Below are 576,716 nucleotides of genomic sequence, written 5' to 3' on the forward strand. Positions count from 1 at the left end.
AAATTAGATTCCTCAACACTAGTTGTATTTGTCTTGTGCGATATACTGAATGTTTAATATTGATGTATTATTTCTCACTATTGTGATCCTTCTGTGCACACATTAGTGCAGTTGAATATTTAACTAGTTTATAAAAACGCAAATAATCAGTTTTTGACAATGTAATGAAAGATAAAAAAATCTACTCACCAAGTGGCAGTAGGGAGAACACAGGTATAAACAAGGTTTTACATATGCAAGCTTGCAGCCAGTGGCTCCTTCTTATGGCAGAAGGGTTCTAGGGGAAGAAAGAGGAGTGAAAGAAAGGACTGAAGAGATTAGAGGAAAGGGTGGAGTTTGGAAAAGCCAACCAGAATCCCGGGTCAGGGGAGACTTGCCGGACAGTCAGCCTCCCCTGACCCAGGTCTCTGGGTGACTTTCCTGAACTCTGGCAATTTTCCTAAACTTCTCCAGACCTTTTACTTCACCCATCTTCTTCTGCTTCAACCCTTTTGCCAGAAGAAAGAGCCACTGATTCCAAAAGCTTGCACATACAAAACCTATTTTTCATATCTGTGTTCTCCTGCTGCCACTCAGTGAGTAGATTTTTTTGTCTAACCAATTACATTATATTTACCAAGTTTATATGAGTTGTCCAGGTACCACAGGATATGTGTGACAAGTTAATGAAAAATAGAAAACTAGTGTTTTTTAAGATAATTACAATATACATGCGGCTTTGAAACATCATTGATTGATACAGTGAAACTTACATAAAAGTCCAAATAATCTTGTTTTCTGAATGTAATAACTGACTGCTACTATTAATTCAGCCCAAACATCCATAGCAGCAGAAAACTGCTATAGTTATTGAATGTGGCTATTGCATGCTTGATAATTATGCACTTGTTTAGCAGGGTGCACTAAAACAGCAATCTGGCAATAATTTAAGAAAAAAACCAATAACATTCATTAAGAGAGTGTTACAAATAGTACTTAACTTTGGTACAGTTTGATGGATGGCACTTGATATCCTAAACCTAATATGATGATATCTAATAACTTTGATGGCTCTTTGTAGTCTATGAGATCATAAATATCAATGAAAGTAGACACTCTTCATAGATCAATTACTCTGTAAACAGCAACAGCTGCTTCTGAAGATAGGCTTCAGAGTACTGTAGTGAGTGGGCTGCAGGCATTGATTGTACTGTGTAACTGCTGGTCCGTAATTGTCCAATTGCTGGTGCAGAACTGTCAGATCGTTGGCAGCATGTCGTGTTTTGGCGCCATTTGTCATGAGGTTTTTCCTCTCCCACAGTATGAGATGGAAGCAAAATAGTCCATGGTTGGCAGCATTCCCTATTGGCTGCTGTCCATTGTGTCAGCAAATGAGTAAGATGTGCTGGCGCAAGTGGCATGGAAGCAGGAAGAGGTCTGAGTTCTGTGAGGTCCATCTGGAGGGAACAAAACAGGGAGAGACCAGGTGAGTGGTTCTGCCTGTGTGATCTCTTGCTCAATATGTGACATCCCTCCCCTGATGGGCAGAGGGGGAATCTGATCGATCCAGATGGCCTCCTAAGCATCCTGCTTCCGTGCTCGCTAGCATACATATTTGTGGGTGCGTGTATGTTGCTTCCCCTGGCATTTTCCTGTGGCATCATGGAAGACCCAAGCAAAACCATGATGAGAGGGTGGCCAGCCAAGTCAGTTATTCACTTTTTTGTTTTTCGTAAGCTAGTTTGAAGTGGGAGACACAAGTCCACTTCTGTCAGATCATCACAGGCTTGATACAGTGAGGGACCACTGCTGGAGTTGATGGAAATAGCTGCCGACTGCATCGGAAGGTCCCTTAGACAGCTGCCTGCATACAGGCCTTCAAATTTTGTAAAAAGAAAACACCTTAGGCATTCTGCCTACAAGGTGCCTTCCATAAATAATGCAATTAAATTCATAAAAATCATTTATTGAATATATTTGTACAAATAATCAAAAATTTTCGAAATATCACCCTCTTGCATCGATACACTTCTGGAGGTGGTGTTTCCTTGCCTGGAAGGCATCCTGGAATGCTTTTTCCGGAATGCCTTTTAGAGTTTATGTAACATGCACCTGGATGTTTTCAGTCATGTTCCAATATGTTTTCCTTTCATGACTCCTTTTAACCAAGGAAACAAAAAAAAAGTCAGTAGGAGCCATGTCAGGACTGTAGGGAGGGGAGGCTGGGGAACCAATGGGGTCTTGGTCTTGGCCAGGAAGTTGTTGACAATGAAGGAGCTGTGACTCGGCACATTGTCATGGTGAGAAAGCTGAGTTCACTGCAGTCCCAGTAAGTACAAATTCGTGAGAGTAAAATTCTATACCATTGCCAGTGACATTAGTGTTTGGTAATCCTTCAATAGAGAGAACCTCTGACAAAACCTGAATAGTCTTTGTCAAAGATATCGATGATGTCTGTGTCACAAAAGGAATTCAGAGAAATTATCAATGATGATGAGACAGTAGCTTCTGTGAAACACTCCTGCAAAATAAAAATGCAGACACCAGCAGTGCTCTGCTGCCTGTGGCCACAGAAAATGTTGTCGAGGAGGAGCTAATTGATATTTTCAATACAAGTGGAATTTAGCCAATATCATTTCAGGGTATTTGACAATATTTTTCCAGTATCCATGCTCTTTGGCTGTGTGTATGGTACAAACTATGCCCCAGTGGCAAAGATGTATCATATTTAGTGCTTTAGATCTAATCATCTAAGTGATTATCACTTGTGTTGTGTCTGATTCTGAATGCACCAGAATGACACCTTTGCACATTGTAAAAGAATGCATCAAATCCCAATAAGATTTAAATTCTGGTTGGTTAAGTAACTTCTCATTATTAGGCCACTCTGTTTGAATATCCTTAGCCACAAGGTCGGCAATTGAATTTAAGTTTACTGGGAAATTTTTCCCCGGTATCTTGACTACTGACATCAGCTCGTAAGTCAAAATAGGTCTTGTCCCATTGACTGACATAAAACTAAATCTTTGTTCACTTGTGCTGTGGACTCGAATATAATTTCATAGTTGTAAAATTCGAGAGAAGTGGCACCCAATGCTGCAAACATTGAATTGTCTGTGTACGAACAGTATGGTTTGGTCCAAATGTAGCCACTAAAGGTATGTGGTCAGTGAAGAGGATTAATTACCTCCTCAAATATAATCATGAAAATTGTTGAGTGCAAATATAATTGTGAGAGCGTCCTTTTTGATCTGACTATAATTTCTCTGTACCACTGTTAAAGTCTTTGAAGTAAACACAACTGGTCACTGAAAACTATGATGCTGATGTGACAGAATGGTACCAAAACCATTCTCTGAAGCAACTGTGAGCATTTTACTTAGATTAAATGTTGTAAGATATTTGGCATTCTAAAACTTCTATTCCAAAAGCTCAAAATTAAAAATAAAAATAAAAAAAGGAGCTGTTACGAAACTGTAGATGATGTATTTGCATTTCTTAATCAGATCAAACAGACATGTGAGTGTTGTTGAATAGAATGGGAAACAGCAGTACAGAAAAACACTTGTATAATTGTTGCCACAATGAGCAGAATGATTGTTTGATACTCATCTTGTTTTGTCACTTTAACTGCAACTCTGGTCATTGTCCTAATAATGTCTAGGATATGATTTTCAGGTCCTCGGCTTTGAAAGTTAATAAAGATACTTATTCATGGGTTTAAGATTTTCAGCAATTTGCTCTTTGCTAAAGAGTCTTGCACATGGACAGTTTATAAAAAAATTCAGATATGTATTCAATTAAAAGCAACAGTTTTAAATTTTAAAAAATGTACGAGGCACACATTTAATTACCAGTACCAAGACTAAACATGCTAGTCAACTCTAAAAACATAAACTGTTCTGCCCCAGTTCCCAACAAATACTATCTTACTCCAGTTTGAAGCTGGACATTCTAACTCTTTTGGCAAAGTGCTAACAATGTGTTTTATAGCCTCAAATTCCAGCTGTCTCTAGAACCAACAATTAAGCAAATTAAATCTTGTACATGTTTTTCCTGCATGCTTGAGTTAACATTTATCAAGAAGACATGGCTCTAAATATAAACAAAACTTACAGAAATCAAATAATTATATATTATTAAACATAATTTTGAAATGGAATGCTTGTGAAATTTATGGAGCATCTCACATTGCTAAAATAACAAATATCTTATACTTTCTTGAGACTCCTTATAGAAAATCGATAGTGGAGTGTTATGAGGGATTGTCATATTTAAATATTTCAAAATATGAAATCTGTGACAGTTGTGGTCAAATGCAACAAATGGAAGTCATAGGACAATTAATTTCTTGAAATTCATAGATAAAAATGGAATTTCAAAAATGTCACAAATGAAAGTTGTAGGACAATTAATATCTTGAAATTCAGAGAGAAAAGCAGAATTTCAAAGTATTACAGAAAACACGAAAGAAAAGAAATTTTCCCAATCATACATCAATCCCATAGGCTCCCTTTCAGAATGACGGAGTTCCAATTTTAGTTAAAACATTGCTCAAAAAAGAATGGAATCATAAATTTCATCAATCAGGATAGGTATTAGAATCTACTATTGAACGAACATCCCTGTAAAACAGATTTTCTATAATAACCCCTCCCCTCCCCTCCCTTCCCTCCCACTACACATGTACACACATACAAGTGAGCACATGCACTCTATCGCAAATTTAAGATGCATTGGATTGTGTGTCCATATGGAACTTAAGGTATTTATCAGAAAATTAATTGTCCCATATATTTAAATTTTTGCTATTGTCAAATTTCTGAATTTTCATAGCACTTTTGCTTTATATTTAATTGCTGTAATTGTAAAACATTGTGAACTAAACAACACTAAGCTCCCATGTATTTTTAACAGTGTAATGTTTAGCATAATTTTCTCACAGTTCTGAGAGTTACATAACCAGGTAAATATCAGAGCAGAATTTTTGGCAATAGTGGTTGTAATGTATGTTGACTACTTTTAGAATGAACAAAAACTTAGTTATCTTCAAAAGATGTAATTTGTGGATTGATGGAAAAACCTAATTAAGACTCTCTTTAGGTCAAATAAAAGATAACGAACATTGTAGAAATGATTATCTTTCATATTTACATCCATTTTGATGTGACTGTTACACAATTGCTTTCATATGAGAAAATACAGAAGGAATAAGTAATAACAAAATTTAAAATAAGTCTGTTTCTCCCCCACCCCCTCCTTCCCCCTAACCCCCCTGACCCCTTCTTCCCTTCATCATCCTTCCACAAGCAAACAGTATTTTAAATTTTGGCAATTCACAAATATTTATGAAAATGTTTAAGTTTTTGCCCAAATCCAATCACTGTAGTCATGTCCATTTCTTTGCCCTTTTTTCCAAGAATGTGGGGGACTGTCCTTCAATAAGACACAAGAACACTGCTCAAAAAAATACAAGGAAACAGAAACAGAAGGAACCTTAAAGATCCTCCTCTGGAATACAGAACGTCTAAAGCATGTAGTGAACATAGCTCCAAGGAATTTCTACAGAGGTACGACATAGCAATCCTAGCAGAAACATATTTAACCGAAAACTGGCAACACTCAGAATTTTACTGCATTTGTCTTCAAGCAGGACAAAGTGATGGAGGAAGACCTGTGAGGGGGGAATAGCTACATGCATAAAACCTAAATTAACACTAATAATCACAACAATCAAACAGGAACATACACTCCTGAGAGAAAACACATTACACTAGTACCACCATATTTCCAAGCAAACAAAACAGCTATTGATATAATAGATAAAATAGGCCACATGATCACTCAGAGTAAACATGATAAATCAGCATGTGATAACCGTGGTAGGAGAGGCGAATGGTCGACTTCAGTTTATTAGGAGAATTTTAGGAAAGAGTGGTTCTCCTGTAAAGGAGACTGCATATAGGACTCTGGTGCAATGTATTCTTGAGTACTGCTCGAGTGTGTGGGATCCATACCAGGTCAGATTGAAAGATGACGTAGAAGCAATTCAGAGGTGGGCTGCTAGATTTGTTACTGGTAGGTTCAAACAATACGCAAGTGTTAAGGAGATGCTTTGTGAACTCAAATGGGAATCCCTAGAGAGAAGGTGATGTTCTTTTTTAGAAACACTGTTAAGAAAATTTAGAGAATTGTCATTTGAGGCTGACTGTCGAATGATTCTGCTGGCGCCAACATACATTGGACGTAATGACCATGAAGATAAGGTACAAGAAATTAGTGCTCATGGAGGCATACAGAAAGTCATTTTTCCTTGTTCTATTTGTGAGTTGAACAGGAAGGGAAATGACAAGTAGCACCATATGGTGGCTTGTGGATTACTAATGTAGATGTAGAACCACTAATTACTGCTGGAGACTTAAATTGCAGAATGAATATACAAAACTACAGAGTGAAAATAATAGTGGAAAAGTTGCAGGAAAAAGGTTTTATGCTACTAAACAATTCAAACATACCTACATATATCTCCCACAATGGCAAAAGCACAATAGACATTGCATTCATAAGGGGACTAATATACCTCTACCCTGGACTACAAATTACACACAAATTTGGAAACATATCCCTCCAAAAACAAGCATCCAAGGAGAATGGGTGAAAAGCAAAAGAAAAGGAGGGACAAGCACTCTTGAGAAAAATAGACATTGGGAAGGTGGAAGCAAAATCAGATGAAACAAATCAAAATGCTAATAGATAATGTGTGAGTAGAGGAAGCAACAGAAGCTTTAAGAGAATCCTAAAACAAGTCGTCAATCCCAGGACAAAAGAAGAGTGAGAAAATTGTTCAAGATGTAGTGTAACAGGCTAAGAAAAGACAAGACAAAGTATTGAAAAAGAAAGGACTAAAGGGCAGACCATAGAGCAAACAGGAGAGATTGCCATGAACAGCCAACTATGGAATGGGTCCCAATGACTGTAGAGGAGGACAAAGATGCCATTAACAGCACCAAGAACAAAACAGATGCAGGCCCTGACAGACTATATAGTGAATATTTAAGACACAGTCTAAATAGTAATGCCAATGAGGACAAAACTCTACAATAAGTGCATGGAAACAGCCTTCACTCCAAAACAGTGGACACAATCAATAATATGTGTTATATAAAGGGAAAGAAGGCCCCAAGCACCCTAGCAAATACAGGGACATAGCAATGAAAACTAGCCTTTCAAAATATTCACAAAAATAATAGCAGAAAGAATAAATCAAACAACTGATGAACACCTCCCCAAAAGTCAAATGACTTTTAAGAAAGAAAGATAAACTCAGACTGCAACAGAAATACAGCTAAAGAACATACGGGAAGACCACAAAGAGAACAAAAAAATTATGTAAAATTTACAGACTTCACACAACTCTCTGACTTTATAAACTGAAAGCTAGTGACAAAAAACTAGAGGAAACCCTAAGTGAAAACAATATACAGACACAAATCATAAGCGCAATACTGTGATGGAACGAAATAAGGGTCTTGGACAACCTTTCCCTGTCAGAACCAATGCTCCAATCAAACAGAGTACTTCCACATAAAACTCTGTACGAAAATGACATGGTCAATAATTGACTATGCAAACCACAATATGCAAAATTTCAAATTTTACGTATTATTATAATTGTACATTAAACTTAAAGTTTGACTGTCATAAAAGTATTATTATTTTGCATTTTTTATATTTGGAAATCTTTATCAATGAACCTAAATATAAATTTTTGCACATAGCATAGAAACAAATGAAAGTCAGTCAATATTTAAATGCAACACTTTTTTCTGAGAGCAGTTTGGTTTTATTCAATATTCCTATACATAATATTATTTCCCACCTTTTCAGTTACATAACCATATTTTTTGACATAATCGCCATTCAGTGTGATGACCTTATGTCACCTTAATGGAAAAGCCTGTTTGCCCACACAGTACCTCTATATACACTCCTGGAAATTGAAATAAGAACACCGTGAATTCATTGTCCCAGGAAGGGGAAACTTTATTGACACATTCCTGGGGTCAGATACATCACATGATCACACTGACAGAACCACAGGCACATAGACACAGGCAAAAGAGCATGCACAATGTCGGCACTAGTACAGTGTATATCCACCTTTCGCAGCAATGCAGGCTGCTATTCTCCCATGGAGACGATCGTAGAGATGCTGGATGTAGTCCTGTGGAACGGCTTGCCATGCCATTTCCACCTGGCGCCTCAGTTGGACCAGCGTTCGTGCTGGACGTGCAGACCGCGTGAGACGACGCTTCATCCAGTCCCAAACATGCTCAATGGGGGACAGATCCGGAGATCTTGCTGGCCAGGGTAGTTGACTTACACCTTCTAGAGCAGGTTGGGTGGCACGGGATATATGCGGACGTGCATTGTCCTGTTGGAACAGCAAGTTCCCTTGCCGGTCTAGGAATGGTAGAACGATGGGTTCAATGGCGGTTTGGATGTACGGTGCACTATTCAGTGTCCCCTCGACGATCACCAGAGGTGTACGGCCAGTGTAGGAGATCGCTCCCCACACCATGATGCCAGGTGTTGGTCCTGTGTGCCTCGGTCGTATGCAGTCCTGATTGTGGCGCTCACCTGCACGGCGCCAAACACGCATACGACCATCATTGGCACCAAGGCACAAGCGACTCACATCGCTGAAGACGACACGTCTCCATTCGTCCCTCCATTCACACCTGTCGCGACACCACTGGAGGCGGGCTGCTCGATGTTGGAGCGTGAGCGGAAGACGGCCTAACGGTGTGTGGGACCGTAGCCCAGCTTCATGGAGACGGTTGCGAATGGTCCTCGCCGATACCCCAGGAGCAACTGTGTCCCTAATTTGCTGGGAAGTGGCGGTGCGGTCCCCTACGGCACTGCGTAGGATCCTACGGTCTTGGCGTGCATCCGTGCATCGCTGCGGCCCGGTCCCAGGTCGACGGGCACGTGCACCTTCCGCCGACCACTGGCGACAACATCGATGTACTGTGGAGACCTCACGCCCCACGTGTTGAGCAATTCGGCGGTACGTCCACCCGGCCTCCCGCATGCCCACTATACGCCCTCGCTCAAAGTCCGTCAACTGCACATACGGTTCACTTCCACGCTGTTGCGGCATGCTACCAGTGTTAAAGACTGCGATGGAGCTCCGTATGCCACGGCAAACTGGCTGACACTGACGGCGGCGGTGCACAAATGCTGCGCAGCTAGCGCCATTCGACGGCCAACAGCGCGGTTCCTGGTGTGTCCGCTGTGCCGTGCGTGTGATCATTGCTTGTACAGTCCTCTCGCAGTGTCCGGAGCAAGTATGGTGGGTCTGACACACCGGTGTCAATGTGTTCTTTTTTCCATTTCCAGGAGTGTATATCAAAGCCAATGTCTTACTGCACCAGTAACCTCCCCATCATCCACATGCTGCTTCCCGTGGAGTGCATCCTTTCTTTAGGCCAAACAGATGCAAGTCAGAAGGTATGAGATATGGGCTGTATAGTGGATGAGGAAGAACCATATTATGACGTTTTGTGAGCTCCTTCCATGGCCACAGACCAGTGTGAGGCCTTGCCATGTCATGGAGAAGGAATAGTTTGTCTGCATTTTTCTGGCAACCAAAAACGTCGAAATTGCTTCTCCAATTTCCTGAGGGTAGCACAACGTACTTCAGAGATGATTGTTGCACCATGAAAGAGGACATCAAACAGAATAACCCATTCAGAGTTCCAGAAGACTGTCACCATGACTTCACGAGCTGAGGTCACAGCTTGGAGCTTTTTCTTCGGAGGAGAGGTGGTGTGGTGCCACTCCAAGGATTGCAGTTTTTTTTTCAGTTTAAAGTGATGAACTCATGTTTCATTACCTATGACGATGTTAGACAAAAAATTATCATGATCAGCCTCTTAATGTGCAAGCAATATTGCACAGATTGTCCTTCATTGCTCACTCCTTATCCAGTGAGGAATCCAGCAGGCACACGCATTTGAGTATCTCAGTTGGTGAATGGGTGTGTCAACACTATCAATTAACCAGTGAGGTGTTTGTTCGTGATCCATCGATCACCTTAAATGAGTGTGTTCATGCATTTGAATATTGAAAGAGTCAAATCTGTGTGCAGCAACCAGCATATGGGAGACTGGACAGGTTTTGTGCGACCTTCTTGTGATGATCACAGATACCTTGCCCAATGGCTCACCACACTTTGTTCACTGCCAGGTCACTGTAGACATTATATAAGTGCCTATGAATATCTGTGACATGCTGGTTTTCCACCAAAAGAAACTAAATGTCAGGTTTCTGCTTGCAACAGCCCTCCATAACAGATGCCATTTTGAATGCTACGTATAGCATGACCACTTATCAGAACTTCATGAAACAATGGGGGCTGAACCAGGAATATTCCCCAATTTCCCACAACAAATTCCAAATTTTTCAACCAAAATTGGCTGAGAAAATGTGTTGCATTACTCATTGAATGCCCCTCATATTTAATTTTCCTATGATAAAAATTTCTACCGAGTCTGTGACAAGTAACATAATTGATAAAAATTAATGTGTTTCAACTAAACAAAATCATCAAATCAGTATCTCTTTCTCAGAAACAAAACAGTTTATTATTAGGTATACAGCTCTCACTTACTTATTTTTCCATTTCCTCCCATCAGTTTGGATATGAAGTGATAATGTGTGTGTTTGTCTTTACTGTAGCTGTTAAAGTGTTAATATGCCAGCCACAAGAGGCAATACTTTTCAGCTTTGGCAATTCCATTTATTCTCTGTCTTGATTCTATTACATTCACTGACATCAATGACTCACTTAGCCATGGATTTATTACTCTTCAAAACAGGTGGCTGTACTTGCATGCAAAACATCTCTCAACTTTGTTCCCCTATCAAGATATTTTCCATCTGTGCCATTCTGAATAAAGATATTTTCCATAGTGTGTGGAAATTTTATTTCGTGTACTGGGCTAAATATTACAACACGTGTATCGTAACAATGTTTGGATGGCCCTTAAAGTAGCCTTTGCAAAACTTGTGACTGTGACATGATTATCCTGCATAAACAGGACAGAAAATGCAAGAACTTCCATAAAGTCAGTTTGAAAATGACAAACAATTCAACTGTGACCAGTTTCTTTAGTGTCCAGACTTGCCATCTTTCTGATTGCACAACCCCATCTTAGTTTGCACAAGCTGAGGCAAGTTTCCATTGTGCTGGAATATCTGCAAATTCCAATATGTTTACTGTGGTGGTCAGCTAATTGGATCATCATTTTGCTGTGGATGTTAAGGGCACGATAATGGCCCTCCTGCAACTAACTCCTATGAAAAATTCAAGGCTGAATTGATCCACAGAGCCTGTGGACAATGCATATGCCAAGTTTGGACACAGTACAACATCAGCGACCAGAAACCATTGCAGTGCCTTCATACACGAGACTTTTGAGAAGCCAGTGAACAGCGGCACTGTACCAGACAACCTACTAAATACATTATGGAGTAGCCACCGGAAATCAAAAGTATTTTATAGTGTTGCAGGGTGAGATTCCTTTAGATGCAGTCACAGACCTGGCTGGCAAATTACAAAATGCCATAACAGCCATTTGTATTGGTACACTGACAGCAATGTGTAACAGTATCAGCAGTTACAAGTCAGGAGTATGATTCTCTTGGAGCCAAGGTCGACATGTTCATGAAACAAATCAGCAGATTGTCAGTTCATCATGACTCTAGCAATGACAGGGGACACTACTGCAAGAGGTGATGTAGCTGTTTCTCAACAAACTCTTAGACTCTCGACACAGGAAAAAAAAAAAAAAAAAAAAAAAAAAAACACAGAGGGTCGCAAGAAACAGGGAGAGGAGATTAAAAACAAGAAAGCAGATTACCATGGCTGGCTGAGACAGAGAATAAAAAAAAGGAGAAGCCAGCCACTCTGCAACACATTAAAACCTCCACCGTAAAAGACCAAGGGTGGAGGACACAGAGGGACAAAGGACATGCACTAAAACTCAGATCAAATGGTAGAACCCACCCTCATGAATAAAATGTAAAACTAAATCTGCTGTTGGGGCATTGTCTCCCAACACCGAAGGTAGGGTGCTGGGAAAATTAAAAGTCCACCGCAGAGTGGCTAAAAGTGGGTAGTCCAGCAAGAGGTAGAGGATTGTCACTTGGGAGCCTCAGTGACACTGGGGTGGGTCTTCACGATGGAGGAGGTAACCATGTGTGAGCCATGTATGGCCAACGTGGAGTCAACAAAGGAAAGTCATTTACAGTCTCTTTAATGACACGCAGTTTGTTGTGCTTACTGTTATTCCATTCCATCTCCCAAAGCTGAAAAACCTTGCAGCATAAGACAGAATGCAGGTTAGTTTCAAAGATGCCCATCTCCAGGAGCAGCTTCTGCATAGCCTGTTTGGCCAGCCTGTCAGCAAGTTTGTTGTCTGGGATTCCGACGTGTCCTGGGTTCCACACAAACACCACTGAACGACTGGACCATTCTAGGGCAGTGGTGGACTCCTGGATGTTCGCTAGCGAAGGATGGTGAGGGTAGCACTGGTCGATAGCTTGTAAGCTGCTCAGGGAGTCAGAAAAGAGAAGAAATGACTCACCAGAACAGGAATGGATGTACTGAAGTACACAAGATATGGCCACAAGCTCTGCAGTGAATACACTGCAGCCAGCGGGCAAGGAATGCTGTTCAATAAGGCCTCTGTGGACATAGGCAAAGCCAACATTACCATCATCCATTGAGCCATCGGTGTAAACAACTTCAGAGTTCTGGAACATGTCAAGAATACAGAGGAAGTGACAGCAGAGAGCGGTGGGGTTAACGGAGTCCTTAGGGCCATGCAAAAGGTCCAGATGAAGCTTCAGCCAAGGTGTACACCACGGAGGTGTATGTGAATGGATCTCAAGTAGAGGTGGTAAAGGGAAGGACTCCAATTCAGAAAGAAGGGATTGCACCCGAACCGCAATCGTGAGCCCTGACCTGGGCCACCGATGTGAGAAATGAACTACCGCAGGTGAGAAAAGAAGACGGTACTTCGGATGTTAAGGAGATTTACGAATGTGTGCAACATAACTGGCGAGTAGTTGTGTGCATCAGGTCCACAATGGAGGGACTCTGCCCTCCATCATGACACTGTTCACCGGATTTGTTCTAAAAGCTTCTGTTGCTAGATGAACGCCACAGTGGTGCACTGGGTTGAGGAAACACAATGCTGAGGGCACTGCTGAATTGTAAACCAGACTTCCCTATTCAAGGTGGGATTGAACAAAGGCTCTGTAGAGTTGCATCCGCATACAGTGATCTGCACCCCAGTTGGTGTTGCTCAGGCAGCGGAGAGTATTGAGGTGCTGCCACCACTCCTGCTTAAGCTGACAAAGCTGAGGTAGCGAAGTCAATCAGGCATCAAAAACCAGTCCTAAGAATCGACGTGTCTCCACTAAAGTGAGTGGATTGTCATTAAGATAAAGTTCAGATTTTGGGTGAACGGTACGATGCCGACAGAAGTGCATGACACACGACTCCACAGCTGAAAACTGAAAGCCGTGGGGTAGAGCCCACGACTGCGCCTTGTGAGTGGCTCCCTGTAGGTACTACTCAGCAACACCAGTACTGGAGGAGCAATACGAAATGCAGAAGTCATCCACATACAGTGAAGGTGAGACCAATAGCCCTACAGCTGCTGCTAGGCCGTTGATGGCCACTAAAAATAGAGATACACTCAATACAGAACCCTGCAGAACGCCATTCACCGGAATATGGGGGGAACTATGGGAGGCACCAACTTGGACACGGAAAGTATGGAGTGACAGGAAGTTTTGGATAAAAATCGCAAGTGGGAGCTGGACACCCCACTCATAGAATGTGGCAAGGATATGTTGTCGCCAGGCTCTGTCATACGCTTTATGTAAGTGAAAAAAGTTGGCGACTGGAAAAGGCTGTTCTAGACGACAGACTCGAGGGACACAAGATTATCAGTGGTAGAGTGACCCTGGCTGAAGCCACCCTGACATGCAGCCACCCTGACATGGAGCCAGTAGGCCACACGACTCCAGGACCCAGCCCAACCGCCGACACACCATACGATCCAGCACCTTACAGAGAACGTAGGTGAGGCTGATGGGCTGATAGCTATCCACATCAAGCAGATTTTTACCGGGTTTTAGCACTGGAATGGAGGTGCTCTCCCACCATTGTGATTGAAAGATGCCATCACACCAGATCTGGTTGAAGACGACAAGGAAATATTGCTTGTAGCAAGACGAGAGATGTTTAATCATCTGACTGTGGATCCGATTCGGCCCAGGAGCTGTGCAAGGGCACTGAGGAGCTCCCACTCCATAAATGTGGCATTATAGGGTTCACTGTGTTGTGTAGTGAACAAGAGGACTCTCCTTTCCAACCGCCATTTGAGGGTGCGAAAGGCTGGGGGATAGTTCTGTAACGCAAAGGCACGAGCATAGTGATCAGCAAAGTGCTCAGCAATCGTGTTTGCGTTGGTAGAGAGCATGACACTGAGGTTAATTCCAGGGACACCTTTTGAGGTCTGATACCCAAAAAGACGTCTGATTATGCAAATCGATAAATCAATGGCCAAGTAACTACCATGAGCCACAATGAAATGTGTGGCTGCCCCAGTATTCAAGAGGTAGAGGTCAAGTTTGGACAGTAAATTTTTGACATCTCTGCCATGGCCAGTAAGCATGGTGCTACCCCACAAGGGGTTATGGGCATTAAAATCTCCCAAAAGTAGGAAAGGTTTAGAGAGTTGATCAATTAGTGCAGCCAATACGTTCAGGGGTACTGCACCATCTGGAGGGAGATATACGTTGCAGACAGTTATTTCCTGTGTTGTCCGTATTCTGACAGCCACAGCTTCAAGAGGAGTTTGAAGGGGTTCAAATGGCTCTGAGCACTATGGGACTTAACTTCAGAGGTCATCAGTCTGCTGGAACTTAGAACTACTTAAACCTAATTAACCTAAGGACATCACACACATCCATGCCCGAGGCAGGATTCGAACCTGAGACCATAGCGATCGCGCGGTTCCAGACTGTAGTGCCTACAACCACTTGGCCACACTGGTCAGCAGTTTGAAGGGACACAGGTTCACTACATACCAAATTCAGGACATAAATGCAACTTCACCTGACTCTCTACTATATTTGCTATGGTTCTTGTAATATCCCCTGTAGCTGTGAAGGGCAGGGGTCCACACTGGCAGGAACTAGGTTTCCTGGAGGGCAATGCAGAAAGCAGGTGTAAAGCTTAACAGTTGCTGTAGCTCAGCCAGATGGTGGAAAAAACCGCCACAATTCCACTGGAGGATGACATGATCATGAGACTGGAAAGGTATGAAGGACTCCATGAGGTAGTCTACACCTCAGGGTCCCCTTCTGCCACTGACTTATTTCCTGAACAGACTATATCCATTGTGTCTGAGGGTCTGGCGAGATCTAGGTTCTCAGCAGATGCCAGAATCTTCACCTCATCCTCAGATACAGAGCTTGTAGGCAGCGGTGGTGTGAGTGCCACTGCAATTCCCTTGGTCTTGGTGGTCTTCTTTTTGGACTTCTCTCACTGATCGTTGGGTTTCTCTTGCTAGAAGGGCTTCACTGATTCAGTCTCTGGGACTGAGGATGATCATGAGTCCCTATGACCAGCTGCTTTTGGGCACTTCAGCCCACTAGCAGAAACCTGGGAAGGGAGGGGCCTCTTCCAAGCGAGAGGAGCGAAAGAAGACTTACACTTCTCTGGCTGAGACGTGGGGACTGGTGTTCCCAATTATTGGAGGAAAGTGCTCCCGTGGCAGGTGGCATGAGAGCAACATGGAGGGAAGTGTTCCCCACCATCTAGGGCACAAGTGTAGTCTTCCAGCTCTGAGAGCTAACTGGAACTTGTGGAACTGATGGGGCTACAACTGTTCTCGTAACAGCGGCATAAGAGGTGTTCATAGCTACAGGATGTAGGTGCTCAAAGTAGGTCAGTCGGTCCAGGATCTTGTATTCCATGATTTTCCTTTCTTGCTGTAAAATCCTGCAGTCTGGTTAGCAAGGGGGATGATGCTCTCCACAGTCAACACAGATAGAAGTTGGGGAACATGGAGTATTGGGATGGGATGGACATCCACAATCTCAACATGTGATGCTGGAAGTACAGCAGAAAGACATATGGTCGAACTTCCAGCACTTAAAGCACCACATTGGGGGAGGCATATATAGCTTGACCTTCTGGGGTAATATGTCTACATCTACATCTACATTTATACTCCGCAAGCCACCCAATGGTGTGTGGCGGAGGGCACTTTACGTGCCACTGTCATTACCTCCCTTTCCTGTTCCAGTCGCGTATGATTCGCGGGAAGAACAACTGTCTGAAAGCCTCCGTGCATGCTCTAATCTCTCTAATTTTACATTCGTGATCTCCTCTGGAGGTATAAGTAGGGGGAAGCAATATATTCGATACCTCATCCAGAAATGCACACTCTCGAAACCTGGCGAGCAAGCTACACCGCGATGCAGAGAGCCTCTCTTGCAGAGTATGCCACTTGAGTTTGTTAAACATCTCCGTAATTCTATCACGCTTACCAAATAACCGTGTGACGAAACACGCCACTTTTCTTTGGATCTTCTCTATCTCGTCCGTCAACCCGATCTGGTACAGATCCCACACTGATGAGCAATACTCAAGTATAGGTAGAACGAGTGTTTTGTAAGCCACCTCCTTTGTTGATGGACTACATTTTGTAAGGACTCTCCCAATGAATCTCAACCTGGTACCCGCCTTACCAACAATTAATTTTATATCATCATTCCACTTCAAATCGTTCCGCACGCATACTCCCAGATATTTTACAAAAGTAACTGCTACCAGTGTTTGTTCCGCTATCATATAATCATACAATAAAGGATCTTTCTTTCTATGTATTCGCAATACATTACATTTGTCTATGTTAAGAGTCAGTTGCCACTCCCTGCACCAAGTGCCTAACCGCTGCAGACCTTCCTGCATTTTGCTACAATTTTCTAATGCTACAACTTCTCTGTATACTACAGCATCATCCGCGAAAAGCCACATGGAACTTCCGACACTATATACTAGGTCATTTATATACACTCCTGGAAATTGAAATAAGAACACCGTGAATTCATTGTCCCAGGAAGGGGAAACTTTATTGACACATTCCTGGGGTCAGATACATCACATGATCACACTGACAGAACCACAGGCACATAGACTCAGGCAACAGAGCATGCACAATGTCGGAACTAGTTCAGTGTATATTCACCTTTTGCAGCAATGCAGGCTGCTATTCTCCCATGGAGACGATCGTAGAGATGCTGGATGTAGTCCTGTGGAATGGCTTGCCATGCCATTTCCACCTGGCGCCTCAGTTGGACCAGCGTTCGTGCTGGACGTGCAGACCGCGTGAGACGACGCTTCATCCAGTCCCAAACATGCTCAATGGGGGACAGATCCAGAGATCTTGAGGCCAGGGTAGTTGACTTACACCTTCTAGAGCACGTTGGGTGGCACGGGATACATGCAGACGTGCATTGTCCTGTTGGAACAGTAAGTTCCCTTGCCGGTCTAGGAATAGTAGAACGATGGATTCGATGACGGTTTGGATGTACCGTGCACTATTCAGTGTCCCCTCGACGATCACCAGAGGTGTACGGCCAGTGTAGGAGATCGCTCCCCACACCATGATGCCGGGTGTTGGCCCTGTGTGCCTCGGTCGTATGCAGTCCTGATTGTGGCGCTCACCTGCACGGCGCCAAACACGCATACGACCATCATTGGCACCAAGGCAGAAGCGACTCTCATCGCTGAAGAGGACACGTCTCCATTCGTCCCTCCATTCACGCCTGTCGCGACACCACTGGAGGCGTGCTGCACGATGTTGGGGCGAGAGCGGAAGACGGCCTAACGGTGTGTGGGACTGTAGCCCAGCTTCATGGAGACGGTTGCGAATGGTCCTCGCTGATACCACAGGAGCAACAGTGTCCTAATTTGCTGGGAAGTGGCGGTGCGGTCCCCTACAGCACTGCGTAGGATCCTACGGTCTTGGCGTGCATCCGTGCGTCGCTGCGGTCCGGTCCCAGGTCGATGGGCATGTGCACCTTCCGCCGACCACTGGCGACAACATCAATGTACTGTGGAGACCTCACGCCCCACGTGTTGAGCAATTCGGTGGTACGTCCACCCGGCCTCCCGCATGCCCACTATACGCCCTCGCTCAAAGTCCATCAACTGCACATACGGTTCATGTCCACGCTGTCGCGGCATGCTACCAGTGTTAAAGACTGCGATGGAGCTCCGTATGCCACGGGAAACTGGCTGACACTGACGGCGGTGGTGCACAAATCCTGCGCAGCTAGCGCCATTCGACGGCCAACACCGCGGTTCCTGGTGTGTCCGCTGTGCCGTGCGTGTGATCATTGCTTGTACAGCCCTCTCGCAGTGTCCGGAGCAAGTATGGTGGGTCTGACACACCGGTGTCAATGTGTTCTTTTTTCCATTTACAGGAGTGTATATATTGTGAAAAGCAATGGTCCCATAACACTCCCCTGTGGCACGCCAGAGGTTACTTTAACGTCTGTAGACATCTCTCCATTGATAACAACATGCTGTGTTCTGTTTGCTAAAAACTCTTCAATCCAGCCACACAGCTGGTCTGATATTCCGTAGGCTCTTACTTTGTTTATCAGGCGACAGTGCGGAACTGTTGAACGCCTTCCGGAAGTCAAGAAAAATAGCATCTACCTGGGAGCCTTATCTACTATTTTCTGGGTCTCATGAACAAATAAAGCGAGTTGGGTCTCACACGATCGCTGTTTCCGGAATCCATGTTGATTCCTACAGAGTAGATTCTGGGTTTCCAAAAACAACATGATACTCAAGCAAAAAACATGTTCTAAAATTCTATAACAGATCGACGTCAGAAATATAGGTCTATAGTTTTGCGCATCTGCTTGACGACCCTTCTTGAAGACTGGGACTACCTGTGCTCTTTTCCAATCATTTGGAACCTTTCGTTCCTCTAGAGACTTGCGGTACACGGCTGTTAGAAGGGGGGCAAGTTGTTTCGCGTACTCTGTGTAGAAATGAATTGGTATCCCGTCAAGTCCAGTAGACTCTCCTCTGTTGAGTGATTCCAGTTGCTTTTCTATTCCTTGGACACTTATTTCGATGTCAGCCATTTTTTTGTTTGTGCGAGGATTTAGAGAAGGAACTGCAGTGCGGTCTTCCTCTGTGAAACAGCTTTGGAAAAAGGAGTTTAGTATTTCAGCTTTACACGTGTCATCCTGTGTTTCAATGCCATCATCATCCCGGAGTGTCTGGATATGCTGTTTTGAGCCACTTACTGATTTAACGTAAGACCAGAACTTCCTAGGATTTTCTGTCAAGTCGGTACATAGAATTTTACTTTCGAATTCACTGAATGCTTCACGTGTAGCCCTCCTTACGCTAACTTTGACATCGTTCAGCTTCTGTTTGTCTGAGAGGTTTTGGCTGCGTTTAAACTTGGTGTGAAGCTCTCTTTGCTTTCGCAGTAGTTTCCTAACTTTGTTGCTGTACCACAGTGGGTTTTTCCCGTCCCTCACAGTTTTACTCGGCACATACCTGTCTAAAATGCATTTTACGATTGCCTTGAACTTTTTCCATAAACACTCAACATTGTCAGTGTCGGAAGAGAAATTTTCGTTTTGATCTGTCAGGTAGTCTGAAATCTGACTTCTATTACTCTTGCTAAACAGATAAACCTTCCCTCCTTTTTTTATGTTCGTATTAACTTCCATTTTCATGGATGCTGCAACGGCCTTATGATCACTGATTCCCTGTTCTGCACATACAGAGTCGAAAAGTTCGGGTCTGTTTGTTATCAGTAGGTTCAAGATGTTATCTCCTCGAGTCGGTTCTCTGTTTAATTGCTCGAGGTAATTTTCGGATAGTGCACTCATTATAATGTCACTCGATGCTCTGTCCCTACCACCTGTCCTAAACATTTGAGTGTCCCAGTCTATATCTGGTAAATTTAAATCTCCACCTAAGACTCTAACACGCTGAGAAAATTTAATGTAAATTTATTCCAAATTTTCTCTCAGTTGTTCTGCCACTAATGCTGCTGAGTCGGGAGGTCGGTAAAAGGAGCCAAATATTAACCTAGCTCAGTTGTTGAGTGTAACCTCCACCCATGAAGGCCAAGATGAAGGCACGAATGGCAACCTGATTATCCCTCGGACCCTGATGGATGTGCTGGATGAAATGAACTCCTCGTTGTTCTAAGTTGGTGCACAGCTCGTTATCAGACTGCAAAACAAGGTCCCTGTGGAATATAGTACCCTGGACCATATTTAAGCTCTTTATGAGCTGTGATGGTAACGGAAACATCCCCCTGCTTGTCACAAGCGAGTGATGCCTGCGACTGGCCGAAAGATGCCATTTTTATCAAGACTGACTGACCACATTTTGGACAAGCCCTCCGCCTCCTGAAATTTGTCCTGTAAATGCACTACAAAAAACTGAGGATTCATTGAGACAAAGGAGTCCCCATCAGCTCTCGTACATACAAGGTACCGGGCATTCCTCCCATGGTGTGGCCAGGGAGGGGAATGATTTAGGATCATACTTCCTTGCATTGTGCTGAGACTTGGAACACTTAGAGACTGCTGGTGTTTGATCACCAGCAAGTGATGACACAGTATGCTTCATCGTGCGTCATCTGCCGTGATGCCACCCACTCTAATCAGGGGCTGTCCCCACAGGCACCACCCAGCCACAGCAAAGGCCACCTGGAAGGATGGCCATTGATGGGAGTCCCAATACCCCATGGTGATGGGCATCTACTCCTTGGCATATGTGGGGAGTTAATGGCACAGGCATCAGCTGAATGATCCCTGTGTGGTTGGGGGGCTACAACCAACAGGATACATGGTGGCCCCACCACAATGGACTGGCTACCGCCCTGGATATCAGGTGCAACCAAGAAAACAAATCCATTATCATCGTCAGCGAAGAAAACGATACTGGACAGTTGATGGAAAAATATGCACCCAGGAGGGTGACCTCACCCAACAGTTGGAGAAAGATCAGAAGTGCAGACCCACATCAACAAAGGATGCAAGAGGTTTCAGCGCATGATGGACCCAATGCACCATGTAAGACGCTCTTCCCCAATTGGCTTGCTCTTCAGGAAACTTTTGAGAAGTGGAGGTCAAACCCTACTGGGGACTATCACATAAAGGGTGAAAGGTGTTTGACTCCTTTTAGTTGCTTCTTGTGACAGGCAGGAATACCTTGGGCCTATTCTAACACCCAGGCCTGCAGGGGGGAGTATGCAGTGGTCTGAATTAATTTGTGACTGCACTACACCTTTGCATGGGATTTTATGATTGCTTGTGTCACGGAAATGATTATTGGAGCCTACTTCTTGGCACACTATCACCTGCTGAGAGACTTTCTGGGCCATCAGATTTACTTTTTGGACCAAAAAAAGCAGGACACATTTTGAAGTTTGCGTGATCAAATACTGTAAAAGAATTATGCTTCTTCCTGTGTATAATGAATTTTTACCTTTGCGTTTTGCCAGTTTTCACTGAATTTCAGGAACCACTTATATTCAAGCTGTCCATTCCTGGTTAAAGAAAGATCAATGATAAGTGAAACTACAAAGATCAATTTCTAACACACTTCAATGTCATAATTATGTGACACACAAAAGTATTCCAATGTTCGGTGGGGAATGAAGTTGTAGATTGTCTGTAAATCTGTTTTTATATGAAGAGCCAAATAATTCATATATCTATCTTCATTTCATGTTGAAATGGTGGTTCAGCTCTTCATCCAGGTTTTGTGCTAGGGAATAATTTACGGAAGGCCCTAGCTTTTTATCATGTTTCTATGAAGAAACTTAGCTTTGCAAATAAGCAGTATCATTGTAAGTTCCATTATTGATAATTAATAGTCAGGATTAAAATGGTAGTGACTAGAAATTAAACTCCAGATTTCCACCCCCATAAAAATGCATATTCTGTCCAAAACTGATGGCTAAGACACGTAAAATACAAACTTCCATTCACAAGATGAAGTTATAGTTTTACATTAATGTATGCCATTTTAGCCATCCCAAATCACATCCGACTTCTCCCGGCACCAAACACAGAGACACTGACTTCCTTCAATTAACTCACAACTTTATATGCCACCAAAACAGATAATTCATCACAGAGATACAAAGAGTTTAATATTTGAGGAAAATATTGGTCTTTGATAACATTTAGGTAAATGACAATCTTTGAATTATCATAAAACACAAGAGACCAGAGACCAGATAAAATCTGTAAAAACTTGTTGAAAATTAGTTTGTTTGTCAAAAACATATGACTGAGGTACCAAATATGACTGCACGAAGTACTTTAACTCTGAAAAAGTATAGAAAAATGGCAGGGATATTTAATAGACAGATCAAAAAAAGTTTTGCATCACCTCAGTTCCAAGAGTTCCGGAACCCGTATAAAAAATTGAAATAGAGATCGACATAAAAATCATTTCTGGCCTTTTTATTGCTCATGAAAACCACACATTGCATACTGTAGCACCATACAGCGAGACCTTGAGAGGTGGTCGTGGTGGTCCAGATAGCTCTACACACTGGTACCTCCAGTACCCAATAGCATGCCCTCTTGCATTGATGCATGCCTGTATTCATCATGGCATATTATCCACAAAATGATCAAGGCACTGTTGGTCCAGATTGTCCCACTCCTCAATGGTGAATTGGCACAGATCCCTCAGAGTGGTTGGTGGGTCACATCATCCATAAACAGCTCTTTTCAATCTATCCATGTTCAATAGGGTTCATGTCTGGCGAACATGCTGGCCACTCTAGTTGAGCAATGTCATTATCCTGAAGGAAGTCATTTACAAGATGTGCATGATGGGGGGTGAGAACTGTCATCCATGAAGATGAATGCCTCACCAATATGCTGCCAGTATCATTGCCGATATGGTCGGAGGATGGCATTCACGTATCTTACAGCCATTACGGCGCCTTCCATGACCACCAGCGGTGTGCATCAGCCCCACATAATGCCACCTGAAAACAGCAGGGAATCTCCACCTTGCTGCACTCACTGGACAGTGTGTCTAAGGCATTCAGCCTGACCAGGTTGCCTCCAAACAGGTCTCTGATGATTGTCTGGTTGAGGCCATATGTGACACACATCGGTGAAGAGAACGTGATGCCAATCCTGAGCAATCCATTTGGCAAGTTGTTGGGCCCATCTGTACCGTGCTGCATGGTGTTGTGGTTGCAAAGATTGACCTCACCATGGACATCGGGAGCGAAGTTGTGCATTATGCAGCCTATTGCACACAATTTGAGTCGTAACACAACGTCCTGTGGCTGCACGAAAAGCATTATTCAACATGGTGGTGTTGCTGTCAGGGTTCCTCCAAGCTATAATCTGTAGGTAGCACTCATCCACTGCAGTAATAGCCCTTGGGCAGCCTGAGTGAGGCACATCATTGACAGTTCCTGTCTCTCTGTATCTCTTCCATGTCCGAACAACATCACTTTGGTTCACTCCGAGACGCCTGAACATTTCCCTTGTTGAGAGCTCTTCCTAGCACAAAGTAACAATGCGAATATGATCAAACTGCTGTATTTACCATCTAGGCATGGCTGAACTACACACAACATAAGCCGTATAACTCCTTCCTGGTGGAATGACTGGAACTAATCAACTGTCGAAACCTCTCCATCTAAAAGGTGCTGTTCATGCATAGTTGTTTACATCTTTGGGTGGGTTTATTGACATCTCTGAACAGTCAAAGGGACTGGGTCTATGATACAATATCCACAGTCGATTTATGTCTTCAGGAGTTCTGGCAACTGGGGTGACGCAAAACTTTTTTTGATGTGTGTATATAAAATAATAATTAAGTATTAAATCTTACAGCACCAATTTTTAACAAAAGGGATTTAGATCCAAGAGGAATTTGCATCCCAATAAATGAACAACAGACAGTGCAAATAATTTATTTACCAATCAAGATGTGGTGTCTGTGTAGTATGTGGAGTCGATAGAATTAACATGTTTTTTGAGCAATTCTTTCCCTGCCAGAGATTAGGTACGGGTTATAAAAATGCAACACACAACTGCTGTTGAATTATGTCTGGAAATTCAATTTACAGTTTGCAGATAGGGGGAAAAAAAAAGAAATGGCTACTGGAGATTAGCACCATTCAAATAATTCCCCTGATCTTACTTTATGGTGTTCAGATTGCTGTCAGTGACTCTGAAAATTATTTGTAACTATTCTTTAGCTCCAATTAATATTACAATAATGTTAATAACGTTCAATGTTCTGTATCACTTTGTACATAATGATAAGGAGAGATGGGCTACAGAGTGGTGCGGCAGCTGTAGTCCCAGGAAAGCTGCACAGGAGCAGACATGATTAGTAAACAGATTAACACAGTGAACAGAATATTTGCTTACCTTATATTTCTCCAAGAGAATTAAGACTCAATACAAGTGATGCAGTAAGAAACAGAGTCCATCTCATATAATAACAAAAATGATAGAGTCAGAGCAGTGACTAGGTGGTGTCTGTGTGGCATCCGATAGAGAAGTGACTCCAAGTACGACTGGGCTAAGTGGCTATCCTATACTGCAGCAGCAGGGGGTGCTGGTGGTACAGAGCTGCTGGAGGTATGGCTCAGCAGGCACATACGAATGGGTCTGCCAGACCCTGTGCAACCGCTATCAGCGACAGGTGGAAACTTGCAGTTATTTTACTATGATCCTTGAGGCGTGGTATTGGTGTGTGATACCACATCCCTCCCCTATAGTATCACTTCATAACTTGTAATGCAAAATGTGACATAAATCTAAACACTGAGTGCTGCGAAGGCTCAAAAGATATTTTTCAATAATAATATTCTGTTTATTTACCAGTAAAATGCTGTAAAAGGGTCTGTTTCATAGAGCAAGACTATATTTTAATTGTTTTGTGGAACATTAGAATACAGAAGCAATGGAAAACCTCTCAGTTATAAATAACCTGAATTATCGCTTTCGCCTGTATTAGCACGCAGCATTTTAAGTAGCATCATTGGCTTGTTAGCGTTCCGTGATTTTTAACAAACTTTTGTATTCTGTGACTTAACTAATGATTTTTTTTCTTGATCATAGACTTGACTTTGGAAGGATATATTTTCATGGGAGGGGTACTTCCACTGTTTTTTTTTTCAGAAGATATTAATTTTTGTCAATATACGCTCTGGTAAGAAGCTGAATATATACTATAATAGTTGAGCACTGAGAAGAACGTTCTTATGAAATAATAATTGTTACCTTAAAACGTAAAATTTTCCTCATTTGCCACATCGGGTAGCCGCCTGGTGTAAGGCACCTTGGCACGGTCCGTACAGCTCCTCCCGTCAGAGGTTCAAGTCCTCCCTTGGGCCTATTTTGGTCTCATAAGACCTTACCAAAAATTTCCAAATTTTTTTCTCATTTCTGAAGTGAATGTTATGCTCATCTTTCCTCTCCTAGTAATTACTATACAAAGTGCAAGCAAGCACAAGACTTAGGATTGTGAATGATAGGTAGTACTGTGTGGTCCCTGTTTAATAATATGCTCTTTTGGAATGAACAGATTCTCTTTTGTGAGGGGAAAAAAAGCTGTGAAACTTGCCCTACTGACACAAACTATCACAGTTGTTCAAAATCGTATCTGTCATACTTGCTCTTCAATAACAGCATCATGAATATTTTTCAGAGCTACATTACAATGAGGATCTTGAAAAGCTGTTTCTTATCCTGGCTGCTAAGAAAAACTTTAACCTGAGGCATGTTCAGTTGCACTCCGGAGAGGCCATGCCTTACTGCAAAATTAATAATTTACTCTTTTTCAGCCAAGAAGACAGTAATTAAGATCCCTAGCACTAAATATTTTATTTTTGATGAAAAAGTCAATTTCAATTTTCATATTCAAAAGTAACGCCAAAGGACAGATTTATTTAAATCATTTAATACTAGGAAGGAAATAGGGAACAGTAGTTGCAATCAATTTTGCAGCTTAAACTGTTGAGGCTGCCTACCTGTTTGTCCTTTTTGCTCTTATTACATATACTTAATAATTTCTCTAGTGGCCAAGGGAGGGTCATTAGACACCCCTCCGACCAACTAACCATCTTCCTGTAGTGTAGATAAATGAATGATGACAGGGGAGATGGCTGGATACTGGTGGCAATGAGGAGATGGGGGCTGAAACTGAGGCTAAGCCAAGCTCTCGCTCACACCCAGGCATATACACTCCTGGAAATGGAAAAAAGAACACATTGACACCGGTGTGTCAGACCCACCATACTTGCTTCGGACACTGCGAGAGGGTTGTACAAGCAATGATCACACGCACGGCACAGCGGACACACCAGGAACCGCGGTGTTGGCCGTCGAATGGCGCTAGCTGCGCAGCATTTGTGCACCGCCGCCGTCAGTGTCAGCCAGTTTGCCGTGGCATACGGAGCTACATCGCAGTCTTTAACACTGGTAGCATGCCGCGACAGCGTGGACGTGAACCGTATGTGCAGTTGACGGACTTTGAGCGAGCGAGTATAGTGGGCATGCGGGAGGCCGGGTGGACGTACCGCCGAATTGCTCAACACGTGGGGCGTGAGGTCTCCACAGTACATCGATGTTGTCGCCAGTGGTCGGCGGAAGGTGCACATGCCCGTCGACCTGGGACCGGACCGCAGTGACGCACGGATGCACGCCAAGACCGTAGGATCCTACGCAGTGCCGTAGGGGACCGCACCACCACTTCCCAGCAAATTAGGGACACTGTTGCTCCTGGGGTATCGGCGAGGACCATTCGCAACCGTCTCCATGAAGCTGGGCTACGGTCCCGCACACCGTTAGGCCGTCTTCCGCTCACGCCCCAACATCGTGCAGCCCGCCTCCAGTGGTGTCGCGACAGGCGTGAATGGAGGGACGAATGGAGACGTGTCCTCTTCAGCGATGAGAGTCGCTTCTGCCTTGGTGCCAATGATGGTCGTATGCGTGTTTGGCGCCGTGCAGGTGAGCGCCACAATCAGGACTGCATACGACCGAGGCACACAGGGCCAACACCCGGCATCATGGTGTGGGGAGCGATCTCCTACACTGGCCTTACACCTCTGGTGATCGTCGAGGGGACCTGAATAGTGTACGGTACATCCAAACCGTCATCGAATCCATCGTTCTACCATTCCTAGACCGGCAAGGGAACTTGCTGTTCCAACAGGACAATGCACGTCCGCATGTATCCCGTGCCACCCAACGTGCTCTAGAAGGTGTAAGTCAACTACCCTGGCCAGCAAGATCTCCGGATCTGTCCCCCATTGAGCATGTTTGGGACTGGATGAAGCGTCGTCTCACGCGGTCTGCACGTCCAGCACGAACGCTGGTCCAACTGAGGCGCCAGGTGGAAATGGCATGGCAAGCCGTTCCACAGGACTACATCCAGCATCTCTACAATCGTCTCCATGGGAGAATAGCAGCCTGCATTGCTGCGAAAGGTGGATATACACTGTACTAGTGCCGACATTGTGCATGCTCTGTTGCCTGTGTTTCTGTCAGTGTGATCATGTGATGTATCTGACCCCAGGAATGTGTCAATAAAGTTTCCCCTTCCTGGGACAATGAATTCATGGTGTTCTTATTTCAATTTCCACGAGTGTACCTTGAGCCCACCCATGAACAACAGCCAAACAGCTGTTCAGAGAACGTGCAGTTGCATCCAAAGGTGGAGCAACAAATGAGGACAAAGGCATCTCAGTGACTGCAGAGTATCCTGATGTGGCACATAGGACAGCCACCAGGAAGAGGGGTCCATCCCTAGACAATGGTGGCTAGCGAGGCAAAAACGATCATGAAAGGCCATTAACTTCCATTGGCTCTGGGACCTGCAGGACCAAGAGGAAGCAAGATCTGCTGCAACCAGGCAGACATGGAATCTGAAAGCACAAAGCCTGTACCAGGACAACACAATTCACAAGGACAAATTTGATCCTGACGACTTCTCAGCAATCCTCTTGGTCCCCGCAGCAGAAACATAGAATGTCCAATATGTTGTACATTGGTGCCTTTCACCCAGCATCTCTGTCTGCCATACCAACTGTAAAAGACTGAATGGAAGTGTGATACTTTGCCTGTCTGGGCTGTGGTGATAACAGGTCAGGGGGTATAACAAAATGTAACTGTATTATTCAAAACAGCACCCCTTTGAATAATGGCTGAGCTAGAACTGACTGTATTCAACTACTCAGACTGACAATACCCCAGTCTGTCTCTCCTGAATTTATCACGCACAAAAGTTTTAAGTTATTTGAAGTCAGGAATACTCTACTTTCTTTCTATCTGGTTGAATGTTACATTCACACATGCAAGTAATTACCCAAATGCTATAACATTACAAGCCCAAATGAAACAGATAACTACCAATAAAATATTCTCCTAAACAAACTGAACAGCTTGTGACATGTTTCTACCCCCTAATACAGTGGCGGATAATGCACAGTGTGAAAAATTAAATGGCAGAGCAAAATAATTCATACAGGTTTAAATGCAGGCAGAATAACAAGACATGCAAATGTAGGTAAACACTTACAGACTACATAAATTAACAAACATTGTCAATCAAAAGCAAATAAAAAGAAACCAAAAGTCTCTCTCTTTTTGATTAATAGTAGCAACTATTGTTTGCAAAAATGACTGTGTCAGAAATTAATGGGCTTGCAAAAGAAATAATTAAATGAATTAAACAAAGTTATAACTAATGTCACTGAAAATAAAATTGAATGGTATTACAATATGACAATTTACAATTACTTAAAACGAATAACTAAGAAAAGAATTTTTACATCATCAATTAGAATGACTTGGTGTCTCTTTCCTTCATAACAGTTTCTACTTAGTTGATGCTGCCAATAAGTCATCGACATCCACATCATTTGTCCATGATCCTTGAGCGTGTAATTCAACAACTGATGTTTTGCTGATCTTGGTCATGAGCACTAGTTGTGAATGTAACAGGTACACTTGGCGTTTGCAGAATCAGTTCCAGTCTGAATATCTGCATATGTCAACAGCGAAAATAACACACTACTTTCCATTAATGTGTGACATAATCTGATTTCATAATGTTCGTTACACACTTTAGCCACAGTTTTCATATTTATGGCTTATGATCAGGGTGTGGCACTATTTAGTGTGCCTGTCTGAATTATGAATGTAAATAAAGTCAATTTTACTGTAAACCATTAGTCCTTGGTTTAAACTGAACAATAAGTACCATATGCAACTGTCTACACAATCACTTTAATCAAACAGTGATCAACACATTCACAGTTGAAGTTCTTCATATCAGTGTGACATGCAACTGTGTTACAATATTTTCTGTTTCATTCCACAGTCCATGGTATGCACTAAACAGTTTATGCTGTCTACAATCGAAAACAGCATGTACACAGCTTACCGATTTACAAATCAAAATTTTATGCTTAGTGAATGAAAATGTAGTCCCATCAAATGAGCAATGTTACAAGTGAAGTCACTAGTTCTTTAATAGTGGTACACACAGAGATCATAAATGTAGCATTGTCCAAATGCTGAAACGCATGGCACGGCAATCACCTCTCCACTCTCTTCTTCCCATTCCTGAGTATTTGTTGATGCCTTCTCTATTGATCTCTTGATATGATTCTACATTGCTCAGACACCTTGCTTCACATAACAATTTCAAAGATTCTGATTACATCAATTTACAGTTTAATTCATATTCAAAATTTCATATTACTCTGTTCATAAAAAATGAATTCAAATAACATGTTAACAAATAAGAAAGTATACAATATTAGAATAATTGAAAGTAGCAATGACATTCATAACAATAACATTATATAAGCAGAAACATAATTACATGAAAAATTAAATTTACACAATGCATTCTGAAATAACGCTTTCCATGTATGATGAAAACAAAGCAGGAAAGAAGTAAAAAGGAAAAAAACTAGTAGTGTTATCTTCACAGGGTAGAGTGGGTGCCACCCACCATGGTGGATGCAGCAACTGAAGCAAGGTGCCGTGGTGCCATCCATATTGTATAACAACTCCGCCATCGATGGTCCATCGCATGACTGGGAGTGATAGGGAGGCAGCAATAGCAACAGAGCTTGGTCACCTGCGTGGAAGGCATGGGCATTTGAGAACAAATGGACAAAATGATCAGTTTCACCATTGGATTGCAGATGGAACTGTGCACTCATTACATGTTTGATGCTGGAGGTGGTACAAAACTGTTCAAAGTCAGTGGCAAAAAATTGAGGTCCATTGTCTGTCACAGTCACTTCAGTCAATCCTTAGAGGCAAAGCATTGACACAAGGCATGTATTGTGGAACAATGTATAGGAACCATGAAGGGAAATTTGTTGAAAGCATCAATGATGAAGAGCCAACATGTATTCCAGTAAGGATCTGCAAAATCCAAATGAAAATGTTGCCAAGGTGTTTGGGGTTTGGGCCATGCCAAGAACTGCTGAGGCTGAGCTGACTGATGTTCAGTACAGTCTTGGCACTGACAGGTCAACTATTCAGTTTGTGCCTTCAGACTATGCCAAATGCAATGACGTCGCACCATCTGCTATGTCAGGCAATGCCAAGGCAATTATGTAAGGAAATGAAACACTAATAGTAGTAGATAATTTTTGCTATTGGGGCAGCAAAACAACTAATGGTGGTCGAAGTGGAGAGATTGCAAAATGCAGTATAACAATAGGAAGAGAAGTGTTTCTTAAAAAGAAAAACTTGCTACCAGCAAATATCAATTGAAGAGTCACGCATCTTTGAAGTGTAGCCTTTGATGGAGGTGAAATGTCTGTAAACATTTTACACAACAGGAGAACAGATCCTTTTGAAGTGTGGTGTAACCGAAGAATGTTGAAAATTAGAAGGGTGAATCACACAACTACTGAAGAAGTTCTGAATCAAATTGAGGAGAAGAGGAATTTATGGTACAATTTGATTAGAAGAATGTATCAGCATCTTGAGTCATCAAGAAAGATACAGTTTGGTAATAGTGGAATGTGTATGGGGAGAGGGGGGAATGGGGGGGGGGTAAAAACTACAGAAGAAGATCAGGACTTGACTACAGTTATCAGGTTCAAATTTATATACAGGATGACAATTATTGAAGAGTATGAAATAAAATCATCTTAACTTCTGAATGGTTTACATCAGTAGGTTGCATGGCTTGATGGGCATTAGTATGTACACTGTTGGTTGGTTTAGCACCAAAGTCCACCTTCATTTGGATGGGTTTGTCAATAAGCAAAATTGGTGCATTTGGGGGACTGAGAATCTGTATTTAGTGATCAACAAGCCTCTTCACCCTCAACGGGTGACTCTGTGGTGTGCAATGTCCAGTCACGAAATAATCGGTGCGATATTCCTCAATGGCACGGTGACTACCGAATGGTACGTGCAGGTTTTGGAAGATGATTTAATTCCTATTATCCCAAGTGACCCTGATTCCCACAAGATGTGGTTCATGCAAGATGGAGCTTGACCCCACCAAAGCAGGAGAGTGTTTGGTATCCTCGAGGAGCACTTTGGGGACCACATTCTGGTTCTGCAGTATCCAGAGGCCACTGGTATGGGCCTCGATTGATCGCCATATTCTCCATATCAAAACACATGCAACTCCTTTTTATGGGGCTGTATTAAAGACAAGGTGTACATCAATAGCCCCAAAACTATTGCTGAGTGCTGAGCAGTAAACAGCCATTCAGAAGGTCATCGACAACATAAGTGTTCTGACACTTCAGTGGATCAGGCAGAATTTCGCTACTCGTCTGTGCCACATTGTAACTAATTTACGTTTTTTTCATGTAGTTCAATAATTGTCACCCTGTAGATTGCAGTAGCTGAGCAGGGATGAAGAGAGTTGCATTGCATCAAACCACTCTTTGGACCGAAGACTACAACAACAATAACAGTTCAGTTCATAAAATTACTTTCCCATTTTAAACAGTTCTCGGATATCTGACCAGGTAGTGTCATAATTTCACCACAATATTTCAGCAGACGTACACGCTGCCACCTTCAGGTCGTTCCTGATGAATGCTGTGCCGTTCCTCTCGGTGCCCTATAAATACTAGTCGTTACCCCCTCCACCATTCCTCTCCTAGTGTCTTGGGTGTGGCCAGCGCGGCGACTACTGGAGGTGGCGGCGGAAGTGGCACCTGGGTCTGAACTGGGGTCTGCAGTCTCCCTGCTGCTGCCATCAGGGGCGGTCCTCGATCTCTGGGACTGGATCTTTCTCTCCAGGCTTAGTGCAGGGTTCCAAGCCTGACTAAGTTGAAAGCCGCTGTCTTTATTAATTAGATCATCCTGTAGTCGGATTTTGATGGCCTCTTTAGTAACGCAGTCCCAGAAGCAGGAGGATTGACAGAGTATTTTTGTTTTTTCATAGTCCATAGTATGGCCAGTCTTTATACAACGGTCAGCCACAGCTGATTTAGTGGCCTGGCATAATTTGTTATGGCGCTTGTGTTCGCAGCACCTCTCTTCTACAGCGCAGAATGTCACCCCAATATATGGTCTTCCGCACTGACAGGAAATTTGATAAACGCCTGGTTTTCGAAGGCCTAGGTCATCTTTCAGTGAACCCGTTGAGTTAAGGTTTTTGCAGGGTGGCGGAATACACATTTCACATTGTGTTTCCCCAGGATTCTACTGATTTTTCTTGAGGTGTTTCCGACAAACTTTCCCATTCTTTTCTCAGCACATATTTCACTGCCCATGCAAAGGGACGTGAAAGCAGCTGTGTGGCCATTCTCGTATTTTGGCGAGCATCTGAAATATGACACACAACAGAAATATCTCCCTTCCGGCGGGTTCATTAGATCCTGTACCATCTTCTTTGCCACAGTCATTCCATCAAACAAAATGATTGCTTGTCCTGCAAGTGGTTTCTTAACAGTTTCAGCAAAAATTGTATGGTATGTCACAGAATTAACACGCTATCTTATCACCATCTGCAATCTTTGTTAAAAGAAGTCTCGTTTGTACTGTACTATATCATCAGGGAAATATTGCGCACCCGGTGTGCCATAGATAACATGCTTCATGAATTATTCTGGACAGTGCATTGTGCTCAGTGTTCCTAGCTTGCCGTTCTTTACTCTTCAGTTGTTACGGGAGAAAGGAACTAACAGATTATTCTTGATTTTGTGATCAGAGAGAAAATTGGAGAGTTATTAACTCACAACATAGAACTTATAACAGAGTCTGTATTGGACAACACCACCTTGTCATACGTATTTGCTTGCAAGATTATAAAAGCATCTAGAGTGATCTAGATTATTTCATCGTGTTAAAGAAGTTAGGTAACTGACAGGGAGGACGAAGTGTTGGAAAGTGGTCGAGCGACTAAGAACCAATTTTTCTTACGATACAGTGTAGCAGTTGCCAACTATTAGCCAATAAGAAAGTACATTGCAGTCTGTACGACCTTTTCAATCCGTGATTATTGAGTCTATGCCTTCAATTGTTATGAAGACATTCTGAAGATCGAACGAATTTATATCAGATATAGAGGACTGCTCCACTGGAGCAAAGTTTTTGCAAAGCACAGATACTCTTATTAACTGTATTTCTCCAGAGCTAATTTATCTTTATGTTACTCACATATAAAGGATATTGCATTGTTAGTACAGGATGTTCATATTTGAAGTTTCTGTTTCAAAGCACTGTAGAAAGAGAACCACTGCTCAAAATGATGTCAAATTTGAACAGCATATTATTAACGCAGGACGAAAATTTGACCAATAGGTGTCACTGTAAGTGTCCGTATATGCACACGAACAGAAGCAAGGCACGTGGCTGTTCCTTAGTTTGCCTCCGAGATGCCCAACATAATCGCACACTGCTGGCATAACTCTTTACAAGAATGGTGACTGCGCCAGTAGCCCTGCAAAAGTTCCGAACATTCATGGGTATGAAAAAAGGCATTGGTACGATGTCTGCTAAAGGTGTGGAGATAAAGATTACAAAATTTGAAACGACGAGTCATTGAGTGGTGGTGTGCAAACATGCAGTGAATGCAGAGTTGCCCGAACCCTGGACATGCCTGTGTGCATGATGCCTAAAATCCTAGGTATCATCCTGCATTGCTATCCATAAAAAATCACCCATTTCAGGAGTTGCTTCCTGCTGACCTGCCAACAAGACAAAAGTTCCTCTGGAATTTCTTGCTAGTGTGGAACTAGGCAATAAATGGCTATGGAATAGTCTGTGGAGAGATGAAGCCTGTTTCCATCTCCAAGGACATACATGTCAGTACGCAGAACTGCAGAATATGTGCAGCGGAAAATCCGCATGCACATCAACCAGTACCACTTCATTCTGCAAAAGTGATTGTATGATGCACGCTGACCCCATCTTTTATCATAGGGCCATATTTTTTTGAGAAGATGAGTCCTGCGGATCCTGTTACCTGTAGAGTCACTAGTAAACAGTTTTGTGCACCGACATCATTCCATCTGTTCAACAGCATGTATGTGTAGTTAGGTTCAAATTTATGCAAGATAGCGCTGCCCAGCACATTACGCAGTCAGTGAAGCGGCTGCTGCAGAGGTGTTTTCGAAATGTTGGAGTTGTCATCCGTTATTTCCCTACAGCCTCGTTTATATCACCTAATCTTAATCCATGTTACTTCTGGCTGTGCGCTTATTTGAAAGATGTTGTGTTCCGTGCTCCAATTACGAACGTAGCTGAACTGAAGGCATGTATTGCACAATGAATTCAGAACATGATCCACGAGACTCTCCATTCTGTTGTGGAATATGCTGTTTCTCGATTTCAACTTGTGGCAGGAAACGGTGGACACCATATTGAATATGTCTTGTGCTAGTCTCACGACAATTATAAGCCAATGTCATTTTTCTTTTTATGCGGATTTTGGCCCCAGGACAACTAAAGATCGATTTTTGATGTGTGATGTACCTTGCTGTTAGATTAGTTTAGTTTTACGTTCCATAGATCCGTGCTGAGGAGATCCTCGTGGATGGGGAAAATGTCAATTTTTTTTTCCATTGCTGGTGGCAGACATCACAAGAGCACTGCATAGTAAGTTGATGTGTCAGAATTGTCGTAGCTTGACAGTTGTTTATGGGTGTCATATGGTGTCTGCCAGCATTTTGTGGTCAGTGTTGATCATGACATGGCATCCCTCTATATCTTCCCAAAAGTAGAGTATAGTCTTGCATATGACTAGCAGCTCATGGTCTAATGCTGACTATTTTCTTTGGTGTGCTGTTAGTTTCCTGCAGAAAAGCTGAGGCGCTGCATGTCACATGACATCTCTCGCTGTACTACTGTCCTGTTAGCTGAGTCACAGATGTATGTGATGATAGTTATCTGAGCATGTGCTGTAAGGTGTGCCAGAGAAACTGCCATTGCTAGTCATTCCTTTGAGCAGTGCAATACCGCGTGCATATCTGTATTCCTTGTCGGTTTCCACTTGTGTGTGTGTGTGTGTGTGTGTGTGTGTGTGTGTGTGTGTGTGTGCGGTAGAGTTGTGGTGATTCGTGAATGAGTCGTTCATTTGAACGACTCTAAATAAAGAATCGTAAGAATCGAATCGTGATACGGACGAATCGTCGTTCAAAAGAATCGTCAGAACGATTGCGTGTTTCCGAGTACTGACGATTCCAAGTTCCAACGATTCATCGATTCTTAGTATGCTATGTTTCGAAGGCAACTTCCGAATCATGCCGGAGTCGTGCCGAATCATTACGATCGCCAGATGGCAGTCAAGTGGAGGATGCGTTTGAACAAAGGAAGCAATTTTGCACCACCTTTCGCACAAATCGACTCCTCTTTCCTGGCATACCGAAATAAAACAATAGATGCAATCAAATCAAACGTGACCTTTCATAAGTTAAGGCATTACACCTATAAATCGAGAATCACACTTGTTACGTTATATGCATGTTTACTCATAAATAAACTATTTCTGGCATATCTTATCGTGACACAGCTCGATTCTAACTCCATTGAAAATTTCAGACATGTCCTGCCATCTGTGAGTACGATGTAGAACCTTTTGCATTCCGTAAGAATCGAGCCATCGAAGACCAGAATGAATCGTGAAAGAATCGTGAACGAATCAAAGGAATCGATTCGCAATGTGAATCAGGAAGCATTAAACGAGACTGTATCAAAACTGGCGGAACGTGTCACAAATTTATCCTTAGAGCAGGACCAAAACATAAAAGAGAAGTTTTCTGTACAGGAAGAGAAGTTCTCTGCCAAGTTAGATGCTTGAACTAATGCAACACCTGAAGAGATTGTAGAGTGCACAATCGAAAAAGTGCAACTGTGGTTAGTAACTTGATTAGAGAGCCACATCCAAATACGAATGCCCTTAAACAGGAACTTTCCATTGAAGGAAAGGTTCGAACTGGTTAATCAAGAGTTGACTGATGCATAGAGGATAGTGAAGACACTCGAAATGAATTCGTGTTTCCGGGAGGGTATTTACATCTAGTCACGTTTCGGAATGGCAACAGCAGAAAGCATCATAGCCGGAAAAGAGTTTGTCGCAGTTTGCATGTGGCACGCTGCCAACAACTGTCTGTGCGGCAATGCTTATTTCATCCGGCAGTATTCATAAGAGGTTCTACATCTACATGGATACTCTGCAAATCACCTTTAAGTGCCTGGCAGAAGGTTCATCGCACAACCTTCACAATTCTCCATTATTCCAATCCCGTATAGCGCGCGGAAAGAATGAACACCTACATCTGTCTGTACGAAAAACGCCTTTCTTTTAATGATTTCCAGGCCAAATCCTGTATCATTTCTGTGACACTCTCTCCCATAATTCGCGATAATACAAAACGTGCTGCCTTTCTTTTAACTTTTTCGATGTACTCCGTCAGTCCTATCTGGTAAGGAGCCCACACCTCGAAGCAATATCCTTAAAGAAGACGGACAGTAGTGTAGGCAGTCTCCTTAGTAGGTCTGTTACATTTTCTTAGTGTCCTGCCAATAAAACGCAGTCTTTTGTTAGCCTTCCCCACAACAATTTCTGTGTGCTCCTTCGAATTTAAGTTGTTCGTAACTGCAATACCTAGGTATTTATTTGATTTTACGGCTTTTAGATTAGACTGGTTTATCGTGTAACCGAAGTTTAACGAGTTCCTTTTAGCACTCATTTGGATGACCTCACACTTCCCGTTATTTAGGGTCAACTGCCACTTTTCGGACTAGTCCGATATTTTTTCTAAATCGTTTTGCAGTTTGTTTTGATATTCTGATGACTCTATTAGTCGATAAACGACAGCATCATCTGCAAAAAACCAAAGACGGCTGCTCAGATTGTCTCCCAAATCGTTAATATAGATAAGGAACAGCAAAGGGCCTATAACACTACCTTGGGGAACGCCAGAAATCACTTCTGTTTTACTCGATGGCTCTCCGTCAGTTACTACGAACTGTGTTGTCTTTGACAGGACGTCACAAATCCAGTCACATGACTGAGACGATATTCCATAAGTACGCAATTTGACTACGAGCCGCTTGTGTGGTACAGTGTCAAAAGCCTTCTGGAAATCCAGAAATACGGAATCGATCTGAAATCCCTTGCCGATAGCACTCAACACTTCATGCGAATAAAGAGCTAGTTGTGTTTCACATGCACGATGTTTTCTAAACACATGTTGACTGCATGGCAAAAGACCGTTTTCTTCGAGGTAATTCATAAGGTTCGAACACAATATATATTCTATAATCCTGCTGCATATCGACGTTAATGATATGGGCCGGTAATTAAGTGGATTACTCCTACTACCTTTCTTGAATATTGGTGTGACCTGTGAAACTTTCCAGTCTTTGGGTACGAATCTTTCGCCGAGCGAATCAATGTGGTAATTTATTTTTAAATTCATATTTCTGATGTGAATGACATTTTCTGATTAATTCTGGGTTTTTATTTTAAAAAAAATTCCGGTGCCCACATTGTATTGATCAGCGAAAATACTCGTCCGGTATGTGCGTTCGTCCCTGGTAAACGGGGTAGGTACTTGACGATGGTCAAACAGTTTTTACGTGGTATTTGCGTTTATAAAGCTTTACGAGCACCTCGAACCACCGTTGCTCCGTAGTGCTCTGAACCTCTTGGTTAACATAATTTGAGACGCAGCTTACTTCGTCGAATAAGTTACCTTTGGCTATTTTCTTTGCCGTCGTAAGTATCTGCGGCATTAACTGTTGATAACCAGAATGAGATTTTCACTCTGCAGTGGAGTGTGCGCTGATATGAAACTTCCTGGCAAATTAAAACTGTGTGCCGGAATGAGACTCGAACTCGTGACCTTTGCCTTTCGTGCGCAAGTGCTCTACCAACTGAGTTACCCAAGCACGACTTAACGCCCCGTCCTCACAGCTTTACTTCCTCCAGTATCTCGTCTCCTACTTTCCAAACTTCACAGAACACTTCTGGAAGAAAGGATATAGCGGGGACGGGACTTAGTCACAACCTGGGGGATGTTTCCAGAATTCATTCTGGAAAACGGTTTGTAAGTCATTCTCTGTCAGAGTTGGTCATGGTTTTGGTACGTTGGTTTCCATTTCCACATAAGACAATCGCTACACAGTAAAGGGATGAATTATTATGTTACATGAAGCGCTGAACTGTTGAATAGTGACAAAAAGTACGTTGCAATCATGTGTAAACGGAACACGTATGAATTTTAATAACCATGTTTTATGCAAGATCTTACAGCTATGAATTCTGGCCATTGTCGTTGTTATCTCTGTTTGATGTAATAAATGTATGTAAACCATGGTTGGCTGGTTTCTCTCGGGGTTTTCCGTGTTTTCACCGCGAGGTTTGCCCGAATGGGAAAGCTTAAAGTAGCCTACATAAAATCCTCAACAGTCCTAGTAGCGTAAGTAAAAGACAAAGCTCTAGTTGCAGTTTCTTGCCAATCTTCGTACAATGAAGGTAGAAAGTCAGAATCAGCTTACAATAGTCGGATTTGCATTGCAGTATTAACCAACTGCAATTACGAGTAGAATGCTGAGCAGCAATTATTAAGGGAGGAGCCCGTAACTTTTAAATTTATTCAACGGGTCAGTATTGTTAGTCATTTTGCTCAACGTCGCATATATGTAACTAGTTTCAGATAAACAATGCTTCATGAAGATTTTTGCACAGAATACAAGGAAATAACACCATTTTTTAGCTCACAAGACAAACAATTAGCTTTTTATAGTCAATTTTAATGAAAGTGGGTTGATACGTTTTCCCCATTTGTAACTTTGAAAAACCTAAGAGTCATTGAACAGGAACATAAGCAAAATAATTAATGTCTTTTATGATTTCGCTCTCCATTGAGGGCATTGTACTATATCGTTTAGGAAATATCGTGCGCACATTACGCCAGAATTAACACGCATAATCAATTACTCTGGTGAGGACATTGTACTAAGCGTTTCTTGCTTGCCATTCCCTATTCAGCGACTCTTAGGGGAGAAAGGAAGGAACAGATTCTTTTATAATTTTGTGATCGCAGAGAAAATTTGGAGAACTATTGACTCGCAATACTGGACTCATCGCAGTTTCTCTATTCGTCAACAACATTTTCATCTTGTCATACATATTTACTTGCAATATAAAGCATCTAATGTAAAAATTAACGAGTGAATTTCCTAAATGGTTTCATGGAATTAAAGAGGATGGATAACTCACGAGGAGGACAAGTTGCTGGGAAGCAGTCGAGTGCCTAAGAACCTGCACCCAAGTCCGATTTTTCTTACTTTACTGTAGTTACCAGCCATTAGCCAATAAGAAATACACTGAACTCTGCACGTCGATTTTAGAGTCTGTGCATTCAGTTATTACGGAAACAGTCTGAGGATCGAAGGAGTTTATTTCAAGTGTGAAGGACAACCACACCACCTCTGCAGAGAAGTTTTCGCAAAAGTTTATATATATATATATATATATATATATATATATCAGCTCCTTCCATTTCTCTTATTATTCCTACGACTAATCACTGCGTCCGTCGAAGTCATAATACGCTAGCAGCTTCCATGTCGAAGACAATGAAGGCTTTGATCCGAAAATTTTGGTGCGATCCGGGTATTACATCAGCATATGCACAGTAACTTATTCAACTTATTTAATTATCAGTCTTTATTTTATAGAAGGTATGACCAGATGCCTTGTCGACGGTTTTAGGCTATTTTCATATGTTTGAAAATATGGTTCGAATTGTTGTTATTCTGACTGATCATAACACTTAAGTAGCATTTATGGCCAATGTTCTCACAAAACATTTGAAATTTTTATCTAATTAACGCTTAAAAAACATTAAATAGCAAGATCTGGCCACATGATCGAAAACAGTTACTGGCTGATGCTCTGGTGACGTCACATCTAGGTTTAAGACGAAGCTATACGTGTGTTATAGCAGCGTTAGCCGAAGTTACGTCTTTACGTACTTTTTCTGCAAACCTTTGGCTATTTAGTGATGCAAAATACAATTACAACTTTTAATTAACAATAGAAAGGAATTTGGTGAACGCTGATAGTGGCATCCTTGCGAAAGTTGATGTGTTTGTGCTCCACCCCTTTCGATTGTGGGATGTATTATATATAGCTTCACATTGGTCTTAGTCTGAGAAATGGACAACGGAGGATAAACACATTTACTTTGCGAACAAGCAATTTACTTTTTTTTTTTGGTAAGCATTGCTAGTAGTGAAGATATTACCATACGCCCACAGTGCAACGAGGTGTAGTACGATTAGGTTATACGTAGAGATATGAACCGTGTACAACATGCAAGTGACACAAACGTAAGGACTGCGATGTTGTGGGTGTAAACTAACGTTGGCGTCTGAAGCAGACTTACTTGATCGTTATGTAAGATGATGAAACATCAAAAGATTAAACAATAATGATCATAGCAGGACAGTAAAAAGATAAAAAAATTGTTTCTAATAAAGTAAAACATGTGTGTTCACATTAACTATAAAATACCTTTTTAACGTAAAGTGTGTGAAAGGCGATTGCAAATGCAAGCTCATGTATACAGCGAGGAAAACACAATAATATTCTATTTCTGATGAATGTGGTGAAGTATTGTGGATGGTTTTCATATGAGAGGGCTGTCGAGTCGTTTTACAAATAAGTTATAATCTTCTTTCGTGTTGGATTCGGGTCATCGATCTACGGACACCAACTCGTAGAATTCGGCGTACCGCTCTTAACAACGGAGCTACCGAAAAGTTGAGGAGTTTGATTTCGTTGAATGACACAATAGTTCGTTGTAACAGTTGTTCAACGCACTTCGAAGGTAAGTTAACTTCACAGTGCAACACAATTTTAATTAAGTTAGTGAACTTGTGTGTCGACGTGGTGGCAGTTTGCCAGTACTGTGCAACCACATTTTATAAATATCCTCATTCTCTGGAACACTTAAAAACAACTTTTCAGGAGTTTTATAGATGTATTTGTACTGTATGGTAGTACACACAATTTGCAACCCATTTTCCGAGACGTAAATTCAAAAACAAGACATCACTGTGCATTAGCACTACGTCAGTAAGAGCAGCGAGCTAGCCAGTGACGTCACAGGCATCACATGACCCGAATGGAGCGTTTTAGCGGGCTTTCAAATTATTTGGATTTCAATTCCGTTTTTACAGAAAAATACTAAAATTCAAGAAGAAAAAAAGCATGTTGGGAGCTTAAATTGACATAATCAATCATGTAAGACAATGTCCAGAAAACAGTCAGATACCCTGTTCGCCCCTAGCGTTAATTAAGTTTGTTCATCATCACAAGTCGTACTCACTGCGGAGCGTCGTGACCACATGAACCACGTTATCTCCGTCCTAGACGGTTACCAACTCCTCTTTCTCTCTCTCTCTCTCTCTCTCTCTCTCTCTCTCTCTCTCTCTCTCTCTCTCTCTCTCTCTCTCCCTTCCCCCCTCCCACCCCCATCTCTCTCTCTGGTGTCATTAGTCTTCTGACTGGTTTGATGCAGCCTGCCACGAATTTCTCTCTTGTGCCAAGCTTTTCATCTCAAAGAAGCACTCGCAGCCTTCGTCCTCAGTTATTTGCTGTATTTTTCCAATATCTGTCTTCCTGTACAGTTTTTATCCTCTAAAAGGACCGTCTCATTCCTTACCTTACAAGTCTACATCATTTACAACGTTCTTAGACAGCACCACATCTCAAATGTTACTATTCTCTTTTGTTCCGGTTTTCCCACAGTCCATGTTTCACTACTATAAAATGCTGTGCTCAAAACGTACATTGTCAGAGCTTTCTTCCTCGAATTAAGGCCTGTATTTGATACCAGTTGCCTTCGCTTGACTAGAAATGCCTTTTTGGTCTTGCGATCACCAATTTCTATGTTAAATTTCTCATTACTTTCGTCTTTCTTCGGTTTACTCTCAATCCACATTCTGTACTCATTCCACTATTTACTCAATTCAACAGATTCTTTAATTCTTCTTTCCTTTCACTGAGGATAGCAATGTCATCAACTAACCTTATCACTGATATTCTTTCGCCTAAATTTTAATCCCACTCTTGAACCGATCATTTATGGTCGTCATTGCTTCTTCGATGCATGGATCGAACAGAAAGGGCGAAAGACTGCACCCCCTTCGAACACCCTTTATAATCCGAGCACTTCGTTGTTGGTCTTCTGGTCTGGTTGTTCTCTCTTGGTTCTTATACCAATACAGTAGTATACAGTCATATTTCGCTATAGCTTACTCCTTTTTTTCCAGAATTTCGAACATCTTGCACCATTTTCCAGATCAGCGAATCGTACGAGCATGCTCTGATTTTTCTTGTCTTGCTTCCGTTGTCAAACACAGCGACAGTACTACCTCCTGAAGCCAAACGTGTCGTCACCTGACGGATTGTCAGTTTCCTTTTGTATTCTGCTGTAAACAGGTGATAAATTTCTCGGGGTTGTAGAGGGGATTTAGTAGACGACGTTTTGATAATGAACTCATGTCCGGAAATGTACTTCTGCTCGGGTTCTCTTCTGTGTGACGAAGGACGCCGTCTTCAAAGTCGAGAATGCAGCACTTTCTTGGAGCACCGCAGTCAACCCTCCTAGTTTCGAACGTACCAGTTTCCAGTGGCCGTTATCGTAGTCGAACGAACGTGTACGTGATGCCGTAATTACAACAGTAACTGGCGATGGTGCCCTCTTGTCATCTTGTGTCCATACCGTAAAGTGAGTGATTTGAAAGTGATCCAATCTTCAAACTTATATCCAAGCGGTACATTTCCGCACGTGGTTTCCTTACCAAAACTCTCCCTAGTAGATCTCTTGTCAGAAACTTGGACCTATGAGCTGCCAAACTGATAGTTCTCGCATTTACCGGCTCTTTCTATCTTCGGGATTGTGTAGACGATATTTTTCCGAAAGTCTGACGGTATGTCACCAGTCTCATAGATTGTACACACCAGCTTGAATAGTCGTTCAGTTGCCACTTCCTCCGTTGATTTTAGAAATTCCGATGGCATGTTGTCAATCCCTCTTCCCTGATGTCAGGTCTTCCAAAGCTCTTCCAAATTCTGACTAATAGTGGACCCCGTACCTCTTCCATATAGACTCGAATTGCTTCCTCCATCACTTCATCAGACAAAATCTACTATCTGATAGGGGCCTTCAATGCACCCTTTCCACCTACCTGCTATTTTCTCTTCGTTTAACAGTGGAATTCCCTATGCATTCTCTATGTTGCCACCTTTGCTTTTAACTTCACTGAATGTTGTTTTAACTTTTCTACATGTTGAGTCAGTCTTTCCGACGATCATTCCTTTTCGATTCCCTCACATTTTTCTTGCAGCCATTTCGCTTTGGCTTCCTAGTACTTCCCATTTATTTCGTTCCTGAGTGTGATTGCTATTGTTAGTGATGATTGTTCTTTTTAGTGATGTCCATTGCTCTTCAACTGAACTGCCTTATTTCTTATCGCAGTATCCACATCCTCAGCGAAATTCAAACGCCTCTTGACATTCCTCAATACTACCACATTGATTTTTCCACACGATTCTCTTAAACTTTAGTCTTCTCTTTATCGTTATGTAATAAACATGACTATATTTTATTCAGAACAGTATTCACGACAGCATTGTGTGTGGAATTTGAGCGAACATTATCGTCCTATTAATAAAAAATGACTTCATTGATACTAAAATAATAATAAATAATTATTGTCAGTGACGTAATTTAATTTCCTCTGAAAATAATATCTCAGACAATACTCATTGAAAAATATGATGGAAATCTTCATCTTTTGTTATCTGTGATTCTTCTAGAATAATCCTTCTTCTTGCTCGAATATGTTCGGACCTAACTGATGTCTCTTAACACAGAGATCTGTAAAAAATTGTATTATGTTGTTAGTTAATGTCTGAAAAATCTTGCGTGTCATTGAAATGAATTTTCTTTGTTTAAAGTTTTATTTTATTGTAATTCTCCTCCTATATAAACGTTAAGTTTTCTTCTCAGCTACAAAAAGAGCGCAGCCATTAGCGCTATTGATCTACAGCGCGGTTTATTGGTAAATACTGAATAATAGGCGATTAACATTGAGAAATATTTTCAAGTGTTAATGCGTATAGTAAAGGTACAAAAGATTATGCAGGGTCGATAAGTGATTGTCTTATGTTAGCCGCCATCTTAGTGAAATAATGCAGCGGCAGTTTTATATTGATTTTCCATACGGACATAAATGTTGTTGGTCATAATTGCGATGGAAATGAGCATACGGCATTGTGGGTCGGGAGTCTTCCATGCGGGGAAGTTCGGCCGCCGAGGGCAAGTACTTATTGTATTCGACGCCACATTGGGCGACTTGCGCGTCGGAGAGGGGATGAAATGATGACGAGGACAACACAACACCCAGTCCCTGAGCGGAGAAAATCTCCTGCCCAGCCGGGAATCGAACCCGGGCCTCTTGGCGTGGCATTCCTCCGCGCTGACGGGGGCGAGCATAATTGGGATAATAATTGTGTATTGGTGTCCAAGAACACACTTTGACGAAATAAATTCGACTTAGATTGTGAACAATCTTTAAATATAATGCAAATAGCGTCTTACGTGATATAAATTTTTATTTGCTGATGTATGAAGCCTGGGTATTTGGTAACAAATTTTATGAAATATTTTGACAGGAAAAATACATTGGGGTAGTGCGCGTGTAGTATTGTGTGACAGAACTGTTCATTTCGCTTAAAGAAAAGTGCTGCCACCTCGAATAACAGTAGCGTTAAATTCGATGTACGATCTGCGACGAAGTGCCATTTACACTGCTTGACAAACAACATTGCTACACGTTCCCATATGGAGATTTCTTTAACAAAGAAACGACCATTTGCCGGGAAAAACAATGTTTAAATAAAACATCATGTTACATTGATAACAAGTAACTAGTTTTATTGTAATCCTGCTGAAATTGTAAAACACGCAATCGAACCACAATACTCGCACGCCACAGTTACTAAATTATATTTGCGTCTATATCTGCTCCTGTGTTCGTCTTAGATTCCGACATCTGGTTTCGGAACTCCTGTATGTCTAAGTTGTAATCCAGCTGTAATCTACCCGTCTCACAGGACATTTTCCACTTACACCTCCTCCTCTTGTGGTTTTTGAACAGAATATTCGCCATTGAGAAGCTGAGGCTTGTTGCACAATTCAATTAGCCTTTCTCCCCTGTCGTTCCTACTACCAAGCCCATATTCTCCCGTAAACCTTATTTCTCTCCTTCCCCTACAACTCCATTCCAGTCCCCCGTGATTGTTAGATTTTTTCATCTCCCTTTACGATCTGAATTACCCGCTCAATGTCCTCGTGTAGTTTCTCTATCCCTCATCTACTGCTTGCACACCTGGACTGTTGTTCTCGGTGTTGGTTTGCTGTCGATTCCGATGCGAACAAACCTATCACTGGACTGTCCACAGTAACACTGTCTGACCTACCTTCTTATTCATAAAGAATCCTACTCTAGTTATATCATTTTCTGCTGCTGTTGATATTATCCTATATTCATCAGACTAGAAAACCTTGTCTTCTCTCCGGTTCACTTCATTACCTTTTAAGATTTTCTAACTTCTTTCCCACGTTCAAACTTCTGACATCCCAAGCTCCGGCCCGTAGAATAATAACATTTCTCTCATTATTTCATGTTTTTATCATGGTCATCCGCCATTGGCAGCCCCTCCTGGAGATCCGGAGAGGAACTATTCGAGAAATTTTTGCCGATGGACAAGTCATCATGACACTTTTTTCCTTAGAGGCTGCTGAAGGGGTAGGATAGATATGTTCTTTATTTGATCCAGCCACTTGCTCGCTGCTCGCTTGAGCGGCTCATGCCCTCGATCTTTTCTTCCATGATTATTTTCTTTAGATATTCTCCCTCTCTGCTCACAATATGGCTAAAGAACAGGAGAATTTTTTGATTGATATGAGAAGAAAGGCACCCGGAAATACTGCTTAATAAGAGATACATTAGTTGTTTTTTCGGTCCATTTTATGAGCAGCATCCTGCGCTAGCACCAAAGCACAAATGCATCATTATGCTGCTTGTTTCTGTCATTAAGCGTCCATGTTTCGCAACAGTAAAAGAAGAGAGGAAACGCGGATGTTTCAACGAGCCGGATCTTTACGGTGTTCTTTATCACTTTGTTCTGACAGTTTTTGAAGAGGGTCTTATAGCCACTCGTCCTATCTTCTTATCTCATCTTCACAACTTCCAGTGCTGTAGATTGGTGTCAAGACAGATGAAAGAATGCACGACTTCCAGTTCCTTTAATCGACCTGTGATCATCGATCAGTTACCATGAGTTTGGACTTGGTGAAATTAATGTCCAATCTACACTACTGGCCATTAAGATTGTTACACCAAGAAGAAATGCATATGATAAACGGGTATTCATTGGACAAATATATTATACTACAACTGACATGTGAATAAATTTTCACGCAATTTGGGTGCATAGATCCTGAGAAATCAGTACCCAGAACAACCACCTCTGGCTGTAATAACGGTCTTGATACGCCTGGGCATTGAGTCAAACAGAGCTTGGATGCCGTGTACAGGTACAGCTACCGATGCAGCTTCAACACGATACCACAGTTCATCAAGAATAGTGATTGGCGTATTGTGACGAGCCAGTTGCTCGGCCACCATTGACCAGAGGTTTTCAATTGGTGTGAGATCTGGAGAACGTGCTGGCCAGGGCAGCAGTCGAACATTTTCTGTATCCAGAAAGGCCCGTACAAGACCTGCAACATGCGGTCGTGCATTATCCTGCTGAAATGTAGGGTTCCACAGGGATCGAATGAAGGGTAGAGCCACGAGTCGCAACACATCTGAAATGTAGCGCCCACTGATCAAAGTGACGTCAATGCGAACAAGAGGTGACCGAGACGTGTAATCAATGGCATCCCATACCATCACGTCGGGTGATACGCCAGTATAGCGATGACAAATACAGGCTTCCCATGTGCGTTCACCGCGGTCTCGCCAAACACGGATGCGACCATTATGATGCTGTAAACAGAACCTGGATTCATCCGAAAAAATGATGTTTTGCCATTTGTGCACCCACGTTCGTCGTTGAGTACACCATCGTAGGTAGTCGCGCGGGATTTGCCGAGCGCTTTGGCGCGCTGCAGTCATGGACTGCGCGGCTGGCCCCGGCGGAGATTCGAGTCCTCCCTCGGGCATGGGTGTGTGTGTTTGTCCTTAGGATACTTTAGGTTAAGTAGTCTGTAAGCTTAGGGACTGGTGACCTTAGCAGTTAAGTCCCATAAGATTTTACACACATTTGAACCATCGCAGGCGCTCCGACTGTGATGCAGCATCAAGGATAACCGCAGCGATGGTCTCCGAGCTGATAGTCCATGCTGCTGTAAACGCCGACGAACTGTTCGTGCAGATGGTTGTTGTCTTGCAAACGTCAGCATCTGTTGACTCAGGGATCGAGACGTGGCTGCACGATCTGTTACAGCCATGCGGATAAAATGCGTGTCATCTCGACTGCTAGTGATATGAGGCAGTCGGGATCCAGCACGGTGTTCGGTATTACCCTCCTGAACCCAGCGATTCCATATTCTGCAACAGTCATTGGATCTCGACCAACGCGATCAGCAACGTCGCGATACGATAATACGCAATCGCGATAGCCTACAATCCGACCTTTATCAAAGTCGAACGTGATGGTACGCATTTCTCCCTCTTACACGAGGCATCACAACAACGTTTCACCATGCAACGCCGGTCAACTGCTGCTCGTGTATGAGAAATCGGTTGGAAACTTTCCTCATGTCAGCACGTTGTATGTGTCGCCACCGGCGCCAAGCTTGTGTGAATGCTCTGAAAAGCTAATTATTTTGCACATCACAGCATCTTCTTCCTGTCGGTTAAATTTCGCCTCTGTGGCACGTCATCTTCGTGGTGCAGCAATTTTAATGGCCAGTAATGCATATCACAGACTAACGTCCTTTACTTTCGTTAGCATCTCGGCTAGTTCATCTTCGCTGTTGGCTTTAATCATGGTGGCAGCGGCAAATCGGAGATCGTTAATAGGGACAGGAAAATTTCACTAAAACGGTAACGCGAAAAATAATGTAAATTGGCCGTTTTGCTGAAATAAAGCGAAATCGACGATTTTTACAAAATATTGTGAAATTTGTCGTCTTCCAGAATAAAAATCACGAACTATTTTATATATTGGGCAATCGCAGCAGTTGAAAGGCATGACGTTAGGAAGAATTCCGCTTACAGCTGGTAAAATTGTTGTTTATTAAAACACGACCGGTTTCGCGGCTTTAAGACGCATCATCAGATGAACTTACATGATATAAAGCAAAGTACAGTGTCACCACATTTTGTGGATATTAAAATAAGTAAAGCAATGTCTAAAATATACTCGCAGCATTAAAAGATCATAGGCATATCCATCGCTCGTAGTCAGAATTTACTATTCAGTGAATTTCGTTAATAGTATGGCGAGCGAACGGTCAAAAAGACGTGGCACATTCTATAAAACGTGCATCTAAAATGAAAAAGAAAAAAAATATATATTTTATAGTGACCGGTGCTATTTTTCCCATCAAAAAGAGGTCGTGTTATCGATAAATAACTGTCACTGCTAACGTGATTAGTCGCGGCACACGCAAATTACAACGTGGAAAGAATCAGGTGACAGTGCCTTACCAGTGTGATAGCAGGGCAGCTCAGTACAGGGCAAGGCACGAACGACAGAGACTGGCCTAGCTGGCGGAACGGAAGCTGTCCACGTGAACAGTGTGACGTCCTCTATTTATGACTAGGAGCGCTGGGTCGCTACCTTTACAAGCAAGAACAATACAGAATTTTATTACATACTAACATCTAAGCAAAATTAGCCAGAATGCTAAGGTGCTTTGTTCCAGTTAGTTAGTCAACGTGAACTGAGCGTTTCCTTTTCTATGTTGTAAAATTCCTACTTCCTCTAATATATTCAAAATATGGCTTTATTTCTTTTTTTGAGAAGTATTTTTAAATTTTCTGGAGGGCTTGTGATGCTGTGGCCCTCATCGCGTACGTGCGCTGTTAATGCATATCGTGAGTTATTTAAGCCAACGTGTTGCTGAAATCTTGTTTGAAATGGCCTACCGGTTTGCCCTTATATCTCCTAGGGCAATCATTGCATGTAATGCAGTATGAACCAACTTCATTATATTTATTCATCATAGTCTTTTCCTTCTACCTGAGTTTTCTGCCTAGTTATGAAAATGTAAAATACGCTGGAAAAATGTTTCTGGATCTCATCCGATATTCCTCACCAGATATGGTATTCTATAAAACAGTGCGTTCCTTTGCTGATTGACTGATCTAAGCGTTATAAAATCTGCCTCTAAGCCGCCATGGGAATGAAGATTTTTCTTTTTCAGTATCCTTCTATTAATTGCGTTAACAAATTCTGGATCGTAACAGCATTGATACACTATATATCGTATAACGTCATATTCAGCCACTTGAGCTTCTCTGGTAAGGGGCACTTCATACGGGTTAGGGTTAACATGGCTCGGAATAATGCTGATTTATTTTTCACTGTATGACATGACCGCATGTGTATGACAAGATCTGTCGTGGTTGGCTTTCGGTAAATATCGAAACCTACGTTTCCATTTTTTTACTGTCACTTGGAGGTTCAAAAACGGTTAGGTATCATTCTTAACGCACTGCCCAGTGAACTGTAGCTTCTATTTCAAACTATTTAGATTCCGAAGAAACTGGTCACTTCCAACATTATTACCATCATACCACTCCGTCTGCAGGCCACGAGTGGCCTACCGGGACCATCCGACCGTCGTGTCATCCTCAAGGAGGATGCGGATAGGAGGGGCGTGGGGTCAGCACACCGCTCTCCCAGTCGTTACGATGGCATTCTTGACCGAAGCCGCTACTATTCGGTCGAGTAGCTCCTCAATTGGCATCATGAGGCTGAGTGCATCCCGAAAAATGGCAACAGCGCATGGCGGCTGGATGGTCACCCATCCAAGTGCCGGCCACGCCCAACAGCGTTCAACTTCGGTGATCTCACGGGAACCGATGTATACACTGCGGCAAGGCCGTTGCCTATTATTACTATCATATAACATGAAAACATCGTCAACATATATATTCCATAAAATTAATCTTCTAGCATGTTGAGGAAATTTTGTAATAAGTCCTTGCTCAAAGTTGGTCATAAAAATATTTGCTATGCAATCGGCAAGTGGAGAGCCCATGGCTAAGCCTTCTTATTTTGAACAAAAATCATTCCCGAATTTGAACTAATTAAAAGATAAAACAATTTTTAGTAAAGCCAGCATTTCTTCCACTCCTTAGATGGTGTCTCCAGAAAGGTACTCAGATTCTCCGCGATAATACTTTACGCCTGAAAAATAGATATTTAGCATAGACGTTATTGACGTCACATTCTATCATACGTGTGGTTTACGGTATGATTACATCCTGCAAAATTGTTTATAAGTTGTTCCCTATTTTTATACTGAAATTAGTAGAATGTCGGAAATGTTTATTCCGATACTCTGCGAGCAGCTTCTCTACATCATAACCTGCGCCCCCTAGCATTCACAATCGGACGTAACGGTTTACTTGTTTTGTGAAACTTTACATTACCACGCAATTTTGGTGCAGCTGGGTGCATTGATAAAACTTCAGGGACATCTTAAATAACCCGCGATCTGCACTAACAGCGCACCAATGAGTGTCGCAGCATCACAAGCTCTTCAAAAAATTTAAAAATACTTCACAAAAAATAAGAAAAGCCATACTTTGAATATATTATAGGAAGTGGAAATTTTTAGACATAAAAAAGAATAACCAATTCCAGTTAAATTAAATAGCATTCTGGCTTGTTTTGATTGTTTGTAGGATTAGTTTGTTAGTATGTAATAAAATTCTGTAGTATTCTTGCTTGTAAACATAGCGATCCAGAGCTCCTACCATAACCGAGGGCTGCGAGAAATACAGGCCGCTGCGCGCACGTCATCCCTTTCTTGTGAGCATCGGTCATAAGTATATGACGTCACATTATCCACCGGCCGATGTGGCCGAGCGGTTCTAGGCGCTTCAGTCCGGAATCACGTGGCTGCAACGGTCGCAGGTTCGAATCCTGCCTCGGGCATGGATGTGTGTCATGTCCTTAGGTTAGTTAGGTTTAAGTAGTTCTAAGTCTAGGGGACTGATGACCTCAGATGTTTAGTCCCATAGTGCTTAGAGCCATATGAACCACACTATCCACATGGATAGCTTCCGTTCCGCTAGGCAGCCAGCTGGTCTCTCTTCACCGTTCGTGCGAGTCGGTTTTGCCATGCGCTGCACTGAGCTGCCCTGCTGTCACACTGGTACGACACTGCCACCTGATTCTTAATGTTTTCTCTTTCTTTTTAGATGCAGACAAAGTTTAACTAAAGGGGCGCGTCTTCTCTACCTTTCCCTCGCCGTAGTATTGACATTCTTTGATTCGCAAATTTTGACTAGGAGCGATGGGTGTATCTGTGGTCTTTTAACGTTATGAGTATATTTTGGACATTCCTTTATTAATTTTAATATGCACAAAATGTGGTGACATTGAACTTTGCTTTTTACCACGTAGGTTCACCTGATGATACGGCTTAAAGCCGCGAAACCGGTCGTGTTTCAAAAAACAACTATTTTACCTGCTGTAAGCGGAGTTCTTACTAACATCAGAATGAAAATCTTTTACCACAAGGCTGAGGTTCATGCATAATTTTTAAAATGACTTCGTTTCCCACATAAACAACTGTGATATGACTTCAGTAAATAACACCGAATTTGGCAATAAATACAAAGAAATTGGTAAAGAACAATAGCGAAATCGGCAAAAACACCAAATTTGGCAAAAATTTACACCCAATGTAGCAGAGAAGAAAGATCGCATCTCAGACAGTTTATTTTCGTTGTTGGCTAAAATCGTCGTGTCAGCGGCAAATCGAAGGTTGTTAATAGTTCTGCAGTCAGTTGAGATGCCTTTAGTGCAACCATCAAAAGCTTTTCTAATTACACGTTCGGCGTAGACGATGTACTGCTGGGGGAAGGGGGGATAGGACACAACCCGATCTGAAACCTATTATGCACTGGAAAAGATAAGACGCGCCAGCACCTCTCTTCACAGCTGCCAGTTATTACTGTGTAAGACTTCTGATCAGTGATATGTGGTGGCACGCCGAACTCTGCGAACACCTGCTCCAACTTTTCCCAAACAACGCAAACTTTTCCTAAAACCAAGGAAGCAGATGGAAATACAAATACATATTTCCCATGATTTCTCAGATATTTTTTTCTGTTCACGAGTTCATTTTCCTTTAACAAAACCTGCTTGTTCTCTGAATGTGTGAGGCTAGATGTACGGTTTCAAACGCCGGTTCAAGATGTAGAGTAAAATTATAATTGTGTCTGATATGAAAGCTTTAGTTCTGTAGTTGGAGCAGTTCGTGGTACACCCTTTCTTGTGCGATGAAGAGCTACTCGACAAGTCTTCTGACCACTCCCCACTTTACCGTTTCTTAAACTTATTATCACTTTCAAAACCCTCCATTTGAGGAGTGTTGAACAAGAGTGCTAAAGATACTTCTGTCTCCTCAAGTAACTATGCTTTCGGATATAGCGCTTTTTCCACGTAGTATGCTTTCCCTTCCATATCACCTATAGTATCTGCCCTCGTGCGAAACACTATGACAAAATTATCTCCTCCCATTAGCGGTAGTCTTATGTTTCATTTTGTGATATGCTTATGGATTCTTAATAATACAGTACAATAAAAATGCTAAAACCTCAGATTTAAGAGGAAGTACATGACTTGCTTTCCGTCCAACCAGTACACGAGAAACTCAAAAGCCAAAACATAAAAGGCGTAGCCGCCCTCAACCAAGTATGCATAAGCTGTCAAAACTACACACAAGTGTTGGACAGCGACAACACGGCGAGGGAAGGACACTGCCTGAATTTTACGTCAGCGGCCAGGACAGGTAACCGGAACGCTGAAGGCCACAAGGCAAAAAATTTCTCTGGTGCACTTGGACTTCAAAGAACCAAAATACAGTTAAACTCCCCCGGATGGTGGCCAAACTTTCGCCAACTCAACACTTGCTGTTGCTCATAGGAATACCCCCCCCCCCCCCCCCTCCCCAACAGCCAACCATGAAAACCAATGGCACAATGTGAACAGACTGGCTTCGGTAATTAAATCACCACTCTACTTTGATGTCCTGGGTCGATGAGCCACGAACCTCGTAGCAACCGGAACAGCTCCCACACTCTCTGACACTGCGTAGAGACCGCCAGCGGTCCCGGACCACTACGCCACGTGATTTCCTGGCTGATCCACACCAACCGACCGACGGCCGCACACCGGCTAGCAGGAAACGGTGAGCACCAGAACAAAGATAGTACGAGGTGCGAATATCGATACACACCGCTGCTGCCACACGTAGGAAAAGGAAGAACCATGGCATAGTAGCAATAAAGGCAGGAAACCAAACGCAGAGTAACAATCAAGCTATAAACCCTCGCATAAGCCGGCTCAATTGGGAGCGTTCCTTCGAAAGGGCACAGACACTTCCTTCATACTTCTCTAATCCGAGCTTTTGCGCCATCTCTAATGACCTCGTTGTCGAAGGGACATAAAACATTAATCTCCTCCTCCTCCTCCTTGAAAGCCTGTGGTTGTGTCAATAACAATTTAAACAGTAAAACGCTTCATCATTTACGTATTTTCGTGCATAGCATGTTATGTTTCAGGAATTTATTGCGTGTTGTTCCGCTTCTCTTGCGCTGCAGTCGTCTTTTTATACGATTTCAAGGAGCTGCGTTTCCATCATTACGAAAAAATGAAAATGATCGCACGGCTTTGTTGGCCGGGAGGCCCCATTCGGGGTAGCTCGCCCGCCGTATTGCAAGTCCTCATTCGTTGACGCCACATCGGCGATTTGCGCTTCAATGACGATGAAAATGGACACTTTACACCCAGTCCCCTGCCGGGAATCGAACCCGGGCCCCCTGCGTGGTAGCCGCTAACGCTACTGCTACGGTTTTTTTTTATCGGTGTGTTTGTTCGTTGCTGACGTCGCATGACATCCGGTTAAGTTCGTTTGTTGATCGTGTCACTCAATTTTTTTTTTTTTTTTATTACAGAGACTAACCAGCTCTCTGACCGTGCTTCGGAGGGGACATCATTACGAAGAAATTCAAACACAGGCAAATCATGAAACACATTGTTCATGTAACTGATGGTTTCCGCGTGTTTGAATTTCAGCATAGTGATGGATACAGAATGTCACTACGTAGAATACAATTCCAGGGGAAGAGAAGCAGAACAACATGCACATACAACGTTGGTGTGAATAGTACCACTTGAAAATGGGACTAAAATTCATGAACCGCGTCGCGGTAATTGGTACGGTGATTTATTGTTCAAATCATTTGTTGGCAATGAGGAACGGCGTACTTATGCCTGCCGTAACTCATTTTACCAGTAATGAGACATTTATCTTCACTAGATGAGTGGCAAACACAACGTAGACAACAGCAGTTACTTTGGCAGCACGTTAACTGGCAATATCCGATATGCCGCAGTCTCCCCAGTGACGTCACAGCAGATAGCCCGGCTGAGTGATTTTAACGCGGGAAGCCAGAATATACCCCCTCCCTCCTCGTCCCCTTCCTGACTGCATGAATCATATGGAGACCAGACTGTACAGTGGCGGGGAATCTTCGCGGTAGCCGCAAAACAAAATTAGTTTCCTGTAAAGCCGCAGCGCGGCTCTGCGTAGCGGCTGGATGTGCACGGACCATCACCAGCAGGTGTTAGCAGCTCACAAGCTCAGTAGGGTAGCCGACGCGCGGAAGGGAGTACGTGCCTCTCTGCGCCACAAGCAACATGCGGTTCACGGACGACGCGTTCTGGTAAGTCTCGCTGCTGTCAATAAGTAAACACCGTGACCTATGTTTGTTTCTACCAACGGTAGAAAACCAATAGTCTCTTATAAATTAATTTGCTATTTCTTCGGACCTTCCAATTTCGAGATTTGGCTGTGTCTTGCGATATGGCTTAGTTTTTCGAATTATAGTGACGCCTCCTCAAATTTCCTGTTCTAAGCCTCTAATTGCAACACCGAATTATGATTCTTAACGCGTAGGTTAAATGTACTTGTTTTGTTTCGTCGGTTTTTCAAACATTTCTGCGCCTCACTTTAAACATTACATGTAAATTCTGAAATTTTGGCGACAGTAAGTTTTGTTAAGACGCTATCATTGCCTGCTCAGTCAACTGCATGATTATCGACTGTATACCTTAGACTGCTGACAATTGAAGCATTATCTGTCAAGAAATACGGTAGGATTGTTGTCGTTAAGCATATCGCGCTCTCAGAAGGATGTTTAAACTACACATCAACAGGATTAGCATTTCCTTAAGAAATACTGCTAAATTTGTATAAAATGATGGCGTAACCGGAGCGAGATTGTTTAAAGACTGACAAGGTATACAGCATACTCAGAACTTAGTCTGCGGAAGTTGGAAGTGGACGAATATAACTGTAAGCAGTATGTTTATCCTCTACGTTGCCTTGAAAGGCGTAATTATCATATTAGTGTATTCACAGTTTCGGCATAGATGGAAATTATGCCCAGTGTAACTGCTGGAGATAGCTAAGGTCACGTTTCAGTCACTGACAACAGGAAAATGATTAAGAACACGCATGTGATTTATTCGTATCCAGTACGGACGTTGTGAGAATATTGTCAGGTCTTTCTCAAAGTATGAACACAAGTTAGACCACACTACTTTTATCGAAAAATAGCCTACCTCTTAGTACAGGTAAGTAAATGTATACTAATGGCTCCACCTACCGCAGATTTTCGTTCTGCTTCTATTGGTCACGAGACTTTGGCCTTTTCAAATATTTCTGGGCACTCAGTGATTAGTACCACTGTTCTTACCCATTAATCCTCACCATCAAATACTGCACATCTCAAAAGTTATACGGCAGTGAATATGGAGTTCAAATAATTAAACCTTTTTAATATTTTTATCTGTGTGTGTGTGTGTGTGTGTGTGTGTGTGTGTGTGTGTGTCTGTCTTAGATCGGTGAAAGATGTCTCACTATTGATGTTGGTGTGAGAAACCTGCGGGTTAATCAGGATCTATACAAAGGCACAATGTGGCGTTGTATGTTTCATTCTATCATGAAGTATTACAAATAAAATGACGCATATTTTGGAATACTTAATGCGAATTTAGTGTTGCCCACTGACCTATTAGCAGATAGCATTGATTTTGCAGTCAGACATTTCATATTCTCTCAAAACTTAAAAATCAAAGGATTGCAGACTAAGTATTGTTAGTTCCCATTATTATTATTATTATTATTTCTTTCCTTTCTCAGACGTTGTCTGGTTAAAAATGGAAAGTGACGCGGACGTCTTTCATCGGTTCCCACACTTGTTACATGAAGCTGTTGTTATCCGCGAGAGGTGTGGTCTTAGATGCGACAGCACATTCCAGTGTAAATGCCTGTGATCTTGACGAGATACCTTAATCGTTTGTTTGGAAGCAGAAGCCCTGCATCATTGTGAGTGAGATTGTTCGGCATGTACTATTTGTCTTTTCCCCTACGGAATTACAGGAAGACGGTGTTGTCATATGAGTATCTGTGTGCAACAGATTCGTGTGCAAATTTATGAGGACGGGCAGTCGTCACTTTGCAAGTGTTTCCTGTGCTTCCGTAGCTCAAAATACGCTACCTGTTGTTCAGACATGTGTACCACCTGTATACCATGTTGGTTTCTGTGACACTTTTCCGCAGCAAGTACGTAAATCGTCTTGACATTGAGTCTCCACAGCTGTGTTATGTACACATCGATACAAATCACCACAGCTGATTCCAGATTCATTCTTTAAGACACAACCAGTTTGGTTCTAAAGGAACTTCAAGTGACATCGAAAGCTCGCCAACAGTCCTCGTAATTATTTGTCACAAAGTGTCAGAAATGTGATCAGATATTGAGTCATGACATCTGCACATTTCTTCCCCTTTGTCAGAAGTAGTTACGAAGAATGTTGGCTAAACTTTGGTGTCGTCTGAAGACGTCAATTCGAACGAAACCGGCCTTGCGTGATAAAAGTACCTTAAATACAGCTGCTGTCAGTTTAACAATTATATAAATGTGTTTTATGATCTGAAACGCCTTATAGTTGCTGCAAATTATATTTGTTCCAGATGCGCATTGCCTTTTAAATGAGACGTGTGCGGTGGATTTAAGCCTAGAACACTAAAGGGGAAAAAATGTTACAAACAAATCGCCAATTGTAGTACTCAAAATTTATTGGAAGGAAGTCATAATTTATAGGTTATGCGTTAGTTATTAACTTCAAATGGTGTTGGGATTAGTAAGCTAAGGTTAATCTAGAGTAATACAGTTAACGTGTATATTAGAAAACAATTGACGCAGTGACTTTTACGTAAATGTCATTACTCACAGTTATTAGTTTGTCCGACCGAAAACTGCGTTCCTCTCATCAGGTCGTGTTTGAAGTCGCACGGTCACTTCATTTATAAAACACACGCGTTTTTCCCGTCGCGTTTTGCTTCTTGTCGTATTTCGCCAGACAACTGCTGTGGAACGTCGTTACTGGTAGGACAACTATTACAGATTTTTCCGACGGAAATCGCTTACGATTCTCGTCAGAAAAATCTACAGTTCTTGCCACAAACATATTGGTGTTCCTCAGCAGTTAGCCATATTTTGTAAGGAAAGCGTGACGTGAGAATGTGTCGCCGTTTTATAGGTGAAGTGACAGTGCGACCTCTAATCTACAACCAAGTGAGAGGGAACGAAAATTTCGTTTGGACAAACATAGCTTTAAGTAATTTATGTAAAAATGATAGTTAACTGTTTTCTAATCTATTACGTATTGTTTATAAAGGTAAAACTGTTATTCGTGATTGAAGCCAGTGAATGTTTCAATGTAAAAGATGCAGCGCGAAAAAGGAGTTACAGTTTAAGACGAACATCTGCACACCTTTGATATTAAGTTAGACATTTGTCTATTTAAACCTTAGTCGTCAGCCACTGCAGGGTAAAAGCTCTGCAGATTTCTACATGAATCACGGTTTTCAGCTATACGCGTCCACGGATGCGTCTCTGCTGATCCGTAGATACTCGGCAGTTTCTGAGAAAACAACGGTGAAAGTTTGAGATATTTAACGTGCGTTTTAACGAGTAAATTGTTCAAGCGAAGCGGCAGCTCAATGGCTAGTTATCGCAGTTTCAATCTCTTGCACCCCTGTTCCAAACCTCTTATTTTTTGTTTTCATTTATCTAACCATGTTCGTAGAGGATTATTATACGAATGTTGAAATAATGCTGCCCTTGTCGGTTTACTAATCGTATGTCTGGTGAATGAATTTAAAAAAAGATTAGTGAGAGAATTATTTGAAATTCTTTTCGGTGAAATTCGTGTAATATATCTTGATTCACAATCAGTTCCAAGCACCAATTTACATTGAAGTGATTCGTTATGTGTCGTTTGCCGCGAAGGTATCACCAGCTTTTGGAATCTGCATAAATATCAACGACGTTTCTTTGGTTGGGTGATTGATTTGGGGAGACGATCAAAATGCGAGGTCATAGGTTTCACTGGATGAGGGGAAGGAACCATCCCGGTATTTGCCTGAAGCGATTTAGGGAACTCACGGGAAACGTAAATCTGGATGGGCGGATGCAGGTTCGAACCGTCGCCTTTCCAAATGCGAGTCCAGTGTGCTAACCACTGTGCCATCTCGCTCGGTGACGTTTCTTTCCCATGTGAGATTCATACGAAGAAATGTCACTGGGGCAAACCTAAATCTTCCTGAAGAATAAACGTGAGAACAAATAAAAATAAGACAAATTGATATAAGAATGAAGTAAAGATCAGAATTTAAAAAGATTGTAACCCTGAAAGATTCTGAAACCCAGTTGTAGTTTCTCGAAGAATATAACGCCCATAGTCCCTTAATTAATAAGAAACATTCGTGTATTAACCTTCTATGGTCTTGGACAACTCAAAAATAAAGACAATAATCGGGTTTTGAACGCCGGACGCATTAGCGAGAGGCCGCGACACTAGCCACTGTGAGATTGTTCGCCTGAGATGCTGAGCGCCAAGACATCTAAAGAACGTTGAAAACTTTGACCGTCGTTTTTTCAGAAAAGGTAGAGTATCTACAGATTATATATAATGAACACGCTCGTTTCCAAGAGCTGCTTTACGTTTTTAAATTTTTAGTTATGACAAACTTTTTATAATGCGCTGTTTTTTCGACTACGTAACAACTCGGCGTGAGGTCCAACGTAAAATGAAAGTTTCAGAACAAAAAGATTTTGTAAGTCCTGAAGATGACAGCCAAGTCTGTCGAAACCGGTTGTTTCAATCTTGGCTGTTGAATGTTTTTAGAGAATCTACAGATAAGCTGGGACATGGTTTCGCTTATTTTCACTCTTTTGCTGAGCGAAGTTTCTGGGGAAATCGGATTATGGCACTTGGCGTGTTCTCCTCACCAGCCTCGCGATTCCAGTTGAGAAGCTACTTGACAGTATGAGCGGCTCCAGGTCACGATAACGGTCGGGGCAACGGTGTGCTGAGTCACCACTCTCCTCCATAATACATCCAACGACGCCACTGGCGGAGGACAACGTGGCGATCGGTCGGTTCCGATGGAGCGCGAGTGCCTATGGAGGTAGTTCTTTACGTCCGTGCTGCTCTAACGTATTTCCTAATGGCATCTAACCCATTTCGTTCTCCGCTTCCATCTTTCTGTAACTCTTCCAATCCAACCATGATCTTCCACCTACGAACCTACAGCAAAATTTCACGTGCACCTAGATTTCCTTCAGGATGCAACCATAAATAAGTTTCGTACCGATATTTGTTCTAAGACAGCTTGCACTCCTACCAGTGTCCGCCATGCATCGCTTTTCTCTGTTGCTCGCAGAACAACGCTCCATAATTGGACGCACATTGATACTACATGCCTATCATAAATAAACTGATAAAACATACTGATTGAAAACTTTAGTTTCAGATAGGGCATAAGCTTAGTTTTGAAAACTTCGGATTGCTGAAATCGTAGTAATTAAGATAGTCAGGAGCACCGATTCCAGCCGAGTGACAGAATCATCATATTTGAGCAGTGTTACGCCCACTGTTGTCGAGAACTTATGTCAGCTGTTTGTGAACTTACATCAGTGCAGGCGCCAGTGGTGTGTTTTAACCCGTGATAAAATGTTTTTCCAAAATAACAATGAAATGTTAATATGTACTCTCGTGCGATAGTAAAGAACAAACCTCAATTTATTATGTGTTTCTAAGTCTACCATAAGTTTTGGGGTCTTACATATTCACGCCAATGAATCAGGTGCAAAAAACTAGAGGGTAATCCGAAAAGTAAGGCTCCTATTTTGTAAGTACATAGACCTGTTTATTTCTACAATAGTTTACATCAGTTTACAGCTTGAACATTTAGCTATTTTTCGACGTAATCACCATTTCTGTCAATGCATTTTTGTAGATGCTGTGACAGTTTTTGTGTGCCCATGTCATACCAGCTCGCCGCCATGCTGTTCAGAAAGTTATGAACATCTTCTTTCGCCTCGTCGTCGGTGCTGAATCGCTGGGACCATAATTAACGCAGACAGGTTCTGTGAGACTCTGAAAAACCTCGAACGGGCAATTCAGAACTGGAGAAGAAGAATGTTGAGCAAGGACGTACACATTCTCCATGATAACGCTCGCCCGCACATCGCTCGGCAAACCGTTGCTCTTCTCAGTTTCAATGGAACATAATAACCCACCCACCCTATTGTCCTGACTTGGCGCCCAGTGACTATCTCCTGTTCCCCATGTTAAAAGAACATTTGGCCAGAAAGCGATTCAGCTCCGACGACGGAGAAGTTCATAACTTTCTGAATAGCATGGCGGCGAGCTGGTATGGCATGGGCATACAAAAACTGCCACAGCAGTCTACAAAACTGCAGCGACAGAAATGGTGATTATGTCGAAAAATAGCTAAATGTTAAAGATGCAAACTGATATAAATCATTGTAGAAATAAACAGGTCTATGTACTTATAAAAAATAGACCTTACTTTTGGAATTACCTTCGTAGATAAAATTAGTCATATGTTAGACACACGAGGGACTTTTTTTTCCCTGAAAGCAGGTTGGTGGTGTTCACGATTTCAGTACACAATATTATTCCCCATTCTTTTGACTAAAAAACCGTATTTTTCAAGACGGTGCAGCGACCTTACGCCATCTTACTGGGAGGGCTGGTATGCCCGCGTGGTACCACTCGGCTGATAGACGTCGAAGCTAGTGTCCTGCTGCATCTGTGACTCCGTCATCCGCGTTCTGCTTTCCACGGAGTGCTTCCTTCATTGCACCAGATGGAAGTTGGAAGGTGCGAGATCAGATGGCAGAGTGGATGAGAAAGAACAGTCCAATGAAGTTGCTGTCGGGTGCACACACTCGGGTGAGGCCTTGCGTTGTCCCGGAGTAGTAGTACGTGTGCATTTTTGTGGCGACGAACAGGCTCAAGCCGTTCCTTCAGTTTCCTGCGGTTAGCATAGTACATTTTGGAGTTGAACGTTGCACCATGCGGAAAGACATCAAACAGAATAAATCCTTCATTCCCAGAAGACAGTCTCCATGAGTCCATCGGATGGTCGTGCGGCTTTGAACTTACTATCTGGAGGGGAGGTGGTGTGACAACACTCCATGGATGGCCGTTGTGTTTCCCCTTGGAAGTGACGACCTCATGTTTCATAGCTTGTGACGATGCACAACAATAATTGTCACGACCAGCCACGCCTAACGCGCTAGCAAATACATCTACATACATACTCTGCAAAACACATTAAAGTGCCTGGCAGAGAGTTCATCGAACCACCTTCACAATTCTCTGTTGTTCCTATCTAGTATAGCGCGCGGAAAGAAAGAACACCTATACCTTTCCGTATGAGCTCTAATTTCCCTTATTTTATCGTGGTGATCGTTCCTCCCTGTGTAGGTCGGTGTCAGCAAAACATTTTCGCATTCGGAGGAGAAAGTTGGTGATTGGAATTTCGTGAGAAGATTGTCACAACGAAAATCGCCTTTCTTTTAATGATTTCCAGCCCAAATCCTGTGTCATTTCTGTGACACTCTCTCCCATATTTCGCGATAATACAAAATGTGCAACGTTTCTTTGAACTTTTTCGATGTACTCCGTCAGTCCTATCTAGTAAGGATCCCACACAGTGCAGCTGTAATTCTAAAAGAGGACGGACAAGCGTAGTGCAGACAGCCTCCTTAGGTCTGTTACATTTTCTAAATGTCCTGCCAATAAAACGCAGCCTTTGGTTAGCCTTCCCCACAATATTTTCTGTGTGTTCCTTCGAATTTGTTGTTAGTAATTGTAATACCTAGGTATTTAATTGAATTTACGGCTTTTAGATTATCTGGTTTATCATGTAACCGAAGTTTAACGCATTCCGTTTAGCACTCATGTGGATGACATCAGACTTTTCGCTATTTACGGTCAACTGCCACTTTTCGCACCATTCAGATATTTTATCTAAATCCTTTTGCAGTTTGTTTTGGTCTTCTGGTGAATTTATTAGTCTATAAACGACAGCATCATCTTCAAACAACCGAAGACGGCTGCTCAAATTGTCTCCAAAATCGTTAATATAGATAAGGAACAGCAAAGGGCCTAAAAAACTACCCTGGGAACGCCAGAAATCATTGTTTTACTCGATGACTTTCCGTCAACTACTACCAACTGTGACCTCTCTGACAGGGAATCACAAATCCAGTCACATAACTGAGACGATATTCCATAAGCACGCAATTTCTCTAAGAGCCGCTTGTGTGGTACAGTGTCAAAAGCCTTCCGAAAACCCAGAAATACGGAATCGATCTCAAATCCCTTGTCAATAGCACTCAGCACTTCATGTGAATAGAGAGATAGTTGTTTCACAGGAACGACGTTTTCTAAACCCATGTAGACTGCGTGTCAATAGACGGTTTTCTTCGAGGTAGTTCATAATGTTAGAACAGAATATATGTTCCGCATATCGATGTTAACGATATGGGCCTGTAATTTAGTGGATTACTCCTACGCGCATACGGTCCTTCGTTGCTCTGTATACAGGGTGAAATGTATTTAAACCGACAAACTCTGGGAGGTTGTAGGGGACATAAAAGAAATATATTTCCCTAATGTCACTTTTCCTTTGAGGATTATTTAAACCGGTGGTCGTATTACGCTCTTTAGTTGTAAGCAATTGCTGTCCACCAGAGTAGTAGTGCATTGGTTCTGTTTAGCAATGGAGCGATACAACTGGAGTGAGTACACTGATATGGTTGGTGCGTACTACGTAGCGCACCACAGCGGACGAGCTCCACAGCGGGTTTATCAACAACAAAATCCTAATCGCCGTATCCCGGATGATACGACCTTTGCTGCTGTGTACCAACGTCTGCGTGAGACCGGGTCATTTAGCAGATTACCTGGACAGGGACGCCGTGGCACGGTAAGAACGCTGCAATTCCAGGACGCTGTCTTGCAGTATGTGGAGCGGGATATTTCACTCGGCACTCGTGCAATTGCACGTAACATGGGGACGAATGAGACGAATGTAAAACAGTCCTTCGAGAGCAATTGTTACGTCCATTTCACTTACAGCGTGTTCACAACCTGAAACCAGTAGATAATCCACCCAGAACACAGTTTTCGCAGTGGTACCTGCAACAGTGTGAAATGCATCCTACATTTCCATCCTCTGTGTTGTTTACTGATGAAGCTACGTTCGGGATTGGAGTCTTCAACATGCACAATTCGCATGTTTGGAGTGAGGATAACCCACATGCCACAGTTACTAGCGCTCAAGTGCGTTTCTTCGTTAATGTGTGGGTCGGTGTTGTTGGGCACTGTTTGGGCCGTATCTGGTACCTAGGCCATTAAATGGCAGTCACTATTACAATTTTCTCGCCAGAGCATTGCCAGAATTGCTGGAAGACGTCCCGCTCACTACAAGACAAACGCATGCGGTTCCAACATGACGGGGCGCCGGCACATTTCAGTCGTTGTGTGCGTAGATTCCTGGACCACTGTTACCAGAAACGTGAATCGGCAGAGGTGGTACTGTACCATGGCCTGCTCGATCCCCAGATATGTCCCCTCTGGACTTCTTTGTGTGGAGAGATGCGCAACCTTGTTTACGAAACTCCTGTTGCATCAGAAGACGATCTGGTTGCCCGGATAGTAGCAGCAGTAGGAAAGATTCAGGATGATCCTGGGGTTTTTGCCCGTGTCAGACAGAACATGATCCGACGGTGTAACCTTTTAGTGTCTATGGAGGCATTTTTGAAAATCTGCTGTAATTCAAATAGGGTTTTGTTAATGTGTTGTCTGTCATAAAAAATGGAAAACTGATTGTTGGTTTAATTAATTTGCCGCCAGAGAAATCTTCCTCTAGTGGTTTAAATACTCCTCATAGGAAAAAATGACATTAGGGAAAAAATATTTGTTTCTGCGAGGTCTGTTCGGAAAATACGTATAAAAGTTGAATAATAACTTTATTTTAAAATTATTCACGTATTACAATATGGTCTTCTTGGAAGTACTCGCCCTGAGACGCGATACACTTCTGCCAACGCCGTTTCCACTGTTAACATTGCTGAAAGTCTTCAGTTGTGATGATGTTAAGTTGCTGTGTCGTTTCCGCCTTGATGGCTTCCACGTGTCCCAAGTGCCGTCCCCGAAGCACCATTTTGCATTTCGGGAACATGAAGTCACACGGGGCCAAATCGGATGAATAAGGCGGGTGGTCTGTCACGGTGATTGAGCTTCTCGCCAAAAACTCGCGCACAGCGAGCGACGTGTGAGCGGGCGCATTGTCGTGATGAAGGATCCACCTGTCCGGCGTTTGCCAACTCCGGTAGAACACGAGCTCTGAGACGTGTCAGAACTTCAACGTAAAAATTTCCGTTCTCTCTGGTCGGGAGGGACAAATTCCTTGTGAACAATGACCCTAGAATCAAACTCTTGTACACGGTACTCCTGCTAGTTTCCACTCCTTGCTTTGAGATTTGAGCTCCACATCGAATTCGTAAAACCAGGAATCGTCTGCAGTGATGACTCGGTTGAGAAAGTCCTCTCGTTCCTCTGCTTCCAACCAATCCTCACAGCACTCAACCCTCTTCGCTTTCTGTTCTGGCGCCAACAACTTCGGTACCATTTTCGCACACAATTTCAAGTTTTTGTGTCAGGATTTCGTGAACGATTCATATGGGGATTGTCAGCAATCATTCTGACTGTCAATCTACGGTCTTTAAGAACACACGCCCTAATCCGTTCAACATTTGCATCGGAACTCGATGTCGGCGGGCGTCCTGGGCGAGGGTCATCGTTCACAACTTCTCGGCCATCCCGGAACCGTTTTAACCACTTGTTCACGGTTGGTTCCTTCGGAGGATTGTCTCCGTAAATCTGTTTCAAACACTCAAATCTCACGGCCATTCTTGCCTAGCTTTACAAGAAACTTGATGCTAACGCGCTGTTCCTCAGAGAGCTCCATGCCGACGGCAGGTGAAAAAGGGTAACTGTCAACAATTTGCAAGCAGTAGTCCCACCTGGCGGTGACTGCAACCTGCAACGTAAAGACATTATTCAAATTTTATACGTATTTTCCGCACGAACCTCGTATGTCCCCCACAACCTCCTACAGTTTGTCGGTTTAAATAATTTTCACCCTGTAGTCTTTGTTAGGCGGCGAGCAGCACAGCGGGGACACACCTATGAGTACCCCTACTGATAGATGTCAGCACTACCAACAGAGACGGCTAGTTGAGCCGCGAGGTGTCAGAGATCATGTTGCAACACTGCAAGAGTCCGAGCTGTGTGCGGCCGGCCGGCACGCGGAACATCGAAAAGGTTTGTGCGGCCTTGTTGCGATGATGAACGACGCCTCGCCCACACCTTTTAATTTTTTTACGACGTTTCACAACAAATTGCGCGTTTTTTCGACCGAAATTTGCCTAGAAACAAAATTTGCTGCTTTACTTACTGAACGCCCCTCATATAACAACCTATTTGCTGTGGACACGTCTGGATGAATCTGGTTCAAATGGCTCTGAGCACTATGGGACATAACTGCTGTGGTCGTCAGGCCCCTAGAACTTAGAACTACACTCCTGGAAATTGAAATAAGAACACCGTGAATTCATTGTCCCAGGAAGGGGAAACTTTATTGACACATTCCTGGGGTCAGATACATCACATGATTACACTGACGGAACCACAGGCACATAGACACAGGCAACAGAGCATGCACAATGTCTGCACTAGTACAGTGTATATCCACCTTTCGCAGCAACGCAGGCTGCTATTCTCCCAGGGAGACGATCGTAGAGATGCTGGATGTAGTCCTGTGGAACGGCTTGCCATGCCATTTCCACCTGGCGCCTCAGTTGGACCAGCGTTCGTGCTGGACGTGCAGACCGCGTGAGACGACACTTCATTCAGTCCCAAACATGCTAAATGGGGGACAAATCCGGAGATCTTGCTGGCCAGGGTAGTTGGCTTACACCTTCTAGAGCACTTTGGGTGGCACGGGATATATGCGGACGTGCATTTTCCTGTTGGAACAGCAAGTTCCCTTGCCGGTCTAGGAATGGTGGAACGATGGGTTCGATGACGGTTTGGATGTACCGTGCACTATTCAGTGTCCCCTCGACGATCACCAGAGGTGTACCGCCAGTGTAGGAGATCGCTCCCCACACCATGATGCCGGGTATTGGCCTGTGTGCCTCGGTCGTATGCAGTCCTGATTGTGGCGCTCACCTGCACGGCGCCAAACACGCATACGACCATCATTGGCACCAAGGCAGAAGCGACTCTCATCGCTGAAGACGACACGTCTCCATTCATCCCTCCATTCACGCCTGTCGCGACACCACTGGAGGCGGGCTGCACGATGTTGGGGCGTGAGCGGAAGACGGCCTAACGGTGTGCGGGACCGTAGCCCAGCTTCATGGCGACGGTTGCGAATGGTCCTCGCCGATACCCCAGGAGCAACAGTGTCCCTAATTTGCTGGGAAGTGGCGGTGCGGTCCCCTACGGCACTGCGTAGGATCCTACGGTCTTGGCGTGCATCCGTGCGTCGCTGCGGTCCGGTCCCAGGTCGACGGGCACGTGCACCTTCCGCCGACCACTGGCGACAACATCGATGTACTGTGGAGACCTCACGCCCCACGTGTTGAGCAATTCGGTGGTACGTCCACGCGGCCTCCCGCATGCCCACTATACGCCCTCGCTCAAAGTCCGTCAACTGCACATACGGTTCACGTCCACGCTGTCGCGGCATGCTACCAGTGTTAAAGACTGCGATGGAGCTCCGTATGCCACGGCAAACTGGCTGACACTGACGGCGGCGGTGCACAAATGCTGCGCAGCTAGCGCCATTCGACGGCCAACACCGCGGTTCCTGGTGTGTCGGCTGTGCCGTGCGTGTTTCATTGCTTGTACAGCCCTCTCGCAGTGTCCGGAGCAAGTATGGTGGGTCTGACACACAGGTGTCAGTGTTCTTTTTTCCATTTCCAGGAGTGTACTTAAGGGGAGCCGGAGGTGGTCAGATCCAAAACAAATACGATTTTTTGCTACCGAAAATTAATTGGAACATTCCTCTTTAATGTAAACTTTGAATTATTGTTCTACTCGCCCTAGAAGTGGAGTTATTACCATTTTCCGCCACGCCTGCAGAGAAAATGGGCGGCCGCTGAATGCATCTAACACCCTCTCGTAACTTCCTGGCGAACTGCTTGGGATTTTCTCGGCCTGTTTAACGCATACATTGTTTTCTGTGACAAATGAAGCGCTAAGAGCGTATGGGTGCACGGCTTCGAAGGCTCAAACAAACTTTGGATTGAAGTAAGCTCAGTGATGAAAAGACAATAGGAGGGAGAGGCAGGCTTACTGATGAGGTGATTGAACGTCTACAGAGATACTATGGGTATTCTATAAGGCAAAAAACTAGTAATGTTAGTGACATGCGAAAAGCAGTGTGGGCATTGTTCCTTCATACTGCCTCTTCCAATGAAAACCCTCAACACAGCCTGTGCCCAAAAGATTCCTGGTGCAAATATAATGCAAAAAAGGACTATGATCACAAACATGGTTTGCCAACAGCTGTGATAAATGCAATAAAACCAATTTTTCATGACTTAGCACAGCCAGAATTGTTACACAAATGACTACACGGAAAGACGCAGAATCCTAATGAGAGCGTAAACAATTTGGTTTGGAAAGTGATCCCTAAAAGCGTGTTTGTAAGCATAGAAACACTGCACTTTGGCATTTATAATGCAATAGCAACCTACAACCAAGGTAACAGTGTGAAGTGTGAAGTTCTGAAGGCATTAGGATTTACAGCTGGGGTGAACACTGTACGAGCACTAAGAAATATTGACAGAGAAAGGGTAAGAGGAGCAGAAAGAAGAGAAAGGCATGTGAAGTATGATGGAACAACAGTCCAGAAAAGAAGACAGAAGAGGAAGCTTTTGGAGGATGAAGACGACCCTGATAATCCATCCTATAGTGCAGGAATGTAGTGAGAAACTTTGATAGCCATTTCCCGTAAGTTAGAATTTTTCGAATATAACGAACATTTTCTCAAAATCCACTCAAGCTAGAGAGATGAAATTTTTATACAGCACTCCTAGTGGTCAAACTTACATTGTAACATATTGTAACACATTTGGCAATATGTTCAGTAGTTTCATTTCAGTTTAATTATAAAGCAACTATTTGTAAGAAAAAATTGGGTCATTAATAAAAAAATAATTGGAAGGAAACTAGAAAAGATACTCCAAAATCCCTGTTAAACTAACTAATACTAAACCACTCTACATGTAAAAAAATCAAATTTTTCTATTTGGTAGTTCATTCATAAATGTTCCTCAAACTTAGTGATTTTAACATGGGCAGCATAGGCACGTCCGGCTCCCCTTAAACCTAACTAACCTAAGGACATCACACACACCCATGCCCGAGGCAGGATTCGAACCTGCGACCGTAGCGGTCACGCGGCTCCAGACTGTAGCGCCTAGAACCGCACGACCACTCCGGCCGGCGGATGAAGCTGCCTTAGAAGACAAGTAGTGCTAGAGATCGGCAGGTACAATGAGCGGACGCTACCTGCTGTTAACACCAGCCAACAGGTCCATTAGACGTGACAACGGTCAGACCTTATATCCGTTTGGCAACACAGCTCTTCCTCGAAGCTCGGCGGGAAGAAAACATGTAGCACTAAATGTTTTCGACCATCCACTCAGAAAAGACCTCAAAGGTTTCCAGAACCGCACATAAAGTTAGATTCATACTGCTCGTGTGAGCGTACCGAAATATTTCACATTGTATTTAAAGTTGCAGTAATGATTTAAAAACCGTCGAAGGTAAGTAATGGTAGCGTCTGTTCAGGTCGAGGACACTACGAGAAGAATTTGACGTCGGCGGGACAGTGATGTATGTGGCAGTATGCTCCAGCACAAGCAGTTATTCTGACAAGATCGGATCTCAATGTTCGCACGAGTGGCAAGTTGATATTTAAAAATAGTTCACGCACGATGCGACTCGACCTTCTGGTCGTATGTAAAGTAGACCAGTGGCAAAAAGTCAATACCGTCACTACGCGATAGCGATGTAAATGTTACCGTTGATGGTGTCACTAAAGCGGAGTTACTGAATACAGTATTCCGTAAGTACTTCACGAAACAAGACGAAGTAAATATTCCAGAGTTCGAAACCAGAACAGCTGTTGGCATGAGTGACATAAAAGTAGATGACGTAAGTGTTGTGAAACAAATCACTTCAGAAAGGCAAGTCTTCCGGTACAGATGGTATACCAATCACGTTCCCTTGAGAGTATGCAGACACAAAAGCGCCATTCTTAGAAATCGTATACAACCGCTCACTTGATGAAAGGTCTGTTCCTAAAGACTGGAAAGTAGCACATGTCACACGCATTTTCAAGAAAGGAAATAGGAGTAGCCTATTGAATTACAGTCTCGTATCACTGACCTCGATTTGCTTTATGATTTTGGAGCATATACTGTACTCGAACGTTAGTCATCACCTTGTAGAAAATGAGTTCTTGATACATAACCAACAAGGATTAAGAAAATATCTTTCTTGTGCAACACAGCTAGCTCTTTATTCCCATGAAGTAATGAGTGCTGTCGACAAGGGATCTCAGATCGATTCCATATTCCTAGGTTTCCAGAAGAGTTTGAATATGGAGTATCGTCTGCTGTGTGACTGGATTCGAGATTCCCTCTGTGAGGTCACAGTTCGTATTGATAAATGGTAAATCACTGAGTAGAACAGAAGTGATATTTGGCGTTCCTCAAGGTAGTGTTATAGCCCCTCTGCTGTTCCTGATGTATATAAACGATCTGGGTGGCCCCCTTAGATTGTTTGCAGATGTCTCTGTAATTGACCGTCCAGTAAAATCGTCAGATGATAGATTCCAATTACAAAATGATCTGGAGAGAATTTCTGTATGGTGCGAAAAGTGGCAACTGGCACTAAACAAAGAAAAGTGAGAAGTCATCCACATGGGTGCTGAAAGAAAGCTGGTAAATTTAGGGTGTACTATAAATCGCACAAATCTAAGGGCTGTCAGTTCGACTAAATACCTAGGAATTACAACTACGAGCAACTTAAATTGGAAAGACCATATGGAGAATATTGTTGGGAAGGCGAAACAGACTGCGCTTTGTTGGCAAAACACTTAGAATATGCGACAAACCCACTAAAGAGACAGCCTACATTACACTTGTCCGTTCTTTGCTGGAATATTGCTGCGCGGTGTGGGATCCTTGCCAGGCAGGATTGACTGCAGACATCGAAAAAGTGCAAAGAAGGGCAGCTAGTGTCGTGTTATGGCGCAATTGGAGGTGAGCGTGTGACTGATATGATGCGCGAGTTAGATTGGCAGTCACTGAAACAAAGGCGGTTTTCTTTGCGGCGAGATCTATTTACGAAATTTCAATCACAAACTTTCTCTTCCGAATGTGAAAATATTACGCCACTCGAGAATAGAATGGTAGAGAAGTAGTATGAAAATGGTTCGATGAACCCTCTGCCAGGCATTTAAGTGTGAATTGCAGAGTAACCATGTAGATGTAGAAAGCAGGAAACTGCCCTTAACAGTAAGAGACTCATAGGGATTCACTATTTTTTCTCTCCTGGCGTAACCTGAAAATCCTATCACCCTGCATCTAGCGACATTGTCGTGGCCAGCTGCTCTTCGTGTCGCCGCATCACTGAGTGGATGGAAAGTCTAAACTCATAGAATAACTAGAAAATGCATTTCAGAGAATTTTTGCGTCATATACTAATATTCTGCTACCTAGGCAGTAAAATAACCAATGACGGACGGAACAAGGAGGACATCAAAAGCAGACTCGCTATGGCGAAAAAGGCATTTCTGGCCAAGAGAAGTCTACTAATATCAAATACCGGCCTTAATTTGGGGAAGAAATTTGAGGATGTACGTCTAAAGTACAGCATTGTATGCTAGTGAAACATGGACTGTGGGAAAACCGGAACATAAGAGAATCGAAGCATTTGAGATGTGGTGCTATAGACGAATGTTGAAAATTAGGTGGACTGATAAGGTAAGGAATGAGGAGGTTCTACGCAGAATTGGAGAGGAAAGGAATATGTGGAAAACACTGATGAGGAGAAGGGACAGGATGATAGGACATCTGCTAAGACATGAGGGAAAGACTTCCATGGTACTAGAGGGAGCTGTAGAGGGCAAAAACTGTAGAGGAAGAGAGATAGCAATACGTCAAGCAAATAATTGAGGACGTAGGTTGCAAGTGCTACTCAGAGATGAAGAGGTTAGCACAGGAAAGGAATTCGTGGCGGGCTGTATCAAACCAGTCAGTAGACTAATGACCAAAAAAAATACTAAGATTTTCTTTTCTGTACCAGTCGCATCATGGCAAGGACCGTTGCTTACTACAGGGTGTTTAAAAAATGATCGGTATATTTGAAACGGCAATAAAAACTAAACGAGCAGCGATAAAAATACACAGTTTGTTGCAATATGCTTGGGACAACAGTACATTTTCAGGCGGACAAACTTTCGAAATTACAGTAATTACAATTTTCAATAACAGATGGCGCTGCAAGTGATGTGAAAGATATAGAAGACAACGCAGTCTGTGGGTGCGCCATTCTGTACGTCGTCTTTCTGCTGTAAGCGTGTGCTGTTCACAACGTGCAAGTGTGCTGTGGACAACATGGTTTATTCCTTAGAACAGAGGATTTTTCTGGTGTTGGAATTCCACCGCCTAGAACACAGTGTTGTTGCAATAAAACGAAGTTTTCAACGGAGGTTTAATGTAACCAAAGGACTGAAAAGCGATAAAATAAAGGATGTGTTTGAAAAATTTCAACGGCTGGGAATGTGACGGATGAACGTGCTGGAAAGGTAGGGCAACCTCGTACGGCAACCACAGAGGGCAACGCGCAGCTAGTGCAGCAACTGATTCAACAGCGGCCTCGGATTTCCGTTCGCCGTGTTGCAGCTGCGGTCCAAATGACGCCAACGTCCACGTATCGTCTCGTGCGCCAGAGTTTACACCTCTATCCATACAAAATTCAAACGCGGCAACCCCTCAGCGCCGCTACCATTGCTGCACGAGAGACATTCGCTAACGATATAGTGCATAGGATTGATGACGGCGATATGCATGTGGGCAGCATTTGGTTTACTGATGAAGCTTATTTTTACCTGGACGGCTTTGTCAATAAACAGAACTGGCGCATATGGGGAACCAAAAAGCCCCATGTTGCAGTCCCATCGTCCCTGCATCCTCAAAAAGTACTGGTCTGAGCCGCCATTTCTTCCAAAGGAATCATTGGCCCATTTTTCAGATCCGAAACGATTACTGCATCACGCTATCTGGACATTCTTCGTGAATTTGTGGCGGTACAAACTGCCTTAGATGACACTGCGAACACCTTGTGGTTTATGCAAGATGGTGCCCGGCCACATCGCACGGCCGACGTCTTTAATTTCCTGAATGAATATTTCGATGATCATGTGATTGCTTTGGGCTATCCGAAACATACAGGAGGCGGCGTGGATTGGCCTCCCTATTCGCCAGACATGAACCCCTGTCACTTCTTTCTGTGGGGAAACTTGAAAGACCAGGTGTACCGCCAGAATCCAGAAACAATTGAACGGCTGAAGCAATACATCTCATCTGCATGTGAAGCCATTCCGCCAGACACGTTGTCAAAGGTTTCGGGTAATTTCATTCAGAGACTACGCCATATTATTGCTACGCATGGTGGATATGTGGAAAATATCGTACTATAGTGTTTCCCAGACCGCAGCGCCATCTGTTGTTGACAATTGTAACTACTGTAGTTTCGAAAGTTTGTCTGCCTGAAAATGTACTGTTGTCCCAAGCATATTGCAACAAACGGTGTATTTCTATCGCTGCTGGTTTAGTTTGTATTGCCGTTTCAAATATACCGGTCATTTTTGAAACACCCTGTATATGGGTATTGTAACTTAGCTAGGGGACTGTACGGAGCAAATACAAGGAATTGTACATAATCCGTTTTTCAACTCTACACTAAACAAAGCTGCTTGTCGCCACTGGAAGTTTCAGTGGTACATATGACAGCATTATAAGATCGGTCACCTGGCGATAAGAGCTGATGGTAGGGTGAAAGTGGCGCATGTCCCACGAGGTCACGGACCAAAGTCAAAAGGATCGATTTCAAATTTGATTAACTGGAAACAATGTAAAGAATTGGAGAGGTAATGTTCACAGCCTCATTTGCTGTAAAGAGTAAAAAGTACTGGTATACACTGCTCCATGGCTGTGGGATGTTTTTTTGCATGGAATGGACTGGATCCCCTGGTCCACTGAACCGATCAATGTCTCGGAAATTGTTGTGTTAGGCTACTTGGAGACCATTTGCAGCAAACAACGATGGAATTTTTGTGGATGATGCTCCGTCACTGGACCACAATTGTTAGATTGAAGAATATTCCAGACAGTTTGAGAGAATGGCTTCGCCGCCAGACATAATCCCGTCAAACATTTCTGGTACATAATGGAGGGGTCAGTTCGTGCACAAAATCCTGCACTTCAGCAAATGTGGTCGGTTACAGAAGCAGCATAACACACTTTCTGCAGGTTACTTCCAACGACTTGTTGAGTCCATGCCACCAGTTGCTCCACAACGTCGGGCAAAAGGTCCTATACGATATTAAGAGGTGTCCCATGAATTTTGTCATCGCAATTTATGTCAATATTTGTTGCTCTTCTGACAGCAAATGAGCCTGTTAACATCAGCTCTCCAACTCTTTACATTCTTTTCAGTTAGTCAAATTTGAAATTGATCCCATACCCTTGATCATTATTCCATTATAGCCATTCACGTGTTCTTTCAGAGGAAAACTGCACTTTCTCGGTACTTCACCAATAAGTCGAAGTCCTGTCGTTTCCTGTGTCTACAACTGAGAATGTGTGATCGTCCCAGTTCATGTCTTTACAAACTTCTGTTCTTAGTTACTTGTACAACCTGAGTCCAGTTGACTTAACGAAGCAGTCAAAGCACTCAGTTTCGTGAACTACATTTCCACTTTTGTATTAGTACGTTTACGTATGTTCCTAAATTCAATTTTTCGTAAATTGATTTTCCAATACCGCTTCTAATTCTTTGTTGAAATTGTTGTTGTGGTCTTCAGTCAAGAGACTGAGTTGATGCAGCTCTCCATGCTACTCTATCCTGTGCAAGCTTCATCTCCCAGTACCTACCGCAAACTACATCTTTCTGAATCTGCTTAGTGTATTCACCTCTTGGTCTCCCTCTGATTTTTACCCTCCACACTGCCCTCCAATACTAAATTGGTGATCCCTTGATGCCTCAGACCATGTCCTACCAACCGATCCCTTCTTCTGGTCAAGTTGTGCCACAAACTTCTCTTCTCCCCAATCCTATTCAGTACTTCCGCGTTAGTTATGTGATCTACCCATCTAATCTTCAGCATTCTTCTGTAGCACCACATTTCGAAAGCTTCTATTCTCTTCTTGTCCAAACTATTTATCGTCCATGATTCACTTCCATACATGGCTACACTCCATACAAATACTTTCAGAAATGACTTCCTGACACTTAAACGTATACTCGATGTTAACAAATTTCTCTTCTTCAGAAACGCTTCCCTTGCCATTGCCAGTCTAAATTTTATATCCTCTCTACTTCGACCATCATCAGTTATTTTGCTCCCCAAATAGCAAAACTCCTTTACTACATTGTCTCACTTCCTAATCTAGTTCCCTCCGGATCACCCGACTTAATTCGACTACATTCCATTATCCTCGTTTTGCTTTTGTTGTTGGTCATCTTATATCCTCCTTTCAAGACATTGTCCATTCCATTCAACTGCTCTTCCAAGTCCCTTGATGTCTCTGACAGAATCACATGTCATCGGCGAACCTCAAACTTTTTATTACTTCTCCATGGATTTTAATACCTACTCCGAATTTTTCTTTTGTTTCTTTTAGTGCTAGCTCAATATACAGATTGAATAACATCGGGGAGAGGCTACAGCCCAGTCTCACTCCCTTCCCCATCACTGCTTCCCTTTCATACCCCTCGACTCTTATAACTGCCATCTGGTTTCTGTACAAATTGTAAATAGCCTTTCGCTCCCTGTATTTTACCCCTGCCACCTTCAGAATTTGAAAGAGAGTATTCCAGCCAACATTGTCAAAAGCTTTCTCTAAGTCTACAAATGCTAGAAACGTAGGTTTGCCCTTCCTTAATCTAGCTTCTGAGATAAGTCGTAGGGTCAGTATTGCCTCACGTGTTCCAACATTTCTACGGAATCCAAACTGATCTTCCCCGAGGTCGGCATCTACTAGTTTCTCCATTCGTCTGTAAAGAAATCGTGTTAGTATTTTGCAGCTGTGACTTATTAAACCGATAGTTCGGTAATTTTCACATCTGTCAGCGCCTGCTTTCTTTGGGATTGGAATTATTATATTCTTCTTGAAGTCTGAGGGTATTTCGCCTGTCTCATACATCTTGCTCACCAGATGGTAGAGTTTTGTCAGGACTGGCTCTCCCAACGCCGTCAGTAGTTCCAATGGAATGTTGTCTACTCCAGGGGCCTTGTTTCGACTCAGGTCTTTCAGTGCTCTGTCAAACTCTTCACGCAGTATCGTATCTCCCATTTCATCTTCATCTACATCCTCTTCCATTTCCATAATATTGTCCTCAAGTACATCGCCCTTGTATAGACCCTCTATATACTCCTTCCACCTTTCTGCTTTATCTTCTTCGCTTAGAACTGGGTTTCCGTCCGAGCTCTTGATGTTGATACAAGTGGTTCTCTTATCTCCAAAGGTCTCTTAAATTTCCTGTAGGCAGTATCTATCGTACCCCCTAGTGAGATAAGCCTCTACATTCTTACATTTGTCCTCTAGCCATCCCTGCTTAGCCATTTTGCACTTCTTGTCTATCTCATTTGAGACGTTTGTATTCCGTTTTGCCTGCTTCATTTACTGCATTTTTATATTTTCTCCTTTCATCAATTAAATTCAATATTTCTTCTGTTACCCAAGGATTTCTACTAGCCCTCATCTTTTTACCTACTTGATCCTCTGCTGCCTTCACTACTTCATCCCTCAAAGCTACCCATTCTTCTTCTACTGCATTTCTTTCCCCCATTCCTGTCAATTGCTCCCTTATGCTCTCCCTGAAACTCTGTACAACCTCTGGTTCTTTCAGTTTATCCAGGTCCCATCTCCTTAAATTTCCACCATTTTGCAGTTTCTTCAGTTTTAATCTACGGGTCATAACCAATAGATTGTGGTCAGAGTCCACATCTGCCCCTGGAAATGTCTTACAATTTAAAACCTGGTTCCTAAATCTGTCTTACCATTAAATAATCTATCTAAAACTTGTCGGTATCTCCAGGCTTCTTCCATGTCTACAACCTTCTTTAATGATTCTTGAACCAAGTGTTAGCTATGATTAAGTTGTGCTCTGTGCAAAATTTCACCAGGCGGCTTCCTCTTTCATTTCTTTGATCCAGTCCATATTCACCTACTACGTTTCCTTCTCTCCCTTTTCCTACTACCGAATTCGTCACCCATGGCTATTAAATTTTCGTCACCCTTCACTATCTGAATAATTTCTTTTATTTGATCATACATTTCTTCAATTTCTTCGTCATCTGCAGAGCTAGTTGGCATATAAACTTGTACTACTGTAGTAGGCATGGGCTTTGTGTCTATCTTGGCCACAATTATGCGTTCACTATGTTGTTTGTAGTAGCTTACCCGCATTCCTATTTTCCTATTAATTATTAAACCTACTCCTGAATTACCCCTATTTGATTTTGTGTTTATAACCCTGTAGTCACCTGACCAAAAGTCTTGTTCCTCCTGCCACCGAACTTCACTAATTCCCACTATATCTAACTTTAACCTATCCATTTCCCTTTTTAAATTTTCTAACCTAACTGCCCGATTAAGGGATCTGACATTCCACGCTCCAATCCGTAGAACGCCAGTTTTCTTTCTCCTGATAACGACATCCTCCTGAGTAGTCCCCGCCCGGAGATCCGAATGGGGGACTATTTTACCCAAGAGGATGCCATCATCATTTTATCATACAGTAAAGCTGCATGCCCTCGGGAAAAATTACGGATGTAGTTTCCCCTTGCTTTCAGCCGTTCGCAGTACCAGGACAGCAAGGCTGTTTTGGTTATTGTTACAAGGCCAGATCAGTCAATCATCCATACCGTTGCCCGTACAACTACTGAAAAGGCTGCTGCCCCTTTTCAGGAACCACACTTTCGTCTGGACTCTCAACAGATACCCCTCCGTTGTGGTTGCACCTACGGTACGGCTATCTGTATCGCTGAGGCACGCAAGCCTCCCCACCAGCGGCATGGTCCACGCATTGATCAGGGGGGGGGGGGGGGGGGGGGGGGGAGAGAATTGACTGTGAATCTAAATTGGCAAATTTGGACGCCAGCAGTGCTGCGTCATAGCCCTGAAAGATCATTCTGAATAAACTGAAAATTCTTACCTCAACGAAGTCGCCGGATAACGCGTGTATATCTGCTCCTATAAGAAATTTTTCTGGCACAGCCCAGTGCAATGCTGGCCGCTAGATGTCATGTATAAAAAGAAACGACTGATTTTTCTTTAGGATAATCGCGATGGCCATGGATTCGAGAAATTAGTAAGTTCTTAAAATTCAGATGAATGATCGTCAAAAGTTAATTTTTATAAGAAACATTAAGATTTTTAAAAACATTTACATGGGACTTGATATAACAATAGTACAAATGTAGTTGTAACCAACTACATATGCGCGCAGCTGCTTTGCCATCGCTCAGGCACCGCCATTGCTCCCCAAGACCGGCCCTGCCAACTCCATACACCCGACTGCTAGCTACTACTTCTACTAACACTGCTCTCTGGTCTGAGATTCTCTTATAGCTTACATATCGCAGGAAGCGCGTGAGGAGTCCATCGAAATTACATCTGTTACTAGAGTGCGCTAGGAATAAATTCTTTAGTCGTGGACCTCTTACAAGCTACTTGGTTTTTAAAATGTGGGCGGAGTGATACTGTGTGGAACTGGGCCTGGAAATTAATAAATATCTTCATTCCATTGAAAAGAAGTAAATGTTATAGTTATTAGACAAAAAGAGATTATGGAAATTTTCCGAGTTATGAACTTAGAGCTGATGATTAACAGCACTATATGCTGCAGAGCTAGGTAATTTCTAAACTGCTATAGGTGTTAAGTATTTAAACCGTGACGGTTATCGTGCATAATCAATGGATGGTGACAAAATATTCACTAATTCTGTGTACAGGAACAAAAAAGTATCTTTCCATTTGTTGGACAGTGTTGCTTCGTAACATTTTTGAAGTCTCATCAGATGGGAAGTGATGCTTGCAGGCAACATTTAAGCTCTTTGACGCAGAGATTTTTCTATTCTCTCGGGGTGCAAAGTTTCTGAAAAGTGCGCATCTCTCGCAGACACCGTGCAAGGTTATGAGAGCCGATGTAGCAGTTTCCTAACGCCGTTTTCTCGTATGCAAGGAAAACTGCTTATCAAAATAAAGACAATGTCTTAAAGGTTAATTATACAACTGTCAGTGAATTCTTACATGAGGCACTGAAAACGGAGCTTTGCAAATGGACTAATCTTTTCTGGTAAGTGCAAACCCGGCAGGCCACTAGACGGACACTCAGTGAAGAAGAAGAAGAAGAAGAAGAAGAAGAAGAAGAAGAAGAAGAAGAAGAAGAAGTTAAGACTATTTCTCACGAAATATTGTAAAAAGCCCTTTTAGCCACAGAAGGGACACTATAGTATTTATATTCTAGCATTCAAGCGCCTTATACAGGCAATGATGGTTGTAATAAAGAAGAAATAAAAGTAATACTGTTCGCACGACCGTATACATCTCATTTTAGTAACTTAGTATTGTTTCCTAACAGTATTTCGATGTGCGCCCAATGTTAAATGACACATAAGTAGTTTCAGAAATTTTGCTGAATTAGGGACATAAAACTGCCTGTTTAAGAGTCGTATATCCTGCACAGCTAGCAATATTTTCGAATTGCTATACCCAGTTTGTTGTAAGGCTCTCGTACAGTATCAGTGCTTGTGACAAAATATTCGCCAATTCTGTGCACAGAAATGTCAATGTTTCTTCATTCATTAAGAAGTTTCCTAGCCATTCCATGTCTCCAACATGTAGGCATGCAATGCTGTATGTACCTAGTGGTCACTTTGCACTTTTTTCAATCATGCGTCTCATCTAGCGGAGTTTAATAAAAAAATTTCGCGAACATTACCTGGCATGGATAATATTTTCAAAAATATTTCCTTGCGCAATCACCTTCTCACCCTACTTAACCCGTAACAAAGCCTACGAAGATAGTTACTACCTGAATCTTGCTGACGACATCTAAACAGATTTACAGGCCCCATACATATAAGAAAACTGACTGCCGCAGAACCAATATTTGATTGTGAAACAAAAGATTCAGGCCTAAAATGTAAACACAACAGCAAAAATCATAATTCCGAAATTCGATTCACGTCTTTCGCCCGTTGCGGCACATGTTAACATGGCTTAGACTAACAATAAGGACTAGATACCAGTCTTACCAGGAAGCTGATGTACTGTCCAGACCAGAATGGATATAAGGCCATCACCGATAACACTGCAGTCTGTCAAAACTGATATTTATCATTAATATACAGGGTGTCCGGGCTAGAGATATACGATAACATTTGTTTATATTTCACAAGGGGAAGGCCTCAGATACGGGGTCCGAAAAACGCAAACTTTTTCCAGAAATCGAGGAAAGAACCTTTTACAGCTGCCGCTTCTGTACCCACATTGTAAACTCTTTTCGGCGACAGTGCTGATAGCGCAACGGCCAAGGTAACTGGCTGAGAATCGGAAAACCAGGGTTCGAATCTCGAAAGAACGTAGCGGGTGTTACTCTTTTCGTTTGTATTTTTCCATATCTCAATTGATAAGAATAGGAGGGTTAAAAGGTAAGTAAATCAATAAGGAATGATAAAGTATGCAAACTAATTTCCCAAACTCCGCGAGTTAGTAAAGTATTAAACATTTAAGCCTTGTCACATGAAAATAACTGTGTGAGAGTGCTGCGAATTCCTAAAGAGGGATCGCAGATAGCCAACCGCGCGACGCTTGTTTACAGCGAGGCACGGGACAGAATGCACGCGGGGAGAGTTAAGTTGTCCCGGTTGCCTCTTCCTCGTATCATAGTTGTGAACCTGGAAGAGTGAAGGTGTCCAGCTTATAGAAGTCACCCGAAAGAGTTGTTTCCATCATTAGGCTGCCGCGATCCTCGCGGATACATGTAGTGATTTTTCCATCGTTAATGCGCCGAATGAAATAGGTTTTTGTGAATGAATAGTGTTCTTCCGTAAGTAACATATGACGAGTACTGTATGTAGTTTGTAGTAATTAGCTCGTCTGTTTATGCCGTAGTAACTAGTTATTGTTTGTTGTGTCAAGTCTTTAAAGTGCATTATCTGAATTATGGAGGATGTACACCATTCGACTAAAACTGTAATATATAGTTGGGAGCCTGTCACAGACGATGGCAATCGAGAAGTTACGGACGCTGTGTTTTAGTTTGTAAAGGTGTTGCAAGACAGATGCATTATCAATGCACTACCGGAAGCAGGCAGTTCTGTTTCTCGGCGTTCCAGATCGATAGGAGCGGCTACCGTCGAGCTGTTTTTGGAGCTGACGAACGAAATGACTTTCGCTGATACTGAAATACTATGCCATGAAGACGAAGCAGATGATTCAGTGGAAGATATCCCGACTAGTGAATCGCAAAATGGTCATAACACTTTGGAAATCTCGACGTCACTAGTAACATATGCTTCATCTGTTCCCGATGGGTATTAAGAGCCGGTTACTAAACGATTGAACTACGGCGCTATACCCCTTGAAGTAAAAGCAAAGGTTATTGCGCTAGCCAGGAATCATCCAAATTGGAACTTACAAACACTGCAAAAGAATGGAGCAGCAACAGCCCTGAAAAGGAAGGACTTGAAATTGTGGGAAAGTGATATTGTTAAAGGAGGGACAAGATACGACAAATACCAGGTGATAAATTAGTGGACATACGATTTGTCGAATCTCGTTGTCGTAACAATGAAAATACTTATTGGGCTGCAGGTGCAGCGCTTCAATATACGGCCAACAAGGATTTTATGTTTGGTGCAGCATTATCTTGGCAAGAAATTTCAAATCGGAGTATAGAATTCGTCAACGGCACGTCACTAAACACGTCTCTCATAAGGAGGTACAAAATATAGAAGATATACCAGAAGTGACGGCTCTTTTCAGCACACAAACGGCGTCACTTATGACTGATTTTAATCGTGATTACGTGATCAACACCGATCAAACACGATGCGAATATCGGGTGCACATTCGACGCACGTTATCGCATATGGGAGAAAAACCAACCCTTGTCGCAGTTGGTAGTAAAAACAAACCCATTCGCAATATGCCATCACAGCCTCTGGAAAAGTGTTGCCTAAGGTTTTCCTGTGTTTACAAGAAACGAATGTTACATTTGGTCCTCGGGTTACAGAAGAGGCCAATCGTTTAACCGACTCGTTGAAAAATGTTTACATTACCTGCTATAAATCCGGGAAACTGACGAATGCGATTTACAGAACATTTCTTGAATGTTTTAAAACCATACGTTTCTAAAAAGTTTTGTCTGATATTGGATTCCTGGAGTGGACAAATTAATACTAAAATATATGATACAATGTTCGTAGATGGCGAGGGTCAGCCGACGTGCACAGTAAAAGTAATATCGCCAAACTGCACACCTGTGTGCTAGCCGTGTGATTTTTTTTTTTTTTTTTCTGTCGCCAGGTTAAAAACTTTATTTCCAGGCAGAACTGCAATGTGCTTCTGGAAACCCAGCGGTAATTGCACAACCGCACGGATGCAATAACTATTCACAGCATAATTCATAATCAACTTTCAGCTCCGATTTTTCAGGCAATGATACCGTATGCGTGGCACGCATCAAAATTAGTTCCCGAAAAAGACATTTTTAAATATAAACAAAGTTTGTTTTACGCCGGCTCTTCGGAAGGAACAGTGTAGCTGTCGAAAGATTGCATTCATTAGATGTTCTTGGTGTCGTGAGTATATTTGTTTCGAAAGTTAATATGGCAAGTACCATCCATCTAATTGTTCGAAGAAAAGTGAGGACACGTAACAGTGACTGGAAGAGCCATTGTAAAGTGACCTGGACTAACATTTTAGTTGTTTACTATACCAAGAGGTTTGATAAATTTACTTGCCTATCTTATCATTCCTTATTGATTTACCTACCTTATTAATCCTCCTATCCCTATCAATTGTGATATGGAAAAATACAAAGAGAATCCGCAAGGTCCCTTACCGATTCGAATCCGATTTCTCCGATTCCCAGCCAGTTACCTTGGCCGTTGCGCTATTTGGTGCTGTCAGCGAAAAGTGTTAATCATGTGGGTACAGAAGCGGCAGTTGTAAAAGTTTCTTACCGCGGTTTCTGGGATTTTATGCGTTTTTCGGACCCCATACCTGATGATGAAAAATGTTCTATTTACAGTTATCTATCGATCCCGCCAATTTTGAGTCGATTGCTCGTCATAACCTTTAGGGGTGATTTTCTCAAACTCGGGAGTGTTGACTCTGATTCCTTTTAGATTGTACACAAGCGACCTGCCAAATCTGAGCCGATTCCGTTGGCCATATCTGAGGCATTCCCCTTGTCAGTAGCTGTTAGTGTTTATAACTCTATCACGCTGTTAACAAGAATTCACATGTTTATGCATGTTGGTAAAATTGAATGTGCGCACCTTTTGTAGCTAGACAGATATCCAAACGGTATTCAATTTCTCCCCACATGTTCATTAGCATGACAGGCGTTATGCCCTCTACTGCAGCGATACATTGCAAAAGAGACATTTAGTGGTACACTGAGGCACTTCTATGAACGTAGTGTATTGGAGTCAAGACGTTCAGAGCAACAGTCGGCACGTAGATTGAACTACGTTGTTGTGGGAGATTGTGACAAGTCTTTTTTTCATGTGATTCCTGAAGTTTTCTCGGCGTACTGACTATTCGGTGAGGTTTCTGGATTGCAACCGGATTATGTTGACTTCTTGCCAGCCGAAATATTGTGGCAAGTAGTAAACATAATCCGGTTGCAATTCAGAAACCTCACCGAATAAGTCCTTTAATAGTGATCATATTGAAATCGCAAGACAGTAAAAGTAATTGTATCTAAAGTTATGGTAACGTAAACTTGCGTTCTTACTACTACTTTAATGGTTGGTTTAGAAATGGCACCAACTGGGCAGTATTTACTTCTGAACTACATCTACATGGTTACTCTGCAATTCCCAATTAAGTACCTGGCAAAGGGTTCGTCGAAACACCTGAAACCTATTTCTACGCCATTCCACTCTCGAACGGTCGCGAGCTTTCATTTCTCTTATTTTATCATGATTATTATTTCTCCCTATGTAGGTGGCCAACAACAATACTTTCGCAATCGGAGGAGGAGGAGGTTGGTGATAGAAATTTCACGAGAAGATCCCTTAGTATTTAGCTGAACTGATAGCCTTTAGATTTGAGTGATTTATCGTGTAACTGAAATTTAACGGATTCCTTTTAGTAATAGTGTGGATCACTTCACACTTCTCATTATTTAAACTGCCACTTTTACCCTATTTAGACAACTTGTCTAAATCGTCTTTTTCTGGAAATCTAAAAGTACGGAATAAATTCGACATCCATGTCGATAGCATTCATTACTTCGCGTGTTTCACAAGAACGGTATTCTCCAAATTCAAGAAATCCTTTTCTTAGGTATTAGTGGGACTTGGGCAGCTTTCCAGTCTTTAGGCACGGAACTTTCGATGCCAGCGGTTGTAAATGATTAACTATAGAATTATTTTATCAGCATACGCTGAAAGGAACCTTGCCTTTATTAAGCGATTTAAGCTGTTTAGAGATACCGTGGATCTCTACTGCTAAGTTAGTAACTCACGATGGCAATTCTAAATTCGAATTCTGGAATATTTACTTCGTCTTTTGTGAAGGAATTTCGGAAAACTATGTTCAATAACTTTGCTTTAATGGCGCTGCCATATCACTACTTTGCTGCACAATGAAGGTACTGGCTGCGTCCTGCCACTGGTGTCGTTCACGTACGACCAGAATCTCTTTGTGTTTCCCGACAGATTTCGAGACAGTTTTGTTGTGGAAATCATGAACTGCGCGCTAAATTTCGAGCTTCTGTGTAACTTCAGATTTTGCGCTATTTGAATTCAGCATGCTTTTTTCGTTACTTCCGCAGGTGTTCCGACCCATTTTACAATCCCTTATTAATTTATTTGTTGTTCTCTGAATTTAAACCGCAACTGATCTGCACTTACGTAGTGAGATTTGGAGGTGTGAGACACTCTTAGGAGTCAAGTCCACTTTTTAAGTGGATGTACGTTGCTCTTATTTTTCGTGATTAAAATCTTGTGGTTTAACTTGAGTGACAGCGGTTACGGAAGCCTGCAGGTTTTACGGATTTCTGTGGGTTTGGATGTTCCAGTTAATAAATTTGACTATTTTTGCTTGTTGTTCAGGGCTATAATTTGTTTGAGGCAGTATTAGTTGATGGAAGTTTCGAAATGCGGGATAGTTCCGGAAAAATGCGAAATTGTTTTCAAATATGGCTCATGAAATGGAGTAGTTGAAAATTATATTCCCCAGTGGTTCCAAAACGAAACCATCCACTTGAAACTATTCATTGTCCTTTTTCCTATTTCTACTGATATTCGTTACTTGCCATTATCATAAAGGTTTTTTTTGTGAAAAATTTTAAAACCGTTTTATATTATTGGGACTGAAAGGGTTAAAGGTTGTGACTTGGAATGGAACGGAATTGGTTTTCTTCTTCTTTCGTTTCACCCTCTTTGGGGTACGCTGGATCAATCATTTCTTTGTGCGTTGTTCTTTTCTTAGAGCCCAGTATTTCTTCATTCTTTATGATCTTCTTTTCCTCTCTTCTTCCGAGGTGAAGGGTTTGGACTTTTGCGTAGATTTGTCTTGGAACATTGTGTTTTCATCTTCAGTAATAAATTTAGCTGTTCGATGGATAAGTGAATTTTCTGAAATTTTTAATTCTGCAAGATCTTTCTCAGTTTCTTTAGACCAGTTGGGTTTCGTTTTGCGGTTAGCGATAAAATCAGATTTGTTTGGTTAATCTGTTGGAATTCATTCTGAGAAGATGACGATAAGAATTTATCCTCCTTTTTCGCATTGTATCTGAAAGTGTTTAAATCTTCTTGTAGAGTTTCATTTTTGATGTTTATAATATTGTCTTGAAATTTTGGTCGTCTGATTTTTATTAAAATTTTTTCTTTCATTCAGCTCAAGTTTCTCCATTTGGCCCTTGAAATTCATGTTTAGTGTTTCTGCTACATACAGTGCTTCTGGCTGAATCACTGTCTTGTAATTTGTAATTTTGGACCCACCATGAAAGGGATTTTTTGTTGTATGTATTTTTTGTTAGTTGGAAGGCAAAGTTCGGAGCCTCATTTTGCAAGTGTTGAGGGAGGAGGAGGGGAGGAGTAACACCTCGTTAAAAAATCTTGGCTCCATCTGGTAGTATGCTGTAAGGGCTCCTGCCTAGGGTTACTAGGTGAAACCTGGTCAACGGTCTGAAAAGCGGAAGAGGAAGTTCAGAGTCCCAACGGCGGAGAGAGCAGAACAACTACCTTCAGGACTCAGTCTTGGCTGTATCTTTTGTGGCCTTTGGGCCATACCCAAAATAATTTTCATCAATCATGGAAGTGTGTGATGTAAACTATTTTATCCCAGGTGGACGATCCACCGTACGCCAGTACGTCAGCAGACATCCAGATTCTGGGGAGTCTGCAACATTGCACAAAAACAAGTCGGACTTGGTTTGTCAACGTGCTTGAAGTTTCTCTGTTTTGTGCGTTATAGTACATACAGCCCCCTCTGAGTTCTGTTACACGCAGGTGGACTGGTCATTAGCAGCCATAAGAGTTCTGATAAACTTTATTCATTTGAAGCTAGCCACTATATTAAATGTCCTAATCCGCTGTTTCCATTCGCTCACAATGTTGTCCGAATATTAACACTATCGGTAAAGTAAACACCCTTATCTAACTGCTTTACTAATACTTGCGTGATATTTCCTGGTTCACACAACTTAATTTGATTTCAGCAGTTTCCGCCGAATAGGCCTTCCACGAACATCTACGCACATCTGTGCTACCTAACGGCAACATAGTCTTCCAGAAATTGCTGCAAATGCGTTGCCTACACTTGCTTTCTTCTGCCAACAGTCTAAAATGACGAGCTTTCGTTCGTTGTTGCGAGTTCTGTGCGTAGAAAAGTTTGCACACCTCTCGGTCTTGTCGGTAGCTGCCGCTAATGCAATGGGCGGGCGGTGTTTACTGCATGTGTACACACAAGTAGACCCCGCGAGGCTCCCCGTGGCGTTCACTTGCCTTCCGCAAGCGCAAAGAAAACTGGCAGCACGGTATCTGAAGTCTGGAAAATGACTAATTACTTCTCGTAACTCCTACCACTCTGCCGCTCACTGTATTTAATTAACACTCAACTATTCAGCAAAGCATATACTATGCTATCAAAAGTATACGGACATTTCCGAGTAAAGCCCAGTTGCTCGGTAGAGGTAAAGAGAGACACGCGCGAACAGAGGGCGTGCAGTATTGTATTAAGCTGCCGAAGTTGACTGCTGGTGGCATCATTGTGTAATGGAACCACGATTAAACGAAGACAAGGCAGATCTCATGTAGCGACCGGGCCGACAAGGACCGTTAAATATTGCGGAGAGTGGTTGTAAAAAAAAAATTGCACGAAATCTGCGGAAGGAAGCATCCGTGACTTCAAGTGCTACCAGCAAAACTAGCGCACAGTCCTGGCGCAAGTGCCGGCCCGAGTGGCCGAGCGGTTCTAGGCGCTACAGTCTGGGACAGCGCGACCGCTACGGTCGCAGGTTCAAATCCTGCCTCGGGCATGGGTGTGTGTATGTCCTTAGGTTAGTTAGGTTTAAGTAGTTCTAAGTTCTAGGGGACTGATGACCACCGCAGTTAAGTCGCTTATTGCTCAGCCATTTTGTGCGCAAGTAGTGAAAGATAACGGGCTAAAACGGTCGAGCAGCTCTTCATAAGCCACACATTTCTGTAATCAATTAGGAGCGATATTCGAGGTGGGGTAGAGCGCAACGCCGTTGGACAGTGATTGGAAACGAGTGATTTGGAGCAATCGATCACGCTAGTACCCTGTAGCAATCCGATGGAAGGGTTTGGGTTTGTCGAATTCCTAGAGAACGTTACCTGCCACCTTGTGTAGTGACAACAGTGAAGTACGGAAGTGGTGCAACGATTGGGGTGTTTTTAGTAGTCAGGATGTCTCTCTATCGCGCATAAGAAATCGCTAAACGGGTTGCGCGGGCGACAAGGAATGCACTAAATTTTAGTCTTTCTTTAAACTCATTGGCTTTGCAACCACATTCTCTGCAGACCCAAATTTAAATTTCGCCTCCATCAACATTCTGGCCTAATGGAACCTTTCGTTGGCCGCGACGCTAGGACGGAGATAGTGGCTGCCTTTTACCCTCCGGAAGGATCTCCGGTATTCACTTAGACAGCAGGCCAAGTGTACCTGGGTTCGGAATGAGGAAAAATCCCCACAACTGACCGGGACTTAGTCTGTGACCTCCAGTGGGCAAGCCTAATGCTCTATCCGCTGGACCACTGCGCTCAATTTTTGTCCACAAGGAAACAAATCGTTGGAGCTGAACAATTAGTGCTTCAAAAATAGTCATTGAGTGCTACTTCCAAACAAATCTTTGCGTGTGAGAAGTAAAACTAGTTTACAGTACCCGCTTATATAGAGGGTGAGTAACTATTGGCACCAAGAATAGCTCTCGAAGTATGATGATAGCTGGAAAGTTTGTGGGACAAATGTTGCATGGGACAATGGGGGGCCATAATATATATCGTTTTTTGTTGATAGTTGGGATCGCTTCAGAGATATTAAGATAAACTTTGTTTTTTTATGGGATGCTAGAGTCTGGTGATTATTTTCTGATAGTAGCTATCTAGACGAATCCAATGATGTAACAGGAAGGTCTTTGAAGGTCAAAAAGGTGGCAAGAACTTCCATTTACAGAAGGTGTTCGAAGTGATGACCATTGGTATCAGTGAAGTGCAGTGCTGCAATCGCAATACCATACATTGAGTGGTATTCCTTACCACTTCGGCACTTACCCAAGCACATGCTCTGGAAATTCTCTCTCGTGTATCGTGCAAATAGTAAATATGCGCAGAGTACGGCGTATCCATCTAACGTGCCATTGACATGTAAACACCATTCGTCGGTTTCGCAATATAACATAATAGGAACGATAAGACTAGTATCATCAAATCAAGCGAATGTGAATGATGTATTACTTCCAAGAAAAAGTCGATATGCTTCTCATTTACGGAGAATGCGAACGGAATTTAGTGACAGCTAGACTCAGCCTAAACGTCATACATTTAGAGGGTGTGAGGGTGTGAGAATCGTTAACGCATTGGAAACCTACTAACAAGGAAACTGAAATTGGTACTCTTCCCACTGTGGTTAGAGATCCTTGTTAGTTCGCATCAAATCACAAGGGAATCTGGCATGAGCCAGAGTAGTGTTGTTTGTGTTCTGTATCGCCATAAATATCTTCCTCACCATATCAGTCTCCACTAAAAATTAGCAGGAACGGATTGTATGCGTCGCATTGAATTCTGCCGATGGGCTCAACTTCAGATTCAGAAGGATGCCACATTTATTCATTTGATTTTATTTACTGACGCTACATTCACGAACCATTGAAATGTTAATTTGCATACCATGTGTTATTGGGCAACTGAAAATCCATGTTGGCTGCGGCAAGTTGCACATCAAAAGCCGTTGTCGGTGAATGTATGATGCGGGATTCTGGAGGACAAAATTTTCAGCCCTTGAAATCTTAATGTTAGGAAGTACATCATATTCCTGCAAGGTACATTAGGTCTGTTATTGCAAAACCTACCTCTAGGAACAGGATGTGGTATCAACACGATTGATGTCCAGGACATGTTTCGCTGATGACGAGAAATGAGTTGCAGAGAAAATTCTCACAGTTGATTTGGATGCATAGGAAATGGCTCGTGGCAAGCTCGTTCGCCAGACTTAACACCTCTGGATTTTTTTCTTGTGTGTTTCATAAGAAATTGTTTTTAAAGACGTTCCAGCTACACCTGAAGGTATGTGTGAGAGAATTTTCAGAGCATGTGCTTCGATAAGTGCCGATGTGATAAGGAATACCACTCTACCCATAAGATTGTAGCAGTGCATTGATACCAATGATCACTTCTAACACCTTCTGTAAATGGACGTTGATGCTACCTTTGTGACCCCCATTGACCTTAAACGACCTTAATGTAACACATCATTGGATAGCCACTATCAGAAAATAAGTACCAAGCTACAGCATCCCACTGAAAAAACACAATGTTGACCTTCATATCTTTCGCGACCCCACCTAGCAACAAAAAACGCCATATTATGGCCCCTGTTGTCCCATGCAACTTTTGGCCCACAAACTTTCCAGCTCCTATCATACTTTCGTAGTTACTCTTGGTGGCAATAGTGACTCGCCCTGTACATGGTGATTCATGAAGATATGCAAATACCTGAATCTGTTGTTACAAAAGTAAAACTAAAGAAAGTCCGTACAAACATAAGTTCGCAAATGTTTAGTTAGAGTTATGGCTAATAAGATATTTTGCCTGAAATTTAGCATCTTAGCTAATATTAAGCTATCGCAAAACTGTACGCGGTTAAAGTAAAGCTCGATTTCCATTTATTTTGTTATTGATCCCGTGCATTTAATAAAACACGTCCCAGACGTGGTAAGGATAAAGATTATTGTGCTTCAGTGTACGCCATACCGTAGATTGTGGAATGCCTAATCGTTGAGAGATAAGTCGTGTAAAATCGTGTAAACAGTACTGGTACGCGGGCTACTTTGAACAGCATCCATATCATCTTCTGCACGTATCGAGCGCTGGTACTGATTATAAACGCTAGATACAGAATCGGTCTCCCGTAACATTCGAAATGCCCCACTAATGCTTCGTGTATTCGGAATCCTCAGTTGGATAACATACGCAATATTCGTTAACTGAAGCCGTAGCATTGCCATAACTTTTGTCATAAACAAGCACCATACCGACGTATTCGTATGTCGTAAATTTTAAAGGCATCCCCATTTCATAAATCTAAAAAATACCACAGTTACTATGTGGTTCCACTTAAATACTGTTCTTTCACTGAACAATACATAACTCATTTCAAGGTGAGGAAGCGACTGAAACAACTCACTAACGGTTTCCAACGACGACATAACGTTTCTACATTCTTAATGGAAAGTAAACAAATTTACTTAACTTCCGGGCTGATAGGCCGTGGTCGAAGTATAAAACTCTCTCCTGACGTTTCGTCTCCGACTGCGGGAGACATCCTCGGAGGTAAAGCGGCGAATCGCAGTCTGAGACAAAACGTCAGGAGAGAGTTTTATACTTCGACCACGGCCTATCAGCCCGGAAGTTTTAAGTGGAGACAATACCGGCCGTGAAAGCTTACATTGAATGATCAAACAAATTTAGTTGCAGAATAATCTTTGCTTCTCTGGCTGTTCTAGGAAACTACTGCAGATACACATCTGGGACATGTTCTATTAGAATCACCAGACCAACAACAACAAAATAAATGGAAATCGTGCTTTATCCTCGTACAGTTTTGCGATGGCTTCATATTAGCGAAGTTGCTAATTTTCAGGCAAAATGCTTTATTAACCGTAACCCCGTAACTAAACATTTGCAGACCTATGTTCATAAGAATTTCTTTAGTTTTACTTGTCGAATAACATGTTAAAATATTTGTCTCTTCGTGTATCACACTACTTACCTTCCTACCAAGACAACAAAAATAAATCAACTGTTGCAAAAGGAAAGTATTCTCAAAGAAAATGCTATTCTACATCATCTAATATAAAGTATTCGGGCACCAGATTAGCGCACATTTATATGAGATGTGTCGTCGTGACGGCTTGAACTGTGTTGAGGCCACTCAGTGAGGTGCCTTATGTCGTGGAGTAATGGTTCACTCAAGACGGGAGTGAAGTCACGTTGCAAGTCATTCCTCAGATATTCTACTGGTTTCAGGCAGGACTGTAGACAGGCTAGTCTTTCAGCAATATTAATGCGCATAAACCACACATGATGCTTTAGACAGGGTGCATTGTCATATTGATATAAACAGTTAATGTCTCTGAACGCTGCCTCTGTCAGAAGTACACGATGCTGTAAAATATGTTCATATCCTTCTGCATTTCTTTTCCGAAGCCGAATAAGACGACTACATCCTAACCACGAAAAACACCCTCATGTCGTAACACCGTCTTCTCTGAACTTCACTGCTGGGAAGAAACATGACGCGTAACATTTCACAGGCATTCGCAATACCCAAACCCATCTGATTACAACAGGCTGCAGCGTGATCCATCACTCCAAATAATTCATTTCCAGTCATCGCGCAGTCATTATGCTAGCTGGATTGATGGTAGCCTTTATCAGCTAAAGACTTATAGCATGTGATTTTTTAGTCTCTGCAAATGTTAGATGGTCACTGTCCGTTAGCACACGAGGCTGCCAGACTATGGCTCACTAGTGGTTTTTCCTTCGCTTTTCCACTTCGCAGTAACAACAGCATGAATCGACTCGGACAGATTTGAAATGTCCCCGTTTGGTTTCTTCACCAAGCGACATCCGATGACTAGACAACGCTCAAAGTCAGTGAGCTCTCCTGACATTCATTCTGCTGTTGCTTCTGTACCAACAACGGGCCCGCGTCTTGTGGTAACTAGTGGTCAATGCCGCATTACTTTCGGATGACCGGAACATTGTGTTCAGAAAAAACCATGTGGATTTAAAGTATACTGGTACTCTCAGCTTAAGTATATCAAATATATTCACATTTGTCAATATGTACAACCATCAGCTGTATAGTGGAATGACGACAGTTAAATTTTGTTCCGGACCGGGTCTCGAACCCGGATATTCCACTTATTGCGAGCGTTTGCTTTACCATTGGGCCACGCGAGCACGACTCTCGGCCAAACCCAAACTTCCCTATGCGGTCAACCACCTCTCTACAACCTGCACTCGTACATTCATTGTGTATATTATCGTACAGGGGAGATATCTTAATTGAAAGTCTATAGACATGTATCTCCTAAGGAACTTTACATCGTACTTCCGAACAACACAGGCACTAAAATAGCGTATTTATCCACAAACACCGGACAAGAGACTTTAAATTAAAATGTCACCCTGTACGGTAGTGTGTATAATTTAGTGTGCACGTTGTAGAAAAGTGGTTGACGACATATGAAGAGCTTATTTCAATAGTGGTACAAGTCCATTTTTGTTCATTCTGAAACAGTCCTAATTTAAATGAGCGCTGAAAAATCTGCAGTTGAGATACCAGAAATATTCAGCTATATGACTTGTTACTAGATATGAATCTGTTTGTTTGGATCATTAATTTCAGAAGAATTATAAGCAGAAAAATGGAGGTAGAGGTAATTGAGCTGCACCACTATTGAAATAAAATACATTGTATATAAACCTGTTAATGTGTCACTTTCATTAGTGTTACGGCAATGTTTATGTTCATATTTTGCCCACCACACGCGGCACTGTATGCAACTACCTGTTTTTGAGAAGTGACACACTTTTCGATATGTTTCAATAAACAGGTACCAATTTCATGTAAACCCCCTTGATCCAGATGTTTCATCCCAAAAATACACATGGATTTTGCAGTCAGTGAAATTTTGGCAACCAATATTACACACGTACAGGTTTCTTTTGTAGTACGATATCGATGTTGTCAGTTTAGGAAATGCAAGTGCTTTCTGCAGGCCCAAGGTAAACACGAACGCCTTGGAAGCTGCCTCTTCACTACATGCTGTCTCTGCAGCCATTGCTGTTCTTGCAGCTTCAGCCCTCCTAAGATGAAGCTCCTTCTCAGTTTGAAACTTTTTTTTCTTCTGCATTGGTAGCAGCGTCCATTTCAGAGCTCTGTTTGTCACAGAAAGAGCAAGTGTCTTTACTTGGTGGCCTAAATGACAGGTTGAAGTCTTTGTTAAATATTTTTCGATAGATGTGCTTCCACACAATATGCATTTATCTTTGTACAAATCGTAAATTTTGGCCACACACAGCTCAGGATTTAAAAACCTTTTGTGGGGATTATCCTTCCTTGCATAATTGCTCTCTGAAACCGGAAAGCTTTTGATGTGTTCCTTTACATCATTGCACAGACCTTCCGGTACAGAGAATTTGTTCTGGTGTTTGCCCCCTTCCATCAAGGTGAGGTGTTTATTCTTCCTTGCTTTTTGTTAAAAGCCTAGAGTCGTCCATTGGAAATGTCAAAAGTATTCAAGAAAAACTTCTTGAATGCTATTGCACAGTTTCGGTTCACATGTAATCAATATTCATACATACAGTTTTTCTGAGAACCACAGCCATCTCTTGGTTGTCGGCAGATAACTGAATGATACGTGCATAAATCATTTAGATAACTATTTTGGCGGTTAATATCACCCATAACCCAGAAATTGTCAAATAACGTCTTCCTCATCCTCTGAAGTTTTACTGAAACATTTACGTGCACACCAGCAGTCCACATTGCGAAATGTTTTTAGAGTAATTACTTTACCAGTTGCTGTGACGTATAACCACCCAAGTGTTTCTTTCTTTCGAATATGCTCTTCATATGTGTCAGTTTTCCTTCCACCTTTCTTGCTTAGAGTACGCTTACTTTGTTTGCGTACTTGCGGCTGCAACGTTCGCACAGGCATCGGTAACGGTGTCTCCTGTTTCGTCATTTTTTGGACTTTCATTGGAAGTTTATCGTCATCGGTGGTGGTGGTGGTGGTGGTGGTGGTGGTGGTGGTGGTGGTCTTCAGTCCTGAGACTGGTTTGATGCAGCTCTCCATGCTACTCTATCCTGTGCAAGCTTCTTCATCTCCCAGTACCTACTGCAACCTACATCCTTCTGAATCTGCTTAGTGTATTCATCTCTTGGTCTCCCTCTACGATTTTTACCCTCCACCCTGCCCTCCAATGCTAAATTTGTGATCCTTTGATGCCTCAGGACAGGTCCTACCAACCGATCCCTTCTTGTAGTCAAGTTGTGCCACAAGCTTCTCTTCTCCCCAATCCTATTCAATATGTCCTCTTTAGTTACGTAATCTACGCATCTAATCTTCAACATTCTTCTGTAGTATCTAGATCTAAAGCAACACAACTTTACACAGCACCAGACGATTGAAAACATACACATGTGAAATACATAAAGATGTAAACCCTCATTTTCCATTCTTATTGTCAACATGACCTCCATTCTTGCATATTCCTTTTATGGAACAAAATGTCTTTAATGCTGAGAGAAAAGTAAGTAAATTCTTTTTACCTGCAATCGTTTGAAAGTGTGGATCATCAATTGTATTAGTCACTTGACGATGCTCCTGAATCCATCATCTTTGCAAGAAATGGCAAACACTGCAATGCACAAAAGCACACGGACTTGTACCCATACTGAAATAAATTCACAGCTTGCTTACTCTGTCGCCATTGAGCTGCTCTGTTGGCAACAGGACGAAGCTGGAACTGTCCCACATTGCAAATAAATTAAAAACGGCTTGTGTGAGTACGTAGGTGAGGATAACTGCATTTTTTTAAAAGGTGAACTTGTACCACTATTGAAATAAGCCCTTCATATGGAAGTTTGGGCTGGCCTTAAGTCGTGGTCGAATAGCCCAATGGTAAGGCGATCGCTCACATACGCGGTTATCCGGGTTCGATTCTCGGTTCAGCACAAATTATGTCATTCCATTATACAGCTGATGGTTGTCTATATTAAAAAATGCGAATACAAGTCTTATATCTTAGAACGGCTGTAGTCGCTGCAGTGCCTCTTCGGACTCGCATACATCGTATCTCTGAACGCCACAGGCACTGGAATATCTTTCAGTTTAAAATCCCGTTGCGAGTACACTAGCCTCAGTTAACTCAGTTAACTGCATACACTGATTGATCATCTCGAGCACATAGACCAGATTCTGCTCACAGAACACTGTTGTAAGAGGAAAACAAGAGAAGGAAATGCGGCGACAGAGAAGTTGCCAAAGTCCGGAACGGTTGTGACGGGCTTGAAGACTTAAGGAGGGCTGACCTACTTTCCGCGCCTTCGCGCACACCCTGATTTTCGTCGACCGTGGATGACTGTCAGACACACAAAGGTGTTTGTGCGGCGTCCTTGTCATCCAGGTAGTTCGGCCGGCAGATAACATCAGCAGCCACGGGCACCATTAGCTGGACCGGAAACACACTGTCCTGCTCACACCATTGAACAGGGTATTATGAGCTCAGGAGAGCTGCCGTGTTGACAAGCAGAATTGCACCTGTTCTTAGCCCCTAGTGTCTGGTAGCTGGTACTTAGTCAGGATCGAGGAGGAGACGGAACCGTGATTCGCTTCTACAATGAGTCATAATTACTAGCGAAATTGACACGAGATAAAGTATACGATTATAGTAGCAGTTAATATACACGTCTGCATGGCCAAAGTTCAGTGTAGCGTCCGCATAAATTTTTACCATTGCTGCCAATGCCTGAATTTCATGATAAAATTCAGCGAGACAAGCGTCATATCTAAAATATCGCATAATTATGCGCGCATGTATAGAGGCTATAGATTGATAAACTCAGTAATAACTTTAACGGGAAAGACGGTGTTAGACAGGACAACATCTGAATGTCAGCGTGACTTTGGAGCGAGAAGGTTGGCATTGCCAGAGACCGTCTCATAGCCGAAGCCACGTTATGGACTGCCTATACAGGTTGATTCAAAAAGAATACCAGAACTTCAGGAATTTAAAACTCTGCAACGACAAAAGGCAGAGCTAAGCACTATCTGTCGGCGAATTAAGGGAGCTATAAAGTTTCATTTGGTTGTACACTTGTTCGCTTGAGGCGCTGGTGACTAGGCGTCAGCGTCAGTTGATGCTAAGATTGCGACTGCTCAACAGAAAGCTTTTTGTGTTATTGAGTACGGCAGAAGTGAATCGACGACAGTTGTTCAGCGTGCATTTCGAACGAAGTATGGTGTTAAACCTCATGATAGGTGTAGTAAACTTTGGTATAAACAGTTTACAGAGAATGGGTGTTTGTGCAAAGGGAAAAGTTCTGGACGGCCAAGAACGAGTGATGAAAATGTAGCACGCATCCAGCAAGCATTTGTTCGCAGCCCAGGAAAATCGACTCGCAGAGATAGCCGAGAGCTGCAAATTCCACAATCAACTGTATGGAGAGTCCTACGAACAAGGTTAGTTATGAAACCTTATCGTCTGAAATTGGTTCAAGCACTGTCTGCAGCTGATAAGATTCTTTTAGACTCGATTTCTGTGATTTTATCCTTGCTCAAATGGAAACAGATGAATCTTTCGTTTCAAAGATTGTGTTTAGTCATGAAGCAACTTTCCACACTAACAGGAAAGTCAACCGTCACAATGTCTGTATATGGGGCACTGAGAATCCGCGGGAAACAACTCAGTATGAACGTGACTCACCTAAGGTGAACGTTTTCTGTGCCATTTCAGCCAATAAAGTTTTTGGTCCCTTTTTCTTCGAAGGTGCTACTGTAACTGGACTACAGTATCTGGAGATGTTAGAGAATTGGCTGTTCCCTCAGCTCGAACAAGAAGCACAACAATTCACATTTCAGCAGGATGGAGCGCCACCACATTGGCACTTATCTGTCCGTAACTACCTGAACGTCAACTACCCGAGGAGATGGATCGGCCGCCAGGCAGCCCGTTACAGAGCACTTCATCACTGGCCTCCAAGGAGCCCTGATCTTACCCCCTGCGATTTTTTCTTATGGGGGTATGTTAAGGATATGGTGTTTCGGCCAGCTCTCCCAGCCACCATTGATTTGAAACGAGAAATAACAGCAGCTATCGAAACTGTTACGCCTGATATGCTAAAGAGAGTGTGGAACGAGTTGGAGTATCGGGTTGATATTGCTCGAGTGTCTGGAGGGGGCCATATTGAACATCTCTGAACTTGTTTTTTAGTAAAAAAAACCTTTTTAAATACTCTTTGTAATGTATAACAGAAAGTTATATTATGTTTCTTTCATTAAATACACATTTTTAAAGTTGTGGTAGTCTTTTCCAATCACCCTATGTAATCAGTGCTTCCTCGAGTTCGTTTTGCACTTCGCCGCTTTACCTCGGGGGATGTCTCCCCCAGCCGGAGACGAAACGTTAAGGGAGTTACATACATCAACCACGGCCAATCAGCCCGGAAGTTTTAAGTGGACATCAAGATTCATATTTTCTGTGATGTACATAAATTATTTAGGGTGATCGCCGGGATTTTCATGAAAGAGCGCGACCGATTTCCTTTCCCAGTTCTTGTGTTTTAGAAATCTTCCTTCCAATACGACCGTGTCTTATTACCCTCTTTTCCGCCTCCGGTTTAAGGACAAGTTTATTTATCATTAACTACTGTGCAAGGGTAGTCGTAGCGTCCTTTAGGTTTCTGTTTCACAAAAATTGCACTGTTTCATAATGTTATCTTATTTAATTGCATTCTGATACTTAATATAGTGGTAGTGTTGACTACCCATCTCAATGCCCCGTCTGAGTTTCACTGTCACGTTCCGCTATTCGGTCGTATGTTTGTCATTGAGGTAAGAGTACGTCAGAGTGAGTGCGCACAACAAACAAAGCAGGGAAAACAGAACATGTTCCGTGCCAACTACACACACATGGAAATGTAAAACACCAAAATGTGCTTAAGTGTTGCAGAAGCTTACTAGAGTAAAACTCGTAGAAGAATGTAATACAGAACAGATGTGGAGAGGTAGAAAAAGAAAAGAAACATAAAATCCCACTCATTTGTTTCGTTTCACTCCTCAAACTGCTCACGATCCTTCCGTCCTTAGCAACTAGATACTTCAGAAATGAAGTTACTTAGATCTACAGTTGTTGCAACAGATAAGTTAAAGCTACGAACATCGGCAGAAGGGGCGAATTAGGTGCGAGATCTATACAGAAGACCTGCACAGAACAAAAATTAACGGAAGGAATATATGCTGTAAGCTTCATACTATAGACCATAGGGAGATCAGTGGGAAGACAACGTACAAGAAGGTAAAGCCGAAACAGATCTTAACCTAAAACTGAAAAGCCGAAGACAACGTATTACTACTACTACTACTACTACTACTACTTTCCATAATATGTTCATACAACACGAACTAAATTGTACGCACTAGCACACTGTTGCTGCGCAGAATTCATGTGCCGCGTTTGTTGTAAATTAGGCCAAACTCAAATTGCAGTTTTTGTGTATCTAGAACTACTACTCCAGGAATCGGGTGCGTTATTGTACTTAATATTGACGACTTGCATAGTTAAGACTTTTCTGCGCTACCCAGAAGCCATTACTCCACTAATTAGGAAAAGTCTGCGCGTAAAGAGTCTCTCTTGTCATTAGTCTGTTTTGTTGGATCCGCCACGAATTCCTCTCATGTGCCCAACCTCTTCATCTCAGGTCAGCACTTGCAACCTACGTCCTCAATTATTTGCTGGATGTACTTCAATCTCTACAGTTCCTTCTAGTGCCATGGAAGTTATTCCCTGGTGCCTTAAGACACCTTACCATCCTGTACCTTCTCCATGTCTGTTTTTTCTGGTCGACGTATCCTATGAACGTGTCTTGATTTTTCTTTAGTCTTCTTTCCATTGTCACCTGCATCGTCAGAAGTGCTTCTGTGACGCCTTTCGCTTTCCTAAATCCGAACTCGTCATCTAACACCTCAATTTTCTTTACCATTCTTTTGTATACTATTTTTGTCAGTAAATTGAATACATGAACAGTTAAGCTGATTAAATTGTTGCACTTATCAGCTCCTGCAGACTTCTGAGTTCTGAAGATGATACCTGCAGCCCACGTTAATTGTTTCATTGCCGCTTCCTGCAGCGATTTAAGAGATTCTGATCGAATGTTACCTATCCCTTCTGCATTATTCGATCGTAAGCCTTCCAAAGCTCTTTCAGATTCTGATTTTAATACTGGATCTTCTATCCCTTCTATATAGACTGCTATTTTTTTCTCCTAACACATCAGACAAATCTCGCCTTTCATACAGGCCTTAAATTTACCCTTTCCGCCTACACTATATGATCAAAAGTAACCGGACACCTGGTTCAAAACGACGTAAAAGTTCGTGGCGCCTTCCATCGGTAATGCTGCCATTCAGTATGGTATTGGCCCATTCTTAGCCTTGATGAGCTTCCACTCTCGGAGGCATCCGTTCACTCAGTTGCTGGAAGGTTTCTTGGGAATGGCAGCGCATTCTTCAGAGTGCTGCCCTGAGGAGAGATCAGTGTAGGCCTGTGCTGTGATAGTGTCACGCAAAACAAGGGGTGCAAGTCAGTCTCCCCCCCCCCCCCCCTCAAGAAAACACGACCTCATCATACCAACACCGCAGAATTTTACTGTTGGTACTACACTCGCTGGCAGATGACGTTCACCGTGCATTCGCCATACCCACTCTCTGCCATCGGACCGCAGCAGTGTGTACCGTGATTAGTCACTCCACACAGCTTTTCCACCGCTCACCAAGCGAGGTGTCGTTTATTTACTGGCGTGATGTGTGGCTTATGATCAGCCGCTCGGCCATGAAATCAGTTTTGTCGCCTCCCGTCTGTCATAGTACTTGCAGTGGATCCTGATGCAGTCTGAAATTCCTGTGTTACGGTCTGGATAGATGTCTGCCTATTACACGTTACTACCCTCTTCAACTGTCGGCTGTCTGTAAGTCATCGCATGAGGTCGGCCTGTACGGTTTTGTACTGTACGTGTCACTTCATGTTTCCAATTCACTATCACATCGGGAACAGTGGACCTAGGGATGTTTAGGCTGTGGAAATCTCACGTACAGCCGTATGACACAAGCGAGACCCAATCACCTGACCACGTACGGAGTCCTAGAGTTCCACGGAGAATCACATACTGATCTCTCTCGCGATGTCTAATGTCTAATGTCTAATGGCTACTGAGATCACTGATATTGAGTACCTGGCAATATGTGGCAGCACAATGCACCTAATATGAAAAACGTAAGTTTTTGGGGCTGCCCGGATACTTTCGATCAGTGCATCTGCTCTCTCCTCTGCATAACAATGGATTTTACTTTGCACTCTCAATGTTACCGCCCTTGATTTTAGTTTCACTGAATGTTGTTTTGACTCTGCTGTATGTTGTCAGTCCTTACGAAAATGTCATTTTCTATTTCGTCACATTTTTCCTGCAGCTTTCCTGCACTTTCTATTTATTTCATTCCTAAATGACTTATTTCCGTGTTCCTCAATTTCCTGACCTTTTCATTTTTCTTCTTTCTTGATCAACTGAAGCATTTCTTGTTTTATCCATGGTTTCTTCGCAATTACCTTTTTGTACCTATGTTTTTCTTTCTAACTTTTGTGAGTGCTTTCTTTAGATATGTCCATTCCTCTTAAACTGAACTGCCCACTGAGCTCTTCCTTTCCATATTAACTATAGTTTCAGAGAATTTCAAGCGGATCTCCATTTCTTTAATCCTTCCTCATCCCTCTTCTTTGCGCGTGGATTTTTAATTAGTAGTCTCTTAAACTTCAGCCTACAATTCCTGACTATTTGTGATCTGAGTCCATAATTGCTCCTGGATATGCCTTACAATCCCGTATCTCATTTCGGAATGTCTGACAACGATGTAATCTATCTGGAATTTCCCTCTACCTTTTCTAAGTACACCTAATCTTGTGATTCTTGAACACTCTCTTTCCAATCCATTTCTATTAGATTTTCATCTATTCATTTACTGAATTACCCTGTCAGTATCCTCATATACTTGACTCATAGCTTGCGACGTCGGCATGGATATCTGAGCTATTTTTGTCGGTGTTGGTTTTCTGTCTATACTGATAACAACCCTATCACTGTGAACGGTCAGTAGATCACGCTCTGCCCTACCTTCGAATTCATAACAAATCCTTCTGCCGTTATAAAATTTTCTACTGCTGTTCATGTTACCCTATACATAAAGCCTATGAATGGCAGTAACTGGTCTCTAAGAAGCTGAACACAACCATTCCCAGTCAATGATCAGCTCAGTTGGACCAGAGGACGAAGTCCATTCCATGTAAATACGGCCCACACTATCATTGTCACCACCAGCTTGCACAGTGCCTTGGTGACAACTTGAATCCATTGTTTCGTGGTGTCTGCGCCTCACGCTAACCCTAACATTATCTCTCTCCAACTGACATCGGGACTCGTCTGACCTCTCCCTAGGGTCAAATATATTGTCATAGGCCTAGGAGAAACGCTATCGGCGTTGTGCTGCTAGCAAAGCCACTAGCGCGGTCTTCTTCTGCTATAGCCTATTAACCCTAAATTTCGGCGGAATGTCCGAACGGGTACGTTCGTCGTACGTCCCACTTTGATTTCTGTGCTTATTTCACGCAGTATTGATTGCCTGTTAGCACAAACCCCAATGCACATGCCGCTGCTCTCTATCGTTAAGACCGTAGCTCACTGCGTTGTCTGTGCCGAGAGATAATGCCTGAAATTTGGTATTCTCGGCGCACTCTTGACACTGGACTTTCGAATATTGAGTTCCCTGACGATTTCCGAAATGGAATGTCCGACGCGTCTAGCTCCAACTGTCATTTCGCGTTCAAAGTAATTTAATTTCCGTCGTACGGCCATAATCACAGCGCCATCAATGTACTACCCTATTGTACCTTGTGTACGCGACACCACTGCCATCTGTAGGAGAATCAGTATCCCATGACTTGCCACTGCAGTGTAAACCTCTAGTATTACCAGTAGGAGTGAATATGCGAAGGTACACGGGTGGTTCAACGATCTTGTGCACGTTTTGCAATTGCGCCCCCCCCCCCCCCCCCCCCCCACTTAGAAGACTTTCGTGTCCCTAATCTGCGCCAGCTGCTCAACCGAGATCGACAGTTTATCCGGGAACCACGTATCTATCTTGTCGGCTTCTCACATCGTTGAGAGATGGATAGATTAATTGCAGGCTAAAAATTTCTGTAGTACAGCCGGGAGCATCCTGAGACCTCTGTTTCTATGCAGTACTTTACAACTAGACCAGCACTACTAATCGCAGGAATACGTGATTTTTTTTAAATGCCCTGTGTTGCTGTGCTTAAAACGCCGTTTCGGCTACTGTTGCCATCAAGTCAAAACTTTGAGCTTGTAAAGAAAAAAGTTGGCTGTCGATCAATACTATCTTTTGATCTGGTGATATATGTTAAGCGGCCTAGATTGTTTTATTCAAAAGATATTAAATGTATACACATAGACGGCAAAACTCATGGGATAGCTCCTAATATCCTGTTGGTCCTATACTGGCTGTAGTGCAGCAAATCGACGTGGTATGGACTCAACAAGTCACTGGAAGTCCACGGCAGAAATACTGAGCTATGCTGCCACTGTAGCCATCCACAATTAGCAAAGTGTTGCCGGTGCAGGATTTTGTGCGTAAGCTGACCTCGCGATTGTGTCCCATAAGTGTTAGATGAGATGGGATTTACGTCGGGCGATAAGGGTGGCCAAATCATTCGCTCGAATTATCCAGAATGTTCTTCAATCGGAACAACTGTGGCTGGTGATATGGTGCGTTGTCATCCACAAAAAGCCCGTTGTTATGGAACATTCATGAATGGCTGGAAATAGTCTCAAAGTAGCCGGATATAACCACTTCGTCAATGATAGGTTCAGTTGGACTATCGGACCCAATCCATGCCATGTTATCACACCCCACATCATTATGAGGCCACCACCAGCCTGTACACTGCCTTGTTGACAATTTGGGCCCCTGGCTTCCTGGGGTCTGCGCCACACTGTAAACCTATCAGCAGATCTTACCAACTGAAGTAGGAACAGCTGACAAGTTTCCTAATAGTCTGTGATCCAACCGATATAACGAGCCCAGGGGACGCGCTGCAGGCGGTGTCGTGCTGTTAGTAAAGACACTCGCGTCGATCATCTGCTGCCATACCCGGTAACGCCAGAGTTGGCCGCACTTTCCTAACGGACACGTTAGCCTTCCGTCCTAAACTGATTTCTGCGGTTACTTCACGCAGTGTTGCTTGACTATTTGCGCCGTCAACTCTACGCAAACGCTGCTGCTCTGTCTTTTAACTAAAGGTCGTCGGCCACTGCGTTGTCTGTGGTGGAAGGTAATAACGGTTGTGTGGTATTCTCGGCAATTCTTGTGACACAGTGGACGTTAGGATCCTGAATTTCCTAACGATTTCCGAAATGGAATGTCCCATGCGTCTTGCTCCACCTACCATTCCGTGTTCAGTCTGTTAAATTAGTCCGTCGTGAGGCCATAATAACGTCTGAAAGCTTTCCACGTCAATTACATGAGTACAAATGATAGCTCCGCCAATACACTATCCTTTCATGACACGTTTACACGATACTACTGTCATCTGTATGTGTGCGTATTGCTACCAGTTAATTTTGTCGCCTGTATTACACTAATTGGTGGTGGGTGGAAACTCTAAATGTATCTTGGTACATGAAATAAGTGGCACGTCGCTATATTTTTTTTTTCCAGTTAGCTTCATTTCGATACAAAATCATGGTGTAATGAGCTATAATCGTAATTGATACTATCTTGTCATGTGAAAAAACTGAATAAATCGTGCAGCAGAGTAGTTGGTTTTCTATTCATAATGCCGGGCTCACAATCCCAAGAACGCGAGCGCCATTATGTGGTAGCAATGTTCCGGTCGCGCTGCGCAACTGAAGGAACAGTTGCGTCCGAATATCCGCATCACAGTCGCGTCTTGAAATGTCTCCGGAAACGGGCAGCGGGTGGACCCTTCGGTTCGTGGTGCTTAGAGAGCCTGTATACAGAGAGTGGCCATAGGTGAAGTTGCCCGTGATTGGTTAATTAGCTTTGGCGCCATTTTTCTGCCAAACGTCTCTCGCGCTTGCTATGTTCGCCGCGCTTTTGAGTTGAAGTTGAGGAGACTTTTGGAAACGATTAAAATGCATTTAAATTGAGACTTGTTATGCGTTGTGCATGCATGTTAGTTTTAGTTGTATATCGTTTTTAGTACGTAATTAGCGTTTGCGATCTTAAATTAGCGTTTGCGATCTTAAATTAGCGTTGAAATAATGAAGCGTTTTGTGATGAAGTCGGTAGGCCTACATGGTTGAAGTAAACACGTTAGTAATTGTACAGTATTATTTTTGACGTCTGTAATTCGTTCAGCAGACGTTCGTAAACGATGCCAAATTGTGCTGCATTTGGTTGATCCAATAGAGGCGAAGGTGGATTTCGCATGCTGACGCTGGCAAGTTGTAAGCACGTTTTCCGCAATTGTCGTGGTTGCTGAAACATTATTCGTAGTAAATAATTGTAGCTACTCCTGAAGACAGTATTTAATAGGCCTACGTACTGTGGGGTAGAAGGGATACTGTGGGTTTCTTGTTATATTTGGTCGTTATTGCAGTAGCCTATATTTAACATTACCTGATTTTTGTAATCTTTTTCGTTTGTTATCTACGAGAGGTATTCAGTGTTGAAACGTCCCCTTAGAAAAAATGTACACGACAGTGCTTAAACTGACACACTTTTTTGCGCAACGCAATCTGACTTTCAATAATCCCCACAAAAGAATGGCCCTGACTAACATTAACCTATACCTTTCACAAATCACTTACCTCACAAAAATCTTCGTTACTCGAACTACAGCAATACTGCGAGCGTTACTACTGCCAGCTAAATAAAAGATTCAGACTACTGAAGGCGCTAACTACTGATAGGCACAGTTAGCAAATGAAAGATTTTGATAGAGAACAATCAATGTATTTACCTTAGTAGTGTTCAAAAGTCATAATGTATATAGCACTTCATGACATCCAGTCTTACAAATTTCAAAACTCCATTTCTCTCCCCACATCCACCACTGCTGGCGGCTCACCTCCAACTGCGCAACGCTACGCGCTGTTAACAGCCAACTGCCCAACACTACAATGGCGAGTATTACAACAAACTAACCAGACTGCACACAGCACAGCCAGTGATTTTCATACAGAGCGCTACATGGCGTTACCAATAAGAAAACCTAAACAGCCTACTTAATATATAATGAAAGAAAGTCGTAAGCAGTTTTCTTGTGACATGCAAGAGTTTATAGACGTTGGCAAGAAGTACTAATACGTCTCACACTTTCTGTATGTCAGAAGTAAACAACTGCTTACGACTTTCATCTGACGTAATACAGGTATGTTAAATCTTCAGCGTTATGAACTTCCGATACAAAAAAAATGCTATACACTATTTTTTATTTACCTTACTTTCATTGCAATATGTCTAGTAAACGAACTTTAAAGGAGATAAATGCAAGTAACGAATAATTTTTACAGACACTGTATCAAATTTTCCTATGCTTTACGTAGTAGACTACTAAGAGTATATTACAGCTGTAAAGGAAGGCGTTTAACGAATGATTTCGCCATATTGTCTTGCGCTTTTGGTTCGGTGAGTGTGTACTCCACTACTGGCCATTCAAAAGTCCCGCCTGCAGTTTGGCAGAAAAATGGCCGCCGTATCGTCCGGTTGGCCACTCTCTCCCTATACAGGCTCTCTAGTGGCGCTGCGGTGAATCCACCGTTGGACGCGACTGTATCAGGTACCAGTGACGATGGGTTGTACCCCCGAATACCGCTTTGATCAATAAACATTTAAAGTGCAGCTTATGGTGTCTAGAAGATGTGCTTCAACAAATATCTAAAAACTGCGGAGCACCAAGCATTCAACATCTGTCGCAGGTCGTGTGAATAAGAACGGCGAGAGGGCGGATGTACAGATTTACTGACCGATAAGGTTGGTGCTAAGCGGGATCTCGGGGTATATTTAAGCTAGAAGAGCCAACGATGTGAAACGACATATTTTCCACATGATGCCTTCAGATAAACCCAAACGTTCAAATACGACTTAACGCACTCTTCCTACAATCATCTGTGCGCCAGAATTCTGAAGGAAACGAAGCCTCTCTGAATATCAGCACAGATTGAGAACACACTACTCTGAAACAGCGCTCATATTCATTTTTTTTTTTCTTCACACAAAATTTGCCAGTAGTGGACAAGGATGAAAGTGTCACTCGACAGGAATGGACAGTGTTGTATAAATATCTAGTTTATTTCCCGTGCCACTAATACTGTTGCAGTATGTTGATTTATTCGTGAGACTTATTTTTGTGCAAAATCTCCTTCCCTTTCATCTACATCATTCCACTGTGCAACTAGGGCGTGTATATTTACGTAATGTATGTCACAATCAGATCATTAGAGCCACTTCGTAGCAACCTTCTCAAGCGAATTGTCAACCTCTTTCACAAAGAGATTCCTACAGTTCAACGGAGAAGTGGTAAACCGCCCAGTGCCATATCAGGGCTGTAGAGTGGATGATGGTGTTGTCCATCTTATGGCTCTGAGCACTATGGGACTTGACATCTGAGGTCATCGGTCCCCTAGAACTTAGAACTACTTAAACCTAACTAACCTAAAGACATCACACACATCCATGCCCGAGGGAGAATTCGAACCTGCGACTGTAGCGGTCACGCGGTTCCAGACTGTAGCGCCTAGAACCGCTCGGCCACCCCGGCCGGCTTGTCCATCTAAGCTGACTCGGATTGATAGAACTTCCGCTGTTTAACACGTTTGTCAGCCAGAATCAGATAGTTAACACGCTGCGCATTGTGTGGAGTCTGTGCAGCTCTCGGTCCGCTGCTGCAGAAAGGGTCCAGAGTATTGACGTCCTCAGTTTCACCACATAATGTTTGCCCAACGACAAACTGTACTACTGCGATCTACGACGCCATCCCCATACCACTTCAATTTCTTGTGAATATTTGTCAGCGTTTAGTTCTCAACACACAACTCTCTATCAATACATTGCTTCAGACGAGCTGAAAGTACAGCAGTCATATTGACAAACTGCTAAGACAGCGTGACGTGCGAAAACTGGTTGAATTTGAATACACGCGGTAAGAATGTTTTTAGGGCCTGCGTCAATAGCAGAGAAACAGAACAAAAGTTTGATTTAAGAAGAAAAGGCTGTGGATTTATTTGGAGTGATCCTGATTGTTCTAATATACAGCAAACAAGCGACTCAACAATGACACGGGGAACAGGGTATCATCTGAGATACGTGACTGATGGAATGTTTTTTATGAATCCCAGTACACTATAGTGAACGCAAATTTTTGAACATCGTGCTAATAAGTTTTATTTAGCACCAGTAGTACCTCAATGGTCGCTGGCGAAGCAATTGTCTTTAGGTACGCATAGTCACTGGACATTGGAAAAAAGTGTCTTGCACAACTGTGGTGACGGAGCGGGTAATATCTTCGGCTGTAGGAGGGAAGCGGACGAAATTGTTGGAGTGGATAGGGCTTTAGACTGGTAGCATGGCGACAGTGAGTTCATGTTCTGTTGAAGGATACATTTCCTTACTTGTCCTGTGCACATTTTCTGGTCAAACGAGTCCCGACCTCTATTAGTGGACATTAATATGGAGTGTGTGTCCCCTTAGAGCTCATGGTGGCTTGAACTGTGCTGACTACACTGTCAGTCAGCGGACGGAGGATTGGCAGTCCATTCTTCCTGAAGAGCCGAAACTAGACACAGGACTGACGGATGGACGCTGGGGCCAGGAGCAAATTCGACGTTCTAATTGCATCACAAAAGTGTTTCATTGGGTTCAAGTCACGACTCATACCAGTACATTTAAAGTGTGTTAGTGTCAACACTCACACCAGTTCCTCACAGATACTGCTTTGACAGAGCGAAATGTAGTGCTGATAGTCATCGTCTCTGAACTGTTTCTATACCGTACACAATGCGGTAAAATAATGCCACATCCTTGCGCATTTAGCGGTTTTTTCTTTTTTTAGCGCAGTGAGGAGACCACACCCGTACCACGAAAAACCATCTTACTGCCACCTCCATACTTCATTGTTGCCACTGCACATGGGGGCAGGTAATTCTCCAGGCTTTCGCCAACGCAAAACACTGCCATCTGCTTACCACTGGGTATAATGTGATTCATCATTCCAAATTGCTCGATTCCAGTCGTCCACTGTCCAATGACATCGCTCTTTACCCTAACCAAACATGTCGCTTAGCACTCAAGAGACAAATGGGTGGCTTATGAGGAACTTCTGGAATATAATACAGAATTCCTTTTCACCTATCTACGCACAACGCACAGTCACTGTGATAGTTGAACTGCTGGCGGCACTTTCGAACTCAAATGATACCTTCCGCTGATTTATTGTGATTAAAGCCACACTCTGCATTGATTGTGGTTCTCGTCCGACAATACATGAGGTCTTGGTTTAGCTGTAGTTGTTTCTTCGCGTTTCCATTTCACAACTACAGCGGTGGAGTGGAGCAACCTCAAAACGGCTGGAATGTCCGTGAAGAACTTGTTAGTCAGGTGATACCCAGTGACTATCTCACGTTCGAAATCGCCGAACTCTTGACCATCCATTTTGCTCATTGCTATTACTGCTGATCTAATAACAGTACACCCGTCAACTTTTATTGTGGCGGGTCCGCCGCTCATGACATGCAGTGATCAATTCCTCATTACGCAGGGTTTTCTGACACTTTCGATCAGATATGTGTGTTGGATGTGCACCAGACTATGTTGTTACTGCCCCAAGTTTACTTCATGCGACAGCCAGACACGCAATTGATTTAGTTGTGTTAAATCCACACCACCTTTCCCAAGTCAATTTAGAAAGCTTGATTGCTAAACATTGTAGAAAAACAAATGGGAGCGGTACCGTTCTGTTATAGTATCGCAGTGAAACAGCAGACAGGACAGATTGACTTTTTTCAGTGCCTTGCGCCACAGCCTCAATTTTTGCCTAATGACCTTGGCGCATATTCATCTGTGTGGATTGTTTCCTCCTAAGCGTTTTTGTCCAGTCCTATAACTTTTGCTTCCAAGAAATTCCAGCAAATTAGAAATGATTAGTATTTCAGGAAAAAGATGATTCTACATTTTTTTCTCTGTGAGCGTTTCCTTATTGCCTGTCACCTGGTTATCAACATTATTTCCTTCATTTAGTTCCAGCGAAATAAATTTTTCAGCATACCTCAAAGTTGTAAAGTTGACTTAAAACCGCCATTACGATGATTGCAAAGTCTATGAAGAAACGAATTATTATTAGTAATAGAACGATATAGCTGGAACAATTTTTCCACGTGAGTAGACAGCTACAGGTACTCGTACTATCTACAGCTACATTGAGAGCTGTTTGAAAAAGAATGAGTAGAGCTTATAGTTCAAAGAAAATTCAACGAAAGATAACACTGCTGAATATCATAGAAAATAATGCATGCACTCATCCAGGTTGCTGTCCAAGAAAAGCTCAAAAGGATTTTTTGAAAAGCTTTTTGTCGGTAAGAAATGACAAATATGAAATACAAACAAAACTTATGGGATACATATGCACATACAAGAAAACTGATTAGGTTTGTTCGGTATACATACTGTACGACAATGGCTCACTGTCTCAATCGGTACTAAGAACCCCAAGCGGAAATACTGTTGCCCAAGTGTGTGCTACGAACTTTTCAACTGATGCCAAAAATCTTTTAAAAGTAAGAGGATACAATGAAACAGAATACTGTAAAAAATCAATTGTTCTTTACCTGTAACTGGCTTTCATAACTTTCTAAATGCTGTTAAAAAGTAGCTGCACACTTTTAAAATAGTGATGAAAGTCAATTACAGGCAGAGAACGTTGCATTTTAATCCAAATAAAATCCTATTTGGCTAAAGTGTCTTTATTTCATTAGCCTTCGCGCACACCCTCCAAAAAGAAACAGCTCCATATAAAATATATGATGCAATATTTCAGCAATTATTCCCGTAAAATTTGTGATCAGCTAACCAAATAGCTATCATTCTGAAAGGGTTACACAAGGTCGTACACGTCTAGCGCCTTTGTTGTATTCGTTCATAACTCTAATATATTCTCGATTTCCGACTCCTTATTTGGTCATAGGCCAGTATAACAAATTACCTAATAACCCGTGTACTCCGAAACGAAGCTGTACTCAGAAGTAAAGGGAAGATATTCCTGTAATCATTGTCAACATATCCCTATCAAACATTGGCAAGCTTCTTATCGTTGCCAGTGGGCTTCCTGCTTTCTTTCACACTTTTATATTTCTCTATCGAGCGAGCTGCAACAGTTATTTGCACGTTGGACTAGTATTTCGGAAGACAGATGATCAAATTACCACTCGACAATTTAAATTTCGGTTTTCCCTCATTTTCCATAATCGCGTGAAGCAAGTACCGCGATGGTTTTTCTGAAAATGACACTGCCGGTTTCCTTTCTCGTCCTTTATGTTCAGAGCTTCTGTTAAGTCTCGAATGAATTACCTACTCGTCTGCGGAACCGTAAACGCTAATTGAAGACCTCTGCTTTAAACAGTGGAAAAGAAGTCGTGGTAGAGGGCACCCTCGGCAACGCACCATAAGGTAGCTTGCGGACTATGCATGTAGATGTAAGGGACCGCTGCTGACATTATCCAAATCCATGTTGACCGAATCCGGCTGAAATGCACACCGACGGTTGTTTCAACCCTAGGTGGTCGTGCCGGTGCGTAACGGCAAGTGATGACATTCTTCATTTACACATATACTGCGCTAGCCACCAAGCGGTGTGTGGAGGAGGGCGGGCACAATTCGCGCCAAATCATATTTCTACACCCCCTCCCCCCCCCCCCCCCCGGCCACGTTTCACTCGCGGATCACACGAGGGAAAAAACGACTGTCTGAACGCCTCAGTACGAGCTCTAATTTCTGTTATCTTTGAATCGCGATCATTACGCGATTTGAAAGTTGGTGGTAATAATATATGCTCCACATCCTCAGCGAAGATCGGATTTTGGAATTTAGTAAGCAGCCCCTTCCGTTTAGCGCGTAGTCTATCTGCAAGTGTGTCCCACTTCAAACTTTCTATGAGATTTGTAACGCTCTCGCGATGACTAAATGTATGTCACGAAGCTTGCCGCTCTTCTTTGGGCCTTCCCAATCTCTTGAATGAGACCCAACTGGTAAGGTTCCCACACAGTCGAACAACACTGTAAGAGCGGACGAACTGAAGTATTGTAAGTAATTCCCTTTGTTGAAGGACTGCATCGTTTCAGGATTCTACCAATAAACCGCAATCTAGAGTTCGCCTTACCCGCTGCTTGTGTAATCTGATAGTTCCATTTGAGATGATTCCGAGTAGTCACACCCAGATACTTGACGGATGTTACCGCTTCCAAAGACTGGCCATTTCTTTTGTTCTCTTACATTAATGGGGGATTTTCGCCTTGTTATATGCAGTAGGTTACACATAAAATTGAGAAATAACTGCCAGTCATTACACCACGAGTTTGTTCTGCAAATCCTCATTGATTTGTTCACAACTTTCGTGTGATGCTACTTTCCTGTAGACTACATCATCGGCAAACAGTGTAATGCCGCTGTCAATACCATCAACTACATCGTTTATGTAAATCGTAAAAATCAGCGGACCTATTATACTGCCTTGGGCCATGTCTGAACACAAAATATGTGCCTTGATTCTACAACAAATCGATGTCAGAGAAATTGGCCGGTAATTACATGCATCAGATTTTCTACCCTTTTTATCGATTGCTATGACCTGGGCCTTGCTCCAGTCCCGTGGAACTTTCCGCTGTTCCCATGATGTCTGATTGATAATGGATAAGAATAGTGCTATATTTGTAGCATGGTCAACATACAATCTTACGTGGATATAGTCTTGGCCAGATGCCTTTCTGGTGTCTAAGGATCTTGTTTCAAAATCCCAGATACACTAAACACTGTCGGCTATCCTTGCTTTTGTTCGATAATTGAAAAGTGGATTGGTGCTGCAGTCCTCTACCGTAAAAGAGTTTTTATCAGCTACGTTTAGAATTTCGGACTTCTGTTCATCATCCGTTACATTACCCGTACTGTCAACAAGAGAAGGTATTGAAGTATTTGTAACGTCCATAGATTTCACGTACATTAACACCTGTAACAACGCAAATCCTGCAGTGCAGTCTTAATACCGTTCATATAATGTTGGGTACCCACACGGTAAACAGTTTACCGTCTACATTGGCTCAAGTAGCGAAAGGTTGATAGTAACCACCCTGTACCTTGTCAGAAATACTGTAGAGTCAGACACATTAATATGACCACATGTCAAGACCCCGAACACTCGCCGTCAGCAGCGCGGATCGCTGCGGGACGTGCAGGAATAGTCACAAATTCTGGAAGACGTGGTCAGGGATGTCGAACTATGCCGACTCCAGGGCCGTTCTCATCTGGGCTAGGTTTATCGGCTGAGGATCCGTGGCGCGAACAGCCTGATCGAGGTGGTCCCACAGATTTTCGATTGGATTTTGACTGGGAGCTTGGTGAACAGGGGAGTACGGTAAACTGATAATGGTGCTAGAATGAGATTTTCACTCTGCAGCTGAGTGTGCGCTGATTTGAAACTTCCTGGCAGATTAAAACTGTGTGCCGGACCGAGACTCGAATTCGGGACCTCTGCCTTTCGCGGGCAAGCGCTCTACCAACTGAGCTACCCAAGCACGACTCACGCCCCGTCCTCACAGCTTTACTTCTGCCAGTACCTAGTCTCCTACCTTGCAAACTTTCCAGAAGCTCTCCTGCGAACCTTGCAGAACTAGCACTCCTGAAAGAAAGGCTGTTGCGGAGACATGGCTTAGCCACAGCCTGGGGGATGTTTACAGAATGCATACTTGTACTGATCTATTGCGCCTTCCACAATGACGATACCGTCTAGGGAATGCTACGAAATCATTCCCCAGATCATAGGGCTGTCTGCTTTCAGAGATTATACGCCGTATACGCAAACCGCCACGCGCCGATGGAGCACGAAACGTGATAAATCTGAGGTAACCTGCCGCCAGTCAGTGGATATCCAGCTGCGGCACTGGCATTAACATTCCCGGCTTCGGCGCCAATGAAGAGCTGCCAGCATGGGTGCAAGAACCAGGCGCCCGCTGCGGAGGCTCCTACGCAGCAAAGTTCGCTGAAATGTCATTGAGGAGAGACTGTTGGTAGCTCCTTGGTTCATTCGGGCGGTCAGCTGCTCAACACTTACACGTCTATTCGCCCGAACACGTCTCTGCAGCCGTCATCACCCGTTATCTGTGGCCTGTGGTGTGCCATAGTTGCTTGGCGCAGGTCTTCAATAAGGCCATTTTGAATTGCGCGGTGCACGTCAACCACGGCGGCAGGCGGTTTAAAAACTTCGCGTTTCGGAAATGCTTCCAACCTGTGCCCGAAATCCAATGATTATACCCTCTTGGATATCAGATAAACCGTTCCAGTTCCGCACTAATATAGGGTGTCCGAAAAGTCTTTCCCTGATTACATAAATTGATAACTCAGGCTAGAACTAAGATACAAATATGAAACTGGTGTCTAATTGTTTACAAAGTATCAAAGTTTTTTTCACACATCAGCAAATTTCCACATGAGCACCCTTGGTAGCGCGTAGCACATCTAGACGATATTCAATTTCCGTCCACACATTAGCCAACATCACTGGAGGGATCGATTCAATGACTGTGGTTACCCGTTGCCGCAGGGTTTCAAGATCTGGTACACGTGTTCGGTAGACCTCGTCCATGACATTAACCCATAAAAAGTCTAATGGGGTTATGTCAGGAGAGCGGGGAGGCCAAACCATTGGCCCATCACGACCAATCCATCGCCCAGGAAAGGTCATATCGAGATAGGCACGGACGTCCAAACACCAATGAGGCGGTGCACCGTCTTGACGAAGCAAGACATCGGGGTGATACTGAAGCAGCTGAGGAACAGCATACAGCTGCAACATGTCCAGATACACTGCACATGTGATGGTAACCTCAGCGAAGAAGAATGGCCCGATAATTCGATCGTGCAATAGCGCGCACCAAACATTCACCTTTGGACTGCCTCTGGTGCACTCCATGCCCTCGCCAGGGGGTTGTGAACCCCCAAATGCGCACATTATGGCGACTCACTACTCTATTGACAAAAAAGGTGGCTTCGTCGGAAAAGGCAATTAGTCTGAGACAACCATCATCGTTCTCAATACATGATAGCATTTCGACCACAAAGTCACATCGAAGGCCTGAACGATTTGCACTTTGTATGCACGAAATAATAAACGTTTGTGTAAAATGTCATGGAGAGAGCTTTTTGGCATCTGTAATTTACGTGAGGCCCTGCGCACCGATTTCTTCGGACTTCGCAGAAAAGACTGCCTTACAGCTTCCACCCTGTCTGCTGAGGTTCTTGGTCGACCAGACCTCGGAAGGTCGGCAACCTATCCTTTGTTCTCGAACTTCTCATACCAGGCTTCAATGCTCTTGACATCAGGTGTATTCCTTCCAAATGGTGTCTGGAAGTGTCTCTGCACTGTGGTTGGTGATCGTGTCTCATGGTACCACATGACACACTGTGCCTTCTCCTGATTGGTTAACATGGCTTCTTGGGCACTGCACCTCACCCACTACTTACGTAATGCGAATCTAAAACAGAAAAAAACTTTGATAGTTGTAAACAATTCGACACAAGTTTCATATTTGTATCCTACTTCTAGCCTGAGTTATCAATTTTTATCAGGGAAAGCCTTTTCGAACACCCTGTATAACGGCTGCATTGTTTCCCGTGATCTCCCCCCCCCCCCCCCCCCCCCCCACACACACACAATTTATGTTCTCTCCAATGCTAGTGTTGACACCTGCCATCTGTTAGTGGTTACTGCACGTGGATATCTAACGTAGGTAGTGGTCACATTGATGGGACTAGATCGTCTGTGGGAGAAAAGGATAACGGACTGCACAATGCTGTGGCTAAGTCTGCTGATATGTATTGTAGTGAACAAAGAATCGAAGCAGATGAGATGAGCTTTCTGAGAACTTCCTGGATTAAAGTTAAGAAACAGTATGAGGTGCAGATATATCAAAAAGACGTGAAAACAAAGGTATAAGGATTAGTCACTACTAAAAAAAATTGTATGAGCACATCAAAAGAGTGCCGCATGAGCACCTGCCATGGCATGCATTACATTTTAAAGATAGTGGACGACGAGGTGGAGGACAGCCAGTATAGAGATGGAGACAGGAGTTCTGTTAAACTCCTTCGATTTCAGAACAGGCAGAACTCTCCCCTTGAAATGGAGGAGGAGAAAATTTTAACTGGGGCAGTGATCTTGCATTCATATGAAATTGAATCATTTGATGGTAGTATCCTGGTAGTAAACTGGTACTGAAGAGAACCAGCCTCTAATGGAGTGTCAACCAGCCTTTGGGGCCCGTGTTGTTAGCCTTTGTCCGATGGGTTGGTCTTCCCTGAACGGCGTTGTTTGTCGGGGAGATTCACAATGCTTGGGAAATGTTGCGGTCGAAGCCTGGGTGGCCCACTTAAGTCACAGGGACGTCAGCGGTTCTCCCAGTAACATTAGGTGGCACGTACACAGCAGGCCATGAAAACAGCGGCATTTTGAGGACTGCATGCAGCGAACGTCAGACTGACGTGAAGTGCACTCCATGCTTGGATATGGAAATTAGTATTTTACCGGAACTGCTACATTCTGATTCTGTATATAAGGTGAATCGCCTAAAACTTGCGCTGCAAATATTGCGGAAATGGTAAGAGCTACTGATGAGCAGTTTTCACAAGACTGACTGGTAGTCGGGAGCTACTACTGTTAAGCAATCAACGGATTGTAATAATTATTACAAAATGTATGTTTTGTGCAAACGGTTTTTAAATGGAATAATGTCTATTCATACTAACAGACTGAAAACAGGGTAAATTAGAATGTCTGTAAAGTTTGCTGCAAGATTTTAGTGAGTTGTTTAAGAAATATAGTTGGTTGGTTAGGGACCAAATAGGGAGTTCGGTCCCATCGGATTAGGGAAAGATGGGAAAGGAAATCGGCCGTACTCTTTCAAAGGAACCAGCCCGGTATTCGCCTGGAGAGATTTAGGGGACTCACGGAAAATCTAGATAAGGATGGGCGGACGCGGGTTTAAACCGTAGTCCTCCAGAATGCGAGTCCATTGTGCTAACCAATATCCTAACTCGCACGGTCGAAATATCTTACTTTCGAAAGTTTAGAAACCGTCGCTTGCACAAGACCTGTAGCAGCACACACTAAAACAAGTGCCTACACTGGTTGCGTGGATTATGACAAGTAAAGACACAACTGACCATAACAGGTTGTGTTCAAAATGACCACCGGCAGCAGCAATACAAGCTTCCGGTCTGTTACGGAACGACTGCGGCACACATGGTAGCATTTCAGCAGAGATGTCCGAGCAGGATACAGTAAGACGACGTTGCATATCATCGGATGTAATTGGTCTTTCAGCCTTTTCCGCAAAAGTCTCCAGGCGTCAAATCCGGTGAACGGGCCGGACAAGATACAGATCCTCCGCGTCGACCCCAACGATTTGAAAAAAAAAAAATCATGAAGACGTGCTATAGTACTTCGTGCGCTATGCGCTGGGGAGCCATCATGTTGGTACCACAGGTTCCCCTTGTCTGCAGAGGAAAGTCTTCTGGCATCCGTGAGATGGTACGTGTGCGCTTGCAGTGTTCGGTCTATCAAAAGTGGGCCTATAGCTGATGCACTATCCCACACCGCACGTTTATCCTCCACGGACGCTTCAGTTCGATTCGATGAAGCCAACTGGGACTGTCAACAAACTAATACTGAATGTTCCGGCGATTTGATCGGTAAATGTGGCTCCATCACTACACAAGAAACATGATACGTCTGGAGCATCCTGTCTTGCCCAGAAGTTACCACGATTCTCATAATCGTTTCCATGCAGCTGTTGGAGAGAGGTGATATGTATAGAACCTAAGTCGATGGAGAATGCACAGGACACTTCCCTGACTCACACCATTCAATCATGAGATTGCGTGGAAGCCAACGTGCAGATCAACTGCAACAAGAATAATTTTCATTTACCCCATTTTGCTATGTGTTTACTTCTGTTGAGGTTCTGATTGTTGCTCTTAACTGGTTGAATGGGATGATAATTGCCTAGATGGTTGACACCTATTTGGGTATCTTCCCGCATACACCGTTAAAGAACGAACTGCATTACTATTATACTGACCATACGCCATGAGTATGTGGGCTTATTCTGTATTAATAAATCTGACCACTATGGTCGCAGGTCGAATCCTGCCTCGGGCATGGATGTGTGTGATGTCCTTAGGTTAGTTAGGTGTAAGTAGTTCTAAGTTCTAGGGGACTGATGACCTCAGCAGTTGAGTCCCATAGTGCTCATAGCCATTTGAACCTATTTATTTTTTTATTTTTTATATAAATCCGATCTTCCGCTCACAGCCTACTTCTTAGACTGTCACACATTGAGTAGCAAGTCGCAATGCAATCAAGGAACACACAAGCACACCATAAGCAAAGATAACCACAACGTACCTAGCAGCTACGCAGGTTGAATGGCACAACCGAATGTCGACGTGGAAACTTTTCAAAATACAATATGCCGTAAACTACATGCACCAGAATCTTGAAACAAACTTCACACATAGTAATTTACCCTACTTCTAGTTCGTTAAACAAAATAAGCATTGTTCCATTTAAAGTGTGTGTGTGTGCACAAAAATATTTAAGTATTAATAAAATCTGTTTATTGGCTAACAATACGAGCCCCTGACTAATGATCCGTTCTGTAATGTTGTGTTCTCAACTAGATTGGTTTCCTATTCATTTTCGTGTACGTCTGTATTGTATGTGAACCTGATCAATGCAAGTAGTGCAATTACGTAAACGCTATCTAATAATGAGACGTCATATGTCTGAAATTGTATAACTATATTGCAGTTAACTTTCAGAACTGTCCTGTGAAATTCGGTATTGTGCTGCAACACGCGACGTCAGTGTTAGATTTCCAACATACAAAACTAACCAAATTAAATTCTACATAAAATCACAATTTGAATTTTGAAAAATATCCAAAATGCTTCTATAAAAATGCCCTATAAATCTGCGTACCAAACTGATATTCATTGACACAATTGCAAATGTAACAACGCACTGTAAGAATAAGAACGTCTGGCAAAGAAATGAAATCTGAACTAAACTTTATCTAAACGGAACGTGATACTAATTTCCAAATGCTAAGATCAACTGTAAATGATCTTATTATGTCCTGACTGTTAGTAAACCGGCCCTAACGAATTTCCATTACGTATGACAAGGAAACTCGGTACTGCTCGAAAGAACCTTAAGTGCAGTGCAAAGGAAAACCAGCTGTTCCAAGTCCATGTCTTTACTTTTGAGCAACTGCGTTCCGCTTTGTGCAATGTGGTGACACAATTAGAAAATGAAACTTTCGTCAAAGACGGCGGTGGAAACTAAAACGGCTAAATCATTGAAGAGAGGGTAGTGTTCAAAAAACTATATTGCGTAATTCCGTTTCCTCAACGATTACAACTATCTTTACGAAAATTACCTCTTAGTAAAAAAATGTTACTCTACCATGAATTAGCTAATAAAATGCTAAAGGAGTGGTACATTTAACTTTGTGTGCAAGTCAATTGAGCAGATAATTTTACTTGATTTCGTCTCACCAAACCAACGCTAACCAATAAAGAGAAAAGTATGTCTTTCTCAAACTCACAAATTAACTCGTCAGCAAGCAATGGAGCGTCATTATTACCTGAAAATTTTCACACTCCCGAAATCAATCATTACAAAATTACATTTCCAAAACTAAACATTCTCTGTATTTGTATCTCTGTAGCCTGGTAGCCATTTCCAGACCACTCAGCAATGTAAACAATCAAAACCTTCACTTTCCACTGAATGCTATTGGAAACGAGAATGCTGCTGGCAACCAAAGATCACATTGCTTGTATTCCGGGTTTCTGTGGTTACATATAGACTATTGGAGACTTCTGTTCGAAAAATATCCAGCGTACAGATATAAAGTATGGCACATCAAATGAAACTAATTGATATCACTTTGACTAAATGCCAAAAATATACAAACCGCAATTTCTCATTCAACAGTCGCAGACAAATGTTACGGTACTTGTTTGTGTGAAGACCTTATTAGGGATTTAAGTAAGAGAAACATAAGAGCACGTGTCGAAATTCGACATGGGAACAATCGTTCCGCGATGTTGTCGCTCGCAATCGACAGAGTTCAACCCCCTCACGCAAATGTGGATTCGATGGGTTCAGAAGAGCCGTCCTCAATGCCATCCATCACATCTGCAGCGGACAGCTCGGCGCGGCCCAGTCATACTTATGATGAGCATAAATCACAGCACCTGCAGGGTAATTAAATTTGATTTCACACTTTCGGAATCTACGACGATAGCCTATTTTGCACTGAAAATGAATGTATGGACTTCTGAGTTTTTTCACTATCTTCCAGTTACTGTTCCGATAAATAATTGCAGGCTTAAAGTTCAGTTGTCGAACTTTGGGAGACTAAATTCTTAAGAAGGAAAGAAGTAATTTAACTGGTAGGAGACCGATAATGCTCTCCATGCACATTTGGATAGATAGAACTGACATAGGTTTTTGATTATAAATTTTACATGGTGATTCCGCAAACGTGTGAATTTAATCACTGTTTCTATTCGTCCTCTTCACTTTGTTACAGGCTTCTGATCTGTCGAAGATTGATAGCAATCAGCTCAGAATTATAACGAACACTCTACTCCAGTCAGATAGCGGTAGTCAGGGTGAAATTATTTGTAGATTTCACACTTTAAGACTTATGCCTAGGGCTATAATTTTCGCGTTATTCATTAAATTCCGCGCACAAAAAATTTGGATGATGAGTATGAAGGAGAACTCTACAGTGAGGGGTTGTGCAAGGTTATCACAAAAGTGGAATGTGCGGCTCATTTCCAGAAGACAGGCATCAGGCTGAGGTACAGAAACAAAATTTCTTATGATAAAACCATAGAACTGCAAAAACAACCAGCCAAAGTAGACTACAAATATCCTTTGAAAAAACAGTTCATGACAAACATCTGTGATGATCCTCAAAATATAGCAGTTAACAATACAATATACACAACAGATTCCTTTAAATACCTAGGAGAGTGAAATACATACAATGCAAAAGACGACAGCTATAGAAACTGGAGTGCACAAAACGGAAAGAGTGTTTCATATGACCAAAAACTTATAACATAAAATCCTCGTTCTGGAACACGAAAATAAGACATTACCAAACAGTGGCCAGATCTGACTCTCTGTATGTGGCAGAAATGGAGATATTGAGAAATTAGAGAAGTTCGAAAGAAGAATTTTAAGGAAAATACTGGGAGCTAAAAGAAACGATAATGCTGAATACAGGTTAAGACCAAACAGAGAGCTTTACTTGAAAAATGAAAAACTGATGTAATGAGGAAGAGAAGACTACAGTTTTTTTTTGGACATATATTCAGAATGGATAACAGACTAACCAAGCGAATATTCACATTACTCAATACTACAAACGCAGGTCCGCATGGTTCATAGAGAGTGAAAAGGACATGGAAAGCGCTGGAATTACAATAGACACAATAGAAAACAGAATACATTTCAGACAGTTCAAAAGACAGAATTTCAGGAGGGAAAGAAAACAATTGGAAGAAAGTGGACTCAAGAAGAATTAAACACTCTAAAAGGATGAAGGAAATTTGGAAACTACGGAAATCTAATACAATGAAGAGTAGCCAAAGTTGATTTTTCGTACCCTCCAACTGGGTTATTCGAAAGAAGAAAACTATAAAGGAAAGGATGGCAGACAACATTATTGACGAATCACAATATTATCGGTAGCCATTTGGAATAACACTGAAGACTTGGTCAGAATGAGCCAGATAGCATGTTCCGGCTTTTTCCACACATTGTCTACAGATGACAAACAAATACGTCAATTTTGCTCTCCCAGACCTTTCATGGCGCGAGTATCGCAACGCTCAGAATTCACACTCCGTACAGCTGTGAATGTACCATCCCAACAGCAGTCTCGGAAGTCGTAAGGCCCATTTAGTGAGACCTGGCACTTCGTGACTTGTGGGCAGACTCAGTCCTAATAAGTATTTCCACAATTTCATGTGTACTTGCATAACAAAACTGGTTTTACTATGAGGAAGGAACTAAACTGGGTGTTACGTGATGTTCTTGCTCTTAGTAACATTGGTAGAGTGGAAGTGGTACAGCATATAGGTAAACTGTAACGGAGACCTTCAGCGGATGGACAAGGTTCGCGTCGATAAAGCACAGTATCCAGCAGTACTAAGTAGGCCACTAAGTAGTCCAGAAAGGAGTGACGTCCATGGGAAAATTAGCAATGATAGGGTAGCGCTTCTGAGTGTGTAAAAATAATACACTGGTGTCCAAAAGTAAAGCAACAAACGGAAATTTTGCAGGGTTTCGTTTATGTCACAAAGCAGTATCAACAGGTGATAGCAAAGTAGAAACAACGTAAAGAATACAGAACGTAACTAACTGCTACATATATAATAGTATAACAGTACAAGAAAATGTTCTTTGTTTCTTCAACTTACACACACACACTGCGACAACTGGTTAATGTGCTCTCTATGGGGCTGGACAAACTCGGGCAGCAATACAGCCCTGACAACGACGGAGCATGCTCTGAATAACGTCACCAATGTCACGTTCAGGCAATAACGCCAATTCTTCCTGCGGAGCTGCTCGCAAGTCTTGGAGAGTGGTTGGTGATGCAAACCCTCTCCCTACTGCATCCCAGACGTTTTCTACGGGCTTCATATCTGGAGAGCGAGCAGGCCACGCCATGCGTGCAGTATCTTCAGTTTCCAAAAAATCAACTACTCGTGCTCTGAAGTCCAGCATTGTCGTCTATCAGTCTGGGCCCGCAGCACCTCGCAACAACCGTACACGAGGTCTCGAGACCTCGTCACGATACCTGACAGCAGTTAAACCTATCAGATTGACTGGAACAGTTTCATGAAGAGGTGTTAGATTGATGAACATAACCCTGCCCACATAATTAGCGATCCTCCTAGATTTCGGTCTCTCCATAATGTTCGGCTCTCCAAATAGTGTTCTACATTCCCTTCAGATGCGAATTCGTCGAGAACCACTCTCCAGACCAAATCGGGATTCACCTGTGAAAAGAACATTGGTCCACTGTTCGATTGTCCAGGTGACCTGTTTACGCCACTGTAGACGTCAGCTTCTGTGTAGACGCGCCCAAGGCACCCACACAGGTCTCCGACAATGAAGGCCACTGTGTCGAAGCCTCCTCCACACCCTTTGCCTCGATACGACACGTCGAGTTAATGCTGCGAGCTCAGATGCCAGTTGCTGCGCAGTACTAAGGCAGTACAGTCGTGTCCTTACAGCCAAATAGCGGTCTTCTTTCTGTTGTCACACGTAGTCGGCTTTGACCGAAATGCCATCTTCCGTGCAGAATAAGATTGTTCGGACATCTGTTGACAGTTCGTATAATTAGTCAATGGCGGTTTATTGCTTTAATTTTGGACACCAGTGTACATATTTTATTTTTTAAGTTAGTCATTCCAAGCTTTAGAAGCTGTTTCTGAAAATTTATATTTTCAGCTGCGTTTTCGGAGTATTCACATTTTTAGGGAGCTGCTACATATACTGTCTACGGAACTAACATTTTAAGTACGAATAATTTACTTTTGGTAAGTAAAGTATAAATAATTGAACTGTATAGTTAAAGTATTGTACTTTCCAAACCAGTTGCTTAAAACTAATAATTTTAGTTCACTACTAACATCAGATGTAACGTCCTGTAAAAGATTAATCAGTTGCTACAGTAGTTTGCGAAATACAGGCAAGCCAAGGAATAATATGTAACACAGTTAATATAGAGTACTGCATCTCCCATTAGGAAGTGACTCATATTTTGTCCAGTGGCCGTACCATTCGTGCAGTAGTAGTAATTAAGAGACGCATTCAATAAGTAATGCAACAAATTTTCTTTCTATGTCAGTTTCGGTTTAAATAAAGCGAAATTCGTTGTGGGACATCGTGAAATCTTCCCGCTTCACCCCCTACAGTTCCATGAAGCTCAGATAAGTGGCAGCGCTATCTTAGCCTCCAAATGGCGTCTGTAACGGAGATTCGTGTCAAGCAGCCAGCTGTCACTTTCTTGACGGGAAACCAGAAGATCGCAGATATTCATAGGCGCTTGCAGAATGTCTACGGGGACCTGGCAGTGTACAAAAAGCACGGTGAGGCGTCTGTTATTAACGCAACGTCGTGCAAACTATCTCCCGCGTGCGGGCCGGCCGCAGGCAACCATCTGGGGTTTCTGCAACGTTTGGGACGTGCTGACGCTCTCATTGGAGGTGATGACTGATCAGAAACACACCTCGCTGCGGTACTGGACGTCCCTGTACGTAGTACTGACAAACTTGCCCACCAGTTGGAACTCTCAAACGTGTGCCCCACGGGATTCCCCGTCGCCTCACCATAGAGGGCATCTTTTTGGTCAAATGATGGATGCAATATACGGGAAGCATTACGTGAATGATGGGACGGTTATTGACGCAGTAAGACTTTGGCTCCGATCTCGACCAGTAGAGTGGTACCATGCAGTCATACAGGCCTTCCTAACGTGGCGTAAGGCCGTCGCATTGAACGGAAATCATGTTTAAAATAGGGTTGTGTAGCCAAGAGTCTGGAGTAATGTGGTATTTTGGAATCCCGAATAAACTAAGCTACTTTAAGAAAAAAAGTGTGGCATTGCTTATTGAAGCGCCCCTCGTATCTTAACGACATCTTGAGGGCCAATGCAGAGATGGCGAACGTTCTCAGAACTAATTTCCAATTGCAACACCGCCAATAAGTGATGTGGATATAAATGCACCTTAACTAATCTGTTCTGCAGCACATTGCATGATTTTTTGACGACATGGTTGTGGAGATGAAGCAGCGATTGGTATGATTAATCAGTTATTCAAAAACAGTCTTAATCGAATTTATTATACCGCCAACCGGTTTCAACCCGACGTAGGGGTCATCTGGGTGTTTACACTATTGGTCGACTGCTGGTGGTGTCATAACATAACGGCAGGAAACTATGCGACGGCCTTATGCCAACATATTAGGAGGGTCTGTACCAAAGTCTTATTACGTCAATAACCGTCCCATCATTCACGTAATGCTTCCCGTGTATTGTATACTTCATTGGGCGTAACATTGCAGAGCGATATGAAGTGGGACAAGCATGTAATGACAGTTGTGGGGAAGGCGGATAGTCGTCTTAGGTTCATTGGTAGAATTTTGGGAAGGTGTGGGCCAACTGTAAAGAAGACCGCTCATAAAAACACTAATACGAGCTATTCTTGAGTACTGCTCGAGTGTTTGGGATCCCTATCGGGTAGTATTGAGGACAAAGAAGCAATTCAGAGGCGGGCTGCTAGATTTGTTACTGGTTGGTTGATCATCACGCGAGTGTTACGGAAATGCTTCAGGAACTTGGGTGGGAGTCTCCAGAGGAAAGGAGGCGTTCTTTTCGTGAATCGCTACTGAGGAAATTGAGAACCAGCATTTGAGGCTGACTGCAGCAAAATTTTACTCCCGCCATCTTACATTACACGGAAAGACCACAAAGATAAGAGCGATTAGAACTCGTACAGAGGCATATGGGCAGTCATTTTACCCTCGTTCTGTTTCGGAGTGGAACAGGGAGAGATGCTAGTTGAGGTACGAGGTACCCTCCGCCACGCACCGTATGGTAGATTGCGAAGTATATATGTAGATGTAGATAGGAGTGACACCACCAGCAGTCGACCAATGGTGTAAACATCTACATCTACATGATTACTCTGCCATTCACATTTAAGTGCTTGGCAGAGGGTTCATCGAACCACAATCATGCTATATCTCTACCATTCCACTCCCGAACAGCGTGTGGGAAAAACGAACACCTATACCTTTCTGTTCGAGCTCTGATTTCTCTTATTTTATTTTGATGATCATTCCTACCTATGTAGGTTGGGCTCAACAAAATATTTTCGCATTCGGAAGAGAAAGTTGGTGACTGAAGTTTCGTAAAAAGGTCTCGCCGCGACGAAAAACGTCTATGCTGTAATGACTTCCATCCCAACTCGTGTATCATATCTGCCACACTCTCTCCCCTATAACGTGATAATACAAAATGAGCTGCCCCTTTTTTGCACCCTTTCGATGTCCTCCGTCAATACCACCTGGTAAGGATCCCACACCGCGCAGCAATATTCTAACAGAGGACGAACGAGTGCAGTGTAAGCTGTCTCTTTAGTGGACTTGTTGCATCTTCTAAGTGTCCTGCCAATGAAACGCAACCTTTGGCTCGCCTTCCCGACAATATTATCTATGTGGTCCTTCCAACTGAAGTTGTTCGTAATTTTAACACCCAGGTACTTAGTTGAATTGACAGCCTTGAGAATTGTACTATTTATCGTGTAATCGAATTCCAACGGATTTCGTTTGGAACTCATGTGGATCCCTCACACTTTTCGTTATTTAGCGTCAACTGCCACCTGCCACACGCCCAGATGATGACCCCTACGTCGGGTTGAAACCGGTTGGCGGTATAATAATAGTAAATGCGATTAAGACTGTTTTTGAATAATTGGTCGGATGATTTGACTAGCACACAGCACACGACACAAAGGTTGGGAGCGCCTCGTGTCCGGGCAAGGGCGCGCGAGCTGCTTCGAGCGGGCCACGTCATCATGACGACAGAAGTAACGCCTCACTTTGAATGACCGCTTAGGTACGACATGAGGACCGTAGAATAAATATTGAGCATGACTGGGGTTACGCATTTTCAGCGAGTAGAAACTCGTGTGTCTAGTCAACGGACTCCCATCAGCTGATTTACAGGTACATCACTGAAGGAAGTATTCGTGTGCCGTTATCTTCGAAACACTACATCAGAGAGACGCACCATTCGAGGTTGTCCTTCTCTACCTAGTCGCACTCTCTCTCCACTAAAAAGCAATGCAGAGGCACCCAGTGTTCGTTGCCGCTGTGAATGGCATGGTCAATTATTTCCGATGACTTAAAAGCCAAGTCAGCACTTCGTGCTACATGCAAATTACGCGGAAAACCCAAGTTCCGTCTCGTCTCTATCCGGATACGGCTGCGACCTTTGCCACCTATTTTGACTTTTCTTTGAGAATGCTTTGTCAAGGGCACCGTCCGGCAGACGTTTGGAGAGCTTAGGACGCCAGTGCTTTAGCTACAGTTGGTCAGGCATTTTGATCTCGTCGGAATAACCGTGAGGCGCTGCTATTATAGAAGTACTCGTCAAGGACCACTTGTGGGGTAAATTAGCCACTGTGATGTATTTGTGGGGGGGGGGGGGGGGCGGCGAGAAACTTCTCTGTCCTGTCTTTCAAGTAAAGCTCGTCGGGCGGTCGCTCACAAAGGTGTCCTCCACTGAGCCCATGGTTTGGCCCGGCAGTTGATTTCCCGTGTACTCTAATTTCACCAGCTTAAGGGATAGTCTCCCGTTTGATGTACCATCGTTATGGAAAAGAAAGTGAAGCGAGTATATAAACCAGGGTAACGTCCCGAAATAAGCGAAAGATAAAAGCTTTGTATTCATTCCTGACGCTATTTTCGTTTAGGCGTAGCAACTACAAAGAAATGAGTTTTCACCAGGCGCGTTTCGCTTTGTTGAGGTAAACCATCGTTCGCTTTAAGATAGAAAAAGTTCGTTAACAATGTGTTGTTTTTTATTTGCGGTGATTTCCGCTTGACGTCTTCTCTACATCGGGAAATGCCGTCTGCCATCACATCGTTGATTTTTTTTTTTTTTTTTCCTTCAGACTCTCGTAGAAGTGGTCAAAATTTTGGTTGCTCTGCAGACATACGCATTGTTACAGCAGACTTTTTCGCGCGCAACCTTAACTTTGATTTTTTTTACGTTGAAACGAATGTCACGTGACTCGGGGCAAGGCTGAGGACGCAAGTTCCTGCTATTACGCACTTTGTGGAGGTGATAATTAGTTTTTCTCATTTATAGCTGAATTGAAGCATTGATTTTAACACGAGAAAAATTTGCCCTGCTGCTATTACACATGCAGTACTGCAATTCGAAATATTAATGCATCGATCATCATTTTTACGTGTGGCCAGGTGAAACGTTCTGACGTTTCTGTTTGCAAACAACAAATAGAGTTATTCAGTGAATACTGGTTTTGTTGCACTGAAGTCTTATAGTACACAATTTCAACAAGTAGAACACGAAATACCTGTTTCGGAGGCAACATTACTTTTCTGACGATTCCTTCTCAAAAATTGTGAAATGTTAAGTTTCAATAACAAACGGAATTAATTTATTAAAAAAGGTCTGGTTTTTACGCAAAATAAGTGTTTGACTTCTGGTGGTATGTAAGGCAAGTAAAAGATTGTCAGTTTACGTTAAAATAAACTCCTGAGGGAACTTAAGTGGTTTGCTCAGCAAGTACAGATCTTAAAGGTGTAACTCCACATTCATCTTCAGTTGTGTACGACGCTGTCAGAAGCGTATCTGCACCATGAAGGCCTTCCGAACTGGCATGTAAACTCACTCAAGACCTGATGGAACATTTTTTAATGCTGTGATAAGTCTTGGAGGAGTAGACGATCAATCCAGCAGTCTGAAACTACTTCAAAGAGATTTTTGGTGCCGCGCGGGATTAGCCGAGCGATCTCAAGCGCTGCAGTCATGGACTGTGCGGCTGGCCCCGACGGAGGCTAGAGTCGGAGTCGTCCCGTGTGTGTGTGTGTGTGTGTGTGTGTGTGTGTGTGTGTGTGTGTGTGTTCTTAGGATAATTTAGGTTAAGTAGTGTGTAAGCTTAGGGACTGATGACCTCAGCAGTTAAGTCCCATAATATTACACACACATTTGAGATTTTTGGTAAACATTCAGCCTTTTACATCTATTAATGCTGATTGCTCTGTTATTTAGTGTAATTGTGTATGGAGCAGCTTTTTTCAAAGTAGCAACGTCTTTTTCACTTTATCTACTGTAGGTATGAATATAACAATGCAGTATAGAGATATTAACATTGTGTAATATAGTGTAAGATTTGCTTGTTGTTACTGTAGATCTTCATTCAATTCATATCGCTGAGGGTTCTTCAACTACAGCGCAATTTTATTACAGATCAAATTTTGTGCGTTGTATCATCAGCATAATTAATGACCTTCATATGGCCAGAGAAGTTCTCTTTTGACCATACACACATCGCAAAGTGATGAAATTCTCAATTGAGAAAGGGAACTGTTTCAAAATCATTGCATAGGTATTTCCATGAGTTGAAAGTTAGGATGCATATTGGTCCGTGGCTGTAAAACTTGATAAATGACACATTTTGAGGCGACATATTATTAATATCTAGCTCACTACACAAGTAAATCAATATTACACTTCCTATCTTCATATCGTTTCGGTATCTGTACTGGATTAAGCAAAAGTCAGAAAACATATGCGTTTGTTTTTTTTAAATACCTGACAGTATGCACATGAATGAATTTCCTTTCTTATAAAAAACATACTAAAACTTTTCACATTCTTGTGGAATGTTTTGAAAACTAATGGTGCACGCAAAACTGTCTTCCACTCCTGTAGTAGCAACGTGCTACAAGAATTCTCCATTAAAAAAGTTCACTACAGAACGGTGATGTAAGAGTTCGTTAAAAAGAACGGTCAATACTTTCCAACTTTACCACATGTAGGAAAGATAACCAGTGCTTTGTCAGGAATTTCGGAGAAACTAGGTTAAATGCACTACTACATGTGTAACGGTAGTAGTACTAAAATTCGTTGAATTGTCAAAATCAGTGCTTGTGATTTCAGATATAAATCAGAAACAGTAAACGTCAGCTTCACACAGCACCAAGTGACAGGAAGACGGCTTTCTGCCCCCGAGTCACGTGACTTACATGTTGGTTTCAAGATTTAACGCGGTATACATGCGCGGTCTACGTTATATATAGGCTATGCTCCTATGTATATATTGCGGTTTGTGTTTTGTAGTGTTGTCAACATATCATTCTCACTAGTTTGACCTATAATTTTTTGTGTGTAATTCTGTGTTTCTGTGTTTTTATAAAACGTGTAAGAATAAAAACATTGTTAACGAACTCTTCTTCTATCTTAGAGCAAATAAATATGTAAATAACGTAATTACAGACTACTGATTTCCTCAATAAAACAAAACGCGTCTGCTGAAGAAAAAAAAACGCATTTTTTGTAGTGGCAACGACAGGGCGAAAATACTTTGAAGAACTGTAAAGTAACTGGACAACACGGCCACACAAATTAAAAATTTGTATTTATTATGGCCACGAACTGTATGCTCTTCTCTTCTGTCAGTGCAATTCCTTTAAGTATTATTGGACCTAAGAATCTTCCCAGCTTACTGCGTTAATGCATTAGTTTTTATTGTGTTCTTGCCCACAAGTAGGTGTTTGAATAGTACTGTTTCTCCGCCTTACCGTTTGTCATTCTTTTTGTCATTAGTTTCTATGTTGAAGCATCACTTTGTCTACGCTGTTTTCTCCCTCTGCTTCTTTTTCCTTTTAGCATCCCTTCCAGAGCATAGGTTCTCATTATCTGCTGTAATATCTATTTGCACTTACCTTTTTAGTACTTCCTCCGTCTTAAGCGTTTTTCCATACCCACACCTTGGAAGTGTCTTTCATTTTCATTCCTTATTGTCCTAATCTTTGCCGCATAGAGCGTGAACAGTCTTTTACATTCAGGTCTTCGCGAGGTAGATTGTTCTTCCGGTTAAATAAACATTGGGTATTGCAGTACTATTTCTTGGATTCATTTGAAGTCCTCGTTGACTTCAGACGCTATCAGAATTTTTTATCTAGTCAATCTCGTCTTCTCCCCTGAGTAGATGCGGTGAAGGGGATGGGGGAGAGATGGGGAGTAAGTAAAATACTAGGAATGAACCATCTACATTACCAGCGTATTATTGGAGACAGTAAAACAGCGTGTTTTAAAAAGAATTACATGATTTAAAAACATATTTATTGGTAAAAACACATTGTAAACATGGAATGGTTTGCAAAATATCGAATAAGTTTGAGCCACGCTGTTATAAATGCTTGGTGTCCATCAGCAGCAGTATCATGAACAACATCTAGACGATAACTAAATTCGTCACAGACTTTACACATATGATTTCACAGAAGTAATGGGGTATGTTACTCCGTGCTTCACTTCATCTATGCCACAAGAGAAAGGGGAGAGGAACACTCTCCTTTACATTTCCCCACAAGAAAAAATCGCATGGCGGTCACATCTGGCGGCCTGGAGGCCAAGAATGCAGGGCAGTGTCAAAGTATCCTGTGCGCCCTGTGCAGTGTTGACTCAGGGTATCATTGAGAAGCTGCAGAATTACCTTGTTCTACAACTTCAGGATGTTTACAATGCGTTCATTTTCCAACACTATTGTACTCCACCACACTGGCACGACATTTCTCAGTGACCCTGTCCCTATGCTGGATAGGGCGCACGGAAGCTCGAGACACAGCCCAGCATTCTTGATCTTAAAGATCTTTAATAGTGACCCTACGCGATTTTTTTCTAGTGCGGATATGTGAAGGAAAGTGTGTCCATCTCCCTATTACCTCGTGACATACTGAAGAACAGAATAACAGGCGCCATAACTGCTGTAAAAACAGACATATTGTGTAAATTTTGTCACTAGCAATACAGGGATTGTGAGTCCACTTTGATGCTAAACACTTAGTCGTTTAGTTACTTATTCCCCAAAATAGTTTCAGCGACAAATATCGCCATCAGTGGGTTCATTGATGATAGCGGTATTTGTGGCTGACACTAGTTTGGGGAATAAATAAGTAAAAAAAAGTTTTGCATCAAGGCACTCTAAATTCCCATTTTGTTATTGTTTCTATTCAAACACGGACCAAAGGGAAAAGTTGAAAGATATTGTTTGACGAATTGAGCAATCATCTACGCGTTGTTCGTGCTGCCAGTGATTTACGCATAGAGCATTGTAACAGCAAAGCTGAAAGTCAAGATTTTGTATTTTGCAATTCTTCTGATGTTGGTAGTACGTTTACCAGTAAAAATTGAGTTTTGAAATCAGGTCATTCTTTTTGCAAACACTTCGTACTACTAGGGAAGTGGGTAAAGAGCAAAATGCGATCTTCATTATCGCCTGTGTGAGTAAAAGTATGAGATACTCACCCTTAGAATTGAGAAAGATACTGGAAGATATTTGTCTGGTAGAATTTCACTCGGTGATATCACTACGCCACTAACATAAGAGCATCTCAGCTACTGTACATGACTAGGAACATCGTTTACAGATGCGTCAAATGTTTCTCTAATCTCTAATATTTCCCCCTTTTAGAGAAATCACTTTACAAAATGCACCATCTTTGTTAACGTTTGTTTGTCATTACCTAATGATGCGTCATGTTTTGTTGACGTAGAGTGGTTGTGAATATTAGTCAGCAGGTAACCTATCAGTGAGAAGTGACAGTCACGTGATCCTTGTCGGATGATGTAATATACGTTGACTGGAGGCACTTCTAGAATTTCAACAATTACATTTCCTCTGGTCATCACACGTGTGAGATGTTTCGTAACTGTACTTCAAAAGGGTTAAGTCTCCGTAATTCTTTTCCTTTTTGGTCACCATTTGAATTAACTTCATGACTTGCATTGGTGTTATCGACACATGTTTCATACAGCTATAAGCTACTGAAGTCTGTCAGATGATGACAGACACGTAACAATGAAAGAAAAAGTGTGATGCAATTTTTAACTGAAAGACTCGTAGGTTCAGACACCTAATCGGAAAGGACTTCCTCCGCTCACAATGGCCCCTTCCCAAGGAGATGTATAGATTATGCTTTAACAGTATGTGAGTTGAATGTAGGCGATTAATAGTTGTATGTTTAGTATGGCGTCATGTTTGTGTCATTAGAGACAGGCACAAGCTCGGATTGTATCAGGGATGGGGATGGAAATCGGCTTTGCCGTTTCTAACGAACCGTCCCGGCACTTGCCTGGAGCGATTTAGGGAAATGACGGAAAACCTAAATCTGGATGGGCAGACGCAAGTTTGAACAGTCGTTCTCCCGAATGAGAGTCCAGTCTGTGCCACCTCCCTAGGTGAGAATTCGTTTGCTAAGTTAATTTTATTCTGAAAGAACATTTTCACATTTACGTACTGCGTTTCACTCCTGAAAGGTGCTGTAAATTTCATGCAAAGTCACATTCAGGGCCAGCCAGCCTGTGCCATCTATGACACGGGTGTATGCAGCGTCCGCTCTTCCTTTTTTTTTTTTGCATGACTGTGGTACTTCTATTCAGAAGTAATAGCCAGGCTTTTGCTCAGCTTGCGATGATGTCATCTAATTCACCTCAAGGGCTCTAGGTCTTAATTTTCGAAAAAAAGTCATTTCTGAGAAGCAAGTACCTAATAATACATTAAGTCTCTACATCATATTCCGCAACCTACCTAACGGTGTGCGGCGCAGGGTACTTCTGGCACCACTATCTCATATTTCACTCCCTCCCTCCCACCCTCCCTTTCCCTGCCCCACTCACAAATGGCACGTGGGAAGGATTGTCCGTAAGTCCCAGTATTAGCTCTCATTTCTCGAATTTTCTCGTCGTGGTCATTACCCGAATTCTATGTGGGAGGAAATATGCTGGCACTTCCCGAAAACTGCTGTCGAAATTTGCACAGTAAACCTGTCATGCACAACTTCTTTCTTGCAACGTGTGCCACTGGATCTTTTTCGGTACCTCTGTAACGCTCTAGTGTGGACTAAACGACCCCCCTTAAGAAATGTGTCGCTCTTAGATTGAGCTGCTTTCTTCCATCAGTTCTACCTGGTATGAATTCCAGATAAGCGAATAACTCAAGAATCGGTCGAACAAGCGCTTTGTATGCCATTTACTCTGCGAATGAGTTAAATTTCCTTGAAATTCTTCCTATGAATGAATGAGTCTGGCATCTGCTTTTCGCACTATTTGATTTATGTGGTCATTGCACTAATGTCGCTCCGGATAGTCACTCCTAGGTACTATACGGTAGATACAGTTTCGGCACACAGAGCTGTGGCCCTCCAGTTTGTTGGCGACTTCTTTTGGCATACAACTGGAGTTCAGAAGCGATGCTGTTTTCCTCCCAACCCGAGATGTGGGGTCCTTGTTAATCTTACGGTTTGCTGTCGCAAATTATGAGTGTTCTGAAAACTTTGGTCCACAGGGCTCATGTAGTGTCTGATGTTGACAGCCTGCCGGATGAGTTTATAGCTTTACTTCTGCCAGTATCTCGTCTCGTACCTTCTGTAAGGTTTGGAAGGTAGGAGACGAGATACTGGCAGAAGTAAAGCTGTGAGGACCGGGCGTGAGTCGTGCTTCGTTAGCTCAGATGGTAGAGCACTTGCCCGCGAAAGGCAAAGGTCCCGAGTTCGAGTCTCGGTCGGGCACACAGTTTCAATCTGCCAGGAAGTTTCAGTAGAGAATTAGTTATTCGGAGATGACTGAATCAGCGAGACAGTGCACTCTGTCATAATGCAGCTGCGAGGCAACTGTTCTGTAAGTAGGCTGTTTACGTTTTTATATCGGTAACGCCACGTAGCGCTCTATATGAAAATCACTGACTGTGCTGTGTGCAGTCTGCGGCTGGTTTGCATTGTTGTTTGCTATTGTAGTTATGGGTAGCTGGATGTTAACAGCCCGTAGCGTTGCTCAGTTGGAGGTGAGCCGACAGCAGTGGTGGATGTGGGGAGAGAGATGGCGGAGTTCCAAGAGCGGTTGATCTTGACGTGTGTCCATAAGAAAGAGTAAATTTGTAACACTGCTGTATATATATATATATATATATATATATATATATATATATATATATATATATAATGAGCGCTATTAAGATAAATACATGGTTTGTTCTCTATCAAAATCTTTCATTTGCTAACTATGCCTATCAGTAGTTTTAATCTTTTTATTTAGCTGTCAGTAGTTGCGTTCGCTGTATTGCAGATTGCAGTAGTTAGAGTAACGAAGATTTTTGTGAGGTAAGTGATTGATGAAAGGTATAGATTATTGTTAGTCAGGGCCATTCTTTTGTAGGGATTTTTAAAAGTCTGATTGCGTTGCGCTAAAAATGTCAGTTGTGTTTACCAGAATAGGCAAAGAGCGAAAAGTCTGAGTACGTTCAGTTCTGCTCAGCTGTTTGAAAATCAAATAACGTAAGAGGTTTATCAGCACAGTCATTCATTAATTTTTCCAAGGGGACGTTTCAGTTCGTTGGCAATGACACTCTGAAAGGGACTGGCCTGTCGAGAGTTGCGATCTAAATCTGGTGGGCCCCTAAGGGTAACGTGGAACGTCCACTTTGCCTGTAGTGAAGGTGGTGTCTGAAGCAAAGGGTGGACGCACTACATACGTGTTGAGTGCCAGGTGTTCGGTGCTTTTGATCAGATAGTGTAGAAGTAGGTGTGCCGGTGACGTCGTTCTGATAATTGAGACATAACAACTTTCCATTCAGCATTCCGTTTCTGACAACTGACAGCAGCCCAGATTCATTCGGCAGAAGAGGTTTTTGAAGGACGCTGGCACAAACTATGAATGGTGCGGACCGTGAAGAAGAGCACTGCTGACCTTGGCGTGTCAGAGCGGCGGAAGCGGGCTGTGGTGATTCCCGGGCCACAGGCGTCAGCTTTTCTTTCCGGGGTCCCTTCCCTGACACCTAATGGCCCGTCGCGCCGGCCCAGATCAAGTAGGCCGATGCGGAAGGCAGCTTTGTTCCCGCTCAGCACGGGCGCCAGGAGTGAATGGACAAGATTAGGACAGCACCAACCTGACAGATCGCGGAAAGCCAGACTGGCAGGTCAGCTCCCGTCGCAGATTATGGGAGCGCTGACGGCATTGCCTTGTGTTCGGCGTAGCCGTCGGACTCTTAACTTGGCAACTTTTAATGACCACACGAGGGGTACTGTGAAACGGGCAGTAAATCCCACATTCGAATTCGGCAACTCCGCACTCAGGTAGCAGGACGGCCCGACCCTAGGTCCGGGCCCAGTTCTGTGAACGACAGAAACACATCTGCACGGAATCACAGTGTTTCATCGTGTAGTTAGGTACGAAAGCGAGAAACATGGCAGAAAGTCGCGTTTTGTAACCAATTTAGTGATCTTGGTAACATGCATTTAACCTACTGTGGTTATATATACAAACATTACATAAGAGTTCTAGGACTTTAAGAATGTGAATGTCTATGCTGTAACAAACATTCGTGATAGCCTGCTAAATTACTTCAACTTTTTAGAGTTTGGAAGGTTCTTCTGACCACACGAGAGTTCCGGAACACTTCTTAAACAGGAGAATGTCACCGAATTCGGTGAAAACAAAATGCAGTGTATTAGATGAGACTGTCAAAGCTTATACACAAAGCAGATGACAAGGCGACGGCCGTGAACAGATTGAAGAGGAAGAATGTAAGGTATATTCAAAACGATGTTACCCATGCCCGTTTGAAGAGTATGCCGAAATGGCCAAAATCGGATTGCCTCTTTCCCCGATGGGGGTGACAACTGTAGAAGGCGAAGTTCTTTGTGCTTAATAATTGTACGGAAAACGATCGTTTTTTTTTTTTCAACCGTCTCCAATGTACAACACCTTTGTCAGCGGGAAACTACATTAATGGGTTATACCTCAAAGTATGGAGCGAAACTTTCTCCGGTTACTCTAGAACCGCCGCAGTTAATCTCGAATTTCTTACATACCATTAGTGCTCAGTCTTATAGAAAGATAACCAGGAAACATTTGAATATATTACAGCATGTCCATGATGAATCTAGGAAGAGGCAACTGTCTTCATCCAAAAACAGTGGTAACAGACTCCGATCAGCAAGTCTATGAAATTATCAAGGTGGCCTTCGTATAACTCAAGATTACTGGTTCAGTTTCACCTGGCTCACTCTAAGCGCACTTAAAATTGTTATTTTAAAAAAACCGTTTTACTGTTAAACGACAAACGGCTGTGACTAGTGTAGAATATTACTTGTGGTTTTAGAAAACAGCCAACGGCCTTGCCGCAGTAGTAACACCAGATCCCGTCAGAATACCGAAGGTAAGCGTAGTCGGACTGGGCTAGCGTTTGGATGGGTGACCATCCGGTCTGCTGAGCGCTGTTGCAAGATGGGTGCATTTAGCCCTTGTGAGGCCAACTGAGGAGCACGAAAATTTTCATTCAGGTGTCAGACGGTCCAAAAAGTAAAAATTATCCATATACCGTAATATTACAGGCAACTGAGGAAGACAGTACTGCAAAAGTTGAAGACCCTGCAGTATGTTTCAGAGTACCAGTGCGTCCTAGCCAGCTTCGAGAAGATCTGTTTACTACTTCTACATCACGCGCAGAAGACATAGGCATTGGTTATGCTGCACTTACATACGGCCCCTAATATCTATACTGGGCAATTAAATTGTCGACGATAAAATCTCGATACATCTTGCCTATCAGAGCGCCTGTGAAACATTCTATACATTAACGTATTAACTACCCTCTGATCATCTATTTGACTTATCCACCTAGGATTTTATCGGTCCCATTGATGTTCATCACTATTCAAAAAGCACGAACAGATTTCAATTATTTATTGCTTCCAAACTACAAAATATAGAAACACCATTACAACGTTCCAGAAAGTTCAAACTTTAATGCATTCATTAGAAGTACCATGTTATACGACAAGTATAAAAACGGTGGCTCATTTCCCGAAGTAGCTGGTCTTCATCAAATTGACAGCTCCAACAATACTCTGTCGCAGACTTTAGAGTATCAGGCATAGGGGGGATAAAAACGCTCTAAGCACGTCCAACGTTACCTGAATAACAGCATTCCAGGACGGTGGATTGGAAGAGGAGGAACAGATGATAAACATCATCGCCGATGGGCTCCCAGGTCTGCAAACATCACATACTGACTTCCATCTGAAGGGTTACTTAAACCACTGCGTTTTTATCTCCCATATGCCTGACATTCTTGAGTCTGCGACACCGCCGTGTTGAAGCTGTGAATTCGATAACGAGAGACCAGCTGCTTCGTGTGTGGCAGGAAATGACCCACAGTTTTCTTACTCGTCGTGTAACACATGGTGCTCATAATGGTCACTTACCTTTCCAGGAACATTGTAATTGTTCCTAACTTTTGTAGTTTGCAAACAATAAAAGTTAGAAATGTGTTCATTCTTTTTGAACAGACCTGTATTGTACTTTCTAAGGTGTACAGAGTGAAGTTCGTGGAATTTTCGCAGAAAGTGTAAGGAACTATCAACCAGTTCCCGTTCGGAGGTTGTGCAATCCGGAATCGATATGCCAATCGGGCAAAACAGCCGTGAGCTTTGAGGCAATTATCCCAGCGACGTACCAAGTTGAAGATAACGGTTTAGCATAACACCGTGTCCTGCTGCGTGAAGAAGTCAGTTGCTGCCTGCTGAACGTCCTCGTCCGACGGGAATCGCCGACCCTTCCATAACTTTAAGGGACCGAAGGCGTGATAATCGCCTGGGAGAGATGACAAAAGGGCGGGTGTTGGAGTCTCTCCCACTTGAGTTGGCGTAACTTCTACCTCACGACACTTGGGGTATACGGCGTGCGTCATCTGCTGCACCCGTTGTTACGCACCATATCACAGCGGTGTTTTTCGACCGACATCGCCACACTTACACATTCTTAATTTTCCATTAGATCCCTACCGGTGTTTATCCTTCGGCAACCCAGAAAACAAAAAACCACCTTAGTCCTATTTGGGCGCATTTGGTAATGCCACCGCAGTTAACTTTCCCATATTTACAGTACGCACGTCGGAAGGACCCGAATACCACACTAACTCCCTGCATGCATGTCTGTGCATATACACCCGCATCGGAGTCGCGCTACGTTACGTACACGCTGTAGCAATGCTGTCAAACTTTTTTTGATCGCCCCATACAACTCTTCGATTGAAGCCGTTCCCATGCAGCTCCCGTGTTAGTAACAGACACTGTTACAGGTTTCACCTGTAACGTATGATTCGCCACACAGATGTAAGGCTGACGCCTGTGACTGCAGCAACTTCACGGAAGCTGACACGAGATTCGTGATTACTGCACCTGAAACTAAAGATTTCATATCCCCCTTCTCGCCGTCTTCGTCTGTTACTGCCGCATTTCCCGAGCTAGCTGTTCCTCGTAATCGTTGTCCAGCACGTAAGAACGTTATGGCTGATAGTGCTCTTTGAGTGGGATACCTCACGGCATAAGTCGTGGCTACTTCATTGGCGTCGTGTCGCTATTCGCCAACCATTACCAACGCGTGAAGTACTCACTGAACGAGTATGCCAAGTTTATTCCACGCCCATATCCGTGACAGTCTTGCTTGTGTGTCTACTCCTACCTGCAGTGTGACGATACAAACACCACATCGTGGAAGCTAGTAGCTCTGTGACACCAGCAGCTTTACATCCTGTCTGCCGGTCGTTTAGAAGGCACATTGACTTGTGCATCTAGGAACATAGGCATTCTTTCGAACGCCTCACTTTCAGCATTGTTCCGCCACCAGATCACCTGTCTGAACGCAGTCCGTTAAGTTGCATCCAAAACTGAAACTTCCATCGTTTCTGGGTCCCTGCCTAAAATTTACAATTGTTCAATTTAAATTTGTACTCAATTTAAATACATTGACTTCATGATAAATGTTCTGTTTAAAAACTGATGATTCGTTCTTGTAACTCCCCAGAAAGAGTAAAGTTGTTTACTTCTACCTATCTAAATATTCCTTTCATTTCATATGCTGTTAGATTCATAGAACACTTAATCGTTACGTTTTTGCTTCATTGAATGGTTTTCTGTGCTGCTCGGGCAAGTGTGAATAGGATTTGCGCTACAAACTCAATTATGTTCTGAGGACTATGTTTGCGAGTCTCGAGGGACATTAGTGTCCGTTTCTTTTGACTTCATCGACTTAGCTCAAATGTTACACGCCAAGGCACCACAGACTTCAGTATCATAGATACTATAAAATATGTGTCTACGTTCATAATCTCCTCCTAAACCTCTGCATCACTTTCAGCCAAACTTCTCACATATCACTGGAAAGAACCACTGTGGTAATAAGAACCACTGTGGTAATAAGAACCGTAGCCCACGACCCGCAAGCAGCAATCTATTCATCCACTATTTGGGAATGAGGATACTCCGTAAGTTGCAACGAACTTTGCAAGTCATTTCTAACCTTCACGAGACTGTATCGTTTACACTCCCCCCCCCCCCCCCCCCCCGACCTCCCCATCCTGGTATTGTCCCTATCTTGTCACCAAATGATGAAAGAACAAGTTAATGGATTACTAAAGGTATTACAGTATGTACAGTATTCACGTACATCACTTACTGTACCTGCAAAAAATATCACTGTACGACACACAGTTCGGCAGATGTGTCGTCATATATACTGAGCTGCACGGAAACAGAATTGCAGAGCGAAATTCACCAGACACACAGGGTGAAATATCACGCGCACACGCACGCACGCACGCACGCACACGTGTGTGTGTGTGTGTGTGTGTGTGTGTGTGTGTGTGTGTGTGTGTGTGAAATACACGTGGCATGTGCGTATACAGGCAAAGTAGGTGAAAAACTCCTCGTAAGTCCCTGGATAGATTCAACCATATCTATGTACACACATTTTTTATCGTCTGCAAAGATTTACTGTGATAAAATAAATACCCTGACAATGCGGGATACTCCGTTAGTTCGAAAAACTACTTAAAATTTTATCTCTACCCGTTCCTGTAATAAAGAGAAAGGCCTTGACGCACAGATGGGCAAATAACCACATAATTATCCTGTAAGTATACAGTTTTACAGATACGGAATCATAAAAAGTGAGACAAGGTTAACCCTTCTGTGGTAAGTGTAAATGGGAGCAGATATAGCCATTCCTAGAAACAAGAAATCCTAACTTAAATTATGAGATACGTGAGTGATTATATGTGTGGAATTTTTCATTTTAATTCCTAAATTAAAGCTAAAGTTTTTATAGAAGACATAGCCAATCGGCAAGGAAGAAATGTTTCACGTATGATTGTCAAATAAGTGGTTTTTGTAAGACGCTTGCAGATGTAAAAACTGATATGTGAAATGCGGCAACCATGACCGGACCGAATAACATGTAATGTAATTTTTTATAGTTGAGGAGAAACTCCCAACAAACCACTCTCAACTTGCCGACTTAATATGAAGTAAATGGAAACCTCTCAGGTGAGGTTATCCCTTTATCGGTTAGTCAGAAACAAACATATTAAAAGCAATTGAGAGAAAATAAACTTACTCCACTGTTGACCAAAATCTTGACCCTTTAATCGAGCTCGGAATCGTAAACATACTTTCTGTGAAGGATACGGGGACAGTTGATTATCCAGTAGGTGCTCCTTGATGTGGTTCTCCGTAGCCAGAATGGGTGGCATCCACAGGGAAGTATCGTTTATGGAGGATACTCCTCGATCGTCCAACTCCAGAATGAAGACGACTGAGTGAGTTTCACGCGATAAAATGCTTTCCATTACCAAGTGGAAGGGGTTTCGAAGGGAGAAGCGAGGAAGAGTTATTCTCAAATCGATGAAACCACAGTTTCTTGCTGCTGCTGTTCGCAAGGCTGAAGTGGTCTTCGGGAAGCTGCTGCTTGACCTCAACCGTAGAGCCAACGAACGTGCCGTCTGACTAACGGGTTTACTGATGAGCATGACCCCATCTCTCTGTTAGCAATTAACTCATGACAAATACGAGCGGTATTTACTAAGTAATGCAACAGTTTTTTCTTCTGAAAGCAGGTTCGTTTTCTGCAGGATTTCAATACCTTTTTTGTGCCCCACTCTTTCGTTTACAAAATCTTATTTTTCCACATAAGCTCCAGTCAACGCCACGGCCTCACGCGACCTTACTGGGAGGGCCCGTATTCTCGTATGGTACCATTCCATTGGTCGACACATCGGAGCCAACGTCTTATTGCATCAAGCACTTTGCCCTCATCCACGTACTGCTTCCCGCGGAGTGCATCCTTCGTTGAGCCAAACAGATCTAAGTCTTGCTGGGCGGCGAGGAACCCAAGGAGAGATTGAGACCCATTGTTTACCTCGAATGAGTGTTCGCACTTTCCAACATTGCAGGAATCACAGCTGTGTGCAGCAGGCCTGCACGGGGAAGATATGTTTGCGCGGTATTTCGCGACGATGACAAACATCTCTCCAACGACTCACCGTACTTCCGCTCACCGCCAGGTCTCCGTAGGCATTATGCAAGCACCTACGAATATCTGCGATGCTGTGGTTTCCGGCAAAAGAAACTCAATGACAGAACTCTGCTTGGAACTCACCACGGCTGAAGTCGCAAAATTTTTTCTCAACCAATTTCGGTTGAAAAATTGAGTATTTGTTGTGAAACCATCGAGGAATTTTTCATTACTCACTGAACGCCCCCCTCTTATCCGGGGGTGCTCTGCCTGCGAGCCGGTGGAATTTCACAAGTGGTGCAGATTCCAAACAACCTGTAAGAATGTAAGATTAGGCTGCCGCGGCCTTTGTCACAATCCGTAATATTCTTCTGGGTATGTGACAGCATTGTCAGTGTGTAAAATTCAGTCGTTTCGGCCACGGTTGCAAATGACCTTCCTCGAGGTTTTTCTTTAGTTAACAAAAAACACACACTCTGAAAAGGGCAAACTACAACAGTGACCGAAACGTTGGAGAATTTTACACATTGGCAATGCGGTCACACTCCCGGAAGAATTTTATCGACTGAATTTGTAACAGGTCTGCACGCTTCATTTGGTGCCTAGTTTGCTATGGTTGCGTGATTAGATTTGTACCAGCCTGGGCACACATACTGTGCTACACTGCAACGCATTACGGTGCCGTCGTTACCAGGGTGTGGGGTCGAAAGCCCCACGTGCTCCCAGTGATATTGAGATACATATTATTTCTCTTTGCCACCGTAATCCTCGTATTCCAACACTGCTACTTGTTCTTCAGAGCACTGACCAGAGTGAATCCTAGACATTTCGGATGGGGCGTATTAACTGTCGCTTGCCATGTAATAAGTTTGCGACGTTCCTGCTTGTGCATAAGACGACAGCACGCATTTGGGTTTTAGCTCGGTTTGGACGAGGTTGTCAAGGTACTGAGAGTAGTTGTTCAACTTCCTCAATGGTTCTGTTTTGCGTGGTTAAACACCTTCAAAAGCTTTATCTTGGCTCGCCAATTCCAGTTCATCGGGGTAGCTTTTGTGTTCTCTGAAAGTGGTTGGTCATTGGTAGAGATATAAAATAAGGGTTGAAAGAACCCATCAATCTGGTAACCATTTCTTTGACATCACCATCGGATTCGGTGACTCTGGAAGTTTACATAAAATTTTCTGCTTTGGAGATGTCAGTTACTGTGTGTACGTAATATTACACTACGATCTTGAAAGCTACGTCGTTGTGTAGTAGATTCCATTTGTATTGAAGTCATCTCGGAGAAACTGCTGGATCGTGCAGTGTCACTGCGGGGATCTCGCGTGGCAGGAGCTCCAGGAAGCTGTAACAGAAGTTGGACTTGAGAAACCTCTAACACGTACTTCATTATCACTTTCGACGAACGGAAGGAAAACTTTAAAAGCAACACGTAAAGGCTAATTTTGTATCGTTCCCCATTTCCATTCTCACGGCCTCCGGCCTTAAAGTATGTACTTTGCCGATTTGATTTATTCATGACAGTCGACCGATTTTCCTGCTACCTGGCTCTGGAACATTAGATTCCGGATGGAAATGACGTCTTTGGGCCAGTATTTACGTACACACTGCTGGTAATTTACAAGCCAATGAGGACATCGAACTTGTTTCCTGCGAGAAGTCAGTTTCTACCACAGTGGAGATCCTATTGTATTACGAATTACAGTTAACCAGCGAGCTGGTGTTCCCATCGTCGTCGTCCTCAGTTGCATGTGTTTTCTGATCTAAATTAAACGTTAAAGAAAAAGTTACTTGGTGCTCCACTGTGATAAGTAATGCCAGTCTGATGCTTGTAGTGTACTCAGCAAAATATTGCTCGCGAATGACTAAGTTCAGGATACGAGTTTGGTATAGCATACAGTTCTAATCGACATACAGTTTCGGCGACACTGTAATATCTCTTTATATTCGATGAATTATTCTGATACAGTTCTACCCTTGAATGACGTTTACTAATTTATATCTTCACACTCGCAGAATCCATGCGCAAAGTAGTTTCATACAATAGCTATGCCATGAGCGCGTAATTATTCTTTGTAGTACTCTCTGGTGGTTGTTAGAGATTGTCTTCGTGCCTATTAGCCTGAGCATTGTTGGAAGAATTGTAATCTGAATATTGAGATTTATGACAAAAGATAACTGATACGAAATTGTAGGATTAAAAGGGAAATATCTAAATATTGCTCCTTCATACGAAAGATGTGTATTTGACATATGAGAGTTAATGATATTCATCGATATATTGCGTAGTTGTTAAGCAGAAGGGAACTTCCGAAAGACTGGATACGAACCTGCATTTAATAATCAAAGAGCTCCATTACTTCTTCAGAAGGTTAAACTTCATCAAAGCCAAACATCCGCTTGATCTGAGGTTTCCCGACAGATTATACAACGCTCCCAAAATTACGAGGCATTTTATTTCTACAGATTAGCACACTGCCGCAAAGCAAGAGCCTGCAGAGAAGAAGAATCAGGCCTGATTTCATTCTAACAAGTAAAATTTCTGAATCATTTCGAGTTACTGAGCTATGACTGTTTCTCCTATTATGAATGATTGATTGCTCGAACGAATTGAGAACTACATAATTACATAGATAGGAGGAAAAATTACAATACGCTCATTCAGAGGTCTCGCTAGGGAAGCTATAGTATTATATTCAGGCCATAAGTCAGAAGAACTATGGGCAACGATATGCGGAAGCGCAGGATGACAGGCTTGTCCTAACAGTGAAAGAAATAGGCTGAAGGTTACAGACGCAAGTCGGCGCTTTACAACCATATTAAGAGATGTTAGAAACAGAAGTCTGACGTAGAAGCCATATCCAGATCTACACGGTACAGTCACATTGTGACCACCGCCTGTGTTCGACGTCAATGTGTAATAACCACTCACAGTCGGCGGGTGGTACTGCTAGCAGTGGAGGTATACAAAGCTCGTCGGGGGACCGCAGCATACATTGCAGTCGTTGTTGTAATGCAGACACGGAGTCATTTATCTGACTGCCAAACCGACGTGGTCAGTGGCTTTCGGACCAACGGGTGAAGCATATCCGAAACGTTTAAGTTTGTGAACTGTTTACGTGCTGCTACGATTAAAGTATACCGTGCGTGATAAAATGGCGTTATCCACAACTGGTATCGACGCACCGTGGGCCATAGATGACAGAACAAAGGCTGCCGACATTTGTGCGTCCGAAGTGAAAGTGACTGTCCAGATGAACTGAAAGTGTCTGCTCAACCAACTGTTCAGCGAATATTTGCTGCAGGCGTCTGTTTCATGCACTCATGTTGAGCTGTTAATTGGCGACGAAGGCCGGAATTGACGTGCCAATACCGTAACTGGATTTTCACTGAGGGGGCGACAGGTGGCCTTTTCAGAAGAACCACGTATTATGCTCCGTCGGACAGATGGCCACTGGAGCGTACGGCGTGAAACATTTGGAAGGAAAGATTCTGCAGCAGTCAAGCGAGCGCTAAGGTTTGGGGAATACTTTTGTGGCATTTCTTGGGGATCCATTTTGGAAGTCCCATAGTGCTCAGAGCCATTTGAACCATTTTTTGGCTCTTGTGGTTACATTTGCTCTCAAAATTTTAACGGTAATCACCACTCCATGAGGCACTACGTCTGTATTACCATCTCCACCACTGGAGTTGGATGACAGGGCCTTGGTGTTGCTGTTAACCTCATCATTTCATAATCACCATCATTCGTGGCAGTGGCTAGATTGGATTGAGTAAAAATTGGACACTAGAAATTGGGACTTCGTATGGGCGCTGATGACCTTGCAGTTGAGTGCCCCAAAAAACCAATCACTGGAGTTGGATGAGCATTTCTGCAACACTTTAGCCCTTTCTAACCAACTTGTGGGGAAACGCGTTGGTCTTCTTCGGATCTCCCGCATGTACTCTACCAACCCCATCTGGTACTGGTCCCAGAATGACAATGTTACAATGAATCTTTCTGGCGTCTTTTCTTCTCACTGAAGAATGACTTGCTACATTCTATTCTGATCCAAATATAAAGCTTGTCTGCTCTTCGTTAAGCTAGTATTCTGTTCGTGAGGTGACGGTGTGGAACTGAATCGAACGTCTTCTGTAAGTTAAGGAACACGGCATCAAACTGGGTGCCGTCATCTATCTGGGTGCCGGCATCAATAGGCTTTGTGTCTTTTGGACGAATGGAGACAGCGCGGAATCAATATTGTATCGTACAGAGATGATTTCCGGGCTCCAAAAAGTGAATACGCGAACACGAACACTGTTCCAAAATCTTAAAACATATTGACGTACGCGATATATGCCTGTTGCGCGCGCATGTTCGAGCCTTTTTCAAAACGGGAGTGACCGGAAAAAATGGCAAATCGCTAGGAACGCTTCGGTCCTCCAGTGACCTACGGTAGATTGCTTTTTTTTTTTTAGCAAATTCCTTCGCATATTCCGTGTGAAATCTTACAGCGATTCGATCGGGCGCAGTCGCTTTTCCTCTGTTGGACGACTGCAGTTTTTCTATATTGCTGTCACTTATTAAATAGACTTCAACGACTTCAGCAGGGTATGCTGTATAATGTTGTGTGCGCGCGCGCCTCACTGCTTTTCTTTTTTAACTAATTTGTGCCTGATTTTGTTCTGAGAAGCTCAGTAACGTATGTAAATACTGTACATGTAAATATGATTCAAAAAGTACGTGAAGTGAAGCGCAGCTGGACAGCAAACTCTTTAGCGCGCAATCCCCGCAGCGATAGTAGTTGTGAATCTTTGAGTATGGACTGTAATTAAAAAAAGGCAATAGATTCATTAAAAAAAGTACTGTTAATATGTATCTTGCGGAAAGAGGACGTGTTGCTAGGCCGTCGCTCAGACTGTATTCTTACATTTAATAATAATTGATATTTTAGTGAAAAAACAGTAAAGTATGTGTAAGAGTTGCCAAACATTTATGCATACAAATTTTCTGGAAGTGAAGGATAGATTTTTTTTTTTTTTTGGAAAAAGTGAACTCCATTGTCGTCGCCGTCTATCAATCGACAGAATTGTAAGTGTACAAAGTTCACTAAAATACGTGAAAAGAAATGCATTCCCTACAGTTTTTCGTTCGATAAGTAACAACCTCTCATAATTTATTAATTACAGTAGTTGGATTATGTTTTTGTACAATAGTATGGTGCTGAAGTCAACTGACAAATTTTGATGTAGAAAGACGTGTAGTCTGAAGGAAGTTTGTGTGTCAAATCTCCTTTTCTCACGAAAAGCAGATTGGTGTTTGATCTCATTTACTTAAAACAGTGCTCCCTTCGGTATGAAAAGCTACGAAAACTTGGGCTCAAAGCTATCCGCAATACGGCCAAGTAACTAAGTCGTATTTTAAACCTTGAACAAGAACTTCCTCCAAATTGTAATAATCACCAACTGGTGCAGAAGCTGATCGTTCAAGTAGGCAGCGACCAAAATTCAGGTACCATTTACGACTGAAAGTAAAATTCTCAATGAAAAATCAATATCTCTCTCTCTCTCTCTCTCTCTCTCTACACATATATAAATATTCATATTATTAAGATACGTCATTATATAGATGCCGCAAAGATTCGTAGTCTTTCACTTAATTGGCAGACCCTATATATCACACGATGGTACCGTGTACATGGTACTCATTAGAACAGGCGACAAGACAACTTTCTACGTAAATGTACACTGGCGTGCAAAACTTACGGACGAAAGTAAGTTCCGTAAGGCGTTTCACTGAGAAGCAAATTACCTCAAAGGAACTTGGACTATAGGCAGAAAGAAATGGTAAAGCGTAGTAAGAAGATAACTGAAAGAAATATGCAATAAGACGAACAGAAATGACAGGTTTATTCGAAGACAAGAATTACACTAATGTCCCCACGATTTAGGACGGTTCCCTGGACATTACAAGAGGAGAGAGGTGGTTCTTAATATGGTGTGTGATCACTACGGACAGCAATGCCCGTTCTGCAACATGCTTCCAGGCTGCCCACAACCTTGCTGCGGAGTTATTTTGGGCGATTCCATTACTGCCACCAGCGCGGTACCTCCGGATGGTCTTAGTTGCATGTGGACGTGCTGCTACACGTCTGCCCAACGCATTCCACTGTGCACTGTGGAATTAAAGTCGGGCAACGGGCAAGTCAGTCCAATCGCCAAATATCTTTCGTTCCAAGAGCTTCCCCACCTGCGTACTCACTGCGGTCGCGCATTGCCATAAATGAAAATAAAGTAAGGAACGCATGCACCCCCCTGAAAAAAGATGTAGTTGGGCAGTAGTACAGTGTCAAACTAACGTTAAGTGTACGTGGTCAAAGATTTGCAGGTCAGTACGCCCATGCAACTTCATTCCCTTCACCGTGGCATCTGGTGCAACAAAACTGTCAGGTTCGACATTCCTGTGTGCATTACGTTTGTGCTTTAACCGTGTCAGGAGTCACTGATCAAACTGAATCTGCTCTCATCGGAGATGTGTACGCGACCCTACACCTCGCTGGTCTGGTCCACCGCAAACGATGTCGCGAATGTGTGGGTGACAACGGGTGTAATGTCCCCTTAGAAAAATTAATGAATTACTGTGCTGATAAACATCTTATGTTTGATTTTCAAACAGCTGAGCAAAACTAAACGTACTATTCACTCACGTGACACACAATATTTTTAGCGCAACGCAATCTGACTTTGAGTAATCCGTACAAAAGAATGGCCCTTACTAACAATAACCTATACCTTTCATGAATTCTCACCTCACAAAAATCTTCGTTACTCGAACTACTGCAATACAGCGAGCGCCAATACTGCCAGCTAAATAAAAGATTCTAACGACTGAAGGCACTAACTATTGATAGGCATAGTTAGCAAATGAAAGATTTTGATGAAGAACAAACAATGTATTTACCTTAATAGTGTTCAAAAGTCATTATATATATAGCAGTTCATGACATCCAGTCTCACAAATTTACTGTCTCTGATGGACACACGTCCAGATCATCCGCTCTCAAAACTCCACCCTCTCCCCCCCCCCCTCCCACCCCCCCCCCCCCCCACCCCCCCACCCACACATCCACCACTGCTGGCGGCTCACCTACAACTGCGCAACGCTACGCGCTGTTAACATCCAGCTACCCAACACCACAATAGCAAACAACAATGCAAGCTAGTCACAGACTGCATGCAGCACAGCCACTGATTGTCATACAGAGCGCTAGTGGCGTTACCAATAAAAAAAACCTAAACGGCCTACTTACAGGGAACACAAAGTACTGGTCGTGGAGCAGAGGCCAACCCCCTCCACCCCCCAATGGAGTCACCTTGCCACTGTACAGCTTGAGATTGCGTGCCTGTTAAATGTGGTTTCAACTGCATCCCCTGTTTGATGTATGTTCATCTTGCCTGTTGCACAATTAGTTTCATTTGCTGCTGTAGATAACCCACCTTTCCTTCAGACAGCAGTGTCTGTTCGCTCGCCATGCACGTGAAACACTGCATCGTGTAGTACTAAAGCGCTGGGCTACACTCGCCGGAATTAGTCTCTCCTCAAATTTCCCAATGTCACTTCCCCGTCTGAAGTCACCCGAGTGTTGTTTCGGGGCCACGTTACAATGGAAGACGACCACCACCACCAACAACAACAACAGTGCACTGTAGCTCCTCGCTTACACACAGAAACCGTCTTTTCTACCGTTCCATGCACTGCTCCATGTATCGTGACCAGTCCCACTTGGGATTATGGCCACGCTGACACGTAATGTGGCGTCCAACTTTCTGTGCACAACCAGGAGACCTCTGGCAAAGTGTTCTCGCACTTGGATGCATTCCTACTGAGTAGGTAACGTTTCGTTAGTATATCTATCTAGTCCTTAAGTATCGCAAAAGTGTAGTTCACTTTCCATCACCTACTGGGTGGAGACACTTTCTACATTTAGTGATCAAAGCTGATTCATTTTCTTCCTTGTTTGTAGTCAAATTTGTTTTATTTATAATAATATACTCGTACAAATTATGCAAATATTTCCGTTCATTCGAATCAACTAGCACGAAAGTTGACTGGCACATCAATGGAGGTCGTGTCACTCCACTAGGGACATCGCCACAATTAACGGATTTCCTCCTTAACTGTGTCTGCAATAGGTGAAGTTCCTGAATTTCTGTGAGACTATTAGCACAGAATTTTTGTGACGCGTGGAAAATTAAATTGCAGATATGATACGTCACATATTTTATTTTCGAGTATCCTAATGTTTTGCAACTACTACAAATGAATTTTGACTTACAGGTGTTTCTTTCTTTTCCCTCCTCTACGAAATGGGAAGAGTATTGAGATAAAACATTTTGACGTTTTTTACGTATACCAGGGAAACTATCAAATATTATTTTGATCAAAAATATTCGTTCAGTCAGAGGGTGAATCTGTAAAGTGACTTCAAAGTTTACTTGATATGTGGCCGCCAACATACAGTAAGAAGACATTCTACGTAACACCAAAGACACTGAAAATAAAAACCGTAGTAAGCGGTTAGACTATCATAAGGAAATAGCTGCAGCTGGCAGTTGTATCGAAGTGGTTGCACTGACGATGACGTAAGGAAGAACTCAAATAGGCCAATGTGTCTGTGGCAATGCCGATATGTTGTCAGTAAAGTGAAATAAATATTCTTACTTGTTACTCCAAACGACAAAACCTAACGTTCATAAATTCCTCTTTAAGGGGAGACTCCACCCAAGAAATTGATTTTTCTTCTAATCTGCCGATTTCAACGGAATTTTAAAATCATGTCTACTACATAAAGATGTAGTAATAACCATGCTTTGAAGTTCAGAATGTCATTAGTTTTCAGTTGCGATCTATTAATATGAATGTAACGATTGTTTCAAAAACCAGCTTTTGGTGTGCAGACCTAAATTTCCACACACCAGATTTTTACGTACTTTAACAACACATTGTTAAACAGTTCTATGCATTCATTTACTTTCAGTGTTTTTTCGGAGTTTCAGGCTTAATTTTTCTTCACTTCCGGTTCGTAAATGTGATAAAATCGATTAATTTCACTTTCGATAATATTTATGCATAGAAGTTTGTAAGTACCTTAACAGTACCTCCTGCGAAATTATTCATTGAGACCGTTTAATAGTTAGGACAAAAAATTGGCATTGGACTCAGGAAAAGAAACTTAAGTGGAAATGGATTTTAAAATTTCGTTACGAAGTGAATTCTAGTAGAAGACAGATACCTACTAAAATTCATCGGCACTATATTTCCCTTTCTGCTTCTGCAAGGCGTCTTCGTCTTGTAATTTTAAGACTAGGGTAACCACCTCGTGGTTCATGGTGTGGGTTCCTGTAGTCATGTCCTAGTTCATGAACCACGGGCAACGTATGAGTGGCCAAGTAAGTGGTCCCGACAGTCGGGATACCAGTTACTTTGGAAAAAGGCTGGGCATCTCGGACATATTCTGAGGCGTGGTCACCTTTGTGCTCATACGGCAAAGACTACCAAATCCACCGGTTAGTCCCTCAGCCGTTAGGGGTAAAACTCAATGGGACTCGGGGCAAGTAAGGCTAGCAACCTGCTTTCCCGATACTTTAAATATGATGCTGGCAACAATCAGAGCAAAATGCCTCGGACCTTTGGAGGTGACGGAGTTCCACCTCTAACCGACAAACCAGGGACTCCTAAGATACGACGTGGCAAACAAATGGTAATGAGATGGGGAGCTATTAATATCAATGGGGGCTATTCAGGGAAGAAGGTAGAGCTGGCAGAGGCTGCAAGTAAGATGGGGCTGGACGTTTTAGCTGTTACTGACATTCGGGTAAGGGGTGAGAAAGAAGAGGAAGTGGGAGAATACAAGGTCTACCTGTCAGGAGTCAAAGCAGGAATAGCACAATGGGGTGTAGGGCTTTACATCAGGAAAGAAATGGAACCCAGCGTAGTTGCAATAAGGTATGTAAACGAACGACTGATGTGGATAGATTCTACAGTGTCCAGCAAGAAAATTAGGATTGTCAGTATATTCGCATTGCGAAGGGACAGATAAAGATAAGATAGTGTTTCTATGAGGCACTCAGTGATGTAGTTGTTAGAGTAAAGGACAAGGACAGTGTTCTGCTCATGGGGGATTTTAATGCCAGGATTGGAAATCGAACAGAAGGGTATGAAAAGGTTATGCGTAAATTTGGAGAGGATATGGAGGCCAACAGGAACGGGAAACAACTCTTGGATTTCTGTGCCAGTATGGGCTTAGTAATCACAAACTCTTGTTTTAACATAACAATCACCGGTATACTTGCGAAGGCAGGGGAACCAGATCTGTCATTGACTATATAATAACAGATCAGGAATTCAGGAAGGCTGTGAGGGACACAAGTGTCTTCAGGGGATTCTTTGACGACACTGATCATTATTTAATCTGCAATGAAATTGGGATTGTGAGGCCAAAAGTGCAGGAGGTCAGGTCAATATGTAGGAGGATAAGAGTGGAGAAACTTCAGGATAAGGAAATCAGGCACAAGTACATGACAGCGATCTCAGAAAGGTACCAGTTAGTTGAATGTAGTCACTTACAGTCATTGGAAAAGGAATGGACAAGGTACAGGGACACAGTACTAGAAGTGGCTAAAGAATGTCTTGGAACAGTAGTGTGTAAAAGTAGGATGAAGCAAACAGCTTGGTGGAATGACACAGTTAAGGAAGCCTGTAAAAGGAAAAAGGCGTATCAAAAATGGCTACATACTAGAACTCAGGTAGGCAGAGAAAGTTATGTTGGAGAAATAAGATAATTGCAGCATCCAAGAAGAAATCTTGGGAAAACTTTGGAAACAGGTTGGAGACTATGGGTCAAGCTGCTGGAAAACCATTCTGGAGTGTAATAAGCAGTCTTCGAAAGGGAGGTAAGAGGGAAATGACAAGTATTTTGGACATATCAGGAAAACTGCTGGTGAATCCTGTGGATGCCTTAGGCAGATGGAGGGAATATTTTGAAGAGTTGCTCAATGTAGGTGAAAATACGATCAGCAATGTTTCAGATTTCGAGGTAGAATGGGATAGGAATGATGATGGAAATAGGATCACATTTGAGGAAGTGGAGAAAATGGTCAATAGATTGCAGTGCAATAAAGCAGCTGGGGTGTATGAAATTAAGTCAGAACTCATCAAATACAGTGGAACGTCAGGTCTTAAATGGCTACACAGGATAACTGAAATGGCCTGGGAGTCGGGACAGGTTCCATCAGACTGGAGAAAAGCAGTAATCACATCAATCTTTAAACATGGAAACAGAAAAGATCGTAACAACTGCAGAGGTATCTCTTTAATCAGCATTGTGCGTAAAATCTTCTCAGGTATTGTTGAAAGGAAAGTGCGAGTATTAGTCGAAGACCAATTGGATGAAAATCAGTGTGGGTTTAGGCCTCTTAGGGGTTGTCAGGTCCAGATCTTTAGCTTACGGCAAATAATGAAGTGTTACGAGTGGAACAGGGAACTGTATCTACGCTTTATAGATCTAGAAAAGGCATATGACCGGGTTCCTAGGAGGAAGTTACTGTCTGTTCTACGAGATTATGGAATAGGAGGCAAACTTTTGCAAGCAATTAAAGGTCTTTACATGGATAGTCAGGCAGCAGTTAGAGTTGACGGTAAATTGAGTTCATGGTTCAGAGTAGTTTCAGGGGTAAGACAAGGCTGCACCCTGTCTCCACTGTTGTTTATATTATTTATGGATCATATGTTTAAAACAATAGACTGGCTGGGTGAGATCAAGATATGTGAACACAAAATAAGCAGTCTTGCATATGCGGATGACTTAGTTGTGATGGCAGATTCGATTGAAAGTTTGCAAAGTAATATTTCAGAGCTAGATCAGAAATGTAAGGACTATGGTATGAAGATTAGCATCTCCAAAACGAAAGTAATGTCAGTGGGAAAGAAATATAAACGGACTGAGTGCCAAATAGGAGGAACAAAGTTAGAACAGGTAGACAGTTTCAAGTTCTTAGGATGCATATTCTCACAGGATGGCAACATAGTGAAAGAACTGGAAGCAAGGTGTAGCAAAGCCAATGCAGTGAGCGCTCAGCTACGATCTACTCTCTTCTGCAAGAAGGAAGTCAGTACCAAGACTAAGTTATCTATGCACCGTTCAATCTTTCGACCAACTTTGTTGAATGGGAGCGAAAGCTGGGTGGATTCAGGTAACCTTATCAACAAGTTAAGGTTACGGATATGAAAGTAGCTACGATGATTGCAGGTACTAGTAGATGGGAACAATGGCAGGAGGGTGTCAACAATGAGGAAATCAAAGAAAAACTGGGAATGAACTGTATAGCTGTAGCAATCAGGGCGAACAGGCTTAGATGATCGGGTCATGTAACACGCATGGGAGAAGCAAGGTTACCCAAGAGACTCATGGGTTCAGCAGTAGAGGGTAGGAGGAGTCGGGGCAGACCAAGGAAAAGGTACCTGGATTCGGTTAAGAATGATTTTGATGTAATAGGTTTAACATCAGAAGAGGCACCAATGTTAGCACTGAATAGGTATCATGGAGGAATTTTATAAGGGGGCTATGCTCCAGACTGAACGCTGAAAGGCATAATCAGTCTTAAATGATGATGATAATGATGGGTAACGTCCTCTTTCAATTACTCCCTCTTGCTGCTGCTGCTGCTGCTGCTGCTGCTACTACTACTCCAGACAGCAACGAACTTGTAGACTACTTGATCCATCGTTGATCTCTGGATAAGCAAGTCTTCATCTGGGACTATGATAAAAGGTGTGCTGGGACTTTTGCTTTCTGCAGTCTTATAACATCCCAATACTGAATTAAGAAACGGCTTTTAAAAGAAGTAGAAGTACGTTTCTTTAGGACATCTGGACCAAATGACGCTGTACAAACGTTCATTCTGTCTTCTCATCAGTGCATCTTGCCAGTAGTACATCAGATGCAAGTATGTGATAGGTACTATCTTGACGACTTAGGCAGGTATCAGTTCCCCACTGACCCTCGCGCAGTCCGTATATGAAACATTTCTTAGACGTACTTGTAACTAGAGTACAGCTAAATCGCTATGTGCTCCAAGATTAAATACTCCAAATTTTGAGAAAGCCTAACGACTAATTCACATCTTTGAAGTTTTACGGTAGTCTCTACGCTTAAGTGGTTTATGTATTGGTGCACATGTTTCTGTAACAATAAGTGAATTGCTACACTGTGGGAAGAGACTACTACATTGCAAGCTCTCACTGATCGGAATCCCGATTAGATTTTTGGAAGAGTATTCTGTGGCACTGGCCCCTGTATTCAGCTTGCAATTATCGCGAATTTCTCGCCCAGCGCATAGCCCCAAGCGACTGTAAGAAGGCGCGTGTGACTCACAACAAGAATAAGAGGGGGGGACCCGTAAGTTTACAGACCAATGTATTTAACATGTTTGCTGCTGAATCCTTGAACATACTGTCAGATACAACAAATTTTCTTCAGACCGAGAAGCTTATGTCGCACCGCTCGTGCGAAACAGCTTGCACTATTCTCACGCTATATACTGCGAACTATGGATGAAAGCAAAACAAATCCCCTATTTCTCGATTCCAGGAAAGCATCTGATACGGTGCCGCACTGTCAACTTCGAACAAAGGCACAAGCGTATGGGATAGATTCAGACATTTGAGTGGGTTGAAGACTACACGAATAATGGAACCCAGTACGTTGGCCTCGACGGCTAGTGTTCATCAGAGACAAGGGTACAGTCAGGAGTGTCCCAGGACGTGTCATAGGACAGTTATTTTCTAAGCACATAAATGACCTGGCGGACAGGGTGGGTAGCAATCCGCGGTTGTTTGCTGATGTTGTGGTGAACGTAAATTTGTCGAAGTTCAATGACTGTAAGAGGATACAATACGACAACAAAATTTCTAATTGCTTTCATGAGTGGTAGCTCGCCTTATTTGTAGAAAATTGTAAGATAGTGCAGATGAATAGGAAAAACAAACCCTTAGTGTTCGGATACAGCATTAGTAGTGTCCTGCTTCTGCAAAGCGATACGAAACGGAAGCAGCATGTGAAGATTGTGGTAGGGAAGATGAATGGTCGGCTTCGGTTTATTGGGAGAATTCTATGAGTGTGGTTCGTCTGTAAAGGTGATAGCATGCAGGACGCCAGTGCAACCTATTCTTGAGTATTGCTAGTGTTGGACATCCGACGGAATAAAGGCAGGCATCGAAGCAGTTCAAAGGCGGGCTGGTAGATTGTTACCAGTAGATTCGAAGAACACTCAATTGTTACTGAGATGCTTCATGAACTCATAAAGGAATCCCTGGAAGGAAGGCGAAGTTCTTTTCCAGGAATTCCACTGAGAAAATTTAGACACACGGCATTTGATGCTGACCGCGTAAAGATTTTACTACAGGCAACTTACACTACTGGCCATTATAATTGCTACACCACGAAGATGACGTGCTACAGACGCGAAATTTAACCGTCAGGAAGAAGATGCTGTGATATGCAAATGATTAGCTTTTCAGAGCATTCACACAAGGTTGACGTCGGTGGCGACATCTACAACGTGCTGACCTCAGGAACATTTCCAATCGATTTCTCGTACACAAACAGCAGTTGACCGGCGTTGTCTGGTGAAACGTTATGCCTCGTGTAAGGAGAAATGCGTACCGACTTTGACAAAGGTCGGGTTGTAAACTATCCCGATTGCTGTTTATCGTATCGCGACATTGCCGCTCGCGTTGGTCAAGATCCAGTGACCGTTAGCAGAATATGGAATCGATGGGTTCAGGATGGTAATACGGAACGCCATGCTAGATCCCAACGGCCTCGTATCGAGATAACAGGCATCTTATCCGCATGGCTGTAACGGATCGTGCAGCCACGTCTCGATCCCGGAATCAATAGATGGGTTGTTTTGCAAAACAACCACCATCTGCACGAACAGTTCGACGACGTTTGCAGCAGCTTGGACTAACAGCTCGCAGACCATGGCTACGTTTACCCTTGACGCTGCATCATAGACAGAAGCGCCTGCGATGGTGTACTCAGCGACGAACCTGGGTGCAGGAATGGCAAAATGTAATATTTTCGGATGAATCCAGGTTCTGTTTACAGCATCCTGCTGATCGCATCCGTGTTCGGCGACATAGCGGTGAACGCAAATTGGAATCGTGTATTCGTCATTGTCATACTGGCGTATCACCCGGCGAGATGGTATGGGGTGCCATTGGTTACACGTCTGTCACCTCTTGTTCGCATTGACGGCACTTCGAACGGTGGACGTTACATTTCAGATACGACCCGTGGCTCTACCCTTTCATTCGATCCTTGCGAAAACCTAAATTTCAGCAGGATAATGCACGAGAGCATGTTGCAGGTCCTCTACGGCCCTTTCTGGATACAGAAAATGTTCGAATGCTGCCCTGGCCAGCACATTCTCCAGTTCTCTCATGAATTGAGAACGTCTGGTCAATGGTGGCCGAGCAACTGGCTCATGACAATACGCGAGTCATTACTCTTGAACTGTGGTATCGTGTAGAAGCTGCATGGGCAGCTGTACCTGTACACACCATCCAAGCTCTGTTTGACTCAGTGCTCAGGCGTATCAAGGCCTTTATTACGGCCAGAGGTGGTTGTTCTGGGTACTGATTTTATGCACCCAAATTGCGTGAAAATGTAATGATATGTCAGTTCTAGTGTGTCCTGCATTTCTTCTTGGTGTAGAAATTTTAATGGCCATTAGTGTATATTTCGCCTTCCGACCATGAAGATAAGAACTAGTACGGAGGCGCATACACGGTCGCTTTTTCCTCGGTCTGTTTGCGAGTGTAACAGGAAAGGAAATGACTAGTAGCATTACATGGTATACACGGCCACGCACCGTGTTGTGGCTTGCTGATTATGAATGTAGATGTAGCTTTCAGTCGTTGCTAAAGATCTTAAGTGCACTTCTTAAATGAGTATCTTGTTTACAAATGTGAAGGGCTACTTTCGTAATGCCAAACCGATTTCGTTTGCGCAGTCTCACGAAAGTTTCGTAACTCATTATCTCCTTGCACTGTAGCTCACGAAGCAAATTGTAGCGAATACTTCGCGCTTCTCTTATCGCTATCCACGGTTTCACCCACACTCGTTTCCGTTTCTCTCTCTTTCCAAGCAATGCGCTCACCGCCAACATTAAGTTCAATACTGCTGCACAGATGAATAACAGTTAAGCCTCTTTTCTCAAACAACTATGACGAAAAATTTGTCGGCCGTTTAGTAGATCCAGTGAATCAGTTAAAGAAGTTCGAAAAAAGCTATTTGACAAAGACGTTTGAACAGAGAGCTTGGACAGCGCAATACGGGCCTTAGCTGTGCTTGCAAGGCGCGCCGGGCCCCTAGCCGCGTCCTTGGAGCTTGGCGGACGCCACATGCGTCCCAACGCGAACAGCGGCACGCTGACTGGCCTTCTCGGCAGCTTCCTGCAACCTCACGCGACGCGGTACTCCCCACGACGGCTCTCACTTCCCATATCACCGGCATATGCAGCATTTACTGTCCCGAGTGTCAGACCGAATCGGTTGAACCACTTGACTCGCGTTCGGCAGCAGTAGGGTTCGAATCCTCGTTCGGTAATCTCGATTAAGTGCTCAAATGTCTATCTTGAACACCCGGGAATGTTGAGGCTCAGACATGTTGACTCAAGTCGCGATACGGTACACTTCCCGACGGGACATGGCACTTAGCCTGCACACCTGCACCGCTTTGCATTTAGCCGTAGCCAAAGTGGACGCGGGGAACATGGATTCCCGAACACACAGAACAACAATGCGGCATGCTGACACACGTAAGACCGATCACAAAAATCTAAGACAAGAGGCACGTTTTAAGAGACCCAGATACAAAGAGCATGCAATACCGCATCAGTGATGAAATATCGAGAGCGCTACCCAAGAATTAAAAGCAGCGACGACAATATAGATGTCTGGAAGAGGGTGCTTCTGGGATCTGTTTGTTCCCTCCTTCGAAGTGTGTGCGTATTCTTATGGGACTTACCTGCTACACACACCACACACACCACACACACCACACACACCACCACACACCACACACACCACACACACCACACACACCACACACACCACACACACCACACACACCACACACACCACACACACCACACACACCACACACACCACACACACCACACACACCACACACACCACACACACCACACACACCACACACACCACACACACCACACACACCACACACACCACACACACCACACACACCACACACACCACACACACCACACACACCACACACACCACACACACCACACACACCACACACACCACACACACCACACACACCACACACACCACACACACCACACACACCACACACACCACACACACCACACACACCACACACACCACACACACCACACACACCACACACACCACACACACCACACACACCACACACACCACACACACCACACACACCACACACACCACACACACCACACACACCACACACACCACACACACCACACACACCACACACACCACACACACCACACACACCACACACACCACACACACCACACACACCACACACACCACACACACCACACACACCACACACACCACACACACACCACACACACCACCACACACACCACACACACCACACACACACCACACACACCACACACACACCACACACACCACACACACACACCACACACACCACACACACACACCACACACACCACACACACACACCACACACACACCACACACACACCACACACACACCACACACACACCACACACACACCACACACACACCACACACACACCACACACACACCACACACACACCACACACACACCACACACACACCACACACACACCACACACACACACCACACACACACACCACACACACACACCACACACACACACCACACACACACACCACACACACACACCACACACACACACCACACACACACACCACACACACACCACACACACACCACACACACACCACACACACACCACACACACACCACACACACACCACACACACACCACACACACACCACACACACACCACACACACACCACACACACACCACACACACACCACACACACACCACACACACACCACACACACACCACACACACACCACACACACACCACACACACACCACACACACACCACACACACACCACACACACACCACACACACACCACACACACACCACACACACACCACACACACACCACACACACACCACACACACACCACACACACACCACACACACACCACACACACACCACACACACACCACACACACACCACACACACACCACACACACACCACACACACACCACACACACACCACACACACACCACACACACACCACACACACACCACACACACACCACACACACACCACACACACACCACACACACACCACACACACACCACACACACACCACACACACACCACACACACACCACACACACACCACACACACACCACACACACACCACACACACACCACACACACACCACACACACACCACACACACACCACACACACACCACACACACACCACACACACACCACACACACACCACACACACACCACACACACACCACACACACACCACACACACACCACACACACACCACACACACACCACACACACACCACACACACACCACACACACACCACACACCACCACACACACACACACCACCACACACACACACACCACCACCACCACACACACACACCACCACCACCACACACACACACCACCACCACCACACACACCACCACCAACACACACACCACCACACACACACACCATGAATGCAGCGCCACAGACCGCTCCGCTAATCCCGCGCTTCACCCTACTTCTCAGTTCCACATGTGAATGGCAGGCGGCAAGAATGTTTGTCAGTTAACCCCCTATAAGCTCTATTTCTTCCTTGCGATCATTTCGAGGTATGTATGAGAGGAAATATGGTGAGCGGCTCTTCCTGGAAATATGAGTTTCAGTAATAGACCTATGCGTGATGCGCAACGCCTCTCTTATAGCATCTGCCACTAGAGTTTGTTAAAGATCTCTACAACGCTATTGAGCCGACTAAACTATTCCATATTTTTCTTAGAGACATTTACCTGACTTGTCTGTTCATCGTCATTATGGCGGTATATCCATACTAGGACGCGCAATTGAATAAACTGTCAAAAGTACGCACTCTCACAACTCGACTTTTAATCGAAGAATATTGTCTATAGGACTTCACGAGCCGCCATTTATAAGCTTGCTCTACACTTCCGATGACGATTCTAATGGCGACATTGGTTGATAAGAAACGCTTCGCGAGCCTCGCTACAGTGTTTTCGTCCAGCAAGCCAAATGAGTAACCAGTAGAGCAACGCAGATGGAGCTCTGCCCAGTATTACGTGCAATACCGCATCAGTGATGAAATATCAAGAGCGCTACACAAGATTTACAAGCAAGTTATCGATTTAATTGTGCGTGTGCTGTTAGATGACAATGTTAAGATTTTGGAAAGGTAAAGGCGTAATAGAGACAGGTCTAAAATTTTGGTTGATATTATAAGCATGACGTAAGAAATATAAACACATCTTCGTAAGACTTGGCAAGGTAGGAATAGCGTTCGACCAGGTAAAACGGTTAAAGATGTTTAAAGATCTAAGCTGTAGGGTAAGCAATGTAGTATTAAATATCTAAAACAACCAGAAACAGAAAATATTAACGAAAGGCCAGTAACGCAGCCCTTGAATCAGTAGTAGTATAAAACAAGGGATGTAGTCGGTCTTTGTCTTTCTGTTCAATACATTAAAGAAATGTTCAGGAGTGGGATTAAACTTATCAAAATTGGGAACCACGAAGTGAAGGATTTCTGCTATCTTGGAACCAAAATTACTCAGGACAGGGATGACAGGCAGGACATAAGAACCAGCCTAGCATAGACGGAGGACATTTGGGCCAACAGAAGTCTCCTGGAGCACTCGTCGATCTTAATTTGAGAAAGAAATTTCTAAGAATTTAAGTTTCGAGCGGAGCATCATATGGAAGTGAATCATGAACTGTGAAACAACTGGAAACGAAGATAATGGAAGTGTTTTATATTGGATGCTATGGAAGGATGTTGAAAATTAGGTAGACTTAAGCAATTAAGAAATTAGCAGGTGACATGTGGAAGGGAGAGAATGACAAAAGTTACACCAGGAAAAACTTTTCACGTTACTAACTGGAGGTGTAGAGAATAAAAGACAATCAGAAATATATCCAGCAAATAAGTTTGTACGTGATGTATGTTGTACATGGCTTAGCAGCGACGAAAAGCATTCGTACAATATTGCTGCCATTACGAATAGAAGTTGCCTGTGGCAGAACAGTGACATGTCGGTGAGTTGGTCTCGACGGCGGCCGAGAGGGGAGATTGTCTCATTCACACCGCGGACGAGTAGAAGGTCGGAGGAAGAGTGGTGTGGTGGCAAAGTATTGGAGTTGTCTGTATGACGTCTGGGCCGCAGATTACCACTCGCCTTACGTACACGCGCTAATGCGCCAGCACCTGCATGCAGAGCATGTGGTTCGAACGACAGTCTGAGTCCGTGTTGCGTACGAGAACGAATAAGTGGAACCACAGCGATGCGATTATTCTGTATTTATAAGCGACTGCTAGCAAGCTTGTCATGTTATGCTGGAAGGAAGGAAGGAAGGAAGGAAGGAAGGAAGGAAGGAAGATAAGGGTTTAACGTCCCGTCGATATTGAGCTGATCAGAGACGGAGCACAAGCTCGGAATCTTCAGGGATGGGGAAGGATATCGGCTTTGCCCTTTCAAAGGGATCGTTCCGTCATTTGCTTGAAGCGATTCCCTTCAGGGAAACGATGGAAAACCTAAACCTGGATGGGTTGACGCGGATTTGAAGTGTCATACTCTCGAATGCGCGTCCATTGTGCTAACCACTGCGCCACCTTGCTCTTTATGTTTTGCCGCATCTTCAAGCCACAAAAGTTCCTATGATTTTCCAGGAAACACCCTGTCTCATTTGAAACAGTTCGGCTCACACGCCGCTGGCAATATAAAAGGTGTTTATAAATGATTAGCGGTTTTTTAATGCTTTATAATATTTATTATATTAAACTTAGAGATATAAATGTCAAGTCAAAGAGCAACTCAGATTCACCAAGAATCTAGTAAATGTTCAATATGAGCACACACAGTCCCGTCGGCGCCCAATGATAGGGCTTGCGATTGTAGCAGCTGTTGCTACAATCACTGAAGACACGCTTATCAACGTTTGAGAACAACTCGGCTATAGACTTCATGTGTGCCGTGTGACAAATGGTGTTCACATTGAACATTATAAGGTTCTTGGTAAAACTGTAGGAGTTGCTCTTTCATTTGACAGATCATTTATAGCTGTAAGTTTAATATAATAAATATTATAAAGCGTTAAAACCTCGATGTTCATTTATAAACACCCTTTATATGTAGACAGTAGCAGTAAAATATAAGTATTTAGAGAAATGTAACATATTTAACCCTGTAACTCTAAAAGGGGAAAACGTTACACTGCCCAATAATACGTTGCTTTATATAATACTGCAATTGTAAATTTTATATGGGTTAATATTCTAAGGTTAATATGCTCCATCACGTTCGATATTTTGACGGAATTTCTACTATGCAACCACCTATGTTACACTATAGATGGAGATGGTTCACCGAGCAGCACTCGCAGCAAAACCTCGTTGTAGATACACAAATGGCTATGGCTATACAAATAACTGTCTCGTTTTTGTAGTCATGTTTCTGAAGAGTGGTTTCATGCTATTCGCCACGCCTTTTTATCATGTGAAAGAAGAGTTTCACAAGTGCATAATTATTACGGGCTACATCCATTCGAAAGTGCATGTTGTACTTAGTATTGGTCTTCCCCTTCAACTTTTTAACCCCGTCACGCCCCTCCCCCCCCCCCCCCCCCCACACACACACACCCTTTTCATTACCACATTATGCATTCCTAAATGCCTCAGGCGTCTATCAACTTACCCTCCTTTTAGCAAAGTTGAGCCACAAAGCCTATTGCTCCGTAATCCGTTCTGTAGAATCACATTTCAAAAACGTACATTTTATTCTTGACCGTTCAGTTTATCGTCCACGTTTTATGTCCCTATAAGGCTACACTTCAAAGACTTTCGTAAAAACTTCAGAACAAATTTGTATTCAATATGAATATATTTTGGGAAGATCAGTTTCGATTCCGTAGAAACACTGGAACACGTGAGGCAATACTGACCTTAAGACTTATCTTACAAGAAGGATTAAGGAAGGGCAAACCTACATTTCTAGCGTTTGTAGAATTACAGAAACCTTTTGACAATGTTGACTGGAATACTCTTTCAAATTCTAAAGGTGGCAGGGGCAAAATGCAGGGAGCGAAATTGTACAGAAAGCAGATGGCAGTTCTAAGAGTCGAGGGGCCCGAAAGGGAAGCAGTGGTTGGGAAGGGAGTGAGACAGGGTTGTAGTCTCTCCCTGATGTTATTCAATCTATATTGAGCAAGCAGTAAAGGGAACAAAAGAAAAATTCGGAGTAGGTATTAAAATCCAGGGAGAAGAAATAAAAACGTTGACAGAATTACAATGTCATCGGTGAACCTCAGAGACAGCAAAGGACTTGGAAGAGCAGTTGAACGGAATGGATAGGATCTTGAGAGGAGCATATAAGATGAACATCAACAAAAGCAAAACAAGGATAATGGAATGTAGTCGAATTACGTCAGGTGATGCTGAGGGAATAAGATTAGGAAATGAGACACTTAAAGTAGTAAAGGAGTTTTGCTATTTGGGGAGAAAAATAACTGATGGTCGAAGTAGAAAGGATATAAAATATAGACTGGCAATGGCAAGGAAAGAGTTTCTGAAGAAGAGAAATTTGTTAACATCGAGTATAGATTTGTCAGGAAGTCATTTCTGAAAGTATTTGCATAGAGTGTAGCCATGTATGGAAGTGAAACATGGACGATAAATAGTTTAGACAAGAAGAGAATAGAAGCTTTCGAAATGTGGTGCTGCATAAGAATGCTGAAGATTAGATGGGTAGATCACATAACTAATGAGGAAGTATTGAATAGAATTGGGGAGAAGAGAAGTTTGTGGCACAACTTGACCAGAAGAAGGGACCGGTTGGTAGGACATATTCTGAGGCATCAAGGGATCACCAATTTAGTATTGCAGGGTAAAAATCGTAGAGGGAGGCCAAGAGATGAATACACTAAGCAGATTCAGTAGGATGTAGGTTGCAGTAGGTACTGGAAGATGAAGCTTGCACAGGATAGAGTAACATGGAGAGCTGCATCAGACCCGTCTCAGGACCGAAGACCACAACAACATGAATATATTTATTGATTCTCGGAAAGCTTAATATCCTTTCTACTTTAGACGTCTGCAGTGATTTTGCTACTGAAAATTTCAGGCTTCATGTCAGTCCTTTGTTAAATTACAAACTTGTCTGCAGTAACATTCATGAATGTATGTACCGTCTATGCGACTAATTGAAGACTGTCATACACGTTTCGTTTCTTCTATTTGGGACATAAATATGGCAAACGTGGGTGAAAGTGCCAAAAATCGGACAGTGGGAGTATGAATACTAACTAATCCATCTCCAGGACCACATGCTTGAGTTATCAGAACTGGAAGTCGCCACTGAGGCTGGTTCCCAAATAAAAAACCGAAACGCATATGGCAATAAACTGCTTCAATTAGTTGCATAGACGATACATACCTCCACGAATTTAAAGCAATTAAGGGAAAGACGCAAAACAGAAAAAATGACAATATTTTTGGTAATTACTTCATTAGGTAGTTAGGAAGTTATGTCCACAGTCCTTATTTCTACTTGTATTTAAATTCACCCCAGTATTTGTGAGACTCCCGCTTCTTTCATATTATTATTGTTCTCACATCATCAACAACAACAGCAACAAACTACAAATGAATGATACATTCACTGATTAACAGAAGTCGCTTATACGAGACAGCTGGAAATGCCTGCATCAGCCCGTGAGCCAGGTTAGAAAATTGCAGTACAGTGTCTCGTTTATCCTCCGGCCGAGCCGAGTTAAACAAATTGGTTTGTTAAGACTCAACAAAGCGTGTCAACGCAAAGATCTCTCTATATATTGTAGTTAGATCTGGCTACCTACATGCGAGAGACTTTAAGAGCTTTGCAAAGCTTAACTCAAGCGCGTCACATGTTAGCTCTCACATATGCCTGATGGATATATTGTACAAGTGTTAGGAAACAAATGAATTTGCGTCATTTCCTCTCGGGGCTTCACTGTGCACAATAGCATTGCGGTAAAAAAAAAGTTTTTCGAAGAGTGCTGCGGCTCGATTAATGGTTGTTTTCTTGTTCGGGAGTCAGGTGAGCTTGTTTTTCAAGTGTTAACAATGATGTGATGTAGCTTTAGGCTAGCTTTGGGGATGTTTTAATCTCCTTGTCTGATCACAAACGTGACGACCACTTGTTGTTAATCTGCGCTGGGAGAGGCTACGGGCAATATTGTAACGAAATATTCAGCATTTTGGAGTAGACGTCTACTTTCCACAATTAAAAGGTTCTATTTTCATGGACTAAATGTCAGGATAATTTACTGTTTCCTTTCCAAAATTCGTTGACTTAGACGTGTTATAAAACCAGCCTACTTCCATGAACTCGTTTGATAGCTCACAATTTTGAAATTTGCACTTGTGTCTTTCACGGAATGTTAGACCACATTTAGTTCAATATTACATCTTCCTTTTGTCGTATAACCATTTAACCTCAGAAATTACGCTATTTGTCCTTTAAATCGAATAAAGAAACGTGCTTCGGGTACATCCAGAGTGGGTAAACCTTGGTGGACGACCATAGAACTCAGACATCTTGTGTAGTAGAACATGATGAAATATAACAGTAGCACAAAGTCCCGCTATCAAATGTTGACCTAACTTGTTTCCTTCTGTACCATATATCGTAAACACGTCACCCATGTACAGTTAGTGTGTGTAAGACTACTATGACAAGTGCACAAAATTTGGCATCAAGCATTGATACATGCTACGAAACGATTCTACCTGCCTTAATCCCCATCCCGCCTTTCTCACCAAAAATTTTGACATGCGAAAATATTCGCTTTCTTTTAACACAGAACTATTTTAAATCCTACTGCCCAGTCTCTCTTTGTAGTGAAACATTCATACTCCGCATCTCCCTCTCAGTGCCACTGGCACTTTCTTCTGTCTCACCCACTGTCACTGTCTTCATCCTTTCTCTCGCTCTTCCTTACAACTGTGTGCTGACACTTTCACTATGTGTCCACCTGCCGTTGTCTTTGTCCTATCCTTCACTATCCCATTCTCACTGTCTTTCTTTCTCCCTTAATCTTCTCGCTTTATCTTCAGCCACCATTGCCTCCTCTCCAGCCATATCATCGGATATAGTTTGTTCTGGGATTTGACACCTGGAATGGGGAAAGAGCGCAATGTTTTGAGTGGTAAAGTTCGCCGGACTGGAGTGGGGTGGGGGGGGGGGGGCGTGGGGGGTGGGCGTGGGGGGGGGGGGGGGGTCCAGACCACCCAAAGCTATTATGGTCACTAATCTCTCCTTCACTTTCACTGTCTTTCCTCTTTCCCTCCCACTCCCACTGCTGCTCTCTCTCTCTCTCTCTCTCTCTCTTTCTCTGTCTCTCTCTCTCTCTCTCTCCACCCACTGCTATTTTGTTCACCCTTCTCTTTCGTGACCACTTTCTCTCGCACAAACAGCCTCATCCTTCTTTTCCCTGTCGCCGCAGAGTGGCCTGTTTGTACAGGGTTTTTCATAATTCTGGTTAAACGCTTCTAGATGTTGCAGAGGGGACTTAACAGATAGTTTTACCTAGGAACCCGTGTCCGGAAACGTCCTCCAACGACGCTACAGAGCATCAAAATTATAGGCGCTGGTGCCTGTAAATGTATTATGTATGTAGATGTAGTAGGATTCTGTGATGGTATTAGAAATTTTCAAGGACGGTGAAGGATAAATTTATCAATTTGAGGTAAGGGCCCTTGTTTTGGAAACGAACGAGTCGCAAGTTATAAGCGAAAATCATTGATACCTCAGAAACGGGAATAGACGCACTGGTACTGTTATTCTAAGAATGCCGGTATGCAACTTTCAGGCATGGTAGTATGGACCAAGACAAGAAAAAATGTCCACTATATGTGGGTTCTGTAATGCCTGCTATAAGAACTAAGAGCCCTTGCTCAATACAAGAGACGTTTCGCAGTAGCGAAGATGAAAAATTGCTCACAGCTCCTCGGGTATGCATTTTAGAGCCCATGTTTATTAGATGTTTTTTCTTGTCTTGGCCCTTAAAACCACGTTGGAAAGTTTTATACCCCACATCCTTACTGGAATACATGTACCAGTACTGTTATCACTATCAGAGGCATCAGAATGATTTCCGCTGCACTTCTACACTCGTTAGTTTCCGAACCAGGGGCCCTTACCTCAAATTGGTACATTTATCGTTCTTCATCATTCTTGAAACTTTGTAACATCACTCAATCATCCTGTACAGAAAATTTATGTATTTAATGCGTTTACAGGCACCGGCGCCTATACTTCGACGCCCTGTAGTTTAGCTGCATGTCATTACCGGACATAGTTTTCTATGTAAAACTTGATCGTCACCTTTACAACCTCTAGAACTGCGTAACATGAGTTCTGAAACACACTGTATAAACTGACTTCTGTAGGTCAGTTAATTTTTGACACTTTACTTCACAAACAATTACGGATAGTGTTAACACACAATCGTCACCCATTCAAAGCAAATTTTCTTTACATAGAAATGCACGTTTTTAGGCTACACCTAGAGTATACCAAGAAATGGTATTTTTGGTTCGCAAGTATAAAGAATTTCTTATGACAAAATAATTGTCTAGCAGTGCTTAGACCACCAGGTGACACAATCGGACAAATTAACTGTAAAGACACGCTATATAGGCGTAAGTGCCCTCCATATAGACACAGCGCATCAGTTTTATTGGTGGAAAAATGGCGACCGAACACAGTTTCGTGATCTCAGAAGCTTTGAAATGTCCCCAGGCCTCTTGCCATGTGCTCACTACGTAAGTTAAAACATTTACGCCTCATACTGGATATTTATTGTATATTTTACGTGTACAAGTACGGTAACTTTGAATCACTAAATCTCTAACAAATAATGTTAGCTAAAACGTTTTGAAGTGCCCTGGGATCATCTTAGGAACATGCAGTAAAAGTTTGGACGATTTACCATTATTTTATTTATCGTATGGAAATACGCATGCAATTTACAGCGATATTTACACATTAAAAATATTTATACATAATTATATCACACTGATATCCACAGTCTATCCAATCTAGTGCTGTTGGCGAGGCGTTGATTATGTCGTTCCAGCCTCCACTAAAACATATGTTGGAACATATGTTGGAACATTCTTCAGCAATTTGTCGAACAGTCTGTTCTGCTGATCTACAGTCGCACATAGGGGAGACTGAGAATTAGTCTGTGAAGGACTGTTCTTCCATGTTCACATCGGATTCTGTTGAGCGCACACACACACACACACACACACACACACACACACACACACACACACACACACACACACACACACACACACACACACACACACACACACAACCAGGTTCTTCTAGGTAGTTGGAAGCCTGGTATGCATGTAGGTCTTCGAGGCAATGGCGAGGTATGCTGGTGTCGTTTTTCCATGTCTCCTTCCACACATCTTCAGTCTTGAATGGTTCGTGTTCTCGAGTTGTCCAGAATGGTTTTCTTGATTTGAGACGCGTGCAGGGTGGATTGAGCAGTATTTCCTGGGCGGATAGACTTCGGGATAGCTTTACGTTATTAATCTTTCTCCGTTCGCGGGTCTTTGCTTGTCTCAAATGTGGTGGGGCGATGCTACTGAGGACAGCTAGCCAAAGTAGTGGGGTTGATCTCAGGGTGCTCGTTACAATTCTCATGGTATCATTCAGCTGAACGTCAACCTTACTGGCATGCACTCTTCTGTTCCAGACAGGTGTGCAATATTCAGCCACAGGATATACGAGAGAGAAGGCCGCTGTACGGAGGGTATCAGCTTGTGCACCCCAGGAAATTCCAGCTAGTTTCCGGATAATGTTGTTCCTTGTGTTTAACTTTCCTGCTAGTGATGAGTCCTGTACGTAAGTGATCGGTCCAGTGTTACTCCAAGACACTTAAGATCAGGGTTGTTTTTTAAGTGATTCGTTACACAATGTGACATTTAGTGGCTGGTTTGATAATCGGTTATTCAGGTGAAAAGCTGTCGCTTCAGTGTTTGTAGGGTTAGGGAACAATCTTCAGGCCGAACTAGATCTCGTATCTCTCTCAGCCAAAACGACATGCAGCGACGATTTGTCATAAATAGTATTATAGAAGTGGCCATCGTCACAATTGGTACTTGCAGTACCCAAATTTTTTTTTTTTTTTGGGGGGGGGGGGCGGCGGCGGTTATCAGGAACCGTCCATAAATAAATGGTGCTTTCATAAGTGACCTAAGGCCCACCCTAGATTAAACCTAGAGAAAAAGATCCAACTGACTTGCTCAATTTGCCTTGGCTGGGGAAAGTGTGTAACGTTTAAATTTTTAACCTGCAGCATAGGAGAGCTGCAGTACGCACGTTGTTTGCGTAATTTATAAATGCTCGCTATGCCATAGGCTACCCAAAACTTATTTTCTCTGACCCCCTCTCCACGAAAAATGTTGTTTTCACACTCTGATATTTGGAACATACTGATATCGTGACCAACCACTGTCATGCACGGACCGATGATGGTCTTTGTTTTATCCTGACTTGTGGATCACAGGCCCGCGTCATACGGCGTTTAAAGCCTGTGGGAGTCAGTGTTTCCTAGTAGACCTCTCGTTTTAATTTTCGCTACAGGTAAGACTCGTGACAAGCCATATGGTGTTTACCGACCGGCCGATAAAGTAATCTCCAAATGATCACAATGGTTGTGCATAATCGATGGGACATTGGTCATTTTAAGACCACATAGAGTGGGATGTTGGCCACTAACTTGGCGGCTATCTGTTGCCAATCCGTCGGGGTCTTCAATTCGCCAGCTAGGCTATAAATATTAAAAACGTCTTCAGTACGTCATAAATCCGCTGATTTATACGCTTGAACTTCGTGTGTTCGTTCTTGAAATTTGGGTAACAGAATCAACTCACATCTCTCGTGTAATCATTAACTGCACTGATTCGTTTTATCTAGAGGAACTAAGCCAACTTCGCTCCTACGTGATTTACGCAAGGTATAAAAAATTTAAATTTGGATGACCAGCGAGGATTCGCAGCTAAATCCTATTCATTGTGAATCTAGCAACGTAACTGCTGCGGTTCCTCCGAAAAATTTTTCACATTTTAGTAGATGCGTTTCATACTCTAGATAACTTATTGTCTTTAATAATCTTAGTGGTAGAAACAGCGTAGTAATACCTTCTTTAAAAGAGAATTAGATATACATGACAGTAATGAAAGGCAACACTATGAATATTTATTAGACCATAATAAATGAAACAGAACAGGTGAATCGCAGTACTTGTCCCTCTTTATTACACCGAATTTAGCGAAGCTTTGTAACTGAAAGGAAGAGACATAAAAGAAAAGTGAGGAATGGACGCATAAAATTTTATTTAGTGTCACTTCCTTTCTCTCAAGAAAAAGCAGAAAAAGTGGATGAGAGCTGGATTCATCTAGCCACCAAATTGTCACTCCAGTGGAGTCAGCACCTATTAGGTGCTGGTAGACAGTACATCCAATAAAATTCCCACAAAATATAAAAGTAAGTAATTTTAGGGAAGAAGGAAGGATTCTTGAAATTTGACAGTCTGTCGACGTAGAGGTTATTGGAGATCGCCCAAGTAATTTGTAGTAGCAACCTGATAGACGTAAATTTTTCCAACCCTCCATCAGTTTGGAGAGATAAAGACGTTGTGGACAATCGAAAATATACATTATAAAATGGCATTTTATTGCTTTGTAAATGTTTATGGAGATCAAACAATAAATACGTAAATGCAACTATTGAATTTTAGATTCCTCAAAGTATGAATCCTTTGCTTTAATCATTGCCTCGCATACTATCGGCATGCCTTGGATTGCCAGGGTTTCAGTTCAAATTTCTCAGTTCTTGCTGCAGGACATGCCCAGAAGTGTGTCCCAGCCATGATTCCACGTTTTTGGATCCTGTTGTCCAACTCATCTCACAGTAGCTCGACTGGAGAGACCAAAGTTCTTTAAATTTTCTGAATCTCTAAAGACTTGACATAGCTATGACACAAGCGATATGTATGTTTCGGGTAGTTTTCTTGCTGCAAGACTACCCTTTCCCAATCAGGCTCAAACCAAATGACTTGGCATGTCGCTGGAGAATGGCATGATCATCATTTCGGTTCATTTTCGGTCTAATTTCACTAAATCTGAGTTTATTCCCTCCAAAAGATCCCAGTGGGATCGTAGAAAACTTTCATGCTTCAGTTGGAGTAACGCACGGGGGATTCAAGCGTTCGCGGGGAAAACCGCGTACGAATTGACGGCGTTTATTTCCACATACTTCGAACTTCCGATCATCAGTGAATAAGACAGTTTCCCAATCACCTGCTGTTGGTTTGTGGTAGCCCACTAAAGCCTCTTCTTGTTAAGAGGCCGCAACAATGCGTTTCCTTGCTAATACATAACCCTGGAGATAGCTTTCTGCCAGGCACCACCTCTGTATTGACTAGGAACGTGCTCGAGATTTCCCGATAAGCCGCAGCGTTCGATACAGTATCGCGCTTGTTCGAATCATCACGTGACATTCGACTCGCGCGGCGTGAGTGCAACGGAGTGCTCGAGATTTCCCGATAAGCCGCAGCGTTCGATACAGTATCGCGCTTGTTCGAATCATCACGTGACATTCGACTCGCGCGGCGTGAGTGCAACGGATACACAAGGAACCACTAACTAGGCACAACAATAAGGTATAGTTTTGCTTAAGATTTAAAATTTGACAATTTCGTGGCCACTGGTGGAAAGAGCATTAATTCCTATCACTGTACAAACTGCTAGTGTTTGAACAAATTTGAGGTCTCATACAGTGTAGGTATGTACGGATATATAAACGTTTATGCTGGTTTTAATATGAAAGTAAGAAAGACGAAAATGTCTTCCAAAAATATTGCTTGACTGAACACAGTACTATATTTTTACGAGAGAACCTACTGTTTTACCAATTAGGTTGAAAATAAGCGTCGGCCCTGGTGGTCGAGCGGTTCTAGGCGCTTCAGTCCGGAACCGCGCCACTTCTGCGGTCGCAGGTTCGAATCCTGCCTCGGGCATGGACATGTGTGATGTCCTTAGGTTAGTTAGGTTTAAGTAGTTCTAAGTTCTAGGGAACTGGTGACCTCAGATGTTAAGTCCCATAGCGCTCAGACCCATTTGCAAATAAGCAATTAAATTCTTGTACATACACAAGAATAACAAGTAAAGACGTTACCAGATTTCAGTTTGAAAACAAATGGCATCATTCAAATGAATCAATGAAGAAAATTAATAAATAATCAAATGTCGAACAAACGAAACATAGCGTGATAAGGTTACAAATGTTATCGGGAGACGGAATTACGGCGGAAGACCCATGTTGGAAACAGTACCATGAGATGTCACGAGATAGTGGGACGAACGAAAGCACCAGGATTGCAATCATTTATTAGCAGCCATTGTTACGCATGATCTTAAAAGATCCAGAATGAAATTTTCACTCTGCAGCGGAGTGTGCGCTGATATGAAATGTCCTGGTAGATTAAAAGTGTGCAGGACCGAGACTCGAACTCAGGACCTTTGCCTTTCGCGTTAGAGCACTTGGCCGCGCATGGCAAAGGTTCCGATTTAGTCTAGATCCGGCACACTGTTTTTATCTACCAAGAAGTTTCATCTTTAAAGATACTTCAGCCCATGTTTCATAATTAGTTTTATTATTAAAATCGACAGCGCATTCCAAACGCTAAGATTGGTCGTTATAATCCCAACAAAAATCGCAGGCAGATCAAAAGATGTAACAGAGACCGAGATTTCCCGAACTGTAACACTTCCTAACAGTTGATCGTGTTCAAACACAGCCATCTTGTAGACACACTAATTGGTGTGTTCCTAGCTGTGTTCAGTTAGCAGTCAATTTGCGGACACTTTTTAATCTGTTAAGTTTATTAGTGACTACCAAATAAATTTCCTGGCGTTCTGATATTTTCCTGGGTCCCGTGATAGAGGACGATCGTTATACGATCTTGTATCTCGATGTCAGCGTGTGGTCCGGACAACCCGTTTGATGGAAATCTTCAATTTATTTAATATTAGTCGAACACTGTTGCCTTCTTTGTGCGAAGTTATTTTCATCCGTGAATCATAAGGAATCCAACACCTTGGGTCCATTTTCGATTGCTTTTGCTTGGTATAGTACCGTCTCACAGAACAAGTGAACAGAATCGTAAACAGTGAAGCTCCATATAGCCGTGCTGTCCACTGGCGCCACCTGGCGTGTTTAGCAGAACTGCCTGGACAGCTAGCCAGTTAATACAAACTGAGCGATACCCATATGTACAGTATGTATGTATATGCAAAAATAACTGTGCAACAGTGTATCATTAACAATCACTATTGGAGCATACTATTCTGTATTCTGAGCTCTCATAGAATACTCTCGTTTTTCTCCGTTGTAATACGCAGCGTGATGTTTCCAAACTTCACGGACAGTTTTGAATCTCTTAAGTTTACTGGTCACTACCAAATACTTTTCCAGCGTTCTGATATTTCTCTGGATGCTCCTGAGCAGCCAATAAAAGCTATCGTCGATCAAGTGGTGAGCTCCCTGACGCCAGAAGACGAATTTCTGCGAACCGAGCGGGCAGACTTGGATCACGTAATATTTCGAGATTCACAATGCGTCTGTCGATCTCCATTAAGAATGCAGCGTCGGGAATGGATATACACGCAGCATAATTCTGCATTCTGGCATGAACAGAGCCTGACATCGGAGAATCATTTTTTTTTGCGACGCGCCTTGCTGGAGAATGGGTTTCGGAGTTTCCACATTGTAGTGCTTCGCAGAATGCACGAACGAACCTCAGCGTGCTGCTGGACAAGACAGACGAACTGGTTCGCACGAACTACGGAACGGTGGAGTTGGTTTCTCTTTCAGAATTCCAGTGGCAGTGAAGGAACCGTACAAACGAAGGATTTTTATATACTTCATAGACTTCCCGGGGAGTATGTCTGGTGCCCTCCTTCCCTAATTTATCACCTGAAATCGGTGGCCCAATGGTTAAGACAGTGGTCTCGTATTCCGGAGTGGAGTTAAGTCTCTTTCCTACCTTCCATACCTAAATTATCCTTTTTTCCTTTAAATAGGAGCAGGCGAATACTGGGATGATTCCAATGATAAAAAAGGTACTTCATTTTTCTCCTATCGATGTCCAATCTGAACTTCCGCTCCGGCTCTAGAGATCTCTTCGATTGGTATTACTCCTATTCTGTACCTAAACTAACATGTGAGGAACATATCAAGCGCACCACTTAAACAGCATTTGAAATGACTCTATCGAAGGAGAACATAAAAGTATTTTACGTTTAAAGTCAACAAATGGACTTCACTGGAAATCCTGGAAATAAACACACCAGTCAGTTCTGAGTTAATTCTTAATGATGTAGTCACCCTTTCTAAAGTAATAACAGCCAGTTACGTTCTCACGGTAAGATGATATGCTTGTTGTAAATTGTGTGTGTCCCGCTCCCCACACTGCATCCACTTCGTCTTGCCCTCTGCCTGGAGCTCATCGTTACCCATCCTATTTACAGAGCCATCAAATGTTTCAGGGCCATATAGGCCATTGGTAGGCTCACTCCTCGGTTAGTAATTAAATCCTGAAAATTGAGAGTTCAGTGGCTTCGTGGCAAACTGCCACACTACAGATCCGAAAGACTAAGGTTCTATCCCTGGTCACTCCCACGGCTTTTATGTCACTTGTCATTTCTTTCCCCTTTGGCAACATCTGTTGTGAAACTACGGTTACGCAGTTCGCCAACCCCTGTGGTACTAATAAGATCGGAACTTGGTGACGTATACCGCTAACAGACCGCTTCCCGTAAGACCATATGAAAGCTTAACACAAGATCACGCAATTGAAACTAATGAACATTTGACTTTAAACAGGGATGACCCAATTATGCAATAAACTGAAGGTGACAATAACCGTCCATTTGTTACTAAATCCCATTGACTTTGTTGGTCATTATATAGGTAATACAAATAAGTGCTCAATGATGCAAAGGAATTATAAAAGAAACACTATAATGCCTAAGCACAGGTGGCTAGAACTAGAGATCAAAAAATAGTTGTGTGTCCATGTAAACTGAAAATTAATGCTAAATTAATAAACGTATTACAAAAAGAATCCAGAAAAGTACGTATAAGCACCAGTCCCTTGCCTAAGCACATGCTAAGTTCAACTAGCTGACTGCACGAATTCAGAAAAAGCCAAACTCTAACATAGACTTCGCGATCCCCTCTCACGACATATGCAAATGTGGTTCATGCTTACCATCATTCTAAAACTAAAGTGCAGAGGATAACAGCATCGTTAGCTGAATGTCGTAACTGTCGGGCCACATTAATTTGAAGAGATGTGAGGTATTAAAAGGTAACTTTTGTATCCCGCCTGCATAGGCGGCGCTTGGGTCTGCTCCTGTAAACTGAAGGGTAGGCCGAATGTAGGAAGCTAGGGAGAGCAGCTGAGGTAGAACTCTCGGAACTGCAGTGTTAATTCAAATCACATTTACTTCAGCAAGAAGATGAAATCTTAACTTTGCACTAAGGAGCACTTTGGTGAAAGCTCACAGAAGTTAAACAGGCAAAATCTGTAGTGGCTTGCCAACTATGAAATGGAAACACTGTTGCTTGGTCGTCTACTCCGAATCAAATGGGCTGAATCTGAAGCGGCGCTCGTACAGCTGCACAGCGCCGGCAGGAGGGCGGTGTCGTAGTGCCAACCTAAGAACTTGCAACGACGCCGTGGTATCGTAGCCATCGATACCACAGTAACGACAGAGACGTGGAGCCATGCCGATTCCAATGGCGTGGCCAGTTGCGCGATGTTTCTCGGTTGAGGATCCATGTCACTAACAGCCAGAGTGAGGCCGTTCCACAGATTCTCGATTGGGTTTAAATCTGGAGAGTTCGGCGGCGAGGGGAGAACGGTAAACTCCACCCGGAGCTCCTCGAACAACGCACGTGCACTGCGACCTGCGTGACACGTTGCATTGTTCTGCTGGTAGATGCCATCGTAACGAAGAAAAACAACCTGCATGTAAGGGTGGATATGGTCCCCAAGAACAAATGGTTCAAATGGCTTTGAGCACTATGTGACTTGACTTCTGAGGTCATCAGTCCCCTAGAACTCAAAACTACTTAAACCTAACTAATCTAAGGACATCACACACATCCATGCCCGAGGCAGGATTCGAACCTGCGACCATAGCGGTAGCGCGGTTCGACTGTAGCGCCTAGAACCGCTCGGCCACTCCGTCCGGCCCAAGAATAAATGCATACTCCTTGATCCATATGCACTTCAAAATGAAGACATCACCCAGGGAATGACAGGAAAAGAATCCACTTCCGACGATTTTTCTATTATCAGCTCTTGGATGAAGCCCTCCCTGTCAGTATTTCTAAGACGAAGATTCTCTCTCTCGCTTTCTGAGTCAAAGACGAAGTGTGTATCTGGTCCTACTCAAAACCTCACTGGTTCTGCCAGACCAGTCGAGGTGGCGCAGTGGTTAGCACACTGGAGTCGCATTCGGGAGGACGACGGTTCAAACCCGCGTCTGGCCATTTAGGTTTTCCGTGATTCCCCTAAATTGCTTCAGGCAAGTCCCGGAATGGTTTCCTTAAAAGGGCACAGCCAGTGTCCTTCCAACTCTTTTCCTAATCCAATGACATAGACGACCTCGCAGTTCAGTTCCTTCCTCCAAATCGATCAATTCCGGAACAGAATTCTCTTCAGCCAGTTGCTGTAGATCTTCTGAGGTGCGACTAATGTAAAGTGTCCCCCTTCTCGTAAAGAATCTTCTGTGATTAGCCAATAATACACATTTAACTAGCCTCTTTATATGTTGGCAACGATGTAGACTGTATTAATATCGCTGACAGCGCTCTGCGCCCTCGGTAAGAGGCTCTGTGGTTGGAAGGACTAGCAGTTAGCGAGTGGACGGTTCATGGAGACTGCGTTTGTAGGACATGCATTGTAAAATAAGGATGGATATAGTTGACAATGTTTGGGTAGCGGAATTATTAACGACTGTGTAATTTTTGGAACTGTATGTGACAGGGATAAGGTAAAATCTTCTAAATACATTCTTACTTCTTCAATAAAATCTTTCTTTTGCTAACCATATGTCTCGTAGTGGTTGGAGCCCTTTTATTTAGCTGCCTGTAGTTGCTGCGTGCTGTAATTGCTGTAGTTCGTATTATGAAGCTCTCCTGTGAGGCAAGTGACTTACGAAAAATTATGGGTTATCGTTAGAATTTCTTGCAATTCAGTGCCATCCGTTTGTGTTAATTATTTGAAGCCATGTTGTTATTGTATAACAGTCCAATTGCGTTGTGGGTAGTAAATGAATAGGTTAAGTTTGAGTTGTCTTTGTCAGGGAAAATTCTGTAGGACAGTGTTGAAAGAATAAAAATAAGTAAACGGTAAAAAATTTCACACATTTCCCTCTTAGGGTTACGCAGAAAACATTCTCCCCACTATGAGGGTAGCGGTTGCATGTACGCAGTTGGTTCACCAATTCTCGGCTCCCTTAAAAATATAAACAGAAATTACTGGTGGCTCGCTTTGGGTCCAACAGCTTCTAGCTGAGTGTACTTAATGTTTTCCATACCCTTGCAGATCTCCATCTTTTGAAGATCATTCTTCACACTGCTTCTCACACTGTAAGTTAACTGTTTGCTGAATGCCACAGCCTACCCTCAATCAATCTTTTATCAGGATATGGTGCATCATCCCCTACAGTACCCGTCTGTTCAGTCTCTAGCAGACTGGGACTCTGCCTTTCAGCGAGGAACAGTTTTAAAACTCGCATTTGAGTTCGTCTTTGAAGGAAGCACTTAAGCTACGAATTCACGACATTCAGTATAGATTATTTTTGCGAGGTGTATATGGGGCCGGAAGACGACATAATGAATTGCCGAAACTGGTAGCTAAAACAAAATAAAGTCTCAGTTGCATGGCTGTTTCGCGAATTTCATTGTCAAGGGGGGTAGGACGTCAAACGGGCCGACTTCGAGCAGAAGAGGCACCACAGGACATTTTAATTTCCACTGTTTATGGTTTTACAAATAAGTTCATAAAACTTTGTCAGCATGACCAGGAAGGATTCAGAATTCACACGCATAGCAGTGGAAGTTCGAAAACATAACGAAATAATTTTCTTTACATGTGAAATTTCATCATTTCTTTCACTTACTAATGGCAGCACTTGCTGCTATAGGTACACTTTTCTTCATAAGTAAGAGATTCTTCGATGAATTTTGCACAGCATACAAACCATACTTACAGGTGTATGAAACTCTAGAATTTTCCACATCTATTAAAAACTGTGGTAAAAATTGAGAATTAACTATAAATTTGTTTAGAAAAAACATGAAGTTTAAAATATAACAGCTCATTTGTTTTTTCATAAATTAAATAAATTCTAGAGTTACATACACCTGTAAGTATGGTATGTATGCTGTGCAAAATTCATCGAAGGATATCTGAGTTATGAAGAAAAGTGTACCCATAGCAACAAAGGCAGCCATAAGTGGAAAAATCATTGTTTTCGAACTTCCACTGATAAGAGTGTGAATCCTGAATCCTTCCTGGTGATGCTGACAGTCTTATGAATTTATTTGTGGAAATACACTGAAAATTAAAATGTCCTGTGATCCCTCTCCTGCTCAAAGTTGGCCCGTTTGACGTCCTACCCCCCCTTAAATAGCAAGTGACTAAGGTTCTCAAAGGTCTGCAGGACAGATAACACAACCACTACTCCGAAATCTCGGAATGTTAACACGTGAACTTTACAAAAATTGAATGAAATGTATTCGCAGCTCCGAATACGGACAACCATCATGGAACGACAACAGCAAAAATTTGTTCCGGGCCGGCTTCGAACCCAGTACGACTCAGCCAGACCCAAACTTAAATATATCTTAAGCCATATTTCAACGACATTTATTACACACACAGGGAATAAGTTTTACATGAAAGTCGCTTCCCCCGTGTCGGCGGGTAAATACTACACTACAGTGCCTCTGATGTTCAGAAATACGACGCAAAGTTCCTGAACAAGGACACTGCAGTATCGTTTATATGAGGGCTTAGGTCGTCCCGTGAGAATTTCTTAGTTCGGTCATTACGAAGCGAGATGAATCGTGTGCCTCTGGACTTACCGGTACTACTGCCTCCAGGAAAACTTCAAACGCTGTCGAAATTTCTTGCAGGGCCATGTCATCCTTGTCCTCAGTAGCGTAAGTAATGGATGCGTCTTCTGAATGGAAATCTCCGTGTGCTAAAGTTTGCAGCTGAACTGGTAGCCTTTGCAGAGAAACGAGAGGGACGCGCTCCTGATGGACAAAGATTACGTTCCTAACGGCCCTACTTAATGTAGTTCGTTGTGAACGCGAACAAGGAAGTGCAGGAAACGCGAGTTTACGACCGCGCTGCCGGAGTATCTCGGACACTAATGATTTTCTGAGCTGTCACCAGAACACACGAGAATAGAGCGCGCCCTGTTGTATCATCTTCACGAACACGGAATCTGACTACTCCTTGGCCCACTGCATTGAGATTCCTTTAAATTAAACATTGTTTAACCTCTCGTCGATATCCATGTCAGCAAAGGTAGAGTACTAGCTCGGCTACACATGCATTGGGAAGAGTGTCGACCATTGTCAATACAAGAGAAACGTTCTAATCTTCGTACATACATACACCGTACGGTGCGTGGCGGAGGGTACTTCGTACAACTACTATCATCTTCTCCCCCTGTGCCACTCCCAAACAGAAAGAGGGAAAAATGACTGCCTATATGCCTCTGTACGAGCCCTAATCTTTTACTTTTGTGGTCTTTCCGCGAAACGTAAGTTGGCGGCAGTAAAATTGTGCTGCAGTCAGCCTCAAATGTTGGTTCTCTAAATTTCCTCAGTAGTGATTCACGAAAAGAACGCCTCCTTTCTTCTAGAGACTCCCACCCCACTCCAGTTCCTGAAGCATTTCCGTAATACTCGCGTGATGATCAAATCTACCAGTCCGCTTCTGAATAGCTTCGATGTCCTCCCTCAATCCGACCTGATAGGGATCACAAACGCTCGAACAGTACTCAAGAATAGGTCGTCTCAGTGTTCTATAAGCGGTCTCCTTTACAGATGAACCACATCTTCCCAAAATTCTACCAAGGAACCGAAGACGACTATCCGCCTTCGCCACAACTGCCATTACATGCTTGTCCCACTTCATATCGCTCTGCAATATTACGCCCCTAATATTTAATCGACGTGACTGTTTCAAGCGCTACACTACTAACGGAGTAATCAAACATTACAGGATTATTTTTCCTATTCAACTGCATTAATTTACATTTATCTATATTTAGAGTTATCTGCCATTCTTCACACCAATCACAAATCCTGTCCAAGTCATCTTGTATCCTGCTACAGTCACTCAACGACACCTTCCCGTACACCACAGCATCATGAGCAAACAGCCGCACATTACTATCCACCCTATCCAAAAGATAGTAGATAAAAAAACAGCGAACCTACCACATTTCCCTGGGGCACTGCAGATGATACCCTCACCTCCGATGAACTCACCATAGAGGACAGTGTACTGGGTTCTATTACTTAAGAAGTCTTCGAGCCACACATACTTGGGAACCAATCCCATATGCTCGTACCTTAGTTGGGAGACTGCAGTGGGGCACAGTCGTATGCTCGTACAGTGTCTGGTTCGTATGCTCGTACAGTGTCTGGTTCGTATGCTCGTACAGTGTCTGGTTCGTATGCTCGTACAGTGTCTGGTTCGTATGCTCGTACCCAGACGCTAGAGTTCAAAGTCGGGATGCAGTTCGCAAATTAGTGAAGAAGTTAGGTGAAACGGGAGGTGTTTAAGACAAGAAGCGTAAACGATGACGTACAGTACTCAGAGGCTCATCTCGATGACATTGCATACCGCCTGGAAAATTCCCCTAAAGTGTCCCAGACGCCTTCAGCAGCGAACAGAAATATCGTGCACCTCTGTAGAAAGAGGAGCAAAACTGCTTGGGCTATGGCCCCTAGTATCACTAGTACGAGGACATGGACCTGATGATCCAGCGCACAGGGTTGTGAGAATGGGTTTTAAAAAAAGTGCATCATAGTGACATGGATCCGTACCTAATTCTGTTTTCAGACTAGGCTTTGTTCCATTTACATGCTTCTGTTAATTCCCAAAACTGTCGACACTAAAGCGCAAACAGGCCTGTTGTGCTTCATGAGGAGCCCCTTCATGATCAGAAAATAGGGATGTGGTGTGCAGTTAGTGGTGACAGATTAATAGGTCCAATTTTTGAATGTTTGTTAAAAGTGAAAGATGATTGCAAACAATTTTGCGAGAGTTTTTAATGAGCTGAGTGAAAGAGAAGGAAGCTTCGCATTTTTTCAATACGAATCAGCAAAGGCTCATTTAACCGATGTTTCTTTGCACACAATTCCCGATATGTTCGACAAGATTGGCCCCTCTAGAAGTCCTGATTGAACTCCGTGTGACTTTTGTCGCCTGCACTGAAGGACATTGGGTACACAACAAATCCACGCACAATAGAGGAAGTCAAGGATAATATCTGTGAATCAATTAATTATCTCGGAGAGAATTAAATCGTATGATTAATAACTTCTTGACTAGATGTCAGAATTGCGTGGAAAATAATAGCGGGGAGTTCCAGCATCTCCTTGCGTGACACGGACCAGAACAAAATTTGCTTTTATTTTAAATATAGCCATGTTGTACCGCAGCAGTAGACGGGCGACACGGCTTCTGAACTCCGGGCAACGGAGCGCACGCTACCAGGCACCTACTGCACGGTACAAGCGGTCATCACGTAAATGGATCATCCCGTACGTCAAACGTTATCAATGGTTTTCGGCGTATTAGATATACCGGGTGAATCTGTGAGGATATCGTAAAGTTTCACAGATGGAGGAGGGTAAATGTATTAATCTGAGGTACGGGACCAAAGTTTGGAAGCGATAGAGTTGAAAGTTACAAATGAAAATCGTTCTGATACCTCGGAGAGTGGAATACATGTACTGGCACTGTTTGGCTAAGATGATACTGTGGACAATCTTTGCAGGTGATAGTATGGACCAACACAGGATGTTGATTACAAATTGATATCCAAATTAAGTTCATAAATTGATAACCTCCACCCCTGGATGACGTGTTTTATCGTCAGCAAGCACGAGGGTGCCTGCCCCCCCCCCCCACACACACACACACACACACACACACACACACACACACACACACACACACACACACACACACCTCCTCTATACGCGGGAGTGTCTTTGTCCTAGGGCTGTGCTGATGTCCCACACAACCTCCTCCCCCCACTGTGGGAATTCGCGGGAAAATAATATCGTGGTGCCCTTTCTGAAAGTTAAATTCTGGTCCTTCTGGACAGAAAGACCCAAATGCACCCCTCAACATATGGAAACGGACCAGATGGAGGGAAGGAAGGAAGGTTAAGTTAGTGTGCTTTAGTTTGGTTGGGAAACTGAAGTAGAAATCGATCCTAATAACGTAATTAATCATAAATATCTGTTCTGATTACACAAATACGTGCATAGCGTTAAACAAAGAGTGCCTAAAATTGCAATACAGGTTAACAGTTAACGATACCACAGAATTGGCGTTATCCTGCTGGGAAAGAATTTCACAATATGACTTAAAACTAGTGACTGATGAACTCACTCTACCCTTCATCTACAACTGACAGGGAGGAGGCTGTGGTGTAAGGTACTAGCTTTATTTTCTTTTGGCGCAAATAGGCTCAACTGACGATGTACTGGTATGGGGCAGACAGGAGTTTAACAAGTGTATTACTTGTAAGCATACAGCTGAGAACTGTATCTCTTAATAACTTTATCATAATGCGGAGCCACAGTCATAATGTTTCTTTAAAGTCATTACCTTCATTAGACTGTTATTTGCAGGGTTAAATTTACACCTACACAATCATGATTTCGGCTTCAAAGCGCCGTTATCGAGTGTTTTAACTGTTGTAAATTGCCTGGTATGGCATACTGCCGTATTGAGACTACTAGACACATCGCCTAGACTCTTAGACACTGTGTCTAATGAAGTTTAGAGTTTATCTTTTTAATAGATGCTCAATTATGAGATACAGGTTGATGTTAAATAAAATTGTTACAGTGGAGTGTTTTTTTCATTTGTGTGTGTGTGTGTGTGTGTGTGTGTGTGTGTGTTTAGTGTCGTCCGAAGAGTGAGGTCGCAGGATGGATTTGGTATCTCTAACACAAGCTAAATAAAGTCGCTGTCAGACTCAGCCACGAATCGGACGTCGGCTAAGACACTCCCTCAAGAGCTCCCATACGCCGCCGCTGTAGAGTGTTTACCTACGTCACACCACAGCGCCGCTCGCCCCTCTAATCGAAGACTAAGAGAGCAGTATCAACGTAATTCAGATCTAGTCAAAAGTGTTTTTTTGTCAGCACTGTATATAAAAGTTTAAAGTTAATTACACGTTGATATGGACAGTCCTTAAATACTAACAAAGTATAAACACTGTTATTGTACCCTTCAACATCCGCAGCTCGTGGTAGTGCGGTAGCGTTCTCGCTTCCCACATCCGGGTTCCCAGGGATTTTCTCTGCCTCGTGATGACTGGGTGTTGTGTGATGTCCTTAGGTTAGTTAGGTTTAAGTAGTTCTAAGTTCTAGGGGACTGATGACCATAGAGGTTAAGTCCCATAGTGCTCCGAGCCATTTGAACCATTTTTGTACCCTTCAACAGTAATATACATACAGGGTAGTCGGAAACAATCCGAAAAGCTAGTCAGTATTTTGCAGGATTGGTTGTGCTGAGAAATAATTAAGGAAAAAAAACTAGATGTATTGCGCCGTTTCCGAATCAATTAGTGTTTAAGCTAGCCAATCAAAGAGGCCCAAAAGAGACTGCAGATGACAGCTCACGAGATTGCTAAGCCTTTGGCTTGGTTTCGAACCTTACTATCGTCCCATGTCCAATTTTTGTTTCGCTATCTCCTTTGGTTTTAGGAAACCAAAAAGAGGACATGTTTGGTAACACCGTCTCCGGCGGGCCGCTTGAATTAGCACGCACAACTGCCTGAATGGCTAACTTAAATACTAGTTAACTGGGAAACAGCGCAACGTAAAGAATTTAAGTTTCTTAGCACAACCTACCGTGCAAACCACTTACAAAGCTTTTAGGACCGTTTCTGACCACCCTGTATTATTATCGACTTCTCAGGTAACTTGTCACAGGACAATTTGGTATGAAGAATTATAAGGTTTTAAAAATATCTTTTTAACATACAACGCATAGGTTGTATGTTCGGAACAATAGAACAGCTTATGCACGATGCCGTAGTCCTTTTTTATTTAAAGGTAGTATAAGTGACACGAGGGGAAAACCTACGTTGCTATGAAAAACACATTTTTCACAGGTAAAAAAAAATTAGTTTTGTTCTAAAGCAGTTTCCACACGATCATTTAAATTCGCCTTACTCCTGAATATAAGAGCTCGGTTACTTCGGCATACAAAAAAATTCCATCAGTAGCAAGAGTGCTGTGCTTGTCAGCGTACACTGGAAGTTAATAAATAATTATTAATAATTATACGGGCGGAAATGTTCATTAAACTTCAAATTGTTAGCGCTGTTGAGAGATCTCGCCTTTGAATACGCAACACCTTGACATAGTGATTAACCTTCCTTCTTGATATTTCCAACATCTAAATACACGAGCCAGAGATGCCACTATCGGGGCAGTATTCTCAATTTGTTCCGAATACTCTTACCATCTGCAGTTCTCATTCATTGTTCGTCTTGTGGATTATAGTTCACCGAATACACAGAACGTTTCTAATCGCATCTCATTTGCTGTCTTAGCCAAAATGGAGTTCTGGGTTTCCATTATAAGAGGTTCCATAAGCGTTTCTTCATCGCACAGCAGTTGCTAACAGCAAAGCTTTAAGCGCTGAGTGTTAAAGTCAACACTGTGTTCAGGTGGCACGGTGAATGTCAAGGGCAACACATGCGGACCTGTTTGTCTGTCTATTCACGATGGAACAAATGCAAAAAGTGGTGACTGCAGTCATGGAGGACTATCCAGCGACATGTGTCCACATTTGGCAACGCCCTCCCTCCTCCACCTCTCTCTTCCCTCCCCCCGTCCCCCCTCCCCCCTCCCCCCTCCCCCCCACCTATGATATATAGTTTGATAGCGTAGTGGGGATAGGATCCCATTGTTGACAATCAGGAGTGGGACTCAACATTTATAACCTGGGATTAATAGTGAAATGATTTAAAGTTCGTACATTTGCTATAGGAGCAAGAGAAAATTCATATATTGCATGGAACCATTTTAATTCAAATAAGAGACAACACCGTTCCAGATATAAATAAGCATGCTTAGTCTGGGCATATATATTTTCCTTTGTGCGCGCGATACGCTCCTGAGAGGCGATGGAAACTAAAAAGACAAAAAAAAAGACGTACCACGAAGGAATTACCCGAATGGGACGGAAATCGGAAGGTGTGTTGTACAATTACAAGCAGATGAACACAATTTCATAAAAACTGGATGATTAATTCAAGAGAGAGAACTTCAGAAATTGGGCAAGTCAATAACGCTTTGGGCCATCTCTGGCCCTTACGCAAGCAGTTCGGCTGAGCGTTGATACTGTTGTTGGATGTCCTCCTGAGGGATACCGCGCCAAATTTTGTCCAGTTGCCGCGTTACATGGTCAGAATCCCAAGGTGGTTTGAAGGGCCTTGCCCATAGTGCTCCGAATGTTCTCAACTGGATAGAGGTCTGCTGACATTGCTGTACTGTGTACAAAGATTTGGAGGACAGTACGCCCATGTAAACTTAGGCCTCCCCACACCGCAACATCTGGACAACCAAAACGATTGTGCTCGACAATGTTTCTGAATCCGTTTGAGGGACGCACCTTGGCGAGAGATGCGATCACGTAATGCAAAGCTATAATGAATGCGTATATGAAATTCAAATTTAAAGTTTCGTAAAATTAAAAAAAATTAAGTCTGGGGACTCAGCAAACTGGGACAGATATATTCCACATTTAAACTTGGGCCCTCCACTAATAAACTTCCACTATTTTTCGCTCTTCCTAACCGAAATGATGTATCGTTTTCACTGCAGAGAAGTTTTACTGGCGCCCTTAAAACATCTCTCTACTACAAACTACACGATACAGGGTGTTTCAAAAAGAACTTCACAAATTTAAAATTCAATATAAATTTATTGAATGAAGGTTTGTAGGGAAACAAAAGTTTTATACCTTAAACTAACGATGTTTTATGTAGCTTCCGTTAGTTATCCTGCGCACATCCCATCGGAAGTCAATTTCTTCCAAAACTCGCTGTAGCATTGCGGGTTAACTTGAGCAGTGGCGGCGTAAATTATTGCTCGGAGTTCAGGTAGAGAAGCCGGCACAGTAGGTACAAATACGATAAACTTGATGAATCCCCATAAAAGAAATAGTGGTGTCAGGTCTGGAGAATGGGGTGGCCACACAATTGGCGCATCACGGCTGATCCATTAACCTGGAAAGCGGTTACTGAGAAAATCCCGGACGACAGCCAGATAATGGGGTGGTGCAACGTCTGCAATGACTTAAACATTTCGTTCTCGGTCATCATCATCGATCTGTGGTATCAAAAATAATTGTAACGTATCCAGGTACACTATTCGGTTAATGATTCTCACGGAAAAAAGGGGCCGTACACTTCGTCCTTGCTCAATGCACAAAAACGTTAAGTTCAGGGCTATCACGAACATGTTGCAATGTTTGAAGTGGATTTTCACTGTCCCAAATCCTACAGTTTTGTGTTTTCTTAAAACCAAAACAGCTAGCACGCTCAGGTCCAGTGATGGCAGCCATCCTTAACGCAACAGAGAGTAGGCTCGAGATATCCCTACTTGTCGTGAGAGGCAACTGCGAGTGTCTCACTTTTCGGACGAATGAATTCAGGTCACATGCTATAGTTTGACCTGCCACTTACAAAATTCTACAGAAGCGGCCATATGGTGGACGCCTTACGTGGTCATGGCTTGGCATCTCCACCTGCGATTCAACTATTTGGCCGAGGCCACTTTCCGGGGTATCTCCTCTTTCGCCCCCGTGACAATGTTGGATTTCTCTACGACTAATATCCAGCAGAGTAGCCAGTCCATTGTGATGGGGCAGTCATGTACCCATTTCGTAGTAGCCGCCTGACAACACACGGATCGCACTGCTGATGCCTGAGCTGTAAACTCCCCACGTATGCCAACGAGAAGCAGACTTCCGGCAATGGCCATCATGTCAGGTGTCCTTTGCTGTGACTGGGTGTTGCCCGTGGGGAGAGCCCCTAATCGGAGTGGGTGGCATGGGCGGATGACCCGCAATGAAGCGGACTAAGTCATCCTTTGCTGGTGACGGTACGGACCCATCAGTCTCTAAGAAGGGCAAGATCGAATACAATGCAGACAGGTAGGACCCTAAATAGTTTCCCTCCCTCGCTACACAATGGGAGGAACGTAGGGCTACAGAATGGAGAGCGCCATATTCGCCTCAGTTTTTAGTCTGTAGCAGAACTGATAAGGACTCCTCCCTACCTACAGAGCCTCAATTTTTCGTTGAACACATTGAGGATAAGTTTGGAGAAGCGACAGAACTGTCAAAAATGAGAAGTGGTGCAGTCTTCATTCAGACAGCATCCCCAACGCAATCTCAGGAATTACTCGCTTGTGACTGGCTGGGTGATATTCCTGTTTCCGTCACTCCCCATAGAAGCCTCAGCATGGTCCAGGAATTATTTTCCATCAAGACCACCTCTTGCAGTCTGATGACTAGCTCCACGCCAATCTAGAAAGGCGGGATGTTCATTTCATCTGGCGCGTTTACAAGCAACCCACACAGAAGAGGGTTGGTACCTGTGCCTTCATCTTGGCCTTTGAGGGTGATTCATTGCCTGGTGATGGTTAACTTCTGTGACGTTAAACCATACTTCCCCCCTCCCTATTTGGTGCTTTAAGAGTTGGAAGTTCGGGCCCATGTCTTCCTGCTGCACTTCCAGTGCCCCATGTCGAGACTGAAGACATCCACTGCACCCTGATACTCCATGTGCGCCACCTCCCACTTGGTGTTGGGCGACAATGCCTGAACAGTAGCTTTAGTTTCACGTTTTATTCGTGAGCTTTAGTTTCACGTTTTATTCGTGAGAGTGAGTTTTATCATTTGCTGTAAGTTTTAGCACATGTCCTTTGTTCCTGTGTCCTCCACCCTAGTGCTTTCAGGCTGGACGTTCTAATATGTTGCACAGTGGCTTGCTTTTCCTTTTTATCGTTATGGTCAGCCAGCCATGGTAACCTGCTTTCTTGTTTTAGCCTCTTCTGTTTCTTGCATCTGTGGTTTTCTTGTCCCCTTTTGTCCATTTCAGTGTTTGTTGCCCTCCAGTCGTTGTGGTTTTCCCTTTCCTTCTGTGTTGTGTTGTAAGTCTCATTCGCTTATTCTCAACCTTGTGGCATTGGTTCCTTCGGGGTCTTTTAAACAAACCAACCACCTCGCACTTGCATCATCTATGGAGAGCACCACTCCCTGTGCTCGCCAGACTATCCAGTACTCTAAAAGGAGAGGAAAGTCGTGGAGTAAAAGACACCGGAGCGGTTTACTTACAGAGGCTAAACGTAAATTTGAGAGTACACCTCATTCTGATGACGTAGACACATGCATTAGCTACGTCAGCATCGCCGTCCCAAGTGACAGTGGTTCCTCACTCTGTGCCACGAATACTGGGCCATCCTGTCCACCAGAATACATCCGCCCCCTTGATGGTAGGGGACAAATCTTCCTCCGTTGCTCCCAAAGCACCTACTTCAGAAGCAAGCCCGCCCCCTCCCCCCCCCCCCCCAAAACGCAGGGGACTTCAGTCCCCTCCCCCCAGCTGGCGAAGCGGCAGCTTCCTCCGGTTCCTCTCGTGCGGACGGGGTCCCTTGGGGCCCTATCTCCCAATATCTCCACTAAAGCCATGCCGGACACTAGCCAGTGGCTCAAGGAGCCAAAAGCTGCTGGACAAAGAGCTTAAGAGTCTTCCTCCGTGCCTGAAGCTGCTTCACGGGAACCTTCCCAGCAAGCTCCTAAAGAGGAGCTACAGGGGAAGGAAACGAAGTAGTAGTGTGCTAAGAAAGACGAGCCTCTGGTGGCCTCAACACCACCACTTGCTATCAATTCTGCACCTGTTTATGCAGTTAAAGATCTTAGTGTCCCCTGTGGATCTCACTGATGGCTCATCCACCATGGAAATGGCTACAGATACTGATTCGGTGGCAGCAGGTGACCCTGAGGCATAACCTGTCTCCTTGTGCACTCCATGCCTTCCCAGTCTCACAATGCCATCCTCCAGTGGAATTGCGGCGGTTTTTTCACCACCTGGCTGGGCTATGGCAGTGTTAAGCTTTACACCTGCTTTCTGCATTGCCCTTCAGGAAACTTGGTTCCCATAAATGCGGACCCCTGCCCTACACAAAACTGTAGTGCCTATAATATTGTGAGGTGGAGTTCGTGTCTATACCCTGAACCCAGTATGCAGTGAACCTGTGCCCCCCTTCAAACCCCTCTTGAAGCTGTGTATGGTGCAGTACCCTTGAACGTATTGGTTGCACTGATTGATCAACTCCCTAAACCTTTCCTACTTTCGGGAGATTCTAAAGCTAATAACGCCTTGTGGGGTGGCTCTGTGCTTACTGGTCGAACCAGAGATGTCTAAAATTTACTGTCACAATTCGACCTCTGCCTGTTTAATACAGGTGCCCCCACGCATTTTTCTGTGGCACATGGGACATATTCGGCCATTGATCTTTCGGTTTTCAGTCCTGGCCTTCTCCCATCCATTCACTAGAAATCGCACGACGACCTGTGTGGTAGTGACCAGTTCCCCATATTCCTGTAACTGCCCTGGCGTCAGGCAGACGGACGCTTGCCCAGATGGCTTTAAACAAAGCTGACTGGGAAACTTTCACCTCTGCTGTCAACGTTGACATGGTAACATAGCAGTGGTTGAGCAGGTAACTGCAACGATCGTTTGTGCGGCGGAAAACGCGATTCTTTAGGATGCCCCAGCAAAAGACAGTCCCTTGGTAATCGTCGGAAGCCGCTGAGGCAAAGAGCGTCGGCGAGCTCTACAGTGGCATAAGCGATACTCTTCCTTGGAGCACCTCGTAGCCTTTAATCGGCTCCGTGTCAGCGTTCGCCAGTTTATCAAACGACGGAAACAGTGTTTGTAGAGATACATCGCGACCATTGGAAGCTCCCATGGTGTTTGCGTGGCCCCCAGGACTCGTCACCATCCCAGGCAACGAACTAGCTGACAGACTGGCCAAACAGGCTGCAAGGAAACACCTTATGGAAATCGGCATTTCAGTAACTGACCTGCGTTCGTTTTTACGCCCCAGGTTTTTCGGGTTTGGGAGACGGAATGGCATAGTCTCAGTACGCAAAACAATTGCGTGCCATTAAGGAGACTGCGAATGTGTGGCAGTCCTCCATGCGGACCTCTCGCTGGGAATCAGTTGTCCTCTGCCGGCTCCGCATTGGCCACGCTTGGGCGATCCACGGCTACTTCCTGCGCCGTGAAGACCCACCTCAGTGCCGATGCGGCGCCAGGTTGACAGTGGCCCACATTCTGGTGCACTGTCTCACTACCCTGCGACGAAATTTGCTGTTACCGGACTCGTTGCCGCTAATTTTCATCGGCTGATTTTGTTTTAAGTTTTATTCGTGAGGGTGCATTTTATCATTTGATCTAAATTTTAGTGCATGTACTTTGTCCCTCTGTGTCCTCCACCCTAGTGCTTTTAGGGCGGAGGCTTTAATGTATTGCAGAGTGGCTGGCTTCTCCTTTTTATTCTGCTGGTCAGCCAGCCATGGTAAACTGTTTCGTCGTTTTAATATCTTCATGTTTCTTGCGTTTCTGTGGTTTTCTTCTCCCCTTTTGTCCATTTAAGTCTGTGTTGCCCTTCCGTCGTTCTTCTGGTTTGCCTTTCCCTCCGTTTTGTGTTGTCTGTGTCGCTTGTTTTATTCTTATCCTTGTGGCCTTGCTTTATTGGAACAAGGGACCGATGACCTAGCAGTTTCGTCCCCCCCCCCCCCCCCCCCCTCTCTTTTGAACAAACAAACCTACCTACCTTACGGTGCGATTCTTATTAGCGAACTACGGGAGACAAAATTTGATGTATTTCTCTACAAATTGATACAACAATCACCTCTGTAGGTACTATGAATCAACTTATGACTTTTCAAAGTTAAGTTCTTTTCGAAACACACTATATAATTTTCACATTACACTATATCAGTACCGCTAACCAGCCTCCGAAAAGTGAAAAGCGATCTAAATTTTCTTGCGACTGTTCTTAGAACAGTAGTCAGGAGTCTCTCAGTACATAGTTTTGATATATATAATGTAAATGTCATAAATTAAAATTTCCATTTTTTTCTGGCTATGAAACCATCTTTCCCTTGAACTCAATAAATTTTTAAACACAGATTTTTGTGATAGTGAACGAGGTTTCTTTAAGTCATGTTTGCGCGAGTGTTGAAGCCACATTCCTCTCACGTGTCGCGTGGTTTTGCGACATAAGTTTTCGTTGTTCCACATCTACTTCAGTTTTGAGACTGCATAAAGGATAAATCGCTTTTGGCGTAGAAGCGCTTACTATGAAAATAACAAGAGGGAATTTTCAAGAACAAGGGCCTGGGATACCTACGTTCGTATCTGGTCCTAATGACCATCGCTAATAGCCTTGTTGTTGGTAGAGTGCTAAGCTGTAACAAAGAAACTGCTAATGAACAGATTGTAGGGAAACGAAATGTCCGCTTCAGAATGATCACTACCAGTTCCTTGTGTTCTAGGCTGGTCATATTCGGCCGCTCCGTCGAGTTACGGAGATGTGGCAGGAATACTGGCCGAGCGTTTCTTATTTTGTCTCAAATCTATTCTGCTTCATTCACTTTCGCCTAAAACGTGTTGAATTGTAGCTCGTTTGTAGTTGTCGCAGTCTAGGAAAAAGGGCTACTGTTTCTTCTAAATTTAACAGACTGCAGTGGCGTGTGGTTGTGTTGTCGGCGTGCAGCCAGCTACACTTGACATGACTGTGCATGTACACAATCTGATCAAAATTATCCGGTCCCTATTAGTGGGCAGTGATATGAAATATGTCCATCATTCGCCTTTGTGGCGGCCTGAACTCTGCTGCGGACACTTTCAGTGAGTTGTCTGAAAGTCAGGAATGGATTCCTGCAAATGAAAACCAAAGAACATATTGATATTGAAGGTTGGTGTGTGGAATGAAGTCGACGTTCTAACTCGTGCCAATGAAGTTAACACTGGTTTCAGATCGCGACTCTAGGCGTGAAAGTCCGTCTCTGGATTGTTGTTGTCCACAAACGGTTGCTTCACAGATACTGGTTTGACAGCTGATAAATTGAATCATCTCGCAACTTCCGCTCTTACTGTGCACAGTAAACAGTGCTGTAAGATGTGTCCATATTCTTCGTCATGTTGAGTTCTCTTATGTGCAGTTAAGTGACCAATATCCTGACCTCGAAGACTTCCCCAAACCGCACATCACTGCCAACGTTCTTAAGTCAGCAGTACACAAAGTGGCAAATGACGTCCTCTAGTTATTCGACAAACTCAACCCTTCCCGCGAATTGTCACAGCATATATCGTGATCACACTGAAAACGCTCGTTTCCCGTCATCCTGAGCTTCGCTGACAACTGACTGTAGAAGTGTAACTTATGAGGAGCTGTTAAACCATTCTTTTTAACTCCCTACGCACATTGTGGTAGCTACGCTGCTTATAGCATTTTGGAAATCTAGTGACTCATTCCGCCGATTTTGTGGAATATTTTTTTTTTACAGACACTTTCCAGAATACTCGACGGTCCCCGTCCGTCAACACATCTGCTCAGTCTTGGTTGAGCTGAGATTGTTCCTTTGCGTTTCCACTTCAGTCACGTCACCAACAATCGACTAGGCAGCTTTAGAAGGGTTTAAACGTCTGTGATGGATCTGTTATCTAGATGATATCCAGTGATTTACCCACGTTCGAGGTCACAGAGCTCTTCTTGAAACGTGACCGGGTATAGTAGCACTTTCGCTCCATTAAATGATGGCAACATTATCATTCGCGAGAACCTCATAGTGCTTCTAACGAACGACTTTAAACTTACAGAAAAAAAATTCCAATTCGAAATATGTAAGTCCAGTCGAAAATCACCGTCTGTAAGTTCATACGAAAGTGATAAATCTTACTGCAAAGCAGCATGACGACTAGTCTGTGACTCGACTCTTCCATTAGTCACTAACTTCTGACCCAAGACCAATATCCTACGCCTTTAGAGAAACCGAAAAAACCAGGAGAGAGCGAACTGACAAATCAAAAAGACTATTTCTTTAGTAATATCGTACATCTCCAGTCAGAAGACAAACGACGCCTGTTTATTCGTTCTCAAAATTTTCCATCGGTCTAACGTCTAAAATTTGAAGACGCGTCCCTCGCACGTCGCTATGGAACAGCCAAAGAAAAACCTCCGTGGATAACACTCAAACGCTTCACGCGGGTGGCGTCTCAGTTCAACACTGAAAGTTGAACTCAACTGCCGTTCCCAGTCGTCCGCTGCAAACCAAAACTATGCAAGTGCATCTGATTTCACCCAGTTGCATCTGTTGTCATTTATACCCACATTCATTGAATCCAGCAGTTATCCACGTTCAGTACAGGTATACGGTGTGCGGAATATTAAATGTAATGAAGATTGAAATAAAACACTCTCATTCGATTTAGATTCCCAGCGTGATCTCCGGCATGAAAAAAATTAGAAAACCCAGAAGACATCCTGTAGAACTTCATAATACTACCAAACTACATGAAACGTGAATAGACTGCCTCCTTCCCTGCTGAGAGACCCACTCATCTGTTGTTGTTAATCTAATGCCAATGCAATACTCTACCCTTCCTGTAACACTGGTGGGTCTGTCTCCCGCGGCACCTTGTGGCCAATTCCGCTTTGTACTGGGCTGTACGGATACTTCAATGTACCTGTAAAACGTGTTACAAAACGAGATCGTGGCGCTCAAGGAAGAGCTAAGATTGATAGCGCCTTGCACCAACCACATAAACCGCAAAGTTATCTTAATCGAAATATATTCTTAAAGAAGTGGAACAATTGACACCCAGCCATATCTTTCTCTATGCCGGACTGGTCGCGCCACCTGTTTGGTGCCGTAGCCCGGCTCACAGATGCCACCAGCGTCGCTATTCCTTTTCTGGCCTTCGTCGTGATGTCACGAGAGGCTGCTGGGAATTTGTTTCCGACTGGCTGTGCGCTATAGTCAAACTGTTAACTGTACTGTACACAGTGGTGAATCCGTACAGCCCGGTGACACTGCGTTCTTAACCAAAGACGTCCTCACTGTGACGCGGATATTTCCCTGAACGCGGACGTGGTTTACAGCACTGTTGGTTACGTTCAGCAACGATCCTGCGCCGACGTTTCTGCCGGCAGCTGTCGACTGATCTGAGGTGCAAACATCGCGCAGGATTTGTTTCCGAAAATTGATTCGCGCTTGAAATAGCTTCGTTAATTTTATTAGGGGTTCTCGGATGCGTGTAAGAAATCTGGAAGGGCAATGTGGATTTATCAGCGGGTTCAGATGTGCTTAACATAAAATAGAAGCGCAACAATAGAAGATACTATTTGCTTGAACGCAAAATCTTTGATAAATGTTTGAGCAGAATAAGAAGTTTCGAACAAACGTGAGGAGCTAAAATGTACAGGGTGTTCAACAATTAATGTTAAACACTTCTAGAGGTTTAGAGGGATTTAAATCAAATTTTACATAGGTAAAAATGTGGGGAAACGTTATCCATCGACACTATAGAGCGTCGAAGTTACAGGCGCCGGCGCCTGTAAATGTGTGTGGATGCAGGGTGATTCTGTAATGTTACAAACTTCCTAGGATGATGGAAACGAACGAGTCGAAAGTTAAAAGCGAAATCCGTTCTGATACCTCTTACGATGGGATACATGTACTTCCACTGTTCTTGCATAGGCAACTTTCAGAGGTGGTAGTGTGGACTAGAACAAGCAGAAATGTCCAGTAAACAAAGACTCTAAAATGCATACGTGAGGAGCTACGAGCAAAATCTAAATATGTATGCAGCACTCCTCCCAAACAGAAGTGTCTTTACCAATGTACCTTTCTGTGACATAAACTAGGGTTTTTGAAGTTCCAAAAAATCTTTAAGACATCATCTGATAGGTTTTCCAGCTTTAAACACTATTGCCACTAAAGCTCTGTAAAATTTATTGGGAAGTCTGTAAATCATCTCATCCTCAAATACTGCAGGAACATATTGAGTAATTTGTTCTTTGGGGCCCGCATTGAAAATTATTTCTTCTAATGGCATGGTTACTACGAACATCAGCCAGCTAGACTCCTCTTTAAATCGTTTTTATTTTGTAAATTATTCACGACGAGCCCGTTTCGGCATATTGCCATCATGTGCTCTGTCGTCCTTAGCTCGCTATTCTTTGGATAAAGTATAGATATTTTATCAACATCACTAATCGGAATAAGAGCCCAGGACAGATGTGGTGACTGCTAAAAATGTCACGGATAACTAGTACAAAGTAATGCAAGACCGCTGGTTGGTTGTGCTTTCCTGACACACATCAAAACAACGGTATTCGATCTTTGTCCAAATTTGTCACTAAACACATCTGGTCATGGACTGTCGAGAGATTGACACACCACCACTATCCGCTACGACCGATGAACTAGCGTAGATCTGAATCATGGAATGACTTACCAGTATCTGTCATTCGAGCTCAGTTAGATCTCCAGTCGTGATAAAGCCATTGTTCTTGCCAAATGTGGCTGCACTGTGTACAAATTTAATATTTTTTTCCCCCTCTACTGTACCGTATACGCACAAGAAGTAAAGTTTCGTTTTTTGGTATCCGTTATGGTGTTGCGATTACGATAACCAAGAGTGCATTTCGGTCATTACTTCAGCAAACAGCCCACCCTACTACTACGTAACGCACAGTCCGTTGACACCAGCGTAGGCGGCGGTGGTTCCCAGAGTCCCACGCCCTGTCTCGACCTTCGGATGACGTGGAACGATGTCCAATTTTGTCAGACGAGGAAGCATCTCTGCAGGGGGCGTGGCATCGGGAATACCGCCAGACTGACGGAACACTCTGGAAGGTGACGTGCTGTAACGGTGCGCATAGACATAAACCAACTCCTTGGCGCTCATATACTGCCCGTCTCGACTAGTACCTTGGTTCTGCCGTCTAATACAGACCTACTATAAACGATTCATTTCGTTTTCAGAGCCCTACAGTTCCCAAAGTACTATATGTACACAGATATGGAGAGAAATGTAAACTTACAGAACATCCTTAGAGTGCAAACTCGATGAGTACCGCCCCCCCCCCCCCCCCCCTGGTCAAATGACATATCTCCAAGCGGTAGTCACGCTCGTTCTTTACCTTATGTAGCAACATTTCTGCGCTGACCGTTCTAGTGTTATTGGCTGTGTGGGTACGAAACAGTTTTCATGTATCAGCAATGGAGAAGTTAAGAGGCGTTAAGTCACGAGACCCGGAAGGGGGTGGAGGGAAGGAGTCTGAAAGAGAATAGAGCCACATCACCAACACTACGCCCAATCAAGCGATGCGGAAGTTTAACGTTTAGGTAATGACGAACGTCGATGTTCCAACAAGGAGGTATTGGAAGATGAAATTCTCGCAACAACTTCGTCTGTGACACGGCGCAGAATCTAGTTCGTGCACAATTTCATCAGGATGTTCAGTGCTCAAACCTTTCACATCATGGAGACTAAACGTTCCAGAAAAACTGAAGGCTGTTTCGTCGCTGAACATCAGTTTAGCAGGTGAAATGTTTCTCCCTAAGTTCATCCTGAATTTTGATGCAAAATTGCAGGCGTCAGCCATTAGCTTCCGGTTTTAATTTTTGCACGAGCTGTAGATGATACCGTCTGATGATTAACTACCGTCGCATAATCTTCTATGTAGTCCACTGCAGCATTCAAAGTTCGTGACCTACGCCATCAGTTGATTTTCTTGAACTACACACGACTTTCTCTCACCCTATCCACGGTTGCATATGGCACATTTGGTCGACTTTTGCTTTTCTGTTTGCAGAGACAAATCAGTGTCGCTAAATTGTCTATACCAACGCTCGGTTTGCATTGCGGTTCTTTTTCGTAATGCCTTCTGAATGCACGAAACTCTGCTCTAACAGATAAACAACTCGCATATTCCAGCACACACCAACTTTCGTCTTGCTTAGTCGCCATTTTGTCAAATAACTGCACTCTTTAACAACTGGCGGGCGGACTGCGAACTCGGTAAGCTTGTTCTGTCGTGCATCGATTAGAAATTCGAAAACTAATGTATCATTTCTATGTAACCCTGTATCTTGACTACCATTTCAGCATACCATACTGGTAAGTACCACCTTGGTAGTTCCCCAAGTCCCACGCGCGGAAGTGGCTACCATCCTTCGTCAGCAGAGCGCGGGTTTTCTCACACGATGAAGCGCCTCTCCCGGGAGCGTTGCATCGGAAATAACGCCATCACGGAGCGTGGCGAAACATACTTGAAGGAGACAAACACGTGCTGTAACGGTTCCGATAGAGCTGGACAAGCTATTTGTGTAAGTAAATCGCGTCGCTCCCTGTGGCGGGTTGCTGCATGATTCTCTTCAAGAAATTTACAAACACTGCTTTGCAGCTAGAACAAGTCAGAATCACGACATGACACAAATTTTTAGTTAAGTATTTTTTCTAATGTGCCCCGTTTTTATATGAATGCCTTATTTAGTGGCAATATGTACCAATAAAATTCTCTCGGGCTGCCAGCCGCGTGAAGTGGTTTACAATTTAAGAGTTTACGTACTATATTACCCTTTTAATATCTAATACACTTTTTTCACTTTGTCTTCAGCTTGCGACGTCGGCATTTACACCTGTACTAACGGTGTCGATGTTCGTGTGCTATCAGGTCTGATAGGATTCATAACGAATTTCTGCTGCTATACTCTTTCACTACACTGACCTCTACTATATCTAGATGGAATCTTTGCCTTTCCCTTTCCGGTTCACTAGCTTCCGTACCACGTTAAAGGCTTTGATACTCCACGCCCCGACTCGTGGAACGTTTCCCTTTCATTGGTTATTCAGTCCTTCTCTCAAGGTCCCCTACCGTTTGGTAGTCGCCTCCCGGAGATACGAACGGGGGACTATTCCGGAATCTCTTGTCAATGGGCAGATCATCATGATACTTCCCCAATTCCAGGCCACATGCCCTATGGATACACGTTGTGTGTCTCTAACGCAGTGGTTCCCATTGGCTTCTGCATCCACATGCCGTTGATTATTGCTGATTCTTCCACCATCAGGGGCAGTTCCCCATCCCAGGAAAAAGAAAGTACATTGAACCTCTGTCTGCTCCGCCGCCGTCTGACAAAGCCGTTGGCTGAATGAGGGGTGCCGGAAGGCTTCGGCCGCCGATGATACGAACCCAAGACAGAGGACGATTTTGATTGTGAATCAAAGATGCCACACAAATCAAAGAAGCTATGCGATGCTATGAATCAACGATGCTACCCCTCATGAACCATGGACCTTGCCGTTGGTGGGGAGGCGGGCGTGCCTCAACGATACAGATAGCCGTACCGTAGGTGCAACCACAACGGAGGGGTATCTGTTGAGAGGCCAGCCAAACGTGTGGTTCCTGAAGAGGGGCAGCAGCCTTTTCAGTAGTTGCACGGGCAACGGTCTGGATGATTAACTCATCTGGCCTTGTAACACTAACCAAATCGGCCTTGCTGTTGCTGTACTGCCAACGGCTGAAAGTAAGGGGAAACTGCAGCCGTAATTTCTTTCGAGGGCATGCAGCTTTACTGTATGGTTAAATGATGATGGCGTCCTCTTGGGTAAAATATTCCGGAGGTAAAATAGTCCCCCATTCGGATCTCCGGGCGGAGACTACTCAGGAGGACGTCGTTATCAGGAGAAAGAAAACTGGCGTTCTAAGGATCGGAGCGTGGAATGTCAGATCCCTTAATCGGGCAGGTAGGTTAGAAAATTTAAAAAAGGAAATGGATAGGTTAAAATAAGATATAGTGGGAATTAGTGAAGTTCGGTGGCAGGAGGAACAAGACTTCTGGTCAGGTGACTACAGGGTTATAAACACAAAATCAAATAGGGGGTAATGCAGAAGTAGGTTTAATAATAAATAGGAAAATAGGAATGCGGGTAAGCTACTACAAACAGCATAGTGAACGCATTATTGTGGCCAAGATAGATATGAAGCCCATGCCTACCACAGTAGTAAAATTTTATATGCCAACGAGTTCTGCAGATGACGAAGAAATTGAAGAAATGTATGATGAGATAAAAGAAATTATTAAATTTTTGTCTCCTTTCACTATCTGAATAGCCATAGGTAACTTGAATTCGAGAGTAGGAAAATGGAGAGAAAGAAACATAGTAGGTGATTGGGACTAAGAAATGAAAGAGGAAGCCGTCTGGTAGAATTTCGCACAGAGCATACCTTAAGCATAGCTAACATATGGTTCAAGAATAGCAAAAGAAGGTTGTACACAGGGAAGAACCCTTGAGATACTAAAAGGTATCAGATTATATAATAGTAAGACAGAGATTTAGGAACCAGGTTTTAAATTGCAAGACATTTCCAGGGGCAGATGTGAAGTGACCACAATCTATTGGTAATGAACTGTAGATTAAAACTGAAGGAATTGCAAAAAAGTGGGAATTTAAGGAGATGTGACCTGGATAAACTGACTAAACCAGAGTTTGTACAGTGTTTCAGGGAGAGCATAAGGGAACAATTGACGGGAATGGGGGAAGGAAGTACAGTAGAAGAATAGATAGCTCTGAGCGATGAAGTAGTGAAGGCAGCAGAGGATCAAGTAGGTAAAAAGACGAGGGCTAGTAGAAGTCCTTGGGTAACAGAAGAAATATTGAATTTAATTCATGAAAGTAGAAAATATAAAAATACAGTAAATGAAGCAGGCAAAACGGAATACAAACGTCTCAAAAATGAGATCGGCAGGAAGTGCAAAATGGCTAAGCAGGGATGGCTAGAGGACAAATGTAAGGATGTAGAAGCTTATCTCACTAGAGGTAAGATAGATACTGCCTACAGGAAAATTAAAGAGACCTTTGGAGAGAAGAGAATCACGTGTATGAATATCAAGAGCTCAGATGGCAGCCCAGTTCTAAGCAAAGAAGGGAAGGCAGAAAGGTGGAAGGAGTATATAGAGGGTCTATACAAGAGCGATGTACTGGAGGACAATATTATGGAAATGGAAGAGGATGTAGATGAAGATGAAATGGGAGATACAATACTGCGTGAAGAGTTTGACTGAGCACTGAAAGACCCGAGTCGAAACAAGGCCCCCGGAGTAGACAACATTCCATTAGAACTACTGACGGCCTTGGGAGAGCCAGTCATGACAAAACTCTACCAGCTGGTGAGCAAGATGTATGAGACAGGCGACATACCCTCAGACTTAAAGTAGAAAATAAAAATTCCGATCCCAAAGAAAGCAGGTGCTGACAGATGTGAGAATTATCGAACAATCAGTTCGATAAGTCACGGATGCAAAATACTAACGCGTATTGTCTACAGACGAATGGAAAAACTGGTAGAAACTGTCCTCGGCGAAGATCAGTTTGGATTCCGAAGAAACACTGGAACACGTGAGGCAATACTGACCCTACGACTTATCTTAGAAGAAAGATTAAGGAAAGGCAAACCTACGTTTCTAGCATTTGTAGACTTAGAGAAAGCTTTTGACAATGTTGACTGGAATATTCTCCTTCAAATTCTGAAGGTGGCAGGGGTAAAATACAGGGAGCGAAAGGCTATTTAAGATTTGTACAGAAACCAGATGGCAGTTCTAAGAGTCGAGGGACATGAAAGGGAATCAGTGGTTGGGAAGGGAGTGAGACAGGGTTGTAGTCTCTCCCCGATGTTATTCAATCTGTATATTGAGCAAGCAGTAAAGGAAACAATAGAAAAATTCGGAGTAGGTATTAAAATCCAGGGAGAAGAAATAAAAACTTTGACAGAATTACAATGTCATCGGCGAACTTCAGAGACAGCAAAGGACTTGGAAGAGCAGTTGAACGGAACGGATAGGATCTTGAGAGGAGGATATAAGATGAACATCAACAAAAGCAAAACAAGGATAATGGAATGTAGTCGAATTACGTCAGGTGATGCTGAGGGAATAAGATTAGGAAATGAGCCACTTAAAGTAGTAAAGGAGTTTTGCTGTTTGGGGAGAAAAATAACTGATGGTCGAAGTTGAGAGGATATAAAATGCAAACTAGCAATGGCAAGGAAAGCGTTTCTGAAGAAGAGAAATTTAACATTGAGTATAGATTTGTCAGGAAGTCTTTTTCTGAAAGTATTTGTATGGAGTGTAACCCTGTATGGAAGTGAAACATGGACCATAAATAGTTTGGACAAGAAGAGCTTTCGAAATGTGATGCTACAGAAGAATGCTGAAGGTTAGATGGGTAGATCACGTAACTAATGAGGATGTATTGAATAGGATTTGGGAGAAAAGTTCGTGGCACATCTTGACCAGAAGAAGGGATCGGTTGGTAGGACATGTTCTGAGGCATCAAGGGATCACCAATTTAGTATTGGATGGCAGCGAGGAGGGTAAAAATCGTAGAGGGAGACCAAGAGATGGATATACTAAGCAGATTCAGTACGACGTAGGTTGCCGTAGGTACTAAGAGATGAAGAACCTTGCACAGGATAGAGTAGCATGTAGAGCTGCATCAAACTAGTCTCAGGACTGAAAACAACAACAACAAGGGACGGCCAAACTTTCAGGAAACATTCCTCACACACAAATAAGGAAAAGATGTTATGTGGACATGTCCGAAAACGCTTAATTTCCATGTTAGAGCTCGTTTTAGTTTCTTCAATATGTAATGTACTTCCTCGATTCACCGCCAATTGGCCCAATTGAAGGAAGGTAATGTTGACTTCAGTGCTTGTGTTGACATGAGACTTATTGCTCTACAGCACTAGCATCAACAGGTTAGTTTTCATCACGAACGTGGTTTTGCAGTCAGTGCAGTGTTTACAGATGCGGAGTTAGCAGATGCCCATTTGATGATGTATGGATTAGCACGGGGCAATAGCCGTGGCGCAGTACTTTTGTATCGAGACAGATTTCCAGAACGAAGGTGTCCCGACAGGAAGACGTTCGAAGCAATTGATGGGCGTCTTAGGGAGCACGGAACTTTCCAGCCTATGATTCGCGACTGGGGAAGACCCTGAACGACGCGGACACCTGCAATGGAAGAGACAATTCTTCGTGCAGTTGACGATAACCCTAATGTCAGCGTCAGAGAAGTTGCTGCAGTAGAAGGTAACGTTGACCACGTCACTGTATGGAGAATGCTACGGGAGAACAGTTGTTTCCGTATCATGTACAGCGTGTGCAGGCACTATCAGCAGCTGAATAGTCTCCACGGGTACACTTCTGCGAATGGTTCGTCCAACAATGTGTCAATCCTCATTTCAGTGCAAATGTTCTTTTTACGGATGAGGCTTCATTCCAACGTGTGGGCTGTCGAGAATCCGCACGCAATTGTGCTATCACATCATCAACACACTTTCTGTGAACATTTGGGCAGGCTTTGTTGATGTCTTGATTGGGCCTCATGTTCTTCCACCTACGCTCAATGGAGCACGTTATCATGATTTCATACGGGATACTCTACCTGTGCTGCTAGAACATGTGCCTTTACAAGTACGACACAACATGTGGTTCATGCACGATGGAGCTCCTGCACATTTCAGTCGAAGTGTTCGTACGCTTCTCAACAATAGATTCGGTGACCGATGGATTGGTAGAGGCGGACCAATTCCATGGCCTCCACGCTCTCCTGACCTCAACCCTCTTGACTTTCATTTATGGGTGCATTTGAAAGCTCTTGTCTACGCAACCCCGGTACCAGATGTAGAGACTCTTCGTGCTCGTATTGTGGACGGCTGTGATACAATACGCCATTCTCCAGGGCTGCATCAGCGCATCAGGGATTCCATGTGACGGAGGGTGGATGCATGTATCCTCGCTAACGGAGGACATTTTGAACATTTCCTGTAACAAAGTGTTTGAAGTCACGCTGGTACGTTCTGTTGCTGTGTGTTTCCATTCCATGATTAATGTGATTTGAAGACGAGTAATAAAATGAGCTCGAACATGGAAAGTAATCGTTTCCGGACACATGTCCACATAACATATTTTCATCCTTTGTGTGTGAGGAATGTTTCCTGGAAGTTTGGCCGTACCTTTTTGTAACATCCTGTATGCACGCAAGAACTGGGAAGGAATGAAAGATACTCATCTCACTTCAGCGACCAGTAAGAATATGGGACTGGATAGCAACTAACAGAAAACAAAATATCTGGCTGCTGGGAAAACACGCAAGTAGAACATGTCATCCTCAGTAACAGTAGGTAATTACACTTCCCAAGTAGACAAGCAGTCTAAATATCTGGGATAGACATTCACCGATTCGAATGCTACCTCTTACGAAATTAAACAGAGATTAATAGCAGCCACAAGAGCATTAGAAAGCTATTTTACTCAACGCTGGTATCTCGTATCGCAAAAACAACTGTTTATAAAACACTCCTGAGACCAGTGTTTGATATGCTTCGGAAACTTGGTCATAGATCATCATCATCTTCCTTTCAAGGACTAGATTGATAGCTGTTACGAGCTCTCAAACAAAATCTTTCCAATCTTTTTTCCCTTTCCTATACTAATTCAGGATCCTCTGGGGAATTCTGTGACCTGGCATTCTCACAAGATGTCTCCAATCTTCACGATATTTTGGAATTCTTTCATTCATGTTGAAAATGCTTAAATCTGTTCTAATAGCTTCATGTTTAATCATGTCTCTCCCCTTCTGCAGTCCCTTGTCTTCCTTAAGAACCTCATCTCTGCTGTTCGATTTCGTTTTGTGGTAACCCCTTATTCACTTCCTTAAAATAACACAAGAACCGCCATCGCTTCATTGAATTTAATGATGGTCTCTTGTTGTATTTTATTTATATTTCAGTATTCATCCAGCTGAATACTGAAAAAACCATTTCCTTCGCGTTTTTCAACTAACTGATCATTAATGTCGTTAGCTATATCGAGTAATCAATGACTATTAGCGTTGCCTGACAAAGGCACATTTGCCAGCTTCTTGGCAGCCGACTCACCTCTCAAAACAAATACCGTGTCCAAAGTTGTTAGAAAATATGATCTGCTAACGTGTGAGGCTTCTTGTCCTTTGGCACACGGTAGGCAAATTTGTGGGATGGAACATGATCTTTTGTAGGCATCGTAGTTTGTTTACTGAAAGCGCTTTTTGTTCCGTCATGTTCTTTAACTTCTGGTATAAGTGTTCTGATGGTTTGATTACTAAACCATCGTTATTTCACTCCAAATGGCGTTTAATTTTATTAGGAAGCATGTTTTCAGCAGCTAGGTCTTTGTAACTATGGCCGTTCATTTCCAAACGTAGTACACGTAAAACGGAAATTAAGGAGACTGTCGTCAAACTTCCTATATTTCCTTCTATTCATGTCTTTTGAACTGCCTGATATATTTTAACAACATATAATGTACTTAATGTTAAAAATGTCCATGCTGACAGAAGTTCAGTAGACACTACTTCAGTAGAAGGGATGGGTTTCACGTTGAGAAACAACTGTATCTAAGATTATTTCAGTATAGAACATCCAGGAACACATACCACTGGCGAACACGAACCATTTATTGATATTTTTTCAGACTCCACACTGAAGTAAGTTTCCTCATCACTGCCTGAGTTTTGGAACTTTGTAAAACAAGAGTATCCGCAAGCAGGCAACAAGGCTCTGAGAGTTCTATTACATTGTGCAACATCCTATTTATATGATGTAGGTTTTTCAGCATTGGCAGTCATCAACCTGAAATAAAGATCGCTAATAAATGTAGATAGAGTCGCGATTTCCAGTCTCGTGCAGAGATTTGAAGAAATAACAAAGAAGCAAGAATAAGATGTAATAATATTCAAATGTGTTACGTCAGCAGTTTACCGAGATAAATCCGCGTTAATTTTTTTTCTTCGGAGCTTTAGTTTGTTTACCTCATACTTAGTCTGTCACGTGCGATAGAATCCTGGATACCTACGTTCATATGGAGGAAGCCGTGGACCCAAAAAGTTTCAAAACTACTGGTCTATGCATGTCCAGTAGAGGTACCATTGAATTGGTGGAAAATAAATGAAAACTTCGATTTTAAACGTCAAGAGTATATCACTGAAAATGTACCCTTGTAAAAAACGGAATTATTTTCAAAAGGACTTTTTATTCATACACTTAAAGTAACATTTACCTCAAGTTTGTCTCCTTTCATATGAAAGGTCTTGCAAATCCGAATAATCTTATTTCCATGTACAGTTAAAAGGTGCTAACGATTACATGTGATGTTAAGCAGTTGTGGCTTCAATATAGTTATAGTGAACTCTTGCTAAAACTTGCATGATAGTCATATATGTACATTGTAAAATGGGAGGACTAAGATTCTGTTGGTGGAAGCGTCCAACGTTCTTGAAATGTTTCTGGTACAAGTATTTCTGCTGTGTGGTAACCATGGATTATACACTCCTGGAAATGGAAAAAAGAACACATTGACACCGGTGTGTCAGACCCACCATACTTGCTCCGGACACTGCGAGAGGACTGCACAAGCAATGATCACACGCACGGCACAGCGGACACACCAGGAAGCGCGGTGTTGGCCGTCGAATGGCGCTAGCTGCGCAGCATTTGTGCACCGCCGCCGTCAGTGTCAGCCAGTTTGACGTGGCATACGGAGCTCCATCGCAGTCTTTAACACTGGTAGCATGCCGCGACAGCGTGGACGTGAACCGTATGTGCAGTTGACGGACTTTGAGAGAGGGCGTATAGTGGGCATGCGGGAGGCCGGGTGGACGTACCGCCGAATTGCTCAACACGTGGGGCGTGAGGTCTACACAGTACATCGATGTTGTCGCCAGTGGTCGGCGGAAGGTGCACGTGCTCGTCGACCTGGGACCGGACCGCAGCGACGCACGGATGCACGCCAAGACCGTAGGATCCTACGCAGTGCCGTAGGGGACCGCACCGCCACTTCTCAGCAAATTAGGGACACTGTTGTTCCTGGGGTATCGGCGAGGACCATTCGCAACCGTATCCATGAAGCTGGGCTACGGTCCCGCACACCGTTAGGCCGTCTTCCGCTCACGCCCCAACATCGTGCAGCCCGCCTCCAGTGGTGTCGCGACAGGCGTGAATGGAGGGACGAATGGAGACGTGTCGTCTTCAGCGATGAGAGTCGCTTCTGCCTTGGTGCCAATGATGGTCGTATGCGTGTTTGGCGCCGTGCAGGTGAGCGCCACAATCAGGACTGCATACGACCGAGGCACACAGTACCAACACCTGGCATCATGGTGTGGGGAGCGATCTCCTACACTGGCCGTACACCTCTGGTGGTCGTCGAGGGGACACTGAATAGTGCACGGTACATCCAAACCGTCATCGAACCCATCGATCTACCATTCCTAGACCGGCAAGGGAACTTGCTGTTCCAACAGGACAATGCACGTCCGCATGTATCCCGTGCCACCCAACGTGCTCTAGAAGGTGTAAGTCAACTACCCTGGACAGCAAGATCTCCGGATCTGTCCCCCATTGAGCATGTTTGGTACTGGATGAAGCGTCGTCTCACGCGGTGTGCACGTCCAGCACGAACGCTGGTCCAACTGAGGCGCCAGGTGGAAATGGCATGGCAAGCCGTTCCACAGGACTACATCCAGCATCTCTATGATCATCTCCATGGGAGAATAGCAGCCTGCATTGCTGCGAAAGGTGGATATACACTGTACTAGTGCCGACATTGTGCATGCTCTGTTGCCTGTGTGTATGTGCCTGTGGTTCTGTGAGTGTGATCATGTGATGTATCTGACCCCAGGAATGTGTCAATAAAGTTTCCCCTTCCTGGGACAATGAATTCACGGTGTTCTTATTTCAATTTCCAGGAGTGTATAACATAAGTTACGTGAGCAGTCAGCTGATCATTTGTGTTGTATATATTTCTCTTCCATGTTATCTGAGCATATGTGGCCTGTTGTTGTCGAAACAGTTGGTCTCGTTTCATATTTGCTGCCCGTCTCTAGGTTAACTCCTCTCTCTTCGATTCGTGCAATTCAACGCTTAACACGCATAATTTCGGTAAACAAATTTCAAAGAAAAATTGAAAGATCCATCTAAGAAAGCAGTTTTCACACAAACTGTACGCGAACACCTTCAGTGTTGTGACCACCGTCAATGTGGCTGCCGCATAGAGCGTAGTAACGAGGCGCGTAAGTTTTCCAACTACTGTGTGAGGTATTCAATCTCTTTTTCGTCATGTTCAGAAGTACCGTGGATAAATTAGGTGAAACCTTAGTACAAAAGCAGGTATATGCTATAGTGCTTTATCTTTTTGTTTGAATTATTTTTGCTACAAGATCAGCTAAAATACTTCTTAACTAAACCTCCGCTTAACGACTTGAAGTAAGTTGCGAACTACAATCTCCCAATTCCACCTTAACCCCCCCCCCCCCCCCCCCCCCTCAGTCCGTGTTGCATCACCGTCGGGCTCTATAAATTCAATTACGTCACAAAGTGGAAAAGTATTAGTTGCGTGAATTTATATTTGGCGAGTATTGCTTTAAAAATTAACGCTTAAACGTAATGCAGACCACAGCGAAAGTTGTAACATTGCCATAAGAGCTGGAATTAATTGCGATACGAATTACACGCGAATTCGCTGGTATACCAACGTATTACTGATTTCCTACAGATACTGCCAGATTTGAAACCATTAAGAAATTGGTGAGGAGCGGGTTTCAAATCTGTCAGATTACTTAGATGGTTCTCCTGAATCCTGCGATTTCCTTACCAAGCAGAGCTTATACTCAGCCTGCAGAGCCTAACATCGACGGAACTTCCTACTTTGTTCCCTTCATTTTGATCCTTGCTTCACTGTGTTGTTTCCTGATGGCTGGAGGAAATAATCTGGTCGTGGCCGTCCCCATCATGGCAAGAGGAAACTTCAGCGAAGGCAGGTAGTTTGTTTCAAATTAGTCGCTGATTACATAGATTTCTTGCACAGAACGAGTTACGTAAGCATTGTGCTGTCTTTCTTATGCTAAGTCCTGTTTCATTCCCCAAGAAGGCCCACAAACAGTTGAGTTTTAAAACAAGTGCAATTGCAGATTAATCCGGTATAATAATTCGTCACAGTAATGGTAGAATGTAGTTCCTGTAGAACAGTCACACGGACCATTCCTGTTTTGCAGCCGTCGTAAGACAATAGAAATACGGCCGTTGTCTCAATAGACGAAACTGACAATCAGAAATTAGTATTCCGCCCAGTTTATGTATAACTCCGTCGACGTTTTGAAGTTCACTAAGCAAGAAATGTCACTGGTGTAAGAAAATATTATTAGATATTTGTTATTAAAATATGATTGATTGCAATTTGGTGTTGTAATGCAGATTGTTTAAAAGTCAGATGTGGTTGGCTCACGACGAGTTTAAATGAACATTCCCAGGGAGAATGTAAGTAGTATGTTAACGTCGGTCTCGACTGTTCTGTAGAGACAATGACACGTCGGACACGGTTGGCTCTGGGGGAAAATAAAAAAAAACCTAGGCACATCGAAAGTAAATGATTAAGGTTGTCAAACTACCAAAGCAAGCACAGATTCATAGTAATTGACACTATAATAATAACAATGACGGAGTGTGAGTGGCTTGTTATGTCGAGAAAAGTTTATAAATCACGTAGAAATGTCCATTCATTAGCAACTGTGTTTTTCACACATACCCGACTTACATGCGACAAAATAACAGTATTTCTCAACAGATTTAAACAAATTACAAATAATGTAATGAAACCTGTGTAAGGGTGCGTCCGTAGTATATAGAAGATAGTGTGATATCGCCCGGCAGTGGACGATGTGTTGCGCTCTTGTTTTTTGTAATGTTGAAAATGTATTAAGAGTCTGTTCTTAATATAGATGTTTTTACGTTCGCGATGAATTAGTCTATAATTCTTTGGCGCGTCAGTAGCGCTGGATTCATTTCTGCTATTAAATCGTTAGAACACATCATTACAGTTTGTAGTTAAATATTATACACTGGCAAATAAATGGCTCTTGGCCTCTTCCATTACTCAAATGAGTGTTTTATGTGGCGGAGTGAAAATATGTAAACTCACGTCTTAAGTTGCGCAATGGTCAAGGAAGTAGCTACTGAATGTTCCTTGATTTAATCGTCCAGTTAAGGCATCAGTTTTACCTCCTAGAGCAGGTACAGGTCGGAGGTATATAGCGACACATGCATTCCTGAGATATTTGAGAGGGCGATCCATAAGTAATGAAACACGTTTTTTCTTGGCCGCTTTCGCTTGAAAGTATGCGAAATGTGTTGCGGGACATGGAATATCACGGCTTCAGACCATATGGCGTCATCAAGTCCCGACAGGCTGAGCGTGAGAAATTTTTTTATGAACATTGTCACAGACGATGAAACACGTGTCCATCACTTGGTACCAGAAACAAACCGGCAAGCCATGGAGTGGCGCTACACCACCTCTCCTCCGAAGACTAAGTTCAAAGCCACACCCTTAGCCGATAGTCATGGCGACGGTCTTAAGTCAGGCTGAACGGCCTATTCTGTTCGATGTCGTTACTTAGCCCTCCCTCACGGTGCAACAATAAACACTGAAGTGTATTGTGCTACGCTCAGGAAATTAAACAACTTGCGAGTGTTCGCAACAAAAATTCAAACTAACTTCTCCTCCTTGACAGCGTAAGGCCTCAGAAGTGAATTCGAAAGTAAAGTTCTATGTACCGACTTTACAGAAAATCCTAGGAAGTTCTGGTCTTAGGTTAAATCGGTAAGTGGCTCGAAACAGCATATCCAGACACTCCGGGATGATGGCATTGAAACAGAGGATGACACGCGTAAAGCTGAAATACTAAAGACCTTTGCAAAGCTGTTTCACAGAGAAAGACCGCAGTTCCTTCTCTAAATCCTTGCACAAACTAAAAAATGGCTGACATCGAAATAAGTGTCCAAGGTATAGAAAAGCAAATGGAATCACTCGACAGAGGAAAGTCCACTGGACCTGACGGGACACCAATTCGATTCTACACACAGTACGCGAAATAACTTGCCCCCCCCCCCCTTCTAACAGCCGTGTACCGCAAGTCTCTAGAGGAACGGAAGGTTCCAAATGATTGGAAAAGAGCACAGGTAGTTCCAGTTTCCAATAAGGGTCGTCGAGCAGATGCGCAAAAATATAGACCTATATCTCTGACGTCGGTCTGTTGTAGAATTTTAGAACATGTTTTTTGCTCGAGTATCATGTCGTTTTTGGAAACCCAGAATTTCCTCTGTAGGAATCGACATGTATTCCGGAAACAGCGATCGTGAGAGACCCAACTCGCTGTATTTGTTCATGAGACCCAGAAAATATTAGATACAGGCTCCCAGGTAGATGCTATTTTCCTTGACTTCCGGAAGGCGTTCGATACAGTTCCGCACTGTCGCCTGATAAACAAGGTAAGAGCCTATGGAATATCAGACCAGCTGTGTGGCTGGACTGAAGAGTTTTTAGCAAACAGAACGCAGCATGTTGTTCTCAATGGAGAGACGGCTACAGACGTTAAAATAACCTCTGGCGTGCCACAGGGGAGTGTCATGGGACCATTGATTTTCACAATATATATATAAATGACCTAGTAGATAGTGTCGGAAGGTCCATGCGGCTTTTTGCGGATGATGCTATAGTATACAGAGAAGTTGCAGCATTAGAAAATTGTAGCGAAATGCAGGAAGATATGCAGCGGATAGGCACTTGGTGCAGGGAGTGGCAACTGAACCTTAACATAGACAAATGTAATGTATTGCGAATGCATAGAAAGAAGGATCCTTTATTGTATGATTATATGATAGCGGAGCAAACACTGGTAGCAGTTACTTCTGTAAAATGTCTGGGAGTGTGCCTGCGGAAAGATTTCAAGTGGAATGATCACATAAAATTAATTGTGGGTAAGGCGGGTACCAGGTTGAGGTTCATTGGGAGAGTCCTTAGAAAATGTAGTCCACCAACAAAGGAGGTGGCTAACAAAACACTCGTTCGACCTATACTTGAGTGTTGCTCATCAGTGTGGGATCCGTACCAAATCGGGTTGACAGAGGAGATAGAGAAGATCCAAAGAAGAGCGGCGCGTTTCGTCACAGGGTTATTTGGTAAGCGTGATAGCGTTACGGACATGTTTAGCAAACTCAAGTGGCAGACTCTGGAAGAGAGGCGCTCTGCATCGCGGTGTAGCTTGCTCGCCAGGTTACGAGAGGGTGAATTTCTCGATGAGGTATCGAATTTGCTTCCCCCTACTTAACCTCCCGAGGAGATCACGAATGTAAATTAGAGAGATTCGAGCGCGCACGGAGGCTTTCAGACAGTCGTTCTTCCCGCGAACCATTCGCAACTGGAACAGAAAAAGGAGGTAATGACAGTGGCACGTCAAGTGTCCTCTGCCACACACAGTTGGGTGGCTTGCGGAGTATAAATGTAGATGTAAAAGTCTGCGCCCCCGAGAATAGCTCACACAACTTCATTGGATTGTCATTCCTGATCCGCCTACCATGTTCCTCTTTCGCCTCGTATCTTCAGACTGCCATGTGTGTTGCCCAATAAAGGCTGCACTGCGCGAGAAGCAGTAGGTGGATAATGGGGATGTTACTGACGCAGAAGGTATCGACTCTGACGTCGATCTGTAGAGTGGTACAAAGTGGTGTAAGGGCGTCGCACTGAACAGATATTGTATTGAAAAATAGGTTTTGTAACCAAAAGAGTTGACTGGAATACTCTTTCGAATTCTAAACGTGGTAAGGGTAAAATACAGGGAGCGAAAGGCTATTTACAATTGGTAGAGAAACAAGATGGCAGTTACAAGAGTCGAGGGATAAGAAAAGGGAGCAGTGGCTGGGACGGGATTGAGACAAGGTTGTAGCCTGTCCCCGATGTTATCAACCTGTATATTGAGCAAGCATTAAAGGAAACAAAAGGAAAAAGTTGGTGTAGGTATTAAAATCCAGGGAGAAGAAATAAAAACTTCGAGGTTCGCCGATGACATTGTAATTCTGTCAGAAGCAGTAAGTATTTGTATAGAGTGTAGCCATGTAGGGAAGTGAAACATGGACAATAAATAGTTTGGACAAGAAGTGAATAGAAGCTTTCGAAATGTGGTGCTACAGAAGAATGTTGAAGATTAGGTGGGTAGATCACGTAACTAATGATGGGGTATTGAATAGGATTGGGGAGAAGAGAGATTTGTGGCACAACTTGACTAGAAAAAGGGATCGGTTGGTAGGACATGATGCTGAGGCATCAAGAGATCACAAATTTAGCATTGGAGGGCAGTGTGGAGGGTAAAAATCGAAGAGGGAGACAGAGATGAATACACTAAGCAGATTCAGAAGGATGTAGGTTGCAGTAGGTACTGGGAGATGGAGCTTGCACAGGATAGATTGGCATGGAGAGCTGCATCAAACCAGTCTCAGGACAACAGCAGCAACAACCAAAAGAGTGGGTTTATTAAAATCCTGTAAAAAAAAACCAATATGCTTTCAGAAAAATGTGCAGTTGCAAATACTATGAGAGTCTAGATATACAGTTTACTGAAGACATGTAAATACGTGCTGGACCGGTACTCGAACCCGGATTTCACGCTTACAGCGAGCAGTCGCCTTACGCTCGCAGGTTACCAGAGCGCGCTTACAGGAGCGACCCAAGTCTCCATATTATGTCACCGCGTGTCCACATGCTGCACTCCTACAATAGCTGTGGTTCCCAACACAGAGATCGTTATTTTGGCTTTTGCCTAGCATTTAATGCCATCTGCAGTGCCTAGGTTTAATAAGCATGCATTCTTGTCTGAAGGACTTTGTGTAGTTAAACACAGACCCTGCAAATAGTATCGTCTGACGCCAAATTATTGGTTATACAAAATGGAGGAGATTGTTTTATGTATACTATACATTGAGTGGCAGTGCATACCATAATGCATGGTACTGGGCCCTGTGATCGAGAATGCAGTCTAAAACAATTGTTTTCTTCAGAACCTCCTTACACTTAAACATACACTGCAATGTTGTACGAGAATGGAGATGGTATGGGACTGCTGTCCATTATTGTCACTGGGCGCATCCTATGTTTGCTTCACTCCGCTACTGCATTAAGAGAAGCTGAAACAATGGTTAAAATGATGATAGTCTGTGAAGCTTCTAGTATGATAAAATTAGGTTAAATATATTTCAATTCTTTCAATTTAAATCTGTTTCATACTAGAATGTAATGTTCCCAGTTTGGCACAGCTTTGCCACAGGAGACACGAAAGCGATCGAAGACGTCCGTCTTCTGGTCGGCTCCTGATCGTTGTCAGGAGGCGGCTAGTTTTTGACTACGCTAAGACTTCTATTATTTGGAAAAGAACAACCCAGATTTCTTTACGTAATCAGTATGAATTTTATAATAACCTGAGGGACCTTTAACAATGAAAAGTAAAAATTTGCATTTGCAAATGAAATAGTAAATAAATGGGGGAACTATGAGTTGTATAGAAGACAAGGAGCGGCCTTCTGAACACGACCAGGATGCCGTAGTATTCTCTACTGTAGCAAAGGCTGTTTGACATATATAAAAATATGGCATGGAGGTTAAAGTATAAAGGAAAAGAACAGAATAAGAAATCTGGTAAACACTAAATATATTCAAACATTTCTCACTAGTAAATTAGGGATTATTTATAAACAAAATAACTTACATAAGTACTTTTCTAACTGTATGGTGCGATCAGATTTCAGCCTGCCCTGTGCTGTCTCCTTAGTTTAGGTTTTTGTCACAAATTACAGTCATTACTTTTCTCCTTCGTTAAAGACAATTCTTGCGCTGTTAAACACCTTCATAACAATAACTTGCCGATTTACAGTTCCGAACAAAAATTACTTGAATTTTATTAATTAATAATGTTGTCTGCACGCTGGCAAGACTGCTCACTTTTCTAGCTTAAAGTCGACCTTCTTTACGTTTTCACATTACAATCAGAAGTACATTAAAATCTGAAGATGTACAAAAATTTTTTCCGCCATCTTCTATTTAGATCGAAGCGGAACGTCAGTTCAGCTTCTGTTAAAATGTTTGACTGCGCAATCGATATATTAGCGTCCGCGCTAGATGCGCATATTTACAGCTATGTAAATTATATAAAACAAATGTCTTTCAAAGAATATGTCTCACCTCATAAGTTAATCATTTAATATACAGATAGGTGAATGCCTTTCTAAGGGTACTCCAAGCTTTCACACGGCGGAAATCCCAATAATACACTCCTGGAAATTGAAATAAGAACACCGTGAGTTCATTGCCCCAGGAAGGGGAAACTTTATTGACACATTCCTGGGGTCAGATACATCACATGATCACACTGACAGAACCACAGGCACATACACACATGTAACAGAGCATGCACAATGTCAGCACTCGTACAGTGTATATCCACCTTTCGCAGCAATGCAGGCTGCTATTCTCCCATGGAGACGATCGTAGAGATGCTGGATGTAGTCCTGTGGAATGGCTTGCCATGCCATTTCCACCTGGCGCCTCATTTGGACCAGCGTTCGTGCTGGACGTGCAGACCGCGTGAGACGACGCTTCATCCAGTCCCAAACATGCTCAATGGGGGACAGATCCGGAGATCTTGCTGGCCAGGGTAGTTGACTTACACCTTCTAGAGCACGTTGGGTGGCACGGGATACATGCGGACGTGCATTGTCCTGTTGGAACAGCAAGTTCCCTTGCCGGTCTAGGAATGGTAGAACGATGGGTTCGATGACGGTTTGGATGTACCGTGCACTATTCAGTGTCCCCTCGACTATCACCAGAGGTGTACGGCCAGTGTAGGAGATCGCTCCCCACACCATGATGCCGGGTGTTGGCCCTGTGTGCCTCGGTCGTATGCAGTCCTGAGTGTGGCGCTCACCTGCACGGCGCCAAACACGCATACGACCATCATTGGCACCAAGGCAGAAGCGACTCTCATCGCTGAAGACGACACGTCTCCATTCGTCCCTCCAATCACGCCTGTCACGACACCACTGGAGGCGGGCTGCACGATGTTGGGGCGTGAGTGGAAGACGGCCTAATGGTGTGCGGGACCGTAGCCCAGCTTCATGGAGACGGTTGCGAATGGTCCTCACCGATACCCCAGGAGCAACAGTGTCCCTAATTTGCTGGGAAGTGGCGGTGTGGTCCCCTACGGCACTGCGTAGGATCCTACGGTCTTGGCGTGCATCAGTGCGTCGCTGCGGTCCGGTCCCAGGTCGACGGGCATGTGCACCTTCCGCCGACCACTGGCGACAACATCAATGTACTGTGGAGACCTCACGCCCCACGTGTTGAGCAATTCGGCGGTACGTCCACCCGGCCTCCCGCATGCCCACTATACGCCCTCGCTCAAAGTCCGTCAACTGCACATACGGTTCACGTCCACGCTGTCGCGGCATGCTACCAGTGTTAAAGACTGCGATGGAGCTCCGTATGCCACGGCAAACTGGCTGACACTGACGGCGGCGGTGCACAAATGCTGCGCAGCTAGCGCCATTCGATGGCCAACACCGCGGTTCCTGGTGTGTCCGCTGTGCCGTGCGTGTGATCATTGCTTGTACAGCTCTCTCGCAGTGTCCGGAGCAAGTATGGTGGGTCTGACACACCGGTGTCAATGTGTTCTTTTTTCCATTTCCAGGAGTGTATTACAAGCTCCAGACGGCGTCACACATTTCATGTGGCTACTTGTGTTGCTGTAGACTCAAAGTACTTCACTTCGCTTTAGGATGTTCCATAGCTGGCTGAACAACATGTATTGCCTTTCCAATATAGTCTAATATTGGACGTCAATGTAACTTCATACACATACTGTATACATTATTGGCAGGTATGTAAATGATGAGTTGCAGTTCGCTGTGACATGTAGAATGGGCACCAAAGTGAGTTACTTTTGTTGCTTTTCAGTGTTGCCATACCTGGCAGGCTATATAAGGGGGCGTAAAGCTCCAGATTTCCGGTGGTCGCTGTGAAGAACAGAAAGGTGCCACTTATCATTTCAGACACAGTTATCAGCACCTAACTACTCTTAAAAGGGCTTCATTGTGGAGCTCCATAAGGGCCACTAATGAAACCGTGCAAGATCCAGATTTGTGAGTGTTCAGATGTGGCAGTGGCCCATTGTGGGAGTCCAGTGGTATGAGAGAGCAGATATACCCATCCTCAGCTGCTGGCTGACCACGTCTGACCACCACACGAGAGGATAGCGTACTGTGGACCAAGCACGTCGTAACTCATTAAATTCCTCACCTGACATTTGAGAAAAAGTAATGGCCTCCTTCCAAAATTGTCACCCCAACAACTGTGGTGTAAGCGGCAGGCTATGTGTGAGACTTCAGTTCCCTACCCTGGCTAACGATAGTCTCCTCCACATCATCGCTGAAAGGCTGACAACAGCTGTAGTAAGAAATAACCGTCCCATCCTTCGGTAGCCATTAAGATCCCAACACGAACGTCTTATTTTGAATTCGTGCCGTTACCAGGAAGCATGGGCTGCTAATAAATATTGTCGTGTTGTGTTCAGTGATGAATTTCGGTTCCTCCCCACCCAGGATGACTATCGTCAGTCTTGTGGTGACTTGGGGAGAGGTCCAGTTCCTATGTTTTGGGAAGGCACAGTGGTGTTACACCTGGCGTCACTATATTGATAGCCATAAGAAGTGATTTAAGGTTGTGGCTAGTAGTGACTGACAGAAACCTGACTGCACAGTGATAAGTCACGGACACAGTCATGTGTCTGAGTAGCTTACATTAGTTTTCCGTTCCATAGATCCGTGCTGCGATCCTCGTGGATGTGGAACATGTCAATTTTTTCAAGCTGGAATAACAATACTAATAGTATGAATATATACAGTACATCATTTGTTTCTATTAAAAAAATTCGTCTATGGAGTAGGAGTAGTTGGCCACTAGTAAGTCTGTCAGGCTCCTTTTAAACTGATCTTTATTTGAAACCAAATTTTTTTTATGTTTGCTGGCAAATGATTGAAGATGAGTGTTTCTGAGAAGTGGACTCCTTTTTGAACTAAAGTGCTTTTAAGTCCTGCAGATCATTTTTGTTCCTGGTATTGTATGTATGAACTAAGCTGTTTGTTGGAAAAAGAGATACATTATTTAGGACAAATTTAATTAAGGAGTAAATATACTGAGAGGTAGTAGTTAGTATACCTAGTTCTTTGAAGAGGTTTCTACAGGACGTCCGTGAATTTACTCCATAAATAATTCCTATTACACGCTTTTCGGCTCTGAAAACTTTTGTTTGACTTCAAGAGTTACCCCAAAATATTATGCCACATGACATTATGGAATGAAAGTAGGCAAAGTATGCTAGCTTTTTCATTTTTATGTCGCCTATGTCTAACACTCGAATTACAAATACAGATTTGTTAAGGCGTTTCTGCAGTTCCGTGGTTTGCTCCTCCCAACTGAATTTCTTATCAAGTAGTAATCCTAGGAATTTAAGGCTCAACATCTTCTATCTGCTGTTCTTCATACTTTATGCATATGCTCGGTGGAAACCTCTTACAGGTTCTTAATTGCATATAGTGAGTCTTTTCGAAGTTTAATGTCAGTGAGTTGGATTTAAACCATTTATTAATATCAATGAAAAGATCATTAGCAGAGCTTTCTAGAACTACACTAGACGTACTATTTATTGCAATACTTGTCATCTGCAAACAAAACTAACTCTGCTTCTGGCAGTGTAACTGATATGAGATCATTGATGTACACAAGAAAAAGCAGTGGCCCTAAGATGGATCCTTGTGGGACACCACATGTAATTTCTTCCCATTCTGATGATGACTAATGACTTATTCACTAGTCCCTTGCACTGACACCCTTTGTTTCCTGTTAGCGATGTATGACTTGTACCATTTTGCAGCACTGCCCGTGACACCATTGAATTCTAATTTATTTAAAAGGATGCTGTGGTTCACACCCCCCCCCCCCCCCCCCCCCCATGTGAGAGTCCCAAGGTGTGCTTTTTCAACAGGGCACTGCTCGTCTGCACAAGACACGTTTTTGTGAACTGGCTGCGTGATGTAGAGATATTCCTGCGGCAAGAACCCCAAAAAGTGTCGTGACTAGAACCTGGGACGGACCATGTCACACGTTAATTCCGTCCCAGTGCTTGAATCCAGCATATCAAAGACAATTAAAACGATTGTGGACCAGGTTGCCTCAGGAGAGAATACGGCTACTTCGTGAAACCCTTCTCAACTTAATAAGTGCATGCATCCAAGCCAGAGGGGACGCAACGTCAAAATGATTTTTGCAAACACAAAAATCACGTACCCGTGCCGTTCCAACAAGTGAAGTTTCATTTCGTGTTTTTCCTCACCTTTCATTTCTGGACAGTATGTAGTCAACAGTAAGGCTTCCATATCACAGTCCATATAAGTGTATGGTCATATCTGCACTTCCTGTGTTCATTCATATTTTGTACCACAGCTGATATAATCCATTCAGGCTTTCCTACAAATGGTGTCGCACCAGCCGGAAGTTCACAGGCCTGTTAACAGGCACTTGATGTTTGGCGCGACACCAGAGCACGGACTCTTGCCAAGGTTTGGCTTAGAGCACGTTGCGGCTTGCCGGCTCCTCTGCCTGGGGAAGCCCGAGCGCGGACGCCTGTGTCCGCCTACACAGCGCTGAGCGTGACTCACTGGGGCGTTGGGTCGCTCAGCCCGTGTCAAGCGGCTCACGTTGTCCGTGCCCAGGTATCCGGCTCGGGGTGAAGACAAAGGTCAGACTGGAAGAGGTCCCTGTAACATTCAGGGTCGTCACTACCAAGGCAGCGCTTTTCAAAGTGAGGCAGGCGCGGATGGAAAAAAAAGGCGGTCACGGGGCCAAACGACATTTTAATAAAAGCTTTACATTTTCATGTCAATTTCCAGAACCTCGGCTAACTTTCCAAGAACACAGTATCGTGAAAACTAAGAGACACAAAATGGCAAGAAATTCTATAAAATTGTTTCATGTAATTTAGAACACCCCAGTAGCGTTCCTGAGTTTCGATCAACGAGTTTGAACTTAATACTGTGGCTGACAAGACTTGCAGCGCTCCTTTCGGCAACCAGCGTCAATTTCACCGCCATATTGACGGTGGTCTGAACATTGAGAGAGCCAGTCCATCGTTTCTCTGGGTAAAGAGTGAACTGCTTTGTTTAGTGAATAATTTTTATTTATGGATTCTCCCTTTAGTTCTTGGTAGAGCAATTCCATATTTAAGGTTGAATAACAAGTACTCTGTTTTTGATCTACGAATTTTTGTTTATTTCAAACTTGTTTTGGGTTTCTGACCCACCTTCAGGAAACTACTGACTAGCGTCTTCAAGGGATACTGGTTCTTAGGTAACCAATATTCTGAGGAAGGATGCAATCCAGTTGCATAGAGTATTGTGCATGAAGCCTGTTTCTTGATTTTGAAATTACGCTTTACCTAATAGCCAATATTAAGCACAATAAACAAACTTTATATCATTGTAAGCTAGCATTATAACCATTTAAAGCCTGTGAGGTCTTGACATTGGCTGAGAAACCGTAAAACATGAGCACTCTTCATGTTTTTGCACATTCGAAGAATGTATTCGTCATCGCCATACTGGCGTATCACCCGGCGTGATGGCATGGGGTGCCATTGGTTACACGTCTGTCACCTCTTATTCGCAATGACAGCACTTTGAACAGTGGATGTTACATTTCAGATGTGTTAAGACACGTGGCTCTACCTTACATTCAATCCCTGTGAAACCTTACATTTCAGCAGGATAATGCACGACCGCATGTTGCAGGTCCTGTACGGGCCTTTCTGGATACAGAAAATTCGACTGCTGCCCTGGCCAGCACATTCTCCAGATCTCTCACCAACTGAAAACGTCTGGTCAATGGTGGCCGAGCAACAGGCTCGTCACAATACCCCAGTCACTACTCTTGATGAACTGTGATATCGTGTTGAAGCTGCATGGGCAGCTGTACCTGCACACGCCATCCAACCTCTGTTTGACTCAACGCCTAGGCGTATCAAGGCTGTTAATAAGGCCAGATATGGTTGTTCTGTGTACTCATTTCTCAGGATCTATGCACCCAAATTTCGTGAAAATGTAATCACATGTCAGTTCTAGTATAATATATTTGTCCAAGGAATACTCGTTTATCATCTGTATTTCTTCTTGGTGTGGCAATTTTAATGGCCAGTAGTGTGTCTGTGTTTGGACACCGTGCATCTACAACATGGCTGTAATACCCGCACGACATAAAGAAGCAAATTTGTTGCTAATTTAGATACAACATGGATTGAATTGGGGATACGCCAAATGTGTACCAACGGCGAGTTAACATTTCTTATTGTGTTAACGTTAGAATTTGTACAGCATATTACCTCATTAGCACTGAAAGACCCGAGTCGAAACAAGGCCCTGGGAGTAGACAACATTCCATTAGAACTACTGATGGCCTTGGGAGAGCCAGTCCTGACAAAACTCTACCATCTGGTGTGCAAGATGTATGAGACAGGCGAAATACCCTCAGACTTCAAGAAGAATATAATAATTCAAATCCCAAACAAAGCAGGTGCTGACAGATGTGAGAATTATCGAACAATCGGTTTGATAAGTCACGGATGCAAAATACTAACGCGTATTATCTGCAGACGAATGGAAAAACTGGATTGGATTCCGCAGAAATGTTGGAACACTGACCTTACGACTTGTCTTAGAAGAAAGATTAAGAAAAGCAAACCTACATTTCTAGCATTTGTAGACTTGGAGAAAGCTTTTGACAATGCTGACTGGAATACTCTCTTTCAAATTCTGAAGGTGGCAGGGGTAAAATAAAGGGAGCGAAAGGGTATTTACAATTTGTACAGAAACCAGATGGCAGTTATAAGAATCGAGGGACATGAAAGGAAAGCAGTGGTTGGGAAGGGAGTGATACAGGACTGTAGCCCGTCCCCGATGTTATTCAATCTGTATATTGAGCAAGCAGTAAAGGAAACAAAAGAAAAGTTCGGAGTAGGTATTAAAATCCATGGAGAAGAAATAAAAACTTTGAGGCTTGCCGATGACATTGTAATTTTTTCAGAGACGCAAAGGACTTGTAAGAGCTGTTGAACGGAATAGACAGTGTCTTGACAGACGTGTAGGTATATTGCAATCTCGGTTCCAGCGTTCAGAGAGTGTTGAAGTGATTGATATCCGTAGATTTCTGCTTGATACGCAATCATCTGTCGACTGTTCAGTTGGCTGAAACATGTCTGATTTGTCATTCTGAGCTTATAATCATGCTTTCTTGCAAATGGTGATGGGAGCTCGTGAATGAGTCGTTCAAATGAACGCTTCACTCTAGTGAAGTGTGAACTAACCACTCAATTTCAGTGAACTGGTACTTCAAACTCTTCTCAGATAGCACACTCCACACTTTTTTCTAGTTCGTTCCCTCATTCTCTTCCCCTTTCCCTCTCCCGCTACATCGGCGCTACGTCACTCATTCTCCTTTCGCTTCAGTCCTCTCTCTACTGCCTGTCGACGAATCGCGCGGTGTTTGTGGGGAACGATAGGTTTACGAGGGGTTGGGGAGGTGAGGGGCAAGGGGAAAGCAGCGTCAGTTCCTTCCTGCAGTGCTGACATCATTACCCGTGACTATTGGTGCAATTAAACTTCGTCTACGGATAGCCTACCGTTGGCAGCGCTTGCACACAAATGAATATTAAAGATACAAAAGAAGCTGGCTGTGTGAGCACGCACAGCGAACATGAAAATAAAAGGTTTGTTAATGACACTGAAAGAGGGATTTTACTCGAAATCGTACCAATGACTACAGGTGACAGTTTACGTTTGGAATCTGGAGAGCCGGCCGGAGGGGCCGTGCGGTTCTGGGCGCTACAGTCTGGAACCGGACGTCCGACGGTCCCAGGTTCGAATCCTGCCTCGGGCATGAATGTGTGTGATGTCCTTAGGTTAGTTAGGTTTAAGTAGTTCTAAGTTCTAGGCGACTGATGACCTCAGAAGTTAAGTCGCATAGTGCTCAGAGCCATTTGAACCATTTTTGAATCTGGATGGTTATTATTCTCAACAAAAATAAAATCTACAGGAAAACTTTCCAAATACCTACTTAACGTAGGTATATAGACTTTGTAACAGTGGTAAACATATTCATTCTATTTTGCATTAAATTTTAAAAGGAACATAAAATTGGACTGCATTTCGTTGGTAGCCCTAGTTTTCAGTCCATGAATACAACAAATAATGTTTCATTTGGCAGATAGACTTTTTTTGGGCGCTTCATGAGAAAATGTCGAGCAAGATTAAATGTAATACCTTCTTTATATGTGACACGCTTATATGTTTTTTTCTTTGTCCCCTTCGACCGTGTTCTATTTAACTCAGACGCTGTAAGAGCGTAAAACGTTGTGTACACCTTACTGCATAGTTCGGCCACCTGTTGGTAAAATTGTGAAGTATTACGTAGCTTTATTGTACGAGTGGGGCGAAGCGAGCGTAGCCGAGGCTGAGCGGCGAACTGGGCAACTTCGCCAGACTTCCGTACTTCGTGAATGAACTACTTCATTTGAACGCTTCACGGCAAAGAGTGAGATGAATGAAGTAGTTCACGGGAATGAACGAGTTCGACCCATCTCTACTTGCAAACACATCGCGCCATTTATGCGTAACATGGTCGCACACGACCGCTTCATAAGTAACCCCAACAATGACGCCTGCCCACGCAACTGTAAGTGACCAGTTGTGCTTGGGTATTGCTGCCGTTAGGTAACAAGACAATGCCCGCGCCAGAGAAGGGAGCGCTCAGCGTCAAGAAAATTAGAAGTCAAAGATGAGTTAGGACCAAGATTTACTTAATCATGACGTCACAAACAGCACCAATCCTTACACATCTTGTGATCACAAATTTGCACAAATCATCGATGAAGTCAGGAAAAATAGCACTGTGTGAGGAAGAGTGATGCTTTCGCTTCTTTCGCACTCTCTCTGTACACCCCAGGGGTCCAAGCTGCTGATAAGAAAAATATATAGAACAGAAAAAAAATTGATCTGTCACATGGCGATCAGACCAACTTCTGATATTATGCTTGATAATAGAAGTAAGACGAGAAAATTGAGGCACGTTTATAGGATTTATCGACAAAAAAGAACAGTTCGAAAACGTGAAATGGAGGTAAGTGTTTGAAACTATCAGAAAAATAAGCAAGCTGCAGGGAAAGACTGATAATATACAATATACATTATACGCAAGAAACTAAATTAAAAATGGAAGACCAAGAACAAGGAGCTGGGCTTAGGAAGTGTGCAAGACAGACGTAGTCTTCCGCACGTGTCTTTCGACGTATACATCGAAGAAAAATGACGAAAGTAAATGAGAGGTTGAGGCTTGGGATTAAAATTCAGGATCAAGATATCAATGCTTAAGAAATGCTGATAACATCGCTAGCCTTTCCTTTAGTCAGGAAGAATTGCAAGACTCCTCGAATGGAATGAATAGTCAAATGATCATAGTATGCAGCAAAAGTAGCGGAAATGATACCAGCGATAAAATTAACATTGAAACTTGCGACTTCTAAGCAGACAAAGTGAAAATTCTGATACCTTGCAAGCAATATCACACATACTGGACGAAACAAGGAGAACATAAAGAAGACTCATCTATAGGGAGGTCTACTGCTGTGAAAAATTTTTGAAAAAGACATTTCTGAAAACGTGCGTTTGAACCACAGCATTGTATGGAAGCGAGGCTGTGGGGGAACGGGAGAAGAAGAAAATCGGGCCTTTCGATGTGATCTACAGGAGGATTTTGAAAATGAGGCGAAATGATAGGAAATGAGGAGGATCGGCGATAAGAGATGCATATGGAAAACAAGAGAAATAGGATGGTGGGACATATGTTAAGACATCATGGAGTAATTTCCGAAGATCTACCGAGCGAGGTAGCGCAGTGGTTAGCACATCGGACGCGGATTCAGGAGAACGACTGTTCAAACCAGAGTCCAGCCATCCTGATTTATGTTTACCGTGATTTCCCTAAATCGTTTCAGGCAAATGCCGGGATGGTTCCTTTGAAAGGGCACAGCCGACTTCCTTCCCTAATCCGATGGGGCCGATGTCTTTGCTGTTTCGTCCCCTGCCCCAAATAAATAGAAAAAAATTAGCCAACCAGTCATAGAGCGAGTTGTAAAGAGTAAAACGACAGGGAAAGACACAGGTTGCAATATATCCAACAAATAATTGAGAATGTAGGTCTGCGAGTGCTGCGCTGGGTTGAAGTTGGCACAGGAGAGGAATTCTACATCTATTATGATTACTCTGCAATTCACTTTTAAGTGCTTGGCGGAGGGTTCATCGAACCACAATCATACTATCTTTATACCATTCCACTTCCGAACAGCGCACGGGAAAAACGAACACCTAAACCTCTCTGTTTTCTCTTACTTTATTTTGATCATTCCTACCTATGTAGGTTGGGCTCAACGAAATATTTTCACATTCGGAAGAGAAAGTTTGTGACTAAAATTTGGTAAATAGATATCGCCGCGACGAAAAACGTCTTCGCTTTAATGACTTCCATCCCAACTCGCGTATCATATCGTCCACACTCTCTCCCCTATTACGTGATAATACAAAACGAGCTGCCCTTTTTGCCCCCTTTCGATGTCCTCCGTCAATCCCACCTGGTAAGGATCCCACACCGCGCAGCAATATTCTAACAGAGGACGAACGAGTGTAGTGTAAGCTGTGTCTTTAGTGGACTTACTGAATCTTCTAAGTGTCCTGTCAATGAAACGCAACCTTTGGCTCGCCTTCCCCACAATATTATCTATGTGGTCTTTCCAGCTGAAGTTGTTCGTATTTTTAACACCCAGGTACTGAGTTGAATTGACAGCCTTGAGAATTAGCCGGGTCGCATCAAACCAGTCGGAAAACTGATGATCCAAAGAGATCTGAAAAACATCAGCCATTTTGCTTCCGTTGAGACGGAACTGTTATTACGAACGGCTATCTTCTACAGAAACTACTTCCGCGGAATCGTGGGTTAAACATAGTGTTAAGGGACGCCACAGAGTTACCAGCACGGAATGAGGAAAGGCACAGCATCAGGATGTTAGTAGTAGAAAGTGGCGCGGCAGGTAGGAACGTGGGGACAACGTCTCCACGAGCTTGAGTGTCTGCATCGAGCAGTACGAGGAAAGTTCACGGCCGTGCGGGCGGGACTCCAGCATTCAGCACTCCTTACCCGCAGGGCTCCCCAGGCCGCCTGAACGTCCATGCATGGCACTTCTCGGAAAGTGATTAAATTCTTCTTCTTCGTCGTCGTCGACTTTTCCCTAGCGTTTAATACTATCTGGGATGGGGCCTGCTTGTTCAGGATTTGGCAAATTTTTCTTTGTTGTTAGACGTTGTCGCCCCCCCTTGCTCTACCTGGTCAGTCATGGTAATCTAAACCCATCCTCATTGAAGATATGTTTCTCGTCGCAAAGCGCCCCAGACGTTCTATCTGTCGCGGTTGCTGCACGTTCTGAAACGAATTGAGACACCTCACCGAATGTGCTGCTGATCGTGATTTGCCAACGCAGCGCTCTCCAGCGGCAGTTGTCTGCATCCGGCGCATGTATCACACAAGCTCTTCACGTAAGTGGACGCACGTACAATAACTGCGTTAACTCGGTGATCTTCGAAGATGGGCGGAGAAAATTATGAAGATTCCAGACTCGTCGATGGCTTGGACAGCAAATTACTGGTCGAGAAACACTATGCATGCTGCACAGCGATCTTAGATTCTAGTAGAGGTTTTTATTTAACGCATTTGAATCTCCATCACATTTTCGGCTATAAATTGAATATACTTCAACTTAAGTGTCCCAATGCCACTCACTGTATGTATAATACACCCATTCTCTACGTTGCATTTACCATCACTCTAAAGTAACGCACTTAATCAGATTGATTTCAACATCGCGATTCGTCTCGCAATTTCATTTCAAAGGAACAGTAGAGTTTCGCCAAATTACTCACTATCATTCGAAAAACACATTTACTGGCAAGATAACATGAGCCAGTCCATGAAATAAAGATAGTAGATGTAGATCTTTTAGACAAAGATTCGTAACAGCAAAAGCGTCTAATGTGTAATTTGCTTACCTTCTGATGTAGACTGACCGTTAAAATTTCTGCGCGCTGGAAAACGTTCCAGACGTTGGTCCACGCAAGAAATTGTAACAAATACATTATTTACAATAAACATGAATCACAAACTCAAATTAATCGGAAGAACTTAAAGAAATGTAACTCATCAATGAAAGAAATAGCTTATAAGGCGCTTGTTCGCCCGGTTCTTGAGTATTGTTGATCTATGTGGAATCCCTATCAGGTAGGACTGATAGAAGTTAGAAGAGATCCAACGAAGAGCCGCGCGTTTCGTCACGGGATCGTTTAGCTGGCGAGTGTGTTACGGAGATGCTAAATAAACTCCACTGGCAGGCGTTACAAGAGAGGCGTTGTGCATCACTGAGAGACTTACTACTAAAGTTTCGGGACAGCACTTTTCAGTAGTAGCCAGACAACTCATTACTCCCTCCACATACATCTCGCGTATTGACCACGAGGAGAAAGTTCGAGAAGTTAGAGCCAATACAGAGGCTTACCGACAATCGGGTCAAGATTTTCTATTAGTCTAGGGTCCAACAGATACGGCTACGAGCCCAGGAAAGGCGCTGCAGGCGATGATTCGTTGTTGGCAAATGCACTCGTGTCGGTCGTCTGCTGCCATGGCCCGGTAACGCCAAATTTCGGCGCACTGTCCTAAATACGTCTTCCGTAAGTCCTACTTTGATTTCGGCGTGTCACCTCAGAGCAAGCCAAAAGCTTCAGTTAGAATGCCGTGCAGTCCAGAATAGGTATGCCAATTGGGCAACATCGCCACGAGAAGTGATGGCGTGATCGCACTGATGCACTTGGGTTGACGACGCCGTTTGGCGAAACACTGTCATGTGCGTGAAGTCAGTAAATGCCTGCTGCATATCGTCGTCGGACAGGAATCATCGACCATTTTTGGAGAGACCGAAGGTGTGATGATCGTATTGGAGAGATCAGAATTGTAGGGCGGGTGCCAGAATGTTTCCCGTTTGCGTTGACGTAGCTTCGACGTCAAGACATTTCCCATATGGGGACGTACGTTACCATGAAGCAGCAACTCTCCTTGACGCACTACAGCACAACTGTGGTTTTCGGACATGCTGCCCCATACACACTCTTCATTCTCAGATGGATGCCTACCGGTGTTTGTTTTCCGACAACCAAGAAAAGAATAACAGGACGTTGGTCCTGTTCGGACGCATTTGGGAACAACGTCGCCATAATTCGTTTCCGCATTTACCGAACGCACGTCACAGCGCCCTGCCCTCAAAATGAAACTGTCGATCGCCCCTTGCACACTCTAAGACAAAATACGCTCTACGAAGGAATCATCCAAATGGGACGGAAATAGTTAACTCTGATGTATGTGTACGGACAAAAATCTTTTTCAGGAAAATTGGATGGCATACTCAAGAGAGAGAACTTCAGAGATTGAGCAATTCAGTAACGTTTTGATTGACCTCTTTTCGCGCTCAACTATTTTTTTCTTTATACTGGTTTACTTTGGTTAATTTTATGTTGCGGATAAATGAGTTAAATTACTATTATACTGGAGCTGGCTTCTTATCATATGAACAGTTTTGTTACTGTAACTCAATAGAATGCATAACATATCCATCTCTGCTTCAGCTATCGTAAAAATTTTCTGAAATTATTTCTCTTATAAAAAATAATGAAGTTACCGTACGCAATGCATCAAGAACCTCAAACCTTGCTGTGGATTTTTCGTCAGCATTTTAATTAATCAGTGCCTCGGCTAACACTAGATCATGAGAGTATCAATGTTAAGCAGAAAATGATTTTTCTTTAACTTTTAACAGTCCATAATTTTTTTCATAGCAAGATTTCCTTTTGAAAGATCAAAGTATTTTAACTTTGACACGGTTAAAGTTTACAATATTAGTTAGCCTGCGTCCGCCTGTGAAACAGAACGTAAAATAATCTGCTTTGTAATCCGATCTCGAACTGCTGTAAGAAATAATTTTAAATTCACTTTTTACCTGGCAGCTTGTTGCGCTATGTTTGACCTTATCAGATTTGAATTTGCCGTGGCGGCGGCTTGTTCCTCTGTGTCACACCTCTGCACCATGAACACTACTTAAAAAGCTGAAAATGTCTTAAATAAATGAAGTACCAGACAAGCTTTCTAATAATATGGGATTTCTCATTAAATAACTATATTTAAAACTCGAATAATCATAAGTTCACATACCTTTCTCATAATGGCGTCCTGCTTACGATCTTGACAAATGAAAGCTACCTATGCGTTAAACATAGCGCCACAGGTTCCTCCTATCTACGTGCCTCCAAGAAGGCGGCGGCGGCGACGACGACATTATTCTTACACTATTATTTATGCAATGGCTGATTGTCATGAAATCTTAGAGTTTTTCTTTATTGTTTTCTGTGGCGGTTCCTGAACACGCCGATGCAGATATTATTTCACAAATCCACTACTGAAGCCTTCACAAATACAAAATGTAACATAATAGTCTTTCTTTTATAATTATTCAGATTATATATATATACACCTCCGTCTCTTAGGCTAGTAGTTTTTGGCTTGGCATTGATTGGTAATTGTTTGTACTTTCGAGGGATGTTGTGCCTGATACGGCCCAACTGGTGCGTTGTTGTCGTTGTTGTTGTTGTTGTTGTTGTCTTCAATCCTGAGACAGGTTTGATGCAGCTCTCCATGCTACTCTATCCTGTGCAAGCTTCATCATCTCCCATTACCTACTGCAGCCTACATTCTTCTGAATCTTCTTAGTGTATTCATCTCTTGGTCTCTCTCTCTACAATTTTTACCCTACACGCTTCCTTCCAATACTACATTGGTTATCCCTTGATGCCTAGGGATATGCCCCACCAACCGATCCGTTTTTCTAGTCAGTTTGTGCCACAAACTCCTCTTCTCCCCAATTCTATTCAATACCTCCTCATTAGTTATGTGATCTACCCATCTAATCTTCAGCATTCTGCTGCAGTACCACGTTTCGAAAGCTTCTATTCTCTTCTTGTCCAAACTATTTATCGTCCATGTTTCACTTCCATACATGGCTACACTCCATACAAATACTTTCAGAAACGACTTCCTGACATTTAAATCTACACACGATGTTAACAAATTTGTCTTCCTCAGTAACGCTTTCCTTGCCGTTGCCAGCCTAAATTTTATATCCTCTCTACTTCGACCATCATCAGTTATTTTACTCCCCAGGTAGCAAAACTGCTTTACTACTTTAAGTGTCTCATTTCCTAGTCTAATTCCCTCGGCATCACCCGACTTATTTAGACTACATTCCATTATTGTCCAAATCCTATAACGCTCCGAACGTTCTCAACTGGGGAGACAGCCGGTGACCTTGCTCGCTAAGGTAGGGTTTGGCAAACACATAGACAAGCAGTAGAAACTCTCACCGTGTGCATTATCCTGCTGAAATGTAAGCACAGAATGACTTGCCATAAAAGGCAGCAAAACAGGGCATGAAGTACCGTAGACATACCGCAGTGCTTTAAGGGTGCCGCGGATGACAACCAAATGGGTTCTGCTATGTAATGAAATCGCACCCCCAGACGATGACTCGTGGTTATCGGGCCATACGGTGGGCAACAGTAAGGTTGGTGTCTCAACGCTGTCCACTGCGACTTCGCTGGTCATTGCTCAATTCGAAGCTGGGGTCATAACTGAAAACACCTTTGCTTCCATCAATGTGATACTAGCTACGGACCGTGGGAAATTTGCGTCATTCGGTTTTAAAGAAGACTAAGCCAGCTGACACCAATGAAAAGTTGACCAGCAATGTCTCAATGGTATGGGGTTTCCTGAGACTTTGGTGCCCAGGAAACTCTCCTGACATCAACTCTGTTGCGAATATCTGCACGTAATGTCAAAAAAGAAACAGCGTTACTCTGCATCTAAAACTGAGCTGGAAGTGCACTAACCTAAATGTGTTACACATTAAGCTATATTCAGTAAACCCCCCCCCCCTCCCATTACTACAATTCCACACTACTGATAAAAACGTGGATGGGTATATTTTTTGCACTGCAGGATATTTGTCTTCGATCATACCAAACCAAAATGTTCCTGCCGAAGGAAAACTATACGTATTTGGATCTTTACTTGAGAATCGGAAATCACACAGTATCACGGAAATTAGAGCCACAGAAAACCTTCCGCGCAGCTTACACGTACTGCCCTTTCCCAAATACCAAGAAATAAGAGAATTGCAGCTAAAGTTTCATGTAATGGTGATATTTCACAGACCTCACATTTCTCAGGTTACCTAAGGAATGACAAATGAGGCGACTTAATTTTGTGATAGGAGCACCGTATTGCGAAACATACGCTCGCTTTTATATAAACAATGTAAGAGATCAGTAATTGTAAACCACACTGCTCAAATTCATCGTATTCAAGTGACGCTGACTGGATACTTTGCGTGCTGCGGTCATTGTGTATAAGACAAATGAGCAGATGTGTCAAGAGTGATGCCTTAGATTGTGGTAGGCCGCTAAACGAAACGAACAGCCAGGTACTAGCCTTCTGTATTAATTATTCAGTTATTCATGTGGAGCACCAAACTGGTATAGGCATGCGTATTCAAATACAGAGATACGTAAACAGAATACGGCGCTGCGGTTGGCAACGACTGTGTAAGACAGCAAGTGCCTGGCACAGTTCTAAGATCGTTTACTGCTGCTACAATGACAGGTTATCAAGATTTGCCTTTGAATGTGGTGCTATAGTGAAAGCACGCGCGATGGGACACAGTCTCCAAAGTAGCAAAACAGTGAGATTTTCCCATACGACCATTTCACGCGTGTATCTCACTTAGGGTAAGATAGATACTGTCTAAAGGAAAATTAGAGATCTTTGGAGAAAAGAGAACCACTTGCATGAATATCAAGAGCTCAGATGGAAACCCAGTTCTAAGCAAAGAAGGGAAAGCAGAAAGGTGGAAGGAGTATATAGAGGGTCTATACAAGGGCGATATACTGGAGGACAATATTATGGAAATGGATGAGGATGTAGATGAAGATGAAATGGGAGATACAATACTGCGTGAAGAGTTTGACCTGAGTCGAAACAAGGTCCCCGGAGTAGACAACATTCCATTGGAACTACTGACGGCCTTGGGAGAGCCAGTCCTGACAAAACTGTACCATCTGGTGAGCAAGATGTATGAAACAGGCGAAATACCCTCAGACTTCAAGAACATAATAATTCCAATCCCAAAGAAATCAGGTGTTGACAGATGGAAAATTACCGAACAATCTGTTTAATAAGCCACAGCTGCAAAATACTAACACGAATTTTTTACAGACAAGGGAAAAACTAGTAGAAGCCGACCTCGGGGAAGATCTGTATGGATTCCGTAGAAATGTTGGAACACGTGAGGCAATACTGACCTTACGACTTACCTTAGAAGAAAGATTAAGAAAAGGCAAACCTACGTTTCTAGCACTTGTAGACTTATAAAGCTTTTGACAATGTTGACTGGAATACTCTTTTTAAAATCTGAAGGTGGAAGGGGTAAAACACAGGGAACGTAAGGCTATTCACAATTTGTACAGAAACCAGATGGCAGTTATGAGTCGAGGGGCATGAAAGGGAAGCAGCGGTTGGGAAGGGAGTGAGACAGAGTTGTAGCCTCTCCCCGATGTTATTCAATCTGTATATTGAGCAAGCAGTAAAGGAAATAAAAGAAAAATTCGGAGTAGGTATTAAAATCCATAGAGAAGAAATAAAAACTTTGAGGTTCGCCGATGACATTGTAATTCTGTCAGACAGCAAAGGACTTGTAAGGGCAGTTGAACCGAACGGACAGTGTCTTGAAAGGAGGATATAAGATGAACAACAAAAGCAAAACGAGGATAATGTAATGTAGTCGAATTAAGCCGCGTGATGCTGAAGGAATTGGATTAGGAAGAGAGACACAAAGTACTAAAGGAGTTTTTTTATTTGGGAAGCAAAATAACTGCTGATGGTCGAAGTAGAGAGGATGTAAAATGTAGACTAGCAATGGCAAGGAAAGCGTTTCTGAAGAAGAGAAATTTGTTAACATCGAGTATAGATTAAAGTGTCAGGAAGTCATTTCTGAAAGTATTTGTATGGAGTGTAGCCATGTATGGAAGTGAAACATGGACGATGAATAGTTTGGACAAGAAGAGAATAGAAGCTTTTGAAATGTGGTGCTACAGAAGAATACTGAAGATTAGATGGGTAGGTCACATAAGTAATGAGGAAGTGGGGAGAAGTTTGTGGCACAACTTGACTAGAAGAAGGGATCGGTTGGTAGGACATGTTCTGAGGCATCAAGGGATCACAAATTTAGTATTGGAGGGCAGCGTGGAGGGTAAAAATCGTAGAGGGAGACAGAGACGAATACACTAAGCAGATTCAGAAGGATGTAGGTTGCACAGGATAGAGTAGCATGGAGAGCTGCATCAAACCAGTCTCAGGACTGAAGACCACAACAACAACCACCACCATGAATATCGTGAATTCGGTAAAACATCAGATCTCAAACATCACTGCGGCCGTAAAAAGATCATGCAAGAACGGAACCAACGACGACTGAAGAGAATCGTTCAACGTGACAGAAATGCAATTCTTCCGCAAATCGTTGCAGACTTCAATGCTGGGGCATCAAAAAGTGGCAGCGTGCGAACAATTCAACGAAACTTCATCGATAAGGGCTTTAGGAGCCGAAGGCACCTCGTGTACCCTTGGTGACCACACGACACTAAGCTATACGCCTCGCTTGGACCAGTCAACACAGATATTGGACTGTTGATGACCAGAAACATATTGCCGGTCGGAGGAGTCTCGTTTCAAATTGTATCGAGCGGATGACGTGTACGGGTGGGAGACAACCTCATGAATCCAAGGACCCTGCATGTCAGAAGGGCCTGTTCAAGCTGGTCAATGCTCTGTAATGATGTTAGGCGTATGCAGTTAGTGATATAGGACCCGTGATACGTCTAGATACGAATATGACAGTTGACACGTACGTAAGCATTCTACCTGATCACCTGCATCCATTCATGTCCGTTGTGCATTCCCATGGGCTTGGGCAATTCCAGCGTGACAATGCGACACCCCACACGTCCAGAATTGGGACAGTGTGGCTCCATAACAAAAACTCCTGAGTTTAAACGCTTCCGCTGGACACCAAACTCCCCAGATATGAACATTGAGGGGCTCTGCAATGCCTTGCAATGGGCTGTTCAGGAATGATCTCCACCCCCTCATACTCTTACGTATTTATGGAAAGCTCTGCAGGATTCGTGGTGTCAGTTCCCTCCAGCACTACTTCAGACATTAGTAGAGTCCATACGACATCGTCTTGCGACACTTCTACGTGCTCTACACGAGATGAGGCAGGTGTACCAGTGTCTTCGGCTCTTCAGTGTAGGTCACTTAGCGTTGTTTTCGCGATTCTGTTTTATGTTTCCTTCAGTAACTTATTGTAGCATGTTTGTTATTTTTAAGTACATTTTTGTGAAGTTTGACGAATTCTTTAATTCAGTCAGATGTGATAGTGTACTCATTGTCTAACGCCAAATGTTGCAATGCCAGATTTCTGCTTTCACCGCTAAGTAGAACTATAGGCTTTCTCAGCTGCTGTTTCGGACAACCACCCAGAGAAGATTTACCCGTGCCGTATAAGCTACAGGCGCCGTGCTAACAGGGGTCGCACCACTTAAAGAAAATTAACCGTTCAAAATTACTAACGACACTAATTTTAAAGTGGAAATACTGGTTTGTATTATTCACAAATGTCGATGCAGTATTTTTTAGATACTGGAAATAATACGTCGTCCCCAAATTTGACCACGTTTGGGATCCTTCAATTTTAGTCACTTTCCACGTGTTGTATATAAAATTCGTGTGCAGATTTACATGTTCTGTTAAACACTGGTTTGCTCAGCATTATTACGAACTTAGCCACAGTGTCGTCTATGGCGTTTCTTTGATTTAAACTTTTCTCAGAATTCGCCAAAATATAGTTTGTTGGTGCACGCTCGCACCAAGCTAGGTAGACCACTAAAATAAGTCACCAGATTTGATACCTGTTCTTTTGAATTATTGTTAAAGATTATCTAATTAATTTAGTGTTTCTGCGGTAGAGTTTTGTTTCTCTAATTCCTGTCTACCGTGTTTCACACAGTTTTGAAGTGGTCATCCGTGCTTCTGTTGAACCCATACACATACGTTATGCCGGTGTGCTCGCTCTGCCCAGCGTCGCGGTACTAACACACCGATACACACTACGTCTACATGGGGCTCTCAAAACGGGATTTCATAGAAACAAGATTCCTCAAAATCGTTTCTTGGTGGTACCTAAACCAGTGGTGTTAGGATGCCACTGCAAGTGGATCACGCAACCCACTAAAAGAATGTCAAACTGCCATTGAAAATACCATACTTTTACTTTCCAGTCTCTGCGCGCCTACTATAATATCGGCCTGCGCTGATAGTATTAATTGGCCTGTGTTCCATAGTTACAAAAAACATTAAAACACTTCAACAAAATAAAAATAAACAATTTCACTGTTAAAACTGTTTGGACTTGTCTGGAGGAGCCTATTCGCTGTCTGTTTACAATATAATCGTCTGACATAGCTGTAAACTTAACTTAGTCTACATCCTTCGTTAGATAAAGATAACCAATGGCCATTCTTTCAAATCAGACTTGGTCGGCAGGAATGTAGGCGGCAGTCGCCGAACCATCTGATCCACTGTGATGCCAGAAGAGTTCCATTCATTGTAGAAGCATATAGCTGGTTTATCACCTTCGAATATCTTCCTGAAAACAAAAATTAAGAAAGGGTATTAATTTTAAAGAATGATATTGAAAATTTTGAAAGTGTGGATGTTTAATCTCTCTCCCTCCTCCATTAAATGATGTCGATAATTGACGATTAGGACTGTGTCCGTAACAACCAAACAGCTTACAATCATCTGGCAGTAATGATTTTTATGTTTCCAGGATATTCGATTGTGATCCCCTGTGGAATGCGGAAGTGAGAGTACTGCCAAGTTTGTCCGTTAAAACATACAAATTCACATCATCGGATGAGACTTGTCCAGCTGGAAATACACACGGCGTATCAAAAAGAATCGTCCGATTTGGCACGTCTATATTTCTGCAACTATGTCAATGCGGTATTCATTTTTTTTACAAACTGCAGCGAGCATTTCTCGTTTACAGCTTCCACAGCTGCTGTTATGCGATATATCAGTTCATTCATTGTTGTTGGTAACCCCCACAAGAAATAATCACGTACAGTCGGGTCCGGTGACCTTGGAGGCCAGTAATATAAAGCTGAATCATTTGGTCCACAGCGACCGAGCCATCGTTCAGGAATTTTTTGATTTAGAAATTCCTGCACTTCCAGATACCAGTGTGGCGATGCCCCATGTAGAACTCGAGAGTTTGCTCTTTCCAACAGTACGTTGTCACGCGCGAACATAAACTAACACAATAGCTACTATTTTTTAAATCGGATGATTCTTTTTGATACACCCTGTACGTGCTGCGCCCCCCCCTCTCTCTCTCTCTCTCTCTCTCTCTCTCTCTCTCTCTCTCTCTCTCTCGAGGCTCTTTGTAAACACTCCCCCCCCCCCCCCCCCCCCCAGAGATTCTGTGTAAAAAAACTCCTGTTTCATGCTGGAGGTTAGCGGAAAGGATTTTTTTTCTTTTGTTTCTTTAAGTTTAGCACTGCAACTTTTGATGATTAGATTCGGGCGAAATCCACTTTATAAACTGAAAATAAAGTTTCATGACTGGAACCCGGAACAAGTTCAGTATCTCTTTGGACTTAAACTTACCTTTGCCCGCTGATCAATAAAAAATAAAATTAATCTATTCCGTTTCTCCAGCATTCGTTCGACAACAGAAATAAGTGAACAGAGTTTGCGCTGGATTTAGTGTTTTATTTGCTTTAAGCTGCATAAGTTTTTGAAATTGAACTTGCTGACACTACCGTTTGCAGCTTAGTTTTAAGTAAATATATACTGTACATCTGCCGCAAGTTCCTCACGACGACTAGAAAGTGCGTTGAAGGACAAATGATTCTGTTAATACGGTTCCACGAAGAAGCACTTGTACGCGATGACTACTGAATTGTGCTTCCCCACCACAGCATTTGCACCATATGAGCCAAATCTAATGACATTTTCTGATGGAATATTGTTTCACTATGGCTTCATTCAGTTTCTCATAGAAGTTAGCTCCGTTTTCCCAATTACAGACATTGTCATTATGTCAGCCAGATTCAAGATCTCCCATGCAGTGAGATATTGTTGAAGCCTGTGCTGAGATTTCTTACCTCTTAGCATCTTTTTTCTCTTTGACGTAGAAACTCTGCACATTCTCTTCATTGCGAGTTGACATTCCACCTGCTTAATAAATTGCGCGTGCTACGTACCGAGCTAAAACACGAACAGCTGAGAATTACTATCAAACCGTTCACAGCACAACTGCTGACATAGCCACGTGTAATGAGAAATTTTACACTATAAAAAGCCCTTAGTGGAAATCCATTGTTAATTAAATATGCAACTATTAAACTGAACTGTAATAGACACGCAGCGCTACAGTGAACCGTACTGGACAGAGGTCCCTGCGATGTGTGTGTGTGTATCGGAAGACTTTCTTAGTTCGTACACTGAACTAAAAATCTCAGTGAGCCTAGTTCACTGTTGTGCACCGCGTAATGATAGCTCGATACCAACCTAATGATGATGTGTGCAGAGTTGGTTCTCGCTTAGAAGCTAAAAATCCCAAAATTATATTTCGCGTATAATCCTTCACTCAGGATCATACTTGATACAGGATTGGAAATTGTTATGGGTACGATCTTTCTCATACACCTATCAATCCAGATGTAAACACACACATATCGATTCTGGAAATGCGGTTCTAGCTAGCGAATATCCTAATCCACAATCCCACAATCTATTTGTCGCGCTGCCATGTAAACAGACAACAGTTTTTGAAACGCGCTTGGTTTGTCAGATTGACTAATTTTTGAAACTTTGTGACGTAATTGGGCGATGTAACTTTCGTAGTAAAGAATTAGAAATAATATACTGAGCACGAAGTTGTCTACCTCCTGTATTTGCAGAGGGACAGACATTATGTGGACTGCTGACTCAATCTGAAATTGGAGTACCTAATTTCCAGACGCCATTTGTGTAAAACTACTGTCGATCAGAGAACCGATATTTGACCGGTCTAGCAAATGCGTGTAAGTAGGGAATTAGAATGATTAGAATCTAGAACAACGATTCTTTTTTCCACGCGCTGAAAACAAGAACTCATCGGGGAGAATCGGCCAATATTGGCTTTAATGATGTACTTAATTGGTTTGAAAATAATAGGTTACCACTAAATGTTACCAAGACCCAGGTTTTTCATTTACAACTAAGTAAAAAAGTAGAGTATTAAATGGAATGGTAGTGAGTTGCTACAAGTTGTCATAAAAGTTCATTAATGTACACATTGACAGCAACTTACAATGGCCTGAACATGTTTTAAAACTTCTCAAAAAGCTCATCACAGCAACATTCGCTATTCGTGTGATTTCCAGTCTGACTGAGACCACAAAAACTGCTTGTTTTAGTTACTTCCATGAACTATTGTTGTATGGCATAGTTTTCTGGGGTAATCAGACTTACCAAAAAAAAGTATTCATTGCTCAAAAGAGTGTTGTTAAGATAATGAGCGGAGTCCAGTCGAGATATTCTTGTAGAAATCCTTCTAGAAAATTAGGAATACTGACAAATGCACGTCAGTAAGTCTACTCTCCATAGTTTTTCATTGGTAAAAATGAGTAACTATACAAAACAATGATTCATACAATATCCACAAAACCAGGGGGAAGACGGACCTCCATTATGAATTAAAAGCCTTAGTATTGTAAAAAAAGGAGTCATAAATAAGCTGCAAGGTGTTCAGTGCTATCTCACCATCGCTGAAACCACGAGTCCACCAAATTTAAACAGCAGCTCACACACTATGAACTGGACAATTCCATTTATTCGCTTGAAGAATGTCAGTTGCGTTAACTGTGAGTTTTTCTTTTAATCAAATCTGATGTACTCCTATGCATTACGATGGTTGTAATCATTGACAACATTCCTATGTCCTTTATGTAGCTATTAAAATCTAAATTTTCAGTTTTTTAAGCGTAATTTTGTCTATACACATCGCGTATTTTGTCTTATACCTACATCTCCTCTTACAAAGGTTTTTTTTTTGTATATATCTTATGTATAATTTGTAATAATCTGACACCTTCTACATCCATGCAAATGTCTCGCTGCACTGGATTTATGGGATCTAAATAAATACATTGTCACTTGATCGGTTTGCGCACACACAGTTTAAGTAGCCATTGCTCCACAAAATTTTTTGTGATGGAGTGATTTGTTTTGCGTAAAAATCAAAAACGTTGCGGTCACTTCATAAGTGATGGGATCGAAAACTGTGCTGCTACTCTGCATTTGAGATTATAAATGCAATGTTGAAGATTTCCAACATGACTGAAATGTTTTCAGGGCACGATTTGTAACGATATCTCCCACTTTTCGCAAATAGTTGCTTTTGCTAGTTGGGTTACACCAGTAGCATGTTTGCCTTTATTATTATTATACGATCCGTGTTAGCTTTCTTGTAATGGTACACGGACCTCCCATCGGCCATAGTCTTCATTCGGAGTAATTAAGACATACGAAAGTGCAACCTTCAGAATTTACTTTCGTTCACGAAACGTGTTCAGAGGGCACAGTTGAAGCCAAGCATTCTTTAAAAACGTTCTAGTTAAATTTTGAAGAAATGTTGATGTAGTTTACTGATTCTTCGTCGCTTCTTAATAGAACTTTGTAATTACAAATAAAAAGCACAAAATTGTAATTTTTGTAAAAATATTATGTTGTTAATTGGTTTTTGTTGTAAGGCCACCAGACTGTATAGTTCTCAAGGATACGTTACTCAATGTTCAATACCTGTTCCAACAGTTCACCAATATTGTATTATCTTTGACCACAATAGTCACCTGTTAGCGACATAAATTGATACTGTAGAGCATTCAAAGTTTTGTGCTTTTATACAAAATTGTCTTTCTACTTTCATTGTGCTAAATTCTAGGAGTGCCTAAATAGTCGTATTATAAATACATTATTAACTAAATGTTATAAAGTCTGTGGAGCGAAGGAGTAAAAAGGGGGAACCGGTGACTTAGTATGGAAGAAGCGATGGAAGATGATGGTATTATATGGGGAGGGGCAAATTCCTTGGGATAGGGCTGATACAAAAGATGCTAATTATAGAGACGAAAACTACCTAACCCTCTTTTCATATATACACATTTTTGCGTGTTTCATCAGAACGGGGTGATAGATTAAACCTACGGAAGGGTGTAATTGTTGAAATCTAGAAGTGTGTGTTGTAATGTAGAGATGGTCTTTCTGTTGATATTTCTATAAAACACACCTGAAGAAACGCATATCCAACATAAAAATGGTTAAGCTGTTACCAACGCAAGCTTTGAACGCCTCCGTGCTTCTCTAGGCATGGTACCGTTGGAGGTGGTGTGCCGTGGCCTTCAGACTTTCTGGCTAACGACTGTGGATACCGGTACCTGCAATGTGTCGTGTATGACGAATCCCGCTGCACCGTGACATTTTTGGTGTTAAATTTCGCTGCTAGGTGTGAAAGAAGCGAAAAATGGCAAAGAAAATCACAGGCTCTTGAAGTTTGAAGTTTGGTACTTCTTACTTGTATACTGAACCACCATGCCTCCAGTGTCTAAAAAAGTGCCCGAGAAACACAACGAGGTCGACCAGCAGAACAATCTTGGAACTAGGCTACCTATGATCGAATAGAGATGCCGCTAGCCCCATTGATCTGAAGGTCTTGACACCCTGCAGCATAGCTAATACATCGTTTTAACAAATTCATAACTGGGGAAGGCACACAACACGGATTGACACTTAACTACGAATCTGAATTGAACTAATAAGTCAATTACTATGGGTTGTATGTATCCTCACTGCTTACTGTGTTAGTAAGATAACAGCCAAAAAACAAAGTGCATAGGATCTGTCGGTACTTATGTTAGTGGGAAAGAAACTTATTATACAGCAAGTTCGTATGTTGGAGGGTAGTGATACAATTAGTTTCGAGCAATGATTATTGTTGCTGAATGGGAGGCTCGCAGGTGATCATTGTAGAGACCCCGCACGACCTTAAAGTAGCCTTGTATACATTCAGATCGGTTGTTGAGAGGTAGATTAAGACACTTAAAATGAATAAAATCTTTGTCTTTGCAACAAATATACTAAATATTCTGTTCAATCACCCGAAAACTACTTGTACACCTCCGAAAGTCATCTAATTCATTACATAGAAAAAGCCATTGTAACCTTCCATCGAGATCAGGAGTGGCGGAGTGCAAGTTTAGATTTGGGAACGATCTCTAAGTGGATATTTAATGTGAATCGTTCTGCAATTTACATTACGCATGTCAGGGAAGTAATGGAAACTTAAATCTTCGTAGTTGAACAGGTACTGATATTTAAATTGCCATTCACAAATTTTGTCACTTGGAACTACGTACAGGAGTTCATGCTTATATGGAACATGCACGCAATCACATTTCTTGAGAGTGCTAAAAATCTGAATCATTGGAAGTAAAAAAAAGAGCCTCTAATTGAAAATTCTCCATAGTTCGTTTCTCTCGTTTTGGGGTGAACATTCAGTAGTGCTATCGTTGGATCTCTTGTTCATCTGTGCCCATGCACACACACGTAATATATTCCTGACTAAATTACAGTCTGTAAAAGTTGGCAATGTGCCATAAGCACATCTTTTGTTAATACCGTATCAAATGCACCAACACATCTTCATGCCACTGCATTGTTGTGCTGTTTACCATCTGACGTAGAAACCAACTGAGTCTTGGACTTAAATTTTCCTCTAGTCATCACAGTTTTGCCTGTATGTATGTTAGATAAGGCATTGGATAAATGAATTTCATCACACTATATGGTGACTCCAGGAAGAAACATTGTCATAAAACATGTCAAGAAAAATTCTGTGACTTATTTGATCACCTGTTTCATGTCTATTAACTACTAAGTTTTTGACAGTCTAAATCATTTCTTGTTTCTACTTAATGGTTGTTTTCAATTAAACCATCTGCAATCAGATGTTCATAGTGAGCTGGCACTACTGATCTAGTACCATGTACTAGATACTGTTTGTAAATGTCCACAGAATTTGAGAACTTTGGCATTTGTGATAAGAGGATGTGAGTAATGCAGGAGGCTCCCTCTCGCTGCTCCTGTTAAATCTGTGTTCACAGATTCTTTTGGTCTTCATGGCACCACAAGCTTAGAATTTCTATCTAAAATGTTTCATGGTAATTTATTTTTTCTAAGTCGAATGCATGTAAAAATTGTTTATTCTTTGGAAGGTAATTACAATATGTAAAATAAAATGTTCTAGCTTCTATCAGTTATGCTGTAAAATAATTGTAAAGTAATTCTGAAATTAGAGGTAACTTGGACAGTAAGAAGCTGCTTATTAAAACTGTTCCAGGCCAGGACTCTATCTTGACTTTCACCTTTCGTGGGCATGGGTTCTATCAATTGAACTGTTCATAGTCTGACTTGCAACCTGCTCTTACAGCTTTGCTTCAGAACAGTAGGCATCGCCTACCTCTCAAACTTCACAGTAGGTCTGGATACTTTGAGGGGCTAGAACTCCTGGAAGAAAGGATATAGACAGAAACAGCTTAGTCACAGCACAGGGGACAGTTTCTAGAAAGAAGGTAGGAGAGAGGCACTGTCTGAAGCAAAGCTGTGAGTGTGATTTGTCATTCTTGGATAGCTCAGATTGTACAGAAATTGCCCATGAAAGGCAAAGATCAAAGGTTAGTCTGTCACACACTTTTAACATGCCAGAAACTTTCAGTATATGTGCCAAGATAATCTATATGGTCATGGCAATTTCTGTAATGCCTTTCAAATGAACAATACAGCTATCTCTGGCAGTTGGTTTATAATACTCGGTTGCTCTGCTGTAAGGATATGATTACCAAAACATGACTGCATCTGAAATAACATTTCGTAGTACAGCCCGTTCACGACTGGTGCTTCTGTTGTCAGGTTGTGCCTGCTGGGCTTGGTGGTGATGACGGCCACTCTGGAGGTGCCCAACTCTCCGTGTCCAGATGCCTTCCGCTACCTGCAAGGCGCAGATGGCTACTGGTCGGGGCTGGTGCGGGTCCCTGCTCCCAACGGGCTGCCAATGAAGGTCGTCACAGAGCTCTACCTCAAGGCAGCACTGCCCAGTGTACGTACAAATACCACACTGTTTTCGCAATCCCTCCTCTGTGAGGAGGAGGAGGAGGAGGAGGAGGAGGAGGAGGAGGAGTCACTGGCTCCGAAAGCTAGCACACATCAACAAAACTTCAGAATTGGCTTACATGTGTGTTCTTTCTGTAGAACCTAGATAGTGGACAAATCCTGTGATGTGGGTAGTTGATTTTACAGTTTTGTTGTGGTTATTAAAATAAAATCCTGTGATGTGGGTAGTTGATTTTACAGTTTTGTTGTGGTTATTAAAATATTTGATTGAATTAAAGAAATAACATTGACCAATTAAATATTTAAATATGTATTTACCTGGAACCGTGCGACAACTATGGTCGCAGGTTCGAATCCTGCCCCGGGCATCGATGGATGTGTGTGATGTTCTTAGGTTAGTTAAGTAGAGCCAAGTTCTAAGGGACTGAGGACCTCAGGTGTTAAGTCCCATAGTGCTCAGAGCCATTTTGTATTTGTTAGGCAGGTTCTTTAACAGCATTTAATTACAAAAACAGCATTTAAATATAAATGCAGAGGATAAATATGAATATTAGAAGTGAACAAACAGTGTAACATGGTTTAGGAACTTCTTTGTATTGTTGAAGTACCCTTAAAACAGGAAATGCTAGTTTAACATATTTAACAAGAGCTTATCAATAAAAAATTTTGCATCCGCCAAACTAATAACCTTCTACACTAGAATCAGGTTTGTGCCATTGTAAGTTAACTCATGAATTGATGTGAAAGATGTATTACTATATGAAATATAATATTTCAATGATATTATAACCATCTCTCTTAGTTTGTTTATTTACAGAAGCAGAAAGTGTGTCAAACGATTGTTTAATAGAGTGGTAGAAGCTAGTTTACATGGTCCACAGCCAAATCCTGATAACCCATCCATTCATTTAGCAGCTCTCTTTCACCTTTGCATACGCCATCTACCCACAGCTGAAGATGTTACCAGTTAACCACAAACATGCATTGTCATAAGTCCTCTGACTAGATTGATGCAACCTGCCATGTCTTTCTCCCCCCTCATCTCAGATTAGCATCTGCACCTCAATTATTTACTGGATGTAGTCTAATCTGTTTACCCCTAAGTTTCTACCCTCTACTGCTCTCATCAAAGCTATTGACAAATGTATGAACACATGTCCTAGCATTGTCTCTCTTCCTTTTGCCATTGTTCCTTTACCTGCCTATTTGTGGAGAACACCCCCCTCCCCATTCATTATTTTATCGGTATGTGGTGCCGATGAAATCGGCACCAACATCGATATGCATTCATCTTAGGACTCTAAGCATTATCTTTGGCTGTTCCGCCATGTTAAGTTTAGCTCTTTGTGATTCTTGTGTGTGTTAAGGTTAATAAATGAACTACTGCTAAAGGGGTGTGGTTATTGGTGCAACCAACCTGAACACGCCCCTCACTGGTGACCCCGAGTTGTAACATCTTCTGTTTTTGCCGTTTTACTGTGTCCGCGACCTCCGTGTCGGTTATTTTCGCGTGTATTACATAGACACAGCATTCGAACAATGACTTCGGCCCAGTGCATAACTCCGGATTTTGTGATAGAGATGCATCATGTTGTGGGCGACGTACACCTGCCAGGACTGCAACAAGATGCCTTTCACTCGATGATTCCACCGATTCTGCTGGACGTATTTGAGCCTGCAACAATAAGTGAGGTTAGGAGTGTGCATGACTCCGGCTATCCAACACCTTTGTTCCCGCCCCATGTGTCCTCCCTCATCAACTGTGCAGTTACCTCTTGTGGACCAATGCTGATCTCTGCAACTGCTTTGTCAGACAACCAACTACTGCCAGGACAAGGATTTGCCATGGCGAAATCCGTGCAGTACCACTCGTATACCTGCCACATGGCCGGACGTGCTTCGTTCACAGGTAAACCACCTCAGCATCTAACGAAAGTCCGTCCCTGCCTCGGTTCAGCATCGGCACATGGCTTCCTACTTAGATACCTCGGCCTGCAACAGGAACAATACCTTGTTATCTGTGCCTGACCCTCTGACCCACTGCTACGCCTCAGTGTTTTGTGCCATGACATTAACCTTATCCGCACACCGTTTTGAGTGGAGTGACTATGAACAGTGAACATTCACACATTCCGTCCCACGTTCGACATAGTTTCCCACACTGTGCTTCTGGACTGCCCACACCTCCACAGCCTCCCTGCAACGCAGGTGGCCCCAGCTCTGATCATATGCAAGCTTTCCGCAGACTAACACGCATTCTCAAATTTTCAACTTTTTCTCGCCTGTCAGCAGCCCTCATCATACTTCAATGCAAGCTGTGAATTCAACTAAACTAAAATGCTCGGGTTCAATTTCCCACATTGTCTCACTCTCTGCAAATTGCAAACTCACGTGGACTTTTTTAGTGTGCGAAATTGACGAACCCATACTAGGCATTTACTTCTTGCGACACCACAAACTTTCACTGGACCTAGTGCAAAACACAGTTTCATCATCCGTCCAAGACTCACTTCCCCTGTGCCCCGTCGAGCAAACCCCCCCGTGACACATTGGTCCGGGCTCATTTCATCCATACATGCTCGTCTCTGTTGATGACGTAACAAGAAACCACGCACAAGTGCCTTGTCAAGCTTGAACAAGTCGCTCACCTATGCAAGGAAAACCACGAGCTCTCCCTCTGGCGCCACGAAACACAGCTCTAACTCTCCAATGCAGTGAAGGGATTACAGACACTACAGCAAGGACAAATCAAGGTCAGTAAGTGTGCCGAATCTGCTTAGTCCCAGCAATCGAGCCTCCATGTGGTGTTTAGCCCCCCGTTACCCCTCGTAACAGTGCTATCAAGACTGCTGTAACATGTACTCACAGCTCCGCAGAGCCACACCCTCCTAACATGGCAGCGTTTGACACTCGGCCGAACACAAGTGCGCATGCGTGAAAAATGTCATGTTCCCAAACTGACGGCTCCTGCCCCGCCCCTCACGGACAGCACCTCATACTATGCACCTTCGGCTCCTATGCGCCACCGTACGACCGCCACTGACAACACAAACAGTGCACTTGCGCCAAGCGTTTCACCCATGACCGTGCTGCCACAGGCCGCCCCCGCGGACAATGGACTCAGTAATGGCTCATGAGCTCTACCAAGCTCATCCGGCCACAGCGCCGGCCATCTTGTTGCATTGATTCCTGGAACACTTCGCCGCCGCGGCTCCCGTCGGATCTGCCCCGCCCACCACACATTTTAAACAAACCGCCTCCTGTGCCTCTGGCAACATTTCAGTCGTCACCAACGGCACAGTTCACAAGCTTCACTTCACACCAGTTCCCCCAATCTCCAAAGTCGACTTTGTCCCGAGTGCCTCTCCGACCTTAAAAAGCAGATTTCTGAACTTCTAAGCTCCGGCGTCATTGAATCCTCTGCCACTAGCTGGTCTACGCCTATACATATGACACCCAAGAAAGACTGGTTCTGGCGCATGTGCAGAGACTATCGTCGACTAAATGCACTAACAATTATGGACACCTACCCCATACCCAACATTGCAGACTTCCAGTTCCCTTGCAGGTGCGACCACGTTCTGTCATTGATTGCAAACGGGCCTACCACCAGATCTCTGGCACCTGAAGACTTCGCGAAGACAGCAATCACCACCCCGATCAGATTATTTAAGTTTAGATTCATGCCCTTCGGTCCAAAAATGCAACCCAGACATGCCAACGTTTAATCAACGAAGTGATATTTGATCTAAAATTCTGCTTTGCATATCTTGATGACATTCTTGTGTTCAGCTACTCCGTCGAGGAAAACATTAGACATGTGCGAACTGTTGTGAACACTTCCGTGGCAGCAGGCATCGAGATCAACCAGGACAAATTGCAGCTACATCAACCTGCTGTCACTTTTCTTGGTTCTCGGGTCTCTGCCAACGGCATTTCACCGCCCCCTGAGAAAGTACAAACAATACTAAACCTACCCAGACCTTTGTCATTCAAAGTGTTCCGGCGCTTTCTGGGGACAGTTAATTATTATTGTTGACATCTACCTTGGCCTATGGAGATTCAGGCTCCACTGACAGATGCCTTGGCAGGCACCAACACTTCCAGATCCCGGAGCGTTCCATGGATCCCTGCTATGTCCGACTCTTTCACTGCCCTCAAAAATCTTGCCGGGGGCTGCAGCATCGCACATCTTCATTCCAATGGTAAGCTTTTCATCACCACTGACGCAAGCGATACTGCCATCAGCGCTGTCCTTAGCCAGACAATCGACGGCCAAACTTAACCTTTGCAGTTCTTCTCGCGCAAGCTCACCAATGCACAACGGAAATATTACATGTTTGACAGCGAGTTGCTCGCAGTCTACAAAGTGATTAAGCATTTTAAGACTGATGTTGAGGGACGTCCTTTCTATGTTTTAATGGACCACAAACCCCTGGCTGCGGCCATTACAAACCCACCAGCTGACCCGCCTTCTCACCATTTCAGATACATGGACTTCATATCTCAGTTCACCACCAATGTCAGACACACACAAAGGTTGCTGACAATATAGTTGCTGATTTCCTTTCACAAGTCGACGCTGTCCATTCGCTGTTAGACCTCTCTGAACTGCCTAACCTCCAACCCACCGATGAGGAAACACAAAACCTGATTTCAGACTCTACTTCTTTACTACACTTCATCTGCACCACCTTCCCTGGCATTTCTGGTGTGACGACAGTACGGGCATGTTACGCCGTCTCATCCCAACTATGCTCCGTCGAGCTGTCTTCAATGCATTGCATAATTTAGTGCTCCCCAGTGTTCATGTGTCCGCCCGCCTCATAGCGGAGCGCTTTGTGTGGTGAAATGTCAACAAGGACTGCCAGCAATGGGCACGCTCCTGCGTCGCGTGCCAACGCTGCAAAGTACACAAGCACACTTCACCCCTGCACGGCACCTTTTACTCCCTCCTGGGTGTTTCCAGCATAGTAACATTGACATTGTCGGCCCCCCTCTCCCTCTCTAACGGCTTTAGTTATGTTCTCCCGTCTATCGACCGAACAACTCGCTGGTTTGAGGCTGCCCCCAATTTTACTGCAGAAACTGTCGCTCGAGCTTTCGTCGAGTCATGGGTGTTGCGTTTCGGGTGTCCAGCTATCATCAAGACTGACCAGGGCAGACAATTTGAGTCGGCCCTGTTCAATGGGATTCGTAACATTTGCAGCATCCAGCCCATACATACCACAGCATATCACCCACAAAGTAACGGGCTACTCGCGGGCTGCCACCGCACTTTCAAGGCGGCTCTTCGATGCCACGTCTCTATGGACAGAGGCCCTTCCCCTTGTGGTACTCAGCATTCGTGCGATCTATAAGGAAGACCTCAAAGGCACGATAGCCCAGTTCGTTTACAGGCAGAACATTGTTCTCCCTGGCGAACTTGTGAGCCCTTCCGCTTCTCTCCCTCAGTCTGACTTACCTTCCCTCATGGACCGTGTGAGACTCCATTTCATCGACCTCCATATCCCTCCGCCCGCCCGCCCGCCAGCCATTCCTGCCCTAAGGTTCATGTCCCGAAATCTCTGGACAATTATCAGTACGTCATGTTCAGAGATGACACTGTCTGCGCTCCCCTCCAACCTCCATATACCGGCCTGTACCAAGTTCTCTGGCGCTCAGCCAACACATACGACATCCAGGTGAGAGATGCAGCTGTTACATCCTTTCTCAACAGACTTAAGCTTTCTTCTACCCCCCTTCATGCTTGGACACACACACTTGATCGAGCAACTTCCAGCTCCAATCGTCTAGCTCGCCCTCTACGCCGGTCTGACGCACTCTGTTGAGTGACCAGATGCTCTCCTCGTTGAGCTTACCCATGATTACGCCCTCGCCGCCGGCCCCTTCACCGGCCCCTGCCAAGGTTTCTCACACACCCCCAACTTGAATGTGGCACCTGTGGGGAGAGCTCCCATTTGGAGAGGGTGGTACAATTGTGGAAGATTCAGGTATGAAGTGAATGAAACTATCTTCCACTGGTGGCTGCACGGCCCCCAATACTTGGATTGTTCTAGTATGGGCGGGGTTAATTTTTGGCTACGAAGTCACAGTTCTTCATCGAACACCTGGAGGACAGGTTTGGGGAAGCAAAAGTGATTTCATACGTGGAAAGTGGCTCCATTCTACTTAAAATGGTCTCGCCTGCTGTCTCACAGGGGCACTGCTTGCCTGTGAAAAGCTAGCATTTGTGTCACTATATACCCCCCCCCCCCCCCTCCCAACCAATGAGTTATTATAGGGCACAGTGTATCATTTTCCACTTACATCACTTTTTATTTACTGAGTGAGAGTTACATGCTAATTTGGAGTGACAGGTTGTAACACCATCCCTATCGCCATCAGTTGCACACAAATGAGCCTTGCGGGTGCTTCCTCCCTCCCCACTGTGTCAACTGTATGAAGAATGATTCCCAGTGTTCACAATACTTCAACATTTACAAAAGAGAAAAGAAAATCCAGGAATACAAGACCCTTGACTGCCTCACATATTAAGAGGCCAAGAAGAAATAAGATCACAAACTTCCTCCACATCTGATGACATATGGCACTGCTACCTTGTCATCCTCATTAGTAACTATGCATTTGCTTCTGTATCTTCTATGTGTGGTCCTCGTGCTTACTAGACTACACCCACCTCTCTGGTAATTGGGGTCTTCCTCCTACAGCTTCACCCAATACTCCTTTGGGAGTATAGATTACCTATTTAGTTGGGGACATCAGTTCTCAACTCCAGTCAGAGAAACAATGTCCTCCTCTGGCACCTTTACCAGATAGGGGTCCCTCAGGATGCTCCCTTCCCAGGACTATGCTGATCTGCAATGGGATGCCAGCTGGTGGCTGAACAAGCCACAGATTGCAGTCTGTCCCAGAATAAGGGACAGAAAAGTCCTTGTGGAAGTTTATATCATACAAGGACAAGGACAAGAAATCTTGTCTCCAAAAAGAGATTCTGGTGGCCTCCATGCTGCCAGACCCCTCATGTTCTGTTTCTGTATTAGAGACAGCATTCGTGGTGACTCTCTGTCCTCAGATGCCCTGCTCTTTCTCACCCTTCCTGTTTCATGGCAAATGTGTATTGACGGTGTGTAGTGAGAATTGGTTCCTGTGCCATTGGTGAGAAAGCATGATCGTCCCAATACTGAAATAAGATAAACACCTCCTCCCCCTTGAGATGGACAGCTACTGCCCGTTTAGTCTCTCAAATGTTCTCTGCAAGTTACTCAAAAGTATGGTGAGCAAACAGCTGTTTTGGTTCCTTGAGTCTTGGGGTTGTTTGGTTCCATCCCAGGGCATTTTTCATTAAGGCCATTCTGCAGCAGACAGTGGGTCTGCCTGGAGTCTACTATTTGGTCAGATCTTCTCTGCTGTCTTGTTAGACTTGCATAGGGCTTAAGACACAGCATGGCATCATATCCTTGTTATCCCCATGATTGGGGGGGGGGGGGGGGGGTGTCTGAGCCAACTCCAGATTTCTATCAGTACTTCTGGTCTCACCATAGTTTCCATGTACAAATATGTCTTCCCACAGTACTCTCCATATACAAGAGAACGGGGTCCCACAGGGCTCCGTATTGAATGTGACTGTTCTAGTGGCTACCAATGATCTAGTTTCAGCTCTAAGGTCTACAGAGTCACCCACCTTGTTTGCCGATGACTGTTTCAAGCAGTTCAGAACCAGTGGCATTCAGCTAGAATGTCTCATCCAATTTAACAACCTAGGAATACAGTTGAGGACTGCTTTCAGTGACACAGATGGTGGCTGAAGTGTTGTAAAGTCGCAGGACTCTGCCTCTCATGCTTTAATGAAGTTTTTAAGGCAAAAGTATGTTGCAGGAAGTAAAGACTGTTTTTCCCATGATGTGAGAACAGAGTTCTAAAAAGTTGGTTGCTGATAATAACTACTGATACCTTGAAGTTGAACTGGTACTGATTGTTTATGACAAATGTGACAGGAATACTGCACTACACAAATGGGTTGGAAATAATGTTGTGTTATACACTGAAATGTGCTATACAGTGTGTTGCATGGTACAAATACAATGACCTCTAGCATGGGATCTAGTTTTTTGGATATTCAGGTACATTACTTAAACCTTATTTCTTACCTGCCTTGGGATCATCTTCAGGACTTCAGATTTTTGGGAAGTACACTTTTACCTCCAATTCATACCAATTGGGTTACACGTGATACTAAGCTTTACTCCAGCAGCGATGCTGGCTGTGTTAAGTCAGGAAATCTGTTGCCTGAGTTAGTAACTAAAAGAATGTTAACCCTCCTGCAGAAGTATTCTGGCCGCCTGATGTTGCGCCTTGGGAAGGATGAGGTGCTGCGTCAAATGCGGATGGGCGTGCTCCAGGACATAGACTACAAGTTGCTGTTTCCGCTGCGCAGCCCATTACCGGAGGTTAAACGCATAACGGCCAACAATGTCATTGTCTGCGAGGGACCACCAGGTACGTGTTGCTCTATGGCGTTTAGCAATAGTTCTTGATAACAAAGCCTACCTCTGTCTTTTCCACAAAAGTAAAATGTACTTCGTCACATAAACGGGTTTCTCTGCCGATTTCCATACTTCCTTTAATTTACACACCCTTACAAAACATCCTATGAATGTACAAGAAAGAGGGGATTCAGAGAGAGAGAAGCCATGTGTTCAACAATGTCATAAGGGGGTAAAAGGGGCAGCAGCAATAGTTTTAGGTCAAAGTAGAATTAACGCTATTTTTTTTTTAGATCAGTGGACTATATTCATACCTTTCCAGTGGGCTCATAACATAAATGAAGCACAAAGGTCTATTAAATATTATTCTACAGCTGTCAAAACTCGCTTCCTTTTTTCCAGCCAGAAGTCTTAGCAGGAACAACTGGAACTTAACTGATGCAAAATTTGGTGAGTAGCGTTCATGTTCAAACAGTTCATATTTGTTGTTGAAACCTAGTCCCAAACATTCTTCTGGGCCAGTGCATTGCATCAAAGGGAAATTTTTCCTTTTCTGTAATCCAGGTGTGTCATTGTTTTTATGTAACAGATCTGGAAGATTTCAGAGACCCTCCCTCCCTCGGGATTCAACATGGTTCTGTTTTGACTGTCCCTTTCTTTGCAGTGGCTGTCAAAGATCTGGCAGCAGCTGTGGGGCCTACAGTGTCTCACTTTCTGTATGCTGACGGTTTTTGCATCCATTTATGTTCTTCAATGCTGGACACTGCTGAATGTAGACTGTAGGGAGCAATGCACAGAGCACAGTCTTGGGCTGTCACTCATTTCTTCCATTTTTCTGCTGCCAAGGTTTGGTTTGTGCGTTCTTGGCGTTGCCATAGTCCATCCCATCCATCTTAATCGCTGGTCTCACGTAGATTACGTGAGTCCCGCATACAGCTCAGCATCACCTTAGTCATTGTGGATCCTTGAACTGACACACCATTGTAGGGTATGACTGACAACTCATGCCTTTCAGATGACTCCTATGATTCTCTCCCTGGAAGTGGGAGGGGTTCAACTGTTGCGTGTCCTGCGCCCACTTACACATTAAGCATCTGCTTCTCCCCAGAGCACACAATGTTCTCTTCTTTCCAAATACATAGATCTATCTTCTGACACCAGCCCAGGTCTCGTGTTAAGATTGCCATGCACATCCATTCCCATTTCTCTGAATTCTAAGTTTTCACCTCTTCTCCAGGATGCAACTCTGTGATGTATCCCCCATCCAGAGCTCTGTCTTGACCTATCAAAAGGTCCAAAACACTTGGCACATCCTGAGGCACTCCACCACCAATTTTTCTCTATTCTCAGGCATTTCTGACTATATTGATAGCTCGATGGTCGCCAGTCCCACTGACTTTCCTTACATTAATGTGGGATGTAATGAACTCTGTTCGTTGCTGGATGGATGGAGTGTTTCCATTGTGAAGTTAGTAGCCACATATTGCTCTTGAACACATCTGTTCTTGTACCAGTGACTCCTTCCTCATCTGTAGCAACTCCTCAAGCAGTTCACAGGCTCTTGACTAGTGTTACCCTTGCCACCCCCTTGGTCCTGATTATCCAGGATTTTCTTTGTGATCTTGAACAATGTGAATGCTTGGGTTTTTGTCTGTGCACTGGGTCACATTTGGATCACAAGGAATGAACTAGCTGACAGGCTGGCCAAATTAGTTATTGGCAAGTCATCTCTTTGTTGGTATTCCGCAGTCAGGCACTTACCAGTAGTATGCCTCAAAGTTCTAGGGATTTGGAATATGGAATGGCATACTCTTTGTCGCACACAGTGGGCAATAAAGGAGACAGCAAATTTATGGAGATCTTCCATGTGGGCCTCTCACCAGGTTGGCTGGCTCCAAATAGTCATAGTTGACTGGCTTGTGGTCATATTTTCCACCATGAGGATCTGCCCCACTGTTGTTGTGGTGCCCATTTGATTGTGGCCCACATTTTGCTGCATTGACCTAACCTAGCTGCCATCTCCTGGACTCGTTCATCTTCCTGACTAGCTATCCCTCGTGTTAACAGAAAATGCCTCACTGGCTGACCTAGTTTTATGGTCTATTTGTGAACGGGTTTTTACAGCTCTAAGGAGAGCACCTAAACTTTGTTGGACCATTGAGGAGTTGCCTTATTTGCCCTGAATGGGCAGAGGCTGTCAAGGGTTGGTGGTAGGCGCCAGATCTTGCCATATGTGCTCCTTTGCTATTCTTCACCCTTCTCTTGTCTTACGTTTGACTTGTTCTTCATTTGCTTTCCTGTGCTTCTCTTGCCCTGCCCATGTCACTAGCCTTTCATGGATACTCTCTGGTAGGGTGCCTCTGGTAAGTGGTGTGTGAGGTGGGTGGGTGGGTGGGCGGGCGGATGGATGGGTGGGTGGGTGGGTGTCTGGCATCACACTTCCTGTTTTTGGGGTCTCTGGCTGCTCTTTGGACAGGGCACCTCACCCACATTTCTTCCTTTCCCCTTCCTCCTCCTTTCCCCTGTCCTTCCTCCTCCTCCTTTGCCCTGTCCTTCCTCCTCCTCCTTTGCCCTGTCCTTCCTCCTCCTCCTTTGCCCTGTCCTTCCTCCTCCTTTCCCCTCTAGAGTTCAGTGACATTTGATAGACCTCAGGGTTTCCTTTCCTTGGGTTTTACTCACTAGGCTGTTCTTTGTTGACTTGCCTGTTCCAGGCAGGAGGGACAGATGACTTTGTAGTTTGCTCTCTCTAATCATTAAACCAACAAAATGTGATACTCCTTGAATTATCCTAATTTGGGCAAGATCTTTGTGGTTTAACCAGTAGGTATAATCAGCTGACTGTACAGGCAGGCAACAGGGCAAACACATAATTTATGATGCCTACTCATTTATAAAAGGCTCCCATTCGGTCTTCAGAATGCACTAGCAACATTCAACGACTGATGGATACTGCCCTGAGGATTACAACCCACACATTTGGTTTACCATGATCATGTTGTCATCCTCATCAAATACTTGGTCAACTTACTGATAGACTGTGAACTTTATTTGGGATATGGAGCTGGACAAATCTTTCCCTGTCCATGTGAAAATGTCATGTTGTACCTGAAGTAGAATAGTTGGGACAAAGAATAACTACAGATGGAGTCCATCCTAATTTAAAACTAACAGAATCCATAAACCACCAGAACTGACCAGTATGAAAGAATGGCAGGCATTCCTAGTCCCTGAAAGTTTTTACCAAAGTGTCATTTTGGGATTTACTAACAAAGCATGCCTGACAACTCAACTACTCAAAAATGTAGCAGCCTTTGACTGTCACTCCCATTCTGGCATATCAAAACTTAACAAAACCATTCATTCCAGCTACTGATGCTAGTAATTTTTCAGTCAAGGTATTGTCATGAAAAGAGCATCTATTTTTTCACTTTCACTTTATGAACTGAGCTGAATGCAATTACCAGACAATAGAATTTGTAGCACTGACCTGTGGCATAAACTAAAACCAATGTTTCTTAGCCAGCCAAGAATTCATCTTTATCTGTCTATACTCCAAGAACTACTACAAAATGTGTGACAGAGGGTACATCCCACTGCACCAGTTATTAGGGCTTTTTCTGTTTCCCATGTTCATGGAAAATGGGAAAAATGATAGTTTAAGTGTATCTGTGCATGCTGCAATGATCCCCTTGTAAGCGATACATGGTCTGTGGAGGGGGGAGGGAGAGAATGGTGTCTGTGTGGTTTGTAATATATACCTTTCGTGAGGTTGTCAATTAAAGCAGATTCTTGAAACTGTAAGTAGTTTTTCTCAGGTTAGTTGACATTTATCTTAAAGTGTCTGCCAATTCAGTTCCTTCAAAATCTCAGTGGGACTGTCCCTTGGGTCAAACAAACCTTTGATAATTTGTGCTGCTCGTCCAATATCCCCTGCTAATCCTGTTCGCTACATGTCCCACACACCTGTGGATATTCTAGGGTGGGTCACACGACTCATTTGTAAGCAATCTCCTTTGTAGAATGATTGCATTTCCCTAGTATGCTACCTAGTATTCTACCAATAAATTGAAGCCTGCCAACTGCTTTACCCATGACTGGGCCTATATGGTTATTCCACTTAACATTCTTAGTAAATGTTGGACTCAAGTATTAGTATGAGTTTACAGATTTAAACAGTGACTCACTAATGTTATTCATAGGGTAATATGATGTTTTCGTGTGAAGTGCTCAATTTTATGTTTTTGAACATTTGAAAGAAGTTGCGAACCATTACATCACTTTGAAAGGAGGTCATTCAGTTCTTGATGTCTCATTATGTTTGAGCTAAGGATTTAAACAACAGATGCATATAAAGGATGTTGGACAGTAGTTTGTGATCACTTCTGCTATCTCTGTGGACAGGCATGACTTAAAAAAAATGCTGGGCACAGTTTTTTGTTAAAGAGATCTATGATAGTTTATAGTTGACAAAAGGGCTGACTCAGCTGTGAATGTGGTATAGAAACTGATGGGGATTCCATCAGGCCTGGAGGTTTCTTCAGTTTCAATGATTTCAGATGTCTCAACACCACTGACACTAAGAGCTATTTTACTCATCTTTTCAGTGGTGCAAGGGTTAAATTGGGGTTAAGCATTCCAGCCTTTGCTCTGGTATCCTCAATTTCAGTTCCTGTCTCATCCAAAAGTGACTGGACACTAACTTTGGTGCCAGTAATAGCTTTTATGTATAACCAGAATTTCTTTGGCTTTGATTAAGGATCATTTGAGAATATTCTGCTAGAGTAGTCATTGAAGGCTTCACATGTTTTCTTGACTGCCGAATGCATTCCATTCAGCACCTCTCCATCAATAGCCCTACCCTTTGTTTTGCACCTATTGTGTAGTAAGCTCTGTTTCTTTGAAAGTTTATATACAATCACTATATATCATGGATGATCTATCCCATTACAAACTCCCCTCCTGGGTACATATCTATCCAGTGCATTATCAACTATTCTTTTAAACTTGAGTCAGTCCCTCTACAAGCTCCTGTCCTGAGCTGAAAGTTCAAAGTTCCTCATTGAGGTATGAAACCATTGTTACTCTGTCTAGTTTGCTAAACATACAAATCTTTGTCTTAGTTGTCCTTTGTGTATTTATATTCAGTTCCTGTACCTGTCCCATTGTTGCTGTACTTGCCTCACTGCCACCGACACTAGTTTGGATGCGTACTTCCTCAAATAGGTTGGATATCTTTGTTGGCATAAGATTATATGTATTTTCATTGTGAATGGGGTTTTGACCTACATGTTCTAGGCAGATTTCACTAGTAATATATTACACAACACTGAAGTGGTTGCTAGGCAGGCAGGTAGGCTCCCCAGGGGGTCCACAACTCCTGTGGATATGTATGTGTTGAGCAAGGGGCTCAGAGTTTGTGCAGGTCTCGTTTCTTTCTGAGCTGCATACCTTGCCTTCCCCCTTCCCTCTCTCGTTGGTAGTATGTTTTGCACATACGTCTGGAGATAGACGCTTGTGAATGAAGTGGTTTCTCTTCTTGTATCTCTACAATGCAAAGTATCCTTGATCCCTCTCATTACCTTTTTTTTCCACTGCGGCATTCGAGAATTCTCCTGTTGTTTCCTTTTCTTTATTCCTCCCTTTTTCCTTCTTTCTTCCCTGTGTGTGTCTGAAGGCTGACCCACATGTTACCACACGTTCCCACACATAGCCGGTATTGGATAATGCATAATTCCCCACCCGGGTAGACAAGTAGGGCACGTTTGTACCCCCCTGGTAAACGCCAAGCCCAGGGAGGGATGATTACCCGAGCTGGTACCTTCCAAACATGGTGATTGGTCCTTCTGTCCATTTGTCGGGAGGTGTACCTGAGGTGTGGACACTCACTTAAGGCCCTCAGAAAGAGCCCCCACTAGGAGGGAGCATGCCATCAGAGATGCCAGTAATCATGGGGGATACGTTTGGAATGGTTTATTCTACTTCTACTTCTACTACTTCTGCCCATAAGAGAAAGCTAGCAGAGTCTCAGCCACAGAAAATTCTTCCATCAGTGCCAAGGTTCGTAGTTCTTTCTTGGTCTGACAAAAGTCAAGACTTCCCAACAATTAACCCTTTCATTATTCAGGAAGTTGTTGATGCAATTGTAGGTCTTGTAAAGTCTTGTTCCAGGTTACAAAATGGCCCATTATAAATGCAGTGCCCTCCAGGCGCACAAATTGCTTCAAACTACGAGGTGCATTCAAGTTCTAAGGCCTCCAATTTTTTTTCTAATTAATTACTCACCCGAAATCGATGAAACTGACGTTACTTCTCGATGTAATCTCCCTGCAGATGTACACATTTTTCACAACACTGACGCCACGATTCCATGGCAGCGGTGAAGGCTTCTTTAGGAGTCTGTTTTGACCACTGGAAAATTGCTGAGGCAATAGCAGCACGGCTGGTGAATGTGCGGCCACGGAGTGTCTCTTTCATTGTTCAAAAAAGCCAAAAGTCACTAGGAGCCAGGTCAGGTGAGTAGGGAGCATGAGGAATCACTTCAAAGTTATCACGAAGAAACTGTTGCGTAACGTTAGCTTGATGTGCGGGTGCGTTGTCTTGGTGAAACAGCACACGCGCAGCCCTTCCCTGACCTTTTTGTTGCAGTGCAGGAAGGAATTTATTCTTCAAAACATTTTCGTAGGATGCACCTGTTACCGTAGTGCCCTTTGGAATGCAGTGGGTAAGGATTACGCCCTCGCTGTCCCAGAACATGGACACCATCATTTTCTCGGCACTGGTGGTTACCCGAAATATTTTTGGTGGCGGTGAAACTGTGTGCTTTCATTGAGCTGACTGGCGCTTTGTTTCTGGATTGAAAAATGGTATCAACATCTCATCCATTGTCACAACCGACGAAAAGAAAGTCCCATTCATGCTGTCGTTGCGCGTCAACATTGCTTGGCAACATGCCACACGGGCAGCCATGTGGTTCTCCGTCAGCATTCGTGGCGCCCACCTGGATGACACTTTTCGCATTTTCAGGTCGTCGTGCAGGATTGTGTGTACAGAACCCACAGAAATGCCAACTCTGGAGGCGATCTGTTCAACAGTCATTCGGTGATCCCCCAAAACAATTCTCTCCACTTTCTCGATCATGTCGTCAGACCGGCTTCTGCGAGCCCGAGGTTGTTCCAGTTTGTCACCACATGATGTTCTGCCTTCATTAAACTGTCGCACCTACGAACGCAATTTTGACACATGCATAACTCCATCACCACATGTCACCTTCAACTGTCGATGAATTTCAATTGGTTATTACCACGCAAATTCAGAAAACGAATGATTGCATACTGTTCAAGTAAGGAAAAAGTCGCCATTTTAAGTATTTAAAACGGTTCTCTTTCCTGCTGCTGGCAGTAAAATTCCATCTGCTGTACAGTGCTGCCATCTCTGGGACGTATTGACAATGAACCAGGCTTCATTTTAAAACAATACACATGTTTCTCTCCCTTTCCAGTCAAGAGAGAAAAAATCGGAGGCCTTAGAACTTAAATGCACCTCATACACTGCTACACACCTTCCGTACCCGGGTGGAAGTGCACCATACTTTACTCACCATGTGGGGCAATTTATACAAGATCGCTTGACTGATTATCAAATGAGGAGATCAGAAATTACGTGTTTGATCAGGGAGCAACAGCCAGAAAAGGGTTGAAGAGGAATTGGTACAGACCCACACTCTCTTCTTGACATTTGACAGAGTTCCACTTCCATCGAACATTTAAGTGGGATATGAGAATTTCAGTTCACCCATACATCCCCATCCCTACGTGTTGCTATCGGTGTCATACATTTAATCACACCAGTCAGTTGTGTTCCAATCTGGCCAAAGGCGTTACCTGTGGCAAGGATGCCCATGAGGGTGATTGTCCACCCCCACACCCTCATTGCACCAACTCTATGGGTGACCACGCTGCTTGCTCTAGTGTGTGCCCTATTTTTAAATATGAACAAATTAATCAGGGACTCTAAGTGAAGGAAAAGGTGTCTACCTTTGCAGCTCATAAGATAAGAAACAGTTCCTCTCCTTCTCTGCCACGGCATAGACCTTTTTCTACACCGCCACCCAGTGGTAGCCGCCCTCGGCCGTCTTCTGTGTCACCAAAATGCACTGCTGGTGGCTGATCAACCAGCCAGTCACTGGCAGTAGGCACTGCCCTTGAGCAACATATAGATCAGGGTCTTCTGCCTCTGGCTGAATGCCATTCTATGCCGTTGGCCACCAGGTCTCAGTGCGGTCAATGAGTTGACAGCAACATTGTAAGGTGTTCACTTTCTCGTCCACCCTGAGTTAATTATTCATTGGAATATCTGCGGAATTTGCTCCAATTGGGATGAACTGTCAATCTCCTTATGATCCTACTCCCCGGTCATCTTTTGTTTCCAAGAAACAAAGCTATGTCTGCACAATTGCTTTGTTTTTCCCCATTTCCAATCAGTCTGATTTGATCTACCCCCTGTTGCTGGCGTTCCAGCACACAGAGGCCTTGAGATTCTTCTCCATGATACTATCCATTATTACCCATTCCCCTTGCAGCGTTCCTTTCAAGCTGTCGCTGTACGTCTTTCCCTTTCTGGATACAACACACATTCCATTGTCCACAAGAGTGGCAAGAGCCAATCTCCTTCATATCTTTAGTCAGCTCCCACCCCCTATTTGCTGGTTCGGGATTTCAACGCCCACCACTCAGTATGAGGATCTACACATCCTTGTCAGAGAGGCTCCTTGCTGATTCGTCTCTTCCACCAAGCATACCTTGTATGCCTCAACACTCAGGAACCTACATTTTTGTCTGACTCCATGACAACCTACTCTCATTTGGACCTTTCAGTAGGTACTGTTTGGCTAGCTCAGCACTTCAAATGGTGCTCTTGCTGACACACACTCGAGTGACCATTTTCTATGTGTCCTTAGATTACAGCCACAACTGCCATCTATCGCCCAAGAGGCTGGAAGTTTTCCTAAATCAGTTGGACACTTTTCTTCTCTCTAGCAACATTTGATGACTGTCAATGTCCTAGCGTTGAAGACCAAGTCACTTATTTTATGGAATTTATTTTTACAGCTATGGAGCGTTCAATACCTCATGCCTCCCCTTTGCCCCAGTATCCACCAGTTCGTTGGTGGAAGGAGGCATGTCATGATGGAATATGCGAGCGGAGACATGCTGTTCACTGTTTCTACTATGATCCTATACTACGTCGAAATGTTGGAACACGTGAGGCAATACTGACCTTACGACTTATCTTAGAAGAAAGATTAAGAAAAGGCAAACCTACGTTTCTAGCATTTGTAGACTTAGAGAAAGCTTTTGACAATGTTGACTGGAATACTCTTTTTCAAATTCTAAAGGTGGCAGGGGTAAAATACAGGGAGCGAAAGGCTATTTACAATTTGTACAGAAACCAGATGGCAGTCATAAGAGTCGAGGGGCATGAAAGGGAAGCAGTGGTTGGGAAAGGAGTGAGACAGGGTTGTAGCCTCTCCCCAATGTTATTCAATCTGTATATTGAGCAAGCAGTAAAGGAAACAAAAGAAAAATTTGGAGTAGGTATTAAAATTCATGGAGACGAAGTAAAAACTTTGAGGTTCGCCGATGACATTGTAATTCTGTCAGAGACGGCAAAGGACTTGGAAGAGCAGTTGAACGGAATGGACAGTGTCTTGAAAGGAGGATATAAGATGAACATTAACAAAAGCAAAACGAGGATAATGGAATGTAGTCAAATTAAATCGGGTGATGCTGAGGGAATTAGATTAGGAAATGAGACACTTAAAGTAGTAAAGGAGTTTTGCTATTTAGGAAGTAAAATAACTGATGATGGCCGAAGTAGAGAGGATATAAAATGTAGACTGGCAATGGGAAGGAAAGCGTTTCTGAAGAAGAGAAATATGTTAACATCGAATATAGATTTATGTATCAGGAAGTCGTTTCTGAAAGTATTTGTTTGGAGTGTAGCCATGTATGGAAGTGAAACATGGACGATTACTAGTTTGGACAAGAAGAGAATAGAAGCTTTCGAAATGTGGTGCTACAGAAGAATACTGAAGATAAGGTGGATAGATCACGTAACTAATGAGGAGGTATTGAATAGGATTGGGGAGAAGAGAAGTTTGTGGCACAACTTGACTAGAAGAAGGGATCGGTTGGTAGGACATGTTTTGAGGCATCAAGGGATCACAAATGTAGCATTAGAGGGCAGCGTGGAGGGTAAAAATCGTAGAGGGAGACCGAGAGATGAGTACACTAAGCAGATTCAGAAGGATGTAGGTTGCAGTAGGTACTGGGAGATGAAGCAGCTTGCACAGGATAGAGTAGCATGGAGAGCTGCATCAAACCAGTCTCAGGACTGAAGACAACAACAACAACAACTATGATCCTACATTGGCCAACTGTATCCACTATAAGCAGTTACGTGTGGGATGCTGTTACATCATACATGATAGCAAGAAGGCAAGCTGGGATTTCTTTACCAGCTCCTTTAACACCTTCACTCCCTCATCAGTAGTTTGGAGTCAAAATTCGACGGTTATCCAGCATGTCTAGTTTTTCTCTGGGTTAACTGTCGTGGAAGATACCTTAATGGACCCAATTGCAATTTCTAACCCATTGGGTCAACACTTTGCTGACGTTTGAAGCTCTTCTAGTTACCCACCGGCCTTTCTCCTGAAGAAACAAGCAGTGGAGGTGCGACCTCTTGCTTTCTCCTCTCAAAATCACGGAAGCTATACTACTGTTTTTTCTATGCAGGAACTCCAACATGCATTGTCTTTCTCTTGCTCTTCCGCCCAGGACTGGATGGCATCCATGTCCAAATGTTATTCAGTTTATCATACCCTAGTCAGTGCTACGTCCTTAGCCTTTATAATTGAATTCGTACCAACAGTACCTTACTGAGAAGATGGTGGGAAGTTATTGTCATTCCTGTTCCGAAACATGGAAAGGACGAACATATCTCCTCTAGCTATTGCCCAATCTCTCTCACGAGTAGTGTTTTTAAAGTTTTGGAGTGTGTGGTAAATTGCTGTTTAGGCTAGTGGCTGGAGTCCCAAAACCTTTTAACTGCTCAATGCGGTTTCCAAAAGCATCAGTCCGCAGTTGACCATCCTGTTGCTGTCTCCATTTATATCATGAACAATTTCTCAGAAAACGCCAAATGGCAGCTATATTTTTTGATCTGGAGAGGGCATACGATACCTTTTGGAGGACAAGCATCCTCCACACATTTTCTTTTGGGGTGTGGATTAATATATATATATCTCTGGGCATGTTGGTATACAAGGAAGCTGGCATAGAGGCAAAGGCTGCTGTCTCCCTTCCTCGGCCCACTGTTAGCATGGTTCCCTTTGCCGATCTACAGAGCATTTTCTGTCATTGTGTTCCTCTTCTATGGCGCACGCACGCACGCACACACACACATTGGTCTGCACTTCAGTATAATAAATTAAGGGACATAAAACCTCTTCTCTGTTCTTGGACCTCTTCCTCTCGGCCTTGTTGTTGGGAGGAGGTAATTTTAACTAGTCTCTGGACTGGGCCCTTGACATCCTGCAAGTGGTGATCGTTCCCCACTTGTCCCCACTGCTCTCAGTTGTGGATGGTGAGACACCTTTTACTTCAGTGCCCCTATTTTAATCTGCTACACACCCATTTACAGCTGTCGCCTGATACATCTTTCCTTTTAGCAGATGACATGTGCTTCAGCTGATTGCATCCTTGAGTTCATAAGTGTTAGTGAAATGACATCGGTCATTTGAAGCTCTTTTTCAGCCCTTCAATAGCATTTTTCTAATATTTCCTTCCTTTTTTAGTTTCCACTCATCCTTGAGTTTTGCTCCCATAGCTGCTGATTTAAATTCCTGCTTTTATCCTTCACTAAGCCACAAGACATGCACTCATGACTGTAGCTGTTTTGCACCCTATTACTATCATAAAAAAGGTTGGCAGATAAGCGGAATTGGAGAGCACACAACAGTCTGACATTCAGGGTGAATCCTGTAACAAAGATCGTACATTCAAAATTGTCGATAGAGTACTTTATAAGAGCAGTATTGAACCATACCATCATACTTTAAAGCCTGTTAAAAGAATTTTATGATATTCATTACGATACAGTGGCAAAAGAGCTACTAAAGTAAGAGCAGCTGAACAAGAAAGTATGTGTTTACATTTAATGTTGCACTTCATGCAGTAAGCAGGATGAAGGGAACAAAACCAAAGCATCTCTGCAAGAGCTCTCAGAAACAGGTGAACCTTTTGAATGAGCATGTCGGTGGGTGTTGACAGTGTAGGACCTTTACCAAAAATTTGTTGTAATAATTCTATCTTGACTATTGTGGACCACTTCAAGATATCTACTGGCACCAGTCCCAGACCAATGTTCCAAGACCATGGTGTATGTTTAAGACTGAATTTTGAATTATGGCTCAACTTCTTTGATTTTTTTCCCCATTTATTGGCTTTGGGGATGTGCACATTCAGCCATCTCAATAGTGGATTGTCAATTCTGAATATACGGACATAAAGATAACATAAGAGCCAGTCCACAGGCAGATAAATCTCGGACTACTTGGGAACTGAACCCAGGCTGGTTCACTTGGCCTACTGAGCTGACCACACAGCTACAGGGGTGGAAACCTTCTATAATTAGTGACAATGGTTATAATTGTACTTTTGAATTACTATAGTAAGTATGCAGATGGAAACTGACACCAGCTCATTCGCAGGGGAATGGGTGAGTGTAAAGAATTCATCAAACAATCGTGAAAGTGTGACCATGTTGGCAATAAGCAAAGTTCATGGAACACATACATATCATACATGCTCAGTGATTAGAATACAGTCTACATCAGCTTGTGGCTCAGCCCTTACAAAATTATCTATGGCTAAGAATGTTTGTCATTTCACTTGGCCACATCAGCAAGAGCAGTAGCAAAGAATGACACTTAGCGAGCAAACTAAATGAGGTATGGAAGCATGTAAAGGTTTGAAACTGTCAGGCCTATCTCTAATGGACTGCTAATTTGTGACTGTGATGCTGTTACACCTAAATATTGTGTTGATATATTTTATTTGATCAGTGGTCACGCAAAGATGTTTAAATTGCATTTGAAAGGGCTGTATGAAGTCCTTGAATGTGCAAGCCAGCTACTGAAAAACTGACTACAAAGGAAGACCCTGGAAGCAGTTGAGACAACCACAGATTGCACCAGAACATGACCAGCTGGTGAGCCAATAAAACAGGAATTTACTGTTGTCCATTGACAAGCTGGACACCACCAGACAAGCCGTGCAGGTGCGAGCAGCACCTGTGCATTATCTACTACACTGGAGGTAGTCCTAGGTGTGTGCAAGAGTCGTTTACATGTAGTACGCAAGTGTTGATTCTTGCTATTGCTTTGATCCCTAGTTTTTGTTTTTGTCACAACCATTCCCCATCAGTTCAATGTTCTTTTTGAGCCACAAACAAGTTTGGTAGTAGCTACAGGTATTGTAAGCCTGTTTTGAGGAATAATCTAAGTGAACAATAATATAGGAAAAATAAACACTTGACTGCCAGGTCTGGCAGCTCAGACCAGTAAGTGAGATAGAAGACCAAATCCTGAGCATACATGAATGTGTGAAGGTATTCAGCTGATTCCTGTCAATCGTGGACCCAGAAATATCTTGGTACCATAGTGTGATTACAGCTAATGAGACAATGTAGCATTTGTGGCCTAAAAAATGGAAATTGAGTGTTTTCTGTATATTTTATTTACTTATTTCACCCAGTGAGTTCCTTCAATTTCAATTAATCGGGATAGATGAACTGTGATACAGATTTGAATTTAATATGTGCTTTTTAACAGTCTTGACCAGTATCAAAAAGCTGTGCAGAGTATTATTACTTTGAAGGCTTCAGAGCTGGATTATTAACAACTTTTCCAATTATTTTATATTTGCTCACGTACGGTTTCTTACAGTTGAAGGAGGAAAAACCCTGTATACCTCCCAAGCTTAAAACTGTTACTGCCAGTGACATTGTGCTTCATTTGTCACCTACAATGAATGAAGCATAACGAGTCAGGGTGTGAGTGCACCTTACTTTCACCACAGTATCAGAATTAGCAGGATAGACGAGCCACTCGGGTAGTTCATTTTCATTGGGGAAGGTGTTGTAAGACTTTAGAGGTGGAAGATAGGTGTTCACATCATAGAACTCAGTATGTACATACCCTTGTCACCTAACTTAGTGGAGCTGCTGGCAGTGAATCATATGAAATCAAAACTGTTTGTTCTATGTTGAGCTGTTGTCACTGCCAGTGATGCTCATGCCAGGTTTGTCAATATACCACCAGAGCCTTGACTGCGTGTGCGTGTGCGTGTTGGCATAAGAGTGCCATTCATAATTTTATGTCTAAAATAACAATGTTGCTAGTGCTGAGTCAGCAAATATAGTTCTTAGCAGATGATTGTTCAAATGGATGGGAGGTGTTGAAGTACCAAACAGTGAATAAAAAACATTTATTGGAAATTTGTGGCAAGTGCGTATGCGAGGATGGACTCAAACCTCCGACAGGGGCAGCCACGCGAACCGTGGCAAACAGAGCAGATTTGGACCAAAAATTCCTCTTGGAGCAAAAGTAGAATGTTCTCGTGAATTGTAAGGATGGAAGCCTTTTGTTGTTTCACAGATTCCTTAACCATGGAGTCCCTAATCCATAGAATGGCCAGTGCGATTACCATGTTTAGCCTCTGCAACTCTGTTGAGCTGTGGAGATCGGTGTTTTCATACATACTGCATGTTGGATTTCATGCATAAGCTTCACCCGTGCAACAAGGCAATGTTGACCTGCATATTACTTTTGCATTGTATTGTGATTGGGCAAATTACTGTTAAAGTTTCTTTTTAATGGATGGAAGAGGCACCTGCAAGCTGTTTGGTTTACTGTTATAACAGTAAACTTAGATCACCACTACTGATCATACATTTACTTTTGCTACACTGCACAGAAGGAAAATCTATGAGACAGATGTGGAAGTATGCATAGTATGCAAAGTAAGCTCATTCCGTAGTCTCCAAATCAACCAATTTAACATTTCTAAACTTAAGGGGGTTGCTTATTTTTTGATTACTTTATCTGCACTGACTTTGGATCCAGACTAAACACAATCTGAAGTGGCCATTGAGATTAAAACATGTTTCACTCAGCTGTGTGTTCTATCACTGAATTGTTGGTATCTACTGTCAGAATTTGGTGGTTCCCATTAATTTTGGGGACAGATGGTTGATGATCATGCCATGTGAAATTACATCAGAGCTATTAACTACAATCACAGGTGATCCTGCCTCCAATTGGCTATTCTTTGAGCTTATTTGGGTGTTTTTGTGCCCTTCATTACTAAGATTTTACCACCAACATACATTAGTTCTCAAAGTGTGTGTACAAGTAACCTGCATAAACTTCTATGATAAAACTTCAGCACTATGTGAGTGAGAACAACTGTTGAGCTCCTATATCTGGTTATCAGGTGAAAATATAAGCAAATTTTTAAAGTGGATTCTTTCAGATAGAGGTAGATTTATCTTTGACAATGCTTTGTGTTTAAAATTTAATAAAAGCTACAACATGATTTCACTTACTTGTTACCATCAGATTATTAGGTTAATTGAATCTGAAGGGGACTTCAGCTAAGGTTGAAACTGTTATCTTTTACCATTTCTTTTGATAATAATTAGTTCAATTTAAATTAAAATCTTCCTAACCTGATGTTCATAACATGAAAACCTTTAAGTTACTACAAAAGCTGTTCGCTCCATTGCAGCACCTTTTAAGCATTACTAACTATTGGAACTGTTAAAATGTGCAAATAGGTCTACATACAGTAAGCAATAGGAACGAACAAACAGCAACAGGTAGGCTACATGCTGACAAAATGCTTAATGTTAACTATTAACTGCATTTTTATTTCAGTTAGAGCAAGCACACTGACAACCATAAGGTTGGAGCATTCACTCTTCCCAGTGGTGGCACCCCTGTCACCTGGCAAGCACCCAGCAACTGGATCAGGAAGACCACGGCCACAACAGGGAGGAATGGACCCTGAGTATCTAGACACTAATGGACCATTTTCCGCAGTGAAGCCACCATCTGAGGACACAGGTGGTTTTGTGCATCCAAACAACCCATTCTTTTTCACAAAGCCACCTAGAGCAACTACTGTGCCACCCGCAACACCTCCACCTTGGCAAAACAAAGCTCCTGACACAGGTGAGAGTATAACTTAAACTAATTGCTTAGAGCAACAGAAACTACTGTGGTAGAAATAAAATTTGAAACACATCAGCAAACCAATGAACAAAGCCTGTAACAATAAAATTTCAAGCAGTGATTGTAATATTGTGTGTCTAGTTCATCTGCATAATTTGGAACTGATAAACCTTGCATTGTTGTCTTGCTATTGTCCTTAATATGCCTACAGCTGCTGCACCTCCACAAATGCCAATTGTGGGAGATTAAACAATGGAAACTCAAGGTAGGAGTATCAACAATGTTGGAAAAAGACGGATTGCTTCTTACCGCACGGAATATAAGTTGTAGACAGGTACAATTAAGATGGTCACATACAGCTTTCAGCCACAGTCTTTGTCAGCAAAAATCACACACTCCAGCCCCTGCGAAAAGTCTTAGGCCCTTCCCAGAATGTGTTGTGCATAATGTTGCCTCCCACGTGAAAGACACCAACCACTTCCGTCACTGACTCTCTACCATCCCCAATCCTTTACCTCCTGGATCCCTACTTGTCACTGTTGATGCCACCTCCCTATACACCAACATCCCTCTCTTACTGCTATTGTACACTACCTTTCCCAACATTCTTCAGATTCCGATCCCATTACCTTATTCCTCATACACCTTACTATAACTTACTTTACTAACCCACACCCACTGTGAGCACCCACGTGACATCGTCCTACTCCGAACTTTTTATGGGTCATTTAGAGGACACCTTCATAGCCTCCTAAAGCACCAAATCCCTAGGCTGGTTCATGTTCACTGATGATATCTTCATGATCTGTACTCAGGGCCAGGACTCCCTATCTTCGTCCCTTCACAACCTCAACACCTTCTGGCCAATCTGCTTTACATGGTCCTCCTCAACCCTGCATGCCACTTTCCTAGATCTTGGTTTCTTCTTCTTCTTCTTGATGGCTCCATCTGCACTTCTGTCCACATTAAATCACACCAACCACCAACAGTACCTGCATTTTTACAGCTGTCATCCCTTTCACACATAAAGAATCCCTCACATATAGCCTGGCTACCTGGGGACGGTGTATCTGCAATGACAAACTCCCTTGCTCAGTATGCAGAGGGTCTCAACTAGGCCATCACAGACAGGCACTATTCCCAAAATGTAGTCTGCAAACAGAAACAGATCTCCCATGCTTTTTCCCCTTGCACTCCTATCCTCTCACCACCCCCAAGAACCAGTCACAAAGAAGTGTTCCCATAATCTCTTAATCTCTTAATACCGCCATGGAACAACTGAACCATATCCTTGGCCGGAGCTTTGATTACCTATCTTCATATACTGAAAAGAGGGACAGCCTACCAGAGATATTTTCCACCCCTACTAAAGAGGTGGCCCATTGCCCACCCAACCTCTACATCATATTGGTCCATCCCTGTGCCATTCCCAATCCCAACCCCTTGCCAGGAGGATTACATCCCTGTGGAAGACCTCTATGCTTAATCTGCTCAATCTACCCACTCGACCTTTCCTATTCCTGTCTTGTCACATGTTTATCCTACCCACTAGGGGCTGGACCACCTGTGAAATCCTCCCCATTCTTATCTCTCACCCTGCTTGTTTGTAGCCCTCTGCCAGTGATTTTGCCAGTCTTTCCCCACTCCTCCTGTTTTACTCATTTTCTTCACCATCTCCCTTTCCCACAACTTCTTGATGCTGCACCTGTCACCAGTCTAGTCCCTGCACACCCCACCAAACAGCATTCATCTCCCTCCCCATCCATACACTACTATCACCTTCCCCACCACCTCCGGATTGCTGCTTGTATCTCACGTCATGATGATGCATTCTCTGGCCCGAGATGCTGGAATTGGGGTGTGCATCTGTGCTACTAACGAAGGCTGTAGCTGAAAGCTGTATGAGAGTGTCTGTGTATGTCGGCAATTCCGAGTGATTGGTGGACAAAAAACGTTTCAGCTAAAAAGAGAATGTGATACTACAGCAGAGTACTAAAGACCATATGTGTAGAGTGGATAGTTAATGGTGTAATGAACTGAACTGGAGACAGTAATTTGTGGGACAATGTGACTAAAGAAAGGGATAAGCTGACAAGACACCCTGAGGCATCAGGCAATCATGAATTTGCCATCTGAAGGAAATGAGGGGATGAAAGTAGCTGCAAAACTTAACACATTTAAAATTTATAGTTGGAATCAGAGAAAACAAGGAGTGACTTTTTTATTCAAAATTAGTAATCAGCTCCATGGTAAAACTTCCAAAGAGATCAGAACTCTATTCTGTGCTGGGAGTGGGACTCTTACCTGAGGAGAGGGTTTATAGGCAATGTCATTAATGAGTAACTTAACCTCGTATGGTTTGTTAGCTGCCTCACAATGTACATCTGACTTTGCCACTGTGTGGCTTCTGTAAAGTTTGGAAAATATGAAAGGATACTGGCAATGAGGATATTTGAATTACTTCAGGAGTTGACTGATTCACTATCACACCATTGTCTGCAAAAGGTGACTGTCCATGTTTGAGTGTATCTGACAGTTCTAATTTGTGAGCAAGCTTAAAGACAATGTACACTATGCTGCAGGGTAAATGATTGCTTCTAGAGTAGATGGCACTTACCAATAAAAAAAGGTTCATTGTCCATTGTCCATTACTATACTGTTTCTGTGAGCCCTTTTAGGTGATCATTTTGCTGATAAGTATATGCCTTTAAAGGTGAGTTTGTAACCCCCTCCCACGTTTTTACACTGATACCTAATTTCATTCTTGTACATAACATCGGAAAAATCACCAGTTAATAAAATGCAGGCTTCTGGGGCCAATTATCTTTTGCATGGACCATAAAATAAAGAATGTTTGTTTATTTCTTTTTATTAGACATAATATTTTTAAACCATATAAAACTTAAAATTGCTTAAAGCCTTAATTTCTATAGGATCAATCAGTTGTGGAAGGCCAATAGTTCCTGTTGAACTTGTCCTGAATGGAAATCGTACTTCAAGAGGAGAATGGCCATGGATTGCAGCTATATTCACAGTCACAAGCATTGGACAAGAATTTGCTTGCAGCGGTAGTCTCTTGAACCGAAGGACTGTCATCACAGGTACACAGTGGAAGCTAAGCTGGATGGAGCAATGGGTGGGCCAAATAGCTTAGGCAATTTGCCTCTGCTATCTCGTTCTACTCCTACCTACCCCTCTTTTCTCTCTTCCCCCCCCCCCCCCTCCCTCTATATTTACCCAAGTGGAACTGACATTTTAATGTTAAATTATTTATTGTTAAGCATAGGATATCTTTCAATCATCTTTCTTTGTTTTCACAGTTCTTGAGTGCAGTATGTCCATGCTTCCTTTTCAGAAATACATTAATTGCCTTAATTTAGTAAATTAATGGTGTGAAGGAGCAATAAAGTTCTTGTGTATGTAGGGCTTTATTAATAAACCAAATCCGTCTTTAAACTCCCTTGCTTCTATGCTTAGTTGTGGTAGGGGACTAAGTCAGTGAACATACACACTGAAGTGCTGCATTTGTGCTTAAATAAAATTACATAATATTTTCTTCTTTCCTTTTCTCTCAAACAGTTTGTCAGTAAAATGCTTGCTGTTATGATACTAGTTTGTTATGCACTACAATGTAATAAAATGCTTACTAATTGCATAGCTAAAATACAAAAAACTTCCATATGTCTGCTTTCTAATGCTTAGAGTGAGAATAAATATGTGAAGTGTGACCATATTTAAATGAGTAATTTTTCAAGGAACTCTGTGTTTGTAAGGTGTATTTGCAGACAAGTGCTACTATGTTGTTAAATAATATTTTGTTCCAAACTAATTGATGTCATTTAAAAAGGAAATTCTTTTTATTTATGAATGTTTCTTTTTGTATTCAAAAATTTACATATTGTAAATATTACTTTGTACTAAACTAACAAAGTGACTATTATTGTCATGTTCCATTGTCTAAAAAAGCAAGCAATGTCACCCAAGCTTATTGTCTTCTGTTAATTTTCTAAACACTACCTATTTGTTGGAATAACTACAGCATTTGTATTACCTTTTTATGGCAATGGATTAGTTTAGTTATTTGCTTTTTTTCTTTTTATCAGTTGGAGGGAAAGTACAGGGATAATGAAAACTGGATGTGTGTGTGTAACACTTCAGCACACATACCTACTAGATAAGTTCAGTGGAACTGTTTTCTGTGCACTTCCTTTTCATTATGAAGTTGCATAGTTCACATTTGTCTTCGATCTTTTTGACAAGCACCTGAAAACTAATAGGAAATGGAATTAAAATTGGCATGTAATACTGTAATAGTGAGAACCTGGGGGGGGGGGGGGGGGGGGAGGGGGAAGAGAGAGAGAGAGAGAGCGCAGAGGGGGGGGGGGGGCTGTGGGTATGTTTGGACTAAATTTTCCCCCACAATAAAATGTAAATTGCACAGGTAATGTATATTTAATCTAGAACTGAATCAGAACAACAGAATTTTGCTTGTCTATTCAGTCCTGCTTCCTTAATAACATACAGCTCAACATTTGGTTGCCTTTTATCAACTTACATTATGAGGTCAGTTCCATTTTATAAAGACCTTTTATTAGCCATGACAAGTGTCTTCTGTTCAGTGTCACACAGTTTGCCATTTATGAATATACATGCAATAAATGTCACGATGTGGGATGTGTCAGTTGAATAAATGCTGGTCATTTGTAGGTCTGTAATTTTTATTTCTGTTAAAGAATTACTCTGCTAGAGTGCTGTTACGAAGAAAGAACTTCCTTGTATTTGAAAAGATTTCCAGTGATTGTCACATTTCTGTGGGCATTAGTTTTATAGTCATGTATCTCGTGCCTTTCTTCACTGTAGTTACATTCACTAGCAGGAAGAGCAGATTAGTATTTTCCTCTTTGTGAAAACATGACGTTCGGACTGCAGTGGATGGTTAAATAAAATTTCACAATCACATTTGTTTACTGATACTGTGTGGTTAATGTTTCCAATTGTTTAAACAGATGTCAATGTTTTAAATGTTTTGGTATATTAAATCAGTGTAGACCAGGTCTCAAACCTGGGATGTTTACCTTTCATGGGCAACTGCCCTACTACCACACAAGCCACTAAGCAGAACTAGTGACACTCTCTCACACTTTACGTCCACCTCTACCTCGTCTTCTACTTTCCACAATTCAATGAAGTCGAAATCAGAGCACACTCAATTAATAGTAAACTCGTTCTGCAAATGATATGCAGGGCTTGCATATGAACCTCATTTGTAACTCTAATTACTTTCTTTTTTGCAGCCAGTACCTCTTAACTGAGTTCTCCAGAACAGTATTCCTCAGAATATCAGTGAATGAAAACACCTTACTGATTTTTATATACATCAAATTGCCATTTATTCTAGTTGCAGAGGTAGCTGAACCTATATTTTAGAAGGCACATTGTACAGTTCCTTCAGTTTTTTTATCATTGTAAACTTTGCAGAGATTAGAATTTTCTGCACTGTTTGTTAATAACAGATGCTGTGGTTTTGATCATATGGAACAGGAAGAACTGCTTTTCTCAAAGTTTATAGCTAATCAGTTTGTACAAAACAAGTTGCTGACTAAAAAGTCATTACCTGTTTCCACCATGGATGCTTCTTCACTCACAAAGGGAGGCCATGATGTTTGGAATGTGGATTTACTGCAAACTGCGTATACTTGTAGTACTCCATGAGGACAACAAAATGAGTAAGCAGTAGCGCATACCTCTCAATCGTTATTGAGAAAATCGCAAGATAATTTGTCATCAAATATGTACCTGTGTGTGGCCGTTATCACGAAGCGGCAGCAGCCGAGTGGTTAGTGTCCAAGCCCCATAATCGTAGGTTGTTGGTCGCTGGATCAAGTCCTGTTCGTTACTTTTTTCCAACACAGTCATATTCTTTACTACTTATATTAGAATTGATATAACAGGAAAAATATGTGTAATCAGAAGAACTTTTATTAAATTTACAATGTTATTAGCAGTCTATAAAGTTTTATTATCACAAATAATATAATATTCATAGCTACCGACTAGTAAATGACCAAACCCATAGGTGGTGGTGGTGGTGGTGGTGGTGGTGGTGGTGGTGGTGGTGGTGGTGGTTCAAATATTACTGTGTCTCATTGCTACTGATCAGAACCTCTCGGAGAGCATTAAAGATAAACACCAGTCCTAATTGGCTGATTGTAAAGTGACCTGTTTCCAAATTACATACAAAAATAACCACTATTTCAGTATACATATAATTTGAAAATGATGCTTTGCTGAAACCATATGTGTAAAAGCCACCCTGTGTATTTTGAATGTGCCAAAAGCATTTAACATTGTTCTTACGTGAGAAACACAATGTAAATGTGAAATTAATACTGTAACTAACCGAAAGAAATGTAGCACATGGTCAGGATGTACCAGTAAACCTATCATTATAAAATTACTACAGCGAATTAATTAGAACATATAAATAAAGCATGTTAATTGAATCTCCGATATATGTTAGCACTAAAATTCAGGCACCAGTTGATTTGTTATGAACAAATTAAGAAATAACATAATTAGTCAGAAAATGTTATATTAACTCTGAACTAAGTTGAAAATAGGTTCACCTTGTTCAGTACTGAGATTGTAAATTTTTAACAATGTGTATCTCATATTCGGTTTAACTTTTGTGATTTTACGAAAAAATTGTAATTTTCATTGTAGGTAATTGTTAACAAAAGTATAAATAGAGGTCACACAGGCGCTGTGGGGCACTTGTTTTTTGGCTAGGGTTGTGAGCAAATGTAATGTAGGCTCACTCGTTTGTTGATTGTTGTGAAATCTGTGCCGTTTGATGTTAACTTTGGGTACATGTGATGTAACTGGTTCAGTTCACCAGAGTCTTGGAAATATATTGGTGTTAAAACTACACTGTACTTTGGAATTTATTTGGGAGTCTTCCGCAATCCTTTTCATAGGCTGCACAGCGATGAGACAAATCCAGGAATTTTACAACACCCCAAGAACTAAACAGCTCTCACTGTTGGTAGAATTGACGTGGAAACAGCAGCACATCGACTGGGCGTTTCACTCAAAAGTCAAAACATTTGCAACGTGGAGGTGGGAAAATATAAACATCTCAATGTGGTGAACTGAACCGGTTACATCACATGTACCCAAAGTTTATACTTTTGTTAACAATTACCTACAATGAAAATTACATTTTTTTTGTAAAATCACAATTAAAAGTTAAACTGAATATGAGGTACACATTGCTAAAAATTTACAATCTCAGTGCTGAACAAGGTGAACCTATTTTCAACTTAGTTCAGAGTTAATATAACATTTTCTGACTAATTATGTTATTTCTTAATTTGTTCATATCAAATCAACTGGTGCCTGAATTTTAGTGCTAACATATATCGGAGATTCAATTAACATGCTTTATTTATATGTTCTAATTAATTTGCTGTAATAATTTTATAATGATAGGTTTACTGGTACATCCTGACCATGTGCTACATTTCTTTCGATTAGTTACAGTATGAATTTCACATTTATATTGTTTCTCACATAGGAACAATGTTAAATGCTCTTGGCACATTCAAAATACACACGGTGGCTTTTACACACATGGTTTCAGCAAAGCATCCGTTTTCAAATTATATGTATACTGAAATAGTGGTTATTTTTGTATGTAATTTGGAAACGGGTCACTTTACAATCAGCCAATTAGGACTGGTGTTTATCTTTAATGCTCTCAGAGGGGTTCTGATCGGTAGCAATGAGATACAGTAATATGTGGTGGTGGTGGTGGTGGTGGTGGTGGTGGTGGTGGTGGTGGTGGTGGTATGGTATTCTGCTTTACGGTAGGTCTTGTCATGGGTTAAGTCTCTCCCACTTATGTATTCAGAAATGAAAAGACTGGCTATGGATAGACATGTCTCCTTTGATATTATCCAGCATCTTCTTCTTCCTCTTCCCCTTCTCCCCCTCCACCATTCCTTCTATTCCCTCCTTCAATAAACAGTCCCTCCTCAAACAATGTCCAATCCAGTTCTGCTTTTCCTTCCTCAGTGTCCAGGTCTCTGCACCATATAAACGCGTAAAGTGATACTGAAAATGTTTGCTTGACTGTGATTTGAGAAATCCCTTCTACCTGGAAGGAGCCTGAAACTACTTGTTATCTGCAAGTTTCGACTTTCACAGACAGCTTTCAAAAGATGTACAACTAATCGTCACTTTCAACATTAAGAGTAAAAGTTGAAGGATGGTATTTTTTGTAAAGACACAGAAAACAAAGTTAAACGGCACCAGCTGCATTGAATAAATGCTATGTTTCCACATACACAAGGTCTTTTGAGGTTTTCCATGGAAAAACAAACCTCGCTAACATTTTTAAGAACCTCTTTCATCCACTGATTTGGAAGCAAATCACAGAATTTCCTTAAATATCAGCACTGATGATTGGTCATGCAGTATCGAGTCTATTTTAATAGCATCTCCACGAGAACAATTTCTCGTTCTCTTTCGATTAAGCCTGGCCCTTCCCTTGGTTGTTTACTTGTCGGTAGTTAAGACTATTATATTATTTGTTATGATAAAACTTTTGGACTGCCAAATAACATTGTAAATTTAATGACAGTTAATCTGATTACATGTATTTTTCCCGTTATATCAATTGTAATATAAGTAGTAAAGAATATGACTGTGTTGGGAAAAAAAGGTGGTGAATGGCACTCAATCCAGCGATGAATGACCTATGGTTATGGGGCTTGGACACTAACCAGTCGGCTGCCTCAGCTTCATGATAATACGGCCATGCACAGGTACATATTTGATGACTGAAATTATCTTGTGATTTTCTCAATAGTGCTCGAGACGTATGTGCTACTGATTACACATTTTGTTGTCCTCATGGAGAACTAAGAGTGTAAAAAATCCGCATTCCAAATGTCATGGCCTCCCCCTGTCAGTTCACAATGCTCGTAACACCTGTTCAAAAGGACTAATTCTGCTTGTGATGTGAATTAAGTGGTAGGCAAATAATGTAAAACATGAACAGTAATGAGCACATGATTGAATCCTGCAGAATGTTCATTGTGATTCCTTCCCATGAAGATGTGGTGTCTAACTTTCAGCATCCCAGTTCCTAAACAAACTAACCAGGCATGTACTGAACCATATATCCGATAAACATCTAGTTTCTCTAATAGAAGATTGTGACCTGCACAATTAATTGCCCTTGCCGTAGATTGCAACTGATTATGCATAATCATTTTAAATTTGCATCTCAGTAAAGATAAAATAAAATTTCCTCAGTAGTGCAGTCCTTTCAAAATGTCATTATCTTCCTTACTTCTGATAGGTATGTTTGAAATTTTCATTTACCCATTGTGCCTTTGTACTGTCGCTTCAGGGTATGTTCCTTTAAATTTTGAACTTCTTCAATCACTTTCTTCACTTACTCTTAAAAACTGATAATTAAAAAGACATACTGTGTATGAAACTGTCTTTCGTAAAGTTTCCATTCTCTTTAATGAACACTGCCACCTCCTAAAGGTCTAAGATTTATTTACTTTTTTGAAACATGTTCCATATTAATTTACTGTCTCATCCCTCAACTTAAGACAAAGTGCTTGTTCATGGAAATTCTAACAAACTGTTACAATAATGTTTTATTTTAAAATTACTTAGAGATCATTAACCCCCTTAACTGCTCTGGACGTGTTCATGCACGCGCCTTTGTCCCTGTCCCTGTGTGCTCTGAATAGGTTTATGTATAGACACATTCAGAGTACCAGATAGAAGGACTGGTGGTGCGCGAAAACACAGAGCACACGGGGACAGGTACAAAGGTGCGCGCGTTAACATATCCCAAAAAGTTAAAGGGTTAATTGTTACAGCCATTTTGTGGATATCCATCTTTTATTCTTGAGACATACTTACATCCGATCTTGAATTTTCAGCACCAGTTTCATAAGCAATTTTTCTTATGTTAAATTTGGCTTGGACATTCTTAGTAAATTCCTACCATATCAGCAATAATCAGATACTCAAGTCAGATCAAATCAGATTACCTAAGTTTTCGATATTTTCATCCATTTTTGTTGTTGAGGGAATCTGGGCCACGAGCCACCTTCAATGGCTTTTCAGCCACCTTCAGTGGACAACTTAAAAGCTCACATATTTGATCAGCAGTCTTAACCATATACTAAATTTAGTAAAAGACAGGTTTCAGTAGTGCTTTTTCGAAGTTCCATGTGAAAATTCGAGATTTTGTTGCTTTATGATTTCCCTTATTTTTCTGGTAAAACAAAATAACAGCTCTTGCACAAACAGTCCATGGCTACAATGATTTCTTTGGACACCAGAGATGCAGCATTTGACTGAGAAGGCTTCATGCCTCACAGCTAATGTTTGTTCATCTTTGCCTGATGAATTCTTACTGTGACAGCATTGGTCCCATTACTTTATAACCACACCTCGTAAATTGAAGAAATCTGGTCTATCAGTGTGCTTTATATCTCGATGTGATTGTGATGGACACCAGTAAAGACTCGAGAATTTAAAGTCGGCTACTAACACTCAGTTATTCACGGTGTTCGATAAATTGTTTGTCAACTCCTTGTGACACACTTTTACTAAACAATTCATAACATGCTACTATGTATACATAAATTGTAAAACTGGCTTCAAAAAAGTATGTTTTGGCTCCTGGAGGAAAGAAGCTTATTGAAATGGTTTAGCCCATTTTAGAGGACAAGCTGTACCTGTTTATTTGCTTATAGAAATGCTAATAATTCGAGTACTGAAGGGTTCACTTTTAGTGAGGAGTGGCCTATTAACTTTAAAAAAATAAACATATCATTTTTGTGCTAGGTATGGAAAGTGAGTGGATTGGTGAATTTATCATAAAAAAATTAACTAGGAAGCATACTGGGAAATAAATCCACATGACTTTTCATTCCTAAAGAAATGAGGCTGTTTTCATTTTCTTTTTAAAAAAAGTATATTCCTGATTTAATATGAACTTTCAAAGATGCAAACTGTGGGATGAAAATGTAACAAAGAATTCTGCAGTTAACATGGATGGATGGATCTCTGAAACTGAAACCTCTTTTGATGCAAAAGCTGCTAATCCAAAATGTTTCAAGGGTATATCATACCCTTTCTTCTCTTACCTCTTAGACAAAAAGGCATAGGTGACAACAAAATCACGAAAAAGTGATTGTTGAGACTTGGTGAAAACATGACTACAGAGAAGCAAAAGTCCTCCTTTTTTCATACTACTGTTCATTTTATAATAACCCAGTGTCTAATGTGAACAACTATGTGACTTGGGTTAAAATTTTAAATTTTGGCTGTTCTGGGTGACAACTGGACATGTTGTGCATGTACATTCATGAAATGGGCGGAGGCAATAATGTATTTTTCAGCTCTTTGGTCACAAAAAATGCACTTGATAAAGCATGTTTGAGGTTACTGAACAAGAAAAATATCACTAAAGTCTCTACAAAATAAAACTGAAGTTTTCTCATTTATTTTTGGAAATTTGTGTGCATTTTGCTTTAAATGTTAAATACAAATTAATAAAATTGATAAGAAAATTTATTTGGAGTTCTAGTTCTTTTTTATTTGTTTCAGAAACAAACAAACAAACAAATAAATATGAATATTGTAGAAACTATATAACTGTTTCATAACTTTATTTTTGTGGAAGATTCCCATATTTGTACACTTTCTTTATTCCACATTCAGCAATGAAACATTTGTTACTTGAACTTTCTCTGGGATGACTGAAACTTCAAATTAAGAGTCAACTGCAAATTCATTTTGTAAAGACAACTTATGTAGACTTGATGGCTCTGGGTTCTCACAAACTTTTTCATGCACATGATAACAAATGCATCCTTGTCAAAGTTAGTGGTGCAACAGGGAGAACAAGCTAAATCTACACTTAACTGTAAGGTGCATGTATTCATATGAGGAAGAATGTTCCCAATTATTCCATTTTCAGCAAATTAGTGATCTCAAATTACTGAAATATGGTAAAGGTGGGCATTTATATCAAATGTATAGCAGTACAAATCTGCAGATAAGTGTTAAAGTATACTACAGTATCCACTTTATTCACATATACACCTTGAAAAACTGAAAATATGCTTTCAGCAGCAAAAACAAAATAGATTTTTCAGTAGGAATTAAGTCAGATATTGCATGAAATAAGTTACACAGCTTTAATACTTTAGACAAGAAGTATCAGATTTGCGACCATCTGTGGCACTAAATGGTAATACACTTGCCTTGTCACCAGTGTAATTTTTTAATATTATTTATTTATTTACTTTATTTTATGTTTTGCGATAATGTGATGATCAGATGTATGGTAAGAAACGTACCATATAAGACAAAATCAACCAATGGAAACTACATGTAGAAACAGCAACAATGTAGGAAAGGACAGGTTGCTACTTACCATAAAGATGTGGTGTGAGGTGTGCTTGCTTGCATGTATGAATGAATGGTGGTTTTTTCTCTTTCTCTTATGAAGGATGTGGCTAAAAGTTTGTGTGTAAATTCCTTTTAATTTTACCTGTCTGCAATTAACTGGTCATATTGATGGTAAGTAGCAATCTACCTTTTCCTGCAATATAAAGCAAGATATCAAAAGGGGTACATTACAACAATGTAGTGAAGCTGAGAATGTACCTTGTAAAACCACTAGACAGTAAATTGTCACTTCAAATTCCACTAAGTCACGTCAGTGCCCAAAAAACATAGGTGCTTTAACAGGGTACAAGGTAAATAATACTGCCAGTAGAGGACATTCATGACAGTACGCCTGTTATGCCAACACTTAGTAAAAAGAGTGCATGTGTTTTTTACACTCATAATGCGATAAAGTGTGTCCAGACACTCCCAGAAACACTTTTTTTCATATTAAGTGCATTGTGCTGCCACCTACTGCCAGGTTCTCCATATCGGTGACTTCAGTAGTCAATAAACATTGCTAGAGAGCAGAAATGGGCACTCCGCGGAACTTGTGGGCTTTGAATGTGGTTAGGTGATGGGTGTCACTTGGGTCATATGTCTGTACTCGAGATTTCCACACTCCCAAACATCTCTTGGTCCATCGCTTCCGATGTGATAGTGAAGTGGAAATGTGGATGAACACATACAGCACAAATGTGTACAGGCTGACTTCGTCTGTTGACTGACAGACTGCCGACAGTTGAAGAGGGTTGTAATGCGTAATAGGCAGATATATATCCAGTCAATCACACAGGGATTCCAAACTGAAGTACTATGAAAATACTGTGACAGTTAGGCGGGAGGTGAGAAAATTTGGATTCCATGGTTGAGCGCTTGCTCAAAAGCCACACGTCATGCCCGTAAATGCCAAATGATGCCTCGTGTGGTGTAAGGAATGTAAACATTGGACAACAGAAATGGTGGAAAAATGTGGGGTGGAGTGACAAATCACTGTATACAATGTTTCAATCAGATGGCAGGGTGTGGGTATGGCGAACGCCCGGTGAAAGTCGTCTGCCAGCATGTGTAGTACCAACAGTAAAATTCGGAGGTGGTGGTGATACGGTGTGGTCATGTTTTCATGGATGGGTCTTGCACTCCTTGTCGTTTTGCGTGGCACTATCATAGCAAAGGCCTACATTGATGTTTTAAACACCATCGAGCACCTGTTCATAACCGACGGCCTGTGGTAGAGTGGTTACACGACAATAACATCCCTGTAATGGACTGGCCTGCACAGAAGTCCTGACCTGAATATTATAGAACACCTTCAAGGCATTTTGTAATGCCTACTTCGTGCCAGGCCTCACTGACAGACATTGATACCTCTCCTCAGTGCAGCACTCTGTGAAAAATGGGCTGCCATTCCCCAAGAAACCTTCCAGCACCTGGCTGAATGTATGCCTGCGAGAGTGGAAGCTGTCGTCAAGACTAAGGATGGGCCAACACCATACCGAATTCCAGTATTACCTATGGAGGGTGCCACGAACTTATAAGCTATTTTCAGCCAGGTGTCCGGATACTTTTGATCACAGAATGTACATATAAAAACCGTTAATAAAGGAATCGCACTGTAGTACTGGAATAATAGCTGTTGCTTTCAAAAGCTGCTAGATTTTCAACATAGGAAGTGACCCAAATTGTACTGATTTTAACAGGTACGTTTCTCAGCTTCACTGTGTTATCACAATGTGTGCTTTTTAATATCCTGCTTTATATTGTATGTTTCTTACCACAGACATGATAGGGATTATCTCTTCTCAAAATGCATCAAGAGATGATAAATACATAAATGTATTATATATTATGGCACCCAAAACAAGTGTATGACCATTTAAACGACTCAGTGGTAATTGTAATTCATAGGTCCTAACTTGAGCTGCTTTTGTAAGGTAAAAGTAACACTCAAAATTGTTTCGGATTGGCAAATAATACAATATAAATAAAGGAAGTAAGTCTGATAATGGACTGAGCTCATACCACTAAGTTTCCAAGTTGATTGCAATTATGTTCTAAACCAGTATACATTCTTTGCCACCCATCACACACTAGTAGTATACCTTGTTGGAGACAATGTCTGTATGTGTGTGTGCAGCTGGGCATTGCATCAAGTACCGTGATAATCCGGCACTCACACCAAAGGATCTTGTTATCTACCTCGGAAAGTACGAGGTGCGGCGCTTCGCAGAGCCTTACAGCCAGGTTAGAGAGGTAAGTGTCAATTTACCTCATATGCATCAAAAACTTTGTCCAGTCTGCCCTTTGTCTGGAGAATAGCTTCTCATATTAGTTTATATTTTTAACAGCTCACTGAAACTGCATGAAATAAATTTTTCCTTTACTGGTAGTAAAGAAAGCTACTTTTAATAACTTCATTCTGAAATGAAACCTGGTGCATAGTATAAATCGAAAAGAAATTGTTTCCTTTGGTGTCTGTAATTGCCATCCCTTTTTTTTTTTAAAACTTTAGGGGTGTGTCTACAAAAGCAGTAAGTAAATAAGGGGAAAGAAATCGCACAGTAGTAGGGGACTGATGTGTGGAGCATAGAAACGTAGTAAATATTAACAGTAAATTGTATTCACATTAGCTTGTGAGCTCTTGCTCTTTCTTTAGTAAAAGTACTCTCTCTCTCTCTCTCTCTCTCTCTCTCTCTCTCTCTCTCTCTCTCTCTCTCTCTCTCTCTCTCTCTAAACCTCAGACACTTCACATACATACACTCACACTAGGAAAATAGCAGAATCTTGAAAGCTAGTGTGATTACTGTTTTTTTAAGATGTTTCTATGCTCCACACTTCAGTACTCCTTAGTTGAGTGGTAGCCTTTGCCTTATTTCATGTACTGTTCCTTCCAACCAGGCATGTCCATTATTGTTGTTACACAGTTGGATATACGTGTGAAATGGGGGTCTCGGTAAACAATGTCATCCACTAAAGCTTGTGTGCCCGCTAGAGGCTACAACAGAGCCTCATACCTGATACTGTGGCCTGGCCAGCGAGTGAAATGCCCATCACTCAGACAACCATCGGTGTGTGAAACGTTAAAGGAACCAGACAGTCTGTTAAAGTGTTCTAACCATTGTGTTCATCTTTTAAACAATCTGCTTGCTTTCAGTTCTTCCATATAACACAATGGGCAATATGTGATATTTTTAAAAACCTCACATTTAATATCCTTTGTAATCTGTTTATATTTTATTCTCTTGTGGATCTTAATTTTCTTTTATTGCATGACTGCACTTTGTGTTAACAGCATCCTGTGGAAACATTTCTTGGACAACAGATGTGTGGTTAACTGTTCAGATATTGTTTAACTGGAACACTAGAATAGTCTGCATTGTTGGATTTCTTTGTAACAATGCCAACAGGTATTGCCTTCTTCAGTAACACATGTATGGCTTCCTATCAATATGCATTTTTCTGAGAAAATGAGATCAAATTTATAAAATTATTGACATTAAGTAAATGAATGCATGATGGTCAGAATTTTGGGGAATAGCTGTAGTGACTGCAGTTTTTGACAGTATAGAGCTTCCCAATATTAAAGTCCACAAATGAACTATCAATATGACAGTTCCTAACCACCAGTCTTAATCCCTGGAATGTGCTACACCAACAGACACAAGTGAATAGCAATTTGACATCTCTAATAGCAGAAAACACAGTGTAATATTTTTGTAGATGATATTACAAAATGTAGTATTGAAAATACCAAGAATGGAAAGAATTTTTGCTAAAACACAGCTGAGTGTGTTAGTTTGAAGGTGATCTGAATAAGTATAGTTGTTTAATATATTAGTGTGTCAGCCCTCCACATTCCTCATGTTGCATTTAGTTATCATTCAGAAACATACCTGCAGAAAAGTAGAAAAAAATCAAACAAAATTACTTTTGTTTTCCTCATGGTGATGGACACAGTGCTTTCGTCACCATCACTTTCTTAAGTAAGAACTTAATTAATTTAACTTATTCTTCTCTAATAACTTGGTTTCGTTGTGAAGTTTTTCTGCTAGTATTGTTATGAAAACTGATTTGGTTACTTGTCCATTCTTTTGCTGTGTAATAAAATATTTTTGACTTCATTTTTTTCCCTACTTTCTTATTACATAGGTGTCAGAAATATATCTCCATCCCGACTACAACAGTAACAACTTTGATGCTGACATTGCTATGATCATACTGCGGGATCCTGTTGAGTACACCCGTTACGTTCTTCCGATTTGCCTGTGGAATCAACATTCATCATTAAGCCATATAATTGGTCAAATTGGAGTGGTAAGTGTTTCTTTACAGATTTATTTTCGCTACTATCCAGAAACTTTAGCATCCATGGTGGGTGGCTGAGCCAAAGACATTATTTACAGACAAACATGTTTTCACTCTGTAAGATATACAACTGAAATAATACATCACTATGTATGGTGCCAGAATTGGACTGAAATAAACTAAAAGAAAAGTATCTGCATCTATACTCTGCAAACCCCTTTGAAATGCATGGCAGATGGTTCTTCCCATTGTACTGCTTATTAGTTTCTTGCTGTTCTATTTGCATATGGAGTGTGGTAAGAACAGTAATTTAAATATCTCAGTACATGCTGTTACTAGTCTCTTTTCATGTGACATCTACTGGACCAATACATAGGTGATGGTTGTTCATAGGTTCTTCATGTAATACTGGTTCTGGAAACTGTGCAAGTAGGCTTTCATGAGATAGAAGTAAACGTCTTGAAGTGTTTCCCGGTTTGGATTTATCTCGCAGCATTTCTGTGACACTCTTCAATACCCAAACTTGTGACCACTTGAACTGTCTTCATTTGCTTATCTTTAATATCTGCTGTCAGTCTTATTTGACACGAGTCTAAAACGGATTAGAAATACTCAAAGATGGACTAAATGAGTGTCGGGTAAGCGATGTCCTTTGTAGACTGACTGAAGTTTTCCAGTAACTACCACTGATTAGAAGTGTGCCATCTGTGTTACCTTTATGATCATTCCAGTTCGTATTCCTGTGGTAACAATGGTTAAAGCCAGATTTGTGTAAGTTGTACAATTCCAGTTCTGACTTGCTGGGATAAGTAACCATATTTCTGTGATTCTGCAAGATTTTAAATTACTGAACATTTGAGGCTATTGCACGACTATGAAATCTGACCAATATCTGACATAATATCTGACATAATTTCTGTGAAACTTTTTACAGATTGTGCATTATTACAGACAATTGCAACAACTGTAAAATATTGGAGATTATTTTTATTACTGTTTGTAAGGTCATTAATATACAGAGAGAAAACTAATGGGCCCAACGTACTTCCCTGGGACACATCTGAAATTACTTCGATATCTGTCAGTAATTTTCTATCCTAGACTACATGCTGTGCTGCCTAACAATAGATCATGTACCATAAAAAATCTCCTTTTATACACCATTGTCATTAGTGGTGTGATAGTCAAATGCTCTACGGAATTCATGATGCACTGAATCTTATTGTTTAGATAACTAGCATTCAAAATATTTTTCTGTGAAAAACCCAGATTGAGCTTCACATGACCGATACTTTAAATATCCATCCTGGTTGGCAAGGAAGAAGTCATTCCATTAAAGATATTTCACTGGCAAGGAAGAAGTCATTCCATTAAAGATATTTCACTATGTCTAAGTTCAGAATGTGTTCTAAAATTCTATAACAGGTAGCAGTCACTGAGATTGGATGACAATTTGTGGATCATTTTCCCCTACCTTTCTTGTGTACAGGCATGGTCTGTTGTTTCATCCAACTACTGGGCACAGTTTTCATTTATTTACTGTTAAGAGGGGCTAACACAGCTGACAGTTCTGTACAAAATCTCTCAAGGATTCCATTGGGCCCTGGAACTTTGTTCAGTTCCAGGATTATGGGTGCCTATCAATGGCAGGGGCACTAAATAAGCACCACTCATCTTTGCGGTAGAATGAGAGTGAAACTGGACCAATATTCTTGGATTTTCCTTTATAAAATATTGCAGAGCAGAATTCAAGCTTTAGCTTTGCTATCCTGAGTTTCAGTTCCTATAACCTGTGAGCACTTGAACACTTGACTGTGCCACTGATAGCCTTTACATGTGACCAGAATTTCTTCCTCATTTGTGACAGGTCTTGAACATTAGTCAGGTTCTTCTGCATTAGTCATTCAAGTTGTGGATGATACAGTTTTATGGGAAAAATATATCTAAAAACAAAGATGATGTAACTATGTAACTTACCAAACGAAAGTGTTGGTATGTTGATAGAGACACTAGCGCGCACACTCACAAAATTCAAGCTTTCGCAACCCACACTTGCTTCATCAGGAAAGAGGGAAGGCTGAAAGGATGTGGGTTTTAAGGGAGAGGGTAAGGAGTCATTCCAATCCCGGGAGTGGAAAGACTTACCTTAGGGGGAAAAAGGGACAGATTTACACTTACACTTGCACGCGCACACATCCATACATCCATCTGCACATAAACAGTATATTGCATCCCAAATCATGCATGGGTCTGTCAAATTTATTTCGTATTTCATCATACATGATACTCACCACACAGCACCACACACCACAGCGACACTAATTAGATAATGTGTTTCATACACAGTACTAACTAAACATTACTCGATACTTCCACCCAAGATGGGATTCAGCATCCTATACGTGGTTATCATTATCACAGAGATCAGCTTACATTAGATAAGCTTTGCACAGCATTGTGTGAAACAAAGTTTTTGAAGGCGACAATTCGTCATTGCAACTGGGTGGTAAGTCAAATTTATAACAACTTAAGACACTGTTGTACTTCAGCGCAATGGTTAACATATTAACCTGCTATGTTAAAGGTGTAGGTTCAAATCTTGTCAAGCAATAATTTTTTTTTCTAAGTCTAATCAAAATAGTTTGATTACATTTTTATTCAATTAATCATATTAAGTGTAATTATTTTATTTCCAATTGTTTGCCACATCATTTTCATCACCGTACAGACTCTTTTTTGCTCTTATTTTTCTACCTATTCTTCTTTCATCTGGAATCTCCCTGAGTCACCCATAATCTGCAACCTAGTGCCAATGAGAACTGTCATTGGTTGGTAATGCGGTAGCTTGTATAACCAATGGGAGGACAGTTTCAGTTAATCAGTGAAATTACAGCTTGCTTTTAACGCTGTAACTGAACTTTTTCTGTCTTGAATGTGCTAGCTTCAATAGCTGTGAATAAAGTGATTGCGATTTTAGTTCTGCTGCAGCAGATTGTTGAGAATCGCTATCTCAGATAATCACAAATCGCAAGGTGGTTGTTAGTTTAGGACCCGAGTGTAAATTCAGGGCTACAAAGTCATCTGCTGCATTTCAGTAATTGTTTACATAAAATCAGCTGCCACCATAGCATCTCACATTTCCTACATACCTTGTGACGAACGCTTCTAACATCGCTCCATGTTACACATTAACAGCATTCGTGAAGTCAGCTGCCACCGTCATGTTACCTATAACAGAGCGGTATCCAGCAGCTGATGTGGCAGCATTGTAGTGGCAAGGGGCAGATATCAACTATTAAGCAATTTTAAATGGACTGTAATAAATTGTAGTGAAATGCTGTAAGACTCACATGGGATTGGTGCTTGCTCTAATATCTGTTGGATAACATTCAATGTGAAGAAATGTAGTATATTGCACATAAACAGGTAAAAAGACCCAATATTGTAGGATTAAACAATTGTTCTGCAATCACTTGAAGCAGTGATATCCGTCATATGTCGGGGAGTATGCATACAGCACTGTTTAAAGTGGAATGAACACTTAAAACTATTTGTAGGAGAAGTAGGTTCCATTTAGAGATCTATTGGAAGAATCCTCAAGAAGTGTCATCACCTACGAAGGTGGCAGTTTACAAAATCTTTGTCCATTATTTGAGTATGACTCGTCTGTCTGAGACATGTACCAGATTGGACTGACAGAAGAAATGGAAAACAACCAAAGAGAAGCAGAGCATTTCATAATATGTTTACTCCCTGAGGGCAAAAGCTTGAGAGTTCCTCAACCACCTCTAGTGGTATACGATATGAAAGAGGTATTGTGCATCAAGGTGTCGTTTATCGTTAAAATTCTGAGATCCCACATTCCTGGAAGATTCGACCAATACATTACTTCCCACTATGTAGAAATCAGAGTTGACACAGAGGCTTAACAACTGTTATTCTTAATGTGCAACCCTCAGAACTGGATCAGGAAGGGGAAAACAACACTGGTACACATAGCACACTCTGCCACACACATTATGTGGCTTTGAGTATAGGTGGCAATTTACCCCCAAAATTGTACTATTAACAATTTGGGGTTTTAGCTAAAATTCTCTATCTGGTATTTTATGAGCTCCACAGCTTTATAGGATTGCTTCAAACTCTTGGTCTTCATTGTTAATGCTTCACCAGTAGATAATTAGGATTTTATAATAAGGGAGGGGGCATTACTCTAAATGTTACATTAATACTTTGGGTTCCCCTATAGCTTCCATTATTTGGATTGGATGGAGTGTTGTATCTACACTCCACACACAGTTAGCTACCTGGGTAGCAGCCTTTGATGTGTAGTTCATCTCGGAGCCATTTAGGAGACTCTTGTAGTTCTCAATGCTATGACACAAGTCTAGGAAGTTGCTGTAAGCTTGTGGCAGAACCTACAGAGTATCTGGTCGAGCCTTAGGTATGATTTTGAAACCCAGATGACAGGCATCATTTCATTGAATATCTGGCTGATGGCACCCTGTTCTTTCAATGGCTGCTTCTTCTGAGGTCCCTCAGGCACACACACAAAATGCACAAGATGATTCTTTCCATCCCTTGCTCTCATTTGTCTAAGGAGTACCACTGTTCACCATATATTCAAACTGTTGGCTATTAACAGACCCACACCCTTTTAAAACATGCTTGGATAAAAATCCTTCATTAAGAACACACATTTCCTTTACTGACTATCGGTTTTGGCTCAATGGCAAGCCATCCTCAAATCTTGAACAATTTTCTACAATCTCCCTTCACCTGACTGGGAAATTTTATGTTAATTTAAAATAACAGATTACTTATCTCTCCATTGACAACGTCAACGAATAACATAGACTGTCAGGCAAAAGGAGATTTTAGAAAACTGCACAAAATCTGAGGATGGCTCATCAATGACATCTGGTAATCTATAAAGAAAAGTCAAGGTTAGACCAATATTTACAAAAAAAGGACCAAAAACGTACAGAAGTTATCTAGAGAAACTGATGACAAAACACAGTTGGAAAAAAGAATACCTAAATGTTGGAAACAACTTGAAAGAGATTAAGACTTCAGAAGAAAGTGTCCCTTAAAAAGAAATGGAAACATGCTTTGTGGAGTAATGATTGTGAGGAGTTAATTATAAACAGACAAGAAGCTTGGAATATCTGGAATGCAAATAAAAATGAAAAGGACAGGAAATTTTTTTATAGAAGCAAGGAAATGAGTATCATAAGGCCTCAAAACGATCGGAGTACAACATATAAAAGATCAACTAACCTCAATTGAGAAACATTGTAAGCAGAACACTACAAGGAACTTTTGCAAAACATTCAAAAATAGTTTAAAAAAGTATTTATCACAATGTTTACAATTTATAGATACAAAACCATAAAAAATGCATATAAAACAGAGAACTGCAGAATACTTGCGAACTACTTCAAAGAATTGCACAACTATGATAAAAAAAAAAAAAATTGTATTCCAAGTACAAACAGACTCAAAGCCACCAACAATAGATGAAATCAAAGAAGTCGTAAAACAACTTTAAAAGTAACAAAGGGCCAAGGGAAGAGAATTTGGAAGCACTCTAGTGACAACATATTTTATGTCTCCAACACAAATCGTCAATTAAATTTTGACAGCAAACAGCTTAACATCAAAATGGACATTGGCATTAATGCATCCAATACATAAAAAAGGGAAGAAAACTGATCTCTAGCAATTGTAGAGGGATCTCCCTCTTACCAGTGACACATAACATCTTGTCCATAACACTTTTAAAGAGAGCTGAAGGAATACTCGACCAACAATTATAGTATCAAGCTGCATTTAAGAAGGGAAGGTCTTGTGCAGTGCAAATAGAAAAGAACGTAATAGAAATGAGGAAAATCAGAAACCTTAAATATGTGGTAACTTTTGGTGATTTTAAAAAAAAGCACAACTCTATTGATAAAAATGCACTGAATCGACTTGAAATAAAACAACAGAAATAATTTTAAAAAAGTTTAATAAACACATCAAAAGTAAAATTTATGGAGAACTGTCGAAACCTTTTGAAGCAAAATCAGGAGTAAGACAGGGAGATTATCACCCCTACTTCTGTTTGTTAGAGAAGGTAGTGGGAGAATGGAGAAAATCCATTAATACTAAGTGTGTTCGACTAGGGAGACACAAATAATCACCATAGTGTCTCTAGCTTTTTGCAGATGATATGGCATTAATTACTGACTCACTGGATAGTGCTGAAGAACAAATCGTGGAACTACAGAAGCAAGCAGACAAAATAGAACTAAAGATATCATTTGACAAATAAATGAATAAATTCATGACACATATCAGTGATGCCTCTTAAAATCCATAACAATATCTAAAACAAACTGTTCTAAATTCCTCAGTGAACTGATAACAAGCAACACAAAGGAAAAGATAGCAATAGAAAATAGTTTATAAAATGGAAAGTGAATTTCAAAAGAAAGTATGTAACACACACTTGTCCTAGAATAGAAAGCGAAGACACTACCAAACATTAGTAAGGCCTGAGACACTGTATGCATCAGAAACACTTAAAACAAGGTTTGGAATCTTCAAAAACTAGAAAAAGTTGGAAAAAGAGTTCCAAGCAAGATACAGGGACCTAGAAGTAACACTAATGTTGAATACAAATTAAGAACAGAGAGCTGTACTTGAAAATGGAAAAGCTAACTGATGTAACAAGGAAAAGAAGACTACAGTTTTAGGGCTTCAAATACTGATAAGACTAACCAGGCTGATCTTCAATTTACTAAACACCTACAAATCCTAACCCACATGGTTCACCGAAATTGACAGATATGGAAAACACAAATATTAGCATGGACATAATAGACAACAGAATACTTTTTAGAGAAGCAACACAAAAAGCAGGTTTTCAAGAAAGTAAGAGGTCTGCAATAGGAAGAAAGTGGACCCAGGGGAAAAAAAGAATGACCCCTCTTAAAGGATGAAGTAAGTCTGGGAGCGACGAAAATTAAATGCAAAGAAGCAAAACCAAAGTTGATTTATCATACCTTGAATAAGGGTTATTCGAATAAAGAAAATTTGCTGTCTTTATGTAGGACTTTTATCCACATATTTTAAATCAACAGATCACGTGTCTCCCCATTGAGAATGTCAAAGAATAGCCATACTCTTTTGTGTTTTCCTCTCTGTAACATGGGGCACAACAGGATTATAAACAAGTGAAGTGTGTCTCACTGGCTTAATTTAGGTTAGTGGGAGACAGATCGTGGACTTACTGGTGAAGTGTAAGTGTGCAATACCCCGAGTTCCTTCTGATTCCTATCTCCATTCAGTGGATCCTAAGACTTATCACTAATACACCACTCAATCAAATACATGAGTAGTGATAAATCATGTACCTCCTGTACAGGATAAAATATCTGTGAGAGAGGATAGTACTTGATGTATCTTTCGAATCTCCAGTACATGTATCTCGGCAGCCTTCCCAGCACACCATTTCAGAGGAGCTTCCAACTACATTATAGCAGTCGGGGCGATTTCCAATTGCTTATGAATGGCAGCTAACTCTCGCTACATGCAACAGCAGCATTCACAATGAGCTATGTTGTGGCTGATGCTTTCTGGATCTGTTATGCTAAGATAACTAAAGTGATTAACCCTGTACAACAGGGGCAGCTTGCTGCAAAAGAACCAGCGGGGCCTGGCCTCGTGAAAAATTTTGTTGCAAATTTTTTTCCCTCGGACAGTTAGTCATACTATGCCACAATCATGTTACACTCTAACAGGAAATTAAGATAATCAACTCAGTTCTCTCTGTTACACACACACACACACACACACACACACACACACACACACACACACACACACACACAAAAAGCATGTCATTCTGCAGTGATGAACCAGTTTTCCAATCCACATACTATCATGTAAAGCTGAGGACTAGTGGTAAGTGGTGCCCGTAGCCCCATACCTCCTCCCCACTCCTGACCTGCAGTCAGTGACGCAACCAAGCAGTTTTCCCATGTCCACCTTCCCCTCCCTCCTCGCTAATGCATAGTTGCGGGCCACCACACATGTACCTCTCCTTCCCTGCACCCCAGACCGGCTGTGGGGCCAGTGATAGATAGCCCTCACTCCCCCACACCCCCAGCTCCTAAAACTGTAGTCGCTGTGACATGACCAAGCTCTTTCCCTTTATGCACCTTGCCGCCCCCCCCCCCCCCCCCCCAACCTAGTGCAGCTTAGGGCCAGCTTCAGGGGGCCCATGGGGTGGACCACCTCAGCTGTACTCCTCTTTTCTAGTACCCCAGCGAACCCTGCTGTCCCTGCCATGCTCCCATTCTCCTTCCCTTCCACACCTGTCCCCAAGTCATTACAGTGTTTGGGGCCAGCCACTTTGGGCTTGTGGAACCTAATTGTAGTTGCTCTCATTTGCCTTACTGCATTCCTCCCCCCCCCCCCTTCCCCTCCCTACTGCCATTCATCAATGGAAAATGTGGAAAACAGAAAATGAGGCGATCTCTTCGTAGTGTTCCATACCCTGGAGCTTTGTGGTTGAAACTCAAATGTTCATATAGTGATTTTTAAATGAGTGAAGTAGATTTGCATAAATGCTCTTTCATTTATTAAGTATGGAAGACACGGTGTAAATCAAGCCATTAGGTGCTCACCCAAAAGATTTCTTCGTGTCTCAACTCAGCGGAAGGAAGAGAACTTCCTGCAACATAAGGTTCTGTAAAAAGTCTTGGTTAACAGTGAGGGAAGAGAGACAAAAGTTGTCTTTTTTTTGTATTATTTGGTAGTGATGGATTGTGAACAAGTTGGCTGTAAGGAACTAGGGTATTTAAATGAATGAATTAAGAAACACGATGACAGTGGACAACATTTAGAAAATTACTGTAAATACAAAATGTTTGGCACAATTAACATTCGTGCTCAGACTGATTCAGTCTACGAAATGTCAATTCAGAAATGTAATAAATTAGTCAAAAAGACGACACACACATTAAACAGAATAGTTGAGTGCTTAATATTTTGTGTAATTTGTGAGTTAGCACTGAGGGCTCACAATGGAAAATAGCAGTCAGCAAACTGGGCAGTTTCTTAGATTTATTATTTGTTCTAGGAAATATTGACAGCATGTTACATGATCACTCGAGCAGTTCCAGTACTCACATATGTAAACATGATACTCATGATACAAAGTGAACTTTAGAACTGTGTGTATAAAGTTTACATTGAACAGCTGATTAAAGACATTAATGCTGCCACTTTTCTGTGCAGGCAGATGAAAGAAAAGATATTATGTGCACAAGTTGGTATGTCCCTATAATGTGGTAAATTAAGGGGAAGAAACCCGTTGAAAGAGTCCTTTGAAAAATGTAGATGATAGGACAGCTTGTGGGTATAGGGAGGTTCCAAAAAAGTCTGGAACCTTCTAGTGTTCAAGAAAAACTCATTTCTCAGGCATACGATGGTGCCCCAGTAATGAGCGGCAGTCATGTTGGTGTACTGCTCAGATACAGAGTACTTTTCCAGACGCCAAGTAAGTCCACTGTTATATGCATCAAATGAATTTACAGTAAAGAAGTAAAGTCTGTTAGGTTGTTGTTTGTAAATATTTTTAGATTTACAATGTTTCTTTCTTCATTGCCTAACAAATCACACTTCTTGGAATGTTTTTATAAGATTGGAAGAAGATTCTTGGAGTGATATTACAACAAGAGGAGCATTTGCTTTAAGGAATTTACTTTATAATCCAGACCTTTCGTTCCTTCTAATTTTTTTCTACGAGATTATGAAATGTATTGATGCAGTATGAAAATGCCATTACTATACCAAATGCATTATATCATTTAGTCATCTGTTTCGTAAATACAAGAGGACAATGAAATGCATTAACTTTCTTGAGATAAATGGTTTTATTCTTCCAAGAAAATGTTCAAAGTATAGTATTTGACCTAATCTGACAGCAGACGCCAAAGAAGTGTGTGACATTGTGACCAACCAACTGAAAAGAAGATTCCAAAACTCTCATGTATTCAGTAGCTTCGAAATTATTGATCCAAAGAAGTTTGCTTCTTTCAAAGGTGATTTCCCAGCCACTTTATTCAATACTTTTTCATTAAGTTACGGTCTCTTTATTTGCCATGATAAATTGAAAAGCAAACTGTTAGTGATTTACTCCATTTTACATTTAAAGGCATTACATCAGTATGTAAGCTGTTCACTATTCTTGTGGAACATTCTTTTGATGAATCTTTCACTGAAGTGCACAAGACACAGCAAATTGTGTGAATTACACCTGCAGAAGCAAAGCACAGTAGTTTAAAAAATATTAAAATCTCCATCAGGGACAATATGTGTCAGGAAAGACTGCTTGTTCCATTCATAAGGTGGAAATCGGTGGAATTCCAAACCTCAACAACAGAGTACTTGATATGTTTGCCAGTCAGAAGAGTAGGTGTGCACAACTAATGTACAAGTGACCTGCTAGTATAGATACCACATTAGTTAATGTGCTATTTAGGTAAAATAAGCATAAACCACTCTTAGCCAATGTTTTCCCCAGAGTCTTTTTCCATTGGTCGTAAGGCAAAAGCAAGGAGGGTACTTATATTTGCACTTTGATGCCTTCCCAATGGGCAAGAAGTTACATGTTTACTCCCACAGTTACACCATGTTTCTTTTTATGTTACAATCGAGACTACAGAAACACAACTAGAATTAGCAGGAGGAGAGCTGGTGAATTATATAATGAACACTTCAAAATAATGCCTTTATAAAGTTTACTGACTTTTTATCAGCACCCCACCAATGAAAGTGAACATGAACTACCAGTGCCCTAAAAAGTGATTTATGTTAAAATAATGGGGAAACAGGGGCTCAAAGTTTCTTATTTCCTGAACCTTCATCTACCTCTACCTCTACCTCTGTTTTGTTGTCAATACTGTTCCGCCAAAGAAACTCATGTGACAAATGCAAAATTATTAGAATTTTATGAAAAATACAGTTGGTACACACTAATGTGTAAAAATGTAAATAATTGACTTCCTAATTGCTTTGTTTATAATGAATAAACAAATTCCATTGATCTGAATTTTCTCATTACGACATGCACTGAAGGGCAATCTGTTGTAATTGTTAAAAAGCCATGTGAAAGCCAAGATCACACACAATATTTTTTTATTCAAGACAACCGGTTTTAGCAGTCTTCAGGTCTTAAACTTTTTTGTTTTGTTTTTTAGTAAAACATGTTCATTTTATGCTGACATCATGCACAAGATACAAAGTGGATAAAACTCGGCATGTTATAAATGTTCGCCGTCACTAAGAGATTTAAAAACCACACATCAAAAGGCCATATCCATTCACATATTGCTCAGATACTTGTTAATGATACAAATATGTACACTGCAGCATATCTGTTTACATGTGCTGGACACATGCTAAAAAACCACATACTTAACAGTTTACTGTTAAGTACATGTCCAGCATATGTAAACAGGTGTGCTATTGTGTAAGTATTTCCACCATGTAACAAGCATCTATGAGCAGTTTGTATAAGGACATGGCATTCTGGACAAGATGCATCGCGTTGTCAAATATTTTAGCAATGACAAATCTGTATAATGTGCTGAGTTTTTATCCATTTGACATGTTGTGAATGAGGTTGGCATATAAGGAAGACGTTTTACTAGAAAAAAATCTTTTAGATCGGAATTGACAGCCAAGACCGTTGAAATTAGTTATCTTGAATTAAAAAAAAATTTCTTGGCTTTTGAAGGGTTTTTAACATACACCATTTGGATCGCAACTTTTTATTGATTGACAATCACTCTTGACGTGTGGCACTACAAAGTTTAGTCTCGTGTGTGTGTGTGTGTGTGTGTGTGTGTGTGTGTGTGTGTGTTTCTTCACTCAACTGTTGACAAACTGTTCTTTTGCAGCACAAAAATTATAACAAAAGGGTCACAGCCCTATGATACCTCATTAATTATGAAGCTATATATGCATCTGGATCATAAACTTCCAACAACAAATGAATCTGCAAGTGGAAAATAGGTTAAAATATTGCACTATTTAAATACTTACACTGTGGCTTCAGGGAAATTACTTTTCAACCCCGATATTGTTGCTGAAGTTTGTAGAATGTGCCACTGTTAACTCTCAGCCATCTATTTACTACAAAATATGTTATTCATTACATTCATAAATTTCAAAAATATCTATTTCTTCATGTAGATATAGAGTGAAATGAGGAGGAATAATAGTCTGGTTTAGGATACTACACTAAACTGTCACTATCTGGCATCTCAGTAATCCAGCCCACTTCGAGCCTGTAGTTGCTCAAGCAGAAATGACACACAAAATAATAAATTCTTGTGTGCAACAATGTTATTAGTTCATACAGTGTTATATGTTTGAAACTGTGGCTTTGTTTGTGGGTCAATATTATGGCTTCTAAAAGGAAACTTGTTATGCTAGATCTCAAGCAGGAACTTAAAATTAGAGTTCAGGAGTGCACCATGGAAGAGTGATAGGACTGCTGCTGTTCTCAGTATGCATTAATGATTTGGTGGACAAGGTGAGTAGCAATCTGCTATTGTTCACTCGTGATGCTGTGGTGTATGGTAGGTGTTGAAGCTGTGTGACTGTGGGGAGATACACAATGACTTAGACACAATTTCCAATTGGTGGGGTGAATGGTAGGTAGCCCTAAATGTGGAAAAATTTAAGTTAATGTGGATGGCCTGTTCTGTTCGGATACAGTATTAGTAGTGTCCGCTTTACACAGTTGAGTTGTTAAAATATCTGGGCATAATGCTGCAAAACAAAATGATATGATATATAAATAAAATAGAAAGAAACTTCCACATGGGAAAAATATGTTAAAAACAAAGATTCCAAGACTTACCAAGCGGGAAAGCGCCGGCAGACAGGCACATGAACAAAACACACAAACACACACACACAGAATTACGAGCTTTCGCAACTGGCAGTTGCTTCGTCAGGAAAGAGGGAAGGAGAGGGAAAAATGAAAGGATGTGGGTTTTAAGGGAGAGGGTAAGGAGTCATTCCAATCCCGGGAGCGGAAAGACTTCCCTTAGGGGAAAAAAAGGACAGGTGTACACTCGCGCACACACACACACACACACACACACACACACACACACACACACACACACACATATCCATACGCACATACACAGACACAAGCAGAAGGATTGTCGGTATGCTTCTGTGTGGGCTCTAATCTCTCTGATTTTATCCTCATGGTCTCTTCGCGAGATATACGTAGGAGGGAGCAGTATACTGCTTGACTCTTCCGTGAAGGTATGTTCTCGAAACTTTAACAAAAGCCCGTACCGAGCTACTGAGCCTCTCTCCTGCAGAGTCTTCCACTGGAGTTTATCTATCATCTCCGTAATGCTTTCGCAATTACTAAATGATCCTGTAACAAAGCGCGCTGCTCTCCGTTGGATCTTCTCTATCTCTTCTATCAACCCTACCTGGTGCGGATCCCACACTGCTGAGCAGTATTCAAGCATTGGGCGAACAAGCGTACTGTAACCTACTTCCTTTGTTGTCGGATTGCATTTCCTTAAGATTCTTCCAATGAATCTGTCTGGCATCTGCTTTACCGACGATCAACTTTATATGATCATTCCATTTTAAATCACTCCTAATGAGTACTCCCAGATAATTTATGGAATTAACTACTTCCAGTTGCTGACCTGCTATTTTGCAGCTAAATGATAAGGGACCTATCTTTCTATGTATTCGCATCACATTACACTTGTCTACATTGAGATTCAATTGCCATTCCGTGCACCATGCGTCAATTCGCTGCAGATCCTCCTGCATTTCAGTACAATTTTCCATTGTTGCAACCTCTCGATACACCACAGCATCATCTGCAAAAAGCCTCAGTGAACTGCCGATGTCATCCACCAGGTCATTTATGTATATTGTGAATAGCAACGGTCCTATGACACTCCCCTGCGGCACACCTGAAATCACTCTTACTTCGGAAGACTTCTCTCCATTGAGATCTCTCTCATTGCTGGAGTAAGTTATGCAACAATCAAAAACATGCAGTACTGATGTAATGCTTGTAAAGCCATTGTGTGATAAACAATACTGCCATTGTATATCATCATTGTGGTACTCCTGTACATGTAAACATCCAAGGACTAAGTTTCATATGAAACTGAATGTGTCTTTGGATTCAGTAAAGTATAATCCCCATGTGTTTACACTAAATTTAAGACACTCTCAATAATCTGGTACTGATATATACATGAAATTGCTGGATTAGCATAAATCTGATTTACTTCCATATTTTGTGTAAATCTAATACAGCTGCTGATATAGAACAAAATGCAGTTTTCACTGCACCCAGTGTTCAGGAACACACATTATATCATGACATCTGTAAAAGTGTTCATTTACAAAGGATGAAAAAATGAGAGAGAACACAAAAATTGCAATTTAACCCCTTAATGAGTGAATAAATTTCTTCATGGGGAGAGAGAGAGAGAGAGAGAGAGAGAGAGAGAGAGAGAGAGAGAGAGAGAGAGAGAGAGAGAGAGAGATGCTGATGTTCCTTACACAAGGCTTATGTGAAATGGTCCTAATGGATAAGATTGAAAAATTGAACATTTACATTTATGAGGTAACGTCAAACTTGTTAGACATATTTGATATGGGTGTGTCACACAAGTGATTTGTAAGCAGTCTGATTTGTAGACAAAATTTCCTTAGTACTGGTTCAATGAAGTGAAGCGAGTTATTGGTATGAAAGTGAGATATATGAGCTTCTCCTCACCAAAAACTCCTCAATGCAGTCACAAATTTTGCTTCATACCCAATACAATTGTAATTTTTATAAGTAGTACAGATTTGGTACATTTAATGTAACAGGTTGTTTTGTATTAATAATGTAAGGGACGGACAAATGAAAACAACTTTCTCAAAATGTGTGCAGGCATTATCCTGCAACAGAATGACGTTCATAAACATTGCTGGGTGTTTGGACTTAAGGGCACATGCTTAAAGTTTTATGAGATGTGTATGCAGTGCTTTGCACTAGTTATAGTGCTGTGTTTCAGAAAGCCAATGAGCAGTGGGCCCTTGCAGTCCAAGGAATAAGTGATCATGACTTTGCTACAGCCGGTGTGGCAGCCTCTACACATCCTCTCAGCAGTGCCAATCTCTCCTCATAAAATTTCCATATTTTTGCAGCCCCGAAGAAAAACATTTGTGGCCATTAATTAATTTTCTTCAGATGAAGAGGTGCACATCTGGGTACCATCATGGTTCTGTAGGTAGTCACAGTCTTTCCATGAAGGCATTGATCACTGTCTGACAATGGGATAAATTATTGACAGTTATGGTGATTACTTTTAAAGTAATGAAGTTTACTTACTTTCTTTTCGTCTGTCTCATTTTCATTTGACTGCCCCGTTATGTAGACATTAATTTGTCCTATGCAGAAACTTGTCAACGGATAGGTGCTGGCCACCAATAAATTGTCTAGGTTGCTCTTACAATGAACTTCATAGGTAGCTAAGCTTTTAATGTATGGTGATAAACAAATATTGGAGGATGGCAAGGGCATACCACCACTAATGCCATCATGCCTAGTAAAGCTATCCAACCTATGGGCTGAGAACATCTATAATTCGTAACTTAATTAAGTTTTTGGTCTAATGTTTTGTTTTCAGAATTCTGTTTTATTGTTAAAAAAATGGGCCCTTGCAACTGTCTTCTAGAACAACCTTGTAATGTTAAATTAGGTTGTTGGTTGGGGCCGGGATGAACATGGCAACAGAGTGACTGATTTTCCACGCAAGACAAATGTTCCTGTTGTGTCCAGAGAAGACTGCATAAACAGTCGGAAGGATTTTGCCCTCATCACCTCCGAGCGGACATTCTGTGGAGGATTTCGGAATGGTTAGTGTTAGTGGTAGACTTAAAAATTGTGGTAAAAATATATAAGAACAGAGTAGTATAAGCACTGATACCAGCTAAATTAGCTCATTAATATATAAGCAAGTAACAAACACAAATGAAGTACTGTGTAATTTTAATATGGATGAACTGCAGCAGCTGATTGCACTCTTAAGCCTAAAACTTGGTAATTGTAATGCTAAATATGATTTTCAGTGCTGTGTGTTGCACCCTCTTTCTGTCTCCTTCTCTTCATAATATATGAATAGCATAAATAGCAAATGGCAGCAAGTAAATATATTTTTCTTTATTACACTATGGATGAAATACGTTAACCATTAGATCAAAAATATAAGAGATCGAATGTGTTGCTAGTTAAACTTCTATACACATACAGGTACGTATCCAGAAATTAAATCACTCACTACACTAATTGAAATTCAGTGTTGTTTGCCATTAAATTCTCACAAACTTTGCTGATCTATTGTCTGACTGCAAACATACGTCCTAATAAACCTATCACACACTGTCATGCTTTTCTTGGCTTTCATGTGTAAGAGTACTGCATACTATGGCACTGTCACTGCAACCTCCTTGCCTTGGGAGTGAGATTTTTGTTTTGGATTTTTAATGTGTTTTTGTTTTGTTGCTGAATGGTAAACTAACATAGTTATGTGTGCACTGTTTTAACCTCTTTCCTAATATTTTGACATGTCATTCCACAGTACCATCTCTCATACAATAAGAAATGGCTGTGTGAACAGTGCACAGTACTTAGAAATAAAATATAAAAGACGTTTATAAAATCTCGTCCTTGTTGAGGTAACATGAAGGTATTTTAGAAATGTCATATGGATTTTATTTGTAATTATTGAGCACTGTTCACAGAACTATTCTCTTATTGTATGACAAGAGGTGTATTATGAAAAGTTATTTCTCTAGAGGTTGGGTCCACAATGTGAACAGTTGATAAAATGGATTGGCCCTGTAAAGTTTTTTTCTATACAAATTATCTAATGATGGCAATTTAATTTCGCTGAAACTGATCATGACTGTGTTTTTGTGCAGTCTGGGCGAAGAAAGTTCTGTAATGAGAACCATGTTGTTCTGAGATGACCTCCAGTGCAGCTGACAATGTCATGCAATCATAACATGCTTTTATTTCTCAGTTTAATGATGAAAACAAAATGGAGCCTGTGAAAGCTTCAAAAAGCATTTTTTTTTTTTTTTGCAATATAAAATTTTATCAATTTGAGTAGTTTGACAGATCACTTTCCTCAAACACAGCCACAGTGGACAGCAACAAATATTGTAACCTCAGTTAAATTTTCTGTAATATTAAAAAGAAAACTAATATCATTACACCTTCAGAAATTCTTCTACACTATAAGAGGAATTGTCTTTCAGTTTGTGTTTGACGGTAATATTATTGTGTATTAAACCCTAGGAGCATGAATAATGTGGATGTTTAAGGATTTAAAACTAATGATCAGTTAGCTTTTGCTATGTGATGGTAACCTTGTGAGGAGGGACATTGTGTTGCAAAAATGGGTTACTTTTCTCAGCTTTTCTCAATGTTTATAGATCAGTTACTGCTTCAGTTTGTTGGAAGTTCAGTATAGTACCTTGCGATGATTGTTTTGTCATGTTTTAAGTAGTCAATAACTAGGATTCCATCTTTATCCCGAAAGCTGGTTACAAGAAACTTGTCTGGTGATCTTTGTGTTTTAAACTTCTTGGGAAGTGGAGAACCACTGTGCCTCCATTCTTAGACTGTTCTTGGTCTCTGAATCATAAGTGATAACCATGTTCGTTCCACGATGGTGAGACAGTCCAAAAATCCCACAGATCTTTGTGAAATTGGACCAACGTGGACTACGAAGCAACCACTTGTTCATGCTTTTGGTCTGCTTTTGACCCATTTTGGAATCTTTGTCCGAGAGCTTTCTCATATTGAAAATCTTATGAGCAATATTACCCACATGTTCTTGGGATAGGCCTAGAGTATCTGCTATCTTTTTAGTAGTTTCCCTCTGATCATCCAGGATTGTGGCGTGAATAGCATCCATAGTTTCCAGAACTGTGACTAGAGTTGGTCTTCCAGAACTTCATCATTAGTGCTGAAATGCCCTGTTTTAAATGCAGGAACACAATTTTTGATTGTGGAGCAGGGTGTGCATTTACCACACAGTGTATCAGCATCATCAAATTTATTCAGCTGGTTTCCTTCTAAAAAGAAGACAAGTAATCGCAGCAAAACTCTCTTCCACTGTTAATGTCTATTTTCTTGTGTGATGTTCAGTTAAAACATGCACAGGAAAATAAAGACCAATGTTACTGCTGTGCAATTACTGTCACACATAATGCAAGGAACAAAGTACAATCAAAACATCAGCATTATTCTATGTCAGTTTTAACTAGGAAAAGCCAAGAACTTAGCAGCAGCTCTCCCTTGTACATCATTGCATTGGGGTGGTCAAAAGGTGTTTTTTTTTTTTTTTTTTTGACAGAATGCTTAAGTGCTTTCTGTGCCACACTAAGGCCGCAAATAGTTAATGTAAGTCTCTTCTCCTTGAAGTGTTATATTTATGTATGTTACTGTAGTTTTTGAACTATGATTAATTGTTAACAAACTTCACAAGGAAGTAAACTAATGGTAAGGCTGTTGTTATCAGGTTGCCCAAGTGTTTAAATAACTGTCTACAAGAAATGCTAGAGTGGGTGATTCATCTGAAACAGATTATAAACATCTATGCAACAAACACGTTTTCCTCAGTGACAATTTATTTCATAACATAATTCCATAAGACGTTAGTTTGCTGTTGAAGCATGTGTGACTATGGAAAAGATAGATATAAGGAAATATTTGGAGAAAAGAAAAACAGTTGTATAAATATAAAAAATGTGGATGATAAGTAGATACTAAATAAAGAGTGGAAGACTGAAAAGTGGAAGGAATATACAGAAGGGCTTTACAAAGGTAACAAACTTGAAGACAGTTTCATGAAAAGGGAAGCGGAAGTAAACGTGGATGAGATAGGACACAGAAACAATAATTTGACAGTGCACTAAAAGACCAAAGCTGAAATAAGGTCCTTGGAGTAGGCAACATTCCCTCAGAATTATTGAGGTCCTCTGAAGAACATACCACAACAAAACAATTCCATCCATTATCAAAGATAACGAGGCTCTTTAAATACCTTCAGACCTCATAAGGAAGGTAATTATTCCAATTACAAAGGTGCTGACAATGTAAATATTACACAACGGCCACCAGCTTAAGACTTCATGGTTTCAAAATACTGATGGCATTTATTGCAGAAGAATGAAGAGACTGGTAGAAGCTGCCTCACAGGGAAGTTCATTTTGGGTTCTGGAGAAATGTAGGAACACATGTAGGAACACATGTGGAAATACTGACACTAAATGTAATTTAAAAGACAGACTGAAGAGAGCCAAACCTAAGTGTCTTACATTTGTAGACTTGGAGAATTTTCTTGAAAGTATTATGAGAGATGTTCCCAATGTGTTGAGACATGTTTTATCATCTTGTCCCTTCTTATCATCAGTGTTTTTCGCACATCGCTTTCCTCATCGAATTTATGGTTAATCTTCTAATTTCATACTTCATCATCCACTTAATTTTCAACATCATTCTATAGCATCACATCTTCAATGCTTCATTTCTCTTCTAAACTGTTTTCCCACAGTCCATGATTCACTTCCACACAATACTGTGCTCCAAATGTAAAGTCTCAGAAATTTCTTACTCCAATCAAGGCAAGTGTTTGACACGTTCCACATCATTACGAAGTGTCGTATTCATGATCTATGGAACAAGTATTAATCTAATCTAATCTAATCTAATCTACTGGCATTTTTTTTTAAAAAAAAGTAATGCCATTTTGCCTTTGGTATCTCCTTTTTATGTCATCTTAGCTCTGTCCATGTTTTATTTTCTGCCTAGGTAGCAGAATTCCATAACTACTTCTACTTCGTAATCCCCAATTCTGATACGTTTCTCGCTCTTCTCATTTTGGCTACTTCTCATTATTTTCCTCATTATGTGCTCATTAGACAGTTCATTTTATTAAGTGCGCTGTAATGCTTCCTCACCTTCACTGACAATAGAAATGCCTTCAGCGAATCTTGGGTTAATATTCTTTCACCCTGAATTTTAATCCCATTCCTGAGCCTCTCTTTTATCTCTGTCATATTGTCTCTGATGCACAGACTGAACAGTAAGGGGAAAAGCTTTAGCCTTGTCTCACATTCTTAAACACACACACACACACACACACACACACACACACACACACACACACACACACACACACACACACTCTCTCTGCCTTTGCCTTCCTCCCCCCCCCCCCCCCCCCCCATCTCTCTCTCTCTCTCTCTCTCTCTCTCTCTCTCTCTCTCTCTCGTGTGTGTGTGTGTTTTTACTTCAGGAGGAGGTTCTTTGGACAGCCAAAAGCTGAAAATATAGCAATGTTTCTGTTGTACCTAGTTGCTACTCATTGTCTCCTCTATATGAGGGGTAGCAATCTATACTTTTAATAATATTGTTGCTATTCCATCCTGCACATTGTTGTTTGAACATCTTGCACCATTAAACATGGGCAGAGTCACTACCAATCCTCTGGTGCCTTCTGTACATTTCCTAAAGCCACAGTGTTGGTCAGCAAAGGTATCCTCAGTTATCTTTCCCATTCTTCTACATATTATTCTCGCCAGTGACTTGGATTTATGAGCTGTTAGGCCGAACATGCTTTAATGCTTGCATTTATCTGTCTTTGCTATCATCAGAACTGTGTGGATGACATTTTTCAGAAGTCTGATGTAATGTCTCCAGTCTTAATTGGTTCTACATATCAGTTTGAGTGGTCATTTGATTGCTATTCCCCCAGTGATTTTAGAACTTAAGAAGAAATTTTATCTAAACCTTCTAGCTTATTCGATGACAAGTCTTTCAGACTCTGACTGTAGTACTGTATTCCCTGTGTTTCTTCTTCTATCATGTCCCTCTTTTATAGAGACGTCAATGAAATATTTCCACTCTCTCCTGCACTTTGAACAGCAGAATCCCTCCTCCCTCCTCCCTTCTTAATGCTGACACTCTTGCTCTTAACTTAACCAAACTTTGGTTTGACTTCTACATACTGAATCTGTTCTTCCAGTGACCATTTCTTTTTTGTTTCTTTGAATTTTTCCTGCAGACATTTTGTTCTAGCTTATACTTGTATTGCTGTATTCCTGTTCATTTTTTCTGTTTTTTTTCTGTGTTTTTTTTTTTTTTACTGTCTTCTTTTGTCAATCATCTGAAATATTTCTTCTGTTACCCAAGATTTCTTTGCTTTCTCCTTTCTTGCACGTGCCTATCTCCTTTCTTGCACTCTTTCTAGTGATAAGTGCTCTTCAACTGAATTGCTTACTGTGGTATTCAGTATTGCAGTATATACAGCCTCAGAGAATTTCAAAGGGGCAATATTATTCCTCAGTACTTCAGTATCCCACTTCTTTCCATACTCCTCCTTCCTGACAATTGTCTTTAACTTCAGCATACTCTTCCACATCACTGAATTGCGGCCTGAGTCTCTCTTTCTGTATATGCCTTACAACCAATTATCTGACTTTGGAATCTGTCTCATTGTGTCATTGTGCTGTAATTCGACAGGTATCATGCTGTATCTCCAGGCCTTTTCCAAATATACCTCCTTCTACTATTTTTTGAAATAGTGAATTCACCATTACCAGCTGCAATTTATTGCAGAATTCAATTACTTTCTCTTCTATCATTTTTTTTTACTAATTAGCCCATATTCTCCTGTAACACAATCTTCAGTTCATTCCTGTGTTATTTTTGTTTTTATTTATTTTTTTATTGGCTTTTGGATTTTGCCCATACTGCCCTCGCAAGAGTGGAATGTCAGTTATGATGATATGAATGTGGGGACAACTCTCCACCCGGTTCCCGAGTGAAGAAAATCTCTGACCTGGCCAGAAATCGAACCCAGACCCATCAGGTTAGCAATCCACCATGCTGACCACACAGCTACCGAGACAGACGCACAATGATTATTAGGTTGTCGTCAAGCTTTACATCTGAATTTCCCTTACAGTATTGTCATGCATTTCCTCCCTCTCTTTATCATTTGATTGTGACATTGGCATAAGTACCTGAACTATTGTTGTTGATACTGGTTTGTTCTTAATCCTGATCAAATGGACCCTATCACTAAACTGTTCACAGTAACTCACTCTTTGACCTTCTGTCCTATTCACAAATAACTTGACTCCCTTTATACCATTTTCTACTTCCGTTGATATTCCCTACATTCATGTGGCCAGAAATCATTATCTCCTTATCATTTCACTTTGCTGACTCCCACTATATACAGATTGAGTCTTCATATTTACCTTTACATATTTTTTACCTTCCGTGATAGATTTAGATTTCTGATGTTCTGTACTCTGACATGTGGAATGTTACCTTTTTATTATTGGTTACTGAACCCTTTTCTCTTTGTCACTTCCCCCATGGCAATCCCCTGAAGGACAATGGATAAAATGGAGAGTGAGAAGTTATCTACAACATGTATAGAAACCAGATGGCAGTTGCAAGTGTTGAAAGACATGAGAAGGAAGCAATGGTTGCGCAGGGATTGAGACAAGATGGTGGCCTATCCCATATTTTCTTCGGTTTGTATACTGAACAAGCAGTAAAGGAAACTGAGAAGAAAGTTGAAAAGGAATTAAAGTTTGGGGAGAAGAAATAAAAAAAAAATATTAAGTCTGTCCATGACATCATAAATGTCAGGGAGTGCAAAGAACTTGGAAGATCATTTCAGTGGAATGGATATTGTCTGAAAAGAGGCTATAAAATGAACACAAAAAAGTAAAATAAGAATAACAATACAATAAGATTAAATTAGGTCAATCTGAGGGAATTAGATTAAGAAGTGAGACACTGGAAGTAACTAATGAGTTTTGCTATTTGAGCAGCAAACTAACTGATGCACAGAGAAGATATAAAGTGCAGACTGGCAATAACAAAAAATGCATTCCTGAAAAAGAGACAATGTTTTTTCTGAAGGTATTTGTCTGGAGTGTAGCTTTGTGCAGAACTGAAATGTGGACAAAATGCAGTTCAGACAAGAAGGGAATAGTCTTACGATATGTGGTGTTACAGAATAGTTTTGAACATTGGATTTGGTAATTAATGAAGAGGTAATGAATTGAATTGGGGGAAGAAGAAAACTATGCTACACACTGAAAGAAAGAATCAGTTGTCAGGGCACATTCTGAAGCATCATGGAGTAGTCAGTTGGGTTACGGAGGAAAGCGTGATAGGTAAAATTCGTTGAGGAACAACAAGACCTTATTGGAGTAGAGTTGGTTCAAATGGGTGTCAGATGAAGTAGTTAAACAGAAATGAAGTGGCTTCCAGCAGAAACTCTTGCTGAGTGCTGCATCAAGCAAGTCTTTAGACTGAGGACTCCAGCAACAACAAGGGACTTTGGTGAATTAAAACAACATAAATAAGCCTGTCCTCAAAATCTGATACAATTTGTAATGCAGTAGTTACAGACCTCAGATTTTTTAAGACAATCTGTAACATGTGGCTTTCTATTTTTATCAGTATAAACACCTAAGAATTAAGATTTTCCATTTCTGTTAATTTCATTTATTATTTCTAAACGTGTGATCAGGCCTTGTGTAATACAGAATTGATTGTATTGTTTTTTTGTCAGAGTTCAGTAATAGTCCACTTGCAGAATTTGCAAAGAACAAGTTAGTAATTACCAAGAAAGTATTATCAATATTTTGAAGTGTTGAAAGTTTCTGAATCTGCAGCAAGGACAAGAGCAGACCGAGTATTGATATCTATGATACAACAGTAGTGTTTATTACCCAGTCTGAAAATGCTGTTTCATAGTGTAGATTTCCTGAGTTTTTAAATGTTAGAATCTGTATTCTTTTGAAAAGTAGTTACCACCAAGATTCCTAATACCATAATAACTGAGCCCCTCTAGGAGCATACTGTGAACGACACAAAGGCATTAGGTGAGTCACAGAAATGAGACCTTTGTGAAATCCAAATTGAGCTAGCTAATTGTCTAATGAGTGAGGTGTGTTGTGAGTCTTGCATTATGTAATCCTTTAGAACCTTAGAGGAGCCAAAAGTTCCAATTATCTTATTACCTTTCTTGTAAAGGAATCTGGCAGTAGCATAGTTCAGTCATCTGAAAATATCTCCGGTGATAATTATGCATTCCATTTGACTGACTACCTTTCATGTATATGAAGAAAAGGATTTTACTTGGTATACTATTAATTCCATGAGAGATTTTTGATTTTGAGGGAGTTTTTTTACATTCCAGATTTCTTTGGCAGAGTATGAGGTAATTGTGATTTGGCCATATGTATGCAGTTTTGCTCCCTGCATTGATTTAATTGCATTATATTACTTACTAATTTCAGACATAATATACAGAATATTCTAAATACTTTCCTTAAAATAGCACAGCTTTTCTGGTAATATGAAATGAATACTACATCTTTGTTTTTCCCACACATCTTGTATAATTTCGTTTTCCATGTACATGATATTTAAATTACTTTTGTAATCCAAGACTTTTTGTATGTTATTACTGCCGTAGTTAATTGTTTTCATGGGAAAGCAGGGAAAAGGCTCTGTTAAAAATTGACAAACTATTTATAAGTATATTAAATTTTGTTCTAATATAGTAGGAAAGTTCTATTTTTTTTAAGGTGCCCCAGTTGGTATCTGCATATTATAACTACTACACACAATTTTTCCAGTAGCAGCAATTCAAAATCACAGGTGTCCAATTTTTGTTCTAGGCAGAAACTACAATCTTAAATAGATATGTGTTTGATTTTATTTGTAACATACATGTAAATTCCTCCTTTCTCTGTATGTCCACTGCAAAAATAGGTTGCTAATTTATAGTACTATGCATTTAACATAGTGGTTGCTGTATTTACATGGTGCTCAGGCAGATATGGTACATAAACATCCTTTTGACATTTCTTAACAGATAAAAAAATTGACTTTTCCATAGTCCTCTAATATTCTGATGATGCATGACAGTAGGTTTATTTAAATTAGTTTCTTTTCTGTGTAACACTACAGTTATTTGGGCCTCTCTTAAAACAGTCTGGTGTTTACAGTGACCACTGTTATATTTTCAGCTATCAGTTCAAATAATCTTATCTTTCCCCCCTCCTGTTAAGGTGTAGATCATGTCTCTAGCCGGGGCCGCACCAATGTGAGCTAAAACCAGTCAATTGCTGGTTAACTTGTCTGACCGCTTTGTGTATCCAGGATTTACCATGTCACTGCATTACCTCAGTGTAGTCCAGCACCTAGATCACTTGTAAAAATTTATTCTCTATTCTACACCAACTATAGATACCTGGACCTCTGTATTCAAATCCCTAATCAGTGCCTCAATATCCTCTATTACTAGGCTAAAGTTAGAACTAGTTTCTAAAATATTTTTGACCATGTGCATAGACCCTAGTTGTTCTTAGTGCTTTTGGCCTGTGTCCTTCTCATGACAGCTATCTAGCACCAAGACATTTCTTTTTCCACTTAGCTCATTTTCCAACACATCCCTTAAGTTTGTATTAATGGTCTGCTGTGCCATATTTCTGCCCATAGCTGAACATGAGGTGGCTCCTCTTAAACAGGCTAGATGCTACATATGTTCTTGAGCTTGCTTTCTGTTTTCCTCTTTACATTTACCCACATTCGTTCTTCCATTCCTCCACTCCTACCCAAAATTGCTCTAATTCAGTTTTCAATTCATGTGATTCACCTCTTGTTTTGTACTTCTCTACTATTTGAACATATGCTATATATCCATGGGAAATCTTAACTGAGAATTCCTTCTTCTGACCTACTGTACGTAGTCCACTTGAACACAGTTCTCAACTTACACACATCAATCCCAATCTGTTAAATAACCTGTGGCACCATGCACATTTGTCAACATGGTCATGCTATTGTAGATAATTTCACAGGTATACACATTTCTACATATTAGGGGCCTGTTACAGTTCTGTTTATACTCCTCGATAAGTGTAAGCAAATTACACCTAGTGGCCATAACTTTTAACACTGAATAACATGTGGAAACTTAATCAAAATCAAACCTGCATTATTAATTGTAGATAAATGCAAAGTTCTCCAATACTTAGCCATAAGTGAAGTAAAAATATTTGTTTTGTAAATAAAAAAATGACTTCTTGTGCTGCACTGGATTTTATTTCTCCAATACATGTTTCGCTGTTTTTCACTTTGAGGCATATCATCAGTGGGATCTGGAATGATAAGTTTAGTTTTCATATATGTTACATCCCCCCCCATGAACCATGGACCTTGCCGTTGGTGGGGAGGCTTGCGTGCCTCAGCGATACAGATGGCCGTACCGTAGGTGCAACCACAACGGAGGGGTATCTGTTGAGAGGCCAGACAAACGTGTGGTTCCTGAAGAGGGGCAGCAGCCTTTTCAGTAGTTGCAGGGGCAACAGTCTGGATGATTGACTGATCTGGCCTTGCAACATTAACCAAAACGGCGTTGCTGTGCTGGTACTGTGAACGGCTGAAAGCAAGGGGAAACTACAGCCGTAATTTTTCCCGAGGACATGCAGCTTTACTGTATGATTAAATGATGATGGCATCCTCTTGGGTAAAATATTCCGGAGGTAAAATAGTCCCCCATTCGGATCTCCGGGCGGGGACTACTCAGGAGGATGTCGTTATCAGGAGAAAGAAAACTGGCGTTCTACGGATCGGAGCGTGGAATGTCAGATCCCTTAATCGGGCAGGTAGGTTAGAAAATTTAAAAAGGGAAATGGATAGGTTAAAGTTAGATATAGTGGGAATTAGTGAAGTTCGGTGGCAGGAGGAACAAGACTTCTGGTCAGGTGATTACAGGGTTATAAACACAAAATCAAATAGGGGTAATGCAGGAGTAGGTTTAATAATGAATAGGAAAATAGGAATGCGGGTAAGCTACTACAAACAGCATAGTGAACGCATTATTGTGGCCAAGATAGATACGAAGCCCACACCTACTACAGTAGTACAAGTTTATATGCCAACTAGCTCTGCAGATGACGAAGAAATTGAAGAAATTGAAGAAATGTACGATGAAATAAAAGAAATTATTCAGATAGTGAAGGGAGACGAAAATTTAATAGTAATGGGTGACTGGAATTCGAGTGTAGGAAAAGGGAGAGAAGGAAACATAGTAGGTGAATATGGATTGGGGCTAAGAAATGAAAGAGGAAGCCGCCTAGTAGAATTTTGTACAGTGCACAACTTAGTCATAGGTAACACTTGGTTTAAGAATCATGAAAGAAGGTTGTATACGTGGAAGAACCCTGGAGATACTAAAAGGTATCAGATAGATTATATAATGGTAAGACAGAGATTTAGGAACCAGGTTTTAAATTGTAAGACATTTCCAGGGGCAGATGTGGACTCTGACCACAATCTATTGGTTATGACCTGTAGATTAAAACTGAAGAAACCGCAAAAATGTGGGAAATTAAGGAGATGGGACCTGGATAAACTGAAAGAACCAGAGGTTGTACAGAGTTTCAGGGAGAGCATAAGGGAACAATTGACAGGAATAGGGGAAAGAAATACAGTAGAAGAAGAATGGGTAGCTCTGAGGGATGAAGTAGTGAAGGCAGCAGAGGATAAAGTAGGTAAAAAGACGAGGGCTGCTAGAAATCCTTGGGTAACAGAAGAAATATTGAATTTAATTGATGAAAGGAGAAAATATAAAAATGCAGTAAATGAAGCAGGCAAAAAGGAATACAAACGTCTCAAATGAGATCGAAAGGAAGTGCAAAATGGCTAAACAGGGATGGCTAGAGGATAAATTTAAGGATGTAGAGGCTTATCTCACTAGGGGTAAGATAGATACTGCTACAGGAAAATTAAAGAGACCTTTGGAGAGAAGAGAACCACGTGTATGAATATCAAGAGCTCAGATGGCAACCCAGTTCTAAGCAAAGAAGGGAAGGCAGAAAGGTGGAAGGAGTATATAGAAGGTTTATACAAGGGTGATGTACTTGAGGACAATATTATGGAAATGGAAGAGGATGTAGATGAAGACGAAATGGGTGATACGATATTGCGTGAAGAGTTTGACAGAGCACTGAAAGACCTGAGTCGGAACAAGGCCCCCGGAGTAGACAACATTCCATTAGAACTACTGACGGCCTTGGGAGAGCCAGTCATGACAAAACTCTACCAGCTGGTGAGCAAGATGTATGAGACAGGCGAAATACCCTCAGACTTCAAGAAGAATATAATAATTCCAATCCCAAAGAAAGCAGGTGCTGACAGATGTGAAAATTACCGAACTATCAGTTTAATAAGCCACGGCTGCAAAATACTAACGCGAATTCTTTACAGACGAATGGAAAAACTGGTAGATGCGGACCTCGGGGAGGATCAGTTTGGATTCCGTCGAAATGTTGGAACACGTGAGGCAATACTGACCTTACGACTTATCTTAGAAGAAAGATTAAGAAAAGGCAAACCTACGTTTCTAGCATTTGTAGACTTAGAGAAAGCTTTTGACAATGTTGACTGGAATACTCTTTTTCAAATTCTAAAGGTGGCAGGGGTAAAATACAGGGAGCGAAAGGCTATTTACAATTTGTACAGAAACCAGATGGCAGTCATAAGAGTCGAGGGGCATGAAAGGGAAGCAGTGGTTGGGAAAGGAGTGAGACAGGGTTGTAGCCTCTCCCCGATGTTATTCAATCTGTATATTGAGCAAGAAGTAAAGGAAACAAAAGAAAAATTTGGAGTAGGTATTAAAATTAATGGAGACGAAGTAAAAACTGTGAGGTTCGCCGATGACATTGTAATTCTGTCAGAGACGGCAAAGGACCTGGAAGAGCAGTTGAACGGAATGGACAGTGTCTTGAAAGGAGGATATAAGATGAACATCAACAAAAGCAAAACGAGGATAATGGAATGTAGTCCAATTAAATCGGGTGATGCTGAAGGAATTAGATTAGGAAATGAGACACTTAAAGTAGTAAAGGAGTTTTGCTATTTAGGAAGTAAAATAACTGATGATGGTCGAAGTAGAGAAGATATAAAATGTAGACTGGCAATGGCAAGGAAAGCGTTTCTGAAGAAGAGAAATTTGTTAACATCGAATACAGATTTAAGTGTCAGGAAGTCATTTCTGAAAATATTTGTTTGGAGTGTAGCCATGTATGGAAGTGAAACATGGACGATAACTAGTTTGGACAAGAAGAGAATAGAAGCTTTCGAAATGTGGTGCTACAGAAGAATACTGAAGATAAGGTGGATAGATCACGTAACTAATGAGGAGGTATTGAATAGGATTGGGGAGAAGAGAAGTTTTTGGCACAACTTGACCAGAAGAAGGGATCGGTTGGTAGGACATGTTTTGAGGCATCAAGGCATCACAAATTTAGCATTGGAGGGCAGTGTGGAGGGTAAAAATCGTAGAGGGAGACCGAGAGATGAGTACACTAAGCAGATTCAGAAGGATGTAGGTTGCAGCAGGTACTGGGAGATGAAGAAGCTTGCACAGGATAGAGTAGCATGGAGAGCTGCATCAAACCAGTCTCAGGACTGAAGACAACAACAACAACAACATATGTTACATGTTGATTAAGAAACAGTTCACATCTCATTTTCATGTAAATAAGTGATTACTGACAGTTATTTACATTTTCGGTTGGCATCTGTGTTTCCTCTCATCTGGTCGCATGCTGGAGGTTGTGCTACAGCTATATTTACGAAATGTAAGCATGTTTTTATATTCCAGACTTGCTTATTCCCACTTTTCATCTTGTTGCCCTTACGGTTGTGGTGTACTATTAGTCTTCTGTCACTAATTACAGATTTGTCCAAAAACTGTGATTTTTGAGATGTAACTACTTTAAGTTTACTATGGGTCTCGTCCTGTTTGGTTTTTTTTACATAAATGTTGCAAGCCTAAATAGTATATGCTGGAAACTAACATAGCTCATTTCTTTTATGTGTGAGTATGTGTGTGTTTCTTTTATTTTTATTGTTTTTTATTTATTCTAATTTTATTTATTCTAATTTTATTTTTTGTGGGGGTATTGGTGGTTATTCAGTGTGAGTTGTTACAATGCTGAATATGTAACAGCTGGTCAGAGAACGGTTGAAAGTTTGTGTTGCAGCTGATTCGAGTTTTGGTTTAAATGTTTCGTTGAGAGATTCATGGACAACTGAATGAAAGGAGGGTCGGGTTTTATTATTATAGCCCTGTGTTGTGGTGTTAAACCACTAACTTATCTGTTAGTGTAAGCAATGAGTTGTTTGGCACCAGTATTTGATCATTCAACAGGGTTTTCTTTTCCTGCTTTGGTTTTCTGTAAGTGGAAATTTTCTTGCAAAACAATGGGTACAATAGTAACACAGTCACACAGTTAAACAACAAAATTAAAAATAAAATAAAGAAGTAGAAAACCATTAATGTCACAACGGAATCAAACACAACCACATTCATTCAGTACCATAACAACTATAAGGAATAGTCAGGAAAAAATAAAAGCAAATGCAAGATGGTATGCCATCACATACAAACACAAACTTGCAAAGTCAAGCATTTTCAAAAGAGAGGAAATAAATATAACATACACAACAGACATTTCTGTCCAAAAGTACACCCCAAAACTGACAAAAGCCAGCAATACATACTAGATTGCAGGTGTATATCAATTACAGTGTAGCACTTGTGATGGCAGATATGCAGGAAAGACAGACAGAGAGCATTTGATGTCAGATAAAAAGAACATAATAAAGATGACTGGGAGGTGGTACAAACCACTCCACATTTTCAGAACACCTAAGAGAACACAATCACAAACCAACCACTAAAGGAGATGTGGAAATAATTAGAATCAAAAATAAAAAAAAAACACCTAACCCTGCAAGAAAATTACCATGTAGAGGTACAGGTGATGGTACCCCAGCCCCTTTCCACTCACTTGTCCACTAACTAACTAACTCACTCACACCCATCAACCAAACTCTTTGCCTTTACAAATGTGTGTGTGTGTGTGTGTGTGTGTGTGTGTGTGTGTGTGTGTGTGTGTACACCCCTCTAAGGTAAGTCTTTCCGCTCACTGGATTGGAATGACTCCTTACCCTCTCCCTTAAAACCCACATCCTTTCGTCTTTCCCTCTCCTTCCCTCTTTCCTGACGAAGCAACCGTTGGTTGCGAAAGCTTGAATTTTGTTTGTTTTTGTGTGTTTGTGTTTGTGTTTGTGTTTGTTTGTGTGTCTATCGACCTCCCAGCACTTTCGTTGGGTAAGTCACATCATCTTTGTTTTTAGATATAATTACTGTGTAATATAGATAAAAGTAACTGATAGAAGAACTGATTAATAGTTTACCTTTATGGCAGTGTGGAAAAGCAAGGTCTCATCTGGCAGAGTGATACAAAAGTACAGAAAAGCTATTTTTATTTCTTTGCTGTGTCTTGAAGCTTGTTATCAATTTCTTTGCTCTCAGTGATGAAGCTTATATATTTATTAATATTTTGTGACATAATGTCAATAATATTGAATGTAGAACTGTGACTTTCTATTGTCAACAGATACAGGGCCCTGTTCAGGTGACAGTGGAGGTGGTCTCTTTCTTCCCTCTGATCCAGGGCGAGGAAGTGATACACAATGGTTTCTGCGTGGAATTGTAAGCCTCTCACTACTTGATCCCGAAACGCAGAGCTGTGACTTGAGGCAATACATTGTGTTCACAGATGTTGCAAAGTTCCAGGACTGGATTTTGCAAATAGCACAGAGACTAGGAGATCAACCATAACATAAATGTGATTGCCTCTTACGATCAGGTGATCCTGAAAACTAAGAGAATATAGTGACTGTTGTATCTAAACTTAATTGTATTTATTGTATTTTCAAGAAGACAAAAGCCATGACTATGGTTACATGCTGTGCTGTGAAAAATGATGACACACATTAGTGATTATGGCTGATGTGTTCAGCACTGTATATGTTCCAGGAAGAATATGATCTCAGTAGCAATTTGAAAGAAAGTATGTGTGCCGTACAAAGAAGTATGTGTGCCATACAAAGTACAAAAGTTGATGGAAGCTATAGATAGTGCTTTGCCATACATGTTAATAAACTGAAACCAACCTGTAATTCTATTATGGTTACTAAATGTGCATTTGATTTGCTGTAGAAAAAAATCAGGTTTTTTTTTTAGCCTCTAGTTGCTAAACCTTTCTATGGCCTCTATGTAAGATTCTCCAGAACATTGAACTCAGGATGTAATTTGTAGATTTAGAAAAATTAAAACCTCATAAAATTGCTTTATTTAGATGTGATTTTTGACTGCACATGATAATTTTGATGCATAATGACAGTATTATTATAATTTTATGATAAGCAAATATATTTTTGTAAACTTGTTTCCACTTGCTTTCATAAATCAAATAAAAATACCAATAGCTGTCTGAAGAGATGCAGAAAATAGAACTATAAGACTGTAGTGCGTTGAGACACAATACATAAAAAGACCAATTTTCATAAGTTTTAGAATTACTTCCAAACAGAACAGTAAGAGGAATGTATATAGAGTTACAGATGTAACAACACAAACTTTACTTCATTAAATTTTCTAAAAGTGAAGAAAATAATCTACCATATATGGTAGGCACCAAACAGTGAAATGATGCAAAAGAAAGGGTTTGTTATACCCAAGCTATCAGACATATTTTTGGGTTAGAAGGATATGTTTGAAGGACAGCATGAGTTTATATAAATATGACATTTGCAAAGAGGATAATTTATACAGGAATGGATGTGAAGATTGGGCACTTTGTGCAGAACAGTAGTATGCTCACTAACTGGCTTTCAGATTCACCTCTGGCCCCCTCAGTTTGACAGTGTCACTTCACAAAGGCAGGTGGTAGTCATGTCAAGAAAGAAATATGTACATGGAGTACATAGAAATTCACAGGTGTCTCTGCATTTAAAGGAATAGATATGCTGGTGATATGATGGAAATAATTAGTGGATTCCTAAGAAAGTTCTTCAATTGAGGTCTCCAATAAGGACATAACACATGACAATGGTTTCTGAACAATAATGGTATAACAATGGGCAAGAATATTTAATAATTTAAATGGTTACTGAAATAGCATAACTGAAAATGTAAGAATTTTTTCATTTCAGGGCAGAGTTGATGATAGCAGAGCATTTACGAAGTTATATCCCTTCTCAACCGGACTTACTGCTATTCAGTCTGTGACTTGATACACTAACATACCCCCTCTAACCAAGGACTTATGTTATTGAACACCACCATCCCCAACATCCAACTGAATCAAAACATGCTACCTGCTTCCTTATAAACTTAACCAACCACCCTGAAGCACAAGCTGTGGGTTGCTCAGTACTAAGTCTTCTGTTACTAAAAATTTTGCCCTAACTTCATGGATGACTGCTGGGATGTAGTGAATAATATGAAGTCCATTGAATCGCTGTTTAACTGCCTGGTTTCTAAGTTGTAAGAATTACTGAAATTTTTCTGGAGAAGAATTTGAAGTATTCATGTACTGTAGAGCACACGTATAGGTACTGAATGAATATAGTTCTTCCAGTCACATGCCAACATGCCATAATGAGTGTTACAGAGGGCCAAGCAGACTGACTTCCGCATGAAGTCAGCCTTGGCTTTTGCTTATTCATCTGTGTTGGATTCTAGCTGATGTATGTCCAGTCAGCTCCACAACTCTCCTCCCTACCAACTGGTAGGTTTCAGCTCCCTGACGTGCCTGAGTGATGAACAGGCATGTGGACCTTAAGAGGCCATGTTGCTGGCTTCCGCATTGAAGCTCAGTGCTGGCAGCACCCAGTGATGTGGTGGTGGAAGGCAGTTAGTTCCTCCACCGGTCGATAATAGGTTGTGAGCAGTATGAAGTTCATTAGGTGAAGGCCAATGTCTTGAAAAAGTCTTTGGGTAGTTCATGGTCTGTGCTGGAGCATCTAGGACATACATTCATTACAGTGTTGTAATGATGGAATTGAGTGCTATTACTGTGTCTGCCATTGATTCCAGCGATCAAATCATTATGAGAGCTGGGGTAGTTAAAGGAAGCTAGTTAGAGGCTATGATGTTAAGCTTTGTTTGTAATAACTCCATATGTTCTCCTATTTTCCGCTGTAGTCGTGACAATGTGAGTGGGTTTTAATTAATTTTTTCTCTTTTCTATCCCTTACTATTCTGTGTCTTAACAGTGTAAACACAAGATTTTGTACACACCTCAGATGTTGCCAGCTGTTGACTGCTTTGACTGAACAGCCATCCACCACATCAGTGCACGGCACATCTTGTGGATGAGAGAGTGAGGAAGCAGTAGAAAATTGTTAACCAATGCACCTGGTTGTGCTGGACCTGAGAGCCCTATCAGGAAGATCCTTAAACCTTTTGTTTTCCTTTGTTGTCACAAAAGTTTCATAGTAGAACTTTTGTTTGATGCAGCAATGCTGAGCATAATATTGGATGTTGTTATTACTTCCCTCTTATTGTAACCATTGCCAGATAATTATGAGTTGTCACATGTATAAAATGAAGATGCAATGGACAGCTTGTTGTGTATGATTTGACAATGTCTTTGCTTTTGATTAAAAGGGTTCTGGTGACTAAAACATAAATTCTTGGTATGGACTCTCTTTCACAACTTCTTAAATTATTGTTTAGAATGATTTCCCCCCAAGCTTCCATCAACATTGACGTTTTATTACATGCAAGTGTCTGGAGTGAATTCATGACTCCAACTAATTGGACATAAACAGTGTTCACATCAGATTTGATTTTCTTCACTCTTGGTTTGTACACTCATGGAATTCCCTATTGGTGATGTGCTCTGAGGTCCTCCTTGGCATTCCTTGCAATGCCACTAGCTCCTTCCAATGCCACTAGCTCCATGCAACACCTGCTGTGACATAAGGATGTCTGCTGATGTGTTTCAGCTGCCACTTGCTGTTCAATGAGTACCTCAAACAGTACAAATTGGAAATATTTGCTGTAAACTGAATACTGTATACATACAGGATGTTCCAGGAAGAATGGTCAATATTAAGGGATATGACAGGAACAATCATTCAAAGCAAGAAAGTCTGCCAGAAACGGTCTCCTAAATACTTACTTTAAGAGCTATGAGCACTTGTTCATCTTCACTATTGTGAAGCTCAAAGCATAAGCAGTCCTGTCATGGCAAGTGGAGATGCCCAGTCACCATTGTGCCTTGGTGAGGTGGTGTATTCACACTTCTCACTCCGATTCTGTACATTCATCAAATCAATGTGCTCCCAGTGGGAGGCGCTCTACATCTTAACTAACTACAATAATATTTTCAGCACTCACAAACATGTTTCGACAGCCTTAGACGATAAGAATGGAACATGTTATTCTGAAGAATCTCATGTGGACAAAAGATGTTGTATAATTTTATTTACATAACTAATTACTATCATTTTATAACCTTTAACTTTTGTTAAATTATTTTTATTATTAAACTTATGGTCTCACAAGACCAAACATTGTTTTATTCCTTCCACAACACAAAGCGAATGTGGGCATATTTCTTAGCTCAATCCTTCAAGTTTATTATTACTTGGTTTACCAAGGATTCACTTCCCTTTTGATCAAGTATTTACAACTATTCAGTTGAAAGCTAGTGTGCTTTTAATCACCTAATTTCTTTCTTAGCATAATTGGTTCCAATTACTAATGAATTTCTATTTGACTCTTATGTTATTTCTTGTATACTAATATTGTAAATGACTACCATATTACCCACTTTATTGTGCTATTTTTATTCTCGAACTACTTTGTATGTAGACTATTAGATTTTTGTTGTTAAAGTAAACTCCCATGAGAGATATTTGTCCTGTTTGACCAGCGTCTATCATTCTGTCTCTCAAAGGTTATTTATTGTACACTGTCTTTTTTTAAAAAAAATATTATGTATAACAGTACAAGGTTCTTAAGGCTCCAAGATAAACAAAGTTTAAGTCTTTTTTACTACAAGGAGTTACATGCTGACATTTTAATTTACACCACACTCCACAGTTTCAAATCTCAGAACAGTGGTAAGTCAAACATGTGCGGAAACAAAAGTTCCAAGAATCATCCTTGTTCAGGTAAGTATATTAATATTTGACTACTTTCTAGAACCCTGCAACAGTGTGACTAACAGTCACTGTACAGCTTCATACCTCTGTAAGAGGTACAATCACACCTTATACTTATGGGCAAATGCTGTGAAATACCTTTAGAATCTCTTTAATGCAAATATTACTCTCCTCACCCCACTACATCAAAGAAATGGTACAGGTCATTCCTTCTATGGATTCACTTGACCTAGGCAAAGGCCCAGACTTTCCATGGGTCCACCCACCCCCAACCCTTTAATACCTTTCCAAAATCAGACCCACCTTGTCTTGCATTTGTAACAGTAGGCACAGCCTCTAACACATTTCTCTAATGATGTTTCTCTGCAGTATAGTGATTCTATCTGATTATCCCCAAATGTGTTCTCTAACTCTTTCTTTTATAACTTTGACCTAGTTTCCTTGCAGTGTTATAATTTAAATATATGAAAATATTTTTTTAAAAAAGCCTGCTCTCATTATATTCTTCCTATGTTTTTCATCAATAACGTCCCTGCACTTCTCTGCTCCTTTTTTAATATTTATTTTTATTTACATGTCAAGTTCCACAGGACCAAATTGAGGAGCAAATATCAAAGGTCATGGAACATGCTAGTACAAGAAATTACAACATAAAAGTAACAACAGATAAAAATAAATGTTTGTCAACCCGAAAAAAGTAAGTCCATAAGTTTAAGTAAACGCCATCAACAATACAATAAGAATCAGCTTCATTTTTCAAGGAACTCCTCGACAAAACATGAGTCGTGATCCATGAGGAAACACTTTAGTTTCAATTTAAAAGTGCGTGGATTACTGCAGAGATTTTTGAATTAGAGTGGAAGCTTATTGAAAATGGATGCAGCAGTATACTGCACACCTTTCTGCACAAGAGTTAAGGAAGTCTGAACCAAATGCAGATACACCAGTTATTGCCCGACCTACCTGTTTCTGAGCCAAAAAATATCCTTTCAGAATGGGAAGAACTTCCCCCTGAATATAATACCATGCGACATAAGCGAATGAAAATAAGCATATTCGACTAATTTTCGTGTTGAACGATCACCGACTTGTGATACCGTTTGAATAGTAAAAACGCCAGTATTAAGTCTTTGAACAAGATCCTGAACGTGGGTTTTCCACGGCAGATTACTATCTATCTGAACACCTAGAAATCTGTTCAGTTTCACTAATCATATGCCCATTCTGTGAAATTAAAACATCAGGTTTTGTTGAATTGTGTGTCAGAAACTGTAAAAACTGTCTTACTGTGATTTAGCATTAGCTTATTTTCTACAAGCCATGAACTTAGGTCATGTACTGCACTATTTGAAACTGAGCATCCTTTACTACCAAGCTAGTGTCATCAGCAAACAGAAATATTTTAGAGTTACCCCTAATACTACAGGGCATATCATTTATATAAATAAGGAACAGGAGTGGCACCAACACTGATCCCTGTGCTTGAAATGCACTCACATTAGTCAGTCATAACAGTGCAACGACACTTCATGACGAAGTTCAACAAAGATCCATCAACTACTAACTCTATTCGGCGATGGTATGCACAGTTTAAAGCTTCTGGATGCCTCTGTAAGGGGAAATCAACGGGTCGACCTGCAGTGAGCAAAGAAATGGTTGAACGCATGCGGGCAAGTTTCACGCATAGCCCACGGAAGTCAACGAATAAAGCAAGCAGGGAGCTAAACGCACCACAGCCGACGGTTTGGAAAATCTTACGGAAAAGGCTAAAGCGGAAGCCTTACCGTTTACAATTGCTACAAGCCCCGACACCTGATGACAAAGTCAAACGCTTTGAATTTTCAGCGCGGTTGTAACAGCTCATGGAAGAGGATGCGTTCAGTGCGAAACTTGTTTTCAGTGATGAAGCAACATTTTTTCTTAATGGTGAAGTGAGCAGACACAATCTGCGAATCTGGGCGGTAGAGTGTCCTCACGCATTCGTGCAACAAATTCTCGCAATTCACCAAAAGTTAATGTGTCTTGTATAATCTCACAGTTTAAAGTTTACGGCCCCTTTTTCTTCTGCGAAAAAAACGTTACAAGACGTGTATCTGGACATACTGGAAAATTGGTTCATGCCACAACTCGAGACCGACTGCGCCAACTTCATCTTTCAACAGGATGGTACTCCACCGCACTTCCATCATGATGTTCGGCATTTCTTAAACAGGAGATTGGAAAACCGATGGATTGGTCGTGGTGGAGATCATGATCAGCAATTCATGTCAGGTAGGAGGATAGGCTGCAGCTAATAGGCCGAAGATGTTGGTCTGCGATAGCAGAGATTTCCTCAGTGGGGGCACATTAACCAGTCACAATGGGGCATCCTGGCTGGTTGGGTTTATGGAAGCATGTAGAAGGCAGGAGTATGGGCAGTTGTAAGGGTGAGGAGTGAGATGCACTCGAAAAGGGGGGGGGGGGGGGGGTTCTTGGATGGGCCTACAGATTTGAGGTGAGACTGGAGATAATCCTGGATTTCTGGAATGGGGTATTGTGGCAGGGTTGGCAAGTGGACAAATTTGACAGCAGGTGGAGTCTGTCAACAGGTAGGATAATAAGGTTGTCAGATTTTAGGCAGTGGATTGTAGCTCTTTCTGCAGATGTAAAGTTAGATTGCATGTTGAGGGATTTGGTGAATGACAGGAGGCAAGGTTCAAGATCAAGAAATTCTGTAACCAAAATTACTTTTCCTTTGAAGGCATCACCAGAAGGTATCCACATGGCACCATCCTATGCTAACCTATTCATAGGCCATTTAGAGAAATTCTTCCTGAACATGCAGAATCCCAAAAGCCCTGCCTGGTTCAGATTCATTGATGTCTTTGTGATCTGGATTGAGGGTGAGGACACCCTGTCCACATTCCTACAGAATCTCAACACCTTCTTCGCCATTCCCACATTCCTCAGTGTTGACCTCCACCTCAGAGATGATCATTTCAGTATCTCCATCCATATCAAACATACTTACCGCCAGCAATACCTCCACTTTGACAGCCATACCAAGATGTCCTTTCCATACAGATGGGTAACCCATGGCTGTTGCATCTGTTGTGACAAGCAGTCCTCCTCAAAATTTGAGAGTTCTCATTGAAGCCACCACAGACCATAATTACCCTCCCAATCCTGTACAGAAACAGATGTCTGATACCTTTTGTCTCAAGACAACCAACGCCTCCCAGAGACCCAGTGTCCAGCCACAAAGGAGCATACCCCTTGTGACTCTGCACCACCCTTTACTGGAGCAACTGTATCACATTTTCTGCCAGAGTTTCAACTACCTCTTGTTGTGCCCTGAAGTGAAAAGAGGAATGTCTTACCTACTATCCTACCCACCACACCCACTGAACCTACACAGTATCCTCGTCCATGTGGCCATCTTTGAGGTGGAGGACACCATCGAGGAAGGTGGCTTGTTGGGTTAAGGAGCACAAGATGAAGCACATGGGGAGAAGGTGTTCAGGTGCTGTAGAAATGTGGACAGGATGGCCTCGCCCTCAATGCAGATCACATAGACGTCATCAGTGAAACTGAACCAAATGAGGGGTTTGGGATTTGGGGTGTGCAGGAAGGATTCCTCTAGATGGCCCACAGATAGGTTGACAAGGGTGGTGCCATGTAGGTTGTGGCAAAGAAAAAGCTGGACCACCCAGTTGCTGAACACACTGCCCATCCCAAGATTCTTCATTTTAGTGACTGCCTTACAGCATTTGCCATCTGGATCCCTCCTACCAACACCAGCCTTATGAATTGTGTGTGTGGGAGCTCTCCCTGCAATTCATCCTATATTCTCGTAACCCTCGTGGCCTCAACCTTTGTTAGCCATTATACTTCATCTACCTATCTCTTCCCTGTTCCCATTCCACAGCCTTCTACTCTAAAAGCACACCCACAGTCTATTTACTTTTCTCCTTTTTCACCCCACCCTGCCCTCTGTCTAACGTCCTGACTGCACTTAGCTGTCCTATCCTCACTTCACCTCATCCCTGTATGTTTCCACAAAAAGCACTTTACAGTTCCACAGCTATACCCTGCTCTCTCTCTCTCTCCCCCTGCTCCAGGCTCCTTCTTAGCCCCACCACCCAGATTTCTTATCCCACCATGCGCAGTTGATCACAGTCTGGTTTTGACAGGCAGGGACATGTACTTGTATTTGTACATATGTATCTACATACGTCTATTTCAGAACAAGGTCTTCTGATCAAAAGCACAGGCCTACACATTTAGTCGTATTTCTGTTTTACCTGTCTGTAACTCAACATTTCCGCTACATGGTGAGTAGCAATCTATACTCTTCATAATATTGCCATTATCCATCATGGATTTTCCATTGTTTACTAATTGATTTCATTTCTGTGGACAACTTATTATGCAATTTAATTCTCCGATAGAAAATGCTGTTTCAAGTTTTTTTGTATTCCTTGGTAAATGTAATCCTAAATTGCACTATTAATTAAATACTTAGTAATGTTTTCCCTTATGGACCAGAGAGTAGTAGATACTCACTTGGCACAGTAGGGATGCCCACTTTCCAGAATGAGCCTCATTTCTACTCGTAGTTACTATTCTTAAGACTCTTTTCTGCAGTTTAAAAACTGTGTGTACATTTACAGTCGTTTGAACCTCGGAAGTGACTGCCACACCTAAGAAATGAGTGTACATGGGCATAGTATACTCAAAGACAAAAAGATGCACCATGAAGGCATTACCCGAATGGGACAGGAATCAGTTGATGTGATGTATGTATGTATGTATGTATATAGAGGGAAAAAAGTAACAATTTCAGAAAAATGGAGGATTTATTCAAGAGAAAGGACTTCATAAATTGAGCAAGCCAGTAGTGCACTGGTCTACGTCTGGGTCTTATGTGAGCAGTTATTTGGCTTTGCATTGATTGATAAGAGTTATTGGATGTCCTCATGAGGGATATCATGCCAAATTATGTCCAATTTGTGAATCAGAACGTCTTGCTGAGCTGTAAGACTAGGATGACTTTTCATGAACTGCAACAAAACTGTGCATAGAATATCATTGACGTATCGCTGCGCTGTAAGGGTGACACAGATGACAACCTAAGATGTCTAGCAGTGAAAAGAATGGTGCCTCAGGCCATCACTCCTGTTTGTCAGATAGTATGGTGTGCAACAGGTTGGTATACCATCACTGTATGGGGCGTTTCGAGACATGTATTCACTGATCATCGGAGATCAGTTTGGAGCAGGATGTATCACTGAACACAACTCTACCCCAGTCAATGAGATTGCAGACCAAAGATGTGCCTGGAGAGGCCTGGAACATCAGTGAGACACCAGCCTCATTATCACCCTCCTAAAGAAGTGATGATCTGATGTGCTATCTCTTTTCATAGGAGAACCCCTGTGATCATCCACGGCAACCTTACAGCACAGCGGTACATCAATGATATTCTACGCCCCATTTTGTTGCTCTTCATGGTAAGACATCCTGGGCTTTCGCTTCAGTAAGATAGTGCCCACAAGCACATGCTGAGGTTTTCTACTGGCTGTCTTCATGCTTATCAAACATTATCTTGGTCAGAAAGGTCACCAGATCTCTCCCGAGCTCACAATGTTTGGAGCATTATGAGGAGGGCCCATCCATTTTGATGATATAATGTGCAAATTGGAATATGTCCAACAGTTTCTTCAATCAGTGACACAAACCAAGTAACTGCTTGCATAAAGGTCAGAGGTGGACTAGCACATTATTGACTTGGTCAATTTGTGAAACACACTCTCTCTCTCTCTCTCTCTCTCTCTCTCTCTCTCTCTCTCTCTCTCTCTCTCGAATTTTTCCTAAAATTGTAATTGCTTGCTTGCTTGTTTGTTTGTCTGCACGTGTGCATCAAATCTACCAATTTCCATCCCATTTGGATAGTTCCTTCATGGTGTGTCTTTTTTTAGACTGTGTGTCATTACAAGACATTCACTGTTGTAAACTAATGCTAAAATCCAAGAACATAACATGCTAATTACTTTTTTTTTTACAAGTGTCTTTCTGTGTACGTTACACGTCAGTTGGCAATCACTATTCACTGCTAAAAACTTCATGTTTGCTACAAATCTAAAATTTCTTTTCTTGTCTAATGTGACAGAATGGTTTCCTTCTTCATGCTGAAGTGCATACTGTCTGTTTCCTTTATAATCACTGTTGATTTACTACATATTGCCCAATAATAGACATCCGTGATGGTTTCAGTTGTTGTCTCGAATAAGAGTTCTGCTGTTTTATCAGTGACTACAATGTTGCTGTCAACAACAAATGAAGTTTTCTCTGTGTCTTATACGGTTTAGGAAGTCACTAATTATACTGAACATTAAGCACAGAATTGGACGCAATACACGTTTTGTGTGTTTCTTGTTGGACAGTTGTTTTAATAAAAACTTGTCAATAGCTGATGTGTTAAGTATCTATACCTTCTGCACCATGCCAGCCACTGTGGCCGAGCAGTTCTAGGCACTTCAGTCTGGAACCGCACTGCTGCTACGGTCACAGGTTCGAATTCTGCCTCGGGCATGAATGTGTGTGATGTCCTTGGGTTAGTTAGGTTTAAGTAGTTCTAAGTCTTTGGGACTGGTTATCTCAGATGTTAAGTTCCACAGTGCTTAGAGCCATTTCTGTACCATGTTTTCCAGGAGGGACTGGAACCACTTCTTCACTATTCCTCTTAAACCTAACACTTCTAGCTTGTTCAGAATTATTTTATATTATCATTTTTTTAACTCTGTGATGGTTGATACTGTACTCTCCCACACTGGAAATGAAGCTGGGCTTCATTAAAAAGGGTGTGGTTGCTTGTGTAACTCTTTAGTCTGTATTTCATGACCAACTCAATTATTTTTGAGAATGGAGACAATAATGAAACTGACCTGTTGTTTTTAATAGTTCCTTTATTACTTTTCATTAGTTAAGGCACAACTTGCGCACACTTTATGTACTCTGGAAAAAAATGTGGGCTAAAGGACTTAATAATTATGTTTGTTAATGGGGTTTGTATGCAGACTACATTCACCTTCAGAACAAAGACTGGAACCTCATCTCTGTATCTGTTGATGTGGGATTGCTGTATTGTCTTCCTGACTTCGACTATTGTGAGAAATGACAACAATGTGCTTGCTGTGTAAGTAATTGTGGGTGTTACATGTGTTTTAGAAAGATTTAGTTAAAACTTCTCCTTAATACCAGACACACAGTCATTTACAAAATTTGCTAATTCCCGCAGATTTTAAATTATTCAACTTCCATGTTTGATTTATATATTGTTAACCTTGTACCAGCATTTCACAGTTTCTTGTTTTGTGATGTCCCACACTACTTTGCTTTTATGTTCTGTGTTATATATTATTTTGTCACTAAATGATTTGTTTGAACCAAGCAGTACTCTCATGTACATATCTTTGGTAGTAATCTGTGGATCAGTTTAGTGTTTTTGTAAAGAACTGAGAGGACTTTATAATACCCACAGATATTCATCTATTTTACTTAGCAGCAGCAGCAGCAGCTGCTGCTGCTGCTACAGAAGTGGATACTGTTGGAAACACTTTCTTAAAAATTAATTTAAACAACATGCAGAAGTTGAAGAACTTAGCATCCACATTGTTTTCCATATAAATTTAATCCCAGGGTTGATTTGCCAATCCTCTAAAAAAGGTATCTTTTTATGTTCTCAGAAGATACTTTTGTAAATCTGTAGTTTTGAAGGTTTAACCAAGTGTTGCTTTAGCTTTATTATCTGATAGTAATGTTCAGAAAGGTCAAAAGATCTTTCAAATATTTTACAATTTTTCATGTTGGTGTCTGATGCTGAACTTTTTGATACCCAATCAGCAGAAATATCTAAAGTGATTGGGATATGTTTTAGGGGGAGGAATGTATTGCCAGTGTTAATCCTAAAAAAGGATTAGTCCTTCTATCCATAACAAAAGATATTTGTCCATGTGTGGCCCCACAATCCATCTGCTATATTCTAACTAACTCCACTGACCTCCATTTCCCAGTCCTGTTGAGGTGCAATACAATCCCATCTACAAAAAGTCCCCACCAGCACCACTGCAATGTACACCCTGTCAGCAGTTTTGTAGCCTTCGGTTGTAAATTGCGTGCACACAATGAGTGATGATCCAAGCTTGCATTTTATTTTATTATAGCATTACAAGCAGAGTAGAGTTCAACATAACATAAAATAAAATAACAACTAAAACAGTAACAGAATCAAAGTTTGCAGTGGCATCGGTCCAACGATGACATTAGCACAAGTACATAGTCAACGTTTCACAGTAGCACTAATGGCAAGGTTGTACAGAGTTTAGGGAGGCCAGAGTAGGAGAAAGAGGGAGGGTTTGAAGAAGATTGCTGGCTGCTCAGTATGTAGCAACATCTCTGGTCCTTCTGGTGCAGTCTAGGCATGGTAGGAAGCTATGACAGTTGGCGCTGTGGGATGCGGCCAGCCATTGGCGTGGAGCTGAGTAAGGACCTGCCTACTGAGGTTTGGGCTGCGACTTACATACACAGCAGGCAGGGGAATATCTGTGGGCACTTGACGGACATGTAACTCACAGGTGAAAGCTAGTTCACTCGATTACAGCACCACTGTTGCTGCTGCGCATGTTGCCTATGTGTGATGCTGGTGCCCTGGTGCATTGTTTATAATCAGTTCAGTGTCCACAGCACACTCTGCACTCATGATGTGCATAAGCAGTCTCTGAATGTGGAGTGCCCGCAGCCCTGGAGCAGACTACCGACTGGTTGAGGGCATTGTGCCAGAAACACGAGAGACCGCCGAATGACAAAAAATGAGAATCAGTGCCACCGCCAGTTCTACATCTCACCATACAGTATTGCCAAGAGGAGGCCAATCATGCCAGCAGAACACCTCAATCATCTTCATATTGGTGCCAGCAGTTAGGGACGCAGTTTCATCAGGTTACCATCTATGTTGTACAATATATCCCTATCCTAGCTGTTCCATCCTTGGTAAAATCCTTCTACAAATATCCTAAATCCTCAATCAGCTGTATCAGTCGGGCACTGGGCTTGAACATGCTGGTGATTTGTTTATTCTCTCTTAACTTATCCTGTAATTGAGGGACTACACCTCTACAATGACTGCTGCTTCCTAATATTTGAACCTTTTTAATGTTTCCTGCTCACAATTAGAGCCTGCTGCACATGTTCTACCTGAGGCTCTTCTCCCCTCAACTCTGGCAACTGGAACTTGTCACATGTAGAAACAATGATGCTGTTACACTGTGTCCTCCTCCTCTATAGCCGTAACCTTACCTACCAACAGCCAGTCCAACCCCCCCCCCCCCCCCCCCCAACCCTTTTCCGTCATTCTCACTAGCTCTCTTCAGTTTGATCCAAATGTGCCTGACGGGCACGCTCTCCTGACCCTCTGTTAATCTGTTGTTACTGTATATTTTTCATTTATAGAAGAGGACATTAGTGACCTGCTCAGATTTCTCTCCACTACATTAATTTCACTATGAAAGTAATGCAACCTCTGATAATGTGGGGAGTTTGTTATTAGCACAAATTCAGTGCCCAGACATCTGTAAATGTAAAGCTAAGCCAAAGCCTCACATAACAGAAATTCAAAAGACACAAGATATTTGTAAAACATAATGCAGGTATGTCAGATCTTTACTTTTTTGACAAGAAAAAGTATACTAAGACTATTAACAAGAAAGAAAAAATGCAAGTAGATGTGGACACTTTGTAACAAGTTTTGGTGTCAATGTGTAAACAAGTCAGAATTAGACTATCAGAAATTCAGTATACAGGTAAAATTTCAATATACTAACCCCTATATATACTGCAAAACACATTCAAAATGTGAAATAGAGAAAAATACATTTAAAAAATGAGAAAAACCACTGTTCTGACAAGCAATGTAATTACATCCACTGTACACTGAAATGTGTTTGCACATTTAGGAATAGTCACTAGTAGTCACATTATCCTCTGGTTTCTAACAACAATTTGACTACACAAGGTTGATGGCAGAGGAGAATGAGAAGACCAGCCTTGTGCATGGAGTTTCAATTAAGCTCACAGTTTGCACCATTGTCCCCAGAACTGACCATGGCCCTTTACTTTGGAGTCAAGTGGAAGGACTGAACCAGGTACTAAGAAGGTTCTGTGACAAGCTACGCTGTGACTTCCTGGACTTGTGCAAGAGGGTTGAGAACTGTAGGGTTCCCCTAAATTGGTCATGTGCGCACTACACATCAAAGGCTGCTACTCAGGTAGCTGACTTTTTGTGGGGTGCACACAAGGTTATAAATAAAGAGATTAGGTAACTCTTCATCCAATCCAGATAACGATAGCTGTAAGAATCCCATAAGCATCAGTGTAACATCGAAAGAAATGCCTCTCACAGGTGAGAGCATTAAAATCTTAATGGTAAACTGCCAATGCATTTGCAACAAAGTGCCAGGGTTTGAAGAGCTCATGAAAAGCAGTGAAGCTCACGTAATACAAGGTACAAAAAGCTGGTTGAAACCTGATATTCATAGCAGTGAGATTTTTGGGGAAAATTTAAGTGTATATTTAAAGGATAAGCAAATGGGGGAATGGAGGTGGTGCATTTGTCTCAGTAGACAAGAAACTCAAATCCACCAAGGTAAAAATTGAAGCTGCATGTGAAATTGTTTGAGCAAGACTCAGTATCAGGGGTGGGCATAAAATGATGATTGGGTCCTCCTATCAGCCACCAGACTCATCTCCTGATCTAACTAAAAACTTTAGAGAAAACATCAGTTCACTTGTATATAAGTTCCTCAGTCGTACTGTAATCATCTGTGTGGACTTTAATCATGCAACAATTAATTGGGAAACTTAGATTTGTTAGTGATGTGAGAGGTAAGACATACTGTGAAACTTTACTAAATGCCTTCTCTGAAAACTACCTAGAACAGATAGCTACGAACCCCACTGATGACGGAAATATATTGAATCTAATGACGACAAATAGACCTGAGCTCGTTGAGGATGTCCACATCAAAACTGATATCAGTGACCATGATGCGATTGTGGCAACAATGGTTACCAAAGGACTATTAAAACAAGCAGAATGATGTATGTTCAGTGAACTAGGAAAAAAAATAGTAGTGTCATATCTCAATGAGGAACTTGAAACTTTCGGCACAGGACAGGAGCATGCAGAGGAACTCTGACTCAAGTTGAAAAGAATAGTTGACCATTTACTGAATACATATGTACCCAGTAGAACAGTTCACAATGATAGAACCTCAATGGTAAAAAGTCACTGTTAAGAAACTTCCATAGAAACAGAGATTACTGCATAATAGATGTAAAAGAAAGCATAGGGCTATAGATAGACACATTTGGCTGTCAAGAGAGCAGTGCATGAAGCCTTCAATGACTCCTGTGGCAGAATTATCAAGTGACCTTTCACAGAACCCAAAGAAATTCTCCTCGTACCACTGGAAAGACGAATTGAAGAAGTATTAGTGTCACTGATGAGAAAGAGCTGAAACCATTAAAACTGAACAAAGCACCAGGCACCTATGGAATGCCTGTCAGATTCTATACTGAATTTATGGCTGAGTTGGCCCCCTCGTCTAACCACAATCTAGCGTCAGTCATTCGAACAAAAAACCATGTGAAGTTCTTGGAAAAAGACACAAGTAATGTTCATCTACAAGAAGAGCAATAGAAGTGACCCACAAAACTACCATCCAACATCCTTGACATTGATTTTTTTTGTAGAGTCTTAAAACATATTCTGACATCAAACTTCATGAGGTATCTTGAACAGAATGACCTTTCAATGCCACCACCATGGATTTCGAAAACACTGATCATATCACACCAAACTTGCACTTTTCTCACATGACATACTGAAAGCTTTGGATGAAGGCAGTCGGGTAGATGCAGTATTTGTTGATTTCTGAAGAGAGGAGAAAACATTTGACTCGGTACTGCCCCTACACTTACTGTCAAAAGTACAATCACATGGGGTAGCAAGTGAAATTTGTGCCTAAATTGAGACCTTTTGATAAGGAGGTTACAGCAGGTTATCTTAGTTGGAGAGCCATCTTCTAATGTAGAAGTAATTTCAGGTGCGCCCCAGGGAAGCATGTTTGAACCGTTGCTGTTCATGTTGTATATTAATGACCTTGCAGACAATATTAATAGTAAAATCAGACTTTTTGCAGATGATGCAGTTATCTATAATGAAATACTATCTGAAAGAAGCTGTATAAATAGTCAAATTAATGATGTAAATAAAATAGAAAGAAACTTCCACATGGGAAAAATATATTAAAAACAGAGATTCCAAGACTTACGAAGCGGGAAAGAGTCGGTAGACAGGCACAATAAATAAAACATACAAACACACACACAAAATTTCTAGCTTTCGCAACCGATGGTTGCCTCTTCAGGAAAAAGGGAAGGAGATGGAAAGACGAAAGGATGTGGGTTTTAAGGGAGAGGGTAAGGAGTCATTCCAATCCCGGGAGCGGAAAGACTTACCTTAGGGGGAAAAACAGGTATGCACACACACACACACACACACACACACACACACACACACACACACACAGGCAGAGAGTTTGGGGTGTGTGTGTGTGTGTGTGTGTGTGTGTGTGTGTGTGTGTGTGTGTGTGTGTGTGTGTGTGTGAGAGAGAGAGAGAGAATTTGTAAACAATCTCTATTGTAGATGGCAACGGCCTTGTAGCAGTGGATACACCAATTCCCATCAGATCACCGAAGTTAAATGCTGTCGGGCATGGCCAGCACTTGGATGGGCAACCATCCGGGCCGCCATGCGCTGTTGCCATTTTTCGGGGTGCACTCAGCCTTGTGATGCCAACTGAGGAGCTACTCTACCAAATAGTAGTGGCTCTGGTCAAAGAAAACCATCATACCGACTGGGAGTGCGGTGTGATGACCACACGTCCCTCCTATCTGCATCCTCAGCTGAGTATGACTTAGCAGTCAGATGGTCCCGATGGGCCATTTGTGTCCTGAAGACAAAGTGCTTTTCTTTTTCCTAGTTGTAGACGGATTGCACTTCCCCAGTATTCTACCAATAAAACAGTCTACCACCTGCTGTAGCGCAACTGAACCTATGTGATCATTCCATTTCATATCCCTACAGTGTGTTACACCCAGGTATTTGTATGAGTTGACCAATTCCAACAGTGACTCATTGATATCGCAGTCACATTTTGTGAAGTGCAAAGTTTTACATTTCTGAACCTTTAGAACAAGTTGCCAATCTCTGCAACTCTTTGAAATCTTATCAATATCTGACTGACTATTTATACATTAAAAACAAAGATTCCAAGACTTACCAAGCGGGAAAGTGCCGGTAGACAGGCACAATAAATCACACACACACACACACACACACACACACACACACACACACACACACACACACACAAGCAGACATTTGTAAAGGCAAAGAGTTTGGTGGTTTTTGTGTGTGTGTGTGTGTGTGTGTGTGTGTGTGTGTGTGTGTGTGTGTGTGTGTGTCTAATGGGGGGGCAGGGGTGTGGAGGGGGTGTTCTGAATGTACACAGAGAAGGGCAAAACAAATGCTCACAGGTTTGTTTAATCCGTGGGATAGTGTCCCAGAGATACCAAGGGAACTGAATTGAAGATAGATGTAAATTATCTTGAGAGAGTCCGTTAACAAAGTTAGAGCAACTGGCTTTAAATGATAAGAATAATTACTGAATGCACAGAGGCAGTCGAACAGTAATTCTTCTCGTCATCAATATGTGAATGGAACAGGAAGAAACCCTAGTAACCGGTACAATGGGACATATCCACTGCCATGGCCGGCCATGGTGGTATAGCGGTTCTAGGCGCGCAGTCCGGAACTGCGCGACAGCTACTGTCGCAGGTTCGAATCCTGCCTCGGGCATGGATGTGTGTGATGTTCTTAGGTTAGTTAGGTTTAAGTAGTTCTAAGTTCTAGGGGACTGATGACCACAAATGTTGAGTCCCATAGTGCTCAGAACCATTTGAACCATCCACTGCCATGCACCTCACAGTGGTTTGCTGAATATAGATGTAGATGTAGAAGGGCATATTGTAGAATTTGGAAATGGTAAGCTCATACAAATGTCTGGATGTAACACTGCAGTAGGCCTAATATGAAATGGAATGATCACATAGGCTCAGTTGGACGCAACAGAGGTGGTAGACTTGATTTATTTGTGGAATACTGGAGAAATGCAATCAGTCTACAAAAGGGATGCCTTATAAATCACTCACGTGGCCCATTCTGAAATATTGTTAAAGAGTGTGAGATCCATGTCAACTAGGACTAATAGAGGATATTGAATGTACACAGAGAAGAGCAGCACCAATGATCCCAGATTTGTTTGATTTGTGGGTGTGTCACGGATATGCTGACTTTTCAAGATAAACAAAATTATCCTGATTAAGTTCACTTGTAGTGTTTCAAAAACTGGCTGTAAAGGATGACTCAAAGAATATACTACAATCCAAATGTATCGCTCCCATAGGGGGACAAGATTAGATTCATTACAGCATGCACAAAAGTATTTAAACAGTCATTCTTTCCATATTCCATACATAAACTTTATGGGAAAAAGCCATAATAACTGGTATGATGAGCTGTCCCCTCGACCATGCACTTAACAATGGTTTGTAGAATATATAAGCAGGTGAATGGTCGAAAAACATTTGCAGTTTGTGTGTAGCTTAGTTAGAGGTAAGCAGGAGATTTCAAGGACTTACTTGTTTTCTAGTCTACAAATGCTGTGACTGATAGAAGAATGATGGCTGCTTACAGACTTGGAACACCTAAATCCACAGAATTATCATGTTAAATCTGAATTTTTATCCAGGTAGTTAATTTTTTTGAAAGAAGGAAACAATTTTTAATGGCTCATGATATATATATATATATATATATATATATATATGGGAAATATATTAAAAACAAAGATTCCAAGCGGGAAAGCGCCGGTAGATAGGCACAATAAAACACAAACAACGACACAAAATTTCTAGCTTTCACAACTGACGGTTGCTTCTTCAGGAAAGAGGGAAAGACGAAAGGATGTGGGTTTTAAGGGAGAGGGTAAGGAGTCATTCCAATCCCGGGAGCTCCCATATTTTATTTACTCAGGCTTGTCTGACATTTGGCATTACCCCCAAAGGCCTCACACTTAAAGTTCCCATCTCTGGCTGCAATCCTTCTTTCCATCAGTCCTTATACCAGTTCCAAACTGCACAGTCCATAGCCCTCACCTGCCTAATCCTACACCTATACATCGACTCGGCCAATGAACACACCCATCAACTCCTATCCCAAATCAAAGTCCTCAAGCTTTCCTCTCCCACATCCACACTGGCTGTTCATAGCATCCTCCTACAGGCCAACCGCAAATTTGAACAGCATGCCACCCTCCACCTCAAACTATCGAATCTCCTGGTTTCCCACCTCCGGAAAGGCAACTCACTCACCCTCCACAATCTTTCCAACAAACCTCAACCTCCTCTCATTGCACACAGACCCAGTCTCTCCCATCTACTCAATCTCCCACTTCCAGCTCCACTCCCCCCAACACCTCAAAATTCTAGTCAACACAATCTGGAACCACAACACCCCAATTCAGTAGTTAACCTTTCCTCCAAACCTCTCTCCCAATCCGAAACCTCTGTCCTATCAAAAGGCCTCACCTTCAGCCCCACTCCCGGGTTCAACCAAACTGCCCTTGTCAAAGATTTACTGTCCTACACTCGTAGTCTCTGCTGGAAATATCACTTTGCCATGAAGAAAAATAATCCTGATCCCACTCCTAATGATCCAACTCCCCAAGACACTATCCAAATTGAACCCTGCCTGGAACAGTTCCATCCTCCATCACAGCGGGACCCACCTCCTCTTCCTCAAAATCACCCTCTCCAAATCTTTCAGGAATTTCTCACTTCCAGCCTTGCCTCTCAGTCTTTCTTGAAAAACCTTAAACCTACTCACCACAGCCAAAGCCCAGGCTATCCGTGATCTGAAAGCTGACCGATCCATCATCATTCTTCCGGCTGACAAGGGTTCCACGACCGTGGTACTTGATCGTCGGGAGTATGTGGCTGAGGGACTGCGTCAGCTTTCAGACAACTATACATACAAAGTTTCCCCAGGTAATCCCATTCCTGATGTCCAGGTGGAGCTTCAAGGAATCCTCAGAACCTTAGGCCCCCTACAAAACCTTTCACCTGACTCCATCAAACTCCTGACCCCACCGACACCTCGCACTCCTACCTTCTACCTACTTCCTAAAATTCACAAACCCAAACATCCTGGCCACCCCATTGTAGCTGGTTACCAAGCCCCCACAGAATGTATCTCTGCCTACATAGATCAACACCTTCAACCCATTACATACAGTCTCCCATCCTTCATCAAAGACACCAACCACTTTCTCGAATGCCTGGAATCCTTACCCAGTCTGTTACCCCCGGAAACCATCCTTGTAACCATTGATGCCACTTGCCTATACACAAATATCCCGCACGTCCAGGGCCTCGCTGCAATGGCACACTTCCTTTCACGCCGATCACCTGCCACCCTACCTAAAACCTCTTTCCTCATCACCTTAGCCAGCTTCATCCTGACCCACAACTTCAACACTTTTGAAGGCCAGACATACCAACAATTAAAGGGAACAGCCATGAGTACCAGGATGCCCCCCCCCCCCCCCCCACCCACATATGCTAACCTAGTTATGGGTTGCTTAGAGGAAGCCTTCTTGGTTACCGAAGCCTGCCAACCAAAAGTTTGGTACAGATTTATTGATGACATCTTCATGATATGGACTCACAGTGAAGAACAACTCCACAATTTCCTCTCCAACCTCAACTCCTTTGGTTCCATCAGATTCACCTGGTCCTACTCCAAATCCCATGCCACTTTCCTTGACGTTGACCTCCATCTGTCCAATGGCCAGCTTCACACATCCGTCCACATCAAACCCACCAACAAGCAACAGTACCTCCATTATGACAGCTGCCACCCATTCCGTATAAAACGGTCCCTTCCCTACAGCCTAGGCCTTCGTGGCAAACGAATCTGCTCCAGTCCTGAATCCCTGAACAATTACACCAACAACCTGAAAACAGCTTTCGCATCCCGTAACTACCCTCCCAACCTGGTACAGAAGCAAATTACCAGAGCCACTTCCTCATCCCCTCAAACCCAGAACCTCTCACAGAAGAACCCTAAAAGTGCCCCACTGGTGACAGGATAATTCCCAGGACTGGATCAGACTCTGAATGTGGCTCTCCAGCAGGGATACGACTTCCTAAAATCCTGCCCCGAAATGAGATCCATCCTTCATGAAATACTCCCCACTCCACCAAGAATGTCTTTCCGCCATCCACCTAACCTTTGTAACCTCTTGGTTCATCCCTATGAAATCCCCAAACCACCTTCCCTACCCTCTGGCTCCTACCCTTGTAACTGCCCCCGGTGTAAAACCTGTCCTATGCACCCTCCCACCACCACCTACTCCAGTCCTGTAACCCGGAAGGTGTACACAATCAAAGGAAGAGCCACGTGTGAAAGCACCCACGTGATTTACCAACTGACCTGCCTACACTGTGACGCTTTCTATGTGGGAATGACCAGCAACAAACTGTCCATTCGCATGAATGGACACAGGCAGACAGTGTTTGTTGGTAATGAGGATCACCCTGTGGCTAAACATGCCTTGGTGCACGGCCAGCACATCTTGGCACAGTGTTACACCGTCCGAGTTATCTGGATACTTCCCACCAACACCAACCTATCCGAACTCCGGAGATGGGAACTCGCCCTTCAGTATATCCTCTCTTCTCGATATCCGCCAGGCCTCAACCTCCGCTAATTTCAAGTTGCCGCCGCTCATACCTCACCTGTTTTTCAACAACTTCTTTGCCTCTGTACTTCAGCCTTGACTGACATCTCTGCCCGAACTCTTTGCCTTTACAAATGTCTGCTTGTGTCTGTGTATGTGCAGATGGATGTGTGTGTGTGCGAGTGTACACCTGTCCTTTCCCTAAGGTAAGTCTTTCCGCTTCCGGGATTGGAATGACTCCTTACCCTCTCTCTTAAAACCCACATCCTTTCGTCTTTCCCTCTCCTTCCCTCTTTCCTGAAGAAGCAACCGTCGGTTGCGAAAGCTAGAAATTGTCTGTGTGTGCCTGTCTACCGGCGCTTTCCCGCTGGGTAAGTCTTGATACAGATGGCCGTACCGTAGGTGCAACACAACGGAGGGGTATCTGTTGAGATGCAAACAAATGTATGGTTCCTGAAGAGGGGCAGCAGCCTTTTCAGTAGTTGCAGGGGCAACAGTCTGGATGATTGACTGATCTGGCCTTGCAACATTAACCAAGACAGCCTTGCTGTGCTGGTAGTGCGAACGGCTGAAATCAAGGGGAAACTACAGCTGTAATTTTTCCCGAGGACATGCAGCTTTACTGTATGATTAAATGATAATGGCGTCCTCTTGGGTAAAATATTCCGGAGATAAAATACTCCCCCATTCGGATCTCCGGGTGGGGACTACTCAGGAGGACGTCGTTATCAGGAGAAAGAAAACTGGTGTTCTACGGATCGGAGCGTGGAATGTCAGATCCCTTAATCGGGCAGGTAGGTTAGAAAATTTAAAAAGGGAAATGGATAGGTTAAAGTTAGATATTGTGGGAATTAGGGAAGTTCGCTGGCAGGAGGAACAAGACTTCTGGTCAGGTGACTACAGGGTTATAAATACAAAATCAAATACGGGTAATGCAGGAGTAGCTTTAATAATGAATAGGAAAATAGGAATGTGGGTAAGCTACTACAAACAGCATAGTGAATGCATTATTGTGGCCAAAATAGATATGAAGCCCACGCCTACTACAGTAGTACAAGTTTATATCCCAACTAGCTCTGCAGATGACGAAGAAATTGAAGAAATGTATGATCAAATAAAAGAAATTATTCAGATAGTGAAGGAAGATGAAATTTTAATAGTCATGGGTGACTGGAATTCGAGTGTAGGAAAAGGCATAGGAATATCAAGAGCTCAGATGGCAGCCCAGTTCTAAGCAAAGAAGGGAAGGCAGAAAGGTGGAAGGAGTATACAGAGGATCTATACAAGGGCAATGTACTGGAGGACAATATTATGGAAATGGAAGAGGATGTAGATGAATACAAAATGGGAGATAAGATACTGCGTGAAGAGTTTGACAGAGCACTGAAAGACCTGAGTAGAAACAAGGCCCCCGGAGTAGACAACATTCCATTAGAACTACTGACGGCCTTGGGAGAGCCAGTCATAACAAAACTTTACCATCTGGTGAGCAAGATGTATGAAACAGGAGAAATACCCTCAGACTTCAAGAAGAATATAATAATTCCAATCCCAAAGAAAGCAGGTGCTGACAGATGTGAAAATTACCGAACTATCAGTTTAATAAGTCACAGCTGCAAAATACTAATGCGAATTCTTTACAGACGAATGGAAAAACTGGTAGATGCAGACCTCGGGGAGGATCAGTTTGGATTCCGTAGAAATGTTGGAATACGTGAGGCAATACTGACCTTACGACTTATCTTAGAAGAAAGATTAAGATAAGGCAAACCTACGTTCCTAGCATTTGTAGACTTAGAGAAAGCTTTTGACAATGTTGACTGGAATACTCTCTTTCAAATTCTGAAGATGGCAGGGGTAAAATACAGGGAGCGAAAGGCATGAAAGGGAAGCAGTGGTTGGGAAGGGAGTGAGACAGGGTTGTAGCCCCTCCCCGAAGTTATTCAATCTGTATATTGAGCAAGCAGTAAAGGAAACAAAAGAAAAATTCGGAGTAGGTATTGAAATTCATGGAGAAGAAATGAAAATGTTGAGGTTCGCCGATGACATTGTAATTCTGCCAGAGACAGCAAAGGACTTGGAAGAGCAGTTGAACGGAATGGACAGTGTCTTGAAAGGAGGATATAAGATGAACATCAACAAAAGCAAAACGAGGATAATGGAATGTAGTCAAATTAAATCGGGTGATGCTGAGGGAATTTGATTAGGAAATGAGACACTTAAAGTAGTAATGGAGTTTTGCTATTTGGGGAGCAAAATAACTGATGTTGGTCGAAGTAGAGAGGATATGAAATGTAGACTGGCAATGGAAAGGAAAGCGTTTCTGAAGAAGAGAAATTTGTTAACATTGAATATAGATTTATGGATCAGGAAGTCGTTTCTGAAAGTATTTGTTTGGAGTGTAGCCATGTATGGAAGTGAAACATGGATGATAACTAGTTTGGACAAGAAGAGAATAGAAGCTTTCGAAATGTGGTGTTACAGAAGAATCCTAAAGATAAGGTGGATAGATCACATAACTAATGAGGAGGTATTGAATAGGATTGGGGAGAAGAGAAGTTTGTGGCACAACTTGACCAGAAGAAGGGATTGGTTGGTAGGACATGTTTTGAGGCATCAAGGGATAACAAATTTAGCATTGGAGGGCAGCGTGGATGGTAAAAATCGTAGAGGGAGACAAAGAGATGAATACACTAAGCAGATTCAGAAGGATGTAGGTTGCAGTAGGTACTGGGAGATGAAGAAGCTTGCACAGGATAGAGGAGCATGGAGAACTGCATCAAACCAGTGTCAGGACTGAAGACAACACAACAACAACAACCTGTAACGATCTGAAACTTCGTGGAAAAAATGCACCACAGGTACCATTCATTTAACCTGAAATTAAGCCCATAATTAACATTAAAATATAATCATTGACGTAAAAGCAACGTTAAAAACACGGAATATACTATTTTATATGTAACAACGTAAAAAATCATTAATAATAAAACAACAGCAACAGCATCTACCACCACCACCACCACAACTAGCATATTGACATTCTTTAATTTTGTAAGACAGATGCAGATTTTGTTCCCATTCTAATTCTTACTTTCATAACACTGAACTGGAAATGATGTACAATAGTATCTAAAGCACTCACTGTTTAAATAGCATTTGTCATAACGTAAAATAAAAATATAAATGCACAGCAGTACATAATTTATGTCAAAACGCAAGGCTATGTTGTTGTTTATTTACCTGATACGGCTAAATGCATTTTTACGTAAACGCATACAGCGATGACTGTGAGACTGGGAAAGATTAATTTGAAAAAGGCGCTGAAATGCTGCCATAATCGTACGATAAAAATGTGGTGGTATAGCGAACTTTTCACGACATGTTTTAACGACAGCAGCCGACATACATTTTTGGTGCTAAATGCAAGTGTCTCTTCATTAACGGGACGTATATACTCGTAAGTAGAACGTTTAACTGTGCTCTTTCCTGTACATATGGACGTTTTCCTCGGCCGATGTGTAGGTTGGTAATACATTTTTAGTTACCAAGGCAACGAGAAAGCTTGTTTTGACCGTGGCAATAATCGTACGCGCGTTATGAAGTTGCACAGTGTTACGACGTACGCTGGTGAAAATGATTTTACACCCCGTGTCTACAGGTGTAAAGATTCCATTAAAAACTTGAAAATAAAGTGAGTTAAAAATTAGCTAGCTTTGTAAGAATAACGTGTTTGCTATATTATTCAATTAATGGAGTTAATAGGCAACAATATTTATTTAAAACGAATACAACTGCAAATAGACAAGAGAAAAGTATCCTCGTCACTGTTAGGCCGTGCAACCACGGGAAGTTATTTTGGCGACGTTCTCATTCTTCTGTAAATCTAGTATAACAAGTTTAATGACAGTGTCATCAATTTATATGCAGTCTGCAAATTTCTGTTGGATTTTCGCTAAAGTGATACATGTGAATTAACACGCAGGCCTATTCACAATGTGCGAATAAACCCAAGTGATCATAATAATTGAGCTAGATCCCATGCTCTGAATATGAATTACTGGTACCTATTGCAGGATCGTGAGATTTCAGTGGTTTTAAACTACAATGATCCTGAAAGCCTCAATAACTTGCAAAACCTTCTAGGTATATAGAACTCATACATACTGCTTATAAAAACTCAAATGCCCCCCCCCCCCCCCCATGTACGTATTACAAACTGTCAAGTACAATAAACAATAATAAAATCATTACAGTGAAATGACAACACACACAAAAATTTTGTAAATACTGACCTACATCTGACTCAGTTATTTTTCAGTGCAATGTCATTAATTAACCCCAAATATGTCATACTCAAGCTGAAAACATTTAATATATTTTACACATTAATGCTGCAAAGCTGACCCACTACGAGAGTTGAGTGCATATTTGATGAAGTCTCATTTAATTACGTTCATTAATGTGAAATGTGTTTTATTTGTCTCATAACTGTACAAAATTTCAGAACCTATGTCTGGTGTACAGGAGATATGTCAAGGTTACAATTCACTTATTTGAAAATTTGTCATACTTACTGTATTATTTTGTGAAGAATTTACGTATTTATCACATTTGTCAAAGCTATGTACTGAGGACTCTGAGCACACAAAGTGATGTGATGTGAGGTGAGTGTATAGTTCCTTTCTTTATTTGTTGTGTTGTATGAGTGTTCATTTTTTTTAAAAAAAGTCAGCTGTGCTGCATAGAAAGAGAATTACCTCAAAGATATGTTGAGGGGTCACTTAGCAGCATTTAAGAATTCTGCAATGACACCAACCTGCTCTGGCTGGGACATAGTAAAATACAGACTACCACAGGACTTGGTGCTGGGTCCCTTACTCTCCCTCACCTTCGTCAATGATCTGCTATGCTATATGACACAAAAGGCACACTTCACCTTGTTTGCTGATGACACAACCATTATGATTGTCTGAACACCCAATTGCAGTATAGAGAACACTGTGTTCAAAGAAGCTCTAGATTGGCTCACTTCAAATGACCTGTTACTCAATGTGAGCAAAACTTAATGCATACAGTTTCAAACAGCAAATAAATAAAACAATTAAGAAAACAAATTGGAAAAATGGAAATGAAATGTGGTGAGAAAGAAATATTGGAATTGAGTCTTCCAAATACCTGGGATTACACATAAACAACAAAATAAACAGGTCAGTTCGCATCAATAACCCATGTAAAACGCTGAATTCAGCAGGATTCGCCATTCACTCTGTTTTATCTGTTTGTAACTTGGAAACAAAGCTGCATTCCTAGGATATTTCCATTCACTTGTCACATATAGCATCATAGTTTGGGGTAACCAGTCACGAGCAAACAGTCTTTGTTGCACAGAAAAGAGTCATCAGGATTATGGCTAGAGTGCATCCCAGATGCTCTTGCAGGAACACATTCAAACAGCTTGGAATCCTCATCATGCCACCCCTGTACATTTTTTTCACTAATGTCCTTTGTTAACAATAACTATACAATTAAAAAAAAAACAAAAAAAAACCAGTGAATGTAATGACCACGATACAAAAAGTAAACATGATCTTCACAAAGATATAAAAATCTCAACATGATACGGAAAGGAGTAAATTATTCAAGCATAAAAATATACAATTAACTTCCATTTTATGTTAAACCAGTCATTGGGGGAATGACTAAATCCAAAAAACAGCTGAAACTTTATATTTTGAATAGTTTTCTTTACAGGAAATTTATGGGTATGTGTAGAAATCAGTACAATTTATTTAATTTTAAGTATTTGTGTAAGAACTGATTATGTAGCTCTGGCTTATCAATTGTCTTAGGATGTAAGAGTTACAATTTGTTTGTGTAATCAGTATTTACTACTGTGTGGTTATCACGTATGGTTGGTTGGTAATAACACTGGCTCTTAGTGTCTTGGAAAAGAAGCAGAGTGGTTGGGTGGAATCAGCGGTGTGCTGTTTTAAAACTGTGCCCACAGCTGAGTCACTGGCATCAGTAGTGATCGAAAGACGAGCCTCAGGATCAGGGTGGGTGAGTGTGTGTGACAGCCTTGGTTAGGGCAGTTTTAAGTTTACCAAATGCATTGAGCATGGGTAGAACCTTGAGGCACTCCATTACAGTAATTTTGGATTTGGAAGACATGCTGTTTGTTTTAAGCAAGACAAATTGTTTTCTGCTGCATATATATGATTTTCTTAACTCATAGCCTGTTCCTTTGATACCTGGGTTCCACAGCTTGTAAAATAATATGGTCATGTTGACACAATCAAAGTCTTTTTCTAGGTGAATGAACATTCCAGTAACATACTACTTGTTCTCTATGACAGTTACCATTTTGTCAGTAATTGTGCTGCAACTACTGAAGTTGACTTGTTTGTAATGAAGCCATTCTGATTTTCTAATATTAAATTGTGTTGACTTAGGAGTGTCATTAGTCTGTAAATAACTTACTCAGCTACCTTAGAAAATGTTGGTGAGATTGAGATGGGGCAGTAGTTTTCAGTTTTCAGTTTTGGATTTATTATCCTTTTGTGAATTGAGATTGCTTGTGCTATCTTTAAACTATCTGGGAAACAACCTGATGCAATTACATTGAAAATGTTTTGTGTGGTCTAGACTTAAAAAATGCAAAATTGAGGAAAATGCAGAATCAAGGAAAATGTTAAAACCCCAAAAATATGAGCAAAACACATGTAATCGTCATGTTGTTGTTGTTGTCTTCAGTCCTGAGACTGGTTTGATGCAGCTCTCCATGCTACTCTATCCTGTGCAAGCTGCTTCATCTCCCAGTACCTACTGCAACCTACATCCTTCTGAATCTCCACGCTGCCCTCCAATGCTAAATTTGTGATCCCTTGATGCCTCAAAACATGTCCTACCAACCGATCCTTTCTTCTAGTCAAGTTGTGTCACAAACTTCTCTTCTCCCCAATCCTATTCAATACCTCCTCATTAGTTACGTGATCTATCCACCTTATCTTCAGTATTCTTCTGTAGCACCACATTTCGAAAGCTTCTATTCTCTTCTTGTCCAAACTAGTTATCGTCCATGTTTCACTTCCATACATGGCTACACTCCAAACAAATACTTTCAGAAACGACTTCCTGATACATAAATCTATATTCGATGTTAACAAATTTCTCTTCTTCAGAAACGCTTTCCTTGCCATTGCCAGTCTACATTTTATATCATCTCTACTTCGACCATCATCAGTTATTTTACTTCCTAAATAGCAAAACTCCTTTACTACTTTGTGTCTCATTTCCTAATCTAATTCCCTCAGCATCACCCGATTTAATTTGACTACATTCCATTATCCTCGTTTTGCTTTTGTTAATGTTCATCTTATATCCTCCTTTCAAGACACTATCCATTCCGTTCAACTGCTCTTCCAAGTCCTTCGCCGTCTCTGACAGAATTACAATGTCATCGGCGAACCTCAGTTTTTATTTCGTCTCCATGAATTTTAATACCTACTCCAAATTTTTCTTTTGGTTCCTTTACTGCTTGCTCAATATACAGATTGAATAACATCGGGGAGAGGCTACCAACCTGTCTCACTCCCTTCGCAACCACTGCTTCCCTTTCATGTCCCTCGACTCTTAAAGCTGCCATCTGGTTTCTGTACAAATTGTAAATAGCCTTACGCTCCCTGTATTTTACCCCTGCCACCTTTAGAATTTGAAAAAGAGTATTCCAATCAACATTGTCAAAAGCTTTCTCTAAGTCTACAAATGCTAGAAACGTAGGTTTGCCTTTTCTTAATCTTTCTTCTAAGATAAGTCGTAAGGTCAGTATTGCCTCACGTGTTCCAACATTTCGACGGAATCCAAACTGATCCTCCCCGAGGTCTGCATCTACCTGTTTTTCCATTCGTCTGTAAAGAATTCGCGTTAGTATTTTGCAGCCGTGGCTTATTAAACTGGTAGTTCGGTAATTTTCACATCTGTCAGCACCTGCTTTCTTTGGGATTGGAATTATTATATTCTTCTTGAAGTCTGTGGGTATTTCGCCTGTCTCATACATCTTGCTCACCAGCTGGTAGAGTTTTGTCATGACTGGCTCTCCCAAGGCCGTCAGTAGTTCTAATGGAATGTTGTCTACTCTGGGGGCCTTGTTTCGACTCAGGTCTTTCAGTGCTCTGTCAAACTCTTCACGCAGTATCGTATCTCCCATTTCGTCTTCATCTACATCCTCTTCCATTTCCATAATATTGTCCTCAAGTACATCGCCCTTGTATAAACCTTCTATATACTCCTTCCACCTTTCTGCCTTCCCTTCTTTGCTTAGAACTGGGCTGCCATCTGAGCTCTTGATATTCATACATGTGGTTCTCTTCTCTCCAAAGGTCTCTTTAATTTTCCTGTAGGCAGTATCTATCTTACCCCTAGTGAGATAAGCTTCTACATCCTTACATTTGTCCTCTAGCCATCCCTGCTTAGCCATTTTGCACTTCCTGTCGATCTCATTTTTGAGACGTTTGTATTCCTTTTTGCCTGCTTCATTTACTGCATTTTTATATTTTCTACTTTCATCAATTAAATTCAATATTTCTTCTGTTACCCAAGGATTTCTAGCAGCCCTCGTCTTTGTACCTACTTGATCCTCTGCTGCCTTCACTACTACATCCCTCAGAGCTACCCATTCTTCTTCTACTGTATTTCTTTCCCCTATTCCTGTCAATTGTTCCCTTATGCTCTCTCTGAAACTCTGTACAACCTCTGGTTCTTTCAGTTTATCCAGGTCCCATCTCCTTAATTTCCCACATTTTTGCAGTTTCTTCAGTTTTAATCTACAGGTCATAACCAATAGATTGTGGTCAGAGTTCACATCTGCCCCTGGAAATGTCTTACAACTTAAAACCTGGTTCCTAAATCTCTGTCTTACCATTATATAATCTATCTGATACCTTTTAGTATCTCCAGGGTTCTTCCACGTATACAACCTTCTTTCATGATTCTTAAACCAAGTGTTAGCTATGATTAAGTTGTGCTCTGTGCAAAATTCTACTAGGCGGCTTCCTCTTTCATTTCTTAGCCCCAATCCATATTCACCTACTATGTTTCCTTCTCTCCCTTTTCCTACACTCGAATTCCAGTCACCCATTACTATTAAATTTTCGTCTCCCTTCACTATCTGAATAATTTCTTTTATTTCATCGTACATTTCTTCAATTTCTTCATCATCTGCAGAGCTAGTTGGCATATAAACTTGTACTACTGTAGTAGGTGTGTGCTTCGTATCTATCTTGGCCACAATAATGCGTTCACTATGCTGTTTGTAGTAGCTTACCCGCATTCCTATTTTCCTATTCATTATTAAACCTACTCCTGCATTACCCCTATTTGATTTTGTGTTTATAACCCTGTAGTCAACTGACCAGAAGTCTTGTTCCTCCTGCCACCGAACTTCACTAATTCCCACTATATCTAACTTTAACCTATCCATTTCCCTTTTTAAATTTTCTAACCTACCTGCCCGATTAAGGGATCTGACATTCCACGCTCCGATCCGTAGAACGCCAGTTTTCTTTCTCCTGATAACGACGTCCTCCTGAGTAGTCTCCGCCCGGAGATCCGAATGGGGGACTATTTTACCTCCGGAATATTTTACCCAAGAGGATGCCATCGTCATTTAATCATACAGTAAAGCTGCATGTCCTCGGGAAAAATTACGGCTGTAGTTTCCCCTTGCTTTCAGCCGTTCGCAGTACCAGCACAGCAAGGCCGTTTTGGTTAATGTTGCAAGGCCAGATCAGTCAATCATCCAGACTGTTGCCCCTGCAACTACTGAAAAGGCTGCTGCCCCTCTTCAGGAACCATACATTTGTTTGGCATCTCAACAGATACCCCTCCGTTGTGGTTGCACCTACGGTACGGCCATCTGTATCGCTGAGGCACGCAAGCCTCTCCACCAACGGCAAGGTCCATGGTTCATGGGGGTAATTGTCATATATGATTAAAAACCACTATCCTGTCCAATATTTTGTATAAAATCTAAGTGAAGGAAATTAAATGTACAATACAATACAATTTGTGATAGTTAATTTCATCTGTTCATAAAAAAATCACAGCAATTAAAAACTTGTTAAAATTTTTTATTGGTGTCTGGGTACAATATAATTGGGCTATTTTCCATCATTCTATGACCACAAATTATACATTCAAAACATGTGTTTTTAAGAGATCATCCACTGTGCTCACCCAGAAATGAGCAAAAATTGGTGGACATGTTGATTTAAAGGAAAAACATCACAGCAGCTAAGTGGTTAAACCATATGCATAAATGTGGGCATCTGCTTAATGACAAACTTTGTCACCATTGCAGTCCAGAACACTCCTCGTTCACTGTCGTGTTTTTCCATTACCACTGCAACCTAGCAGTAGTTGTATCATAATTGTGAGGTGAAGCTAAATGTTGCAAGCTGTGTTGGCAACACCAATCATGGATTAAATTGGCATCTCCTCTCTCATGTCACCCCTCTCCACAGCAGCCTAAAATATTCCTTCTTCACCACCACCACCCACGGTGCAAACCATCTGCCTTTTGACCGCTTATAACTCGTTCAGCCGCATCAAATGGCAATAGGAAGAAAACAGGATGAAGTCAAGCAAGACATCGAGTAAACTTAGAATCGAGATAAACCCTACTAGGAAAAAATATAAAATCGGGGAATTTGTGGTATTGATCTTACGGGTTTTTCACAGACGATTGATCTTACGGGTTTCTCATAGGCGCTATGAATAATTGTGTAGAATCGTAAAAATGTAAAATCAGAGAATATAAAATTGAAGTTCCACTGTACATCATTTACTGCTGTGGTCGTGGCATCATATATTTTGTCTATGCACCTTTTCAGTATGTTGATAGACAATCCATCATAGCCTCCCGATATTGTATTTTTCAGTGACCTTATGATGTTTTTTGTTTCCATGTGTTTTTGGGTGGGTCCACATTCAGCAAAACACAGTTTTGTTTTTTGTCCCAGACATGTTTAACTGCAGTTGCAGCATCTCATCAGTGGTTTTTTATTATTATGGCTTCTTACCACATGGTTTGGTTTTCCTGCTGTATTATGTTTTTGCAGTGTATGTGGAAAAACATTACAGAAACTTTTAATGAACACCACGGGGTGTACGGTATGCTTTTCATTGTTGAACGGTTGAAACTGCCTATGTTTAATAACATTAATCTCTTTATGGTACAGTGAATTACCACTATCCATTTCCATCCTTATATCTCAGTAAGGCATTCCACACTGTAAATTGCTGTTGTCAACTGCTGGTGCATGCAAGTAAGTGCTCTGTGCATTGTTTGTTATTGCTCATTTCCAAGCCAAGAACCAGACTGCTTGATACCAGTCCTTGATTGTCAGCTTGCTTTTCCAGTTCGGTTAGTCTCCGAGTGACATCTTTTTGACAAACGGATAACTCCGCTGGTACACGTGACTCTATCTGAACTAATTCTTCTTGAATTGCGGCAGTGCTGGCATCGGTTTTTGTGCTCAAATCCACTGTTGCTTTTTCAACAGCTGATTTTTTTTTCTTCGATCTCTGATGAGATTTCTCGATCCTTTACAGATAGCCACTCATCAAGCTCTTTTTCGACCTTTAGTGCTTGGGTGTCCATCTTTTGATGTGCCCCAAGCTCTACATTTTTGTGTGAACCTCATCCTTAAGGCTACTGTGAGCTATTTGTAAATTTTGCATCTCACTAGTTAAGTTATGGACTAGATCCGGCATTTCTTTGCATATACCATACATTTCCACAAGTTCGGAATGTATGCTACTCAGTTTTTTCTCTACATTTTGTTCTCTTTGTTGAAGTTTATCAAATCATCACAAAAATTCTGCAAAGAGGTTGGCAATAGGTGAAAACACTGGTGTCCCACCCATCCTATCACTTCACTCGCTCCCCTGCACGTGATCCACAGGGCCTGCCCCCCCCCCCCCCCCCTCTTCAGAAGGTATGTTTTCCGACGTGATGGCATGGGATTAATTTCCATTCTGTACAATGTTTTCTACTTCCTTATCAAGCAAATGATTCTCGTTAGATAAAGGTGCCTTTGCCTGAACTTCTTCACCCATCATGGATTTAATTTGACACAGCTAGAATTTCAAACACTAACACAAATGTACATACATCCCTTCCAAAATAACACACAAAAGCACTTACTACACTCTTAGCACTGGTTACTGCTTTTACTGAGGATGCCTGCACTTGGCCTTGATATACAAATTTTTCCAGGGCTCTTGCACTTTAAACCTTACCTTTTTGCTATACATGTTTTGCTGTTTCAATTCCTTTTGTTCCACACACACACACACACACACACACACACACACACACACACACACACACACACATTCATCCGCACATACACAGTCACAAGCAGACATTTGTAAACTCAAAGAGTTTGGGTAGAGATGTCAGTCGAGGCAGGTGGTACTTCTGCCTCCCATTCCACATCAAACGGTCCCTTCCCTACAGCCTAGGTCTTCGTGGCAAACGAATCTGCTCCAGTCAGGAATCCCTGACCCTTACACCAACAACCTGAAAACAGCATTCACATCCCGCAACTACCCTCCTGACCTGGTACAGAAGCAAATAACCAGAGCCACTTCCTCATCCCCTCAAACCCAGAACCTCCCACAGAAGAACCGCAAAAGTGCCCCACTTGTGACAGGATACTTTCCGGGACTGGATCAGACTCTGAATATGGCTCTCCAGCAGGGATACGACTTCCTCAAATCCTGCCCTGAAATGTGATCCATCCTTCATGAAATCCTCCCCACTCCACCAAGAGTGTCTTTCCGCCGTCCACCTAACCTTCGTAACCTCTTAGTTCATCCCTATGAAATCCCCAAACCACCTTCCCTACCTTCTGGCTCCTACCCTTGTAACCACCCCCGGCGTAAAACCTGTCCCATGCACCCTCCCACCACCACCTACTCCAGTCCTGTAACCCGGAATGTGTACACGATCAAAGGCAGAGCCACGTGTGAAAGCACCCACGTGATTTACCAACTGCCCTGCCTACACTGTGACGCTTTCTATGTGGGAATGACCAGCAACAAACTGTCCATTCGCATGAATGGACACAGGCAGACAGTGTTTGTTGGTAATGAGGATCACCCTGTGGCTAAACATGCCTAGGTGCATGGCCAGCACATCTTGGCACAGTGTTACACCATCCGAGTTATCTGGATACTTCCCACTAACACTAACCTGTCAGAACTCTGGAGATGGGAACTTGCCCTTCAGTATATCCTCTCTTCTCGTTATCCGCCAGGCCTCAACCTCCGCTAATTTCAAGTTGCCGCCACTCATACCTCACCTGTTTTTCAACATCATCTTTGCCTCTGTGCTTCCCCCTTGACTGACATCTCTGCCCAAACTCTTTGCCTTTACAAATGTCTGTGTGTGTGTGTGTGTGTGTGTGTGTGTGTGTGTGTGTGTGTGTGTGTGTGTGTGTGTGTGCACGCGCGCATTTGTACCTGTCATTTTTTCCCCTTGAGGTAAGTCTTCCCGGGATTGGAATGACACCTTACCCTCTCCCTTAAAACCCACATCCTTTTGTCTTTCCCTCTCCTTTCCTCTTTACGGAAGAAGCAAGCGTTGGTTGTGAAAGCTTGAATTTTGTCTGTATGTTTGTGTATCTATCGACCTGCCAGCGCTTTTGGTTGGTAAGTCACATCAACTTTAAAAACAAAGATTCGAAGACTTACCAAGCGGGAAAGTGCCGGCAGACAGGCACAATGAACAAAACACACAAACACACACACAGAATTACTAGCTTTCGCAACCGATGGTTGCTTCTTCAGGAAAGAGGGAAGGAAAAGGAAAGATGAAAGGATGTGGGTTTTAAGGGAGAGGGTAAGGAGTCATTCCAATCCCGGGAGCGGAAAGACTTACCTTAGGGGGAAAAAAGGATAGGTATATACTCGCGCGCGCCCGCCCACATATCCATCCATCCATCCATCCATCCATACATACACAGACACAAGCAGACATATTTAAAGGCCTTTAAATATGTCTGCTTGTTTGTGTGTGTGTGTGTGTGTGTGTGTGTGTGTGTGTGTGTGTACACCCATCCTTTTTTCCCCCCTAAGGTAAGTCTTTCCGCTCCCGTGATTGGAATGACTCCTTGCCCTCTCCCTTAAAACCCACATCCTTCCGTCTTTCCCTTTCCTTCCCTCTTTCCTGAAGAAGCAATCGTCGGTTGCGAAAGCTAGAAATTGTGTGTGTGTGTGTGTGTGTGTGTGTGTGTGTGTGTGTTTGTTTGTGTGTTATTTTATTGTGTCTGTCTACCAGCGCTTTCCCACTTGGTAAGTCTTGGAATCTTTGTTTTTTAATATATATATATATATATATATATATATATATATATATATATATATATATATATATATATATATTGTGTGTGTGTGTGTGTGTGTGTGTGTGTGTGTGTACTTTAAGAGCATCGACTCAAATATTGAAATTATTGTGGTCCCACTCAATACTCAGAGTACACCTCTTACAATCATATTCATGCTGTGGTGGTCAAATCCTGGCTCTTGGCGTAAGCTGAAAAGTAAAATCTTAAAACTAATGTTGATCTCCACTGTGGCTCATTGTTCAAAAAATGTGTGTTAAATGTTAAAGTGGACTGTCCCTGTGCTTCCACTATGATTTTGCTTTTTACGTTGATGCGTAATGGTGACCGTTGAAACAGTGGCCGCTAAAATTGTGGAGCTGCCAATGTCTTAAGAAAAATTAATTCAATGCAAGGAACATGACAGGGGCTCATTGGACATTGAAATAACTCACATATAAACTTTAACATACTGTATTAACAAGGTTAACAGTACAAATGCTTACATTATTATTATTATTATTATTATTATTATTATTATTATTATTATTATTTTCTTCAAGATGTCTCCTTCCTAATACTAGAAGCAAGTGAAGAGAGAGGAAGAGAACAACAATCTAGGAGCATTCTTTACCTTTATTAATAGCATAGAAGTTATTGCATTAAAAGAGTTTACTCCATGATATGAAGATTAAATTTAAATATTTGCTACAAAAACAGGAAAATTTAATGCCACCTATGCGGTCGATGGAACACACAAGGGTCGTGTACATGTTTCGTCGCGAGATACACTTCTTGTTCCAAGATTTTTTTATATCTTTACACTAAAACTGTTGCTGGGATGGCACAGTATCTTCATGAATTAATGCAAAGTTGTTTTGTTTTCGTTTCACAGTTTTCAGACATTATCAGGGGTAGGCTACAACCATGTCTAACTCCCATCCCAACCACTGCTTTCTGTGTCTGTCAACTCTTACAACTGCAGTCTGGTTTCTGTACAAGTTGTAAATAACTTTTCATTCAATTTAAGTTCTCTCTGTGACACCTTAAGAATTTCAAAGAATTTATTCCAGTCAACATTGTCAAAAGCTGTCTCTGAATCTACAAGTGCTTTAAATATATAATTGCCTTTCTTGTCACATTGTGGAAAGTTGAGTTCCTGGGTTCATATGTAGTATAGAGAATTAAAAAGAGGAATAGATAGGTTGAAGTTAGATGTAAGGGGAATTAGTGAAGTGTAATGGTAGGAAGAACAAGACTTTTGATCAGGTGAGGACAGGGTTAAAAATACATTATAAAATATGGTTTTTTCCGGAGCAGGTCCGATAATGAGTAAGAAAATAGAATGCAGGTAAGCTTCCATGAACAGCATAGTAAACTCATTATTGTACCCAAGACAGACACAAACCAACACCCACTACAATATTACAAGTTTGTATACCAACAACCTCTGCACTTGATAAACACATTGAAGTAATGTGCGATGAGATACAAAAAATTTTCATATTGTTGAGGGAGAGAATTATGAGGAACTGGAATTTAATAGCAGAAAAGAAAGAGAAAGGAAAATATAGTAAGAGAACTCTATGTAAGGAATAAAAGCAGAAGCCACCTGGTAGAATCGTGTACAGAGTATGATATAATCTTCACTAATATTTGGTTTAAAAATCATGATAGGAGGTTGTACACAGGGAAGAAATTTGGAGACACAGGAATGTTTTCAAATAGGTTACATCATGGTATGACAGAGGTTTTGAAACCAGATTTTAAACTGCAGAACATTTTCATGGACAAATGTGGACTCTGACCATAATTTATTGGTTTTGAACTGCAGAGTAAAGCTGAATAAATTTCAGAGAAGTTGGAAATTAAGAAGATGGGACCTGAATAAGTTGATTACAGAAAAAGTTCGAAATCGAGAAGATAGTACCTGAGTAAGTTGAAATAAGCAGAGGTTGTTGAGAGTTTCAAATGTAGAATAGACAGTGATTTACTCAAGAAGGGATATGGAAAAAACAGAAGACAGATGGCTATCCTTGAGAGAGGAAATATTGAAGGCAGTAGTGGATCATATAGGCAAAAAGAAAAAAAGCTCATTCGAATCCTTTGGACAATGCACGGGCTATTGAACTTAAATTCATAAAGGTAGAAAATACAAAAATGCACCAGCTGACATGAGCAAAAGGGAGTACAAACAACTAGGCAGTACAGACAACTAAAAAGTTGGATTGACAGAAAGTGCAAGAGCATGACGAGTTAATTCATGCACAGCAGTCAAAGGATTAATGAGATCCTTGGGAGAACAAGCCATCACAAAACTATTCCATGTGATGCTCAAAAATTGTGAGAAGCCAAAATACTTTCAGAACTGGGGAGGGGGTAATGATTCAAATGTCAAAGAAGGCACATGCTGAACATTGTGAATACTACATAACTATCAATTAAATAAATCATGTCTGAAAAATACTGACCTGAATAATTTACAGGAGAATGGAAAAACTGATATAAGCCAACCTTGGGGAAGATCAGTGTCAGTTTGGGTTCTGGAGCATTCTAGGGACATGGGAGGCAATACTGACCTCCTTCAATGATAGTCAAGAAAGGTAAACTTACATTTGTTGCATTTGTAGATTTAAATAACGATTTTGACAATGTTGACGAGAAAAGAAATTCCAGGCAGGAGAAGACAGATCGCTACGTACCATAAAGAAGACACGTTAAGCTGTAGACAGGCACAATTAAAAGACACTTCCATTATTTATTGCCCTCTGCCAATACACTTGCCCATCCCTCCCCTCTCTCCTTCTTTTGTGTTCCTTTTACCCTCACATCCATGCCCCACAACCTCCTGATAGGGTCTATACAAGGACGATGTACTTGAGGACAATATTATGGAAATGGAAGAGGATGTAGATGAAGATGAAATGGGAGATACGATACTGCGTGAAGAGTTTGACAGAGCACTGAAAGACCTGAGTCTAAACAAGGCCCCCGGAGTAGACAACATTCCATTGGAACTACTGACGGCCTTGGGAGAGCCAGTCCTGACAAAACTCTACCATCTGGTGAGCAAGATGTATGAAACAGGCGAAATACCCTCAGACTTCAAGAATAATATAATAATTCCAATCCCAAAGAAAGCAGGTGTTGACAGATGTGAAAATTACCGAACAATCAGTTTAATAAGCCACAGCTGCAAAATACTAACACGAATTCTTTACAGACGAATGGAAAAACTAGTAGAAGCGGACCTCAGTGAAGATCAATTTGGATTCCATAGAAATACTGGAACACGTGAGGCAATACTGACTTTACGACTTATCTTAGAAGAAAGATTAAGGAAAGGCAAACCTACGCTTCTAGCATTTGTAGACTTAGAGAAAGCTTTTGACCATGTTGACTGGAATACTCTCTTTCAAATTCTAAGGGTGGCAGCGGTAAAATACAGGGAGCAAAAGGCTATTTACAATTTGTACAGAAACCAGATGGCAGTTAGAAGAGTCGAGGGGCATGAAAGGGAGGCAGTGGTTGGGAAGAGAGTGAGACAGGGTTATACCCTCTCCCCTATGTTATTCAATCTGTATATTGAGCAAGCAGTAAAGGAAACTAAAGAAAAATTCAGAGTAGGTATTAAAATCCATGGAGAAGAAATAAAAACTTTGAGGTTCGCCGATGACATTGTAATTCTGCCAGAGACAGCAAAGGACTTGGAAGAGCAGTTGAACGGAATGGACAGTGTCGTGAAAGGAGGATATAAGATGAACATCAACAAAAGCAAAACGAGGATAATGGAATGTAGTCAAATTAAATCGGGTGATGCTGAGGGAATTAGATTAGGAAATGAGACACTTAAAGTAGTAAGGGAGTTTTGCTATTTGGGGAGCAAAATAAATGATGATGGTCGAAGTAGAGAGGATGTAAAATGTAGACTGGCAATGGCAAGGAAAGCGTTTCTGAAGAAGAGAAATTTGTTAACATCGAATATAGATTTATGTATCAGGAAGTCGTTTCTGAAAGTATTTGTTTGGAGTGTAGCCATGTATGGAAGCGAAACATGGACCATAAATAGTTTGGACAAGAAGAGAATAGAAGCTTCCGAAATGTGGTGCTACAGAAGAATGCTGAAGATTATATGGGTAGATCACGTAACTAATGATGAAGTATTGAATAGGATTGGGGAGAAGAGAAGTTTGTGGCATAACTTGACCAGAAGAAGGGATTGGTTGGTAGGACATGTTCTGAGGCATCAAGGGATCACCAATTTAGTATTGGAGGGCAGCGTGGAGGGTAAAAATCGTAGAGGGAGACCAAGAGATGAATACACTAAGCAGATTCAGAAGGATGTAGGTTGCAGTAGGTACTGGGAGATGAAGAAGCTTGCACAGGATAGAGTAGCATGGAGAACTGCATCAAACCAGTCTCAGGACTGAAGACGAACAACAACAACAACAACAACAACAACAACAAAATTCCCCTCATATCCATGCCCCACAACCTCCTGATACTGTGCTTTTTGTCGTTTTAATCCCTGCACACATTACCAGACAGCACTCCTGTCTCTCCCCCAAACCATGTACTACTATCCCTTCCCCATCCCTGCTGCCTCCAGACTGCTACTTGCATTCAATGTAATAGTCACATTCAGGCTTGAGATGCTGGAGTTAGTGGTCACATATATGCAATAGGTGTGCCTGCTCGTGTGTACGAATGGTGTGGGTTTCTCTTTGTTGATGAAGGCCGTGGCCAAAAGCTTTATGTAAATGTCTTATAATTGTTCTGTTTTGCAACTTTATGGTAAGTAGTGACCTGTTGTTTCCTACATTGTTGATGAGAATAGACTCTGAAGTAACAAGTAGCAGGAGTAAAAGGCAGGAGGTAAAAGTTATTTACATGTACAGAAACCAGATTGCAGTTATGAGTCGAAGGACGTGAGAGGGAAGCAGTGATCGAGAAGGTTGTGTCTCATGGTTATAACGGAATGTAATGGATGATGTTCTGAAAACATGTTATAAGATGAAAATCAACTACAGTAAAACAACGGTAATGGAATGCAATCAAATTAAATCACACAATGCTGGAGGAATGACATTAGAAAATGAGACACTATAAGTGTCTGTCAATGACTGATGATGACCAATGTAGAGAGGATGTAAAATGCAGACTGGCTGTAGCATAGAAGAGAACTTTTGAAATGTGATGCTACAGAAGAATGCTGAAGATTAGATGAGTAGATTGAGTAGCTAATGAGAGGTACTGAATAGACTTTGGTGGAAACAAATATATGCCACAGGTTGACTAAAAGAAGGGGTCAGTTGATAGAAAGATGCTGAGGCATAAAGGAATTGTCAGTGTGAAAATGGAGGGGGGGGGGGGGGGGAGGGGAGGGGGAGGCAGGAAGGATTAGGTAGAAATTGTAGAGCACAACAGAAACTAACAGACTTGGAACACCGAATCGTAGTTCGAGCTAGATGCATGGGACATTCCATTTCAGAAATTGCTAAGGAATTCTCTATTCTGAACTCCACAGTACCAAAAGGGTGCCAAGAATAGTAGATTTCAGGCATTACCTCTCACCACAGACAATGCAGTGGCCAATGACCTTCACTTAACGACTGAGAGCAGTGGCATTTGCATAGAGTTGTCAGTGCTAAAAGACAAGCAGCACTGTGTGAAATAAACTTAGAAACCAGTGTTGAATGTAAAACAAACATATCCATTAGGACAGGCAGCGAAATTTGGCATTAATGGGCTATGGCAGCAGACAACCGACATGAGTGCCTTTGCTGACACAATGACATCACCTGCTCCGCCACTCGTCTGCTCATGACCGTATTGGTTGGACAATAGATGATCGGAAAACTGTGGCCTGGTCAGATGAGCCCTGATTTCAGCTGCTAAGAGCTGTTGGTAGGGTTCGATTGTAACACAGACCCCACGAAGCCATGGACCAAAGTTGCACTGTGCAAGCTGGTGGTGGCTCCATAATAGTGTGGGCTGTGTTTACACGGAATGGACTGGACCCTCTGGTGCAACTGAACTGATGGAAAAAATGGCAATGAGCATTTGGCGTCATTGGCCGGGAGGCCCCTTACGGGGCAGGTCCAGCCACCTTGGTGCAGGTCTTACTACATTCGACGCAACGTTGGGCGACCTGTGCACCGGATCGAGATGAAATGATGATGAAGACAACACAACACCCAGTCCCCGACCCAGCTGGGAATTGAACCATGGCCCCCTGAGGATGGCAGTCTGTCACATTGAACACTTTTTTTGCCCCATTCAGGTTCTACCCACAAACAAAAATTAAATATGCCTTTGAACATTTTATTAAAAAAATAAAAGGAGAAAGGAAAGGGTACAATACTTTATTATATTTTACCATTCAGCTATAGGGGCAGACAACTGAACTGATGATTGACTGGAAATGGTCATGTTTGGCTACTCGAAGACCATTTACTGCAAACAACGATGGAATTTTTATGGAATACAACGTGCACTGTCATTGGGCCACAATTGTTCGCTATTGGTTTGAAGAACATTCTGTACAATTCAAGCGAATTATTTAGCCACCCACTTCACCCTACATGAATCCCATTGAACATTCGTGGGACATAATCGAGAGGTCAGTTTGTGCACAAAATCTTGCACCAGCCACACTGTTGCAATTATTGGTGCCTATAGAGGTAGCTTCGCTCAGCATTTTTGCAGGGAACTTCCAATGACTTATTGAGTATGTCATGTCAAGTTGCTGCACTACACCAGGCAAAAGGGGATCCAACACAATATTAGGATGTATTCCACAAGTTTTGACACCTCAGTGTATAATAAAAGCAACCACATATGACATGCACACTAGGTAATAGTTTTGTCACCGCTGGTGCTCTCGCAGTGATCTCATTAATTAAGGGGGAATGTCATCTACTCTAGGGGGATTGTTTCAACTTACATCTTTCAGTGATTTGTCATATTCATCTCATCGTATCATATCTCCCAACGCATCTTCATCTACTTCCTCTCCCATTTTTATAATATTGCCTTCCAGTTCATTTCCGTTTCATAGCCCTTCTGTATGTCCCTTCCATTTTTCGGTTTTCCTTTCTTTGCTTGGTATTGGTGTGCCATTGGAGCTCTTGTTAATCAAACAGGTGCTTCTTTTTTCTCTAAAGGTCTCCTTAACTTTCTACAAATCACATCTGTATTCCCCCTAGTCATGCATACTTCTAAATCCTTGTGTAATTTGTCCAGCCATTCCTGTTTTGGCCTTTTGAATTTCCTGTCAAGCTAAATTTTTAGAGGTCTTTATTCCCTTTTGCCTGTTTCATTTGCTGCTTTTTATATTTTTGCCTTTTTTGTTGAATGTTTGAGTGTAACAAAAACATGACCTCCTATGAATTATGCACTGAGTTTTTGTCTGAATTTTCAAAGACCAATGAAGAGGCAAATGGACAAGTGGGATAACAAATTGACCTGCTTGAGGTCTAGTTTTACTAACAAATATTAAATTTTCTTGAAGAAAGTGGCAGTAATTGAGAAAAACTTGTTAGTGATTTCGGAAAATTGAAATATTTTGCGAACAGCTACTGCTGCCAGTAAAAATTTACAAACGGTCGTCAGTGCTCTTATGTTGAAGTGTATGTTGGTACCATCTGCTGTAAGCGATGATGGGAAGCTAAGATGGTGGAGCAGCTGATCTGTATAACCAATAACAGTGTTTTTGCTTGTCATGGTAGAAACAAATATTACATTTTTAACATAGCATCCTGTTACATAATACATATCATAGTGCAATGGAAATGGAGTTCCACAGAAATACACTAATACACAGGAGCTCATAATGAATTATTTACCACAAGCATTGTCATTATTATATTCTTGCATATGTGGTCTGTGTATACAACTACATAAGTCTTTACTTTTATATTCACTTCTTTGTATTTATGAATCATTATGCATTATGGGCTATTAATGATGCTTCATAAATAAAAGGAAGCAAAGTGTGTTTGGTGGGAAAAAAATAAACAAAACTTGCCTTTTATTTAGTTACATAGGTGGATAGCAAGTGGCGTTAATACTGTTTAGTATGTGCAACCATTTTAGGATCCTTAATGTCACTTTGTGATCAATAGTAAAATGTTTGAATCCTTCATCATTCAAACTCTTGTATGACCTAAGACAGCCAGAAATTGCTGCCTTTCCTGCAAGGATGTACTTTTTGGTAATACTGAGTGTCACCTTCTTTGTAAGGCTGGGAACACCTTTGAAGAAACACTTGGGGGGGTTCCTCTTCCAATTCCTCCAAAAATCACCTTCCTACACCCCACCCCCAATCAAAGTTACTCGTTCCAAATATATTCTTGCTGATGTCCACCACAATAACACCGTTGTCACCAAGTTTCTCACTTTCCTTAGAATACATTTCAATACACACTTCTCTACAGAAGCTTTTCCAATCTACAACTGCTTTCTCAGATAATTTTAGTTCAACAGCGATAAAAAAGTTTTTTCACCTTTTCACCCAGAGTAAAGTTAACTGCAGAATTTTTGCAAAACACAATTTATTTCCCTCAAACCAAGAGTTTTTGCTAGTGCCGCAACTAACTCTGTGATCAGTCTTTTTGCAGCCCCACTGCTCTACACTCCATCTGTACTTTCATAAAAGAAATAAGGCCCATATCCATACCATATTTTGGACATTATCTACCAATGGTTTTAAGTCTGTGAGACATACCAGGTTACAAAGTTGCCATTGTGCTCCATAAGTACAAGGTCCCTGTAATGAACTCAATTCAGAGGCCATGGCGCAAAAGACAATGGAGCAAAATCAAATTATCTGCCCTTTTTTCAGGCTGAAGTCACCTGTTTTGGTATTTCTCATTGGCTATTTACAAGATCACCAAATGCACCATTAACATCTGTGGAATTTTTGTTGGGAACTAAGGGCTACTTTACAGAATATGTTGCATTTTTCATTGACAACATGTAGGTTGTGTACGTCTTTCCAGTCCCTAATAAAATTCATTTTTCATTTATTAACTTTACAGTTTACCTGAATCTATTTACACAGTTTGTTTGCAATCTCAGTATGTCTATAGACAGCAACATTGTCAATGGCAGCACTGCTGATTATCTTAATTCCTCTTATAAATTGTATAAGGAAGAGTTAAATTACACAAAATGACAAGGGATGATTTGCTTGAACATTTGAATTACAATGTACTCTTAATACTATTGTACTGGTGCATTATTCGATTTATAAGTTAAAAACTTTAGTAATGCATGTAATTGGTTTATAAATAACTCAGAATCAGCAGTTGGACCACAGAATATCATTTCTATTACTATGAACTAACCATTAATTTTACTTCTACAACACAAGCTTCAAAATGCTGATCAGTGCCAAATTGGAGGGTATATTTTGTATTGCTTCTTAATACAAATGGCAATACTGGCCCGAGTCATTTCTCACAGTGGTTCATGGTCCCAGGACAATTACAAATTTTTAAATTAAGTTCTTACTCAATATGGGCAAAGTGAAATGAAACCAAACAACCATGCTCTTATTGACCCCAGCTCAGTAGTCTTAGTATTCTGACATTGGCCTCTCAATATACATATATTCTTTACTATTGTTTCTTGTTAACAATATCAGCTTATTACCAAGAATTAGCAGCTTCCACTCGGTTGATACTAGGCAGAATTCCAATCTGCAGATGGATCGCACTTCCTTGACTCTTGTGCAGGAAGGTGAGCAGTATACTGCTGCATCCACTTTCAATAAGCTACCAAAAGAATGCAAAAATCTTAGCAGTAATCCACGTGCTTTCAAATCAAAACTGAAGAGTTTCCTCATGGGTCGCTCATTCTATTTTGTCAAGGAGTTCCTTGAAAATTTAAGCTGATTGCTGTGTTATATTGTTGAGTGCATTCACATAAACTAATTTTCGGCTTGTTTTTTTGGCTTCATAAACATTTATTTTATCTGTTATTACTTTCATGTTGTAATTTCAAGTACTGACACCTTCCATGACCTTGGACATCTTCTCCTAAATTTGGTCCTACAGAACTAGATGAGTAAAATAAATTAAAAAAAAACTAGACAAATGAATCAATGCCATAAAAAATAAGATCAACAGGAAGGGCAAAATGGCTAATCAGGAATGGCTAAAGAGCAAATGTAAAGATGTATAAGCATATATCACAAGGGATAAGATAGATACTGCCCACAGGAAAGTTAAAGAGAACTTTGGAGAAAAGAGAACCACCTGTATGAATATCAAGAGCTTAGATGGAGAAACAGTACTGAGTAAAGAAGGGAAAACTGAAAGGTGGAGGGAGTATATAGAGGGTCTGTGTAAGGAATATGTACTTGAGGGCAATATTATAGAAAGATTAAAGTATGCTCTGTGCAAAATTCCACCATGTGGCTTCCTCTTTCATTCCTTTTTCCCCAGTCCATACTCATCTACTTTTCCTTCTCTTCCTTTTCCTACTATCGTATTCCAGTCACCCATGACTATTAAATTTTTGGCTCCCTTAACTATTTGAAAAATTTCTTTCATCTCATCATATATTTCCTCAATCTGCACCTCATCTGTGGAACCAGTTGGCACATAAGCTTGTACTACTGTGGTGGGCGTGGGCTTCATGTCTATCTTTGCCACAATAATGTGTTCACTATGGTGTTCATACTAGCTTATCTACATTCAGTTTTTTTATTCATTGTTAAAGCTACTCCTGCATTACCCGTATTTGATTTTGTATTTGTAACCAGAAGTCCTATTCCACCTGCCACTGAACTTCATTGATTCTCACTATATCTAACTTTAACCTATCCATTTCCCTTTTTAAATTTTCTAACCTACCTGCCCGATTAAGGGATCGGATATTCCACACTCCAATCTGTAGAACACCAGTTTCGTTTCACTTGATAACGATGTCCTCCTGAGTAATCCCAGCCCAGAGATCTGAATGGGAGACTATTTTATCTCTGGAATATTTTACCCAAGAGGATGCCATCATCATTAAACTACACAGTAGAGCTGCATGTCCTCAGGAAAAATAATGGCTGTAGTTTCCCCTTGCTTTCAGCCGTTTGCAGTAACAGCACAAGAAGGCAGTTTTGGCTGATGTTACAAGGCCAGATCAGTCAATCATCCAGACTGTTGCCCACACAGCTACTGAAAAGCTGTTCGGGAACCACACATTTGTCTGGTGTCCATTGTGGTTGCACCTGCAGTACGACTATCTGTATCGCCGAACCTTGCAAGACTCCCCACCAGTGGCAAGGTGCATGGTTCATTGGGGGTAGGCATTGACCTGTAGAAAAGGGATTAGTACGGCATTCATGTCTTTCTAACATGTGTGCAGTAAATGTGAACCATGATGATGTTATTGTAAAATGTATCCAAACAGGATCAACATGTTGTTATTCTTTTCATGGCTTCCGAAGAATGAACAGTGGTGGACATCCATTGGAGAAGGAAGAATGTGTATGAGGCAGCATGGCTGTTGAAAAAAACCACCCTTGTGGAATGGTATGCCAAGTTCCATGCTGGTTGCAGTTCGACACAAGCCACCGGTTCGTCCGGGAGGACAGTGGAAGTTATACTATCTCAAGTGGGAGCCACTCAAGTATCCACCCTATAGTTCTGATCTCTTCTCGTGTGATCTACATGCCTTCACTTCCTTAAAAAAGGCCTTGAAGGGTCAACAATTTCTGTTGGATGAGAATGTGCAGCGTGTAGTTACAGACTTCTTCATGCAGCCGGACACAGTGTTTTACTAAATGGGTGTCTTCAAATGGTGTGAGAAAAGAAAGAAAAAGGAAATGAAGAGTATGGAGAAGAAGAAGAAGAAGAAGAAGAAGAAGACGAAAGAAAGAAATATCCATTCGTTTGATGTTCCCATAATAACTGCTTAAACATAAAAGGCACCTCACTGCTATAGGCCTATACATCGATAACAGAAATACCAAGATGCAGAAAAACAGGAAAGTTAATAGAGAGACACCCAAAAAATATAAATAATTCATAGCAGTCTGTCACCAGCACAACATTACACATTTCAGAATAAATCATTAGTGATATTGCACTATACAAATTGCTGGCTATACCAATAATACAAATGCCAGTATGCTGCAGTAACAGAAACTGAAAAATGGCTGTCTACACAATGCTAGTCATTTGTGTGCTTCTGTCACCACAAGTAAAATTATGTATTTTGTATTAATTAAATAGTATTAGCCTGTCACCATTACAAATATTCCAAAGTTTGAGTGTATTCATTAATATGTATTTTAAAGCAAAATCGTTAAAGTCATACACGTTAATTGCAGAAATGCCCAGAAGAAATCTTTATTTACATCATAAATATCAATATTCAGCTACATGCGAATAATTCATATTTTCCATCTATTTGTTCTACAAATGCCTGCCTGCAGTTGGGTACCACCAACCAAACAAGTGTAACCTAAGCCAGCACTAGTGCTCTACTGCAAAGAAGAGCAGCTCATGGACGGCTCATAGGAAAGTTTAGCCCTGCTACCTATGTAAATGACATGTTGAGAAGTTTGTCCCTTCAAGGCCTAGAAGTTCTGTACATAAAAAGTTGCATTTGTGTGATATTTAACAGTCAAAAATGTTTCCCTTCAACCAATTACTAAATTCAGGACATAGAGAGCAAAAGATACTAAGCAAGCAATTTCGAAATGTACCCTGAACTCTATGAATTACCTTGAAGAAAATGGTAGGTTGAAACGCAATCACCACAGATTCAGAAAATATCTTGTGAAACAAAACTACCTCTTTATTCACATGAAGGAATGGCTGCTATCAACAGCAGTTGTCAGATTGATTCCATATTTCTAGAGTCCCAGAGGGGTTTTGATATCATTCTTCACACATGGCTTCTAATCAAATTGTGTCCCTGTGAAATATCATTGTAGTTGTACTACTGGATTTGTGATTTCCTGTTATAAAGGTATTCTATTGGCATCACTCGTAGAAGATACAAGAGAGCTACTAAAGAGACTGCCTACACCATGCCTGTCCATCCTGTGAATTGCAAAGTAGTCATGCAGATGTTTTTTTAATTTTGCCACTTCAGCCAGTGTCCTTTACACAAAATTTCAATATGTTGTTATGTCACCGTTGGCACAAACATGAACTATAAGAGCAGATGGTGGCTCAACAAGAAGCCAGGAGTGGAAACCCAAAAGAGGGGATGAAATTTGACATGCGAGACAATCTACAGGAAGCAGAAAAATGAAAAACCATGTTGAGATAGAGCAGAGAGGAAACCACAAAATCACAACCAAAGTGAGTGACTGATAAATGAGCTATCAAAACATAACACTGTATAAGGTGAAGGTGGGGTAGTGAGCATTCAAATCAGCATAACAACTGTTTGGCCATGCCTCATGCCCTTCTCAGGTAAATATCTTGGTCATCTTATAACAACATACATATGAATCTAAGTGTCATAAGCCCTACTTATAACATTTTTCAGATTCTCGGCAGCGCTCCCTTTCTCCACTCATTTCCATTCAATAGAGAAACCTACCTTACTGCCCTGACTGTCATTTGATGAAAGTTGGACTGTCCCCACAAAGGTGCTGAGATTAGGGTATGCTGCAAAGTAGACAGTGGGAAGTCTCAGGGTGGCCATTGTCTGAGGCCAAAGTGTTTGCCCTGGCCCTGGACTTGGAGTTGGTCTCTCATGCCCTAGACCGTGATGCTCCTCAAATGTTGCTCCTGTGTATTCTACTGATGGTAGTGGGAGGGTAACCAATATAGTTTCAGATGACAAGGGAATGACACTTAGCCTTATTAATTTAGATATCTGTTGGCTCTTGGGCTGCACTGTGTTGAAATGGCCACTACATCACATATCTTATAGTAAGGGGATCAGTTCTCCATTTATTTTTATAAGAAAATGTAATGGTGACTTATGTTCTTAGTACTCAATTCGCCATTGGAATAGAATAGTTTTGGGTTGATTGATTGATTTTAACAGGAGAGCTAAAACAGATTAGGTCTGACCCGCCACTGCCCACACCGAAACTAGGTTTTTTGTGCAGTATCGCTCCCTGTATATCTAGTAAAGCGAACCAGTGCCCTTAAATAGTGCAAGGAGTCCCTCTACCAGTTTCTTGTTAGACACAATTTCTTCAGGTCTAGTTGTCCCAAAGATTCTGTATCTTTTACTCTCCAATGCCATGCATTCGAAGATTAGGAGTGATGCAGTTCCTTCACCCTCATCACAAATCCTACATTTAGGATCCTCTTCCATTATACCCATTGTGTGTAGGTGTTTTTTGAAGTTCCCATAGCCGGTCATCAGTCCAGTCATGAGTTTGATCTATTTCTTGTTCAATCCCCGGATTACAGAGCTTCTTTTAAAACATGGCTTGGGCATAATTACATTACCATGATTTTGTTTATGGACCTTGGTCCAATATCGTGTGTGTTGTTTCCTAAGCCAGTTCCATAGTTCTAATTTGATCATAGCCTTGGTGATTGTCAGGACAGGTTCCAGTCCAATAAATGGAGTTGTTGCCCCCATCCTAGCCAATCTATCTGCTTGTTCATTGCCACAGATCCCTGAGTGGCCAGGTACCCACACTAGGTACACCCTATTGCTTCCTCCTAGCTCCACCAGAGCCCTGTGGCGATCTGCAACAATCTTAGATCTTATTGCAGGAGCTGCCAATGATTTCAGGGCTGCCTGGCTGTCTGGCTGTCTGAATTGATGTAGGTGCTACGGTCATTGTAGCACATACTCATATCCTCCTCCACACATGCTCTGATTTCAGTAATTTCAGCTTGGGACACAGAGGCCAGTTTCCCTAGAGAGATGCTGCTCTCCAGTCTTGGCTGAACCCCATACAACCTTGCCCCAACACTTTGATCTGTTTTCGACCCATCGGTGAACCAAACGATGTCCCCCATACGGTGTCAAACTGTTTTCTCCCACTGCTTCCTACTTCCAATTATTATGTTGTAAGGCTTGTCAAAGCAGTTGGGAGTTGTTAAATAGTTGGCAGGCATTTCCCCAGCCATACCTATATTTACCTCACTCACTATGTTAGTATGAGATTCTGGATATGCGAATGAGACCCAGTTTTGGCCAGTTGTAAGTCTGTATGCCCCAACTGCTGCCTCCATCTTAACCCAAAGGTGAAGTGGAGGCATATCCAGCATGGCTTCTATTCCAGCAGTTGGTGTGCTGCTAATTCCGCCCGTTATGGCTAAGCAGGCCAACCTCTGCACCTTAGCAAGCTCTTTAGCAGCAACCCTCTGTTCTACCTTCTTCTACCACACTATGGCCCTATAGGAAATCCTAGGTCTAACCACTGTGGTGTATATCCAGTGCATACCCCTGGGGCTTAGGCCCCAGTTTTTGCCACGAGCCCTCCTAGCACTCGCTAAAGTGCTTTTTGCCTTGGAGCAGATTCTCTTAATATGAGGGGTCCAAGTTAGCTTCTCATCCAAGGTTACCCTAGATATTTCACTGTCCCCTTCACAGGTAGAATTTCATTGAAGATCTTTAGATTCCAACTCACATGCTGAATATGTCTCTTCGTAAATGTCACAACAACAGTCTTCTTAGGATTAACTCTCAGATCCTGTTTAATGCACCATTTTTGCACAATGTCCAACCCTCCTTGTGCCATATTCCTGACTGTGTCAGTGAATTTGCCAAGTATTAATATGACTAGGTCATCTGCGTATCCTTGGCAGAAGCATTGTCTGGAATTTAGTTCCTCAATGAGTTGGTTCACCACTAGATTCCACAATAGAGGAGACAGAACTCCTCCTTGGGGCAGCCTGTAGTGGTGTTAATTACCATATTTTCATTCATCATGGTAGCCTCTACCTTCCTTCCACTAAGTGTGGCTGTGGTCCACCTACATATAGTGGTCCCCAGGTCATGCACCTTTGCTGCCCTTACCATGGAATCGAAGGTCATGATACTAAAGGCCCCCTTGATATCCAGCAAGATGCAGAGGGCTATTTCTTGGAAGTGAAGTGCTTTTTCCACCTTCCCAACAAGTTGGTGGAGAGCTGGCTCACATGATTTACCTATTTGGTAAGTGTGTTGGTTCAGGAGTAGAGGGACCCTATTTAGCCTCATCTCCCCAACATATACATTAACCGGTTTTTCCAATGTTTTGAGAATGGAGGAGGACAGACTAATTGGTCTCATATCCTTGGCCTTGGTATGATCAATATTCCCTGGCTTGGGAATGAAGACAACCTTCACTGCTCTCCAAACATTGGGAATGATTCCTACTGCTAAGCTAACCGTGAATAGCCTGCATAGGACTCTTATAAGCTTTCCTCCTGCCTGTTACAGGAGAGCTGGAAAAATTACATCTGGGCCAGGTGACTTGAATGGTTGGAATGTTCCCACCGCCCAGTGGATTTTGTTGAAGTTCACACACTCCTTGGCCAATTCCCAGTCCTCTCTTCAAGTGCCTGAGAACCGTTGTCTCTCTGGGGTCACATACTGGTCTGTGTTATCCAGCAGAGCATATTGAGGAAAGTGGGTTTTGAGGAGCAATTCCAGTGTCTCATGTGCTGTCTTTGTGTATTCCCCAACCTCCTTCCTCAATGTACCTCCTGGATTAGTTGGTACTCTAGTGAGAATCTTGTGAAGTCTGGCTTGTGCAGCCATGCCTCCCAGGATGCCTCCTTTGCTTGTCTTATTGCAAGATTGTAACTGACAAGGGCCTCACAATATTTAGCCCATTGTCCTTTACATCTCACAATATTAAACAGTCTCTGTACCTGTTTTCTTTGCATTTCCAATTTGTTATTCCACCAAGGAACACTCCTATTTGTGCACTTCCTGGTGATTGTGCAGTTGTCCTGATATGAGGTCACTATGGCAGAGATAACAGCCTCTGCTACTTCCTCAAATTCTACTGGCTTCCTTATTGTGGTTTTAATTTTCGATAAGCCTAAGTCGAAGTTCCTTCTATATGTCTCCCAGTCTATTTTCCTGGGATTTATATAAGTCATGGTCTGTCTGATTCCCATTTCAACCTTGAATTTAATGTACATGTGATCCGATGAGGATGACTCCAACACCATATGCCATTGTTTGACATAGCTACCCATCGTCATGGAACCAAATGTTATGCAAATTATTTCTTCCCTTCTGCTATTCCTGAATGTAGGTTCATTGCCCCTATTCAGGACCTCTAAGTTGTTAGCTAAGAGGAATTCAAGAAGGTACTCACCCCTACTGTTGGTGTCCTTGCTGCCCCACACTAGGTTGTGGGCATTGGCATCGCACCCCAACAGCAGTTGGTCACCTTGCCGATGGCAAGTCTCTACCAGTCTCCTCACCTCCAAGGAAGGGTGAGAACTGTCTTCGTAAGGAAGATATGCTGAGGCCAAAATAATTTCCCTTGTGATACCTTCCTGACATTGCTGCATTTTGATGGTCACTAAATCCCTAGAGCAGAAATCCATCATTGGCATGAAATAAATGCCATTTCTAACATAGATGCATGTTCTGGTGTTTCGTAGATTCCTAGCATAGATCAGCTTACCTCCAGTGCCTCTGAGGCTCGATACACCCCTTTGTATAAATAGGGTTCTTGTATCAAGGCCACATCCACTTCGTGTCTCCCCAGGCAGTTGCTCAGGGCAGCAGAGGCCCCTTTACTATGCTGCAGATTAGTTTGCAGCACCTCCAGGCTCTGTCTTACTGCCATCTTTGAGAACACTGACGGTGACCTGCGAGAACCCTAAAAACAGTTTCAGGTCCTGCTCCCGCATCGCCTCAGGGACTTCTCACCAACCTCGACCACCATGGTTCGTCCTTCTGGAGAAGCCTTCTGATAAGTCACTCTCCAGTCTTCTGTCAGGACTTTTGGGTTCTGGGCCCCTATTTTCCTGAACAGAGTCTTGGGGGAGACTTCCTTAAGGATCTTGGGTACCCATTATGATATCTTTGCAGTCTGAAGAAGCTCCACTGCCGTCTTGACTAGCATCTTTGCATCTTCCCACAGGGATATCATGGGCATCTTGTCCTTGAACCATTCTACTGTGTGCACCCCCTCACAGACAACAGTGAGTGCACCACGATCTTGATAGACCTTCCTGAAGTTGGGACCTAGTCCAGTGTCTCCCCCCCCCCCCTCCCCCTCCCCCCACCAATGTTTTCAAAGAGGGCCATCTGTACTAGTAGCTCCTGCTGTGAGGTGATGGCCACCAGTGGATAACCTTCCTGGATAACTGCCATCCTAAAAACCGAGATTGCAGTACTATAGGTGTGCTTCCATATTTCTTGCCTCAGTTTTCTGGAATCACTTATCCAGGGAGGAGGGAGTCTTTGATTTCTCCCTTATCTGCTTACTACCTGTCTTTGACATTGTGGGGGTCTGTGTGTCCCCTTCAACCGGAGACAGTTTTTTCCTGGGGGATCTTGAGTTCTAGTCCCTTTACTTTCCTCCACCTGTGTTTAGGAAGCCATTCTTTTCCTTCCTTTTTCCTCTGTTCCCTGAGTACCTTCCTCCTTTAGGCCCTAGACAAGCCTTTGATCTTAATCTAGTCTAGCTTCTCAGTTACAGTTCCCACTTCTGGCACAGGTCTAGACCCTGATTCAGTAGTGGAAATGCCTTCCATTGGTTCAGTCCCCGATGTTTGGGTATCTGAGGTCTCAATTTACCCCTCAGTTTCTTTTTCTGTAATCGTGTCCATGTTGGTCCCATGAGATTTGGGAATCTAGAAGGTTCACACCTCGAATACCGCGCATGGTGTAAGGCTAATTACTCAGGGAGGTCGCCTGGTATCCCTGAGGCTCCGTTTGTGACACATCTTCCCATGTGGCACTCACCCCTCAGCATGGATAGCATCAAACCTTGGGTTGGGTCAGGGAATAGGGTAGGACTAGGAGTGGATAGGGAAGATGGGATGATCCATCAGCTGAGGCCTTTCTGGCAGTAGGTCCTCTACCTTCGGCATAGCCCTCGGCTTCCTGCAGATACGCAAGCCTCTCCACCCGCACGGACAGTGCTTTGTCAAGGTGGTGTCCGCCCGGAGAGGTAGTTTTGGGTTAGACTCCTTTTCTAATTTTGGTTTTCAGATAGTTGACAAAGTGCATTTAGTGTCTGTCTGTCGCATTCCAAGATTTGAACGCTCTACTGAAGTTGTACAATCATTGATTTGAGAATACCTTCGTGCGGGTAGAAAATTTTGAGGCACATGTCATTCTTAGTGTGTTGCATTACTTAAATTTTGTCACCCCTATCCCATTCCCTTTGCCATATGTGACAAGAACTAAGTCAAGGGCAAGTTGCAGCATTGGCAGGACTTCAGCATTATTTCTCCTATTTTGTCAAGTCTGTGGGCCACATCTTTGTTGGTAATTCAAATGCCAGAAGGTCAAATGCGCTGCAGCAATTTTAAACCAGACGATTGAGACACACACACACACACACACACACACACACACACACACACACACACACACACACACACACACACACACACACAGTATACTGCAGCAGACTCATATCCGATTCTGTGGTTGGAGGAGTTGTAGCCATAGTTGTCAGGGGGGAGACGTGGGGGGGGGGGGGGGTGTATTTTTCACACATCAGCTTGCATGACCCAGATTTTCAGTTGCTGCTGGATGTAATTTCTTGGAATTTCTTTGTGCTCAACAGCCCCTTTTGCCAGGCTTTATCAGCCTCGTACATCTCTGGAATTTATCATTAATATTTGGAGCAGTCGATTCAGAGCATTCCTTGTTGCATGAACTACCTGGTGGCATATGGGTCATGGGCACCCAGCAAAAAAAGCATTTACACAGTCTGCAGGTGGTTTTCCAATACCTTCTAGAGAATGACCTCCATTGTAAATTGGAATAATGTATTTTTTCCCCCTCTAAGGTACATATTTTTAGGTCATGAGCTCAGAAAAGATGACTTCCTCCCAATGTTCACTCAGTGTTTTTGCATCCATTCCTGTTTGGCTTCTTTTATGCTGGGTAAGCCTTTAGCACTGGCCTGTGGCATGTTTCAATATGGCATCAGTGCAGTCCTGTTGTATTGGAACACGGATAGCATCAAGCAATCCAGTACTTAGACATCAATGATGCTTTCCACAGTGCAACATAGTTCTTCACAGGTGGAAAAGGAACCACTGGCTGACATTTTCAGAATTATGAAGTTTCATGTTTCCTTGTATGGAGCAAAGTTCCTACTCATCACTGACTACAAGCCACTGGTTTCCTTATTCAGCCCTCACTGCAAACGTCCAGATAGGACTGCCCACCAATTGCAGAGGTGGGTGCTCTTCGTCAGTAATTATTGTTATGACATTAGATATCAGTCGAATACACAGCAAGCAAATATGTGGATACTCTGTCATGATTACCAGTGAGACAAGATCTGGAGTTTGACCTACAGAAGGGCCTTGTTTTTGGCTTTAACAGTGTGTTGCATTGGACTTCACTTTCCTTTGACAGCACGGGAGGTTGCACCAATCTGGACAATGGCCTGCTTTTCCAGAAAATCGTTTCCATGACAAAGTGGCTTGGCCAGAATTCACTCCTTTGGGAGCAATTTCGGCGTGGCATATGTTTCTTCTTCTAAGCGATTGACTCAACATTGTTCAGTGGGGAGGAGGGGGTGGTCCTCATGCCTTCCATGGAGAAACAAAGCTGTTGAGTGGTTGTCCCTCCAGCATTACATCCTCACATGCACCAGCTGCTGCATGTGTCACACTAGATATGCCTATATGAAGGCTTTGGCATGCCATCACCTGTTTTAGCTGGCAGTCAGTTGTGACACTGAACACCTTTTGTGGGCTTGTGTAGCCTGTACTCAAGACTGTTCTGTGCCGTTGCATCAGTTGTCCCCTTGACCAACCTGGAGCACCATTGTATTGGACTGCTTGTCCACATTGCGAGCCCTTTTTTGGGAAGTCCGTAAATGTTGATGGTTCGTAGATTGTCATATTTCCCGTACATCACTAAGCCGCCTGGCCACAATGGTGACAGTGACTGTTCATATGTTGTCGGTCATCTTAGCTACCAAGGGCTTCTCCCAGGCCCTCATATCCAATAAAAGTTGTCAGTTTGTTTCCTGAGGGTTTGAAGATTTTCATTCTTGCAGTGGTAGCCAGGATCTGACTATCACCCCACTTCACCCAATAAATAACTAGGAGGTGGAGCACTTCGTGCATACATTCAGGACCCAATGGAGATATCTGTGCCTGCCTCATCCCGAGACTATGCACTGTTGAGTTTTCTAGCTACGCACCAGATGATGCCAATTAATGGGTGTAGTCCAGCAGAACATTTACAGGAATGCCGAGTATGGGGTCTTTTCGATTTTTTTGCACACTGAATTGCATACCCCAGACCATCATGGTGCACCATGTTTTCCTCTTTTGGTGGCTGTTTGGGCTCAGTCTTTCGGCCACCAGCAGGGGTTGCTGCTAGGTGTAATGGTGGCCCACAAAAATTGGCAGTTGTTTTGGTGGTGTCAGTTGGGACCAGCTGATCCGTCACTCCAATCAGTTGCAGACATGACCTGTTAACCCTTATACAGCACCGTCTTCAAGCCAGCCAAGTGAGTGGGTCAGTTTCAGTATTGTTCCATTTGGAGGCTCCTAATTGCAGCAGCATGCTCACCAGCTGCCAACCCCAACTGTGCCCTCTGCCAACCTACCTTTGAGTGTAAAACAGGTGACAGTAGGGCTAGCCCCTGAGCCTACCACTGTGGAGATCTCAAATTTAGAAGCTCTCTGGTCTTGGCTTAGATTGATTTCTTTATAGCTCCACCAAAGGTTAACATTTCCATGGTCTTGCCAAAGTCTTTAGGCTGTGGTATTCTAGTATTTTATTGCACAGGTTGCCAAAGGCCTTTCTGTCATGCATGTGTCCCTGCACTGTCATAGGGCTGTTCAATAAGTAATGCAATACTTTTTTCTGAAAGCAATTTAGTTTTATTCAGGATTCAAGTACGCCATGTTGTTCCCCACTCTTTTGGCTACAGAGCCCTATTTTTCAGTATCATCTCCATTCAAAGTGATGACCTCATGCCACCTTATTGTATGCTCACATTGTGTCACTCTACTAGTTAACGGTTGAGCCAATACCATGGAGCCAACATCATGCTGCATCAGTAACATCCCCACCATCCACGTACTGCTTCCTGTGAAGTGCATCCTTCATTAGACCAAACAGATGGAAGTCGGAAGGTGCGAGACCCAAGCTATAGGATGGTAGAACAGTCCAATGAAGTTTTGTGAACTACTTGTGGGTGCACAGACTTGTGTGAGGCCTTGCATTGTCATGGAAAAAGAGAAATTCTTTGGCATTTTTGTGGCAACAAATATGCTGAAGACGTTTCTTCAATTTCCTGAGGTAGCACAATACACTTCCTAGATGATTGTTGCACCATGAGAGAGGACATCACAGAATACTCATTCAGAGTCCCAGAAGACTGTTGCCATGACTTAAGTGATTGGGGTGCCTTTGAACTTTTCCTTAAGAGGAGAGGTGGTGTGGTGCCACTCCATGAATTGCAGTTTTGCCTCTGGTTCAAAGTCATGAAGTCATGAAGCTATGTTCCAGTGCCTGTGACGATGTTTGACCAAACATTGTTACAGTCATGAAACTTCCCGGCAGATTAAAACTGTGTGTCAGACTCATAATCGCAATCAATTCCCCACAAATGGTCCTTTGTTGCTTTTTATGGTCTTCCGTTAGATGGCGAGAAACCCAGTGGGCACACACCTTTGAGTACCCCAATCGGTGGAGTAATGTGTCAGCACTACCAACAGAGACATCCAGTCCAGCAGCAAGGTGCTGGATCAATGTTGCAGGAGTCATAGCTGTGTGCAGCCAGCCAGCATGTGGAAGAGTGAACAGGTTTGCACAACCTTGTTGCAGTGATGAAAGATGGCTCACCCAACAACTCACTGTCCTTTTGTTCACAACCAGATCTCTGTAGACATTCTGCAAGCTGCTGTGAATATCTGCGATTCTCTGGTTTTCCAGCAAAAGAAAGTCAGTGACATCTCATCGCTTGGAACACACTTCCATTACAGACACCATTTTGAAGGCTACATACAGCATTGAAACTTCATGAAAGTATTGGGGCTGAAGCAGGAATATTCCACAATTTCTCACTTCAAATTCTGCATTTTTTCACCCAAATATTTGCCAAGAAAAAAATGTGTTGCATTACTTATTGAACGCCGCTTGTTGGTATTTAGACCTCAGTGCACGGATAGTGGGTAACGGAGTGAAGAAACTCCGTCAGTGACTTTAAACGATGGCAAAAACTCAGGTGTTTCTGCATTACATCCTTATTATGTGAAGTTTAGCTGAACAAAAATTAACATGGACTGCTTCTAAATTTTTAATTTGGGGACAATTAATTGAATAACTTAGGGAACAAAAATAGATTAGTTACGTTGGGAGAGAAGTTAATTAACATGAAATGTAATGTAGAAGGCTTACGAGAAGTATTGCAAGAAAACATGAGCCAAAGTAAAACTGCTATTAGGATATATGATTTATTACAGGTAAATAGAGCAGAAAGGAAGAGAAGGCATGGGCTTTTCCAGATATTAATGAAATCTGAGCCAGAATAACAAAATATGTTCCCTGGAAATGATTAAAGTCTTTGCACAGACTTAGTTACAGTATGGATGTAGATGTAGATATGTTCATATTCTGCCAAAGAGGTGGAAGTCCTTTTCAAAGAGTTACAGAAACTGATAAATGATCACAACATCATCTGCAAGTTAAAACTGGGGGTTGATCCACAAGCAGACTGAAAATTAAAGAATAATTGAAAACTGGGGAAGTATGGATAAGAGATTTGACAAGGGTTGTAGAATAGTAGAAATTACAGAAAAAGAATAACATGCTTGTGCTTCACACAGTCTTCCAGAAGAATACAAATAGAAAATATATTCAGAAAATAATAGCTAGAATTAAAAATTAAATTTATTTTAATAAATAATAAACAAATCGCTCCAAGATGTGACAGTCTTCTATCGCATTAAAATCTCAGGGGTTCATTGGCTGCACAGATACAGAGTAAAATTAGATACTAAGCTAGAAAGAAACAGTCTTGCCAAGCAGGAATTAAGAAAGGAAAATTTATTTAAAAACAAATAAGTGTGCCAGATTAAATTATGGGATACATTCAGCATCCCAGAAAATGACCATGATACATTTATGAAAGGGGCAATTATTTAATAGAGGAACTGATGCAAATAGCTAAAGATGTTGTAGGAATGTATAATGTAGAAGAAAATAAAATGTAATGCAATGAGGTGGTTATTAAACTGAAGATGCAAGTTACAGTCAGATATTAAGAGGAACATTGTAGAGTGTGCTAAAGTATTACAGAAGACTATTTGGAAAAGTCTTTAAGAGGATATGGGGAGGTACAATGGAAATTTGATATTAGAAGTGATCAAACAATATGAGTGTGGAATGACAAAACATAAACTTATGTTGCGTAGACCACATTTCATCAGTTAGGATGGCTGATGGTACAGTAACTAACATCTAAAAGAAAATTGAACAAGGACTGAAAGATTACGTTAAAAGTTGGTGCAGTTAAAGAGAAGATTCACAAACACACATAGTTACTAAAGACATTCCAAAATTAATGCCAGGTGAAGTGTACAAAGCCAGTTGAGGTACAAAAAAGGAAAGGTTCTTTGAAATTATGCTGCTACAATAGAGATATATGGTTTTAGGCAGAAAAAATGGAAATGAGTGTTTGGTGTTATTGGCTGGGAGGCCCCTTACAAGGCAGCTCTGGCTGCCTTGGTGTAGGTCTTATTATGTTCGACACCACATTGGGCGACCTTCACGCCAGGTGGGGATGAAATGATGATGAAGACAACACAACACCCAGTCCCTAAGCAGAGAAAATCCCCCACCCAGCCGGGAATCGAACCCGGGCCACTTAGGACGGCTGTCCATCACACTTACCATTCAGCTATCATGGCGGACATTTCAGGCAGAGGCAAAGTAACTCAAAAGGAATTTTCAAAATTGTTTACAGAATATTTTCAGATGAAAACCTGAAAGGAAGGAAGATTGCTATTTAACATTACCTGCTGACAAAGTCATTATAAGCAGAGCTCAAGCTCAAATTAGAGAAGGAAATAACCTTTCCTGTTATTCCCTTCTTTGATTTAAGACAATCATGGAAAATTTAAATCTGGATGGCCAGTCAGGAATTTGAACCATGGTACTCTTGAATAGAAGTATGTTATCTTAACCTCTGTGCCACATCACTCTGTGTCCAAAATTAGAGCAATGCTGTAATCAGTGTAGTTCACAATGAACAAAAGGAAGAAGACAGACAAGGCATAAAAGATACCATAGATCTATCAGCTTCCTCTCCAAATGTACAAGTTGAAACCAGATATAATGCTACATGTGTGACTTAAGATATATTAATAACAATAATAAATTATTCACATTATCCAACTTTAAACAAGTGAAAATGAGTTGGTAGCACCAGAAATTGATATTGCCATTCATACACTGAGTAAAATGCTCTGTGTAAAATTCCTTGGGGTCCAGCTGTATAACAAGTTGCAGTGGAGTCAACCCAGAGATCAACTAATGAAGAAACTCAGTGAAGTATATTTTGTCCGCAGACACAGCTGTCATTGTGCTCATGTAAAAACAAGATTATTTGCTTATTTTGCATATTTTCACCCCTTGTTGTCTTATAGAATTATCTCTGGGGCAGTGTGGCTAAAGAAGTAAATAAAATGGTTATTCAGCAGAAGTGGGCAGTAACAATATCGTGTAAAGTGGATAACTGTACATCTTGTAGAAGTCTATTAAAAAACTTGTAATTTTTATACATGCTTCCCAAAACATTTATTCTATAATGGTTTTCCTTGCTGACAATAAAAATTAATTTCAGCTGAACTGTGATTTATGCACAGACAATACAGATTAGATTAGATTAGATTAGATTAGATTAATACTTGTTCCATAGATTGTGAATACGACACTTTGTAATGATGTGGAACGTGTCAGGTTAATGAAAGATGTCTGTACAAGATATTACATTACACAAAATATTGCAGGACACTAATGCTTAAGTTAGTTTTTTTTCCCTCCCTTAATTTATATCTAAAAATTCAGCCAATGAGTAGAAGGAGTTGTCATCTAGAAATTCTTTTAATTTATTTTTAAATGTTGGTTGACTATCTGTCAGGCTTTTGATGCTGTTTGGTAGGTGACCAAAGAATTTTGTAGCAGCATAATTTACCCCTTTCTGTGTCAGTCAGATTTAATCCTGCATAGTGAAGATCATCCTTTCTCCTGGTGTTATAGCTTTGCACACTGCTATTGCTTTTGAACTGGGTTGGATTATTAAGAACAAATTTCATGAGTGAGTATATATACTGTGAGGATCCCTAGATCCTTAAATAGAGGTCTGCAGGATGACCGTGGGTGGGCTCCAGCAATTATTCTGATTACACGTTTTTGAGCAATTAATACTTTTCTACTCAACGATGAATTACCCCAGAATATGATACCATACGAAAGCAGTGAATGAAAGTAGGCATAGTAAGCTAATTTACTGAGATTATCACAAAAATTTGCAATAACCCTAATAGCACACATAGCTGAACTCAGATGTTTCAGCAAACCATCAATGTGTTGCTTCCAGTTTAACCTCTCATCAACGGACACACCTAAAAATTTTGAAAATTCTACCTTAGCTACAGACTTTTGTTCACAGTCTGTATTTATTACTGGAGTTGTGCCATTTACTGTACGGAACTGTATATACTGTGTTTTATCAAAATTTAAGGAGAGTCCATTTGCTGAGAACCACTCAATAATTTTGTGAAAAACGTCATTTACAATTACATCACTTAGTTCTTGGTTTTTGGATGTTATTACTATACTTGTATCATCAGCAAAAAGAACTAACTTTGCATCTTCATCAATATGGAATGGTAAGTCATTAATGTATATCAAGAACAGTAAAGGACCTAAGACCGAACCCTGTGGGACCCCGTACTTGATAGCCCCCAGTTTGAGGAATTAGCTGTTGTTTTAACATTAAATGAACCACTTATTTCAACTTTCTGCATTCTTCCAGTTAAGTATGAATTAAATCATTTGTGCATTGCCCCCCCTCAAACCATAATGATTTAGCTTATCTAAAAGAATTTCATGATTTACACAATCAAAGGCACAAAATAAGTTTTTCTCTAGGGTTTGTCCACAGAGTGGAATTGAGTACTGTGGTATAAAGATGTTCAAAAGCTTTCATGAGCATAAAGCAAGAAATTGGGAATCTGCACAAGTTCAAAAGTAAATTAAAACCATAACTCATTTGCTATTCTTTTTACAAATTATCTGAATTATAGACAATAGGATTGAAAAGTTCTATTAGCTATGTGGCAAGCAGCAGTATTCGTTGTACACCAGCATGGCAAGTAGTACTGTACTGTGAAAGGGACTTATTATTTACAAATGTAGATAACCATTTTATTTCAGAAGTAACATTGTAATCAACTAAATATTAAGCTGCCAGTAGGATATAAACAATAGCTATGCAATACAACTTTCTTTCTAATTTACCTGATTAAATTTAATTAGGTTAAACATGAATAGCACTAAACAGTATAATTACAGCTTATTGTTAATACAATATACAGATTACCTAAAGTTTGTTATGTATACACTATCTGATCACAAGACCTGTACACCCCTTTGTAAAGCAGACTGGACCACTAGATGTCATTGGAGGTGGACCTACCAGTATAAAAGAAGGTGAGGAGGATCATGTTGTCAGTAGAGAAGCAGTAACAGTAGAATGCATCAGTCAGGAGAGCACAGTGACTTCAAACGTGGAATAGTCATTGGTGACTTCAAATATGGTATAGTCATTGGATGTCACCTGAGTAACAAATCTGTTAGGACATGTCAGCCCCTCTAAAGGTGTCCAGATTGGCTATTGGTCATTTGATTGTTAGGTGGAGACACAAAGGAAAATTCACAACTAAAGCAAGATCAGACAGACATCATGTGCTGACAGACAAGGACCATTGATCATTTTGGAGGGTGGTTATAAAATATGACATGAGATCAGTGGACTAAATCACTCATAAGTTCTAAAGTGCTGCCAGCAGTCCAGCTAGCCCTGTGACTGTCGGTAGGAAGTTAAAAAAAAAAGAAGAAGAAGAAGAAGAAGAAGAAGAAGAAGAAGAGGTACAATGGTTGAACAGATCCTCATAAGTCACACAAATCAACACTAAGCAGCGCTTGAGGTGGTGTCGAGTGATGAAGAAGAAGAAGAGGTACAATGGTTGAACAGATCCTCATAAGTCACACAAATCAACACTAAGCAGCGCTTGAGGTGGTGTCGAGTGATGCATCTACACAGTGGAAGACTGGAAATGAGTGATTTGGACTGATGAATCGTGCTATATCCTGTGGTAATCTGATGGAAGAGCTTTGAATTTATCAAATTCCTGGATCGTGTTACCTACCATCGTGTCTAGTGCCAGCAGTTAAATATGCTGGAGATGGTGTTACAGAAATGAGTTATAACATTGGCTTCGCTCCAGACCCCAGCGTCCAACATCGTTATCTTCTCTGGTTTCGGGTCTTGAGGAAGAATGGGCTGCCATTCCTCCACATACTTTGAGGCATTTCAGAGTCTCCCCAGCAGAGTTCAAGCCATCATAAAGACAAAGGGTGGACACACACATTATTAATGTCGTCTGGTAGGTGAAGGACACTTTTGGTTGGTTAGTGCGCCTTGACTTGTTCCACATCCCTGAAGGTTCTCCATTTTGATGGGATCTGTTGAGTATGATGAATGAATGGAACATACCAAAACCACACTCATTTGATTTGATTTATTGAGCACCCGTTTTATCATGTACAATGATATGGGATTTGAAATACGTTACATACAGAAAAAATATGAATAACAACATATTATGTAAAAAATATCGGTGAACAATCTGAATTAAATATATGGGCAAAAACAATTATAGCTTACATTATATAAATTTGTAACAATACAGGACACAAATAAGTTACATATCTTCTATGTATAATGGACAGCAACAAGAAACAATGATTATAACACTCTAAATTGACTAATTAATTAATTTTTGTGTGTACATAAAAGAGTCTACCCCACGACACAAGTTTGTATATGAGTGACTTATAAGATAGGTGAAGGCACGCTATCTTTCTGAAGAGTTCATGTATTCACTAACACTGTAAAAACTATTACTGATTAACATTCTTTTGAGTTCACTTTTAAAACTGTCTAGCTTCTGAATCCTTTTAATTTTTAAGGGAAGAGCACTATAGAGAATTTTCGGGTGTTATATTGCACTCTTGTTGTACTGGGCTTTCCTATGCACTTCTCTATGAAAGTCATTACTCTGTCTTGTTGTATAGTCATGGAACTCACTGTTTAAAGAAGAAAATTTTTTGAGCATTCTAAATACATAGCAACATTTACTTAATTTTTTATTGAGCACATCTTTATGCTTGTCCCACGTTAGATGCTCATCTAACCAAATTCTTAAGAATTTTGTATTTAGCATTTGTAGTATATTCTGTTGGCATAGCTTCACAGTTATATTGGGCTTCACATTGTTTGAAACATGTCTGTAATTCATCCATAATATATTTTTCCTCATTCACAAATAAACTGTTGTCCCTGAACCATTTACTTGCTTCAACTGTTGTTGTTTCAATTTTCCTGTTAAGGCCAGTCTCATTCTGACCTTTAATAAAGAGACTTGTATCATCAGCAAAAAGTACACAATCAGCTTGTATTAAATAGTTTGGCAAGTCATTTATAAAGATCAAGAACAACAGGGGTCCCAACACCAAACCTTGGGCCACCCCATAACTAACTTCCTTATAACCGGAAATGTATGACTTTCCATCATGAACTATTTCTACTTTCTTGCATCTGACAGATAAGTATGACTTAAACCATGCATGAGCAGTACCACGGACTCGAGCAGTAGTTTATGATCAATAACGTCAAAGGCCTTTGATAAATCTAAAAAGACCCCACAATTTACTTCATTATTATCAATGGAATTTAGGACAAGGTTTAGAAAGTTGTATATAGCTGTTTCAGTTGATCTATTCTTTCGAAAGCCATTTTGTTGATTGACCAATATTCCACATTTTTTTTAGAAAAGTAGAGTCTTCCACACATTACTCTTTCTATGATTTTTAAAAAACAAGATAACATTGATAAAGGCCTGTAGTTTTTTACATCATAATCCCCATTTTGTATAATGGTTTTATAATTGATAGTTTCAGCTTTCTATGGAAAGTGCCAGTACTGAAAGATGCATTAATTATCTACAAGAAGAGGAGTAATATACCTGCTGTGTTTAATGATTTTGTCTGGAATGCCATCGGTGCCACAGCATAATTTACTTTTTAGTTTGCTGATGGCATTCTCTACATCATGTACTGTTGCAGGGTACAAAAACATAGTTTTGGGATTCAATGTGATGTTGTGACTGATGTCTGTACTACTTTGGGTTCGTATGAGGTTTTGAACTACACTTGTAAAATGACAGTTGAACATATTGGCAATGTGTAATGGATCATATATAGTTTTGTCCTCAGTTTTAATAACGATGTTGTTTCTTACTTTTCTTCTTCCTAAGTTACTATTGATCACTTTGCAAACTGATTTCATTTTTATGTTGCCATTATTTCTACAGATATATGAATCATTATTTAACTTTTTGCTGATGAGATTGTACTGTGTACCTCTAGTGCAGACAAATATTGACAATGAATTTAAGATTCTAACAGAGAAAGTTGGGGGAAAAACCCTAAAATCTGCTGTAATCAGGCTCAAGTGATGCATAGTGAACACATCGTAAAGGAAAATCTGTACAATTTAATGTACAGAATTAGTTGGTGACTTTATGTATTGCAGACAGTCGAAGTCAGTGATTAAATGAACAGCAAAAGAAATAAACAAAAGAATAAAAATGACCTAAAGCTCTCATGAGAAACTAAATAATTTTAAAAATAGATTCCAAAGAGCCTGTAATAGAAAGTTACACCAGTTTTAACTTAGGGTTGTGAGACATTATTGACTTCTAAAAGGAAGATTGAAGTGTTTTTCTTGTTGGTTTAGAGTTTTATATAGCTGCTGGATTGCTCCTTGTAGTTGAAGCTGAGTCAGAACACTTCATGAGATCTGCGACTCGGCATAATAAATGATGTATTTACCTTTTTCTTTTAATCCAGTAGCTGTAGTTGATTCTCTTGTAGTGCAGATCCTGCTAATCAGTGCCTCTAAAATCCCATGTGTATCTGAGGAGAGGCTTGACTTCTTCACATTCTGCAGCTGTTATTGGAGCAAAAGAGCATAACTTCTACTCATATCACAAAAAAGCATGTCCGTGAATTTCATTGATTGGGTGTACAGATCATTAGAGTGGCCTGTGAATTAGAGTAGAATGCAACTTTGCATACAAGATATGCCTCAAAGGATCAACATGACAGTCAAGATTACAATATATTTTATTTGTAACAAAACCATCTTGTCTGTTGTTTTCATTCTTGGAGAATGTGCTTTCTCTTTGATGGTCAAACTACTGCCAAGCTGTGACACCAAAAAGTAAAAGGGCTTGTGCACAGAAGGTGAAGCCATTTATTTATTGTCACACCTTGCCATTTTCTCTTATTCCACAGCTCCCATTTAATGTCTGCATGTACGAAAACAAACACCCATGCACCATACATGTTCTCTGACTTACTCCCTACTTAATATTATTCTGTCATGATCATCTCTTCGTGTACTACACAAGGAATGTAAATGCAATTTGCCTAAAAACTATGAAGACCTTACATTACCCAATTAAAGGAAGTATGTCAGGACCTCCCACATCCCGGGGGGGAAAAAAAAAAAAAAAAAAAAAAAAAAAAACCTCATTAACACACAACTATAAACAACTTAATTACTTAAAAACGTTGGATATGATTTCCTTCTTTAAAAAGGAGTAAAACTTCATTTTTAATAACAGGTCTTTTCAGTTTTGTTGTTTCATTTAAGATAAAGTGGGCTAAACAGTTTTAGTCTACTTTGTTTATCTCTGCCTTATTTACATCACATAAGATACCAGAAATTGTCCTTTAATGACCAGTCTTTCTCTATAGCAGGGTATCAGTTTGTGTCACGTAAACTTACTTATGGTTTATTTATTTATTTAACACTGAAGATGGAGTGGTTAATGCATTGCCTTCAAGCCAATATACTTGAGAGTTTCTTATTTACTTCTTGTATATGTGTACAGTTACCTTTTACTCCTTTTCAAATTATTATTACCTGAAGAGTTGCTTGTCAGGTATATACCATTCACTGGACTTACACTCCTTCTAAGGGCAAACACTGTGTCAAACCTCAATACCACTATCGATGTGGGTGTACCCTTTCTTTCCTTAAGCAAAAATATGATTCAGGTCATTTCCTCAGTTGATTCACCTGACCATTCCTTCTATGGGTCTGTCTAAACTTATCTCTCTCCTACCTGCATTAAATGGTTCAGGTCGTTCCTCCTACAGATTCACCTGACCAAGGTATAGGCCATTCCTCTTACCCTTTTCATCTCTTATAACTTATCCACTATTTGGGTATGCCCCATGTTGACTTCATCAGTAAACATAGTTACTAGCCCCGTTTTACTCTCTTTTCTCACTGTAAATCATAAGTTTCTCCCATACTTGCTTTATGTTGACATTACCTGATTGCTCTTTGTCTAAATATCTTAACTTCTCACTTCTAATTTCTTCATTTTCTTACTCTTGTTTATAATATATATAACATCAGTATGTACACATACTTCTCATGCATTTGTATTTTGTGTCTACTTACTGATACATGTAGCTTATCCATTTCTTTCTTACAATTACTCGATTTAGACAATACAAAAGATTTTATTCCAGGTATTTCTTGTGAATACACTAGGATAATGTTAGCACTTCGGCTCCTGTTATTAAGATTTTTCCTCATGGACCTACTCCTTGTTGAATATTGTCTTGCCTTCCATCTCCTGCCTGGACTCTTTTCCCTCACAATGTGTAGCGTGACTAAGATGTGTTGCATAACTCTAAAAAAAATCCTGTTAGTCTGTTGTTGTCATCATACGTGAAATACCTATCAGTCCAATCCTATTGTTGTAGGTTGTAAATTCTGATATATAGATTGTAAGAAGAAGAGATCCTATGATAGGAACATTGTATATGGATAAAGGGAAGATAGATTTGGTATTCCTAATGGAAGAGTAAGAAAAGGAAATAGAGAGACAGGTATGTTAGGATTGAACAAGAAGACAACCCCATAGTTGGACTCCCTGAGCACCCCCACACCAGGGACACCATCTGCTAAGGTACTTCACCGTGATGTCAGAGGAAGATGATGTTCAGCATTCCCTACAGAACAGACATGCCATGGCTTTACCATCACGGACACCCCAAAAACTGATCCAAACAAATCTCTATGAAATGTAATTGAACAGGAAAGTATATTCATGTAAGTCATCATCAGTGTTCATTCTAATTTCTGTGGTTTGTCAGTTCGTTGATCAGTACTTGATAGAGGTAATATCACTACTGATGATTAATCTCCCCTAATAAATTTCAAATACAAACCCAACCATTCTTTTCTTCTTTCTTTATGCTTAAAAATGTATAAAACCAATAACTTCGTATTCTAAATTCCAGAATAATTTGCTTACTATATTCATACCTTATGCAAAGATCTGGAGATGTGAGTTGAAGTATTTGTGTGCAAGTGTCATAGTGCTATAACCTTCTCCACTTTCTATTGTTATTATTATAATTATAATAATAGAGCTAAAATAATTCTTATTCTTAGCTTTTTGTGTACTACATGTACATTGGACATCTTCAAAATTTTCCTTGAAATGCTAATTTATAGTTAAGTTTATTAACAAAGCTCACGGCTGTCGTCATACATGTACCGGTGCAATTGTTATTGAATGAACACCAGATGTAACATTTACAGGTGTTGGGCTCATATTTCTGGAGTAAGTGGTAGTAGAAAGTATAATAGTAATAAAAGATAATAGAATAGTAAAAGAAGATAGAAATTGTCCCCAAGAAAACTAAGATGGAAATACGGAAACAATTTAAATCGGACAGCTGGTGGTCGTCAATCCTCCAAATTCACAAAGGTCACGAACTCTTCCGTCCGTTCTTGGTAGAACAACATTGTAATAAATGAAAAGCACTTGTTTGTCTTTGTTCTACAGAACAGTTAACACAATACAAGTAATACCATAGAACAAAAGCAAAAAAGCACTTTTGTTCTACAGTACAGTTAACACAATAAGACTAATACAGTAGAACAATAGCGAACAAGCGCTTCTCATTTTCCAAGTCAGTTTCTGTTGAATTTGGCCATGTAAATATTTTAACAAGGCCTCTCCTATAAAGGTTTTATTCATAATTTCTAATCCTGTTTACGTATGTAGTAATTCATTAAGGATTACTCAAAACTCCAGCACTAGCTGTGGCGAGGTAACAAGCGTCGTAGAACAGTATGTTTTACACAGTTGTCCTTATTCTTTCTTCACACATTCACAAGGATTAGTTTGTGGACTGTACATGGATATAGTTATGTGTTTTACCTCTTTCCAACCCAAGAATTCCTTAAAATTATGGCTAATAAATTGTGGGCTATTATCATTTAATAGACTTGGTAGGTCACCCACATTTTGAAAATACTCTTGCAAACAATGCATTACGGTATTGGTATTTGCTTGTTTAATGGTATATAGTTTAACATATTTTGACCAACATTCCTTAGCACCTTCCTTAAAAGGGGTGTTAGTATTAAGTGATTCTACATTCTCTTGTACAGTAGAATTTACTAACTTGTGCAGTCTTTCTTCCAAATTAGATTACATTTCAAGTGTGTTAACTATTTTTCTAAATTCTTTGCTTTGTACTAAAACAGTTACATGCTTGATTGCCTCTGATATGTGCTTTTTAACCTGGTTGAACACTCTAATGGCAAATTGACCTACTTTGTTAATTTCACCATAATTATTTCAATAGCTCTTCTACTTCCTCTTGAACTTAATCATATTGGTTATTGGTTTCATCCTTCAACTCTTGAGAAACTGGGTCAACATACTTGCAGTGTTAGTTAATTTGGCTTCCATTTCCTGTTTGACATGTTCTTTTATCTCTAATTTTAGTTCTTCTTTTGCATTTTCTACCATGACAGACAATTAGTTACTTTTAGACTTGACTTTGTTAGATGGTTTCTTAATATTAGAATCTACTTTGTCACATAATTTCTTCCTGGTGTCGAAAAGTTTCTTATTTTTTAATCCACTTTATCAGACAATTTCTTAATATTAGAATTCATTTTGTCAGACATTTGTTGTAATAAACCTTTAAACCATTATGGAGTCCCTGAAGTCATTTTTCTAGTAATGATTGGAATCCAATGGAAATATCCTCTAGTATGTACCCTCTGTTACTGTGAGAAACGGCTACTGCACAGTTTTCTTAAACGTGATAACAGTGAAACACTGTGTCCCTATCCAGAAGTAGTTTCAAAGTACATTTCTGTATTTTCTGAAAGCTCATCCTTACCAATGAACTGCTCTTATCTCTTTCATAGCTAATGCAACCGTGTGTATGTGGCACTGTACTGATCATTTGCACCACATAATGCAGCCAGTGTGTCAAACACTGCAATGGGGGACTGCGCTGTGTTGTACAGTAGCCCTTTGCAGTGTTGCTCAGCTACTACCGCGACCCCACAGATGTTGGGATTCAAAATCTTCTCTGAACTCACTGAAAAATTCTTCTTCTCCAAACCCACTAAGAAATTACTCCATCATAGTTAAAACATTCTTTTATTCATGTGCCAATTTTTTTTTACTTGATGCATGAATTTAACTGAAACTGTTCTAATACTTGTACCACAATTGTGTAAGTATGGTTTCTCTTCAGATTTCATGAATTGTTCTAATATTTCCTTTCACTTTCTTCTTTATGGATTATTACTGAGTTTATGTCAATTCATTTATAGTGTCTCCTTTTGTTTAATCCTTATTTCTTTTAGCAACCCATAATTTATCACTTATTGAATTTCGAGATTTTATATATTCATAGTCCTTTATTGTCATCCTTTTGCTCTACTGCTCTATGCCCTATACACTGGGAGCCAAAAGTGTTTATCTTGTTCATTTATGGTTTAGGTAGATGCTGGCTCGCTCCTTGTAGTTGAAGCTGAGTCATAACACTTCTTGAGAGCTGCCACACAATGTAGCATCTGACATATTTCCTTTGTCGTTGAATCCGGTCACTGTAATTGATTCTCTTGAAGTAGAAGTCGTGCTAATCAGTGCCTTGGAAATCCAAAGTGTAGCTGGGGAAAGAATTAACTTCATCATGTTTTGCAGCTGTTATTGGAGCAAAAGAGGATAATGTACTCATATAATGAATTAGTGTAGAACCTAACTTTGATATAAGATACCCCTAAAAGGCTCAAAATGACAATCAAGATTACAATATATTTCATTTGTCACGAAACCATCTTGTCTTTTGTTTTCATTCTTGGAGAGTGTGGTTGCTCTTTGATGTTCAAACCACTGCCAAGTCACAATTCCAAAATGTAAAAGGCCCTGATCACAGCAGGTGAAGCTGTTTATTTGTCATCACGCTTTGCCATTTCCTCATATTCCACACCCTCCATTTAATGTGTGCACATATGAAAACAAATACCCACACACTGTATATGTTCTGCAACTTAATCCCTACTTAATATTATTCTGTCATAATCATCTTCCCTTGTACTACACAATGAGTGTGAAATGTCATTTGCCTAAATGGCATTTAATACTTCAAAACCACTTGAGAACTGTGGGCATTCAGTGAGCAATACATTGAAACTTCCTGGCAGATTAAAACTGTGTGCCAGGCCGAGACTCGAACTCAGGACCTTCGCCTTTCGCGGGCAAGTGCTCTACCAACTGAGCTACCCGAGCACGACTCACGCCCCATCCTCCCAGCTTTACTTCTGCCCGTACCTCGTCTCCTACCTTCCAAACTTTACAGGCGCTCTTCTGCGAATCTTGCAGAACTAGCACTCCTGAAAGAAAGGATATTGCGAAGCCATGGCTTAGCCACAGCCGGGGGGATATTTCCAGAATGAGATTTTCACTCTACAGCGGAGTGTGCACTGATAAGAAACTTCTGGGCAGCTGTGAGGACGGGGCGTGAGTCGTGCTTGGGTAGCTCAGTTGGTAGAGCACATGCCCGCGAAAGGCAAAGGTCCCGAGTTTGAGTCTCAGCCCAGCACACAGTTTTAATCTGCCAGGAAGTTTCATATCAGCGCACACTCCGCTGCAGAGTGAAAATCTCATTCTGAGCAATACATTGATGCTTGTTGGGAATAACTAGAGGAGTCAGGAAAATAAATAAATGTATCAGGTACTGAATACATAATTATGATTTTATTAAAATTAAATGGTGGTGGGCAGAACATGTAGCCAGATGGTAAATGGAACAGGAAAGTTCTTTGTTGGTTTTCAAGGGATAAAAAAAGGCAAAGAAGACAACCTAATTGAGTGTTAGTAGATGACACTGGAAGACACTTGAGAGCAATATGTATGCATATAGCTGAAATAATCTGTGGAGAAGTATAGAGAAAGCGTTTATCCAGTAGTGGATACCAAGTGGCTGATTATGATAGTGACTGAAGTAAGCACAAACCAATGTGGCTGTATATCCATCCTGTAATTAAATAGCATACGATTGCTATATCACAGACAATCAAAATGTTTAAAATTTCACAATGACTAAATTTGTTTTTGTTGTTTTTATCAAACCTTTTTTCTTTTGCTGTTATAGGTTTGATGCATTTGAATGTCAAAGTAGCATCCCTTAGTAGCCATCTGAAAAAAAAAATCTAAATTTTAATGTCCATAATACTGTGGTTATGTGAGAGCAAATATGCTGGTCCTATGACAGTATTATTTTGTCTCGAATGTTTGCATACAAAATTGCCTTTCTGTCCAGCAGTTATTAATTAGGAAAATCATTCCAAAACTAAAAGAGGATAACCAGACAAAGTGTGAGCCCCGGCCTCCTGAATCTGAAGCCATTGTCTTAAACAAATGCAACTCATTCAGTGTTATCTAATTTACAATTTTTGTATCTTTGTAACATACTTGGAACTTCATATTTCAAATATATATGCACTCCTGGAAATGGAAAAAAGAACACATTGACACCGGTGTGTCAGACCCACCATACTTGCTCCGGACACTGCGATAGGGCTGTACAAGCAATGATCACACGCACGGCACAGCGGACACACCAGGAACCGCGGTGTTGGCCGTCGAATGGCGCTAGCTGCGCAGCATTTGTGCACCGCCGCCGTCAGTGTCAGCCAGTTTGCCGTGGCATACGGAGCTCCATCGCAGTCTTTAACACTGGTAGCATGCCGCGACAGCGTGGACGTGAACCGTATGTGCAGTTGATGGACTTTGAGCGAGGGCGTATAGTGGGCATGCGGGAGGCCGGGTGGACGTACCGCCGAATTGCTCAACACGTGGGGCGTGAGGTCTCCACAGTACATCGATGTTGTCGCCAGTGGTCGGCGGAAGGTGCACGTGCCTGTCGACCTGGGACCGGACCGCAGCGACGCACGGATGCACGCCAAGACCGTAGGATCCTACGCAGTGCCGTAGGGGACCGCAACGCCACTTCCCAGCAAATTAGGGACACTGTTGCTCCTGGGGTATCGGTGAGGACCATTCGCAACCATCTCCATGAAGCTGGGCTACAGTCCCGCACACCGTTAGGCCGTCTTCCGCTCACGCCCCAACATCGTGCAGCCTGCCTCCAGTGGTGTCGCGACAGGCGTGAATGGAGGGACGAATGGAGACGTGTCGTCTTCAGCGATGAGGGTCGCTTCTGCCTTGGTGCCAATGATGGTTGTATGCGTGTTTGGCGCCGTGCAGGTGAGCGCCACAATCAGGACTGCATACGACCGAGGCACACAGGGCCAACACCCGGCATCATGGTGTGGGGAGCGATCTCCTACACTGGCCGTACACCTCTGGTGATCATCGAGGGGACACTGAATAGTGCACGGCCTAGACCGGCAAGGGAACTTGCTGTTCCAACAGGACAATGCACGTCCGCATGTATCCCGTGCCACCCAACGTGCTCTAGAAGGTGTAAGTCAACTACCCTGGCCAGCAAGATCTCCGGATCTGTCCCCCATTGAGCATGTTTGGGACTGGATGAAGCGTCGTCTCACGCGGTCTGCACGTCCAGCACGAACGCTGGTCCAACTGAGGCGCCAGGTGGAAATGGCATGGCAAGCCGTTCCACAGGACTACATCCAGCATCTCTACAATCGTCTCCATGGGAGAATAGCAACCTGCATTGCTGCGAAAGGTGGATATACACTGTACTAGTGCCGACATTGTGCATGCTCTGTTGCCTGTGTCTATGTGCCTGTGGCTCAGTCAGTGTGATCATGTGATGTATCTGACCCCAGGAATGTGTCAGTAAAGTTTCCCCTTCCTGGGACAATGAATTCATGGTGTTCTTCAGGAGTGTATATATAAAAGCCTTACAGTGTCGGTGTATATTATAATGTGACAGACATGTTCTAGTTGGCATGTTTTTCCTTATTTATTACTATTCTGAGTTCTCTAAGTAATCTTTAATTATTGTGAATTACATATCATTTAACTGTTTTCTAATTGCAGAGTACGTTTCCAGCTACCAAAAACAAGAAACATACCTATTCCACAGTTTACACCAAGAGAAAATGACAAACAACGCACTAATGCAAATGATAATACACCAGAATATGAAGAACATACATTTAGTTGGCAAGAGAAAGTATTTAGCAAGTCTGAAGTCGAATTTTATCGCCACAGTGGTAACTGCAGGACACCACTTCAAGAGCAGTACCATCAGGAAGTTTCAGAGTGGTCTGATGATACAGGGCATCTGTTTACATATATTGATGCAGATGGCTTCAATGAAGAGGTAACTTGTTTCAGTGACAGTCTTGTCGAATTGTGGTAATTCAAATGATTTGAAAGGTGAAGATAAAATTATCATTGGTTTGAGAAGAAGCTTTGAATGGTATACAGCATATAAACAAACAGCTGAGCACTGTAATCCAAAGTGCTTCATCCTCCCCATGTTCTCATGTGCAACCTTTTTTGAATTTGTGCTTCTTCCAAGAACACACACACACACACACACACCACACACACACACACACACACACACACACACACACACACACACACACGAGAGAGAGAGAGAGAGAGAGAGAGAGAGAGAGAGAGAGAGAGAGAGAGAGAGAGAGAGATATATACATGGTTATAAGGTTATATTCTGCTAATATAGTGGCAGGCTGGGGGTACTGATTGTCTTGGACAGAGTGAGTATAGTGCAAACTTTGAAAACAGCTGGAAAGACATAGTGAGAGGGAGGGACAACTTGTTAATAGAATGAAATTTTCACTCTGAAGCGGAGCGTGTGCTGATACGAAACTTACTGGCAGATTAAAACTGTGTGCCGGATCGAGACTCGAACTCGGGACCTTTGCCTCTCGCGGGCAAGTGCTCCACCAGCTGAACTACCCAAGCACGACTCGCGGCCTGTCTTCACAGCTTTACTTCTGCCAGTACCTCATCTCCTACCTTCCGAACTTTAAAGTTGTTGAGTAGCTCAGTTGGTAGAGCACTTGCCCGCGAAAAGCAAAGGTCCTCAGTTCGAGCCTTGGTCCGGCACACAGTTTTAATCTGCCAGTAAGTTTCAACTTGTTAATAGATAAAGACTGTGAATGGTTTGATAGACTTGTTTGACCAAGTAACTGCATGTTACACATGAGAACATGTGGATGAGGGAGCATTTTGGATTTTTTCTGCTTCACCATCATAAACACCATCATAAATAAATTATTTTAGTTCTTACTTTATTTTAGTTGGTATGGAACATTTATTTCACAATAAAGTTTGTTATTGTTTCAGACTGGTAGGTGATTTGAAGCTTTGTTTTATGCAATCTTACCTTTAAAATCAAAGCTGAAGAACACATCAGGTTTCATTCTGAATAAGGTTTTAGGATACCTTTTGAGTTCTCAAAACCTGTACAATTTCCATGAACCTACATCTACAGCTATACTCTGCAAACCTATGTGAAGTGAAGTGCATGGTAGTTGTACCAGTTGTTAGGATTTCTTCCCATTCCATTTACATATCGAGTGCAGGATGAATGACTGTTTGAATGCCTCTGTGTGTGCTGTAAGTATTCTAATCATATCCTCACAATTCCTATGTGAGCAATTTGTAGGCAGTTGTAGTATATTCCCAGAGTCATCATTTACAGCCGGTTCTTGAAACTTTGTTAGTAGACTGTTTTGGAATAGTGTACATTTGTCTTCAAGAGTCTACCAGTTCAATTTCTTCAGTGTCTCTGCAGCACTCTCCCTTGGACCAGACAATTTGACAGTTCTATAACCATTCATGCTGCCCTTCTCTGCATACATTCAGTATCCTCTGTTGCACTTCCCCAGTGTTCTACCAATAAACTGAAGCCTACCACCTGCTTTACCACGACTGAGCCTGTGTGATCATTTCATTTCGTATCCACAAAAAATGCTACATATCGGTGTTTCTGTGAGCTGGCCGATTCCACCAGCGACTCATTGATATTATAATCATATAATACTGTGTTTTTCATTTTGTGAAGTACACAGATATAAATTTTTGAACATTTAAAGCAAGTTTCCAGTCTTTTCACCACTTTGAAATCTTATCAAGATCTGACTGAATATTTCTTTCAGAAAGTACATAATTATAGACAACTGCATCATCTGCAAGAAGTCTCAGGTCACTATCAATATTGTCTGCAAAGTCATTAACACATGAACAGAAAGGGTCCCAACACATTTCTTTGGGGCGCATCTGAAGTTACTTGTACATCTGACAATGACTCTCCATCCAAGATAACATGCTGTACCATCCCTATCAAAAGGTCAATACAGTCGCAAATTTCATTTGATAACCCAAATGATCTTGCTTTTGATAATAAGCTTTGATTCATAAACTATAAATGAGCTAAATACTAATTTAATGATCCTCACAAAGTGTCTACAAAGAAAAAAATAATGATGACCTCTCACCAAGTAGAGCCACTTATTAGGTATATAAACACATTCAACATTGTTGATGAGATTTTGAATGATGATGATGATATAAGAATTTGGTTGTGAACCTGATGCTGAAGTTAGTTTATTGAAGTGATCAGGGAAGAAACTGAAGCTGATAATAATTAAACTAATACTAATAATAGAAAATCCAGAATGGAAGGCAATATACATAGGATAGACCACTACTCAACAAATAGAAGAGATATTGAACTGTCTCAAGCACATAAAAATAGCAGAAAATGCCTGGTTACCAGAATTAATCTTTCACTGCACTGCAGAGTCTACACTGTTTCAAAACTTCATGGCAGATTAAAACTATGCGCTGCACCAGAACTCAAGCCTGAAACCTTGCCATTCATGGGAAACACTCTTAAGAACTTTGCTATCCAAGCATGATTCACTACTGGCCCTTACAACTTCAATTCTTTTAGTACCTCTTTCCTATTTTACAAACCTTACAGAAGCATTCCTCCACACATCGGTACCTTCCAGGAGTGCTAGTCCAGCAAGGTATTCATAAAAGGTTTGGAAAGTAGGGGAGATACACTGGCAGAAGTGAAGTTGTGTGTGTGTGTGTGTGTGTGTGTGTGTGTGTGTGTGTGTGTGTGTGTGTGTGTGTGTGTGTGAGAGAGAGAGAGAGAGAGAGAGATATCTTGTGAGACTTAACTGCTAAGGTCGTCAGTCTCTAAGCTTACACACTACTTAACCTAAATTATCCTAAGGACACACACACACCCCCATGCCCGAGGGAGGGCTCGAACCTCCACTGGGACCAGCTGAACAGTCCATGACTGCAGCGCCTTAGACTGCTCTGCTAATCCCGCGTGGCTGTCATGCATGGATAGCTAAGCAGGTAAGAGTGTTGCCCATGAATGGTTCCAGGTTCAAATACCAGTCTGACACAGTTTTAGGCTGCTGGGGAGTTCTCCTAATTTTCACACAATATCCTTCATCAGAACCAGAACACTCTCTCTCTCTCTATCTCTCTCTCTCTCTCTCTCTCTCTCTCTCTCTCTCTCTCTCTCTCTCTCTCTCTCTCTCTCTCTCTCTCTCGCTCTCTCCCGCTCTCTCCCGCTCTCTCCCGCTCTCTCCCGCTCTCTCCCGCTCTCTCCCGCTCTCTCCCGCTCTCTCCCGCTCTCTCCCGCTCTCTCCCGCTCTCTCCCGCTCTCTCCCGCTCTCTCCCGCTCTCTCCCGCTCTCTCCCGCTCTCTCCCGCTCTCTCTCCCGCTCTCTCTCCCGCTCTCTCTCCCGCTCTCTCTCCCGCTCTCTCTCCCGCTCTCTCTCCCGCTCTCTCTCCCGCTCTCTCTCCCGCTCTCTCTCCCGCTCTCTCCCGCTCTCTCCCGCTCTCTCCCGCTCTCTCCCGCTCTCTCCCGCTCTCTCCCGCTCTCTCCCGCTCTCTCCCGCTCTCTCCCGCTCTCTCCCGCTCTCTCCCGCTCTCTCCCGCTCTCTCCCGCTCTCTCCCGCTCTCTCCCGCTCTCTCCCGCTCTCTCCCGCTCTCTCCCGCTCTCTCCCGCTCTCTCCCGCTCTCTCCCGCTCTCTCCCGCTCTCTCCCGCTCTCTCCCGCTCTCTCCCGCTCTCTCCCGCTCTCTCCCGCTCTCTCCCGCTCTCTCCCGCTCTCTCCCGCTCTCTCCCGCTCTCTCCCGCTCTCTCCCGCTCTCTCCCGCTCTCTCCCGCTCTCTCCCGCTCTCTCCCGCTCTCTCCCGCTCTCTCCCGCTCTCTCCCGCTCTCTCCCGCTCTCTCCCGCTCTCTCCCGCTCTCTCCCGCTCTCTCCCGCTCTCTCCCGCTCTCTCCCGCTCTCTCCCGCTCTCTCCCGCTCTCTCCCGCTCTCTCCCGCTCTCTCCCGCTCTCGCCCGCTCTCTCCCGCTCTCGCCCGCTCTCTCCCGCTCTCTCCCGCTCTCGCCCGCTCTCTCCCGCTCTCGCCCGCTCTCGCCCGCTCTCGCCCGCTCTCGCCCGCTCTCGCCCGCTCTCGCCCGCTCTCGCCCGCTCTCGCCCGCTCTCGCCCGCTCTCGCCCGCTCTCGCCCGCTCTCGCCCGCTCTCGCCCGCTCTCGCCCGCTCTCGCCCGCTCTCGCCCGCTCTCGCCCACTCTCTCTGTCTCTCTATCATTCCAAATTGATGAGCCCTTGATGTTGGAGACTGTGTCCTACTAAATGATCAAGTTATGCCTCAAATTTCTTTTCTCTCCAATTCTGTTCAGTACCTTGTCATTAGTTACATGATCTACACTCTTAAACTTATGCATTCTTCTGTAGCACCACATTTCAAAAGCTTCTATTCGCTTATTGTCTAAACTGTTTACTGTCCACATTTCACTGCCATACAAGGCTACACTCCAGAGAAATACCTACAGATTTCCATTAGGTGTTAACAAATTTCCCTTTTTCAGAAGTGTCTTTTATGCTACAGCCAGTCTACATTTTATATCCTCTCTACTTCTGCCATCATCAGTTATCTTGCTATCCAAATAGCAAAACTCTACTACTTTTAATGCCTCCTTTCCTAACCTAATTCCATCAATGTTGCCTGCTTTAATTCAACTACATTCCATTACATTTGTTTTACTTTTGTTATGATCATCTTATATTCTCCTTTCAAGAAACAGTCAATTCTGTTCATCTGCTCTTCAAAGTCCTTTGCTGTCTCTGACAGACTTACAGTGTCATTGGAAAAACTCGGTTTTTATTTCTTCTTCCTGAACTTTAGTTCATTCTCCAATCTTATTTGTTGTTAGACCTACTACTGCATTACCTCTATTTGAGTTTTTATTTGTAGCTTTAAACGCACCTGACCAGAAGTCCTGTTCATCCTGCCACCAAACTTCACTAATCCACATTACATCAAACTTCAGCTGATCCGTTTCCCTTTTTAAATTTTCTAACCTGTGTACCCAATTAAGGGATCTAACACTCCATACTCCAATTTGCAGTATACCAGTTTTATTTCTTTTCTGATGACATCGTCCCAAGTAATATGTCACCCAGGAGGATGCTATCATCATTTAACCATACAGTAGAGCTGCATGCCCTCGTGAAAAAGTAATGGTTGTATTTTCCCTTGTAGTTTCCCCTTGCTTTTTAGCCATTTACAGTATCAGCTTGGCAAGGCCATGTTGGTTGATGTTACAGGGCCAGATCAGTGAATCATCTTCACTGTTGTTCATGCAACTACTGAAAAGGCTGTTGCTGCTCTTCAGGAATCACACTTGAATGATGTCTCAACAGATACCCCTCCACTGTGCTTCCACCTATTGTAAGCTGTCCATATTGTTGTGGCACACAAGCCACTGTACCATGCAAGGTCCATGGTTCATTGGGGGAGGCGAGTTATCGAGGTTGATCTGTAATTCTTTGCACCTATTCTGTTACTCTTTTTGTTTCAAGTCATGTGGGTCTGTTTGCTATGTGAATAATTCTCAGTAAATGTGAGGCAGAGTAAAGAACTTCTGCATCCTCTGTGAACTCTTATTGTAATTCCATTGGGGCTTGTTGCTACAGTAAAATGGAACAGATGAAGCATATTATCTGTGACTGGCAACTACCTTTTATCATGCCCTCAAACAAGGAACATCCACATTAAAATAGTATTCCTGAAAACTCCAAATTAACAAAATAACCTTGACGTTTTTTCCACAGCTTCTTACAACCCACTTTTGCATGGGTCATATCAATTGGAAAGTCTCAGTTGCAAAACTTAACCAAGAAATCTCCCATCACATCATACTGCAGTTATGTTGCTGATTTATCCTGTCTCATAAAAGACAATGCTAAATGTGACTGCATTTAAACCATATGCTAACTTTACTGCACTTACTACATGACTTTTTAGAGGGATATGATCCAATATCTAATTATCCACTTATCTTAATGGCCACTGGCAAACTGGGGTCACAGGAAAGGGTGACTGCCCAGTGGTAGAGTGTCGTGTACACTACTGTTCTTGATTTTAATGATTACTTTATTGTAAACACTATCTGGATACTCATTCTTGGTCACCAGCTTCTCTGAACTCTGGAGATGAAGATTGCCCATCCACCACACACTTCCATCCTGCAAAGCTTGTAGAATCAATCTCCATCAAAAAATGTCCTACACTTACCTATGCCCTTTCTCAACACCGTTTACTCAATTATGTTCATACTATTTGCATTGCAACATCACCATCACCATGCAGTATGTGAGAGTGATTGCAATCTGCTGCATCTGTGTTCTGTTCTGTTTTTACTGCAGCTGTCAAAGTGTTTCTGCAATGCCACCCGAGGCCTTATGATTCAGCATGGGCAATTCTGTTTATTCTCTGACTTGATACTGTGCCTGCTATATTCACTGATGTTGATAGCTTACTTATTTATGGACTTATTACTCATCTAAAGAGATTTTTCTATTTGTTTGTTAAACTTCTCTCAGCTGTGTTCTCCTAACAAGACATTTATTCCAAATAAAGATATTTTCTATGATTCACAGAATTTATACCTAAGTTGAACATTATACTACACATATAATTAATTTGTTCGGATAGCCCTTACCCCAGCCTTCTGAAACTGGTGGCCCAAGTCGAATTGACTGCGACAGTGTCCAGACTTGATGTGTGATTTCTGGCTGCTTAACCATGAACTGTGGTACCCCAAGTTGAAGCAAGTTTCCATTATGCTGAATCATATACAGATTTCAGGAAGTTTACTTTAGTGTTCAGTCAACTGGATAACCATTTTGCTGCAACTAGCTGCCATGAAAAGCTCAAGGCCGAAGTTAACCACAGAGTCTCTGCCTCACAGGAAGAATGCATATGCCAGCTTTTGACACAAGAAGACATCGGTGACTGGAAGCTCTCACAGTTCCACAAACATTCGAAAGGCAAAGTTGATACCAGCACTATACTATGACAACCTACTACGTACCTTGTGAAGGAGCCACCTAATGTCACAAGTCAAAGCTGTTATACTGTTGCTGGTTGAGATGCCTTTAAACACAGTCGCAGACCTGGCTGATAAAATACAAGATGCCATGACACTCACTTTTATTGGTACAGTGGCAGTGCTGTGCAACAGTGTATAAGCACTGCTGGTTACATGTGCAGCTATGATTCTCTTGCAGAATAGCTCAATGTGTTAATGAAATAAATCAGCAATGACTGAGAAAACTACTGTAACAGGTTACGTAGGTGTTCCTTAACAAACTGCACACTGGACTCGCATTCGGAAGGACGACGGTTCAATCCCATATCCGGCCATCCCGATTTAGGTTTTCTGTGATTTCCCTAAATGGCTCCAGGCAATGCCAAAATGGTTCCTTTGAAAGGGCACGGCCGACTTCCATCCTCATCCTTCCCTACTCCTATGAGACCGATAACCTCGCTGTTTGGTCTCTTTCCCAAAACAACCAACCAACCTTAACAAACTGTTTGACTCCTGGTACAGAACAACAGTCCATTTGTTAGTATCATAGATGTGCACGTCACCTTGCACATGGCCGTTGGATGTAAGAGTCCTGAGAGTCCTGAGAGTCCTGAGAGTCCTGAGAGTCCTGAGAGTCCTGAGAGTCCTGAGAGTCCTGAGAGTCCTGAGAGTCCTGAGAGTCCTGAGAGTCCTGAGAGTCCTGAGAGTCCTGAGAGTCCTGAGAGTCCTGAGAGTCCTGAGAGTCCTGAGAGTCCTGAGAGTCCTGAGAGTCCTGAGAGTCCTGAGAGTCCTGAGAGTCCTGAGAGTCCTGAGAGTCCTGAGAGTCCTGAGAGTCCTGAGAGTCCTGAGAGTCCTGAGAGTCCTGAGAGTCCTGAGAGTCCTGAGTCACAGCACCCGTTTATCAGTGATCAAAGGTCAGGTCAGAAATCCATGGTTGACACTGGACCAGACTTGTGCATATTTCCACATACTTTATTACATGGTAGTCGATCACTGACTTTGGTCTGCTTATCTGTGGCCACAATTCTTCAATATCAATGTATAGTACATAGCAATTTGAATTAGATTTGAGGCTGTGCCATGTCTTCTCATGGTGGCTGACTCCATGGTGGCTGACTCCATGGTGTACTACCACCTGCTGCCAGACATGGTGAACTCTAGAGTTGTTGATAGTGTCACTGGGCTGACTGCTATAGGTTTCTTGCTCAGTGCAGCAGGGCACACTGCCAAGCTTGTCCCAAGTGGCAAGTCATGAGTATGCAGGTCTGATACAATAGTTTCCAACCTTGATGCAGCCTCCTAAAGAGGTATGTCATAGTAGTGTTTACCATATTAAGCCTGCCATGGTCCACGTATCCCGTGTGGACCTAGACAATTGGCTCCTGACCATCTGGTCACTGTGTAGGCAGAGTTCAATTCCATAATCAACAAAGGTATTATTCACCCACTGTATAGCTCATTTTGTCTCCTCTCCATCTTGTGTGTAAGAAGTGTGGTGCACGACACCCATGTGGCTACACAGCTGTTGAGCATTTCACGCCAAACCATTATCTGGTAGCCCTGCTGTGGGCTTACAGTTATCCTGTATGTAGCACAAATGTGTTAAGCGTGCTTCATTGTGTTAAGGCTTTCATTCAAATCCCGGTGGCAGAAGAGGAAATTCCTAAAACAGCTATCATGACTCCATTTGGTTATTTGAGAGTCTTTATATGACATTTGGCCTATGTAACACTCCACAGTCATAGCAAAGGTTCATTGACTCAATACTGCAGTGACTACCATTCTTTCTTGCCTGTCTGGACAACATCCTTGTCTTTTCAGCCACTACAAAAAGGCACCAGCAACACCAAATTGAACAATTAAAGTGCTTAGAGTTGCACAGTGTTTCTGAACACTGCTAAAAATGTATTTGGCCAGTCAAAAATTAAATATCTGGGCCACAATATTTCCTTTTCAGGCACTCTACCATTGCCAGAAAAAGTAGAAGCCATTCTAAAGATTATACAAGCATTATACTGTTAAAGAATTACGCCACTCTTTGGTATATGTAATTTTTACTGTGGTCATTTGTCATGTTTGGCTGAATTACAGCAGCTACTGACAGCAGCACTTGCTTGTCCAAAAATCAAAGGAAATTCTTCAAATTAGTGGACATACATGATGAGCTCTAGTTTTGAAGCAACAAAAGAGTACAGAGCAAATGCCACACTCTTGGCATGCAAGCTCTGTTAGTGGTAGACACAAGGCAGAGTATTATCAGTGCAGCATTGTAAGAATCACATGATGGCACATGACAGCGACTCGCTTTCTGTTCAAATAACTGTCATCATTGTGGCAAAAGTAGAGTGCATATGATCAGTCTATGAGGCAATCAAGTTCTTCGGCCCACAATTAAAAGCAAGAGAGCTCACCATTTTCACAGATCATAAGCCGCTCACCTACACCATTCATGAAAACAACTATTGTTCATCATGTCAATACAGTAATTAGGAATTTATCACCCAGTTCAGTACTAATAGGAAGCACATCTTGGGCATTGAAAGTGTCATAGCAGATTGTTTTTCTTGTGTCAGCAGTGTGTCAAGCACCATAAATTTTGCGAAACTCGCCAAGTCACAACACAAAGACCAGGAACTTCAGAGTCTCTTGAGTGATGCATCATCATCCTTAGAGTTGCAACTAATCGACTTCCTTGTCACAGATGTCAAGTTACATTGAGCTGTTTCAAGTGGAAGTCCTGTGTGCCTACGCCTTGTTATCAGACAATCATTTTGCCTGGTCTTGAAACAGTCTTTTGCCTAGGAGTGTAAAAAAGTCTGTTGCAAATGGGCTCATATGTGCATCCAGTGTCAATGAAAGAAGGTATCCTGCCACATGCATGCACCAGTTGGAGACATACCAACACAATGATTTGTGTACATGCATATTGATGTTTTAGGCCCTCTACCCCCCATCAAATGATAAAAGTTACCTTCTTGCAATGATTGACTGCTTCACTAGCTGGCCAGAAACAGTGCCAATTTACAATATTTCTGCATAAATTCAAGCCTACGTCTTGTTATCAAGTTGGATATCTCATTTTGGTTTCCTGCTGCATGTCACAACAGTCTGTGGCTACCAATTTGAATCCCATCTGTTTGCCCAACTTGCCAAACTCTGTGACAGTGCTCACCACAAAACCATAGGTTATCACCTAGCTGACAAGAAAAAGATAGTATGCTGGCATGGTTCCCTAAGAGCACTAAAGTGTCATGAAATTATTAGGATGACAGTTCTACTGATGATTCTACTTTGTCTTCGAAATGTATACAAACCAGAATTGGATTCCTTATCACTGGAATTAGTGAACAGTGAAGTGCTATGGCTTCCTGGAGAATTGATGGATGCAAATTTCCTGCAGCCTTGTGACCAAGACCAACCAGCACAGAGAGCACACAGCATGTATTCAACCTCACAAAGATTCGAAAGGTGGCACAACACTCAGCTTCATACACATACATTGTGACTTGGATACATGCATGCACATTATGCCTCATACATCTGGTGTTAAGCCGTCACTGCAGCCACTTTACACATGTTTGCACCATGTCTTACAAAGAGGAGTACAAACACAGGACATAACAGTAAATGGCAAACCCTCTACGGTTTCCATCAGTTGAATCAAACCACCATGTATGTTCCCATATGTACTGCTGACTGATGCACTATTGAATCAGCCTCATCACAAGCACAAGCACCACTCAATGCAGACCTGCTTCCACAGAGCACAATAAGATCAGGAGGATGTGTACATTTGTTTGCAGGTTTTTTGGATGATGTTCCACTTACTTGAAGGGGCTGTGGTAACGATCAAGATTGCCATATGCAGCAGTTGCGTTGTGTTGTGCGTTCGTTTTTACCGCAGCTGTCAAAGTGTTTACGTGCCAGCTGTGACAGAGCAGCTATGTTTCAGTGTGGACAATTTTGTTTATTCTCTGACTTGATACTAAGCCTACTACATTCATTGATGTCAGTAGCTTACTTAATTATGGATTCATTACTCTTCTAAAGAAATGTTTTTACTCACATGTAAAACTTCTCTCAACTATGTTTTTCTGACAAGATATTCTCTTTCTGTGTTATTCTGGATAATGATATTTTCCATAATGAGTGGAAGTTATATTTTGTGTATCAGCCAGGCTGAACATTATGATACACATATAGTAAAGCTGTATGGACTGCCCTTACCTTAGTCTTCGAAAATACATATGCTTTTCCTTTGTCATTCCACCGTATATTAAGTTTGTTGGTTGGTCATGTATCACTGAATGGTTTTACATGTAGAGTTTCATTTAATCATTGAACATTATAAATAGTTTCACAATAGCACTAGTATGGGAACAGTGAGGAAGTAACCTTTGTGAGTTGAATGTACAAGTGAATGTTTAAAGTTAAAACATCAGTGACATTTTTCAGGTGAGTGTTACAACTGGACAGCAGAATTGTGCTGCAGGTAATGGCAAACTTGAACTGTTGAAAAAACAGAGTTTTATTCGCCGTAAACCCAAGATTACACAAGGTAATATTGTCAATGACTCTCCTTCTGCAGAGGCAAAAAAACAAAATCATTCCCTGCAGATATGTGAGCAACTTATGTATATCATGGCAGACCTCACTGATATTAGCAGGTGAAGTACATTAATATTTTATTCAATAAATATAATAATTTATGCAATTAACACTACTTTAGTATCTGCTATAACCTACACTATGTGATCAAAAGTATCTGGACACCTGGCTGAAAATGACTTAAAAGTTAATGGTGCCCTCCATTGGTAATGCTGGAATTCAATATGGTGTTGGCCCACCCTTAGCCTTAATGGCAGCTTCCACTCTCACAGGCATATGTTCAATCAGGTGCTGGAAGGTTTCTTGGGGAATGGCAGCCCATTGTTCACGGAGTGCTGCACCGAGGAGAGATATCGATGTCGGTTGGTGATGCCTGGCAGGAAGTCGACATTCCAAAACATCCTAAAGGTGATCTATGGGATTCAGGTCAGGACTCAGTGCAGGCCAGTCCATTATGGGGATGTTATTGTCATATAACCACTCCGCCACAAGCCGTGCATTATGAACAGCTGCTCGATCATGTTGAAAGATGCAATTGCCATCCCTGAATTGCTCTCGAACAGTGGGAAGTAAGAAGGTGCTTAAAGCATCAATGTAGGCCTGTGCTGTGATAGTGTCATGCAAAACAATGAGGGGTGCAAGCCCTCTCCATGAAAAACACGACCACACCATAACACCACTGTCTCCACATTTTAGTGTTCGCACTACACACGCTGACAGATGACATTCACTGGGAATTCGCCATACTCACACCCTGCCATTGGATTTCCACATTGTGTACAGTGGTTCGTCACTCCACACAACATTTTTCCACTGTTCAATCGTCCAATGTTTATGCTCCTTACACCAAGCGAGGCATTGTTTGGCATTATCGGTGTGATGTGTGTCTTATGAGCAGCCACTTGTCCACGAAATCCAAGTTTTCTCGTCTCCCGCTTGCCTGTCATAGTACTCGCAGTGGATCCTAGTGCAGTTTGGAATTCGTGTGTGATGGTGTGGGTACATGTCTGCCTGTTGCACATAATGACCCTCTTCAACAGTCGGCGGTCTCTGTCAGTCAACAGATGAAGTTGGCCTGTACACTTCTTTGCTGTGTGTGTCCCATCACATTTCCACTTCATTATCACATTGGAAACAATGGACCTAGGGATGTTTAGGAGTGCAGAAATCTCACCTGCAGGTGTATGACACACGTTACACCCAAACATCTGACCATGTTTTAAGACCACGAGTTCTGTGGATTGCCCCATTCTGCTCTCTCACGATGTGTAATGACTACTGAGGTCGCTGGTATGGAGTAGCTGGCAGCACAATGCACTTAATGTGAAAAATGTATGTTTTTGGGTGTGTCAAGATACTTTTGATCACATAGTGTATATCAATAAATAAATACTTCACAGCCACAGAATGTATTGGCCATCAAATGTAAATACAACTTAAATCTCTGGACCCTTGTATCCAAAAGAAATTGAAATCCACAAGAAAATAAATGAAGTAGAAGATACTGAGACACAAACTTCTTGAAATTTAGTGTCTATCTCAGGATCTAATCAGTGACCCTTGATAATAATGTGAACAGGTTCAGAGGTTTCCACATGATGTATGCCTCAAAAACACAGGTATCCAGAGAAAATGTTTTTGAGCCCATCACCTGTAGTTGAGCACTGCTGGGAGGGTCGAAGTCCCATGGCAGTAAAGCAGAGTGAGGTAGTGAATTTGGTCACAGTCCAGCAGAGTGGAAAAAAGAGTGCCAAATTCTAAAAACACAAAAACCCCACAACAACTAAGGTTTTACAGAATATCAAAATGTGGTGTTAATTTCAATGGTAAATGCTTTTAATAGTCTTCACAGAGAAACTCTGTCCTGAGAGATTCTAGATGTATGTGAAGTACAACAATGGCAAGACACAATTCAGTACCTCCATTGCACAGAAGCGAAGGTAGTGTTACCAATGAAAGCGTCACGAAAGTGGAGTTACTAAATACAGTTTTCTGAAAATCCTTTGTCAAACAACAAGGAGTAAGTAATCCAGAATTCTAATCGAGAACTGCTGCTAACATGAGTAACATAAAAGTAGATATCCTTGATGTAGCAAAGCAGCTTAAATCACTTAATAAAGGCAAGTCCTCTGTTGCAGATTGTATATCGATTAGATTTCTTTCAGAGTATGCTCCATACTTAACAATCATGTACAACCACGCCCTTTTTGAAATGTCTGTAGCTAAAGATTCAAAAGTTGCACAGGTCACACCCATACTCAAGAAAGGAAGTAGGAGCAATCCAATAAATTATAGTCCCTTATCACTTATGTCAATTTGAAGAAGGATTTTGGAACATATACTGTTTTCAGACATTGTGAATAACCTTGTGGAAAATGATCTGTTGACACACCATCAGCACAGATTTGAAAAATACTGTTCTTGTGAAACATAACTAGCTCTTTATTATCATGAAGTAATTACTGCTATTGACAGGGCATCCAGATTGATTCCATATTTCTGCTGTGTGGTTATAATTAAACTTTCCCTGTTTGAAACGTAAGAATATGGAAACGAATTACTGTATGAGTACCAAACTTGGTAGTGTTAATGTCAAGGATGTGGGGAAGAGAAATAATGCAGAATCAGTTCAATTGAAACACTTTTAATTTGCTGCTATGGTACATCATACCATTACATACTGGTACCATTACTGCCACAAAGAGAGTGGTCAAAAATTCATGACTCAGATTACCCACAGAATCTACCAATCCATGATGTTTTGAATGAAATACCATCAATCCGCTTGAAGTCACGGGAGCCTATATGGGTTAATACACAAGAACATCAACCTGGCATCAGGGAGCAATGGCGGCACTTTTGGAATGATTCTGGAATTAATAAACAAGGTATCCAAGATCCTACTCTGGAATTACCGGGTTTTGACCTAAAGAGATGTACCTGGACTAAATCAGACCATATCAGAAGAGGCCATGCAAGATGCAATGCATATAAGTAAAAGTGAGGTCTATGTGACTCACCCGCCTGTGACTGTAGAGCACCAGAACAGAATGTCTGCCATATTATTGAGGTATGCCCCTTAAGAAGATACACCGGACCTGTCTCTGAGGTTATATATGTGGAACCCTCTGCTTTGGATTGGCTGTGCAATCTAGATATTGAGCCGTAAATATATGATAGAGTTTCTAGTCAGGCTTGCCCAACTTTTAACGTGTTGTTATTTCGTCTCCAGTGTTTGTACTTTATCCTTTTGTGCTATTGCTTGTTTTTTATACATATACTATTTACACATTGTTTTGTTTTATACATTTTGTTTACATATTGTTGTACTTACATAAAATATTGTAACTGTATTGCCATACGCTAAATAAATAAACTGCCACAAAAGGGGCTCAATATGGCGCTCATCAATGTCCAGAAGAGTCTGAAAGTGCAGGATTGCATTACGCACAGTAGAATGAATCATGTCCATAGGTATGCTGGCTACCTCTCTTGATATGCTGCACTTAAGATCAGCACATGTGTGAATGTTCTCCTGGTAAACCCTGTCCTTCAGGTAGCCCTACAACTAGAAATCACAGGGACTGAGATCAGCTGATTGTGCCAGCCAAGCATTTGGAAATGACTGACTGATAATTTGATTATTTCCAAATGTTTCAGAGAAGCAGATGTGTGGTGGGGCCCCATCTTGCATGAAAACTATGGAGTTCAGTGCGTTTCTCTCGTGCAGGGTGGGTATGTCATGCTGTCAAAGCATATGGCAGTAATGCTGGCCAGTCACAGTGCACGTCTTTCGTTCTTGAGTGCCAAACTGTTGAAAAAAGAATGTGTCAGTGATGAACATAGACATGAAGCCACACCATACAGTGACACGTTCACCACACAGAGCAACTTAATGCATAGTGAGTGGGGATGAAGATCCTCACACTCAGCAATTCTGTGTGTTCACCTCACCCATCAGAGAAAAATGAGCTTCAGCGGTCCATAGGATGGTACAGGGCCAGTCCTCGTCAACTTCATTCCCTGTTCGAAAGTGGAGTGGAGTCTACATGCCCTTGTGCATCCTGCGGTGCAAGCTGCTGTGCAACATGGATCTTGTATGGATGCCATTTTTAGAATGGTTCGAAACACCTTCTGTATAGTGGACCACTGGATGTTCAACTGTTATGACACAGCATGCGCACTGCCTGATGATCGGGAGTTGTGTGCATTGTTGTCTGCCATAGCAACAGTGACTCCGTAAACCACCATTGGTGCAACCGGTCATTCTCGAAGTCCAGCTGCAGGATTACTGTTGTTTTGATAATAGACCTTCACCAATAATATTGTGCTCCTTTTGATTTTAATGTGGATTTATTGCAAAGCTCTGTCAATGAACAATTATTGCAGTCAGTAACACTATCATTCAATTTAGTTCCAACTGTGAACTTTGCTACTAGGATATGTAAATGCTCTGAGACTGCTTTTGATAATACCTTTGTAGACAAATCTAGGGAAAAAAAGTCATATCACAAAACCAATAGTAAATGGACCATCTGATCATGACAAGCAGAATCTTGTCTTAAATGCTGAAACTTGTCAGGATAAAAATCTGTTAGTTAATAAATAAGTCATAAATTGAGAAATTCAGGAAATTGCTTAAGGGCATGAACTGGATAGATGTTTACAATACTTCTGACTCAAATAGAAAATAAAAAGCATTCATTAATAAAGTTACCTCCACTTTTGAAAATTGTTTTCCCCTAAAGGTAACACAAATCACACAGAAGTACAAAAATAAACTATGGATTACACAAGGAATAAAGATATTATGTGGGACAAAAACGAGATTGTATCTACTATCTAGGAACAGCTCTGATGATAGAATTGTAATGTATTACAAAGAATACAGCAAAATATTGAAGCAAGTAATCCAGAAACCGAATCAGCTTTATTACGAGAGAAAGATAATTACATCAGGCAACAAAATAAAAACTGTATGTGGCATAGTGAACACAGAGACAGGTGGGGCCGAAAATGAAAAGAAACAGATAGCTCTAAAAATAAATGAGACTTTGGTAACAAGTACATGTAGTGTTGCAAACATCTTAAACAAGTACTTCATTTCTGTTACTGACAGCTTGGAGTAATCAAGTTCGGTGAACAGTGCAATGGAGTATCTGAGACCAGTCTTTAAAAATAACTTGAGTAAAATGTAAATGACACTCACATCTCCCAAAGAAGTGGCATCCCTCATATAATTCTTAAAATCTAAGTATTCCAGTGGGTATGATAACATGCCAATGAAGTTAATCAAAGAGTGCTCATGTGAATTGAGTTCTATTTTAAGTTATTTGTGTAATCCATCTCTTATCAGCAGAACATTTCCAGACTGTATAAAATATGCTGAAGTTAATCCTCTTTACTAGAAGGGGGATAGGGATGAACATATACTGTCAAACTATCGACCAATTTCACTTTTGCCGACTTTTTCAAAAATATTTGAATAGGTTGTGTTGAATCATCTTGTTAAGCATCTGACTGCAAATAATATATTGTCCAAGTCACAGTTTGGATTTCTTAAGGGTTCTGGTATAGATAAAGCTATTTACACTTACAGTGAGAATGTACTTAATTCATTTGATAATAAATTAGAGGCTACTGGCATTTTCTGTGACCTGTCAAAAGCCATTGACTGTGTGAACCACAGCATTCTCTTAAGTAAAATAGAATACACTCCTGGAAATTGAAATAAGAACACCGTGAATTCATTGTCCCAGAAAGGGGAAACTTTATTGACACATTCCTGGGGTCAGATACATCACATGATCACACTGACAGAACCACAGGCACATAGACACAGGCAACAGAGCATGCACAATGTTGGCACTAGTACAGTGTATATCCACCTTTCGCAGCAATGCAGGCTGCTATTCTCCCATGGAGACGATTGTAGAGATGCTGGATGTAGTCCTGTGGAACGCCTTGCCATGCCATTTCCACCTGGCGCCTCAGTTGGACCAGCATTCGTGCTGGACGTGCAGATCGCGTGAGACGACGCTTCATCCAGTCCCAAACATGCTCAATGGGGGACAGATCCGGAGATCTCGCTGGCCAGGGTAGTTGACTTACACCTTCTAGAGCACGTTGGGTGGCACGGGATACATGCGGACGTGCATTGTCCTGTTGGAACAGCAAGTTCCCTTGCCGGTCTAGGAATGGTAGAACGATGGGTTCGATGACGGTTTGGATGTACCGTGCACTATTCAGTGTCCCCTCAATGATCACCAGAGGTGTACAGCCAGTGTAGGAGATCGCTCCCCACACCATGATGCCGGGTGTTGGCCCTGTGTGCCTCGGTCGTATGCAGTCCTGATTGTGGCGCTCACCTGCACGGCGCCAAACACGCATACGACAATCATTGGCACCAAGGCAGAAGAGACTCTCATCGCTGAAGACGACACATCTCCATTCGTCCCTCCATTCACGCCTGTCGCAACACCACTGGAGGCGGGCTGCACGATGTTGGGGCGTGAGCGGAAAGACGGCCTAACGGTGTGCGGGACCGTAGCCCAGCTTCATGGAGACGGTTGCGAATGGTCCTCGGCGATACCCCAGGAGCAACAGTGTCCCTAATTTGCTGGGAAGTGGCGGTGCGGTCCCCTACGGCACTGCGTAGTATCCTAAAGTCTTGGCGTGCATCCGTGCGTCGCTGCGGTCCGGTCCCAGGTCGACGGGCACGTGCACCTTCCGCTGACCACTGGCGACAACATCGATGTACTGTGGAGACCTCACGCCACACGTGTTGAGCAATTCGGCAGTACGTCCACCCGGCCTCCCGCATGCCCACTATACGCCCTCGCTCAAAGTCCGTCAAGTGCACATACGGTTCACGTCCACGCTGTCGCGGCATGCTACCAGTGTTAAAGACTGCGATGGAGCTCCGTATGCCACGGCAAACTGGCTGACACTGACGGCGGCGGTGCACAAATGCTGCGCAGCTAGCACCATACGACGGCCAACACCGCGGTTCCTGGTGTGTCCGCTGTGCCGTGCGTGTGATCATTGCTTGTACAGCCATCTCGCAGTGTCTGGAGCAAGTATGGTGGGTCTGACACACCGGTGTCAATGTGTTCTTTTTTCCATTTCCAGGAGTGTATTATGGTGTCACCAGGAATCCTGCAAAATGGATTGAGTCTTATCTATCTAACAGGAAACAAAGGGTGTCATTGCGAAATACCTGAGCAGAAAGCACTCAGTCTTCATCTGACTGGGACTTAATTACATGTGAAGTTCCTCAAGGCTCCACCTTGGGTCCATTCTTTCTCTTGTGTGCATTAATGACCTCTCATCTGTTACATTGCCAGATGCTAAGTTTGTTTTGCTTGCAGATGATGCAAGCATTGCAATAAGTAGCAAGCAGATTTAGAAATAGCTGCTAATCAAATTTTCACTGACATTAATAAGTGGTTTAAAGCTAGTTAACTGTCATTAAGCTTTGAGAAGACCCACTGTATGCAGTTCAGAACCTGTAAGAGATTTCCTCCGAGCATATGAAGACATGCAGATCAAAGATGTTGACAGTGTTAAATTTCTGGGATTACAACTCGATAATAAATTCAGTTGGGAAGGGCATAAGACGGAATTTCTTAAGTGCCTAAACAAGTCTGTATTTGCTGTGAGAATGATGACAGATGTAAGAGATATAAATATAAAAAAAACTTGCATATTTCACTTACTTTCATTCTATTATGTCATATGGGATCGTATTCTGGGCCAACCCATCAAACCGAATAAAAGTTTTTAGCATGCAAAAAGCATGTGATAAGAATCATTTGTGGTGTAGATTCAAGAACATCATGTAGAAACCTGCTCAAGGAACTTCGTTATTCTAACCACTGCTTCTCAGTATATTTATTCCTTAATGAAATTTGTTGCAAGTAATACATCTATATGTCCAACCAATAGCTCAACACACAGTATCATTACTAGGAATAAGAACAATTTACATAAAGATCTAAAATCACTTAACTTGGTCCAAAAAGGGGTGCAATATTCAGGAAAACACAGTTTCAATAAATTGCCAGCAAGTTTTAAAAACTTGGTTTCAGATAAAGCATGTTTTAAACAGAGTTTGAAAGACTTTTTGATAGGCAACTCCTTCTACTCCATAGACGAATACCTTAACAGAGACTGTTAGGCCAGCTTAAGTAAAAATATCTGTTAGATTTCAGTTTTGGACTGCACTTGGTCACAACAGTCAAGATTAGGTATTTTGTGTGTGGTAAATACATTAATAATGCATAACAATTTTTCATTCTGACAGTGTGTTAATTCTGTAAATATTAGCAGTTCCAGTTTACCGCATTGTATTCATCTGTTTTGACAATCTCCTGACAAATGATCAGGGTAGTAAGTATTATATTCAAATGTTTTATGTTATACTTTCTGACATGTTCCACACCTACGAGAATCATCTAATTTTTTGGGTCTATGAAACGAAAACTGAATCTAATCTAATCTAATCTAATCACACTGTGCATGGAACTGGTCAGATGTGTGAGATTATGAATCACGATGACTGATCACGGCACCTGGTGGCCATACTTGGAACTGGACGGTGGCACTGTGATGCATGGAAATTATGCACGCCATGCTCTGAACATTAATGTTACCAAGTTTGATACTCGTACAGTAATTAGTTTCTGTGTTTGAATGTGTTAAACATGGATAGTTTAATTATAACCACCTGGTATATTTCCAGAAGGCTTTTGATACTGTTCCTCCCAAGTGGCATCTAATCCAGTTGCATGTCTACGAAATACTGTCTCAGTTGTGAGAATAGATTTGTGATTCCCTGCTGCAAATATTGCAGTTCGCAGTAACTGAAGGAGTAAAACAGAAGTGATATTTGGCATTCCCCAAGGAATTGTTGCAGGCTCTCTGCTGTTCCAAATCTAGATAAATGACTTAGAAGACAATCTGAGCAGCCATCTTAAATTGGTTGCAGATGATGCTGTCATTTGCCATCTAGTAAAGTCATCAGAAAATCAAAACCAATTGCAAAATGATTTAGACATGATGTCTGCATGGTGTGAAAAGTGAGCGTAAACAATGAAAAGTGTGAGGTCACCCAGATGAGCGCTAAAAGGAACCAATTAAATTTTGGTTAAATGATAAATAACACAAATCTAAAAGCTGTAATACAACTAAATACCCTTGGATTACAATTATGAGTAACTTAAACTGGAACAGTCATATAGATAATTTTGTGGCGAAGGCAAATGCAATCACTGTGTTTTACAGGCAGAACACATACAGGATACAACAGGCCTAGTGAGGAGACTGCAGACAGTATGCTTGTCCTTCCTCTGCTCGAGTACTATTGTACAATACGCAGTCCTTGCCAGTTTGGATTGACAGAGGACATTGAAAAAGTGAGAAGGGCAGCTCATTTTGAATCATTGCAAAATTAGGGAAAGAGTGTCTTGGATATGATATGTGAGTTGAATGGCAAGAAATGATTGTTGCATTACAATATGTAAAAGCAGAGCTCACACAGAAAGATTTAAGTGCTCATTTTTCCTGTGTGCTGTGAAAGTGTGGAACAGTACAAAAATAGTGTGAAAGTAGTTCGGTGAATCCTCTGTCAGGCACTTGAGTGTGAGTGCAGAATAGTGTTGTAAATTGAGATGTAGACATGTTGTACTCAGAGTCCAGTGGCAGTGGCAGCGAAAAGATTCTGGTGTAGCATAGTTGACGGTGATATGCTTGAAGTGGCTGCTCAAAGGGAACTGACAAGTGACTGCTGAAGAGAACTGACAGATGGCTTCTTGAAGAGAACTGACATCCATTTTCATATATTCTCGAGCAACTGACTTGCGTGGCTGGTGGTCCCATGGCGTAGTCACCAACACTTGTGGTTCACAGTTGAATTCGTGAGTTCCATTGCCTCCAGCACTGTTCTTTACATCCATCAAAGGCAAAGGCACAAGGATGTCCAGATGTTAAGAACGATCAAGAAATGAGAACATATGACTTAATCAGAAAGCTGGGATAGTTACAGGACAAAATGGATCTTAATCACAAGACATTCAGCAGTAACTGTTTTCAAAACATGTAATTAGAAAAGTTTGAAGCACACAGTACATATTTTTTAAAGTAACATAGCTAAAAAATTTCTTCCATTAAATAAAATGTAACTGCCACACTTTCCTAAATGCTAATGGTGTTGGAAAATTAATCTTCTGTGAAGAACTGGAAAGTGTTACAAAAACCTCTCACACAACAACAAAACAATAATAGTGAATACGATTACCCTCCAGTCATTTTACATGCTCAGCAGCAACATGGCAAGAACAGTGTGAGGCGGTAAAGAGAATCCCAGAAAAAAAAAAAAAAAGGTTGTTCAGAAGTTCGTAAAAGTCCTGAGTGTGTCTAGTGGACTGTAGTTCATCTTGCCAATGCACCTCTGTCTCACTTTATAGGATTTAGGACCAGAGACTTTACTGTCCAGTCCATGATTGGACATATTCACTTGCAAGAAATGCATCCATCAGATTTGAATGAACGGAGATGTTAAACTCTGCGTGCAAGTCCAAGCTGGCATCACCTTATATCAGATTTATACCAACACCTTTCTGATCTCTTTGCTCAGCATTCCTGAATGTACTAGCTGCCACTTTTTCTGCAAAAAAGGTACTGTTAGAATTAATGCACAAACTGCAGGATGATTCATCTGCAAAGACTATAGTCCCATTGTGACTGAATCCACAGTAAATAGCCCAGGCTATCTCGTCTAAGCCTTGGGTCCTGGAACTGTCACCAGATAATGCAAATGATACTTTGGGCCACTTTCTATATTGTTGAATGTGTGCAAAACTTGCTCGAGATGGCATCATTGTGGCCTTATGTTGTAAACTTCACAAAGAGATCACACTCTGCTTATGACAAAAAAGCAAATATGACTAGGACATTGTGGATCTGTGGAACTGCTTCTGAGTTGCATACTTGTTTTAAATTAGAGTACTCATTTTGTATAGAAATATACAGCACTACTCTCAGGGTTCTAGCTCTTACTCCTCACGCCGTGTATCCGTTTTGATAAAAACAATTAATACACAGTAGAAAGTTCCACCAGAGTGTGGGTAATGTACAGCCATTAGTTTGGAGCATGGCTTTCTGTCACAAATAGGCAGTGGACATACACCATTGCTCTATAGCCCAACAGCACAACATAATAATGTTCATACCAAAATCTTATACTAGCAGTGAGACTGTAGCGAATAGTTCAATAAAAGATGTGCTGAGGTTGGATCTGTTGGTTGAAATTCTGAACAATAATATTGCTCAAAACTCATGAATTTTAACTTTGATTAAATCCCTTTTATTTTTTCAGAGAAGCAGCATAATGTAATGCGAATGGTGGCCACATACAAATAACTCATTGAATAACTGTTCAGCATCTACCAGCAGTGCAAAATTTGCAATTACTTTGTGCAGGCATAGCTGTTACACCCAGCAGCATGTGCTAGATAATAAAATACAAGTCTCAGTATTATGAAAAGTTGCTACTCACCATATAGTGGAGATGCTGAGTTGCAGATAGGCATAACAAAAAGACACTCAAAATTAAAGCTTTTCGGATGTTGACTTTCATGAACAATAGACAAACACACACACACACACACACACACACACACACACCACACCACACCACACCACACCACACCACACCACACACTCAAAAGATGTGTGTGTGTGTGTGTGTGTGTGTGTGTGTGTGTGTGTGTGTGTGTGTGGTTGATGAAGGCCAACAGCTGAAAGCTTTAATTGTGAGTGTCTTTTTGGTGTGCATATCTGTGACTCAGCATCTCTGCTATATTGCGAGAAGCAACTTTCCTTTCCAGAATACTGTTACCTTCCATCACGGATTTTCCATTGTTTGAAAATAAGTCTCACCACACAAAAATAACATTCACAGCACACACGCTGCCTATAACTTTACCGACTCTAGACAAAACCAAGAGAAAAAATACCGCACCACAACTCCAGACATGAGATGACAGACTAAAGACCTAAGACCACGAGCTCTGCATGCTTATGTAAAGGTTCAGTCACATGACCCCTCCGTGATTCAGTGGTGATACATTTATCCTGACCACCATTCATAATTTTCACAGTAATTTCATATAAATAATTATAATAAAACATATATAAGTCTTTACAGTCATTTTCAGCCTTGTAATAAACTCACTTATGTATGATTTTAACAGTTTTAAACAACTCTCAAACATATAAATTGTCATATCTATTACTCGAATAAAAAAACTAACTTGACCTATTTATAATTGACAACAGTAATTAAATATACATTAAAAGTTATTGGAATATTAAACAAGGAAACTCATGCTGATAAGATCATTTGTGTCTCTGTGGAGGATTCTGTAATATGCCACTATTTATGTAAATAAATTAAATTGTTTATAACATTTTTATCTTTATTTAGTTAGAAAAATAATCTGTTCATTATATTGCAGGCATTATTCTCTGTCATCTGGTGTTTCACAAGTGTGAGTTTCATGATGGGTTGAGCTGTTTCAGTTTATAATAAACAAAAATGATGATAATGTTAATAACTTTTAACTATTGAAGCTTCAAACATGTGTTTATGTTCAGTGAGTTCATCCAATTGCCACAGATCCAAAACTGTCATTGGTTTTTGTCTAGCATGCTTGTAATGAATGTTATGTATTTTCATTAAAATTTTATTACTGACAATATTCCAAGTCATAAGCCCCTCCATCTTAGCTCGTCACATGACCATGCCGCTGGAATATACCCCTCTTTCTGCCTGGGAAAATTGTGAAGACTACTGGGTCTTGTGGCTCACTAGCCACCTTTACTTGCAACCAGCTCACTTGTCATAGTCCACCTGACAGCTGGATGCCCTGACAGACATTCACGCTGGCCAACCACAGGCTGACTTGTCAGATTTAGTCTTCCCGCCAGCACTCGAACCAGCTGCTTGTAATGTTACAAATAGCACTACTAATACAATTATCATTCAGTGTTCTCTTTATATTTTCTTTTCTCCTGATTGTGATTAATATTTCAATAGTAGTATCAGTCTGCTTCCTAGTTGATGAAACTGATTGACATACATGAGAGCACAAACATTGAATTTCAACAATATTATGAAAAGGGTAGAATGCGACTTCCTGATTCCACAGGTGACCTGGCTTCTGATAGGATAGGATAAGCCTATGGCAGGACTGGAAGAGGAAGTGTTGGATGGTAGATTGAGCAGGTCTTGCGACTTGGGTCTTCCACAGGTATAAGAGCCCCACGGAAAGAGGTTGGGACTTGCAGTGGCATAGGGCCGGAATAGGATGCTGTGGAGTCTCGATGGGTAAAGAACACCACTTTATGAGAGGTGGGATGGATCTTGGGTAGGATGTCCCTCATTTAAGTGTCTGATGATAGATAATCATATACCTGATTAACAATGTGGCGCAGTTGGTCCAGACTGGGATGCTTTTGCGTTAATGGAGGAGTTACTCCTTTTTAGCTGGTTCTTGGGATTGGTGGGAGTATTGGGGTTGTATGGGAATACGATACGGGAACTCTGATTAGGCCTGGCGGATAGTGCCTGTCTGTGAGGGACTTTGTTGAGACCTTCAGCATACTGGGCAAGGAAGTTGTGCACTGCTGATACGCTCACGCTGCTCCCAGGTGGCCACAGTGCAAGGGGGAGATTTTTTAGTATGGAAGGAACGGCAGCTGTCAAAATGCAGGTACCTCTAACAATATAGCATTAAGCAGTATAGTGACACTTTATTGTTAATACAGTGTATGTAAATGTTTCTATGTTTTTCCTGTATTTTGTTAATGCATAAACTGACTTGTTTCATCTCCCTGATGGTTCTTATTCTTGATGGGAATAAGGTAAATGAATGAATGAATGAATGAATGAATCTCTTGGTGCAGCTAACTAACTAAATAATAGTGTGGGTTCAAGATGTGAAGACCAGTTATCAGCCCAATATTTCCTTCTTTAGTTAACGGAGACATATTACAAACAGAACACAGTCTGTGAATACTAAATCTGAACATCAAATTTTGGAACTTCGTGACAGCACTATTGAGACAGATGATATTAGGTCCAAATGATTGGCCACTAAATCCAGTTAATTCTTCCGAACAGTTGCTAAAACATAGTAATAAAAACTGACTGCTGAAAGCAGATCCATTAATTCTACTGGGACAGTCACTCCATACTCCAGCGACAGAAATCAGTTTTACCAACTCAGCTTTTCAAATGAGTACAAAATATTTCCTCAAGCAAAATGGTTCTGTACAGAATACTTATATCATTGTAGTCAGTCAGATGCAAGCTACCCTTTAAGCAATAAGAAATAGGACAATACTTTTTGTAAAGTCATTTTTCATACTTCATGTAAGTATTTTATACGGTTCGGATATGACAAAGGAAAACAAAATAGTATTTGTGTTACAAGCTATATCACATTAAATTGAGTTAGTTATGACACTGTGCAACATTTTACATCCTCACTGATGGAACTCTGCAGTGGAGCTCATGTCAATATGTTCATATCTTTTTTATTTTGAGGAAAATGAATGTTGGAATTAGGAGCATACTTATCAACTAGGAGTGATCACATGGAGTTTTCCTCTATTCATGATGAAAGCTTGGGAATGACAATTTTTCCCTTTGAAGAAACCAGAGGGAAAAACTAAATTTTGTTCAGTAAATTCTAAGATACGAGTTCCTGAAGGACTTTGACAATGTTTGCTCTCTTTTCAAAAATTAAGTAACTGAAAAACTCAGTTCTGTTTTTTCTTAGTCTGAAATCTTCCTCATTGTGATTAAATGTAAGTGGAATCGCTAGCATATTTGTCATAATTTCACTCAATATTGTTGTATGCTCTGATGCAGAAGTCTATAATCATGAAATATGCTAGACATTAACAAACATTATTAAAGAATGCCTCATTAAGCATTCTTGCTACAATGTACGAAAGTATTTGGTTTGATGGAGGTAAATTCTGCATATATATCTAGTATTAAACAGATTTTGACTTTGCCATTTTATAGACAGCCATAAGGTTCTGTGTAGAGTTGCATAAATACTTTGTCTGAAGCACTGGGTAAAAACACCAACCAAGTAGTGTAGGTTATAAGAGGAGTGATGGCTCTTCTTTTTCTTCAAAGTAGCTGAATAGCTGCTTTTGTAATAATATAAACAAACATATACAAAATGTATATGGATAGATTAAAAAAAATCTATTTGCCATACATACAGATATCTCAGACAGTACATTGTATTTAACAGCAGAGTAAAAACAGAAGAGCATGAATTTGGATCAGCATCTCTCATTTCAAAGGAGCTGGTTGAAACAGTCTACAGGTTTGAGGCAATTAATGAAACAATAAGTTATAGATGGATGAGAGGTTCATTGTTTCCATTGTCAATGTTCATGCACCTATAAATGACAAAAAGATGCAGTAAAAGGCAGATTCTGTGAACAGTTGGAGAATGTGTATGACATCTACCACTGCACAACATCAAAATCATGCTGGGAGACTTTAATGCCAAGGTAGGAAAAGAGCAACCGACAACAAGCAATGAAAGCCTTCATAATGAAACCAATAAGAATGGACTGATAATGGTCTCATTTGCTGAATTAGAAAGCATGGATATTAGAAATACAGTTTTTCCATATGACCTTTCAACATAATGAAGAGGCATGGAATTCGGCAGATGGAACGATAGAAAAACAAATCAAACATATATTAATCTCAGACAGACACAGGAGTGTTATCACTGATATTGACAGCTACCAGTGTGCCAACAGAGCCCCTGAACATAACTTGGTCATTGTATCCATGGAAATCAAATTGAAAACAAATCACAGGAAGCACAAAGGATGATCAGTGCAGTATGATGTCCAACCATTAAGGGGCAATCTACATCTACATCTGTCTACGTAGATACTCTGCAAATCACACTAAAGTGCCAGGCAGATGGTTCATCGAACCATCCCCATAATGATTCCCGATTATTCCACTATTGAACAGCATGCATAAAAAAAGACTCCTACATCATTCCGTGCAAGCTCTGATTTCCTATATTTTATTACAATGATAGTTTCTCCTTATGTAGATCAGCAAAATATTTTTGCATTTGGTGGAGAAAGTTAATGATTGAAATTTCATGAGAAGATCCTGCTGCAATGAAAAATGTCTTTGTTTTAATGGTGTCCATCCCGAATCCTTTATCATGTCTGTGACACTCTCCCCCCTGTTTTGCAATAATGCAAAACATGCTGATCTTCAATGAACTTTCTCAATGTTCTCCTTTAATCCTATTTGGTAAGGATCCCAGACAGTGCAGCAGTATTCCAAAAGAGGACGGACAAATGTGGTGTACACAGTCTCTTTAGTAGATCTTCTACATTTTGTAAGTGTTCTATCAATGATATGCAGTCTTAGGTTTGCCTTCCCTACACCATTTTCTACAAGTTCTTTTGTAGTTAAATTGCTTGTAATTGTAATTCCTAGGTATTTAGTTGAATTTACAGCCTTTAGATTAGACTGATTTATCATGTAACTGAAGTTTAATGGATTCCTCTTTGATCTCATGTCAATGACATCAAATTTTTCATTATTTAGGGCCAATTGCCAATTTTTGCATAATTCAGATATCCTTTTTAAATTGTTTTGAAATTAATTTTGATCTTCTGAAGAGTTTACTAGATGAGAAATGACAGCATCATCTGCAAACGAACTAAGACAGCTGCTCATATTGTCTCCTGAATTATTTATATAGATAAGGAACAGCAGAGGACCTATAACACTACCATGGGGAACACCAGGAATCACTTTTGTTTCACTCAGTGACTTACTGTCAATTACTGTGAACTGCAACTGCTCTGGTAGGAAATCAAAAATCCAGTCGCATAACTGTGATGATATTCCATAAGCACACAATTTCACTACAAACCATTTGTGTAATACAGTGTCAAAAGCTTTTCAGAAATCCAGAAATACAGAATCAATTTGTATTCCCTGGTCAATAGCACTTAACACTTCGTGTGTGTAAAGAACTAAGTGTTTCACAAGAATGATGCTTTCTAAATGTGTGCTGACTGTGTGTCAATAGACCATTCTCTTTGAGGTAATTGACAATGTTCGAACACAATATATCTTCCAAAACCCTGGTGCATGTCAGTGTTAATCATAAGGGCCTGTAATTTAGTGGATTTCTCCTACTACCTTTATTGAATATTGGTGTGACCTGTGCAACTTTACATTCTTTGGGTACGGATCTTTCGTAGAGCTAGCAATTGTACACCACTGGCCATTAAAATTGCTACACCATGAAGATGACAACCTACAGATGCGAAATTTAACCGACAGGAAGAAGATGCTGTGATATGCAAATGATTAGCTTTTCAGAGCATTCACACAAGGTTGGCGCCAGTGGCAACACCTACAATGTGCTGACATGAGGAAAGTTTCCAACTGATTTCTCATGCACAAACAGCAGTTGACCGGCGTTGCTTGGTGAAACGTTGTTGTGATGCCTTGTGTAAGGAGGAGAAATGCGTACCATCACGTTTCCGATTTTGATAAAGGTCAGATTGTAGCCTATCGCTATTGCGGTTTATCATATCGTGACATTTCTGCTCGCGTTGGTCGAGATCCAATGACTAGTAGCAGAATATGGAATTGGTGGGTTCAGGAGGATAATACAGAATGCTGTGCTGGATCCCAATGGCCTCGTATCACTAGCAGTCGAAATGACGGGCATCTTATCCACATGGCTGTAATGGATTGTGCAGCCGCGTCTTGGTCCCTGAGTCAACAGATGGGGATGTTTGCAAGACAACAACCATTTGCACGAACAGTTCCACGACGTTTGTAGCAGCATGGACTATGAGCTCGGAGACCGTGGGTGCAGTTACCCTTGACGCTGAATCACAGACAGGAGCGCCTGTGGTGGTGTACTCGACGACGAACCTGCGTGCACAAATGGCAAAACGTAATTTTTTTTGGATGTATCCAGATTCTGTTTACCGCATCATGATGGTTGCATCAGTGTTTGGCGACATCGCGGTGAACGCACAATGGAAGCGTGTGCTCATCATCGCCATACTGGCGTATCACCCGGTGTGATGGTATGGGGTGCCATTGGTTACACGTCTCGACCACCTCTTGTTCGCATTGACAGCTCTTTGAATAGTGGACATTGAATTTCAGATGTGACGGCTCTAGCCTTCATTCGATCCCTGCGAAACCCTGCATTTCAGCAGGTTAATGCATGACCACATGTTGCAGGTCCTGTACGGGCGTTCCTGGATACAGAAAATGTTCGGCTGCTGCCCTGGCCATAACACTTTTCAGATCTCTCACCAATTGAAAACGTCTGGTCAATGGTGGCAGAGCAACTGGCTTGTCACAGTACACCACAATGAACTGTGGTATCGTGTTGAAGCTACATGGGCAGCTGTACCTGTAACCGCTATCCAAGCTCTGTCTGACTCAAAGCCCAGGCATGTCAAGGCCGTTATTACGGCCAGAGGTGGTTGTTCTGGGTATTGATTTCTCAGGATCTATGCACCCAAATGGCGTGAAAATGTAATTACATGTCAGTTCTAGTATAATATATTTCTCCAGTGAATATCCGTTTATCATCTGCATTTCTTCTTGGTGTAGCAATTTTAATGGCCAGCAGTGTATATGATTGTTAGTATGGAGCTATTACATCATCATACTATGAAAGGGACCTAATTGGTATACAGACTGGGCTAGAAGAATTGGTTTTGCCAAGTGATGTAAGTTGCCTCATTACTCTGAGGATATCTACTTCTGAGTCACTCATGTTGGCAGCTGCTCTTGATTTGAATTCTGGAATATTTACTTCATTTTCTTTGGTGAAGGAATTTTGTTAATTTATTTAGTATAAATCTCTCAATTGCTGTCAATATTACTTCTTTGAATTGAAGCCACATCTGGTCTACACTTCCTGAAAGTTGTCAGTATCAAGTGGAAGTGAGCAACAGATTTGAAGTACCTGACAAACCAACAGAGGAGAGGGAAGGAAAGCAAAGACAAAAATGTACTGTGTATGGACATCAGGAAAGTGGTTCAAGCATGAGCCAACAGTGTGTTACCAAAAGTAGAACAAAAGAAGGAGTGGTTCAACTATATATACAAAACAGCAGTAGAAGCTAGCATCACAGACAGGAAGACATGACTACAGGGCAAAAAAAATGAAGGATTGGAACAGTGCTAGAGGGAGACACAGAAGGAAACAACCAAGATTCTACAAAGAGAAAAAAGGCTTAGAGAGAATTGGGAATGACCAGAAAGAAAACAATACTTACAAAGTATGTGGCTTTGTAAATAACATCATAGAGGGATATAAAGCACAAAGAGCAGTCCTTCATGACACTGATGGAATCATTATCACTGGATCAGATTATGTATTAGAGGCTTGGAAAGAATATTTTGATGACTTATTGAACAGCTCAGAACCATAAACTTCATGACAAATTGTTTCTTCTAATTCTTAAAATTAGGAAGATGAAAAATACTGGATGAATGGAGGAAATCATTCACTGTCCCTATACACAATAAAGGAGATAAACAAAACTGAAGGAATTATAGAGAATTTCCCTACTAGTCACAGCCTACAATATACTGTCACGTATAGTATTGCAAAGACTCACCCTGTGTACTGAGGGCATAATAGAGGATTACCAGAATGGATTTCAGATAAGTAGATCAACAATAGACAGACCAGCAATGAAAAAGGAGCATTCATTACCTGGTCACAGACTTTCAGAAGGCCTACACTTTGGTGCATAAAGAAGTGATATGAAAATCATGGCAGAAGATGGAATCCCCAAGAATCCCGGATGTCAGCCAGGTATTGGGGTGATGCACCATTTTGCATGAGGTCAACATTTCGTTCTTTGTCATCCTCATTAATCTCTGGTTCAAAAATTGTTGTAACATTTCCAGGTACTCTATCCGGTTGATGGTTCTCTCACAGGAAAAAAAAAGGAGCCATGCACTTTGTTCTTGCTCAATGCACAAAAAAATTCAGTTTAGGGCTATAATGAACATTTTACAATGTTTGATGTGGATTTCACAGCCCCAAATCCTACAGCTATGTGTGTTAACCTTGCTTCTTAAGTGAAACATTGACCCACCAGAAAAGATGATTTTGTTCAAGAAATGTTCATCCTCATCTAAATGATTTAACATATCCATTCTTGTGAGAAATTTTATCAGAGTCTTTTATTACTTGTATGATCATCAGTCTGTACAGTTTCAAATGCAAATGGTTTCTCAACACACATCAGACAGTCGTATGGGATTTGCAGTTTGCAAGATGCACACCGGGTCAATTTTGTACCCCTCAGGGGGGTCAGCATTCGTTTGCTGAATATGGGCATGTTGACCTTTTGGTTCTTGAGCTGAGGACTGGTAAACACCACCGTACCATCTGGGCATGCTTCAGCAACCGCCATGCAGTGTAAAGGTGGAATTTGTGTGTTACAGAGAATGGGGGTCTTGGCTTCACTGCCTGGGCCACAAGGAAGATACGCACATCTATATATATATATAAAAAAAACCTCAACCTTAAGGAGTGCTATGTGCTGATGAAGTGAATGGCTGTTGAGATAAAACAGTCTCCAGCGAGCAACTTCTGGGCTAGCTGCAGCCCCCCCCCCCCCCCCCCCCCCCATTGTATAAGGCTTGCTCAGGCTTGCATGTCTCTGCCGGGGAACAATATCACCAAACTACTACTGCTGACAGCTCTATTGGTCAGTCCTCCCAAAAAGAAGTCTCAGAATGATACTAACAGGGCATTAGTGTGCCAAACACATTCATTGTAATCAAGTGAAAAGGGGAACCTTTAAGAAGATCTCTCCTTTCTATATTTGCAAGGCATTGAAGGTATTGCTGGGTCTCTGAAAAGTGTCAAACGACTTCATAATGGAACACCTTTAGTTGAGACTAATTCTAACCAAATATCTAAGCTTCTGCAATGTAAGGCCTTAGGTGACTACCCAGTCGAGGCTGAGTTGCATAACACTCTTAACTTTAGTAAGGGCATGGTTACCTACTCCAATATAATGGAGGTGGACACCACCAAGTTATGTGAGGAATGGAAAAATATTGGCATCATGGAAGCACAGAACTATATGAGGAGAGTCAAGGGCAGATTGGAAAAATCAACCACATTTATTCTAATGTTTATTACTCCAGAATTACTTGAACATATCCTTGCATGCTATATCCGTCTTAAGTTTTTCCCGTTTGTTCCTAACCCAAAGCAATGCTAAAAATGTCAAAGATTTGGCCATACCACTATGGGATGTAATGGGAAGGCTACATGTGACAATTATGGAGGCTCAGCTCACGAGTCAGGCAATTCTTGTACACTTCCTCTGAAATGGGTAAACTGCTCTGGGGATCACGCAGTCTGGAGCAGGAAGTGTGAGGTTTACAAAGAGGACAAAATTCAGGAGTTGAAAGTAAAGAGACACACACCCTGCAGTGAAGCTAAAAAAAGCTCTCAAAGCTATGCAATCGCCGGTATCTGCTACTTCTTTTGCATCTTACTAAATGTGATGCCTCCACACAAACTCAGACCGCCGATTCAAGTACAAGCACATGCACTTATCGATGTACCTGTAGGGAAAATGCTCCACTTGAAACTGAAGTCGTTCGGAAGCTGTCAGCAATAGGCTTACCACCTAAGCCACATATTGCTACCCATCATCAGAAGTCAACTAAGCCATCCCTGCAACCCAGACAACCATCTCCTGTCAGTAAAGAAAATGTCCTTCGAAAAGTAGTTCTAAGTCCAAGGAAGCAGTCATTAAACCTTCAGATTGGCGAGCTCTCTCCCTTTCTGATAGGGTGTGTGCTGTTGAGGGCATGGACGTCCAGTTGAAGGAACCAGAGAGCAAGGAACAAGCTAACGTTTCCCCTGACCTCCCCAGTAAATCACTGCCTCAGAAGGATAAAGAAAAGGACAACCATTGCTAACCAAGGGCTTCCGTAGGGACTTCTGTGTTGCAGTGAAATTTGAATCGGTATTGCTCACATTTGGAAGAATTGCAGCTACTTGTCTGGTAGAAACTTTCCTGCATCTGCTTACAAAAAACACATCTAAAGTCACCGACACACCTGCTTTATGGAGCTATCACATATACAGGAAGGACGATACTACTGGAGACACGGCTAAAGGTGGAGGTGCTGTTTTCCTTTATGACACATAACCATGCATGAAATTGCTGTGAACATTCTCACACCCTTGAAAATCACAGTGTGTTCTTTGTACCTAATGATGTTTTGATGGAACTCTTCTGGGCACTTCCACCCCCATTCTTCCTTGTGGGGGACTTCAATGCCCACAATGTGCTATGGGGCTCACTACCACTTGCTCCAGGGGTCGGATGATCGACCAACTCGTCTATACTGAGAATATCTGCCTTCTGAACACAGATCAAATGACACAGTTTTCCACAGCTACAGTGTCTTTTTCAGCCATTGACTTTTGTTTTTGTTGCTCAGCTGTTGCAGACTCAGTTCAGTGGGAAGTGGATCCAGATTTACATTCTAGTGTAGATCTGTCTGCCGACTAGGATGGTGGCCAACAGGAGACCACACAGATGGATGATACAAAGGGCAAATTGGTTACAGTACAGTTGACAGGCTATTTTGGAACAAAAGGATTGTGCAGAGGAAGCAGTGGCCCTTATCATTTTTGAGATCCATTGGGCTGCCACAGTCCATATCCAGGTCTAGTAACCACCTCAGATGATGGCCTGTACCTTGGCGGAATGACGACTGTCGATTGGCAATCAGGGCCAGATGAACAGCTCTGTAGAACTTCAAACACTATCCAACTACAGAAATCTTCACGCCTTCAGATATGAGAGAGCATATGTGAGGCAAGTGGTAAAAGAATGGAAGAGGGATTCCTGGAGGGAATTCATGATTTCCTTTAATCGGTCCACTTCCACTGTGAGAAAGTTTGGGAATCAATAAGATAGATTTCAGGCAAGGGTAGTGCATGCTCCCTTATGGCGTTGTCAAATAATGGGGACTTGGTGGACATGCCAGAAGATATGGCTCAGGTTTTTGTTCTGTAGGACTGCCAAGGTAAGGAACTCAATTTCTTCTCACACAATGAAGTAGTCTACAACCTTCCAGTTTCCATGTGGGAACTGGAATCAGCTTTGTCTGCAGCCAGAGACACTGCTCCAGGACCTGATGAGATCAATTATGCCCTGCTTTGTCATATGTGCCTTGAAGCAAAAGGACAGCTCCTCTCTAGTTTCAATCAGATCTGGTTTGATGGACAGTACCCCACGACTTGGAAGGAGGCAATATTAATTCCATTCTGGAAACCAGGGAAGGACCTTAGTGCCTCTAACAGTTACCAGAGTGTCAACTTTACCAGTTGTATGGGTAAGATTCTTGAACACATCTCAACCACTGCCTCGTCTGGTTGCTAGAATCCTGAGGTCACCTGAGCCACTCCTAGTGCCATTTCAGGCGCTACTCTTCCACCCTTGACAACTTAATTCTACTGGAAACGGCAATACAGGAGTCCATCTTAGGCCAACATCATTTGGTTTGTGTGTTTTTGACCTCAAAAAATCATTTGACACAACTTGTAGGTACAATATCTTTCACCAACTTCATGAATGGGGACTACATGGACGCCTGCCGCTTCTGATCCAATCCTTTGTCGAGGACCAGCATTTTCGTTATCGCATTGGCGATGCCATGTGTGATTGCTATATTCAGGAAAATGGGGGTCCCCCTGGGCAGTCTTTCCTCCACAATCAGGGGCCCAGTCAAATGCTTTTTGTTTGTGGAAGACTGCAATCTTCTACTCTTCCTCTGATCGTACAACAACTACGAGGCAGCTACAGCTGACGATTAGGAGGCTGGATACTTGGTTCCAGGCAACTGGCTTCCGATTCTGATCTGAGAAGACTGCTTGTGTCAATTTTAACTGTGCTCATTGGAGTTTAACCAATCAGCGCTCACAATGGGGGACAATATTTTACATTTTCAAGACACTGTGTGCTTTTTGGGTTTATTATTTGACTTGAAATTAATTTGGCTCCTACACCTGAAGACCTATGAACAAAGGGCTTCCAGTCATTGAATATTTTGAAACGCCTTAGCAGAAAAACATGGAGAGTTGCCAGGCCCCTCTCCTGCAGTTTTATAGGGCAGTTGTTTGATCACACTTAATCGTAGCGTGGTCTATGGATCACCCTTCCTTTCTACCTCAGGGTGTTAGATGCTGTCCACCATGAGGGCATTCGGAAGTCGAGTGGAGCCTTTCAGACCAACCCAGTTCAGAGTCTGTGTGCAGGGGCTGGTGAACCACCACTCTGAATTCGGTGATGTGTCCTTTTGGCTCGTTTGCACCTCGTGGTCTAATGGCTAGCATTGCTGCCTCTGGATAATGGGATCGCTGGTTCGATTCCCGGCCTGGTTGGGAATTTTCTCTGCCCAGGGATAGGGTGTTTGTGTTGTCATCATCATGTCGTTGTCATTTCATCATCATTCATGAAAGTGGCTACATTGGACTGTGTAAAGATTGGGACATTGTATGGGCACTGATGGATAACTGTACAGTTGAACGCCCCACAAACCAAACATCATCATCATCGTCGTCGTCATTCTTTTGGCTTGACAGATGCTGAAAATCTCAGTGTCACCTCAGTCATGGACATTTAGTTCAGTGTTCCAACCCACCTTTGAATGACTGTTCAGGAATCTGCCCCATGTGACCAAGCCATTTGATATATGTGCTACAGACTGTGTCAAGGATCTGGATCTCTCAGGCATCAAAATACACAGCCAGAGAAGGAATGTATTGCTGCTGTGGTGTCTTCTGAGGCCCAAAGTGATTTTAAGCTTGACACAATACAAGAAAACTTGTATTCCAGATTTTGTTTCTACAACTTTGTTTTTGTCCATTTTAAGTACATACCATACTTTTTTCATTGTTTATACAGATGGATCCCAGCAAGAGAATGTTCTCGGTTGTTCTGCTGTTTTCCTTGATAGGGTTTTTAAAGTGTTTCTTCCAGAACAATTTACAAATTATGATGCAGAATTATATGGCATTCAGATGGCACTGGAGAGGTTCACTGATATCACCATGCAAGGTTTTTTGTCTCTTAGTGCACTGAAATGAAATGATCATATGACATTGTTGGCTGGGAGGTCCCATTTGGGTTTGGCCGCCAAGTGCAAGTCTTATTTCAGTCGGCGCCATGTTGGGCGACTTGCAGCTGATGATGAGGATGAAATGATGATGACAACACAACACCCAGTGCTCAAGTGGAGAAAATCTCCAACCCGGCCAGGAATCGAACCTGGCCCCAGTTTGTGGGAGGCAGGCATGTTACCACCCAGCTAAGCAGGCAGACTCTTAGTGCACTGCAAGCACTTCATTAATGCATCCAATAGACCCACTGCTTCAGCTCACCCATGACTCCTTATAGCGGCTCCAACACTGCGTCAAGGAGGTGATCTTTTGCTGGGTACCTGGCCACACTGGGATACAGGGCAATGGCATGGCTAACAAAGCTGCCAAGGAAGCATGTTGGGATGGTACTGCGCATCAATGTCCCATCTCGTTGCATGCCATCATCTCATTTTACGACAGATGGATCATGCATCAGTGGGAGACTGGATGGTTGCAGGTGACAGACAACAAACTGCGGTTGCTCAAATCGACTGCAAAGGCTTGGCGGACTTCGTGTCAGCTTCACTGTTGGAAGCAGGTTCTGCTTACCAGACTGTGCATCGGACATAACCCTTTAATACATGGCTTCCTCTCTGGCTGAAGGATCTACCATCCACCACTCTGTGAGGTTTGAGGCTTCGTACATTCAATTCAGTATACTGTGGCTACTTGTGTCCAATATACTGATATTAGGGCAGCCCTCAGTCTTGCTGGAGATATGCTGACTGTCCTCGCAGATACCGATGCCAGTGTTACAAGGGTGGGAAATTTTGTGAACTGTCAGGCCTCATCCCTAAATGGGTGGGTAAGGGTGGCAGACTTGAATACATTATAAACTGCTCTGCATGTGGGGACAGCCTTCGTCCCGACCCACGACATTTGCATGCTAACTTTTCATCAGGGCACTCATGACCATGATGCCAAGTGCCCCCTCAACCCAAATTATCATCATCGTCATCATCATCAATTTCGTAGGCTGTTGACAAAACTTTGTCTCACTCGTTCAATGGCATCGTCAGATGTTCTTGGATGACCTGATGATTTCCCATGTCTTACTCTGGGCGGGGATTACTCAAGAGGATGTCATTATCAGGAGAAATAAAACTGGCGTTCTACGGATTGGAGTGTGGAATGTCAGATCCCTTAATCGGGCAGGTAGGTTAGAAAATTTAAAAAGGGAAATGGATAGGTTAAAGTTAGATATAGTGGGAATTAGTGAAGTTCGGTAGCAGGAGGAACAAGACTTCTGGTCAGGTGACTATAGGGTTATAAACACAAAATCAAATAGGGGTAATGCAGGAGTAGGTTTAATAATGAATAGGAAAATAGGAATGCAGGTAAGCTACTACAAACAGCATAGTGAACGCATTATTGTGGCCAAGATAGATACGAAGCCCACACCTACTACAGTAGTACAAGTTTATATGCCAACTAGCTCTGCAGATGACAAAGAAATTGAAGAAATGTATGATGCAATAAAAGAAATTATTCAGATAGTGAAGGAAGATGAAAATTTAATAGTCATGGGTGACTGGAATTCGGTAGTAGGAAAAGGGAGAGAAGGAAACGTAGTAGGTGAATATGGACTGGGGCAAAGAAATGAAAGAGGAAGCCGGCTGGTAGAATTCTGCACAGAGCACAACTTAATCATAGGTAACACTTGGTTCAAGAATCATAAAAGAAGGCTGTATACATGGAAGAAGCCTGGAGATACTAAAAGGTATCAGATAGATTATATAATGGTAAGACAGAGATTTAGGAACCAGGTTTTAAATTGTAAGACATTTCCAGGGGCAGATGTGGACTCTGACCACAATCTATTGATTATGACCTGTAGATTAAAACTGAAGAAACTGCAAAAAGGTGGGAATTTAAGGAGATGGGACCTGGATAAACTAAAAGAACCAGAGGTTGTACAGAGTTTCAGGGAGAGCATAAGGGAGCAATTGACAGGAATGGGGGAAAGAAATACAGTAAAAGAAGAATGGGTAGCTTTGAGGGATGAAGTAGTGAAGGCAGCAGAGGATCAAGTAGGTAAAAAGACGAGGGCTAGTAGAAATCCTTGGGTAACAGAAGAAATATTGAATTTAATTGATGAAAGGAGAAAATATAAAAATGCAGTAAATGAAGCAGGCAAAAAGGAATACAAACGTCACAAAAATGGGATCGGCAGGAAGTGCATAATGGCTAAGCAGGGATGGCTAGAGGACAAATGTAAGGATGTAGAGGCTTATCTCACTAGGGGTAAGATAGATACAGCCTACAGGAAAATTAAACAGACCTTTGGAGATAAAAGAACCACTTGTATGAACATAAAGAGCTCAGATGGAAACCCAGTTCTAAGCAAAGAAGGGAGAGCAAAAAAGGAGGAGTATATAGAGGGTCTATACAAGGGCGATGTACTTGAGGACAATATTATGGAAATGGAAGAGGATGTAGATGAAGATGAAATGGGAGATACGATACTGCGTGAAGAGTTTGACAGAGCACTGAGAGATCTGAGTCGAAACAAGGCCCCCGGAGTAGACAACATTCCATTGGAACTACTGATGGCCTTGGGAGAGCCAGTCCTGACAAAACTCTACCATCTGGTGAGCAAGATGTATGAGACTGGCGAAATACCCTCAGACTTCAAGAATAATATAATAATTCCAATCCCAAAGAAAGCAGGTGTTGACAGATGTGAAAATTACCGAACTATCAGTTTAATAAGTCACATCTGCAAAATACTAACGCGAATTCTTTACAGACGAATGGAAAAACTAGTAGAAGCCGACCTCGGGGAACATCAGTTTGGATTCCGTAGAAATGTTGGAACACGTGAGGCAATACTGACCCTACGACTTATCGTAGAAGGTAGATTAACGAAGGGCAAGCATACGTTTCTAGCATTTGTAGACTTAGAGAAAGCTTTTGACCATGTTAACTGGAATACTCTCTTTCAAATTCTGAAGGTGGCAGGGGTAAAACACAGGGAGCGAAAGGCTATTTACAAACCAGATGGCAGTTTTAAGAGTCGAGGGGCATGAAAGGGAGGCAGTGGTTGGGAAAGGAGTGAGACAGGGCTGTAGCCTCTCCCCGATGTTATTCAATCTGTATATTGAGCAAGCAGTAAAGGAAACAAAAGAAAAATTTGGAGTAGGTATTAAATCCATGGAGAAGAAATAAAAACTTTGAGGTTCACCGATGACATTGTAATTCTGTCAGAGACAGCAAAGGACTTGGAAGAACAGTTGAATGGAATGGATAGTGTCTTGAAAGGAGGATATAAGATGAACATCAACAAAAGCAAAACGAGGATAATGGAATGTAGTCAAAATAAGTCAGGTGCTGCTGAGGAAATTAGATTAGGAAATGAGACACTTAAAGTAGTAAAGGAGTTTTGTTATTTGGGGAGCAAAATAACTGATGATGGTCGAAGCAGAGAGGATATAAAATGTATACTGGCAATGGCAAGGAAAGCATTTCTGAAGAAGAGAAATTTGTTAACATCAAGTATAGATTTAAGTGTCAGGAAGTCATTTCTGAAAGTATTTGTATGGAGTGTAGCCATGTATGGAAGTGAAACATGGACGATAAATAGTTTGGACAAGAAGAGAATAGAAGCTTTTGAAATGCTGAAGATTAGATGGGTGGATCACATACCTAATGAGGAAGTATTGAATAGGATTAGGGAGAAGAAAAGTTTGTGGCACTACTTGACCAGAAGAAGGGATCGGTTGGTAGGACATGTTCTGAGGCATCAAGGGATCACCAATTTAGTATTGGAGGGCAGCGTAGAGGGTAAAAATCGTAGAGGGGACCAAGAGATGACTACACTAAGCAGATTCAGAAGGATGTGGGTTGCAGTGGGTACTGGGAGATGAAGAAGCTTGCACAGGGTTGACTAGCATGGAGAGCTGCATCAAACCAGTCTCAGGACTGAAGACCAACAACAACAACAACAACAACACTGAGCGCTCTGTTCCTCAAAACATTTATGCCACTCCTAAACTGTAGGCCCTGTAAGAGGATCTTTAGCATACGTGGAACGGAAATTCACTGACTTCAATTCTTCAAACCAAAACACATGGCTAGCACTCTTGGGTCCAGTGAAGGCAGCCATCTTTAATGCAACTGCCTCTAGCACTTCTTACAGTGTGATTCAGCACAAGTGAACTATGTGAGTAAAACCTGGTGTATTTCCCTACAACTTGGCACTACAGACACCTCTGTAGGTGCTATGAATGAATTTATATGAATTTTCAAGTTGTAGCATCCTTTTTGAAACACCCTGTAGAATGCTGACCACTGTTTACATAACAGCTGGTACATGACACATTTCGTTTCGCAGGTAGCTCTCCTCTTTATAGTATATGTTTTGCTAGTTACAGGGCTGTGGTAGGTGGTGGTAGGAGGTTGCACAGGACATGTGGGGCAGTCAGAGGGTAGGAGCCATATGATAGGAAAATGGATGCAGAAGGAGCATAAAATCTGGCCAGGATATTGCAGAAGTTGCAGTGGGATGGGGCAGGGCTGAGCGGAGCTACAAGAGCTACTCTAGTTGTGGTGGCCAAAATGGCAGACAGAATGGACCTAATATCAGGGCATGACATCAGAACGCCAGAGCCTTTTCGAAGTAGCTGATTAATACAATAAAAACCAGGATAATACTGAATGACAAGATGTGTACTCCTTGATGGTGTATTATTGTAAAGAGTCTGGATCTGAACAAACACGTTGGCCTCAAATGCCAAGGCTGTAGGGAAGGATTGTGTGACATGAAAAGGCTGCCAACTGACAAAATGTAAATACTGCATTTTATTGGTAGATTTAATATGAATATAATTGTGAAGCTGACCCTTGGTGAGGATGAGCTCAGCATGAAGGAAAGTGGCATGGGATTCAGAATAGGGCCATGTGAAATCCAACTAGGAGTGTGTATTAAGAGATTCCAAAAATTTTAAGAGGTCACCTTCACCATGGGTCCATAAGGTAAAATGTCGTCAGAGTACCTAAACCAGTCAAGTGGCTGAAGGGTTATGGATCCCAGGAACTGCCTCTCCATGCAAGCCATGAAGAGGTTGGCATAGGAAGGAGCCATCCTGGCTCCCATGACCATGACTGATTGATTTGAATGTCTGCCCCTCAAGGAGAAAGTAGCACTTCTTAAGTGTAAAGTTCATCTAGGTGAGCAGGAAGTATGTCATAGGTTTGGAATTAGGTGGGTACTGGTTGAGGTAATGGTCAGCAGCAGACAGACAATGTACTGTGGGGTATTGGTATAGCAGGAGGCGGCATCTGTGATGACGAGAAAGGTGTGTGATGGGGGTAGGATGTGCACAGATTTCAGACGATGTAGGAAATGGTTTGTGTCTTTAATACAGAAAGGGTGTCTGTGTACTATAGGTTGCAGGTATCAATCAACTAAGGAGATATATGTTTGGTGGATACTTTCAAGCCAGCAACTATGGGATGGCCAGGATTATTGGGTTTGTGGTTCTTAGGAAGAAGGTAAAAGATGGGAGTGCATGGTTTGTATGATGCAAGAAGTTCTATAGACAGAGGTGTTAGTCCTTATGAGGTGCCTGATGTTTTAAGGAGGGAGTGTAGGTCATTTAAACCACAGGGATGGTGCCTTGATGGCAGATGCTGTACATAGAGGTGTCAGACAGCTGGAGTGGAGTCTTGCTTACACACTCCAGTCATTCAACTTCCACAATTATAGATCCTTGTCTGTCGTGGGATGATGATGGGGGTCATCAGTTTGTAGGGAAGTAAGAATCTGGAGGTCTGCAGAGGAAGAGTTTAGATCGTGTTGAAGGGACCAGAGAAAGGGTTGTGAAGCAGTGCAAGATGTTAAAAAATGGAAAATCCAGGATGGAGTGTAACAATATTATGATAAGGATAGTCGCTACTCACTGTGTAGCGGAGAGGCTTAGTCGCAGATAGGCACAACAAAAAGACTGTCACAAAGTAAGCTTTAGGCCAACAACGCCTTTGTCAAAAATAGACAGCAGACACAGACGCTCATGAAAATGCAACTCATACACACGTGACCACAGTCATGCCAGCTGCCAGAGACTGTGGTCTTGTCGTGTGTGTGTGTGTGTGTGTGTGTGTGTGTGTGTGTGTGTGTGTGTGTGTGTGTGTTTTGTCAATTTTTGACAAAGGCCTTGTTGGCCAAAAGCTTTTTTTGTGACAGTCTTTTTGTTGTGTCTATTTGCAACACAGCATCTCCGCTGTATGGTGAGTAGCAACTATCCTTTTCACAATAATGCTCCATGTTAAGAGTTCTTGTAAGGCTTGTAAGGGGTGATTTTGAGGTAATGATGATTGATCATGATGGCATTGTGGATGGAACTGTTCAATTCAGGGTTGAATGTCAGGTTTGCTGTTGAAAAGATTTTGGGATTGGGTTGGAAAGTGATATTCCCATTTGGCATTGTGTGTGAAGGAAGGTAGTTGCTTCACCAAAGCAGCATGATTAAATACAGGTTTAGAACTGAAAGTGTGACCCTTGGATAATGCAAATAATTCAGAAGGGGAGAATGTTTAGATGAGGGGTTCAGAACACTGTACAGTTGTGGCTATGATAATGTAGGCTTACCCAGCGTAATAAATCTTAAAAGTCTCTTCTGTTTTGCTGCCGGATCCTAAAATCAACTTGACTCAATATTTCGGCAATCCAACTGTTCGCCATCTTCAGGAAAATGCTGCTTCTGCTGATGAGTCCCGCTGAGAACTGATGCCAGGCTGCAAATCAACATTCTATATAGGCAACCATTCAGTGCACAGCGCATGTGGCACCCATCACGGTTGCTGCCCTCCAAGACAGGGAGGTGGTGCCACCCTTAGTGGAACACTGCTGGCAACAGTATATCGCACTCAGGGCCGCATCGAAGAACATTCAGTTTTGATGCGAGATAATACAGGATTCCACGTCTTGCTAAGACTAAACCCATTGTCTCTGTTGATTAAATTATCTGCCAACCTAATTTCAATCGCGTCTTTATAGACACTGTTCTAGAAACCGGAAATGTTGGCAACTACCACAGTTTCATCAAATTTCATACTGTGTCCCTCATTTAAGCAGTGTTCTGCTACTGCCAATTTTTCCAGCTGTTGTAGCCTTGTATGAGGGTGGTTTTCCACACACCTGTCATGCACTGTGTGAATCGAATGGCCAATGTAAGCTTTCCCACATTGACACAGAATTTTGTAAACCCCGGGTTTCCTAAGCCCCAAATCACCTTTCACAGAGCTGAGCAGTGCCCTAATCTTAGAAGGTGGATGGAACACACTCTAAATGTTAAAATTCCTTAAAATTCGTCCAGTCTTAAACGATAAGCCTCCAGCATAAGAAAGAAAGACCACCAATCTATGTTCCTCTTCATACACCTCCGGAGATGGTCCAAACTCCATAGCCCGACGAATCTGCTTCTCGGACTATCCATTTTCCTTAAAAACAGCCATCAAATGCGCAAGTTCCTGGGTTAAGATGTGTGTGTCGGAAATGGCATACGCTCTCCGTACCAAAGTCATAAGGATGCCACTCTGTTGGTGTGGTGGATAACAACTCTTAGGATGCAGATACCAATCTGTGCGCGTCGGCTTTCGGTGAACACCATGTCCCAAAGTACAAAGTGCAAGTAGTGGGTAGGTAGTTGCAAGAGGTTGTTGTATTTTAAACTGTAAGAGGGGATGGTGTACAGTAGGATTGTTTCCAAAAGTAGGGACTTTGTGTTAGGATTTTAGGGGTAACTCCCAGGGATAAGCAGGTTCCAAGAAACAGGGCATAGGATCTTAATTTTGATACTGCAAAGCACGTTTTTCAGATGCCTGAATGTTAGATGTGATAGAAACATCATGGCAAGAGAAGAGGGTTTGGAGTATTAAAGATGGTTCAGGTGGCAAAAAAGGAGCAGAGGGGGAAATGAGACAAAAAAGGAAGACAAGCAATGAAAAAGACTGGAAAAAATGTAGAAAAATTCATACAGAGCTCATGAGAACTGTGGAGGGTTAACAATAGGTAATGAGTGGGTGAGAATTTCTCACCAGGAAAACCGGACTATCTCCTAAACTACCTCTACAGTGGTGGTTCACTTCCTGTCCCTCTCCAGCTCCTTAAACAGCCACAACTTCACCACCATTCCCCTCCTACAAATCAAACTTGGCCAATCTTTTTAACATTGCCCCACCTTCACAACTGACTCCCAAAGCAAAAATAATTCATGAACAGAAGAACTAGCCACATAAGTACAGTGTTCTGAATCTCTCATCTAAGGCACACACCCCCTCCCCACCCCAAATTATGTGTATTATCCAATGGTCTTGCTTTCAGCTCCAAACCTGTATTCAGTCATGCTGCTTTCGTAAATGACCCACCTTCCTTTACACATAATGCCAACTGGAAATATCACTTTGCAACCCAGTCCCAAAACAATTCTAACAGAAAACCTGACATTTAGCCCTATCTTGAACAGTTCCACCCATGAACCCATGTTGATCAGTGACCACTACCTAAAAATCACCCTTTACAAGCCTTCCAAGAATTCCTGAAATTCAGCATTGTTTCACAACCTTTTGTCTGGTCCCTATAGGATGACCCTTACTGTTCCTCTATTAACTTCCAGGCTCTTTGTTCCCTAAAAACTGGCAGACAAGGATCTGTCATTGCGGTACATGACCAACAGAAGTATGTAAGACTACACAGTCTATCTGACACTTCTGCATACAGCATCTGTCCTCAAGATCCCATTCCTGTGATACAAAATGACCTACACTCTCTCCTTAAGACCCCAGACCCCTCACAAGGACTAACACCTCAGTCCATAGAACTCATTACCCCACGCAAATCATGCACCCCCACCTTTTACCTTTTTCCTAAGATCCACAAATCCAATCATCCAGGCCATCCCATAGCTGCTGCCTTCAAAGCAACTACTCACTGAACTTATATCTGCAGACTTCCCTCTTACATTAAGGACACCAACTGTTTTCCAGATCATCTGAAATCTGTGCCCATCCCACTCCCATCACACATCTTGCTTGTCACCATTGATGCCATCTCTCTCTATACCAACTTCCCATGTACAATGTCTATTTGCTGCTGAACATTACCTCAATCAGCACTTATCTGATTCCAAACTTATGATGTCATTCCTGCTTACTTTAATGAACTTTATACTTACCAGCATCTACTTTACCTTTGAGGGGGAGACATATGAACAGATCAGGGGCATGGTCATGGGAGCCAGGGTGACTCCTTCCTATGCCAATCTTTCAGCAGCTTGCATAGAAGAGGGCTTCCTGGGATGCATAAATCTTCAGGCCCTGGTTTGCTTTAGATACACTGATGTCGTATTTGCCATGTGGTCCCCTGGCGAGGCTGATCTGTTAAAATTTTTGGCCTCTCTTAATACATTCTCTCAAATAAATTTCATATGGTCCTATTCCAAATTCCATGTCATTTTCCTTGATGTTGACCTCCATCTGTCCAGTGGCCAGCTTCACACATCTGTCCACATCAAACCCACCAACAAGCAACAGTACCTCCATTATGACAGCTGCCTCCCATTCCACATCAAACGGTCCCTTCCCTACAGCCTAGGTCTTCGTGGCAAACGAATCTGCTCCAGTCTGGAGTCCCTGAACCATTACACCAACAACCTGAAAACAGCTTTCGCATCCTGCAATTACCCTCCCGACCTGGTGGCAAATTACCAGAGCCACTTCCTCATCCCCTCAAACTCAGAACCTCCCACAGAAGAACCCAAAAAGTGCCCCACTTGTGACAGGATACTTTCCGGGACTGGATCAGACTCTGAATGTGGCTCTCCAGCAGGGATACGACTTCCTCAAATCCTGCCCTGAAATGAGATCCATTCTTCATGAAATCCTCCCCACTCCACCAAGAGTGTCTTTCCGCTGTCAACCTAATCTTCGTGACCTCTTGATTCATCCCTATAAAATCCCCAAACCACCTTCCCTACCATCTTGCTCCTACCATTTAACTGCCCCGGTGTAAAACCTGTCCCATGCACCCTCCTACCACCACCTAGTCCAGTCCTGTAATCTGGAAGGTGTACACGATCAAAGGCAGAGCCACGTGTGAAACCACCCACCTGCCTACACTGTGAAGCTTTCTATGTGGGAATGACCAGCAACGAACTGTCCATTCACATGAATGGACACAGGCAGACAGTGTTTGTTGGTAATGAGGATCACCCTGTGGCTAAACATGCCTTGGTGCACGGCCAGCACATCTTGGCACAGTGTTACACCGTCCGGGTTATGTGGATACTTCCCACTAACACCAACCTGTCAGAACTCCGGAGATGGGAACTTGCCATTCAGTATATTCTCTCTTCTTGTTACCTACCAGGCCTCAACCTCCGCTAATTTCAAGTTGTCACCGCTCATACCTCACCTGTCATTCAAAAACATCTTTGCCTCTGTACTTCCGCCTCGACTGACATTCTGCCCAAACTCTTTGCCTTTACAAATGTCTGCTTGTGTCTGTGTATGTGCGGATGGATATGTGTGTGTCTGTGCGAGTGTGTACCTGTCCTTTTTCCCCCTAAGGTAAGTCTTTCCGCTCCTGGGATTGGAATGACTCCTTACCCTCTCCCTTAAAACCCACACCCTTTCGTCTTTCCCTCTCCTTCCCTCTTTCCTGATGAAGCAGCCGTTGGTTGCGAAAGCTTGAATTTTGTGTGTATGTTTGTGTTTGTTTGTGTGACTATCAACATGCCAGTGCTTTCGTTTGGTAAGTTACATCATCCTTGTTTTTATATACATTTTTCCCACGTTGAATGTTTCCCTCCATTATATTCATATACAAAGTAATTTAGAAGTATTCCCTATAATTGTCAAAATGAGTAGATTATGACTAGTTGTAATTTGTTGTTAATATGCTTTACAGAAATAGTATGCTGCGGCTGCGTGTTAATGTATACTTTTCTCATTCTGTATCCCTGAGAGCTCTATTTCATTGTGCAATTTATGGAACAATCATTTGTGAGTTAATTAATCAGGAACAAAATTTGGTACGTCACTTAAAAAATAAGTCTTCTGGTTGTGGTAGTATGTCAACCAATGTACTGAAATTTTGTGTTGACTGAGAGTGTCTCATTCAGTTTCCTTTGCAATCTGTTTGTACAATCAAGGTGCATTTTCTGAAAGAATGAAATATACAGTATTAATAGCCACTTACAAAAGTGGAGATAAGCAAGTGACCTGTAAGTATAGGCCCATTTCTATGCTATTCACATTTTCAAAGCTTTCTGGAAGGTCGTTGACATCATAATATGGAAACTCTCTTCTGATAGTAATCTTCTATTAACAGCTCAGTTTGTCATCTGTAAACAATTTTGCTTTGAGAAAGTAATATATGATCTCCAGAGCTTGCTTCTGGGAGAATAAAACAAGAAAAATTACACTGTTGGTAATTTGTGTGACCAATCTTCAGTTGTGTAGAATCTACACAGCATTGTAGATTATGAAGCATAGTTTGAATTTACACAATACTGTAGAGTATGAAGCATAGTTCACCTCTCACAATGCTGAGAGAGTAGATGGAGTTTGACAGATGTTGAAGACTGTAAAATCTTCAATTAAATAAATATCTTAGTTTCTGACATTTAGTCAAAGTATTTAATTTTGAAAACTTTGCCAATAAATCAAATGAACATGAACATTTTATTACATAAATCTCCATTATTCTATGCAGACTTTAACGTCATTTCCCTTTAATATTTATTTGTGTAATTTTATATTAAAATACAGGTACAGTGTCTACCTTTGTCAGTGCATCTTATGCTCTCATTTTTCATTTTAGTGTTGGTGGTGAAAGCACCTCTGTGGGCCAGACTAGTGTACTACCAACAGAAGTTGTCCTTTGTCGTTTATCATGGGACAGGCAGCGTGGCCTTTTGACTGTAATGCCAGATTTCTCTCCTACTTCAGTGGATGGTAAATGTGAACCTTACCTGCTGGAAGTGGGAGGAGATGCACGTAACGCTTGTCGGTACTGGTTGTATCATGTCTCAGAGCAGCCAGATGATAATATAAAGGTGAGTTTTTGTGATAGGCTATTATTCATTTTCAATTTAATATTTTGGAACAGACTGCTGAAGAGAGTGAAACCTTCCCGTCTAATATTGGATGAACGTTTGCTTGCTGACTGAACGCTGCGTCTCTTAAAATCTTTTAACTGCTGCTCTGTCAAGACTACCTGCTGATTATTACGACGAAACATAAAATGTGTTGTCGCCGTGGCCCTCAGTCGTTACCTGAAATTATTAAGACTGATTCTTACCTTTAATTATTTATACTGGATCGCCATCTGACTGCTACAGCAAACTGTGGAATGAATATACTTACTTCTCTTTAACATAATTATAAGCTGCTGGTGGAGTTTCATAATACTTTGTGACTGGAATTCTTTAAGTTGAAGTTAATTTAGATTTGATAAAAGCTGAAGCTCAGTTTAGACTTTTCTTTTAAGATAACAATAAATTCCGTAAAGCATTTACGTGAATGATTTTGGGATAGAAAATTCTTAATGCATTTAATCTGGTAGAAGTTAACTATATTCTGAGAACGATCTTGACAAACAATTACAAGGGGTATAGTTCTTTACAAAAATTCTTAAAAAGTTGCGTTGCGCTACATACCTAATTTTCCATCAAAATTACATAACTATATTCTGAGAACGATCTTGACAAACAATTACAAGGGGCATAGTTCTTTACAAAAATTCTTAAAAACTAGCATTGCGCTACATATAGCGAGTGGCTGGCGAGCACACCGCTTCTTTCAAAGTGTTAATTCATACCTCGCTTACAGCGACCTCCTCTCATGTCTCGCTAGCTACGACTGCCTCGTCTCACATCTTACTCGCAACTGCTCGCTTCCAACGCTCAATGCTACAAAAGTGCGGTCTCGCCGCCAACAATGGTTTTTGGTGCAGACAATCCCTGCTACCATTACAGATGTATTACTGCGCGCTGTTTCCCGCTCTTTCTCAAAATGTATCTATGCGCGGTTTCCCGCTCTTTCTCAATAATACACAATGCAATTTAATTAACAAAACAATTTAAATAAGAAACAGTTCAGATAATTACATGCTAAAACAGTTTAAATACGCCTATTACATAATTACAAGAGATATTTGTTAATAGACACATAATTAATGAAGTGATAGTTGAATATCTCTGAAAAATTGTTTGGCTGCACTGTCACATTAGCATTTTATAATTAGTAAAATTCTACCCACCAACTAGCATACCTGACACACTCTGTCAAATGTAACTTATCTCCTATGGCCCATGTCATCCTTGTGATAGTTGGAAAATATATTGGTAATTTTAGCAGTGTTGGTGTGTAAATTTATTTGAAAATGAAATTGATACTGTTAAGGCAATAAGGAGTCCTATAGATTTTGGAAACCAATATCAGCTAAGTACTTCTACATCCACAGCTGTACACCACAACTCAGTTTTCAGGGCATGGTGGAGTATATTTTGGGTGCCACTCTTGTGATCCGCATTTGTTGTTAGGTTTATGAATAGTGTGTGAGAAGAATGACAGCCAACAAGTCTCTGTACAAGCACAAATCCATCCAACTCCAGAATATCAAGTCATTGTCGGAGGAAGCAAATTGCTAACTAGTGAGATCCCCAAGAACTGAATGTACTTCCTTTTTCCAAAATTAGTTTTCTCTGGAACTGCCTGCCATATTACTACTGGGAGCTACAAGGAGTAGTTACACAAATAAGGTGATTCTCTACATACCTTTATGCTGTCTTAGACAAAAATAATTCATTGGGCTATTGAAAATGACCGTGAAATTGAAACCAGTTTAACCACTGAAATATTTTATGTGAGCATCAGACTAAAAAAAAAAAAAAACTTAATTGTTAATTGCAATTAGGTAGCAAAAAAGAAAAAAATTAATTTGTGCTATATCACTAGAGTTTCAGGGCCTTATATCAGAAAATAACTGCATTCTGAGTTTCATTTAACCTGTGAATGAAGTGTAGTTTCATTTGTTGAATATGTTAATTTTCAGAAATTTGTCTTGGGAAATTATCCAAATGTCTAATGTTAAGATGCTAATTGCTCATTAGTTCCTAGCAGTACATCACATGAAAATTTAAAACGTGTTTGTAACTAATGGTTATACACTTGTCATGGTCACTAAAATTTTTTTCTTTGTTTTTACTTCCCATGACGTGTTTTGGGTTGCCCCACATCATATCCATGGCATACAAATACCATTTGAGACAAAATAGAGAAATATACATTACAGTGAAGCAGTGTGACATACTGTTAACATCAACATGTAGTACCTTGTCACTTGTAATCATTTCATAACAACGTCAGTGCCCAAACTGGCTCAGGCAGTGCCACATGTTATACTGTAAACAATCTTTGCCACAGGGTAGCTTTAATCATAGTAACAAAATGCCTATGGCAATAGGCATATCCATGAGTATTGACACTTATTACATGTATTTTTTTAACTTCAGTTATATAAAAAATTGTAAGGAGCAGTAATGTATAAAAGCAACTAATATGTGGTATATCAAATTACAAAAAACTAATGCACTTTAAAGGTGGTATATGGGGACAAGAATATTATTGGAATTACTAAGGACCTCTGGCATATAGAGCCCAGCAGCTGAAAATGTAGTATCTCAACTGTCATTACATTTACATTACAATGTGCCAAATGAATGTAGTACATTTTTAACTAAACTATGTTATGGAAAATATGTAATGAAATTCTACTCAACTTATCTAACAATCATATAACACCAGATATGTGAAAATAACACAAGCAATGCTTTAACAAGCCATCGAGTTGCACAATGCATGACAGAGCCAAAATATTGTAAAATATTGGAAGGAGTGAGAACGAACATTTATTACGACAACCAAGTGTGAAGCCACTTCTTTATTCAAAATGAAATGCGGCTCTTATGTGCAAAATTTATGTGACTTTAAAGCTCATATTATTATATGTCTCATTTTTAACATGTTTGTATTTTTTAGAACAAGAAATTTAAACTTTATTGAAGAATACCATTCATTGTGTACAGTGCTCAGTTAACCAGCAGATTATAATTACATGAGATAATTTTGTTGCAGGTGCCAGCTTTGTCACTTGGTATTGGCCATCTGAGCTTAGGAACAGACTTCAAGACTCCAGAACAAGGAACAGTACAGTTAACTGTACTAGTTGAAATTGTATCTGCCTCAGGCTATGATTTTGATGGTCTTTTCATTGAGTACTGCTTTGAACTACCTGATGGTATGCTGTTTTCTTCTGTCTACTGTGAACCATTCTTAATTTTGTTTACATCAGTGCAAGTACTTTACATATAGTGGTGTTTTCTTCCTCCTCATACCAGTTCACTTCTTCATACACCTCTCTCCCCCTCCCTCCCTTCTAAATGACAATTGCTGTTCATAACACACTGGTTGCTAACAAGCTATAGATCAGTTCCTTTACAGACTGTGTATCTACCATAACAAATCTGTGTTATTGGAATACAGACATCACTATTCAGGATCAGTTTTCCAGATCCATTTTGTAGTAGTAGTAGTAGTAGTAGTAGTAGTAGTAGTAGTAGTAGTAGGAGTTTCATCCATCATGGTATTGCAATTTAAGGGGGAAAAATAATTCATATATAAAGGCATTTATGTACTTACAAGATCTGGCTTGAAAAGGATGGGACAGGCAGTCAGCCACGGCCTTGTAGCAGGATCCACCCAGCATTTTCCAGAAGTAGGTCAGGAAAAACAAAGGAAACCTAAATGAGGATGGCTGGATGAAGGTTGGTTTCCTCATCCTCCCGAATACAAGACGAGCCTGTTTAAAACTGCACTCCCTCATTCAGTTTATCCCTAGTTTACAGTACTCTTTTGCAAATACGTTATTTAATAATGTAAAACACTGCTACTGTACAGAAACAATGTTTGGTTTCCATGTTGTGTGTTGCAACTTCCTATTTGCTAAGCCTGAAAAACTGAATCATCATCCCTCTATAATGAATAAGGTGCTGAGATCAGAAAGCGCACAGGATGAGATAAAAACATACTGTGAAAGTGTTATGCGAAATTTAGGTGTTTTATTAATATTATCGGTATTATTATTTACTTTTGTTACATTGTTTGCCAAACCTTCACTGTGTAGAATGTGTTCCTTAAAAGGTACTTTTTATCTACTTTTTTAAATAAGCTTCTGTTAGTAATCTCTTCAATCCCCTTGGACAATTTAATCTACAGTTTTATTGCTTGTTAAAAACTGCTGTTTGGAGAGTCATGTTTACTGCTTTTTGGTAAATTTAAGTTCACTCTAGATCTTGCTCTATGGCCATGGACAGAGATATTTCTGCAGTAATTATCAGTATTAGTTTTGATGTGTTCGACTGATCTGTAAATGTACTCACATGGTGTAGTTAGAATCCCAAGTGTTTTGAACAGGTCTTTGCAGTGTGCTTGACTACATTTTTTAAATTTTTTTTTATTCCTATGGCCCTTTTCATTAGTTTGAAAACTGTATTCATATTTAGTGCACTCCATAGCTAAGAACTGAGTGTAAAAATGAGTAGTATGTAATAAAAATACATTGCCTGTTACACACTGAGGACAGGACTCTCAAGGGTGTAATATGCTGGTGACATTCAATTTGCAAGTGTCCTCATGTGTTTGTACTACTTCAACTGAGAACCAATATTTATTCCTTGAAAGTTTGTGTTTGATACACAGTCTGTGGATGTGCTCCCTATAAGGTATGCCCAATTGAAAAGGAGACCTTTTTTATAGTGGCATTGTTACTAATACTGGTGCATTTGACGAGAGATGGCTTGGTGGTATACCCAGTTGTGCAATTTGAGTTATTGGCTTCACAGCAGTTTCCTCTTTCCTGGAAATTGTTTCCACAGTTCTTTGTGTGATGGATTCCTCCCAGTTAGCACAAAGTGTGTTCTCGAATTTCTTTGCACAGTAGGGAAGTATGCTTCACAAATTTATCACAGGATGAAAAAGGTGTACAGAGAGCAATGTCCTGCACAGGCACAATATTCCAGTGTTATCAGCGATATGAGGCAGGATGTGTAAACATTGAGGAAATGTCACATCCTAGGCAGGCACACATTGTCACCCCTCTTCCAATGCCACAATTTTGGTTGTGGAGGAACTCATAAGGACAAATTGTTGAATCACCACAAGTGTCATTGATGGTGGACTCTCAATAAGCAAAGGAACTGTGCATCACATAATCCATGAGAAGACTAATTATGACAAATTGTGTGTACAGAGGCTCAAAAGAAGGCATGAATGGGTGTTTGCTTGACCTATCTGCTAAAATATGCTATGCAAGGAATGGATTTGATTGCTCATATTGTGGTATGTGATGAAACATGGTGTCACAACTTCGACCATGCCTCCAGACTTGGTAGGCAGAACTGATGTCATCCTGGCTTGACTTGTACAAAAAAAAAAAAAAAAAAAAAAAACAGTGCTGGCCTGAAGGCTGAAAAAATGTCGCTCAGTTTCTTTTTTGACCAAGAAGGACTTCTACCATGGGGTGCGACAGTTAATGCTGATCAATATGATGACACATTGCTGATGCTCAAAAGGCCATCAAGAAGAAATACAGGGATAAGTTCTTGAATGGGATAGTACTTCTCGAGGACAATGCTAGGCCACGTGTGGTCAAGAAGACCCTAGAGTTCAATGAGAAGTTCTGGAACATCCTCCTTACTGCCTTAATATCTCCCCATGAGACACGCATACATTTTGCCCCTTAAAAGAATCCCTGAAAGGTGACAAGGAAGTGCAGGACACCATGGAAAACTGGATCTGTTTGCAACTCAGGAGTTTCGACACTGAAGCCATCCACTTATTTGTCACATGCAGGGAACTATGTATCATTGTCAATGGTTATTATGTATTGTGGTACTGTTCCACATGAACTTTAATTATGATATTGTCATTAAAATTTCTTTTCATATAACTGTTGTCTCCTTTTCATATGGGCACACCTTATACTGTACATTTAATTTTCCAACCGAAATTGTTTCTTTGTGTTCAGTGTCTTTTACTGCATGTTAACATATTGTAAACATCCTTGAGAGTTTCATTTGCTTTTGTCTGCAAGGAGTTCTCTTGTTTTGTCTGTGACTGTAATACTGCAGTCATCAGAAAAGAAAGTCTTTTTTTATGAGTTTCATTATTGGGAATGTCACTGATGTATATTAGGAACAGTGGTGATCCTAATATGCTCTCCTGAGGAACACCTTTATTAATGTATTTGGTTATGATAAGAGTTTCAATAAAAGTTTAGCCTTATGTTAGGTTTGTGCCACCTCTGCTCTTTGTACTCTACCTGGTAGGTATGATCAGTACCAGTCATTAGCTCCATTTATTATGCCTGATGGTTCTAATTTTTTAGAATCTTAAGGTCAACAGTAATAAAAGTTTTAGAAGTCTCTAGGAATATGCCTATGACAGACTCATCCTTGTCATGAGCATCAAGTACCTCTTTTTTGAATTGTACTATGGCTAATCTTGTACTTCTACCACTTTGAAACCCAAAATTTGTTTCATTTAGAAGATTGTATTTATTGAAATAATTAATTAATATGTCTTTTATAACTGATTATATTATTTTGAGACTGGTGAGAGCAAGGAAGTGGACCAGTAATTTTCTTTGTCTCCTGCATCACGTTTATTTACCAGATGTACAAGTCTTGCCTATTTTAAGTAGTGTGGATATTTCCCTAATACTGATTCATTTATTACGTTTGTTGAGGTAGCTTGTATATTCTGTACACTTTGCTCCAGCACACATATTGGTACTTCTTCTAAGTTGACCGACTTTGTTATAGGTTTTATAGGTTTTGTACTATGTACTTCATGTTCTGTGGTTGGTAGTAACTTCATTGTACACAATGCACAACAGTGTGTGGCTATTAGAAACTGAATGTATATTAATTGAAACTGATATCTTTTCATTCTTGTACTTATAACAACATTGTGTTGGGGATGTAAACTATCAAGCTCTAAGGATTAACAAGTGTTTCATGAAAGTTTTAACTGAAATTTTTGTTTTTGACACAGGCTGGTCAGGTCCATCTCCTGCGCTTCTTGCAGGAGCAACACATCGGTCAAATAAAAATGACAAAGGAGAAGCATTTTTTGGTTACATTTTTGAAGTTGAGCTTGCAAGCACAGATCACATAGGTAAAGAAATTACACTAATATGATTACTTTCTTGAAATTTTAGTGTAACTGCTCTAGGAACGTGCAGGTAGCCATATGGAAAGCTGAACAAGACTACCATTTTATTTAGTTATTTCAGTGTCCTCCAATTGACATTGTGTATAACTTTACTTACAAATCTGTATTTTCTTGCTTCCCCATTCAACTCATAAATTTCCTAATATCTATAGACAGTATTGCAGCTAATCTTCCAAGTACTGAATAAATATACATTTGAATAAATACATGTATCTAAAAACAAAGATGATGTAACTTACCAAACAAAAGCATTGGTATGTTGATATTGACACTAACAAACACAAACACACACACAAAATTCAAGCTTTCGCAACCCACGGTTGCTTCATCAGGAAAGAGGGAAGGAGAGGGAAAGACGAAAGGATATGGGTTTTAAGGGAGAGGGTAAGGAGTCATTCCAATCCTGGGAGTGGAAAGATTTACCTTAGGGGGAGAAAGGGACAGGTACACACACACACACACACACACACACACACACACACACACACACACACACACACACACACACACACACACACACACATATATATATAAAAAACAAAGATTCCAAGACTTACCAAGCGGGAAAGCGCCGGCAGACAGGCACAATGGACAAAACGCACAAACACACACACAGAATTACTAGCTTTCACAACCGATGGTTGCTTCTTTCACTTTAACCTCATATTACCCTTTCCACCTTCTAATACCATGTCAACCTCACAACATCCCTACAACGACCCCATTAAATTTTATTTACATTCCCTCCGCAAACATGCCTTCACCCTAGCCAGATTATGCTCCCATATTTTATTTACTCAGGCTTGTCTGACATTTGGCATTACTCCCAAAGGCCTCAAACTTAAAGTTCCCATCTCTGGCTGCAATCCTTCTTTCCATCAGTCCTTATCCCAGTTCCAAACAGCACAATCCATAGCCCTCACCCGCCTAATCCTTCACCTATACATCGACTCGGCCAATGAACACACCCGTCAACTCCTATCCCAAATCAAAGTCCTCAATCTTTCCTCTCCCACATCCACACCGGCTGTTCATAGCATCCTCCTACAGGCCAACCGCAAATTTGAACAGCATGCCCCCCTCCACCTCAAAAAACTATCCAATCTCCTGGTTTCCCACCTCCGGAAAGGCAACTCACTCACCCTCCACAACCTTTCCAACAAACTTCAACCTCCTCTCATTGCACACAGACCCAGTCTCTCCCATCTACTCAATCTCCCACTTCCAGCTCCACTCCCCCCAACACCTCAAAATTCTAGTCAACACAATCTGGAACCACAACACCCCAATTCAGTAGTTAACCTTTCCTCCAAACCCCTCTCCCAATCCGAAACCTCTGTCCTATCCAAAGGCCTCACCTTCAGCCCCACTCCCAGGTTCAACCAAACTGCCCTTGTCAAAGATTTACTGTCCTACACTCATAGTCTCTGCTGGAAATATCACTTTGCCACGAAGAAAAATAATCCTGATCCCACTCCTAATGATCCAACTCCCCAAGACACTATCCAAATTGAACCCTGCCTGCAACAGTTCCGTCCTCCATCACAGCGGGACCCACCTCCTCTTCCTCAAAATCACCCTCTCCAAACCTTCCAGGAATTTCTCACTTCCAGCCTTGCCTCTCAATCTTTCTTGAAAAACCTTAATCCTACTCCCAACATCACCACAGCCGAAGCCCAGGCTATCCGTGATCTGAAAGCTGACCGATCCATCATCATTCTTCCGGCTGACAAGGGTTCCACGACGGTGGTACTTGATCGTCGGGAGTATGTGGCTGAGGGACTGCTTCAGCTTTCAGACAACTATACATACAAAGTTTCCCCAGGTAATCCCATTCCTGATGTCCAGGTGGAGCTTCAAGGAATCCTCAGAACCTTAGGCCCCCTACAAAACCTTTCACCTGACTCCATCAAACTCCTGACCCCACCGACACCTGGCACTCCTACCTTCTACCTACTTCCTAAAATTCACAAACCCAAACATCCTGGCCGCCCCATTGAAGCTGGTCACCAAGCCCCCACAGAACGTATCTCTGCCTACGTGGATCAACACCTTCAACCCATTACATGCAGTCTCCCATCCTTCATCAAAGACACCAATCACTTTCTCGAACGCCTGGAATCCGTACCCAGTCTGTTACCCCCGGAAACCATCCTTGTAACCATTGATGCCACTTGCCTATACACAAATATCCCGCATGTCCAGGGCCTCGCTGCAATGGAGCACTTCCTTTCACGCCGATCACCTGCCACCCTACCTAAAACCTCTTTCCTCGTCACCTTACCAGCTTCATCCTGACCCACAACTTCTTCACTTTTGAAGGCCAGACATACCAACAATTAAAGGGAACAGCCATGGGTACCAGGATGGCCCCCTCGTATGCGAACCTATTTATGGGTCGCTTAGAGGAAGCCTTCTTGGTTACCCCAGCCTGCCAACCCAAATTTTGGTACAGATTTATTGATGACATCTTCATGATCTGGACTCACAGTGAACAACAACTCCAGAATTTCCTCTCCAACCTCAACTCCTTTGGTTCCATCAGATTCACCTGATCCTACTCCAAATCCCATGCCACTTTCCTAGACGTTGACCTCCATCTGTCCAATGGCCAGCTTCACACTTCCGTCCACATCAAACCCACCAACAAGCAACAGTACCTCCATTATGACAGCTGCCACCCATTCCACATCAAACGGTCCCTTCCCTACAGCCTAGGCCTTCGTGGCAAACGAATCTGCTCCAGTCCTGAATCCCTCGACCATTACACCAACAACCTGAAAACAGCTTTCACATCCCGTAACTACCCTCCCGACCTGGTACAGAAGCAGATAACCAGAGCCACTTCCTCATCCCCTCAAACCCAGAACCTCACACAGAAGAACCCCAAAAGTGCCCCACTTGTGACAGAATACTTCCCGGGACTGGATCAGACCTTGAATGTGGCTCTCCAGCAGGGATACGACTTCCTAAAATCCTGCCCTGAAATGAGATCCATCCTTCATGAAATACTCCCCACTCCACCAAGAGTGTCTTTCCGCCGTCCACCTAACCTTCGTAACCTCTTGGTTCATCCCTATGAAATCCCCAAACCACCTTCCCTACCCTCTGGCTCCTACCCTTGCAACTGCCTCCAGTGTAAAACCTGTCCCATGCAACCTCCCACCACCACCTACTCCAGTCCTGTAACCCGGAAGGTGTACACGATCAAAGGGAGAGCCACGTGTGAAAGCACCCACGTGATTTACCAACTGACCTGCCTGCACTGTGACGCTTTCTATGTGGGAATGACCAGCAACAAACTGTCCATTCGCCCCCAGGGGCTCAGCATTCACTTGCTGAGTACGGACTTGGCGACCCCGGGGTCCTGAGCTGGGGACTGGTCTGCGCCGCCAGTGTCCTGTCACCGTAACCCCCGAACATGCTTCAGCGACCACCGTACGGCGCGGCGGTGAAATGTTGTGTGCTGCGGGGAATGGTAATCTTGGCTTGACCGCCTGGATTGCGAGGAAGGCCAACCTCTATAAAAACCCCTCAATCTTTCGGTGTTCTCTGCGCCTAGAAGATGCATGGCTGTTGGGGTGGAACAGTCGCAAGCGGGCAACCTCTGGGGCACCTGCCACACCCCAGTTGTATAAGGCTTACTCAGGCACGCGGGGCTCTGTCTGAGCGGACTTTTAGTTCCCTAGCTGCTTGTGGGACCGCAATGGACCCTTCGACCTCAACATTTCCCCCTACCAGTGGCTTGGGTGGGCCGCTGGTAGGAAAACACACCCCATCGAAAAATCGGCTACGCGCTGCGAGTCCTCCAGCGCCTGGTGTTGCTAGAGTTTTAACAGAATGTAGTAACGGAGCACATGCTGATAATCAGAATGTGTTTTTGATTATTAAAAGGAAGGAGGGTAGCTTTGAGAGGGTTTCTCCCTTTTACATCCACAAGGGTCTTGAGGGAATTGCAGGAACACTGAAATCTGTAAAGCGACTGCGCAATGGGACTCTGTTAGTTGAAACTTCTAGTTCCCGTCAAGTCGCTGCCCTTCGGAAAGCAAATTGTCTAGGAGAGTACGCTGTCGAGACCGAGCTCCACTCCACTTTGAATTATAGTAAGGGTGTTGTGACGTGTAGGGACTTGGTGGATATCCCCATAGACGTGCTAAAATCTGAGTGGGCTGACGAAGGAATTGTTGACGTGCAGCACAATATGAAACGAGTCAATGGGGACCTCGTCAAATCTGACTCGTTTATTCTCACATTCAGTTGCCCGAGACTCCCGGAGCATGTTAAAGCGGGGTTCTTACGTTTGCCCGTACGGCCATATTTCCCCAACCCAATGCGCTGTTTTAAATGTCAGCGCTTTAGGCATACTACGTTGGGGTGCAATGGGATAGCCACTTGTGGTAAATGTGGTCAGCCTGCCCATGACGGAGCCGATTGTTCATCGCCTGTGAAGTGCGTGAATTGCTCTGGGAGTCACCCTGTCTGGAGCCGGATCTGCCCCATCTATCTCGAAGAACGGAAGGTACAGGAGATTAAAACATCTAAGCGCATCCCCTATGGTGAGGCCAAGAAGCTCTTTAAGGCCATGCAACCTCCTGTGTTTTCAACATCTTTGGCTTCCGCTCTCAAAAAACCGGTACAACTGGCCACTGTTGCTACACAAACGGAGGTTGCTAGTGTTAGCACTAAAACCTGCGCTTGCCAGTGCACTTGTGCTGCTGCGGTTGTTTTGCAATCTGCGGCTCTCCCTGCTACATCGGACAAGGCCGTGGTTGCTGACATTGAGGTACTTCCAGCCTCCCCCCATATGGCGCCTTCTGCCCAGGCGAGTCAACCTCCAACTGTTGACAAGGCTCTGCATTCCAAGCCCCCCAAGACAAAGCCTCAGAAGATGAAGGTTCTGCCACCTGAGGAGACTAGTCAGCGTCGGTCCGATGATGATGCCATCGTACTGTCTGACATCTCCCGTGGGTCGTCATGGGATCTTATGGACATTGATGTCGACCGGGGGCGATCTTCTCGCCCCAGGAATAAATCTCCGGCCAGTACGGTCTCTCCTCCAAAGCACAGAGGCAGGGTGAAAGTTCAGCCACCCTGATCACTCGCTCCCATATTACAGTGGAACCTGCATGGTTTCAGGATGCATGTGGCCGAATTACAACTCCTTATACGAGAGTGCCCCTTGTGCTTATGTCTCCAAGAGACACATTTTCGGGCCACTGATTCTCCTTCTTTACGCGGCTATACCGTATATCGAAAAGATGATCTGACGGGGCAAAGGGCAAAGGGTGGTGTTGCGGTTTTTGTCCGTGACGTGCACCCCTCATCTGAGCTCCCTCTCATCACCGACTTGCAAGCAGTTGCAGTTGACATTCTTGTGGGTCGGAGGCTCACAGTCTGTTCTGTTTATTTACCACCTCCGGATGCGATAGACTCTGAGGCTCTCACGGACCTTATTAGCCAACTCCCTCGCCCATTTCTTCTTCTGGGGGACTTCAACGCTCATAATGTCTTATGGGGCTCTCCGACTACTTGCCCCAGGGGTCGCATTCTGGAAAGCGTCATGATGTCTGAAGAACTGTGCCTCCTCAACTCTGGTGCTCCCACTCATTTCTGTACTGCTTCCGGATCGTCATCGGCTATTGACCTTTCCTTTTGCTCTCCAGCACTCGCGGATTCTGCTCTGTGGGAGGCTGCAGCTGACCTCCATTCTAGTGACCACTTCCCCCTCTGGATTCGCCTCCTGGATGAGGCTGCGGCCTTACCAGTGCCGCCCCGGTGGCACCTTTGCAGAGCTGACTGGACACTTTTCAGCCAACTGGCTGTTTTGGAACACCGTGCCAGCGTCCACGAATGGGTAGACCATGTTGCAGCCGTGATCTCACATGCTGCTGAATTGTCAAACCCACGGTCATCCGGTCATCCCAAGAGGCGTCCTGTCCCTTGGTGGACCACTGAGTGCCACTCAGCCATCCGCGCCCGCCGTGCAGCACTGCGCCGCTTCAAGTGCCGTCCCTCAACTGACAATCTTGCGGCCTTTCGGGTGGCAAGGGCCAGAGCGCGGCGAGTGATTAAAGAGAGCAAACGACGGTCATGGCAATCGTTCTTGAATTCCATCTCTCGCTCCACTAGTTCTACGAAAGTATGGGAAGCCATCAGGAGGATTTCTGGGAAACTCAGCCAGCTCCCTGTCACGGCATTGCTGCATCAGGGATGTCTCCTCACGGCGCCGAGAGACATTGCCCAGACACTGGCCATGCATTTTGCGGAATCTACCGCCACTATTAACTGTGATCCAGATTTCTGCCGCTACCGCACTGCCATCGAAAGGGGTCACTTGGACTTCCGGTCTCTAAATTCTGAACCCTATAACTGCCCCCTTCACAATGTGGGAACTGGATTCTGCGCTGTCTGTGGCTCATGATACTGCGCCTGGTCATGATCAAATCCGGTACAGCATGCTGCGGCACATGTTGCTGCCATCCAAGGAAGTTCTCCTGAACTGTTTCAATATGATATGGTTATCCGGCACGTACCCTGACTCGTGGAGAGAGGCGATTTTGATTCCCCTCCTCAAACCAGGGAAGGACCGAACGCATCCCTGTAGTTATCGGAGTATTGCTTTGACGAGCTGTGTTGGGAAGACATTGGAATGCATGGTCAACCGCCGCCTAGTTTGGCTGCTCGAGACCAGGCAGCTCCTTAGCCCCTCTCAGTGTGGCTTTCGGAGATGTCGTTCCACTATAGACAACTTGACCCTGCTTGAGGCCGCCATCCAGCAGACCTTTCTACATAACCAGCATTGTCTAGGGGTCTTCTTTGACATTCATAAGGCGTATGACACTACTTGGCGCCGCCTTATCCTCAATCAACTCCATGAGTGGGGCTTTCGTGGCCGTCTCCCCATCTTCATTCGGTCCTTTCTTTCTCACCGCCTCTTTCGGTATCGGGTTGGTAATGTGCTATCGGATTTGTACGTGCAGGAGAATGGTGTTCCTCAGGGCAGCGTTTTAAGTGTCACCCTCTTTGCCGTTGCTATTAACAGTATCACGTCCACTATCCGGAGTCCTGCCCAATGCTCCTTGTTTGTGGACGATTTTGCTGTTTTCTGTTCTTCCTCCAGTCTTGTCACTGCTAGTCGGCAGTTGCAGCTTACGATAAAGCGCTTAGAGGCATGGACTGCAAAGACGGGTTTTACCTTTTCTGTAGACAAATCTGTGTGTGTTCATTTTAATCATTCTCGGCGTCTTTTTACCTCCCCTGAATTGCGTCTGAGGGACACTGTTCTTCCTTTTAGAGACACTGTGAGGTTCCTGGGCCTCACTTTTGATTCCAAGTTGTCGTGGTTGCCTCACCTTAAAGACCTCAAGGTGCAGGCACTGAATATTTTGAAGTGTCTGAGCCATCGGTCCTGGGGAGCAGATCGGGCGCGTCTGCTGCAGTTTTATAGGGCTTTCGTCCGATCGCGTCTTGACTATGCTTGCACCGTGTATGGGTCAGCAAGGCCTTCGTATCTGAAGATCCTTGACGCAGTACACCATGAGGGTATCAGGGTGGCCACTGGTGCCTTCCGTACCAGTCCCATCCCCAGCCTGTGTGCTGAGGCAGGGGAACCGCCGCTCGCCATCCGGCGGAAACTCCTCATGGTGCGACGGGTGTGTCATTTCCTTGCCTGTCCTACCTCCCCTGCGTACCCTACCGTTGCCCGACCGCCTATGGAACGTCTCTTTTCCAGTCGTCCCAGGGCAACGAGACCATTTGGAATTCGAGCCAAGCATTTGCTTGAGTCCCTTGGTGTGGAGCGTGTGGCCCCCCAACGACAAGGTTTTACTCGCCTGCCTCCCTGGTTGCTCCAGAGGCCCAGCATCCTTCTAGACTTGTCGGAGAACCGGAGGAACTGCACTCCGGCGTTTGTTTTTACCTCCTTATTTTACGATATTTTAAACCAGCATCCGGACCATGTACCTGTATTCACAGATGGCTCTAAACAGGGGGACTCTGTTGGTTGTGCTGTGGTTTTCCCTGATCGAGTCGTCAAGTTACGGCTTCCTGCGGCGTTTACCATCCTCGATGCCGAATTGTTTGCAATCTTGTGGGCATTGGAGCAGATGAGATGTGTTACCAGTCTTAAGTTCCTCATCTTTTCTGACTCCCTGAGTGCCCTTCAGACCATGCAACACTTGTACCCAGCGGATACGGTCGTCCAGAAAATCCATGATGCCCTACTCCACCTGCAATGGCAGGGGAAGGAGGTTTCTTTCTGCTGGGTGCCGGGGTACGTGGGTATTAGGGGAAACGAACTGGCGGATGTGGCTGCCAAAGATGCATGTTCCCTCCCTCACATTGTTGAATGTGCCGTCCCCCTCCATGCTGTAACCTCCCTTTTGCGTTTTTGTGTTATGCATCAATGGGAAGAGGAGTGGTTGGCAGTTTCTGACAATAAGCTGCGTCTGGTAAAGGCCACTACGCGACCATGGCGTACGTCCTACCAGTCATACAGGCGGGATGAGGTTCTCCTCACTCGCCTCCACATTGGACACAGTCCCTTCACGCATGGTTTTTTACTCCGGCGGGAGGACCCCCCAATCTGCAGTGCTTGTGACGTCCAGATTACTGTCCTCCACATTTTACTTGACTGTCTTTTATTCTCTGACCAGAGGGCGGTGGTTTCCTTGCCACCGGATTTGCCCTCTATTTTGCAAGACGACGCAGCGACTGTGGTTAAGGTCTTACGGTTTTGTGTCCTGTCCAATCTGTTGCCTCGGATTTTAGGGAGAAGGTTTTAATATGCTGCTGGGTGACTGGCTCACCCAGGTTTTAGGTAAGAGGTCCGCCAGTCACGATTACCTCCTTGTTTCCCTTCGGTATCTGTTCTCTTTTCCTTGTGTTTCCTTTCCTTTTTTAGTGTGTTTCTTCTCCTCTTGTTTTGCCTCTGTATGTGCGCATTTGGAACTGCGTCAGGCCTGTGTCTTTTAGCCGTTCTCCTTGTTCAGCGTCCGTCTTTGTCCCTTCGCCGCTTGTGTTCCTGTTTCTATGCGTTTGGGTGCTGATGACCACGCTGTTTAGCGCCTGTCCTTTTTTTCCCCCTAAGGGAAGTCTTTCCGCTCTCGGGATTGGAATGTCTCCTTGACTCCTTACCCTCTTCCTTAAAACCCACTTCCTTTCGTCTTTCCCTCTCCTTCCTGAAGAAGCAACCATCGGTTGCGAAAGCTAGTAATTCTGTGTGTGTGTTTGTGTGTTTTGTCCATTGTGCCTGTCTGCCGGCGCTTTCCCGCTTGGTAAGTCTTGGAATCTTTGTTTTTAATATATTTTTCCCATGTGGAAGTTTCTTTCTATTTTATATATATATATATATATATATATATATATATATATATATATATATATATATATATATATATATATATATCCATCTACACAAATACAGACACAAGCAGACTTTTATGTAAGTAAATATGATACACTTCGCTGTTAACAGCACCTGACATGCTACAATTCTGTATATGCGCGGATGGATATATGTGTGTGCGCGAGTGTATACCTGTCCCTTTTTGCCCCTAAGGTAAGTCTTTCTGCTCCCGGGATTAGAATGACTCCTTACCCTCTCCCTTAAAACCCATATCCTTTAGTCTTTCCCTCTCCTTCGCTCTTTCCTGATGAAGCAATCGTGGGTTGCGAAAGCTTGAATTTTGTGTGTGTGTTTGTGTTTGTTAGTGTCTCTATCAACTTACAAACAGTTTCGTTTGGTAAGTTAAATCATTTTTGTTTTTAGATACTTTTTTTTCCCACATGGAATGTTTCCCTCTATTATATTCATATCATTAATTTGAATAAATAGATATTGAAGCAGAAAATTTTGTTAAGTAGGTATGTGTTAGAATGCTTATCCAAATTTGATGCTAATAATGACATAAACAACTAATGAAAAAATGTGATTTCAGACTGCGTGTTATTTACATATGAGAGTTCATGCATATAGAAATCTCAGTAGTCATTAAGATACCTAATATAATCATGCATGACAATATGAGATAAAATATTTTTGGGTTAAAGAGTCATTAAAAGGGAGAATTGTTGAGCTGTCAGCAGGCACACACAAAAAGAAAACAAAATTGCTAGCTTTCAGAGCATCTTGAGCTAGAGTAAAACACACACACACACACACACACACACACACACACACACACACACGGTGGACAGACATTGCCAGTTGTGGTGGCATGTGGATAGGTTGTGCTGGGGGTTGTGTCGTGTGAGGTTGGTAGAGGAAAAGAGAGGCGATAGGCAGGGGAGGGATTGTGGGTGAGTGTCTAGTGGCTCGAAGGAGGCAGCCAGTAGCTGGCTTGCTGGCAAGGTGTGTAGGAGGGAGGGTTGGCAGGTACACTGTTTAGGCAAGTGATCCATGGTTGCCAGAGTTGGAGGGGAACAGCGCACACTGAAGGTGATATTGGGACAGGAATTGGAAGGGGGTGACAGCACAGAGGAAGCAGAAACTTTTGGGTGGAGGGTCTGGGGACAATGGGTTACTGAAAATTGAGACCAAGAAAATTATGGGACCAAAGGATCTGTTACAAAGATAACTCCCATCTGCATAGTACAGAGAAGCTGGTGGTGGAGGGAAGGATCCAGATGGTCTGGGTCTTGAAGCACCTGTTGAAATTGAGCATTTTATGCTCAGCTGCATGTTGTGCCATCAGTGGTCAACTTTTTCCTTGGCAACAGTTTGGTACTGGTCTTTCATCATGACAGACAGCTGATTGGTAATCATACTTACTGGAAAACTGTGTAGTGTTTGCAGCAGAGTTGCTATATGACACAGGTGCTTTTACAGGTGGCCGAGCCTGTGCGGGGTAGGATGAGCATGTGACAGACTGGAATAGGAAGTGCTGGGTGCACGGATTGAGCAGGTCTCGAACTGATTCCTGTGGCAAGGGGCTGGAAGTGGGAGTGGCATTGGTATGGACTAGGATGTTGCATAGACTGGGTTGGCAACAGAACCCTGCTTTGGAAGGTAGTGTTCCATTGACCATCCTAGGTTCAAAACTGTGAAGGTTGTAATAATTATTTGGAGACAAAAAGACTTGCATAGGATAAAGAACTTGAAGAGTTGCAGACTGAAGACTACTGCAAAACCTTGTCTGTATGTTCAGAGTGGTATTCTACATATTGATGCAAATGGCTTGGAAAGCTGCCTGTGGAGGTAAAACAATAAGTTGGATTGTATCTAATAACATCGTTGTTGATGGAAAATTAAATCCCAAGTAATTGGGAGTCCTTGCAAATTCAATAGTAAATACAAAATATACCTCATTCAGAAATCCTATAAATAACCAAGTAATTTAAAATTGAGATAGGAAATCTTTCTTACAGCATTATGTAAATAGATCTCAGTTTTTAGAGCACATGGATGACTATTATCCTTTGTTAGCTGTTTGTATGCCAATCTAGAAAACACCTTTACATCAATATGTAACTAGAAAAGTAATGAGAAAGTGTTTCTCTTCATATTTAACTGATAGGAAGCAAGGGGTCATATTGCATAAGTCATGCGCATTTCATGATGAATGTTTTTTTAAGTGGAGACAAGTTACTTACTGCCAGTGTTCTACAGGGTTCTGAGATTGCTTCTGTTCTTGCTTTATATTAATTACATTCTGTCGTAATGACAGTATTATTAAAATGATAGTTTGCCGATCTCCATATGGGGAGATATTGAGTTGCAGACAAAAAGACTGCTATACACTTGAGCTGTCGCTGAAATGGCATTCTAAAGTGGAAAAAAAAACACACACACACTTTTACAGAAGCACAACTCACACAGACACTGTCTCTGGTTGCTGAGACCTCAATGGCCAGAGAAAGTGGTCATGGTTGTGTGAGCTGTGCTTACATGAATGTGTGTGTGTTTACTTTAGAAGGAGGCCTTTTGGCCAAAAACTCTAATGTGTTGTGCCTGTCTGCAATTCAGCATCTCCTTCATACAGTGAGTAGCAGTCTATCCTTTTCATAATATCGGCATTATTCCATCCTGGATTTTCCATTTTTACAGTCTGTTTTACAATGATAAAACAGAAGGAGTGCTCTGTGCTGATAATACAAGCATCATAATCAGTTAAAAAGAGGTGGAATGAAATATTTTAAAGTATTAGCTATTGGTTCAAGCTAAAAGGTCTGTTATGCAGCACGTAAAAAATACAGTATCACTTCTGAATAAGGTGGGAAATATCTTTGTCAATAACAATGCAGCAAGAGGAAAAGGAAATATGTAGGAGTGCTTGTTCAAAATTCTTGGTTGTGCTTACTGATCAGAACTTGCATTGGAAACATTATACAGATCTTACTAAATACCAGAGTTCAGCAACAATTAAATGCCTATTGTATGTTAATCAACCATACCTGTTTCGAAAATATGAAAAGATTTGTCACAGGCTGCTACCAGTCACAAAATTTTGTTGATTTAAATGATTTAATGAAGCAACTTGTTTTGAGGTACAAACATCATCTTCAGGCTACATACATTTGTTGCTATGTTGTCCCCATAAATTTTTTTTTAAATTAATCACTCGCATTGTTCATATAAATTTTTTTAGTTATCTTCATTGCTATGGCTCCTTGGGTCTTATTAAACCCCATTCATAAACTTGCAAAGGATAGGCCCTACTTAAAATGTGACACCAAAATCAACTATAATGTTCAGCAGAAATAAGGTGGCAGTCAAACCAAGCTTGGTTCAGTTTAACTACTGATTTTTCAGTCCTTGTATTCTCAGTCACTTGCAATGTCTCCTGTTCATCTTACTGTCACATCTCTGATATTGGTTGACAACATATATTACAATAAGAAAGGCTGTGACAATTTAATGTTAAAATGACAGTATAAAAATTATGTTAAAGAATGACAAAGATACTGCTATTGGAATACCATTCATATATATTTTTAACCATTATGTATTGTCTGTTTTAATTGTACTGAGATGATATTTGTGAAGAATTGTGAGTTCTTGAAATCTGTAATCTTGTTTACAATTCGTATTTACACTTTTGGTCACAGACGAATATTTCCATATCCTTCTAGATCTCCATTTTCTATCTCTTCTGTAAAGTATGCAGCACTTTAATAGTGTAGTCTATTGCAACACTGTGTCCTGTTTTATCTGTATGCTTCATTGTAGCTGATTTGTTAGCTTTATGTGCTCTTCAAAAATTTTGCGTGTTTAGCTAATGCAATGATTGCTCATTCCTTTATAAATTCCTGATTTGCTTTGTTCCTCGGCTGTTTGTGTGATGTTATGGATCAGTTTCTCTCTTAAATTTTTAGTGGTGGCAAAAGTTATTTTGACATCTGTGTTTTTAAACAGCTTGCCTATTTTGTTTGAAATGACCCCTAAATAGTAGTAAATGGTATAGTTATATACTTAGGTTTTTGTATGTAAAGTAAAATAAGGGTGGAGGAGTGGAGGGGAAGAGGGGAGGAGGGAAAGAGGGTAGGGAAAGGGGAAAGGGGGGAAAGGGAAGAGGGGGGGAGGGAGGGGAAGAGGGAAGGGAGGAAAGAGAAATTAGGTATGCTAATAACAGCCCTCACAACACATTTACTTCTTTAGGAGTTTGTTGTGAAGAATCAGGCACAATTTGACAATAACAGTAGCATTCATAATTACTGTAAACCTTGTATAATTTGGAAATCTGTCCAGATCGTACAAGTACAAGTATTTCATTCTCAAAGTATTCAATACACTTCTATATGCCCATTTTCTGTATAAAGCAGAACTTATCTAAGAGGGAAATGGAATGCAAATTTTAAGACTTAATCAATAGTTGATTGCATGATGGGGAAAAGAACTTATATAGTTTTACTGTATTACAGTATTCATTAGTTATCCACAACTCTACAGGGACACCATTTTTAACACAAAGACTGTACTGCTCTGACAATGCTGTTATGCAGCGCAAAACTAAGGAAAGGGGTTAAGCACAGCACAGTGCGGTGCTGTGGGAGTGGACTTCAAACCACACCACCCTGTGTAACAACAAACAAGCCACGTGCAGTGTCAGTGCACCATAGGAAATGGTCCATTCTTGAGCGCACTGTTTGTCAGCATTTCTCAGTTGCCATTATTATTATGTGGATTAACGCACACTGCAACATTGTTGCACACCTACAAATACTCTGCTGCAATCTGCGCAATGAGAGAGGTGGGTGTTGTTCCGTTGAATAATGGTTTTACCCAGCAAGGTCAAGCATTCCAAAGAAATGCACTACCTGCATTCTTTTGTGCCAGATTCAGTTGACTAGTAGCACTTTAAGTGATAACATGATGTTAAACAAAAAGTGTGTGTTGCTGACATTTAATGAAAAGATCAAGGTAATTGAGGTGAGTAAGGAAGACTGTGCACAAAATAATGTTGTGATTCAAATGCAATAAAACACAAATATATGATACTTTAAGAAACAGAGATAAGATATGAGATGAAGAAGACAGGAAATAAAGAAATTGGGAATGGTTTATAAGTGCAGGGGTAAAAAAGTTGCCTTTGTCTGGATCCATGTTGCAGAGTGAGGCTCTGAAAGTCACTAAAGAGCTTGGAAATTTGGAGTTTAAGGTGTCCACAGGATGGCTTGACAGTTTCAAAGCTAGGCAGAACAACATTGTGTGGAATAAATGTGTGGGGAAGCTAAAGATGTGTAGGAAAGTGTAGCAACAGAATGAAAGACAAAACTGTAGCAACTGATTGCAAATTATGAACCAAAAGATGTCTTCAGTGCTGATGAAATGGGACTGTTTTATTGCACACAGCCTTCAAAATCACCAATTCGAGGTGAAAAGTGCACCGATGGAAAAGTGTCCAATGAAAGACTCAGTGAACTGCTGTGAAACACATTTTGTGAAATGAAGAAGCCACTGATGACTGGAAAGGCAGCAATACCATGCTGTTTCAAATGCATATAAAATTATTTTGGTTCCATGCCAATTCCTTTTTGAGCAAATTTCACTGTATAGTGCTAGAAACAAAGATAGCTTCCACTATCCACAACTTCGCCTCACTCTTTCACAAGAAGGAACAAAATATGTAGCCATAAAAATATTGGTTGTCTTCTTCTGCGTAAGTTAAAGGTGCCAGCAAATAATGAAAATTAAGGAAACCAAATTGAAATCATTTCTGCTTGACAACTCCTACTCTGTAGATGAATTTATGAATGGATTATATTTATCAAATTTTGTTGTTGCTTACAATTTTAAAAAAAACTATCATTTATATAAATGGCCAGGATGTAGCCATGTTTCCACAGAAAAATTATACATTTAAAGTTAATGACACATTCCACTGCATAGGGAGTCACAAATATGCTCCATGGAACAGACCAAAAACTAAAATAGTAGTTTCTTTTCCCTCCAAAATATCCTGATAACTGTGTAAGATACTGATTTAAAGACTTTTCAAGGGCAAATAGAGCTATTACTGTATGATAGCTAATTGTCAGTGAAGCCTGTAGAAATTGTTTCCTTTATTTTTTTCTCTTTTATAATGAATACATTAGTTCATTGCACATTCTTGAATGTTATTCTTGATAACAAAATCGGCAGAATGTGGTGAATGCATAAATGAGTAATAATGGCCAATTCCAAAGAAACTTTGACATACATAATTACTAGACAAGATGTAAAATCTTTCCACATATATTGTAAAACCTTATCTCAATTCAGTAGTGGTGTTCTTTACTCTGGTGCTAGGAAATTATTGAATCCTAAAAAATCAATTCAAAAATCGCACCCTATCAACCCCTTTCTTCATAAATTATCAGCCTTATTTTGTTGCCCTATTGCAGGTACACTATGTCACTTCCACCAACACACACTGCACAGCTTATTTCTAGGATCTTACAAACATATTACATACATGCTAAAACAAACATGCTTCAACATCTACTAAACTGATTGTCTGTTGCAGAAACACAGTGCCTTCGCCCCCAGCTACTGATGCGAGTTGCTTCGCTAGATAGTTGGGGCCGTTTCCGTGTGGAAGGCTACTGCCATGTACCTTTGCCTAACAGCACAGGTCGTCACACTCTTTCTATACCCTCTTGGCGCTTCACACCGGATGGACGCTTACACGAAATGAGACGTTTCTTTGTCGGAGGTGGTTGTAATGTTTCAATTGACATAGCTGGAGTGCCAGATGCAGTAAAGGTTAGTAGTTGCTAATAATTACTGAAACTGAAACTACTGAATAAATTTATTTATTTTTCTTATAGGGTAAGGTTCAGTAACATTTGCATACAGATGAAATTATTCACAATATTGTTAGCGTCATATTCATTAACAAGTACGAACTTTATCTGCTTTCTTTTATAGTGCGGTGTATCTGCATTTTTGAAAAAATACATTTGTGTTCGATGAATAATAATTGCTGCTTTCCTGCATTCTGATACATTTGTTCTTGATTATTAATTAATTCTTAATTAAACTGTTTGTTTCTTTAAGCAACCAGTAGAAAAAAACTGAAATCATAGGTGAAACAACTGCACTAACACGAACATTATCAGTTGAACAGATGGCACTCCTGGCCCAGTTTTTTCCCTCTTCTGGAAATGATGGAGACAGGAAGGACATTGCAGCAAGATTCATTCATTCACTCATATTACCTGGTGACACAAAGAACAGAAAGTAAGAATCTGGTTCATGTTTTGTCCATAGAGGATATCATTTATTATCCTGCAAAGGAGTCAGAAATCTGGCCAGGATGGCAGCGCCATTATACTTATGCCAAAGAAACAGGGGGCGGGGGGGGGGGGGGGGGGGTGTATTTTAGTGTTGTCTGTTGTTGTGGTATTCAGTCCTGAGACTGGTTTGATGCAGCTCTCCATGCAACCCTATCCTGTGCAAGTCTCTTCACCTCCCAGTACCTACTGCAACCTACATCCTTCTGAATTTGCTTAATGTATTCATCTCTTGGTATCCCTCTACGATTTTTACCCTCCACGCTGCTCTCCAATGAGAAATTTGTGATCCCTTGATGCCTCAGAACATGCCCTACCAACCGGTCTCTCTTCTCGTCAAGTTGTGCCACAAACTCCTCTCTTCTCGTCAAGTTGTGCCACAAACTCCTCTTCTACCCAATTCTATTCAATACCTCCTCATAAGTTATGTGATCTACCCATCTAATCCGCAGCATTCTTCTGTAGCACCAAATTTCGAAAGCTTCTATTCTCCTCCTGTCTGAACCATTTATCGTCCATGTTTCACTTCCATACATGGCTACACTCCATACAAATACTTTCAGAAACGACTTCCTGACACTTAAATCTATACTCGATGTTAACAAATTTCTCTTCCTCAGAAACGCTTTCCTTAACATTACCAGTCTACATTTTATATCTTCTCTTATTCTAGTATATATCCCAATATTTTTACAATTGACGAACTGTCACATTGCTATTGGTCTGTACATCAGTACATGCAATAATATGACTTAGATTATGTGAGAGGTACAGAAATCAAATCCCTGCCTGCTATAATAGTCACTGACTTAAATGACCGTTTATAACAAGAACAAAAATAGAATGATCAGTGTATATATTTGACCTTAACTGCTAACAATGCTTTGGTGGCAACAGTAATAGAACTACACTCTGTGGTGATATTTCAATCTTCCTCGGTTGTTTATAATGATTTGGCATCTGCTGTTTCATTTGCGGATGATAATGGTGACACTCATCAAATCTATGCTGACGGACTATTATGTTTTCAGTTTTCCGTCCATCAAAATAACATTTTTTTTCAACAAGACTATCACTTTTTTCTTATGTCACACCAGCATGAAATTTCCACTCCAAAACCATGTTTGACAATTTATGACTACAAATCTTATATATCAGTTCTGTGGAATATAGGTTGGGGTGATATAGAGTAATAGTGTGACAAAATCGGTTTTCTTCCAAAATTTTGTCAGTTGTACAAAAGGCAAAGGTTAACGCTCCTTAACTATCTCCAAATGTCTTGCATTCCTTAGATGTAGTTTATAAGATATATGATTACTGGAGAGTCTGCTGGGTATTTCACATTATGACAAAATAGAAGAAGGTGGCACTTATTCTCCTGTTTGTTGTGATATGGAACATTATAAAAATGACTAAACTTTTAGGCGATAATTCTGGAATAAGTTGAGTTTATACACATTTCTTAAAAAAAGTTGGTGTCTTTTTCTATATAACTATTCTGATTTTTGTTTTTCAAGTCATATATGAAAACAGATCCCAGAACAAATCCCAAGTCAGTGCCCGAATCCACAACAGTTTATTGTTAACCAGTTAACCAGCACACTACTTTGAACTGGAACATGGCTGTACCTAGTCATGTGACCAAGTTAGTTCCATAATCAATAGAAGCAGGGATCCTTTAGACATTTGTCAACAAGAATAAAGGCTATCACACACTTCAGTATGGAATCTCACTTTATTGGCCATACAGTGAAAATTCATCCAACAGCTCACAGCATGTAGGTGGATCAAGACTAGCCATGCAGAATTTCAGGCACATCCTGTGTCACCGCAACCTACTCCCCACTGCTTTCTTCCATTTCCAACCACTACCATTACAGCCAGAAATACAATACCTTAGCACCTACACTCGGGGGCAGGCAGCTTCCATCGTATATAAATATGGCAACATCAGCATTGTCTTAATACTTTGCAAGGTGATCATGAAATGTTGCATTATTTCAAAAGTGCCACCTAACTGGAAACCTGGAAACTGACTAAGCATACTTACAAAAGAAATTAAGCAGATTAAGTATACTTACAGAAGACATTTTCCTGCAACAGCTGAGAAAATAAAATGATATACTGATTTGAGAAGTAATTAAAACAGATAGATGTCTTAATCTACAGACTTCGTGGTATGCTGGCTAAACATTAATTCATAGCTTTACTTCTGCCAGTATCTCATCTCCTACCTTCCAAACTTTACAGAAGCTCTCCTGCGAACCTTGCAGAACTAGCACTCCTAAAAGAAAGGATACTGCGGAGACATGGCTTAGCCACAGCCTGGGGGATGTTTCCAGAATGAGATTTTCACTCTGCAGCAGAGTGTGCGCAGGAGAGCTTCTGTAAAGTTTGGAAGGTAGGAGACGAGGTACTGGCAGAAGAAAAGCTGTGAGAACCGGACGTGAGTCGTGCTTCGGTTGCTCAGATGGTAGAGCAATTGCCCGCGAAAGGCAAAGGTCCCGAGTTCGGGTCTCGGTGGGTGCACACAGTTTTAATCTGCCAGGAAGCTTCATATCAGCGTACACTCCGCTGCAGAGTGAAAATCTCATTCTGGAAACATCCCCCAGGCTGTGGCTAAGCCATGTCTCCGCAGTATCCTTTCTTTCAGGAGTGCTAGTTCTGCAACGTTCGCAGGAGAGCTTCTGTAAAGTTTGGAAGGTAGGAGACGAGATACTGGCAGAAATAAAGCTGTGAGAACCGGACGTGAGTCGTGCTTTGGTAGCTCAGATGGTAGAGCACTTGCCCGTGAAAGGCAAAGGTCCCGAGTTCGAGGCTCAGTCGGTGCACACAGTTTTAATCTGCCAAGAAGTTTCATTAATTCATAGTATGAGCTTTGAGAAAGTCAGCATCTGCCATATTCCAATTGCATCTGCCTAGGCAGTAGAATACTTGAGGAGGATAAATTGCTGTCTGTCAAACCTTTTACTGTTTTAGATGAGTTTTTCCATGGCAGCACACCTTGCTCTAGATGCAGATGTGCATTTTGTACCACCTCACCAACCTTGTGTGATGTGGACAGGTCTAAACATGCTGCTTCCCAAGTATCTGTGTACTGTGGATGTCTTAACATCTGCTCTCCATCTGACAAGGCCTCAGAAGGCCCAACAGTACCGACTGAATGCCATGTCATCCTCAGCCGATAGGCTTCACTGGATGTGGGTAAGGAAGGGCATGTGGTCAGCACACCATTCTCCCAACTGTTGCAGTTTTTGTGACCGAAGCCACTACTTCTCAGTTAAGTAGCTCCTCAATTGGCCTCAAAAGGGTTGACTGCACATGCTTGCGAAGAGCGCTCAGCAGACCTGGGTGGTCACCCAAGTCCGACAGCACTTAACTTTGGCGATCTGACAGGAACTGTTGTTACCTCTGTAGCAAGGCCATTGATCTTAAGATCCACAGCTACATTTTTATCACAATCATCCAGTAGCTGTTCAAATTTCAGGCTGCTTAAGCGGAACATTTTTTGTATGTTTGCTGCTGTGGTTGCATGTTGCTGTTTTTGAATCAGCCTTACATTTATGAATATTGCAAAGGATTGATGACAAACTGTTGTTCTTACCATTGCACATTTCTGTGAAAGTAGAGTACATATCCTTTTTAAGAACAAAATTACCCATATCTTCAATTGCTCAGTGGAGGAATTGTGGTTAAATTGATAGAACTGACAGTGTGAATTCTTCAGTACTGATAATAGTGAATATCATTTAGGGAATACCAAGGACAGCAACAGTCCTAAGACATTAACATAAACAAATACAACACATCAGCCTCTTGTTTCTATGAGACACACAAACGATATTTTTTCAGTTCCCAAAAAGGCTCAGGCAGACAGTAAAAACTTGGGAAAAGGGTTTGTTTTAACTAATGTTTCATCAACAAAAAGTTCATTTAATCAGTTTATGCATTTGCATTCAAGGAACTGTTTTCATGGCTCAATTGTTGAATAGGAAACTATTTGAGCTTTCTGTATTTCTACATAATATACGAGGGCATGCTGAAAAGTAATACTGCTTTGAATTGTAATCAGTAACATGACAGCATTTAACATATGCCAGTGGGTGAGAAACAGCATTCTGTAATCGAGTTGCTAACCACAGAAAGCATGCATCCAATTGAAATCCATAGAAAAATGAAAGCTGTGTACAATGATGGGTCTCTTTACAAAAAAAAAAAAAAAAAAAAAAGAGAGCATCAGTGGTGTTCTGCCACAAAGGATCACTGATGCCAAAATAGTTAAAGACCATGCCATCAGCAGGAAAATTGTGCTCAAAGTATTATGGAATGTTCATGGTGTGGTGCATTTGGAATCTATGCCTAACATGCACCATCATAACATTGCAAGGAACTCTGTGACTCCCAGAAAAGTACACAGAGTGCTCTCTCCTTAAGCGTGACAGTGCCAGCCCATACACGACTGTTTGTGACATCCTGCAACAATCCAATGCCTGGGGTTCACTGTCATCAGTGATCCTTCATATGGTCCTGACTTGGCTCCATCCAATTTTCATCTTTTGCCAAAACTTAAGGAAACTTACAAAGACTTCAGTTTGATAGTTATGAAGTTGTGCAAGCAGAGGTGATGTTTTTGCTCATCAATAAAGTAAAACATTCATCACTGACAATATAAAAAAACTGGTCATAATTGAGAGAAATATGTTCATTGACAGGGAGAGTACATATGTTGACAAATAAATGTGTAGACACGAAGAAGAAAGATGTTGAATATCAATAAATATTTAAAAATCTTTAAAGGTTTTTCACAGAAATAATTTGAAGGCATTAAATTTTGGCAAGTCCTCAAAAATATCATTAGGTATTTTGTTAGAAATGTCAAATGAAACAAAATGATTTTTAATACAATAAAATGAAATACTAAAAGAATTGCAGGCTAGACAGTCTGAGTGGAAAGATATACAAATCAGAAAACTTAATTGTTACTTTTCTTCTCGTGACTCATGAAATAGCTGAAAATCAGTTATCAAACAATAGAAATTCCAGGTCCGAGTATCAACAATGTTAGGAAATGGATACATTGCTACTCACAGTAAAGATAACTGACTGAGTTGCAGACAGGTACAATGAAAAGACTGTTGCACATTATAGCTTTCAGTCAAAGCCTTCTTCAGCAAAGAAAACACACTTGCACACATTCACACAAGCAGGCACACCTCACACACACATGACTGCTACCAGAAGCAGCTCTGGGTAGTATTCTTTGCTGAAGAAGACTTTGGCCGAAAGCACCATCATGTGTAGCAGTCTTTCTGTTGTGCGTGTCTGCAACTCAGTGCGTCATCTTTACACTAAGTAACAATCTATATTTTTTTATATTGTTAAAAGACAATTATTATTGATCCAAACTATTGGGACATTGGTTTTTCAGTTAAGTTCAGTCTCAAGATAATTCTCTGGGAAATTTGAGAATGCTTCCCCTCAGAGACAGCTAGTATTGCAGGAAACTTTATGTAGAATTAAAGACATTGTCAGAAATATTTTTTAAGGCATTCTAAAGTGTGTTTAATCTTGATCAAAGCTTTCAGTGATGGAAGCCTCTTGTAGTTCGAAGTAAAGATTTATGCTTTGTGCCTGAAGTTCAGGATAGAACTTCGGATTTTATTGTGTATACAGGCCTAAGGTCAACAATTTGTGCAAAAAAGGGATTTTGTGACAAGTTTTATTTTGAAATGAGGACATACTTTCCATGACAACAGTGGGTATTCAGGCCAACACATATTCCCATGCCTCCACAATCACAGAGCAACAGCATACTTTACTGTTTGTAAAAACAGGTGAAACATTTCAAAAATTACAAGAGAACCTGAAACATGGAGCAATGCTGTTTATGTAAACTAATATGGCCTGTAACATCAGAAAGTATGGCAAAAGATAAGTTTAACTGATGAAAATCTGTAACCAGACTTGCTTGAGAAGGAAAAGACTGCAGTAAGATTGGTGAAACAAATAATTGATATATAACATTCCATAAATTGCAGTTTGAATGTAGGGTGATTGCCCTGATATGCTACTAAAATCTCCCAGATCAGGGCATAAGATTCTGAAATAATGTAAAAGGTCTTCTTCACATTATGGAACTTTACATTTAAGTGCTCGTCCATTTGGTCCATGACTAGATCTCTGACATTGGTTTTAGCCCGACTAGATGAATTAAGTTCAGTGTCAGAAAGAAGTACGAGAAAATCATTGTGCCACTTAGTACTTAAGTCTGGTGCATGACTAAGATCTCTTCACAGAACACACTGCAATAAATCCAACAAAATTTTCGGAGTGACAGTATCAAGTGCATCAAGTGACCACTTCAGATACTGTTGTTCATTGTGAGAAGTGTAATGGCTGTTTTAGTCTTTGCACGATGGAGAGTGTTTGATCCTGAAGTGATCTTCGTTGTGATGTGGCATTGCTGCTTTAAGTGTGTGTGTGTGTGTGTGTGTGTGTGTGTGTGTGTGTGTGTGTGTGTGTGTGCGTGGGGGGGGGGGGGGGGGGGGTGAACTAATGGAACAATTTTTGTTGGGCCAATCTTTTCCTACCAAACAATAACTTCTGGTAACTAAGAGGATGCTGTGTGGCAAAGACATACAGTTATTTCAAACAAAGTAATCCAAGAGTACATGCTGCCAAAGCTTCTACTGCATGACTATGAAGTGTTTTGTGGTCATAAGGAATGTCAGTTTGCCAAAGCTGGGGTAACTTTCAGATTCTGCAACTGTAGAATTCATGTGGTTTTGAGGCAAAGAACTTGTTGGGCCATGTTTGGAGCACATTTCTATCCGGGAAGGAAGTTCCTTGAAGATTGTTCTACAGAGAAAGGAAAAGGCAAAAATCTGAGGGCACAAGGTCAGGTAAATAAGGTGGATGCAGAATGACTTCCCAACCCAGTTCCTGTATAGAGTTTTTTGCCAGTCTGGCAGAATGCAGGTGAGTGTTATTGTGGACTAGATTCGATTCATGCAGTCTTCCTTGTCACTGTTCGTGGATTGTGTCTGTGAGACATCTCAGTTGCTGACAATAAATCTCAGCAGTGATGATTACACCTTGGGGAAGCAATTAGTAATACACACACCATTGCTGTTCCACCAGATGCGTAACATTATATTTTGTGGATGTGTGCAGGTCTTTGTACAGAGTGTTTCTGTTTTGTTGAGGCTCAACCATTCCTTTTTTTCCTGTGTGTTAGCATAAAGGCACCATTTCTTGTCACCAGTGATAATACAGGATAGGAGTGGTTGGCGTTGTTCACAAGCCAATTGATGACGAGCAAGCAGAGATGCACATAGGGCTGCCTACTGATTTTTGTGCTTTTGGCTTAGCACATGTGGTATCAGTACATTCAATTTTTGAACCTTCCTCATTGCCTGCAAATGTCTCATGATGGTGGAATGATCACAGTTCATCACGTTTGCCAGTTCTTGAGTACACTGCCATGGATCATTATAATCTTCATGAAACTGCAAAGGTCTTCCTGAAAGTGGAGTCATGCTCTGCCCAATGGCATTATCACCACCAATGTTGCAAACATTTCTGGCTGCCTCTGCCACTGTCACCTCTGTATTGAACTCAGAGAGAAGAATATGTTGGAAATGTTCCAATTTCTCTGCTTGACACTCCATACTCTAGTGTCCACAAGTCCATTCACTATCTCCAAATGACAAAATGACAATATGTAAACTCAAACAGCAACAGTGAATAAAAAATCAAAAATCACAATCAATAAATAAACTCATAGCAACCAGAATACCAACATGCAGAACAAAAATGCTATGAACTTATGTACCAACCTAATACTTTGTGCATGAAGGACAAAAAACTGTAAATGCAGCATACCTTATACCTTTCATCATCTGCTTCTGATGTGAAAATGATTTAAACATTCTGTTGTTGGTTTTTATGGTTACATAATGACAATTTATTTTCTGTTTGAGCACAAAATATTCTGAGACAACTCCAAAGAATGCTTTGGAATGCAGACTTTTGCCACTAAATATTGTCTGTGAACCAATTATTATATTAATATACAATATTGTGAAAAAGAAAGTTGCTACTCGCCATATAGTGGAGATGCTGAGTCGTAGAGAGGTACAACAAAAGGACTATCACAAATAACAGCTTTTCGCCAGTGTGTGAGTTGCATTTGTGTGTGTGTGTGTGTACGTGTGTGTTTGCCGTCGAATTCTGATGAAGGCATTACTGGCTGAAAGCTATTATTTGTGACAGTCCTTTTGTTGTGCCTATCTGTGTCTCAGCATCTCCACTATATGGTGAGTAGCAACTTTCCTTTTCACAATATTGTTACATTCCAACCTGCATTTTCCATTGTTGTATTAATATAAACAAATGGAAAAATTTGGACATGTTGGGTTGCACAGCATTTATTTCATTCATCATTTAGAAAAATGTAAAATTATGCTTAACCACATCTATGAAAGCTAAGCTAGAGCTTTGAGTAGTTTAGGACTGCAGAAACACCCTTGACGTAAGCCATAATATGTGTATTTGCAGTCCCTTATTGGTAATGAGATGATATAAGCTGTGTCATGTCAAATAATAGCCTTGATGTGTGATCCAAAAGCACTTGTGTGATAACTTGTGTATTTATTCATTTCTTGAGTTTCTTTAGTGAATATTGCCTGCAGAACAGCAGATATTATGAATAGACAGATGAGTGAGTTACTGAGATGAATCAGAAGAGGCATGGTTCTTTGGTCATGGCCTACTAGAATTGCTGGAAATGTGATTCTTCATCATGGAAGAAATTTTATTTCACTGCTGTCATTGAATTAATTTGTCTGAAGAAAAGCTTCAGACTTAAAAATTTCAAATTTCTGAATAATTTTTATACACAGTATTAACATTTCCTATCTCTGATCTGTGCTGATGAGTGCTACTGAATTAATGGAGCTGATATTCTTCCCTGTATAACTTATTGTGCCTGTTGAGGGGTTTCTGTATCTTAAAAACGCCACTTGTCCATACCGCACATACTCCGCATCCTACATGTAGTGCAGCCTGTCCTGTTAAATGGGGGCCTTCTATTCTGCGCCAAACAGTGAAGATTGAAATATCCACATTCCAAGATGCCTGCTGTTTTCCTAAGGGGCTCCCATCACCTGCCTAGCACTGGAGCTCTCAATAACCACTAAACCCCCTCTCTGCACTTGTTGGACCTTTGAGGACGATGGACCCAAGTCCCATCAGATGAAGTGCCCCATGCGGACTCATGTGTTCTTTCAGCAGGATGAAGCACAATCTGTTCTGAAGGCATAAGGGAGACAGTCTTGGGGCCAGTACTCACTTTTACCTTCCACCAATAGATTCACGACTACACCACTGCTTGCCATTCATCATCAGGTGAGTGCTGACCAGCCACGACAAGTAAATCTGAAGTTGCTGCAACATTACAGATCCTAGGAAATACTGTAGGCATTAGAAGTGCCAAAGGAGTCATCTCATGTGCCCCAACACCACTGTAGCCCAGGGCAGCACCTGACAGTGCCCATCACACTTCCAGCTGTTCATGTATAGTGGTCAGTTCCCCCTACATCTTTACACAACAGGCCTAGATCCAATACATCTTTAATCTCTGTTTTTGTATATCACAAAGTATTTGGTAGATGCAGTCTGTGAGGTGCTATCCAAAATATCTGAGAATTTAATTGTACCAGTCAAACCACTAGTGGTATGACATTCTGCCACTAGATGTCTTGAGGTAAACATTTTAGCTACTGTGGCACAAAGTTACGTCGTGTTTGGCACATGCAGTTGTGAGTTCTAGTGGTGGGTGTCAGGATGTGTTTCAGTGCTTCTGCTAATGTGAAATGGATAACATGAAGAAGCAATGGATTAGCATAATTCTATTTGAAGTTGGGAAAAAAAAGAAAAAATGAAAAGAAAACAGCAGCTGAAACCCAGGATGTGATGACAAAGGCATTTGGTGAGAGTGCACTCAGTCACACAAGAACATTTGTGTGTTTCAAGCATTTTAAGGAAGGCCGAGAATCTTTGGAAGATGACAAATATCCTGGTCAACTGTCAACATGCATAACACTAGAAATGATCATGAAAGTGTGTGACATGATTCACAAAGACTTAAAGCAGACACTTCATTATGTTTGGCGCAAACAGCCAGGGTTGTGGGAAAAAAAGACTGGTTGGTGCACCATGGCAACACACAACACAGCCATGCAGACCTTGGTCACTGTGAAGGAATTCCTACTCAAAAACAACATGGCAACAGCCCCCCAACCTCCCTACCTGCCAGACCTAGCCCTGTGTGACTATTCCGTAAGATGAAATTCACATTGAAAGGGCAGTGTTTTGACTTGATTGAAGACATCCAAGTGGAATTGCAATGGTCCCTAAACACCCTGCACCCTGTGGACTTTCAGTAGTGGTTCCAAAAATGGTAACAATGATGGGATCATTGCATACATGCATGAGGTGTCAGAGGACATAAATATAGTTTTCTGATTTCTACAGTGAAATTCTTGGACAATTCGGGTAGCACCTCGTAAGTGTTTGTGCTATGCTGCTTCTGGTTATCATTACACTAGAGTTGTAGCTCAAAAAATAAATTTATACTTAGAATAAGTTAGAGCAAGCTAATCACACAGTTAAATATGCAGACACTACTTACTTTTTGTCAGAAGTATATGAGAACAGAGAGTAAACTAAATTTTGTATATAAACAAAAATTGTTGCAACTGCTGGTGCATGTGTTCAACTCCACAGCTGCATCTGCATCCCTGTAAAGTGTAACTTGACTCATTGTACATCCATGGAGGCTCTCCTTTAGGATGGAATTTTCAGAATATAATGTGTGATTGAATGAATGAAGATAAAAGCGTTATGTGTAAATTTTAAAAGTCACAGTGTACCATAACTGAATGATTACAAATATATTACAAAAACTATTACTATTGGGGAATGTTGCCCTATTATTATACAGCATTAATGTGGTACACAATTGCAATCTTGCATGTTTTCCCTGCAAGCAGAATAAAATCTTTGCAGTGCCATACACTCACTGGCAGTGTTGTCTGTCTTCCTTCATCCTTCTAAAGTCTCTTTATCTGTGATGTTGCTATATTATATTTGTCTGCTTCATTTTTTATTTGTGTCACATGTATTATTAATCCATCTCCTTTCAGGGTAAACCAGTACTTGGCAAGTTTGGCTTGCGTACTATTAGCAGTGGCACAGTCACAGTTCGAATGGACATTATTCACCAGACATCTGAAAGGGCAGAGGGTTGGGGGAAGAATGTGCCCCATCACCTGTCATCATCAGCATTACTTAACAGTGTGGAAGCTGTGATTGCTGCTTTCAGCAGAGCTCGTCACAGGATGCTACGGGCAAGGCAGGGCCTCGATGTGCTGTAGACAACTGTTCAGTGGATCCTGTCATACAGTGCCACGCACAGCGTGTTCCAACAGCAAAGAGGATCAACTTGTATTCTGCTTAGTGCAGTGGTTGCAATCAGGTTAGGAACTGCTGGAAGACATAATGAAGTATTGCAGTCAAAATACAGACTTCTTAAAATGTAACAGTTTGGATATGAGTATACAATGCAAACAAATAAAAAATCACTTTTTTCCTTTAACCAAGTTTAATGGTCCTGTTGATTTAATCTTCAGTAATTGCTGACTCCAGTTTTTCACTTATGCATGGTAAATATTAAGTAAAAGGACAAGGAGTTGATTCTTTAGAGAAAGGGAATGGATGTTGAGTCTGTAATAACACGATTAGTCCTGTTTAATCACATTACAAGGCATTAATTTATTATTTAACTGACGCATATTTGTCCATGTAAATGGCACTGATGAGCAACAATAATTATTCTATGTTGCAGGGTATGTGAGTTCAAGTAAGACAAATTAAAGTGGTTCATTCATTCACAAGCAAGTGGAGATGCTTTTTGTCTCTGGTCAAGCACATAGATATGACAGAATGCCACACAGATTTACTGAGACACTTACCTTGATGGAGAGCACCAACTATTTTACAAATCCATTGCATAAGCTTTTTGGTGTTTGTGTTACCAGATTTCCTTTCAGGGAGATGAACAACCTGGTTGAGCTCGACATGTTTGTACACCAGCTGTGCAATAACAAGTTCTATACAGTACTGAGAGGAATATTAGTACAAGCACCACACACATGATCTCCCAGCATGGAGTGAATGAAAGAATGATTTGCATCCTGTGTGAAAACCAGTACCATTCCTGTCATCCGCAAAATGTGCCAGGATTATCAGCAGTAGGATTTCGTTCAAAAGAAGGCTTTGCAACATACAACTATCATTAAGAAATTTCTGTTGTAAGTATTATTCACTGATCATGTACCCTTTGATTACGATGCAGTCATGTCCACACACAGCTGTCACCTATGGGCTATAGAAAATCCTTTGGGAATTGCTGAATTGTAGGATCATCAATGTGTTAAAATCAGTGTTTGGGCAGGGGTTACTGATGACCATCTCCTTGTACCATTTGTTTCAGCACAAGGTCATAATGGACACATACACATCCAGAACTCTACTTATTTTTTCTGGAGGAAGTGCCTGTATCAGTACAACAACTAACATGGCAGATACATCATGGAGTACCAGCCCATTGCCATGTCATTGCATGTCAGCACCTCAACATCACATTCCTGGGAGACAGATAGGACAAGGTGACCCTTGCCTCTGACCAGCTCTATCACCGGACTTAAACCACCTTGATTTTTACTTGTAGGGGCATCTGAAAAGTGTGTGTATGTTGAAACAGCTCCTGATTTCCAGAGCCTTGAATAGTGTGTCTGTGTAGCCTGTGTTGTTATTTAGCTACAGCCTGAGACATTTGAAAGAGTGAGGCAATTATGATGTAATGACAACCAGTTGCATTCCATCCCATGACAGAAACACTGAATAATATCTTCTGTAATGTGGAAGGAATTAATTCCATGTAATGTACCAATACTATTTACTTCATTGCAGACTGACATATACACCAAGAGCCAAAGAAAATGGTACACCTGCCTAATATCGTGTAGGACCCCCGTGAGCATGCAGGGCTGTCCATAAACTCATAAGAGTACGAGGGAGGTGGAGATCTCTTCTAAGCAGCATGTTGCACGGCATTCCAGATATGCTCAATAGTGTTCATGTATAGGGAGTTTGGTGGCCAGCAAAGTGTTTAAACTAGAAGAGTGTTCCTGGAGCCACTCTGTAGCAATTATGGACATGTGGAGTGTTGCATTTTCCTGCTGGAATTTTCCAAGTCTGTCAGGATTCGCAATGGACATAAATGGACGCAGATGATCAGACAGGATGCTTAGGCCCATCTCACCTGTGAGAGTTGTATCTAGAGATATCAGGGGTCCCATATCACCTCACACCATTAAAGAGCCTCCACCAGCTTGAACAGTTTCCTGGTGATACGCAGCATCCATGGATTCATGAGGTTTTCTCCATACCCGTACACATCCATCTGCTCAATATGAAACAAGACTCAGTCAACCAGGCAACATGTTTCCATTCATCAGCAGCCCAATGTCAGTGTTCATGGGCCCAGGTGAGGCAAAAAGTTTTGTGTCACGCAGTCATCAAGGGCACACAAGTGGGCCTTCAACTTCAAAAGCCGATATTGATGTTGTTTCATTGAATGGTACATACGCTGACAATTGTGTTTGACCCAGCATTTAAATCCTAAGCTGTTTGCAGAAGGGTTGCACTTCTGTCACATTAAACAATTCTTTTCAGTTGTTATTGGTCCCATTCTTGCAGGATCTTTTTCCGGCCACAGTGATGTCAGAGAGTTGATGTTGTAGTGGGTTCCTGAGATTCACAGTGCACTTGTGACGTGGTCGCACAGAAAAATCCCCACTTCATTGCTAGCTTGGAGATGCTGTGCCCCATCGCTCATGCACCGACTATAACACCACTTTCAGACTTTACTTACATTTTGATAACCTGCCATTATACCAGCAGTAACCAAGTTCCAAGATAATTGGCCTTTTCCTGTCCTGAAATGTACATTACATATTGTAAGCTGAAAAATTCAGAGATATCATAATTTAATGTAGAGAAACATTCTATCAAATCAGAATAGTCTCTTTTAGTGTTTTCTAACTGTTTTGCATAGCTTACCATGTCTTTAATGGCGAAATTGATCTGAGATATTGCTTACCATGCTTTTTTAATATCAATAATTTTGTTATTTCAGTATAAACACTCACTTAAATTTATTATTTAATTTCTGAGAAAACTGTGCTTTGTCTCACTGTGTAACACATAACTGTCTTATTCAAATAGACTAATGGAAATAATTTTCTTAACATGAAAACTTATTTCTAATAACATAGAACCATTTGTTCATTGTTCAGTAAACTTCAATTGAAAACAAAATTATCTTGTACAAACAGAGAAACATATGAAAATAATATTAATAACAGGCAAGTGATTGTATTTTTAACATTACATAACTCTTAAGGAATAAGTATTAAGTAACATTTGTTGAAAACATTAAATACAATAACACAAACAATATATTATGACAATACCTTATTCTGGATATTTAAGAGTGTATGTATTTTTTTCTGCCAATAACTTATTGATACCAGATGTGAACCTTAATTAATACTGATAAACATATTTAGTCTAATAATGTTTCATGAATTTCAGTTCCATAACACATTCTGACATTTTTTTCACATCCTTTTACATTGAGAAGTAGGAAAAATATAGTGAACATTGCTACTCAAGTTCATAGGGATTTATTGTATTAATGTCTCTTCAATTATCATTTCATAACAGTTCTCTTCGTCTAACTCTCCTTCTGGTCTGTGACCTTTCTTCATTTTATTGTAATATTGTTCTAAGAAGATGCTTGGGATGTAATCTTTCTGGGATAGAAGTCTTTCATTTGTAACAGATCTACTTTTCTTGGTCCATTGTACTTTAAGGGAAAGTGTGTCTTTGCTGGTGATCCACCTTGACCTCTCGGACAAAGATTTACTGTTTCATCCAGGTCATTATACTGTATAGGTGCTTAATGTTTAATTTCATTGGGTCATCCATTAAACATGAGAAGGTAACTGCATCTTTGAACTAGATTGTTTCTTTCTGGGTAATCTTTGTTCTGAAGGAAATATTTCCTGAGGTTCTCCAGACTCATGAAATCCTTCTACATCATTCTCATTACTATGAAATATTTTTTTGTGCGAAGAATTTTCTGTAATGTCACCCATTGTTGTGGGATGTACACAACCTGTGCATGCTTTCTTACATAGAATTCTATATGGCCAAAATCTTGGTCTGAAAGAAGCATTGTACATCGTGAAAAAGGGAAATGATGTTGTAGATGTTCAAAGCAAGCAGAAGCAATGAAATATTTTAAAAGCACTACCATAGACCAGTTATCACTTATCAAAACAAGTTTCTTTCTTCTCACATTAAATTTCTCTATATGCTCCTTTAAACAGCTTTCGATCTCTGATCCACGGCCAGCAATTGGTTCACCCCAAATATAGAATTAACTAGCGCAGACCAGCAGTGAGGTACACTAAAATTATAGAACCTCAATTTCCTGGAATAAAATGCTGGGCAGTACTCAGTTCAGGAAAAGGCAGTGCTTGTTGAAGGCCAAATGTTAATATATAAGTATCTTCTAAGTCTTTGGCTCAATCTATATTTTTTTTATTTTTGTAAATCCTGCTTATGTTCTTCTATGGCACTGTTCTCCTTGTACTTCTCTCATGGAGTTCCTTGGTATCGTTTTTTTAATGTACAGTCTTTAATTTACAAGAAAGGCATGTCTCACGTTTCATTTGTGTCACTTGTTGGATGCTTGAAATGTGTATTCAGTGTTCTGAAGATTTTTCTGTACTTATCGAAGGAAACTGACTTAGTGCATTTTCTTGACTAATCATCATAAATAATTCCAGTTGAGTGTTCATGTCCATTATAAACCCTGTCCAGTTTATCTTTCCAGCTGTAAAGACTTCTGTATTTTGGAATTTTGTTAATGTAATCAATTACATAGTTTCCTGATCATCACTAAAAGCATTATTTCTTGTTCTACCAAGGCATCTCTGGTCCAAAGGAGGAAAGTTCTGACCTAGAGCTAGTTTTTTAACCATAACCTCAACTCTTTCTCTCGATTTTTGAAGTCCATGTTTGTTTAGAAATGCTACTTTGCAAACTACCACTTCTATAGACGCTTTCAGAACCATATACACCACACTTTTAGATCTTCTACTTCCATCATCTTCCTTTGTGTATCTAAGTTTTATTGGGATGACTTTCATTCCTCCAAGCAAATACGAATTCTGGAGATCACAGCTTCTCATGCCCCAGAATTCTGGAAATATTTTTTCCCTGCATTCTTGTGGAATCTTTACAAAACACTGTTGCTTGCACTCACAGGCATGACCTATTTCCCATTTTCCCATAATTATTCCTTTGTTAACTGTTGGGTACTCAAGGCTTGCATTCCACATCTGCCTCTTTCCTTCCTTTGGTTAATTTTTCACAAGTGCAAAACATGGTAAACCAAGGAGATAAACACAGATGGTTACAGAAAGTAGTTCAACAGTTTATAATGCATAAAAGAAAGTCTAATAATGTTTTAAACTACATGTTATATTCTTAATATGCACAAAAAACACGTGATTAATTTTCCAAGATCAAAGCATGATAAGTAAAATAACTTAAATGTATGCTGAGCCAAGTACTTCCATTGGTGATATTATGATCTTCATTGCTTCCTTCATAATTGGACAGATTATACTCACTGCCAGATGCTTCAAATAATATATTACTATCATTAAGATCTTCAAAATTTAATTGTATTCTTATTTTCCTTTGTCTTTTAGAGAAACAAATCCCACTCAATCCTGCCATTGCACCTTTGGGATACAAATGTGTGAATTTTAGATGATGCATCTGTAGCTTAGCAAAATGTGTATTACTCTGCCATCTGTTGGATTTTTCTGGAACTACATGATATCCTGGTTGCTTACATGAGCAGTCTCAAGGTTACCATATCTAAATTTTGAACAAAATGTGGGTTACCATGATTTTTCCCAGCCCTTCATATGCCGACGTAAACTTTCCTGTTCTTATTTTTGTCAGGAATCGCCTCCAGAAGTTTGTTCCCTTTCTCATATTCACCCTGTATAATACAATCACATATATTAAGGACATTTTATGACTAAAAAAATATGATTGCAATAATAAGTATGTTATAATGTGAGACACAAAATATTAAAATGCCTGTTCCATTCAGATTTTTCTCTCTGTGTAAATTTGGGCAAATAATGAAAAGCAAAAGCAAGCCTTTTGGCAGTAAAGAAACAATGTGAGTTTTGCTGTACCTCCATAAAAGAATGACCCAAGTGACAAAATCACTAGTTTCTGTGAAATTTGAAAGGTAGGAGGTGAGATACAGGCAAAAGTAATGCTGTGAGGATGCGTGAGTCGTGCTTGGGCGTCCATGAAAGGCAAAGGTCCCAGGTTCAAGTTGGTCCAGCACACAGTTTTAACCTGCAAGGAAATTTCACATGAGTGCACATACTGCTGCAGAGTGAAAATTACATTCTAGAAATATAAAATTAGATGACATTTTTTGTAATACTGCAAGTGTCTGCCATTTTATGAAGAGAGAGGTAGTGCTAGATGTTCCATTGAAACTTGTATCCACACTGAAACGAGCAGCCGAAGCAACTAGTGTACTGTTCACATCCGAGGCAGGTGATCCTCGATATTTTCAACTCTTTATAAGGAAGGGGCCAGATCTTGCGACGCAAGCTTAGACAATTTTAGTGAGCAAGTAGTCTGCCCTGTGGTGAACAATTACTACATTAAAGATAAAAGAAGACTAACATTAAAGAAAATTCATAAAAAGTTACAGAATTTAATACATTTTGAGGACTGTATAAACACACTTCGTAAAATTCGTTGCACTCAAAGAATTAGTGGAAGCAAGACAGGAACAAAGTAGTATCGCAGAAAAATGAATTACTTATGTAAAAACTATCCTGGCGTACTGACGTGAATGTTGTCTAATTGTCTGCATGGATGACACAGATGTTCACACTTGTCACACAGTGTTGTACGGTTGGTGTGACAGTTCACTACAGGTTGTGTTGAATCCTCTTTTTGAAAGGAGGCAGAATTATCATCATCCATGTTGGCAGGGATGATCGTTTTGCATCGACGGTGTACCTAAGATCTAAATCTGATCAGAAAATGAGATTATCACGATGACGTGGACTTCTCGAATTATGAAAAGTGGCTCAGGGAGAAATTAATACCTAGTCTACTATCTCGTACTGTCCCCTCTATAGGTGACGCGCCTTACTACAATAAACAACTGATTCGGATCAAACTCCACTAGGAGGGAAATTATGTCCTGGTTAACAGTAAAGTGAATTTATTTCCACAAGGACATGCCAAAACCCCATCTGTACTCATTGATAAAAATGAACAACCCAGGTCACGTCACTTATAAAATAGACAGTATTGTAACCGAATATGGTCATGGGGAAGAGTCAAGAACGGCGTTTGTGAACATAATGTAACATTCAGAACGACATGTTGCTAACTCTTATAGAAGAACCAATTGATCCCACAATGAATTGTGGAGCTGTATATTTCAAGTGAAGGTTTGCCAAACCAAGCTCTGGAGGAATCATAAATGAGGGAAGCACTACAGACTCGAATAGTGATAGTCACAGTGATAGAAGCGATGTTGATTCCGCAAGTGAAGATGAAAGCGAATCAACTGACACTGCCAACAGAAATGAAACATACATGGTTAACAAAAATGAAGAAACATACTGTGGAGCATTCTCTAAATGTATTCCGTGTGGGTAACTAGTTACAATGAAAGCTCCACAGTATTATGTCAAACAATGAACTGCATTATTTGTAATGTGCAACTGTGTCTGTATTACTCTAAAGATCTGTGAACGACACCTTAAAAGTGAAATTGTACATTTCACTTTGCTCTGCTTGAATAATAAACCCGATTACATTTTCTTATGTATGATGGTGCCGCCTCTAACCCTTTGATTCTGTCCCCTTGCACTTCCCCCCTACATCTACATCCATATTCCGCAAGCCACCTGACAGTGTGTGGCGGAGGGTACCCTGAGTACCTCTATCTCCTGTACATACGAGTGTTCTACTCTGTTTGCATGAAGTATACAAAATACTTAACATTACATTTTGCTTACTTTAGTGGATTACTAGGAGTAATCAACTAAATTAGAGGCCCACATCATTAATGTCGATGTTCAGCAGGATTTTGGAACATACACACACCAAAAAAAGTTTTGCATTAGCTCAGTTCCGAGAGTTCTGGAGCCTGTGCAGAAAATTGGAATAATCAACATAAACATTATTTCTGCCCTTTCTATTGCTCATGAAAACTACACGTTGCATGTTGTAACACCATAGAACGAGACCTTCAGAGGTGGTAGTCCAGATTGCTGTATACACCATGTCTAATACCCAGTAGCACATCCTCTTGCATCGACGCATGCCTGTATTCATTGTGGCGTACTATCCACAAGTTCATCAAGGCACTGTTGGTCCAGAATGTCTCACTCCTCAATGGCAATTCGGTGTAGATCCCTCAGAGTGGTTGGTGGGTCACGTCGTCCATAAACAGCCCTTTTCAATCTATCCCAGGCATGTTCGATAGGGTTCATACCTGAAGAACATGCTGGTCACTCTAGTGAGCGATGTAGTTATCCTGACAGATCATTCACAAGATGCGCATGATGGGAGCGCAAATTTTTGTTCATGAAGACGAATGCCTCGCCAATATGCTGCCGATATGGTTGCACTATCGGTCGGAGGATGGCACTGACAGTATTGTACAATCGTTACGGTGCCTTCCATGATCACCAGCGGCGTACATCAACCCCACATAATGCTACCCCAAAACAGCAGGGTACCTCCACCTTGCTGCACTCGCTGGACAGTGTGTCTAATGCATTCACTCTGACCGGGTTGCCTCCAAACATGTCTCCGATGACTGTCGCGTTGAAGGCATATACGACACTCATCATTGAAGATAACGTGATGCTAATCCTGAGCAGTTGATTTGGCATGTAGGTGGGTCCATGTGTATTGTGCTGCATGGTATCGTGGTTGCAAAGATGGGCCTTGGTATGCAAGTTGGGAGTGAAGTTACGCATAATGCAGCCTATTGCACACAGTTTGAGTCATAACGCGATGCCATGTAGCTCCACAAAACGCATTATTCAACATGGTGGCGTTGCTGTCAGGGTTTCTCCGAGCCAAAATCCGTAGGTAGCAGTCATCCATTGCAGTAGTAGCCCTTGGGCGGCCTGAGTGAGGCATGTCATCGACATTTCCTGTCTCTCTGCATCTCCTCCATGTCAAATCAACATCGCTTTGGTCCACTGCAAGATGCCTGGACACTTCCCTTGTTGAGAGCCCTTCCTGGCACGAAGTAACAATGTGGATGCGATCAAACCGTGATATTGACCTTATAGGGATGGTTGAACTACAAGCAACACAAGCTGTGTATCTCCTTCCCGGTGGAATGACTGGAACTGATCGGCTGTCTGACACCCTCCATGTAATAGGCACTGCTCATGCATGATTGATTGTATCTTTGGGGGGTGGGGTTAGTGACATACCTGAACAGTCAAAGGGACTGTGACTGTGATACAATATCCACAGACAACGTCTATCTTCAGGATTTCTGGGAACAGGGGTGAACTTTTTTTGATGTGTGTGTATTGTGTTCGAACATTATGGATTACCTCGAAGAAAATGGTCTACTGATACACAGTCAACACGGATTTAGAAAACATTGTTCTGTGAAACACAATTAGCTCTTTACTAGCATGAAGTGTTGAGTGCTATTGACAAGGGATTTCAAAGTGATTCTATATTTTTGGATTTTCAGAAGGCGTTTTACACTGTACCACACAGGTGGCTTGTGATGAAATAGCTTGCTTATGGAATATTGTCTCAGTTATGTGACTGGATTCCTGTCAGAGAGGTTACAGTTCGCAGTAATTGACGGAAAGTCATCGAGTAAAACAGAAATTCTCTCTAGTGTCCCCCAAGGTAATGTTATAGGCTCATTGATGCTCCTTATCTGTATAACTAACTAAAACGGCCTTGCTGTGCTGGTACTGCGAATGGCTGAAAGCAAGGGGAAACTACAGCCATAATTTTTCCCGAGGGCATGCAGCTTTACTGTATGGATAAATGATGATGGCATCCTCTTGGGTAAAATATTCCAGAGGTAAAATAGTCCCCCATTCGGATCTCCGGGCGGGGACTACTCAGGAAGACGTCATTATCAGGAGAAAGCGTGGAATGTCAGATCCCTTAATCGGGCAGGTAGATTAGAAAATTTAAAAAGGGGAAATGGATAAGTTAAAGTTAGGTATAGTGGGAATTAGTGAAGTTCGGTGGCAGGAGGAACAAGACTTTTGGTCAGGTGAATGCAGGGCTATAAATACAAAATCAAATAGGGGTAATGCAGGAGTAGGTTTAATAATGAATAAAAAATAGGAGTTTGGGTAAGCTACTACAAACAGCATAGTGAATGCATTATTATGGCCAAAATAGACAAGAAGCCCATGCCTACGACAGTAGTACTAGTCTATATGCCAACTAGCTCTGCAGATGACAAAGAAATTGAAGAAATGTATGATGAGATAAAAGAAATTATTCAGATAGTGAAAGGATACGAAAATTTAATAGTCATGAGTGACTGGAATTCGATGGTAGGAAAAGGAAGAGAAGGAAACATAGTAGGTGAATATGGACTGGGGCAAAGAAATGAAAGAGGAAGTCGCCTGGTAGAATTTTGCACAGAACACAACTTAATCATAGCTAACACTTGGTTCTAGAATCATAAAAAGAGGTTGTATACATGGAAGAAGCTTGGAGATACTGACAGGTTTCAGATAGATTATATAACGGTAAGACAGAGATTTAGGAACCAGGTTTTAAATTGTAAGACATTTCCAGGGGCAGATGTGGACTCTGACCACAATCTATTGGTTAAGAGCTGTAGATTAAAACTGAAGAAACTACAAAAAGGTGGGAATTTAAGGAGATGGGGCCTGGATATACTGATTAAACCAGTGGTTGTACAGAGTTTCAGGGAGAGCATAAAGGAACAATTGACAAGAATGGAGGAAAGAAAAACAGTAAAAGAAGAATGGGTAGCTTTGAGGTATGAAGTAGGGAAGGCACCAGAGGATCAAGTAGGTAAAAAGACGAGGGCTAGTAGAAATCCTTGGGTGACAGAAGAAATACTGAATTTAATTGATGAAAGGAGAAAATATAAAAATGCAGTAAATGAAGTAGGCAAAAAGGAATACAAACGTCTCAAAAATGTGATCGACAGTAAGTGCACAATAGCTAAGCAGGGATACCTAGAGGACAAATGTAAGGATGTAGAGGCTTATCTCACTAGGGGTAAGATAGATACTGCCTACAGGAAATTACAGACCTTAGGAGAAAAGAGAACCACTTGTATGAATATCAAAAGCTCAGATAGAAACCCAGTTCTAATCAAAGAAGGGAAAGCAGAAAGGTGGAAGGAGTATATAGAGGGACTATACAAGGGAGATGTACTTGAGGGCAATGTTATAGAAAGGGAAGAGGATGTAAATCAAGATGAAATGAGAGATATGATACTGCGTGAAGAATTTGATAGAGTACTGAAAGACCTAAGTCGTAACAAGGCACCAGGAGTAGACAACATCCTATTAGAACTACTGACAGCCTTGGGAGAGCCAGTCCTGACAAAACTCTACCATCTGGTGAGCAAAATGTATGAGACAGGCAAAATACCTGCAGACTTCAAGAAGAATATAATAATTCGAATCCCAAAGAAAGCAGGTGTTGACAGTTGTGAAGATTACCGAACTATCAGTTTAATAAATCACAGCTGCAAAATACTAACGCAAATTCTTTACAGACAAATGGAAAAACTAGTAGCAGCCGACCTCGGGGAAGATCAGTTTGGATTCCGTAGAAATGTTGGAACACGTGAGGCAATACTGACGTTACGACTTATCTTAGAAGCTAGATTAAGAAAAGGCAACCTACGTTTCTATCATTTGTAGACTTGGAGAAAGATTTTGACAATGTTGTCTGGAATATTCTCTTTCGAATTCTAAATGTGGCAGGGTAAAATTCAGGGAGCGAAAGGCTATTTACAATTTGTACAGCAAGCAGATGGTAGTCATACGAGTCGAGAGGTATGAAAGGGAAGCAGTGGTTGGGAAGGGAGTGAGACATGGTTGTAGCCTCTCCCCAATGTTATTCAATCTGTATATTGAGTAAGCAGTAAAGGAAACAAAAGAAAAATTCGGTGTAGGTATTAAAATCCATGGAGAAGAAATAAAAACTTTGAGGTTCGCTGATGACATTGTAATTCTGTCAGAGACAGCAAAGGACTTGGAAGAGCAGTTGAACAGAATGGACAGTGTCTTGAAGGGAGGATATAAGATGAACATCAACAAAAGCAAAACGAGGATAATGGAATGTAGTCGAAATAAGTCAGGTGCTGCTGAGGAAATTAGATTAGGAAATGAGACACTTAAAGTAGTAAAGGAGTTTTGTTATTTGGGGAGCAAAATAACTGATGATGGTCGAAGCAGAGAGGATATAAAATGTATACTGGCAATGGCAAGGAAAGCGTTTCTGATGAAGAGAAATTTGTTAACATCGAGTATAGATTTAAGTGTCAGGAAGTCATTTCTGAAAGTATTTGTATGGAGTGTAGCCATGTATGGAAGTGAAACATGGACAATAAATAGTTTGGACAAGAAGAGAATAGAAGCTTTTGAAATGTGGTGTTACAGAAGAATGCTGAAGATTAGATGGGTGGATCACATACCTAATGAGGAGGTATTGAATAGGATTGGGGAGAAGAGGAGTTTGTGGCACAACTTGACTAGAGGAAGTGATTGGTTGGTAGGACATGTTCTGAGGCATCAAGGGATCACCAATTTAGTTTTGGAGGGCACCGTGGAGGTAAAAATCATAGAGGGAGTCCGAGAGATGAATATGCTAAAGAGATTGAGAAGGATGTAGGCTGCAGTACCTAATGGGAGATGATGAAGCTTGCACAGTATAGACTAGCGTGGAGAGCTGCATCAAACCAGTCTCACGACGGAAGACCACAACAACAACAAAAACATCTGTATAAATGATTTGGGAGACAATCTGAGCAGCTGTCTTATGATGTTTGCAGATGACGCTGTCGTTTATCGACTGGTGAAGTCATCAGAAGATCAAAACAAATTGCGAAACGATTTAGAAAAGATATCTACATGGCGTGAAAATTGATAATTGACCCCAAATAATGAAAGTGTGTGGCCATGAGTGCTAAAAGGAATCCGTTAAACTTCGGTTACACGATAAATCAGTCAATTCTGAAGGTCATAAATTCATTTAAATACCTAGGAATTACAATACGAACTACTTAAATTCGAAGGAACACATAGAAAATGCTGTTGGTAAGGCTAACCAAAGACCGTGTTTTATTAGCAGGACACTTAGAAAATGTAACAAATGTACTGAGGAGACAGAGCACATCGAAAAAGCTCAAATAAGTGCAGCACGTTTTGCATTATGGCGAAATAAGGGAGTGAAACTCATTGAAATGATACAGGATTTGGGATGGACATAATTAAAACAAAGGAGTTTCTCGTTGCAGAGCATTCTTCCCACGAAAATCCAATCACCAACTTTCTCCTCCGAATGCGAAAATATTTTGTCGACGCCGACCTACATAGGGAGAAACGATCACCATCATCAAATAAGGGAAATCAGAGCTCGTATGGAAAGATATAGGTGCTCGTTGTTTTCGTGCGCTATACGAGATTGGAATAATAGGAAATTGTGAAGGTGGTTCTATGAACCCTCTGCCAGACACTTAAATATGATTTGCAATGTATCCATGTAGGTGTAACATCTTGCATCAAAAATTCTTTGATGTTGCTTTGCGGGATTGGGAGAAGGCGGTGCAAAGTGAAAACTCCGCACAGGGTGCCAAACTCCCCACACCATTGGATCAAAGTCGAATCGAGCAAAACTGGCAGATCATCACAATTCGGAAAAGCACTGTTACAGAGATACGACCATAAAACGACATCCAAATAGTGAAGAGTGCGTGAAATTGTGTGTATTTAACCTGTCTCGTGAGCGCATTTAGTTATTGATTTATTTATGTTAGTCTATCAAAGTTAGGTAAATTTCAAATTTCCATTTGCGGCTAATTATTTTGGACCTCGTCTGATAGCTTGCAGTCGGCAGTACTTTTAATGTTTACAGAGTTTCTAGACCGTGGCTGTTTGAATAAGACTATAAGTCTCTAATGCAAGTATACGGTTTGCAGAGAAATTAGGAGCATGGATCTGTATTAGATAATGCATTGAATGGTGACTACCGTGAATTTTGAGGACTGGAGCTGGAGTCTACAGACCTTCATTCACCTTTCTATAGTTGTATTGACCATTAAATTTAACAATTTATTCAGTAATTAAATATCTTTGGCAAAATAGTCACCAAACCGCTTTACAGTATTAATAAGTATGGACAGAGATTTTGCGTGTTGTAAGTCAAGAAAGAACCAATTAACATGGGAGACGCATAACTCCTAATGATAACAAACCTAATTATTAACTTCATCATCGGCAATAATCTGGACCACCCTCTCCCCCCCCCCCCCCCCCCCCCCCCCCTTGAAAAATGGACCTTGCCATTGGTAGGGAGGCTTGTAGGCCTCTGAAATACAGATAGGCATACCTTAGGTGCAACCACAACGCACAATGGAGGGGTATCTGTTGAGACACCAGACAGACATGTGGTTCCTGAAGAGGGGCAGCAGACTTTCAGTAGTTGCAGAGGCAACAGTCTATATGATGACTGATCTGGTCTTGTAACATCAACCAAAATGGCCTTGCTGTGCTGTTACTGTGAACGGCTGAAAGCAAGTGGAATCTACAGCAGTAATTATTCCCGAGGGTGTGCAGCTGTGCATAACCATAGGTTAAGTGATGATGACATCCTTTTGGGTAATATACTCCAGAGGTAAAATAGTCTCCCATCCGCATCTCCGGGTGGGTACTATTTAGGAGAACATCATTATCAGGAGAAACAAAACTGGCGTTCTACATATTGGAGTGTGGAATGTCAGATCCTCTAATTGGATGGGTGGGTTAGAAAACTTAATAGGGAAATCATGGTAATTAGTGAAGTTCGGTGGCAAGAGGAACAGGACATTTGGTCAGGTGAATACAGTGTTATAAATACAAAATCAAATAGGGGTAATGCAGGAGTACGTTTAATAATGAGTAAAAGGATAGGAATGAGGGTAAGCTACTATCAACAGGATAGTAAACACACTATTGTAGCCAAGATAGACACGAAGCCCACACTCAGTTGTACAAATTTATATGCCAACTAGCTCCACAGATGAGGACATTGAGGAAATGTATGATGAGATAAAAGAAATTATTCAGATAGTTAAGAGAAACGAAAATTTAATAGTCATGGGGGAATGGAATTCGATAGTAGGAAAAAGAAGAGAAGGAAACATAGTAGATGAATATGGGCTGGGGGAAAGTAATGAAAGAGGAAGCTGCGTGCTAGAATTTTGCACAGAGTATAATTTAATCATAGCTAATACTTGGTTTAAGAATTATGAGAAAAGGTTGTATAATGGGAAGAGACCTGGAGACACTAGACGGTTTCAGATTGATTATATAATGGTTGGACAGAGATTTAGGAACCAGGTTTTAAATTGTAAGACATTTCCAGGGGCAGAGGTGGACTGACTACAATTCATTTTTTATGAACTGCAGATTAAAACTGAAGAAAAAGCAAAAGGCTAGGAATTTAAGGATATGGGACCTGGATAAACTAAAAACCAGATATTGTAGAAGGTTTCAGAGGGAGCATTGAGCAACGAATGACTAGAAATATAAAAATGTAATACATGAAGCAGGCAAAAGGGAATACAAGCGTCTAAAAAATGAGATCAATAGGAAGTGCAAAATTGATAAGCAGGAATCGCTAGAGGACAAATGTAAGGATATCGAAGCATATATCACTAGAGGTAAGATAAACACTGTTTATAGGAAAATTAAAGAGGCCTTTTGAGAAAAGAGAACCACCTGGTTGAATATCAAGAGCTCAGATGGAAAACCAGTCCTAAGCAAAGAAGGAAAAGCAGGAAGGTGGGAGTATATAGAGAGTTATAAAAGGGAGATGTACTTGAAGGCAATATTATGGAAATGGAAGAGGACATAGTGGAAGATGTGAAGAGAGGTTTGTTACTGTGAGAATAATTTGATGAATCACTTTGATTAAGTCTTGATTTAAATCTAAACAAAGTCCAGGGAGTAGGCTAAATATCGTTAGAGCTACTGATAGCCTTGTGAGAGCCAACAATGACAAAACTCTTCCATTTGGTGAGCAAGATGTATGAGACACACGAAATACGCTCAGACTCCAAGAAGAATATAATGATCGCAATTCCAAAGAAATCAGGTGCCGACAGGTGTGAAAATTACAGAACTCTCAGTTTAATGAGACAATGATGCAAAATAGTAACAAGAATCTCTTACAGAAGAATGGAAAAACTGATGAAGCTGACCTCGGGAAAGATCAATTCAGAGTCTGGAGCAATGTAGAAACACTTGAGGCAACACTGATCCTACGACTTCTCATAGAGTGTAGTTTAAGGTAAGGGAAACCTACTTTTATAAGATTTGTAGACTTAGAGAAAGTTTTTGACATTGTTGACTGGAATACTTCCATTCCAATTCTACAAGTGACAGGGGTAAAATACGGGGAGTGAGAAACCAGATGGCAGTTATGAGTCGAGGGCATGAAAGGGAAGCAGTGGTTGATAAGGGAATGAGACAGGGTATTAGCCTATTCTCAATTTTATTCAATCTACATATTGAGCAAAGAGTAAAGGAAACAAAAGAAAAAAATGGAGCAGGAATTAAAGTCCAGGGAGAGGAAATAAAGACTTGGGGTTTGCCAGTGACATTGTAATTCTGTCAGAGACAGCAAAGGGCGTGGCAGAGCAGTTGAACGGAATGGACAGTATCTTGAAAGGAGGATGTAAGATCATTAAAAAACGAGGATAATGGAACGTAGTTGAAATGAATGAGGTGATGCAGAGGGAATTAGATTAGGAAATGAGACACTTAAAATAGCAAATGAGTTTTGTTATTTTGCAAGCTAAATAACTGAGGGTCGAAGTAGGGAGGATATAAAATGTAGATTGACAATGGCATGAAAAGCATTTCTGAAGAAGAGAAATTTGTTAACATCGAGTACAGGTTTAAGTGTCAGGAAGTCCTTTCTGAAAGTATTTGTGTGGAGTGTATCCATGTATGTAAGTTAAACATGGACGGTAAACAGTTTAGACAAGAAAAGAATTTAAGCTTTTGAAATGTGGTGCTACAGAAGAATGCTGGGTAGATGAACAGAATGGGGGAGAGGAGGAATTTGTGCCACAACCAGACTAAAAGAAGGGGCCCCAACAAAGATATACAGACTAATGGCTAAGTTATTAATTGATTTTGTAATACATTAGGACTAGTGGACTCCTGGGTGTTTGGGACTCCAGTGGTTGATGCCAAAATATCTTAAAAAATCAGGTAAGTAACTTAACTTCCATCTGGGAATTGCCAGACGATATGGCGTGGCTTAGTCCCAAGTTCCGTGATCGAATACAGAACCACAGAATCTCTAGCTCATGTACAACTCGTCCGCGTAGCAATCAAATTCCGTTCAGCAGGCCACGAAAAACAAACAGGGAAGGAAAAGCACAGAGAGAGTTGGTATCGCGATACGTAACCACAAGTCCGGGTTAAGGCTAATGTAATCGTGATGCTGCTACGTGGCATACAAAGCACAGACCAATACATATAAATAACATAGTTAAAGATACAAAGATCAGATGTGATAAACAAGAACCCACTAAACAATTTATCGTAGGGTTCAGCACTTGCGGCCACCCTGACACACTAATGTATAACAGATGGCCCACAGACTTATAACAGATCCCAAATTCAAAGCAGAACCTGAGAAACAATATGTGCTTATGCATGAACACACAAGAACCATATTATGATTAATATAAAGACCTACTTCCGCACTAAGTCGAACAGAATAAAACTTGACCTGGTATAGCACAAACCACCAATCATTTAAAAATACAAATTTAAATTTCAAACCCAATTTTAAAAACACTTAAATGACCAGATTCGATTACTATCCTGGCTTACTGCAGAGCCACACAAATTCCAAGATTTATGAACTAGAGTAATTGACTACAGGCAGCACTTAAACCATTATGTTAAATGTTACATACGATAATTGCCCACAAGGGGAGAGAGTATAGTCAAATTTGTTAAGCTTCTGAGCTGGAGAAACATATTAGTTAATCACCTGCTTCCCAGCACACAAAATAGCTTGGAAAAGACTAAATCAAGACTTTAGAAAAAACAACAAATTCGTAAAATACAACACATAAATGGCAGCATATTACAAATACAAATTTGATAGTGTGAAAAGCCATTTGATGTCACTGTTCGCTAACTAGCAAACAGACCATTAGCTTCCTTTTCCAGCCACAACATACAACAAACGGTCTATTCAAAATGTTCTGATTATATTAGAGAGAAGTCCACTGTAGTTGTATGTACAGAGGCGAGAATATAAGTCACTAGAAAGAGAAGCAATCACCATCACCTAAATGTGTGATTTTTGGTCCACATGTCTTATTTCAATCAACAACAGTCTTTCAGTGCCGTAAGGTGTCAACTGGGGAAGTTACCCCCTGCTGGACTCGTGGCAAACAAGCTATTTACTCTCTCTCCCTCTCTCTCTCTCTTTCTCTCTTCTCTCTTCTCTCTCTTCTCTCTCTCTCTCTCTCTCTCTCTCTCTCTCTCTCTCTCTCTCTCCCCCTCTCTTAACCACGCAGCTATCTGATTCCCCTCCATGCCCATTGCCAACCCCCCTCTTCATCCCGCATCTCGACAGTACCTAACTTTTAGCTTCACCGCCGCCCCCCCTCCCCCCCCCCCCCCCCCCCAAAGTTGCGGTGCAAACACCTGTCTGCCATGCTCTCGTAGGCAAACCACACACTTTGGTGGAGAATCGATAACCAGAGAGCTGCAATGGCTCAGGCATAAGAGCCATCTACTGGCAAGTATGATTGTTCCAGATACTTCATTTAACACATATGGAAATAATGACAAAAAATGTTCTTACCAGTAAAGATTCAACAAAACAGAGATAAATAGATCGTTATTAGATTGACAAAAAACAAGGATATTCGTTACATTATAAAGTATACATTATGAACATTCAAACATCAGAAAATAAGGCAACGTGTCATCCTGTACGTCCAGACAATGGTATTGGGAACATTATTTAAAAACAACAGTTTCACGTGATTGCCAGATTACGAAAATGGACACAGTGGATTTTGTAGTAATATGGGATCGCTTAGGTATAACGAGTCTCGTGAGGGAGCAAGTGAGTGATGAATTGATCAAAGGGAGAGAGATGAATGGTGTTAAGTGATTCTCTGGTTTGTTCAGTGCACTTTAGATGATGTCTTGAATCCTTCGGACATCTTTCTATGCAATGTAGTCATCTGTAACTACCATAGAGTTTTTGTTTGCTTCTCCTAAAGGTCGGACAGGACTGGCCGTGGCACACCACAAGGGAGTGTTTACGACGCGTATGGAACACTATGTTTCGTTGCCATCTTACTCTGGAGCAGGGCTATCATAGACGTCCTCCCAGGGAGTCGATGGAACGACAGGTCTCTAGTCGCTATGTCTGTCGAGCATTCGTAGTTCAGCATGCATACAGGTTAAAAACTAAATTGTTATTCCTGTTGAACCTCTCAAGGTGGTGGTGTTTTACCTCACTTGCTGGATTGGCCTGAAGTAATGTGGGGATGATTATCCTCAAGCTGCTGCAGAGAAAATGATACTCACAACAAGACTGGCGTCTGTTGATAGGGAGGTGAGTTTACCTCAGACTGCTGTGGAGAAAATTATTCATGCAGCATGTCAGGCCAAGGTGTTGTTGGCCTGTGGCTGGACAGACAGGGACAGCACGCTTTCTTTTTAAGAAGTCTTGCCCTGTACCGATTCACAGGCCAATATGGTTCTCAGTGACACATCCGTCCGCGAAAATGACGAAAACCAGATACTTGTTTTGAATCAAATAGCTGTTGCAATATACGGCAGCCATATTGATTCAAATACTATTTGATCGTTATTGGCTATCCATCAAAATACACAAATACTATCGTTGCTCACATCAGTTGCTCTCTCAATAGGTGTGATCATACTGATACATAAATTCACAGATTAAAATTAAAGAATTACGGAACCGAAAAATTTCTTGCTAGCCATAGCGACAATTCCCGGCAAAACCGAGATAGTGATATAAAGGAAAAACTTTAATAAAATTTGTCTAGCATTTTTTCAGTAGCACTTTTTGCTATGCCAGTGTGTATTTTGAAGTCACAGCTTCATCAGGGCTTCACTTGTTATTTAAGGGACTTCACTGCGATGTCAAAACAACAGAAATGCGCAGTTACGAATGTTGCTGATTTCTTTTGTAAATTGTACAACGGTGAAGTAACTCACACATATTGTTTAGCCTACACTGCTGAACACCGTAGGCCTACTGTACTGCTCAGACTTATCCAACGCCATATTGTCATTAGTTTGCCGTGTCAAATTCGGTACATCCATTCTCTGAGTTTCTTTATTAGTCCTGTAAATTTTGATATAGGTGGTACATAATTCACACATAATGTGTTGGACACATTAGAACTGAGATATTAAATGTAATTTATACATACTATGACTTCGAAATAATGCTTCAATAGACATTGAATATTGTAAATAAAATAGAAAGAAACTTCCACATGGGAAAAATATATTAAAAACAAAGATTCCAAGACTTGCCAAGCGGGAAAGTGCTGGTAGATAGGCACAATGAATAAAACACACAAACAGAATTTCAAGCTTTCGCAACCGGCGGCTGCTTCGTCAGGAAAGAGGGAAGGAAAAGGAAAGATGAAAGGATGTGGGTTTTAAGGTAGAGGGTAAGGAGTCATTCAAATCCCGGGAGCGGAAAGACTTACCTTAGGGGGAAAAAAGGATAGGTATATACTCTGCGTGTGCGTGCGTGCGTGCGCGCGCGCGAGTATATACCCATCCTTTTTTCCCCCCTAAGGTAAGTCTTTCTGCTCCCGGGATTTGAATGACTCCTTACCCTCTCCCTTAAAACTTACATCCTTTCATCTTTCCTTTTCCTTCCCTCTTTCCTGACTAAGCAGCCGCTGGTTGCGAAAGCTCGAAATTCTGTGTGTGTGTTTTAGACATTGAATATTGGTAGTATAATTACAAAAACAAATAAGATAACCCAAGCAATACGTCTGATAAGTTATATTAATATTTATGCTGCTCCAAAAACTCAGGAACAGAATAGAAGTGGTGATGAAACAAGTATTCTTTCAGGTTCGCTTTAAACTTATATAAATTTAGTACCTGTTTCATATAGAAGGGCATGTACTTATACACCATAATGACAATATGATGTATTCCTATTTTACAAATGATTTGTACTTGACAGAGGTCATGTGTCTGCCTAGTATCATAAGAGTGTAAATCACAGTCGGGCTTGAAGACATTTCCTTCTTCTCCGATGCTCTATTTTGTGCAGATTAGTTCTTCGTAGGTATATACAGTATAGAAAACAGGGGCAGTATGTTGAGCCTCTGTATTTAGCTCGTTTCACTATTCTGACAATTTTGTCTGTGGTCTATCATTTTTTCTGCTGATAATGGAGTTCACACAAAAGATAATTCCATACATTAGTAGTGATTAGAAACGTCTATGTAAATAGTGACACTGATGCACAACTTGAATCTTGGTGAGGACTCTTATAACATAGGTGAAAGTACAAATAACGAATGTTTCATCTGTATTATTCAGGTGCAGCTCTAGTTTCAGGTTTTCCTGAATATATTTACCTAAACTTTTATCTCACTTTCCCGTGGGGCAGTTTTCCCACCAATGCTGAACATCATTGTTGCAGGATGGAGTTTCTGTGTAGTGCCTATACTCTGGCAGCTTTCAGATATTTTGGGAATATACCACTCGTGAATGACAAATTTTAAATATCTGTTAGTGGTCATTCATAAAAACTGGATTTGCTTTGATAACAACGTCTGGTGTTTCATCAGTACCTCCTGACTATTTTGAGGTGATCTTTTATACTAATAGATAATTCCTCATTTGTTGTAGGAGACATGGGTAGTGTTTCTGCATATGACTGTAATCTATTGATACATAGTTGAGTGTTGTAGTGTGTTTGAAAAGTGACTGTTAGATGTGTTAGCTACTATTGTGAGGTCAGTTATTTTATTGTTATTTTTATTAAGTTCTGTGTTGCTGTAGTCTAATTACATTGCACCTGTCTCTTTTTTGATGATTTTCTGGGATACTTTAGTCTTATTTCTGGAATTTTCTACTTGTCATTTTCTAAATTTTTGCATTTCATAACACTCACTTGCCAATCTACTAATTCTTAAAATGTTTAATGAAAGTAGTATTTGCGGTTTCATCTGAATATTCATATGATCTCCTCTTATTCTGGAATGATATTTTTATTCCTACTGTGACCAATTTTATTGAATTTTGTGCAGAATATTACTGATCCTTGTTCGAGGAAATGACTTTAGAAACATATATGGCCATAAATTTAGCAAACATATCATGGATTGTTTGAACTGTAGTCAGCAGTCCAGTTTGCTCTTCTCAGAAGAGAACAAAAATATTCTTGATATTTGTCACTAAACTTCTACATGTTAGCCCTGGTTTTCAGTAGCTTTATGCCTTGTAGAATTGCAGTTGTCAGAATTTTGGCTTGGTGTAGTGTTTACATGTTGTATGTTGTACGGGGTGTTCAAGAAGTCTCTCTGCAGTGCTGTATGATTGTTAGCCGCACATGCCGAACACCGCAGTGAATATACCAAAATGAAACTCGGTGAAATACAAGTTATTTGTTTATTGAATATTCATTTTTACTGAGCTAAACGAAGCAGTGGAATGTTGGAAGAGACCACTTGAAGGGAAGTAACCCAGGCAGGTGAACAATCATACAGCACACATGGCTAACAATCATAAGGCACTGCGGAGAGACTTTTTGAACACCCCATAGATATATTTGTCTGTAGTTACAGAAACTTGGTCGACTGTTGTTGCAGACGTATGAATCAAGAGAGTTAGATTATTTTTTTGTGTTCAAGTATTTCATTTTTAAATTTGTTGCACTTGGAGTAATCAACATTAAAATCTTCATGTATGAAACTATACTTGTTGAGGGTGTTGACATTTCTAACAGTTATTCTATATGATTGTATTTAAAAAAAATTATCACTGTATTTTGCTTTGGCAGTTCTGCTATTGAGTGTTCTGTGTCTCATTCCCTGGATAATTTTATTATATTGCTGAATTCTTTATTTTCTCAAATATGTTTGTAGTTATAACTTTACAACTGTGCTTCCCTTAATTTTAACCAGGGAAGTGTGTGTGCTAACATCCCTATTTCACTCAGTGATCAGTAAAACATTGAACAGAAATATCACTCAGAGCACTTAAAAAGATGTCTGTTTCATTCCGCTTGTTGGAGAGGGACTTAACATTTTGGTGGAGCAAGTTAGTCTGAAATAGGGGATATATTATTACTTGCTTTACCTTTCCTTTACATCTAGCATTGTTAGCTATAAAAAAAGAACCTCTTTTTTCCAAGGATTGGTGGTTTCTTTTCTTCAGCTGGTTCTGTGGATTCTGGATCCTACCTTTCTTGTGCTGTAATTTTTGTAATGTTAATCCACTTGTTGAGCAGCACTGGTTTCATTTTAAGCACTTGTACGTCACTAGCTTATTTCGATGATACACTGATGTCTTCAGCAAGCTTGATAGTTTAAAGATGAGTACACTTGCTTTTTACAACTGCTGATTTTAATTAATAAAGAGAGCCTACTGCAGACTTGTTCCTTCACTTTTCTGTTCATGTGAAAAAATCGTGATGTATTGATTTACCACATAATAGTCTTTCCACTTCAAAGGTTATGGATGTTCTTTTGTTGTGCAATTTGTTTGCACTGAGTGATGACTAACCATGTTACTTTTTTGTCCATACCATATATTCTTTGTTGAACTTTTTAAGAATTGGATGTAAAACAACATTTGTCTTATTACTGAAACAGAGGATGTTCGTAAAGATATTATCAATGTTTTCAAGAACTTTGTGATGTGACACTTCGGCTAATTTATCATTTCTATTAAAGACTTCATAGAGTTGAGCATTTGGCTCAATAAAACTTTTTAATACTATAATTTGATTTGAGTTTCGTCTATTATATTTCTACAGTAGCTGCCCTGACTCCACTCAGTATCAAAACTTTCAGTTGCCTTACTGTACTTCTTGATTTGTAATGTCATCTCTAAAAATGGTTGCTTCTGCTATTTCCTTGTTTGTGGTTGGCATGGAACTATATCATCTTATTTTTCTTGTGCTTGGTCATGTGTGATGCTGTGGCTAAAGCTAATGAAATTCTAGATTCTTTGTTAATTTTTCTTAATTTATGCAAACAAGTGTACATTTAACCAGCACTGCAACTGTATAGTAGACTCGAGGATCACCCCTCTATGATTCGTTTTGAGTATGGCATCTGTCTTCCAACTGGTGTGATGCAGTCCATCAGTATTTGCTTTATTCTGTCAGTCTCTTAATTGAGTAACACTTACAGCTAACATCCTTGGCTGTTTGTTGGATATTTTCCAATCCCTGTCTTCCACTACAATCTTTTTCTTCAACAGTTCCCTCTATCTTATAAAACCCTGGTAGTTATTCCTTGATATATCAACTCATACACTATCATTGCGTTACTTCTTCTAGTTCTTTTTTTTTTTTTTTTGTGCATGTTCCCTTCCTAGCCAATTTTGTGGAGAACATAATTTCATATCATATCAGTCTATTTAATTTTGAGCATCTTCCTTGTAACGTCTAACTTCAAATGATTCGATTCTCTTCTTTTCTGGTTTTCACACTCTCCATGTTTCACTTACTTACAATGCTCTCTTCTAGATGTACATTACCGGAAATTTATTCTTCACAGTTTATTTTTGACACATTTGGCGAGGGATGCCCTATCTTTCTGTGCTAGTCTGCTTCTTTTATCTTCTGTGCTTTGTCCATCATTTATTATTTTGCTATGAAGGTAGCAGAAGTCCCTTCTTCATTTACTAAGTGGTTTCCAAAGTTTCCATACTTATTTCTGCTATTCGTCAATGCATTCATCTTTCTTCAGCTTACTCTCAGTCCATCTGCTGAAACCAACTCTTGGCAACGAAAATTAAATCCAAAGAAAAAAAAGCCAAAGTTGATTCATTGTACCTTCTAATCGTATAACTTGAATAAATAAATAAATGTATTCGAGTTCCATACTTACTCCCGATTTTATTTCAGAAGATTTTGACATAAATGTTACTTTCAATGCTCTATTTATTACAGTTCCTTTAATTATTTCTATTTTTAGTTATCAAATTCAAATTGATTTATAATGTAGATCAGTGAATTTCTATCAGTCAATTCATAAGCCTTTTTAAAAGATGTAATTTGGATGTATGGAGTTTGAAAGGGTAGCAAATCATATACAAAATGAATGAAAAACATTCTTTCCTTTTTTGTTTTTGTGGTTTTCAATTTGTTGTGCACAAAACAATTACAAAATTTCAGAATTTGCAACTCTTTTTCGTTTGTTGGATACTGTGTGGTAAGATTATAAACTGGTTTTTGGAAGTATCAGTTTGTGAAGGGGCAACATACAAACGGCAATGGGAAAAACCAGCTGGTTGTAAGTTAACTCCGAGTTATTCGAGTCTCCAATCTTGGGTCATATTTACTGTTATTGCAATCGAAACCTAGATTGGGAACTGAAGTTGCTTAAAATAAATGGGTAAATCAATTAAAATGTATCTGACAATGCGACCTTGTTTATAGTTACTTAAACCGAAACCTTATTCGGTGGTAGAAATTAATTGTTCCCAGAAAGTGAAGTTTGTAGCAGGTGGAAAGTACAAATAGGTGTTGAACAAGCTCATGCCCTCAGGGATGGGTTGGATGCCTGAGGCATTCACAACGAGACCTAGGAATGACAGTTTCGTTTGGCAAAACTGAGACTTGACATTCTTTATCAGCTGCTGCCAGCCAGTGCACTGAGAAGCTGTTCAAGGTGAGACAAATGAGCTTTGAAGTTGGGCAGGAATATTAATATGTCATCGAGTTATACAGCAAAATGAGAACCTGAAGAGTACACTGTCATTAAACCGTTACCACGTTTGGGTAGCGTTTTTGAGATTGTATGGCATTTAGAGGAACTCGTAAAGGCCGAAAGGCGTGGCTGTAGCCGTCACATGGATGGTAAGCTGTTTTGTAGTCAACAACGCTAAACGTTGTAGCACTGGCGAGGTAGTGCGTGAAACCCTGAATATTAGCTACAGGGTAATTGTCTATGATCCGGTCTTGTAAACTGACACGCAGCCGGGAGAGCATTGTGCTGACCACATGACCTTCCACATCCGTATCCAGAGGATGTGGGTCAAGGATGACACGGCGGCCGTCATTACCGGTGGACGTTCGTGGCTGTTCGGGCGGAGTTTAGTTTAGTTTAGTTTTTAATTGTCCATGACAGCGTGAGTATTGAGGGAACAATAATCACCACACTGTCTTTTTTGCGCATGAGACAGATTGGTTGATGACCAGCAGCTGTTTGAAGAAGGAAGTACAATGCCCGTCTGAAGAAGTTCGTCCACTGCAGTCTCTTCCGTACACAGACATCAGGGTTTAGTGTGCCAGATCACAGAAATCGTGTTGGTCTCTTGCTGCTGCGCAGGGTGTGGCAAGGCAAGATAGCTGCCACTATCGACAATTTCATGAACATACCGTCGACGATGCAAAATTGTAGCATGATCAAAACTGTCCGAGCGCTGTTCAACTGACTGAATCGTGTGCTCAGAATGGAATGCATAGTATTCACTCAGCACCGATGTTAACTGTCCAACTAGTCCGATAGCATGGAACTGTACAACACTGCACTGACTCACAGTACGTGCATGGTTATTCCCTGGAGAGTGCTGGGTGCGTTGTTGCGGAGCAATGAAGGTGCCGATTATGTATTCTCTGTCCAGGCGAGCCATTTTCTGATCACTGATCGAGGGAGAAACACCGAAACTGCATTGCACAGTTGGTTAACTGTTGTCGGCGTTGCAACGATTTTCGGTAACGTTTGTGGCAATGTTCACACATGTCGTGCTTCTGGCGGGGTCACTACTGTTCTTGTTGTCTTCAGTCCTGAGACTGATTTGATGCAGCTCTCCATGCTACCCTATCCTGTGCAAGCTTCTTCATCTCCCAGTACTTACTGCAACCTACATCCTTCTGAATCTGCTTAGTGTATTCCTCTCTTGGTCTCCCTCTACGATTTTTACCCTCCACGCTGCCCTCCAATGCTAAATTTGTGATCCTTTGATGCCTCAGAACATGTCCTACCAACCGGCCTCTTCTTCTTGTCAAGTTGTGCCACAAACTTCTCTTCTCCCCAATTCTATTTAATACTTCATCATTAGTTATGTGATCTACACATCTAATCTTAGGCATTCTTCTGTAGCACAACATTTCGAAAGTTTCTATTCTCCTCCTGTCCGAACTATTTATTTCACTTCCATACATGGCTACACTCCATACAAATACTTTCAGAAACGACTTCCTGACACTTAAATCTATACTCGATGTTAAGAAATTTGTCTTCTTCAGAAACGTAGGAATGTACTACTGTAGGAATGGTGAATTATGGTATGGTAGGAACTGCTCCCCAATGATATACAGAACCGTTTCGCATCCAGATGGCAACGAGGTCTTAACCCTACTAAAGTCCACAGATATCTCACTGCTCGATCTGCGGTCCCTGGTTAAAGGTGTTATTTCACTAGGTGTGCCCACAAATTGAATGAGCAAGTCGGCCGGGATCATTGGTGTATTGCTTATGAGAGAGAGCTCTCCACCTGCACGATCTTCATTTTTTGAGATAGTTTTAATCTGCAGACGTGTAGCATTACGAACTTCAGAACTATTCTGATTGCGCAGTAGTATTCTAATCATATACCGATAACCGAAAAATACAACTTCCCTAATATGTAAGGTGTCTATTAAAACTGACAGCGAAGAAGGAAACAAACCATCACATTGTTGTGTATTCAATTTTTGTAACTTTCTCGCAGTCTGTTTTAAGAAAAACTGCGCTATGAAATAAGTTACTGCTCACGTCCGTCCGTCAGTTCTTAGAGTACCGTGTAAAAATTTGAAGTAAATCAGTCACGAAGGCCGCGCGGGGTAGCCGCGCGGTCAGGGGCGCCTAGTCACGGTCCGTGCGGCTCATCCTGTGGGAGGTTCGAGTCCTCCCTCGGGCATGGGTGTGTGTTGTCCATAGCGTAAGTTAGTTTGAGTTAGATTAATTAGCGTAATAGGATTAGCGACCGATGACCTTAGCAGTTTGCTACCATAAGGCCTTACCACAAATTTCCAAAAATTTTCAGCCACGAACTTTTCGAATTCTTGCTAATAACGTTTTCCCTTTCTATATTGACATAGATTCTCCTCCTTCTTCTATGTCGTATTTTAATCAGAATATCAGACATTGTGGATCGTTTTTTTCTGTGTTGAATAATCCTGTGAAAGAGTCTTGAGTTTTTTTGGTTTAAGTCGCAACGTCAGAAATGCCTCTCTGGTGCATTTGCACGTCCTAAAGCCAAACTGTCCGTTTCAGTTTTTCATTTTTTTCTATTTAATCTCGCCATTGCATGGATTAATGGACTGTCAAACTGATACTACAATGGTTCTCGAGTTTGCCCTTACCGTCTCCGGAGTTGTGGAGATGACTTTTTTCCTGCCTCAATCTTCTGGCTGGTTTGATGCGGTCCGCCACATATTCCTCTTCCGTGCCAACCTCTTCATCTCAGAGTATCACTTGCAATCCATGTCCTCAATTATCTGCTGGATGTATTACAAATCTCTGTCCTCCTCTACAGCTTTTACTCTCTACAGCTCCCTCTAGTACAATGGAAGTTATTCCCTCATGTCTTCTTAACAGATGTCCTGCGATTCTGTCCCATATTCTTGCCAGTGTTCTCAATAGGTTCCTTTCCTGACCTAGTAGATAGTGTCGGAAGTTCTATGCAGCTTTTCGCGGATGATGCTGTAGTATACAGAGAAGTTGCAGCATTAGATAATTGCAGCGCAATGCAGGAAGATCTGCAGCGGATAGGCACTTTGTGCAGGGAGCGGCAACTGACCCTTAACATAGACAAATGTAATGTATTGCGAATACATAGAAACAAGGATCCTTTATTGTATGTTTATATGATAGTGGAACAAACACTGGTAGCAGTTACTTCTGTAAAATATCTGGGAGTATGCGTACGGAACGATTTGAAGTGGAATGATCATACAAAATTAATTGTTGATAAGGCGGTTGCCAGGTTGAGATTCATTGGGAGAGTCCTTATAAAATGTAGTCCATCAACAAAGGAGATGGCTTACAGAACACTCGTTCGACCTATACTTGAGTACTGCTCATCAGTGTGGGATCCGTCCCAGGTCGGGTTGACAGAGGAGATAGAGAAGATCCAAAGAAGAGCGGCGCGTTTCGTCACAGGGTTGTTTGGTAAGCTTGATAGGGTTACGGAGATGTTTAGCAAACTCAAGTGGCAGACTCTGCAAGAGAGGCTCTCTACATCGCGGTGTAGCTTGCTGTCCAGGTTTCGAGAGGGTGCGTTTCTAGTTGAGGTATCGAATATATTATTTCCCCCTACTTATACCTCCCGAGGAGATCACGAATGTAAAATTAGAGAGACTCGAGAGCGCACGGAGGCTTTCCGGCAGTCGTTCTTCCCGCGAACCATACGCGACTGGAACAGGAAAGGGAGGTAATGACAGTGGCACGTAAAGTGCCCTCCGCCACACACCGTTGGGTGGCTTGCGGAGTGTAAATGCAGATGTAGATTTAGATGTTCCTCGCCGAGTCTTTGGAGAACCTCCTCATTCCTTACCTCATCAGGTACCTAATTTGCAAGTCTTCTGTAGCACCTCATCTCGAGTGCTCCGATGCCCTTTTTCAATTTTCCCGCAGTCCATGTCTCACTATCATACAATGCTGTTTTCCAAACGACCATTTTCGGAAACTTATTCCTCAAATGAAGGCCTGTGGTTGATACTAGTAGACTTCTCTTGGCTGGAACGCCCTTTTTGTCAGCGCTAGTCTGGTTTTTGTAACCTCCTTGCTCTGTTCGTCATGAGTTACTGTGCTGCCTAGGAAGCAGAGTTCCTTAACTCCATCCTCTTCTTAATCACCAGTTCTGATGTTAAGTTTCTTGCCATTCTCATTTCTGCTGCTTCTCATTACTTTCGTCTTTCTTCGATTTTGTTCTCAGTCCATATTCTATATTCATTAGGCTGTTCATTCCATTCAGCTGATTCTTTAGTTTTTCTACAGTAACACCATCGGCGAATCTTATCACTGATATCATTTCACCTTGAATTTTAACTCCACTCTTGATCCTTTCTTTTATTTGCGTCATTGCTTCTTCGAAGTACAGATAGAACAGTAGGGGCGATAGACTACATCCCTGCCTTACACACTTTTTAATCCGAGCACTTCGTTCTTGGTGTCTCACTCTAATTGTTCTCTCTTGGCTGTTTCAGATATTGTTTACTATCCGCCTTTCCCTATGGCTTACCTCTACTCTTCTCAGAATTTCGAACATCTTGCACTATTTGACATTGTAGTTCTATTTTCCTGGGTCTGTGAATCCTGTGAACGTGTCTTGATTTTTCTTCAGTCTTCCTCCCATTATCAAACCCAATGTCAGAATTACCTCTCTGGTGCCTTTACCTTTCCTGTAGCGGAGCTTATCGTCATCTAACACGTCTTCAATTTTGTTTTCATCAGCAATTTGGATGCATGAGTTATTGAGCTTACTGTGCGATAGTTCTTGTACTTGTCAGGTCTTGCAGTCTTTGGAATCGTGTGGATGATATTTTTGCGTAAGTCAGATGGTATATCTCCAGACTCGTACGTTCTATACACCAGCGTGAATAGTCGTATTGTTACCACTTTCCCCAAAGATTTGAGAAATTATGATGTACTGTTGTATACCCCTCCCGCCTTATTCGATCTTAACTCGTCCAAAACTCTTTTAAATTCCGATTCTAATACTGGATCCCCTATCTCTTCTATACTGACTCCCGTTTCTTCTTCCGTCACGTCATTAGACAAGTCTTCCCCTTCATAAAGGCCTTTCAAATACTCTTTCCATCCATCCGCTCTGTCCTTTGTATTTAACAGCGGAATGCACATTGCAGTCCTAATGTTACCGCCCTTGCTTTAATTTCACTGAAGGCTGGAGTAGGTCGGAGACGATATCCTTCCGGAAGACCGGTGGCTTGTCTCCACTGTCAGCTGTCAAACATTCTACACACTGATCATTTGGCTGCAACTTCACACAGGAATGTTATCTATTGCTTCTGCCATTTTGATCGATAGTCTTCCAAAACTCTGTTAAATTCTGACGTTAACACTGGATCCATTATGTCCTCCGCCACTTCTTCCTGTGTCATGTCATCAGACAGTATATTCAGCTTGAAGGGCCCTCAGTGGACCCATTCCACGTATCTGCTCTCTCTTCTTCGTTTAACAGTGGACTTCCTTCCGCTCTCTTCATGTTGGTCTCTTTGCTTTTAGATTCCCTAATAGTTAATTTCACTCTTCTGACGACCATTTCAGTTTAGATTACTTCACATTTTCCCTGCAGCAATTTCCCTTCAGCTACCTTGCACATTCTATTGCTTTTATTTCCAAGTGACTTCTGTATTCCTTTCTTTTTCTGGACGTTTTTGTACGTTCTTTTATAGTTGATCGGTTGAAGTAGTTCTGCAGTTCCCGAATTTCTTTGCAGTTATCTTCCTTGAACCTGTATGTGCGTATCTATCAGTAATTTATGTGATTACCATTTCTAGATATGTCCATTTCTCCAGAAAACTTTGAATACATCGATTTTCAGTGCTTCAGTAAATCATGTCCTTGTACGTTGGCTGTTCCTGAAGATTCTCTCAAACTGTAACTTTCTCTAGGTCATTACTAAATTATGACCTGAGAGTTTTCCTACCCCTTGGTACACCTGGCAGTCCAGTATCTTACTTACGAATCTCAGTCTCATCGTAACTGAATCCAGCTGGTGTCTACCTGCGTCTCTTGTCCTTTTCCAATATATCTCCTTCACGAGTAATTTTTGTACAGTGTATTCGCTATTTCCAGGTGACGTCTATTGCAGAGCTCAAGGAGTCTCTCTTCTCATTCATACTGCCGAGACTATATTCTTCCATAACTGTTTCTTCTTTCGCTTCTGCTACTTTGGCAGCCGGCCGGTGTGGCCAAGCGGTTCTAGGCGCTTCAGTCTGGAACTGCGCGATCGCTACGGTCGCAGGTTCGAATCCAGCTTCGGGCATGGATGTGTGTGATGTCCTTAGGCTAATTAGATTTAAGTAGTTCTAAGTTCTAGGGGACTGATGACCTCAGATGTTAAGTCCCATAGCGCTCATAGCCATTTGAACCATTTTGCTACTTTAGCCTTCCAGCCCCTCATGTTTATTGGAATTTCGTCTCACTTTACATACTGCGTTTCCCGTTCATTTCCCCCATCATGACCTACTTGGAACAAAATAATCTTCTCCATGAAAACATCATGCGTTTCCGTACATAATACACTCAATACCACGAATAGAGGAAACCAATTTCATTCGGTGTTACTTCCGTTATTTCACGTAATACATCCTTCCAGTATTCGATGATTATAACAGTTTCATCTCCCCTTATATACTGAATTACCCATTCATCTCGGCACATACTCTGTCTCATCTTTGATACGTTACATTTTAAACACGTTGTGAGACAGTCGTCATCTTCCATAAGTTACATTTTAAACACGTTGTGAGACAATCTAAATTCTTCATATTTAGTTACATTTTCTTGCTTTATTTATACCATGTCGTGTGTTTTATTCAGTGGCTATATTTTATCTAATTCTAAATTTTTGGTTACTTTACGGAAACAGTTGTACTTTAAACAGTGCCCGCAAAAAGAGTGGAAGATTTGAGCTTCATTACTTATGACATTGACCTCAAAAACATGTTTTATTTAGTGGAGAACCGGGAGACATGTTTATTGTATTCCATCGTTCTCTTCCGTGCCTGGCAGCGTAACTGTTCCTGTAAAGCCAGCATGCTTTGCTTCTGACCATGAGCGGCGACTCAGCATAACAGCAGCGCAGCCATTGCGATGCATCCGGGCGCTCGTAATAAGTTTGTTGAACTCTGGAGCAATAAAGCGACTGCAGTGGCGGCGTTTCTTCAGACTTTTTTGTGCACTCCGAGTCTCTAACTTCGTTAGCAGTTCTCTCTGCGCATAAATGTGATTACTGTGTCTTACTGGAGATTGCGTCGTATTTTACCGTACCAGACAGCCACTCCTATAAATAAGTCGTAGGCGCCGCAGTCCTACGCCAAAGGCCGCTTGCGCCTCATTGCGAATAACGCGGTACTCAGCTAGCGTGCGTGATGAATCCATCTCTCGTATTCCGCCAGCATTCATTTCCGCTTGACAGAAGAAATGAATGATGCCATTGGAAGGATCTGTGATGACTACGAGCATTCATCAGGCATGCCCTTCCGCGAGAGTTCCTCCTCCGTTTGTTCCGGTTCCGCGTTCCGCTCAGTTTGATCTCATTAGAGACGCAACGCTAGCTCAATTGGACAAGGAGGTTGGTGGAAAAAATTCGTTGGCTTCGTGAAGACTTTTTGCTCGTTCTTTCCACTAAGGTGGTGACTGCCCATACCGACTGAATGTAAGCATTTTTACTGTGGTGTATCAACTGTACGGCTGTCGAATACTTATACTATCTCAGTAACTGGTCTAATGACTGATATTATTGCGTTATAATATTAGGTCTACAACTTTGCTTTCGCCATTTGGAATAGATGACAGTAGCGGCAAGTGGTGTTGCAGGCAGCTTAGGCATTTGTCGACCTAACGCCGCCAAAATGTTTGCCTATTTGTGATTGCGTCATAAAGCTATTCTCGATTGAATATGTCAGCTTACGAGCCCAATTGTCGTCATTGTCGGGAAGTTTTAATCTTCTGGGTTGACACTATCTGCAGCTGAGGTTCATAGAATGCTGGGTAAGACCTATGGTGAGGCACCTATTAGGGACAGCTCAACTAGTTATTCTGGCAGTGTTAGTGTCGTTAACCGGAGAATAATTTTTGATAAAGGCAGGAATAGTTTCAAAATTAGTAATGACAAAACTGTTTCTTAGAATGAGGAAGGAGAAGAAACATGGACACCACACAAATTACAGGGAAGATCATGACGATTCCAAATTTATATAAAAATTTAGTATTACTACTTTTTGATTTCATACTTGAGAAACTAGAGCGTATTAATGAAATGTGAAACTATTTCCTAACATAAAACGTTTTGCTTGTAGTAGGCACAATAGGCATTTGATATTAGCACTTCGTGAATTATATTCTGGCGTGTTATTTATGTAAAGGGGGTAGATAAAAATGACCATTTGTGTCAAAACATCTCGCTTATTTGGCGCGTGTTACAGTTGCTGCAGTGTTAGAAATGCCTTTTGCGATTCATCTAGAAGACAGTCACAAAGCAGACGTAATCGAACAGAGAAAGCCGGCCGAAGTGGCCGAGCGGTTCTAAGCGCTACAGTCTGGAGCCGCGCGACCGCTACGGTCGCAGGTTCGAATCCTGCCTCGGGCATGGATGTCTGTGATGTCTTTAGGTTATTTAGGTTTAAGTAGTTCTAAGTTCTAGGGGACTGATGACCTCAGAAGTTAAGTCCCACAGTGCTCAGAGCCATTTTTTTGAACAGAGAAACCACACCAGTATTGGGTACTGTTCGTATTAAAATCGTTTTCAGTATTAGGCAACGACATTTTGATTTTACATGTAACGAAACTTTTGACGAACTTTGATGAGGCAAGTTTTTCTCATAGAAAGAAAAGCACGCCCTGTAAAGCTGCAGCAAGATTAGAGAGGAAAAATGCTGGGACCTAAGGATTGAAGAAATGTGTACTGTCTTACTTGTCTCTCGTCTTTATTGGTTTTATGTATCCTATATTTAATTTTATGTCACTCAAAAGAGAAAGTTATTACCTAATAGGAAATAACAAGCGCAAATTTTCTGAAGCGTTCTTACTGTCCCAGTTACAAATAATCCCATCCAGTATTAATTGTGAGACATTTTTTAAATTTTTTTAAAGGAGCGTGTCAAACCGGTCGACTGGGAGCAGGACATTTTAATTTCCACAGTCCTGAGTATAGGTTTTATGGCTTCCGCTGCGAAATATACACGTCTGCATTCCAGAGAGCGAAATACACCAACGTGGGATGGAAGAATGCTGTGTGAAGAGGCGTGGCACTGCAGTTTGGCTCATTTAAGACCAAATAACGGCTTACATTTCCTCACTGAAGAGCCAAAGAAACTGATACACCTACCTATTATCGTGTAGAGCCTCCGCGAACACACAGAAGTGCCGCAACACGACGTGGCATGGACTCAACTAATGTCTGAAATAAATAGTGCTATAGGGAATTAACTCCATGAATCCTGCAGGGCTGTCCATAAATCCGTAAGAGTACAAGGGAGGGGGGGGGGGGGCGAGGGAGAGAGAGAGAGAGAGAGAGAGAGAGAGAGAGAGAGGTATCTCTTCTGAGCGGCAAAGCATCCTAGATATGCTCAATAATCTTCATGTCGAGGGAGTTTGGTGGCCAGCAGAAGTATTTAAACTCGGAAGAGTGTTCCTGGAGCCACTATGTAGGAATGCCGGACATGTGGGGTGTCGCATTGTCCTGCTGGAACTGTCCACGTCCGTTGGAATGCACAATGGACATGAATGGATGCAGGTGATGAGACAGTATACTTACGTGCGATCACTGTCAGAGTCGTATCTAGACGTATCAGGGGCCCCATATCACTCCAACTGTACACGCCCCACACCATTACAGAGCCTCCACCAGCTTGAAAAGATCCCTGCTGACATGTAGGGTCCACGGATTCATGAGGTTGTCTCCATACTTGTTCACGTCCATCCGCTCGATGCCATTTGAAGCGAAACTCATCCGACCAGGCAACATGCCTCCAGTCATCAACAGTCCAATGTTGATGGGCACAGGCGAGGTGTAAAGCTTTGTGTCGTCCAGTCATCAGGGGCACACGAGTGGACCTTCGGCTCCGAAAGCCCATATCGATGATTTTTCGTTGAATGGTTCGCATGCTGACACTTGTTGATGGCCCAGCATTCAAATCTGCATCAATTTGCACTTCTTTCACGTTGAACGATTCGTTGCAGTATCTTTTTCCGGCCGCAGCGATATCGGAGGTACGTTTTACCGTACTCCTGATGTTCGCGGTACACTCGTAAAATGGTCGTAGGGGAAAATCCCCACATAATCGCTACCTCGAATATGCTGCGTCCCATCGGTCATGCGCCGACTGTAACACCACGTCCAAACTCACTTAAATCTTGATAACCTACCATTGTAGCAACAGTAAGCAATCTAACAACTGCGCCACACATTTGTCTTATATAGGCGTTGCCGACCGCAGCGCCGTAACCTGCTTGTTTACATATCTCTGTGTTGAATAAGTATTCCTATACCGGTTTCTTTAGCGCTTCAGTGTATATAGGACTCTTCAAGAAGATGTGCGCTGCAAAATTAACAATTTTTGGAAGAATCGATTTTTTTGAAATTATTGACATCCTCCTCAAATTCTCGAGGGTGGGGGGGGGGGGGAGGGAGGGGAGGGCGCCACTATCAATTTTTGTTCCTGTTCGTTGCGGTAACGCCCACACGAGTCAGGTGAATGGGAAACAGGTTGCAAATTAGAGCTTCTCTTACTGCACACAGCTTGTACATGACCTTTCTTATTACAAAAATAGCACTATGCTTGACGGGATGGGCAACTGTCCCGTGGGTGGGCACGACAGCAGTTGGACATGATTTCAGCTTCTGAGCAGGCGCTAGGCGTGAAACCCTTTTACGCGCACGCGAGCGGCGCGGCGTGGCTGGCCGTGCTGGAGCCGGGTGGAAGGGCACATGTTGTAACGCGCTAGCAGTACACACACCCGGGGTCACGTCGAACGCGGAAGTAGCCATGTCTAAGGTATCTTGTCTGTCTAGCAAGTCCACTACTTCCTGCAAAGACGGGTTTTTAAATCTGAAGATCTGATCGCGGATGCGGTGATGCGCCACATTCTGCGCAATAGCGTCTCTAATCATTATATCCGCATATGAGCGTCCACATGAGCAATTAAAGTCACAATCAGAAGTTACTTCCTGAAGGTCCGCTAACCAAGCTTTATTGGACTGAGTTGGGCCACGTCGGAGACGAAAGAACTGGTAGCATGCAGATATCACATTTACATTATCCCAGAAGTGGGAGTTCGAAGCGTCAATCACTTCGTCGTAAGTTTTACACTGCTGGGCATTAAACTTGCTACACCACGAAGATGACGTGCTACAGACGGGAAATTTAACTGACAGGAAGAAGATGCTGTGATATGCAAATGATTAGCTTTTCACAGCATTCACACAAGTTTGGCGCTGGTAGCGACACCTACAACGTGCTGACATGAGGAAACTTTCCAACCGATTTCTCATACACAAACAGCAGTTGACCGGCGTTGCCTGGTGAAACGTTGTTGCGATGCCTCGTGTAAGGAGGAATATGCGTACCATCGCGTTTCCGACTTTGATAAAGGTCGGATTGTAGCGTATCGCGATTGCGGTTTATCGTATCGCGACATTGCTGCTCGCGTTGGTCGAGATACAATGACTGTTAGCAGAATATGGAATCTGTGGGTTCAGGAGGGTAATACGGAACGCCGTGCTGGATCCCAACGGCCTCGTATCACTAGCAGTCGAGATGACAGGCATCTTATCCGCATAGCTGTAACGGATCGTGCAGCCGCGTCTCGATCCCTGAGTCAACAGATGGGGACGTTTGCAAGACAACAACCATCTGCACGAACAGTTCGACAACGTTTGCAGCAGCATGGACTATCGGGTCGGAGACCATGGCTGCGGCTACCCTTGACGCTGCATCACAGACAGGAGCGCCTGCAATGATGTACTCAACGACCAACTTGGGTGCACGAATGGCAAAACGTCAGTTTTTCGGATGAATCCAGTTTCTGTTTACAGCATCATGAGGGTTGAATCCGTGTTTGGCGACATCGCAGTGAACGCACATTGGAAGCGTGTATTTGTCATCGCCATACTGGCGTATCACCCGGCGTGATGGTATGGGGTGCCACTGGTTAAGCATCTCGGTCACCTCTTGTTCGCATTTACGGCACTTTGAACAGTGGACGTTACATTTCAGATGTGTTACGACCCGTGGCTCTACCCTTCATTCGATCCCTGCGAAACCCTACATTTCAGCAGGATAATGCACGACCGCATGTTGCAGGTCCTGTACGGGCGTTTCTGGATACAGAAAATGTTGGACTGCTGCCCTGGTCAGCACATTCTCCAGATCTCTCACCAATTGAAAACGTCTGGTCAATGGTGGCCGAGCAACTGGCTCGTCACAATACGCCAGTCACTACTCTTGATGAACTGTGGTACCGTGTTGAAGCTGCATGGGCAGCTGTGCACCCGCCATCCAAGTCTGTTTCACTCAATGCCCAGGCGTATCAAGGCCGTTATTACGGCCAGAGGTGGTTGTTATGGGTACTGATTTCTCAGGATCTATGCACCCAAATTGCGTGAAAATGTAGTCACATGTTAGTTCTGGAATAATATATTTGTGCAATGAATACCCGCTTATCATCTGCATTTCTTCTTGGTGTAGCAATTTTAATGGCCAGTAGTGTAGTTTGTGGGCGGGTGGTGGGAAACAATTTCACGAGCACTCGGTACAACACAACACCCGCGCGTTCGCAATGAGAAAAGCAAGCCGCGCTGTACCTGGTATGTTGTATGCTACGAAGTGTGCCTCGAGCTGGGGATGTATTCTGGCCAGCGTTCAACATCAGGATTGAAGGCACGAAATGGCGGCGGCGACGGCGTCGGTACAGGCGGCAGCGTCGGAGGCGCCGAAGTAGCTGCAGTTCGTAGTGCGACCAGCCCATTTATGGCAGCAAGCAGCTGCGTCATTTGCTGAGCCTGGAAACGTACGAGATCGGACAGCGAAGCCTGTTCCTGTGGCGAGGCCATGGTTTACACAAATGAAACTCTTGTAGCAACTGGCGGAAGCAGTCATACACACACAAGGTCACACGGGGAATCACAAAAAACCTAAAGCAGTACCAAGAAAAAAAGAATATGACGCGGAAAAAAAAATTTAATCTCATCCTTGTCGCCAGCTTCTGTATCCCTCCTGGAAACTGAAAGGTTGGCCGATTGAAGGAAGTGGGTAGGAGCAGGAAAAGGTAATACACGTCGGTACTGCAAGAAAATAAAAGTGGTTTACTGGTGCATGAATACATACAGGGCATACATGATGATGAGCAAGCCATAAACCCATCGTAAGTAGAGCAAAGTATATGAAGCTGAAGCGAAGTATCCCGGCCGTCTGCTCTTGATCAAATGGGCTGAATGTGTAGCGGAGCTCGTAGACGTCCACAGCACTGGCTAGAGGGCGCTTTCGTCGATGTCAGTCGTAGTGCCAGTTTTAGAACTTGCACCTACGGCGTGGCATCGTAACTATCGATACCACAGCTAGAGCCGGTCTTGTAATACAACCTCCTATAAGATTTTGCTGCGTCTCACTGTCGATAGATCGAAATCAAATACCGTCTGAGCGCTTACAGTTGAAATTTTTGCTCGAAACTCCCTTCTACCAACATGTCTGTAAAGTTTCTAAGATACAGTAAATTACTACGTCCTAGTTTTGTAAGCAATTTCATCATCACAGTCTGTTTCACGTAATCCATTCACACATATGGGGGGAAAACACTATCATTTCTAGGTTCCTCAACGAGTCTAAATTGAAGTGGTGACTACTTTATAATTAGAGGCTATCAAGTATGAAGTAACACAGGACTTGTGATAACACCTATTTTTAAACCCACAATCGCGACAGTAGTAATAAAAACAGATACAGCCGATTTCTATAAGTTGCATGAGGAAAATCGATGTAGTTTTGAGAGAACTATCTGCATCTGAATTCTAACCAGTTATACCGCTCCTTGTAATACACTCCTGGAAATTGAAATAAGAAAACCGTGAATTCATCGTCCCAGGAAGGGGAAACTTTATTGACACATTCCTGGGGTCAGATACATCACATGATCACACTGACAGAACCACAGGCACATAGACACAGGCAACAGAGCATGCACAATGTCGGCACTAGTACAGTGTATATCCACCTTTCGCAGCAATGCAGGCTGCTATTCTCCCATGGAGACGATCGTAGAGATGCTGGATGTAGTCCTGTGGAACGGCTTGCCATGCCATTTCCACCTGGCGCCTCAGTTGGACCAGCGTTCGTGCTGGACGTGCAGACCGCGTGAGACGACGCTTCATCCAGTCCCAAACATGCTCAATGGGGGACAGATCCGGAGATCTTGCTGGCCAGGGTAGTTGACTTACACCTTCTAGAGCACGTTGGGTGGCATGGGATACATGCGGACGTGCAGTGTCCTGTTGGAACAGCAAGTTCCCTTGCCGGTCTAGGAATGGTAGAACGATGGGTTCGATGACGGTTTGGATGTACCGTGCACTATTCAGTGTACCCTCGACGATCACCAGAGGTGTACGGCCAGTGTAGCAGATCGCTCCACACACAATGATGCCGGGTGTTGGCCCTGTATGCCTCGGTCGTATGCAGTCCTGATTGTGGCGGTCACCTGCACGGCGCCAAACACGCATACGACCATCATTGGCACCAAGTCAGAAGCGACTCTCATCGTTGAAGACGACACGTCTCCATTCGTCCCTCCATTCACGCCTGTCGCGACACCACTGGAGGCGGGCTGCACGATGTTGGGGCGTGAGCGGAAGACGGCCTAACGGTGTGCGGGACCGTAGCCCAGCTTCATGGAGACGGTTGCGAATGGTCCTCGCCGATACCCCAGGAGCAACAGTGTCCCTAATTTGCTGGGAAGTGACGGTGCGGTCCCCTACGGCACTGCGTAGGATCCTACGGTCTTGGCGTGCATCCGTGCGTCGCTGCGGTCCGGTCCCAGGTCGACGGGCACGTGCACCTTCCGCCGACCACTGGCGACAACATCGATGTACTGTGGAGACCTCACGCCCCACGTGTTGAGCAATTCGGCGGTACGCCCACCCGGCCTCCCGCATGCCCTCTATACGCCCTCGCTCAAAGTCCGTCAGCTGCACATACGGTTCACGTCCACGCTGTCGCGGCATGCTACCAGTGTTAAAGACTGCTATGGAGCTCCGTATGCCACGGCAAACTGGCTGACACTGACGGCGGCGGTGCACAAATGCTGCGCAGTTAGCGCCATTCGACGGCCAACACCGCGGTTCCTGGCGTGTCCGCTGTGCCGTGCGTGTGATCATTGCTTGTACAGCCCTCTCGCAGTGTCCGGAGCAAGTATGGTGGGTCTGACACACCGGTGTCAATGTGTTCTTTTTTTCCATTTCCAGGAGTGTAGAACCTCCCATAAGATGTTACCATGTCTCTCTCTTCAAATATACAAAAAAAAAAAAAAGAAACAAATACCGTGTGCATGTTGACATCTAGCATATTACATATACACGTATCATTTCATTGGAGCGGATGACTAGTGGTCCAATTCGCTTGCACAGACCTGCGTACAGTTTTTTCGACTGTACTTGAGGAAGACCATATCCCACAAAAACCAGTCACAAGGGAGGTTTCCTCTATTTTTCCTTCATAAGCAGTTTAATAGATTCTTTTTCGGCTGTAACGCGTCAAAACACTGTGTGACTACAGCTTTGTACACAGCCATAGATTTTGTTTTTCTGCCATGGCTTCGAGGTCTGTGTTAGATGCTAAACCGACATTAACACATTTCAATTCATTGGCTCTCAGAGAAAGCTGAACAAGGCATGCAGCTCCCACATCACACAGGTTGGCAGAAATAAAACAGAAGCAATGCTGCTCAGTGACACAAATGTAGAAGACATCGCATCATATGGAAATTGGAAGAGTTTACAGCATTGCATGGCGTTTCCAACAGAGATCCAAAGGTAATGACGTATACAGTTAATGTCATCTTCCACAGTGATGGGACAGCGGATGTCTCAGTGTTCTGTTTCGAAGAGCATTGTTTCCTCATTCTGCAGTCATGTACATGATTACTGTCCCATTGTTGATCATAGCTCGAATGTGCTGTTCACAACATACGTGAGGTAGTTATCTTATTGGTGAATAGAAGAAACATGTGGAGGGTATAAAAGCACATGGAAAGAAGAAGAGTCTGCAGCATTGACAAATGCTTTGAATCAACTGTCTGAAAGTGATGACCTGTACATCTAATCCCATGCTCCACAGTGACAAGTAGTAGATATCCAGTGTTCCACCAAGGCTCTCTCCATCTCAGCCAAGTGATTTCAGTCAATTTCATTATACAGTAATCAACAGTGTACCAGTCGACGGATGGGAAGAGAAAGGCACTGTCGATATGGGATGATGAACTGTAATACTCCCTGCAGTTGATAGCATGATCAATTTTACCAGTTGTTCCATAATTTCCACGCCAGCAAATGACCCAACAGAATGCTTCCTAATTTCTGTATTGTCGCTAATTTACCCCTCCACTACTTTGCAGGTTCGATACACTAGACTGCGAATGCAGATAAATGGCAATGCAGTAGGTCCATTTGGTCATATACAAGGTGCGTTTGAAAAGTCCATGCAAAAATAAAAACTACTTACATGTTTGGGGTAAGCCTTTTTAATGTTTCAAGATAATCTCATTTTAGACTTATGCACTTCGTCCAGCGCTGTTCTTATTTGTTGATCCCTTCCGAATAACAGGAATTGTCCAAGTCTCCAAAACAGCTATTAGTTGCTGCAATCACCTCCTCGTTTGAATAAAAATTTCGTCCCAGCAGCCATTTCTTCAGGTTGGGGAACAAATAGTAGTCAGAGGGAAGCAAGTCTGGAGAATAGGGGGGATGTGAAACGAATTGGAATCCTACTTCCATTAATTTTGCGACCAGAACTGCTGAGGTGTGTGCTGGTGCATTGTCGTGATGGAAAAAGTCTGTTTTGTGGTTCAGTCGCCTACGTTTTTCTTGCAGCTCGGTTTTCAAACGGTCCAATAACGATGAATAATATGCACCTGTAGTAGTTTTACCCTTTTCCAGATAGTCGATGAGGATTATCTCTTGCGAATCCCAAAAGACAGTCACCTTAACCTTTCCTGCCGAAGAACTGGTCTTCACCTTTTTTGGAGCATATTGTTTAGATTGTTGTTTGGTCTCAGGAGTATAGTAATGTAACCATGTTTCATCCATAGTGATGAAACGACGCATAAAGTCCTGTGGATTCTTCCTGAACAGCTGCAAACCATCCTTGTAACACTTGACATGATCCCGTTTTTGGTCGAGCGTGAGCAGTCATGGAACCTATCTTGTGGATAGCTTTCTCATGTCCAAATGTTTATGCATAATATTATGTACCCATTTATTCGAAATGCCCACAGCACTAGCAATCTCACGCACCTGTCATCCATCACCATATCATGGATTTCATCAATGATTTCTGGAGCCATAACCTCCACAGGGCGTCCAGAACGTTCAGCATAACTTATGCCCATATGGCCACTCTGAAAATTTTAAAACAACGTATAAAGTGTTATAATCACAGGTGCAGAGTCACTGTAATGTTTATCAAGCGTCTCTTTAGTCTTCTGAGGCGTTTTGCCTTTCAGAAAGTAATGTTTAATCACCACGCAAAATTCTTCTTCGTCCAATTTTTGACAATCACTCGCCTTCCTTGATTCAGGCGAATGGCAAACACACAGAAATACACCAATATGGCTGAAACTTGGTATGCGTTCTTTCCAGTGATGCTAATAACTAAACATGACCTCGATACGCGCCAGTGATGCCATCTCTCGGACTTTGCACGGACTTCTCAAACGCTCCTCGTACATCAAAGTAGACCAGTTGTTGCGTAATTCTCTGCCAGCCAATGACAAAGCAGAATGCTTTCCAGTTTCTATATCAACGCTTAATCACACCTCCACTACTTTGCAAATACAATGTATTAGATTTTAAATGCAGATAGTGGCTGTGAAGTATGCCCATTTGACTATATACACCAAAGAATACCAGACAGCGTCCTACACCAATGCAGTTAAGTTATTTACGCATTTCCAGCGTTACAATCATAGTACAGAATTTGCGATTACGACTGGCCATCTTTCCCTGTGTGAGTGGGCATCACAGGTGCATGCCTGTCAAAGAGGGTAGCACCTCTTATTGGTGCATAGTAGATAGGAGAGTGTTGCGATGATATAACAGAAGCTTAAGAAGAAACGTGTGGTTTATAGAAGATGGAGTTCCATACGAATGGAGGTCGAAACATTCCCCATAAATCAACCATGCTAGCAATTCTGAAGCTTTATTCCGCGGTCTGGAGTCAGTGCCAGGAAGGTACCGGTATGAGAGAAATGTTTGTAGAGCACAAGCACACACCCCGATGCTCACATGGCTCTGCGCCTAATAATGCTACATTGTTAAGGCCATACGGTTTGTGTCTGATAAAAACAATGATTTTTACTTAAGGAATAACGTTGTTTGTGAGAACCAACCATATTTCGGTAATACCTATACTCGACTGCATGTGTGAGAACACAGTTATGGATTAGGATACAAATGTTTTGATGCTTCAATATGGTGTAGTACTTGTGTCGCCTTTGTTGAAGTATGTGGTCCGAAAAGCCGTGCAGTATAAACGGGGAGGGAGAGGTTTAAAAGTGAATGCAACCAGAGCATTAATTTTTAAACTTTTCTGGGACTTGAGTGTCTGGGTACTCACAACTCACCTCAGTTCCCCGCATTTTGTGGTACTTTTTCTCTAATTTTATGTATTCTCAGTCAATTTACGCAAATTTGCAAGTTGTTTCGTGATTTTGCATAACTCGTCGTATTTTCCTCGTTTTTAGTTATTCCCAATCAATTAGTCGCAGTTATACTAGGTTTTCCTCGATTTTTGCCGATTTGATACCATTTTTTCATATTTTTATATGTTTCCGTTTGTACATGGTCATATTGCCAGCATATCCATGCGTTATTTAATTGTATATTAATAAATCTGCGTGTCATGTACACCTGCTTTGCAAAAAACCCAGATGAGCCTCAACGAATGGTGCAGATTGGAAACTCTGTGTACTGCTATGACATATCACAGAGCTTGTCTGCATACTCATGTAGTGACGCACTTGATGGAAACTAAGTCTGGCACTGCTCTACACCTCCATCAGGCTTCCACTCCACTATATAGGGGTCTGCAACAGGGAGTTAACATGTGTACAGAGTTCATTTCTGCTGCTGCTGTGATATTTTTTCCCATAAGTATATTCTCTTCTTGCTTACCAGATTAGCTTCGCTACTTTTGTTTGCACCTTCCAACTCTGATACGTTCCTACAGCCATATCAGGATATCTACAAACTGTGGATTTCGTGCTTTTTTATCCTAGTAATGAGTTATTCATTAGTTGAAAGTGTACTGACTGCACTTAGCATCGTGGAACGTGAGAGATTCCCCTCCCCATACCTGCAGAATGCCCACCCCCGGCTGCGTAATTTACAAATGAGGAGTTAGCAAGTTATGCATGTGAACTGCAACCCTCTGCCGCCGACATCTCTAAAGACATACATATAGCGACTACGCATGCATATTACCATTCACAAAGTCTCAATTTCAACCGCTTGTGCGGTATTTTCGACAGTGCTACAGCCCTGCAAACAGTAAAGAATACTTTGCGAGATGATTCTATAGGGGATGTAAACACACTTATCAATATTTCGTAACAGTGCTGTCTAGATTCTCCAGTAATAACAAGAAATAAAGGCATCCTGTTGCGCCTATCACACTTCCTCTTGTACTCTTAAAGATCCACGATGAAGGCACATAATCATCCCAATACCGTTATTTTCTGTGCAAGATGTCCGTTGGAAGGTTGGAGACAGCCCTTTGTGAGTACTGTTCTTCCGTACGGTACAGAACAGCACACTAGTCGGACGTTATAGTACTGTACTCAATTGCATCCAGCCACTCACAACCAAATATTCTACAGATATAATGCATTTTCTCTATTTTTGTATCTATATGTCCATGTGTGTGTTGCAGTTGGGTCCAATAAACCTCACCTAGTCCTCTCGCTGGTGGATCCACCTCCGAACACTGTCCTGGATGTACTGCATTGCGGACCATCCTCTAGACACTGTTCTAGATATAATGTTGTGCACCTCCCACTCAGCAGTGTCTGCAGAACACTAGGCCCAAGGCACCACCCAATAGGGCTGTGCATGGGTTATTTCCCATGGCTTCGAGTTTACTGCCTCTAAAAAGTGGGTTATGGATTTTTGCTGTCGACACAGTACACCTTGATGCACAACTTTATTTAGGCAGCCAACCCCTAAATGTTGTAGCACAGTCCAGTCCCATACCATCACGCCGGGTGATACGCCAGTATAGCGATGACGAATACACGCTTCCAATGTACGTTCACCGCGAAGTCGCCAAACACGGAAGCGACCATCATGATGCTGCAAACAGAACCTGGATTCATCCGAAAAAATGACGTTTTGCCATTCGTGCACCCAAGTTCGTCGTAGAGTACACCATCGCAGGCGCCCCTGCCTGTGATGCAGCGTCAAGGGTAGCCGCAGCCATGGTCTCCGAGATGATAGTCCATGCTGCTGCAAACGTTGTCGAACTGTTCGTGCAGATGGTTGTTGTCTTGCAAACGTCCCCATCTGTTGACTCAGTGATCGAGACGTGGCTGCACGATCCGTTACAGCTATGCGGATACGATGCCTGTCATCTCGACTGCTAGTGATACGAGGCCGTTGGGATCGAGCACGGTGTTCCGTACCTCCTGAACCCACCAAATCCATATTCTGCTAACAGTCATTGTATCTCGACCAACGCGAGCAGCAATGTCGCGATACGATAAACCGCGATCGCGATACGCTACAATCCGACCTTTATCAAAGTCGGAAACGTGATGGTACGCATTTCTCCTCCTTACACGAGGCATCACGACAACGCTTCACCGGGCAACAACAGTCAACTGCTGTTTGTGTATGAGAAATCGTTTCGAAACTTTCCTCATATAAGCACGTTTTAGGTGTCGCCACCAGCGCCAAACTTGTGTGAATGCTGTGAAAAGCTAATCGTTTTCATATCGCAGCATCTTCTCCCTGTCGGTTAAATTTCGCGTCTGTAGCACGTCATCTTCGTGGTGTAGCAATTTTAATGGCCAGAAGTGTACATCTTCGTTTCTGTGTAGTCGGTTCTTCAATTAAAGACATTCCTCAACACTTACTCACGTTCACAGACGTAAGCGATGTCATCACCGAATCTAATCGTTAGCATCCTTTCACACTGAACTTGAAAACCATTTTGGAAACTTCCTTTTCTCCGATGCCAAGACGAGAAACTGAGAAGACAGACTGTAATCCTGCTTTCTGCTACGACCCGAGTACTACTGTTCAGCAACAGTGGGCAGATTGTCCTGGAAGGCCGATATTGTAAGTTTTGCTCTGGGATACGATTGACGAGAGTGCTACCTACATGCATTGTGAACGCATATGTCACCGTTGTTTTATACAAGGCTGTACATTAGCTCGTTTGTTTCTATTTTTTCCGTTTTTGTTCAGTACTTTATGGCGGGCAGTATAATTGGATTGCTTTGACCTTAATCAGATGCATTTTGACGAGTATCGCGCAAACTGGAAAATGAATAAATACATATGTTCTATCTCCATTTTCGTAATTGGGTGCGCGGAAAAGAGAAATAACGCCGGTCTCGTATTAAATAAACTATTTTGCACAAACATGTGATTTACAGCACAAAATGTTCATTGGTTGGAACGCGTGCGGTGAATAGGCATCCATACTTACGTCTACACGCAGGAAGACACCTCCTGCATCTCCAGCGCCTAAACTTCAAGCTTTTCCCGACTGCAGGGGCGATGATGGCCAATGGACTCTAGGGGGGTTGTTTATTGGAAAGGCATTCCGTGCTAGCGCACAATGGCACATTAATAGATAGCTCTTGTGGATATTCTTTAACTGTTCTTAGATCCAAGTTTGCTTCTGACGTCATGCAGATATTTACGGTTACCAAAATGGTGAAACGTACTGTGGATTTATTGGGATGAACATGTATTTCAGCGATTGAAAAGCATCTGCACCGGATGATGGAACGAAAAAAATGATTCTTTATCGACAAAACTCGGACTGTGAACGACAACAGTAGGGAAAAATGAGACATTAATATGATTATTAACGAGTGTCTGAGATCTTATTTGCACAGAATTTCACTGTGGACATATTTGGTGGAAGATTAAGTCATCATAAACCTTGTGGCTGTGCCGATGTTTCCAGAATTGTTTACCCCTTAACCAGTCACGGATATACGATATTTTCGAACCTCGGTAAAAACTTGATAGTGCTCCCCCCCCCCCCCCCCCCTCCACTCCCTCGAGAAATTGAGGATGGACGTGCAGAATAAAAAAAAACATTTTTTAAAAATGTTCCTTTTGTAGCGCATATCTTTCTGAAGAGTTTGATATACACTCCTGGAAATTGAAATAAGAACACTGTGAATTCATTGTCACAGGAAGGGGAAACTTTATTGACACATTCCTGGGGTCAGATACATCACATGATCACACTGACAGAACCACAGGCACATAGACACAGGCAACAGAGCAAACACAATGTCGGCACTAGTACAGTGTATATCCACCTTTCGCAGCAATGCAGGCTGCTATTCTCCCATGGAGACGATCGTAGAGATGCTGGATGTAGTCCTGTGGAACGGCTTGCCATGCCATTTCCACCTGGCGCCTCAGTTGGACCAGCGTTCGTGCTGGACGTGCAGACCGCGTGAGACGACGCTTCATCCAGTCCCAAACATGCTCAATGGGGGACAGATCCGGAGATCTTGCTGGCCAGGGTAGTTGACTTACACCTTCTAGAGCACGTTGGGTGGCACGGGATACATGCGGACGTGCATTGTCCTGTTGGAACAGCAAGTTCCCTTGCCGGTCTAGGAATGGTAGAACGATGGGTTCGATGACGGTTTGGATGTACCGTGCACTATTCAGTGTCCCCTCGACGATCACCAGAGGTGTACGGCCAGTGTAGGAGATCGCTCCCCACACCATGATGCCGAGTGTTGGCCCTGTGTGCCTCGGTCGTATGCAGTCCTGATTGTGGCGGTCACCTGCATGGCGCCAAACACGCATACGACCATCATTGGCACCAAGGCAGAAGCGACTCTCATCGTTGAAGACGACACGTCTCCATTCGTCCCTCCATTCACGCCTGTCGCGACACCACTGGAGGCGGGCTGCACGATGTTGGGGCGTGAGCGAAAGACGGCCTAACGGTGTGCGGAACCGTAGCCCAGCTTCATGGAGACGGTTGCGAATGGTCCTCGCCGATACCCCAGGAGCAACAGTGTCCCTAATTTGCTGGGAAGTGGCGGTGCGGTCCCCTACGGCACTGCGTAGGATCCTACGGTCTTGGCGTGCATCCGTGCGTCGCTGCGGTCCGGTCCCAGGTCGACGGGCACGTGCACCTTCCGCCGACCACTGGCGACAATATCGATGTACTGTGGAGACCTCACGCCCCACGTGTTGAGCAATTCGGCGGTACGTCCACCCGGCCTCCCGCACGCCCACTATACGTCCTCGCTCAAAGTCCGTCAACTGCACATACGGTTCACGTCCACGCTGTCGCGGCATGCTACCAGTGTTAAAGACTGCGATGGAGCTCCGTATGCCACGGCAAACTGGCTGACACTGACGGCGGCGGTGCACAAATGCTGCGCAGCTAGCGCCATTCGACGGCCAACACCGCGGTTCCTGGCGTGTCCGCTGTGCCGTGCGTGTGATCATTGCTTGTACAGCCCTCTCGCAGTGTCCGGAGCAAGTATGGTGGGTCTGACACACCGGTGTCAATGTGTTCTTTTTTCCATTTCCAGGAGTGTATATATGAAGTATATGTACGAGGAAGTGTAAGAAATATTATTTGGTCTTACGTGTGCCAAAGTACAGTGCTTCGCGTCCTCAAACAGCATTCTTCTATCGCACATCACTGTGTTTTGCTCTGTGGAGTTCTAACGTGTGTTTTGTAACGGGATCCATCAAACCCATATTCAGGACAGTGGAAATTAAAGAACTCCTGTGGTGCATCTCCCGCTCCCAGTCGGCAGGTTTGACACTCTAAAAAGTGTTAAAAAATCTCACAATCAATACTGGGTGGGATCATTTGTGACCGGGGGAATAAGAATGCTTCAAAAAATTACTCTCTTTTTTGCCTATTACATAATAACCTTTTCTTTTACTTCACGTTAAAGTGAATACAGGTAACACAAAAGCATTAAAGACACTAGACAAGCAAAACAATGCGTATATCTTCAACCCTTAGGTCCCAGCATTATTTCTCTCCAACCTTACTACAGCTTTATATGGCGTGCTTTCCTTACTGAGATAGAATCTATCACCTCATCAAAGATCGCCAACAGTTTTGCAACATGAAAAATCAAAACGTCGTAGTCTAACACTGAAAAAGCTGTTAATACGAACAGTATCCAAGACTGGTGTCGCTTTCTTATTTGATTAGGTCTGTTTTGTCACTGTCTGCTACATAAAACGAAAGAGGCATTTCTAATACTGCAGCAACTGTAACACACGTCAAATAAGCGAGACTGTTTTGGCACAAATGGTCATTTTTATCTACCTCATTTATGTAAATAACACGAAGTAGCAATATCAAATGCCTATCAGGCCTTCTACAAGCAAAAAATTTTATGTTAGGAAGTAGTTTCATATTTCATTCATATGCTCCAATTTCTCAAGCATGGATCAAATAGCAGTAGTACGAAATTTTTATACAAATTTGGAATCGTCACATTCTTCCATAAAATTTGTGTGATGTCCACATTTCTTCTCCTTCCTCGTTTTAACAATCTTGTCATCACTAACTGTGTAACTATTCATGCCATGGTCAAAACTTATTCTCTGGTTAACTTCACTAACCCTGCCAGAATCGCCACTTTAGTTACCCTGTGTTATTCTCCAGTTAGCTGTTATTACTTGTTTGAACAACGCGTTTTCAGCGCTGTTCCAAGAACAGAAATTAAGCGCCTGCTATCCAGATCAATAGTGGGCCAAAGCCACCCCCAGGACATTTTGTTAGTGCGGCTTGTCTCCATCAGGGGCAAGTATGCACTTAGGGGCAAACCTATTGTTCTCCTTTGACTGATATGTCATTAACCTATTGTTCTTCTTTGATTGGCAGGTTCTTAAACTATTGTTCTGCTAAAAGGATCTTTCCTTTTGATTGACAGGTCCTTAACCTATAGTTCCCTTGTCCCCTCCCCATCCACCCCACCCCTCAGGAAACCTCCCCCCTCACTGCTACAGGTACACTTTCAGGTCTGAAATGTTGGTATAGCCTGTCTCACTCTTATCAATTTGATTGACTACTTAATTAAATTGATCAATTAATTAACCTCTCCCCCTATGGTAAACCCCCCCTCTCCCACCCACCCCTGTACCAGAAATTGGCGGAAAAAATACTCAGTTGATCGGTCATTTGGAGGGATTTCGACTGTAGTGTATGGAATATTGTTTAAACAATTTATACAATGTATAGAATATTGTTCAGTTATTTATCACAGTGTATGGAATATAGTTTATTTATTTAGTTAAATAATTTGTCCAGAAATCGATTGCTATGTATGGAATATTCTTTAAACAATTTAGATAATGTGAGGAATATTGTTTATTTAAACAATTTAGGGGTTTCAAGTCAGTGTATGGAATGTTTATTTATTTAAATAATTTTTCAGGAAAACGATCACCCCACCCAGAACCCCATCCCTGCACCCCTCGCCCCCTCCCCTCTCCCCCTCCCCTCCTCTACCTGGAAATTGGCAGCTCTGCAGTGGAGAGGAAGGATCACAGGAAGGCAAATTCAAGGATATATTGTTTTTAAAAAATCAGTTTGTGAGGCTTGGATGTCACTTGCTTATCATTCTCTGCTGCTTGGAAAGATGCAGGTCTTGTGAGAAGCAATTGCATCGATCACATTTCTTCTTTTATTCCGATTGCACAAGGAATACTGTCATGAAACACACATCACACATAATTACAAACAGTTACAGATCTTCCGATCACGAAGCATGCACCGTACACCGTCCCTTGTCCACTGGACCACACAGGACGCCACCGCACACGCTCGCAGGAGTCAGGATGCATCGGTGGCACACGCGAAGTGACGATGCAGCCGTCAGCTGCTGAACCACGAGCAGTTGTCAGTTTGGGTCCCGCAAAGCTAAGGTGGCGGTATCCCTTTGATACATGACACCTGAGGAATACCTGTCGAAATACATGTTCACTAAGGCACCGTTGTTAGCACGATGACGCAGAGCTGTGGGTCCAGCGCTATAGAAATCTGTTCCAATGCTTCCCAGAATAGTTCAGGGTGCATTGTGCCTAATGGGACCTGTGAGCTGCATCTAGCTGCGAACGCGTGTTTACCTGCCAAGCGTGGCTGACGCATCACCGCGAAATGTGTGTGTGGCGACTCACCATTCTAAACGGTCCTTAATGTTATACTGATGTCACATGGCTATGTAAACAAGAACCAAGTGGACCTCTTGGAAATAGTAAAGTATTGCAGAAATAGTTAACGATCGCTTTTTTAGGAGCTTTCATGTCCTAACAGAACCTGAATATGGAGATAGCGCGGAATAATGCCGAATGCATTCCCCCTGATGGTCCTAACGTAGCACCCCACCCATCACGAGTTACCCTTCCTGGAAATCGGTTAGTCCTGCTTTCAACAAACATCTCTGAAACGCAAACGTTCTCACTGCTATGTAGATGCTCCTATGTCCTGGCACAAAGGATGTCTTGTGAATGGATGGCACATTATGATTACTGAATTACCTGCCAAATTCCTGATGCCGGTGTGGATGCACTGTCATTCTTTTCTTCTGCATAAGAGACTTTCAGCGGCAAAACTATTTTATAAAGATCGTCATATTGCACTAATTAAACCCTTTAAAGTGGCCTACAGATCGTCAAATACGGAAAGACTCTTATTCAGTTCCACTGCTCTGCCACTGCGAAAAATGATGGAATATACGTATAAATTGAGGGAAAATACATTGAAATGTGGGGAAATTGAGGAAGCGGTTGTGTGTCTTCTGGTTGGCGGAGAACAATTCTAGTGCATGCTAGCAAGCATGCAACAGCAAGAGGAATCAGAGAAAACGTTGATATGGAAGCGAAGGGAACCAGGGAAACAGTCTCTTTTGTTCTGTCGAGGCAGCATTCTACTATATGTGTGTTGAGGCAATAGTGACACACGCGAGTTGACTACTGTATTTGGCGCTTTTAGGAAAACAGGGAACTAACGCTTTTGGGAAAACAGGAAACTATCTGCCACTAAACTTACATGTATCTGCTTTAAACGATAACAGAGAGAGAGAAGACAGAGTGATCGATTGAGATGAAGTTGTAAAGAGGTAGGATGTAATGGCAGACTGATGATTCATTCTAGACAGGGAGATGTTGCTGCAGGCCTTTTTTCCGCTGTTCTGTCAGGATTCAACGGTCGCGTGACATAGCCTATGTTCGACTCGTATACAACTACGTGTCCTGTATGTGATTTAGAGCACTGTCTACTCACGGTCGATAACAGAAAACCTCTCGGTCATCAGAGGACTTCCATCTGATGTGTGATGAAACGTGACCCTCCTGTTTCGACACGTTCCTGTAAACGAACGAAGATTTATGCAATGTACTCCATTTCCCGGTCGCATCTTGGCTATAAAATCGAGACTTCAGTTTCGTAACTAAGATTATTCTAAGTTAGCGATAGATGTTTGTGGCACCCTGCAATCATCATGTATACATCTGCTTGACAGATGTACTGTTTACAGAGTTAGTGGCGGCATGATGTGTAATTTCACATGTTGGACGCTGCTGATATGTTTCCTTGTAACAGGTATTCTCCGTTACTAATGATCATTTTATGTAGGACTGGTTCGGGCATAGTATATTTTCTGAACCGTGATCTGATGTGAGCAGTAGACGCTATACATCTCAGGAAAGCTGTATTGCCCCTGTATCACACATAGCCGTTCTTTTAAGGAAGTAGTTTCTTCATTTTACTGTTTGTTTCAATAGTTTATCGTTGAGAAACCTACAAGAAGGATGTACATCATGCGCTGCACATATATTTCTTACAGTGGGATATTAACAGCGCCGCATTCCACATGACTGATAGGTCAGAAACTGAAGCGACCTAACATTATAGGCTGTTTGAAGTGCAGGACCGTGTAGCTTTAGATTTATGTTCTCTCTTACCAGTACCCTACTGGTACTGACCCAAGACACTAGAACAATACTTAAAAATTGATAGCGCACTTGATTTACGTAAAATGTTTCAAACACCATCCATCTGGTGCACCATTATGTATATAAACTTTTCTTGCTCTTCTTTATCGTCTGCTATTACAACACTTTCAAAACTGTTACTATACATGGATAAGGGGTCCTAACCTCCTCCACATGGGCGCATCTGGAGAAATCTTGTGCACTTGGATGGGCAAGGACTCCGCAAGGTCCATTGATTCATGAGATGCGGAATATAGCGGTCTACTTCTGATCAGCTGCAAATTAAATCGGTAACGGTGCTACAGGATGGGTTAGTCAAAGGCAGTGTGAGGGGGTCTTTCAGTCTCTAATTTTATCCTAAGACCGCGAGAATGCTCTGTGACTTCCATCCGCATAAAGAGTGTAAATTATGCACTATACTCGTGGTGCTAGAAATATGTAGAGCACTGTCTGGTATACTTTGATGATGTATATTTTCGAGAATTAACAGTGAATGGACCTACTGCACAGTCATCTATCTACATTCGCAATGATGTTCGCAAAGTAGAGAATGGGCGGTTTAGCGATGATACTGAAATTGGGAAACATGCTGTCGCATTATTGATTGGTGTTGGAATCACTGTAAAATTTCTAAAAATTGTTCGCGCTATCAGCTGTGATGTTATTATTACAGTACATCGACAGTGTCTTTTCCATCTCATCCATCCACTGGTACGCCGATCATCACCACATAATGATTGACTGACATCGTTTGTTTGAGATGGAGAAAGAGTTTTGGTGGAGAGGCAACACCTTCTGGGGATGGCTAGCACCGAAACAGTGAGAGCATACATGACTGCTGAATGAGGAATAAGTCGAAACGGAACGCAGAGCCATCAGCTATTCCGTCACTGTGACAGATGAGTTTAGATGTAGATGTCGTCAGCCACCTTCGGACTGCAGTTTGGAAACGCTCAACAACGCCACCAAACTCTTCCAGTTTCCTTATGTTTTAACTGTCTTTTATTTTAAATCCTCCAATGTGTGCGGTGTGTTATGGTAGCAGCAGTAACAACATGATTTACACTATGCGACGTCTAGTTTTCTACAAGAGGCAATGGATCAGAATGTATTAATGTTAGTTTAGAATCTGACAAAGATCTGGAAGTCGTGGCGCAAAAAACAAATGTATGACAGTGTACAAAGCGTCTTATAGTAGACAAAAAGCAATGTTTCTAATAATGATGAAGGGTCACAGGAAGCGTCTCTTGTGACTTACAGTATAGACTGTGGCATACGGTCATCCTCCTACAGAACAGGTGATGCAACTTTAAACTGGTTTGTGCAGTGGATCAATACCTGTGTATTTAATAGGATCGTCACATGTACTAGATACTCGGATATTTTCGATATATGGGAGGAGAGAGATACAGTAAAAATATTATCGAGTTCTTTATCGAATAAAGTTAGTGGAGCTTTCATAGTTGGTAATTTTTCTCTGTTGGATGGTACAAATGGAAATGAGCGTTTGGTGTCATTGGCCGGGAGGACCCTGGCGGGGCAGGTCCGGCCGCCTTGGTGCAGGTCTTATTACATTCGACGCCGCATTGAGCGACGTTCGCGTCGTATGGGGATGAAATGATGATGAAGACAGCACAACACCCAGTCCCTGAGCGGAGAAAATCCCCGACCCACCCGGGAATCTAACCCAGGTCCATAGGACGGCAATCCATCACACTCGGACATTATGGCAGACTTGGATGCTGCAGAATAACGATGACAGCATGTTGGAGTTATAGAAGTGAATGGACCCTGAGGGACGCGAATCTGCTTCGAACAGCAGTATCTGTATGTAGTTTGGGGACACACCACAATGCTGTAGCAAAATCCTCATCCTTCTCCCAGTTCCCGTACTGTCTTTTCTACTACCACATATTGCAGGAGCAGGCTTCATTTGGCGCCGATGTTACACATCGTACACTTTTGGTGGAGTTTTGACACCTTGTTTCCATTTCCACCAAATGGTCAAAACATGGTCCTGTCGCACTAACTCAGGTCACTCTGTTTCTACATGGGTTGCAGAAGGTTGTGGATATAGCTCTCTCCAACTTCTGCTCAGTTCCCACTTAAATTGGAATGATCACACGTATAAAGTTGCAAAAGGCACAGGGACTACCTAAAATGACGTTGGTATTTCATTGTAGCAGATAGGTTCGAGAAAATTAACGTTTCGAGATATTAGAGTACCAGAAATATAATTAACTAGTGGCCATAATCATTAAAGGACTTCTCCATAGAATCCAATGCAGGTGTGTGGTTAAATGGAAAGACTTGATTCCCAATTCCACACAGCATTTCTAGCAGATAGCGTAACACTAGAGATCTAGAAAGCCGATGTACATTTCATAGTGCTTGTGACAGTAATATGGTCGTGTTTTTTAACACCTGGTGGTTTGTAAGACGATTATGTTTCTATTTCTAAGATATGGTGGTACCACTCACAAGAAAAACGTATGAGACACATTCACCATGGCTGATTTTCGGTCAGTATTATTTCGTATCGCCGGCAATCAGTTATTGGCCAAGTATTATACTTAGTAGTAGGGAATGTGTGACAGGTTCGCATTGAGCATCAGGCTTATATATATATATGTGTGTGTGTGTGTGTGTGTGTGTGTGTGTGTGTGTGTGTGTGTTTGTTCCAACATGTGCAAAGGAAATGACTATATCCAGTCGTAAGAAAAGTCTGGATTTGACGTGGAACACTGTGACAGCAAAGGGAAGTGTGTGTCAAGTCATGGTACAAATATTCCTATTTCCAGAGCCAGATCCGTCACCACGGTGTATTTCCGATACTTCGCTTATTGTCGAACGTCGTCCAATAGAGACCGCGATCATAATATTTAATTGTAAGTACAGTGATAAAATATATATGCGGCTGGTTTTCTAGGATGATTCTGCCTATGCATGCTTAGCCTGCAGCGCCAGTGACCTGTAGCAGGAAGGATTCATGTTTACAGCTAATGGTAGGAGCTGTCCGAATAGAGAGGCCTGTTGGGGTGCAGGAATGTAGCTGACTTAACTGTGTCGTCCTCTAGACAGCCGATAGCGAATTAATACTTAGTATGTGTTGGACTGCTTTCGTAATCACGTGGAAATTTGAGAAGATTCAATAGGAACGTGTGTTTGCGCTGGACCATTATTCCCTCCCATGTTAATTGTCTGGTTGACTGCTTCTGCACATTTCACATCTTATTTAGTTGAAGGAACATAGACTGTGGTGTGTGCATCTAGCAGGTGAAAGTCAGGAGGAAGACATGTTCGATGGTTCTCTAGACATGAGAAACACCTTAGTTGACTTTTGTAAATTATAGGGATGATTTGGAATCTGTTACATCATCGACATTGGTATTTACAAGTGTAAGTATCAGTTTTCTCTAGTTTTGCAAGTTTTCGCGTAAAGGTATTCACAGATGGGATAAGTTTCTAGTTACTCAGTGGCTTACATAATGCTCCACCTCACTAAAGTTTCAGGTTTCTAGAAAAATAAATTCTGGTCTATATCTTTGACATTATGTTGCATGAGCCATACTGGTATGCAAGCTATATTGCTATGTGCTTGACAACGAGAAGTATAGCGTAAATGATATAATATTCTGGCAAACCATGTGAAAATACATGTGTTCTTGTAATCACACCGTCTGGAGATTGGTGTGGAAAGCTATCAAGCAAGCAAGCAGGAGACCTGAAACGGTGACACCTTTGTGCCGAGAGGACCGACGCAGCATTTGTACAACAGTCTTTGCGTTATATGTACTAGTGTCTGGCTAAAATGGCATGATATTCTGGCAGAACATGTGAAATTACATATGTTCTTGTAATTCCCTAATCCAGAGATCGGTGTGAAAAGCAAGCAAGCAAGCAGGTCGGGGTCAGAAACAGTAACGCCTTTGTGCCGACGGGGCCAAACCCAAGTTTGTACAACAGTTCAGAGAGTGACTTCGGTCCACTGAGGGCGCTCTGGCCACGTGTCAGGAGTGGATGACCGCCTGACCTTGTAGAAAATATCTAGTGCAGTGAGGAGTACACCTACAGTGCATGTTCTTATGCTGTCTGTCTTCGCGGTGTATGTACAAATGTCTGGCAGTCGGTACCTGTATGCATGATGCAAAGGGGCGATTTTGTATGTTGCAGGATACGAATTGTATGTTTACTACATTGACACGTTATGTGGTGATATATTGAAGGGTTGGAGATCGGTTTCACGCTCTAATATACAAACTTCCTTCCTCAGTGGCAGAACAGTGTAATTGAGTAAGAGTCTTTTCGCGTTTGCCGATCTGTAGGCCACTTTGCAGGGTTTAATTAGTGCAATACAGCGATCTTTATAAAATGGTTTTGCCACTGAAGGTCTCCCATGCAGAAGAAAAGAAGAAGACAGTGCATCCACACCGGCATCAGTAATTTGGCAGGTAATTCAGTAAACATAATGCACCATTCATTCACAAGACGTCCTTTGTGTCTGGACATAGCAGCATCTACATAGCAGTGAGAACGTTTGCGTTTCATAGATGTTTGTTGAAAGCAGGACTTAACGATTTCCAGGAAGGGTAAAACGTGATGGATGGGGTGCTATGTTGGGAGCATCAGGAGGAATGCATTTGGCATTATTCTGCGCTATTTTCGTATACAGGTTCTGTTCGGACATGAATTTCGATGCAGACAAGCTGAGATATCATGAAAGCTCCAGAAAAAGCGATCGTTAACTATTTCTGCAGCACTTTACTATTTTCGAGAGGTCGAGTTGGTTCTTATTTACAGAGCCATGTGACATCAGTATAACACTGACGACCATTTAGATGGTGAGTCACCACATGATCATTTCACAGTGATGTGTCAGCCACGTTTGGCAGGTAAACACGCGTGCACAGCTAGACACAACTCTCATGTCACGGTAGGATCGCTAGAAACGATGCACCCTGAGCTATTCTGGGAAGCATCGGAGCAGATTTCTATAGCGCTGGGCCCACAGATCTGCGTCATCGCACTAGCAACGGTGCCTAGGTGAACAAGTATTTAGAAATGTATTTCTCAGATGTCATTTATCAAAGAGATACCGCTACCTCAGACTTCCGGGACCCAAACTGACACCTGCGCGTAGTTCGGCAGCTGACGGTTGCGTCGTCACTTTGCGGGAGCCGCCGGTGAATCCCGGCTGCTGGGAGCATATACGGTAGTGTCCTGTGTGGTCCAGTGGACAGTGCGTACTTCATGATCGAAAGATTTTTAACTGTGTGTAATTACGTGTGATGTGTTTTTCATGGCGGTATTCCTCGTGTAATTGGAATAAAAGAAGAAATGTGATCGATGTAATTACTTCTCACAAGACCTGTATCTTTTCAAACAGTAGCGAATGATGAGCAAGTGAAATACAAGCTCCGCAAACTGATTTTTTTTAAAATAAAAAAGCAATATACCCTTGAATTTGCCTTCGTGAGACACTTCCTCTCCACTGCAGAGCCGCCAGTTTCCAGAGAAGGGGAGGGGGAGAGGGTAGGAGGTGAGGGGGTGGGGATGGGGTGGTGGGGTGGTGATCGATTTCCTGAAAATTTCTTTAAATAAATAAATAAACTATATTCCATATACTGCCATAACTAACTAAACCATATTCTATACATGGTATAAATTGTTTAAACAATATTCCATTCAGTGCAACCGAATTCCCTCCAAATGACCGATCAACCGGGTCTTTTTCTTGTCAGTTTCCAGGGGGCAGGGGGGAGGGGGGGTGTTTACCAGAGTGGGAGAACTTAATTAACTGATCAATTTAAATCTTATCAAACTGAGAGGGGCTACTGCAATAACTCAGGCATGAAGATGTACCTGTAGCAGCGAGGGGGGAGGTTTCCTGAGGGGTGGTGGGGAGGGGAGGGGAGGGGATGAGGGAACAATAGGTTAAGGACCTGCTAGTCAAAAGAAAGGATCCTTTTAGCAGAACAATAGGTTTAGGACCTGTCAATCAAAGGAGAACAGTAGGTTAATGACATGTCAATCGAAGGAGAACTATGGGTTTGCCCCTGGTTGCATACCAGCTCCATATGTAGGCAACCCACACTAACAAAATATGCTGGTAGCAGCTTTGGTCCACTACTTGGGGCTATACAAGTAGCCCTTGGTTATGTAGCGATCTGGATATAATTTTCCATCAAATTTTCATTTTCTTGGACATACCCAGAAGATAATACGTTATCTTACTTATCTGTTATTCCTGTTAGTCGTTTATTTCCATTCATCTCATCTGAATCTATGGATTTCACTAATAATTATAGCAATGCCTATCATTCACACACCACCATATAAACAAACAGCGATTGTCATTCATCAGTTCAGGTTTATTCGACTCAGCTCGTATAGCTCCTTCCCCTTTTGTCTGCGGAAAGTTTTTATTTTTAGTTGCGACAGGGATTCCCTTCTGGTAGAGACATCACGTATACTATGCACGCAGTCAGAATTCAACATGATTTGTTCATACATCAACTTAGAATATCTTTGGAAATTTTCAAAACCAACAGAGATGCTTTTCAAAATCATATCAACTGTCGATAGATCAACGTGCGCTGGAGGCTAGCTTCTTTGTGAAACAAGGTCTTTTTCTTCACGAATACGAATTTGGCGCTCCCTGAAATTGCCGCCCGGGGCAGATAACCTGGTTGCCCCGCCCCTGCCTCCCTCCTAGATGCAGGCCTGCCCTTAACTTGAGAAATGATTGGCGAGTATAAAAATAGAAACCAGTAAATCTAAATGTCCTCTTTAGGGTTCAACAAGGAGTCGGCAGACAACGAGCGTGTGAAACCCAGCTCGCTCTGTCCTTACACGAGACCCGGAAAGCAGTCGATGCCGGCGCCCAGGTTCATTGGCTTCCAGGTGGCGTCCGATACAGTTACGGAGAGTCACTCAATGAATAGACCATGCGCATACGAAATATCAGGCCAGTTTTGTGGTAGAATTGAAGACTTCCTAGCAAATAGAACAAAGCATTTTTTAATGGAGAGAAATCTTCAGACATAAAATCAACTTCAGGTGCACTCCTAGGCAATCTGATAGGACTGTTACTTTTCACTATACAGCATGAGTCAAGAGGGAAGGTACATGCTTTGAGGGGTGATAGTATTAGCGATTTTGAACAAAAACCTCATCTGAATGTATGTCCTGTTCTTAACGGTTACCCCCGGGTTCCCGGGTTCGATTCCCGGCGGGGTCAGGGACTTTCTCTGCCTCGTGATGACTGAGTGTTGTGTGACGTCCTTAGCTTAGTTAGCTTTAAGTAGTTCTAAGTTCTAGGGGACTGAAACTTCCTGGCAGATTTAAACTGTGTGGCCGGCCGAGACTCGAACTCGGGACCTTTGTCTTTCGCGGGCAAGTGCTCTACCATCTTTTTTTTTTTTAGCCGCCTAACCACTTTTTTTTTTGTATTATTCTGGACAAGTGCTCTACCAACTTTTTTTATGGCAGACACTCTATCCATCTTTTTTTTATATGAAGGAAGGTAGGAGAAACGTAAACCTTTATTATTCACAAAATAAACATAGTACGACATAGTACGTCCTGACACATAATAACTGTCCTGGAAGGAACCTCGCTGCCGTCCTACCATGCAGCATGAAATAACAACAAAATCAAAGTAGGGCCACCTCCGGAACCCTAAAGAAAAGTATTTTGGATATGAAAACAAAATTTGAAGTACATCCATTTGGCGTGAGTTTTTCGTAGGTCGCATACTCGCATAGTGTTCATTGACGATCACATTACTTGGTCGGTTTCAAAACGAAAGCATCGCCGCTCATCTTTGCGCACCCGGCACACCCCAAGTATATGGCGGGTCCGCAAAAACCGTTACTGGGAATTGGCATTCCAATCCTTGTACTTTTGTAGCCGTAATAGTTTTGTGTGTCCATCTTGCAAGTATTGCCAGTAATCCAGGTCGTTCAGTAAGTTCGTACGTGTGTCTCTATAGATGTAATGGACCGTCATACCCGTGATCCACGCCACTGCGTTCGTCTTATGACGCGGAAAATGCGTTTCCTCTGGAAAAAATACTATGTCAGAACAGACTGCCGTATAGATAGTGCGCCACATGAACGCTATTATCTTTCTTGCGAGAGTCCAGACAGCCAATGCCTCGCCGCAGACCAGCCGATGGTCGTCCGTATCCAGCACGCCGCATTGCTGAATCAAGGGCGAATCTGCCAAATGTATTGCGTACTTTTTATCATTTGTAGGGTATTTTCGGTTCACGACAATGTACCATGTTGATCTGACTGATGTTTGTAAGTGGGGGTGGTGGACCGTGCGCCACACCACTTGCCAGTTAACAGCTGGATGTTTGCGTTCCACCCTATTCCGGGCGATCTGTCGAAGAGGCAGATGGTACACGTCCTTCGATGTCGACTGTCGGGTCGTTGGTAAAAGCTCTCGAACGTAACTGTGTTCCACGATGAACGTGCCCACATACGTTAAAGGGGGCGATATATGGCCGACACTGACTGGAGGAAGATGCGATGTTGGTACGAGTTCTTCGATGATCGTCCCCGTAAGCGCGTGATTCCTGTTGCGCCACCGTTTGAGCATAGTATTAATATACATGGCACGCGCCTTCTCGTGCACGTTCACTAAACCAACGCCCCCCTCTCGCGCTGGGAGGGTAAGCGTGTTGTACTGTACCTTGAAGAGTTGTCCCAGGCACACATAGTACCCAAAAGCCGCCTGAATCCTCATAGCCATCGTGCGCGGCAAGGGGAGAAGGTGTGTCAGGTGGCACATCATGGGCGCGAGATAAAGATTGACGAGTAACACTCACTGCAGCCTATCCATCGACCGTAGGGCGTTTAGTCGTACTGCCGTGCGGACTCTGAGTAACAGTCTTCGGTAGTTGTCCGCAGCCGTTCTCGCCTTCTCTTTATGAAAGGTGATACCCAAACAGCGGAGGGTCTCCATCGCAGGTAAGGGTCCTTCCGTTCCTGGTTCTAGTCCACGCCCCGCATGCATGAATTGTGATTTTCGGTAGTTGACCACACTTCCAGCTGCCATCCCATACGTCTGTAGCCAATCCAGTGCTGTTTGAGTCTCCCTCTCATTCCGTACGAGGAACACAATATCATCCACGTATGCTCTACATTTGAATGATAAATGCCGTGGGGAGATCCCAGTAAGACGGCGGCGAAGGCCTGCGAGGCTCGGTTCTAAGGCGATCGCATAAAGGAGGATCGACGAGGGGCAACCCTGTCTCACTGATCTTAAGATCTTAAAATTCTCAGTTCTCCCTCCGTTGACCACCATTGCTGATCTGGCGCCGTGCAACAGCCTCATCACAGCATTGGTCAATAATGGCGAGACACCCGTCCTGTTCATCACCGCCGCGAGGTACACATGATCCACGCGATCAAAAGCACGATCGAAATCTATTGCAACCATCGCCCCCCGGAGGCGGCATGCAGCCGCGATGGCGACGACGTCACGATAGTCTCCCAAGGCTGTGTGGATATTACTGATGCCGCCAAGACAAGTCTGATAGGCATGCATTCGATTCTCCAGCGACTTTTTGATACGACTTCCCAGGATGCGCATGAAGATCTTGTAGTCACTATTAAGGAGGGTCAAGGGGCGATAATCACAAGGCCGTTTGCCACCACGGGGCTTCGGTATCTGTATCATGAGCCCTTCTGTGAATTGAATGTGAACCGGTACTTCTTGCCGCAGAAGCTCATTAAACATACAAAGCCACATCAGTGTCATAACCGTCACAAAGGCACGGTAAAATTCCAACGGAAATCCGTCTGGACCTGGGGACTTGTTGCAAGCACAAGTGCTTCCTCCAGCTCTTCACATGTAATTTCCGATAACCCGTCCGCTTCCCTGTTCACACTCGCCCCGTCTGGGATCTCTTCCAAGACGTTCCCCAGCTCCCTCTGACCCTCCCCGTTGCTCGCATAGAATCTGCTAAAATGATCCGTGAACGCCTGTGCTATGCCCCTTTGTGTTGTAAAACGACGGCCATCGCCGAGATCGATCTCATGTATTAAATTCCTGCGTCTTCTTCGTCTTTCCTTTATCACATAATGCATCGAGGGAACCTCGTTGGGCAGGAAATCCTGCGACCTCGCGCGTATCATCGCACCTGCCATCCTCTGCGTCGCAAGTTGTACCAGCTTCGCCTTAGCTCGGTGGACGGCCGTCTGGCGTTCTGGTGTAGGTGGTTGAGCTAACAGTTCCCGGAGAGCCGTAAAGTAAAACTCAGTGGTCGTGCGCTGCCGCTGAGAAACCTCCTTCCCGTAACCTATTAACGTCCTCGGTAAAGCTGGCTTCGCGCACTCGATCCACCACTGCAGGACAGAACCGAAAGAATTTCGTCGACGGAGGCAGCCATGCCACGCGTCCTCCACCATGCGTCGGCATTCTGCATCTCGCAGGTGGGAGACGTTCATCTTCCAATTACCCCTCTGTCTCCATACCTGCTGTCTATCGAGGTTAACCGTACAAATATATGCCTCGTGGTCTGTAAACGATGTCGGCCATATTTCTGCGTCCACCGTCGACATTGCTAACGCCCTTGAAATGTAGATCCGGTCCAAACGGCCCACGGAGTGGCTAGTAAAAAATGTATATCCTGGTTGGTTCCGATACTTCAGGTCCCATGTATCGACTAATTCCATCCCGTTGACCAGCTCCCTAAGATCTTCGCTAGTAGTATCGTTAGGTTGTTGGTCCTTTCTGTCGAACACACAATTAAAATCTCCGCCGAGTATGCAACCATCGTATCGTCCCTGGAACAACGGTGTAACCTCATGGGCGTAAAAATCTGCTCTGTCCCTTCTCTTATCCGAGCCTGACGGTGCGTATATGTTGATCAAACGTATTCCACCTATGGTCACCGCCGTACCACGGGCAGAAGGCAAATACTCTACTTCGTCTGCACGTATCCCTTCCTTTAATAGTATAGCTGTACCAACGCCTCTCTCGTCACACGGGGAACAGTAAATGTCGTAACCGTAAAAGTCCGAGGGGGTAAGTACCCGAACTTCTTGTAATAGTGCTATGTCTAAATCCGCAGGGTTTATCATGTCACTGAGCATCTTGATTTTTACCGGCGTCCCAATGATATTGATGTTAACAGACCCTATCCGATAAGCTTGTTGCACGGCGGTCAACGTAGATAGGATACCGTACGGTCGCTAATGTTGCCGTACATAGGCTGCTGTCGGACTAACCCCCCCCCGCCGTCCCCTCATATGGTTTGCCATTATTCCGTGCACTTTGCCGGTCTTACACCAGGAGAGTGCGTGGGAGCAGTTCCTCCGGCATCATCTGTTCCCCACGGGGGTGGCGTTTCTGACCAGTCCCCTAGTGTACCATAGTTGTCGTGCGGTGCAGGCGCCGTAGCCTCCTCAGTAGCCTGTTGCCGTTTATCGAGCTCCTTCGCTGTGTCTGGAGCATCTTCAGCGGTAGGTCGTACCGCCGTCCCGCTGGACCCCGTTGCATCCACGCTAGGCAGTTCTTCTGTATCCATGGTCGGCTGTTCTGTAACCGTAAACTTCTCAGAATTGTTTGCTAGATCAGAGTGGTCGTTCTCCACCGTGAGTCGGCGCATCTTCCGGCGTTTTGGTGATCGCTGTTTGCGTTGCCGGGTCTCGGAATCAGAGGTCAGTATGGTCTCCAGTTGTTCGTGGGGGACGTCGGAGTCATGCGCCGTCGTATTATCGACGTCTCCAAGTGCCTTATCTGAAGGGGCCGCAAGCGGAACCAAAGAGAGGGCGTTCTGTGTCTGCTGTAGGCGGTCCAGCGCAATGTCGTCTTTCTGTGGTTCGCCACGATCCGCCGCTGTCTGTGTGTTCTGGTACGCGTCTGTCTCGCGGCCCACGTCATCGCGTAATGCGACGACGTAAGCACAGTCGGATGCGGTGTGAGGGGTGGATCATCCCGTGGCAGCTGTAATAACCTTCGTTGAGCACACTCAGAACGTATGTGTCCCTCCTTCCCACATCCAGAGCACGTCCTTGGTTGTCCGTCGTAAATGACAATCGCCCTACACCCGGCGATGTACACGTATGACGGGACGTGTTTTCGGAGTTCGATCCGTATTTGTCTGACGCCATTGAGGACAGGATACGTCTTGAAACTCGCCCATTTTTCAGCCACGTGGGATAGAACTTTTCCGTAAGGACGCAGGGCGTCTGTCACCAATTCTTCTGGCACTTCGAATGGAAACTCAAAGACGCGGATCGTTCGGAGGCCCATGCCGGCGTGTTCAGCTGTAACCGCTCCAACATTCCCGTCAGAATGACAGAAACGAAGTCCTTGTCGGTGTCGAAGTAGTATTTCGTCACATGCCGCTTCATTTATGAGCTTGACGTAGACCACGCTGCTGACTATAGATAAGTGTATTCCAACTAGAGCGTCAGGTTCGATTTTCACCTTGTCTCGTAAATAACGTTCGGTCTCGTAAGCCTTCGCTCGAGCATATTCGTTAACAAAACTAAATTTCAGTGTCGATTTGCGGAACGACAAGGCCATGATTCGTTCTATGTATACCGCGACACACCTCTATACACGTAACGTAAACACCACTCGCGCAGACGTGCGGCAGGGACGTAAACACCGTCCGAACCGCTGCGCCGCCGAAGGCTGTCTGTCTGAGCTACCGAAGCACCACTCACGCCCGGTACTCACAGCTTTACTTCTGCCAGTATCTAGTCTCCTACCTTCCAAACTTTACAGAAGCTCTTCTGCGAACCTTGCAGAACTAGCACTCCTGAAAGAAAGGATACTGTGGAGACATGGCTTAGCCACAGCCTGGGGGATGTTTCCAGAATGAGATTTCCACTCTGCAGCGGAGTGTGCGCTGATATGAAACTTCCTGACAGAGTGAAAATCTCATTCTGGAAACATCCCCCAGGCTGTGGCTAAGCCATGTCTCCGCAGTGTCCTTACTTTCAGGAGTGCTAGTTCTGCAAGGTTCGCAAAGAGCTTCTGTAAAGTTTGCAAGGTGGTAGACGAGATACTGGCAGAAGTAAAGCTGTGAGTACCGGGCGTGAGTCGTGCTTCGGTAGCTCCGATGGTAGAGCACTTGCCCGCGAAAGGCAAAGGTCCCGAGTTCGAGTCTCGGTCGGGCACACAGTTTTAATCTGCCAGGAAGTTTCATATCAGCTCACACTCCGCTGTAGAGTGAAAATCTCATTCTAGGGGACTGATGATCATAGATGTTAAGTCGCATAGTGCTCAGAGCCATTTGAACTTAACGGTTACCGAGGAAACTAATGAGAACAATGGGGAACCAGACAAGTGCAAGTTAAATGAAACGTTGTGGTCTGACGTTTCGTTTAATTGTGTACATTTCCTCTTAAAAAATGTTCAAAATGTCCATCGACTGCTGCAATACATTTTGCAGCTGCTGTAGACAACTTGTGTGTAGCTGATCTCATATCATTCGTACAGTCCTTTACTCGAGGACACGCATGCAAAATACGAGCGAGGAATTCCTGCTTTGTGTCCGCTCTGCGTCTGTGGACTGCCCTCTCAAGCAAGCCCCACACACAGAATCTAATGGAGTAAGACCGAGTGACCCTGGTGGCCAAGAAATTACTCCGCGGCGTACGATCCAAGGCCAGGATACTTTTGAGTGAGGTTCTCTGTCACTGTCAGTGACTGTATAGGATTTGTAGGAGTTCCGTGGTGCTGAAAGTGAAAAAGACGTCGTGTTGCTAAAGGAGTATCCCCCAAGTGTTCTTGGATGAGGAATTCCGCCTTATGCAAGGCACCTTCTGCTTCTGCTACATTTCTCCAATGCCTCTAGCGCGCACTAAAGTTCGCAGCCGATCCAAGAACTTCAGAAATAGACAAATAAAAGGAAAATTGTAAGTCAGAGTTAATAGTAATTAGGCAACGAAGGTACTACTGCTAGGCACTAGCTAGGGAAGGGCCATATCCAATTTGATGGAACCTGTAGTTCACAATAAAACGTTAAACTGTAATCTTTCAGTTTTATATGGTGCGTGTTATAGGGCACTAAATACGATACTTTGTAAACCGATACAACACTCACTGGAACACAGTTTTGTGTGCCAGTAAAAAAAATATTTAGCTTGAATGTAACCATGCAATTAATGCAAATTCTGCGATTGGGAGTAAGCGTTTCAGAATAAAAACTGTGCTTCACAGGGCACAGCAAATGCGAGCTACTCACTTCCATATCCTGTTAACAAATGATATTCTGAACAACGGGAAATACCTTTCCACGGTAAATTTTGCTCCACAGACCGGCATAAAAATTTTTACCTTGGGTAACTATGATGAGATAAAATACCAAGTAGAAGATCTCAAAAGGAGATGCAATAATTACCATAAAAAGGGCCAAAAATCATATTATAGGTAGTTGCACCCAATTACAAACATAAATTCTTAAGCACGAGCTTTATTAAACTACAACACAACATGTACGAATGATAAGAAAGGAACTGTATATTACTGAGTCAGCTCAGGCCTACAGATAATACCAAAAGAAGCCACAGTGTGTATGCTATCACACTTTGGTACCACAGCAACACATAATCAACAAGTTGGAGATATGAGAGCTACCTTATCTTCAACGAAACCATTATGTACTAGTGACTGAGTACGTTATAAAAAATGTACCAATTGAACCTAGAAAATATTTGAGATCAACTTGTTCAATGCTCTGCACACACACACATATACAGGGTGTTACAAAAAGGTACGGCCAAACTTTCACGAAACATTCCTCACACACAAATAAAGAAAAGATGTTATGTGGACATGTGTCCGGAAACGCTTAATTTCCATGTTAGAGCTCGTTTTAGTTTCGTCAGAATGTACTGCACTTCCTCGATTCACCGACAGTTGGCCCAATTGAAAGGAGGTGATGTTGACTTCGGTGCTTTTGTTGACATGCGACTCATTGCTCTACAGTACTAGCACCAAGCACATCATTACGTAGCATAACAGGTTAGTGTTCATCACGAACGTGGTTTTGCAGTCTGTGCAATGTTTACAAATGCGGAGTTGGCAGATGCCCATTTGATGTATGGATTAGCACGGGGCAATAGCCGTGGCGCGGTACGTTTGTATCGAGACAGATTTCCAGAACGAAGGTGTCCCGACAGGAAGACATTCGAAGCAATTGATCGGCGTCTTAGGGAGCACGGATCATACCAGCCTATGACTCGCGAAGTTGACGATAACTCTAATGTCAGCGTCAGGGAAGTTGCTGCTGTACAAGGTAACATTGACCACGTCACTGCATGGAGAGTGCTACGGGAGAACCAGTTGTTTCCGTACCATGTACAGCGTGTGCAGGCACTATCAGCAGTTGATTGGCCTCCACGGGTACACTTCTGCGAATGGTTCATCCAACAATGTGTCAACCCTCATTTCAGTGCAAATGTTCTCTTTACGGATGAGGCTTCATTCCAACGTGATAAAATTGAAAATTTCCACAGTCAACATGTGTGGGTTGACGAGAATCCGCACACAGTTGTGCAATCACGTCATCAACACAGATTTTCTGTGAACGTTTGGGCAGGCATTGTTGCTGATGTCTTGATTGGGCCCCATGTTCTTCCACCTACGCTCAATTGAGCACGTTATCATGATTTCATAGGGATAATCTACCTCTGCTGCTAGAACATGTGCCTTTACAAGTACGACACAACATGTGGTTCATGCACGATGGAGCTCCTGCACATTTCAGTCGAAGTGTTCGTACGCTTCTCAACAACAGATTCGGTGACCTATGGATTGGTAGAGGCGGACCAATTCCATGGCCTCCACGCTCTCCTGACCTCAACCCTCTTGACTTTCATTTATGGGTGCATTTGAAAGCTCTTGTCTACGCAACCCCGGTACCAAATGTAGAGACTCTTCGTGCTCATATTGTGGACGGCTGTGATACAATACGCCATTCTCCAGGGCTGCATCAGCGCATCAGGGATTCCATGTGACGCAGGGTGGATGCATGTATCCTTGCTAACGGAGGACATTTTGAACATTTCCTGTAACAAAGTGTTTGAAGTTTCGCTGGTACGTTCTGTTGCTTTGTGTTTCCATTCCATGATTAATGTGATTTGAAGAGAAGTAATAAAATGAACTCTAACATGGAAAGTAAGCGTTTCCGGACACATGTCCAAATAACATATTTTCTTTCTTTGTGTGTGAGGAATGTTTCCTGAAAGTCTGGCTGTACCTTTTTGTAACACCCTGTATAATAGCATAACGCGTTATATCATCTGACAACTTAGTATGTTTAGCATTAAAGTTAAACACAGCTTTTAGCCAAGTCTGAAACGTGACTGTCATATGCTGTTTCACTCATTACGTTCGTTTTGGAAAGATGACGTTACGTAACCTATTAAGTCAAGGAAAAAATATAACTAGTGGTGGAACACCCCCTAAGTATGTGCTCTGTGGATTGGTGGAGACTGCTTCTAAGAACACCGTTCGTGAGTGTGAATTTAACCTGAGTAGCACATCAGACTTCGTGGAGGAAAGCAACAGCCACATTCAACAACTGTCACACTCGCTGGCGAGGGACCGAATATTGGAGAAAGCAAAGCGTTTCGAATGTTCTGGAAGCTTGGCGTAGGAATACTTCCGTAAAAAATGTTGTCCCCGCGAACACTGTAAAAGCGATGTACAGGGGGGTGAAGTATAGTTCCAGATTCTGCCCTTAATACTTGCACTTTAAAGTTCGTAAGTCGTCTTTGGAGGGATAGTTTGCGTCTGTCTTCACGCATCTGCCGGATAAGGTTTCTCTGCATTTCAGTGCTCGTCACCTGAAACGTCTCCCCTTATAAAAATTATACATGACTGTGCTTAAACTGACACACAATATTTTTTCAGCGCAACGCAATCTGACTTTCAGTAATCCCTACAAGAGAATGGCCCTGACTAACATTAACCTATACGTTTCACAAATCACTTACCTCACAAAAATCTTGGTTACTCGAACTACTGCAATAAAGCGAACACCACTACTGCCAGCTAAATAAAAGATTCAGATTACGGAAGGCACTAACTACTGATAGGCATAGTTAGCGAATGAAAGATTTTGATAGAGAACAAACAATGTATTTACCTTAATAGTCATAATATATATATATATATATATATATATATATATATCAGTTCATGACACCCATTCTTACAAATTTCAAAACTCCGCCATCTCTCTCCCCACATCCACCATTGCTGGCGGCTCACCTCCAACTGCGCAACGCTACGCGCCGCTAACAGCCAACTGCCCAACGCTACAATGGCGAGTATTAGAACAATGCCAACCAGCCACAGACTGCACACAGCACAGCCAGTGATTTTCATACAGAGGTGGTGTTACAAATAAAAAAAACCTAAACAGCCTACTTACACACCCATGGATCAAACAAACTTGTTGTTGTTGGCTCTACAGTCCTTGAAGAACCTTGACCTCCTGTATCACCTGCCTCCATTCTTCTTTGTCCATCGGCTTCCTTGTGCAATTTCTTATTCCCAATGCCTTTAAATCTTCTTCCATATCGTCCAGCCACCTTTCCCTGGGTCTACCTCTTCTCTTTCTGCCGTCTGGTTTTCCCACGAAAACTTTCTTGACACTCCGAGTTTCTGGCATTCTCCGTACATGTTCTGCCCATCTTATTCCTCCCTGCTTAATTTTAACAACGATATCCATCTGTCCAAAAAGTATTTGTAGTTCTACATTTGTCCTTACCCTCCAGTCATTTTCCTCTCTGACTGCTCCAAAAATACTTCTAAGTATCTTTCTTTCCCATCTCAGTAACCAGTTCTCCTCCTTTAATGTCAATACCCAGCCTTCTGATCCATATATTGCTATAGGTCTTAATATGGTCGTGTATATTTTGATTTTTGTATTCCTAGTAACATTCCTAGAGTTAAATACATTCTGCAAGGCTAAATAGCAACGATTTCCACTCGCTATCGTATCTTGAATTTCTACTGCTACTGTATTGTCCTCCGTTATTACAGAGCCTAAATATTTAAATGTTTTCATTCTTTCATATTCTTTCCCATTCATTACTATTGAATTCTTTTGTCCCTTTATATTGGGCTGCCCCATCACCATATACTTTGTTTTTTATGTTTACTTCTAAATCTATTTCTCTTGTTGCTTCCTCTAACATATCGCAGTTCCCCTTTAGTGCCCTTGCATTCCTTGCCATGAATGCTACGTCATCTGTATATGCCACCACTTGAACTTGTCGATCAAGTATGGTTCCTCCTCGGTTATCGGTATTTGCCGCATCACCTTTTCTAAAACTAAATGAAATAACATTGTAGAGATCACATCTCCCTGTCGGAGCCCCCTCTGTATTTGGAATTCACCAGACAGTTCTTGCTCTATTCTTTACACACTGTTGCTTCCATTGTCATTTCTGTTAAATTGGCCAGTTTTAGCGGGATTCTAAATTCTTTCATAATCAATATAATTTTCTTCCTGTTTAGGCTGTCGTATGCGCGCTTAAAATCAATGTACAACTGATGTAGTTGCTTGTCATTCTCATAAAACTTCTCTAGCACATGTCTCAATAAAAATGTCTGATCCATCGTGGATCTGTTCCTCCTAAATCCAGCCTGATAGTCCCCCAATATCCCTTCTATCATTCCTTCAAGTCTGGTGGCCCTAAGGTTTACCAAATATCTTATATTTTACGTCCAAGAGAGTGATTCCACGATAATTGCTACATTATTGCTTGTCGCCTTTTTTATGTAACGGGCAGATAATTCGCATGTTCCAATCCTTAGGTATTACCTCCTTTATCCGTATTTCCTTTATCAATTGATGGACTGCCTGCTCCATTTTCTTTCTCCCATATTTTAATAATTCAGCCTCTATGCCGTCTTCTCCTGCTGCTTTACTATTTTTTAGGCTCTTGACAGCATTCTTCACTTTCTCTAGCTCTGGTACTACTTCCTCTTCCCAATCCTCTACATCTAACTCTGATTCCAATTCTGAGTCCTGTTCCCTTTATTCTGAATCACGGTTCCTTCTTCTTTATCCCCTTTTTACCCGTCAAGCAGTTCGGTAAAATACTTTTGCCATCTATCTGGGACTTTGCTTGTATCTCCAATTAGATTTCCGTCCTTATCCTTATAGAAAACTTCTCGAAGTTGGAAACCTTTCTTAAAATCACTTATTCTTTCATAGAACCTTCTGATCTCTTTATTGTCTCCCATTTCGTCCAGCTGCTCTCTCCTTCTCCTTTCCCGCTGCCTTTTCTTTACCCTACAAAACCTATCCGCTCTTTTCCTCTTTTCTCTGTATTCTTCTGCTGCTAACCTCGTGTTCCTTTGCAACATTCTCCGTCTCGCTTCATTTCTCTCGTGTATTACCGTTAAGCATTCCTCGTCGAACCACTTAACCACCTTTTTGCGTTGTTCTCTCCTCATTATCTCTTCTGCAGCTACGCTAATGGCAGTTTTCAACGACTCCCATTTAGTTTCCACATTATCTTCATTCGCTGTGTTTCTCCCTGCTTCCAATATCTCTTCTAGTTTCTTCATATATTCTTCCTGTGATTCCTTCATTTGGAGTCTTTGTATATTGTGTTTCATTCTTATCTTATTCCTTTGTTTTCTTACCAGATCTATCGTCTGCCTATATCTAATTCGTACTAAATAGTGGTCTGTGTCTCCATCTGTCCCTCTGCAGCTGCTAAATTCAATAATATCTGATGCATGCCTTTTGTCTATGAGTACGTGATCTATTTGGTTTCTTGTGTTTCCATCTGGTGACACCCATGTACATTTCTTAATATCTTTCCTTGGGTGATATGTGCTTCATATTATCATGTTCCTCCCACTGGCGCAGTCTGTCAGTCTGACCCCATTATCATTACTGTCATTGTGTGGGCTTTCCTCTCCTATTACATTTCTATATACCTCTTCTTTCCCTATTTTTGCATTTAGGTCTCCAAATATTATTTTCACATCGAGCCTTTGAATTTTACCAATTTCTTCTTCCAGTTTGGCATAAAATACATCCTTTTCATCTTCATCTGCCTCCTCCATAGGGGGTAGACATTCACTATTGTAACTTTAAAAAATTTTGCCCTTATCCTTAGAGAACACATTCTGTCACATATTGCCGTAAAACCAATTACATTAGCCTTCATAGACATATGTAGAAGGTAAACAGTGCCATAAAGGCCTGTATCTCCACCGCTATACATCATTAAATGTTCCCCCCACGCTATCATTCCTTGACCTTTCCATCTAGTTTCTTGTATTGCTGGTATTTTCACTTGATATTTATCTAGTTCATTCCCAATTTCTTGTAGCTTTCCAGGCGTGATGCTAACAACCCCACCCTGGAAAAAGTGCTATTGCGGATACTATACACATGCCTCCGAACGGAAAGTATTGCCTTTTGACGACGAGAGAAACGGTCAAAGAGAAGGAACACGGATATTCGGATAGCCATCTTGGATCAAACAAACATGTCGCCATAACTGGTGCCTGGGATCCTATACCCAACAGAAATGTTATAGGCTGGATCGCATTTACAAGTTATGCTACCAATGAGACCAACTGTATAGCCGTCGCTAAATCTTGGGTGTTACCGAATGAAAGGCACAACATGACAAGCCAGATGAGACGCGTCCAGGTTAGCACTCCTTCGGATCAGTAGCGTCAGCCAACAACCGCCAAGCGTACGTCGAGAACCACGAGATCAAGTATGCAACAGCTTTGTCTATATAAGTAATGAAACTGGTAAGAAGGCTTCAGTCCTCGTGCAGCCGCGCGAGCAACAGCATTGGACCGCTCACACTGCAGCCGTGTGTGATGCAAGCAGACAGGCACAGAGGCGCTGAAATGAAATTTCACAAGCGAGCCATTTTGTACAGCGCAAGCCGGCCGGGCCGAGGTGCGCGATGGTAGTGACAGTGCAGAAAGGCCCTGCAACTACCAGACAACCTCCGGAGTATTTCCACACCACGGAGAATCAGGGGCGTTGACTTGAACCACCCTGGAAGCAACCTATCGGCACAACATGTTTGCTATTAATCCCTGTGTGTTTGTAGCACAGTAATGCTCGATATGTCGGCACTCTCCGCGACATTAAGTCCACCGTGGCGGACAACATGTCCGTCCTCCGAGACTACCGAACGAGCTTTACAAACCATGGATTTCTACTGAAATCTTGGCTGACAGCGACCGTGGCGGACAACATGTCCGTCCTCCGACACTGCCGAACCAGCTCTGATCTTACAGCCGAATCACTTCGCCCGCCATCCAAGTTAGGCGCGATCCGAAGTTCGCCGAAATGCTTCGTCTGCCTTTTCGTTTTGCAGTTGATTATTATTCAGCTGGTTATTAATACTTGTGTTATAAATGGAATGATAGCACGCATTTGAGAGAAGCTTTATATACGAAATGCAAATAAATACGCTGTTTAGTTTGTCTAATATTAGTAATAGAAGACTGTCATATGTCGCGCGACTTCCAAATGCAGCAGCCAATCGCGGAGAAGGACCACAATTTAGGCTGTTTTTCTCACGATACCCGTACCTAGCAAAATCATCGGTCATCGGTACCTCACACCACATTACGTCACCTTTCCATAGCTGCCTCCTCAACTGCTCTAAAAGAACTTCTTGTACCTGAATATGATGGCTGCAAAGCCAGAAATATTATTACACATCCCCCTCCTTCTGAGATTTCCAAAAATTGGAATGTTCTCGCAGACAAGAAACAATTTTGTAAATAAACAAATTCTGTTTCAAATTTTTATAAATTTTTCAGTTATCATCTCTCAAGAGCCACACCATTTCACTATACTTGTAATTTGTTACTGTTTCTTTTTTTTTTCAAAAGTTGTGTCTACTTTACGATTTTTCGTTCTCAGATTATTAATCGACTTATATAATCACAGAATTAAGCATTTTGTGATTTGAAAAAAGCTAACTGTTACCCTCAACAAATTAATGTATAACTTTATATCCCAAAATCATAAATCTTTACTTACACTTTCTATACTAATTACATCTGTTTTCAAATAGTAAAGATTTTCAAAGAATTATTATTCTGCACCTTTCTGTTATTAGAAGTCTTTTTCCAACTTACAATCTATCATATCTGCTAGAATACTCTGTAGCAGTCCACTGTGTCCTAGACAATTTTCAATGAATCAGAAGTTTTACATTGCTGTTAAACTAGTATCGGCGCATTGCCGTCCATTAAATTCAACAAAATATACATCATAAAAAGTTGTTATTCACTACTATCGGCGCAATGCCAACTGCTATTCTACTACAAGCGGCCTTTCAATTCGATGAAACATTCTTTACACTTTACACTTTTCCTCACTATTATGTCGACAGCCAGCAGTTCTGCACTTACTTATATGAATGCGTCATAAAGACGTCCACTTCACATGGCTACAAATAACATAAACGCAACACCTATACATTTCACAAATACATAGAGACAGAAGAACATAACACTCATTCCTTTCACTAGAACATACGGGAGCAGCCCACAACAGCATATTGATGATTCTGTTGTCCATGATGTGGTCTTGCGTTGTAAAACCAGAAATTTTAAAAGTTGTGTTGAGTTCAACAACTGTCAGTCCATTCTCCCATCTCCAGTCTCAGCGTACAGCTCCAGTACAATTCCATGAAACAATATAAAATGCCTTAAATTAGGTTCCCAATAATTTTAAACAAATTTGAAATAAACATGTTTCCATACACTATTACAATAATAATGCATAATATGTAATGTTTGTATTATAACCAGAGGTTCATCAATGATTTTGTTTTAGTCACAGCTGTAGCTGCATAAAGCTGGGTCATTACACTTCGCATGCTTGTAGAGCTCTGTGCTTGCTCGCACCATCTGTTGCTACCGTCCCAGTTCCCTAATGAGTTACGCCGTTAGCCGGCGTCATCTGCTATGCTCCTTAAATCTTATCTACGGAGGATCACAATTGCGCTTTACAAATACACTGAGAGAACATTTTACAATCTTGCTTCAGCCATAATGTACAAACTTTCATTTACCAAATCGTTGCTTCATTCCACAGTATGAGGGATCATTCCTTCTGTATATGAGTACTACTGTTGCTACAGAAAATACTAGTGGGACTCCGTTCATGTAATGACTGTGTATTTTCTACTGACTTTCACGTACGAACACTGTGTGACTTTGTAATGTATAGAGGCTAATTATTCTTGGCTAGACATTTATTCCATCTTCCTTCCATATCTACAACTAATCTGTGACATTATTCGCTATACTTCATATTGCATAGCCTTCTATTTAAACTTTGTTTACTACGTTTATATCTTTTATGAGATGACCATGTTAGTGTTGTGTCTTAGGTAGACAATATACCTACTCCCTTGGACTTCATAAAATAGTTGCCGGAAACCACTTCGCCCACAAACACAACTTAACGGCCGATTTTCACGTCGCCTTTTGCCTTTCCTCCCTCACTCTTCATTAATGATTGCTAGACTTACCTGTCACCTAATAATGGAACTTCTCCTTTCTCTCTGTACGTAATTGGCCGACTCTTCAGTCGCCTAATCTATAACTCTTCATTTACCTCTTTTCTCTTTTCGTAAATAATTGGCAGACTTTCCTGTCTGCTAATAACAGTAGCTCTCCATTTACCACAAATCTCTTTGGCAGGACTGTTCCTAGCCTATTAGTCTAACACAATTCGTTACAGCGGAAACCACTTTGCCTTTTCAATTCATACTAAAGAGTAACTGTGCGTCTATTTTGACACAACCTGTACATCATCTCATGACAACATTTAATTATTTACATTATTTTTGCCACCTGAAATGCTTCTATTGCACATTGTCACATTCACTTACGTGGTTTAGCGTCGTCCACTTCCTCTGCGGCCTTCAGTTTGTTTTTATACATTATTTCATCTGTCTTACATATAATAGCCGTCTTCTTGCTTTCCCATTCTTAAAATACTGTCAGAGATGAAAGTTTATGTACATATGCTGTACATATTTAAAAATTGTTCCACTACAGACTTTATTATACTTTTTTATCTGCATTAACATGTTACTGGTGTCTTGTTGGAACTATAAACTGTGTTCTCTTGCTGGTGTATCTGTAATCCTATACTTCTAATACTCGGACCTGCCCACATATATACCGTCAAAAGTCTCTTATCACCCGTGCTATGCAGATATTTATTCTGCTGGGTTACTTTGTTTGTGTCATGGCTTGTTGCTTTGTTGTCACATACAGTATCAGAAAATTTGCTCATCCTTAATAGTGAAGAATGTTAAAGAACACAGATGATAGTTCTGGTTGAAAGTAGGGGAAGAACAAAGAGCAGGAGAAGAAAATGAAGTATGCTGTCAGTTAAGTTGGACATCTGGTAATCGTCAGTTACCTAGCAATACAAAGAACGTTATTTCACCCTGAGGTTAGTATTCATAACGTGTTTTCATGTCACTGGTTGACATTTCATGTAATAATTGCCGTGGCGGTATTTCCGTGGTAGAATGAGGCATTTCACTCAAAACGTTTTCAAATTAAACCATGTAATCTACCCTCCCCCCCCATATGATGTTTTTTAGAACTGAACTGAGAGCTTTGTCTCCCACGAAGAAGTCAGTATACATTTGGCCATTTTCTGCTAGCGGTTTCTGACAGAAGTTGCTTGTCAAGTCTATGTTTACTGATAACACGACACCATTGTATTTCGGTACTGGACCTTCGAGTACCTTACTCCTATCCATTTGTGATATAATGGCGTTTCCACCATGAAGTCCTTTGATTTTAACTGCTTCACATTTCGCTGTTTTGTGTGCTGCAAGACCAGTCTTTATTCGAGAATGCTTGAACAAATTCTTTATGTGTGTTACTGACTGCTGTTTCCCATGATTTTGCTTCTCCTTCTAACCTACTGGTCATGAATACAGTTTTTTGTTGGTCAGTAATGTTTTCAGGAGTGATGCCCCCCATCTGTCTAATGAAGGCTAGTGGGTGTGCAGTTCCCTTATTAGAGAAACTATGGAATTTTCACGCATTACTGCTATTTTGTTCGTCACTTAGGTGAATAATAGCTTTTCTTCTTTCAAGTTCACAGTAAGTTTTGATTTTTTGTTCAACATTGTTCTGAGTTTTGTCTTGCATCTCAGGAAGCACTTTTTGATCTATTTCTCCCAACTTACTTTGAATCGCTCTTATGTTGCCTGTGCAAGACGATTCTACTTGTGAAATGTTACAACTAAGTATTTCCTGGTCATATTTGATGGTCTGTAAATTACTCGTGGTAACTTTGCTTTGCTCTTGTCTTACATTACTAATGTCATTAATTGTTGTTCCTATCACACCGTTTGGATTCTGCAAATCCTCATATAAGTATTCGATTTCATGGTCAACCCTTCGATGTATATAAAACTTTTAGATTTCTTCTTTACCCCATTCTTTTGTTTCATAATCTATTTTGTTGCTACATCCTTCAGTTTTAGCATCAAGATTCGTATCCTTTTGTTCGAAAGCATCGAAATATATGACAATTTAGGCTATTTCTGCTTTAACACCCCTTTATTTTTTTAAACCTCTTATCTACTTTATTACATAATTCCTCCTTATGTTCTTTTAGTTCTTTACTCAATTCATCATGTAATTTAACACTCAGTACTTTTTGTTCTTCCAAAACTAACTTTAGCATACGGATCTAATCATCATTCTTAGTTGATAAAGTATCAGCTGATGCTGCACCATAACTTAATGGGTAGTGGCACAGAGTATGTTCTGCCCCACACTCCATTGTTGCCAAATGTATTCAAGGTGGCGGATCCGTGATTGTGGCGATAGATATGGCAATGTCACAATAACTTTATGGTGGGAAGTTCAAATTTTGGCAGAAAGATAGGTTAATTGGGCTTACCTCCACTAACCTAAACCCTCACCTCTTCCTTCCCCTGCCCTCCATCAGAAAATGGCAGGAAGTTCAAATTCCATCAGGACAATGCAACATACCATGGCTACCTCCACTAACCTCATAAAATGGTGGGAAAATAGGTCACCTAGGCCACCTCCACTATCCTACGTCATCTGACCACCACCTCTTCCTAGGAATTGGCGGGAAAAGGACTCAGCCTGTACTGGATAGGATGGACATAAGTCTTTATTTTGCAGGCAGTCTTCATTTAAACAATTTGATGCAGTACCGCCATCCAGTGTGTTCACCACAAGGTCAGGAGTCCAACTGACCTAATACACAATACTCCCACCAGAGGGCTCTGTCATCCCTCCCATGACATAATACAAGATGGTGGAGGGGGCAGGGATGGCGGGAACCGATAGGAACCCTTAATCCAGTCATGTGTTAGACTTCAGCCTGTAGGATGGTGGTATCTGGTAACGTCAATGGAGGTGGTAAGGGCAGCCTCAGCAGCTCTGAGACCCCAGACCTCAGTCTTGCTCAGTCAGCCAGCAGCAGCAGAATAAGAAGAACCATGAAGCGTCAACAGCAGTTGCAATCAAACACAGCCCAGAAGAACAGGAAGAAACAGAAAAGTGAGTATCCCACATCACATCTTTCTCTATGGTTAACATTATTATTATTATTATTATTATTATTATTATTATTAGTTGTTTTAACTTCTTGGTCCATATGTATTGCTTCCATGTGTTTCTTCAGCAGTAGCCCTCGACGCATCCAAGCCCACAGGGTCGAGGGCCAACATGCCAATCTCTGCTGCGTCCAGACCTGTAGCAACTTTGGCTGCCATCGTGTCGAGACTTGCACTGACCTCAGGACCTGTGGCACCAACAACCTCCAGCATATGTGAACCAGTAGCGACGATGTGGGATCCTGTAGTGCACATAGCCCACTTGCTGGAGCAGGACAAGGAGCTGTTGTTGTCTGTTCCATTCATCGATTTTTGTGATGAGGATCGCGATCTGTTCCCAGCACATTAAACGCTGCTGGTAGCCCTAAACAACAGTAGGATGGAGGACAGTACTGGTCACCAACATACGACCCATCTCAGTAGAATATCACTGTGCTAGTGCAGCCACAGAGTGCAGATGCTAAGGATAAAAAGGCATCGAGTGTACCCATGCTGTTCAGCTCTGCATACAATTTAACTCCCAGTGGAACGAAACGTGTAAACGTTAGTATAGAAGCACATCATGTGTGTGGCTTGTATGTGAGAACAGAAAGTGAAAATGCATCGAAAGGTGTTAAAGTGCCAATTTCCTATATCGAGGGTCGAAATATGTTGTGCAGAGCGCTACATCAATCAGCAGATGACTTCAGAGTATTATCCAACTCGTTCTCCCCCAAGACACTCGCTTTACAGGCTGTCTATTACAACAGTATATGATCATTGTGCACTATGTGTGAAATCGAGTGACAACTGTGTTTATCTAAGGCACACCTCAGTTATGAAGTTATGCGATCTGGATACTGCGCTGTGTCTTGCTTTGGAGAGATTGAACCGTTGGTTGCCAAATACAGACTCTGCATACAATGATGTAAACTTCCTACACATGCATAGTATACATGTTGATGATTTGAAGCAGTACCTTTGTTTACACATGAACGCTGAACCGAAAGAGAAACAGATTAAATGTATGTGTGAAAATCCTGAGTACTGTGAGGCATCCATTGGCTTGAAGGAGATAAGCACATGCTTCGTTGACTTCTCCGTTTATACTAATCAGACGTTTCCGCTGGGTGAGGCTTCATATATCTGTTCTTCTTCGTCCTCTTACTATATACCTGCTCCCCCTTCTCACCAACAAGGAACTTACATCTATTTTCCCCTCAATAGCCTCGACCTTTTCAGTTAAGTCGGTTACTTTCTTACCGACTTCATCAACTGACTCATTTAACGCATTCACCATTCTCAGAAGAGTCTGGTAATACGTCTCTAGTTCCCTGCACATACCTGTAACTTTATGCGCAATACCTGAATTTTCACGTCCATGGACAGGCGAATGTTCTGTCTGTGTACACCCATTCTCTCGGGTTGGGAGCTAGACATGCGCTCTAATTTGTCCATTGTGTAGCGTGTACTGATGTACTACCCTTTCTTACCGTGGTGTATATGCAGAAACTCTTGAAAGTTTCGCCTGTACCTACCATCACTCAGTTCTCTTGTTTTATCAGTAACGAGAAATCCATACTTGAATGATTCTAGCAATTTACAAAATCATTGAATGACATGTCAGTTCCTATATGTGCCTGTAAATGTGTGTTAAATTCAGATTGTCTTGTTTGAAGGCTATAATGAGGTTTGTATTATCTTTAACCAACTGTTTCGGGATTCTGGAATATGTTTGGATTAGATAAAATACATCAGCACCCATATGACGACCGAAACAGAAATATTTTCGAATTTGGTTTTGGTTTTCCACAGCAACGTCGTGAAATATGTAGACAGTGTTTGGCTTCGCTTTTTCAGGTGGAGGGATATCAGCGCTTTCATTGAATGTCGTGTATGTAACACCATCTACACCGCGCAATATCTCCTATAATAGCTGATATTTGGGCTCAAACAGTGTTTTTGAGAATACACAAACATGTTCACATCGTACTCCATCTACAAGTGTTAGCAGCGTCATGAGGACATTAGTCTTGTCATAATTGAATGGACCTACAATAATTGCACGGATATTATCAGGAAGGAGAATTCTGTTCTTCTGTAAGTAGGCTGTTTAGGTTCTTATATTGGTAACGCCACCGCCACCTAGCACTCTGTATGAAAATCACAGGCTGTGCTGTGTGCAGTCTGTGGCTAGTTTGCATTGTTGTCTGCCATTGAAGTGTTAGCCAGCTGGCTGTTAACAGCGTGTAGAGTTGCGCAGTTGGAGGTGAGCCGCCAGCAGTGGTGGATGTGGGGAGAGAAATGGCGGGTTTTTGAGCGCGGATGATCAGGACGTGTGTCCATCACAGACAGTAAATTTGTAAGACTGGATGTCATGAACTGATATATATATATTATGACTTTTGAACACTATTAAGGTAAATACATTGTTTGTTCTCTATCAAAATCTTTCATTTGCTAACTATGCCTATCAGTAGTTAGTGCCTTCAGTAGTTTGAATCTTTTATTTAGCTGGCAGTAGTGGCGCTCGCTGAATTGCAGTAGTTCGAGTAACGAAGATTTTTGTGAGGTAAGTGATTTGTGAAAGGTATAGGTTAATGTTAGTCAGGGCCATTCTTTTGTCTGAAAGTCAGATTGCATTGCGCTAAAAATATTGTGTGTCACTTTAGTGAATGTCTGACTACGTTCAATTTTGCTCAGCTGTTTGAAAATCAAATAATGTAAGAGGTTTATCAGCACAGTAATTCAGTAATTTTTCTAAAGGGACGTTACATATGAATTTCTCTCCCCACATCCACCACTGGTGACGGCTCACCTCCAACTGCGCAACGCTACGTGCTGCTAACAGCCAACTGCCCAACACTACAATGGCAAATTCCAACAATGCCACCCAGCCACAGACTGCACACAGCACAGCCAGTGATTTTCATACAGAGCACTAGGTGGCGGTGGCGTTACCAATATAAGAACCTAAACAGCCTACTTACACTTCTTCTTCCTCAAGTCTTTTGCATCTTTACAGGACCAGTCACCGACAACAAAGTCCTTGTGATGAGGATGTTTCACCCACCCTGTCATAATACTAAGTACTCCAGGTACTGAAAAGTAGCTGACATATATAGAAACATACACTTGAAGGGACAGTAATAGTATGGGTACCCACTATAGCTCCGTCACTTAACCGTCTGAGCTATATTGGCTACAAAGAGAAATCAGCTATATACAACCCTTGAAGAGTAACTTGATCATTCATTATGTGAATAACTGAAAGAAATGAAAAAATAAGGATATCAACAACTTTTACTATAATGAGAAAGGTATGAAATAAAACACAAACACAGTTTGAGATTATACACTCCTGGAAATTGAAATAAGAACACCGTGAATTCATTGTCCCAGGAAGGGGAAACTTTATTGACACATTCCTGGGGTCAGATACATCACATGATCACACTGACAGAACCACAGGCACATAGACACAGGCAACAGAGCATGCACAATGTCGGCACTAGTACAGTGTATATCCACCTTTCGCAGCAATGCAGGCTGCTATTCTCCCATGGAGACGATCGTAGAGATGCTGGATGTAGTCCTGTGGAACGGCTTGCCATGCCATTTCCACCTGGCGCCTCAGTTGGACCAGCGTTCGTGCTGGACGTGCAGACCGCTTGAGACGACGCTTCATCCAGTCTCAAACATGCTCAATGGGGGACAGATCCGGAGATCTTGCTGGCCAGGGTAGTTGACTTACACCTTCTAGAGCACGTTGGGTGGCACGGGATACATGCGGACGTGCATTGTCCTGTTGGAACAGCAAGTTCCCTTGCCGGTCTAGAAATGGTAGAACGATGGGTTCGATGACAGTTCGGATGTACCGTGCACTATTCAGTGTCCCCTCGACGATCACCAGAGGTGTACGGCCAGTGTAGGAGATCGCTCCCCACACCATGATGCCGGGTGTTGGCCCTGTGTGCTTCGGTCGTATGCAGTCCTGATTGTGGCGCTCACCTGCACGGCGCCAAACACACATACGACCATCATTGGCACCAAGGCAGAAGCGACTCTCATCGCTGAAGACGACACGTCTCCATTCGTCCCTCCATTCACGCCTGTCGCGACACCACTGGAGGCGGGCTGCACGATGTTGGGGCGTGAGCGAAAGACGGCCTAACGGTGTGCGGAACCGTAGCCCAGCTTCATGGAGACGGTTGCGAATGGTCCTCGCCGATACCCCAGGAGCAACAGTGTCCCTAATTTGCTGGGAAGTGGCGGTGCGGTCCCCTACGGCACTGCGTAGGATCCTACGGTCTTGGCGTGCATCCGTGCGTCGCTGCGGTCCGGTCCCAGGTCGACGGGCACGTGCACCTTCCGCCGACCACTGGCGACAATATCGATGTACTGTGGAGACCTCACGCCCCACGTGTTGAGCAATTCGGCGGTACGTCCACCCGGCCTCCCGCACGCCCACTATACGTCCTCGCTCAAAGTCCGTCAACTGCACATACGGTTCACGTCCACGCTGTCGCGGCATGCTACCAGTGTTAAAGACTGCGATGGAGCTCCGTATGCCACGGCAAACTGGCTGACACTGACGGCGGCGGTGCACAAATGCTGCGCAGCTAGCGCCATTCGACGGCCAACACCGCGGTTCCTGGCGTGTCCGCTGTGCCGTGCGTGTGATCATTGCTTGTACAGCCCTCTCGCAGTGTCCGGAGCAAGTATGGTGGGTCTGACACACCGGTGTCAATGTGTTCTTTTTTCCATTTCCAGGAGTGTATATACATACATTATTTATTTATTTAAATATCATCCATAAGATGCAGTATTTCATGAAAATCATCAGACACTTTCATTATCTTCTTCTTCGCATCTGTACAGTATTTGCCAAACAAAACTTTTTGACGTGCAATAAATCCATTATGGCATGGCCTGTAAGGTTGCTGGAGAATGCAGCTATGTCAGGTAGCCTAGTTTCGTTGAGTTTTGCCATACTATCCACATACTCATATGGGAGAACCGCCTTCCTAGTCACAAGTTAAAACTTTTCCTCGTCGGGAAATGCAGCTCGAGTGATATGCATATCCTCCCGAGGTAGAGTTTCAATGAGTTTCTTGAGTCGCGCCTGCATAAAACGTAACGTATCAAGGAAGCGGAGCGTAATTCTTGGTGTCATTTGTTTGGAGAATGAAATGTATTTCTCGATACTCTCAGATAGGACACTGACCTTATTGTTCTCCAAGTCGAAATCAGCTAAGTGCTCAACTATAAAGTGAGCATCATACCCGTTTAAATTATGAAAGGAAACGGGTATGTGTCTTGGTAGCTCGTGCTTCAAATTGCACATGTTGTGAGCTGCACCACGGAACAAATGGTTCAAATGGCTCTAAGCACTATGGGACTCAACATCGTATGTCATAAGTCCCCTAGAAACTTAGAACTAGTTAAACCTAACTAACCTAAGGACATCACACATACCCATGCCCGAGGCAGGATTCGAACCTGCGACCGTAGCAGCCTCAGGGCTCCGGACTGCAGCGCCAGAACCGCACGGCCACCGCGGTCGGCACCACAGAACATCCCCGAAAGATGGCAGTGGTCACTATGAGGAATTTCCGCTTTCCTGTCTAACGGCAGCCCACAAATATGACAATGAACAGTGTTATTATACAAATCTTGGTTCCCCTTCGAGTTGGTCATGGGTACTTTGTCACTGTAAAGCTTATCTAACTCCCGTGAAAATTTTTCGACCCAGTGAGCAGCCAAACGGCAGGATTATCCCCGACATAAGATTTGTAGCGGTTAAGCCTGGAATCATATGATGATACACTTTGGAACACTGCCACATATGTTGTTGTTGTTGTTGTCTTCAGTCCTGAGACTGGTTTGATGCAGCTCTCCATGAACCATGGACCTTGCCGTTGGTGGGGAGGCTTGCGTGCCTCAGCGATACAGATGGCCGTACCGTAGGTGCAACCACAACGGAGGGGTATCTGTTGAGAGGCCAGACAAACGTGTGGTTCCTGAAGAGGGGCAGCAGCCTTTTCAGTAGTTGCAGGGGCAACAGTCTGGATGATTGACTGAACTGGCCTTGCAACATTAACCAAAACGGCCTTGCTGTGCTGGTACTGCGAACGGCTGAAAGCAAGGGGAAACTACAGCCGTAATTTTTCCCGAGGACATGCAGCTTTACTGCCACATATGGTACGTATTTTTCTGGAAAGGTGGTATGTGAGGCTGTAGGGTCACCTTCACAGTAGGTCACGGGAGCAAGGAGGCATCCAAAGTCGGCATACACTACAAATGGACGTTGCTCCTGGTGGTGAGCATTATTGAAGTTTATGAATTAGTGTTCCTCAGTAGGCATAATAACATGTACCGGATCCTTGGAAGTACACACTACTAGATGCGCCGCTAATAATTGGTCTGAGGAGAAATAATTCAGACACCTTAAGCGAATATGTTTTACACGGCAATTTCTTGATAGCTGGGAGGAAAGGAGTGTCGGGACATGTCTTTGATCAAAATATAGTGATAATTATCACATTCAGAGAAGAGCAGCATGTTTACATTCACCGGCAGATTTTGAGGAATGGAGGGAGCTGACGACAATATGCTTGTCTTGTTCATCTGACTTGCTTTTCTTCTCCGGCCATAAACATGATCCGATATGTCGGTATGCTGCTCCTCAAATTTAGGTATGTCCTGGATCTTGACGGGGAACTCTATACCATTAAAGTTATAACAAGAACGAATATTATCACCTACATGGTATTGGTATGTACTGAGAGGCACAGGATGATCCGTACGATCGTAATTTCTTTCTCAAGCCAGGACTGACCACACATGACAAGCCAGATCGCTTCTGTTTTCTACATTAATGCATGCCTCCTTTTTAGCTATATCTTTAGGGACCTTCATATAGCTTGACCCTCCAATTATCAGATCGTAGACATTTGTATGGATGTCCAGGTGTAGTATTTAGGTGAGTGCTTTAGCGGATCCTCTGAACTTCATCTCGGAAAACCGGGCTAGTGTAGCACTCAAGGAGGATTTACGAAAGCACTCGGAGATTGATATGCTCCGCTTTACCACACCGTTTTCCTCCCAAAGATAATGAAAAGTTGTCTCTTCAACACCAGACTCAACTTTGGGGGGGGGGGGGGGGGAGAGGAGGGTGCAATCCTTCGATGAAAAGCACTGCACTGCATTTAATGGCGGGATACCGCAGATCATTGACTGCCTTATGGAGCTCCATGACAAGAAGGCACGCCCTTAGAAAACCAACAGGTCACAGTACCCTCCTGCTGGGTTCTCGATCCTCGTGAATCAGATTCGCTCCTCAAAAGCGTCTGCAATCACCGAGTATTCTAACCGCGGTATGGTATCACTGACCTAATGTCTTTCACTAGAGACAACTGCCACTAGCCACAGGATCATCTATATTAGTATTAATACTGTTCTGGGTCCACCTCGTTGATGATGGTGATGGGAGGGGCAAGTCGGTATGTAGCGAAGCACACATGCCTTACGTTTACGCCGATTCCGACAAGGATCATACAATGATGATGATGATGATGATGACGACGGAGGAGGATGTTGTGGTGCCACCGGGTCAGAGCGATGGGAAGAGCCAGGCTGCAGCAATGGCTCCCAATGCTGTTGTAGACCCGAACCAGTAACTTGAGGGGTTGTGGTTCGTTGCTCGGCTCACGGACGCCAGAGCAGCGGTGCCGAGGCAGAGGCGTCAGCGGCGGCTTCCCGCGCAGTGAGTAGCGGAGCCTTTATAGGAGAGGCGTGCCTTAACCGGCGCCGATTTTGGTGAGGAGGAAGGTTTAGTCGCCACCGGTATGCACGCCACGCCGTGTTGAGGTTGCTGAGACGCGACCACTGTAGAAGAAGAGATAAATAATAGTTAAGTACATTGCTTACCGCTGCTGGCGCGGTAAGAGAACAAATTCTGACCATCACAAGTCTATAAGCAGAGTGAGTAATTGCCTTCTTCGCTCTGGCTCCAGGGCATTAACACTTGATTTGGCGACTAAACCGCACCTTCAAAATGGTCCTCATCATCTAATAGGGCCAGATCAGAGCGCTTTGTGTGTCCTCATCAGAATCTGGCAATTGGTCTGTCTCGTCTACAACAGCAAACAAGATATACATGGTGTTACAAAAAGGTACTGCCAAACTTTCAGGTAACATTCCTCACACACAAATAAAGAAAAGATGTTATGTGGACATGTGTCCGGAAACGCTTAATTTCCATGTTAGAGCTCATTTTAGTTTCTTCCACCTACGCTCAATGGAGCACTGTCATGATTTCATACGGGATACTCTATCTGTGCTGCTAGAACATGTGGCTCATGCACGACGGAGCTCCAGCACATTTCAGTCGAAGTGTTCGTACGCTTCTCAACAACAGATTCGGTGACCTATGGATTGGTAGAGGCGGACCAATTCCATGGCCTCCACGCCCTCCTGACCTCAGCCCTCTTGACTTTCATTTATGGGGGCATTTGGAAGCTCTTGTCTACGCAACCCCGGTACCAAATGTAGAGACTCTTCGTGCTCGTATTGTGGATGGCTGTGATACAATGTGCCATTCTCCAGGGCTGCATCAGCGCATCAGGGATTCCATGCGACGGAGGGTGGATGCATGTATCCTCGCTAACGGAGGACATTTTGAGCATTTTCTGTAACAAAGTGTTCGAAGCCACGCTGGTACGTTCTGATGCTATGTGTTTCCATTCCATGATTAATGTGATTTGAAGAGAAGTAATAAAATGGGCTCTAACATGGAAAGTAAGCGTTTCCGGATACATATCCACATAACATATTTTCTTTCTTTGTGTCTGAGGAATGTTTCCTGAAAGTTTGGCCGTACCTTTGTGTAACACCCTGTATAAACACGAAAATTAGCACTCAAAGTAGAAATTTCCAGAATGAGATTTTCACTCTGCAGCGGACTGTGTGCTGATATGAAACTTCCTGGCAGATTAAAACTGTGTGCCCGACCGAGATTCGAACTCGGGACCTTTGCCTTTCGCGGGCAAGTGCTCTACCAACAGAGCTACCGAAGCACGACTCACGCCCGGTACTCACAGCTTTACTTCTGCCACTATCTGTCTCCTACCTTCCAAACTTTACAGAAGCTCTCCTGCGAACCTTGCAGAACTAGCATTCCTGAAAGAAAGGATATTGCGGAGACATGGCTTAGCCACAGCCTGGGGGATGTTTCCAGAATGAGATTTTCACTCTGCAGCGGAGTGTGCGCTGATATGAAACTTCCTGGCAGATTAAAACTGTGTGCCCGACCGAGACTCGAACTCGGGACCTTTGCCTTGCAGGAGAGCTTCTGTAAAGTTTGGAAGGTAGGAGACGGATACTGGCAGAAGTAAAGCTATGAGTACCTGGCGTGAGTCGTGCTTCTGTAGCTCAGTTGGTAGAGCACTTGCCCGAGAAAGGCAAAGGTCCCGAGTTCGAGTCTCGGTCGGGCACACAGTTTCAATGTGCCATGAAGTTTCAAAGTATAAATTGTTTACTTACTTGGTAATTCCGTCTCCAGAACTCTCAACGTCTTCCCTCTACACTCTGAAGCGTTGCTACAGCTACCTCTCTTCGTATTGCGGAGTAAAAATAACAAGTAAATACATAGGCACAGTGAAATGCACAAGAAGGCTGACAGCAGCAGACTGAGTACGATGTGGGTTTATATATAGATCTAGGGGACCAATGAGAGACCTGGTTTCCTTTGCTGCATGCTCAGTATACAGATCGAATAACATCGTGGATAGGCTACACCCCTGACTCACTCCCTTCTGAACACTTCCTTCCCTTTCGTGCCCCTATAGTCTTTCATTCCCCGTATTTCACCCCTGAAACCCTTAGAATTTGAAAGAGAGTATTACAGTCAACATTGTCAAAAGCTTTCTCTAAGCCTACAAATGTTATAAAAGTACATTTGTCTTTCCTTGACCTATCTTCTATGAGAAGTCAGCATTGCCTCGCGCATTCCTACATTTCTCCGGTATCCAAACTGATCTTCCTCGAGGTCGGCTTCTACCAGTTTTTCATTCTTGTGTAAAGAATTCGTGTTAGTATTTTGCAGCCGTGACTTATTAAACTGATAGTTCGGTATTTCCACACCTGTCACCACCTGCTTACTTTGGAACTGGGATTATTGTATTCTTCTTCTTGAAGTCTGAGGGTATTTCGCCTGTCTCATACATCTTGCTCACCAGATGGCAGTGTTTCGTCATGGCTGGTTTTCCCAAGATTGTTAGTAGCTCCAACGGAATGTTGTCTACTCCCAGGGCCTTGATTCGACTTAAGTCTTTCAGTACTTTGTCAAATTCTTCACTCTGTATCATGTCTCCATTCTCATCTTCCTCTTCGTCCTCTTCAATTTCCATAACACTGCCTTCAAGTACATCTCCCTTGTGTGGACCCTCTATGTACTCCGTCGAACTTTCTTCTTTGCTTACGACTGGTTTCCCATCTGAGCTCTTGATATTCGTGCAGGTTGATCTCTTTTCCTGTAGGCAGTATCTATCTTACGCCTGGCGATATATGGTTCTACATCTTTAAATTTGTCCTCTAGCTATTCCTGCTTAGCCATTTTGCACTTCCTGTCGATTTCGTTTTTTAGACGTTTCAGTCATTGCAGTTTTATATTTTCTCCTTTCATCGACTAAATTCAAAATCTCTTGTGTGAGCCAAGGATTTGTACTAGCCATCCTCTTTTTACCCACTTGATCATCTGCTGCCTTCACTGTTTCATCTCTCAAAGCTACCCTTTCTTCTTCTACTGTATTCCTTTCCCCTATTCTTGTCAATCGTTCACTAATGCTCACTGTGAAACCCTCTACAACCTCTGGTTCTTTCAGATTATCCAGGTCCCATCTCCTTAAATTCCTCCTTTTTTTACAGTTGCTTCGGTTTTAATCTGCAGTTCATAACCAATGAATTGTGGTCAGACTCCACATCTGCACCTGCCTCCAGGTCTCTTCCATATATATATATATATATATATATATATATATATATATATATATATATATATATATATATTTGAACGAATTAATGATTAAATTACGTCCTGTGTAAAATTCTACCAGGCGCCGTTCTCTTTCAATCCTTTCCTCCAGTCCATATTTACTTTCTACTTTTCCTTCTCTTCCTATTCCTTCTACCGAATTACAGTCCCCCATGAGTTTTAAATTGTCAGTTCCTTTAACTATGTGAATAATCTCTTTTAAATCTCCATACATTTCCTCATAGAGAGCTGCATGAAACCAGTCTCTGGACTGAAGACCACAACAACAACAACAACAACATTTCATCAGTCTCCTCCTCCTCATCTTCGGAGCTAGTTGGCTATACTACTGTGGTGGGCGTGGGCTTCGTGTCTATCTTGGATACAATAATGCGTTCACTAAGCTGTTCGTAGTAGCTTCTCCGCGTTCATATTTTCTTTTACTCATTATTGAACCTACTCCTGCTTTACCCCTGTTTGATTTTGTATTTATAACCCTGTATTCACCTCACCAGAAGTCCTGTTCTTCCTGCCATCGAACTTCACTAATTCCCACTATATCAGACTTTCCCTTTTTAGAGTTTCTAACCTACCTGCCCGATTAAGGGATCTGATATCCCACTCTTCGATCGTAGAACGCCAGTTTTGTTTCTCCTGATTACGACATCCTCCTGAGTAATATCCGCCCGGAGATCCATATGGGGGACTATTTTACCCCCAGAATGTTTTACCCAAGAGGACACCATCATCATTTAACCATACAGTAAAGCTGCATGTACTCGGCAAAAATTACTGCTACAGTTTGTAACACTACAATCAATATTGTTTATAACTTATATTGATTAATCCTGCATAATGTCAAGTGTATATTCTTTATTATGAAATATCTTTGATCTACTGTAAAGAAGTGGAAAGGTAGTGCTACATGTTTACTCTTTACAAGTTAAGTTCTTTGCATCATTTAGATGGAAGTGGTATTTAATTATTTATATTTGTGTTGACTTCTTAATATGTTTAAATAATGAGATTTTTTAAAATATGTTTGCTGGCAACTATGTAATAACTGGTTAATACGTAGGGACTTTGTATTGTATAAAGAGAAACACAAAGTAATTCCCCTCTGCAATGGTAGTGAGTTGGTGCGCTAGGAAAAGGTGAATATGGCGCTCAGACTGGGCGGCAAGTGAGAGAGCACAGTAGTCAGTTGGGCAGGAAGTAACTGGCGAGTAAACAGCGCATATGCCGAGTGAGGCTTACAAGTGGAATGAAAAGGCCTCGGGTTTAATATGTGGCTGTAAAATGGTGCTCTCGATTTGAGAAAAGCTCTAAAAATGATAACGATTCCAAGAAGAAAGAAATAGAGCTCATTAGTGCCAATGGAAAGACCACCAGCCGCCCCATGATCGCCCCTACGATTGCGCAACCACTTCGTCACGCAGACAAAAGGTCTGAACTGTATTACTGTGTGAACCAGTAATGTTGTGTTTGGTTTTGTGAAAACATAATCCTAATATTTAAAATGTGTTTGATCAATGTTTCCATCCCATGCACTTATCCAAGTAGGATCCTCTTCTTTAATTGATGAAATCCGAGAGTGTCCTTTGCATTAAAAGCATTAACAGTTTTACAGTGCATTTTATTAATATGTGGCAAAGTTATGCAGGCATTCTTAATGTGTAGGGTAAAATTTACTTGTTTTTTCATGCATATAAATGAGACTATTTATGTCTGAGTACTTTGAAACTTACTAGAAAAAAACTTGGAAAACAAAAGTATTCTTATTTTTTGTTTTAAAGATGTTTTCAAGAACTACTTGCTTCACAAGTGGTATCATAAAACACTTTGTCTTGATGTCGTTAGAAGTAAAATTTTACTGGAGATTATCTCTGATTTTGTAGAGATTTTGTCAGGGTAAAGAGTGTTAAAATAGTACAAAATTAATGGTCTCAAATGAAAGAGAAATCCAATTTTACCTTAATGCTTCATAATTCTGGAAGTGTGTATAGTTTTGTTGCTACAATGAAAGGGATATGTTGTGGGACCACATTTCTTTTCCATCATAGTAAAAAGGATAAATCAGATTAGTAGGTTTCTGGCTCATCTTGAAGTCATTACTGAGAAGAAAAGGTACAAGGTGTGTATGTTGTGTCTCCTTATTGATTTAGTATAATGAATGTGTGTGTTAATTGTTCTTGACTATTATTATGTGTTAACTTGTCTTGTGTGAGATGTGAAGAGCAAGTTAAGACTATATTAGTTAAAGGAGAAGTAATGATTAAAGTAAACAAGAGAAAGGGCTCATTTGCAAATCTTGTGACTGCTTTACTGCTAAAGTGACAACTGCTGCTATTCACTGTGTAATTTTGGTGTGTCCATGGCACTTCACAGAACAGTATTTAATGAAAGTTCGTTTTGAATTAGTAAAAATAGGTTCTTTGTAAATAATGTTTTTATATTATTGTGCCTAATTAGGATGGTGATAGTATAACTATTTCATTTAACAGTAATCAGTAGCTGTTACTTCTTGCAAAATTATTTCTTTCTGCTGTCTACCTACAGCTATTATTACGAAATTAAGGCTCGATACCAATTTTTCCGTTAGGTAAACTCGGTCAATTTTCTAAACTCCTCTCAGAGGGTAGTATTTACTGAAAGTTTAAGCCATATTTGTCCAATTTAGTTACGCTGTAGTGTTATACGTGCCTGCCTTGTCACAGAAAAAAACCTTGTTGTCTCTAGGTTAACTGCATCCTGGTATAACAAGCGAAGCTGTAGTGTCATTAGTTCCCCGTTGCTTTCAGTCGTTCGCAGTTGCAGCACAGCAAGGCCGTTTTGGGTGATGTTGCAAGGCCAGATCAGTCAGTCATCGAGACTGCTTGCCCCTGCGATTTCCCTGCATCTCGTGTGTAGCATGTTCCTACGGTACGGTTATGCTGCAGCCGCGATGTTGGCTCCTCTCTGCACATCACTGGCACATCGCTTCTCGCTGCTCGGCAAGAGCCTTATTGCATCTACGCTGCATTCCTGCCGGTGTCGCATCGCTGATAGTGCAGGCACCTTATCGCCGAAAGCATTTACTGTGTGGCTGTTCACATCGGAAACTGACTGAACTATTTTCATTGTGTGAAGCAAAAAAACCATATTCACTGCGTCGCCTAACGACAATAACAGTGATATATTCACCCCAAAAATGGGGTTTTCGACACAAAGAAAGAAGAAAAAGTATGGATGCACATTCTGAATGTAGACCGTCCTCAATAAAGGTATATTCACCAAATCTAACAACAACAAATTGCACACAGCAAGTTTACAGATAGTTACAAATCTTACTATAAATTTTAGAATTTATTTTAAATATCATTGAACCAGAAGAGTTAAAGAAATGAACACTGGACCCAATATTATTACTGGAGTTACTGTTTAAGAACGATTCGTAGATCTACTCGCACTGGTGTAATAAAAAAAAAAAATTGTTCAAATGGCTCTGAGCACTATGGGACTTAACAGCTGAGGTCATCAGCCTCCTAGAACATTAGAACTACTTAAACCTAACTAACCTAAGGACATCACACACATCCATGCCCGAGGCAGGATTCGAACCTGCGACCGTAGCGGTCGCGCGGTTCCAGACTGAAGCGCCTAGAACCGCTCGGCCACACCGGCCGGCTACTGATGCAGTATTTTGTTAGTTTCCGTCCACATCAGCTCCATCTACTCCACCTAGCACTTGTACTTATTCATGCTGATATTCTATTGAAACTCTACCGTCTACATATAATGAATTGACTGGGTGGATATTGGGAAATAGCAGGCAGTCTACAACGGAGTTCGCGTACAAAACGCTCTTGGGACCCATTCTAGAATATTGCTCACGTGCGTTGAATCCTTACTAACTAGGAGAGATAGAGAGTTTGAACGTACACAAAAAAGGGAATCGCTAATCGTCACAAGTCATTTTGCCCCGCAGGAGAGTGCAACGAAAATGCTGAAAGAAATGAACTGACGCTTAAGAAGTGTTGTATATTTGTTTGAAGATAGAAGCAGATTATTCTGAAAAGGCCAATTTAGAAATATAGTGGAACCGAAATTAAGAGACGAAATTAGCAACGTACTACAACCACCAACATTTGGTTCGCACAGGAATCGAGAGACTACAAGGCTACACTGATTAGATCAGGTACAAAGGTGTTTCAGCAATCGTTTCACCCACGCCCCATACCTGAAAGGAAAGAGAAAAAAGCTCTAAAACTGGTGCAATGGTAAGTACCCCTTGCCACGTGCATGACTGTGGTTTCCTTAGCGTAAATGCAGATGCAGATTTATAGCTGGCGAGCACTTTTTTGTTTTTGTTTTGTTTTTGTGTTTTCTCTTCATCAGAGAATGGTTTCTTTTTGTCGCGCTTTGTTCGATCAGATTCCTTTTTCGTTCAATAAACACGCTGTGGGAAGGTCTTTGTACAAAAGCTACATCACTAAAAAGAAAATGATGACAATAAATATATTAAACAAGAGCAGAGATGTTACTCGAACTCATTATTCTACAAATCCAAAATGAATTAGTTCTGAAGGATGTGGA

General features: G+C 41.9%; 2 protein-coding genes across 3 annotated transcripts; both read left to right on the plus strand.

Annotated features, from left to right (window-relative positions):
* The first annotated feature begins 55,441 nt into the window (after positions 1-55,441).
* LOC126283930 (serine protease gd-like) lies at positions 55,442-319,495 on the plus strand. The gene is made up of 9 exons (XM_049982315.1): positions 55,442-55,620; positions 245,254-245,440; positions 253,782-253,953; positions 269,938-270,234; positions 273,168-273,335; positions 284,864-284,979; positions 286,876-287,040; positions 302,838-302,994; positions 318,661-319,495. Exons 1-9 carry the CDS (start codon positions 55,595-55,597, stop codon positions 318,882-318,884), a joined length of 1,512 nt encoding a protein of 503 aa, XP_049838272.1. The 5' UTR covers positions 55,442-55,594; the 3' UTR covers positions 318,885-319,495.
* Positions 319,496-344,669: 25,174 nt separating this feature from the next.
* Positions 344,670-480,263, plus strand: LOC126283929 (Meckel syndrome type 1 protein). 2 transcript variants are annotated; one of them, XM_049982312.1, is made up of 8 exons: positions 344,670-344,821; positions 395,327-395,612; positions 407,132-407,343; positions 444,413-444,647; positions 447,730-447,892; positions 451,708-451,830; positions 467,832-468,070; positions 479,808-480,263. In XM_049982312.1, exons 1-8 carry the CDS (start codon positions 344,727-344,729, stop codon positions 480,036-480,038), a joined length of 1,584 nt encoding a protein of 527 aa, XP_049838269.1. In that variant the 5' UTR covers positions 344,670-344,726; the 3' UTR covers positions 480,039-480,263. The 2 variants fall into 2 exon arrangements, with proteins under 2 accessions (XP_049838269.1, XP_049838271.1); XM_049982314.1 differs by lacking the exon at positions 451,708-451,830 and having other exon boundaries at positions 344,688-344,821.
* The last annotated feature ends 96,453 nt before the right edge of the window (positions 480,264-576,716 follow it).

The sequence above is a fragment of the Schistocerca gregaria genome, chromosome 8, assembly GCF_023897955.1.
Source record: "Schistocerca gregaria isolate iqSchGreg1 chromosome 8, iqSchGreg1.2, whole genome shotgun sequence".
Classification (NCBI taxonomy): domain Eukaryota; kingdom Metazoa; phylum Arthropoda; class Insecta; order Orthoptera; family Acrididae; genus Schistocerca; species Schistocerca gregaria.

What these genes read in the sequence shown, in the direction of transcription:
- LOC126283930 (XM_049982315.1), top strand. Translation starts at nt 55,595, where the DNA reads ATGCGGTTCACGGACGACGCGTTCTG. An exon ending in TCAAGGCAGCACTGCCCAGT is followed by an intron (nt 245,441 to 253,781) that starts GTACGTACAAAT and finishes ACCCTCCTGCAG; the next exon opens with AAGTATTCTGGCCGCCTGAT. An exon ending in TAATTGGTCAAATTGGAGTG is followed by an intron (nt 287,041 to 302,837) that starts GTAAGTGTTTCT and finishes ATGTTAAATTAG; the next exon opens with GTTGTTGGTTGGGGCCGGGA.
- LOC126283929 (XM_049982312.1), top strand. Translation starts at nt 344,727, where the DNA reads ATGAAGTTGCACAGTGTTACGACGTACGCTGGTGAAAATGATTTTACA. An exon ending in CTGCTTTGAACTACCTGATG is followed by an intron (nt 447,893 to 451,707) that starts GTATGCTGTTTT and finishes TTTTTGACACAG; the next exon opens with GCTGGTCAGGTCCATCTCCT. An exon ending in TGCAAGCACAGATCACATAG is followed by an intron (nt 451,831 to 467,831) that starts GTAAAGAAATTA and finishes TGTCTGTTGCAG; the next exon opens with AAACACAGTGCCTTCGCCCC.